This window comes from Anser anser (genome assembly GCF_964211835.1).
Source record: "Anser anser genome assembly, chromosome: 2".
Lineage (NCBI taxonomy): Eukaryota > Metazoa > Chordata > Aves > Anseriformes > Anatidae > Anser > Anser anser.
The window spans coordinates 88,669,951-89,227,736 of NC_139721.1; the positions used below are offsets into that span (position 1 = coordinate 88,669,951).

Consider the following 557,786-nt stretch of genomic DNA (forward strand, 5'->3'; position numbering starts at 1 on the left):
ACCGCTACTTCACATTAATGAAAATTATTTCAGTGACAGGAAATCCTTTTATTTTTTTGATGTCCAAGTGTAATGAGTACCAGTGACAAGCCCAAGCACCTATGTGTTAAATTTAATATGAAGGTCCCCTACATTTGGTGCTGGCAGGGGACATCTCAATGTAAAGGAAACTTTTCTGTTTTGTTTTGTGATGCTAAAGATTTCTTTTCCCTTTTAGCATTTCCTTGTTGGTTGTAAGTCTTCCATTTGATTGGCAAATGCAGCATTTGCATCTGTGTCTGGTTCTGAGCTTCCCACATCCGTTGTGTGTGGTACAATGAACCATGTACTGTCTTTGCAGAATCTTTACAGTTATGGTGTATAGGGAACCTAGCTGCTACTGGAATTAAGAAAAAAATTAAAGTAACCAAGCATTACTCATCTTTCCTCTACTAGTGGGATTAGCTTGGGGTTACCTCAGTTTGGGTCTTGAGAAAAAAAAATTGCAATGTTTTCCATTTTAATACATAACAGAAGTACAAATTGTATCATCTAACAGTACTTCCAGGTATTTCTGACACCCTGGTTAGGAGCCAGATTCTGTGATGTTACAGCCAAAATGAGTTGAAACAGACATTGGGTCTGTGTCTTTGGTGGCTGGATCTGTGAGGTAACATCATAGCTTGAACTGAGTACTGTAAAAGGAAAGCTGTGAACACTGATGCCCAGAAACTGATGTGAAGCATCCACTCCATTTATTTCAGGTTCAAAGAGGGTAGTTCCGGAGGTCTTTCTGATGGGCAAATAAAGACCAGTCCTCACAGGCCTATCACACTCATGCCCTAAGCTTCAATAAAACACCTCCCCACATACTTATGATTTTTATTTATTTATTTTTAAATCAGGAATTGATATTATTGTCTACATTTTAGTTGTAGCAGCTGGTTCTTATGGGTGAGGAAGTTTTTTCATCCCTCACCAAGCTGAATTTCCTCAAAACTGAAAAAAAATCATGCTGCAATGATGTCATGTTTATTTTAATCTTCTCTTGAACAATGCATATTAAATAGTGAATATGGTAAGATTATTGAATTTAGACTTAATTGGCAATCTGAAACCTACTTTTTTCTTTTTTTCTTGTTCTTTTTTTTACCATTCATTGTAGTGGCTTCAAGGTGTACTGTGCCAAAATGTTGGGTTCAGTCAAGTAAGGAACAGGGTATAGCTCTAAGAAAAGAGAGAGGCCTAAGGAGAAAAGTAAAATCTCAAGGTAGAACCTGTTTGAGATCCAGCCATGTTCCTATGATGAGGCAAGACTAGGAAGTTTAATCCCCAGTAACTAATTGCTATGCACAGTCCTGAAGAGATCTCTGGTGGACAGATCAGCTGAACAGATATTGCAAATATCTGGGAGAGTTTGTGGATTTTACTGAGAAGGGAAAAAAAACCTGCCATGCTGCAGAGTAGAAATGTAATGTGACCATATATTCTGAATGTGTCTTTTCTTTCTCCTGTCCTTGGTGAATGGGAAACCACAAAACTTTAACCCCGCTTTCATAGTCTTATTTCAGCTAAAAAGAGATCAACTATGCCATCTGAGCTAAGAAAGCTGTCAACAGGCTAGTAGTGCCATGCCAATATGCACAAGAAAAAACAAACAAACAAACAAGCATTAAATAGGATGTGAATTTCTCTGTGGAAAACCTCTATATTTGAATTGTTCTTTAGCCCCTTCTGCCAGAATTGGCCCCCACTGACTTTTCTGACTCCTTTCCAGAGCTGAATACTGTGCTTTACATGCCCACTCCTGCCCAGATCACATTATTGCCTTTGACCATGGGGCTCCCAATCTGATGCTCTCTCCATAGCAGAAAATACAGAGCTCAAGGCCACTGTGCAAAGCAGTCATGATTACATCTTGAATAGGAACATCCCCTTGTTTAAATGTTCAAAATATTGTATAAATATGCAAAACTGAGAAATTGCCTCTCCCTCCTCTCCCCACAGAGATCAATGCACACCAGACTGGAGAAAACACTGTTTGTTTGTTTGTTTGTTTTTTAAAAAAAAGTTCAGAATTTATGCTGAAGTTTACTTCAATGTCTTAATTATCCTGGTCTTGGAATACCAAATCCCTCCTTGGTTTGTTTATTTGACACTAACATAAATTCTCCCTGAGGATTTCTGAAATATATATATGTATAATGTGGTACATATACATACTTAAATGAAAGAGAGAAGAGACAAAATATCTGATTTAAGCTGGCCTAAAGTAAAGTCATTGTGCTACCTACAGGTTAATTTGTACAATGCCAATATATATGCATTTAATGTTTTACTATACTCCAAGACTCGGAGTCTTATCAGCTTCCTTTGTCCAGCAGCATTTGCCTTACTTTATGAGAACTACTCAAAAGCTGAAAAGAGCATCAGGGGTTAGAGAAATCTGAAATTCATCATCTACAGCTCCTCAAGTGTGAATTTAATATGAGAGTAAAGATGACAGTATTATTGCTGCCAGGGTGCATGGATCTGAAACCATTCAGCAGGGCCAGAATGAATTAGGTTTCTATCTGAAAAGGATGTCTATTGACAAAAATGCTTCAGCCCATTTCTCAAGGGAAAATCAAAACCATTCTTTTCCAGGATTCACATACAGAGCTTTGGAAAGCATTTACTTTAAAAACAAAACCAGACGTATTGCTTCCTCTCTGTGCTACACTCGTCAGCTTAATATTCTAATAGATTTAACAAGAAACACTAATAAAAACCATGGTTTAAGCTGAGAAAATGATTTATAATGAATAACTTACAAACTAGATTAATTTAGTCTCATCCCTGTTAAATAAACTAGTTTTCCATTCCCTATGGTAATGTTTCACCTTACTTTTTAAGTGGTCCCATGCTAACAATAAAAAGCTGCCTTTCAGGGTAGCTATGAGTGATCATCTCCACCAGAGTCATGATCAGGTAAAAGGTATTCATCACACTGCTTCCTTCTTCTCCATTCTCCTATCAGAGTAGTTACCTTAAAGTACTTGGGATTTTATTATCTGAACTATGGGATCAGTTATAACTCATGTGAAACTGTTTGTTTCCTGGCACGATGGTGCCATGTCTGAGGATGTGGGTAGACTGATTGCAATGACTGTGTTTCTCCCTTTGGATGAGGAAAAGTTGGAAGTAAAGCCGAGGAAGCCGCTTACACTTTGGTTTTCGCAGTAAATGATGGCAGTGTAAAGCCAAGTAGCAGAAAGAGTTACAAAGCTTAAACTAATAATATTGATTTTCATTTCTGGAACACAGAGTCCCTCTCCAAAGCATTGTTCTGAGAAAAATATTAGGCATCTACCTCTATATCTGGGCTTAGCAGAAGTGTTTGTGCTACTCATATGTTGAATTAAGCAGGGTGATATGTAGCAAATACATAGTAATGATTATGCAGTTTACTAATTTTCAGCATCACTACAGTTATTCCTGTCATCTTATGCATGCTGAAATTGCAGCAATTTAGCCTTAGTATTGTCTTTTGAGCTTTTATAAGCTACTCTTGCTTGTCTCACAGTCAGTTGGCATAGTTACATATATACATGTGCATATACTCATATGTTGTAACTACAAGTTTATGTATTTTAAAGAAAATGGATGAAAGAATAGTATAGCAAAGAAGGACCCGATGTCTTTTTGCATTTAAGGGGATACTGGAAGAATTTACGGAGCTGTAATGTGGGTCAAAAGCAACTGCAGAATTGCATATAAGCCAGGGGTCACAGTTCCAAGGACTGACATCTTTTACCTTCTTTTATCTTCTCTGAGTTAAGTTGAGGAGTACCCAGAACAGTGTACTTACTCTCGGTGTGCTCCCTCAGCAAGTTTGCAATGCCACAGAACTGGGGCAGAGGGTCACTTTACCATCCAGAGAGACCAGGACAGGCTGGAGAAATGGGGTGACAAGAACCTCATGAAGTTCCACAAGAAGTGCAGAGTCCTGCACCTGGGAAGGAACAACCCCAGGCCCCAGTACATGGTGGGGGCCACCCATTTGGAAAGTAGCTCTGGAGTAAAGGATCCGGGGGTCCTGGTGGACACCAAGCTGAACATGAGCCAGCAGTGTGCTCTTGCAGCAAAGAGGCCTAATGGTATCCCGAGCTGCATTAGGCTCAGTGCTGCCAGCAGGTGGAGAGATGTGGTCCCTGAGCACTGCTGAAGCCACACCTGGAGCGCTGGGTCCAGTTCTGGTTTCTGCCTTGCAAGAGAGATGCAGACATACTGGAAAGCGTCCAGTGAAGAGCCACTGAAATGATGAAGGGACTCATCACTCACCTCTCCCGTGAGGAAAGGCTGAGAGAGCTGGGACTGCTCAGCATGGAGAAGAGGAGGCTCACAAGGGATCTCATCAATGTCTATAAAAACTTGAAGGGAGGGTGAAAAGACAGAGCCAGGCTCTTTTCAGTGGAGCCCAGTGGCAGGACAAGACACAGTGAACACGGGCAGTTCCCTCTGAACATCCGGAACCACTTCTGTGCTGTGAGAGTGACTGAGCACTGGCAGAGGTAGCCCAGAGAGGTGGTGGAGTCTTCCACCTTGGAGATCTTCAAAAGCCGTCTGGACATGGTCCTGGGCAGCCTGCTCTAGGTGGCCCTGCTTGAACAGGGGGGTAGGACAATGGAGGACACTGACCTCCAGAGGTCCCTTCCAACATTAGCCATTCTGTAATTCTCTGAGGAACACTGTCCAGACTGACCCTGTTAGGGTGACAAGAGGGCCCCTTGGCTACCATCTCATTTCACCAGGTGAATTCTGATTGAGGACCCATAGACAGAGACAGAATGGGAGAGAGGAGGAGATCATTCTTTGCATGAATGTCTCTATGTTTGAGACACTAAATGGTGGTTCTAGGAGTGAGAATGAAAAGAGTAAGATCCTGGGAGATATCACAGCCAGCAGCTCTAAAGAGATGATAAAAAGAACTGGTAGAGTGTGCCCCAAAGGCTTATTTCTAAATTATATTCTCTTATGTGGATGGCTCACCGAAATCAGACACCTATCCAAACAGCACTATCTTGCTGCTTATATTGCCCCTACTTGAGTGATCTCTTTGGGCTCACTGCCTTTACAGTTACCATTTCTTCACTATATAGATTATTGGAGAGCAATAAAGGGAGCAGCAAGTGCCAGAGAAAGGACGAGACTCATGGGTCATGTTGTAGAAGCACTACTTGAAGGAGGAGACAGCAGCTTGTAGACCTTGAAAACACGATGAAGGAGATAAAAGATTTTCTTTAGATTAAAAAAACAGTGATGTACTGGTTGGACTGAGGATTAAAAACAAACAAACAAACAAACAAAAAGATCCAGTTCCAGGACCCCTCAAGGCAGTTGTTTTATGCTGATCCGAAACCATGTTTAACAACACCAGATTTCAAAGGGTCAGTGATATGAGGGTTTCATAAAAAAAAGGTTCTACAAACACACGAGAAGACCTGTTTCAGTGAGGTGATTAAGAAGAGTAAAACAAGAGGAGAAAAATTAAGCTTTTATATTTATCGTGATATGGAAAGAAAATTTTTTCTGCAAACTTTCACTACTTGGTACTTTATTTGCTTGGGTTAGGCTTAGATGTCTGGTAAAACATGTGACTTGTGTTTCCACAGCTATCTAGTATTGCTACAACTAGGGGGGAAGTTCCTTGGTGAAAGAATTAACAGTGCAGAATATAGATCAAGCTTACCTTAGTCATTGATGCCTGTGTAGAAAGCTGTCCCATCAGAACTGCATCTTTTATATCCAATTCTATTGATATTAGTATACCAAAGGGGAAAATGTATACTTGAATTCTGACACACCAATGTCAGTATTTAAATTAGGACGTGATCTGACATTACAACATTCTTTCAGTGTTCGTACATTTACCTTTGGTGTAATAGACAATATTGCTAGTCACAACATAAAGATTCTGCAAGATTCTTCTAATTGGTGGAACAGAAAACATGCCAGTAACAGTTTTGCAGCCCATGAATTTTGGGAGAGAGGTGAAGGGAATTGGAGAGGGCCTACAAACTGCCTTTGGCAATTTAAGATTAAATGAAGACACATGTCTTAATTCTGTATAGATTTTATCAGTTTACAGGACAGCCCAGCAGACTGCATTTTCCACATTTTCACCACTCTTACACATCTTTTTGCAATTAACACATGGTTCAAAGATTGGAATAAAAAATCATTGATATTTTACGTTTATGTCAACTGGCATTCATCCATTATTTCTCACTAAGCTATTCCATGTTGGCTGGGAACAGTATTTGACAAAAGCGGTCTTCAAAGGGTTAGTGCTGCAGGAGCTGCATGAAGTAGATTCTGCAAACTCTTACATGGGTAGCCCTGGTTTAGTCAGATGGTGATTAGCAGGGAGAGCTGATCCAAAACAATTAAAGTCATGTAATGTCTTTTTAATGATTTCAGGCTGTTAGGCTGAAATACATGGTGTTAAACTCACTGGTGTAATGCCTAAGAGCTAGGTGGCCATCCAGCAAAGCAGGATCTGCAGCATGCCAAGCAACCTTTTTACATGTATGCACGCTTGAAAAGCACTTCTACCTAAAAGAGACCCTTCTGCAAAACTGCAGCACCTGAAGGTGTGGGAATAATGAAAGCTGCAATTTCCTTAATGTCAGTCGCAATTAGACTTTCATTGTGTATGAGCTATAGAGAAATTTTATCTTCATACCAAATTTAGATTTTTTTCTAATGAGTTTAGGTTTTAACCAATTATAGCAGTGCAGGTTCTGATATTCCTATACCTGTTGAGTCGTACCTTTTTCTAACAGTATTCCCAATGAAAACATTAAAATAAAATTGAAGAGATTTATATATATGTAATATTTATTTATTTATTTATTATTAAATGAAAAAATAATTTTAAAAAATCTCAGAATATGAGCTACCCGTTGAAATAGCAGCAAAGTTTTGTTCCTCGAAAAATAAAATAAAATAAAATAAAATAAAATAAAATAAAATAAAATAATAAAATAAAATAAAATAAAATAAAATAAAATAAAATAAAATAAAATAAAATAAAATAAAATAAAATAATGCACTATTGCATGTTGTTGAGATTATAACATCATGTTTTTACAAGCAGGAAAGAATTTATGGAAGGTAAAAATCTGGTATAATGATAGTGGCTTGTTAGTACTTTACCTAAAAAACATGGCAAATATAAACAGGACAGGTCCTACATAAGCCACATATAGTCATAATTCAATGTTTATGGAAGCACACTGATTTATATCAGCCTCTGTCAGAGCATGACTGATGTGAATGGCTGCCTCACAGAGATCAGGCACAGGAGCACATCTGTGGACTCAATGCCCAAATCTCAACAGCCCAAAGTCCATTGTACAACTCTGCTGAAATTTCATCAGCCAGTTTTGTATGTGTCCTGTGACACAAATGTGCTATACTCATTTGGACCCAGACAACTCAACTAACAAAGCTAATTATCAGAAGTCAATCAGCTGTCTGATGCTGGTGTACGTTCATGGAGTTATGAGGTTCCATAGGTAGAACCTCACAGACTGCATGAGTATATGCACATCAAACATGCTGATGAAAGCTGCCTTTGAGAGGGTTTTTCAAACTCTGCTAGGGACATGATAGGACATTCACAACCATTGCTTTACCCCTTGAATGGGACTGAGAATAGACTGCTGTTCTTGGGGCTGGGGACCTGGTAGGGGCAAGTTCATCAGTCCTCATGTAAGATTCACTAGTGAAGAGAATGCCACCAAGATGGTGAAGAGATGAGGTATGTGCAGAGATGAAGTGCATGCATGCTTGGATAAACTGTGACTTTTTCCTTCTCACCTTCTTGCAGCAGAATTTAAGTAGGTATTCTGAAATAAAATGTATTGTGTTCCTATTCTCTGCTACCACCAATTTAAAAATCTTAATGTAGCACACAGAAAATTTAATTCACACTCTTAGTAACTGCAGTGATCACAGAGAGCACATTTTGAGGGCTGAAGGCAAGGTGGTGTTTCCAAAGTAGCTGGGGTGTGAATGTTGCAAACACCTTTTTTTGTGTGTGTGTGGCCATCTGTCCTCTGTACAACATCTGTAGAGTTATAAGTGTCTCCTTCCATATGGTGAAAGTTCTGGAAGTCCACAGACTAATTTGTACAACCAGAAAGTACCCATATAAATAATATTAGTCTAGGATCTGGGGGCAAGGGAAATTTGCAATGCCATATGTGTTCATTTCTATGCCAAGTACAATGATTTTAATGAATAATCCATTGCAATTGTATGTGCTTTGCCCTGGAAAATGATACTCTTGATATCTTATTCTCTCTGCTGCATTTCTGAACTTCTCAGACAGCGAGAGTACTAATCTCTACTTGAATAAAATCTCATATATTATGTTAGCCTCCCTGCTTGCTTATTCAATTACATCACAAGCTGTATAATCAGCTCTTGTAGTATTTGCTTGTATTTGCTGTTTTCCAGTATTTGCCAAAGAGGATAATGACTTTTTTTTTTTTGGGGGGGGGGGAGGGGGGACAGGATGGGATGGCAGATTTGCTATAATTGTAAGTGGAAAGCAATCACAGTTTTGTGTTCCTTGTATAATTTCTGGAAGGAAAGGAAAAAAACAAGGCAGTCAAATCAGCTGACTGCAAATAGTAATGAGTTCTGCTTTTAAAGTAACAAAATGCAACCTGTAAAACATATCAAAACTAGGAGACAAGCAAAATCAGTGGTGTGGTGCCCTTCTTATTTTCATGTAATGTTTGTTTCTCCTGATGTGGAGTGGAAACTGTGCAGTGGATAAGGTCAGTGTCTGCCCAGTGGCAGCTGGTGGAGTTGCCTCTCCTGGGGAGCTAGAGGGAATTCAAGACTCTGACCAGGCTGCACATGTAGCTGAGCAGGGGTGTGAGGTAGCAGTGAGCTGCAAAGTTCATCAGTCTCAGTAGACATTTGCAGAGAGGACTTTAGTAACAAGGCTCTCATGCTTGCATAGGCATCATCATCAAAGCAGACATCCAGAACTCTGGGACATCTGAGTGTCAGGACTCATTTAGGACCTTTGTTAGTGGGTATGAAGAATACCCCAGTCCTTCTCCATGGCAAGCATAGCTCCCATTCTTCACATTCTTATCTCATTCTTCCTTAATTCAGTGCTGTTCTCTGTTCTCCAGAAGTGCTATGTTTTCATCTCAGTAACAGTTTCTGGATAAACTACTAGGTAGAATGGCTGGAATTTTGGATTCCAAATATCTGTATAAAGAAAGAAATCAGGGTAGTTCTCATGGTAGTTCATCAGAAGACATTGTAAGATAAAAATATGTGAATCACAAATCCTGTAACTCTATTAGCTAAATCAACAAACAAACAAACAAACAAACAAAACCCTTAAAGAGCAGCTCTAATGGCCATAAAAGTTTAATTTTGAAATTTCCAGTAATTTTCTTGCATGTTTTTCTACATCCCGTGCTGATGTATGAAATGTAAATGCAAGAGACACTCAGCAGCTGTATCATCTATATTAGTGTGGCCATACTCTACAGTTTATACAGCAAAGACCCCATTCGTTTGTATAAAAATGAATTGTGAAGTCACAGGCAAAGGACTATGAGAGAACAGTTTCAATTGAACAAGAAAGGCATGTTAAATATAGGAGGGCAAATCTTTTATTCCATGAAGTTCTTATTGTAAGGCCCCTCCTGATAGCTGAGCAGATATATGCAGATATTTGGCTATTAGGCTTGACAGGGTATGCTGTAGTCTACAAGATGTTAAGTACAGCATATTCTTGAACATTGTCCCCGTCCCTGTAAACAGTTTGAAAGTATTATTGAGGTCAAAATGAGATTTGTGATTTGTTTTCCCTCAGACAAATGAAAATGTCTTCACAAAGTCTATTTTGACAGTAAGTGTAAAAGTATCTAAAGTGAAGACTGCCAAGATGGCTGAGACCACCTCTAATTCATTGGTTTGAACAATCTTCTCTCCAGCTGGCCACCTCCAGAAATTCCTCAGCTTGAAAGGATTATTTAAACAACATGCTGTTTCCTGACCTGATTTGTTTTTCCATATAGGTGCAAATACAATAAGTTCAAGTGCAATGAAATGAACTGGTACTTGAGATTAATGTCAACATCTTCATGCAAATACTCACCACTGCTGGATACTACTATTTGCTGCATATAGTATATTTAGATAGCAGTATTTAGTACTGCACATTTCTCTATGTTGCAGCTGCAGGCTGTTACCCTGCAACAGGAACCCTACTAGCTATTAGTTAAGGCAGTAATAGTAGTGATACAGCTTATAGCGAAGATCCCTTGAGAAAAAAGTGCAGTAATTAAACTCTGTCACTAGAATTTTAAATGTCCTACCATGAAGTCAGTGTATTTATGAAAATTAAATGTTTAAATAAATAAATAGATGGATAGCATGGAGAAGCACTTAGCTAAAGGAATCTCATTTTATGGATTGACTTTTCTCCTAAGTATAAAGATGATATTAAAGGAGTGTGGTAGAGAACAAAAGAAGAGCAAACTCCTATTGGAGTGACCTAGGAGAAAGCAAACCTAGTGCTTTAGGGCACAAACAGATCACCTACATGACTATCATTTGAACATACATTTTTACCCAGACAGACTTGGCCAAATATGGAAATAATCTGTGTATTCTTTCCTGGAAAGATAATTAAAGGCCACTGCCAGAGGGGGGACATGTCAGCGTTTAGACTCCTGACCCTTCCCGGCTTGTTGAAACCTACATTCCTACGAGTATTTGAAGATACCATATGCTTCTGTTTGTATACTTGCCCTGGAATTTCTTACATATTTCTATGCTTTATTTTTCATAATGTTTTTTCAGAATCTAATATCAATTTTGATTAAAAAGTCAATAATGGTGTGCGATCATAAAGGAGTGTATATACAATATTTTTCATTTGATATCAAAGTTACAGGTGAATGTATAAGTACATGGGGAGATAAGGCACATACAGACAGGAGGATCAGTTAGCTACAGTTGTAAACATAGTTTCCAGGATCTGGAGCTTAAAAGTGCTAATTAAGGTTAGCTGGTAACTTCTCACATCTGTATCAGCTACTGTAACTGTCAATTATTGCAAATTGGGTATAGATCCCAAGGTGACATTTTTATTAAAGATGTTAAAACTCATTTTCCCTGTTATTCAGGTGAACATGACCCAGCCATAAAAAGATAAAAATTATTGGGTATAACAATGTACTCTGGACTAAATCATCCATCTCACTCCACTCTCTGAAAGATTCATTGCAATATTACCGAGAGAGCTGGGAATGCTTATTACAAATAAACAAGGGCAGATCAATTTCAAAGGAGGCAGTGCTGTCAGGAGTAGCATCTATGAGAAGAAAATAGATAAAGGGATGAAATTTAAGTTACATATTCAAACATCTTTCTTCAGTTTTTAATTAAACACGCAGGCTTATCTTTCCAGTAGCAGTGTGTGTCAAGCACTTTGGCTGAAAAGAGACAGGAGGCTCTGGAACATGCAGAATATGAAAGGCTCAGAGCTGGCCATGTAAGCTTTATAAAGGTTGCCCTATTTCACCTGAGGACAGACACAGCCACCCACACATATTTAAGCATTCTAATTCAACAAGGGATGGTAATTAGTTTTAAGTATGTACACCTCAAGGATGCCTCCCTTCCTCTGAGAGTATAATGTTCTTCAGTTAAACAAATGCCACATGTCCATCCCCACTGCAAACTTGTAGTTAATGCTAAGGCATCCAGCAGACCGCTTGCTTTGTAAGTATCCCCCATCTATTACAGCAGGTATAAAAATAGACAGCAATATACGGTATAATACTTCCATACTGCCTTGTGCCTACATACGTACATAACGTAGCTAGAGCAGCGTATGGCTGCCTTTAAAACCAATGAGAAAACTACTTTCTTTCCCGGAATAGGAAAAGTTGGAAAAAGAACAGTTTTCTGGTTGATTCTGTACCTTTCTCATCGCAACATGATTTGCCACTTTCCAAACACTTAAGATGGCTCCCTGAGAACAGCTGCCCTGCAGGGTCCTTTTACCCTTGGCAGCACAGCTCTTGAAGATGCTGTGCTGCTATTTGTGGCTTCCTACCACAGCTGCACATCAAATATACAAAGAAGAAGCCAGACAGGCTTTGGCAGAAGAATTGAAATTATAATATGAGGACTGGGAGAGAAATGACTAGTTTTTTATTGTTCTGGTAAGAAATTAGTAATCAAATGTACAGAAGAAGGTAATTGCTTGCTGTTTCATTCACTTGTTCCAGAGATAAGTGCTTGTTACCAGGAGAACAAGGGTCAAGTTCACTAACAGTAGGTTTGTTATTAGCAATAGGCTTAATCTAAGAATGTTTTGAAGTTTTATCCAGGATTTGTTCATCCAGTTTAGTATTGTCCACGTATCTCTTTATCTACCATCAGCACCCCAGAACATTAAGAGACAGAGAGAAAGGGAACTCAGCCAAACAGAAGTGGGAGTGGCAATGCTTCAGTTCTCAAGGAGGCTAGAGAAATAGTTTGAGAAGCATTTAAGTGCAGTCTGACTTTGCTTCACTTCTATTTCTCTAGAGATGATTGACTTAGGGTTTAATTAGCTGCAAGCACATAGGTGTTTGATGCCATTTCAAATGTGCTTAGGCATCGTGTTGGATCTCCAGTTACTGCCCCGGAATGGTACAGGTTTCTTATAGGTCCTGTGGCCTATCTGCAAGCTGTGTCTCAGAGGAATGCAATGGTAGTTTGTGTCCAAAGCACACTGAGTCCAGATAAACACACTTAAAATTTTCACAAAAGTGTCTACCAATTGATCTGCAGCTATTCCTGTCCCAGAGTCTCCCCAAAGTCCAGTATCAGACATGTTTTATTTTTGCAGTTGTAGCAGTCAGTGAATTTTCAAACTGGTTGCAGGACTAACCTGCAGATTATCCTTTTCCTGCATCTGTGTTTCAAAAGGTTCACATATGTGCTTAACACATGCCTTTATCTCTGGAAGAGATTTTATTCTATTCCGTGTTCCTGTTCAGGCTGGACAACACACAGTTCACCAGGGAGGGACAGTTAATGAAGCGTTAGTTCTGCAGCTCTCGAACGTATTTTGTCCCATTTTTCTTTGCAGCAACCTTGCAGACTCTGAGTGTGAAGCTCTGTCTGCTAGCGAGGACACTCATCCTTAGCTTGCCTTCCTGTACTGAAAGAGACAAGTGCAGTGAAGAAGGTGGGTATCCAATGGATTGGTGCTTCACCCTCAGTGTGCTGGCAGTACATGAATGAAAGAAGTTCAATGAAAGATGACAAATCTTGCCACATGCCAGCTCTGGGTGTTACTGCTCTGTTAATACTAGTTTTAAAGTCCAAAAGCATTGCAAAGTCATCAATATTATCATGACATAATCTTTCCGCCCCATCATCGGCACAGTTTGTGAAAATATTCCTTCAAATACCACTTCTATTAAAAAGGACCCAGCAGTCCTATATACAAATCTCCTTTTCTTAATGATTTCTTCTTTACCAGGAGTTTCACAGAATGTCATAAAGGTCCACATTCGTCTGCATATCTGCAGAGTCTGTAGCAAGTACTCATGTAGCAGAAAGCAGAGGGGGATAGCTGATTTGTTGACAGTGATTTCCAAATTGAAAAATGATAACTTGCAAGTTAGATAAATGGATCTAGGCAATTATACCTCTGCACACAATCCACGTGGTCCCTCTGAGCAATGGGCTGCTGCTTCTCTGATCCAGCCCTGAGAACAACCACAATCAGGAGAGTTCTATATTAGAGGATGCACCAAAGCCTTGAAGCAGGTGAATCATTATTACATACAGTCTCTAGAGAGGAATTCTCTCTGCGTTTGTAAAATTTCCAGCTCTGCATTACCACCATCAATAGGCACCTCCATGATTCCATTTTCTCTCCTTGCCCTGTCCTACCTTTCTTGCAAAGTATCACAGTGCTATAAATAAAGAATCCTTCCTCAAAATTATCCTTTATTTCTGTGCATAAACCCCTGCTCAACACTCACTTCCAGGACTGACCACTGATGCCCATGAAATCCTACATTTCTTTTCCTACAGATTTCAGGCCACAGACTTTGATTAAAGACTTGGCAGCTTCCACCAAAAATAACCATTTCCTTTCTTTTTCCACACCAGATGATATGCCCCTGTATTACCTCACATTTTTTGCGAGTGTCTTCAGAGGAAGAAAACGAAGACAAAACAAACAAACAAAAAAAAACCACACATATTTAGCTAACATCTCATTTCAATAAGGTAGTCATCTGGCAAGACTGTGGGATCAGCAGGAGCGGAGCGTTTGCTGTTTCCCCTCTAAGAAGCATAAAAGATGTCACTTCTTCTGGTTTATGTAACTGTCTGAAACAAGATAATTTAACTGGCAAGTACAGTGGATTTTATAAGGACTAGAAGACCCTCTTCAGTGATGTAACACCTTCCTAATCTAATCCAGCACGGCCTGTGATGACTGCTGTATATTTTCACACAAATCTATCACAAGAAGCAGAATTTTGTGTCCTGATACACACAGACAATTTCATGAAATAGTCCTTTTTTATTATTTTTGAGAGGACTGGTGGGTGGCATGATAGAGAGTACAAAAGATTATTTCATAGTAAGCCACATTCAAGCTGAAACCTTGAAATTACAAATTCTGTCTCCAGTTCTTCTATCAGCTGACATTAATCTCTTGGCACCCCTAGGAGGCAAAGTTTCATATCTCTGGGAACTGGTCTCTTTTTTTCAGCAGATATGTAGCAGATAACTGATAACTTCCACAGGTCACTTTCAGTAGAGATGAGAAACTCTCAGTCCAGCAGAGGCAAACCTGGCAGTCTGCATTTTTGCCATGCAGTTTCTGAGAAAACACTTACCAGATTGGGTAATCCTGCAAGCTGCACTGATTCATCATAGCTAGGACACCTTCTGTGACTCAGACCACACAGAGAGGTTTACAACTGCTTTACATCAAGGGGAGAAGATCTGGTCGTTAGTCCAGATTACAGGGGCTTGTATTTTTACTTCCAGAATGAGTCTGAGCTCTGAGAGATAAAGCAGTCAAGAACCGCCTACGGTATGTGGAACAACCAGACCAATGCTTCCTCGGCCAGGAATGAGCATCTCAAATCTGGATGCATGCCCTTTTTCTTCCCCCACATATATAACAAAAATATTTCAGCAAAGTAAATATATAGCTGCCTCCCGTGGTTTGGATTATGAAGAATTATCTCCATGCTTACTAAGTGAGTATCTGATGTCAGTTTTGACACCATGATGTAAGTGTGGCATACTCCACCTCACCCCTCACAAAGTCGCTGTTGTGTTTCCTTCTTGCCTGCAACTACCTAGGGCAAGTTCTCTCTCCTGCCTTCTGTGAACTGAGGTGCCCACCACTTTGGGTCCCAGATCATGGTGGTGTCCCCAGAAGGAGGTTCAGTGGCAGTAGCCAAATTTCACTGCCTTACTACAAATGTTGGACAGTTTGCAGCTTTTTAAGTTACCAGACATACACTGGCAGTGTACAGAATGGACTAAAAATCAATGGGTAAGGATCTGGGGAGTTGAGGCATTATTTTTGTTGTCTCACCATTACTTTTCAAGAGTTGAGGTTGCCTGTACTACATATTATAGACATTCTGATGCTTATAGATAAGCAAATCCAAGGAAAATGCTTACACACATACACACACACACAAGTTTATTTTTCTTTTATTTGTAAACAGATTAAAAGTGATCTGTACAGCTGATACAAAAATAAATTCACTTTGGCCTCGCTTTTGTTCATATGACACGTAATGGAAAAGCTAATTGACATTCTGTCATTTCTGCTTCAATAAACTGAACTCAGTGATGCCGTCCTCTAGCATCCATGAATCTATGACAGCTGATCATTTCCAAAATAAACCAAGGATCTAATTTTATTTCTAAACAATGATTACCTCATTCTGGAAGCCATGTTAAGCCTTTTTTTCTGTCTTAACAACTGATACAACAATATTTAAAAAATAAAATAAAGATTAAAAGCAACAACAAGAACTTCCAAACAATTAAAGATCAAAAGGGAAACTGTATTTCACAGGAAACTATATTTCATGGTGGAGAAAAACTAATCATAGATGCTACCAAATGTTTTAAAAATAAATTAGTGGCTCTGAAGAAAAACAGCATGCTGGCAAATAAGGCAGGAATTCAATAAATAAAACATAGTAATTATGTATGGTATGAGACTACTCCAAGAGGAAAAGTTACATCAAAATAAAAAATTGAAACTTTGGTATCATCAGCCACGCCAGGTTCTGAAAGCACATAAAAACAATTAGGTGAGTGTCCTCAGAAGGCGGGGAGCTGTGAGTCAGGTGGGGGCCGAAGGGCAGAGGTTCAGCTCGAGAGCAGCTCCCACAGCCGAGGCTGGTCCTGCTGTGGCTCCCCCATGATGAGACCTGTGCATGCCCTCTTCTCAGCCACCAAAGGAAGGAAGGGGACAGCCCACAGCTCCCCGAGCCACAGGAGCTGGCCCTCCCACACAGGGGATGCACTCAGGGCCCCGACGCCAACGGGAAATTCCTGTGGAGTTTTGAGGAAGGAGTATGAGTAGATGCTCTGCCTGGAAGCTTTGGTATTTGGAGATCTATCCATGTGGAGCAACGCTGGGTTGGATAGGAACCTGGGTACATGTTTCCAAAAAAGCAAGAGAGCAATGTAAAAACAAAGATTTTCATGAGACAATAGATTTCTGTATACATGAGATTTTTAATTGCTTGACAGAACTGGAGAAGCTTCAACTGTGGGAAGAGCGTGTGTTCATAACAAAAATCAGTCACATTCAGCGAACAATCAAATAATACATAGTCACTAGCATTGCTATTAACCATCTGTGCAGATATTTTAGAGTTGTAAAGCGGAACATGGAAGTTTAACAGATGGGGATATTACTCAGAAGCACATTATATCTTGATTGAAACATGTAAAACATTAAACTGAAGCATTTGCTTACAGTCAAAATGCTTTATTTTTGTTACAGGTGATGTCCAACACCTGTGGAGAACTTTACTCTGAAACAGACATATACGTGCTATTTAGTAAATGGTATTGTAATGGTTCTGTATTAGTATTTAAATAGATTTAAATTCCTATCTTGTTGGTATTTTGTTTCACATCTAATATACCAGCAATTGCTCTCTTTACTCCTTTGTTAATATTTCAAAACTATATTATATTGTTTCCCTTAGAGATGCAGGAAGTAGCAAAATGGAACAAACCCATAAAAGAGCTGTTCTATTACTGTATTTACAGTACAGGCTGATGTATCAGGGAGTTTTTGAGAAAAAGGAAAAACAGGAGTTGGTTTCTAATTGTGCAGTAGCACAGTGCTTCCCATATAGTATCTTCAAGTAGTTTGTTACCTATATCCATTATTCCTGTGCAACCAAGACAGAGGAGAGACAACTTTCATTCCCTTGGGGACTGTATTTCTGCCTTTTCCATTGCCTGCTGAAAAAGCAATTCATTTCACTGTCCCCCAGTCTTATTACTTCGCTGTTATTTTTAACCATGTCATTGTTCCTTATTATTTGTGTTGCTATAACTCTTGGATGCTTCGGCCAAGATCAAGACTGTACAAATGCAGCCCGATTCTGCCAGTAAAATATTACAAGTTTTAATGGAAGAGGCGGGAACGAGAACAGAGGGCACAAGCATTATTGCTTCAGTCATGTGCGCAGAACAGGACAGCGAGAGACCAAGGGCGACACGCTGACACACAGGGATCTGGTGCCAGCGGAGGCGTTGTGCTGCCCCTACGAGAGATGTCCACCAGGCAGGGCATGCTGCAGGCTGCCAGTGGTGCCCACTTGAGGTCACTTGCTCCAGGCTGTTCAAGGAGCGCGTGGCAAAGCTGTGCTTGCACATAAATCCCGTGAGATGCAGTTCACTGTCTTAATCACAAATTAATTCTTCCTGATTTCAGCTTCTTTTCCTCCTTCTCCCAACCACCTACGCTACTTCTGTTATGAAGCTGAACACCCTTTTCTGCTTAAATTTTTCTTCTTTCTGTTTCAAGCGTTGTTTTTGGCTCTTGTCCCCATCTCTCACTCAGCAGAAGGCTGAATGTTACTTTGGTTGGAGGATGTGTTATATAATGTTCTTCACCCCTTCTGCTCTTTTGTTGGCATCTCCTCCCACCCCTGGCATGCTGAATAATGCTAATATACTCTGAAACATGGGGATCAATAGCCTCTGCAATTTTTTTTTAGCTGGTGTAACAGTAGCTGTTGAAAGGCAGGCAAACAGGTGATGTATTAAATCTCATGTTTATGAAATACCCACTCACCGTCAACTCTCCAAATTAATCACTTATATGTGAAAGAATTGTTCTTCCAATTCATATTGGATGTTTTCCCTTTTACTTTTAAGAGTCACTTTGCACACATATTTTGGGCAAGATTAAGTAGAAAAGACTGACCTTCTTAACACGGTGTATTATTCTCTATAGCCAGATCTTTCTTGCTTATTCTGACATTAAGAAGTCATTCCATTTCTGCACTGACATTTTTAACTTCTCTCTACATCCTTTTCAAAAGCTGTGTTATTTACTGAATTTGTCACAACACACAAAGGGAAAGAAAAATGGTATAAAACAACGCATATAACAAATAGCAACAGCGTGCTGTTTTTCTCTCATGCAGATGAGTAACTTTTTAGCATTCATTTCTCATTACCTTAGTTCCCCTGTCTTTTCCTCCTGCTTCTCTTTTACTGAGCACTCTGGACTCATCTGTTTGTTCTGAGATTTCCTGTTTCTTCACTGTTTGTGATTGCCCCTTCTTTCTTCAGAATTAATCGATTTGGTTAACACTGTTTCCATCGCCCTTTAGTCTCTCTGGCAACCACCTCAGGTATGACTTGGCTGTGAGAAAATCAAATGTAGAAGTTCCTAACTCCACAGCATCCGCACTTCATCAAAATGTCACTGCCGATGCGATATTTTTCTTTTACATCACCAGACCTGGACAAAGCCATGTTACTTACCTACTTAACCACCTCAGAACAAAAGCAATTTAAGGGTTGGGGTACCTTGCCCTAGCCCAAGCTAAATGGCCAGTGTTGGCTTAGCTAATACAGAGCCATCAGAACAAGCATTTTCATGAGGATAGGAACGAGTGGATGACAAGAAAAGCTATAATGATACTTGTTTTTTTCACAAAGGCAGCCTCTGAATATGCACCTTTTTTTAGAGCAAAACTGTAAACAGGTGCCTTGTTCTTTGGCATTGGTGTACCTACCACATGGCCTGTTACAGACACAGTCTGTAGGAGGACCGAGAGGGCTTTATCTGTGGCCGGCCCCAATTAGTTTGAATCTCACTCTCCTGCAACACACAACTGCATGGTCCCTACAGACTGCATTTTGTCTGAGCTGGTCTCCAGCTGGGCCAGAAGGCTGGACCAGCGGCTGGTGAATATGCAGCCTCTCCAGAAAGTCGGACCCCACACGGTCACCGAGCGAGGAGTGCCGTTTTGGCTCAGAGCACTGCTTCGGCCTCCTAATAAAACGTCCACATCAAGAAATCCGCTACTGACAAAACCCTAGGGCTGCTCAGTGCTCCCTCATCTCAGTAGTAAATATGGAGCAGCCAGTGAAGGCTGTAAGGCCCGGTGAGCTCATCACCCATGGAGTCTAAATTTGGCTATAGGAGAGCATATGGCTTCACAATTGTCTTCTGCGGGCTTTTTCTTTCCCCATGCAGACAGTTGCTGGTTTTCTTCACGAGCTGAAACGCTCACTGGTGTTAAGTTTGCTGCTGAAATTCACACACTCTTTCCTTCAGCAACCAGCCCCCCCCTCCAGCTGAAGTTGGAAGAATTTCTACCCAGTGTGGTTGTTGTTTCCCCCCCCCACCCACCTTTTTTTTTTTTGAGGAGATATTTGATCGTGATACTTTTAGCAGATTTAATTTTGGAAACGAGGTGATGTAATGAATTTGGGAAAGAATTTAAAAAAAAAAAAAAGAAAAAAAAAGCCAGCCACAGAGGATGAGGCGAACCCTGCGGACAACTGTTGAACGTTCCCGAGCTCTTCCCAGCCCAGCCTTTTGCGGCGGGAGTCCGCTAGAGCCACGGGCTCTGTCAGCGCCCCCAAAAATGTCAGCGCCCCTCAGGAGCCCCGCGGCCAGAGGCGGGCGACAAGAGGGCGACCACGGCCGACAGCTCGCCACACGGCGGCGGCGGGAAAGGGGGGGGCGAACATGAGGGGCTTGGGGGCGAGGGGGGGCCCTTGGTGCTGAGGGCGGCGGGCGGGGGCGGCGCCGCGACGGTTGCGGCGGTTGGCTCGGCCCCCCCGGCAACGGTCTTCGGGCGCTGGGGGGCGGCGGTCGGCGGCGGGACCCGCGGCGGAGCGGCGCCTCCACCCCTCCCTGCCTCCCTCCCGTCCCTCCCGCCCTGCCTCCCCGCCCCGCCGCCCTCGCACACCCGCACACCCTCACGCACCCGCACACACCCGCACAGACACACACCCGCACACGCCGGCGGCAGGGGGTCACCTTGGCGGCCGCCGGGCGCCCTCCCCGCTCTCCCTCCCCGAGACTCCTCTCGCCTCCCCGCCCCGGCATGAGCCGCGCGGCGGGGAGCGGCGCCCCCCGCCCCGCCGAGCCGCCCCGGGAGCACGGCGCCCCGCCGGAGCTGCCGCCCGCCGCCGGGGCAGGGGAGGCGAGCGGCGGTCCTCCCGCGGAGCCGGAGAGCCCCGGCCGCGGCCGCTCCCCCAGCGCCGCCGAGGGCCGGAGGGGCGGCTCGGAGAGCGGCCGCGGCTCGGCGGCGGCGGGCGACAAGCCCGAGACCCGCTCGGTGTGCAGCAGCGAGAGCGGCAGCGGCAGCCAGCCCGGCGGTGCCGGCCCCATCTGCAAGATCTGCTTCCAGGGCCCCGAGCAGGTGAGGCGGGACGCGGCGGTAGCGGGCGGGCGGCGGGTGGCGGTCAGCACCAGGGACAGGGCTCGGCGCCGCCGCGCCGCACCGCACCGCACCGCCGGCACCGGCGGGTGGTGAAGGAACATAGGGGCTACCGGGGGAAGCATTCGGCTACGTTATGTTAGGTCCTGTCAGGCAGCTGGCTGGCTGAACAACATAAAGCTCCGCTCGAGGGGGGTCACAGTTCTCTGTGACGACATCCATTTCTTTCCTAGTGATCACTGTCACTGCTGGAGAACTGCATCAGACCGCGCTCGGTACCGTTTGAGGTGCCTGAAAGGGCTGCTGCTGCTGTTGGGTGATGCGCGGTAATCTTCTGCTTTTTTTTCACATACGTACACATGCCTACGTAGAGAGTTATCTGGCTTTCTATCACTAGGAGCACTTACATGTTTTTTGAGACAGTTTAGTTTTTGAGCATTGTTATAGCCAAAAATACATGTTTACTATTTCATGGATTGAAATCGAGACCAGTTTGCAGTTACAGACCTGTAAATATTTTGGTAGTGAATATACATATGCATAAAATATTTCTTTAAAATTAATGCTTTTGTGCTGCCTTTTCAGGGTGAACTGTTAAATCCTTGCCGCTGCGATGGGTCAGTACGATACACACATCAACTTTGCCTGTTAAAATGGATAAGTGAAAGAGGGTCGTGGACCTGTGAACTCTGCTGCTACAGATACCATGTTATAGCAATTAAAATGAAGAAGCCTTGCCAGGTAATTTATTTGTTAGTTTGTTTTTAAGAATACACCTTTGCAGTAATTTTTTTAAAACACAAAATAGTACTTGCTTTTGTTTCTAGGTTTTTGGAAAATGCAAAGGAAAACCATATATACTTCACCAGTTTGCACCTGCATCCACTTGAGTTAGGTTTTAAGAGCAGTTACATACTAAAAGATGCAGTCATTTGATTCTGGTATGTTCTAGCTTTTGTCTTGCCGGAGGAATAGTCTTCAGAGGTTGCTAAACCCTGTAATTAGATAAGTCATACTGAGACATGGCAGAAAAACTTGGATCTCCCTGCTTCTCTTTCTAAACCTTAAAAATGTTTTTATAGTTCAGTAAAGACTGAGTCAAAGGTTGATTTCATTCATTCTTCAAGCACGGGGTCCACAAATATAAAAGGAGGTGACTTTTCAGTCCTGGCACAATCCAGAGTAGCAGAACAGTGTTTAATATTTGTCCACCGATGGTTGATTCAGAAGCTGAAATGTACAGTAATATTTTTCACAGCTCCCTTTTATCAGCATCACAGCCTGCAGCTGAAAGTTACAATACAATAGTGGTAGCATGTTCAGGGAGAGGGGAGGGGAAACTCAGATGAGATCTGTTAGGGAAACCTTAATACCACTTTGCATATCAGAATTCTTTAGAGACTTAAAATTCCAACTTAGAAACTGTATTTCGTACATCTGAGGAACACATTCAGTAAGATAATTGTAGCATTCTTTTGGTTTCGATTTTATGAGCTCAGAGATGATGAAACTCCTGAGGGCCAAAGCACTCGGATCATTTTTCTGCACCTGAGTTTGATAGGACATGAATAGAAAAGACATGCTTGGATGGCAACAGCAGTTGTGTGTCATGATAAGCATTCCTTGGATGTAGGGTAGCTGGAATTTGCTTACAGCTGTTCAGATTAGGTGCAAGTACTTTCAGAGCCAGTCGTGACTTCAAGTTTTTCCTTAATGAATCCACAAAGGGAATTTTTGATGAGCTCTCCTGGATGGACCTTCTATGTAGAGCCTCTATGAGTTAAAAAAGTTGTGGATTTATAAAAGCCTCCAAAAATTGAAGGTGGTAGACTCTGTTTCTACATAGACTTTATTGGGTAGTTTAGCGGCTCAGCGTGAGATTCTGTTTGATCCTTTTGGCTTTTTTTAATCTTTTAAAAGTCTGTATTTCCTGTATATCCACGACAATTATATCATTTTCCTAGCAAGGGTTATATCATTATAAACTGTTTGCAATGACGGTCTCTGAAAATCATAGTTTAACGGCAAAGGCATGGCCGTTCCCTGCAAGCCAGCAACTAGTACAATTTGAGATGCCCAAAGGTAGCCAAAATATCTATACAATATGTCAGATGTGACACAACTTAGAAGAGACTCTGGAACTGCTGCTGGAGGCCAAGTGGGATACCACAGTACATCTGAAGCATCATTAGACACCTATCTGTGGACAACAGAATCAAGCTCCAGTTTGAAGAACAACTATTCACATTCTGTGAAAAATAGAAAAAAAGGAGAAGGTTTCAGTGGGTGACAATGATGTTTGGCCAAGCTACATGTGAAGTAGATGCAAACTGAAGAACCAAAAGATAACACCATTCTCTTCATTACTTATGGCAGATTTTTTCTTTTTCTTTTTTTTCTTTTTTTTTGGTGCAGGGAGGGAAATAGATTAAGGTTTCTTCTTCAATAGCTTATAAAAATATTTGTCTTATTCTTAACTCTATTTTTTTAATAGAAATGACCTTTTTAAATTCTTGACAATATAAGATACAAAAAGATTTCATGGAGTTGCCTACTCAAATAACAAGTTATATTACATTCCTAGAATCAAATTACTGACACTCAAAAGGTTTCACATCTCTTTGGAGGGACACAGTAGTGCCTTTCTCATATTCCCACACTTAATATTCCTCTTGCAGTTAGAGAATCTAAAAGGAGCCCTCAGTATCGCAGTCATCTATGTATTTGGTTAAGGGTGATCAGTCTTAATATGTCCTCACTCCACTCCCACATTAATGACTATAGTATGGGCCATTTTTAACAGCTGCTCTTAAGTTTAAGCTTCTGGCCAGGTTCTGGATCATTTGCTTAACTACACAGAAGCCTTTTTTAAGGTAACTTTTTGAACAGGTTTTGTAAAAGGCTAAGGGTTAGACCATTTCAATATAAAGGTAGTTTACAACATCTTCATTGAAGCAGTGAATGCAGTTAAAAGTTCTGAAGCAAGCAAGACCTCCTGCATTACATTAGATAAAATACTTGGACAGGAGTTATTCATTGTCTCTGGAGCAAGTAGTCTGTTTCAGTCCATATCCTCAGAATTGTCTCTACAAGTCTTTTACAGAATAGACCTGTGTAGTCAGTGTCAAAGAGATAAAAAGGTTGCTATCTACCAAAGTAACTTTTTCCCAACTAAATCATCCATGCAGATTTACACCAGCTCCTCAAGTTTCCTTTTACCTCAGCTCTTTATGGAATGTTACAATGCTTAGGGAGTTAAGAAATAGAATTTTCTACATGTTCTTCCAGAACATTGGAATAGATCTGAGTCTTCCATTTAGCATGTAACATTTTCCATGGTTTCTGCTGCTTTATAGCAGGGAAGATAATCCCAATGGGGGCCTCTTTGGAGGCAGTACATTCAAGGAATAAAATTTACTATGGTAAGTGACTATTCCAGTGGATTTTCCAGATATTCCAGAGTCGCTTTGTACATTTCAGCAACTATTAGTTAACTCAATTTTAAGAACCCAATCCTGGAAACACATAGAATTTTAACAGACAAATAAAACTTAAAACATAAAACATAATTAAATTAACCAATGGACTAACAGCAGAAGATGAGCACACAAACAAATGGGTGACATTTGTTACGATGTTTCACAGAGAAATGCAATTCGATCCATTTTTTTCAGCATACTTCTCAGGATCGTATTGAAGAGACAGATTTACCCTTGCACTAATTCATTAATGAAAACACATATTCATGTTGCTGGACTTGCTTCTTACAGCAGAGCAGAATATGATCCGATAATAGGCAAGGTTATGTGAAAAAATAAGTTTAAAAAAAAAAAAGAGTAATTAGAGGAGATGGAACAAATATTGTTTCGGGCAGGGAATTTTGGATATTTTGTGAGACAGCTTAAAAAGAAGGGAGAAACCTTAAATGTCTGCCTTGGACATTAAACCACGTAGAATTACATTTTAGATTAACAAGCAGAAAGAAAGCACAAGCAGAAATATTGTTGGTGTTGTTTTGTTAAGTGTTATAATTTCTAAGGATTTCCTTCCTAAACGAAATATAAACAGATTGCTTTATTTTTATTGGAGCTGTATAATTATTAAGCTGTTACTAGATTAGTTCACTAGATTTGCAGTTAAACGTGAATGCATATTGCAGAATGGTAATTCCCTTGTATGATTCAGAAATAATGTTTAAAAGTGGAACAGAGTCATGCAAAGGTTGAGATAATATACATTGGTGCTAAAAACATCATTTCTATAGAACTTAGTAATTAATGCATTTAGAGAATGGGCTTTTTGTAGACCATTACTGCAGTCTGTCATAAAATACTATTATGTGAGATGTTCAATATACCCTGCATTTGTATTCATGAACACATTATGTTCTGGTACTTCTGGTGAACTGGACTCGCTGCAGAAGCGATACAGTAAATCTAATTTAATTTAAAGTTTAATTTAAAAGCTAATTGCATGGCAATCCAATATTTATTTATTTTTGAAAACAATGAACAATTATTTTAAAATGTAAAATGTATTACAGCATTTGAGACCTAAGATGAAAATGATAATGAGAAATTAAATTTTTATATATGGATAGTCTTAGATACATCATATAGAAAGCACCTGCAAGTTTTAGAAACATTGTGAACAGAAAGATCCAAACAGATATTTAAAGTTAAGATAATACTTGGGTTACAGAACAGATTCACAGGTTGGAGAACTAATAATCCATTGTGCTTGAGAAAGGCTGGAACATGAAAGAAGAGAAGAGCCTTACAAAAAGTGGTAGAAACAGGTGATTATTTTAGTTTTGGCAGGGAAGAGAGGTCTGAAACAGAGAAGATTTGTCATTCATGAACATAGGCATAGTAGTTGTACTTCTCACACTCTTTTCTTTTCCTAAGCATCTACTTTTAACCACTTACAGGGAGAAGTTACTAGACTAAGTAGACCTTTTCATTTTTTACCCTCTGAGCAGTTTCAGTGATGTGTGCTGAGTGGAAGCTGCTGATTATCGATACCATTAATACCAGATCTGAAAGTCAGATAATGGCAAACAACATATGAGTAAATGGACTGATTCTATTACAGTGATACCACAGTAGGAAGGGGTAGGGTTAGAATAAAGGTTGGGTAGGGTGAGTAGGAATAAAGAAGAATTAATGACAAAATACTGGATATAGGCCTAGGAGAAAAGCTAATCATCAAAGCAGTGAATGGCTGGTTGAACACTGAACCATGTTTGTAAGTCCAATGAACAGAAATAATACTCATCTAAGAGCTCAGAGTGGCCATCTGCATGGGATCTGAAGCCATCAGGAAGGAACATGGGAAATGATCAAAAGAGACAAGAACTGAAAATGGAAGGAGAGGTTGAAAAGGGTTAAGTGAATAGAAAATAGAAGTTTGGAATAGGGGAAGGAGGTTGATTTAGTTCTAGAGAGTCCTATGAGAGAGCTGAGAATGAAGAAGAGGGCAGATTTAGGTCAGAACTGCCAAAAAAATGCTAAATCAAATATTTGAAACCTATGATTCATCTCAGAAACTTGCATATTCCTTGTCTAAAAAGGATTTAAAAGGTTTGTGGTGCAAAAATATGCTTTCTTGCTGGTTGAAATGGCTGAATATTGAAGTGTTGATCCAGAAGGAGTAATTAATATTTGGGATTTTGCTAGAATGGTTGTAGTGCCACCAGCAAACTCCTGAGATCAGCTTTCCTGATTCTCTGTGTGTTCATGCTTTGCTAGATGGAACATTTGGTCATAGTTGGCATCTTAACTGATAGAACTCAGGACATCTGTCATTCTTGTCGGAGCACCAGCTACGGCATGCAGGGAGCTAGACAAGCCACTCTGGTGCTTACATCTGTCTATTTAAGATAGGGGATTGGCAGTAAAAAATAGATTAGGCAAAGAAGTGGTGATTATAGCATAGAGAACAATTTTGTACTAACGTGGATAGTGAATTAAGGCTTACCAAATCTAGTTCACTTAGCCAGTTCTGTTGTTATTCTGAAGTCCGCGTTATAGCAATTAAGTACCTACACAAAATAAATAAGACATTTTTTAAAAACAGAATTGCATCCAAGCTGTGGGGGTGTGTTCCCCTTCTATGTTACTCTTGTATTTTCAATAGCTTATTAAAAAAGGAATTGTTTTCTTGTTTTATTTTGTGAGATGTGTGAATTGTGCGCAGGGCGGTTTGAATGCTTGCATGGTGTGAAACAGCAGTTAACACAATGTAAACTGCAAACTGTACTTGAAAATAAAGTTCTAATTACAGGTGTCATCCTGATTTAGTGGTAATATATATATGTATGGTGTGTTAAATAGTGAGTTAACTACTTCTAGGGAAAATAGAGGATTCCTTTGATACGGCAGTTTTCACGGGGCAGGATGTCTAGCATGAGACATGGTGCTAGGTAGTTTTTTAGAGGAAGTATCTTGAATATAAGTTACGGCAATTATAAGCATAAATTACATCTTTTCAACAGATTTAATTAGAAAAGTATTTCCAAATGTTAGGGGCAGTGTGAATGGGAGTCTGCTTACCTACATATAAATAGCTACTGCCATTTTAGGTGATTAGGATAGCTAAGTAAACAATGTAAGACTTAAGGTACGGTGTGGGACGTGTGTTCAGGAATCTTTGAATAACTGTTTTTTGCCTTTTTTTTTTTTGCCTATTTGATAGAATTCCCAAATAGCTTGATATTCTAGCCTAAAACTGGTGAGATTTATTTAGCGATGAAAGTTTTCTAAGTTTTTCAAAAACAATTTTTTGTCTTTTCTCTCACGTCCCAAATCCTGATCATTTGAGTGTTTAATTCCCATCAACAGGCATTAGTGAAAAAATGTTACAACCAATTCCTGATTGATTGTTTCAGCAGGCTTTTTCTATTTCTTGATGTGGAAACCTGTTAATAAATTACAGTGTACTTCTTTTATACCTCTTGTCTGTGATACCTTAGTTCATGCTTATTTAGTGGTATAAGTAGCCTGTCCTGGGTAAAACCTGGCAAGACCTCCCCTGGGTTCTCTACAACCTTTGCTGTGTCAACTGTGAAATGCTACTGTAGTTTTTTTCCACAACAGAAATTTGCTGAAGAAAGTTGGCTTTATTGACTTTGTTTCAAAACTTCCTTAGACTGCTTCTCATTTTTGAATGTTTGTCAGTTGTGCTGAAGTCTTCAATGCTGTCACTTTTGTTTACACTTCAATGAAGCCAGTATAAAATGAGTCTTGCAGTTTTAGCCACATGCTGCTTTCCCCTTACTAGTTTTTCTTTTTTTTTTTCTTTCTATGTTTTTACATATTTTTCTGGCAGTGTCTTCCCTCCAGGGCACTATTAAACTTTGCCATTTCTGTGACAAGTGTATTCCCAGTACAAGAGTACATTGTACTGATACCCACACAAACTATATTATTGGAAGAAGGCCATATTCTGAGCTAAGGGCTCATTTTTCTGATCTTTTATGCTGAAAGTAATTTCTCAATAGTTTCAGACGGTCGTGAACCTTACCATCAAGATGGTATCACTTGCTGGCTTTGTGTGTTTGTAGCTACTCTGCTAACACTGGAAGAAGAGACTTCTAAGTACTACAAGAATATTGAAAAAAGCAAGATGATTAGAGGACTGGAGCACCTGTCGCAGGAGGACAGGCTGAGAGAACTGGGCCTGTTTAGCCTGGAAAAGAGAAGACTCAGGGGAGACCTCATTAATGTGTATAAATATCTGAGGATGGAGCCAGTCTCTTTTCAGTTGAGCCCAGCGAGAGGACGAGAGACAATGGGCACAAACTGAAGCATAGGAGGTTCTGGCTCAATATGAGCACTTCTATGAACACTTCTATGAGCACTTCTGGCACTTCTTTACTGTGAGGGTGACAGAGCATTGGCAGAGCTTGCCCAGAGAGGTTGTGGAGTCTCCTTCGCTGGAGATACTCAAAACCCACCTGGATGCCATCCTGCGCAGTGTGCTCTCGGTGATCCTGCTTGGCAGGGGGGTTGGAGTAGATGATCTTCAGAGGTCCCTTCCAACCTTGGCCATTCTGTGATTCTGTGAAGATCCATAAAATTGCCACCCAGGAAACTGTATCCTGAGAAAATGAGAGCATACTTCAGTATGCCTTCTCTTCTTTGATGCTAAGGAAACTCCCTCTGCTCACCAAGGAAGAACAGACAGGGAGAATCTGCTTCTTAATGGGACACTTTATATATCTCTAATGGCTATTATCTGAGCAGTCCGAAATTTACAGTCTACTATACCTTGTGGTTACTCTCTGTACATTGTGTTCCTCCATGGATGACAAGATTAAGCATCTCAATTTCAGGGCTGCTGTTCCATAGGAGGAAAGCAGTCTGATATATTTTGCTTGGAGGAATCAGCATAACATGGTTGCTCTCTGGCTCCTGTCAGAATAACATGAATAGAATATTGGAGTCTTACACATGCAGCCTTTTGCTGCACTTGCAACACTGTCTTCCACATAACCTCTTCTTCAGTGGCCTCAAGAATCATTGGAAGCTCCCATCATTTAACGTCACTTTCCAAAAAGGACACTTTGCCTATATTGAAATGTACAATGATGACTTAAAATCATAATTAAAATAATAATTTAAAATTATCTTAAAATTCCCATGAGATTTAATAAAGAGGGTCACTTTCTCTTCAAACAGCATTTACAGAGTATTGCGATCATCTCATTGCTTTCTGAAAGTTTGTATCAAATAGTAATTCGATTAAGTACTGTCTGCTTTTTGTCAAACTTAAGGGGAAGGTCTTCATGTCATCCACTGCTCAGTATAAGGAGAGGGACCATCAAATGCTTCTTAGGGATTTCAAATTCCTCTGCTTCAGTCTTTCTTTTCTATGGCTTGGAGTAAAAGATTTAGAAATATGTAGAATAGTTGATGATTCTCAGGGAATACATCTACTTCAGAGTTTTTACATCAATAAGATTTGATACGATTACCAGGTATTTGAATGTGTTTTAAAATTGTAGATTCCCTAGGAAGAGTTTATGGCTGTGGGGGTTTCAGAAGCTCATCTACCTACTGGGCCTTCCGTTCATACTTTTGTAGATCTTACTGATACGATTGCTGTAAACCTAGCCACAGAAATTAGGACCTACAAGATCTAAGAACTTCAGTCTTCTAGACCAGATTATTTCAGAATAGATGCAATCTGTATTTCAGTTACTTGCAGGTGTTCTGGTGTTTACTTGACACACGGGAATCTTTGTCTTCATTGCACAACTCCCATGACCTAGCTCCTCATAATAATCTCCAAGAGATTCCTCTCATCTTTTTTTTTGGGTTCAGAGGTACAAAAATCAAGTCTGTTTACTTAAAAATCACCTAGCATTTCCATGGTGCTATGTGTCTGACCTAGAATTAACATATCTGAAGTGTGAATATTGTCTTTGTCCCTGTGTCACTGTCTCCCACTTTTTCATCCTTCCCTAGCTTTGCTAATGAATTGGCCAGATTAAGTACTGAGCCGTTGTTGCCTCTTACATATGAATCCCTTGGCTATGACACTGAATTTGTCACCCCACTGTTTCTCTACTCCCCTCAGTCACTATGCTGACTACCCCTTTTCCAGGATTCTGACAGAAGTAGGGAAGATTCTTGGGACAGAAATCTCTTTCAGCAGGACTTTAACTGTCTTTTTTTCTTCTGGTAATCAAATGCCTAATTCTCTTTCGGGGAAGAGAATTTTGTAGATTTTGTTTTATGATATGAAAAGGAAAATGAGTTTAAAAAGTTAAATAACTTCCTTTACAAGCTCAAATTCATCTGGGGATTTGCATTGTTCCAAAGGGGCGATTAATTTGCATCTCTTGTATTTATTTTCATTAATCAAGAAAAACACTTTCGGAAAAAATTCTGTATGTGCTGATAGGCCATGATCCTGCTGCTTGGTCTGTCTGCAGCACTCATCATCTCTGCAGGGTGATAAGAGATCCTAAGTAGCATCTGCTTAGCTGCCTGCTGCAGAATTCTGCATCTGTACTCAGCATCTTGACTGAGAGACTGAGCTGCTTCCCTTTGTTTGGCCATGAGTAGGCATTCAAAACTGACATTCTAAAAGCTGTTCTGGTGGAAGCTGGAAGGTTTGTTTTCATAGTCACACATGGACACACAAAAAATCAATCTTTTTCTTAGTGTTAGGGCTGCACAATCATTCCTAGTCCACCTAGTGGAGAAACTAGAAGAAGGATTAATTCCTTCTTCCACTCTCTTTTCTCCCTTAAAATCCTCTGTGAGTTAAGGCTAGTATGGCAGAAATGGTCCTTTTCACTACATTGCAGAAGCTGTCTGGTGCCGGTGTCAGAATACTGGCCATTTTCCTGATTTTTTCATACAGGTTTTTGGGATATTAGGCCATAGTCAATATTCTCTACTTCAGAGTTGTTCTTATCAGAGTAGCAGTAGTTGAAAGAGACCTAAGTAGTTCTTAACTGCCTTCATGATTTAGTTGTCTGAACCTGTGAATGCCTTTTTCATTTAGGTTTTATGGTTTTCCGTGGCTATCACCCATGCCATAAAATAAATTCCACTAATGTTCCTGACCAAGGAAATGCCAGATTTCCATCTGACATGCTTTCTTCATCAGTGCTTGTAGGGATGAGTTGCTTACAAGCTTTGGATATCAAGGGTCATTTGAAGATTTTTCTTGTCTGTTTCTATACATTCCAGAGAGGTAAAACAGAGTACCATCCTATGTAGATAAATTTACCAAGTGAACAACAAGTTGTCTCAGGACTTCCTGTAGGATCATTAGGGTGTTTTTCCAAGAGCACCCTAAACTATTGTCATCAGCACTCAGATCCTATTGTTAATATTTTTAAGGAAACTGGAAACAGTGCTGACTGTGAGACAGAGCAATTTGACAGTTGCTGATGTGAAAAGAAGACTGACACCTCCGTCATATGTGATTATTGAATTTAAAGAAGGGACTACGGTCTAGAAAATATAATAATTTGAAAAATAATTTGCAGAACAGTAAGTAGTTCTTTGATTTATTTTTTTTTATGTACAGCATGTGCTTATCCTTCTTTTTTTTAGGTGCTTCTTGATTTGAGAGAAACCAAAGGTATTTTTATGTCCGTATTTGTACTGGAAGAGATGTTACATGGGCTATGTATGAGTCATATAAGCACCATTAAGCCAAGAACAATTTATAGTTTAAGGACTTCCAAGCACAACAATATGAATGGATATTACAGTTTTTGATAATATAACCACTGTTTCTTGTAGTGCTATGAATGCTGATGCATAATATAATGTCAGAAAGCTGTGTATTTTCAGTGGCTATCCCAAAATATTAGAAAAAAATTGTTTACAAATTCAAACAGCAGCATCTACTAGCTTGTAGCAATGATTATGTAGCAATATCTGCAAAAGCTTACTAAGGCAATTGATTTTTAAAATTTTGCTGTTTATTAAATTCTTATATTGAATAAGTTAAAATTTAACATATTGCTATTAATAAATGTACCAAGCATAAATTATATTAATATGTATAATCATAAATGTGTATCTTTTTATATCAAGTTTTAATTATTACACATTTTACATAATATATAAACCAAAAAGCATCATAATAAATAAGTTAATTCTTCCATTAGGCCAAATTTTCAAGCAGTATGCTGTTTACCATGTTAATTTGCACAGTCTAAATTTTGTAATTATGACTAAATTGTCTTCAAATGAAGATTTATTGCTAATGTAATTGATTATAGAATCAATCTAATTGACTTGCTAATCTAGTAGATTGCATTCTAATTGAGTTTTAGAGCAGGTTTTAACAGATTTTGTTTAAGCCAGAATCCAGGATTGTCTTCTCCATGATTACATGCTAGTTGATAATACCTTGGTATTTTTATCATCCTGCCTTTTAGCCCTCACCCAAGATACACATATCTTGCTTGGGGATTAGGCAAGACAACAACCTTACCTCTGAACTAAGTATATGTTTCTTTCATCTTGCCCTCAAAATCTGAAGTTTCCTTGTTTTATATCTCACAAGGAAGCACTTGAAAACAGGATTGTGTCTTCCCTTATGATGCATCTTCCAGATTTTCTGAGGTCACATGAAAATTCTCATCCTATTCTGTGAATTAGTTTTGGTTAGGACCAAAAGGCCCAAGGCCAATATTTGTACTTAGATGTTTTCTTGTGAGGTACCCTTCACTACTGAAACACATTGCCATATAGCAATAGGAAGAAGACTGCACAATAAAGGTACTGCAGATCCTGTGCCTAATTGATAGTAAGGAGTTGCTTTGTGCCAGAAATATTGTGAAGGGCCTGATTCTCAGCTGTGAATAATGTTTCTGTAAGATGCAAAGGAATCCAGTGACAATAGATAAGGATGATATGGATTGATATTGATATGGATTCAGTCAGATTAGCAGCAAATAGTAGAAAGTAGTCAAATGCTGTGTACTTTAAACAAAACAACTTCTTAAACATGCTTTTCCAATTGATTTCAATTGTACCTCTATGTTTTTTGGCTCCATCATCTAATCATCATTGTGTGTTCGGCCTAGATTGGAAAAATACATTAATGCATTAATATAATACTATATTATTATACTATAAGATAGACTAGAAGACGTCAAAAATGGTCAAGAGCAGATGATCCCTCTGTACACTGACAGGTGATCAGGGTGTTTTCGTGAGAGAGGCTTGTTCTGTCCCTCTGTGCTGAGCAATTTTTTACAGACGTTTGGAGTTGCGTGATATTATCCTCATGGTCAGCATATTTTTTCCTGTTAAAAGTATTCAGTAGTTTTAGCTCAACAGGTTTAGAGAGAAGGAAAATGCATCTCCAGAACCCTTTTTGATACTGTCATTTTGTGTCCAAGGAGAAATAGATTTCCAGGATTTCCAGGCTTCTGGGCACTCAGAAATCTGAGGTGCATCCAGTGGTAGGGCAGATGTTCTATTCAATCAGGTATATGCAATAAGCCAACATTTCTAGGAGCTATCAGCTTCTAAGGACTACCAGCTAAATTGCATGTATGCTGTATGGATGGACTGTACCTCCGCAGTGAAGGCTATGCTTTCATAATGTCCCAAGTAAAGTACCAGTATAGCTTTCCAAGCAGACTGAGAAATTACATGCCAAATTATCTGTATTCACGATCTGTCTGATACATAAAAAGAAAATATAATGGAAATTATGACTAGAGGCACTTTGTCTTAATAATTTATCAAAATAGGTAAGCATTAAAGGTGAACAGCAATTTTTGTGGCACCAGTTATTTTTAAAAAGGACATAAAAGTAGAAGCCTATGGCCAAAAATGGCATTTCAAATGTTTGCGTGTATGTGCCTATGCATTTTCTATCCAGGTTGGTCAATAGCTTGACAATATCTCTGCATATTAAATCACGCAGATTGTGTTCTGTGTGTACTGCAAAACACATTAGAAAAATTAATTATCTGATCATCTAGACTACTAGCAGGAACAGGCACTTTAAAAACGGTTTATTGGACCTAAATCTCTGAGTACTTTTGCTTAAGTTTTATTCATAAACAGATTGCAAATCCTGTTATGCATAATGAATGACTGTTTAAGAACTTATTCCTGTCAAAGCTATCAGATTCTAGCAGCCAGAGCAAGTAGACCAATCTATAACGACTTTTTGAAGTCTTATAATTAATACATCTTTGGGTAAACCATACTATGTTATAATAGGTCACCATCAGGATTGTTCAATGCCAGCTATTTTTAATTAATTTTATATTAAATGCACCTTCCAGACTGACTAGAAGGAATGAGAGTCTACTGTGAGCAGATTCCATAATAAAATGCGGTTGTAATCCCCAACAGTTCTTCAATTTAAGCAATTTTTTTGGATTACAGACTGAGGCAGTTGAAGCATGTGCACATTTCCTTTTGTTACCTTTGCTACTGTGATTGCAACCGTACAGCATATCTGGAAGAGATAGAGTAGATAGCTGGCAGCAATCATGTCAAACTGACACATCCACATCTAGTAGAGATTAGGAGTATCTTCAGAGTCTTAAAAAAAAATAAAATTGTCTCAGACCAGACCAGTTCCTCTAGTGTACTTCTATATTTTATTTAGCATTACACCAACATGATAAGGTTGATCATGAACAAGTGTTCACATGTATGCTACTTCTTACTACGTTTTTAAAGGAGATACATTTTTATAATGACTTTTTATTTGTTCTGGACCTAGAACCTTAGTAGTCACATTGATTTCTGGATTGATATGTATTTAAAGAAAGTGTATGTGGCCTGTTGCTTATGATGACATGCTTGAAAAACTGATCACCTAACTTGAGTCACAAATTTAAAAAGTGGTAAAGGCATACATTTGCAAAAGATGTTGTTACCCCTAAGAAACATGGGATAATCCTTATTTGTCTTCATAGAATCACAGAGTAGTTTTGATTGGAAGGGACCTTAAAGATTATCTTGTTCCAACCCCCCTGCCATAAGCATCAACACCTTCCACTAGATCAGGTTGCTCAAGGCCCCATTCAGCCTGGCCTTGAACACTTCCAGGGATGTCTTTTGTCTCATCATCTGCTGCCGGTCTTCCTGAGTTGGTACTACACCAACTCAGTAGGAGAGCTATGCTCTGTCATCTAATGTGGGGAGTGATAAGCAATTTTCATATGTTCTTTATTAAGGATGTAAGAAAACCTGTAGTTTCACTGCAGGCATTTTTCCTATAAAGTACACTAAGTGCAATTTCATTCTTAATCAGTGCTTTTAAGATCACATTGCTGTCACATGTTTTATAATAATCAATGGGCTTTAACAAGGCATCATTAAAAAAAATGTTAATATTGATTTATCACAAAGACAACAAATCTTTGAATATTGTGTCCATCTTTATGTTAGTAAGGAGCATATATAACATATACATATATATATGTAAGGAGCATATATGTATATAATGCATATAACTGTATTAACTTTATTTTTTAACAGCCTTTCAAAGCAGTATATTTCTTTCAACTTCTGGAAGTCTCTACCTCAAAAAAAAAAAAAAAAAAAAGAAATTATGCAGTAATTCTCCTTGACAGAGCACTTAGAAGAAAAGGGGAAAAAAAGGTTTAGGGGGTCAGAAACAAAACTATAGGGTGCCATTAGTGTATCAGACTTCTGAATGACTCATGAAAGGAAGAGCAATGGTAAATAAAATATTAAAAGTAAAACATAATAAAGTGTCAGTAAAAGTGAAAGTGTAGGACGTTCTAAAGGGACAAAAAAACAACGTATTAAAATCAGAAGCATGACTTCTATCTTGTTTATGAAAACACCATCGTCAAGGAAAATTTTCTTTGCTGTATATTAAGGTAAAAAAAAGTGTTCTTTTAATGGGCAAGAGGAATGGCGTGGTACATTGTAACATTACAGATATGGTGGGAAGGAGCATGAAATGGGATCCTATTTCACAGAAATGTAAAGGATTTTTTTTTAATGAATCTGTCTTTGAAAAATTATTATTGTCATTGTTCAGATACAAAATATTTAAAGTTTTATTTTTTATGTTTAAGCAAAAATTTTATCACCATATTTATTGTACTTTATAGAGGCTGACACTGAAAGGCTGTATAGATCTTTTCTGATTGGGTCAAACTTAGATAAAAGAACTCTTACTGATTACAGAATGTATAGTCAGCAAACGACAAAAATGAATTAGGAAGTTATAATTCATAATGTTGAGCAATTAAGAGTTATAAGGCAAGTTATATGAAGAAAATGAGAAATACTTTTATGGAAATAATGGATTTAAATTCTGGCATACTATTGATGACACAATTATTCAATTTGAAATGTTAAATAATTCGGACTGTTAAATTCTAAATGCAGTTTCTCAACATTAACTATCACTGATTTATTTTTACTACATTACTTTTGTGACCTCTTTATTGAAAGCAGTAATTTTAACACTAAAAGGTGACATGATTATAACAACATATAGCAGGGCATGCAGTAAGGTGAATGTAAGAAAACAAATAAAGCTTAAACGGCTTTTGGTACTATAAACAGAATCTGAGTCTTAGAAAAAGTCTTCTGTTCTTAAGTGTTTGTCAGAGTGTATATTCACACATATTAGCTAAACTTTGCATGAGAAATCGAACAGTAGAAAGCACTTTAATCACAACTTCTGTTCTTCAGTAATCTTGTCGTGAAATGCAATGCCACCAAACAATACAGTCCCATGTAATTCCTCTCATTGCCTGATGGCTAATATTGTCTATGTCTACTTAAAGACCTAAATCTTTTGTACTTATTTACATATGAATATCCTTGTAACTATAGAATACCTTCTTCACTACGTGAAAGATATGTCTGCCTCAGTCCGATCTGCTTGCTTTTTATAATTCATACCCAACTCAGGAAAAGTTAAGGGAAAAAAATGAAGGCATTTATTTCCCAAGAGACAGCCTCAGAATAAGTTTCTGAACCAAAATTGTTTGGGGGTCAGGGGGAAGGAAGTTTCAATTCTGGTAAGTTAGCCATTAGGAACACGCACAGTCTTGCCACTTGCACTAAGAAGGGACATACACACTAATCAAGGTCCCCAACTTGATCGCATGTTAGAGTGTAACACCAATCCATCCCACTGTTACGGTGTTGGATTCTTATGATAGGCTGCCTAGCGCTAGGAGACGAGTTTTTTTAGTTTTAGTTTTAGGGTTTTTTTTTTTAGTTTACTCAACTTTTTTTTAGTTTAGTTTTAGTTTTGCATAAAACTCTCTGGACTTCTTGAATACCTTGTATCTTACACACACAATCGTTCTCCTTTTACTGTGGAATCTCACCAATTAGTTTAACTTACAGATTATACTAATAAGAACAATAGGAACATAACTTTTATAAAATATATAAATACTTGGTAACTGCTGACCTTCATATTGAGGAAGGTGGAGGAATATAGTTTCTTTAGTACAGAAAAAAGGCAGCAGATACCACAAAGGACAAAGTGGCTGAGTAGTAGAAGAAAACATCCAAGTCCTTTTAGAGGTTCTTGGTATTTTTTTAAAAAAAACGTTCTTTGATTTTTAAAGGCAAAGTAGTTAGGAACTACAATCTCTGGAAGGCTTGTGCATTTTCTCAGTAACTGGGGTGGCTCACCTTCCTGGTTGGTAGCATGCTAATCTGCTGAATCTTTGGAATTACTGAATTTATAGAGGTTGAGGGATTCAGTTACTTAGATTCTTGACAGACAATTCATCTGATCAGGAGAATAGCAAAATAACTAGAATACATTATTGAGAACATGCTAGGGTCATATCTATGTCTCTTAGGACTTTTCAAGGTCAAGATTTTCTATAAATAAAAAGTTTGGGAAAATCAACAGATGCCCTACTGAGATCCTTCTGAGACCTTTTCATGGGAAAAAAAAGTGGTAGGAGTGGTTGATTCTGGTTGGGAATGGGTGACAGGAATAGAAATTGCATGCCAGACAATACCAGAATAAAGAGTGGGCTTTATATCTAGACTGCACTCTGTTACTCATCCCGAATGTTTGGACTACTTTTCCTTCTGCTATCTTTGAAAAATAATTATGAGTAACCTAAGGAAAAAAATACAAAATTCAAAATAAGATGAATTGAACTGAGCTCAGGAAGTTGCACTGTCAAAGATCTGCTATTTATTTTAGTGATAGAACTTTTTTTTTTTCAGTTTATTGTCAGCTTCTCCCATGAATTTGACAGTTTAACATTTTACATAACAGTTAATACATAAAACTAAATTTTACTTCATGTAAATATACTTCAATTTCAGGCATTCTGAGCAAATATATTATGGGTTTGTCTCAAACTAATAATGAAAAAAAGATAGAGATTCATAACCAACAGCATTTTTGACAGTTTTCTGCCAGGTTACACTATGTGGCTTTAGCTGAGAAATGAAAAATAATTTTGTTGAACATACCCCTATGAGAGCTCTATGAATTTCAGTCCTGACATTTAAGTCCCATATACAAGTAATATCTGAGTCATGAGAAGCTCACTCCATTCTATCATGCATCAGTTGTAATTGACCTTCCTTGACCTTATTTAAAAAAAAAATAAATCCTAGCAAAGGAAATGAGTATCCATAGTTGCTCTACTGTAAAAAAGATGTTATTGAATATGAATAGTCCCATTTCAACCTTTAAGTTTAATAAAATGGCTAGTATGTGTTTAATAAGTAAATTATAAATGGACAGTATTTCAAGATACATACTTCACAGATTGTTGTATGGCTATCTTTTTGTACTGTTATATTCAGAAGGCTGGAAGAAGAGAAGGTAAGCAGGACCAGATGTGCAAATTAGGCAACAGCTAAAAAAGTCGATGAGAAAAGCTGAAAGAAATGAAAGGGCAGAGGTACACATCGCTCACCCAGGCTCTTCGTAGTGGTACTTGATGGGAGAAAGAGAGCTTAAGTGGTGGGTCAGACTGGATATAAGAAAAAAGTTTTTTGACCTAAGGACAGTCAAGAAGTGGACCAGATTGCTCAGAGAAGTTCAGCTGTCTCCATACTTGGAGGTTTTTAAGCCCTGAGCAACCTGGGCTCACTGAGCATCACTGGCTGTGTGTTAAGCAGCAAGATGAACTAGAGACCTCTCACAGCCCATAGCAACTTGAATTATTCTAGCATCTTATAATCATACACTACTGGGTACCCAACTGCTGGTTAAAAAAGAAAGGTTTTATAAAATAGCAGAGAAATGAAAAATTATTACTAGATGGGAAAAGAGGTAATAAGTTAAGTAGCTCTTTCTCCACCTGCTCCCTATTGCAACCCTTGAAGTGGGCAGATATGTTCAAAATTAGGAACAAAAAATATGTCGGTCTAAAAATCCTACGCTCTAGCTCTGGAATAGTTGATGGGTTTACAGTGTGGAGTCTACCAAACTAATTCAGACAAGGAATAGGCCAAGAAAGACCATACATAAAAGGGGCAAGCTAGAATGCTTTTTTTTGTTATGCTGTATTTTGCTCTAGTGACTCCTTGTTTTAACAAAATTTCATTTCTGTTCTTATGTTGACAGAATTCAGTAAGCATACTCTTTATATTTAAATCTTTTCACATCATAAATCCGAGTCACCTCACACACAGAGGATACAGCCCTCCCGGGAAAGACAGGCATAATTAAGGTGCACTGGAAATAAATGTGCATGCTACCTAGATTCAGGGCTCTTCCTCAGACGTCACGTTGCCTACATACTAGGCTGGGGGTGTCTCTTTGTACTGTTAGCATGGGTTTTTGCTGAGAACCCCAGCTCCCTTGGTATGCCTGGAGATAGCCAGGAGCTTCTTTGATGAGCAGCAGGAAAGTGGAAAATGGCTTTAGACTTTGAGGGGAGTGGGATGGAAAGGAAAGGTACCACTTTCAACTTGTTACGCTAACATAAAACCAACTTAAGGTTGTCCTCCCAACGTTGTTTTTATCCTGTTCATTAGCTTACAAATATGAAAGACTGAGTTCAATTTCTAGGAGTATTTTTTGTTTTGTTTTGTTTCTGTGTTCAAAACAAAAATAAAACTAATAACTCTTCTGAAGTTCACAACTAGATGGTGATATTAGTGATGCTGGAGGGGATGGGGAAGCAACTATTAGTTTTACCTTAACTAAAAGTAAAATAGGTAGAAAAAAATATATAAAATGTCAGTGTCAAGAATATTAATAAAAATCTATGAAGATATGTATAAATTTAAAAATAACTTCTGATTTCAGGAAAAAAAAAGTGGCATTGAATGTACAATCAGAAAATAATAACATTTTTATCTTATACAACTTTGTTTCTCTTTTAGTGGCAAAGCATTACTATAACACTGGTTGAGAAAGTGCAGATGGTTGCTGTAATCCTAGGATCTCTGTTCTTAGTAGCAAGTGTGACTTGGCTTCTATGGTCAGCCTTCAGCCCCTATGCAGTATGGCAAAGAAAGGACATCCTTTTTCAAATCTGCTATGGAATGTATGGTTTTATGGATCTAGTGTGCATAGGTAAGCTCAAAAACTTTAAACAGCACAGACTGTGGTTTAAGACTGTGGCTATCTATTTTTCTAATTGGTCACTCTAATTGATCACTCCAGTTCTTTGCAGATTTATTCTCAGCTGGTGCCTTCGGCAAATGTTGCTTTTTACAGTGTTACAAATACTGCAAAGAGAAAAGAACCAAAGACACTTTACTCTCAGATTGATCAAAGCATCTTAGTGGTGAGAACAGCATCAGGTTCAACTACTTGAAAATACAGACAGCTAGCAAAGTTCAGAAAGCTAAACAGGTGAAAATAACAATGACATTATTAAGAGAATTAGTAAAGTTATGTGCTATCAAGTCTTCTACTGATGCAACTTTTTATTAGATTGTACCCCCATGAAGGACCGGAAAAGCCCATGAGGATGTCATCAAACTGTGTGTCCAAAATTAATCTGTATGGACTTACATAGGTTGCTGTGCTAGTAATAGAAAAGAATGAAGAAGACAGGCTTGAGTTCTATGTACGTCATAAAAACAGTTATGAAGCACATGATACTACTGACTATAATAACTTACTACACTATTAAAAAGTCTCACATCATTTAGCTTTAGCTAAAATGTTAGAAAGGAAAATACAATTTACTGGAAAGTATTTTGACCAGTTTTTAATTTTCTGATAATATACTTACCCAGAAATATTTAAATAGGAATCTTTCTAGTATTTTGTAAAACGACTTTGAACTGATTGCTGTAATAGCTACAATTAATTGCAGAGAGAGTTTAGTAGCTTGGAGTAAACACTAAACCACATTCTTAGAACTGCAGTTCCAAGTAAATGCAGAAGTAAAATGCTATATGATGCTAGCTTTTAGATTTTGGAACAATAAAGGTTGATGTTATCTGATCTCTTATATGGGAATAATGAAGGAGGGGGCTGAATTCAACTCAGTAAGGCGTGAAGAGACAGAGTGATTCCTAAAATCAAGACTTTTGCTCCAACCATAAAGCCATATAATCTTTTATTGACACCATCTCATTACTGTAAGAATATTTATTTATATTTCAGCTGGATCACCATTTCTATTTGTTTTGTAATTTTTATGAGAAGCCCACTCTGGAATATTTCCTGACACAGACTTTCTTCTGTGAACCCAGATCTTCTCAGACAGAGAAACAAAGATAACGTTGGTCTGGACAGGTGCTCAACTTTTAATTTAAACAAACAAACAAAAGACAGTTACAGGTCCTCCTGCTATGTGCTGATTCTTGAATACTGTTTTTTTCCTGCTGAGCACTTAATTTCTGAGTTTTTTGTCTTTGTTAAAAAGAAAACAAAACTCCAAGTGTAGAGAAAATGTGCTTCAGGTATTCTAAGCTTTTCATTTATATGGAATTCTGTTTTTTCACATAGATTCCAATTTTCAAAATCTACTTTGGTATGCATCAGCCAATTGGAGTAACCAGTTATTTTAAATGATTTTCACGTCTTTCAGTTCCTTTGGTTATTAAAACACCTGAATCAAATCAATCTAAAAATCAGTTGGGAATGCCTGTGGATGAGAAGAAATATTACTGAATTTATCTACAGAAGTAAACTATAGTAAGGTGTGCCTTCAGTAGATTGCTACATGAGCTAGGTGGCTGCCCTTCTAGTCAGTCAGGCTCAAGACACCTCTGGCCAGGAAGCTACTGAGCTAGCATGTACCTCGTACAGCTGCGGAGCGTCTAGCTAACGGGCACCATGCAGGAACAAAGTGGATGCATAGCTGTCTTCATCCACCAGATAAACTGACCTGCCTGTGAGGACCTAAATGCATCTTTTGCAGTCCTATCATAAAGAAATACATGCAAACTTTTACATCACTTCCACTGAAACTGACTATAAGTAAACATATTTGAACACTGGTTGTGTAATTATGAAGTTTAGTGCTGATATGACTTAACAGTTAACTATATATCTGGAAATTCAGAAAGCGGCAGTTTGGTAATTGTAAAATTCTGATAATTCAGATTCATTCAGCCTACTCAATCTGCAAATAATTTAAAGTAATCTGCATTCTGCAGGCTTGTAAAACCAAGAATTCTTGTAACTTTTGAAAATATTTATTAATATATTCAACTTTATCTTTTCATTTCATCAATAAATGACTTTAGACAGATAGTTTTAATTTAAAATCTTTGAATAAAGTTCTCTAATAGATTAATGTAATTATTATTCATGAATTATATAAAAAACACGACACTGTCAATTATGCTAATGACTTCCAAAAGGCATTAACATATGCTTTTACCATTGCACAATGCTTATGGCCAGACACAGTTCTTTCTATGTCCTCTGTTCTCATTTGTATTTAGTCATCCATGACATTCTCTCAGTTCAAGCTTAGTCTTACAAAGGACCTGCAATGAGTGGATATCTATACTCCCACTAGAATCTGTTTATTTCAATCAAAATCTGTGCATATATATGGATTTGCCTGTGCAGCACCCATTCCAAGACAAGTGAATGAGAGGTACAACCAAGATTTAGTCCGACTGCCTTCAGCTGCATCTCCTTATAGCTTTGCATTAACAATATTAATTTTTTGGTCATTTTTGAAATCTAAATAGCTCTATTTTTTGAATATATTTTGTTGTCATCATTTAAAAAGTAGTTTGCCCAAAGGTAATGACATATTCACAACCCTTTACACGATCAACTTTTTTTCTTAGCTTTTTTATTTTTCTCTGCCTCCCATTTATTCTTTTCCTCTCACCCTTTTTTAGCCTCGACCTTTTAATTAATGTTTTTCTCAGCCTTACGACCCTTTTCAGCCTTAAATCCTATTTCAGCATCCTCTTATTCTCAAAGTCCAACTTTATCAGCCCCATACACTTGATTTCTGCTTCTCAGAATCTACCTTTTTTTCAGCCTCCCACTCTGTTTCTCCCACTACTTTTCTCTTATCCTCCCACACTGCTTCAGTCTCCACTTTTTCTCACACTATGACTTTTTGCCTCCCAACGTTTTATGGCTTCCAATTATTCTCCTTTTGATCCTCCACTTTTTTTGAGTCTCCCATCCCTTTGGGTCCTCCCATCCCTTTTTGGCCTCCACTTTCTTTTTTCTTTTTCTCAGACTCCATTTTTTTGAGACTCTCAGCCAATTTCAGCCTCTACTTTTTTTTTCACCCTCTCACCTCTCTTTGGCCTCCACTTTATTTTAGCTTCTGCTTTTTTTTTTTCACTATTAACTCTTTCTCAAGATTTATGTTTTCTTAATCCTGCCTTTTTTTTTCTCTGTTTCCCCAGCCTTTTTTGGCCTCCTAACGCTTTTTGCCCCCCCACCCTTTTTCAGCCTCCCAATTCTTTCTGTCCCCTCTCCCCTTTTATGCCTCCAACCACTTTTTGACCTCCATGTTTTTTAAACCTCTGCATTTTGTCAGCCTCCCATCGTTTTTTTTTTTTTTTTTTTTTAAATCTTAACATGTTCTGGGCTTCCCACCCCCCTCCATATTCCATTTTTTTCTCAGCATCTACGTTTTTGTCAACCTCCCACTCCTTTTTGGCCTCCAACCTTTTTCAGCCTCTCACCCTTTTTCAGCCTTCACTTTTTCTCAGCTTTAGTTTTTTTGTTTGGCCTTCACTCCTGTTTTGTTCTCCTACTCCTTATTGGCCTCCCACTCCTTTTCTGCTTCCACTTTTTCTCGGACTACTTTTCTTTGGCCAATGAAACAGTCCTCTTTCAAGCCCTCTTTCAAGCCTCTTTCTCCCTGACTGCCCCAAATACCTTGCAACACGTGTGTAACTAACTCACTTAGTTGTAAATATGTACAGGCAGAAGTTCTTTGTAATTAATATATTTTTAGAGCAGGTGTTTAACGTTTTAACCAATTTATTGCTTTTTTTTTTTCTCATCTGTGGACTCTGGCATTTTTGTCCAATGGCTGAAGTTATTTCTCAAGTGTTTTTTATTCCCCAGTAAAAGTTTTTTATGCTTCTGGGAGTACCATTTCTAAAACACTGTAAGAGAAATTAGTGTGATAACTAAAACAACATAAAAACCTAATGCCACCCTGAACAAAGCTGTGCCCTTCTTATACAGACATTCAGTATGAAAAAGCTCAAGTGTTCTTGTGACTTGGGATATGAAACCCTTTGGAAAGAACAAAAGGAAGAATTTCATAGTACTTTGCAATAAAAGAACAAAAATGATGTCCCTGTAATCCTGTTGTCTGGCTCCCATCACAGTCACTACATTTTAGAAATAAATTGTGGAGGTAAAGCCTTCTTAGAGCCTTAGCACATTTTGCTAGGTCCCTCATCCCACAGACTCTGTCCCTTGTAGATGTTACTTGGACAGAACATCAGAACAGCTAACAGCGCTGAATTCTAACACTTCCTCTTAGGAACGTATAGGTCAAACAAGGTATTCTGCTGATCTGTAATTTTTTCCTCTAGGACTGTACAAATACGTCCTCTGTGCTATTGAAACCATGGTATTTGGAACAAGTTAGTATAATTCAAGGATGTATCATTTTTTTCTCTTCTACCCCATTCATTGTTGTGGAACTCTTAAGAAAAAGATTCTTTGCCAGTATCTTACACCTTCACTTTAGTGACTAACTGCACATATTCTGAGCATCAGAACTTCTCTGTAACTGGAAAATCACATCCAGCATTTAAACCTTACCCAGATTTCCTCTTGTTTATGCTCTCAGAACTTTTAGTGCAGAGTTTTTTTTGTTTTTGTTTTCCCCTGAAAGTATCTTTCAAAAGAGATAAACAAGTCCTGGCATTCTTTTGCCTCTTCGACATAAGCCTGTTTGAATATGTAGTTTTATCAGATAGGAAAGTAAGTTTTTGAAGAGACAAGTTATGAAAGCGGTTTTTTTCCACCTTCAGCATTGCCAAATCTGACAGCTTTGTTTCAATCCTTGCAATATTTGCTCCTTTGTTACTTGGCTCTTTTAGAGCATATGTGAACAACAGCTTCCATTTTAAAGGCAATTTCTCTTCTTTACCATTGTTGAGAAAAATCTGAAAATATAATTTCAGTAAATCCTGAAAAACTCAAAAACAGAAAAAAAGTTCTTAAAGAAACAGACCTGTGACTTTTCTGTCGTAATTCTGGGGCAATACTTCTTAATCTTTAAGTGTCTCAATGATCCTTCCTCAACTGCTTCCTTCTGTGTTCTGAAATACATTGTTTGGATTCCAGGGCAGAGTAGGCAGGTATCTGAAATCTTTAGATTGGGGTAAATAGGTTCTCTCAATTTTGCTTCATCACAATCTTGAGAAAGATTGGACTGAAAAATAGTATGATCTAGGGACAGGTAGGGGGAAGCTACAGTTATGCTCTTATCATTCCATAGGAAATCGATCAGGAAAAAAAAAAAAAAAGAATCTTTGTCACAGCAATAAAACCATGGCTTATTTGGTTTGCAGATTTTGTATGTGATCAAATGTCATTTAGCCTGTATCAGATGCTTCAATGACTTCTAGGCAACTTGAAAGGCTTGGAGGACTACTACATCTGAAATCACATCCTTCTGCATCTTTGTGTTTATCCATCTTTCAATGTAATGCTCTTTAAAAAGGTATTAGGCTAGGCACTGCAAATCATTGCACTTGAATCTGCAGTTTGCTCTTCATATACATTTTTTTATCACCCTTTCTGCTTGTGTCATCTTTCTTTGAATGGCTCTTTTCGTGTATCAGTTAGCCCCACTGAGAGACTCAGATGCTTAAATCACGATTTTGTTGTGTAGGAACAGGTAATATAAAATCTCTTGTGATAAAGAACTGTAGCCTGTGGCACCACAGATGATAATAAAGATTTCGCAACATATAGGAAAATTTTAGGCAGAAAACACTCTGGACAATTAATTTATAAATGTGTTTGGGTAGGCAGACTGCTCTCCTCTCAAAGCAGAGAGTCAGAGTGAGCATATGACATTGCTCAGAACCATACACATTGCCAGGCCTGCTGAGGAACAGAGGAAAAAACCAGTAAGGCTGAAGCTCCATGAATTTCCTGAGTAAATCCGTATTTAAATCACTTATGCACAAATAATGTGCATATAAATATAAAAAAAAAAGTAAAAATATATGCATACCTATGAAAAAATTAAGAATTTCATTTAAGTAAGCAAATTGCTTGCATGCTTACAGTACGTATTAGCTACACGGAAGCTCAGAAGCAGATTGGTCTATTTAGGACTCCAGATAAATTATATTTTCCTTGAAAGGACCTTCTAAAAGAATTCCTGGATCTCAACAAAAAGGGTGATTCTTGATTTTTGTCTACTGAATTTTGAAGCAAAAGAAGAATGCCCATCATCCTTGCCATGTTCATCATTGTTAATCATAACACGTAATTTCTTCTTGCTCTACTGAAGCAAGAAAGTCATTACTCTTGCAGCTGTTCAAGGTTGTTGTAACTGTTCCATGTTCCCAAATTGAAATAAGACTGTGAAAACAGTTACATTTGTTTGTACTGAATTCTAAAAAACACTGTTGAACAAATGTAAGACTATTACGGAAGGTCTGACTTAAAGATCTACTTAAATGGGTAAAAATATCAATAAATAGGATTTACTGTGAACAAGGATAACACCAGCATAAACAATCAATTTACAAATCTGCTGGTCAGGTTGATTTGTATTGGTTTACTTAAATCTAGATATATTTTTCAGTTAGGCACGCTCAGATAATTCCAGTATTGGTCATGTTGAGCTTCCATTCAAAATAATTTTATTTCCTAATTATAATGACTGGGAAGTTTGTGTAAATTTTGGATTTTGGTTAAGTATATAATGGAAGGGTTTAAAATCGCTATAAATATACAAGGACACTAAATACATGCATGCTCCCTTCCCTAATCTTAAACACATTGATATTATACTGCATATGTATAATTTATTTGAATTATGAGAGTTACAAGCAATTTAATGGATTCTGGCAGTTGCCAGATTCATTACAACATGGTATTATGAAGTTACAGCTTTATTTGTTCTCGAAATGATATGCAGTGACATTTTGTAAAAACTAATGCTTTCTTTTCTTAATTTCAGGACTTATTGTACATGAAGGTGCATCTGTTTATCGAGTGTTTAAGCGCTGGAGGGCTGTGAATCTACACTGGGATGTGTTAAATTATGATAAAGCTACAGATATAGAAGAGAGCAATCGAGGAGAATCCTCAGCAGGAAGGACATTGTGGTTACCGCTGACTGCATTTAGAAACAGAAATTTAGTTCACCCAACACAGTTAACCTCACCAAGATTTCAGTGTGGCTACGTATTGTTACATCTATTCAACCGCATGAGGCCTCAGGAAGATTCATCAGAGGATAATGGCTCTGGGGAAGTAGTGATGAGAGTGACCTCAGTGTAATGATTACACTCACTGTGCTACACAGATAAGGATAATGTGTCCTGATGTTACAGGGCTTTGGAATGTAGCTACAATGAATGGTGAAACCATTAACACTTGAAAAAAAAATACACATTTTTTAAAAAACTTAATGCTTTTTATATGATCAGCTAAATCACAAATACATTTTTTCTGAAAAAAACAACAACAAACCCTCTTGCTTTTTATATAGTCTGGTTTATTAAATCTTTTGTCACTTTGTTACCTGAGGTGTATATGATACAGTTTAGCTCTTAGGTCTTTGAATGCTGAAGAAAGTCATTTTTAAGTAAAATATATATATATATATATATTTAAATGTATTTTCTTAAATTCTGGCTTTAACGCACTATTGTTATTTTTCCCACTTTCATGAGGATTAAACTGAACAACCTCCTTTCAAAAAGGAAAAAAAATATTGACAGAAGTCAAGCATGCTTTTTTTTAAATGTCTTTGTTTTGTTTCAGTTCAGGTTGATGAAAGTAAGTAAGGGATATACTGTCCCATGCTGTTAAGTGGGAGGTCCAGCAGGTGTTCTAAAAACATTAGGGAAGATGTATACGCTTCTTTTAGCTCTCCCACAGGGATGTTGATATCAGACACGAGTGTGACACAGACACGGGAAGAGTCTTGCATTTCCTCTCAAGACTCCAAGATCTGCAGACTGCTGGAGCTGTGCCTGTGCACAGACATAAATAACACTGTCTTCCAAGCAGCGGTGCTGCATTCAGCAGCCTGTGAGCTTCCAGTAGTATTCTAATGACAGGACATTGTCCACCCATATTCTTTAAAATAAAGAGGAGATTGCAACTTTGCACTGCAACTGCTGAAATAATAAATCCTAACTGAAAATGAAGTAGAATAAATGTAGAGCCTTAATTTTGCCAGGTAACAAAAGAGGATATTAAAAATAAATCAGTATTCATTTTTATCATGATAGCTAATCAGTGCCATGGAGTTTGCTTCTGTTTCTGTCTCATGGCAGAAATTCTAATATCATTCAATCAAGTAGATATTTAAATAATTTCCAAGTGAATAATTAAGTTTACTGAAGATCAACAACCCTGGCTTGCTTGCAACAGTTTGTGGTGGGTTGATGCTGGGTGGCCACCCTCTCACTGCCCCTCTTCTGTATGATGGGGAGAAAATAAGGTGGGACATACTCGTGGGTCGAGACAGGGAGATCACTTTCCCATTACCATCACGGGAAAAACAGACTCAACTTGGGGAAAAATAATTGCTTTTATTGCCAACTAAGTAGAGTTGCAAGGTAAGAAACAAAGCTAAAAACTAAAACACCATCCACCCACCCACCTGTCCTTCCCAGCCCCAGCTGCACCCCTCCATCCTCCACTCCTCTGCCTCCTCACTCCTATGCAGGGCAGGGGGCTGGGGCCAGCACTCGCAGCCCCTCTCAGCCTCTCCCTTCCCCAGGCCGTCCCCGAGGCGAGGCGCCGCCATCTTGGCTGCTGGGCCCAGCTGTGACCTGTGGCGGGGCCGGCACGGGGCAGCACGACCATGGGCACTGCTGGGCTCCCACAGCTCATACAAAGTTAAATGTTTTTGTGTTCCAAAATATATTGTAACCAATGGGTGACTAGTTCTAGACATATCTTGTGCAGTACCTGGACTATTGTGCCTGGAAAATTCCTTTTCAGGGATCAACAGGGTGGTGCTGGAATCGGTGTCAGCCTTGCCTTTGTAAGATGCCCACATACCAAGACCAGACACAGGACGCTTCTGCAACTACACTTGAAAGGATACACTTGATAGAAAATAAACACTGGAGTGAAGAGCTCTTTGTTTATTCATAAACATTTAGCTGACGGACTCTACAGAGGGCCCAGCATTCTGCATTAGTCTCACAAGCTCAAATTTACTGAATCTACAGATGAGTTACTTCTCTTTCAACAGTTAAAGTGAAAAGAAGTATATCAGCTGTGATCAGCCAAATGGTATCTCAACAAAAGCCGTTTAATATCCTCCATGACAGATTACCAACATTCAACTGGTAATCTCATTGAGAATGAAAACTATGAGAATTCCCTTCCATAGTAGCTTTCAAAAATTTCCCAAAGGAGGAATTTGTGGAGAAACAAGAGAATCTATGACTGGGGAAGCTTGCTGTATCACCAGAAATTAATTATTCTTAATTACCACTTAAATAATGTCCTATTTCCCGGAAGGACTACAATTCTACATGACCAAGTAGAAATCAGAGTATCTCAAAAGCACTTTTAGTACAAGGCAAATAATTAATTCCTTGCTCAATATACTTAAAAGGCTGTCTCACACCTTTTAGGTACCCATGATCTGTGAGATTTAAGGCATATTTCAGCAGTCTATTTACACTATCCTAAAAACAAAAGTATATGAAAACATTTTGTTATAAAGAGATCTTTTCCATTCACATCCAAATGATTAGGGTGCTGGAGGAAAGTGACTCATGAGAAAAGATCAATAGATCTAATTTAAGAGAGGACAAGATTTCTGTGTACAAATGTTTGAAAGACTCATGTCCATAACACTTAACAGCTTCTGAGGGAAAATGATTCAACTAAGAGTAATGAAAATTAATGAGTTAGAAAAACATTTAGGGCAAATACCAGAAAAACCTTTTTAATAGCAAGATTTGTCATTATTAGTCATTTCTGTAGCACAATAATTTTGCGTAAGTCTGAGCTTACATATTTCCATATACAGAAAGTGAGATCAGGAAATGATTAAACAGCCACAGGGTTAGTATGGGCAGGACACAGTTGAAAAATAAAATAAAAAAGATCTATGCCAGGATTGTACTGCAGAATGTTTTCAGTAGTAAGTGTAGCTAGTGCAGGATACAAATATTTCTTCACTGACCCTGTATTTGGATTTGTGCAGTACCGCAGTGCTGTAATCACCTACATGCAAGATAAATGAATTCAAATCAGAACAGGTGCAGAGAGGGGGATGCAAAGGGAACAGGGACTGTATTTCACATAAGGAAATTAGAAGAGCGTGGCTTGTTTGGTTTACCAAATGTTGAGACAATGTTATTATTCTTAGTTATTACATTGCAAAATAAAATTTTAGGCAAAGAACAACACTAGGAAGCACGAGAACCCAAGGACACAAATAGATTGCAAATAAATTTAGCTGTAATTTCAAGGTAGTTTTAAAATATTCATAGAATGAATCACAGACAACAATTCAAGCTAGAAGGGCCTATGGGAGGACATCTAGCCCAACCTCCAGGGTAAGCTCTGAGGTCAGACCAGGTTGCTCTGGGGATCCTAGGGCTCTGCAGACAGCTCCCAGGCCCATCACTTCCCCTGGAGCTGTCTCTTCTGCCAGCTGAACAAGACCTCAGCCTTCCCTCACAGGGTAAGTGCTCCAGCCTTCAGACAGCTTTGGGGCCTTCTGATGAACTTGCTCCAGTTACTTTATGTCTTTCCCGTACTGGGTTGCCCAGGGCAGTGTTGGCCATCCCTACAGCCAGGGCATGCTGCTGGCTCATGCTCAGCTTGTCTGCCTTATCACAGAAATGCTCCCAGCTGGGCTGTAGCCTTTACCCTTGCAACAGAGCTTCCTAGCCAGCAGCTGCACTTGATATTTGCCCTTGATTAATTTCATGAAGTTCCTGCTGGCTCTCTGGGCAGCTGCCCTGACCTGATCGTGTGTCACAACAATCGGGAGTCATTTGCAAACCCAAGAACAGCAGTGTCTCACTTCTTGCAGGTCTCTGATGAAGAGAGGCTGTCACGTGGGACAGGGCCCAGCACAGACCCCTGATTTATTCCATTTATAATTGGCTTACAGACAGCGTAGGTCCCATTACCACCACCTTCTGGACCTGAACATCCAACCAACTTTTTTGCTATCAAATTGTCCAACAATTCAGAGCATAACGTCCTGACTGAAAGAAGATGATTGTGTTGAAAACTTTGCTGGGATTGAGCAAATTATATCCACTATTTTCCTCTTAACCACAAATGCAGACTTTCAAACACAGAAGGCAAACAGGTAGGTCAGGCATAAGAAGACTTGCTCCATAATTTCTCCAGGGGCCAAAGTGAAGAGAATCAGCTTTTAGGTTCCCGTGTTGTCCTCTGGGCTGTTGTCAAAGATGGGTGTGACATCTGCTGCTCTGTCCAGCCACCAGGGACCTCTCTGATCTCCATGAGTTCTTGCACATAATCCCTGCCTCAGTCTACAACCACTGCCAGTCATTCCTCACCTCTCTGAGCCCCTTCACTGAGCCTCAAGGCCTGTGAGACCTTGGTGGTGAAGACTGGTTCAAAGAAGGCATTACGGACCTCAGCCTTCTCTGTGTCCACTGCCACAAAGTCACCCACCCCAGTAAGCAGCGAGCTTGCATTTCCTTGTTTGGCCTTTTACTGCCCAAATAGATACTGAAGCAATTTGTCTTGCCCCTTGATGTCCCTGCCAGTTCAAGCTGAGCTTTGGGTTTCCTAACCCCATCCCTGCGTGCCCAGGCAGTATTTCTAAAGCCCTTCTTTGTAGCCTGGCCCTGCTTCCACCTCCTGTACGTGGCCATTTTTGCAGCACAGCTGCACCATGAGCTCTTGGTGTAGCCAAGCCAGGCTTTGGCTTTTGTCTGCTCGTTTCCCTGGGCATCAGGATGGAACATTCTCCCATCTGCAGGATGTGGTCCATACAGACCTGGCAGCTTCCCTCATCTCCTTTGCCCTTCAGAGCTGCTCCCATGGGATCCCAGCCGCCTGCTCCCTGGGCAAGACACAGGCTGCTCGCCTGACGCCCCATGCCTGGGCTCCGCGATTCTCCTCCCTCCCCTCAGGATCGTCACCTTCAGCATTTCACGCTCACCATGGCCAAGGCTGACACAGACCACATCTCCCCCACCCCAGCAGGGACAGCAGGTCCCTCAGTGGCCCAACCAGGCTCTGTCAAGAAGTTGCCCCTGACCCCCCCAGAAGCCTCCAGGACCACACGTGCCCGGCTGTGCTGCCCTTCCAGCAGGCGACAGAGAGGTTCACAGAGCCCAGGAGTGCCAGGCTCTGCCATCCTCCGACTTCCTCGAGGGCTTTGAAGAAGGCTTCATCTACTCTTCACCCAGACCCTGAGTTTGGTAACGCCCCCCACACACTGCCTCCCTCCCTGTCCTCCTGATGGTTTGACCGACGAGCTCTCACCAGAACCTTGTCCACACCACAGGAGAGCTCTGCACATCCCAGTTGCTCCTTCACACCAGGGGCATTCCCCCTCCTCTTTATCCCTGTCTGTGTTTTCTGACAGTGCCACAGTGAGTTACTGGAAGAGCATCCCAATAAAAACAGCAACAACAAAACATCTGATCTGTTTCAGAGGGAGTTGGATGAGTTTATGAAGGTAATTAAGATGTTATCACTTGTGGTAGCAGAAGATTGGAATTCATTCCATTCCCTTTCTATGCTCATTTCTATGTAGACCAAATGCATGTATTCCCCCTTCTGAAGAATTTCAAGTCTCATCTGAACTAAACTTTTAAGAAATTAATTAAGTTATGGAAAAATCATGTATTTAAAGGGTACTGAGAAACACTTTTTTATCCAACCACAGAACCAGATTACAGAGTTGGGTGAGGTCTTGCCTTAAGTTACAGAGAGCCCTGCCAGGACCATGCTCCAGAGTAACAACACTGGAAATAAACCTCATATACAGCATGTATTTCAGTCACTATCCCGTCTGAATATTGGAACTGCAAGTGGAAGAGAACCAAGGTGTAGTACAAACTGAAGGTTTTGCACCACCCACCTCATCGAAGTCAGTTTTCCATTTGCCTTGCAGTGGTCCCCACTGGCAGAAAAACAATGAACTACTGTCAGTGTAAGGGCAACTTTTGAGTTTCTGTTGAGACACACTAGAAACAGCAAGACTTCTGCTTGAAATGGCCCATGCATTCATATCAACTTTAAAGTGAGAAGGAATCAGATTTGGCTCACTGAAGAATAACAGTGTTTTCTGCTTAAACTAAAGGTGACTATCCAAAAAAATGTATGTGGTGGAGCACAGTCATCCAAGGCTCTCAAGAACAGGGTCATTTCCAGTCACTGCTACACATAAAAGATTTTAAAATGGTTATAGTAAATATATATATATATATATATATATAACAATCAGATTACTATTAGGGGCATATAGTTTAGTGAGTCAAATTCAGCAGATGTCCCTGGACTAGACACGTGCAAGAACACTTCTTGAACATCAGTAATAAAACCAATAAAAAGCCCATTTTTACTTTAAAAATATAGAAATGATTATATGAAATAAAGTTGTTTCATAAACAGTTTTATGACCAGAGAAAACTAATCTGATAGGAGCTGTACCAAGTAGCTCCCTGAATTCTCAGTCCTTTCCTTTAAAATTCAATTTTTTGTTAAAGCAAGTTATACAATATTTAAAGTAAACCTTTTAACATATTCCTGCCTCAAAACTGTGTACCATCAGCATTAGCCTGCTCTGGTGCAGATATCAAATGGCAGCATCTCCACCAGCACTGAGATTAAATAGGAAGCATGCTCACTGAGCTCTGGTTATACTCCAGACCCAGCCACAACTGTTTCACAGAATTTTTTTGACTCAGTTCATATGGTACCATTGAAATCAACGTGATTACTAAGCAAAATGGCATGAGCTACTGAAGAATTGCATTGCAGCTTGGACTAGACTGCAATAGCAACTTTGAGAAAAGAATATACGCAATTTGGTTGTTGACATTTTGTTAACTTTTAATTCTAGGTACTGGATAATGTTGTTATCTACAGAGAATGTTAGCTTATCACAACTCTATTCTGTAAATGGCATATCCATGGGATGATTACCAATATTGAGATCTACCTCAAAAAAATCCTGGGGCAGCACAGGACAAAACAAGCTGGTGCTACTATATGAAGGAAAGTAATCTTTTCACACACAAAAAAAAGTCAGAAAAAAAAACTCATAGAAAAGTACCCTCTAAAACCTTGACAGTTATTTTAAAGATAACTCTAAAGATTTCTACAGGAGTAAATTTGAAAAATTAGTTAGCACCTGTCAGACCTCTGACCCCAATAATTATGTTTTAACAAACATGACAATTTTCTAATGCTTGAAAAATATGAACTGTTAGGAAGTTTTCTGGAGAGAAATGAAGGTACTCTTTAAACCATTTCATCTTTTTTTGTTTGCCTTACATAAAAGAATTCATTTTCATATGCCTTGTAACAATTTCAAAATCCCTAGTGAGCTGCCATTTTTTAGAATTACCTCTCAGCTATTATCTAAGAAATAAAGCCATCTTTATGGCTGAATTACTACCTTGGAGAGAATACCAGAGAAATCTTTAAAAACTGGTAAAAACTTGTATTTCATTTTCTTAAAATCAAAGATTAGGTTTCAGATCTTTCTGCATTCAGAAATTCATCAGTTGGATACTGACTGTTCTCCTGGATTTAAGAGAGATTTATAATGTGCTGCAGAATGCAACCACAATCTGAGTTAAAGGTGATGCATGTATTAAAACTAATCACATGGCAAAAAAAAAAAAAAAAAGGAAACACTGGGAGACAGACCCCTAAGAAGCATAAATAACTTTCAAAGATCACCCACAGATAATGGAAAAAGAGCAGTCAGTAGCATAATTTTTTCCTGCTGTGGCCACTCAGCTATCCTGCAGGCATGTGGAAACCCACCATCAGCCTCCTACTTAACGTGTTCTTGCCTGACAGACTGAACATCTCCTTTTCCCTGGATCTCAACCCATACTAACTCTAGCCAAAGATGACCCCAACTTGTTTCCATTCGCTCCCTTAGCTCAGAAGACTAGCAGCTTGAAGGGCTGTCCTTTGAAGGATAAAAGACGTATCAGCTGCCTGAACACGTGTAAAAGCCTCATAAAATGACATACTCAGCGTGAAGCAGCTGACTGGAGCCAAACACAGAACCTGTTTCAACACTAGTCCAAGCAAGCTGCATTGGGTCAGGTCCACCCTGGCGAACCTGTTGGTGCTGTCTGAGCACCAGGGCTCAAAACTGGCCCTGTGCAGAGACCAGAATTGCCACTGCAGTCGCTGCCACAGAAGAGTTAAGGTGAACAGAAGGGGCTTAGACAGTGGTTTCTTGGTAGCCAGGAGAACTTCCTTCAGGTTTCAGACTCCCTTCCCGGCCCCAAAACTAACTTGATCCTACACAGGAGGCTGGAAGAGAAACAGTCAAACTGGTGAAAGCAAAAATTATGTTGAATAACATTAGTCTGTAGGTCCCATTTTCTAGGTCTTGCTACCGCTGTTTGCCAAGAAAAAATTACTTTTCCCCTCCCTTCTTTGCATCTTTTGCCTTGCCAGATTTGAAATAGGAGGAATGGAAAATGCAGCCAAAACCAGGGAATTTTGTTTTTCCAAGGGAGCATATCAAAGCTACCACACACTCTTCATCCAGGTTTTGCTGGAATTCAACATGTTGATCCGGAGCAGCCAATTCTTTAAAGAAGGGAAAACTGGATGCTGCTGTGGGAGACGAATGAGATGTGAGTGGTGTCCCCCTTCCCACGCCCCTGTAGCACGACTTTACCTAAGGCAGCACTTTCTGGTAGCCGCCTGGGAACTGACCCAGTCCTTGGGAAGCCTCAGTGGGCTCCATGGCTGGCTCTGACTCTGCTCTCCATTGCAGGCAAGGGCCTCTTGTAACTCCTCACCTGCGTGCCTGCAGCAGGTCACAGATTTTATTTTTTTTTTTTCAGTAATGCAACCAGTCAAAATGAGTAATAGCTAGAGTCCCATGTAAGAACAAAAATTCAGCACCAGCTGCGTTTCTCCTATCAGGGAGCATCCCTGAATGTAACTCTCATCTCTCTTATAAAGAAAGCAATTCAATCCAGAAGATGTCCAAACAATGTTGACAGAAGGTGTTTTGTCCACTCACATACAGCTTCCCAACCTGTGCATGCAAGTCCCTGATCACATTAGACAAAGAAATTTATCATCCAGACGCAGCCTGGCTCCATCTGGGTAGCGTTTCTTGTTAGACTCTGCTGTTCCTTGTCCCACGGAGATTCAGCTTGTATTAATGAACTTCAGAAAAGAAGCTTTTACACTTTGAAATGGAAACTTTTCTGTGCATGGGCAGATACTCGCAACACATTTCAAGCCAGCGCCTCACATTCAGTGTGCACAGGGCGGGGTGTTTGTTCCAGCAAAACACATCTGGGCTATCGTTCTCTCCAGGACATTAAGGTAATTAATCAACATTCCAGTTTGCCACTAATGACAATTTGGCATTTGCCCACAAAACAAGAATTTCCAGGAGACCTGCTCAACTTTTATCCTCACATCAAGTGTTTACCACCTTCATAGGACATTAATTTGAGGTTTACGTATTTAATAAAACACCCATTTATTCCCATGGAGAAAAGTATGCCTCATGTTGTTTGTCAATTAACTCCTCCCCCCACCCTTTTTTAAATGCAAACACAATCCCGTATTAAGTAACAACCTTTAATGACTGATCCACTATTTCCAGTCATTCATAAGGATAAGTTAGTTTTCCTGTCTTCTTCCCAAATTCTATTTTGTGTGTGTGTGACAGTTTATAATCCATCACCCAAGAAAAAAATAGAGGCACACCATGCCTTACACACATTGATGTATATTTTGCACAATAAGACAGCTTTAAACTCCATTTAGTTTCACCATTTAGGTGAAACTAGCATTCATCTTGATCTTGATCACCTTGATCTTGAGCCTTCACCTTGTTGCTGGAAGGGGGAGAGTTCAGACGGACCCTTCCCAAGAGTCAGCCAGGTTGGCTAAATGCTGCAGTTAAGGACCTGCAAGTCAGGAGCTGCCCATCCTTCCCCAAGAGGCATGGACTTTGCTCATGCCACATCAACCTCAAGAGCTGAGACACATCCTGACCTCCAAAAACCATCAGAGGCCAGCAGCTCTCCTCTCATCTGCACACAAAACTTGACAATCCATTACACAATTTAGCAGAATAGCCCTTAATTTGTTTGCCATGTCTTGTTCTGCCCTTCCCTTTCCATCAATACACCCCATCTTGCAGCATGGTGGAAAAATACAGTGGCCACAGCAGAAGGAAAAAGGAAAGCTACTTGTAACCAAATTTTCTGGAGGCTTTCTGTCTCTGTTTCTAAAGCTGTTTACTTCACTGCCCTGGGTCTTCATTACACACTGCCCTTCAGCAGCACAGCAGAGTTGCGATGGCTGGAGTGCTGCATGCTTTTACTGCCGTGGTCCGTGAACCCAAAAACTCTCCTTGAGGATGATGCTCCTTAGCAGAGGGACTGCATGTAAAGCCCAGCCCTGAGGACTTTGCTGGATCTGATCACACCATCGCCTTGCAGGAAGGGCAGGCTATGCTCTCTGGCAGTGGATGACTGCTTCACACCTCCTTTTAGTGACTCCGCCACAGGGCAACGCCCCAGACTCCTGCTGCTGCACCACCACCCGTCCCCCAGCCCAAACCTTCCTTTGCTGCCTCCATGCTCAGGCCTCCCCTCTGTTGCCAGTGCACCTCATGTCAGCTTCAGACATCTGCAGCTTCCTTGGCTGGCTCTCCACAGCAGGAGAAAAGCTTCACCTCTTGTAGCACAGCTTTCCAGAAAACACAGGCAGCACCTGCCAAATGCCCACCTGGAAACAAGTCTCCGTGCAGAAAGGGAGAGGCAGGGGACAGTGGGGGGACCTGAAGTAATCCTAGCAGATGCCACCTCAGACAAGGCTGCAGTAGACTGGGATTAGTCCCAAGAGGAAACAGGTGGCGAAACAGCTTTCATCAGCTATTCCCCTTCAACCTGCTTGCAGGGCATCACAGACACCTTCCACACACATGCATTTGTGGGTATTGGACACTGCTTGCACTTCCTATCACTTTTGGGTGGGGAAGACATCAGCCAGTGCTGAGCACAGCATGAATGGCACATTCACACTGAATGTGTCAAAATATGGGCCTGGCATCAGGTCTCAGCCACAGCTTACTGCAGGCACGGTGTCTGGGCCCAGTGCTGTCCTACTAACCCCCTGACCCGTTACATGTTTTCTCCCTCCCAGTGCCTCATCAGCATGCCAGCTTAGAGGGCTCCAAAATGCTGAAACGTGGAATTGTCAGTTACCAAACTGAGAGACCTCTGGGTACTCAGCATAGCTCTATACATATGTATATACACACTCACACATATATGTAGTGTCTTTTACCATTCACTGACTGCTTCCGCTCTTGAGTCCAGGGGAAATGTTACCCCCATGGAGAAACTCCTGGCAAGAGCAAAAGGCATTCCTGAGTGCAGGAATTGTTTCCCTTAAAAGACATCCTCCAGCTGTCTGAAATGGGAAAAATTAATATATCTTCCACTCCTCCTTTATTGAATGAAAAATGTGCAAGAAGGCAGGAACAATCCTCTTCCAGCGACCCATGGGAGGACATGAGTTCTCCCATTGTTTGAGGCTTCTTGATTACCAGGAAAAGGGCTGAAGGGGGCAGATCCTGATGAACCTAGCAGACAGCCCTGCCTGACACCCTACCTACCTACCTCTTAACCTTGGGCTCAGCTCCTCCCTACCTGCAGTGAGATTGGAGAGGTTCTCCCGAGGATCTCCATGCCACTGGCCTTACAGCACATGGGTACGCGGTGCTCCCATCCTTCTCTCTGGGCACAAAATGCAAGAAATCAATTCTCCTGGCATTTTCAATAGCTCTTACCTTAAGTGAAGGAAAGCTTCAGCAGCTTCCTCCGCCCCCAGTGGTAACGTTTGCAAGGACATACATTTTGGCACCACTGGCTGCACTCATATGTCTAAGCTGTGATGCTGTTCTACGCTGACAATGCAAATCTCGCAGAATAAGAAGAACTTTAACTGACACAGCTCAGATCAAATTAAGTGTTACTGAGGTAAAATAGATTTAAAAAAATAATAATAAAATTCTTCCTAGGCAGCCATTGGAGGTGTGGAGAGGAGAAATGGGAGCAGTGCGTGAGGAGCCCACCTGTGCAGGAGGTGGCTTGAAGAAGGTGGGCCCAAGTGGTGGTGGTAGGCAGTGGGTGCTCCATGGCACAGAGGATGGTAAAAAACCCGGCCTGAGACCTGGGGAAATGTCCTTCCTGACCTTAAAGGGGTGACAGGGCTTTACACTGTGCATGAGAGCAGAAATGGCCACTGGGTCTCCTGAGGGTGGCCTGGGCGTAAGGAGAATCAGGAGAACTGTGGGCTCAAACCAAATATCTCCTGACCATTCATTCAGCCTTGGCGTACAAAGCAGCTATCACTTTAACAGGGTCTATTTGTTTACACCATAATTAATGATCTTTCTTTGGGGGGGGCACTGGCTATGATCTGAGGTTGCAATTTTGATTCTGAGAACTAACTTTGATTTTCTACCTGCATACATTGCACTTTATACATCATGTTATTTTTTACAACTGTTTCTTTTTCTTTTTCTAGTGTATTGTCCTTACATTTCTCCTCCTCTTATTTCTCCACTACCGCCCACAAGCAACTTCCTAACAACCAGCTTTCCCCTTTCCTTCCCTCAGCCTAGTTTAACCCTTCTGTTACTCAGATTCATCCCAGACATGGTGGCTGCCAGCCCTGGCCTACAGGCGCTGCTCTACCCAACATATCTGAGACAGCAGATTTTAGTATGGCAGCTTACAGCCCCTGAGTACTCTCCTACAGCCATTTACCTTCCCCTCCTCACCCACCCTGGATGGCAGGGAGCTGCCTGGACCATGTCCACCTGCTGCAGTGTCAGGGTTTGTAGGAAAATGTCAGGTCTTAAGACTAACTCTTGAGCCTCATCTGTGGTGAAGGTAACCTGATTTGTGCATAATGAGCTTTGAGAGAGTCTGCTGATTATCTCAGGTACCTAAATACTGCCCTGTTAGGTAGTTAAGTCCTTCATATCATTTTAATACCAGTCTAAAACATTTCTGTACAGCCACCATGCAAGGGATGTGAGTCACTTCGGTCTTTGCCAGGGAGGTCCCACTGCTGTTGAACATGCTGAGAGTTGCACAGATCTCATCACACATAACAAACAACACAGCAAAGCATACACGTAATTCCCACCACAAACTGCAGGTTGCTGTTCCTCTCTCTCCCTCCCATATTGGGCTGGCTGCAGTAAATACTCTCAAAGTCTCTCTGCCAGATTGAGCACGACAGGAAACACAGTGAAGGAAGAGGCACCCAGCAGGTCCATCATTAGTGCACTCCTCCATGCCACAGGAGGCTGGGATTCAATTCTTTCTTAAACTGACAAGGTCTTGAACATGCTGCAAAGCTTTCCCTTTTGCTCTGGAGGTCGTGAGGCCATAAAGAGGATGTGTGCAAATAGTGCAGCTACCAGTATTCAGCCACAAAAAACAAGTCTATGTGTGTCATGAAAAAGCTTTGTAACAACTTGTTAATTGCAAAATAATTGTTTTAAAGATTTTTCAATTCATTGCTACCTTCACACTGTATAAAACTCTTGCTTGTCTCTTTCCAAGTATATCAGAAAGGAAATGAAGCTTTGCTAAGCATTCCACTATAAAAGATTTTTCCACGGCAAACAAATGCAAACTACCAAATCACACCCCCTTTATAAACCAGAAATTAATTTTGAGGTGAGGTTTTCAGAGAAGAATCAGGTTACAAACCTGATTTGCTGTCTGGCCCTAGCTCTCCAACCTGTAGTACACATTAAAACACAGTTACCTGTAAAACACAGCTTTTTTCATATCAATGGGACATCCATTTCTTTTGAGTAGGATATAAGGCAGCCCACATGAGGAAGCTTCCAGACTTCAAAGATTCTCAGTCCTTTATAGTTGCATTTTGTATTTCTGTATTGACTTCCCCCTCTCCTTTCTTATTTTCTTTGTTTCCTCTTCTTATATGATAAAATAAATCCTTTGGAAGGCAGGGCGATTCATCTTCTAGACTAGTTATAATTCAATTTTTGTCTTCTGATGGTTTCTTTACCTACAATTTATTTGAAACTGAGGAACGTGTGCTAACCACATGGTGAATAATATTTCCTACATATCTTTCTAGATAAGAACATTACCCAGCGGAGCCACATTATTGATTCTGGGTATTTATAGAAATTGTTATAAAGATTCCCAGATGTCAACACCACAGAGCTGGAAACCACTTCTAAAAGCAGCGCCTGAGTGAAAAATACATTGACAGTAGATGGTTTAAAATAGACATTTGGAATGATCAGCACACCCAGTTTTAGAAGATGTATTTTTTGGTGAAGTGAAATACTAATATTTAAGTGTACTATAGAGCATCTTCTTGATTACTTCACTACATACAAAGAATTGGACAGTTTTAGAGATGGCATCCCCATTTCCACTTAGAACTATTGTCTTCAAAATTGGCAAATGTAGTTTTCATCATGGTCCATAATACAGCTTACCCAACACCTTCAGGATATGATGCAAGAAAGCATGTGAAATTTCTTAAGCCTGTAGTGTACATGATCTTACCTTCTAGCCATGCAAAAATCCCCCTTGATTACATGAGGGACCAACAGGAGCTAGCTTCTTGGTTATCCTCACCTTAACTCAGAAACTTCCACCACTTTAAATTTGAATCAGCTGAAAGAAAGCAGAAATTTATTGAGGGGAAGGGGGATTTTTATCAGTGCCAGCCTTTCCTTGGAAAAATACAAGGATGCCTTTTCTGGTTTTCATTCGTTTTGGTTGCAATTTATTTCAGATATACTTTTCATTCATATTCAAAGATTATTTGATGCCCATCACCTGATGACTCTTTAAAGTATATATAGTTCCATTCTTAAGTTTCCAGTAAGGTTTGTAATTTAATATTTACAAACTAACAACAAAACAAGTATGCCAAGTGTGTGAATCATTAACTAGTTGAAGAAATCACAAATAAAGCCCAAAGTCTCTTCAGTTCTGCTGGTAAGTGGCCAAGGCAGTGCAGGGAAAACAAAGCTATTGATGGAAAGAGACACTGGCAAACAGGAACAGAGGCTTTCATCCCCTAGCTTGGCTGATGACTTTTCACTCACTTTGCTTCTCTATGCCTGAATCCCCCTCACTCTTTATGTACTTTGATTAAATTTTAGATTCTTAGACTTTTCTTATTTGAAAATACAGCTTCCTTACTGTGCATATATAGCATATCACAAGGGGCCTCTGCTCTCCGGTAGGGCTTTTTAAAGCCTACCTGAATCTAACAATGTAATTTAGCAGCATCCGCACTCCAAAGTCCTGGGATAGTATTGCACTTTTACTAAACAGGGATCTAGTATTTGATGCGTGCTTGAATTCAATTAATTCAATAAGCAAATTTATGAAGATAGAGTGTAGCAAAACATAAGCAGATCCAGCAGAACAGACTGGCTGCAGGAAGGTTACAGAAACACACTGGTGTGCAGAAATGCTGTTTCTGCTGCACAGATTCAAACATGATTGTTGTGATCAAGGGGGAAATTTACAGCATGTGTGCCTCTCAAAGCTGGCAGGCAGACGGACACCCCGCTGTCAGTGTGGCCCCAGCACTCAGAAGAGCTCGGCCATGGAAGAGAGCAGGGGTTCAGACCAACTGCTCTCCCACGTGTTTCAGAAATGGAGGCAGAGAAATGCACAGCCATATGTGCCAGGTGTCTGAGCTAACAGGATGGCTTGGCAATGGGGTTTTGGCTAGAATCTCAAGCTTCTAGACTGCTAGTCAACCCAAGACCTTATATTCAAACCTAAAACTGCCTAAGATTAAGTTATTCCCCTGTTATATATACAGTAACTGTAGCTGTATACAAAGTCTTAAAAAGAAAATATGAAGCCAGTGGTTGTGATTTTGAAGCCAGCTTTGGTAAGGTAAATTTTATATATATATGTCTATAAGTATAGGCATTTTTATAGAGCCTTCTTTTATAAATCAAAATAAGTATTTCTGAAAAACAGTCATCCAGATTTTACACAGAAATTTAAGAGCCTGTAGCATTTTAGCTTTTGCTAGCCTGGGCCTCTGTGCTTACAAGAAGCATCTTACAAACCGAGCTGTCAGTTGCTCTTTGGGATTTTTGTTTTTTCCTTTTGTCCTGTTCAACTTGAATTCTCAAGTGGTTTCCCAATGACAAAACTGTTTTACTTAGCCAAAGTGGAGGACAGCCAAAATATCCAGATAAAGAGATTTTCAGATGAGCTAGGGGAAATTCATTATGCTGAAGGTACGTCATTATTTTCAGTAGCATTTGGTAATGTGGAACAGGCAGTAGGTGATTATTAATCATAGAAACATTAGCACTTTGGCTCCTCTCTGCAACCTTTCATCCTCTTGTAGAAGCTTCCTCTGCAAAACTAAAGTGTGTGATGCTGCTCAGGAACACAAAAGCAAGCAGTAACACTATTTTAACCCACAGCACTGAGTACTACAACCCACAGAGTAGAAGTGTGCTATGATCAAGTATTTTTCTGCTTGCATAAAAGAGAGACCATTCTCACTTACTGATATATAAAATAAAAACAAATACTTTGGGGAGGGATTATAGACACACTGGAGGAAGGGATGTGCCAATGGATTACTTGCACAAGGTCTGCACCCATGTGAGTGGAAATCAGAGCTTTGATACAAATACTTCTACCTGTTTTAGCAGCTTTATGGCACAGTATTTGCAATGAGTTAAAAGATACACTGTGAGAACAATAACTTTCTTTCCTGCAGGGTTATATGAAATGTAACCTTGGTCTCATCTGCTAGACAGATAAATAAACCTTGATGATATCTGGAAAATGGAATAACCTTTTTTTTTTTTTTGTGAGCAGTCACTTTTGTTCTCTTCTGGAGTTCAGAAGTCCACAGATTAATGCCAGTGAACTGCATGCTGTTATTTAAAGGAGAAGTTAGAGCAGAAGAGAGAAATATTGCATAGGAGATACTACTTCCCCCCCTCCCCCAACCCCCCCCGAGCTTTTATGAAATCACAGGATATTTAAATGGAAGGTTTATTTGAAGAGGACTAATACAGTAATTCAGCCATGGATACCCGAGCTTAGAGCCACTCTCTGCTTCTGAACATGACGAAAAGGAGACAAAATCATTTTACTCCAAATTTCTCTGTGTCACCAGTTAACGGTGGACTGCTGTTTTCAGAGGAAGCTAAAGGATTAAAACAAACGAACCTAGAAGATCATAATGGTGGCACAAGTGAAAAAGGAAAATGACTTTTGGTGATGATAAGCAGGGCACAGTTGTAGCTTATTTAACCTGGAAAATGCTCCTTTCTGTTGTCCCTGGTAAAAACCATGTCAACCAGCTCCAATTGTCAGAGAGAGCATCAGTTGTCCCTGTTGCAATGAGCTCAGCAGGTCTTAGCAACTTCTGTAAAAGTCCATCCTTCTGTATGCCAGCCACTTTGGGACAGTAAAATACTTGTGCTACATCAAACATACGGTATTTTTTAGGCTATTTCAACCTACTTACATTAATTATCTAGAAGTTGAAATTATTAGACCAAAACCATAAATGTTTCTCTGTCATGGAAGGTCTGTTCTTTCATAGGCAGTGCTCAGAGCTGCCCCTGCATAGCTTGAGTTTCAGTAGAAGAGAGAAACTAGCACACAGCAAGAGACAACAGTGTCAGAGGCCTAGATGTGTTGCTGCCTTCCTCCCTTTCCCCCAGAGGTCGGCTGCTTTAAATTGACATTTGCGGACTATGTAACATAAATATGAGCCTCACTACAGATAATAGGGGAATGGGTAAGCTCCCACAAAGGAACTCCCTTTGCTGACATTACTTCCAAGCCAAAGTTCAGTCTTTGCAGTCCACCAGCAAATCAGGTTACTTGATGATCTTGGAGTTTTCATGAGATCTGGACTGGGATCCCACTGTATATGCACAAATTTGTTTATCCCTGATACCTGAATAAAATCTAACCTCAGTGAACCACAATAACCCCTGCATTCCTGAACCGTTTTGTCTGAAAAGAAGAACTAGATCACTACCGGCAAGGAGAACAATCCTAGGAACAGCAAAATGAAGCAGCACCAGAAGAGCTGGTTCATAAAGTAAACTAAAGCATGTGTGTGCTGGGCTGCTGCTTGATAAAGGGGCTGAAACTGAATGGCTGGGATTTAGACTCTCACATCACAGCAGGATTATCTCAGTTGAGACAGAGAGTTTGTTCTCCCCCACCAAAAAATAAAGGAGGAAGAAAGTTTTGGTCCTTTTCAGATGTCACATCCGGATGACAGGTTTGTCTGTGCTCTCCACATGAAGAACGGAGCGATGAGTACTGATGCAAACACCTCCAAGGAACCAGCTGCCCGCTCCCTCTCCCCACACCCTGCAGCGCATCAATAGCCACGTGCAAAGCGATATCCAATTTTTTTGATAAGTGTTTTCTCCTCTAGAGCCAGATGTAATTGAATATTGGGCGCATAAGCAGTTCCACTACCTAAATTGCCTATAATTTCTTCTTAAAAAAGAACATCCCTTCGATTCCACTGTTGTGCGGTGCCCTTTTCAAGTTAGGTTAATTAAAGCAGTGCCATTAGCTGCACAGGAAGGCATTTTCAGTATAAGCAGGGCAGGGAGATCTGGGCCTTACACCTTCCTGGGATGATCGGGTAGAAAGGTGAGGCAGAGGTGAAAAAAAAATAAATAAACAAATGCTGCCCATCACAAGGCAGTTAACGCTCCTCTGCTGTGATTGAACTTAGCTTGACAGCCAGCCAGCCTAATGGTAATGCTCATCACGATAAAAGCAGGGCAATTAATCAGACCACTGCAAGGACGAAAAGTTAACAGTGCTGCAAGCAAGCAAAGGAAACCTTCCTGTATTACAATACATGGTTTTCTTCCCTAGGGAACTTTTGTGATACCTATTATGGAAATGTTTACTTCGGGAACACTGCAGGGGAAACGGTGCAGTGACTGCTGCTCACAGCAATAGCATGGATGTTTCACAACATAAGCAAACAGTTATCTATACAGAGGAACAGCAGTTACAGTCTTTCCTACCTCTTGTGAGTCTTAGCATAACCTACAACAGAGGAATATACTGTGTAATTCATGAACTGACATATTACATCAAAGAAAAAATTTTCCTTATTAAAAGGCAGGAGGAATTGGATGTGGCTAATGATTAGGAGACACCTTTTGGTCAGCTGTAGTAATCCCCAGAGTTAAAAGGATTGGTGTTAAGGCACAAAAGCTGGCACACTCAGAGAAATACCTGGCTAGGAACAAATCATGTGCTGAGACCTTTGGTGCACGCCTGGAGGCATGCATGACTCAGCTCCTCTGCAGATCGCTGGTGTTCTGCTCCACAGCTGACAAAGCGCTGGCAGCATCACCAGGCTGGAGAGAGAGCACCCACGAAGAAGAAGAGCAGCACAGCTCCCAGCAAGGGGACAGGGGAGGGGAGCAAGCTGGTGATTTCACAGCTGATTTGGCATCTGCCTAGTGGCTGATCCTTCTCAGATGGCACAGCCCTGGGTAAGAGAGGGTGTGTTTTGAAAATTGAGCACCCTGCATGTATTCAATCAATCATGCTAGCTCTGTTTGGTTTTGTTTGTTTGTTTTTGTTTTGTTTTGCCTGTGGCTACAAGGATATTTCCTTCCTTGTTAGTTTATTTTTTTTTCTTCTGCAGAAAACATACACAGCCCCAGACAGAGCAAGTTTACAGTGGTGGTCGTGTTTCATCCAGAGCCACTGGGCCTTGTGTTCATGCTAAGCAATTCACCAAGCTGTGGGAGGATTCTCATGTGATGAGATGACTGTTACAGATACATAGCCTCCAAGGCCCAAAGGAATTATTTTCACAAGCCTCATGGATATCCCGCAAAGCCCAGACTGCAAAATGCAGTTCCATGTGTGGGGACCTTGAATAAAACCTCCTCTTTTATTAACATGTAACTGAGCTTGGACCTTGCAAAGAACAGCAAAAAATGCCATTAGGCCCATCCAGCATGGTAGGACACAGGAAACTTCACTAGCTGATGACAGAAATAACAGACAACATCTATGGAGAGGAGGTCTCTGTCACAGAAATAAATCACCATCATTTTCACAAGGGCAGAGCAGACCCCAGCTGTCAGTGAGCCACATTTTTCCCTTGCTAAACCAAGACACTGCATCTAGCCCTACCTAAATTCAGAAGACAACAGCTCACAGACAAATTACATTAGGTAATAAATAACGATAATAAAAAATGAATAAGTAACTGTCTGCCTGATTATCATGAGGAAGAGCTGTGACAAATCACTCATCCTGCTAGGTGTTTCCAGGAGCATCACCACTCAGCCCCTCTCCAGGACTGTCGAGGAATGCCAGCTGCTGCCGCAGCCTGATGGCTTTGAACAGGCTTAGGCAAGGGGCACGAGCAAGAGCCGTGTTCCTCCTGACAGGTACAACACCGGATGCTAAAAAATAAAGAGAAGGAATCCAGGTGGAGTTGGAGAAGCACACGCGTGCACACACACACACACACGACCACGTACAGGAGCGTTCCCAGTTTGCATGAAATGCTCGGGTGGCCCTTACTGGTTTTGGTTCCAGGCAACCCCTAAAACTGCAGTAACACAACACAAGAGAAAACAAGACCCTACCCGTCAGTACCCCCACTCAGCAGCACATGGCTTTCTTTGCTCGGAACTAGCAGAGGGATTCACGCGGCCCATTTTCTGTGTGGGTTTACCAGGCACCGCATGTCAGCCACACAGCAATTCGCAAGAAACCTGGAGAAGGAGAAACCCTGGAGGCTTTTTTCCCTCTTCGTACCAAGCCGTGGCATTGCCTCGGGAAGGACTTCAGTCCTTTTCCCTTAGGCGGAGCTCTTGCCCAGCGCAGCAGCCGCGCAGCCCCAGAGGAGGCTTGCTGGACGGCTCCAGCAGCCAAGGCAGAGCCAGGCTTCAGCTGTTCCTGCTGTCGGTCTTATCAGATTGTGATTTTTCACTCCGGGAGATTTATATTAAATGAGCTGGTTTTATTAGCAAATTCCAGGAGAAGCCAGGATAGTTGGAAAGTGCAGACTGAGCCCGACAGCTCGCTGCTGACCTGGTAGGGGATCAGGATCACAGTGGGAGTTGAAAAGATATTAAATGTATGTAAGTAGAGTTGTCAAGTAACCATGGGTTTTGCCAGGAAAGGATTATGGTCTACAGGAACCTGTAAAACCTTACAGAGTTTTGATCCAATTTCCTAGCGTTGCTTCTGACTATCGGGACGATTAGCCACTGACCTTTCTGTAAGACTCATTTATACATCTTCAAATACTTGCAAAGGTGAGTTATGCCTTATAGGTTGCCATCTACACAAGAGGAATGGAGAGTGGTAAAGCTATGTCTCCTGGAAAGAGCCAACGCAAATCTGCAAATGCCATTTTCCCGTAAAGCACTGTAGGTTTCAAATTTTGTTTTATCCTGAACTAGGAGAAAACAATTTTAAAAGTGTTCACAGAGTGCAACCATACATCCAAATGAATCACGCTAAAACCAGTGAAATGATACATGTTGATGAACTCCAAATGTTTTATTTGGAAGTTTCTATCATCCCATTGAGTTGTTTTTAAGTGTTTTTGTTCAAACAGTGAACTGAAGCATTTTTGGAAGGAGGTGGGGCAGGTTGGGAGGAAGGGAATGTAACACAGGTTGTATCCAACCCAAGATTTAAGAAGGCCAATATTAAAAACAGTTCTAAAATTGTTTTGAAAATACTTTGGTTCTGTGTCAGTGCAATTGATCTCATTTCACAATTCATGGAGATTTAAATAGTTCCATCTAAAAAAAAAAATAGTTTTTTTTTTCAAGAATACAACCAGCAATAGTTTTGATCCCAAAGCACCACATTTCTTGGCTTCCAGTGTAGCAGAGAACTAGATTATAATAACAAGACAGATGTTATCAATAATAGTAGGCCAAGAAATAACTACATGCCTCAGTATGACAGAGTCCTCTGTATTTTGAATCCAGTCAAGCTATAAGGAAATACAACAGCATTCCAGGAAAATCAAGCATTGTGACACTAACTGAGGTTGCTACTTGGATAACTGATGAAGATAAATGCACATACCGAATATTCTGCTTTCACACTGGGTGAGCAATGAAGCATGAGTCCCCACAGCCTTAAGACTTTATACAATACAACAAAAATATTCAGTTATTCATGATATAGAACCAGCAACTTTTCATCGATTGGAAGTGAACCTACCTCATCTTGAGTTACCTGTACCAGGGTGTATCTGACAAAAACAGCATGCTCCTTTTCTTTGGGAAATGAAGAATTGAAATGAATTGCTGCATGTCAACAAATCTTCAGCAGAGGAAAGGTTGTTCAGACTGCAAGGACCAGCCCAAGAACCACTGTTTCCAGACACCTGAAGAAGTCTCCTTTGCTCTCATAAAAGCTGTTTTCATCTCAGCAAGATGCAGGTAGCAGAAGCCCGCAGACCAGCTTTGTGAGATGAAAGAAAACACAAACAGCAGAATCTAATTTTTCAGAATTGTCACAAACACTTAGGAGCTATGCAACCAGAATACTTATTATATGTGTTATACATACTATTTTGCATTTGTGCAAGTTGGTATCTTAAACATAAGGTATCTTGTAATGGATGACACGATTTTTCCTAATGATTTAAATTGCCCAGTGTGAGAATGGACTGTTACAGGAGCCACAGCTTTTAATCTAACACTGCTGTGACAATACGTGGCTTCATTTAGGGTAATTTCTACTAAAGTGAAATAGAAATTTGATCTTCTTATTCATTAGGAAGGTTTAATCTTATTTAAAAAGGCTGGAGAAGGAGAGAAGGGAAATTTTCTCTGCATAATAAATGCATTAACACCTCCTTCTAACAAAATAAAACCAGATAATCCTCCTGTATGTTATGAGGATACAAAAGGCATCCCTACCTTTTTCTTTTTTTTCCCTTTCCCTTTCCCTTTCCCTTTCCCTTTCCCTTTCCCTTTCCCTTTCCCTTTCCCTTTCCCTTTCCCTTTCCCTTTCCCTTTCCCTTTCCCTTTAATAAGTGTCATTGCTTAGCAACTATAACTGATACTGCTTTTAATGTATCACAAGCACCACAATTCAGCACAAACATTTATCATTTTCACATGAATCATTTACCTTGGGTAATGATCCAGGATGACTGCTTTGCAGGAAAACATGCTCAAAACAGAAGTGAATTAATTTCATGCTGTCATCAGCCACCAGTTTTTTCCATGCAATACAGCCTTTGCTTGTGAAGAATCTATTGACTGTTTAGCTACTGAAAATAATACCATTTAGTGGGTAGTTTTCAGCATTTAATAGTCTGAAATCATGGAAAGCAAGGCTGTTGATCCTCTTTTATGCATGCAGTTAATGCTTTATGGTAACATTTTCCCAGCTTGGCCTGCTGAGGGAAAAAATAAAGAACATCAAAGATTTCTGAGAGACCTTCAGAGCATCTGCTTGGTGGAATGAAAGTATGATGATTTTAAATAAAAAATAAGCATGTAGGATGTGAAAGCCACCGCAGAAGCAGGAAAGGAAAAATGAGGGGGAAAGAAAAAAAAAAAAAAAAAAAGGAAAAATAGCTAGGGAACAAATAAACAGAACAAAGTGACTGTTTAATAGCGGATTATTTAGTGCTGAAAAACAGGCAGCAGTGCACGTTGCTATTACCTTGCAGAACGTCCTGCAGACAAAGCAACCTGGGCAACTCTTGTGACACCCAAAGCACCCCGGTGTGCTGCAACCAGGCTTTCTGCAGCAGCAGGCAGCGGAGGCCCTTCAGCACCAGAGCCTGTGCTGCTGATCCCTGCCTCACAAACTCGGCTTCAGGTCTTCATCCCTCCTGTCCTCTGCTCACCGCTCACACCCGTGATGTGCAGAGAGATGAGAGGAAGAAGGGGACGCGGAGCCCTCCCGGTGCTGGCCCCGTGGAAGTCCCCAGCTCCCCACCCTGAATTAGGACTGCTCTCGCACAAGGCTCTGGGGCTCAAGCCCTGCAGCTCTTGCTTCTCGTCAGCCCCAGCTCAACACCCCATCCCTCGCACCACCCTCAGCAAGGCACACCAAGATAGAAAGTATCTCCTGTGCAGGGCTGCAGAGGAGCCTGAGCCTAACCGCAAGGTGCAACCAGCTCTGCATCCCCTCTGGGACTCAACGTGAGACGCTGTTTCTTCAGCAGCTAAATGACAGAACCTAAAACAGAGCAGAGCTGTATCCTTGCAGCTATTTTAGGTGTTAGGATATCCTCAGCGATTCCTAGACTATGACTCAACATCCCCTCCCCTTCAGCTGGGGATGGAGCCAGTGCTATGGTTTCAGATGACTTCTTCACTCAAATCCCAGAGAGGGGCCTACAGACCTCCAGCAGGAGCTAAGATGTCTGACTTTTTTTTTTCTTTAAAACATCAGAAACATTTTGGTTTTGAAAAGGAAGCCTGAACTGTCCTTCCTCTAAGAGTAAATATTTGCATAAAAATTGTTGCAGCCGGCTTTCCAAAATGACCAAACACTCATATGGTAGTCATTTCTATACTTGCCTGCATAGCCAGTCATTTGTGGCTTTTCTGCGTGCGTGTTTGTGGCCCAGTGAGAAGCCTGCCTGACATAACCCACAAAGATCTTCCCTGTAACTTTCGGAAGCATATTTGTCGAGATAAGGACAGCTCAAGCCATTGAGTTGAGGCACCTGCCTGGGCTCCCTCTGCCAAAGCAAAAGGGCACGAATCTTCCTCAGGGTCTGCCTCAGCCCTGCCAGTCTTCGCGGATGTCTTGGACAACCTACTGCATCTGTAATGGCAATGAATACCCCTGTTTTGACAGATAAATTGAACCCTTGGTCTAATGCTTTTCCTGAAATGCCAGCTCTGGTAGAGAATAAATACAGGCCTACAGATGTGCTAGGAGTCCAAAAATGTGTAGATTCCTTCAGAGTGACAGATCTCCCTGCAGACTGCTGCTCCACACTGCTGTGAGCTCCTGCAATATGAGCCTATGTTTATATTAAGCTGTAAGGGCATTGCAGGAAGAACACCTTATAATAAAAAAATAAAAATAAATAGAAAAGAAGGACAGGCCGAGAATACATAGCACAGAGTTCTTATTGATGAGCCTGGAGAAGACACAGGGTATATTTAAGCATCAGCACTGCTGCTTATACATTTTATCTGTACACTGTGCATTACAGGGCAAATTGTATTTAAGTATTGCAGGGCTGTAAGCACTTCTGTGGAGAACATTAAGTGAAGTACAGGAGCATTTCAAATAGTGTCGCAGTACCCTAAGATCGGCACAGTAATTATGTATGCACTTTTTTTCCTTGCTCTCATCTTAAAGTATGGGTGATCTCAGCCATCCTCAGAGCAAGGACTTGACCCCACTGTATTATTATATTATTGTCCATCCTCCTCCTTTGCTTTCAAGTATTGCCAATGCTTTGTGCCCTACAGAACAGCACCCTGAACAAATGAGTGTGTATTTTGGCCTCAGAACAGAATGATAAAAAAAAGACATGATTTCCCTATCTTCTTAGATATATTTTAACTTAGGTCAATAATGGTCTTTCCTTTCCTATTTTTTCTCCAGATTTCCTAAAAACAGTATTAAAGAAAGAGTTAAGTTCTCCAACACTCCAGTCTTGGTCCAGTCTTTCATTTAAGTGACAGCATTTGGGGGCATTTGTCTGAAAACCTTGGTGTACTTTGACATCCAGCCGTGAAGAGAATGGACTCATTTTTTCCAATCTTGGCAAGAAAAGCACTCTTAAATCAAAACAACTTAGTCATATTATGAAAGCTGAGACCCTTGTGAGTTTATATTCCTTGCTGTGTTTGGGTATTTGTGTGGGCCCAGGGCCAGTAGTAGACAAAAAGGTTTTAAGAAGCAGAGGAGTAACCTTACATTGCTGATTTGGACAGCATCTCCGCCTCCTTCAGGCAAGTTTGGGAATCATATAGCCATGAACTGCCACTTGGTGCTTGCAGTTTGTACCAAATTTGTGTTCACTGGCCATGTCCTGGCTTCCAGGCATCTAACTGGGATTAGGTTTTGTTGTTAAGCACCAGAGCCAATTGTTTAATACTGCTAAATACCTGATGGAGCAGTTAAGTGCCTTATTTGGCCTCTTATGTCTGAAATTAGCAGAGCAACTGAGTGCCACTTTTAAAAATTGATACAGGAAAGCTGAGATGCTTAAACTTCTTTGGCTGAGCAGAGGCTGCAGGCAAATTCTGGTGTCAATTACAAAGATACAGCACAGCCATCTTAAAGAAATCAAGCACTGCAAGGGGTCCCAAGTTCTCCCTGTAGGTGACAGGAGTAAGCGAGACCTGAAAAAGCAGTGTGTCTTTGTGACCAGCTTCCCCAGTCTCATTCCCAACTTGTGCGAGTCCAACAGAGTACAAAATGCTTCAGCCGGTCTCTCTTCTGGGCCGGTGTGAGCAGGGACATATTTGCCAGCTCACACCAGATTTGCCACAAGAGATACCTTTGTTGGAGAAGGGGGAAGGCAAAGTCTAGGACTTATTTTTAATGGCTTTGTTGACTTACTCACACGGGCCCTTAAGCTATGGAGAAGGGTTATGTCTCCATTACATTTGTCTTGAGCTTGGAAACAGGTAGTCTTTCACTATATCAGGTTCCTTGATAAATAGCTGGGGGCTATGAAACTGAAAACTAAAATGCATCACTGATATTTTAGTGCATTATCACAGCTCTGCATCTGAAAAGGTAGCAGGGCTCCTCCATAAAGCTGTAGGTGTTGTCATGGCATATGCACTGGAAATCATTACAACACTGGCTGGGACACAGAACAGATAGGCAATTTCTTTCACATTCATATTTGTCAGATCACCTCTTCTGCTTGTAATTTTCTTGCCCTTTGTCTGTCCTGTCTCTTTTAGCTATGATTTGACATGAATTTTCTGTAACTACATGTTTACAGAGTGTATTTCCATTGGCTTTAAAGACAGACCTTAGCTTGAAAGTACCCCCTGTCCCTGGCTCCATTTTGGGAACCTTGCAGATGACCACCAATTCTGCAAATGCCATTGAAAGAGCAGATCTCCTCATGCTGGAGCCCCCATTAGAGACAATCCAGAAGCCCAACTCAGCTTCCTCTTTATTCAGGGGCTATTAGAGAAGAGATATAAAGAACATAACATGCACAGGGGAAAACCATACAGAAACATTAAGCCAGCAATGTAATGACTTAGGACACAAAGTACCGGCATCCTTTTTGATCCAAATACAGAGATACTTTTGTTGTGGTCCTGCAGCATTAGGGCTGAAATACGCAGCGTACCCAAGCCCTAGGAAAATTTCAAGTGCATGTTTCCATGAAAGTCAGTAGAGGAGGATGTTAGCTCTTGGAAAAGAGGGTGCCAAAAATATTTAATTTGAAGGACCTTGAGCAACTCTGACTAACAGCACGGCAACCAAGAAATAAGTGTGTTCTGCATCAAGGATAGACTGAGACAATACCAAAATATGAAAACAGATGCTGACAAAAGGTCCATGTAGCTGAATGGTCTGTCTGACAGTAGCCAAAAAAACAGATGCCTGGAGCGAAGTGTAAGAATAGAGCAAGCATATTTTCCCAGAATAGTCTGCCAGCCTCCAACACTTTGTGCCGCAGGCATTTCCTGAGCCAGAGGTTGTCTGTTTTATTTAATAGCTGCACATAGACTTCTCCTCCATGAATTTGTCCAATCTTTTCTTGAACTGATGTGAACATTAAGCATCCACAATATCCTATGGCAAGAGTCCAAGGCCTTAATAAATGGCAGGCAATAAACTACTTTAATTTGCTTTGAATACACAACCTGCTGGCTTCCTGTGATGCGCCCTAGAAGTCATGGCAAACATTCAGTCCCCTTCATCCCTTAAGCTGTCCGTGATTCAGTGACCTTTGTCATATCTGTCATATCCTCCTCCAGTTATCTGTTCTCCAGACTGAGGCGTCCCAGCCCACACTGCGATGCTACATGCAGAAGCCATCCTCGAACCTTTTCCAGCTCTGGTGCATCCCCCTCACAGACGGGACACAGCGCACCTGAGATGAGGCCGAGCCACGCAGAGGGACATAGCGATACCCTGCTTTGTTGTCTGTTCTTTCTGAACAAATCCTCATATTTCACCTGTTTTTTTGACTGCTGCTGAGCATTGTGTGAATGTTTTCTGTCAGCACCTCAAGACCTTAATCCTGCCACAATTGTCCAACACAAAGCAAGTGGTCTGTTTTCTCTTTGCAGTGTGGCACCTTCCTTTCACACTGTGTTTAATCTGCCATTTTATCATTCGGTCACTCACTTCTGTTTTGCACTGCTGATGCTTATCTCTACTACGACTGTTGTCAAAAAGCTGCATCTCCTCACTAATCAGTCCCTTTTCCAGCATATTTCTGAATATGTTGGAAGGCTGGTGACCTCTCTCCACTGTGATAACTTATCAGTTATGCCCAACTTCTCTTTGTTTGTTTTAACCTTTTGTCTAAGTATCTGTCCATGAAAGGGCTTTCCCTCTTATCCCAGGTTCCCTAGAGACTTTGCTGAGTCACCTCATTAAAAGTCTTCTTGAAAATCCAAGGAGGCTGATTCAGGTGCCTCCTGTCATGGCCCAAGGGCACCGCCAGCCCCTCCTGTCCCTGCCCAGGCCCAGGCCCCACAGCAGCCCCAGGGCCGCCAGCCCCTGCCCCACTGAGGCCGCAGCAGGGCCTGGCTCCAGCTCCCCACAGCCCTGCCCTGCCCGGCCATGGCCCCTGCCCAGCTGGGCCCACCCGCGGGCCCACAGCCGGGCCTGGCCTCGGCGCAGCCCCAGCAAGGCACCAGGGCTGTCCTGGTGCCCCGGTGCCCTGCTCCTGGTGGGCCCTGCCTGGCTTACCCAGGGAGCTGCCAGACTTCACAGTGCCCTGCCAGGTCACCCCCATATATTTGTTGACTCATTGTGAGGATTTCTTGCAGGAAAGTTCTTTTTATTCTTCCCTATTGTCGCATTTACCCATGTGCCCTCTATATATAATCTTTATGATAGCTTTTAATTTACCCTTCAGATTCACTGCAGCACAGTTGAGTCATAAGGGAGTAAATATTTTTTAAGTACAAGATCACACATTCACACATTACCATTGGCAGCACAGCTTTCAGCCCTGAATTCCTTTACTCTCTTTATTGGGAGTTTTGATGCAATTTCCCCCTGCTTTTTCTTACTATTATTATTATTTTTTATTATTATTATTATTTTTTTTTAGCAGTGGAAGGGGAGGCCAGATAATCCTACTCTCCAATTTAACCTGCCAGAGGTTTATGAACTCTGCAGGCTGCAAAGCCTTCTCATTCCTTCATGAATTTGCCTTACAAAAAGAAAACCAATGTTCAGAAATCAGACACCATTCTGATTTAAAGATTAGCCAGCCTCATAATGTTTTTGAATGAGTTTTACATACAGACTGTAAATAGCAAGCAACTCTAATAGGAAAAGAACAAAACAAAACAAAACAGAAAACAAAACCACCCCATCTTGTGCATTACAAAGAAAAGAGAATTTAAACTGTATGCAATTTTTATACAAGGGAGTCATGCTGCTGTTAGGGCAGATGAGATTTGCTTGAATTTATAGCTGCATAATATTCATGTTTCTGATGATTTAGCTAAAACCATTAGAACCAAGTACTAGTCCTGGTATTAGTGCGGATGCAGCAAGTCAAAGGAAGATGCATTTGTCCTGAAGGTAGACGTGGAACGGGCATGTGAATGGGGAGAGTGTAAAGCTTTCAGTCACAAAAGGTCACTGCACCTTGAACTTGTACTGTGCACCATGCTCCTTGGATGGTACCCCTGAAAATTTGCAGGACTGCAGGCTAGGCAAGGAGATGTTGACAAGAAAACAACCTTTTGACAACCAGAAGATAGAATGTGCTAGAACTCAGTAAAACACAGGTAAAGGGCTCATTTACTTCATGCCCAGAAAACTTCCATACAGTCTACACAGCCTTGGCTATTCCTACATATAAAAGTGCATGTGAGGTACATGAGAAACAGCATCACTGTCCTGGCTGGCATAAGAAATGTACATGTAGTTTCATTGTAAGAGCCTGCTACCTCTTGCTGAAACCTAGGTCACTGTGGACTTCGCTCAAATAACTAAGATGCTAATTCTTAGCATCTTGGTGGCACCAAGATGCCACCACACATTGAAGTTGAGGCTGCTGCTGCTGCTGCAGCAGGGAGACTTTCTGTCAGTTTTGGTAGCTCCAGTACAAGCCGTCTCAAGCTCAGGTTATCACAACATGGTTGTCTCTGCCTTGCCGCAGCTCCCTTCGCTGCTTCTGAGCTGTCTCTGCACAGCATAAACTGGAGAAAATCAGACCCATACAGGTGGTGCTGCAAAATGAGCATTTTTCAGAGGAACCCGTCACCTTTTCTTCCTCTCTCTCCTTGCCTTAAGACAGAGCTGATAGGCCCAGCAGCCAGGACCCCTCACCCAGCCACACCACACAAAGCAGACTTACCACTCATTTGCAACTCCAATATCCAACAAATGGCATTTAAGTGGCCCCATCTGTCAGACACCTGACAAGCACCTGAGGCCCAGCATGGACCAGGGCAGGAGGGCCAGAGTTTCCCTCACCATCGGACCCAGCTCCACTGGGAAGGACTGCATTCCTTCTCCCTTCTTGTTGATGAGATGCCAGCAGTGGTCTCCTTGCTTTAGGACTCCAGGTCCCTCTGCACATATAACAATGCAAATGCCTTGATGTCATGGTGGAAAGCACATTCTATTGCAATGTCCTCTCCATGTTTTCATTGCATCCCAGGCAGTTTCAGGCAGCTGCATTGCCAGGACACTCCTCGCTGTCCTGACAGATGAAGTACCTCTCCACTGCTTCCCTTCCACAGCTGCACAGCTCTCCTGCTAATGTCATACTCCAAATCATGAACTTTCTCTTCCTTCTGGGCTCTGGGAAATGCAGCAGGTCACACCACAGTGGCACTGCTCCTCTGCTGCCAGTGTGAAAAAGGGAGGTTACAGCGGCATGTGTATTTCAAGGAAAAGAAAATGGAGAGGCGGCCACACTTCAGAGGGAATGCTGGTGAGGCTTCAGGTTGAAGCAGTGAGAGAAGCTCTCAGCATGAGTGGGGAGGGGGCAGCAGCTGAGATACATCCTGGCCTGAACCTGCTGAGAGCCCTGCCATGGGCCCCCCCAGTGTCAGCTCGTGAGGGGGAAGGAGCAGGATCGGAGCTGGGTGGGTGGGGATTTAAACGCAAAACACAAAAGCTTGCCTGTCACTTGGGAGGACAGATATGGAGAAAGAAAGTTTGGATCATTCCTCTGCTTTGGCAGCACAGAAATACAACACCAGAGAGAGCAAAAGCCCTGCCAGCCCTGCAACAGCAGTGTCACTGAGCGATGACATGCAATTTTATAAAAACTCACCAGGAGCTCAATCTTATACTGGAATCAGTGAGAGCTGTTTTGGCTCATCATAGACATGCACCTGATTTTCTACTATGCTACTTTGACAAAGGATTTTAATTATTTGAATATGCAGACCCACCTCTCTGCCCCCACCTGATTCATCCTGTAGTTTTATATCATGATAAGAACAAACATTGGCAAGCATCATATTTACTGACATTCATGCATGTACTTTCTGACTCCACCGGGAAATGCGAACAAGATTTGGCCACTGAATGGTCATGGACTTTCAGTCGATCACCTCAGTCCATCACCTGGACTGCCTGCCAAGCAAATGGTCTTACTCATCTTGTTAGCACTGATCCATTCACCACTTGTATTATCCATGTCTACAGAGGTAGAATATCTCTGACTCTTGCAGGAGCTTGGATTAGTCTCTAAGGCCAGAAGAGAAAAGGAAACAACATGAAGAAAAGGTCATAACTCTGCTTCTTCACCAGAGGTAGTGTTCAAGTTAGAGTTTATGCCTATAATTTATCTCCAGTAAAACAGAAGAAGCTTCACTCAATCAAAGAATGAATCACTATAATGTACTCACACTGCTGTGGTTGGGCATTTCCAGGGCCCCAGCAGTCAGTTGCACAGGACATCTGAGCTCTGCTGTTAAATGTAGCATATATATTGCGTTAGGCAATTCTGTTTAAATGCTGAAATGCAGCTAGCCACTCTGCAGACTCGTGAGCTATACAGTATGATTCCCACTTCCCACAGCTGAGGATTTCTTCCTCTTCGTGCAGTGAACACACAGCCTGTCCTGCTCCCACACATCTCCCCCCTTGCCCATCCTGCCCTCCTGATTGCTCCTCACACTCAGCACAGGGACAAGCACTGGGCATGCCAGGTGGTGAGTGGAGACCAGCAGTTCCTTACCCATGGGACTTACTGGCAGATCCTGCCTCCTGCCACCAGCCTGGTCAGTCTCCGATGCCCCCACAAGCACAGGTGAAAAATGATCACCTCCCTGTCCCCATAATAGCTGTTGGTGAAGCATTTCCCAGTTATAAACACAGGAAAACGGAGTTCTCTATGAACTTGCCATTTCAGAAGCTGCAGAAGAATACGAAAATAACACCTACTTTTTTTTTTTTTTTTTTTTTCAGGAGAATCTTACTATTTCATAGCAATTGCACTGCTTTTACTCAGTGAAATAACCCATTCTAATCTTCTGCCATACTGAAGATTTCAGTAACACTGTTCTGGATGAAGCCATGGATTCCAGAGTAGGACTGGGGTGTTCAAAAACATGACAGCTTACTGCACATGCTGAAAAAAAATCCATTCATGTAAAAATTTGCCTTTTTAGCGAAGTCCATCAAGAATTGCCTTCCTGATGCTCATGCCCTTTTTCTCCTTTAGCGCAACTCTGAATTTAAAACAGCGTTATTCATGCCTTCATCCTAATGCACGAGCATGATGGCATTCTGTGGGTATGTGTACTTCTGATAAGCAACTTCAAAAGAAATTGAGAGGTATCAGGCTATGACTTTAACACAAGGAGAAAACAAGCAAAAGGAACTCCCCCCACCCATCAGGCTGGGCTCTCCACCTGTTTAATTTCCAAAGTGCAAGGAAGGCTTAGGATAAGAAATATTTTTCCTGCCTTGGCAGGGGTGAGCTTGTATGTTTCTCTAGAGCCTTTCAGCAGCGCAGGCCCTCTGGGACTCCACCTTCATCGCATGTCTCTACAGACAGAGCAGAGGATACAAATGGGCAGCTCAACTCGGTGTTGGGCTGTAGGGACACACAGCCAGCAGCAGGAAATAAAACCAGTTAAGGATGGACATTTCAGGTTACTAATCTGCAAGCAAGAGTACATCACTTCCGAAAGCCTCATCGTAATTCAAGACCAGAAAAAAGCTGTTTTCCTCAAAGTATTTTCAAAGCATATATTATGATCAGAAAAACAGAAAAAAAAATGGGTGTAAAATAAATACAAATTGTGATTAAAATATAAAAATATTTTATCAGCTATTTTATCAGCCTGATAAAGGCTTAGGATATATCTTTCATATGAGACAAGTGATAAAAATGTGAAAACACTCAGTAAAGAAAAAAAAAAGCTTATAAACCATAAGTTATCTATTATTCATTGTAGCTAGAAAATCGAGCCTTCTAAAAATCAGATATATCTATCTGCTGAGGCAATTATATAACTGAAGTATATTCAAGATATAATGGAAACTTCTCAAGAATGGCCATTTACTTGATTTTTAAAAAATATTTTAGGAACCATCAAAAATGGATAATGCAACATTAAACTGTTAAAAATGTTCATTCCTTTTGGCATAAATCCCTCTTTCCTTCTCTCTCATCTTTTGAGATGACTTTTTCCATCTTTACCATTCATGTGAGCTTGAGCCTACAGCATGTAATGTTTCTTTAAAAAAACAAAGGAAAACTAATCCATTCTAAACCAAAGAACACAGTATCATTAGTCCTAGAAACAAGGGTTAAGGTTTCTGTTCTGCATTAAAAGTATCAGGGATATTTATACAAGCTGTTTTTTTTTTTCTTTTTGATTTTCCTTTCTTTTTTCTTTTTGATTTTCCTTTCTTTTTTTCTTTTCCTTTTTTCTTTTTTTAGAACAAGGTCCCTCCTTCTGGTCTCTCTCGTTCTCTCTCTGGTGTCTGCTTAGTAACTTTTATATTTATAATGGCTTAATTTGATATATCTATGGCCAACTGGATCGTTGCACTCATAATATTTTTTTTAACTTGTATTATCAGAGCCTACTTGGAAAAGATTTCCATTAACTAGTGTAAATCTAATACGCGCCTCCATGATCATCCAGAGGACAAGGGAAGAAATGATCTGATATTTCTGTCCAGTTCTTACAGAAAACAAAAATAGAGGAAAAAACCTGCTCTGAAGCATACAGCTATACAGCAGGGGTGCATGAAAATAAACATCCCTCAATGGTTTTATGGAGAAAATTGATTTAATCTGTTTAATAGTACGCAGCGATGCAGTTCAGATAAATGTATTTTGGTAAGCTAAATTTGAATTCTGATGTCTACTGCCTGGCAGTAACTTGAACCGATTATTATTATGCCCTTTAACAGTCATCAAAAGGACAGGAATTTGACTCCACACTGACGCCTGCACCTTGGCAAAGCAGAACAGCTGGTGTTGCTGAAATACAACGCAAAAGGAAGCATTGAAGTTAAAAATCTGCCTTGCCGTGTTATTCTCAGTGGAAGACCTTGCACAAAGGTATAAAGGCAGCAACAAGACACTGGGATTCACAATGTTGCAGAACCCAAAATGCATTTGCAAAGGCAGAAGTTCTGCCTATAAAGTTTTTCTGGCTTCATAAAATATTAAGAAAGGGTAGATACTGGATGCATTAAATCCAAAATTACTATTTAGTTTTTGAAAGACTGTTTCAAATTTGAGACATACCAACAGAAAGAGTTTGCCAGCCCTTCTCTGAGCCTTCCCTGGAGAGAGTGTAGTGTATTTACATAATGTTCAGGCAATTTTCTTCATGTTTCTGCTCCTGCCCCGAACTTCATTCTTCGGTGCTTGACTCACATTTTCTCTGGCCCAAATCTCTCTGTCCAACAAGTCATACAAACCCAGATCTCTTAACCCAGCTACATTTTCTTTACTGAAAATCATTCAATCTCTTTTCATCTCAGTCCCAGTCCGCTGCCTAGGAAATTTCCTTCATCCCTCTTCTTGCTCCAGTTCTCCAAACCTCATTTTTCAACCCTGCCCTGACTTTCCAGGCAGCTTCCATATAATTCAGGTTGTTTCCTCCTTCACACTGCCAGAGTGATAAACGCCTCCTAGCTTTGCCAAAGCTCAGCCTCGCCAGACTACAATCTCGGAAAGATCTAACCATGCCCCTCTCCTGATTATGGAGTTGGATATATTTGAAGACATGCAATGTAGCTAAATTTGGGTGAATTTTAATGGGGAGATTAGTAAGACACGTCCTTGTCCCAGAGCTGACCTCCTGGCAAGGCTCACACTTTCACTCCGAAGGCCGTCGAGGAGATGGAGAGCAATGAACCGTTTCCAATGGAAAGGTCACCAAGAGTTTAACATGAGCAAAATGACATTTCCTCCTAGCTTTATTTACAGAACCAGATGAACCATTTCAACTAACATTTTCAAAGCCCAGCATGGGAAGTTTCAGCCTGAACAGCTAAACTGATAAAACTACAAAAACCTAAAGGCAGGTTACTTTTCTGGGGAAGGCTGGGGAAGAGAAACTTGCTACCATAGGATTTTTCCCCTTCTAACTAACACTGGTAGTGATGGGGCAGCCAGCCTGCAGTCCAAATGGTCACTATATTTCTTTTTAATGAGACTTTGGACCTGCTTCAAGCCTAGTACTAAAATTATTTTTTTACTAGCTTTTTAGTTTTCCAGTTCAAAGGCTACAAGTTTTCAGAAACCACTACTGAAAGGTTGCAGCCTGGACCAAGGTTTTGAATCCAAGACAACCAACAGAAGCTGTTTCAGATTTTGTAGAAAGCCAAACATGAGTTGAGCATAATTCAAAAAGACAAAAGTGTTGCACTTCAGATCAATCTCAATCCATTACCACAGCGAAAACATAGTTCCACTTTTATGAAAACCAAGGGAATGAGAAGAATAAATGTCTAGATACATAGCTCTGGCTGTAATCACAGTGTATGGTGGTTCTGATATGCCTTTTCTAAGAGACCTCTTTCTACATGACACAAGTTATTCCAGAGTCATACACAACATGCCAGCCTGACTGATGTGATTCATAGTTGCTTGCTTTGATGAGATCACTACATGCGATGGCAGAGCAGAAGAAGCCTCAGTGCCTGAGCCTGAATTTTATGGTTCAAGAATCAACGTTTTTGCTTAGGAAATTTAGTCTTTGCCAACCCCAAACTGGAACGAAAACACATCACTCACGTGTTGCAACCTTTCCAGCAAACTCAGCTCCACGTGCATTATTTCAGTTTCTTTTCTGTTCGTGTCATTTTGCAAGCAGACATTGAAAAAGTTTAAAAGTCAAAACAAGGAAGCCATATCATTAAGTTAAATTCAAATTTTCTTGAAATAAGTAGCAGTCTCAGAGTAGCTAATCAGACTATGTAAGACTATATACTTAGAAATGTCTGGCTTAAAAAAAACAACCTTTATTCATTCTCCACTAGTGCCCCCCCCAGAGTGGGTTTTTTAGAACATTCACAGGAAACATTGCACTAAGTGCTCTACCCTTGCAGTCATTCCATTTTAATTTTCACATCAAGTATGTTAACTTGCTTTTAAAACAGTGCAGAGGTCCTCCTGAACTTTTTATATGTGTGCTTTTTATATGCTGTTTTTTCTTTTACTTACACTTCCAGTTACTGATTATGTTTCAGGGTCAAGAAGAATCACATGAGGAAAATCAAATTTTAAAGAGACAGATAGGCAAGGTCATAATCTATAAAAGTTCTTTTTTTTTTTTTTTTTAAATAGTCATCCACTTACTTGATGTGATGATGCGCTCGTTCACCTGCCTGGTTTCAATAAAACAAAGTTTTACAAGTAGTTAATCTTTTCATTTTCACAAGAAGTTAATCAAACAGTGCAAATGACGATGCATGCTCATCAGTTACCAATATATTGCTTTATTTCTTGGTAGCAAATTAAGGCTTTATAGTGAGATTTGTACAGTACAGGCCAATTTAAACATTAGAAACCTTTAAAACCATGTAGCACTATTCACTCAATTTAGCTTAGCCAGAAAAGTAGCTTTTTTTTTCAATTATTATTAAAAAGTTAAATGTTACTAATGAGGCCATATATTTCATGAGTGCAAATGGCTCAGAATCCCACCATCCTCAGGAATGGGCTTAACATTACAATTTTTGGGGCCATTTTCAGATAAAGGATAAACAGAGTATAGCTGGCTCGGATAAATATACTGTAATACTTGCTGGAGAAGAATCTCTAATTTTAAAAATACAGAAAGGAAAACTAAAGTGATGTTAACTGCTCAAAGGATGATATCACCCCTTACTAGCCACTGGCGAGTAATAGTAGCAATGACAAATTCATTTTCCTTGGCCCTCCTTGCTTTAGGACAACCTTATTTATAATTCAGAGGTGATGACATCCCATAAGTTAAGAAACTCAAAACTGGAGGAACATAGATACATTACAGGACTCTTTGCACAAGAAGGACAAGTTCCCTCTGCAGGGACATGTCCAAAGCACTGCTTTTTTGTAATCTGAGAGAGCATTGCTACAAGTATTTCCTCAGCAATTATGTATTTTTCGCGAGCATATGGATTTTCACTTCATATCAATGATTTTATTAGTGTTGTCTGGAGATGATGGAACTACTGCTTATGAAAACCAGACACGGTGCTTCCCTTCTTATGTTCTCTACCAAGACATTTATAGCGTTTGAGCTGAACATATGAATTCACCTGTCAGTCACGCACAGGGGGCCTGCCTGAAAATATCATCACCCCTAACATGTCTGGCTTTCAGATCTGAGCATTACATGTGAAAATGGAGAAAAACGGCTGCCAGAAAATTCTGAAGAAAGTAACCATGAAATGACCGCATGCTCTGGGGAAGGAAGCAGCAGATGGGGGAAGCGCCCAGCCACGCGTGCTCTTGCATGAGCAAGAGCAACCATGAGAGTACAATGTGCTTCCAGTGTCACAGGGCAAAGCTGGCACCCGGATGCCTAGTTGAACAGCAGCCATTTCTCCAGCTTATGGGAAAACGCACAGACAAGGGTTCACAAAATCTAAATCTATGATATGAATAACTTTCTAAGCCCCTCTCTCCCCCAGGGTGTTATCTAACGTCAGGCTAATGCCTTTGAAGTCTCGAGATCAGCTGTCTATCTGTTAAACTGGAAGGCCACAGAAAAGGGTCAGGTTTCCACGTGTACTAAGGCACGTATTGAACACACCTCAATGCACGTGCCTGGTTTGCTCAGGGAACGTCAGCTGCAGTGGTGCCGTGGCTGCTGAAGAGGTACCACGAAGGAATGAAGGCAGACTTTCTGGTGGCAGCAGGACAGTGCAGCGACTGGGACTGCCTTGTGCAAAGCTCTCCACAGCACCTCAAGGTCCCTGGTGCACTACAGTGTTAGCTCAGCCTGCTGCAGAATTACAGTGGCCTCTCAGGTGGATTTGCTGGCTTTTCCCTTTGCCAGGCCATCAATCTCTCTATTTTCCTTCATTAAGGTGAAAAAGTCACTGCTTATCAGACCCTGGAGCCCCTGTCTGCTACCAGAGGGTGGTACTACACATGCCAGAGAGGCAGATCTAGAGTTGAAGGCAAGTAGTGATGATGCACGAGTGACCTGGAAGTGAGCTTCCCAGGAGAAACCATGCCTGGGCACAATCTCCAGGTTCACTCCGCAGAGTGCTTGGCAGTGACCAGCAGGTCTTATTCTGCCTCTGTGAAGTGTATTTAAGAACATCACCCGGTATTTCCTGAAGGATTACAATGATTGGCTACCAAGGAGAAACTACTTGGAGATAAGGGGATGCTTTATCAGCCATGTTGGAAGAAGTTGGGGAACACAGACACATATTGCATAGTCAGCCTCAAGAGCACAGCTGGAATTCAGATGTCTTTGACACAGCTTGGTAGCCTTTCCAAAGGAGGATTACGTGCTATTTCCTTTGGAGGTAGCTACTTTAGCCTGGGACAAGATCGCGGCTGTTACAGAAATGGCACCCCAACAGGGATGCTGAGCACTCACTGCTTTTGCATTAAGGCAGCCTCTCGACGGAGACCCACCGCACCTTAAAAAGTGATCATACAAAAAGCAAACAAAATAGTCCTCTAGAAACGCCCCCCACCAACAACATACAAGAAAAGCTGACTCCCGTGAGCTATAGAAAAAACAGCATTACTGAATAAAGGAGCATGTGTTTATACATCAGTGTTTTTAATACTGCATTGCAACAACGGGTGTGTGGTATCCTTTCAGAAGAAGGCAGGGTTGGTGTGCTCTATAATACAGCGCTTGCAATGTCGTTTTACAAATCGCAGAGCATCCACAGAAACATCGCAGTCCTGCACATTCAACATCTGCAGGTCAAAACAGTTGGCGGCTACAATCTGCAGGCCTTGCCCAGTGATGCTCTCACATGACTTCAGGCTCAGGCGCTTCAGGTTGAAGCAGTTGAGGGCTAGAAACTCCAGGCCGGTATCTGAGACCAGAGGGCACTTGCCAATATCTAGCGATTTGAGTTTTGTGCAATTTTTGGCGAGGTACTCCACACCGTGGTCCGTGATGCCCTCGCAGCCCCGCGCGTTGAGGTAGCGCAGCTTGCTGCAGTATTTGGCTATGTAACGGATGCCCACGTCGGTGATCCGGCCGCAGTGAGCGATGCTAAGGTATCGCAGGCGTGACTCCAGCTTGGCAATCTCCCGCATGCCGAAGTCACTGACGAAGCGGCAGTCGCTCACGCTCAGTTCCTTAATGGACGTGCAGTAAATCATCAGGTAGCGGAGACCCTCGTCGGTGATGCGGACACAGCGGCGCAGGTACAGGTGGGTCAGCTGAGTGCAGTGCGCGGCGATGGTGTGCAGGCCTTCGTCCTCCAGGACAAAGCAGTCTGTCATGTCCAAGTAGCGGATGGAGATCTGCTTCCCGTGCAAGGGAGACAGCTTGATGGAGGCTTCGCGAGTCAAACTGATGCATGTTACCTTGGAGCAGCCTAAGTGGAAAAACACAGTCAATTTAAGCAAGCAGTGAAAACGGCTCAGACAGCAAGACCAGAAAGGTGGCCATGACATTATGTGCTGAAGATAGCTTCACATTGCAAGAGCAGATACGTCCTGACTGACTAGTCTGGGTTTGCTGTGATGTGAACCAGGGGAAATAATAAACTCCATCGGAGTGAGTTTGCTTGGGGATTTTGAGCACCAGCAAAGCCACAGACCAATTTCATGCACATCCCAAATATAAAATAATGGCCCTAGGTTTACCTAGGGACACTCTATGGTCTATTACTGCAATAGAAACTTGGTGACAATTTGAGAAAACGGTATTACGTGACAACCATGCAGCTTTTTGATCCGAGGCAGTCTCATTGCTGACTGGCTGAGTTTGTAAACCAACATCAGAGGCTCTTTCACCATCAAACCCCATTATAAAAGAGAAGGAAAACCCCACCCACTCCAAAAAGCATTTGGGGAGCAGATGTGAATCCAGCCCCAAGCCTGCAATGTGGGAATGATGCAAAACCATGGCAAGACGATGTGTTTGCAGAAGGGTGGAGATTTGGGTAACCTAAGGAGAATGGGGAGAATCAGCAGGAGCCTACAGACTTGTAAGGGCATGGGAGGACAAGGACAGACACAGAAGAGGACTATTTCAAGTGAGAAAGTCTGGCCATGAATGGCTGTAACTAGACTAGAGGAGAAACACCAGACCTTGCAAGGAAAGAGAAAAAGCTAGATTAAAGGGAAAACCACAGTCACAGACTTCCTCCATTTTTGATCTCCACTCTGTGCATGGTGGTGAATGAAAGCTTTTTTGGCAAGTGCTGTTTCTGCTCCATTGCAAACTGTAGTCTCAGGGCTCCTGAAGGGAAATTCTTATCTGTGTCCGGTTCGGCTGGGTACATTGCATTAGCATGGCTAGAAACAGCTGCGAGGATGAAGGAGGGAAGGTTGACCTCCTAGTGATCAAGGCCCAACGGTTTCAGCCATAAATGTCTACCCAGGCAAATTCTGCAGCTTACACCTAAGGAGGTGCCCTCAGGTCGGCACAGAAGGAACTTTTCCATATTGCTAAAACACTGGCCCCGACAGCAATGAACCGAGCCATGAAAAGCCAGGAAGGTTAGGATGACAACCTTAGACCTCCATGGATCATAAATGCGGCACAAATCCTGTAGTCTGGAAAAAGAGAGCATGCCAATCTTTGTATAAAGTCCACCTCAAAAACTTGGATGACCCAAACCCATACCACTTGATACAACAGGCTCTTATTCAGAGGCTTACTGGAATGTTTGAATATGCTTCAGAAAAAAAGAAAAAGGAAAAAGGAAAATCCTTCAGATAATCCAGAAGGCCCACACAAATGCCCTAAGAAGCATGAGATATGGACAGTTTACAACCTACGATTAGATTTCTACATTCACTACTTGAGTTTGCAGCTGGAGTTTTAATTTAGACTTCAAATTTATTTGAACAGATGTAAGTTTACCTTAGGCCACACAAAATGAAACTGGCAAATTGTCCAGAGGTCATGCAGAAGCTCTGGGACCTTGAGGCAAAGCACTTTGTTCATAGAACGTCTTCTTGAAACTGAATGCAGCTAATTCCTCTCCAGACTGGGTTGTAGATCCATCTATGCTATGGTGCAATTTTTGGAAATATGTTTGCCTTCAAATAAATACTATATACACTCTCAAAAATACAAAGTGTTTTTACTAAAGGGAAGCAGTACAATTCAGTGTTAATGGTTTAAAATTTCACCCCTAATACGCTCTTTGGAGTAGGTGATGCAAAATGCACAACCCGAGTCCCCATCCTTGTGTTGGGTTTTCACAGAAAAAACTGGCACCTAGGCATAAATCTGTTGGATCTGATATAGCTGTCGCTATTGTGCTAGCACAGGGAGGTTGTTGGACTAAGGAATCAGTCCGGATATTTCACACACTGACCAGAATTCAGTTTTACAATGTGGTTAAGTGAGAATGAAGGGTTGATGAGGCAGAGGAGAACGTTCTGCCTGCTGTGGATCCAAGAAAGGGGAGCAGTGTAATGACGACAATTAAAAAGTGAATAGGTCAGAAGTCTCTTAGCAGGGTTGGAGTCACTGCACAGAAGAGTGTGATCACTGTTTTGACAAGCTCAGCATTGTCTTGTCTAGTTACTTTGGCCACAATGTAAAATATTTCAGGAGAAGGGTATTCAAAACGGTTCCACCAGAAAAAGAGTCCATGTCGATATACAACTGGCTGATTTTTAGCCAAAATGACAGGTTTCTGGGTCTGTACCAATTTTTCTGTCCTAAATAATAAAAAATGTAAAAACAAAGCTCTTGTAGCAGGATTTTCCATAAAGGAAGTATAACTGATTTTTAAATGGGAGATGAAACTTCCAAACAGATTAAAAAATTGTTGGCAGGCTTGTTAGATAATAACTTGCAGTCAAGCTCAACCAGCTTCTAGAGATATCTCCAACTTGCCCACAAAGTGGATGCTGAGAGTGACAGAACTTGCATCGTGGAGAGCTCTGAAAATTAATACGAACGTCTGGTTCTGACATTAAAGATTTTGGTACGTTATTGCTGCCAAGTAACCATCCAAGGAGGAGAGGGATTCAACTAGATGTACAAATGTGAACTGGGTTTTAACCAACTAGCTGCAAGGACGACGTTATACCCCAGCACAAGTACCTAATTTTTCTTGCTCAGTGTGAAACCATATCATCAAACCACCTCAGTGCTGAGATTTACTTCAACGTTAAGATGAAAGCCTAGTCCTAATTACTCCCTGGACTTGATTACAGAAGCAATCTTTTCACATGTGATCTCATTTTAGCCTCAAATTTATGCAAGGTCCTAGAGTGCAACCCCATTTCAAACAAGTCCAGGGAGAATCTGTCTGTACAGCAGTCAAAATTGCTGTTTGAAACCTTGTTGGAATTCTTTTCATAAGACACTCAGGTATGAAAACAAGTGTTGTTTTTCTTTCTTTTTCAAGTGTTTTTTTTTTCCTTTTTTTTTTTTCCTTTTTTTTTTCCCTCCCCGGTCTCTTTTCTGGCCTTCCCTGTCCTACCTTCTATTTAACACTCAGTACCCAAGGGGCAGTAGAAGAGCAGCGCTGGCACAGTCTAAGGCAGGGCCCAGCAAGGAGGGTAAGTGCTTTCAGCAATTGCCTTCACACCACAGAGCGGACTGGTGAAATCTGGGGCCCTGACCTTTGAAGACGACGACTTACAACCACAGATGCATGGATTGCTTTTCCCAATTTGTTTGTAAGCTCAGGGATCACCTCTTTGAGAAAATGGAGAGAAGAGAAAGAATGAGAGCAAGCAAATTCACTTTATAGGAAACATCCCCAGAGATGGACAAGGTGAGGCTTTAAGAAGCACTTTAAATCTGCCCAACAGCATCACTATATGCTCAGGCAAGGCTTTCTCTTGCTTTGGTCCTTGATGTTCACTAAACCAATTACACTTTTTTTTCTTCCTCAAATCTGTTTCCCCTCTTCACAGAATATCTTTTGGACCTAGCTTTTCCAGGTGCTGTAAGATGCCTTTTCCCTGTCAATTCTGCAATTTGTTATTGAGCAGAGGTGCCTTTTTGGTGAGACTCCAAGAGGAGTTCCTCACTAAAGATCAATGCGCTGACAGAGGGGGTGTTCTGCCCTTCCAGCAAGGAAGAAAAAAATGGGGCATAATTGAAAGGATTAAACTAGTTCCTGTGGATAACACAGATTTTTTTTTTAAATGGAGAGGTCGGCATTATACACAGAGCAGTCTCCATAGGAGCCAAATCTTGTGAAGGTAATGCAATCATTGGCACACGTACTATGAAGACAGATCAGACTCACCCTTCATCTGAGTACACTGCTGTGGTGTATTCACCACTGTGGGCTTTGCTACAACTGAGGTCACTCCTAACCCTATCAGATAGTGTTCAGTTTGATTAGTAGGGTTCATTTCCCCTCTCTCTGCCACCAAGTACAGCATTGTGTGTGAAGCACACGAAGAATAAATTTACTCTTGGATCATCACTACATATCCTGACAAAGTGCACAACAACCCTTAAAAATTTCAACCCCCTGCCATAGGCAGGGACACCTCCCACCAGAACAGGTTGCCCAAAGCCCCATCCAGCCTGGCCTTGAACACTTCCAGTGATGGGATATCCATAGTTTCCCTGGACAACATGTTCCAGAAGAAGTAAAAAAAAATCTTTATATATTTTATTTCAGCCAGACAGAAGGAGTGGAAAATGGAATCCTGCTTCCAAAACATTCTCAAAAATTACCCGCACCCTGAACGAAAAATGCAGGCTCAAAACAAGACCCCAGAGATTCACTCTCCTCAATTCACATGCAGGCACATGCTGCAAAAGCTGTGTCTGACCCCAAGCACCCTGACGTCTGAGACTGTTCAAAACCAGGATTTCTCTCCCATTTGTTCCAAAAAGGAAAGAGCTTGTTCAAGAAAAATGTGAGATTAGAATTACTTTCCTGTCCCACTCTGAGACAAAATTTGAGGAAGACAGGTATTTTACACCACCCCCATCTTCCCACACTTTGGGCCAAACCTACTATCCCTTAGGGACAGTCACCATCTTCGAGGTCTGAAAGTAACAGGCTTGGGGGAACCACACAGACAAACCTCCAAACAGAGCATATTTTGAGACTTGGTCTCATACTTTCTTTTCCCCTGTTTTTGCAAAAATAACCTTGCATATCTTTCAGTAGAAGCTGTGGACCTAAACAGTCTCAGCCACTCCCATGGAAAGGCTTTGAGTCCACTCTGTGTCAGCTAACAGACTGGTCTGCTGAAGCAGTTCACCCTCAGCTCTGCAATTCTGTTTCCTGCATCTCCAGGCCCAGAATATTTTGAGCTAGTCAACTCTCCATACCACCCTAGAAGATGAAAGTAAGAAAAGCATAAATGTGCACAGGATACAGCCAGCCTTCCAAGTGATATGTAGCTCCAGGTCCAAATCATAGAGGCATTTACTCCTGATATTGGACACACTTCAACCTGAATATGTTGTAGCAACCCGCAGCTGACGTCTGTATGTACTGACAATAAGTAATTCAAATGCAAGGTCACTGTGAATAGATTCCCTGGGACAGAATTCCTAATCACCTGTCAACTGCGGATGGCAGTCACAAAAAAGTGAGTAATTCTGATTTGATGCTGTTTGTTTTATTGCTATCCATGACGTTCTGCCATCCTAGGAAACACTAGATGAAAGAGTTGGACAAATCAGTTAATAAAAAAGAAAGAAATAAAGAAGAAAAAAAACCAACAACCCATAAGTAAATCAGTGTGCACCAGCTGGGCAGTCTTGGAAAAACCAGCTTATCTGGGCACAAATGACTCAACAGCATTGCTTCCTATCCCTGCTTTGCCCTGCTTTGTTGTGTAGCCATCAATACCTCTGCAATGGCAAATCTGGTCTAGCTGATTATGATAAACAGACTATTATTAGACTGATAACAAGGTGATATCACAAAATAAGTATTGAACATTAAATTTACTCTGGTGCTCGGCTTGGGTGCATCCTTTAAATTAAATACCTGTGTATTCACAGAGAGGAAAATGCATGTGGCTGACCTTGGGAAAACAAAACAAAACAAAACAAACAAACAAAAAAAAAAAAAACAAACAAAAAAAACATCTTCTATCCACAGACACATCTGGTAAAAATTGTCTAACACATTTCAGCTGATCTAAACAGCTGCAGTGATATATTGAAACTGTGGTGAAAGAACAAGGAGAAAGTCACTAAGCAAGTGTATACACTATAAAAAAAAAGTCACAGCTAGCTACATCTGGTTAAAATAGGAATGGAAGCAAGAGGACCCTGAAGTTTAGCTAGGGATGACATTTGATATTTTTACCTAGACAAAAGCCTAGGACTGATTCTGAGCTCCTGCTCAAGTCACTCACAAGATTACAGATATACACATCATATATATAGATGATATACATATGTAGAGATGATATCGTCTACATACAAATTATATATATATATATATACAAAAGATTTTAAAACTTTCGCTCTTGCTCCAATAGCTAGCCTTTACCATGCCACATACTACAGACTGCAACATGGACCCCTGTAAGGCTGCTTTATGCAAACACCTATAAGGAGTACTCCTGCTGTTTGAAGGGATCCTCTCTGTCAGCTGGTCTCCATGAGTCCGCTCAACTGGTGCTGCTGGCATCTGGGGCATGGGGACTGACACGGTGCCTGGCACACCAGCACGGTGGTAGGAGATGAGCACTCCTACCTTGAAAAAGAGTGCAGAAAGGGAAAGAGTGCAGTGTCAGGGAGCAAGGGTTTGACTAGCAGGAGGCGTTTTGATGTCTGTGTTTAAATATTTCCTGTTACCTGACACATCCAGGTGTTCCAGGTTCGGACACAGTGACACAACATCGAAGACCGCCTCATTGGAGATGTTGTAACAGCCGGACACCTCCAGCCTCCTCAGTTCTGGGCAGCACTGGGCAATGGTGTAGAGTCCTCTGTCTGTGAGCCGCCTGCAGCCACTAACAATTACCGTCTCCAACATGAGACATACGTTGGGTGTATCCTGACAAAGCCTCCGGGTCAGCACTTTAAGAGCCCTGTCTACGTTGATCGTCTCGCCGGTCAAGCGTATAGTCCTCCAGAGTCGTGGGTCCCAGGCGAGATTATACCAGCGGCGGCACACGCGGGCACAGCGGCACAGCTGGTTGGTGGGCAGGAAGGAGAAGATCTGGATCATGGAGTGATCGGGCAGTCGGTCTATGTTGGCCTGTTCCTTCTGGTGCTTGGACGCCAGCCGGATGAGGGGATGAGTGAGGCGGGTGGGAGGCGGCGAGTGGACCATGGCAACAGTCTCCCCAGTGACTGAGGATGATGAAGTAGATGAGCCTCGGCCATTCTGGAAACCCTGGGTATTCGGTGGAAATATCAATGCTGGACTGGGCGTGCTGAGCGTCCGCATGCTCAGGTCGGAGTCTGGAAGACAAAACGCAGGGATCAGTAAGCGGCCGGTGGCTGCAGGGCCTATCCCGCTAGCCTGTCTGCTCATGGAGTGAGATGGGCTGTGGGGTTTTGGCAGGGGGGTGAAGCAGTCATTTTCAGCAGGTAGAGTGGGAACACACGCTCCCAGAGCTATCTCCGAGCACGCTCTGAAAACACCATCCCATCCACCCTGGTGCTGCCACACAGCAGTGACAAGCTGCGCTAGCAAAGGGCAGGCTATGGGTCTGAGCCCTGCAGTGAAGAGGAGACGGCAGCACAACACCAGGGATTTTACATCTTTACACCCTCAACTAAACAACACAGGAAACGAGGACAGTTGAATCAGAGGCTTGTTCGGTGGGGAGTATAACCCCCACCTCAGCATATAACCTCAGCAGCACCTGGGAGCTGCTCAGGGAAGAACACCACGGTCCTTTGCCTCTCCGCTCTTCCAGGCATTCAGCGAGAAGCCAGAGAAAAGGGCAGAAGGCAAATGCTGCTTTGCTCAGCACACCTGGGCAGATGGGAAAAACACAACCCCCTGCACGCATCCTCATTGTGTCGTTACAGAAGTTAATTTCTCCTGCACGCAAACGGGGACTCAGCAGTTCAACTGAGAGACAGCCTGGCAACTGGCTCTTGAGGGGTTTGGCTGTGCTGCTTCTTGCACGGGCACAAAGGCCCAATGGGATAAAGGAACTCCAGTCGGATTTTAAAAAGCAAGCCCAGAAAAGTAAGTGGCAAGGAAACAGCACGCCTGGAAGTTTGTTACAGAGCCTCTGTGCAATATTTACACCATCTTTTTCCTAGTGCTACTGCCAGGTTGAAAGCCGTCAATCCAAAAAACACACAAAACTATTTGCTATTTCTTTACCATCTTGCAGGCACAAAAACGAAGGGCATCTGCTGCTAAGAAAGCTTGCCTTTGATGAAAGTTTATTTCAACAGTTTTTCCTTTCTGCTGACATCGCTGCCTAAGAGTCATTTCCACTCCTGCTCCCAGCTCTTCAGCTATGCAGTGCGACAGCAAGTCACAGACCAGAGAGAACTAGGAGGCATTTCTGACTGTCAAACAAGTGCCATGGGTGATACGTTTAGAGACCCTAGGACATTTCAGCAGTATGTTACACAAAATGCAACCACCGTGTGAAAGATGGATGTTGGCACAGTTCGCTCATTCCCTCTCTGACCTCTCCATACCAATCTCGACAGAAAAGCTTTATGAAGAAAATCACTGTCCAGATGAACACAGGGACCAAAATGCAGCACCCAGCAGAATAACAAGTACCAGATATGGAGTAAGAACAGAGGTTTCACAGCATCAATATTTCCTCCATGCAGCAAATTTTGCTATCACTTCAGTGTTCAGACATTTCAGGGAAGCATGCAAAGCCATCTCCTTCAGTAACACCAGCTCTACAGCTTTGTAACTGTGGCTGTACAGAAATGGGCTAAGCAGGGTGCACCCAGAAATGCACTCAACACACCTACACAAATCTGGGTTTAGGCAGAGTTTTCAAATAAACTAATTTTTAGATGAACTGTATCAACGTTTTACACATGAATTTTCCCATTTGGCTTTTACTTAGTCCAGCACAGGCATGGTCTCACCTCACTTAGCTGCAACAGCAGCAAACAAAGGGTTGCATTTTCACAGTGGGTCTGCAAGGGAGAGATGCACAACTCCTTAGGTGGAGAAACCAAGCGCAAAGTCCATCAGTTTGCCCAAGACCACCTAGTTCAGGTGAAGACAGATCAAAATCATCATCTCACTCTGTGAAGAAAAAACCCATACTACATAGCTCCTTCCCTCTTCCTTTTCTGTATCTTGTTTCACTTAGACAGCAACTCAGTATTTCAGCTAGTGACAGGAAAAAACATTTTTTCTTCAAGGCTTTTGAGTCTATTCTGTGGCTGTGTGGATCTAACCCAGGGATTTGTAAATTTTTGAGTGAGAACCATATCTTAACACAGAGTGGGTTTTGCAGACACTCTGCTCCCCTTTGAGACCTCCTAATACCCCCCCTGGCAGCTACAGCAAATAATTGCACGGAGGAGTGTTATTTGGAGAGCGCCTAGTGTACTTTGGTATTTTAAAAATGAGATTTACAGCTGTAGAGGAAAAAAAAAACACACCAGCAGCAGCCAGGCTCCTGCAAACAAGTACTGACTCCGCAGACCACTTAGGCAACAGTCCCCTAGATTAATTCTTGCAAGGCCTTACCATATGTTTGACCTCCCTCACATCACCACCAATGACAATGCCTGAAGTTAAACATGTGCATAAGATGTGGCAGATCTGGAGCCTTTACTTTTTGTTCTTTTCTTCAGATTTTAAGAGAAAGAGGCTTCTAATATAAAAGATCATGCTTTTTTTTTTCAAGTGCTGGATGTACTTCCTACTGCTACATAAATTTGGTATTGTGAATTCCTCCCCTTTCCTTTTACTTTTTCATTTGCTTTGGGGTTTATTTTATTGTTGTTTTGTTGTTGTTATTGTTGTTTTTTTTTCTTAAAGCAGTATAAAAAGGAGAAACAAACCAATAAAAATAAAACCCGCATGAGAAACACTTGTTTCTACACAGCAAAATAGATAGATAAAAAATCAAAATCAAAAAGTTTCATTTTTTAATGTTTGCTATAAACAATTTCTACTACTGTGAGAATGTGATTACCTCCTGTAAGACAGTCTCCCAGCACAATTTGAAAACATACATTTTTAGTCTGTGACTGTTGAAAACACCAAAAGATCTCTACAGGGTTACATTCTTCCCTATGCTTATACTTAAGTATAAAAAAGCTTTTAATGCTCCATGATGCTCCCCCCTGTGATCAAAGCATCAAGCTAATACGGCTAATCTCCATTCCTTTTGGATCAAAAATGGCATTCCTTCCTCACTCCTTTGCTAACCGTGCATAATCAATACCTTAGACATTCTGGATGCATAATATATTACTAAAATGTGGTTTTTAACTTAGATCTAGAGCTAAAAAAATGTGACCTTCTGTTTTATGGTAACACTCCGTGCTTGCTTCATGCTCTCCTAATTCTCTCATTAGTATAGCTGTTCCAGATGTGCATCCTGTATTTCCTTTACCTCTAACCCAGAAGGTGCTCCACATGAAATTTGCTCCCCCCACCTTCAGGACATGGACTTCCAAAGGGATACACACACGTGTATGCACGCACCCTCTCCCCCCCCACACTTTTTCTTTTTTTCCCCCTGAAATAGCATTGTCATTATGTTTAAACAAGAGAGGTGAGGGAGCATTAGCGGTCTGCTGAGTCTGTAACGCAGTATGCTCCTAGGCGGGAATTTTGCCAGTAGCTTAGCTGAACTCCTTACAGAGGTATTCCCACTTACTGCTCATCGTACACCCCTGAGGGGAAAAGAAAAAATAGCAGGTGAGTTCAGGAGGTTTTTGCCAGAAAAACTTGGAAAGTTTTTTGCTAGCATTGAAAACTTCAGCAAAACACTTGGTCTATTGTACATTTTCCAGGCTTTTCAAGTATTGTTGGGAGGGACTTCCTGCATATCCGAGCTTCTAAGACTTTTATTCAAATTTTGTTCTTCACCATTTGCTGAGTGCCAGCTAACAGACGGAGCCGGGCCTAGACAGGGCAACCCACTGACCGCATGCCATCAATAAACACCATCCTGCAACTGCAAACGAAGTTACTGATTGCAGTTCTCAGTACAATCGTTCCAGACACATACTGTATACAAGCACATCTTTTCCTGAAAACAGCAACTGTTTAAAAGCCCAAAATTCAGCTTTACATTTTCGTGATCTTCAAAAGTAAAAAAAAAATGTACAGAGCAGTCCTGTGCTTCCCTCCCTACAACCTCTTCTACCCCTCTTCCTCTCTGATTACCAATGCATTTCTGCAAGATGCTTTTTATTACGGCTTTGTTCAGGCTCTGAAAACTGTTTGTTGATGTAAGAGAAAATTTCTTAACAATCTTTAAAGAAATCTCAAAAGATGCATGCCAAAAACAGAACTATAAAAGCTGACACAGAGGGAGAAAATGCACTGGAGGGAGTTTTCTTATTCCATTAGGAATCTGGTTTATTTCAAAGTTGGTTTTTTTTTAGTTCTTTTTTTTTTCTTTTTTTTTTTTTTTTTCCAGTTTGGTTTCCCAATGAGTACGTACGTCTGGGGAAAAGGAGCCTTACCTATATACCACTCGAACCAAGACTAGGTCTTTGTGCATTCTGGCCTTGACAGCAATACACAGTCTCTGATTCCAGAACCAGAGAAAGAAAACAATGTCATGCTTTTGTTAGACCAGCAATGGACACAAACACAGGACACCTGATGTCTGGATCCCAACATGGACTTTTTGAGATTGAACCACTGCCCGTGTTTAAAGTGTGACTCCGTGTAACCACAACTTTCACTAGGGAGCTGTGTGCACCTGTTGTAAAGTGAGTTCTATACCGAGCTCCTCAGACTTACAAAATTAAAATGAAACTTTCAATAAGTATCAACAAAACTTCAAGTCCTTGTCTGACAACTGAAATGCATCCTTCATGTTGATCTGCTGTCACTGCTGAGATTTTTAGCAACACAAAGGAGAGAGTTAAGCCAAAATATGTTTAGGCTCTGAAGAGTCAGTATAGCTGAGAAAACGTAAAAGAAATTGGCATTTTTATCACAACATTAGATGCAAAATAATGTGTGCAAAAAAAAATTTAAGCATAGTACAGACACACCACATACTCTCTTCACCAATAAAAATGGTGCATAAATATTAGCTATTTTACTAAATGCAATGTTGGTACAGACTTCACGTTTTTACTATGGTACCATCACCCTTGCCCATGCCAAAAGTACTTGTTTTACTGAGTGTGTGGAGAGTGGGAGCCTATAGCGGCTGTCAAAGCTGTAGGAACGGGGACATAAGCGACCTGCAGCAGGAACACTATGAGCTGGTTCAACAGGAGACTCCTGAATGTGACAAGACTGATGCCAAACACGGCTGTGTGCGCTTCGAGGAAGAAATCAAAGCATGCAGCTAACACAGCAGGATGCAACAGGGGCGTTTGTGCTCCAGGGCCCTGGGCACGGGGAAGTCCCAGAAAAACAGGAACCTGCAAAAGAGCGTCTTCCACATCCGAAAAGTCCTCACACGTTTCTCTCAGGCTGAGGTACCACCACCGACCTTGCACCCTCCCAGCACCAGAGGCCAGGAGGGCCCGTGATAGCGCCTGTGATAGCGAAGAGGCAGCTGGGACAAAACTCACTGCATGACCTCGCACGAGGCTGCAGAAGTCAAGCCCGCTAGCAAGGGTTGCTCAGCAGAGATACCGACATGATTTTGCAACTTTTTATGACTGAGAATGTACAGAGCGAGAAGCAGGGCTGGATTAGCTCTCCTGAGGTCTCTCTCCAAGAACACTTAAACCGTCTCTGATGTGTATGTCTGCCCTGTTCTTAATTTCCAGGGAAAGCTATAACTCAACTCATTGAGGTGCCTGTTCCAGTGTTGTCACCTTATCGAGTTTCTAAGTTTTTCCTATTACCCAACTCATGCAAGAAGCTGTTTCTTCCCTTCTCCTAGTGCTTGTGAACAAGGAGAGATCTCCACTCGTTCAGCAAGGATTTCTGTCAGGTACTTGCTCAGACTTCAGTTCTTTCCTCCCAGTCACATCACCAACATTGGCAGTGTCTCCTTGTTTCTCCTTTAGACTTTTCCAACCTGTGTGTACATCTCCTAAAGCCCAGTGCTCCAAACTGACCACAGCACTCCAAGTCAACCCCAGCAGTGGCTACGGCAGAGTCCTTCCCTCCTGTATTTCATGGAAATCACATCGTCAACCTTCCAGATTTTAACAGTCTCAGAAGGATGATGCATTCAGTTTGTGATTCAATGCATCGCCCAGATTCCCACATGTCATACAGCTGCCTGGCCAGTTATTTTCTTCTATATACTCTATTCTTCTTCCTCACACCTGTCTCTTTTGAGAGTGGTACTTTTTCTCTCCCCTTAATCTTTAATATTTTCAAGAGCATTTTAAGCCCAGAGCAACCTTCTCAAATTGTGCTCATTTTCAGTTTTCCAAATATATCACATGTTTAGTGTCATAAATTTTAACCCATTCCTCCAGTTTTGTGTGTCAATTTAATTCAAACAGACGGCTTCTGGAGAGGGATGGAAAACCGAGTAAATTATTAAAGAAAACTGTAAGGTATGGCAGGGCAGGTCCCTACAGGGCTCTCTTTGAAACACCATCACAGTCGACAAATATGCAGTGGTAACTATGCAATATGCAATTCCCCTTTGGTGGCCATGTTATGATGATTTCACTTAGTCGGCATTGTTTCCTGGCTCGTTTCCAGCACAGACATGCAAAAGTCTAAATAACCCTGAGATGGGTTATATCTCCCGTTTCCCTCTCATCAGACTATTTATCCTTACTAACACAGAAAATCAGCCTGAAAATGTAAGTAAGATGAAGGGAACAAAAAAACTTCAGCAAAGTTGAAAACTTATTTCTTATCCTGTGAGAACTTGGAGGTCACGCAACTCTCTTTTTGAGAGCAAAGACCTGTGACAAAGCTCGATTTTTCAGTGTAAAAACAAGCAGCATCTGAACTCATGAAGTAATTGCATCCACATGCTCCTGGAAGGAATGGTTCCATGGAACTTAAAATAACCCTTTACAGTTTTTAAAAACCTCCCACAGAATGTAGTAAGAATTTGTACCTATTGTGCAAGACTAAAGACAGTGTTACAAGGCCACGTGGAAGAGGGATACGTTAACTTAGATGTGAAACCACCTCGTAGTAGTTTCTGTGTGACATTTTACACCTTGGATTATACTAGTGTAACTTCCCGTCGATGTTGAGCTCCAGTTTTCTTTAGTCCATAAACTCCTCTAAATACCTTTAGAGACCTGATCTTGCATTCCTGGCATATTCACACTAGATACTTAAAGTCAAACAGCACTGCAAGTGAAATAATCGTTATGGTTTTATTAAGCAAATAATTCTTCCTTACAATGTATTTGTCGAAAGCCGGAACTAATTTGCCACCTATTGATTTTGTCCCTTGCCACTTGGCAACAATTAAATTTATCCCTATGGTTTTGAACAGAGCCAAAAAATATGAAGATTGAGAGAAAAAAAAAAGGAAAAAGTAATCTTTCATCATATTAATTTTCATTGTATTAATTCATCATTTTAATTTCTGAAGTCAGAGCATCTTAATTTTGCCTTTGGTACCACCAGTGATACTAGCACATCAGTTCTGAGAAAAGGGTTTGTCAGTGTGTCATTTCTGGGAAATAACATAGTGATAGATGGGATGGTGTGTTTTTTCCACGGTCAGTAAATATCTAACCCCAAAATGAATTCCATACACGCTTAAGAACAAGCTCTTCTTAAACGCCTTAAGATCAGATACTTTCCTGACTCCTTGCTGTATGCCAGGGAACTCCACCATCAGAGTCAGTCTGTATCTACATCAGTGACGAGTGCAGCCCAAGAAGAGGAGATTTACAGAGCAAAACGGTTACTGCTGAGAACCTGACAGCCACGGGCCTAAGAAGTGGATGTTAGTTTTCAGACATCTAATTTCATCCCCAAACCTGACTGCTCAGTAGGTGTTGTCTCTGGTACTTCGGGTGTTCTGCAGAGCATATTTTTTGCCTTAGTTTCACCTGAAAGTAACTGTGGTCATACACCTGTGGTGGTAACTAAAGATGGTAAGCAAGGACTAAGAGGAGAGTTGTTTCAAAATTGAGTGTCTGACCTACAAAATGCAGATGAGACCACTGGCCAGCAAAGAAGTACCCACCATCCATCTCCTCCCAACCCAGAGTTACCACTTCCCAGCGTAACCCACACCACTTGGAGGAGACACATCCTGTTCCCTGCTAGGTTCTCAGTACTGGATTATCAATGGACTGGACATGTTGTGTTTCATCGTTCCCCATTTTCAAGATTACCACATCAACAGGGATCCAATTCTTTGCTGTTAAATGCATTGCTTTAAAATATGCAAAATACAACTGTGGTTAAAACGGAAATAGGCATTTACAAAATCCCAGGCTATAAAGGTTTAGGATAAAATTAGGCAGCAAAAAGATGGCAAGTTTGCTTAACTTCAGTCATACTGAAAAGCCTACCATCCTCTCTCTCTCCACCTGACAAGTTGTTAGGCAGGCATATTTAACCTACAACTCACAGAATCACAGAATCACAGAATCACAGAATCATCTAGGTTGGAAGAGACCTCCAAGATCACCTAGTCCAACCTCTGACCTAACACTAACAAGTCCCCCACTAAACCATATCACTAAGCTCTACATCCAAATGTCTTATAAAGACCTCCAGGCCTGGTGAATACAAAATACCTTTGCAAATCAACCAGAGAACACCCTGGTTCAGTGAAACTGGTTTACAACTATGTTCTGTCTTTCCTTTGAGTTAGTCTGAGATGTTTGAACAACTGCAAGGTCAAGATTTTGTAAGGTAAAACATTTATCTGCCTGCCTGACCAAGCAACATTTACACTTCTGTGTTCCACTTCTTTATGTATTGATCTTAGCTTTTCATTTCAAACCTGCTTTACATGAATATAGATGAGTGCACATTATTCAACACTGGCTCTCAAGCTACAAAGATGTGGCCAGAACCAATCACTTGGAGTGACACTGAGCCGGGGCAAACAGATCCTACTCTGCCTTTGAACGATATGCTGACATTAAGTTCCTGTTGATACAAACAGACCTTTGCAATTTACATGGAAAACTTGAACAAATGCCTCGTGACTCCCAACTTCAAAATGCAGAAATCCAGTCAGCTGTTCCAGTCAGTTGTAGCTGTTCTAATACTTCACTTCTTAAAAATGGGAACATTTAGAATTACGGATTTATCAGTTACCATTATTACAGAGCAACTTCAAGCCAAGTTGCTGTACATAAGTTTATAGGAGAGAAAGATTTTCAAAAAACTTCAAGTTGCTCACACGGATTAAAACCAAGTAGACCTGCAGAACCTGAAATTCAGTTCTGTAAGATGTGCATTGCTGTAAGTGGAAAATAATATACAAACCAGAGGAATGCTTTCCTTGGGGAACAGCTGACAATAGAAAGATATCCTCACTTTGTTGACAAATCAAGATGACTTGTGTCCATAGTTGGTAACCAAATCTACAGCAGACAAATAATTCTCCAAGAATGACTGTTTCCAGCATAACCACCAAAAGTTAATTCTTTGTGGAACAGAACATTGCTTGTCATAATCAAATACTTGCATTTTAAAAATGCATGACTCTCAGAAATGATGGACTAAAACTAATAGGGGGTCCATGATTTGACCTCCAAAGCTGCAGAAGTACATGATAAACAATAGGATAAACACAAGATGGAACAGTAGCAATATATTTATAACCACAAATTTGTGCTCCTCTCTTAACATTCAACTTTCAACGCTAAAGATTCATTAAATCAATGTAATTTATAATAGTCCAACTATCCTCCCTAAAATAAATTCAGGCTTTGTAAACATAGGCTTAACTGATAATCTGTGAAGAGACAACCCTCCAAATTATGGGACAGAATTGTACACAGCACGAGAAGAGGTCTCTAGATTTAAAGGGGAAAGAGAGAGAGAGAGAGAGAGGAAAAGCAAAGCAAATCCCAACTTGGCTTGGTTCAGCTCAGCTCCCACTGGATTCTCATGTGAGGCACCTACAAAGCACCCAGCCTGTGTCCCAGATGAGGATTCATATGCTAAAGCAGATGAAGCCTCAACCCTCCAGTGCAGTGCAATGAACAGGGACACCTCTCTTCCACTCCACCTCCACATGCCTCTCCCAGCTGGGTTATAGCTAAGGGAGTAATAAAACAAGAATGAAAAATGCTGCTGATGGAAAAGAGAGCACAGCCCTCTCCTGTAAAAACTGCTGGATTAGTTGCTGGATATGTTGTTGCTCGCTCCAAGGTGACCTTATTCAGGTGAAGTCTTTTGAATCTTATAGGAGAATTACACTGAGGTGGTGAGCATTTTCCAGGCTTTTAGGAATCAGAAGTAGCATTTACTCTCAGGACAATGCTTTTGCAAGCTCAAATGGGTGCCACTGAGAGCCCAGCCTAGGTCTCCTGTATGGCCGTGGATTGCAAAAAATCAGCTGAGTTGTGCAGAGTGTAACTGAAGGCTGACCTGAAACACCTGCTCCTGATCAGCTCAGATCTGTTTATACTTCAGTTTCCAAAGTTTATTTTCTTTCCTAGAAACGAGATTCCTCCAAAAACACCTGCTAGCATCCTGGCAAGCATTCTCCCATTTTGCGGGCAAATACCTAATTTCTAGGGCCGCATCCCTCTCCCTTTTGACATGTGGCCAAACTGAGAAAGCAAAGCTGGTCTCCAGGGCTTTTCGGGGGAATGGTAGAAAGCTCCACTTAATCCAGTTTTATGTTTCTTACAAATTCACAATGCTACCCCTATGCTTTCGGACAAAGGAATAAATTCAGCAAAGAGCTGGCCAAAGCCAGTTCCCCAAAGCATCAGCTCTGGGACCTTAGTAACAAAAATGCTCTGGATGGGAGGAAAGAAAAGAAATGTAGGTCTCTAAAGCAGAAACCCAGGATACCAGCACTAACTTATCCAACACCTCTCCGCCAAAGACATAGAAACTTAGGATTTTTTATAAAAGACATTTCACATCATAAAAGTACTAAAACGATAGTCAGCAGTCCCCTCTTCTGTTGCATACACATGCGATATTCATACAGTGATGCACTGAGCATGCACATAATGCTTATTCAGAACCACAGGGATTAACATTTTGTTTATGGGAAATTCGGGAGTTAAGCTGGGAAAGAGACACGGCCACTGGCAGCTTTCTCCTACTAGAAAATGTAGCTGGCTGCAGCCCAAGTGCGCTAAGTTGCGTGGATTCCTGACCACCAGTGCGATGCAGTCCCAGACTATGTCAAAACAGATGGTACTTACAACTGCGAGAGCAGTGCATTAGCCATCCCCTAAACCCAGCCCTGCTGTCTGAGTTCCCACTTGCTGTGTCTGTGACTTGTGATGTATAAATTGTAGATTGCTATTTATATGCACTAGCATATGGTACTCTGACATTTGAGGAGTATCAGATGTACGTACATGTAAATAAATCTAGAATTCTGCACTCTGTATTTATGGCAACTTCAATAACTTCCCAGTCTACTAGAAGCCATAATAAATAGTTGCCTCATTTTGCATAAAATATTAACTGACTGCAATTATTCCTTTTCAATTTAATTTCAATTTACTGAAATGAGACAAACAAAACTGTTCACTGATTGTTTTTATGTTGTTTTGACATCATTAAATCAAAATCAATATGGGGAAAACCCCCTGATGTTTACATCTGCACAATCACTGAAACAGTTATTATTCAAAGCAAGAACTCTAGAAAAAAAAGCATTATTTAAATCCTTCAGCCTCTATTTTTCATATTAACCTAACTGTATCAACCACCATTGCTGACTTCTGGCTTTATATGCAATTCCACATTTATCATCAGATTTAATATGACCAGTTTATAGAGACATCTTAGATATCTACTTTCTTTTACAAAGCCCACAGAAAAGAACCATGCTGAGGAACCTCATCAACTTGTAATACATACTTGAAGGGAGGGTGCAAAGGGGACAGAGGCAGGCTCTGTTCATTGGTGCCCAGTGCCAGGACAAGAGGCAGTGGGCACAAACTGGAACCCAGGAGGTTCGCTCTGAACACCAGGAAGCACTTCTGTGCTGTGCGGGTGATGGAGCACTGGCACAGGTTGCCCAGAAAGGTTGTGAAGCCTCCATCCTTGGAACTCTTTGAAAGTCATCTAGACAAGGTCCTGGGCAAGCAGCTTCACGTGGCCCAGCCTGAGCAGGGGGCTTGGATCAGTTAACCTCCAGAGGTCCCTTCCAACCTCAGCCATTCGGGGATTCTGTGAAATAACTTTAATACGCCTTCTACAAAGAGCAAATGAAGCGAAGTTCCACTTTCAAGCAGGCACTGTATGAACTTTTGCACTGTGATTCCGGTCTTATTCAAATCTGATCTCCCCATCATGGGAGTCTTGCAGAGTTTGGGTTTTCCATTACAGTAACTCTCAAGCTCCAAATTTAACTGGTGCCTAATTTTCCTGTTCAAAAATACCTTTTGTTACTGAGAAAATAAATGATCGCTTTCATCGGTATATGCTATAGCTCAAGCAGGCACGTATTGTCAGCTGATAACACAGCCATTAGTGAGAACTAGCTAAAGGGTACTTGTTCTGCCGTATTTTCCTCCAAACTAGAGAATTCCCTAGAGCTCAATCGTGGATCTTGATACCTGTAGAAAGTATGGGTTTCTTTTTGTGAAAATGCACTGAAAAACTAGTCTACCTCAAAACTTCCAGTAGAAGCCCCACATCTGACAAAAAATATCAGGTTGACTTGAACATAAGGTAAGTTGACCTATAGGTAAAAAATCCTCTCTGTTAAAAAACAAAGAAACAGACAAACTCAACATTACATAGACATTGTCTCCCATAACTTCCTTATCAAAACACTGTTGAAGCACAGACTAGAAGTGAGCAGTAAAGAAGGACTGAAAACCGCCTGAATTGCTGGGTTCAAAGGGGTTCTCATTGTCATCAATGAGACAAAGTCCAGCCGGAGGCCAGTCACTACTGGTACACTGGGGCCAATACCATATAACCTCTTCATTAATGACTTGGATAATGGGACAGAGCACACCCTCAGCAAGTTTGTAATGACACAAAGCTGAGAGCAGTGGCTGATACACCTGATAGGTGTGCTGCCATCCAGATGGACCTCGACGGGCTGAGAAATGGGCTGACATGACAAGAACTGCATGAAGTTCAACAAAGCAACACGAAAAGTCCTGCACCTAGGGAGGAATAACCCCATGTACCAGCACTGCCTGGGGGCTGACGGGCTGGAAAGCAGCTTGATAGAAAAGGATTTGGGGGTTGTGGTGGAAACCAAGTTGAACATGAGCCAGCAATGTGCTCTTGCAGGAGAGAAGACTAAAAGCTTCCTGGGCTGCATTAGAGGGGTGTCGCCAGCAGGTGGAGAGGTGATCCTGGCCCTCTGCTCAGCACTGGTGAGGCCACACAAGATGTACTGGACCCAGGTCTGGTCTCCCCAGTACAAGAGAGACATGGAGCTACTTATGAGAGTCCAGCGAAGGGTCAAAAAGATAATTAAAGGACTTGAGCATCTGAGACTTTTAGCTTGGAGAAGAGAAGGCTCAGGGGCATTTCATCACTGTGTATAAATACCTGAAGGGAGGGTGTAAAGAGGATGGAGCCAGACTCTTCTTGGTGATACCCACTGACTGGACAAGAGATAGGGGACATAGAAATACAATAAATTCCCATTTAAAGGAAGATTTTTTAAATTATTATTATTATATTTTTTTAATGGCAAGAGTGGTCAAGCACTGCATCAGAGTGCCCAGAGAGGCATGGAGTCTCCATCTTTGGAGACAGATACTCAAAATCTGACTAGAGAGTGTCCTGGGCAACGTGCTCTATATTTGACCATGCTTTGAGCAGGGGGTTAGACTCCAGAGGTCCCCTCCAACCTCAACTAGTCTGAGACTGCCAATTCAATTGAACTCATGCAGCCTCTTCTCTTTGAGACCTCACACAGAGGAACAAAATATATCTCATTAAAGCAAATCCAAACCTTATGAAAATATAACAATAAATGTGTTAATTCATAAACATTGCATGAAGAGGTTAGGTAATCTTGACCTGTGCAGCTGAAGATTGAAAAGGACATGCTAATACATACCATTATATACAATGTATTCAGATAAGAGACAGAGGTGATGGAAAGGTTATTGTACTTCAGATGGCATGTAAAAAGGAGCAGTAGCAAAGTTTGAGACTAAGAGAAAACACTATAGTTGAGAGCTAAAAATTATCATAAAACACACAGTTAGGTTAGGGTATAGGCTGCCTGGAATAGCATTTGGGATTGACGTCTTGAGCTTCCCAGGAAACAGTACGATTAAGAAGACAAAAGAAGAACTCATCAACTCATCTATGAAGAAAATTCTGCTTTAAGTTACTGTTTTGACAAGGTGACCCAAGAACCTTCCCACCCTTTACCATCTTTAAGCCCTGATTTTTCAGTCATCCTTGCCTTTCTAAAACAAATTAGTAAAACTCCACTGAAACAATTTAGTGCATGCTGGCAAGGTGCATAAAAAATAAGGCAAAATAACAGACCATAATCAATGTTTATTTTCAGAAATGAACCTCTGCTACTCTTCCATCAGGTCAGTACAGGGATGCACAACTTTTTCAAGGTCACTTCAGCAAATACTTTACAGATTTTGCACTTATGATTCATTCTATACTGATCAATCTCCATTTTAAAAGAGGATGAAGTTCACTGCAATGTACATGATCCACAGAAACCCATTAAGCCCTGCTTATGTGGCTTACGTGACTGCTGAACTTCAGTGAAAGTTCCTCAAGAACTTTTTTTCCTATAATATGATGAATACACCGAAGATAACTTATAACTTTAGTTTGAAAGACAGCATTTACTGGCATCAGTTCTGGGACTCCTGAGTAGCACATATCATTGTTAATCTTCCTCCTCAGTGCAGAAAAAGTACTATATTCTCCATCTCCATTGCTTTGTGGTAAAGGTAGAGCTGAGGCTAAAGAATTCTTGGTTGGATGGATTATTTTAAGCTTGCGGACAAGGACTACTTACATTGCTAAATTTGCACTGAAGTCCCAGGAAATTCTAAGAGAGGCTCCCTTCAGTTCAAACAGTACTCTTCCTGTGAGAGAGACTTCAGAAGTCATGCTGATTGACACGAACCACAGGTGAAAGTTGCGCTCTGTTCAGCTGCACAGAGAGCAAAACAGTGCCCTACTGACACAGCACTATTACATTTAAGCAGTAAAGTCATGACAGGGTTGTATTTACAGGATGTGTGATGTAAATGAAGGTGTATGTGATGAGCCTCAGGTTCTATGTAAGGCATTTGATACTGTGCTACAGTTGCACTAGGTACTGAAGTTTCAGGACAACTATAGTAATTCCTTCTCAGTTGCAAAAGACTTCAAGAAAAAGACTTGCACAACGAAGAAATCATATAAAAATGTATTTCTAGCATTTTTTCAGTATAATTTGGAAACATGGAGCACAGCCAACAAAGAGAGATCAGTCAGGCACATTTTAAAACTTCTAATGAGGAGGTTGAAAGAGTTTATAATAGGAAATGTTTTAGGGACCCACAGTGACTTCACATTTTCCAGCTCACTGGATTTACAAGCAAAGAGGCTGATACTGCAGTATCTGGATGCTGAGTACTTGCTAAGATGTGCAGAGTCCCCTGCACTACCAGAGACTACCATAAGGTTACAGCAGTCAGCATTTCAGAGGATCACAACTCCCCCACCCACACTAACTCTGAAGCACTCCCGCCTTGGTTCACTCTCTCTGTTCTATTTGTGGCGGAGAGTCTTTTCCTGCTAACATCAGTAATTGCCTGGAAAGTATTCCCCTCATTTCATTATGCTGAGCTACACTCCGCTAATGCTGTATTCGTGACTATTTATAGCGTGCCCCATGTATAGTAACATGTCACTGTGAAAGTGTCAGTATGAGAAACACCGATTTAAGAAACGAGATTGCTAACACTGGTCCACTAAGCTACTATGATGCAGATGAAAAGTTACAGTGATTACCTACTTGTTCCTTCATTTTAATTCCATTTACAGAAAGTGTGAGCCATAGACAATGCAGTGATAATACTGGTATTACACACAGTTCAGGAAAATACTTGTGTAGCCCTGAGGGTGATTCAAGAACTACTACAAAATTGTAGTCTTTCACTATTTAGTCTTATCTAGTTTGGAAGAAAGCACAATCTGTTGCCATCTCCTCGTTACTCTCTAGTTTGTGGGTATGGATGTCTGCACCAGAAGCCATCTCTCTTGTTCACTTTGGCTTCACTGTTTTGACACTCGACATTGAAGGAGATGGCGGTGGCAGGGGCGCTACTCCTTCTGAAGGAGGACGTTTTCACTGACAGGAGTGCTGATGGCAGCTTGTGTCTGACAGAGGTCTCTGCAGCACAGAATTCCTTCCATCTGAATTTTGTGCTCTTTTGAGCAATCTCAGGAGTTGAACTCTCCCCAGAAGCATCTCAGTACCACATGAAATGGGCCTTCTGTTCACTACCTGCTGAAATCAGATGACTGTACCTCAACGTGGAGTCGGAAAACAAGCTATCAATGGTCACAGAACTTCTCTGCACATAGGTTTTGTAGTATTTGAATTCTGCCAGCACAATGTCAGGTTGTGGTTTAACTGCATAAACCCATAGCATGAAAGTAGTTCATACCTCACAGAAGGGTGCCTGCCGCAGGGCCCACACCAGCAGCAAGCAAGGCCAATGGTCAGACAGCCTGTTCAGCTCACTGGGAGCTTTCCCTGTATCGAACAAAACCCCATCTCAACCATCCTGCCTTTTCAAGGAAAACACCTCATGAGGCTTTAATTTTATTGAAATGAGGTGACAAATGCATGTTTCTGAAGTGATATTTGACTCACAAGGCGTTTACAGTGAATGGCCTCCATTGATTTAGAAACCTCTATTTCATAAACACTGAAGGAGAGAAGCCTACGTTCCCAAGTGATCTGCTGCATTATAAAATAGCCAGAAGCCATTTGAAAACCACACAATGAGAAAAGGCACCAGAGAGGTGCACAGTGCCCCTGCTCTGAGGGCTGATTATTGGGCATGGACCTGAGCTTTTCCTTCCTCTGAAACAAAGGTGTGATGCCTGCCTTGGGACTGAGCCCTGGTCCCAGCACACCCCGGCCAGTCGGTCGTTTCTCTTCATTACTCTTTGTATCTACAGCACTCACTGGTGGCGTGATGGAGCCTTCTGTACCGAGTATGACAAGCTTCGTGCACGTGCAGCAGTATTTGGGGAACAACTGAGGCAGAGTAAGTTATTTTAGCTGACACTAGTGGTGCTGATCCCTGATGCAGAGTTCACTGACTGCTGATTAACTTCATGTCTTTACTCAGTTCATGTATTTTAAGCTGAAATTAGGATGAAAGCAGTTTATTAATGCAAGCTCCGCAGTGGCTGCACAGTCCAGCTCTCCAGCAGGGAGTCACAACCTTGGTATAATCTAACTATCTCTCCAGACATCTATGTATATTATTTCCATATAAAGCTATATTTGGCTGTATTTATAGGCAGATCACTACGATTACAGATGGCCAGTAATAAAACAGCAGTTCTGAATTTTCTTACTAAGTATAGAAAGTACTGGAAGCCACAGAGGTGCTATGACTGAATGAAAAGCTTACCTTTCATTTATAGAAGTGTGCACCAGGGGAAACTTAATATTATATAACTACTATGACTAGAAAACCAAATTAAAGACAATTAGATATATTGAAATATCTTGCGAGGGAGAGGTAGGTGTCAAAATCCTTATGAGGATATTCCAATCTCTCAATTTCAACAGAATGATTTTGCGCTATTAGCTTTATCTCTTCTCTTTTTTTTTTTTTTTTGGTCTCAAAATACTTATGATCAAGAATTGGCATGCTACAATAGAAAAGTTTCTTTGTAGAATTATAAAAGAAAATGAACCAGAGGTACACTGGAAATGACGATTTGAAGCTTTAGGTTTAATTTAGCTTATTATGGTAAAATGAATCAAAAATTAATTAGATAAGCCACAGAATATTTTTCTGACAAGAATTTGATAGATCTTTACAACAAGGGGCACTTACATAGGTTTCATCTATGTAAAATGAAAAGGAGACACTTTTCCACAGCACTGCCCAAAGAACAGATATTCCCTGTAAAACTTTTAGGAGACTCCAAGTACAGAAATATTGTAACTGTAAATTTACACCACGAACAGAACAGCTTCCAGGGTGTGTCCAGCGCAGCTCCTTCCAACTCAGCCAGGCAACTAACCATGCCACCATCTTTTCCAGGTTCCTACCCATGTTTTAACTGAATTCTCCCATATTAATCTCCCCTTTCATCAGAGCAGCACAAGTAAAGGGCCAAGAAACTAAAAATGATCTCAGGTAGCATCTGGTCCTCACCTGAGCTCCAGTGCCACCAGCAGGGGATACACAAATGCAGGACCAGAACTTCCCATCACAGGAAATACAGAACCAGGGACGGCTGCAGACAGCTTAGCTACTGTTGTGGAAGACATGCTGCAGAAATGGGACACGTTCCCAAATTATGGAAAGCATAGTGGTTTCTGAGGATAACACACAATGAGCTGGCTTCATTATGAGGGTATAAAAGTGCTGCCATTTCACTCATTTCCCTTTTGTAATCCCTCTCTGTCCGAACTCACAACTCCACTGCACAATACAATGTCAAAAATGTCTTACAGATAATGACGAGTGGAGCCAGAGGACTAAGCCAGACGTTTATTCTTATGTTTTATCCAGTGCAAAATGGATTAGGAAATTCAGTTTATTCTTAGTTGTATATTTTAAAGTAAGCTGCTGTAACTATTACACTAACCTACAAGGAATTCAGATGCTGTTGGCTGTCTCGGCAACCTTGATGTAAATTTATATTCTGCTTCTTTCAAAAGGCTGTATCCAAAAAAACACTGCATCGACATTCCTCATATATGTTGCAAAGACTTACCCCAGCACGTGCTTTGACATTCAGGCATAATTTTATGATTCAGGGTGGTTGAGAACTTAGGTAAGAGACCTGATGCTTCTGCATCTGACAGATTCAGCACTTGAAGAAAGTAAGTTGCTTGTCTTCCTTTGACAGCTGACCAGGACACCTTCACAGCTTGGCTTCATGCTCCCCGCTAACGCACTCACATCAGCATTCTCCAACTGCAGCAGCCAGCCAGGGCTGAGGGTCTCCCAAAGCACCCAGCAGGGCTGAGTGGCCTCTTCTGCAGCTGGCACTTACGTGCTCCTTGTAATGTGGGAGGAACAATGTAGCCCCAGTGCACTTTGAGAAATCTAAGCTCTCGAAGCCAGCTGATGGGCACCTAAATGGTATCAATCATCTCCAAGTCCTCCACAGTATGTATTGCCTCATGCATTCCCCACCACAGCTTTGGCAGCTTACTTCAATCACATCGAATTAGTGAAACCAATAGTCACTTGGTAGCCTGAGGAGCAGCCCTCAGATGGGAAGCACAGGCTGGGCTCAAAAGAGATCTGTTTCCTTGCAATTGTGCATTCTGGTGCCATGGTGCCAAGGCAAGTGAGGCTCACAGAGCTGAAGAAAGATTTTTTCTCACCAGAGTGCCATAGGTATGACTACATGGGTCCCACCAACCTGACTGTGTCAGCTGTCTCCTGAAAGAAAGGTAGAACATGACATATTGGAAACCACAGTTAACGCATTTAACACTTGTGCTCAGCCTGCTATGCTTCTTTCTCTGGGCATCTCTATGCATCTATTCTTAGCATTTAGCTGCTACTGCTGAGATGCAATCTGTTGTTTCCCAACACCAGCAGTAAAACCAGTGCAGCTGGAGCTGGGCATAACTTGCCTACCATCAGGAGCAGTAGTTGCAGCAGCTAAAATCTGAATATACAGATATAAAGTGCTTTAGTTTGAAGGAAAAAAGCAGATTGCAGATGCTTGGGAAAGAAGCTGATGCATAATACAGCACCAACTTCTCAAAAGCATAACGTTAGAGATGCTAACACACTTAAAATACAGCCCTCTGGACACACCATAGTACATGTAAAACTATGCAGCTTGCAAGCAACTCAGAAAAACCCGGGAACCCTAAGGCTCATTATTTGATGTACGGGAGATTTTCAGCTCCAGCTCTGTTCACCTGCATGGCCGAATACATCCAAGATTAGACGTGATATGAAGATCCTGCTAGTAATTCAATACTCATGAACAGTCTTCCTCTTGTACAGACTTTGTTAACACTCACTCATGACCTGTTTCAAAACCTTATCAAGAAAGACTAAATGCCATTTTTAAAAGATGAGAAATCAAAACAGGCAAACTGACCTAAACCACGGAGTTATCTAGTGTCAGGGGCCTGTGGTGAGAAGGCCAACTCACAGCTTTTACTACTGGTTTCCACCATCTGGCCAAACATGACACATTTAAGTTTTTTATATATTGTACTATAAACACATACTAAATTTAACTTTTGTATATGAGCCTTACACCTGCAAAATCCAAAGCACGGAGCTGCGCGTAGTAACAGAGATTTACCATCCGCGGGAGGGTTTGTCTGTGCCTCTGCCTCCTCTCTCAGCACCACCACCCATTACCATGGCTTTCTGCAGAGCATCTCCCAGAGCTTGCTGCTTCGTGCTGCTATAAACACACACGGCAAAGCGCTGCTAGCAAGTAAACTTGGCGGAGGCTCGCCAAACACACAACTTAACAATCAAGGGCCTTGTTGAGTTGGGGCTTTTATTGAACACAACCATGGCCCTTGTCTCCCCTCTCTGTTTATAAGGCTTACCAAGTATATAAACTATTGCTCTTAAATTATGAGGACCCACATTTATGAGAGCAATTATCCAATGTTTGTTTAGAAAGGCTATTTGTCTGTCTCCTGTATTGTAAATGCCTCCCTGCCTCCTTTGCCCAAAGGGAAGCAAAATGTTTGGATTTTTATTTGAGGGTGGGCTCCATCTGAAGTTCCCTTAATGAGAGGAAATCTCAGCCATAACCATGGGATGGGGAAGGAGCAGAGGGGAGAGATAAAGCCCTGTTCCAGCTCAAATGAAAGCTGGGCAAGGGAGTTGTTTGGAGGAACAGATAAAGGTTTTGCTTTTATACCTCTATAAAGTTCATTATAAAGTTGGGCCGGTTTTGTTTAAAAAATTCATTCTGCAAATCAATGAAGAAGTACCTTGCTGTCCCTGTGCACTAGGGCAGGACGAGGACTGAATGTTTGCCTGGTCCTTCTACTGTGTGCGCAGATGAGATGAAGAGTGAAAATTCACTGCTGGGGGATTAAAAAGAGCATGCTATCCCTAGAGGGTGTGTGAAACTAACTTCCAAAAGAATAAAATATATCTTTGTAACACTGCTCTCTACTCAGAATTAATACTGCCAACATAAAACACATTTGAGGTCTGCAAGTAGTGCACTTGGCTGACTGACTATGCTTCCCAGTGAGTTGTCAAGTACCTAGCGTAGATGGATTTTCTTTAACAGGTTCAGAAGGATGATCCTACATATCCGCTGTGTTGTTCCTATAATTCCAAGGAGCCTTTAGACCTGAACAGCCCTGTGGCCTGCAGCCAACCCTGAGGAATGCTGCTCTTCCTTCCTCTCCAGAGCTTGCATCACACACCCTCTGCTACACAAGGCAACACCCAAACCGAGCCTTTGAAACCGTCTCTGTAAAGAAAAGGCAAGCTTAGCTGCCTGTCCAACAGCAGCAGCAGCAGGAAAGGTGTCCTGAGCAATGGGACCCCGCTTCCTCAGCCGCACACCTTGCAGCCAGCAATGACTAAAGCTGTGCTTTAATGAGATGCTCTGGGAAGTGGAAACCTTCCACTGTATTTTTAAGTGTGAAACTCAGCAGAGGTCGTTCTAACAGAGGAAGATGGGGCAGATCTAGAGGAGCTGAGCTGTCATCATCTTGGAAAAAAAGAGTTGTTTTCACACGTGCACTGTAGAACCGCATCAGCAGAGGGGAGCATGGGGCTGGGGGTGCAAGGAAAGGCGGTCGGTGCACAGAGCCACTGCACATCCACCAGCCACTGGAGCACAGAAAAAATCTTACAGGAAAGCTGCAGTTGTTCTGATCAACAAAGCCTGATGAGAAGATAGCTCGGAAGTGAAATATATTCATACCTATTTATATTTATGTATATCAATACATACTATTGCTGCATTGATGTGTTATATATACGTATTTATTATACGGGGACTCTTAATTAAATGACAAGGAAAACTCATGCCTTTAACTACAGCTCAGTGCTGGTTTTGTTTTCCACATGGCAGTTGCCCATTGCCTAGGAGACTCTTATTCCCTGAAATTCAGTGTTTTAAAGCAGAGAGAGGAAAACACCAGTTGCTTGCAGACTGCAAGTACATTTTGTCCTTTGTAAGCCAAAAGTTAGTGACGTTCTTTAATTCAGTTTGCACATCCAAATACAAGATGATAAGCAGAGATCTTGTAATGGGACTTTATGATACCCTTGTCAAAGCATAATAAACAAGCTTATCTTCTATGACACAGGATAACTTACATTCTCACAAGACACCTCTGAAATAAAGTCCAAGTTATCCTTTTTAAAGAACCTGTTTTCCAAGGCTAAATGATTGCAGTCATTTTTCAGTAGAAATATGAAATATTAATCCTGAAAAGCATAAAGATGAGATCATGCAAGAACTAAATGCCATTCTACTTTCCAGAAGCGGTCTTTTTACTCCACTAGTCCTCAATTTAAGATATTTTTTTTTTTTAAACATCAACAACTGTTTTTATGGAGCAACTTTACGCCATGTCCTAAACATGAATTTTATAGAAAGCTTTTGCTGTAAGAGTTGTCTGGCTTGATTAATAGTCATCTTGAACAGGAAATACTTGCATAATGTGAATACATCTTGGACACAGATCTGGCTCACAGTAGGTCTTTTGTGCTGCAGAGGCTAACCTGGAACCGTTCCCACTGATACTGCTTTAAACAATCCTGCTGGACTGCGAAGTGCAGGAGACCAGCATCCCCTTCTGCAGATTTTAAGCTATCCAGCTTCAGAGGGGGCTTTATACAAGTTCCACCTACCACGGACAAAGAAGAGAAACAGCCCTGTTACTGAGCTGTACGAAGTGGTCTTTCAGCCAGAGCTCTGGACACAGAGGGGGAAAATACAGAAAATGTAGGGTTACTTGCAATCTGGCAAACAAAACCTCTGCAGCTAGCAGCCTCAACAAGAAAAAGTATTAAAAAGACAAAGAAGGATCTGGTGGATATAGCCCACTTGAATGTCCAGATGTTCAGTCTTCCTGAAAAGGTCCTGAAAGAAACTGAGCAGCCACAAGGAGAATTAGGAAGATCTCTGAGACAGAGTTTTTATTTATGAGGACAAGAAACAGAGTAGGACTTGCCATTAAAGGAAGGATCCAGACTGTTCAATATGCTCATAAGTAATCTAGAAAATGTATTTAATGGGAAAATAATGAAAATGATGGTTGATACTAAGCTATTCAAGGAGATAAAGGTAAGCGCTTAGCCTAAGAGACTGCAGAAAAATCTTAATCATACTCTGTTACTAGACATTACATTGACAAGCAATTTAATGTAGATACAAACAAAATTCAGTTCGAATAAACTTACAAGCATGCACACAGAAATATACAATTTTCCATATAGAGTGACACAGCTTGAGCTGACAATTGCTGCTCAGGAAAATGATCTTGGCATTACTATATACAGCTACATACTGCAGTTCCAAGCAAATGCTCTCTCAAACAAACAAAAAAGCAAACCCAAAATGCTAGCAAAGGAATAAAAAAGCAGGAAAAGAAAAATCAATGTTCAGAGTGACAGTACAAGTCAGTACCATGTGCAGTTCTTGTCCTTTCCCCTCACAACAATTTAGTATAAGCTGAAATGGTCCAGAGAAGCACACTGAGGACAATCAAAGGCAAGGAACAGCTTCTGCATGTGAAAGAATTAAACATTCTTCAGTCGGATAAAGAGACAATTGACAAAGAATATGCTGAAGCGCTGTACAGTCACAAGCAGCACTGAAGAGCTGTACAGTGTTTATTCTCTTGCACTAGAGAACAGAGGAATCACATCAAACTAACCATCGACAGGCTCAGAACAGACAGCAGCGAGATGAGACTTCACACAAGCTGTAGTTGGATGATGGCAGCATTTGCAGAACAAGACCCATCACCTGTCCTCCTATCCTATTCATAACGCTTGTACTTCTTGCTCAGCTCCGTCACTGTTTTACATCTCGCTCCTTCCCCTCCCACATGGTTTTTAAATCATGCAAGAATGCCATATAAGCACTTCCAATAAATGCATGGCTGAAAACACATTATACTGCAAAGTGTAAAGATTTGTTCCCTCTTCTATAGATTACTGCAAGCATGATTAAAACTGATGAGTGCTCTCAAGCCCTAAGGCTGACCAGAAGGGGCAATTAAATGTCTCTTCTCACCAGAAAAACTGGTGAGGGCCATAAGTCAAGTAAGTAAGCTGTGAACCAGGTCAAGGAAAGGTTAAGCTGTAAACAGGCAATACGGCATTTAGAACTAAAAAAATTAATGTGTGGTCAATAGCTTAAGCTGGTAAATATTAGGCTTCCTAATAAACGTCTGAAGGTAACAGAAGAAAGCACAGCAGGAGATGGGCATTTTCTGACAGCAGCCCAAAGGGAAGGCAGAGCGAGGTAGCACAGAAGCTAGTGATGTGACTCAGAAGAATGGCACGTATAGACAAGAGGCAGGGACACCTTTGGCTTGCTAGCACCAGTGTGTTAAGGCCTTCCTGAAGATGAGAGAAGTGGGAGAATAATTCTTAGACCAATCCTTCAGCTCTTCAAAGAAGTTCTTCAAAGCTGATGGAGCTTTCTGGTTAAAGTTTTTAAGTTTCAGCCAAAGACCACCTGTAAAAATCACACAGGAGAGTTGTGATTCATTCCTGACCACCTGCAGTGCTGTACCAGAACTCTGGTGGAAACAATAGAAATTCTATGTCCTCAAGGCCCTGCAAGAAAAAAAAAAAACATCCAGAAAATGGTTGGTTTGACACTGTTTTTATTACAATCCAGTCAAAGAGGAAAGGAGAATATTTTCCCAGCTATCCAAATCTCAAAATGAGTAAACAGAACTGTAGTAAGTATGTGCCAAGAAAGGACAATACTGATTGTTTAATACTAAAGACAATATTAAATGTTTAAATACTAATGTGATCTGAAAGTTATTGCTTATGAATTTCAAAGAAAAAAACAAAACACAATGCACAAGAAACATAGCTCATTTCTGCAGGGCACGAGAGGCAAAAGAAACTGAGGAACAAGCTTACACAAGAAGCTCACATTTAGAAGCCCCAGCCTGGGAAAACCTGATATGGAAAAAGCAATTCATTTCCAGGGAATGAAGCAGCAAAAGCTGCTGTTGTCACCTGAGGAAAGGAAGAGGGCACTGGTTTGGGAAGGAAGAGTGACCTAGTGAAGTCCTTGCATCTGCTCCGGGACTGCAGACAGAGTTATCTGGCAGCCTAAGCCACACTTGTGCCATTTCTGCACAGGACATTTACAGAGTAAGTGTGCAGTGACATTTGCACAGAATATATTTCATCCCCTTTGATGATCCTCTATCTCCCCACCCAGGCACACACACGTGCTCCTGCGGTGATCAGAGATGCCGCCAGGACTCCGGACGGGCTCCCAGGGAACAAGGTGCCTTGCAGTTAGCTGTACTGCACACACAAATACTGCCCGGCCAAAGCACCAGTAATCTTCCTTCGGTGTGCTCATGTTACGGTGCCCTCTCAGTCCCGTGCAGTTACACCGAGCAGCCCTAAGCAGTGCCAGGTGCAGCAGAAAGCAGCTTTTGCTGTCCCACAGCTGCAAACGCTGCTCTCGCGTGGAGCTGGACCACTGCTGAGCAGTGTAAGCAGCTGAGGGTGAGCCGAGGGCGCAGGGAGCGCACGCCTGTCAAGGGTTTTAATGCCAGGAAGGGAGAAGTCAGTTTTACGCGAAGCTGATTCAGTGAATTGTTCACGCTGACCTTCAAGACTGCCCTAATTTTACCAGTGCAGAAAGGTCACTTGTGCAATTATGTGCAACTATCAAAAACATTATTTTAACAGGAGTGCTGAGAACGTAGCAGCTTTGTAATTGATAAAACAAGGAAACTCCACCAAGGTGTTTTCAAAGGGTTTGGTTAGAGGAAGAAGGTTAGAAGGAAGAGAGCAACTTAATGAAAAAGTAGCAAAACAAAAAGCATAATGCACAGAGTTCACTGGAGTTCAGTTTCCATATTTTAAGACATTTTTTTCAATGCCATTACTGTTTCTGAAACGATCTGCTGTATGCAAGGAACAACAAAGAGTCCCATAAATAAATTAGCTTAGAACCAGGTTTCCTCTAGGAAGGAAGAGGTATCATCTAACAACTTTATTATAGTTGGGCTTTGTTGTTGTTGTTGTTGCTTAAGTACACTGAACACCTGTAGGGAACAGATACATAAGGAATCATAGTTGGCTTTTACACTGGCTGCAACAAAACACTAATAACGGACTTTAAACCAGGGCTCCAAGAGCCTGTACACCAGAATCAACCACATGTACAACCTTCCTGTGCACGGTGTATGGGCGGGTTTAGCACCAGAGCTCATAAGGGTTGCATCTCATGAGAGTGAGGCTACCTGATCTTCCGACCCAAAACATTCTACGATTCAGTGATACCACAGAGAACTGCACAGGTTTACCTGACATTACTTAGTTACAGAGAAAAAAGAAAAAAAAGGAAAAAAAAAAAAAGATTGATACAGGTAAGTTTGCACTCACCTCTAAGTCATCGCTTGCTTTGAGTCTCATCCCTGCAATGGCTATCTTTATTCTGCATGGTTATTTAAAAATAGTAAACTATTTAGTATGTGTAGCTCACTCCGCTTCATTTGATTATCTTCATCTTCTGAGCTTTATGCTGCGTCTGTTACTTCTTTCTGAAAGACTGCTGTTGCACTGTTTAGTGTCCACCTGATCATCGAGTGTAAACATTTATGCAAGAGACTAACTCTACTGGTGTGCTTACCAGCAAAACCCTGCTCAGCCCTACCTTTTGATTTCCATCCCCTCCTCTACCTGAGCAGTATGCATTTTGAAAGATCTTACCTTAAGAAGATTTTGCACATTGCCCTAATCTTTTGCAGTGTTTTCTACTATATTTCTTATTTTTCTATTAACTGTAGGACCCTTGCTTCAGAACTTGGATAAATACATGCTTATCATAGCTTTTATTTCCCTACTACCTATGGTAATAGGGCACAGCACCGCCTAATCTCTTCAATTATGGATACAAACCATAATAACAACTACTTCAGCAAGCATCAGTCACTCAGAACAAAGGATAAAAAGCCATGCATGTGTTACCTACTGCTCCGTGCTCCCTGAAGCCCCCTAACCCTTTTGCTGTTGCCCTTTACTCAGCTGACTGCTACCCGAAAAAGCAGCCCCATCTCACCCAGAGACTCCGTCATTTCACCTGAGCCGCAGGGAGCTCACTGAGCTTCTCTCAGACTCTCCTCCAGTAGTTTCTCCCAGCTCAGGCAAAACCCTTTCCTCTTTTTTAACATTTATACATTTTCTTTCTTCTCTGACCCCAGGTCTGAAGAGAGTAAGTGATTCACAGCTGGAGGGAAACATGTTCCTGCTCACCTTCGAAACCTCCCAGATACAGAGCATGAAAGCAGATCTGTATCACTGTCTTATATTCCCAGTTCTTTACGCTAACAGGCTTTTTATAGCCTCCATCACCTTTGCACAGTCAGGAAGGAAACAGTACCAAACTGATCAGAGAAACAAAAATGCTAAAGAAAAAAACAGACACTTGCCAGCTTGTGGTAAAACACTGTTAACACTTCTACAAACCATGTTAATTGAGCCAAATTATGAGCCAATTATGAAAAAAAAAGTGTCTCGTCCTGTCCTCCCTCCCTCTCCCCCTAACACACCCTCACGCTGGAAAACCTTTTCCTTGTCAGAAACAAAGAGAAGGAAAACAAAAGCAAAAAGTGTGTGGCGTAAAACACTGGATTCAAAGTCAAACAGCTGCATCAGACTGAAACATTTGTGCATGCAAAACCAGGTTTGACTCTCCTATGTGCCTCTTTGCAGGAAGAGGTGGTATTAAACAGAACATTGTTTTTTAAATGTCTTTCAAGAGACATACTTAAAATTTTAGTTTTTACCATCAAAAGGTTTACTTTGGCTACTGAAGAAGTTAAGCATTCATTGCATGCAAGCCTCTACTAGGTAGCTGGATGGGAAGCACATTGCAATGTCAAATAAAGTGCACCTGATCCTGCATGTAGGACAAGAAAGATGTTTCATTGACCCAGTCATGTTATATTAAAACCTGCAAATATAAAAGAATCAGGAGTTTAAGGCTGAGGAGAGCAAAGAATTAAAAACAGATTTTTTTTGCGTTTTGTCTTAAATACAAAAACCAGGGACTTGAAAGGAGGTTACAAATTTACAAACAGCTCGGAATTTAGACTTTGTGTTGGTTGACCTGATTTGTTTCCAAAGAATTCAGACTCAATCTTTATGCGATAGGCTAGAATTACTTAGAAATATTTAATTTTATTATTATTATTATATTTGCACAAGACCCACTCACTGCTAATGTAAAACATTATTTAATCTGGAACTCAATATTTATACTTACAACTTCTTCCAAAATTACTCAAGTTTACGTTCACATCGCATAGCATTCTGAAGCACTGCTTGTACTAAAGAGTGGCAAAACTATTCCATTTTCACTCTGATTTGATGTGACTATAAAGTTTTCCTGAACGTAGGCCTTCACTCCAATACAGAAACTTTTGATCTTCATAAAAATGTAATGATGAAAGGAAAGGACCTGAACATATAATGGTCTTAACCTAGCCAGACCAGTATTTAAATTTTAATGTATTTTACTTTAACAACATGTAAGTGACTCTAGGGAAAGCAACGTTAATAAACATGATCACATAAAGTTTATAGTGAAAATTCAATTTTCCTTTAATAGCGTCTGTCAAACAGTAAACTTTATTATAAGACCAATAATTCTTAATCAGATTCTACCACCAAAATCAGGTGTTTCATTTGCAATTTTTAATCAGTTTGTCCAATTGCCTCTTGGAATATTTCATGCCCCGAATAAGATAAAAAATGTCAGTGAAAGCATCAGATTCTGATGGAAACTGGAACAACGCCTTCACTCTTCTCTGTCCAGGAAAATTTTTCTTGACCAAGAAAAGCATTCCTCTTTGCTTACTCTAAGATTCCATATCTGAGAAGCAAAGATGCTAACATAAGAGGTAAAAGACTAGAATTTGTCCAGAAAGCCATTCTGAAATTTGGGTTAATAGCAATTTCAGATTCACACTACTCTGAGATGAGAATTTGGCCCGTATTCTATCAAATGACAGTGAGAAAATAATTGTGATAGAAGTTGATTGTAGCTCTCACGTTTGCTTGTTCTGTTTAAGTCTCAATAACGCCCTACACTGTATTCCTCTGCACTATCCTCCTCTGCACTTACTCCTCATCTTTCCATTTGAAGTTTCCAGAAATGCTCCAGGGCATTTTCACTCTGCCCTCATCACAGCATTTGCAGCACACAAATGTGCACAGCCTGGATTTTCCCATAAGTCTACTTCATGTTTTAAGACACTATTGTCCTTTACATGCAAACCTATAATTTGCCAGACACTAATTTCTTTCTCAAGCCATAATGTCTTTAGCATATTTAAAGGCAACTCCACAAACTTTATATGCTAGGTTTGCGCATCGTTAACTTTTTCAGGGATGCTATTTACATCTCTTTCCCAAGAACACATGGAAGAGCTCTTGCCTATTTGGAAATTCTGCATGGAGCCAAGCTTTCCATATTTAATGCAAGCACTCAGAGTTTTGGGAGTCACCAGTTCTAAATGTTCTGTTCAAGATACTACGCCCAGACTTGCCATAAACAGTTGCTTGAGTTTCTGCAATGTGGCATAGGAAAGAGAATTAGGATGCCAGCATAATCTGCTCTACCATTGTCACATTTCAACCATACCATGGGAAAAAAAAAAAATCTGCTTGACTTTCAACTGCAAGTAGCTGAAGTGTCTCAAGAAAAACAGTAGTCTGTGATCCACATGTGCAATTTGAAGTCAACGCTGCTGTAAAAACAGAAAAAAAACCCTGTCCCTGCTAAGTCGATGCTGAACATAAGCACCATATATACAGCTTAGGAACAAGATACTTGGATTTTGCATGCTTAAGATTTTTCCAAGACACAGAAATACCTGACAGGAAATAAAAGCTGTCTTACACAAAGTAAGTCTTCACAGTCCTATAGACTGTCAGGAAATCATGAAGTACATGAAGCTTCCCAGAAATATAACTTTGTTATGACTGAATCTTACACTTTTGTCTGACCACCGCTTCTGATAACGTTGAAAAACAATGGTACAGACTGACTTTGATATAGTTACACCCAAGAACCTGCCATAAAATTACTTATGCTATGGAAATGAAAAGACGTGGTGGCTATAAAATGTGTACATTTTTGTAATGTCATAAAAATATCCTTTTATGTACATTTCAGCCAGTTATAGCAACTATTTAATTTTTTAATGACTTGTAATATATATCGTACCGCTAAAGGTAGGAAAGAATGCAAATCGATTGCATCCTCCTCCTCTACATGCTACTGTAGTTGTAAAAGACAAACCTTGCATATGCAGTACTATATGGATGGGCCCATCTCTGAAATATAGTACATCACCCACAGGCACAAACCAACCCTTCCATGCACTCTGGAAAGAAAAACATGACCAGTTCTTGAGAAATTCCTCCGATCCATTACCTGAGATTCTGGACAACAGGGATGTCCATTTTCGATGCTCACTCCTCTTCCAATAATTTAACAGGATCACATTCTCTTAAAATAATTCAGACCTGAGAAACTATGTGCCAAGGTGAAGGAACTGCAATGGCATTACTTGGGCATGCATGTAGACAAAAATGCCCCCCAAAGTCAGAAGCATTAAGGAGCAAAGCAATTATTCTTACAGAACACAGCTCTGCAGAATTTAACAGAAACTCTGAGGAACAGATTATTTCACAAGGTAAAATGTGCGTTTCTCACTGCTTGCAGAACACTTTTAAAGTTCACAGACCAAAACAGCTGCCCTTGATTAACAGCTTGTTTCTGCTCTTCTGGAGACTGCAGACCTGTCACACCAACAGAGGACGGAGTTACAAGATACAATTTTTTCGATGCCAAGCCAGAGGCGGGGGTTTCCACCCTGTCAAGTGGGTTGATGTGACTCCAAGTGGAGCCACGTCGCTCACTAGACTGCCGAAATGCTCGAGCTGTAAGAGCATCTCATTGTGGTGTCACAGCACTGCACGACTCTCACAGTTGAGTCCCTCCTCTCAGAAGTTTGGCTCTAGCTCACGTTTCAGGAAGGCAGCACCGCAGTCTCTTCTCTCTCATGCCAGAAGAAATGGATAAATGAACCCCTGGTGGGATGTGCTGTGCTGCAGCCTGGTGGGATGTGCTGTGCTGCAGCCAAAACGAGGACAGTTTTAAGAGGCCAAGAGCAGCCCTCAGAAGTGTGGAGAGGTGTCATGCTCCCCACCACCTCACACGCTGTGGAGTTTTCTGGTAGGGGCCACAAGCTAACCCAAAGTTTGCTATAGAGAGACATGGTAAGTAATTTTTTGCTTGTCATGAACTTGGACAAAGCATGACAGCCACTGCACCTTCAACACCAGTGAGGCATGTTGAAATCGGGATATACGCAGCAAGAAAGAAAACAGATACAAGACCAGACGCACAAATCAACTAAAAAGACCTGTGGCCAGTTAGCTTCATGACAGTGAAAGTGCAACGTGAAGGTACTTACGGAGGTCTGGCAAAGGATTTCCAGTGCTTAACCTTTGCTTTCAAAAACAGAATATCCAGACATTGGAAAAGAGATGAAGGTATAGGTTCTGCACCACTCGCAGCCTCTGCAGACTTGTAAGATGTATGAAATAATACACTTTTGTTCCCAAACAAATGTCTTTTAAATGAATAGTATGGAACCACTGCAAACTCTCCATGGGGAGAAATGTTTTATGTACTCACTGCTCTTGCCATACAACTACCCCAGACACTATACTTGATGCTCACAGATGAATTCAACTGTTTAGTGAGTTTAGATGAGTGTTAGAAGCAATTGTTTCTGCTGCCTTTATTTTTCAATCTTTATAAACTTTTCTTCCTACACACCTCCTTGCTATTTTATTACAAAACATGCTCCCATTGTGAATTTGACTGCAAAGAAAATGATATTGTTTACAACAGGATTAATTCAAATTATTTTAACAATTTATAAATTGTGTTTCTCAAAACACAGTATACAAAATCCCAATTGCCTCAGTAGGATTAAAAGAGAACATGGAAAACGTGCACAAAAAACTTAAGTACGATATGCTTAAATCCAATCTTATTTAGTAAGCGCATGTTCCACACAGCTGGATGAGTTCCAGAACGAAGCTTCACACTACTTCCAAATAATCTTTACTGCCCTATAAATGGGTCCATTGTATGAACTTTTTGGATTGGACACATAAGCAGATAACACAGACGCATTCATTTAATACTGTAACTAAAACCAGGCATATATTCAGTACAAAACTTGTCCCAAGGTCAAGAATTGCCCAAATGCTTTGGCCAAACTAATGAGAAAATAAGGCAATGAGAGTCCTGAGAAACTAGATCTGAAGGCTCCCAGTCCCCTTCCCAAGGCACAGGACATATCAAACTACACCCCTGAGGGAGGCCTTCCTCAGTTCACTTTTATCCTGCTACTGACTGGGCATCTCACCAGCTTTTTTTAGAGATGCTACAGAATAAAGCAGTTGCCCTTTCCGCCTGATGCTGTGAAGAGGGCTCCGTTGCATCCATTCTCCTAGGAAAATTTCTCTTGGTCAATGCAACCGAATGGCATGGCGAAATACCTGAAGTGTATTTCTCTACAGTAGGGCTGCAACAACAAGAAATGCTCAAGTAGTTGTCAATACTTTTCCTGTGGAATGTCAGGGTGCAGCCACTTGTGCAGCCTTGCACAGAGGCCACACGACCCTCACACCCCTGAGTTCTGCTCCTGGTGTATTTTGCATTCATGCTGCTGCAGGTGCTGGCTGAAACGGCAGTCATCTGCTGGACAGGCAGAAGCTACCATAGCTGGGGGCTCCTCAGCCAGCTTGATGAAGCCCCTCCGTAACTAAACTACAGAGAACTGAACAGAATACAGGAGAAAACTTAGTTTTTGCAGTAAGTTAATACAGTTTAATGCTATAATTTATAATATAATAATTTTATCTATAGCACAGAGGTGGGATTGATAGATTTGTTTTTCAACCCCACTGTGCAATACTGTTGTATCAGTCGAGTTAGTTCACGAGGCATCCATTTATGTCTTCATAAAATGAAGACTTAACGAACATGGAGAGCTGGAAGACTGTTCGCAAGACTAAAGTTTGGAGCTCAACTTACAAAAAAAGTGCAACGCAGGGACAAGGTTCTGGTCTTATTCACACGAACGTAACATGAGAGAATGAGGACAGAGTCTAAACATTTTGCTTGTATCTCTCCATGCCAAAGCACAGGTACGGTCCCTGCACGGCCGCTGGACAAGTCAAAGGAAGTGATGGCAGACAAGAACCGGACTCCACATTTCACCCCTGAGTGGCAAAGTGGCGATGTGCAGCCAGCTCACCTCAGCTAAGTAGAACTGCAACCACAACCCATACTGGCCTCAAAGAAAAGTTTCCCCAGAAACCTTCCCCCATCTCTAATTACACTTTTAAGCAAGCCTGCAACTAGCTAAATTCGTACAATATCAGAAATGTATTAATGCTTTAAGTTATATAAGCCAAAAGGAACTAAACCATGCTTGGTCTAACACATTTTTCCAACACATTTCCACAATCGTGGTGGTAAATCCCCCTTGCAACACAATCAGCAACACAACGGGAGCCAAGGCTTGTGCATCCCAATAAGCAATACGTGTCATCTGGTGGACGAAACACTCTCAGGGAAGCTCTGTGGGTAGGAAACAGCTGCCAGTAGATGCCTGAGTGAATTCATGGTCGATAAAGGGCAGAAATATCCAGTTACCAGAGAGAAAAAACATACACACACGTTCACTCGGTCTGGATGCTTTAAAGAAATGTGTAAAATCCCTTCAGAAGAGAATCTGGAAATTAAAATTCATATAGGTTCTACTGGATTCCAAAACATAAAATAAACAAAATTACGGACTCAACAGGAATATTGGTTTTAGGGTATTTACAAGTCCCTCTCTCCTCCCGGCTAGCCTCTCCACTATCCAGAGGCCAGGTAAGTTTCGGGTCATGCCATTTTCCATACGAGCACACCGTCTGTCCACCTGGCCTCCTGCTCTACGCTCACTGATCGCTGCTGTGTCAGGTGGTTGGACCAAGAAGCCCAGCTACACTCCGAACACTTGTTAAACTGTTAACGAGCTGTGAAGACGGCTGCAGCTATTTTGGATCCACAGAAGGGCTTGTGCATCCAAAAGCTTATCTTCCCTCCACCCATTATATTATATTATTTGGGCCAAAAAATAAATTACCTCTCCTCACAAATCCCGCCTGTGAAACTTGAAGCACACTGCCCACTGCAAAGCGGGGTGCCTGCCAAAGCTGCATCAGGAAGACGCAGCTCAGTGCTGCCCTTCAAGCCAAAAGCATCCTCACCTTTATCTGCTAACAGTCACCTTTAGTTGTTTTCCGTCCCTAAGTCAAAGTACTTCATGCTGCTGGGCAGGCCCTCCTCACCGCCATGTGATTTACTTAAGTAATACTAATGATTCATCCTGGACAAGGTCTTTAAGGAATGTGGGCAATTTTCTGTGCTTGTATCTACACTAGAAACTTCTCTCTTGTTTGTATTTCCTTTCACAGCCCCCCGACTGTTTATTAAGGCATCAAATATCAGTGATGTCCTCCAGACTGGTAATGCTCTTGGCTAACCACACTGATCAGACCAAGGCCAAAGTGTGACTGAATTGTCAAATAAGTCTGCGGTAAGAAAGATATTAAACCCCTCAGGGAGAGGCACTTTATCCCAAATATGCAATAAATAAATATATGTATACATTTAATACACTATGGGATTGCTTGGTTTCATTTAACCTCTTAAAAAACAATGGTTTAAAAAACAGTGGTTTACGGAAAAAGAAAAAAAAAGATTCTTCCAATTCTTTATCCCTCATTCATCTATTTTCTTGTTCTATTGTGCTCCAAGTGTTTGCTTCACTTGTTAGCAATTAAACTCAGGATTTCCACATTTCTAGATGTTAAGCCTATGCAGTGAGGTAAGATCCATATATGTCAGAAGACAGTGGCTTGTACTGTGACAGCAGGAGAGGCGGTTCCTACATAGCAAAGCTAATATAACCCACTTTGGAGGTGCTGCAGGTCCTTCTGGACCCAAGTGAGATATTGTCAAGGCGCTGCCCTTGACCCGGTTCAGGCACCTCTGCGCTGCACTGCCAGGTTTACCTTTGTTCTGAAGTCCCTGCGGTACAGAATCAAGTGAGTGTTGAGACACTGTCTATGCCAGGTGATCAAAATCAACAAGATTTTAAAAAGGCATAGGAGAAATCAAGTGTTGCCCGAAGAAGTCCAGTTGGGAAATGGAAACATCATACATATCAGCATACACTCTGACATGCAGGATGAGATGCAATCAGGTTCTGTTTGTCTATTTAACTCTCTACATCCCATCTCCCCACCTCCCAAATCCACAGAGAGTCTCCACAACTCATCCTAGAGCTTGCCTTGTCAGCACAGGAAAAATACCAATTTTAACTCTGGAAGTTCCTAGTCCCTTTCATCAGCCTAGGTGGCAGCTGTTATAAGCTGTCCTCATCAGGAGTCAAACTACACTGCCTTTCATGTATCCTAACACCCTTCTTGTGATGTCCACGGAAAACAACCCTGTAAGGGTGCACTGCAGATAGCCCTTTTAACACAGACAAGGAAAGCATCTGTTAGAGATTCCAGTTCAGGGTTCCTCTGTTCAGCCAGAAGGCAATTGCAAAGGTACTAGATTTTTATTCCCCAGTTCCGTGGAAAAAGTACATAATCCAATATTACCATCTTCCATGACTAACCACAGCAGAGTTGTGGTTTGGTGTGCGGATAAGGAAATGCCAAGCAGGAAGATGATACTGCCCCTACTTGGCAGTACGGCAACCTCTGCTAGCATATCACGCTGTTCTGTTGTCCACAACACAAATAATATGGAAAAACTGGAGAGAGATCAAAAAGAGCCACAAGAATGACTAAAACATTTTTCATCAGACCAGGAAATTTAAGCAGCTCAAGATATTTATCTTACAAAAAAGGTTCAGGGTTGCTGTTTCTAAATGCTACTAGGAAAAAACAGATCTGATAGAGGCCTGCTCAGCTTTGGATATAAAGCGTATGATCAGGTATAACATCTGGAAACTGCAGTAGACATTGTTATTAGAAATACAGTGTTGTGGTTTTTTTTGTTTGTTTTTAATTTTTATTTTAAAGATCAAGTCCAATGAAACTCTGGAACAACTTATCAAATGTTGAGATTGATTTCCTCCAACAACTTTTTAACTGATATGTAGGGTTCTAAAAAACATCTACACACATATATGGAAGAAAATGCACTCATGACAGTCCCTTCTGGTGAAATAAATGGCTTCACAGAAGCTTGAAAGATATTTTGCAACATCTTTAAAGAGATTATTATTCTTTTGGAATTACCACTGGTTAGGTCTGGAAATAATTACTGTTATGCAGAAATTTGGTTTCAACTTTTAAAGAAAAATTATTCTGCCACCATCTTTGCAACCACTTAAGCAATATCCCTGAGTAAGTACAAAGAATGAAAGAGGAATGCTGGAGAGAAGGAAAGAAACCAACCAACCAACCAAAAAAACAATATATGATCATTTACCTGCCTAACGCAAGAGCTAGCACACAAGGAGATCTCTATCTCCCATAGAATTTAATCACTTCACTTCCTAAATGTTCCAAAAAAATGAAAGAGCACCATTTAATTCTCATAATTCATATTACAGTCCAGTAGTATCTGGACCCCTTGGTTCCAGGAGCCCAAACCTCCCCTGCACAGGCGCTTGGATGCCAGAGTGCGTTTTCTCATCAGCTCTTGCCAAGTGCTGCCTTCCCCGCTGCGGTCACCAAGCTGCAGCTCTGGAGTATCTGGAGAGCTTTGCCTGCTGCTTATGTACCGTGTGCTCGCCCAGTGCCATCCAAAACCACCATCTGGAGACTAACCCGCAGAAAAGGAATCTGCTTTTCTGCTTTGATCTCCTCCTTCAACCAAGCCGCCGGCCGGTGACGAGCCCGTGCACAGACTTCCCAGCCCTCCTCCTCCAAGGTGCGAGATGCCGTGACATGTGTGCGGCACATGAGCCACCTCGCCCTGGCCTCCAGCGGGGAGGGCAGCCTCGCTGCCCCTAGAAAGCATGCCTCGGGGCCAGCGGCTCCGAAAATCGGCCAGCTCCAAGCTCCTGTGCAGTGGAGAGGAGATGGTGACTGCTTTGCTCTGCCACGCAGAGGTGCTCGGGGTGGCCCCGAGGCCTGACGCCTGATGGAAGTAGCCACTTTCGTAGCCCTTTCCAACCGGGGGAGCCTCTTTGCTCCAGCACGTGGAAGGACGCCGGTGCTCGGTGAGGTCTGTCTGTGCTTGAAGCTATCCGTGGCTATGCGGGCCTTGAGAAGACTCCACTGGAGTCACACGAAGCCAGGATGAGCCCTGCAAGGTCCATTCCCCGCCAGCACAGCGCCAAGCGGGAGAGGTCTGGACAGGCCGGAGAGGCTGAGAGCGCTGCTGGCTTACAGCTTCATTTGCTTTAGGAATCCAGAGGGGAAAAGCAGACCCATTTATGAAGGCATGAACCATCTGCATGTGGAAATTACTTCACCGATTCAGAATCCGATGGACAGTTTGAAGAATACAAACTTTAAAAAAAAAAAAAAAAAAAAGGCCATGATATAATCTGGCAACTTGCTGCTCAGGAAAGAGCTGGGGGAAACATATCCCTGCTGATTATATGTGTAATAGCTCCAAAAGCTGTGTTCTGTATCAAAGAAAGCTGTACAGCACAACCCTGTCTGCAAAAGGGAGAGCAATTCTTTAACAACTGTCCACCTTAAAATGATGTAAGACTTCTACAAGTGAGTGAGAGAAAAGAAAAAACAATACAGCCTAATTTGTGAAATTAAGACATAAGCATTGCAGTAATATATATTAAAAAAACATGCTGTTAAAACCTACACTATTCCTTTACCACAGCACTTGTATGTACCAAAGCGTGAGACAGTATGTGATACTGTTGAGCCATGTGAGAAAAAAAACATTGTGCCATGAAAACCAAAATTAGGGAAAAACACAATGGATGTTTCCCTACTATTGCCCAACAGACTGCTACATTAAGCACTTACTGACATAAGAAAATTATTAACCAAGGTCAAAGGCTTCAAGATTTACTTTGATGGTTTTAATCACTGTGAGCAAAAAGCCAGAAACATTCATTCTAATCCCAGTTCTGACAAAGCCCACTTTGTAATACTAGACAAGCCATTTAACTGCCTAGCCAAGCTACACTATCAAAAGCCTGGGTGACGAGTCAGAAGTTACAAATGGAATACATGCATATTTAGATTTTCCTTAGGAGCCAGGCATAAGCACCTGTCCTTGGAATATATAATGGTGCTAATTATTTAATCATGGTGACTTTTAAAATACTAAACTCCATGTACCTGAAATATTTGCGGTAAAACAAAGGCAACGTTTTAAGAATTCAGACTTCAGCTTTGTCCCATGTTTGAACAAAATGTAAGCCTATTCTCTAAGGAAAGGCACCTGAAGAGGTTTTTTCAGAGGCTTTTGATTATTTTTTTTTTCTTCTGATTTTGACAATGTATTAGAGCACAGGTCAACAAAAAACATGGAGACTTTTCAACACAAACTTTTCTGTGGGAGGCAAATATGGCTCAACATGCATTTTCTAGTGTTGTGGGATGTGTATTCTCTTTCGCTTCCCAAACTGAACTGCGAGGTCGGGGAGCACCAGCACCTCCTTCTACACCTCAGTTTCAAAAGGAACACCATCACCCAACAGCAAATGGGAGGATCGCTATGAGCAGTGCTTCAGAGGAACGTGTGGTTTGCTTCCTGCCAGGATCAGGAGGCCTCCTGGCTCATCCAGCTCAGCAGCAGTAAGTATTACTGCTCATCTCAGTGAGCCTAGTCACACTTCCACTGCATGCCTGTGCATTATCACAAGCTGAAATGTGTCTGACTGCACAGGTTCTAGAGGTTAAACAACTGGTTCTCTTGCAAATGAATGCACATCCAAAATCCTTTAAAATCATTAAGCAGTTGTCTCCTAAAGTCCCTAGAGGATCAAGAGTTTCCGAAATCAGACAATTGGCGGACCTGCGGTTCTGCTCTAAGCGGATGCTGGCCAGCTGGAATGAGATGGAAGAATTTCAGCTGGATCCCTAACTCGGCTGACAGGGAGGCAAAACCTGAAGCAGTAAAGAAACTGAGGTGATGTTCTTTCTTTCCTTGGTGCTACTACTACATTGAGGGGAAAAAATAAAAAATAAAAACTGATGAAAAGCTTCTACTGCATTTGGGTGCCCTGCCGCCTAACCCATGCAGATTTTGCATGGGTTATACATTATATCCATGCATGCGAGAGGAGTACATATCTGCCCTAAACCTTCCTCTTCTCTGTAGCTCCCACCACCTTTGGATTTGTTTCAGGAGACCAGGCATTTCAAACAAGTTTAGGAACTGTGAGCAGCAGTCACTGACTGGCCCCAATGCAGGAGTCTGCATGGAGTTCTTCAGCAAGCAGGCTGATGGAACGAAACACAGGAACTGCAGGGGATGGACTCCAGATTTAAAATAAATAAAGGGCGGCCCTCAGAAAGATCAGTATGTCTGTAGGTCACTAAATCTTAGACCACTGAGGATAAAGGTCTCCATGTTTTAGATTCATTATTTTCACGATCAAGCCTGCAATTAACCTGTGGTAATTGCAATAACTCCAGTTAATATTCTATTAAATATTTCACATATTTTGTATTTTAAACAAGTTCCGAAAACAGCAGGGGAAAAAAATCCCAACAACTGTTCTTTTCATATTTATCAACGACAAATTAACTGGCATACAGAAAAAAGTTAAAAGCCCTGTAGCAACTAATGCAACTTTTCATTTAACTCTCTTTAAGCATACAAGTTCTTCAGTCATGAGGACAACTGTTTCTAAAACCAGATGAGCAAAGTGGTTTTAATCCTTCGTTTTAAGAACAAAGACAGTGTAATCTACTCATTAAATATTTGATGATCTAGTTTAGTCACATGTGAAAAAAGTGTCTTGGAACAGACTGAGGAACATGTGCTAGCAAGAGCAAAGATTCCCATCTTGCTGTAATAGAAGAAAACCCATGCCAGGCCACTAAGAGGCACTTGCAAAAATTGAGCCTTTAACAACAGAGATCAGATGGCTGAATATCCTAAAGTACAGGATCTACATTAGCAACAAAACTATTTGTGATAACTTGCTAGAGAGGGGAAACAAACAAACAAACACAAGGCAGAGACATCCTAAGTACACAGTAATCCCAGAGACCTTTCCCTTTGATTTAGCATTCACTGAAGTGAATGGAAATGGGGGGATGGGATGGGGAATATAAAACAAGGAAAGCTAATATACAGAGCCGTTGTGTCTACAGACTCTATTCTGTAACACTGCAAATGGTAATATTTGTGTAGGTTTTTTGTGTTTTTTGTTTGTTTTTGTGTTTTATTTATTTATTTATTTATTTTAAAGAAGCAAGCAACAAAACTAAGAAAGCAAATACTGGCCACTGAACAATAGCTGAAGGTGCTGTTTCATTAGAAAAATCTGACGGAGATCTTCTAACTGCTGACCGTGCAACTATACATTCTGTTGCAATTGCAGCCTCATCAGCTGTGTAATTCTGGAAATGAAAGCTTTGGGGATGTACTAAGAACACCATGAGAAATGTAAGCAGCAACCTAATCTAACACAGATCCACATGGAAAATGTGAAAACACTGAAATGCAGAAATATTCAGATGACAAAGCAGGGGGAAGGCCGATTTGCTTGCAGAGAGCCAGCATTGCCCAGAACACTCCCCAGAAGACTGCTGCCCTGCACTGAAACCTGCCTGAACTCAAATGACCGCCCGTACCCAAAATACAGTGTTAGCACTTAATTACAATCTTCTACTATATTCTGTCTACGTCCATGCCCCCTGCAAGTTAAACGCTTGCAGGACAACCAGGGAAAACGTTCGGGAAAGTTTTACATGCAGAAAAGTCACCCGCTGCCTCCGAGAGGCACTGAAAGCTGCGCAGAGAAACTCCCCAGCACCAGACCCAACAAATGCTCGAGTTCCCTCATTCACTCCCAGGTCAGACACAAGAGGGAGCCAACAGTATTGGATCGGCAACACACCCCGCCCCGACAAAGGCGTGCAGTGAGCAGCAGGGTTCAACCAAAGCACGTCCTCAAGCTCCCGCTGAGATTTTCTGATATGATTTTTACGAAAATTAGGATCGCTAACCGAAGGGAAGGCTGCATGTGCTCGGCTGGGTACGGCTGATTATATGCCAATCCCAATTAGATGTAAATGGCCTTATTAAAATCATTTTAATCCTCACTATGCAAAATTGAATCCTGCAGGTAGCTGCTTTAAATTTGAATTAGTTTTCAAGCAGAGCAGATATAGTACATTCTTCCCTTTATAATTTGTCTACAGAATTTGATTTTTGTTCCACCCATTCTTACAACTATACATGAGCTCCTAGAGGCACAGCTCACAAATCAATCACTGCCTCAGTGACTTTTCATTTCTTACACTTTGCCTTTCTAATACTGCCACGTCCCATTCCCCTCCCTTCTGTATTTATAGGAAAGGTAAAAACACCATTGTCATTATGTAAAATACCTATATTCATGTGATAAAACAGCCTTCCCAGGTTGTCTTACAATCACACCTCATTTTTACTTTCTACATTTTCTATCCAGATGTTTATTTTAACCTAGGCGTCTACAAACCACTGCTACTGGAAGAAGCACCGAAGACGAGTTTGCTTCAAACGTACCAAAGGAAACAAGCAAACAAGAAGAAACAAACATCCCCCTCACACATACAATACCAACCAACCAAAAAAAATCTGTTATGAGTTTCTGCTGGCTGAGTCAACAGAGCAATTTTAGCACTAATATCAGACAGCACCCAAAGGAATTCTGTATGTAATTGGCACTTTGAATCGCCTACTAGTCTGGTAATTTATGATACAAGATTATGGTTTTATGTCCAGATCCCAATGAAAGACTGCTTTCATAATCATGATTTTTGGTGTTGTGAAACTTCTAAGTTCTCCTTGATACTCAGTACAGCTACAATAGAAGCTATTAAAAAGCAAAGATTTATCAGTTGTTACTAAGAAGTTGCCATAAAGTATTTTCTCTGTATGGAAGGCTCCTGCAACACAGCCCACAACATGTCCTCAACAACAGTGAAGAGAAGGGTTTGGTTCCCACACAGATGCCTCCACTGCACATAGAAATCCTACGACACCATATTCAAGCAGGAGAGGACCAAAGAGGTATGGAGCAAGATGTGGGCAGCACCCTTTCCACCTGGGCCTTCCACTCTTAAGCCTGTCTTAGCTTTGAGTAAGCTTTGAGTTGGCTGTCAGCACTGAAGGAGCCCTTTATCACCAGAGTATAGTCTTTCTAGGAACTTATTTACCTACTCATTAATGCATTCCTAACACTTGCAGATGAAGACTACAAGAAACACTACCAAATCTCATGTTTTCTGACATCAAATGTTCCACTAGGTCAGCTAGGAACAGGCCTCTTCCCCAGAGGGGGAGCGTATGTATTGAGCACATTCTCTCTCTCAGACCTCTCCGTCAGGATACATGAAAACACTGTGCTGGAGACAGAAAATAGTCCTCATGTGCCTATCTAGCACATTTTTCTTGTACCATCAGAGTCATGGCTCCAGGAAGAGTTCCCCTCCCAGGTCCTGTGACACTGGAGGACACATACCGTGACAGACCACGGTGTTAGCGGGAGAGTCGACTCACCCTCCTCTCCTGGAAAATCTGCCCTTAGTTCTCTAATCTGTTTGCCATGGGCTCTGAAATAATGCCCCAGAAGGCCAAATAAAGACTATAACTACAGATTTCTTTTGTGCCACATCCAAGATTAGTGATTAGCAGCGCCCTCTCCTCCATGGATCTGGTGCAAGACACCAGAACCTGAGTCACCTCGGACAAGGGGTTGGACCACGCAAGTGAAGTGTAGGAAGCAGGCCACACTCATTTTAGCTATATTACTCACTTGGATCTTAATTCAACTTTGAATTTTTGCCTGGCTAAAAAGCTGAAGCCACGTAAAACCATCAAGTTTTACATGTTTCCATCCACAAAGAATAAACTGACCTAGATTCTCTCATTCTTAGATTCCCTCACAGTTCTGGCCAGATTTTCAGAGGCTTGCTAACCTTGGCTGAGTTAACGGTTTATAATGAAACACTAAAAACCAAGTATGTTTGAGCTGGTTTGGATTTTATTATGAATGTTTTGGATGGCTGTAATATTAGAGTCAATTCAGACATTCTGGGTACTTTTCATCCAAAAAAATTGCTGCTTGGAAAAAAAATCCCATGTTTACAATAAATTACAATCAATCATTATTTTGGGCCTGATTCTCCACTGCTCTATTCCAGCACAGCATCTGGTTTCAGATTAGGCTCCTGCAGTTGCAGTGAATGTACCTTGTTTTTATATCCTCTTACTCACTACAATAACAAAAATAAAACATTCATGGAAAAAATTACTTGCAACTTCAAAAGTATAAGGTGGCAGACATAAGGGTGATGAATACAGAAATAAAATGCTGTGAGAAAATTCGGGCAGAAAAAATAATGATGGCAATTCAAAATATATAAGTAGTAGACAAAAAAAGTGTCTACAGTTAAAAGGACAGTATCTTCAAGCTCATTAGAAGACTTAGCACCTTGAGACACCTACAAAGACACCCCATTAAGGTAAGCTTCAAGGAAATGGCTTCTGATTTCAGTAAGAGCTTCATCCTCAAAAAAATTAACTCAAGACATACCTTAATTGCCAATGTACAGCTCTGAAAGAAGTTGAAAGAATGTTGTCTGAGGTACTGGTATTGCAAAGAAGGATTTTTAACATGCTGTTAAAGCAGACAGGGCCCAGCTCAGAGGGCTCAGGCTAAACTAGACATGGCATATGAAGGAACATAAAAGTTATCATGAATGCGCCATGCTACAAGCTAAATAATGAAATGAGAGATTTTCAACACCTGAAGATCTCCCATTCTTTAATTCATAGGCTGTGAAGTTCTGTTGGTGTGTAGTGTAGACCAATTTTTCCCCTTCTCTCAGAATGGTAATTTCAAGCAAAGACACAGTAGGACATAGAAGAAAAAAGAGGTGAATGATGCTGATACCATACCCTAACTTTGGAGACATCAGGCCATGCATATGCTACCTTCACGGACTTTTAGCACTTACTTTAGTTGTTCTTTCTAAAGCAAAATTCTTTCTCCTAAAACAAACAGATCAAACCAAACCAAAAACACTCTTCCACGCTCAACTCCTCAAAAATAAGTCGCAAAAAAGAGAAGAGTTTCATAGCAGGAACAAAATATTCTGTAGTATGCCAACACTGTGCTTACCTTAACAATAGACAGCAGAGATGCCTGTTTTCATTTACAAACGAGGACAGAGTAATTCTTAGTTAATTTTGTCTGCACTTTATTGAAATAGTTATGAAAGGAAGAAGAAAAAGCATGCTTCAAACTTTGCCAATATCTAAACAAAACAAACAGCAGCAGGGTTTTGTTTTCACTTAAGTTTCATTATACTTCATATATAGGGAATTAGTGCAACTTAAAACTGTTTTGTATTTAAACCCATGTGTACAACAAGAGTCGCCAACACGCTTATTTGGGAGTGGAAAAGTCTTACTCTTGCCATTATTTCCTAGCATAATGTGTTTTCATATGTTCTGGGAATCTTCTTCGTAAAATACAAGTAGACCTTAACAAATTAGCAGACATGAACCAAAAGCCCAGTCAAGAAATCTGAACTTTGTGGAGTTTGCAATTGTTTTTACAATTTTATGGCTGATTTTCTTCTTCTACGATAACTGAACTTGGGTAACAGTGGCAAGAGAACGCCAGTCACACAACATTGTCTGGAACAGAGCAAGCAAAAAACAACCTTGGCAGGGCTTTTGCAACATTCTGAAAACCAAACAGCCAGCCAGGAGCAAGCTACATTTTCCCTAAGTCAGTAGAGGTTAGTCAACTGAAAGCTCTTTCTCTTCCTTGATGCTGCTCATGCAGTTTAGCAGCTGAGTCATGTTCTCTTGATTTGTGTTATGGCCCACTGCAGGCCACTGATGTATACAACTTAAATATTTAATCTTGCTGACAGTCATTAAGATCAGCAAAATGCACCAGTTGTAGGTATCTCAGATGAAAACAACTCTCAGCCAAAATGCAACTCATGAGTTGGATAACGTACCTGTGAAGGCTTGGAAGTTACCTGGAAAACATTACATGCTGGGAGACAGATTAACCTTGCAAATGTTAGTTTCTAAATGGGAATTCAAGATATCCAGTCATATATGGGTGATGGGCACTTCAAATAAGCAAGCTTGGAAAGAATTAACTTTAAAGAATTAACTAAATTAATTAATTAGCTAACTATTCGACTAATTAATCATTGATTAATTATAATTATATCATAATATATACTAATATATTAATATATTAATAATATATGCACCATATTATATAATTATAATTATCTAATTAATTAGTAGTTACTAATTAATTAGTTAATATTAACTAGTAGTTACTAATTAATTAGTTAATATTAACTAATTAACTACTTAATTAATTAACTTTAAAGAATTAACTAAAGCTAATTAACTAAAGCTAATGCACACACATTAAACTTCAGACAATTCATTAGACAAATGCATGTTCAAACAGTACATTTTGCTTCTTTGTTACCCGCTTGAGTGGCATACTCATTCTTCTTACATCATACAGAGGAAGATGCTATGAATAAGGTAAATGAAAGGGCAATTAGGTTTCCAATTAGTAGAGGGAGTGTTATGGTTTAACCCGGCTGGCAGCTAAACACCACACAGCCATTCGCTCACCCTCCCCCCTCCCTCTCTGGGATGGGGGACAGAAACGGGAAAGTGAAGCCGGTGAGTTGAGATAAAGACAGTTTATTAAAACAGGAATATAATAATATAAGGAATATAAGGAATATAATAATAACAATAATAATAATAATAGTGATAATGATAATAGTATTAACAATAATAATGTGTAAGAAAACAAGTGATGCACAATGCAATTGCTCACCACCCACTGACCGATGCCCAGCCTATTCCCGAGCAGCCGCCCCCCACCCCGGCCAGCCACCCCTATATATTGTTTAGCATGACGCCAGATGGTATGGAATACCCCTTTGGCCAGTTTGGGTCAGGTGTCCTGGGTCTGTCCCCTCCCAGCTCCTGCTGCACCCCCAGCCTGCTCGCTGGCAGGACAGAGCGAGAAGCCGAAAAGTCCTTGGCCTGGTGTAAACACTGCTCTGCAACAATTAAAACACCAGCATGTTATCAGTGCTCTTCTCATCCTAATCCAAAACATAGCACCCTACCAGCTACTATGAGGGAAAATTAACTCTGTCCTAACTGGAACCAGGACAGGGAGCAACAGGATTTTCACTCTTACTGAAGTGGAAAAGACAAGAGCTCTCCTGAGCCAGCTTCTCTGTTGTGTGTGTTAGTGCTTACTCAAGAACTTTGAAGAAGGAATCCATCAAGAATCCCCTATAAAGCAACCATGACTTCATGTAATCTGACTTAACAAGGAATCAGAGGACAGTTTACAACAGTTTCCAAATGGAAATTGCTCCGTGGTATTTCTGCCACCAGTTCACTGCTGAGTCATCCAACAAATATTAGGTCTCTATTACCACATTTTTGTGCCAATTTCTCAAGCAAGCAAAATATTGCTCAAGCTTCCTCCACATTCTGACCATCTTTCTACCAGCAATTGGTCAGTATACAGTGTAGCCAACAGATATGATATACAACTTGTGACACAAGTCATCACAACTTTTCTAATGGTCATAGGAACCATATGGTTCCTAATGGTCATAGGAACAAGAGCCTATAGGCTAAAGACAAATGGCTCCATGTTTCATCAGCACTCTTATAGCACCTGCTTCCCATCTCATTGATTAGCTTTAAAAATAGCAACAACAGCAATCTCAGAAGTACCTTACGAAGGCAGAGTGGCCATGAAATTTTCACTGCACATGCTTCAAAATGATGCCTCCCTTCCCCACCTGTAAGCTAAATGAAAAATCTTAGAAGCATAACTTAGAAAGTAACCACATTTTCCCCTGCAACTTGCATGGTGGGAACTCCGAAGAGTTTGGAAGGAGTGATAACAAAAGTGGTCTTCCAGCTGGGAAGTAACAGGTATGTTGCAAAGTGGATGGATATCAAACATAAATGATGCAGAGTGTTAAGACAGGAGAATTGACCAAAGAAATGAATTAAAGATTGCCAGAACTTTCACAGGCTTTTCAGAGATGGGAATAAATTGAGAGGATGAAGAAAAAAGATTAAAATGAGAAAAGGTCTTATAAGACTATTGGAAGCACAATACAGTTGAAAAATATCGCTTAGATCCCTAGCATTTAACATAAAAGATTCAAAACAAGAACAAAATCATCACTTTGAAGATACTAAGAAACCCTTAACAGAAAGGAATCTCCAACTGACAAAAAATGCAGGTGATGCTCTGAGATGACAACACGCACTATTACAGTCCATAAACATTTAGGAAAAGCTATTTGGTCTCATTTGTCCCAGTTCATTTAATATCTAAACACAGAAGCTCATCTTCTCAATTTAAGACTAATGAAGAAAGAATTTATTCAGCCTAGTAGGTCAAACATAAACATGTTTATAATTAAACTATTTCCAAAACATTAAAAATAACCCTACCCACGCAGATGTTCACAGTCATCCTCCTTGTCTGAAAGAGTCAGTCCAGACCTGACTCAAAGTTACTTGCTTTGAGTTTTGTTCCTATCCAACGCAATTACCGTATAACTGAGTATATGCAATCAATTTACTGGGCAGATTTAAAAATACTGAGTGGTCTCACTGTGACTGAAGAAGAAGTTGATAATTTTATATTGCTCAGAGAGCCTTAGATAGCAAGAATCTCCTTCCTGGGAACTGATTAATGAGTCTGTTATTAATACTGTTTCCAGCCATACTCCTGCTTTCCCTTTACCATTAGATCCTTCTGTACAATTCTAGAGTTTTACCAAGGGTTGGGCAAAGTATGTACGAAAATTCTGGAATAAATCTAAAAAACCTACCACCTCCACCAACAATAATAACAAAACAACAAAACCACCACCACTCAAAACAAACAAGCAAGAACAAAAGAAAATAACACAAAAGAAAAAAAAAAAAGCCCCACAAACAAACCAACCCAAACACAAGCAAAAAACCCAACCCCAAACCTAACCAAATACTTATTCTTTAGAATTTTATACATAGCATTTTTAAAAACAAATTTTGAAAAATCCCTAGTGACTGTAATGAATACTGAATCAAAATCAAATGGCATAAACTTTCAGCGACACTTTTTCAAAACTACAGAATGAAGCACAACTAGTGCAAAATAGTTAACAGCTGTGATAGGTATTCACAAGAAAAGGTAAGGACCTGAACTGTAGCAAAGATGAGCTAGTTTTGGATGAAATTTTACCCAGAACCCTTTTCTCTGGATCTTCTCCTAGTTTTGTAGAACCTGACATACTAGTTCTTGGGCCATACTATTGCTACCAGAGATTCAAAGCCTGAAAATTTCATTGAACAGCACAAGCAATAATCCCTACTGAGAAATAATGAATGATAGCAGTTCTTTCCTCAAGTCTCTGTACACTCCGTGCATTTCTGGATAAGGCCTTCTAACTGCCTGTTATTAATAAAATGGTATCACCTCACATTACAGTAAGTTTACTGGCTTCAGCATACTTAGCTACAGGAATGCAAGCTATATGCAAATAGCCTAATTACTCTCCTCTATCTGTTAAATCTAACCTGAAAAAGGTATTTTATTTTTCCATTTAATTTACTTCAGCGTTTTTGGAGGACTTCTATTTCTAACCAGCATGTACATTAAAGCTATCCTCTCATAATGCAAATACAAGAGTGTAATAGCTCTTTTTCAGTCAAGTTTAGCATTACCATTAGCAGTAGTGCTTCTTCATGTAAACTGTGAATTTCAAATTAATTTAAGAGTCACAGTAAGAAATGCATTATCAGGTCAGCTTCAAAAAGCTTCCAGGGACCATCTAGGCCATCATCTGAATATGCAGAATCTACTTGAATAACGTGACAATATCAGGAGATGTTATATGGCTGCTATTTTTAAGAAAATGCCACTGAACATGCGTTTTGCTGCGTTTCACAATACTTCTGTGGTAACCAGTACCACACAAGTACTGGGAATAGCAATGGAAAATTGGGCAGTAGGGCATAACCTCTGCTTCTGAGGAAACACAGAATTGCCAAGCACCTGTCAGGCAGCGTGACAGCACAAACTGAGGTTAATCCACCTTAATCACAAAGTAGTCATAGAAACCTATGGTCTCTTTCATACTACAAAATGTATTTCAAATGTTTAAGTTTTTCTTAAGTTTTTCTTTATGAGCCGCTTTGCAACATCTATGTTGATAAGCCCTCCACTCACTACTGTTTTGCTGTCATTCAAATTAAACAACAGCGGCCTTCCAATTTCTGAGCTTAGCTTCTGGGACAAAAGCATTCATTAGTATGGTAACTGCCATTAAATCAGGGTCTTAGTTCTTTTTGTACATTGGATATTCATATTCCCTGAAGCAAAAGTGAATTCTAAAGGAATCAGAACTACATCTGAATTAAAGCTAATGAATTACTATCCCACATGATAAATTCAGATGCCTTTAAGTGGAGGCAATTCAGTGGGTATTTCATCAACCCCACAGCTGATAAAGTGGAGTACATAGGTCAGGATCCTACCTATCCAAATCCATGACTGAGGCTTGCCCCTTCCCCACAAGCAGGATGTTGCACACACACAACTTCTCACAATACCGAAAAGTCCTACCCCTCCTCAGTTTCATTTGCTGCTATCACTGCTTGGGAAACACCTATTTGATGGAAAGTATGAGAAGTTCTTGCTGAGAAGAAACTCAATTAACAATGCCTAAGTTTTTAATCTTCATGAAAACTGACAGACCATGCCTGCAGGGGGTGACAAGAGTTTATGAATTATCTGCTAAGAAATTAAAGCCTTTCCGTTTAAGCATTAAATTAAATTTTCTAATCCAGCCCTTCATACGCTTACCCTGCTTGTGAACTTCTCAATGGGATGAAAAGTTATTAATGTTGATTATTACCTGTAATAGACGAAATTTCTATAGAAATAGATTTCTACAACAGGCAAACAGCTTAACTTTGAGAACCTGTCCTATTAGCAAACGCTGCTTCCAGCAGCAAAGAAATACTTCAGAGGGCTGTGTCTCCAGCAGTGGGAGCAAACAAAAGGTATTTTTGTCTTTGTGGTTCACTGGGCCATGAAACAGCAAAAAGAACTGCAAGGAAGACAGCATCCCCTGGGGAATCCCAGTCACCTCTGAGCAGTCAGTGACCTTACCTTTTCTTAAATCCCTGCTTACCAGGTTGGTCAGGAGAAGAGACAAGTGTAGTCTCAGCTTTTAGCTATTCTGTATAGCCAAGAGAGAACTCCAAGGGATCTTTTTCAGCCATGCAGACAAAAACCTGTAACTCCCTTAGAAGGGAAAAGGGAGCGAGAAAGGTAAGCTCCTGAACAGTGTTAAGTTGTGAACACTGACCTGACTCTCCAACGGACTGGAAGAAAAAAACGAAACAAACCACCACTCACTTTTTTTGCTTCTTTCCCCACGACATGTGCTTGGCACTTCATATAGACGAGTCCTGTTTTTCAGCAGGAGCCCCTGGGCAATGCCATTGCTGATGGAGTCACAGAACAACACCGTATGTTAAAAACACACTCTACATGTTATAGCTGTCACTGCAGTTCTGAGCAGCTGATAATGGCATGACAAATAGAGAGCACAGGAACGGATCAGGTAGTTGTGGTAAAATAGTGAAGCTGTTTACATAACACCAAGGCAAAAGCATTAGGCAGGTTGATTGTGAAGCCTGTACATGGCCTCCTCCAAACCTGCTTTTTTTCTTCCTGCTGTCATTAGCTTCAACTAACACTTAATCAACAGTGCTTACAGCTCATTTATAGTGAGACAGTTCACAGATATGGAAAGGGTTTTCAGTATTGTAAGCAAACCCATTTCCTCCTCCAAGTCATTTAATTGCTTTATGAAAAGAGCATGTTGGCCACAAGCTGGTAGAACCTCTCTGTTCAGCATGCCTTAATTTTTACATCCACTATAGAAATTGGGGAAAAAAGGTTACATATTTAGTACAGCAAAACATCTCTACTTCCAAATTCAGCAACAGAGCACAGCCTCAAAGGAGATGAAACAGCTGGATTTAGAGCATATCTCCAAATGAGACAATATCAGCCTTTCACTTAGAGATAGCAGGATACATCAAAAATCAAGTTACAATTATAGTTCTTTACAGAGTCTTAAAGGACCTACAAGAGAAATTTTACCAAAGTGAAAATCACTTGGAAAAACATATTTTCCTATTCTTTTTTTTTTTTTCTTTAGATGCTAGAACTGGCCGGACAACCTTTTCCCCTTAGCAAGCTATTTAGGCAACTGAATATTGATCTACTTAACACTAGGATAAAGACATGTCTCTTCAAAGATGTTTTCCTGAAGACTGGGATTTGCCTTACTCAAAGAGAGGTCAGATTTGGGTGCACATGCCCCATGTCTCAGACAAATACCCTTAGTAATTGAGCTCCTGGCTACTTCAAAATCAGACAGTACCTCCACTTCTGCAGACACACACATTCCTATTAAAAAGTTTTGATTCCAACAAGTCAGCATTTTCCAAAGAAAAAAAATTCTCTCCTCAGAAACATTCTCATTGTCAATTGGCAGAATAGTGCCTTTGACATCCATCTTTGAAAATATTAGGCAACTTAAGTGCTTTGTACTCCCTTATTAAATTTCAAATGATTAACGGGAATGGAAAAAGGAGAGCTCAGTCCAGCAATGCAGACACTCTCTTAGAATAAAGATGTTTCGGTTTACCTATGGCCATGCCTTTGTGCTAACCTTTAGGATCAAGCACTGTAACTCTGCATCTAAATCTTGTATTTGGTAAGCTCATCCAGAAGGCAAGAGGCATTTCGGTGCAAACCATATGCTCTCTTCCCTCTCCAGTTCCACAGTGTATCACTGACAAGTCCTAGTGAATTTTGAAAGCACGAGCAATTAAACATATACAGTGTGCATGTAGGTAGTGTTTATTTTAAACATACATACATGTATACACAGTTTAAAAAAATCCCTAGAAAAACAGGAACAGGGGAACATGGATTCTAGCAGTATGAAACTGGATTACACAGATGCCTTTGAATTCATTAGCTCTGTCAATCTCTGCCACCACAGACAGAAGAGGGCAATGGGAACACTATTTACAAGCAGCTTAACTCACTGCCTGCTATAAACAGATCTGTGTCAATCACCTGACTCCTCTGTCAATCAGTATGTTCATGGAAGCTTTCTTACTCAGAGCTTAAGAAAAAAAGAAAACAAAAATTAAAAACAAACAAAAACCAAAACCCTACATCTTTGTAACTCTGCAGGAAGACCTGGGCCAAGCTTAAACACAGCCCAAACTTCCCAGAGACCTTAAGTTTTGAGCACATTGGAGAACTCATTTAGGAGCAGATGTATTATGCACTTTGTGAAGTTTGAGAGAAGGCTGAGAACTCCCCACAAATTTTGCCACCAATGCTCAAAACTCACCTTATCACTCCCACTCACGTAACACTACATAAAGTCCATATTCTTCACCACAAACCCATTTTATTTCTCCATTTACTTCCATCCTACCTGCTAGAAGCTGCCACTTAAAATATATTGATAAACTCATTTACTGAGTTTAAGCAGTGCTAAGTTGATAAACTCAACAACGTAAACTCAGTAAACAATGTACATTTAGCTAACATGATTTAGCAAGCTCTATGTACAGCTGGGAAAGAGATACAACCATATTTCCACTCTCACAGAAAAAATACAGGATCTGACCTTTGTGGCCTTAACTTCTATGATCTGCAAGATCTAACTACCACACTTTTATAACAAGTTATGCTAAGAACATATCTTGCTGCTACTCAATCAACAGAAGAGCCTTTTTCCTTCCTCCCTCCCATAACAGACTTCTGATTAGAGAACAATTAATCCATCTCCCACTTTGCTTAAAACTTGCATTTAACATGCTATAGTTACATGAAAACTGTTAACTAACTTAATAAACACACCAACATTTCCTGCCCTCGTTGACTAGGATCCCTAATGCCTCCTGCAAGCAAGTAACACCTGCTGTAACTTGCCATGACTTCAATACCAATTCACAGCAACAAGCACCTCACAAGCTTGGACCTTTCAAAGAGCTCAACAAGTCTGCAGATATAATGGAGTTAGTGAGGAATGCTGTTTCCATGGAGCAAAGAAAGATATTCCTCAGCTGAAAACTGCTCAGAGCTGTTAATTACAGTTTTTTCCCTTCTAAGGGTTATCTTGCATCTACTTCTCTTCATGCACACAATGGGGTAAGTAGCTGCAGTGGCCATGAATGCCAAGGAGGACAGGGTGCATCCTAGACCCATGAGAGGTGGGCAGAAGACTCTATGAGGCTTTAGGAATGGAAAGGGCACATCCAGCAGCAGTGAAAGAGTACACACAGCTTTTCTACATAAGAGTACACACTGGTGCAAATTATAGTCCCATAAATACACTTTACTGTTATCTAAGATCAAATAGTCATGAAAAAAGTGGATGATTAAACCACGTGCATTTTCCAAAGTGATTCCATCTCAGGGAATGCAGCAGTGTAACAGAATACCATGCCCACAAAATAATCAGATGTGGTGAGCTAGTGGTCAGGGGTTTTTTGTTTGGTTGGTTTGGTTTTTGAGAAAAGAATGACAGAAGAAGCAAAATAGAAGTGGGATCCTGCGACAGACTTTGGGGAAGATTAGAGGGAAAGGACAATAGTCTAGGGAGAACAGAAGGACCATTTTGTCTGATGCTTTGCCAAGCCTGCATTAAATAACAAAACAGTAAGTCCTAAATGAATTTGTTAAAATGGCAACAAGTCCGTCCTGATCTGATGAAAGATAAGGCTACGTGAAGCACCGCTACTCTGTTTGAACACCAGTTTCTGCTACCTGAGCTAAAACCACAAAGCCTGGCTGCTGGAAGCCTGCTCGGTCAAGATCTGCCTCTCTACCACCAGCTACCCCACAGCAGCCTGGAAGCGCTGGGAGTTCAGCCCAGCGATTTTCAATTCTTTTTGGAGGACCACTGCTTTCTAAAGCCACAAATGATTATCTGCAGCAGTTTCAGTCTGCAAACCAAAAATGACCAGCTGGCTAGAGAAATCAAGCTACACCTTACTAATTTGAAGATGACATTTTTCAGGAGAGCTCTTAATGCCTTCTGATCCCACTCAAACACAGCAATCAAATAGAAAAAACTCCTTCACTGAAAGTCTCCTCTGCCCTCTAAGCTATCCCCAGCCATACCCACCTCCTGAGTCAGGTATTTACGTGGCACCTCTTCTCAGTGCAATAGGTAAACACACACGCTGTGCCCCCAGAGAATTTCTCCTGTTTAAGCCAAGATGCGATGAAGCGAGATGGGGATGACTAACTGGGAACACTGCATTGGAGCTATATGGTTAAGGGATGGTGTAAAGTGCTTCGATAAATAGACACATGAGGTGGCCAACTGATATCTAGTAAGATGCTACTTTACACAACACACTGCGAGACACTAGATTCAAAAGATGACTGTCAACTTGAGAACAGCACCTAGGGAAGGATTTCTACATGCAACTGCTTCCCGTGATCTTCAGCGTATGATTATTGACAATGAGACTGTTTTTTTCCCTTCCTATAGTACACACTTCTGATTATGTTTGCCTTCTCTCCTAAACCAGAATTTTCCATGGAAAAAGTCATGAAAAAAGAATCCTGCAACCAGAAAGTGTTACATGCTCAAAGCAGCACCTCCCTCCTCTCCTATGAGCATCATAGCACAGCTTGTACTTATCTCCATCACCAGCGTACACATGCAGCTCAAATCAAGGCTGCGAGGAACTTGGCAGCATTTGTCTTCGCAGGCTTGCCACTCCCAGGATTTTCTTGCGTTCTGACCACAATTACAACACAGAAGCAGAAGCCAGAAATACCTAGTTTTGTTTGACTCGAGTCACAACGATGTGAAAAAACACAAATTTGTACAGATAAGGTGGAAACTGAACTAGCCACTTAATTTCTCAGAGCTTGACTGAAGTACAGATCCCATAAAAACAGTTTGGAGAAACTGGGATTTTCTTTTCCTTGGACAAACTTCAGGTTAGGACTGGAGACCACACTGATGTTTGTACTCAGTTCCTGATACACAGTTCCTTTCAAGTACAAGGAGAGACAAAAACACCTACTACTACTGCATTTAAGTAAGTTTACCAGAATTGGGGTCTTTGCCCGTTATAGCCTATGAAATAAAACTATAAAATATACAACAGGATTTTATTTTCTACCATCTAAGGAAGATAATTATAGAATTTCAGTTTTAACACTTTCAAAGTTCCACTGCTGTTTGCGTGACCTTCAAGACTCCAGCTACCTTAGAAATGCAAAAAGAAAAAAAAGTGAAATTGCGGTCAGCATTTTACAGAACTGCTGCTATCACAGGTCACTAATGGCTCTTAAAAACCTTCCAAAAGAGCAGAGATGCTGGGAAAACACATAAAAAAAAAAAAAAAAAAAAAAAAACTGGCCCCAAAATAAAAACAACAACACTTGATTAAGACTAAAACAATGCAGCAGTTTCAATGTCTGTTATTTGCACACAAAAGTCCAGGGAATTATAAACTGAGCTAGGAAGAGAATATGACAGGACAAGAAGAGGCATAAACCCAACAGCTCCTACCCTAAACTGTCCATATATAAAAAGAGGGAAAGTGCTTTAAGGCAGAAGTGTGTTTGTGAATTTTGGCTACAACTGTTGCTGCAGCACACAGACAGTTGGGGATCTGCCATCACAAATAAAACTCACAGTTTGCCAACAGCATACCAAACATTAGTGGTCTCTAACATAACTACAGGTTTTGCTCACGATAGTGCTGCCAAATGACAGCAGGGTTTTTGTTTGACTGCTTGCTTCACTTTTTCACTGTGAAACAACTGTTTGTCTAGCAATTTGAAACTATCCATCAATAAACATGTTTTGTTACATGCATACATACAGTGAAGCCACGAGGTTTTTCAGTCATTAGTGTTCACCTCCAGAGCCTTTAATCACACAACTGTTTATTAAAACACTTACTGCATGAACAGTAGAAAGAAAATGCTGCTTTCTCACAATAGAGACTAATCAACCCAAAACTGGAGAAGATTTCCACGGCAATACTCAAAGTATACAGCAGCTCTTCAAGTTTGTTGGCTTCCTTTGATTGTCATTTTACAAGCAATAAACTCTTAGTTTAAGCATGGTCTTTTTGTTTCAGTGTGGTCAACCCGTACAGGATTGGTTACAAACTCTTAAAGGTAAAAATGGTTGGGAATTCCTGTTGGTGTAAGAAGAACAAAATAGCACCCTGTTCTGGCCCAGGACTAGATCAAAGTTAAAGTGAAAGCACAAGAACTTCTCCAGTAAAACACACAGAGCAAGAAGTAAGGTGCCTTCTTAAGTCAGCTAAACCATGTTGAATTCCCACTGGAATAAGAGCATGTTATGGACAAAGTGTCTTTTTGTGGCAGCAGCATCAGTCACAAATCCTAAGCAGTCTCCTGGTAAATGCTATCAAAGGAAACTAAAGGCCAGCTCAGCACTACTGCTGGCAAGGTTCATTAGTCCACACACACAAAAAAAAAAAAAAAAAAAAAGAATTATGCAACCAGAAATATTAATGTCTTGCCTTTGTCAGTCTAACAGAGTAGAAAATTCCTGCATCTGTCTTCTCCTCCTCCAAGTGAAGCCACATCCCACAGTCTGGAGGTGACCCCTAGAAGCTGTCATGCCACAAATGACACCTCTCCACTACTCAAGCCTGTCATAGGGCCCCTCTGAAACAGACTGGGGGGAAGAAGGAGAGTGTAAGTCTGACAGCAAATGAAAAAATAGGGTCCAGCCACTCTTTTCAGAACTTTGCTGACCCATCAAAAGTTATATATGACATTTGAGGTATTTTATTGTATCATTACTTTTCAGGAGTGGATTTTCCTAGAAGTGGCTCCATACCTTAGTATACTTCAGCAGAACATGTCTCCCAGAAAGGTCTATTATGTACTACTTGTTATACCTCAGCAGGTCCCTAAGTATTTTCTTACTGAGGTATGCTGCTCCTACCAAGTGTCTGAAGCCTCCTCAGTCAGACAGGAGAGCATACACACAAGGAAGGTCTGGTTGCTCCTCGCACTAGGATTTAAAAATTCTAAAAAATCTAAGCCTGAAAAAATAATAATAATAATAATAATAAGTTTCCAGTGCTACACTAGTCATAACATCAGCTCACAGTCAGAAATCTATCCTACCTGACTTTGCAGTTGTATCATGGAGTACATTCTCTAGGCATCGGTAAAAGACAGTGAAATGAAAATGCAAACTGGTGAAGCCATTTCCAGAACAAACTCTTCATAGCTCTCTCCCGCTTGCAGCTAAGCCAACCTTCTATCTAGAGGAAAGACCTTTGTGATTTTTTCCTGCTTTATTATTAAGCTGGAAACAATAGCCTTTTTGTTCTACAGCAAGAATACAGGAGCCGAAGCCCAGCGCACAATTGTGTGATCATCGCGCAGCCCCGTGTCCCAACCTTTCTGAAACCCTGCAGGCACAAAGCTAACCAGCTGACTAGTGAGAAGATAAAGGAGGGTCCAAGGGAAACAATGAACAAAATTGTCACTTTGAACAATGCAGAAGGCCACTTCAGTATTCCCACAACCTCTTGCCAATTTTTCTTTCCTTGTGTGATTTCCTCCATCAAACAACAGCTGTCAGTTTTGACTGCTTAAATGATTAATTATTCTTACTGCAAATATTCTTAGGAGAAATGAGAACACTGACCTAAAGCCAGAATGTTTGACACTTTTATTTTTAATATTTATCCTCACTTTATGTGGCTGAATATGAAGGAGGCTGAGACACGGAGCAGTTTACTCCCCAGGTTGCAAAACGCAGCCCCTGCCCTGCTTGGCACCTCCGAAGTAGGTTCAGCTTACAATGGCCAGTGTCCAGGTCACCTAGTCACTGCAAAGGATACCCACATAACAAAATTACTTCACAAGCCAAGGCAGAAGTATCATTCCAGAGACAGAGAGACTTTTCTAGAAGTGTTTCTGGCTGGTTAGGATCTAATTAGAGCCTGCTGGGCGTGCAGCAGCAGTCACTGTGCAGATTTTCAGCTGGTTGACGGCTGTGTCTGCTCTCCGCAGCACTCCAGGGACTGATGGGGCATCAAAGGCTTTCAGTTAGCTGCTTCACACAGCCGTGCTGCCAGATATCACAATAATAGGCTGTGCCTGAATCGTGTGTTTTCAGTAGGTCTGAGCCTCTCAAACAGCTATGATTTTTTTTTGTTTGTTCATAAGAGCAAATTGTCCTATCTTGGAGAAAGAAAAAAAATCTATCAAGGGAGAACTAGATTGCCTCTGCCTCAGAGAACTTTTCAATTCTGCAACTATGGTACAACTAATAGACCAAATGTAGTGGCAGACCTGCAAAGTGCTTCTGGAAGTCCTTCATATCCACTTTGTAAAAGTAAAGCACACACAGAGCTTAGTGGTGAAGTTATGCACAATTAGAACCTTTTGCTGAAAAACGCATCTGCTACTTCTAGGTGAAGAGATGCTCCTTTCAGGCATATCTGTTTTGCACATGGTGGCCAGTCAGTTTAAGCACATTATGTTCAGCAAAGCCACACAGATTACATAGCCAGCAACAACCCCAAATACCCTATGAAAACAGTATCACAGAATGACTGGGGTTGGAAGGACCCCTGGAGATCATCTAATCCAACCTCCCTGCTCAAGCAGGGTCCCCTAGAGCACATTGTCCAGGATTGTGTCCAGGTGGCTTTTGACTATCTCCAGGGAAGGAGACTCCACGAACTCTGTGCAACTCCTTCCAGTGCTCAGCCACCCTCACAGTCAAGAAACTTTTCCTCATGTTCAGGCAGAGCTTCCTGTGCTGTAGTTTGTGCCCATTGCTTCTTGTCCTATCGCTGGGCACCAATGAGAAGAGTCTGGCCTCATCCTCTAGACAACCTCCCTTCAGAAACTTACAGACATGGCTCAGATCAGATCAGATCCTCCTGAGCCTCCTCCTCAAGGCAGAACAGGCACAGCCCCCTCAGTCTTTCCTCATCTGACAGACGTCCTTAACCGTTTGAGCAGCCCTTTGCTGGACTCACTCCAGGAGCTCTGTGCCTCTCTTGTACCGGGGGTCCCAGCACTGGACCCAGTACTCCAGGTGAGACCTCACCAGTGCTGGGCAGAGGGGCAGGATCACCTCCCTCCACCTGCTGGCAGCACTCTTCCTAAAGCAGCCAGGATACCCTTGGCCTTCTTGGCCATGAGGACACAGTGCTGGCTCATGGTTAACCTGCTGTCCACCAGGACAACAGGACCCCCCATTCCTTCTCTGCAGAGCTGCACTCCAGCAGGTCAGCCCCCAGCTCATACTGGTGCATGCAGCTATTCCTCCCCAGGTGCAGGACCCTGCACTTGCCTCTGTTGAATTACAAGAGGTTCTCCTCTGCCCATTTCTCCAGCCTGTCAAGACTCACACTGCTGTAACTTGACAGCTCAGGTGCTTGTGATCCACGTTAGTCTCTTATTCATGTGCTGGAGAGGAGAAAACTCATCCTAAATTCACAGAATCACGGAATCATAGAATATTCCGAGTTGGAAGGGGCCCACACAGATCACTGAGTCTAACTCCTGGCTCCACACAGGACCACCCAAAAATCAGACCATGTGTCTGAGAGCGTAGCCCAAACACTTCTTGAACTCCAGCAGGCCCAGTGCCACGACCACTGCCCTGGGGAGCCCGTCCCAATGCCTGACCACCCCCTTGGTAAAGAAGCTTTTCCTAACACCCAGCCTGAAAGTCAGTACAGTTCTATAATAGATATCATTCAATCTCAGACTGATTATTTTTCTTTGAAGTCCATGCTTCAGTCACTGTCTCAAAAAAAAAAAAAAAAAAGGAAAAAAAAAGGAACAAAAATTAGAAAGGAACTAGTTTTTTCTTCACATCTGACTTCTTTCCATTGTCCAATGTAGTACTCCTGCTATACAAGAGCCTTGTGGAACATTTACCTCTTGTATTGTTGATGTTCAGCTACTAAATAATATCTCATTTAAAATGCACTACTGATCTGGTGGTACACAAACCACATAACAGTAGCATGCAAGCATCTTTTAAGCAGCACTAAAGCATCCCTGTTCTTAAGGCAAAAAATCTCCTTCCAGGGACTGAGGTAAAGATAAACACCCTGTATTTGGGAGAAGCCCCTCCACTTGCTTCACACTGTGAGTACATGATAAATGTTCTGCGATTCATTTACTTGACTAAAAATATACTTGACTTGCATAGGAAAACCAAAGTGAAATAACAGAATATAAACTTGATAAAGAAAAATATTTCATGTAACATATTTCATTTTTTAACATAATACTATATACAACAATGTATTTTAATGTTAAAATAATAGATACTATAATTTTATATCAACATGATAATTATGGAAATTGCAAAATGCTTTTGATTTCAAACGTAACATCCATTTATTTTCTAAGCAACACACATTTAAGGAATTAACAGCATTACATTAGACATTACCTACCACACCTTAGACATCAGGATGCATGTGAAGAAACAAAAGAGCGCGTGTTAAAACTACATGCAAAATGGTCAGTCCAGAAAGAATTTCAGGTGACTAGTGTCCAAAAATGACACAACTCTTAAAAATCGTGTAAAGTCACATTACAGTAAAATTATTACTTTAAAATTATTTTATAAATTTATTTATAAATTTATTTATAAAGGCAGGAAGTTGCAGGAGTCACTACAAGGAAATCTGCAACCAAATGGCAGGATCTTTGGAGAGGCCATGCTACAGTAAGAAAACTATATGTAATGGAGGTTTAACTGTGGATATTTTTGTTTCCCCTCCTCACCTTCACCATCTGAAATAAAAACCATTTGGGGAAACACCCTACCACTTATCTTACACAACACCTTCCACAACAGGGCTCCCAGTATGTTTGCTGCTTTCAGGTCCTGTGAAAGTTAAGTGCTGCAGTAAGAAACAGATGAAAGAAAGCATTTCCTCAGACAGCTGAAAGCTAACTTGGCAAAATGGTTACTTATTCCTTACGCAGCGTTCCCTCTAATGACACAGGGCAGAATTTATGAACATGAGGAACAGTTATAGGGATCTCACTGGAAAATGAACTCAAAACACTGGAACATCCTCTTTCTCAAATAATATTAGAGTACCTTTTCCTTAGAGTGATGACTTTTGTAATACAGTCCTTGGCAAGAAAAGTAACTGGAGAGCAAATAGCGTTTTTTATAAGTACTTGATGCAGTAAGATGTCCTAAGAAACATCTGCACAGCTTCCCCTATCAGCCCACTCTGAAAGAATTAATATTGCAATTAAACTTTACACAGACTAATGTTATGAAGTTCAGTTATAGTTATGCACACCTGAATGCTATATGCAAAATAAAAGCAATTCTCAAACTCAAAGAACACAACTGGATGCCTGCTGGTTCTCAGCCTCTCAACTATTTGTTGTCATGAAACTCGTAACAGTCACTGAATGAAAGGCTTTTCATTATAAGATCATCCTATTTGAAGTCTAGAGTGCAAAAAATATGCTGGAAACACTCCCTCTAGTTTAATTTTAAATGACTCCAGTATTTATGTTTCTACATTTTACATAAGCAATAGTTTTAGCAATAGGCTCCAGGACTCAGCAGCTGTCTTTTGCCCTCAGGTAACATTTTCTTGGTACTGTTTTCCATGGGCATCATCTCACTCTAGTACTGTTCGTATCACTCATGCATTAGTGGCCCTGCTAAGTCTTTGCTTACTGTGACAGAACATCATGCCAAATTTTGTCTAATTTGATCAGGTAATCATTACCTCCATAAAGCATGGCAAACGGCAGCATTGTGAAGACAGAGCACAAGGAATGGATTGCAAGGACAGAAGCTACAGATAGGAAAAAAAAAAAAAAAAACACGTATCTGCCAGCTGGTGCATTTTTCCCATTTACACTGAGAAGGCAGAGAACTGATTATTTTGGGGTAAAGTCCTAATGACACTGGCACAAGGAAATCTACTGAGAAATAAGAATGCTGGTTATAACAACCTATATATCACAACAGCTGAAGGTGAGAGGATGACTTCATTGCCTAAGAAAAATAAGCTCATTGTCATTTACTCCTTGGCAGTGAAACTAGAGCTAGCAGTACCTTGCTTGCATGGACACTGGTGACAGTCAGGGAAGTTTAATAAAGACACTTTTTCCTCACTCATTCACTCTCTACTAAATTTTAACCCTTCTATAAAAGCGTAGCCTGATCCTCACCATCACAACTATCTATACAGATGGGCACAGGCTACTGGAAATGGCTGCAGGACAGCTACGGCACCAAGGCATGATGCATCACTGGAAGCTCTGCAGCTGAAGTGTTCAAAAGGGAAACAGGGAACAAAATAAAAGAACTCAGTACATATGTCAGGAAGGCATGGCAAAACAGCCCAAAGTTAAGCAAAGTTTTTATGCTGCTCTTCTAGAGATGTAAGCGACAGGAAGAAGCAGCAGGTCACACAAATCAAATGCTGAGCCTAAGGATGCCAGTTTGCAGCCCTTCACTACAGAGCTGTCGGGCACTTATTTTAAGTTAATATTTTAGCAAAGTCCGAAGGCACTATGTAATTGTATAAGACGACAATGGAAGCCACAGTCTTTGTACAAAGATTAAGTCAGTTTAACTGCTGCTTGCTACAGAAGAAAATTGAATTCCTAGAAGTTTGATGACTTCCTAAATCCTACCGTACAGTCAAATGTCAACCACTTAAGAAAGCTGGATTGGCTTCCTGATTTCACTGTAACTTCATGTTTCATGCTCATGTGCATGGATGACAAAAAGTTTTACTAAAAAACAAGAGTTGAATGGTAAGGAAGAAGACAGATGAAACAACTGGAGTATGTTAAATGTGATCTTTCACTTTGGGATCATCTTCTTCCCATCTGACTACCGCTGGGTTACAAACAGTAGTCATTTTATTAGGTTACACTGCTAGATATGTGCTGCAAAGTATTTGTAGTATTTGCGATATTAGCTTGTGCTGATACCAGAGGATACACAGTCATCCTCAAAATAGCGTAAAGTAATTCTGACAATTCATGACATATATTTAATTGTACTATCAGATTGCAAGGGGTTTCTCCCAGGCTCATCAGCCTGAGATTTAGTGGTCTGACTGTTCTGCACTGGATCCCTCAGCACACCAGCTGTAGCACTTACCACTGCAGCCTAATAGACAAAGCAATAGGAGAAAGTTGGCAGGCAAAAGCAAGAATGTGATTTTATGGGCTAGCATATACCCACAAAACCAGTGGTGGAACACAAGCCCAATCAATATAGGACCGTGGGGACCCCTGTTTATGTAACGTGAAGCCAGAACACATTAAACTCTCAAGTTCTTTCCAGTGTTAGAGGTTTGCAGCATGCGTTGTACAGACCTTGGAACGATAGCTGATTTACTTTGCCAGCAAAAACATTACAGATGGAACTGTCAAGTCTTCTTGTTTAGTGGCGCCTGCTTTTCTAACACGTGACTCTTTTAAATAACAACCGTCACTCATCGAACAAGCCCAATGTCTTTTCCAGCACCTGCAAAAAATGCTTTGAGGACAAAGAAAGGACTTCAAAAACTGACAATCTACAAACTTCCCTTCAAAAAGCTATTCTAGACTGTTTTAAACTTCATGCTTTTCACTAGTATGTGTCTGGTTTTATTGCTGGTGTATAGGACTGTATCTGCAATTACTTAGCACACATTTCGCTATTTCTTTGTTTTTCCACAGTAAGCAAATAATGGGCGCGTGCTAGATGATGTGATCATTCTAGAGATAAGTCAGGTATGTATATGGTGCAAAAATGGCTACAACGAGCTCAAGTCTCCTGTCCTAGAAATCCTGTCCATAATTTATTTACTCATACAACTCAAGAGTCAGAGAAGGCTTAAGGGTGTTCTCAGTCCTGTCAATGGGAGTAGAGGAAAACCATCACAAACAGTATTTGAAAGCCTGCCTTGGAAGCAGGACATAATGAAATTTCACTGGGATCAAATCCTAAAACCAGATGCTGAAAATGAGTTCAAAGTTGGAACTCGGAGTCTGACTCCTGCTGCTTTCCTCACTTGTCCTTAGTGCTACACGTCGTGCTACACCTAACCTGGGACTTCACTGTGAACTGAAGACTAAAAAATCATTAGTATAAGTTATAAAGCAGTCTTTTTGTTTAAATATATTACTAAAAATTTACCTATTTTATAACAAAAGAACACTTATTTCATAACACACACACACACACACACAAAGAATGCTTCAGCCATACAAGCAGAGAAAGAGTTAATGAGTAAAACACTATAAAGTTTTTTTGGGGCTTCCCAAAATCGTGTGGGAAGTTTGCAAAAAATCACTGCTACCAAATAAAATCATCTAACAATTAATTTTAGAGTATAAACCTTCCATTATGAAAACAGCAGCAACAAATGCTGTTAAAAAAACCCAACCCCCCCCCCCCCCCCCCCCCCAAAAAAAAACCACCAGCAACAAAAAAACAACACCAGTAGAGCTGTAATTAATCAGAATACCAGGAAAGAAAAAAGCAAACTTGGAAGACTGACATCGGCAAAACCCTTACTGATAAAAAGGAAGAAGCAGGCAGTTTGTACTATATGGCTTAAGCAGTACATATGCGAAGACTTAAAGATCTACATGTGGAAAAATGTGTACGTGGTATGAAAAATACACATGACACAAACAGAACAGTAGCATTTATAGAAAGGCCTATTCATAACAGGTACTTTGCTTTTTTATGATTTAATTGGTTGTTTCTTGTGTCAGACTTGTGTTTTTGCAAGTTGTTTCTTGTAGTTCAACCAGCTAAAATTTCACACTTCCACCACAGGTGCAGCATCAAGACCTGAAATTACTTTTTTCTTGTAAATTTAATTTACAAGTACTTAAAGAGTACCACAAAAAAGTTGAGTACAAGCAAATTCCTTTAAAAAAGCTTTTCTAATGCTAAATCACACTGATTGTCCATGCTAAATGTACGGATATTAACAAAAAAAAAAAAAGTCTTTGTTAAAGATGAAGTTATTTTGCTCAGGCTGGTAGGACTTCAGTCTCTCTCTGTCCAGCCTGAACTTTGATGCATTAGGAAAATGCATCTTTTGCCAAAACTACATTTGGTATTAGCAGTAATTCTTGGTGGAAACAGCTGAAACAAACTTTATACCATCAACTTCCCTCCAACAAGGTAGCATTTAGCAAAGCTCACCTAAAATGTAATCAACAAATAGAGCTTTAATACATATATTCTAACTCTGGCAGTGAAAGAGAACTGCAGCAACATATCTCTGTAATAGAGATAACCATTTAATAGGAAGCAACTGTTGACAGTGGTCCATTAGATGCTTACATCTAATTAACTACACACACTAGTCAACACTTCACTCAAGTGCTCAATATTAATCAGAGCTGCTGGCTAATAAGAGGCCTATACGCATGCACATCCACACATATAAACATGTGGTGCTAAACATGATACTGTCAGTCTCCTTTAAGAGAAGATTTTAAGTTTGTCAATTCATTCCATGTTTCTTGCAGATGTTTTTAAATGAGGGGTTTTTTTTTGCTGTTTCTTTTTTTTTTTTTTTAGGGGGCTTTGGGTTTGTTTCTTAGGGAGTGGTTGTTTGCTTATGATTTTTTTAGACTGTTCAGTCTACCAAAATAATGTTGAGAAACTCTGTTCTGTGGAAAATCTGTTTGAAGACCTAAACAGAAAAAAAAAAGACCCATCTTCATCTTTTCTACAGCAAAAAGGCAGTAACACCTTAATCACAAACTGCCTATTCAACCCAAATGAAGATCAGAGACAGCAAAACAAAGTACTTCCTTTCTTGTAATCCTACACTGAGGAAGCTCAGAGATCATTCTTGCTTCCCATGAGACTAAATTTAACATGTACTTCATTGGCAGAAGGTAGTCACAGGAGTTTACTGTAAGATTTCCATTTTAATTAACTGAATCTCAAATGTTAAGCTATACTCCTTTTACTTTGTGTAATGAAAGTGGCTGGGAAGTTTCAGCAATCCACAAAGCATTTCTTGAAGGTCCAAGACACTGCAGCTTTATCAGTTATGATGGATCTGTCGGATCTAAAATATTAATGAACACAGCAGCCTGACAGAGTGGCCAAACGAGCAATAGTACACCTAAGGCAGCAGTGAGGCAGTTGCTCTGCCCAGAGCTTCCTGAGTATGCCTCAGGATGCTATGGAAAAGGGCTGTTCTTGGGCAACCTAGCGTCCATTTTGCTATAAGGAAATAAACACAGAACAAAGTCACTTTTCCACTGAGAATTCTGCATTCTTCTCCCCACTCTATCTTATGCCAGGAACCACCCTTATTCTCCACCAGCTGAGCAAAACAAATTACACATAAATTATATTTAACATGTGCTAAGTCAACAACAGTGTTGAGAGCCATAAAACGACTTCCTCCATCTCTCCCCAAGGCCTTTCTCCCTCACGAGCCTCAGAACTCCCTGAGCAGCGAGAGAGAATTTTTAAAAAGTTTTAAAGGTTTTGAAAACATTGCCCAAGTCATCTCATTCTTGTGAAGGCTTAGCTGTAGGAAGGGAGGAGCATCCAAGAAGACTCAGCTTGGTTCAGACACTCCAACATACAGGTCGCAAAGCTCTCTCCTCTGTGCATCTAAGGGGGCTGCCATCAATCAGCCACCAACCTGCACGCTTCAGGCGCTGCACCTCTGTCACTGAGCAGGCACCTGGACAACACAGGGCTAAGCAAATCACACCCTTCCAACCCAACCATACAATGCTTCATTAAAGGTAGACAATGAACCTTGTGACATCAGTCAGTAGCACTGACTCTGGCTGTTTGGACGAGGATCCTCACATCAGCTACTCCCAACTCCGCTTCCACAGGAACAATGACGTATCGCTGTGCCAACTTTTGACAATAAAGCTGTACACAGCTTCTCAGAAGCAGAAGGAAAGCCACTAGACCACACTGGTCTCAGCTGAGCAAAGGGCAGCACTTGTAGATGAAATGGGAATATGCCTGAAGCAGCCTGCTGTGGCCTACAGAAGAAGCTGGAAGAGTGTCTCTGCTCAAGAGGCCTAGAGCGTCCATCGTGATTATCTTGCTGAGGGTCTGAGCAGGAATCAACCACAAATACTAGCTGGCATCTGCAACTTCCTTCCCCAAAGGAGGCCAAATTTCTAACACATTCCTGTGCCAAAGCAACCTCTGAAAAAAGTGGGGTTTTGAGAAGGGGCTTTAGAGTTTGGGTTGGTTTTTTTTGTTGTTTGTTTTGGTAGCTTTGAGTTTCAGAAGGCAGAACTACCGTCAGGAAGTAAAGCAAGGAGTCTTCTAGATAGTCTAGATGTTCCTTCAGTAAAGAAAGTACTCAAAGAGTGCCATCACTCTGAGGAAGCACGGGAATGGTGTATGTGAGATATGATCACAGTGAGGTTGAGATCTCTGCGTGTATGAGCAGAGTCTAACATCCCACGATAGATTTAAATTTTCATAGCCTTACGATGTGAAAGGCAGGAACAATGTTGCACATCTGAACAGAGAAATGAGCCTTGTGGTAGGGTAAGTTTTTTAATACACAAACATTAGATTTCATGCCTACAGGAAAAATACACCTAATACTCTATCTCTGCTTCATTTCCATTCTCCTTTTCTAGTAAAATTCAATTCTTGACTGCCTCTGGCTAGCTGAAAGAAGACAGGCAGATCACCAAACTGTTCAACTACCAAAACCAGACTCAGTGGAACACATGATTTTTATTTTTTCCCTTTATAAATGGTTTGAGATGCATAAGATCACAGGTACCTAAGCTACCCTGTTCTGTGTCAAAGCAAGGACAGAAAAACATCCTTTCCAACTTGTGTACATATATGATGTGTTGGCTAAAGGAAGATGCCTCAATTCTTCTCCCCTCCCCTTTTGGTCTCAATGCCTTGGCCACTGCCTGATAAAAAACATATGAAAGCAGCAATGCAACAACAAAAAATTCTCACATTCCAAGCATTAGCATCACATATGCTGAGCACCAGACTCAATTATACTTTTAAAATGCATTACAGATGTAGCTCAAACCAAATGGGTGCAAGATGTACAGTGAGATATGAATGTACAGACGAGTGTTAGCTGGCAATAGGCAAGCAATGTTGCTTACATGTTGCCAACCCAAATCTTCTCCCTTTTTCCTTCTCCCTCCTCCTTCCTCTTTAGGAGTTTTGGCAGCTGTGTCTCAATCTCTTCAAATTACTCTAATTGGATGTTTCTATGGAAACAGACTAGGAGACACAGTACCTCTCAATTAAAGAGCTATAAAAACAAGAGGTGCACCATGAGAAAACAACAACAACAAACTTCTTACCAACAATGAGAAATTGTACAGCCTTTAACAGTTTAATGGCACAGGGCAAACCAGGACCATACTGGTGCTGCCAAGTTACCGTGTAACCAGCTGGGATTCTGCAAGGATCACTTTTGACAGCAGCAGAGCTTTTGTGCTGTTTTCTTCATGAAATCTCTGCAGGCCCCAAGTACCTAAACTGGTGGCCTGATATTACTCCCTGTCAGATCACGTTCTCGGTAATACTGGATATGATCCTCTTGTGATTCCTCTGCAACCATTTACTTTGACAGCCAGTGCATTCAGCATCATCTCAAAGCGGAGGTTTCTTGCATGGTATAGCAAAGTGTTTGCAAACTGTCAAGAAGGCTTACTACATCCAACCCCTAATTATCTAAGGCACCTACGTGCAGTCAGTGGGAGTTGCATTACAGAAGATGAGCACAAGACTGCAGTCTCATGGCTTTGTAGGTGGCAGGTCTTTCCTGACTGCAGCAGTAGCACAGCCCCTCTTGTTCCTAACACCCACACAGCAGAGAGCTGGCTGTCCACGCTCCGATGATGGCTGTGAGAAGCTGCAGCATGTTGCTGAAAACACACCAGGTGCCAATAGCCCAACAAGGGAGTGCCAGATGGGATCCAAAACAGGTGTGCTTCAGCAGCAGGATTTCCATCACTTCAGATCCTGTGCCTATTGTGAAACGATTGAGATGCACTGTCTGCTAGTGAAGGAATGTCACAGCTGCCACAGCTGCAAAGCAAGTGAATTCACAACTTCATTAAATTACAGCATTCCATAACCACAGAGCCCATAGCAGGAAGGGACCAGATGAGGAAAAATAAACAAATAAATAAATCAGTTCAGAAGAATAGTACAAAATTAAGAATGAAGAGGGAGGTAGGGAAGAAGACTAATGCTTCATTACTGAAGAAGTCTATTTTTCTGAATTTTTTAGCAGGAGGCTAGGAGCATTCAAGAGCTTTGCCAACCAAACTTACTGTAAGACTGGAACCGTAATAGCAACACCAGGCCTTCAGCACTTTCCAGCCCTGGTCACAAAACATGGTAATGACACCTCATTTTATTTATTTATTTGAAAATGATTCTTCAAACATTCCTCTCTGCTTCTAGAAGATATTGAGGACAATGACACTTCGTGAAAATTTCTCCCAACCCCCCAAATGTGATACATGCCTTTAACAACTTTAACATCTGTGTTTACTAACTCCACCCCCTCTCCAATTGTTGACCAAAATGTGTCAAAAAAGAAGTCCTGCTAAAAATCCAAGGAATTTCTGCCTTTAAACAGTGGCAGCAGCTGCTGCTGAGTTCTGCTCTCAGCTATGTTGAAGCAATTGAATGCTGCAACTTCACCAAAGTAACAAAGTCGAATACATCACTATTTTTTCAGGGTAAATAAAGAAGAACTGCACTTATATTACATGCAAGATTGTAATTTATGGTAAAATAAATAATCCCTACACCATAGCTTTTTAAAAAGGAACATATTAATTTCCAGCAATCAACAAGATAAAGGCAGAATTTATTAAACAACCTTTGACATGAACAAGCAGTACTTAGGACAAGTCAGGGATTTTTAATCTTGAAATATAAATCTGAAATCCACTGGAAGTTTTAAGCTATTCTAGCATCAAGGAGTGAAACAATGAAGTATTTTTGTTCGAGTTTGTTGTGTTGGCTTTTGGTTGAAAATCTTACTAGAAAGCTACACTGAAGACTGTTGTACTTACCAATGTAGTGACTTTTAAACAATATAGTAGTTTCCTAATCTGATTTTGCTGCTGCCAGACTCTAGGAGCTCAAATTGAGGTCCAAGGCAGACAACAATAGGTCATGAAGGAAATAAAACATTAAATAAAGTGTCCAGCTGCCAAGTGTTGCCTTGACATCAAGAATTTGTTCTTCACCCTCATCCTACCCCACCTTTTCCAAATAATTCTCTTGAACAGGACAGTGTAATTTCACACGATTAGTTGATATACCACCCCAAAACTACCATACTGTTGGGACAAGCTTTCTTCTGAACTATACCAGATCGCTGCCCTCTTCCATCCTCCCCCCAGAAATTTCTCTACTATATTCAGAAATATAGTGACACAGGTATTTGGTTAATTCTTCTGTCATCCTACTTAGATGATCACAAGCTTGTCTCCCAGAAGCATCAGTTTCTCCTGTCTTCCTAAGAAATGTAAAAGATGGTAACAATTGCCCTGCCAGCACAAAGGATGTTCACATCAGGGAAAGGATGCACCAGATTTCAAAACAGAACAGACTTTCAAAATTAGGAAAAGCTTCTTTTATTCATCAAGCAAATGCATTATGTATGACAAGAATTCATCTTTTCTTACAGTGCTACAAAGAGTCCATATTTTCATCAGTTTCTTGATTAGTCATCTGAATTTCCCCAGTGTACTGGGAACTCAAGTCCTTAACATCTGGAGTTCTTGTCTTTATACTGTACTGCAAGCTGTCTGTTAAGACAAAGGCTGAAAACAAAACCCCAAATAAGACAGCTAATGATTCATTTTTAAAAACCCATTGTAATATTCCTTTAGTCAGAGAATATTCTCACGCCATGCTCAGGAAAATCAGTAGCAAAAAAGTACATCTCAAGGACAAGTTCCCCAGTTCGCACTACCGGGAGTAAAACCACCTGGTATTTCAATAGAATTGAGAAAAAATATCCATTTCCTTTAAGTGGACAGATATTAAAAATGCATGATATTTGCAGAAAAGTTGACAGCTTCCTTACTTGAAATTAACAGCCTATAAGCTTGCCTTTGAACAAAGCAACATAATTTCATGAAGCCTTGTGCAGCTTCACACAGATGAGAGAAGTAGTAGGAACTTGTACTGCTGAGCGCGCGCACACAAATTGAAGAGTTACAGGGCCCTCACGCAGGCAGTAAGCCAGTTGTACCTAGATACAACCTGAGCCAGGCTACTGATTTACTACAAAGTCAGCTGGGTTCACTGTCTAGAAAAGTGAGCGTTTGCATGCACATCCCAGACAATTCCAGCTATTTCCGATGTAGAAAACAGTTCCCATATAACACAACTCCCACTTACACACAAGTAATTCTTGCTGCCACTGTGCTGGACAGCTGTGGTATGTCATTGCCATTTTCCATCTCAACCCTAGACAGAAAGCAGTAGTAATTTTGCTGCACACACTGCTACAATTATTTTAAAAAGGAGAGAAAAGGAAATTACCTACTTAAAAAATTAACGCTGCATATTACTCAGCAGTGCACTGAAGCAAGGGAGAGGAAATTGAAGAATCATGTTCTTTCCAACAACAACGCAATACATTGCTTCTCGTAACATCTCAGTCCTCTCTGCATGCACCTTCTGCTGTACCTGCCCAAAACACTGAGCAAAAGGGGACAGCTTCCAGTTACAGCACTTTGAAGGATATGTGTAACTGCGTACAAACCAATACTGTTTCCCTGCTTTCACGATCAGCAGTTGTGCACTTTACATTGTCTTGTGACATCTCTGCTCATCTGCCAGCTTCTTCTGAAAAATGTGTGGGGAGCAAGCCATGGAAAGGGGAAAATTCAGTTTTGGTATGAGCCAAAAATAAGCAGCTTTTTGGATGATGCTAGCTCTCAAATTGGACTTGAGACTAGCTGGTACATCTTTGCAAAGTTCCCATAAAAACCATTAATTCTGGTCTATTATTTATTATTACATGTTTAATATTATTTAATATACATTTAATATTAAACTACTTGCAACAGGTAAATGAGATGCTTTTAGCAAATATTAGCAAATAAATCAATACATGCAGAATCAAAACACTAAAGACCAGTTTAATGGAGGTTGTTTCCGACCCATCAGGCCTAACAAATTATGGGTACTGCTTTTAAACTGCCATAAAGTTTGACACACCTTTCCTTTCTAGAGCGCTCAAAGTCATTTGCTTCCAACTCTAATGCACTGAGCTGTATTCAATTTTTACAACAGAACTACCAAGTCTACTGCAAGTGTTACCTATTACATTTGTTTCTAAAATGTATCACTGACACTTTCTGCCCATTTCAAGCCCTATACAATTGTCATTCAAAGCAGTGACGTTATCTAGCTTTATAGAAGTCTGACAAAAATTTGGACGACAAAAATATTCAGCCTTCCTAAAATTAAAAATAAAATACAACTACCGCCGAGGCAATGCACATGAAGACAACTGAGTGTTGTGTATTACCAATTTTAGTTTTTATTCAGATACCTACCATCGCATGTCTCTTACACTAACTGATGTACTTATTCAGCCATCTAAACTTTAAGTAAGCTAATTCTATCATATGAAACTGTGGTTGAGGTGGTGTGAAAAAAAATCTTGCTTTGATTATCCTATTGGCTTATATGCCCTGGAAGTACTTGGGCATATCAAACCAAACTCAGCAAAGCTTGCCCAGAACCACTTTTTGGTGTGAGCACAGGCACATCCTTGTTCAGATCTGATATTAGCTTGCTTTTAAAATATATATATCTCCAGAGACAGCACACCATAGCCTTAAATAGGCCACCAATGGTCACTAAATTGATCTAGTTTACTTCAAGTTGCAACAGAATTGCCTAGGTTTCACTAGGGTTGTTACAGGAGCATTGCTCAAATGGGCAGAGTTGGCACTGAGGTTTAAGCCTGGGTAGGGCTAAACCAGCAGCATCTCCAGACTGAATGCTGTGAGAATTGGCATTTTTGTGCAAATCCAAGTATTAAGCTTGAAGATAGTATAAGGAATTCATGGAGATGGGCAGAGGGATTTTCTGTTACAGAACTTAACATAGAACAAGCGTAGCTTACTCACTTAAGTGCATTTTAAAATCATGCATTACTTTTTGTGCACAACACTGCCATCTCAGTCCTCTAAGCAACTCTGAATAACTTGGCTTGGTATCTTTTGCAAAAAGTTATTGTTGGACATTTAGAAGGACTGTGTGTACACGTGTGTTGTTTCCAAGGGAAGGAAAAATGGCTGGGCAGGGTGGGAAAGAACAGTTTCCTTCATTTCCCCAGAAGGCAGCAAAGAGCGAGGAACACCCTCAGGCACACGGTGCCCTATCATACGCTGCCTAAGCAATTTCATACTTGCTTAGAAAGTTAGAAGGAAACGTCACAATTCATCTGATGGAACAGCAAACATAAACCAGCACCTGCCACAGCTTAAGTGATTCCTCTAAGCCCTGGATGGACAGGAAATGGCTTTTGTTCACTCCTTATAAACACTTATTGCTGCGATGTCACTAAAAATGCGATAATATTTTGGCAACCAGCTGGCTCTGACTGATGGTGTAATGCAGTTTAGTCATTCAATTTATATTCATCTTATGCTTCATCGGTACTTACATGGAGCATATCAATTCCTCAGCTTAAGCCAGTTAAATAATTTAAGATTAAAACTCTCAAGGGTCAATACTGAGGTCAGTACTGTTTAACATCTTCACTAAGGACTTGCATGATGGGACTGAATGCACTTTCAACAAATCTGTGGTCAGGACAGGGCAGTCAGCACACTGGGGGTTGGGCTGGTATTCAGAAGGATCTTGACAGGCTGGAAAAAAAAAAAGGCCAACACAAATCCCATCAACTTCAGGGGCAAACAGCAGGTCCTGCACCAGGGGTATCACCCGTGGCCAGGGCCACAGCTGTGCAGAAGAGGACCTGGGCAGCCCCATGCACAACCAGTTCAACACCAGTCAGAGGTGCACCCTTGCAGCAAAAGCGGTTGCCCATGGACACTGGAGCTGGCACAGGAAAAACACTCCTCCCCTATGGCCAGCTCTCACCAGAGCCCACCAGGAGGACTGGGCCCACTTGGGGGCAAGGAGGACATGACCAAGCTGCAATGAAAAGCCAGGAGGACCTTCAGGTGAGGAGGCAGATGGAGCACAGGGCCCATAAGGGCAGACTGACACAGGTGGCTTGGGCCTCTCTGAATGAGGAAGGCCAAGGGAACAGCATCCCACTCCCTTCAGCTATCCCCAGGGAGACTCAAGAAGAGATGCAGACAGACTATCTTCAAAGGTGCGTAGTGACTGGATGAGATGCAAAGGGTATGAGTAGCAACAACAACATTTCAAATAGGCAAGGAATTATGCTTTTTCCCCGCCACCTTGAGGGTGGTCAGATACTGGACTAGGCATGAAATCTTCATCTTTGAGGCAAGCTGATGTAGTTGAACCTGATTTGTGCAGGAAGTAGCACTGCATGATCTGCAGACTTCATTTCAACATAAGTTACTACTTGATTTTTGGTAAAATGGTACCTTTTATCAAAACAACAACAAAATAAGACCGATACATTTTTCCTTTTTTTTTTTTTTCCCCTCCCCGATAAAGCAATCATACAACTGCTGTCTTTAGAACTTTGAGCAACCTGGTCCTCCAAAACCTCTCTTGTCCTTGGCTTTCATTTCAGAGGACACTAGGAGAGTAGCATGTACAATAAGAGTAGCCTTTATAGAATGGATAAAACCAGACAGGTACAAATCCATAACAGTATACCAGAAAATCACCAAGTACATTTTAAAATTAGAAGCACGTAGCTAATTTTCTCATAGAAATAATTTGTGAAGAAATGCAAGCAAGGGTTACCACTTGGACATCTGAAGTATCCATTAGAAGTAAGGCGTCTGAATACTCCTTCTAATAGTCAACAGATACACACAGAAAAAAAGAAAAGATATTTCTTTCTAAGGAAAGTAGTATTATTTAGCCATGCGTTCAGATCACAGGATGGTTGAGTTTGGAGGGGATCTCTGGAGATCATCTAGTCCAAGTCCTTGCTCAAAACAGGGCCAAACAGAGCAGTCTAATGTGTTTTCTGATATTCTAACAAAAATACACCTTTAAAAGGATTAGCCTAATTGTTTTGGTAGTACATTAATTATGCTTAAGGGTTACAGTGGTAAAGTTGTAAACTTAACATCATATTATCCAAGATTATGACATCACATTATCCAAGATTATTATGCAAGACAAGGATGTGACCCGTGACAGCCAGCATGGCTTTACCAAGGATAAATCATGCCTGACCAATCTGGTGACTTTCTGTGATGGAGTGACTGCGTCAGTTGAGACAAAGGAAAACCGACCAATGTCATCTACCTGGACCTTTGACAGTCCCACGTGACATTCTGGTCTCCAAATTGGAGAGATATGGATTTGATGGGTGGACCATTCAGAGGGTAAGGAATTGGCTTGAAGGTCATACCCAGAGAGTGGTGGTCAATGGATCTATGTCCAAGTGGAGGACGGTGATGTGTGGTATACCTCAGGGGACCAGTACTGTTTAATATCTTCATCAGTGACACAGACAGTGGGATCAAGTGCACCCTCAGCAAGTTTGCAGATGACACCAAGCTGAGCGGTGCAATTGATAAAACAGAGGAAAGAGATGCCATCCAAAGGGACCTGGACAGGCTGGAGAAGTGGGCCCATGTGAACCTAATGAGGTTCAACAAGTCTAAATGCAGGGTGCTGCAACTGGGCTGGGAAAAACCCGGACATGAGTACAGACTGGGAGAACAACTCAGTGAGAGCAGCCCTGCAGAGAAGGACTTGGGGGTTCTGATGAATGAAAAGCTTAACATGAGCCAGCAGTGTGTGCTTGCAGCCCAGAAGGCCAACTGCATCCTGGGCTGCATCACCAGAGGAGTGGCCAGCAGGTATGGGGAGGTGATTGTCCCCCTCTACTCTGCCCTGGTGAGGCCCCCCTTAGAGTACTGTGTCCAAGTCTGGAGCCCCCAGCACAAGAAGGATGTGGAGCTGTTAGAGCAGGCCTAGAGGAGGGCCACAAAGATGATCAAGAGGCAGGAGCACCTCACCTACAAAGATAGGATGGGAGAGCTGGGGCTATTCAGCCTACAGAAGAGAAGGCTCCAGGGTGACCTCATTGCAGCCTTTCAGTACTTAAAGAGGTTTTATAAAAAGGATGGAGAAGGACTCTTTACTCAGGTAGATAATGATAGGACAAGGGGAAATGGTTTTAAATTAAGAGGGGAAATTTAGATTCCAGGTTAGAAGAAAATTTTTCATTCAGAGGGTGGTGAGGCACTGGAACAGGTTGCCCAGAGAGGTTGTGGATGCCCCATCCCTGGAGGCATACAAGACCAGGTTAGATGAAGCCCTGAGCAACATGATCTAGTGCGTGGCATCCCTGCCTATGGCGGGGGGGTTGGAACTACATGATCCTTGAGGTCCCTTCCAACCCAAGCCATTCTATGATTCTATGATCCAACAAAACTAACAGGAAAAAGCATTCTCAGGTTGGCAGGTAAAGAAATGAAAAGGAAGGCCTTTTGAGATGAACTCTAATGGAAGTTAAATGCTGCTCTTTATTTTCCATTAGAGGCAAAAGACATAGACGAATCCATAGTTAAAAGCTGCAATAACATTTCACTCATGATACACATCATACTGTCTGTCACAAGTTTCTCGAGATGCTTGAAAAGGGTGAGACTGGTCTTAAACTCCAGCACTGAAGACTCCCAGCTTGTAGTTGGGAATGCAAATAATCCAGAATGAGCTTCACAACTCCAGCTAGTCATAATTTTTCTGATCAATTCAGTATTATTGGAAGTGAGTATTTGTTGAATATGTTGTTTGAAATAGCTGTTGTCACATTTATGTCTAGCATATGGAAGGACTACTGAAAATCCCAGTGAATCTGCACTGGCTCCCAAAACTCTCTGGCCATAGGGGTTCCTCTGAAGGTCATGTTCCATCCACACTAGAGCCAACAAGCTCCTAGAGCCACCCAAGGAAAAGTGACATGTCATAAACTGACCTGGAAGGAAAGCACTCAGTTTGAAGAGTAGCAAACAATGACATATTAAGAACTACATAAAGACAGCTAATAGAGTAGGAGGAGGGCTGGCTCAGCATTCCAAGTGCTTGAACTCAAGAAGTTATCCCACATGAGAAGTGTTCTGGAGGGAAGGAAGTCTGTAAGAAGGGACCACTGATTTCCTTGAAAAGTGACCAGGTACCTTAGAATACAATGGGGTGCTGTTAGAGAATATGAAAACACCAAAGGAAGTACTGATGACAGGTCAAGAAGCAAAGGGATAAGCAGAAACTGCCAAAAGTCAATTTAGTTAGACCTTGATTAAAAAGATTAAAACATCTAGTAAAATGTTCAACTATATATATATATATATATTAAAAAAACAAACAAACACCTCCCCCCCACAGAAAAGGTAAGGGATGCTATCCAGAAAGAACTACAGATGAAAATCATTGAGGAGCAGCCCAAAAACTAAGATACAACAGCAAGAGAAGAACTGTTTTTACGAAAGGGTATTGCTTAAGAACAAATGGACATTTTGGCCCTCAACAATTTTAGGCTTTGAATGAAAGAAATATTCTGGATCCTTAGAGAAATAAAGCTTTGAAATAATTTCCCACAGAAATGGAGGGGAGGAGAAGTAGTTTCAAGAAGGACTCAACAAGTTAATGAAAGGGATTGCATAAAGCAGACCAGTTGGCCCAAGTGTCCCAAGCCATCCCTTTGAATTCTTTGTTCTCCTCCGGAAAAAGCCAGTAAAACCCTTGCTCACCTTTACTACAATAGTCAGTACAACGTTAACACAATGAAGTGATTAGCAAACCTTTTTTAGCTGCATAAGTGTTATTTCTTCACTATGTGCAGAAAAAAAAATCAATCTAAAGAAGAAAGAACCAAGTATCACTGCTAAAGTGCAAAAGCTTTGAGGAATTATTCTGCATAACCTTTTCCCCTCCACATATAGTTAATACATTATCTCCAGAAAATGGGTCTGTAGAGAAGCCAATCAACAATCAAAAGGTTGCTAAAATCCCAGGTCACTCTGCAAGTAAAGAGACACTAAAAAGTATTTTTTCCATCCCTAACAACATTGGTCCCAATTCTGAGATATGCTCGGGGCAGTTTGTTAACATGTGCAACTGCTAACTCAGTTATACAGAAAAATGTTTGGAAAACCTTCAGGGGAAGCACTTTGGTGAGATGTAGTTCTCTTGAAATGAGTGTCTTTTGGAATAATGGTTAGCCATTTGCCCAATTTTAGGAAGAAGGCAGCAGAATGGCAGAAGACTTTCAGAGGTAAATATTTTTTCATTGTGAAATGAATACTTTCTTTTGTATCAGGTATTAGCAAAAGCAGTGTTAAAAGTCAAAATAGAAAAAGTTTAAATTGACAGGAATCAATTCAAAATTCTGATAATCAACTGAAAGAGTATTCCTTTTTGGAGTAGTTCTATAATGTGAACTATCTTTACAACAAATTTTGATCCCGATCTTGCTCTAGCAACTCTATTCCCTTACTGTATAAAAACACCACATTTTCTAAACCTGTACTCTCTCTCATCCTGATGACAAAAGACAAAAGTTTGCTTTTATAAAAGTTGACTAGATATATTAGAAAGAGATTAGAAACTGAACACAGAAGAGCTCTCCCCTCAAAATAAAGAAACTTGACTCTCTCAAGTCAATTAAATACAGACTTAAATTGCTCAGCTGAATGCAGAACTTAGAAAAAAAGCAGAAGTGGAGCAAGCCTTTGGGAAAGTACTGTTGCAGCAAAATGCTACAGGCACATGCAATCGCAATGCAAGCTTGGGGCAGGAAGAGTTGGGTCTCTAGATTTACAGCATGCTTGCAGAGGACTTCTTTTTAGCTGCTGGAGTGTCAAGTGAAAAACGGAACAACGTAACTTAAGCCTCCATAAATTAAATACTATTCTAAACTGCAGCGAAGTTGTTCACTGCTACCAGTTTAATAGTCCCTGCTTGGTTTCATCTTCAGCTTTCTGTGGCTTACATTCCTTGCCTGGATACGTCAGTCTGTATAAACCACAGCAGAAATTGTTAAAACTGTGGTGTCTAGGCAGCTGCGCATACCCAGCCAAGAGCAATCAAAAGCATATATATAAATACAGATACGAGGAAGAGAACACTATATATACGTTTAAAAAAACAACAACAGACTCAGCACAGCCCATAGAGGAGTCAGATTAAGTCAGTCACTCATCTCTGCTGGAAACATCAAGTACCATTTCAGGGCACACGAGCACTATAGTGAAAACTGGCCTAGGCCCTGGGGATCCCAGAGCGCAGAAGGGCGAAGGCAGGAGGGCTGGCGGGGCGCTAGGGGCATCGGCTTTGCTGGAGAGCCGCGTGTGGAGGCCTGCTGGGCCGCAGCCGAGTGGGGACAATACAGCTGATACACTCAGCTGGGGACAGGGGGTTACAGGGAGCTGAAATCTGTCATTTCCAGGAGCTTGTGCTGCATTTAAAACACAAGGGTGCCAATGGAAGAGCCCCTTTTCCTGCTGCTGGAACAAAGCCACGAGGGAACATAGAGGGAGCTTGGCAGGATCAGTGTCGAGCCTGAAGGCCTGCACAGAAAAACAGCAGCCCCCGCGCAAGCAAGCAGACAGCAGGAAGGGTGAACAAAGCTGGGGATGCCAAGCACTAAGTAACAGCACTGGAGTGACTGCTGGGGAAATTCTTGATGCCTCCTCAAAGGCAGCAGGAACATCTCTGCCAGATATTTAGCACCTACTTGGCAGTTAGGAAACCATCGGCCAATTCAGTAGTTGTTTTGAAAGCTGATCACAAGACTATTTCTTGCACCCCACAAAGCATCTTTAACGTGACACTGCTGAATGCTTCAGTCAGCCCGGGGTCTGGTACCAGGGTGATGCTTTGTGTCAAAACAATTTGCCCGTTTAATATTCAGTCCTACAGTGTTGTTAATCTGTATTAGCACCATCAGGCAGGAAAATGCACAGAGTTTTCAGCTTTGTCAATGAGAGTCTTTACATGGCAAAGCCCTTGGTATGAGAAACTGCAGCAGAATAATCATCCTGCAAGTAACTAACTTCCTGAGCTGAGCCTATCCAACTCCCACTCACATCACCTCTTCCATCGCAGAAGTGGGACCAATTTCAGAGTTAACACGGGTCCCTCTGGAACCCCTGTCTGGGCACAAGTAATATAGGAGCACAGCTTTACCAAGGGTAAATCATGTCTAACTCACCTGACTGCCATCAGTGACTGAACAACTGCATTTGTAAACAATGGGAGAAAACAGATGACATCTACCTTGGCTTCATTGAGCCTTTCCATGCTATCCCCTTTTATAGGGAAACACCACTACAGAGTTATTGCTGCACCCAAACACAAGACGGATCTGCCAGCAGAGACCTACAATAGCTATGTGTACACACAATTTTCCCAGCATGAACAACTCATATTCAACCCAATGAAAGAAATATCACCCAAATTTTACAGAAGGGTCTATGACTAAGAAGCTCAAGAGTGCCTCATAGCATAAAATCATTCATACTATTGCCCAATACTAAAATTGTTACAAATATTTTGTACAAAAAGAATGAAACATCCGTGGTAGAACAAAAAAGAGGTCTGAGGCCTGTCCCATTCGACTAGATTCCAACCTCTGTGCAGCATTACAGCCAGCTCTATCCAAAGGGTATCAGCAGAAATATCAGAAATATTTCTATCAGCAGAAATATTAAGAGATCTCTCTACAATTTGCTTTCATCAATGACAAGGTCAAGGCCTGGCACGCACCTCACCCATGCACTGGACTTTACTCAGTACTTCTTCATTCTGCCAACTACTGAATGTTGAGGTCTCAGTCCCTCAAGATGCTCTCTATAGCAAACTTCATACCACAAGTATTACAACATCTATTAACCAAAGATACCTACAGCACATATAAGTACCAAGTCTACACTGAAAGCTACCTACAAGCACATAAAAAGTCAGCCAAACTAGTCTGGAAGAGACTAAAACAGACTGAAGGCATTTATTTCTAGGTATCATCCTACTGTACTACTATATGCTTCTTTGATTCTTATGACATATACAATAACAAACCTTTACGATAGCATTTGTTGATATATTATGCTATTCTAAAGCAGAAAATAAGTGTGAAAAATTTTACTCTCACAGTGAAAGCGTTGCCTTTGGGGACAGAAAGTTTTATTTTTACTGGATGTAGAGGGAGGGAAGAAGATCCAGATCAAAGACTTTCAAATGATTCCTAAACCCACAGATTTTTCACCTCCATCATGTGGAATCTTTGACCAACCACTACAGTTTGGAAGCTATCTAAATAATTACTCACTTTTGGAATACTCCAGCTGTCCCTGATCTCCTAGAAAGATGTCTCAACAAATTAAAATGCTTTAGCATGAGTCTGATATCTCCAGCCAGAAAAACCTCTCATTAGTAAGTCAGTTTTATTGCAAGTCTTGAGGTATTGCTAATATAAATGCATTTTGTCCCCTGGGTATCAGTGTGTCTCAGATTTTGGGAAGGTTTCTACTTACCATACTGGACAATACAAATTCATAGAAATTCAAATAGCTAGCACTGCTCCAACACAACAGTTAGCACATACCCACTGGCAGTTCATAGAACCCCAAAATTATTTTTAGAAAACTGGACTCTGAAAGCCAGTTTCCAGATATTACTTCTGGAATAGGACCAGAATTGCACTTTTAAGTGCAGGTAAGAATAGCAAAAACTTTTTTTTTTTTTTTTGCCACTACTGCATTCAAGCTTAATACTGTAAAGCTGCACTTCTGAAATAACATTTAGCTCTTCTGAAAGGTGACAAGGTGCCTTTATTTCAGAGCTGCTTACTCTTCACATAAAAACACTCTAAAAGCATTACTTCCATCACATGGGAGGGATAGGGAAGCTTTCAATCATTTGCAGATTCAAGTTACTGCATATACTTAAACACCTGATTTATGGGTACAGGCACTATTTGCCTCTGCACATTATGGTAGGAGGACTTCACATTTTATTTTTTGTGGCTCCAATTTTGCTTCAACAAGTCAGTTGTGGGTGGAAGTAACCAAATAGCATATAAGATGCCAAGTAGAGGCCTCTGCAAACTTGGCCCACAGTGTACATACTTGTTACAGTCTTCGGTTTGCTGTTCTCATTTTAATCCCCTGTGCTTCTAGCATCTGCAAATTGTTTAGCAAATTTAAATCCTTCATTTATCTACTTACAACCCAGCCTACTTTCCTATAATATTTTATCATCAGATTTGTGGAGCTGTTATCTTTCCACTTGGATGTTAAATGAAGTTGGATAGTGAATGATGCTAATTTTCAAACAATTGCCACCAGGAAGTTGCAGGTATCAGCAAGAGCACACTCCTCATTTGAAATATTGCTGCCATAAGAGAAAGGGCAGTATGAAACACTAGCAGCATGTTTGAAAGGGCCTTAAATACAGCTCCATTGTATCTCTAACCATTTTATTTTACTATTTTATCCCGTCAAATTACTTCCTCATGATGCGTAAATATGAACTGCTAGGGAGATGTTAACTACCCTACAGATTAAAGATTTCTTAAATTTATCTTTTTTCCCCTCCCCAAACACAAAACAGGGGAAAAGATGTGCTTATCTTGTTACGTTTGTGACCAAATTTTGTACGACACAAAAATAAATGCTGGAATGATATCTTATACGCATATGATCATTTGGCCTATACTTCCATGTAATATCACTGTAAGGAATTATTGCCTTTTTATTTTTTTTTTAAGATGTATTAATGTTTTTCCCTTGTAGAAGGGAACAAAGAATAACATGATACAATTACAGCAGAGACGGTGGCATTTTTCTGGAAAATATGATGCAGAACTGTTCTTAGAAAACCCCACACAAACCCTGAATAAAGAAGAGTAAAGCTTAGAAGCAGCTCCCCATTACACCTACAAAAAAAAAATACAAAAGGTGTGGCATACAGCAAAGCAAAATAAAAAAAAATAAAAAAATCTTTCCCTCACTTCAGATGGCAATGAGTTGCACATTTCCAGACAGCTGTTCTGCTTCAAACAAACAGGCTAAGTCTGCCCCTGCATATGAATGACTTTCTATTAACATGTTTTCAGCTAGATAGGGGTAATCTGCCACTAGGCACCTATATCTGGATATTCTAATGAACCAGGATTACACCCCCATTACTCAAACAAAAATATCTGTCAGGAAACAAATTTGTACTGTAAGTAAGAAATGCTATGGGTAGTTTTATTGCCATGGCATAGCATCGTTCCTCAAGAGTCCTGTCTTGCACCGAAAGATTCTCTTGCCTTGCAGATCTGATTTCCAGTTCCTAGATGGATTGCAAAAATGAGTCCCATGGAGTTCTGGGTAATTCACTTGGCTCTCACTGCTCTTCCAGCCCTTCCAAGACCACAACTGTTCCAAGGCAAGCACAGAAACCCAAGCATACTTGCCATTTGATGTACTATGTAAGCAAATAACATGTCTCTCTTCTGGAAAGAGATGCGAGTCTGACAACTACATAGGGAAGGTTGGCCTTGCTTCATGCTGCTTAATTTATTTCAGACCTGAACAGCTAAATGACTTAATTGGTCTCAGCAGCTGACCGCTATGATTTGATGATCACATATGGCCACATATTGAGGGAAAAAGAAGGCTCAAGTTAGCAGTTCAGCCAGAGCTTTTAAATGCACAACAGGTGAGAATACAAAAATCATCTGGTTACCCAAAACAGTCAGCTGCAGACACAGAAAAACAGGACAGCTGCTTCCAGTTGGTAGTGTTGACTGCTAGAAAACTAATTTTCCTCACAGACTTATACATTTGTAATAGATATCCCCAGTAAGATGACTAGAAAGGTACATAAGGATTTTAATTCCCTTAAAAAAAATCCATAGTAACTCAGAATATCTGTAACTGATATTCATTTAAAAAAACAAACAAACAGGAAAAAAAACACACACAAACAGGGAGTCCCCAATCAAATTTTTTCACCTGCAAGATTTGAATGAAAAAACAATAATTACATTTAATGTATAGCATCATACATGGACACTTGCATAGCACAGAAGATGCTGGTTGACACAGATGCCAGCTGAATACTGCCACAAGACAAGAAACTTGGAAATGCGGACATAAATCTGCACTTTAAGACTTGAAATCTGCAATTGTTTTGGGTGGCAAAGCACTACTCTCTTCTTTCCATAAAAGCGCGTGCTACAAGTCAGAAAAAAAACTGTTCATATGACAAAAGGAACAGTAGCTGACTAGTGGGAGAATTAGAGAGTTGCAGTGTGCATAACCGATGTCTGAGAAGGAGAAAGCATTGTGGATATAAAAAACAAACAGCTGCAAAGTTACTTTTTTTCTTTTTTTTAAAGATTTGCCAGAAGCAACTTTCCAATATTGAATTACACTTTTTTTTTTTGTTCTAAAAGAGTGAAAGGAAACACAGAACAAGAAAAAGACTTGAGAAGATTCACCAATGGGGTTTAAAACAACACATAACAGCAGAGTGAAGAAATAGCTTAAATATGGTAACATGCTGGAGAGAATTTTTCTTAACCATGAAGTATAATTTGACATGACTATTATTTCTGGCAATAGGCATCCATAAATAGCATCATCAAGAGCGTGCTATTGTGCCAGAAAAAGTCATTGCCAATTAAACAAATTCAGTCTCCCCTTCTTCCCCCTTTTGCTTACTATATTCAACAGCTCTGCAACACAAAATACACAGCTGAATTTTAGCTAGTAGCAACATACTTAGAGCAAGCCTTCCTGAAGCATGGGTTGAGTAAAAACCCAGAGGTTCATCAGGGATAAAACTGATCTTCCATGCCACTTGGGTGAGAAACACAGACACTTGCAATTTACTTTTATTTCATCCACCCTGTCCCACAGCTCCACATCCCATCTCGTACAGCAACATTAGTACAGACCTTGAGAAGATTTCATTGGAACTGTGCTGCCATAAAAGAGCAGAATTTACCAGCCACAGAAGTTGACCCCTGACCTGAACCAGATTTAAAATTGCATGCACTAGTACAGAACCAGATAACCTCGCACAGCGATCTGAGTCCTGTCTTGGTTAGCAGTTATGAACTCACTGAAGTGCCATGGGGGTTAAAAAAAAAAAAAAAAAAAAAAAAAAAAGAAGTGGAAATCATCATTCCTTCCAGTTTCCCTTCCGTGTTTCTAGGCTGGTCTGCCTAGTGGTACCAGATAGAGTTAGCATTTAATGGGTTAAAAGTCAGAGAAAAGTTTTTCTAGGATAAAGAAAAATGTGTGCACTGGGGGTTGGAATGAACAATATTTCTGTACTGGAGAACAATAGTCGCTTTTTGTTTTTTTAAACACCGAGTTAACTCCATACAGGAGCAGCACATTTAGGTGAGGATTTTTGAAGCAATCTAAGGTCATTAAATAATCAGGTGAATTATTATCATCAAGACTTTGTAAACAGACTAAGTGCAAGCTTAACGCTTGTAAAGATGTTTTTATAACAGTTAACTAACACGGGCAAAAAATTTTAAGCGATGCTCAGAGTTTACAAACATATGTAAGGGACTTAACTTTTGGCATAGATGAATGAATCGAGTACTTTGAAATGTAATGTCAAGGCTAATGGATGCCGAATCTAAACGCATTCAAATGGAAATGTACTAACACTGTAAGAGTCCATTTACTTCTTGCTTCTTTTACCAGGGTAAAGAAAGGGCCTGGGCTTTGGTTTTCATTCAGTTGCACTTCTTGCTGAATAGCCTGAGTAGGCAATACTGCAGAGTAACATTTCAATGTAAGGAAACCATTGATCATACAAATATTTGTTAGGTCATAAAAATGCGATTATACTGCAACAAGCCTGTTCTAAATCAATGCTCAGTGCTGGATTTTAATACTGTGTGTGCGGCAAACATATTCACTGAGAATTACGATCTACTTTGTTTATGCCCATTTTGAATGCTTTTCTCAGATGATTTATAGTTTTATTTTTTCTTTCAAGGCTCAGTTCCTAGAATTCTTAAACGGTTCCATCTCAACCACTTCCAGATTGTTCATTAGCTGTTCCATCAATTTTGTGATCTTATGGTGCCCCTTCAGCATTCCTGTCACTGTCTCTTTTTCAAACGAGAAGTGAGTTTTGACCAGTAAGTAACTCACCCCAAAGCTGAGGTTTAGATTATCTGCGTAAGGTAACATCCCAGTGTGCATGCTGCCACCAAACGGGTATTTCTTTCACAGTATCCTCCCCGGGGCCACTTTTGGACTTGTTTGGAGATTCCAGACTTCAGTCACGTTTAGCCCACAAGCATCCCATCTCCGTCAAATCCCACGTCTATTGAACCATGTCAGAAATGTAGTCTCCCTTCATATTCCCTCCTGACTTATGCAAAATATCCCTGCCTTCAGGCAGCCTTGCCAAATCTACTCCTCCTCAAGTTGGGAAGAACTTGGAAACAAATCTCTCTCTCACCCTGTGAGGGACTGATTTAGAATAGCCCACTCATGTCCAAATCAACACTGAAAAAACACCTCTTCTTTCCAATACAGCGGCAAGGCTTTTATAGAAGGCACTTGAGAAGCCCAAGTATCACCAAGCCTGTGCGAGGCCAGTCTCCACAAACCAGGAAGGCTGCTTTCAGTAATAATTCTCTGTAAACACAAGCAGAAACATTACCGCCTTCCCAAGAACACCAAAAGGGGATTGCATAGTACTGCTCTGTGTTCCCTGGCTATAACAATGGGCTAGTCACGAAGAGGATCGATTAAATGCTCAAATGTACATCACGAGCTCTACAGGGAGACTATGAAAAAAGCCTGCTAGAATTAGAAGACTTTTTTCCTCAACACTTTAATACTGTTTCCTATAGATAGTTATTCAGAAATACATCCAGAATATCTAACTTCTAATTTAAATTCAGGTCTATATTTAGAGCGGGTCACTACATTTTGTTTGTTGAGAACAGGCTGCAGTTGCAACAGTTGCTTTTAAATTAACTTTTAAAAACTGCTAACGTTTTTATTAGCTGCTTTTTATTACTTATAAAGTTCAATTATACATAGCTTAAGAGATCATTAAAATGCACATTATTAATGAGTACAATTCAGGCTTGCACATATGCTGTATCACTTGAAGGTGTGATAACTTGTTTCGAGGAAGCATTATAAAAATCCACTGATCCACCAATATTCCAAAAGGATCCTTCTTGAATTTTACATAATTGGCATGACCATACAATGTAGAGTAATGCCTGGAAATACAAATGCAAAAAAAAGTAGATTAGTGCTATTTAAGCAATCCTAGATAAGTAGAAAGCTACTTTGTTAACATCATATTCACTTTGTTTGACTGTCTGAATCCCTCTGGATTTTTATTTTTTTTAAAAGCAAGTTGTGTGGATAGCCTTTAGATGGAGCAGCTTTTCCTCCTCACATTATCTATCGCTCATCCGGTGATTCACAGTTAAGTGCTGTGCTGAATTGCTGTATTACACTTTTTTTCCCCCCATTTTTCCAAAATGAAACATATTGTAGATTCTTTTAGGTATCAGATGCCTCCAGGAGACCAATAAACCACCATTTCAATGGGAAATTCCTGGATTAACAAAGTTATGCACATGGAATACTCCTCTTGTGATCACATGTTGACTGTAATGCCTCTGAGAATGTTATATTTCATTGTTAAATAAATCACTGCTCATTACCGAGACACGTCATTCACCTTCACGAGAAAAAAAAAAGTCATGCACTAGAAAGAATAAATCTCTTTAATAAGTCTGCCTAACGGTACTTTTCCTCAGCACTACTTTGTTTATTACTCATGATTCCCATATAATATTTATCTCGTACAGTAGCCAATGTTTAGGTACACCTTAATTCCTGCAGAGTGAGTGCCATCACTCAAGGGGTGAACTCTGCTCTCACATCAAAGCAATGCTTTTTGGAAGCCCAGAGTTAAACTGATATAGTTTGAACAAAACAGAACCAAATAACTTCATATACTGGTGATCAGCCAATAGTCTGCCCACTGTGCTACTGGAAAAAAAGTTATCTGCCAGCTTTTGAGCAGGTAGGCACTCTCAACCTGAAGAACCAAGACTCTTGAAGCTAGAGGATTACATTTAGATGGCTTTCACTAATGTACATTTTCTCAGGCATATTATAAAGGGCCAGAGAGCATCATGCTGCTGGTGCACATTTTGTAACCTAGGTCTCCACATTAACACAAAAAGGTTTGGTTTGGTTTTGTTAGAATCAACACTGACTGTACCCACTCAGTTTGCCGGCATGTTTCAGTCCAAGTAGGGCTGAACCCTACATAGCAGGACTCCATAGGCTTAGTGTCTTCTGTAAAACACTGAACATCTTTTGCAAGTTGTAGGTGTGAAACTAGAGCCCCGTCAGGAGTTCACAACTCCTCATGATCTCAGAAAAACAAAAGCGACAGCCACTAACTTCTCTTCATATTTCCACAACAGCTAACTCTGCCAAAATAACCTCAATCATTTCAGAACACTTCCCATTTCTGAACCTCCACATTTACAGAGAAGGATAACTTAAGATACTGCATTGAGGGACCTCCTCCCAAGCCCATGGACCGACATCTTGAACACTTCCACCACCACCACCAAGAACAAGACTTGTGTCACACCAGTAGCTGGAATGCAGACAAGCAATGTTTTTGACATTACAATGTCATGTTCAGCTGAGGACTTGTTTAAAGAGAATATTGCATTTAAATTATTTTAATCTTCATCCAAAATAAGAATTTAGCTTATTAGCATACAAAATTTTCAATTATTTCTTCTGCTTTGAAAAGCTGCAAGATTCCTTTCTCATCAAGCTAATACTGCACCAGTGTCCGCTGTCATATTCAGAAAAATCAACCCCACTATGCTATGGTTAAGAGAATTATGTTGGTGATAATAATCCAAACTTAAAAGTTGCCGTTGTACTTTTAGAAAACAAATAATGCTTGCTTAGCACCATACTTAAAGGATAAAAATAGGTTCCAAACCAAGCAACACTGCATCAAACATTTCCTGTACAATATTTTATCCATTAATATGTGTTTATTTAAAGCAAAACATTTTTCTAGTTGCAAAACTAAGCCATGACTTTAAAAGCCATAGGTAAAGCCCTGAGTTTGAGCTGGGAGTCTTCAGAGGCTTGTTTTGAAACCTGTCATGCAGATGGGTGCTCAAGACTAAAAGTTGCCATATAGACATTTTTGCAAAGTTGTTCTGTATCACTGGAAGTCTTTGTTTTTCACCCTACACTCACTGAACATAACAGTCAATTTGATGCATATGAGCACTCCATTACACTCTGTCACTTCAGCAGTTTCAAGTTAACCGTGCTGCTTTCCAGTGGTTCAAGCACTAGAGCCATTGTTAGCTGTCAACTGCAATTACCACTTCGATCTGCACCCAAATAATGACACATTTTTACTCCAATATTTCAAAGGTCCCTCAAAGCAAGGCTCCACCATGAAAAGCATCCTCAATTCATATGTGCAATGTCAATTAGGATGTCCACTACTGAATAAATGAGATTTTTCAAAGAATAAAATATTTCCTCAAAACTTAGACTCCAAGTTGAACTAAAACCCCTGAGTTGAACTAAAACCCCAGAGACAAACTACAGGTTTTAGTTTGTAATGCACCACAAGAATGTCTCATCCTTTTCATTAGGAATATTATCTGAAAAGAGATTTCAGAGAGAGCTAATGGCTTCCAGAACACAAAGCACTTGACTCCAAGAACCTACTGTTCTGTCAAATCTCTTGGTCTCCTCTAGGAAAGACGTAAGAGCAGAATAGCTTATTGTTCCATGTCAGAGCTGCTCAAAACTTTACATTTTCCTGGCATGCACGTTTCCTCTTTCCTTAATAACACCCATGGATCTGAATCTAATCTCAATGGGAAACACAACTGAAGCTGACAATGTAACAGCTTAATTATTGCTGCCTGCTTACCTTCCAAAACAAACTAATCCAAAAGAAATCAGAGGAAAACTGAAAGCAACTGATTGTGTCTCATGAGCCAAAGCATAGAAAACAGCGGAATAATGCAAATAGGATAATGACTGAAGGATATTTTCGTAGTAATATTAATTGGTATAAATTTTGTTCTGGTAAAGCTGTAGCAACCATGGATGTTATCATTCACCCTTTTAAACTGATGGTGTAAACAGACACTTCGTTCCTAGGCAATGTCAGTAGGTTAATTAATAGCTGCTACTGCTTTACTGCAAGTCTTCAAGCACAGCAGAACACAACAACAGCAGCAGTATCTCAAGTTTACTTTCCTTCCATCCTGAGAGAGAAACCATTTTCAATCACTGCGCCTGCTGAGGCTGAAGCCAAGACAAAGGCAAGCATGCTTCTTTTGGGCTGGGTGCTTCGGGGGGAGCAGCCACTGGCAGCTTTTGGCCAGCACAAGTCTGGGCTAAATTTGAGCTGCTGTTTTAAAGAAATAATTAATACAAACAACAACAAAAAAGCCATAGTTTTTACCATTTCTTCAATTCAGTTATACAAGGAATGTAAGCCCCGAAATTGAAAACTGGACTCCTTATACTTTAACGTGCAAGACTGCACTGAGCATGTCTTTTTCCCCTCTCCTTCCAGCATGTGGAAGGCATTACCTACAGTAACATTTTTTGAAGTGCTGCTGTTTACAGAACCATTCTCATATAACATTTTATTCGAGTTTCTAAAAAGAGAAACCACGCTGAGAATTCTTCATTCTGTTATCACACGCACAGGTTTAAGGTTTTCAAACAGTCAGCTCAGAAAACTAAGCCTGCCTGAACATCAAATTGCATTCAGATTTTATTGTACATCACCTCCAGGAAAGGCCATGTAAGCTAATGTTGTGCTCCAAAGCAGTACTTCTGCAACCCCACTGAAAGCAGCACTCATTGGCTAAATGCTAGTAAATAGGTTTCCACCAGAAATTGCTCCTTTGACTAGTACAATAAAAAATGGGTAGCACATGCCAGACTAAAGCACCTTGCATGCAGTACTTTCACTAAGCCATACTTTGGCATGAGACTTAAGTTATCTTTGGAAAGTGAATGATGGTCTTCCTTTAAGCAAAGCTGCTACTGCCACCACCCAGGAACTGGCAGACAGCCTAATGGCACGTGTTTTGGTTCAAAACAGCCCCCGCACCAACACATGTCCATCCTTGCTGCCTGACACAACATCAAAACCACCCTAACACTGGACCTTCTCGCTAGCAGCTGGTCCTCCCAGATAGGACGGGGGATCAGAGAATCATTTAGGCTGGAAAAGAACTTAAGATCAACAAGTCCAACCATTACCTAACACTACCAAGACCACCATTCAACCATGTCCCTCAGTGCCACGTCCACATGTCTCAAACACCTCCAGGGATGGCGACTACACCACTTCCCCAGGCAGCCTGTTCCAACGCCTCACCACCTTTCCCAAGAAGAAACTCTCCCCAATATCCAATCTAAACCTCCCCTGGCACAACTTGAGGACATTTCCTCGTGTCCTATCAGTTGTCACCTGAGAAAACCTACCGGCACCCTCCTCGCTGCAGCCTCCTTTCAGATAGATGTAGAGAACGATGAGGTCTCCCCTCAGCCTCCTCTTCTCCAGACTAAGGTCCACATGACGGAGGACCAGCAGGTAACGCTGCTGCTCAGAGCAGCACGCCCGCAGAGATCTCAGGCTGAATTTGACCCATTCCTGGGGGTGAGGGGGAAGCTGAAGAAACCACACAAATGGTACTCTGACCTTTGCTCTTAAAAACAGAAGAAGAAAAAAACATACAAAGGCCTGAAATACTCCCTGGGTGGCACATGTGGCCTCTCATGTAGCCTCTTTACACAAAGGTTTGTTTTTCTCCTTTGATAACACTCGAATGGTCAGAGAGCAGCATTGCCAGCAAGAACCTTTATTGTCCAACTACCCCGTACTGCATGCTTGCTGAAGACTCCAACTCAGACTGCCAAGTCTCGCTATGTTGAGACAAAGTTCTACAAAATATTTGACTATACTTGGAGAAAATCCTAAAGACCAGTTGTTCTTGCCACAGAGAGAAGGTACCATGAATTAAAACCGAATAGCAGTGTTTTAAAACATCCCATCTTACAATAGAGTGGTGGTTCCCACTCGAACACAGCAAATATTACAAAGCACTCTGCAGCTAGCCAGCACTGAGATAATTATTGCTGCTAGATTATGTCAGTGCAACCAATAAATAATTTTATTTGAGGCTTCTGTTTACATACAGCCCCTAAGGTATTTTCCTTGTGTATAGGTTGCATTAAAAGGGCTTCAGCACAGCTTCAGCATTAACATTATGAGCTCCATTTTCAAACAGGGCTTCTCTGACCTGATCTAATGAAATAATTCATCCACAGATGCAGGCAATATTTATGGAATCCCTGTGTGATCTTAAAACAAGAGTCATTTTCCTTCCATGTTTGCAAAACAGTACTGATATTTATTTTAAAGACTCAAATGCATCCTCCCTCCCTCTTCTTTTCCTCTGCAAGAAGAAACCTATTATTTTCACAGCTGAAAGCAATAATTTCTAAATGGGAAAACATTAACAAATTAGAAACTTCTGATTATCACCAAGGCTCTCAACTGTTATTTTGTTTGTCTTTTTGTTTGTTTGTTTGTTTTTTGGTGGTGGTGGTGCTTGTTGGTGTTCTCCTCCCCGTTCTTGCCAACAACCATCTATAAAGAGGGCAATGTGTATGTAAGAAGACACATTTACAGGGAAGCAGCTCTTCAAAGCATTTATGCTTTTTCCAAAAGCACCACTAATACAGTTCACATTTGGCACTGCAGTTGTGCTCTGCTTATCTTAGGATAGGAAAAGCACTTCACTCCCAGCACTTGGGGTAGGAGCATGAACAATCTTTCAAAATCTTACCTATTGAGTAGTAGCAATTTTCAGACTGTTTTTTAATAATTGTCACAAATCAGAGGCTAGTTTCTGCATGAACCATCATCTTTGCCCTAAATGTTCTTAAAGGCTGAATTCTGCGATGTGAAAAGAGTAGTTCTGGTTTTATACAGACTCTCCTCCACTGCTGGTCCAAAAGCTACCACCAAGCAGCAATCATACCAAGATTACCTAAAACAAGCCAAATCTTTGTTCACAAGTCCTGTGACCACACAGATGTAAATGTACTGAACCCCATTCAGTTTGAAAGGATTCCAGCACTAGCCTAATACTGAAATTCCTGAATAACATGGACAACGTGTACTGACAGAAAGGCTCAAAGGATGGAAGCCTGTTTGGTTGGGCACAGATGATCATAAAACACAGATCAGTTAATATTAACGGAAAAGCAGAGTACATGCAGCTCTCCTGGAAACTGTCAGGAGATTACATTAAACAGAACTCTCTCCTCTGTCCTCGGCATTTCACCACAACACAGAGACTACTTTTATAACTGTTGGTGGGACTTAAATTTGATTTTCTTAAATTGATTGAACTGAATGACAGCAAACTGAATTCCGGTAACAGCCTACATAACCAAAAAGTGCTCCTTTTCAACTAGATGTCAGCAAAGAACACAATCCCATCTTCACAAAAGGTTTTTAGACTTCCACATACAGCCAGATAGAAAAACAGTATGGATATGGCTGTTACTCCTTCCTTTCTAGGAGTAACCGAAGGAAAAAGAATTAAATGGTTCCCTCATCAGAAATCATCATAGCAAGCTGGTGGACTGAGTCCTTGTGGTTAAGTCCTATAGATAAGAATTTACTTGTAAGTACCAGAATTGACAATGACTTAGAAATATCCAGCGACAGAAAATGGAGTTGATTAGTTTTCCTTTCAGCTCAATTTTATAGGCAAAACTACCATCAATAAATCATGCCCGGCAAAGTCTTCTACTGTTTCATCCCCTTCTCCTGATCGCTACACAATGGTTACTGAACAAGAATATATGTTATCTCAGGTTAACAGTAAGAAAAGTAATGTCTCTAAACTAATAACGACAGTACACTCTTTATCAGGTTATATCAGATTTTTTTCCCTACAGGATTTCAGGCTAAAATAGAAAGCACATCCTTCATGAAGGAAGCTGTAAGAAGAGCATCATGTGTAACCAGAGCTGACCAAGAACTCAAGAGTTACTATTCCCAAGAAAACTGCATTTTTACACTTGGCTTTACCCAAAATAATTATTCAAAGAATTAAGTTTTATAAAGTAGATTCTTTGGACACCAACACACACTTCTTCACTGAGCTGTACTGTCTGTTTCTAGAGTCCTTATCCAGCCACGACACTAGCTGCAATCTGTAACTCACACACCTATTTTAAATCCACAGCAGACCACAGTCTACATAATGGGACACTTCCAGCACAGATCACCAGATAGAACAAAAGTACAGAACATTGAACTGTAACTCATTGACTGTTAATAATCAAAATTCTTAGTTCAAATTATGGGTAAGCCTAGTTTGGGCTGTGTTTTTGGAAACTGCTCTACAGATACAATATAAACAGTGAACAACTTGATGGCAGGAGCCGCTCTGTAAGTGTGATAAAGACAGGCTTCTCTAGTACACAAGTGTATTTTCCAGTGGTATAACTGAAACACTTCAGATTTGGTTGAAGTTACTTCACAGTCAAATAATTTTGTCTTCTTGAAACATCAAACAAGATGTTTCCATGGTCATTTTGCAACTATGCCGTTGACATACTTTTCAAAAGTTCTACCTGCTAAGGCATGTCCCTCCATTCAGAAATGCCACAAGCACCAAAGAAAAACATCCTCTGCATAGGTTACAGAGAAGGGTTCTTGAAGTACCGATTAGGAAACAGGTATTTAAATGCATGCAGTCCCTAGTACAAGTATAGCTCTTTTGGTATTAAACAGTGTGCACTGTATATACTGGTATAAGCTACATACTAAAGTTCATCCTTTCCAGTCTGCTTGCTGCTCACCTGGGATCGTTCCTCGTTGAAACGTGAGAAGTTTTTCTTTTCTCCAGGCTAAAACCATCTTTGAATAAAACCTGCATCTAAATATAGCTGCCACGCTGCTCTAGCTGGGAGTTCATCCACCAAGGAGCTGCTGTCGTGGAAGCCTCAAGCTCCTCATCCTGGACTGATGCTACATAGCGCACAGGAATGCAGATGCATGTTCTGTGAGAACGATCAATTTTGCGTGCAAACCAAACGGGGGCTTGGATGTATTCTACAACTGGAAATTTCTAACTGTGGCCTTAATTCTTCATGGCAGGTATCAAGCAGCGCCTCAAAACTTTTGGTAGTGAGTTAGTTACAAGGAACAATATTCACTGAAATTGCTCCAGAAGCATCTTCTGTTTCTACAACCACCAGGCTTAAGATTCCACCTATCAAATACATAATCCCTCTGCTGCTATTACGCGCAGGAGACCCTCATAATTTCAACATGAAAAAAATAAACTAGTTCAGAGGGTGACTCAAATGTTTGAAAGATCACAAATAAAATGTAGGCGGTTTTGAGGTTTGGATCCTTAAGCCTGTCTTCCACCTATCTATTCATAAATACATTTTAATCTTCTGAAGGACTTAATACTAGTAAAACCCATTTGTCTATCAGGAAATTTAGAAAGACTTAAGTGGAGACAGTAGTGCTTCTTTCAAAGAATGAATTCCAGCCCCTATCTTTTTAAAATAAAACACTAATACTCCCTCTGCTTTCTTGGCCTTTGGTGTATTCCCAATATTGATTACGGTTAACCTGGGTTACTCATGAGGCCATTAATGAGATTCATGGATTCAGTCTACAAACAAAATGGCTTTTCAAAAGCCTAACCACAATCACTTCCTTTTACATTCTTAATTAAGAAAAGCCTGATGACCTTCCATTCTAGAAGCATACCCATCTCAAAATCATACCTTTAACAAGTGGTCCCCAAGAGAGGGTACATACTCACAACTGGATGTCAACTCATTCCACAGCTGGCACAAAGATGCATCACTGTGGGAGGCAGAACAGCTACAGACATTGAACTTGCTACTGTGGCTATGACAGTGGTGCGAGTTCACGTGGAAGATGCTTAACTAACATGGAAATTAAGAGAATGAACCAAAAATTAAATTATGCTATAGAACCTGGTAAGAAAACATTGTTTTCCCTGAGATACCACATACAATCCCACAAAACTGCCACCTGCAAAAGAAAACAGTGATGGTGAGGTAACACTACGTTTGTCCTTTCATTGCGACATTGTCGCTACCTAGTTTCACAAATTCCTGTACAAAGGAAGCAATGTTGAAGAAAGAGAGGCGAAGAACAAAAACACCATAGGAAAAAGACTCCCTCTGCTCAAGCACCAGCAGTAACTAAGTTTTGACTTTAAAAGTTAAAAATAAATAAATAAATAAAATATTTGTCCTTGAATGTTAGATCACAGTTAACTGTTTAAATGTCTGTTAAAGAAGGGTTGTACTTTTTGGGAGGGGGGAATAGAGGAGAAAAATACTTAAGAGGATTAAGCCCCCTCAACATTGTAAATTTTCACAAAACCTCACAGCAAAGGATAATGAGAACCAGCAGAAAGTTGTAGATTGGGGAAAAAAAGGGGGGGGGGGTAGGTATGCACAGGAAATTGAATTAATTTCTATGGGTATAAAATGGAATGCAGACAAGAATAAATAAAGTTTGGAGTTTTAAGGATCCAGAAGGACACAACCAAGTACTGTAAGCACCTGAGATTTAAGGGAGAGAAAAATACAGGCAAAGACATGAAGACAGAGAAAAGAATGTTACATTTTTCTTCTCTGAGCCAAGCCTAAATACCTGAAAGCAAGGGTGTGATTGCCATAGAGGACATTTGGTGGTGATGTGAATGAAAAGGGGAAGGAAATCCAACATGTGGAACCACTCAGTAGTTTTTACGCAGTAACAGTCTTCCCCACCCTAAGTACTCTACCCAGGGCCTAGTGGAATTAATTCCAACGTATTTACAAGCAGGTTACTAGCCAGAGGATGCATCCCAACTGAGTTAGGATAAAAGCTGGACTTGGGGAGAATTTCATTCAAGCCTCCTCCACTCTGTACTGTAACAAATTCTCCATAGGGCTTTGGAGCTCAGCAGAAGCATCTCCATCCTCTTTGGCTTCATACTGCAGAGTCCTGAAGATGATCATCACTCCTTTGCTTTCCCTGCATACTAAACAGCACAGCAGGTTTGCCAGTGGGCATCTAGCCATATGTTTTGTGGCACCACTACAGTGGTGCACTTCTACACACATCAGCAAAGAAACATCTTCAAGTAGAGAGGAATGCTGATGGACTATAATCTACCCTATGACATAAGCATGAAATGGTATGCTCCGACAGGACAGCTGATCCTCATATTATCAACCAGATTTCATTAAGCCTGCAACAGCAATTCCGTACTTTACAGTGAGCCAAGAGCCCTGTGCCTGCAAATAAGGTGCTATGAGTGCCTTTACCACTTCCTCATAAACCCGTGCAGGAAAGTAAAGATCATACTCTAAAGAAGTGCAAGTTCCTTAGCTCTAAGTGAGGCACTGACTGCTACTTACCAATGGGACTCTCTCAGACTGGAAAATGTGTAAGGGGTCCAATTCTTAAAGAAAAAAAAAAAAGACCCCCCCCCCCCCAAATCCATCCTCACTTTCTTCAGATCCTGATGGCATCAAAAAATGAATATCCATGCCCTTATCGCGTTTGAGGAATCTATATAACATATTAAGCATGTGTGGTGAAAATTCTACTTTTCATTCTGCCTTTAAATGAGGAAGTGCCTTGAAAAGAATAGTCATTGTCCCTGTTGCACAAAGTGACTCCTTGCTATCTTGTAGGTGTGATTTATGCAACCATGAATGTGATCATCTGTGTTCTTGTTCTGGTCTCTCATTTCCCAGTTGCAGTGTGTAAACCTTTCCCCCAAAGTTAAAAAGCACATCTACTTACTTTTATGTTTCTTATAGACAAGACATGAAAAACTGCTAAGAAATTCAAAGCCTGACACCTGTACTTCAGATTTATTATTGCTCTGAGTCTGCTTTGTTCGTTTCAGTCTCCAGGACTGACTGAGAAACATGCAGTTGTACTATATTCTGTGGTATTCGTGGTGTAAGGTCTAAAGATGACTTACCTGTGTAGAGTAGAAAGATTTTGCGTCTTCTCAGTTGTACCTTTGCCTATTTAAATAAATGGTTTTTTTTCCTGGTCTTCACTTACATGAAATGGAAATGCAGTCGTCAACATCAGGGCTGAATCTTGCACTGTGAACAATTAGTTGAGATTGTAAGCCATGCCAGCTCAACGCTAGAGCAGAAATTTCCATAAATGTATGCTTCAATCTCAATCCTACTCAAGAAAGAAGTGATATTGCAATAATAATTACCTGATCAACTCTAAGATGGATGCTGATGTGCAGAAAAGGAGGTTATATTCTGATTAGATGACTGTTTTCTTATCAAGTATAAAGCATGACTTATTTTATTCACTGGTGTTAGTGATAAACTGAGCTTCTCTTATGCTTTGCACCTTTGTGTTTTGACGAATGCTTTGGGGCTGCTCTTTCAGTTGTACATTGATGTCTAAAATATAATGTCATGGCTAAACCATGTAGATGTGAGTCTCAGTACACAGAATTGCTGGTTGACAGTTTAGGATTATTCTGCTGCTGTAATAGTTTAAGTAACATTGAATTCCCCTTAGACTATGCTCATTAGTGAGACAAAAAGAAATTAAGTAGATGTTCTTTGCATAGATAAAAATACATTTGTCGTAGCAGTCCCGCTTAGAATTTAATTCATGATGCCGTTTCACTGATGTAAGCACTGATCCTTTTATTTTTATGCTTCTGTTAAGTAACCTGCTACACAGTGGTATAAAATAATTTAAGGGACAAAACCAGTATTTGTAAGCTTTCCTTATGAACACTCAAATTTAACAGTTTTAACTAGAAAGTGGAAAATACTGTAGCTGCACCAATACAACACAGCACATATATTCTATGTTAGGGTTTAATCATGTGCTTGTTTTTTTCCATGAATTTGCCTCGTTTATTTATCATCCACCTATTTAGCACTATGGATTGAGTTTCTGTTCAAAACACGATTTGTTGCACTTTAAAGAAGTATGCTAAAATACAACATTTTGAAAGTGATACCACATGCTTAAAGTGTAATATAGATTCCTGAAGTGCATTAAGGGCATGGATAGTTCTAATTCATCACTTCTCATTTTTCTTGGGGGTTAAATTAAAACCTCTCAAGCTAAAAAGGGAAGAGAGCTTCCCTTGCTCCCTTCTTATCTGACAAAGAAAGGACTCCTCAGTTGACTGGCGGCTAGCAAATGTGACGCCCATCTACAAGAAGGGCTGGAGAGTAGACCTGGGGAACCATAGGCCTGTTAGTTTGACCTCAGTGCCAGGGAAGCTCATGGAGCAGATTATCTTGAGGGTCATCACGCGGCACTTGCAGGGCAAGCAGGCGATGAGGCCCAGTCAGCATGGGTTTATGAAAGGCAGGTCCTGCTTGACGAAACTGATCTTCTTCTATGACAAAGTGACACGCTTAGTGGATGAGGGAAAGGCTGTGGTGTGGTCTGCCTTGACTTCAGTAAGGCTTTTGACACCATTTCCCACAGCATTCTCCTCAAGAAACTGGCTGCTCATAGCTTGGACTGGCGTATGCTTTTTTGGTTTAAAAACTGGCTGGGTAGCTGGGCCCAAAGAGTCGTGGTAAATGGAGTCAAATCCAGCTGGAGGCCGGTCACTAGTGGTGTCCCCCAGGGCTCAGTGCTGGGGCCGGTCCTCTTTAATATCTTTATTGATGATCTGGATGAGGGGATCGAGTGCACCCTCAGTAAGTTTGCAGATGACACCAAGCTAAGTGCGTGTGTCGATCTGCTCGAGGGCAGGAAGGCTCTGCAGGAGGATCTGGATAGGCGGGACCGATGGGCTGAGGCCAGCTGTATGAAGTTCAACAAGGCCAAGTGCCGGGTCCTGCACTTGTTAGTGTTAGGTCAGAGGTTGGACTACGTGATCTTGGACATCTCTTCCAACCTAGATGATTCTGTGATTTTGTGATCAGTGGAACCTTTAACAGTTGTAACATCTTATTTGAAAAGAAACAAACCCACTGAGAGAAGCAGGACTTTATTCATCGCTGTCGTAACACCTGACCAGGGATGTGTTGCCCCAATTTCATCCTTTTTTTGCCCCCCCCCCCCCGCCCCCCCGTTGCTTGTGTTAACGATCAAGTAGAAAACAGATGCTGCTGTGCCTTACACACACATGCACGCACAAACATATCTGACTTAGCCTATACATAGATTGTTTTAAGTTATAATAAGTGGATGCACTCTCACCTAAGATTTACAATTAGAAGGTCCCATACAGAGTACAGAGCATACACTGAGATTTCAGTTAACATACAGCAATAATACATTCCAAAAAATGCTGACAGGATGAATCCCTCAGCAAATACAGCCATGGGATCTTGGATCTACTTGCCTTCAATTTTGGATGCACTGATGCAGGTTAGTGTGTTTGTCGTTGTTTTATTTACTTATTCATTTATTTCCAAGATCACCTTTCTCGATGGATAACTAGTTGATCATTTGGAAGAGACAATCATTCACCTCAGCCACCAATAAGTTAAGACTTCAAACTTACGTACCCAAATTTTTAACCTCTTCCTGCTTCTAAACTACCAAGAAACATCACTGACCTTGACGTTTGAACTGATGAAATACTTTCCTCCTTTGTGGGCAAATACACTTCATTCAATCATACCAGTTTTCCTGGCTAAAAAACAAATTTATTCAGAGCCTATCAAAAGGGCTTTTTCATATTTAAGAAATAATTACTTAACAAGTAGTTATGCATCTTTGGGCTTTTTTTTTTTTTTAAGCTTCAATATTTAGAGTTTACATATCACGCAGAGAGAACCTAAACTTAGTTTTTTGAAAAAAAAATATTTCAAATTGAACACTACAACCCTGATGTAGGCATACCCAGAGAGCCACAGACTTGCTACAATACAACAATTTTGTAGTGTATCATGGTACTAATGATTTAAACATACCTGTATTGGGAATAAAAATACATTTTTATTTTCTTTTAAGAAATTTTAGCAATTATTTTTCCCAAAGAGGTTGTACATCATAATGTACATCATTGTACATTACAATACTACAGAAAAATCAAGACTTCGCCAATATAGGGATCTCAATCTTTTCAGTTAGGTAACATTATTACTTAGTGATTTGAAAAAGTGTTGCTTAGTGACCTTACAGTGAAAACACCCTGAAAAGGAAGTTTTAAACATTCAGGTTCTCTACATTTACTTGCGCATGGTATGAAACTTTTTTTCTCCAATAGAGTAAATACTTCTACCACTGTGCAGAGTTTGAATACTCTGAAATGACGAGTTTAGTATTGAAATACTGGCAGAACCATACCCACAGTTGCACAAACTATGTGTTAAAATGTAAAATATTAGTGTGTTTATTAGCTTTCAGCTATACACTTAAAAGGATATTGCGATTTTGAATTTACACATGGCATATTAAAGCCCACAGTGCAGCTGTGTAATTTTGACACCTCTGAGCACAGAAAGCAAAACTTCAAACTTTATTTTAATTTCTTACCAGGATACAATGAACAATGGTCTTCAGACAATCCATACAAACACCCAAGATAAAAAAAAAAAAAAAAAAAACTTTTTTTGATGTTTTTCATAGCAAAGAAAGCTTTCATTTGATTTAAAAATGGTATCTTAAGAAACCCAGAAGTTTATAGGCACACATGCATTCTATTACATTGGTGTCTCCCCATCTTTGAATTGATTCCTAGTTTAATATAAAGTAATGGCATTAATAATTTAACTCTGCTTCTTGCATGTTCTCAGGTATGTGTTTAGTCTTAAACCGACTGCTTCTGAATTATGTGAAACAGCAGCAATGTTATGGAGATGCAAAGAAAACGAATGATGAACGAGGATTAACTTGGTTTAAGAGTGATAGATGATCTCAGCATTTGTTTAAAGTTGTGCAGTGGTACATAACTGCAATCCCCTTCTCCTGTTTTTAAGTGAGAGCAGCGAGTCCTTTAAAGGAAACATTTGGCCTCAGCTTTTAACAAGGACAGCTAACTCTTCTCAATCAACTTGATACTTCACTTTTCAGCTAAATATGAATTCCCATTTCCCCTCTTCCCTTTTCTCCAGTGAAGTCCCCACGAGGAAGCACAATGGGCATCCAAAGATGTTGCCCCTCCCCCCCCCTCCCCCAAAACATCAGGCACATTTGGAGATAACAGAAGGCTCATGAGCAAATGACTTCAGAAAAAATATGCATTGAGCCTCCTTCACTCCAGGACTGGAGAACAGCAAACTGGGGAGGGGATTTTGCTGTCTACAGCTGTGAAGTTTCAGTGGTCAATTGACCACATGAACTTCAAGCCGTCAAATTTACCTTCTTGAACAAACCTGTAATATACAGGTAGGGAGAGTCCGTACAGGTTATAAAACAATATGACAGAACACCGGCATTAAGGGAAAGCATCTCACACCTACTTTTATGTCCTTACGCAGCTTACTGTAAAGCCTAGCTCCTGGGAGACAATTACCTGAAGAAATAATTACAAGGATAAATGGTGCTTAATTTTAAAGAACTCACGATGAATGGGCAAGGAACCACATTTAACATGTTCAGGTAATAAATCAAAAATAATCCACATTCTCTCTTTGGAAAACATGAAGTTTTCTAACTAGCCTGTGTTCCCAGAACTCTAAAAGCAGGCATCCGCAATCAGAGTGAAACAGCACTGTTGCCGATGCTTAAATTCTCTTGTTAAATCTCTCCCATTTTATAGCTAATCACATTTTTATAGCAGGCATGAAGCACTCTACAAGGCCCTCGCTGAGCTGTTCCTGTAAATCAAAACCTTATTCCATCGTTCTGCTCGCTGGCAGCGGAGCAAGGTTACTTTTACCATTTATGGTTGTAAAACCCATCCAGCTTTTCCTCCCTCCAGTTGCTGCCTTTTTTCTGCTATTCTCTCCTTCCCCGTCTCGCTCCAAGAAAGATATTCCAAGCTCAGCTAAACAACTTTAGAACTCATCTTTAAGCTTCTTCTTGTCTTCCAGTACACTTACAACCTCGTGAAAACATCTAACAAGATGACAAGTGAAATATTAATACAGTATCAGGAGCCTCCTTTCCCAGCTTAAGTCGCATGAAACAAACCAAAGCCACACAAGAACAGCAGCAACTCAAAAGCTCTTTATGCTGAGGTATCACTACATGCCCCCTACATATACCGGCTCATAAAATAAGCCCCAGATCGGACTGGAGGTGCTCAGAACCATAGTTTAGCAAAAGATACAAACACTCAGTCCAATGTACGAGTGAAAATAAAGAAGCAACACAGTTAAATCTTGCTGTCAGACCACCTCGAAGCAGCCGCCACACTCTGGAATAAAGCAAGCTTAAAAACAAGGGAAAAAATCCCACCTTTAAATATACTGTGCATGCACAATCCTGGAGTACCAGGTATTAAACTGAAACAGCCTCTTCTCTATTTACTATGACCACAGACCGAAACACCAGATTTGGTTTTTGCCAGATCTGGTTCTGCTCTTCCCCTCTCCTGCTCATAGCCAGAACATCCTGCCACAGAATCAGAAGACTGAAAGGGCTGTCTCTGCCCTTCCCCAAGCCTGAGCGGGGCACTTGTCAACACCACTACATAAGAAGCTTCCACTTCACACAGAAGTACAATGATGTAGGTTGGAAACTCCTGAATTCCCAGCTAGAAAGGACTCTAGCCCCCAGTGTGTATGTGAGCAGTCTGTGCACGCACACCATGACAGGGATGTTACTACAGGAGGACGCATGGCCGGTTACAAAAGCAGAGCAACCCTTGCTGTTTAGCACTAGAGCACTTGAATTCATTGATTTTTCCACCTGACTTGAAAGCTGCACCACCTCACAGAGATAGGGGTAGGTTATATAGACTGAATCTGATTTCAATCTGATTTGACCATAAGGAACAGTCTTTTTCCTCCAAAACAGCACTTCACACATTACAGCCTGTTGTTTAAATTGTGTTGTTCGAAAGAAAGTTACGCATATCTCATTCCCGTTCCTATTTTCATCTCAGCATGGGATGTGCTGAATCTCTGAGATACCAGCACTGAAAAGTTACTGACCTTCAAGTTTACCACTTCCTGAACCTTACAGGTGAAATGAGCAAGCTAGAGAGATTGTAATGTACACATGTACAGAAAAGGGCTTTCCAAGGAGACTGTTCTCACATTAACTGGATGGCTCAAGACAGCAAGCTGGTTTATGAACCCCCACTGCTCTAAATCTGCCTGCCTCAGCAAAAATCTGCAAGCAATCAGCAGAACTGATGCAACTACCTGCTTATCAAGTGGGTTCATTTTTTCTGACTTCTGGAAGCATGCCCTAAATAATGTTGCTCATTGAGATGTTTGATTTTGTGTGTAATTTATTGTACATATTCTATGCAGATGCAAGAATAACTACGTGTTGTTACCATTTTCCACCTGGAAAAGCACAGTGACTGTACTGATTAATGGTTCCATGAAGATTACATCATTCCTGACTTTGCCCCTTATAGTTAAATATATTTTCTGAATAATGGAACAGTGCTTGATCAAAGGAAATCAATTTGCAAGGTCATAACTTCTTGATGTATACAGACCACCAACATGTGGTGCTCAAAATGTCTTTGCATCCTTAACTCTTAGGGGCAGGATGAGGGAGCTGAAGTGTCTCGAATAAGAACTGGATGCCTGGCACTCGGGGAATGGAGACATACAATGAGCAAAAGGCATCCACACAACACCCTCCTCTGTCTGCAGAAGCCACTACTCAACTCCCTGGGCCCAGAAGACAAGGTACCATGGAGAAAACTTCCTTTAACCCAGAGATGGAGTCCCAGGAGAAGAGCTGCAAAGAATGTAGACTTTACAGATATTTCCATGCTTGCATTTTCTCTTTGATATAATAATTTCTCTTCTCACATAATTTACATGACTACTGAAGACGACTAATGCAAACACAACCACCTCCTCTGGTTGTGGTCCTCACAGCTGCTAGCTTTACCTTCCTGCCAGGCAGAGAGGGTATGAGAACGTTCACTAATGTAGAAAAAACTTCAGAAATAAGGTTGCCTACAAAAGCTGCACTTTCTGGTAAGAAACTTCATGACAGCAGTCCTCTCTCATGCTTAACCTAATTAGCTACAGATGAATGCCCTTGAGAACTCATCAACAAAATGGAGAGAAGGAACTCGCTGTAACGTTCCAGCTCCACACCCCTCCTGTCCCAATGGCAAACCAAATCAAACAGGGTTGTTTGTTTGGTAAGAGATCAGGTTACAATCTCACAGTGAGATGAATGAATACCTGAAGTTACCCTGTTAAGTCAATGGAGTTACCCTGGATTTGCACATAAGTGCAAGTGAAAAAGATTTGACTCATTATATCCCAAACTGCTTTAAAATGTGGCTGACATCACAATGTAGCACGGTAGCTGAAAGTTTTAAAGAAAACTCTACTTCGATGTGCTTGAGCAAAAAGTGCAGAAGGTTAGATGCAAATCTTACCATCAACGTAGCAAGGGTCAACATTAATATTTTCTTCTCTTATGTAATGAATTGTCAGACCTTAGCTACACTGCTGTCCCATTATCTCCTGGGAGGAAGGATAAATTGGCTAATAAAGTTCTTTCCAAAAAAGCCTTCAAAAGTAGAAACATCTGCTATGTTCATTAGTCACCACTTGGCCCCAATTCAGCAGCAAGGCAAACTACAAACTCATTCCCTTCTGTTACCCAAAGAGGTCACAGTAAACGGGATCCTAGGTTTATTGGAATGAGAGCTGACTAGAAGGAAGACGGCTGTGAAGCTTACAGACACACTTTGCTTCCAGTTTGGGCACAACAGCGTAAGAATGCATTCGCACATGCTAGCACCTAATGGTCAATCAGGAACTCATATGATTTATGGCAGACAGAGAGGTTCAGTCACCCCCAAAAAATCTTTAGATATAGCATTTAACAAACACAGAATATAAGTGTACGTTAAGAGCTGGTTCAAAATCTAAGCCTGTAACACTGAAAACTGGGAAAAGTTGCAGAAATCAGGCAACATGAATCAGTCTGAAGCAAAGCTGGGAGTTGAATTCAGATGCCAGAAGCTTAGGTTTAACTCCGCTATTCACTTTAGACAGCTGAAGAGTGCTGCCATAACACCAGCCTCACAAATTGTATGTTTCCCATTTTCTGGGTGCCCAATACACAGTCTGATTTCCAGACATGATGCTAAACTTTGGCCAGTGGATCTGTGCTTCAAACAATGTGGTTTTCTTTGAAAAAGCAAGCCCAGCATGTCTGGACACGAGCACACAAAGCTCTCTTGATACAATGGAAAGAAAGGTAAATACTACCCCATCCAAAATATGCCGGGAGGACTACACATGAAGTACTGGTAACACAGTTAGAATGACTGAAAAAAAAAAGAGAAAAAAAAAAAGAAAAAAAAGGAAAAAAAAACCACAACCAGCAGCTTCTTGATTGCCCATTGGTCTTAATACCAACCAAGACAGAAAAGCTCTGAAATATAGATTGTTAGAATATATAAATATGACAAGAGTAAGTTGAAGTTTTACAGAATTTGCTAATTTTTGACTGCTTGAGTTCAAAGCCATGACTGTCATTTGAACTTGTGGCATATAAATTCTAAATTTATTTTTAAAAAGGACTAACATAAAAGTTTAAGTTGCAGTCTTGCATTAAAATTTGCTTGTTTCAACAAGTGTTGACCACCTTCTGATCCACTACACAAACCTTTGCTATTCAAGGAAGCAGAGGTTCAAAAAGAGCAGTCATCACATACCACGGTGGAGGGCAGCAAACTGGAATGAGAGCTGGCCAGTGTTTTCTATAGCCATTTACAAACACGAGACACTAAGAAACCCCACCATATAATTTGGAGGTTTTTTACCCTGTTGCACTCTTCCTGACCAGGCAAGAAATCTTACTATTTAACCTTTTGTTCTCATTTTTCTTCCCCTTTCAAATAACTGTTCAGCCTCCTTTTCAGAGATGGCCGTAAAACACACACTTCCTAACACACTGAATCTTCTATGGTTTATAACTCAGCACAACTTGGATCAGGCACCCCAAGGATACATGCTTCTGACAAACACTACTCTTAATTCCAAACCAGGGACTCCACGTCCACACCTAGAAAAATAAACAACTTCCAGTTAAAGTTTTATAAAATTATAAAATATTCTTCCCACTTAACCTTGTCAGAAATAGTTAATCTGTTGCAATAAAAAAGGCTAAAAAAAAAGATAGATAAAAATCAACAATACATACCGCAATCACACACTGTCACTTGTACATAGCACCATTATGAACACGTATACATGTTATGTCTGAGCTGTAGAAGGTAGTGGGAGAGAGATTCTACATCTGGCCAATACTCTAAGCCTACAGTCTTATCAGTTCACTAAGAAACCTGAGATGTTTTGAAAAAAGCTACTACAAAATAGTAATAATTGTCAAAACACAAACCAAAAACAAACAAGAACAGTTACTGAAGACAAGAGGCAACCTACTGTTGTCCCTTCCTAAACCAGCTATCCTCTATCAACTAATTAACATCCTAGGGCTTAAGGAAAAGCTTTGATCTATTAGAGAAAGAAATGACATTTGATGTCTAGAATTTAGAAATAAGTTTTAAGTCAGCTAAACTTTACAGTGAGGTCAACGCCCCAAATCATACCCTAAAATAGGGCATGGATGTCAGAACCTACAAGCTTTGACAAAACAACCATGGAGATTTTATTATATTTTATTAGGATAACACCCGACCTTTGTATCTATAGAAAATAGTGAACCCTATTATCTACGCATATTTACTCTCACAAAATAATATATTAATTTACCGTGCATCAAACTTTCAATGAATCAACACATTTTCATACATGTCACTCCTTCTCATGAAGAACAGAATATCTATGTTCTGTCTATTGTGTTTTTAGGAAGAGAGGCCAAATCATTTTTCCATTTGCCCTTCTGCTAGATTTTACTATTGTTTTAATGCCTATGAAGTTGAGCCAACAGCAGAACAGGTAGATAAAAGATACCAAAAGCTTCCTGGAGTCCCTTTACAATACATCTCAGCCACCTCAAAACTACCTTGGAAGTTACATTGTCAGTGATGCTTTCCAGTCCATGAGGCAACTCAAATCTAAAATTCTGTAGTAAAGCTGGAAGGATGTCATCTTCTACATAGCCCAAAAGAACCACAGTATGAGTAATCACAGTTTACAAATTAAGAGTGTAATGTTCAATTTACAGGTTACAATTAGCACTACCATAAGGAAAATGTTCATTTGTGAAAAAGCCTGAAAGGACAGCAGATAAGAGGTGGAGGTGCAAAGGTCTTCAGTAGTCCCTTTTCATCATCAGCTACTTCACAGCAGTATTTGCTATGAAAGCTTAAGTCCCACAGATATCTAGGCCAATCTTTCCTTCACATCTCCAGCAGACACACCAGAACCTGCCACAACCTAGTCCAACACATACAGGAAAGTTTGATCTAGTATTACATCTAATTTTTTCCTTTCAGATCTAATTATCTTATCCATAGCAAGCATGAATATATCTTAATCCTTTCTCCTTTGCAATAACCATTTCTGTACTTAAACACACCCTTGTTTCCTCTTCTTTTGCAACTTATCATAGACTAAATAAATACCGGTCTTTCAATTATCGCAATTTTTTGGGGCTTCTGTTCATTCTTGTTATTTTCCCTTAAATTTACTTTAATCATTACAATTCTAATGAAATATGCTCATAAATCCTCAAATCAACCACCAAGATGCTTCTTAAAAGCAAACACGCCCCTTAAAATGCAAAGTACTCAGATTTAGTCGTAAGAGAAGGTTGTATATTTTATCTTAGCACTTTGCAAGCTGAAGGAAGGCATTTGAAATGCCAGTGTGAAAGAGTGTCATTTACATTTGCTTTCCTTAAAACCCTGTAGTGCTTGTTGCCACCTAAGTTGCAGTTTTTACTTTAAATACAGGCAAGCTTCTAAGGTGTCAAAGTGTATAGCTGTGTCTAGCTCTGTCCCTTCTTTCTTAACAAGATGACTGAAATCCCACCTATGTGCTGCAGGACATGGAATTCATTCATTACAAAGGTACTTGCCTCTTGTGACACCCGATGGACCACATATATCTGAGAACGGAAATACCTCTAAAAAGCCCCATGGTGTTAGAAAGTGCAACACTGGACAAACTAAGCTATTCCACTCAAGTTTGTTTTGGCAGATTTTCAATCCTCTAGTCTATCCCTGCCTTGTTTTCACACACAAGACTTGGAACAACTCCATTTATCAAGTCTACCTAGATGGAGAATTAAGTTGGCCTCTAAAATGAAACAGGGAGGAAAAGAGAAAAAAGTAATGCAATTCAATACTGTTGACAATTTTCTCACTATGGTTCTATGTATGCAGTACAAAAGTGGAAGGTGGACATGAAAAAAAATTTGAAATCTGAAGACTCAAAAGACTACTTTTCAAGTCATGCCACGTGACATAGGACAATGTTGGCTAGGTATGACCTTTTTCCACAAAAATAGGTTTTCATAACACACAAATAATGCCTCTGAATTGTTTTCTGCTACGGACATAAAAGGAAAATATGCTCATCTTCCACAGTTCAAGGGTTTTACTACAACTGCCTAAAATAGATATTTGCTAGAAGTTCATATAGGACTGAAGAGTTTCCAATCACGTACACATTTTATGTATATCTATAATATAGAGATAGATATATGAATTCTAAATTATTTATATCATATAATGTCAAAAAAAATAAGCTTCCATTTATTCTCAGACATTTCAGTAAATCAAAATCAAGTTGTCACAAATAAAGATTTTAATCATGACCAACTGGCTTTGATTTAAATTAATTAAATACTTATGAAAAGTAAGCTACCTAAAGATACACTTTTTTACTGTGGCCTGAATTTGACTCCTACAAACCAGTCTACTTTGGTAGACATTCATACTGACAAAATGAGAAGCACAAGAATACAGAAAAAAATGAGGCAGCGTTGCACGCTCACAGGCATGACATTTTTCTTCTTAAAAATTCTCTAGTGATCTTGTCTCGTAATAATGTTGCTGATTAGTTTACAGACCTTTAAAGAAGCAGTTATTCTTACGCTCACACAGTTCCTAAAACAACTTTGCCAAACCTATTGAGCATGTTTAAGTACTGCTCCAGGACACACTACATCCTTGCTAGCGTATTTTCTCCTCTGTGACACAGCTAAATTATCAAGGAGACCACATGCTCAAAGTCATCCTTGTGCTCCAAACTTTTGCTGAATATTACAGTTTAAGTTGGAGCCTTAAATTTGTGTCAGAGCCTTTGAGTGTCAAAACAAGGTATCCTTAATACATGTTTACTCCGATTAGAAATAAGTTTATTACATATAGGACAAAACAGACTATAATTAGATAAGTCATTAACATTATAGATTAACATCAACATTTAAAGAAATTTACAAAACAAACAAAAACCAACAAGCAAAAAAAAATCTGCTGCTATGGCAGATAACTGTCCTGCTACTTTCCCAGACCACAAATGGACTGAAATGATAAATGATGACTTCAAGGGATGGGTTTTAAGATATGCAAGTTACCTGATTTTAACCAAAGTAACTCCATTTTCAGCAGGGATCTCATTGCATCAGAACTTTCTCCCTGATTTGGAAATGACAGGGCTTCAGGACTTTTGAGTAGCAAGGATGTCAAAAAAAAAAAAAAAAAAAAAAAAGCTGACCTATTGTCAGCACACTTAAATTCACAATTGGACTCTGTACTCCATGGAAAAACGTTGAGGTCTGCAGATCAACAAGTTGACATTCACAGTACATTACTTCAACTCTGTTAACTGTTTTGGCAAGCAGTGATTCCTTGTACAGTCATCAAGAAATATGGGCAATAATTCTTACATTCTTCCTTCTAGGTCTACACAAGATGCTTAATTAATAGTGTCTGAGTTGCACTAGTAACCTAAATTGAAATATGAAGTAGGAAAGCCATGGAAAATTGTTTGTCCATCAGTAGGAGTTAATCACACAGGTCTTGCACAAAGATAAAGCTTACAAAAGATGGGGCAATTTGCAGAAGGACAACGGACTGGTAACTCCCCACCACAACAGATCTTCGGGAAAAGCTTAACTACTCCTCTGCAAGCCTCATCTCAAGAAACAAGGAATAAGCAGCAAAGTCTCAGTAATGTAATATTGCAAGACTGCGCTTTCCTCTGTATTAGCAGAATAAACAAGGAACATTCACAACTCCTGAACTCATTTACTTCAGGTCTGTTCATTTTCAAAGTGTTTCCCACAGAACAACTGAGATCAAGATACTCGGTTACAGCTTTGCTTCTCAAATCAATTTAACCAGACATTTAAATGACCCAAGACAACAGTTTAACCACTTCTAATAATTTAATGAACTTCGGAGCAGGCTGCAGGTAAATCATGACAATCACTGAGGATGTTTACAATCCTGAAGCCCTACAAATCTTTTAGATAAAAAATTGAGCAAGGTTTTCACGCCTTCCTTGTATGACATTTTGTGGAAGAATAGTTACAGTTGTCTCTTCAGCAAAGAAGCCCATCTTTCTGCTTTTTGAAATAGATTAAAAAGCCATTACATTTTGACAGCTATTATGTTTTTTTTTGTTTTGTTTTTTTGAAATGCATATGTATGGAATGTCAATTAGTTTCAGGTGAGATTATCAAAAATTCAAAGCCTGTAACTCCAGAAAAACTAGATAAGCATTTATCTTCTGGATGAAGTAGCATTCAAGTCTACTTTGCAATTGCACAAAATTCTGTCATGCAATTCCATTTAGTTTTTGTCTCCTTCAGGCAGCCACTTCTCACTCCTTTCTCCTATGTTTTCCACATACCAATAGGCTAAGTACAACCTATGAGTGTTTCAAGAAAAGCCATGGGCCACTACTCCATGCCTCTGTCCCTCATGCCAGCTGAGGGACAAAAGTCCAGCTGGCCTCAAAGTCTTCAAGAGACACTGAATCCTCCTGCTGGCCAGCCCAAACCCAGCATTAAGAAGGAAAGTGGCTGTACAACAGAACTAGTCACTGTCCCTAAACCAGCCCTCTCAAACAAGAACAGCAAGAAGTAGGTCTCCAATCTTACTGCGGTATCATGTCCAGAAGTGAAACCTCCAGAGCTTTGCTCAGTCTCAGCTAAGATGCTTTGACTACATGAACACATTGCTCTGAGGACTCCTGAGAAAATGGTGACTCATTTGTCTTTAATCCTGTAATTGAATACAAACTGCCAAAAATGCCCCATGGTTCTACAGTTAACTAAGCTTTTGCGAAGTCATTTGTCTAGCTATCATTAAAAGAAAAACCTTAAGGTCTTCATGCTCAGCAATTCCAGCACAGAGAACCAACGCAATAGAAAGGGGCTGTGCATACCAGTGGCTTCTGACACACACACAACCAATGGTCCCTCTCACCCTCAACTTGTAAACCTCAGTGCAACCATACTTTATACATCCTTGGAGAGGATTAATTTAATTTTGATTTCCTCTCTGTGTTTGCTTTGGAGGTTTGCAGCTTGAGTAATATATATATATGACTAAAATTTGGCAGCAAGCATGTAATATGATGTATATCATTTCAGCCTGGCCAGCATATTCAGGAAAACAACAAGCTGGCAGGGAGCAGAGCCTCATCCCACATTCAAAAAGTGAAAGACTGATGCAGGAATAAGGAATGGCAAGACACTTTCAGGAGCTAAACTTAAGAGGGATGGGGTCCAATATTGTCCATGTGGCTAAGAAAATACAGCGCCCAGCAAAACAAGTTTGGAGCATGAAACAGAGAAAGAGGAGGAAGGCATACAGGTCTATAAACCTGCAGTCTTTCCATCATCCAATGGAGTTGTTAGTTTGGTTACTAGTGTTGTCCAAAGCTTTCCAGAATGATGGTAGAACTAGGGCCATGAAAAGAGGTATTGTGACCACCCAAAAGCAGACAGAAATAAAAGGATTTTGCTGGGCTGACTTGTATATTTGAGCACCATGCTAGATTAAAGAACATATAAACCATTTTCTTCAATGAGAGAAATAGGAATTAAACTATGAACCGTGCTGTTTCCAATGTAAACTTCTGTGAAACACGATAAGTTTCAGTCTCAACTTTTACTCCATCAGTTTCTTTATGAAGAAGCTATAGCATGTGTAATACTGAACCAGTAATGCTCTATGCACAACAGAAAGTAGCTTCTATTGTATTCCAAGCACACAACAGGACTTTCTTTTTTACTCAAGCACGTCATTTTTCATAGCTGAAATGTGTTTGCTGAACTAATTCAAATACTCAGGATGTGGTTCTTGGCAAATACTGTCATAACCTTGGCATTTAAAACACTTGGTAGAGTGAGAATGTTTCCCAACGTCTATAATAGACCGTCTTTAAGGACAGGCAAGCTTCTGACACTAAGTGCAGTGGTACATACCTACAGCTGTAAGCTCCAACCAATGCATAAAGAAAGCAATTACAGCTGAGGACAAAACAATCCTGACACAGACAGACCTTGCTCCAAGGATAGCACAGTGCATGAGGATTCTTCAGTGAGTATAAACTCAAAATTATTCATCACCACAAGCTATCATTGTGTCAATAAGCTACTAGTCTTCTAGCATTTCCAGATTTCTACTCACCTAGAATAGATAAGGTTCCTTTTATTAGACCACTGATATTAGTTTCATATAATGGTTGTAGGTTGGAAGGGCCCTTTGGAGGTCATCTGGTCCAACCCACCTGCTCAGTCAGGGCCACCTAGAGCAGGTTGTCCAGGACGATGTCCAGGCAGCTTTTGAAAATCTCCATGGAGGAGGATGCCACAACCTCTCTGGACAGCCTGTGCCACTGCTTGGTCACCCTCCCAGTCTTTGTGGTCTTCAGACGGCACCTCCCATGTTCCAGCGTGTGCCCATTGCCTCTTTTCTGGCACTGGGCACCACTGAGAAGAGCCTGGCTCTGTCCTCTTTCCACCCTCCCTTCAGCGATTTATGGACGCTGATGAGATCCCTCCTGAGCCTCCTCTTCTCCAGCCTGAACTGTCCAAGCTCTCAGCTTTTCCTCACAGGAGGTGCTCTAGCCACTTACTCATCTTTATGGCCCTTTGCTGGACTCCTTCCAGTACATCTTTGTCTCTCTCATACTGTGGGGCCCAGAACTAGACACAGTACTCCAGGTGTAGCCTTATCAGTGCTGAGTAGAGGGGAAGGATCACCTCTCTTGGTCTGCTGGTGATACTTTGCCTAAGGCAGTCAGGAATACCATTAGCTTTCTTAGCAGCAAGGGCACACTGCTGACTCACGTTCAACTTGGTGTCCACCAGGACCCTCAGGTCCTCTTCTCCAGAGCTGCTTTTTCCAGCTGGGTGGGCACTGGCATGTAGTGCCTGGAGCTGTTCTTCCAGGACTCCACATTTCTCTTTGTTGAACTTCAGGAAATTCTCGTCAGCCCACCCCTCCACCCTGATGAGGTCCCTCTGGATGGCTGCAAGGCCCTCTGGTGAGTCAGCTGCTCCCCCAGGTTTTGTGTTGTCCACACATTTACTGAGGTGTACTCTACCCGCATCATCCAGATCATTAATGAAGATGAAGATGCTAAACAGGACTGGACCCAGTATTGACCACTGGGGTACTCCACTCGTTACTGGCCTCCAACTAGACTTTATCGAGATATGTTGTTGCTTCCACCAGAAACTTTCTATAAAAGGGACACCAGGGTAGAATACAATGGCCTTAATCTGCCTTAATGTCTTCCTTAGCAGTTTGTTACTCCTACATACGAAATCTGAAACTACATCTACCCTTCCGTACTATACAGCACAGAAGCTTTGTTTTTAGCTTATAGCTTGCTACCTTTTCTGTTATCTTCTGGCACCACTGTTTCATTTTCCCAGTCTGAACCCCATGCCTTTAGATCGAGTAGTCCCTTCTCTCCACAAAATAAAATTCAGTTTGGTACTTCTAATATGGTACCAAACTAACTAGGGGCAGAAATGGCAAAAACAAAACCAAAAAAAAATCGTAGTCCATTCAGACTCATTAGTCACAAGCTCAATACTAAAGCTAAGTATGACCATTCAATTCAAGATCAAAAGTTAGACATGAAAGGAGTTATCAGACTCAAAAAAAAAAAAAAGTAACAAATTAGTATGTAAGTTTCTTACACAGTATTTTATGCAGACCCAATATAAAAAATGTAATCTTCAAACACCAAGAATCAGACTACGTATTTCATTGCCTATATATAACTCCCTCTCCCTCCCCCCCCCACCTTAAACCTTTTTCACAGAGTCCTTCATTACCTTTGTTTTGGTTGAAATACCTGTATGTGAAGACTACCATAGTATGGTTATTTAAGACCAGATGATTTACAAGATGGTGTGACAGAGTTAACAAGCAGCTGGTTTTCCCTGGCCTTGTTCCGTTAGCCTACAATTCTTTCCTTGAGGAAAATCAAAAAATGCTGATTTTTCTACTATTTCCAGATGTTAAACGGGAATGCCTTTGACCAGGATACCTGAAGCTCCAAAAGCTTCAGCTAATCCGCACATCTGCATTAAGATGAATCATCCTAAACGCATCTGACTGCGTGAGCAAAGGCATCATGGTACACTTTCAGAGTGCTGCATAGGATGCCCAGGCAAATCTGGGGGTGCTCTTCATTTGGATGAAGTCACCACAGACATGATGTACCAAAGAGGAAGCCACTAAAACAACAAAACAGTCCACAGGCCAAGGATTTCTGAGCCTGGTAGAAGATTTAATCCTGAGCTAAGCAAAGTTGTTCACAGAACAGAAGGGTGTCCACAACACCAAGTCAGAATTGAAACAGCAATTACTGTCCAAGGAGAAACAAATTATCTCAGTTGATATCTAAGACACACTAATCATTAAAACATGCTCAGAATCAGAATAGAATTACTGTTTTATTTTCAAGAAGCAATGGATGCAAAGTCTTTTAAACTGTCTAATGAGCAAACACATACCACAGAATGGTTTGGGTTGGAGGGGACCCCTAGGGATGACCTGATTCCAACCCCCCCACCATAGGCAGGAACACCTCCCACCAGACCAGGTTGCTCAAAGCATCCACAGCTGCTCTGAGCAACCCATTCCACTGCCTCACCACCCTGAGTAAAGAATTTCTTCATAATATCTTATCTAAATCTCCCCTCTTTTAGTTTAAAGCCATTCCCCCTTGTTCTATCAATGCACTCCCTGACAAAGAGTCCCTCCCCAGCTTTCCTGTAGGCTCCCTTTAGGTATTGGAAGGCTGCTATAAGGTCTCCCCGCAGCTTTCTCTTCTCCAGGCTGAACAACCCCAACTCCCTCAGCTTGACCTCATTGCAGTCTACAGCTTCTTCAACAAGTGGGAGCAGAGGGGCAGGCGTCAATCTGTTCTCTTTAGTGACCAGTGATAGGACCTGAGGGAATGGTGTCAAGCTGTGACAGGGGAGGTTCAGGCTGGATATCAGGAAGAGGTTCTTCACTGAGAGGGTGGTCATGCACTGGAACGGGCTCCCCAGGGACATAGTCACAGCACCAAGCCTGTCGGAGTTTAAGAAGGGTTGGGACTGTGCTCTTAGTCATGTGGTCTGAATTTTTGGGTAGACCTGCGTGGTGCCAGGAATTGGACTCGATCGTTGTGGGTCCCTTCCAACTTGGGATATTCTATGATTATCTTCATAGGAGAGGTTCTTCAGCACCTTTATCATCCTCATGGCCCTCCTCTGGACTCATTCTAATACATCCATGTCCTTGTGCTGAGGGCCCCAGAGCTGAGTGCAGGGCTCCAGGTGGGGTCTCACAAGAGCAGAGCAGAGGGCAGAATCATTTCTCTTGTTCTGCTGGCCACACTTCTTTGATACAGCCCAGGAGATAGTTGGCTTTCTGGGCTGCAAGTGCACATTTCTGGCTCATGTTGAGCTTCTCACCCATCACATACTGCACACTGCTGCAATACAGCATGTAGAGGTGAGGACTGTCCAAGTGTTTTCAGCTGAGCATCCTCCCATACCAAGCTTTCTGAACATTCCAAAACACTCACAGATGGGAAGAACTGAAGCTCATCCAGATCTTGAATTTAGTTTAACACAAGATAATGAACATGAACTTTAATAAACAAAACCATACACGAAAAGCACCTAAAATAGACACATTTTTTCTTGCTATAGAAAAATCCATCAGCACCCAAATGGAAATTGGTATCACTGACAGCAATCCTTTTCAAACCAAAGGTGACCTTGGTCCTGAGGCTAAAAGAAGCTGAGAAACAGGCCTTATATTTGTAGTGATGTTCCAGCTCTTTTATTTCTGTAGAATTAGTAATAAAACATTACACAAAGCCTCTAGGGATATTATTTTTATACATCCTTTTAACAAAGGAGTAACTTTTTGACCAGTCCATTAACAACTTCATAAAAGGATGGGTGTGCTTTTCATCCATGAGACCCCTATCCTTGTGCAAATGAGTTCTTACAAGGAAGGCTCAAGCAGTCAAATAGTTCTGTTTTTATGGAAACTTACCGATGGAACGTATCCATGAGATTACACAACACCCTTCTTAAACATTGACTGAACTCTTTCAAAATACTGAAGAATCATGGCCTCTATTAGGACTTGAAATTAGTAACTTAGACACTTACTCTTGAATTTGTTGAGATGAAAATCAATTCAATCCAGAATGATAAGCAATATTGAGACAGATATGTAAACTATTTTTTAGAGCCACAATCTCAGGGTAAAAATCAGGAAGTTCCACATGGTTTATAACTTATATTTTGGATTCACAAAGACTATCTGGTTACTGAAGCAACATGATACCCCAGTTTTTCCAGGAGTCACTAAATGCCAGAGGTTCACCAGGATTACATGTGTTGTTAACTAAACCATCCACTACAAAATGCTTGTTTCTCTGACCTAAATTGGCTAAGCATTCAGACAAGGAGACGCAATTTCTACAAATGGGCCTGAAGGAAACAATTTATCCTTTCAGCAATATCAGCCTGCTTAGTTTATAAGCATAATACATCATATTGTGCAATAGACAGTAGGATACAAATGTTTGGTTATTCATACTTTTAACCACTTTTTTTTTTAAATAACTTCACAGCTAATATATTCTGCTTTTCAGTTTCTTCCACCTAACTAGCTTTACTGCTTGCAGTTCCCTGCTATGTTCCCTTTCCCCCTCAACCCTAATCAGACCAATATTTTAAGCTACTGTTTCGTTATTGTTCTTTCCTAAATAGCATAGTATATAACACACGTGAATAGGGTTGCTCTAATTTAGAGCTCATAAATATTAAAGGGTAAGAGTTCACAGCATATTGTCCTTCTCTGCTCATCTTATTTTGAGGAAAATATTTCTGGCTTAGACAGGAATAAATAAGGAGTTGCTCTAGAATTATTTTTTCCGATTTCAATGAAACTAGCAGGTGCAGAACTGAAGCAGCATAGAGCCACATAGAATTCTGAATTGAAGCATGCAGAAAGAGTAGCAGAGTTACAAGAATAATCTGGGCACTAATTTATCAGCAAATTTGAGAGGACATCCCTGTGCTTCTCATTTGCCACGTGTCCAAATCAGACCTAAAATAACTGATAACATAAATCAAGACATGAGGTTAAGTGTCATGAGTTCTGAGTTGGTTTGTTTGGTTTTGAGTTCACACATCGTTTCGAAATAGCAGACAAACACTGGGCATCTGTAGGTAACCATGATAAATACTTTATTAGCTTCTCACAGCAGAATTGCATGATGTTTACTTTTGCAGCCTCCTAGTCTCCTCCTTAGGAATAATATTCTTCCAAAGTCTGGTATCACCACAGTAACACAGGAAGATTAGTTAAAATGTCAGGTTTTGAGTGTTTCAAGTCTCCCTCCCCCCAAAAAAACACACATGCACATTCTTTAAAAAAAAGTGTACAAAATTAGTAAATCAGTATATGAAAGCATTAACACATCAGGCTGAAAGAAGGACCAATTATCCCTTGTTCCAAATAGCCATTAAATGTGATTGGTAGAGCCTGAACTCAGCAACTGAATGGCAGTGCTGTTACTTTGATTCAGATACAATTTCATCAGGGATGACATATTCCTAACACAGCCCAGCAAAATATTTAGATTTCATGGAATGCTATGGGAATCTGTCTTCCTCGATTAGATGCTGATAGAAATGATCTTTATTAAATATTGAAGGACACCAGTGTATTTATCACCCATCCAATGCCACATCAGCAAAAACAAATGTTCCTCTAAAGATTTTTTTTCCCCCCAACATAGATTAGTCAAGTAGTCTGACAAAGCAACAGCACCAATCAACACCTACTGACACCAGTTCTTTTATGAGAAGCTGTTAAATCAGATTCAGTGTAGTGAATTTCGGTTAGATCCAGAATAATCTCCTGTTAAAACCAGATACATCGTCTCCTTCATCAGTCAGATTCACATGCTTAATATTGCAAAAGCCTTCCAAACACAAATGTGAGGCAGGACTAAACATGCAGTACAACTGTATCTGAGACACAAGGGCATAAAAAAAGCACTGTGAAAGTTGACTCTACTAAAACAGCAAAGAGAAGGCCCATTCACAGTTAAAATCAGATTGGACTGTAATTTTGGCTGAGATTACAATGACTAAAGTCTTGTTTAATAGCAAAAGGGTCAGCAGCAGAGAACACGGTCATTTCAGAAAGCAGAGTTCAAGCTAATGGTTTATCTCAGACCACAGTAAAGAAGGACCATGTAACCATCAGTCTCCCGAACTACAGCCAACTGATTACAGTCCAATTATGCTTTTAACGTTTAGATCACATTTGTCCCTGGCCCGAGGAAAAAAGAAAAAAAAAAAACCACACACCACACACCCACAAACGTACTGCTGAAAGAGTCCTTCCCTGTGCCAAGTAAACAATTACTCTGCACAGTGCAGAGCTTCTGAAGGTTCAGGTGCCACACAAAGTTTTGATTGCTCAAGTTGGATCTAAAAACCTAAACTGTCAAGGCTTACAAATGTTTATCTTTCCAGTTACGGGAAATAATTATATATATAGGCTATAAATAACTATTCACATGTCTGCATGAACACAAATATCTTCAGATTAAGCACATCACAGCGAGGAAGAAGAATCTGAAAAGACTTCCCACAAAATACCCGATAGTACTGGAACATCTCAAACTTTTATATACAATATGAAAACTGATTTCAAATTAGGGAAAAACAAAAAAGGTATAGGTTAAATTAGGCACCGGTAAAAACTGAAATTTCACTATCATGACTCTGGTGATAATTTACAGCGGAGATTTATGATTTATCCAAGTCATCACAAGCAGCATGACAGGTTACAGTCATCCAATAAAGCCATCAAGCTTCTTCCTAATCATGCATTCACATCTGTAAGGCAGCCTAAACACATCAAGGTACGCTTGACTTTGCTGAAGGGTAGTTCAAAACTAGCTTCTCTAAATAGATTACCAGATCTTACAGAGGAGCATTTGCAAGTATCTCTAAAGAAATCTTTCCTGTCTTCTGGCAAGGCCTCATGTACTGACTAGATGCTGGAGTAGACGAGCAGAAATCTCCCAGCTCAGCATAGTTATCAGCTGCCACAGGTACTCGTTTTGCTGTATCAGAAAAAAAATATTTTATTTAAATCATTAAAATGGCAATTATACTTTGATCTTTAAGGGGTACAAACTCCCAATCCATCATCACAGTTAAATACAAAACCAAGTCTTAAATATGAGAGAAATACCAAGATGGGCAATTGCTGACCATGCAACAGGCATACCACTACAACAACACAGAAGTTAAATGTTGAACTGCGGCTGATTAAGGCTTGAGGAATATGTAAACTGCTAATCACCAGATTATAGTCATGCTCATAACTTCTGCTTATACCTAATCTGCTGTAATTGCCTAAAGCTATAATGATCCACCAGTCAGAATTAACAAGAACATGAAAATTACCATTATCCGTTCTTGAACTGCCATTTTCATCAGCCAATCTCAGAACATACTTCAAGGGAAATGTGAAGAAAGCAGCAGAAACAAGGTGATGCCAAACCAATAATGTGAGAAAGCCACTATGGTACAACACAGCAACAGGAGAAGAACAGAATGAGTCAGCAACTCTATGCAGGTATTTCTCTAGTTTTATCAAATTTATTTTAATATAAATTATACAGCCATTTGATAAGCTGACAAAAAGATAAGATACAGGAAAATGGAGGCAGGATATTTTATGTAATAAATTTAAGCTACAGTTTGGCATCTTAACAGAGATTGTGAAGTTAAAGGCAAAAATGTGCTGTTCCAATTTTATTTCATTCTTTTGGTCAAGTTCTAGAATTAATCTGGAGCAACTTGCTAGTATCAGTTCGTAAATTTTGGAAAACTGATAGCCCCAATATATTTAAGTACACATTATTAGGTTATATATATACACTCTACAAACAGTTCAGAGACAGTCTAGCATTTAAGAAAGATAGTTTATTAGACTAGCAAATGTCAAAGAATCATCAGATACTTCAAGATGACTTCACTTCTCAGAGAAGGAAACTACTTAAAATGGCCAGCATACGCAGTAACAGACAAAGAACAGTTTAGGGTCAAAAACTCCCCATGACAGCAGTATACAAGTAGGTTGGTACAGAATTTTACAGAAAGAATTACATTTGGGATCTTGGATTCCTTAAAATCAGATTTACAGGTAATTGAGTAGATTGTAATCACTCCTACCAAGCATCATTCCTTACTTTGGAAAAGCTAATGCCAGGTTTTTAAATTGGGGTCATTTCTCTCTGACTATACTGTAAGTGCATTTGCTCTGGTAGGTCTCACATTTCAGGCAGCAGATCAAGTAAGACTGCAGTTTTATGTACCTTTCCAATTTGTTCCTAGTATTGTTTGGGCAAGTTTTAAACATTTGGCTATAGCATTTCAGTACAAATTAGCCAGAATAACGTAAGGTTTCAATTTACAGCTTTAACCTTGCCAACGCCCCAACCACTTCTGCCTCGTATTTGAACTCTGATTTAAATGCCGATTGCTACGGTATTGTTATAATTAGCAGAACAGCTTTGCAGGAACACTGCCTGTTAGATAGCAAAAGTACAACAAGATGTGGTTAAACATGAAAAATAAGGGCTAAGAACAAGCCTCTATACTGCTTTGTACCTCTACATGCTGCTTGAGGTGATTATATTTGCATATGCATTCAGATATGTTGGTTAAAGGAATTTAAATAGAGAGCTCTGTTTATTCTGCCAAAGTGTTTATAGTTTTGGATTTATTAACTGTCACGCCTCCCACCCCCCTCTTATTACTCCCCAGTTTTTTTGGCTTCGAATGATTCTGTTTTGGCACATTCAGTAATGCAACATTTCACTTTTCTAGAAAACTCCACAGTTAGAAAAGTAACACAAAACCCTGGGAAGCTTACCTGGTCTCCAGTTTCATTACCAACTCAAAACAGCCACAGTTCACTCAAAGCCAACTGAATCTCAGCCCAGTTCCGAGCAAGCAGGGGCAAATTCAGGAATTTGTATCAAATTCAGACATGGTTTGTTGCTCAGAAACTCTGCTTAGACAGTACTTCAACAGGAGAACCAAGAGCATGAACTCCCAGTCAAAGACGCTGCAAAGACACGAGGACAGAAAGAAACAGGGAGAGAACTGCCATCAAAAGAACTAGGAATTACGCATATGCTTACATGCATCCAGTAAGAATATAGATAGGTTCCCAGTTCTGATACTACATTAGTAAGCTTCTAACGTTAAAGAGAAGATGAAAGGAAAAATATTAAAGAACCAAAGTGGGAAAAGATTTCTTAACAGGTATTAGACATGGAAATGGATCTAAAGAGCAATTCCTGCCAAAAAGACAATCAAGAAAAACTGGGTGAAAAACAGCACCTCTTTTAAACAACAATCTTTTGTCACAACATATAATTATTTCAACATCCAAAGAGGATACATGAGCCATTCAAATTCTTCAGTGTATTGAACATAGCTACCTATCTTACCACATGAACACAGAGGAGTTGTCTATTCATAAACTGATTCTCTGGGATTTTATCTCCCTTTGAAATAACATCAGTATCATACTTACTTGAATTTTCAAGCTCAGATGCCTCTCCATCAGGAAGTCACTTAAAATATCAAAAGGATTCAATATCAAAAGAACTTGGTTCCACCTTTCCATTTTTTTCATAGTGTCCATCACTGTGTAAAACAAAGATCCCCTTAAACTCACTGAATAAGTTAAGAGTTATTTGGAGATCTAAAGACACAAAGTCTTTTGAAAGAATGTGATTATGAAGCCAAGAGAAATTAACAGCATGACATCCTCCCTGAAAAGATCCTGTAACATATACTTTGTCTAACTTTCTTCCCTCACTGGTAAAATGACATGAAAGGCATGGCATGTAACCCAAATGAAACTTTCTGCGTTCAAGAAATGTTACTTATATATTCTCACATAGAGCAGTGACAAAGGTTTTCTGATCCAGAAGTCAAATTTGTCTCGGCAAGGAGATTCCATAAAATTATCTTGGAAAAGAAAGATACCACTAATTTTCTACACTTCTGAGTATGAAAGCCAGGGACAAAAATGTCTACCATTCATGTCTACCATTCTTAGATAAAATAAGTGAGGGTATGAAACTACTGCTTTGAAAGTTTTCACACATTGATAAAGCTCAGGCTGTCTTTCCACAGTTCATAAAAATTATTTGAAAACTAATTGCTTGTTCCACTATTTTCTGCAGTTCTCCAAAATAATATTTTAGGTGTCAAAGTAGGAATGGTATGACTGAACATTCTCTATTCCTACTTTCCTCAACTAGGTATTAATCACACATTAATTCACTTGCAGTTCATAGAATAAATTTTCTTTTTTGTTTGCTATTATTACATGAATATAGGCTCATTTCTCTTGGAAAAGCTTATCCAACTGTGCTTTTTTCTTGTTAAACTGAATATAAATCCAGTTTCAGCTACTTAAGTAGCTGATATTTCTATAATTAGAAGGAAACTTGAATGAATACCTGTAATTCTATATTCAGAATAGAAGTTTCACTGAGAACTCTGAAATTCAGAAAATTTGCAACTAGCTAGAACTCTCTGCACTATTTTTTATTTTTAATTATTTTTGAAGGACTTCAGCAATTACAGACACAGCAGAATGAAAACCACTGCTAAGAGAAGGGTACTTCCTCATTCACAGCCATCATTTCCTCTGGAACTGACTGTATATGCCAAGGGGAAGAAGACAAAGGAGAAATTTAATAGCATAGATGGACTTGCTAACACACCAGCCGCTTAAGTTTCAGTATCAGGAACCCACAAGAGGAGGACGCTGAGGGACACAGCAACATAACCTGATTGACTTCATCTATGTCATCCCAAGCAGGGTGTTCAGTAACACTCTTACATGAGTAACTAAGGCATTAAATATTTGCAAAATGCTACATTTTCCCCATTGCTGACTCCCTAGCGTGATTTAATGAAGGGAATGATTCCTAATGCATGCAGTTATTCCAGTCATGCCATTGAGCCTGCTTCTCAAATAAAACAGAAAGGAGGGTACAACTATCAGAACTGTGGCAGCGCATTTTCATAGCAAATGAGGATCTAACCTTTGGAAGAAATACCTCTTTTGCTGAGATGCATACAAAACAGGCACCGCCAAAACAAATGTATTTGGTCTCCACACTAAATATACATATCAGTGCTAATGCAGAAAAAGCTGTAGTCTCTTACTTTGCCTGTTTTCCAAATTAAGTCATTTGCAAGCACGTTTAAGGTACACGAAAATCATTTGATAAAGACAGACTCTGGAGTTCTCAGGGTACCGCAGAATGGAAAAAAAGTTAAATAAATTTTCAAAGTCCCTAAAAGTCAGCATCAATAAAAGCAGATATAAATTTAATTTCTGCAGAATACAGCATCTGACTTTACTGTATTTCCACAAAATTCTAAACAACAATTAACAGACTATATTCAGAGGTATTTCAGCACTTAGCCCTTCTGCTAAAACAGTGTTTTGTTTCAGGCCTAACCCTCCAATTTGATTTTACAGAAACTAACAAGTAAATTATAACTCATCCATGGAGCTCACACAGGAGCTCTCAATTTAAAAACAGCCTCTGGATTACCATTTAAAAGCCATCTAGACAGGAAGTGCAAATAGTATCGATTTTTTTTTTTTTTTTTATCTGAAAAACAGTCAAGTTAATATGCAGCATCCATCCTGGACGTAACATTCCACACTCTGCAAGTAAGTGTTAGAAGAAAGCTCCCTGACCAAGGTAAACCAATACAAAAACATTCAGTCTAATCTTCTAAATCAAGCTTTAAACAATAATATTCCAGCTGAGACTGTGTCTAGCAAATTGCATTTAAATGGCCCACAAAAATCCATTTAGTCTTTCACTTGCCAGAACAGCAACGGGGGGTAGCAAAAACTCATGTGTTCTCAAGTTTCTAACTGTAATTGATTGATGGGGTAAAGAATTGCAGACAATGTCTGAAACTGGAAAAGTAGTAAAATGTAGTGTATATTCAAAGCTAAAGAAAATTGCATCCTCAGAAGAGGAGAAAGGGCAGAAGCATCAGCATACATGCACATCCAGAGTCTACTATGCTTTCTTCCAAGCCAAGCTGTAGCCAAACTTCCCCTATAGCATATTCAGTTACTTACAGAGAGACCAGACATCTGCTTTTTGCCTCCCAACCTCCACTGAAATACAGAAAGTAAAAGCCACAATGAGAGCAACTTAGCTGCAGACTGAACGCCAGCACAGCCTCATCACTGCATCCTTCTCACGTGCATCACTGGCATCTCAAGTTTGGATTTAGGAAGTTGAGTGGTCTGCCAGCTACTGTCCACATTCATCCAGGTAACAGAAATAGAGTACTTGTTGCCATCTCCGATGCATCGCTGAGCAAAACTGGTTTGGCTAATAGTGCTGGTAAGTACTGGCAGCTCTTCACTGGTAGAGCCTGTGCAGCTCACCCAGACACAGTTGATAGCATGACATGCATCTTGCCTCTGTGAAGCATAAGATCACCCCCCCACAACTATACAGATGTTCTCAATCTACAGGGTGAAGGAGGACACTGTATTCTGGCCATAACTGCATCTATCATTCCCATCAAAAGACTTAAGTGCTGTCACTTCAACAGCACACATAGGACTGGAACACCACATAAGCCATTTTAAGCCACCAGTTAGTCATTTCTTGAACTCATCCTGCATGGAAACATCACAGCACTGAAAATTCACAAACAGAATGGATACAGCAGACAAGAGTAAAAGTGTAGTTCGTCTGATTGCTCAGACAGCAAGATAACACCTGCTAGGAACCAGATAGTTCCTGAGGTGTTTTGCTCTTTCAAGGAAGAACCCTGCCTTTTTGCATTCCTTGGGAATCTATATGTGCCTGAGAAGTATTTTACATGACTGCTTCTCTAATGTTGAGTGCCACAGACCTGATGCAGATCAGCCTCACAGACTTCCTTCCTAGTTGTTTCAAGGCTTTTCATTGATTCAACTTCAACAAGTGTTGTGTCAACCGTCTTAAGGAAACAGAAAAGAAGACATGCTGTGCAGAACTGAAAAGAATTAGGTCTGTTTGCAAAGCTCGAAAGGAGGAGACAAAGGCCTTCAGCCTTGCACACAAATTCTGTGCTCTCCACAGAGCTGGGCACCCAGGAATTCAGCTGCCACTAGAAATTGAAGGGTTGCAAGGAAGCTGTCTGCAACTTGTTAAGAGTATTTCATGCACCAGTGACGGTGAAGAAAAGTTCACCATTCAGAGTCCTTCCTACTCTAGACCTAGGACACACACATCTCACCACATAGGCATGAATCAATCGTTAGACGGCATACAGCACTATGAATTCACACTACAGAGTTAAAGCAAGGGGCAGAATTAGAGTTTTTTGTCCCTGCAATAAACCTGCATGAACTTCAGTATCATGTTGAAGAGCAAGATGTGCATATCAGTCTCTGGGGCAGGCAGGTACTACTGTATCATGACAAGCAAGTACTAGAGCATGGAGCACTATAAAGCTAAATTTAACTAATGGTTATAAAAAGTTATGTAAACACCCCAATGAAAAGACATAACTGCTACTGCTTGTACAGTGTCTAACACAATCCAGCTCCTGTTCTGAGCTGGTCCCTAGACACTGCTCCGTAACTGAATTGTATGAAAGCATTCAGTCCTGTAAGCTCAGAACTCTACTCATCTTGCAGAAGTTATGAGTCTCTCTTTTCACTTGAATCCTCCTACAGGGTAAGTCTACTGCACATGGGGAAAAGATGCAGCATTAGTTAAAAACAACAACAAAACAAACAAAAATCCACAGACGCACTGGTTGATAAGCATGCCTTTCAGTAACAGCACTGGTTTATACAAACCCTGTTACCCCCACACTTCCACTTTTCTGTGAAGGCAAGTGAGAGCAGAGCTCTCACACTCCCTGATTAAGTCATTTCAACTATCTGACAGGTTAAACAGCAATCCACACTAAGGCAACTTATATTAAACTGATACACATTAACTACTCAGCAGAAAATCTTGGTAGCATAGCAGTAGTAGCACAGGCAATGGACTACCACTGCTGCTATCAAAATAAACGTCATATGATGACCCTCCTATTTACACCCTTCTAGGGCACAGAAGAATTAGGCTCATATCTGAAATTGCCTCCAAGCATGAAAACACCCAACCTTCACTGCTCTGAACTCTTTTTGAATTTGCATGAGAACGCAGAACACATCTTTACTACAGCATCTGCTGGCCTGCATTTAAATTTAAGCCTCCTTCACTAATGAATTAATCAGCTGCAAACCAGCGGTAAGAATTTCACAGCAAACATTGGTATTCACTGACTCTACAATGGGCTAGATAAAGAACATAAATCTCAGAGATTAATAAAAGATTATTTTGCATTATCCAATTTGAAAATATGGGGGAAAAGCACGTTTTACTGATTGAAGTAAAACAGAAATTTAAAGCAATTGTTAAGGACTGACATCAAAGTTTCCACTAGTGCTTTACGATTATTTTTTTTTTCTGGCTGTCATACAGAAAAGCTAAAATGCTTTTATATATTTCCTGCATTTACTTGGCATCTTGGCAATTCACCTCCTTCATGTACCTCAAAACTTGTGGATCTAAGGCTTAGAGAAACATGAACTCTACTATTCAACTCATCTTTATTAACCATATTCATTTATTGCTAAATTTATTGTTCAGACTGAAAAGCAGAGATTCTAGAACTGAATCTCTCATGATTCACAGGTGTCAGATCTTCCTTCTTTATATGGGATTGTGCATGCCTAACAATAAATTCTTCTGATTTACACAGTCGTTTATTACATACACAAACTGCTTTTACTGTACAGGTTCTATAGTCAGAGCCAAACTTGCCAAACTAGAACTATTCAAAGCCTAAGGTTTTCTCTAACCATAAGAAATAAAGCCAGACTGAGAGCAATCAGAGTTTGTAACTTAATTTGTAATTGCAGAACTGTAAGAAATCGGAATTAATATTTGATAATTACCAAGTACAACTGATATATTATGACTGTGTTGAGTAGAAATGGTAGTTATGGTGTGTAAATGCATCATTTACCAAAAAAAAAAAACCACCACCCTTCAGCTTACATCATTGAACTACATATAGATTTACTGGTTTCCTCTCAGCCTTCGAAGACACTCTTGTAAAAACTAGAGCCAATATGCTTCCATGTAACAGAGCACACCTACTCATATGTAATAAGGCAGAAGAAAAAGGATCAGCATTTCTCTTTTCATAGTCAGTTAGTGCAGCGTTACATTAATACTGACCCATAAAACATCTCCTTCCCCTATGCATTAAAAATCTAAAACCAGGTAATCGCATACTCTAGTAACTGCAGATGAGATGCATCAATCTAATTAAATCCTTGTCAGCTCTTCATGTCTGTAATTACACTTCTGAAAACTCAGTACAAACAACTTGCATTTTCATGATGTTCATCGTATGAAAGTACAAGGCTGAGTTTTAACCTAGAACACATGCCAAAAAAGCCTTCTATCAAGTATGCTTTTCAGAAATAAATTCAAAATCAGATCACATCAAATCTTAAGAGTAAAAGCCTTTGCTGAAAATGTAACATGAAACATTAGTCAAAACCCTCTACACTTCTGTTCTGCAGAAGTATCTTAAATCCTTTCTCACAAGCTTAAACCAGGAAAAACAGCAGGTAGGAGCAGAAACAAACCTTCTTCATTTCTAGTATGCTGATAGCACTATACACAGAAAGAACAAGGAGGAGGGATTCCTTTTCTGAAAATAGCCAGGATTATGCTGGGGGGCCCGACCTGGATAACGAGTACCAGATGCCTACCTTCACTGGTAGCTGCATTCTTCTGGGCTTTGGTGGGCGTGTGATCTGTACTTGAACTCACGTCGGATGAGATGCTTGAGCTGCCTTTGCCTGCAAAGGAAGAAAGGGGTGGAGAAGTTGAGAGGGAGGAAGAACAAGCATGAGTATCAACAGTGAAGAAGACAGACCTTCCATATCAGAACCTGGAACAGTTCCAGGAAGCTTTAAAATAAGTTTAAAGCAGCTGATGTTCATTTTGTACATGAGGGTGGAAACTAACTGCACTGCAACTTATAGCACGTGCATCTTTATCTGTACTAAGGCTGCAGACAGCCTCCTGGGTTAGAGGGGCTCATTACGTATTTGTAAAGCTTTGTTTTAAGTGAAAAGTTTCTCATTAAGAGAATTTTCATAACCAGTTTTCTCATTCAAATACTTCTAAAATAGATCAGGAGAAACAGACACTGACCCTCACCAGCACTAATGATGAAATTCAGGATGCATTAATGGAGTTTTCATCATGTCGGCACATAAAACAGAAATCTATTCAAGTCATTTGCTCATGTGAAAATGAAAGCAAGGCATTTGTGGTGAATGGAATCAAATCTGGTTGGAGGCTGGTCACTAGTGGTGTCCCCCAGGGCTCGGTACTGGGGCCGGTCCTCTTTAATATCTTTATCGATGATCTGGATGAGGGCGTCCAGTGCACCCTCAGTAAGTTTGCAGATGACACCAAGCTAAGTGCGTGTGTCGATCTGCTCGAGGGCAGGAAGGCTCTGCAGGAGGATCTGGATAGGCTGGAGCGATGGGCTGAGGTCAACTGTATGAAGTTCAACAAGGCCAAGTGCCGGGTCCTGCACCTGGGCTGCAACAACCCCAAGCAGAGCTACAGGCTGGGAGATGAGTGGCTGGAAAGCTGCCTGGCAGAGAAGGACCTGGGAGTATTGGTTGATAGTCAGCTGAATATGAGCCAGCAGTGTGCCCAGGTGGCCAAGAAGGCCAACAGCATCCTGGCCTGTATAAGAAACAGTGTGGCCAGTAGGACGAGGGAAGTGATTGTCCCCCTGTACTTGGCTCTGGTGAGGCCGCACCTTGAGTACTGTGTTCAGTTTTGGGCCCCTCGCTACAGGAAGGACATGGACGTGCTCGAGCGAGTCCAGAGAAGGGCAACGAAGCTGGTGAGGGGTCTGGAGAACAAGTCTTACGAGGAGCGGCTGAGGGAGCTGGGCTTGTTCAGCCTGGAGAAGAGGAGGCTCAGGGGCGACCTCATCGCTCTCTACAGTTACCTTAAAGGAGGCTGTAGAGAGGTGGGGGTTGGTCTGTTCTCCCACGTGCCTGGTGACAGGACGAGGGGGAATGGGCGAAAGTTGCGACAGGGGAGTTTTAGGTTGGATGTTAGGAAGTACTTCTTTACCGAAAGGGTTATTAAGCATTGGAACGGGCTGCCCATGGAGGTGGTGGAGTCACCATCCCTGGAGGTCTTTAAAAGACGTTTAGATGTAGAGCTTAGCGATATGGTTTAGTGGAGTACTTAGTGTTAGGTCGGAGGTTGGACTCGATGATCTTGAGGTCTCTTCCAACCTAGAAATCTGTGATACTGTGATACTGTAACTGCTGTTTCCTCCTACATCACATTCACTGCTTGAAATAATAAATCATTTTGAAACCAACACTTTTATGGTTGCTATTCTTCACCTCCACTTTTATGCCCCTCTTAACTGGAAATCAGAACAATGGAAGTGTCTTTTCTTATTTTCTTTTCTAAGATTTTTTGCTGCATTTTCTACATCAGGTTCCCCAATCCTCTGTGTAAGGTATCAGACCAAGTAGAAATTAACAACAGAAAAAATACCAAAAAAAAAATCTTAGGTGCTTCAAAAGAACAGAGGGAGCTAAAACAAAGTTGTCTTTTTGTTTACCTCTGAAGATCAAAGAATGATTTGTTCCCCTTTCCCTTCACTCACACTACTCGATGTCAGTAACTACTAGCAGGGATACATACACTCTGCTACCACAGCGGGAACCAGAGCAACCACTCCGAGCATTATATGAAATAAATCTAGAGAGAGGCAAGGTAATGAATGCTGTTACATTTTCAGATGTTACCTATCCCCACACACACTGCATCGGTGAAACCTTTAAGAGCTATGTTAGTTTTTGAACCAAAATTACACTGTAGGCAGAAAGCTAGCTGACACCACGTTTTTGTCACTTGAGTGAACCTATAATCACAGGAATGTTAGCAAGAGATTTTCTGATCTGTTATTTCAATCAAGCATTCCTTGGGGTTCTGGGTTATAGTATGCCTGGTTTTCATAACATTTAGATGTAAGGAGGAGGTCTGCTTTTTAAAGGTGCCACAACAGAACAAGGATTTAAGTTTTAATGGGAAACGACTGGAGAATGTGCAAACGTAGGTTGCTTCACAACCAAGGTACTGCCACTTAATCTGTCAGCCAACCCTAGAGAATCATTCTCCACATAAAGTTGCTTAAGTTAACATGCTTAGATTTGAGAGATGATTATAGAGTGAAAGGATATTAAAAAGGCCAGAAGGAAGTGAAAAAAAAGAAAGAATGGCTAAAGCTAGTAGTTGGGTGGGGTGAAGAGAAAAAAAGTGCACATTCAGTGATTCACTAACTCCTTTTTACATTCCTTTAAGAAGTTAAGCAAACCCAAGAAGTAGTGCCTCTAGAATATCATTCAATTGCTTGCAAGCTGTGGCACGAGTTGGAGTAATGCACTGTGGTCTTCTTTCTAGAAATGACTGCCTCAAAATAGCTCTCCAGCTAAAGGCAACCAGGGTTGTGGTAGTAGAAAAGCAAATGAGAAAACAGAAGAATAACTGTAAAATGCTAAGTCCCAGGAAAAGGCCAGAGAAGTTGGAACACCTGCAGTAGCCAATAAGCAAATAATTATGGCATATGTATTTAGATGGTTTTGCTGCTACCAGAAACTGCTCATTTGCCAAACATTAGAGCTGCAAAAGCAGGAAAACTTCCAAGGAGTATCAGCTGCTCTCCTTACAGAAAGGAAAGAACAAAGAAATCAACTCAAAACATGATTTCCTCAAGGCAAATGAAGAGGACTTCCTCTAAAGGGAGAAAAAAAATCTTCTGGGGGGAAAAGGAAGTCAGTGGTACCAAACAACAGCATAGCTGCTAGCTGGGCAGGTGTAGCATGGGTTATTTTCACAAAGTCATTGTTTCCTGCAGCTACATATCTCCCCCACTAACATCAGTAATATTTACATTTAGACTGCATTCAAGTAAGCCTCCAAGAGCACACCAAAAATGTTTTACCCACTGTAGGGTGCGGATCACCAGTACATCCCGTAGCAACAGATTTATAAGAGCACACTTCTGTAGTAACTGTGAAATACCAAGATATATGTCAAGGCAATTACCATTTCAGTCTACTTGAATATTAAAATATTTCAACTCCTTGTGAGAAGTTAAAACTGGAAATTAAGAAGAACAATCTATTCTTGTTACTGCTTGCACTGTATACAAGTCCTTCCTGCAACTATACTTTTAATATTTTGTGATAGTTCTAGAGTCTTCCCTTACTACACACAAACCCCAAACAAGCCTTTTCCCTGTCTACACTGAAACACTCCATTTGGGTAGGCGGGGGAAGCAGGAGATGTTTTCTAGTAAATTTTCAACAAATGTTTTAAATAGATTAGCAGGCCCTATTCTTGTACAGCAAAACAAAGCTGTTCACTTCTAATAGCCTAGATTTAGCTGCTGAAGCCTCGCGTACACATGCAAGAGCTAACATGACAGCGTATAAGCATTCAACAAATGAGTTTGATGGTTGGAAAAAAATGCATACTCAGCAAGCTCACAAATGCCACAAAATAAGCAGTTGTGGTTCACACACCAAGATGTCACTGCCATTCAAGGGACCTTAACAGGCTGAGAAAGATGCTGGCAAGAGCCTCAGGAAGTTAATTCAACAAAAGGACATGCCAAGTACTGCATCTGGGCAGGAACAACCCCATGCACCACAACATGTTGAGAAAGAACCTAGACAGAAAGAGATCTGGGGGGCCAGGAGGACACCAGGCTGAACACAAGCCAACAATGTGGCCGTGTGGCAAAGGGGAATTCAGAAAGCACCTGACTCCATGGAGAAGCCTTTTGCTATGCAGTATCTGATGCCTGAATACTCCTGTCAGGAAGTGCGCTGCAAGGCAAAAAGGAAAGAGGCAAATTATGATTCAGCATACGGGACTGGTGCTGCCAGGCATTCAGCAGGTGGTGTGATTCCCAGGTCCCACACACCCAGCCAAGCTCATCTGAGGCAGGGTTCTTCTGCAGCACTTCTCAGGGCACGATCTGCCAACTGCACCGTGTGAATTTTAAGACTGCTCCTTTCCCCAGTGCCACAGGAAAACCTGACACGTCACGTACCACTGATCAGTTCATCTCTTCAAATCAAAAACTGCCCTGAGAAAGTCTGAGCAAGCAAATACAACCCGACAGGGGTTCTAATACGGTGACAACTAGTAGGACCAAACAGGGAGCAATATAGCCAAGATTACAGAAATAAAGACTATTTGATTCTTTGCTTTCTTTATGCGACTCTTCATAAGATAATGGCCTGCAAGATGTTTCCCTAGCATGACTTGAGATTGTCTGAAGTTTCCTTTATGCATTCCACTGTTTTTGATTTCAAAGCCAGAATCACAACCCAAAAGAAAGCACATTCCACTATGGTAGGAGGTAGGTAGGGTGGAAGAAAGCCATTTCCATACAATATAACATAATGCACAGCAGGAGCAAAGGTAGCATGGACTTCACCACACCTAGAAGGAATCATACAGCTACACAGTTGCAATTCAAATCATGTCTGACCTGCTTCTGAAGAATCAAGAGTTTGTTTTTTTTTTCCATCTACTAGTTTCCAAAGCCTTACAATAGTCGTAAGAACAGCACTCCAGCCATATAACCTAGTATCCTATTTCCTACACATTTTATTTTGATCCCACTGGAAGGAAAATTAAAACAAGGCAAGCACGTCACAGACGCTTCCCCTGAACACTGCCACCAGCACTTTGTCACCAATGTTTTTTTTCAGTCATAGATGATCTTTGTGCTTAATAGCCCTATAACCCTACTAAATCTACCTGGTCTCTTTTTGAATCATGATATTAAAATAATGTGTTCCAGTTTCTTTTTTATCACAGGTGGCTATATCAACTAGAACATTAGTTTATTTTTATAAAGTGTTTACATCTTCTGTTTCACTAGAGCAAATTTCTTATTAATCAAAATAATGCTACAGATTATCCAATGAAATATTACTAGAAGATTATGCACAGAATTGGTTGGTCTTATTCCGTATTTCAGTATTACTGCAAAATAAAAAAAGTTTTTTTTCCCCCAGCTGCTTGCATAACTATTTTTTTTCAAGAGCACACTGACTGGGGCAGTATTTCTCCAAACACCTCAGTCCTTCAGGCCAAAGACTTGCAGGATGTAAGACTCACACGCACAAGGCATCTTAGCCAAATGGAAGCATTTAATAAATATTGGAAAGGAAAAAACCACGAACTCGTGAAAAGCAAACTTCATATTCTGCCAGTCATGCTCATTGCTGAAAAGTGTTGAGGCCATCACAAGTCTGTCAGGACAGAAGCAATGCAATTTAAACCCATCCAGGGAAGTACAGTCTGTAACTGTCCAAGACTGAGAGAAACACTTTTTTTTTCCCCTAAGGCATATATGCAAAGCCTGTCCTAATATGGACAATGTTTCTGACTGCATTGTTGTAACCTTTGCTTTTTTTTTTTTATTTTATTTATTTTGCTCACTGTTACTGAACATATTGATAGCATAAATAGAGGCTGAGTGAATTATGTGATGCAAGTCATAAGATACATGAAAATCATTGACCTATATGATAGAAAAAGGAGTGTCCTGGCAGTAAATCCCTTTCATTCTTCTTTAGAATAGATTTACCACGGTGGGGTTTTTTTTTGCAGCACAGCTAGCTGCTCTTGGATTCCTGATGCACGTTTCTATCTCTTCAGGGTTTCTTTGTTGGTTTTGTGCTGTATCTTACATGACTTTCTAACACCATGCAAACAGGCTGTCTTCTTAGAAGCTACCCTGGGAAGACAACAGCAACATTGACCTTGACAAGAAGTCTTAATCCAACGACACATCTGCCTTCACCTGATAGTGAAAGAGTTAGCTCTGGACTTAAATGGAAAGTAGAGCCAAATCCATAATTAGTCAAGTTGACATGAAACAAAATGCTAAAACAAAAAATATCAAAAAAAAAATGAGCAAAAAGTAGCAAAGTCTAAAATAATAACAGCCATTAACTTTTTGAATTTCCAAAAAGCACTGTATTGCAATGACTTTGATGTGAAAAGCCTGAAAAGTTTACTTGAGAAGTCATCAATTCTTGATGAATGATATTATTCAAATTCAACTCTACAAGGAAATGCGTATGTATATGGCTTTTCTACCATATGGTCATTACTTTCTCTTTTACATCTCCAGACAAAACTTTTTTATCAAACATATGTTAACTACATCAAGAAGAGATCCAAGTAAGAAAAAAAAAAAAGACAAAAAACACACACCAAACCTCAAACCATCAGAAACCATGAGAGGAGAAAAAATCTTTCCCATCACCTATTTCCACAAAACACATTATCCTGATCCAAGTCTCCAAAACTTCAAATGCACACTTTACAACCCGCACACCCACAGATGGCAAATTCCTGGTATGTTTTTAAGTATCCCAATGGAAAATCAAGAACCTATTACAATACTTAGACTTTGAGGATATATGGCATCCTTTAAAGATGCAACACCTCAATTAATTTATTCAAAGTAAATGCAGAGTTGGACTACACGCTTCAGACAATCATTCTGCTTAGACTTTGCATTTCATCAGTGGAAATTATAAACCATAAAACTGGCTGGTTTCCATTCTTAACTTTTAATCACCAAGCAGACTACCACCAGTCTAACGTTGAGGTTAGCCATCCACAAGCATTGTCATTCACTGAAATGCTTTCAGGATGGGTTAAATGTTATTTTACAAATCCATCCAGAATCTTAGAAGCAAGTGATTTTTTGAATCAAAACATGTGCCAGCAGGACACATGCACAGGTTACAAATTTCGTTCCAGGCAACATTTGTCAGGATGTGATAAAACAAACAGTAATCTGAACAAACTCCAATCCTCAAGAAAGGATATATACCAAATGTTTCACAGGATACACTGTGACAACTGAAGGTTTTGCAGATATTTGGTAGCACTGGCACTTCAGGACACTATTTCTTTCTTAAAATTTTCATAAGTACCATCCCTGTGCACTTTTTTTTTTTTTAAACACACACACACACACACACATTTTCTTTCAAAACTCCAGCTACCAGGACTGATTAATTTGGCTGTCAAAATTGGCATAACTTGGCTATGAAATAATATACAGAGTTTAACATTTCCAAAATACCGCAGAACTAAATTCCACCTTAAGCCGTGTAGGCCAATTTGGGCCTTGCTGTTGTTGCTTGTCCAGTCCCTGTCTTCCTGGCCATTTTAAGTGCCACAGTATGTTACAAAATCCCACCCAAATGCATTCAGAACATAACTGCATTTACTACAAACGAATACAAAACTCACTCCAAGTGAAAAGGCAAATAATACACTGAAAAGCAAGTAACAGAGGCCAAAAAAAGAAAGTGCTTAGAGTTCAGAGAATTCACACACCCAGCTGGCAAGACAAGAGTCAACTGGTTACTTGCTGCTCAGCCAACGGAGAAAAGAAACAGTGATTAATTTAATTGCCATAACTGAGGCAGCTATATGAAAGCAGAGATGGTCTTGTCAGAGAAGTCACACAGTTGAAGTATCTAATAATCTGTTCGATGTTTCTTTTCAGTGGAGGAGTGTGTTCCTTTAGCTTAAGGCATAGAAGTACTTCTACCAAATTCAAACTATTTAGCAGCTGAAGATATCCACATATCAAAATCTCTTGTATGGCCTCTGTCACCTTACTCATTTTTAGTACCCTCAAAGAATTCACCCCAGGTGCAGGTGGGACAGCGTACTGGGGGTGCAGCCAGGGCTGCCCCATGCCGACCCCACTGCAGGTCACAGCTGGGCCCAGCAGCCAAGATGGCGGCGCCTCACCTCAGGGACAACCTGGGGAAGGGAAGGCACAATGCTGCCAGGCAGCTGGGGGAAAATGTGTTGGTTTTATTTCATCGAATGACTGAAGTTGGAAGGAATTCCTGGAGGTCACCTGGTCCAAGCCCTCTTATCAAGCAGGGCCCCCTAGAACAGGTTGCCCAGGACCATAGCCAGATGACTTTTGAAGATCTCCATGGAGGAGGACTCCACGACCTCTCTGGGCAGCCTGTGCCACTGCTTGGTCACCCTCACAGTACAGAAGTGCTTTCTGGTGTTCAGACAGCAACTCCCATGTTCCAGCATGTGCCCACTGCCTCTTGTCCTGGAACTGGGCACTGCTGAGAAGAGCCTGGCTCTGTCCTATTTCCACCTTCCCTGCAGGGATTTATACACACTGATGAGATTCACTCCCCACCCCACACCCTGAGCCTCCTCTTCTCCAGGCTGAACAGTCCCAGCTCTCAGCCTCTCCTCACAGCAGAGATGCTCCAGGCCCTTCATTATTTCATGGCCCTTCACTGGACTGCCCCCAGTCTGTCCATGTCTCTTTGTACTGGGGGGCCCAGCACTGGACCCAGTACTCCAAGTGTGGCCTCACCAGTGCTGGGCAGAGGGGCAGGATCACCTCCCTCCACCTGCTGGCACCACTTGGCCTAATGCAGCCAGGATAACTCCGGTCCCCTTTGCCACACAGGCATGTTGCTGGCTTGTGTCCAGCCTGCTGTCCTCCTGGACCCCCAGGTCTCTTTCTGTCAATACACTTCCCAGCTACCCAGTCCCCATCATACATTAGGGGGATTTGTCTGTGTTTCTCACTATCCAATTCTATTTTAACTGACAATACATCAGTCTTCCCTAGGTCAAGTCTGTTTTGCCCATGATAGTGATTTTTTCTTCCAGTCTATCTCCACCCATGAGTTTTTTCATCCTATATTCTCCCCCTGTCCTGTTGACTAGGGGGAGTGAAAGAGGAGCTGGGTGGGCATCTGGCAGCTGAACAAGGTCAAAAAAAAAAACAGAATTAAACAACTGTTTCAGATGAGAAATTACATGTAGCCAACAGAGCACGCACTTGAGAACCAGAAAGCACAACATTTCTATCACTGCACTGTTTTTTCACATCAGAAGACATGAAAAAACTGTTTTTCAAATTCAACAGACTTGTATTAACAGAAATCAAAAAAGCAGTATCCTCTGCTCACGATTCCTATTGTTCACCTCCATGCACTTTGCAAGCTTTCCTTAAACAACCTCTTATACAACCAGTCTTCGGTTCACTCTTGTGAACAGCATCTGCTGGCAGTACTTTGTTCACTTGGCCAAATACCCTTCTGGAGTTTCTTGATATCAAGATATCCTGACAGAGACAACAGGATAATGGGTGCACAGTACTTATAAACTGTAAATTGCTCCTTACAGCAAGCCCAACAATCAGTAGTTAGTGGTTCTCCAACACAAATCAGATTCTTAAAAGAGCATTAAAAATTATACAAGAATAGGACAATACTTACAACCAATTGAGAATAGCTAACTCTTGAGATACAGCTTTTTACTACTGCCTTTTTTAACCAATGTTACAACAAGATTCAACAAACCACTTGCAAGGTGAAGTTGTAATAACAAGGGCAACAACGATTGGTTTAACTCTAATGTAAATAGAACTGCGGAAGTTCTGCAGCCAGAAAGGCAATGATTTATCCACTATACTGTAAAATGCTTTGAAAACTTTCATAAAAACAGATGCGTTGGACTGAATTTTTCAGAAGTGTTTAGCAGTGATGCCTATTGCCAGGAAGGCAAACCTGTTCAGAAAGGCTGGATTAAAGATGTAAAGCATAAGTAGGATTCCTGGTTTAGAGACAGTTAACTAGCTCTAGGAGATTCTACTTGCTGTGCCTTGATGGAAACCTACTTGGACTGTAGTTTTAAATTCCTTAATGCACATCTTACTGCCAAGTTACTTACTATGATTTCAGAATGGCTAGAGTCTTTATTTAATGAAGTCTTCAAGCAGACTCATGTAATCTAATCTAAAGGGGCAGGGCACTCAATTTAGTTTTCTTAAATAACCTGTCTCACTCCCGTACCTTTGCTTCTCTAATGTAATTAATGATACTGAACCCCTTTCCTAGAGAATTTCAATGCTTACTGGGGGACTTCTTAACTAAAACCTGTTAAATGGGACAGTATACTAAAATCACTGTGATTTCTGAAGATAGCATGTACTATACTTATGAAAGTATTTCACCATACAGAGGGATGACTAGCACATACCACCTCTGAGTTTATACGTAAGTAATAATGTATAAAACTTACAGAATAGTTTGGTTAGAAGAGACCTTCAAAGATAATCTAGTCCAACTGTTTGACCTCTATAGGGCTAACCAAACGTTAAAGCACGTTACTGATAGCACTGTCCAGATGCTCCTTGAACACTGACAGGCATCAGGTATCAGCCACCTTTATAGGAAGCCTGTTCCAGTGTTTGATGACCCTCACGGTAAAGACATTTTCCAGATATAATGAAAAGCCAGAAAAAAACTGCTGTCACACAGCATCTGGGAGAGCAAGGAGTGACCACCAGCCCTGCAGCCACCAAGGTCAGTGCAGAAGGAGGGGGAGAGGTGCTCCAGGCATGCAGCAGCAGTTCCCCTGCAGCCTGTGGAGAGGCCCCTGGTGGAGCAGGCTGTCCCCCTGCAGCCCATGGGTCCCACATGGAGCAGATCTCCACGCTGCAGCACATGGAGGAGCCCCCGGTGGAGCAGGTGGATGTGGCCTGGAGGAGGCTGCGGCCCATGGAGAGCCCCCGCAGGAGCAGGCCCCGGGCCGGAGCTGCAGCCCGTGGAGAGGAGCCCATGCAGGAGCAGGGGGTCTGGGGGGAGCTGCTGCCTGTGAGGGACCCGTGCTGGAGCAGTTTGCTACTGATGGATGGACCCCATGGTACGGAGCCATGTGGGAGCAGTTCTTGAAGAGCTGCTGCCTGTGGGCAGCCCCCCCAGGATCAGTTCGGGAAGGACGGCATCCCGTGGGAGGGACCCCACGGGGAGCAGGGGCAGAGAGTGACCGTGAGGCAGAGACGAAGCGTTAGGGACTGACCACAGCCCCCCATTCCCTGTTCCTCTGCACTGCTCGGGGGGAGGACATAGAAGAAGGTGGACGGGGGGAAGGTGGATTTTTTTCTTTGCTTTTAGTTTCTCACAGCTCTAGTCTGATAGTGATAGGTAATAAATTACATTAATCTCCCTATGCTGAGCCTGTTTTGCCTGTGACAATAACTGTTGAGTGAACAGTTGAGTGAACTCCCTGTCCTTATCTCAACCCTTGAGTGCTTTTCATCATATCTTCTCCCCCCCTTTTACTTTGAGGAGGGGGAGTGAGAGAGTGGTTGTGGTGAAGTTCAGCTGCCCAGCTGGGTAAAACCACCACAACACCAAAGATTTTGAACTCAAGTTATCCACGATCACTGTGGCCAAGACACCCAGCATCACCTTTCCCACAAAAACTTCCCTTTTCTCAAACAACAGGTCCAGGAGGGCTACTTTCCTGGTTGGATCACTTGGCACTTGTGATAGGAAGTTATCTTCAACGTGCTTTAGGAATTTCCCAGCCTTGTCATGGCAGTATGATATTCCCAGTTTATGTCTGGGAAGCTGAAGTCTCCCATAAGGATGAGGGCAACCACTCACAAGAATTCCCCCAGTTGCCCATAGAATAGCTCATCTGTGCCATCATCCGAAATGAGTGTTCAACAGTACATACCCAAGACAACATTTGCTTTGCTATCCATCCCCTTAATCCCCACCCAGAGGCTCTCTGTCACAACATCCCCAATGGTAAGTCTAATCAGTCTAATACCCCCAGTACAGTCTAATCTCTCCCCTACATACAGCACAACGCCTCCACCTCACCTGCCCTGCCTGTCCCTCCTGAACAGCTGACCACCCTCCATCCCAGCACTCCAGCTGTGGGACTCACCCTACCAAGTCTCACTAATACCAATGATTTCACAGATCTGGGAAAGGACCAAAGCTTCCAGTTCATCCCATTTGTTCCTCAGACTGCATGTACTGGTATACAAGCATTTCAGACGTGCTCCTGAACCTGCAGTGCTCCCTGGAGCAGCACAGATGCTCCCATCAGCCTTGTCACCCTCAGACAGTGCTGCACCATCCCTTGTCATAACCTTGGTGTTCCTAATGGTACCCTCCCACCCCCCCCCGACCGATCCTAGTTTAAAGCCCTCTCCATCGGTCTTGCCAGGTTATGGGCCAAGAAACATTTCCCCCATTGAGACAGGTGGGTCCCATCAGGCCCCAGCAGACCTCTCATCTCAAAGACTCTTCCATGATTTTAAAACCCCAAGTTCTGATGGAGAAGTCAATCTCGGAGCCAGTCACTGATGACCTGGACTTAACCATTTTTCTATCTCTCCCCATTACTGGGAGGATTGAGAAAAACACTACCTGTGCTCCTGAATCCTCTAGCTGTCTTCCCAGGGCCCTGAAATCTCATTTAATAGACTTCAGGCTTCCTGTAGTTACACCGTTGATACACACTTGAAAGAGAAGGAATGGGCAGTAGTGCAAAGGCTGTATTGTGCTCAAAAGCTTGCTGGTTACACCCCTGATCTGAGCCCCAGGGGGACAGCAAACTTCTCTGTGAGGAGGGTCTGGCCTGCAGGTGGGAGCCTCCCTTCACTTGAGGAGGGAGCCACCTCTGTCTGCAACCCACTGCCATTTCTTCATGGCACTGCGCTTGATGCCGCACTTGCTTCAAGGCCTTGGTTGATCTGACCTTGGAGGGCAAACTTGCATGGATGCCTCTTCTTCCCTCTTTTCACATCCCTTGTCTGCCACACCCAGAGCCTTGTACCCACCCATCCAGCAGTGGAAGCTGAGCGGGCAGACAGGGGCTCCTCTTTTGGCTCTGTGCAGTAACTTGCTTCCCCTCCTCGGTGTCCCTCAAGTTGCTGCCTTTATCCCGGTGCAGATCAAATGCCAGGCCTGCCTCAGCAGTGGCAGCACCAGGTTAGCTGCCCGTACTCTAGAAGCCAGTCCTGCTCTGTAGCCTTCTACTCCACCATAGAAATGGGGAAATAAAACTTTGTCCTTCTAAGAAAACTCAGTGATTTGTAGGAAGCTCTTTCATGTATTCGATGTTGGTCTTCTTAGTACAATTTGTCTTCCAATCACCAAAATATTTTGAGGGATATTTACTCATGATACATTGTTCTAAAGTTTACTTAAAAATACTTCCTTAGTACACATCTCCCAAGCACCACCTAACCTTAACTTTATTCTTAATCCAACTAACAGGCCAAATTAGCTATTAAACCAACACAATGAATTTAATCAACATGATTGAGTCTTAAACATCATTTCACTTCATTGCCAAGATCTCCACTGATTTTGTTTGTTGCCTTCCCACCCCCAATTTTCAACAGAATTCTGGTCTTTTGTATTCAGAAAAGGCAAGATCTGTTTAGTTCAATGCCAAGCATAAATCAGCAGACTTCATTTGTACATTACCGTAAGAAACATGCCAGTGATTGGAGGTAATCTGAGAGGATGAGCTCCAAAGATTCTTAGTGGCTGCAGAACCTACTGCTGCACTAGAATGCATCAGGCATTTGGTACAGGTTTGAGTTTCATTTGGTAGTAACATACTGTTATGAAGTCTAAAACTGAAAACACTAAATATATGGTTGTCTTCCACAATAATACTATTAACATTTAAAATCTGTATTTAGATTTTCCACAAACAACTAGTCCCAGCATTTGAAAACAAGAGGTAATATTAAACTTTTAAGGATCTTTACACTCATTTCACTTAAAGCACAATCGTTTCACTCAGCTTTGGTGAGGCTGCACCTCGAGTACTGTGTTCAGCTTGCAATATGTTCATCTGAAATCTAGCAAAGTTTGGATACCATACTGAAAATGTTCACACAGAAGCTTTTGCTAAAGGTGTTTTGCTTTCCTGGTCCAACATTAAAATGGCAAAATGAGGTACAGCATAAATTGCAGATCTGAAAAATACATATATATTTTCCTCTATCTTAGCCCTAAACTTGATCAGTAAGCTAATTAGATTCTTCCTATAACTTCATGACTACTAAATCAGATACACTGGGAGCACAAGGAACCCACAGTTAGAGGTAGCTGCTGTGGTGGTACTGTCAGAGAGGCTCTTCTGGCGTAGTACATAATAACACCAAACAACCAACTGGAAATTTGGGAGCCATTGTAATGTTGACAGCTGGTTAAGTCAGGGTAAAAACAGACAAGTGAAATACCTTTCACCAAGACAGCACAGAAAAATTATTCTGGCATCAATGTACATGGTGAAAAGCAGTGCAAAAAGCTTTCACATCACAGTACAATGTGAAAGCCCCAAACTTTTTTTTTTTTAAATACAGTAAAGAAGAACAAAGGAATCTGACAGCTGAGGAGAAACAGACAAGGATCACTTTACTCCTTTAGATAAGCATAGTCACTTCCAGCTTTTCTTCACTGATGGACATAGGGAGGGGAAGTGAGGGAAAGGGAAGTAGCTGACTAAGTAGTAGAACGTAAGTAGAGTAGTAGAATGCAAGTAGAGGGAGATCTTAAAAATTATGGGATTTTGAAAACTAAGTAAGAGTTTTGTGAAAAAGGTACAGTGATACAAAGTGGTATCTTAAAGGCAATTAAAAGGAGGTGATTAACACACTTGATAATATAGAAAAAAATAAGAGATTTCTCAAGTCTATCAAAGTTAAAAGCCACGTTTAGGTTCAGAAAGCAACTCATCAGCATAACTGAATTAAAAACAGTAAGAGTATGAGAGACAATGCTTCCAATGGCAAAATGAATCATGAATCAAACTTCAAAGCTTCACACTATACATATGACTATCAACTTTGAATTTTCAGAATGCAGAGAAAGAGGAAAAAGAAACCTAAAGAAGCTCTAACTCTGCCGTAACCACAGAACGTCTGGCAAAGTTAGCAAACAAAACTTAAAAAATCTTTTAAAAAGAACAGGCCTGCATATTTTATTTTTACACTCATTTTCAACTATTAAAGTATTCAGCATCAGTTTAAAGTCTATCAAATATGGTTTGCAAGCTGCCAGCAATGTGAAACTGCATCATAACAGATTATTTTATTACAATAGAAGTAATTACATTATTCCTGTTGAAAACTTTAGTTTCAATTGCATAACCATCATCTTTTGGTCTTAACTCTGTACAGAGCCTGCATGCAACACAGCTACATAATTTGCTGCTGTGGTCACTGCCTGAATACTAGGACTGACTTGGGAATAGATGCTTATCCAAAACAAAACAGAGGCTCATCTATCCCCATAATATGAACAGGACAGTAATTCTCCATTGAAATTACACAGCTTCCAGGGCTAATTCAGCATTTTTGTTTCCTCTGAAGTATTATCAATTTTTCAGCTGTTTTCCATATAAACCTTCCTTTCAGAGAACACAGTATGGCAAGGAAACTCTTACAAGAGTTAACCGCAAACGTATCAGTCGCAATACATTAGAACTTCCTCATCTATTTTAAGCACAGTTTACTCCAAGGTATCCCAACAGTCTAGCAACAAAAAGACAAAGGACAGTTTTTAGCCTGCCCTACTACCTTCACCAGGGCACAGTTATTTATAACCCACATGGACATTCAACATGGGAAGGACACATTAAGACAAAATGAAGGTAGCTAGCATCTAGCCTGTTGATTAATCAGTAATTCAGTTTTGTTCATTGTTAATTTTTCCATTCTTACTAGGTAGCAGTATATGTGCTACTGACATAAAGATTGTTTGGTTATAGCCTGAGGATAAGAAAATCCCTTCTGAAATATATCCATGAAGCTCAGACTGAGCTAAGTAATTCTGTAAGAATTTCAGAATGGCACTCCTTTCAGAAGTGTTTAGCTAGCATCTCCATGAAAAGACATTCTTCACTCCTTTCTTTCTGGCAGTATGGACAAGAAATAATTCTGTCCTTAGGAATAAAGAAAGCAAGCTTTAAAAAAAATCATATTCCTTCAGCAGTATTCAGTATTAGCACCTCATTAGAAAGAAAAAAAAATGAAACTAGTGTAACTTCTGTAGCAGAAGTTGAATGAACAGAAACAACTGGACAGCCACTTAGAGCCACAGCCAAGATAAGCAGCTGAAAGAAGGCTAAGGACAGCAACTACTTAACCTTGGTTTAGTGCAGCCAGAGCAGCTCACACTGTTCTACTTTAACCAGCCTAGATTTCTTATGTTTAAGGCAAAACCAAAAAAAGACGATGAGAAGTAGATTGAGTCTGTGAAGTCACATGGAAGCCAAAGACTTTGGCCAAATTTATATACAGCAGGTATGCTGGTGACTATTACACAGGTCAGTACAGTCTCCATCTCAGATGTTCCTGACTGGATGGTTTCAGGAACCAAAAAGCATACCAGGACAAAGTCACTCCCCTCCCGGCCCTGAGGGCACTGTTTGCCCGCCCCAGGGCCTCCCTTTTCCCACCTGCCCAGGCCCCCGCACCAGGCCCTGCCCCAGCAAGGCCACAACAAGGCCGTGCTACAGCCCCCACAGCCCTGCCCTGCCCCACACCGATTCCTACAATATTCATTTAACTTCTGCCAAGTTACTTCTCTGACCCACCTCATCTGTACAGAAGGGGGGGCCGCCATTTGACACCAGATCTTCACATCGTCTCACAATGGCATGTGCGCACCCTGAAATGTTCAGTGTAACCTCAGTGAATCATCTCTGTTTCTTGATCCTATTTTGACATGTTTTAATCAAGCAGCACTGGTAAGAAATGAACAAAAGCCACACCAAAGATAAATATCAAAAGTATTCTCTACAGTGACCCAACAGACAGAAAAAAAAACATGAAGCTTTATAATAACAGAAAATTGTTGAGCAGCGCATAGATGGCATATAAAGTGGTGCAACTGCCTATGGCAACATAACAGCAACAAGTACAGAGGAAACAGTTCATTATCTCGACAAAATGCTATGAAAACAAAAACAAAAAATCAAAAGGTCTCATAGCATGGCAACGAAACTAAAAATCGAAACAGGACTGTTAACTGGTCTGAAGCTAATGGAAAGCACAGACCAGGCTCTGTAGCCTATAGGCTAAGGTCCAAGCACGCTATCTGCAAGCTCCTTCTGATTCTTTCCTTACAAAATCTGCCACTCAGTTATTCAGTGTGGTGGTTTTCACATCATCCTGAAACCGACTATGCTCGCTAAGTAGCACAATGAAGGGAGATGGCCCAGTTGGCTCTATTTAAGGGTTAGCACCTTGTTCCTTGTGACTTTGAAAGACATGACCTGATGAAACAAATGAAATGAAGCAGAGTCCACAACAGCTTTTATGGCAGACCTGTTAGGCCAGAGTATCCAAGTATGAGTACTTTCATAATTGAATAAAATACAACTCATCTTCCTCCAGTTCTTTCAGTCTCTCTGGTTAGCTTAATTCTGCTGAAAGCAGTCATCCACGGTAAATCATTTCTGTGAGAAGTACTCCACTCCTCGACTGCAATCTTACTGACAAATGTTCTCAAAGCAACCTTCAAGTGCAAAATAGAAGCGCTGGACAATTTAGCCATTCAGGATTTATTCTGCTTCTTCCTGACTTTGCTCCAACTTGTCTGATGATTTCTAGCAACAAAGTTCACTAACATAATTTCTAATTTTAAGTTTTTGGTGGGAGACAGAGCAAGTCAGGACTTTTGCATGCAAAAGCAGAGCACAGAGCAGTAAAGTTATGTCCTGGGAATTAACTACAGTTACACATTTCCTCCCTGTCCCTCCTTTTTGAAAAAACCTTGTCTAGTGCCATTTGGCACCTTATATACCTAAGCACTTCCTTAATTAGTGAGCATCTACTCTTGCAGTTGTAGGTAATAGCAAGAAGCATTTAATTTCCAGGGAAGCATAGAGTTTACACGAGCCAAAGGGAAACACCTGCATCTCTCGGACTTCGTATGCCCATGCCTGCGCATCAGATCAAAACATAGCTGATGTCAAAGAGACACAGGTGCAGGAAGCTTGCTCCAGTGTTCATTTCCACAATATCCTTTTAAAAGAACAGCTTATCCTTTGCTAACTACACTTAAGAGAGCTGCTAACTGCTCTTATGATTTTTTTCTAACATGTTTTAACTAAATGCCACTATAAAATTGCAGTTTGAGAAATGCTGCATACTATGCCAAGAACCTGACTTACTCCTCATAAAGTTTAGTCTTCAAAACCCACCTGTACTGTGACAATAAGGAGCCATACATCTTGTCCAACTTAATTAGAAGTTTTGCTGATTCACCTGGTTCTCCACCATGTTATTCAACGCTACATTTGGAGAAAAATCTAAGAGCTACTCCACCAATCTAACAGAGAAAGGAAGGGCCTTCGGGAAGTTTTAAGATACTCCTCGACCAGTTGACTGGTATGTAAGACAAAACATAATTGAACTGAAATGCAAAAGCGATCCCATGTATCATGGAGTAATTGCCAATGGGATATGCATTAATACCGAAACACAAGCACACATTTACTAAAGCTGACTTCTACAAAACTCTAAAAGATACTGAAGCTATTGTGAAGCAGCAAATTCTCACTTAAACATTATCTAAATATTTCCTGAAGTAGTGCCTTCATTAAAGAAAGTCTGAAGATAATGTTTTTCTAAACTTTCCAAAACTTTTTAAGTACTAGCCCTACAGCTGCAGGAAGACCACCACAGCCCTACACCAGACTGGGACAATCAAGCCCACTAACTCTGTCCAGGCAGCACACTGAGTACCCTGACCAAGTCCTGGTGCAGCAGCAGTCCACGTTTGATTACCATGTCTTCAGCTATTATCTCGCCTGTGCTGATGGTAAGCAGTGCTTGCAACACAAACGGAACAGATCACATCTTGCACAGTAAGTGCCTCAATGAAAAAAAATAAATAAATTTTAAAATCCTCTACATTAGTTCAAGCCAACTTCAGTGGCATTAAAAAAAAATTTTTTTTGAACCTATAACTGCATGTTCATCTTAAATACGCTACCAGAGGACCTGAGAGAAAGCAAGAACACTTAAAACAATCATCACAGCTGTTTTACCACTGTCTATCATAGCCTTTGTCAAAGAGAGCAAGCTTTATTATATGTTACTTGCTTGAAACATATGCACTGACTGTAGGGGAAGGAAGAAGTAGCAAAGAACACAAGAAAAACTTATCCTATGCCTATTGTCAGAAAACAAGTACAAATACATGTAAAATGTGGGGTAGTAGAGATGAGATCGTATAAGCAATGTTTTCTAAAAAAATATGCTTTCAACAATGTGGAACAGATGTTTGTACTAATGGAATGATCATACTGTACCTCTGAAATAAATGAAAATCTACCAAGGGAAGTTGCTGTAGGAAAATAACTGAAAATAATTATGCTTTTAGACTGCAAAAACACCACTGTTCCTTTTCTAGAAAGATTCCCTCTGCAACCATTTTACTAGACATAGCACATAATAGATAAGGATATCACATCCAATAATTCATAGATAACTCCAAGAATAAATGCTATTTGATCCATGCTGACCTGAAAACTCAGTGAGGGACTTTATTTCTGCATATAAACGCGCACATGCAGATGCATGCAATCAAAGAGAAATGTAATAGCATTTCCATTTTTAAAACTCTTCAAAAACCAAAGTCTTACAATGCAACAACTGCACCAGTATTACTTCTCTGAAATTCATGCTTTGTATTTCCAATGTCACTGAACATCTCACAGCAAACTATCTCAATGGTTGCTTCTTAAGATCTGGCAGTAACTTCTTTTGTAAAGCATCACATTTTCAGTTAGAAAGAGTAATTTGAGCCACAATACTAATATCCAGCTTCAGAAAGCGTTACCATAAAATCAGAAACTGTAGAGACAGGCATCTATTAATGGTGCAAACATCTTTGGTAAGTCAGTTCATTCACAAATGACCGCATACATTCAGAATCTAATAACTGCAACATTTAAAAATGTACACTACTACTGAAGATCCTTTGCCAAAATACCTCTGGCACATAAAGGAAGGGATGTATATTGCACATGCGTCCACCAGACTGGGTCAGACAGAAAGGTCAAGCCGTCTCACAGTTCTGGCTGACAATGCCAGACAGCAGACGCCCTTTTGGCACAGTTATCGTGTTTGACCATGAAGAAAAGCACACTTCTCCCAGAAAGGACTACCATCACACCTTTGCCATTTTTCTTACCTGAAAGCCAAATAACAACTCTTAATATCTGGTTTTAAATGAATGGTTTTGAGGAATTCATTATGCAAAACTTGATCTGTCACCATGGTGACCTTTCTCTATGCAAAACATGCAGAGGGAGAAAGAGGGATAAGCCTCAGCCTAAGCATTCGTGCACCCCCCTCCGCTGGTTTACAGCGGTGCTGAATAACCTTCCTTACCCATTTTGGCAGTCTCCATTTCCAAAATAAGTATTCTTGTTTCACACCACCAATATGAACTTAAGGTAAGAACTAACACTGCATGCACTATTCACATTAAAAATAAACACAATAGAAATTATCCCCAGACACAGTGCCCAAAGGAGAGGTACCACTATTTGATTTAGACTCATTCAGTTTACTATAACATGCCAAACAAACATCTTTCTCCACAGTCTTCAAGTCCACCTACTCCCCAGTGACATTCCCAGGCCACAGTCACTCTCTCACGATGCCCTTCAAGCCCATGAAATCTCTTCAAAGCTACCTCCCCCTTCAAGTCTCTCAGCTGAAATCCTTGACTTAAACAGTCTGCCAGTAGACAAGCAAATGTCTACCAAGCCATGTAGTACTAAATACTATTTGTTTCCTTAAATCTGTCTTTCTATAGCCATCTTTCACACTCACAGCAACAAGATCTGGAGGAGTGGAATTTTATTCTTTCCTTGCAGTCTAGCAGCAGGAACAACCAACCCAAGCAATGTTTCAATTCTGGAAGAGACCATAAAAAGCTTTTTCTCCTCTTTGCTGGTAAGGGCAAACAGTTAATCTTCTAATTCTTTACTGAAAAGAACAGCAGAGAATTAAAACCTCTCTGCAAGTTGATCAAGTACCCACCACAGTGGGTAAAACAAACAGCCAAGTGATATGTAACAGGATCCCTGCAGAGGAATGTAGGGTCATGATAAATGTTATCTTCCACAATGATTTATTCCTTCAAAAACAGCTGTAAAATCAAGGGATGAAGTAGGTGGTCATGTCACTCTCTTCATCTAACAACTCTGCACTGATATAGCGCACTGAACTCGGCTGGCTTTTGTGGCAGCGTTGTAAAAATATGCAGAAGTATCTGTAACTGACAGACAACTGAGCTGCGTGCTTGCAAATAGCTACTTACTGCTTCTCCTGCACAGGCAGAAGGAAGAGACTCAGCTCACTGAAAGCTTTTCAGTTCTGCGGAAGAGCTCATTTGCTCCCCCCATCTGTTCATCCCTTTCCAGTCTCCATCTGAAAAGAAGAATATCCTCTGGAAAACAGGATCCCCAGGACGCATCAGGTTTCTAATCAACGCTGACTGCCTGGTCAGAGTTTGCCTGTGGAGAATGTTTCAGTTACATCACGCTGGAATTTGGCAATAGTCCTGATGTTTAATTAAGCAGTTGTTTTTTGAAGCAAAGCCCACAGTAGGGCAGACCAAGAGATGCAGAGGCCTAATCACACGCCTCTTAACAGCTCTGTCGCTGCGGCACAGTACAGGCTTTGTGAACAGCCCTGCTCTACCAGGCATGTAACTTTTCAGATAACTGGGTGCCTAAATCAGGCTATAGGGGGTTATCTATAGCCAGGAGTATCACAGACACTCACATTTTCAAAGACCAGTGAAAACTGTATTGAATCTGATTTCTGGCAAGTGTGATCTGTACAGCCAGCACTGGGAGAGGTGGTCTACATCCTTCCAGATTTCCTTCTCATAGGAGAAAAGGTCCATAGAGTAGCCATGCCACTGCATTTTCCTACATACAAACTTAAGACCCAACAGGAAGACAATGAAATAGCAAGCACGATGGTTAGGATTTTCTAGGCATTTTTATTCAAAAAATTACTTTCTCCCCAGATTATACAGAAAGGTCAGCACCATGATAATGGTTTAAAGACCTCTTGCTTTAACTTAGCATCCCTGCTTCTGTTGCCCAAAGGTAAAATTTTAAACTTCTTTTTCACAATCGGGTATTATGACTTCTAGTTTCAACCTGCTTTTCCATGACTGATTTTCATCCCCCTGAATTTTCAGAGGGGAACCACGGATTACTTCACAGCAGCACACACAGAATAAGCATACCCACTCTCAGCTTTGTTCTACCTCTGGTAAACAAGGGCCATTTCTCGTTTCACAGTCCCAAACACACTACAGTTTTAAAGGAAGTCTACATGGAAGGTGGAGTTGCCACTTTCTCCAAGCAATGTAATAGCACTTTGTGGCAGTTGTTCTGGTTTATATTAAACTGCCATTTGAGCTCTCCAAATAGGATCTTTTAGAGAGCCTCTAGTATTATTTTATCAAAAATACTTCCCTGATACACAGTAGTTTTTTCCTTGCCTCCAGCTATACCATGCTGACAATCCATGGTCAGTTTACACTCAAGCAACACACTCTGGATCCCTCTCAGCTGCCTCCAATCAATGAGCTGCCCAGTAAAAGCTTTATTGGGTTGGTCTCCATGCATCACTCAGCATTTTGCAGCACTGAATTCATGTCATTTCTACTTTCCTACTCCACAGTGCAGTGTTACTGTAGTACTGTATAGTCCTTTTGCAGTAGGAACATTGTACCATTGTTATTCATAAATTGCTAGAACTCGTTATTTCACAGTCAATAATGAAAATCTTAGTCAAGATAGGTCTCTGAGGAAACATCATTAGTAATGTCTCCATTGTGGAAACTCGCTCTTGAAAAGAACTTATTATACTCTTCACATCATCCAAGTTTTTGTTCACTCAAAGATGAGTCTCATTTCAATGCCTTTTTCTTCCCCCAACAGGAAGCTGTACCAGCGGATTTAATTAAATCTACATTGGTAAGTCTAATGCAGTGGATACAATCAATTGTCTTATTTTTCAACACGAAAAAAAACCACCTATGCCAAGATGACGTCTCTTGTCTGAGTTTACATTTAACTCCTGTGCTTGATCCTCTTGCTTTCAAAAAATAAAAAGCATCGAACTGGAAGGCATGTGAATCAGTTACTTCCCATCAGCACTTAATTTCTCCCAACCACTCAGGTCGCTACCATTGTGCCAGTACCCTTGCAGGTTGAGGAGCCAACGCCACTATAAAGCTCTGCACAATGAAGATACCCTTGGGCCTCTACAAAAGGATTACCACCCTAGTCAGGAAGATGATTCTGAAAGAGGGCTGAAGGGTTACACAGATAAAGAAATAAAAATTTACGCTTAGTTCAAGTCCTTGAAAGGCCTGCAATGGGCAAGACCTCCAAAGGCAGGACTCACTACTTGAGAAGATTCAGACTGTTAGGGCAGCAGCACTTGCATACTCAGAGGCCAATGCCACTTCCCAGGAACCAGGTTTGCAAGGGCTACTGGTGAGAGAGGAGGAACAGACTAGGCAGCAAAAAGCTGCAGAGACCCCGCAGGTTCTGGCTAGCACAAAAAATATGCTTCTTTGGAAGACATGCTCCTTTTTTGAAGCAGATATTAAACATGGTGTGGTGGTATCACCTAGCTGGGAAGCTGAACTCCACCACAACCACTATCTCACTCCTCCTCCCCAAAGGAGGGAGGGGAGAAAATATGAAGAAAAGTACTTTAGGGTTAAAACAAGGACAGAGAATTCACTCAGCAGTTGTTGTCACAGGTAAAACAGGCTCAACATAGGGAGATTAATTCAATTTACTGCCTATCACTAGCAGGCTAGCACAGTGAAAAAATAAAAGCAAACTAAAAACACCTTGCCCACCCATCCACCCTCTTCTATGCCCTCCCCGAAAGCCGTGCAGGGGAACAGGGAATTGGGGCTGCAGTCAGTCTACAGCACTTTGTCTCCACCACTCCTTCACAGTCACTCTCTGCTCCTGCTCCACATGGGGTCCCTCCCACGGGATGCCGTCCTTCCCGAACTGAGGCTGCAGGGGCTGCCCACAGGCAGCAGCTCTTCAAGAACTGCTCCCACATGGCTCCGTACCATGGGGTCCATCCCCCAGGAGCAAACTGCTCCAGCACGGGTCCCCCACGGGTGGCAGCTCCCCCACAGGCCCCCTGCTCCTGCGTGGGCTCCTCTCCACGGGCTGCAGCTCCGGCCTGGGGCCTGCTCCTGCGGGGGCTCTCCATGGGCCGCAGCCTCCTCCAGGCCACATCCACCTGCTCCACCAGGGGCTCCTCCACGGGCTGCAGCGTGGAGATCTGCATCTGACTCATGGTGCTGATTTACAGCCAAACCCCACAGAAGTGAACTTGAACCTCTTAGATACTTAATTCCATATCTAACAATTGCATGATTCCATGAGCTCCCACAATACTCATTAAGAGCTCTAACACCTACAGCTACAATAGCTGAAATGCTATGGAAGTCAAGCTACTTTCGTAAAACACAAACCATTTTTTCAAGAACGTCTAATCTGGGTACAAACACTGCAGTGTTCCGTACACATTGAAAGGTCTATAGGTTTGCCTATGAGAACTCTTTTAAGCAGTTTCCAGACAAAGTACTTTACAGGGAAGATGTGAAGTTGCACCGACTTTAAAAGCACTTTTCATGTTCAAATGGAAGTTTATAGGAATCAGGGACCTTTCAGAAGTTTTTCCACTGTATACAATAACTGCAGTATGGTACTGTAAATTGTTCTGATGCCAAAGTTGAATCTATATAGGACACAGTAGCAAACACTAAATTTCAAATTTAATCCCATACGACATATCAGATTTTAGTTTCCTATATGCATTTTCTTTTTTACTCTGAAGCAACAGACATTTACAAAAAAGGGAGGCTAAAATTCGCCACAAAAATCCACCTACGTATAGGCTGTCAAGATTCATTTATTTTTAACATAAAGAGATTATATGCTCATTTTTCAAGTCAAAATTTCATTAAAGGAAAGCAATTTTTAACCTGACCTTTCTAACCCATAACCGGGCTACCATATGCCTATTATTCTAAGTACTATCACAAACACATAATCTGTATATCCTTTGGGAGCTCTGCAACACCAGTTGCATTAAGAGCTACCATAGGACACTCATGTAGAAGTGAAAACTGTTGTAATGAATACTAGAAGTTTCCTGGAAGTATTTTGACTGCCTCACAGACATGCTTCAGAAAAATGTACTACTAGGCTAGAGCTTCATCTTGTATGTAAATGCTTGGGTCCTGTGTGGTTACCTATATCACCTCCTGATGTTCAGGCAAAACCATATTAAAGAAGAGAGACAGCCATAATTACTAGCCAACAACTTATTTTCAGGACTTAATATAGACTTGCTGCTAGTTCAAACAGCAGAGGCATTAAAACAGCCTAGACATGCTGCTTTAACTTCTGGGTCCTGCGCCTGCTGCAGATCCCTTGAAGATCTGGAAGAAAATATGAACAGAAACAGAAAACTCATGACAATAGCAAGCCTTAGCTCACGGACCCTATAACAGAAGGCATAACTAAGCAGAAAACAAAAGATGGATTTTATATTTTGCTTTTATTTCCAGAGTTACAGGATCAACATTATACCTAAAATTCAACACATGTAGGTTCAAAAGATTTCTCAGGATTAAGTTTCCTCTCTGCTTATGCTGCTCCGAAACACATTTCCCTGAAGTGTTTTCCCCAGCCTGTATTGTCTATTACAGTCATTTGCTAATCTGACGTGGGGAGGGCCAGGGCATGCAGAATAGTTGGAATTCCTAGGCACCAGCTACTCTCTTCAATCCAGAGTATTAACACAGACTGCCCTGAGTGGAGGCAGAGCCATGTTGACATGCCTGCAGGTATCTGACATCCAACTACCAGAAGCTGTTCCTGACAGGTGACACAAAACATGGACAAATGGACCAGTAACAAGAGTACTCCTTGGAGAAGAGCAGCAGATGCTAGGAGTGTTCAGCTCTTTGTAAAGTACCTAAAATATTTAGAGTACTTGGCACTCTTCTTTTAAGATCACAGTCCAGGAGACAGTAACAGACCCTAATGGGTCTAACAAGAAACATGACCTACAGAAAAAGTTCAACCATTACCGCCACATTTATTGAGATATGGAGCATCCTACCTTGTGAGGGGAAAGCACCTCTCAAAACCCCTTTTTAGTCCCGTATTGCAGGAAGCACTCGCTATACAGAAACTAGTATTGAGGAAAAGAAAGCCTAAGCAGGATTAGATAATTACGAACAGAGGCACATGCAAGTTATGCAGCTTTGAATCAGAGCTGTTGTCAAGCTACAAAGCCCACTTTTTGCAGGATTCAGCCAATAACCACATATAGTAAATGTGTCCATTTGCCTGTCTTCTGTCCTTACCAAGGAGAAAACATAAACCCAGCAATCCTAATCCTCTTAAACCTTTGAAATGGTTTCAAGTCCATAAAGGATTTCTGCACAAGTTATTTGAAATTCACAGGCTTGATCAACCATAGAGACCTTAGCTGAAGTAATGATGTCCATTAGCAACATTTCTTCCCATACTAAGCTTCTATACGGACAAGGGATCTCAGTTTAAACAGCTGTACCAGCAATATAAGGACTCTCCAAGGGTACCTCACCAGATCTCAAGAAACCTTTACACACTATATTCAGAAATGTCCTTTTCCCAGTATAAGCCAAACTTAAACTATGAGGACTTGCAGTTGTGCCTTGCTGACTCAGTCACGTGGCAGATTCTCTCACTAATGTTTTAAAGGCTGTCTTGCTTTTTCCAAGCAGAGCAGAGACTTTCAGGAGAACAAAGCACACCTTCTGCATGCACCTAGAAGCTACACTTGCAGTCACTTTCAGTGAAAGTCATCCCAGTTGGACCCAACAAGTCCAAGCCATGGTTTGGAGATACAGCAGTCCCATGTGATACAAGCAAAGTATTTGAGGAAAAAAGCTATTTTAGAGTAAGATGAACTCAAGCAACGATATGCTTCAAAGCTTTTATTGTAAAAATGTTTTCTAAAACCCATCCCTTATTGAGAGCTATTGAAAACAGATGAACAATAAAAATGCTTATGCAGGAAAAATAAAAAGCTTGGAAAAAGGCAGCTTTATTTCTTATAGTCCATAAATCCCATAGTTAGGGATGTACTATACACGTGATAAAATTGGATTTCCAGAACCCTAGAAGGGTCCTTCATAGTTCAACACAAATTCATGGAGCTTCAATTAATTTTCTTATCCTGAAAGGAATAGTATAGACAACTAGGTTAACATTGTCACACAACAAGGCTGCACTTTTAGAGTAGAGCTAGAAAAGCAGCATTACACAGCAAGGAAAAACAGACTCTCCCTCTCTAATGAAGTTTTTCCTATTGCTGCTGGTGCTGTGGGGCTCAACCACAAGGTGTCAGAAACAAACATTTTTAATAACTGTAGGAGATGCATGATCTCAATGTGCAGGATTTAAATACAAAATATGACTGAAGCTTTTCACATACCTAACTACTTTAGCTTCAGTCATAAAAATAAGGACCAATTAAGAACAAGCAAAAAAAGCACGCCTGTATGTATCTCAAATTCCTGCTTCAGATACCAGTCATACTTCTAACAAGTATTCTAGCTTAGATTCTGATGTGCATTGTATTCTCAGGCTCTGTGAGAAGGTACTTCCAGAAGTGTCTTTGCAGAGAGCAATCTCACCCATACTGCCCTTTTTTTTTTTCCTTCAAATTCTTACCACTGCCACCGGTAACAACTGCAGTAAGACTTCAATTTAAATCACTAGTCAATGGACACACACAGTTTCTATGCAAACCCTGAGCTCTCCGCCTTGAGATGTGAATACCACCTGCATAATCAATACACGTTTCTTGGGATAATAGCAAAAAAAATAAAAATAGTAGTAAACTCCAAAAAAGAAACAAAGCAGCACAACACACTGAGTCCCTCCCTGATGGAAACTGACAGAACAGCACCACTCTGAAGGACTAATACTCAAAAGCCCACATATTGCAGAAGAACACAAGTAGTCCCTGCAGCAGCAGCAGCACGCTTTCACAGGTCAAGTACATGTTTTGGGTTAGCAGAAAGCATGCTAATGAATCCCAAGGAACCAACCACCATTTGAGGTTAGTGTCAACCAAAAATAGAGGCATTCAAATCTAAATAGCATTTACACACCACACATGTGCAAACAACACTGAGATAAAAGTGGTACTTCACTACAAATGAGGCATAAAGTACTTTGTAACAATTTATTTTATTGTCATTAAACATTCAGAGAAGCAGCAACTCCTAATCTGTTTACTATGGCCAAATGCCCAGATTTAAATTTTTAAATTTTTTGCATGCTTCTGTTTAACCTAAAGACTGAACAGTTTCAGCTGCAAGAAAACAGAAGTCAGAAAATATGAATGACTTCGCCTTGAGGCAAGGGAACTTAGCAAACCTGGCAGGTCATTTATCTTTACAGAAAAGTAGCTGAAATTTTGCCTAGACTGGAGATTCCCAATTAGTTGAGACAATATAGGATCATCCAGTATTCTACATCAATTTCCTCACATTCAGACAGCATACCAGTCCCGACCATCTTCTATGATCATCTTCAACCCTTAATCATGAGAGGAAATCAAGATCATTTACTCTACTAAGTGAAAGTGGAAGAAAATCCTGCCTGCAGACTTGCCTGTAGATCTGGTACTTACTTGAGAACTCACCTGCAGAGTTGGGAGATTTTGGAGGAGAGAATGGGAGGTTTCTTCCTTTTCTACTTGATAATCTGGCTCTGAACTTCAGGCTTCATTTTCCCCCTCTGGTTTTCTGGAGTAGAGGAGCCCTGACCTAGTTGTGTCACTAAATTTACGAGCAACGTGCAACAGAGACCCAATGGGCAGCAAGGCTCAGTTCTGTCACTCTGAAATTTTCCTTTGGTTCAGAGGAGTTTGCTGGCTGCTCTCTCTTATTTCCTTGTGCCTCCCACAGACAATAAACAGAAATACTCCAGACATTACTTTTTGTCTGGAACCCAAGAAGCATTTTCAAGCCACCACCAGTACTTGCAGCGCCCACTTCTACACCTCTCCTCAAACAATGTAGCAGAAAATAAATCCTTACATTCCTCTGAAGAGAAAACTAGGCCATTAAGCAAGGGGAGAACAGCATCTTGACCACTTTGCAACTTACTCAGAGCAGTCAGAAAGTATAACCATGGGGTATTACTTCCGAATGTTAAAACATTAACGGTGTATTTCAGACTGCAGAACAGAAAAACACTACCTGAGCTGCAGAGTCAAGCTTTCAGCTGCAAACAGACAATTTGAGAGCCAGGTCTTGAAAGAGCAATATCAGATTTGACCCAAGAACACAAACTCAAATTCCTTTGAGAACTTCTGCATGGATTCTTTACCTGTTGTTTGGTGTTTTTTTTTTTTTTCCAGCATCATTCAAACATTCAAAGCCCTACCTGGAAAAGTGACAACATCTTTCTTACCTCATCTTAACTGCAGAGCTTTAGCACTTCACATATCAAGGTAGCACAGGAAGTAATATATATATATATATATACACACACACACACACATATATATAAAAGCAAAACAAGAAGCTTTTTGAAAGCTTTTGTCACTTATCTAAATGGTATTCTCTACCCATACAATGTTATCAAAGCATAAAACCATTATACTTCAGAATAAATCTTCATGTAAGTGGCGAAGTAACTAAAAGACATAAGATAAGAAAAGTTCATTTACCTCTCACAACTGATATGATCTGTTCAGATGAGAGAAATTAAATTGATGAAACTCTTTCCAACTTAGATAAAAACACTTCAGGACTGTCTGATGTGCCAGATCCTTGAGGTCTCTTGGACTACAACCAAACAGGAAAGATAATACTAAGCTACTCTAACTCGTTCCACATACTGGGAAAAGAAAGATGAAAGTCAGTTCTTCAGACGACAAAGGAGAACTACAAATTTGTTTAAGCTTACAAAAGCTATGATTGTACAGCTCCACATTGTAGGAGTTACTCTGCCACTGCTCAGATGCAGCATCCCTGTCTCCATCATTGCAAAATACCCCACCAAAAAGTCCCAGGGGAATACTCAGCTTACTACATCTGGTGTCTCATCCCATCTCTATCACAAGAGCGGCAAACAAGGAACACATTACATCAGTGAAATATTTTTAACCTGCAACTTTCCGAAGAGGATAGGCCTATATAGAAAGACTACAGCTCTCATGGTTTGCTGGGTCGATTAAATCCACTGCATTAACATATCTTAGTGCAAAACAATTAGTGTTAGCATTGTTTGTATGCATTGGAATGGAAGTCACATTCTGCTTTTAATGAAGATATTCTTAAAGCTTTTAATGTGTTTTTTTTTTTCCACCCTGCTTTGGTGCACGGTGAAATCAACTTGTTTAAAAACCAAGAAACACTGGTGAAGAGACAAACACCCCTATATGAAGCCCATCAGAGTCGAAGAAAAATGCATCCGTTGGAAAGCACAGATTTTGCCATGCTTTCTCTGTTACTCGATCTCACATAAGAAAAGTCAGAGGGCATATCTTTTCCTTTCCTCCTCTGCTGAATACCAAATACATTATGGTAAACTGTTTATGAGAAATGCAATTAGTTGGCTTCTGGTCTGCTGGCAACTAGAATTATCAGGACTCAGCTGATGCATTTCAGAAGACAGCCAGAATTTAATGACTTTCCTGTGTAACTGATGTGGGATAGACAGCCTCAAGGAAAGTACTGAGTCTGGTTTCCAGCCTCCTCAACACATTTCGTTCTTCTATCACTTGTGCTGAGTCTCTCCCCCCACATACCCATAATGTACAACTCAGTATGTTTGAGTGTCCCTATCAAGATATTATTTTATTTAAAAAAATTTAAAAAAACAGTTCTATTACTCAAATTAAGTATTTCAAATACAAGCCATCCATTTCATATTGCAAAAGTCAAAGCTGATCACAGAACACTGAAAATCATATTATCAGCCTTAACTCCTCAAAGCCAAAGCATTGAATATTCTTACTGGAATGTCTATGGCTTCAAATTTTGTAAGTTACATTAATTTAGCAGGTATGCTAAGAAGAACTAGGGGCTTGAAGAAAGTTGTGAATGCAATTTCTTATAAATACTATACTACTAAACTAAAAGAACAGAACATCAACAACACAGTATGTTGTCAATGCACAACATCATTATACACATTGACATTTTAGAACTTCAAATTTTAAGGTTAGTTTCCTAAAGAGTTTTTTTTGCTCGGGTATCTCTATTCTCTGTCACACAGCTTTGCAGAAGTCCAAAGTGTATTACCCACATTACTCCCAGTATCATTAAGATAGGACTTTAGCTGTCTGGCAGGTAAACTTTAAACCTAAATTCAAGAATTAGCATGTTATGGTACTTCAATTTCTACTTTTATTTTTTGAATCTTTTCATAGCTCCATCTTGAAGGTTGAATCAGAAGAAAAAGTTAAACCCTTTTTTTTTTTTAAAAAAGTATTCATCTGAAAAAAGCAGTCTCTCGTTTGAGACACAATAGGTTCAGCCATACCAAGAGATAAGGTCCCATTCTTCAAACTGAAGCAAATTCTGCTTCAGAATTGCTGTGGTAAAGAACATTTGATGTCATTTGCTAATCCTCCAACATTTTCTATCATCCAGGCATACACATAGTTAAAGATAGGAACATCATGGTTCACTTGATAATTCACTTGTGAAACAGACTGACCTCCTATCTGTAAGACACTCATTCAAGCAGTATTTCTGTTAATTTATCTTCATCAGGAATCTAGCAGGGACATCCCTTGCATAGTCCAGAAAAAAAATTCTTAACCTTCGACACATACATACCCTTTCTGTTGCAACCACACCTCTGTGCTTTTAGCTGCAAGATTCACAAGACTCTGAAATCTGTACTTAAGATTATATTGAACTTTTTCTTGAAAGTTCCTTTTGTCAAGTCTACAGAAAAAAAGCTTTACAAAAAAATCCTCAGATTGGACCAGTGTATATTATTACAACACAATAAATGATGGGGAAGAGTGATCTTTATCTTCATATGAACTTAGAGTACCTACCATTTGTAAAGTGGGGGACAGGAGGTGGAACAGTTCTGTTAGCCTTAGTTCTGACATCCAGCTGTTGTCAGCAAAACGCCAGTCCCCAGTTCTCCTACAACCCTACTTGATTTAAGGTATCAACCGCCTTTATTGGCAACATGCATCCAAATTGATGAGGACTGTAAATACCTAAGAGCTCATCTTGCTTTTAACCAAAAAGTTTTTTTCATTAGACACTACAGAAACCCAAACAGATCAAATCCCAACCGGGCGAAGTATAGCGCCTGCAAAAACAATTAAGATGAAACTATGCATATTTTTTGCTTCTGTAGAAAAGTAAAGCTCAAGAGAGATGAAAAGGAATTGCGGAGGGCTCCAGGAGCAGTTTGAAAGTGTTGAATGCAAAGGTGTGACAGAGCATCATTGCATACTATGTTACAGTTTCTGGAGAGTACACTAAAACAAAGCAGATTAGAAATCAATAACTATGAGAATTCTTTGAACTTGCCTTTGAGCTCTCACATCGATCATCCTGTACCTCTAACACTGCTACACATTACAAACACAGAGACCGAAAGCAGATTTGTCAGGTGTGACTGAAAAAAATACAACACAGCACAATTGCTCAAATTTGGTCGTGCTGCCTACAAGTTAAGGATGTGTGTCAAAGACTGAGAAGCTCCAAGGATACCACCCTTGCCCTCACCCTGCCCTTCCTTACCTGGCCACATAAGACAGGCTTCCTGACCAGCCACCTAGGACTACAGGGCTAGATTATTTCTTATCAATGAGTGAGCTTGGTCTCTCCTATTTGTTACAGAGATTTTTGTGCTAGACTGTTGTTGTCATTTCTGGAGAACACTACCCACTGAAATACTTTAGCATGGAAAATAAAGGACTATACCCATCATGTCCAAAATGGTTGCTTCTGAGAATGAGCCAGCAGCCACTGGAGAGTCTCTCAAGTCTAAGAACCACCACTTCCAGACCTTGGTAAATATGGGATTTGTTTAACTATCAAAAGAGATGCTTAGAAGAATGAGTTCTACTGCTCATATGGGGATTTTGTCCACACTCCACTTGCTACCCACAAGCCAGCATTTACAGGGTTAAAACAAGAATGTGTAAGGATTCTTCTCCTCTTCAAGTGCACAGTTAAAAACCCAGTCTTGGCTCCAAAATACCTCCTAAATTTTCAGAATCCTTCACAATTTGTCTTACATTTCCTCCCACAGTTACTCAAAACCATGGATGGCTATCCTTAAAAACAAGCCAATTAATTGTATGGCTCAGCTCACAGAAAGACCAGCCTCTGCGTCCTACCTACCACATTCCTTTCAGCCAAGTGCTGATACCTGAATTAGGAAGAAAATCGACAAAAACATGGATAGGATTAAAAGGAGTGCTTAAAAGGGACAAACACACAAACCACATAGCCACTAACTGCCAGCACTCCCGCTTGAAAGGCTCCTGTGTCTGACCAGGCTTGTTCTGGTTTAGACGCTAATCCTATGGAAGCTGAACTTCACTTTCTAGCAATGCTGCTGCTCATGTAGGGACTTAATTAAGAAACCCTACACTTCAGTGAAGGACGTGGTGGTTGGCGGGGGGAAGCAGGAGGTCTTATCCACAGAAAGGCATGAATTTTTTAATAGCAAATGAGGCCTGGCAAATGAAAGCAGGAAACCCAGAAAGGAGAAAGTCTGTGGCACTCACTTTTGCCCACCTTCTGCTGCCAACATTGCTTCCTGTGCTCAATGCCGGTAAGCAATAGGGTGGTTTCACTCCACCTTGCTTGCTGGCCCACAGCTAGCGAAACACGTTCGGTTTTAAGGTGCTGGGCAGTCATCCCACCTCAGCTGCTGGAGACAGAAATACAGCTCAGCATTCTGTGGACTTCCGTGGTGAGAAGTAAATGACATCACTGCCAAAGCACTAAATTAAAACACAATACCTAAATCAACAAATTCGTAGACAACCAAGCAGAAACTAACCCTTCCGCTAACTCCCAGTTCCTGTCTTACTTCTCGATAAGCTGTAAGCCCATTCACAGTTGGGTACTTTCTCAGATGTGAGAAAAACCCTTGCATGCAGCCACTCGGAACCAGAGTCAAAGCTGGAAAGATCAGTAATTGTTTGAGGGAGAGGAAGTTTCACATTCACCTTTGTTCCAGCAGTTCCTGGCAAGAGAAGAAAAATACCCACAACAAGCATTCATGTTTCCCCATAAATACAACCAAATAGCGCAACAAGGAGTACACCCACAGATGAATAAATAGCAATAATTTCCCAAGAGAGATGAAGACATAAGCAAAATACTCTGCCCCTGCCTACGGAGTGCCAATGAAAAGTTCACATCAGACTACGCTGTATACTCTATACACATACTAATGTAAAGAAAATCTGTTCTGAAAGAATTTAAGGGTGACATTTTTCATGTCTGAACCTTAAGTCAGGCACTGGGTATAGTTCTGATTCCAACGACCTTCATAGACTTGATTATGGCATAGGACATCCAGCCTAGGACATCCAGCCTTCCATCTCACTGCAAAGTTACCTCCCACAAATAACAAATGTTCAAGGAATTGATAATACCAAGTGGTGAATTAAACCTAAAGGTAACTTTTTGGTACTAAAATCAAAATGTAAATTCCATTGCCAAGTAGTATAATGTACCAATACCCAAAACATGTTATTTTGTGTTGTGCACAACTTCAAGTTTAAATGGAAAAATGCTCAACTGAAAAGGATCTTCTAGGACTTTATAGTGCTAAATTAACTGCATCCTCTTGTAATAACTCCTGTTTGCTCATCTGGTCTTAGCAGAAAACTGAAGACAAATATTTCATAATTTTAATTATGGAAAATATGCTGCTTATTCTAAATTTGAAAGTTAAACCTGTTTAAGTTATGGTGACATATGTAGGTGTGTTTTTTTTTTTAATCCAACTCTAGAATATGTAGAGAGAAGCAAATCTTAACTCCAGCAGACTTTCTGTCCAGTGTTTCTAGCAGGAATCAATGAAGTCATGGCTACGAAGAACTTGAGAACTGCAGAAATTATTTCCTACCATGACTAATGCAGAAGTAACTTCTTCATTAAAGCAATGATCTCCACTTTCTAGAACAGTAAAACACATGAACCTGGGCTAGTTATTACTTCTAAGACAGGCAACACTTAGAAGCAGCTTTTCCTGAAGGCCATTCATACTGCCAGAAACAACAACAAAAACAGAGCCAGATTCTACCACCACAAATCTTAAGAGAAGCTTTCTACTTTGCCTGTTCTCTGCACAGAGAAAACAAAGTCGGTCTGAAGTGCAAGTTCCTTTTAACAGTGAAAAGGATGGCTTTCTTTTTACCTTAATAATGTAAAAATAAATTACAGCTGAAAACCTCCATACTGGCTGCAGACACAAGTTTACAGAGCAATTTTAGAGATAATCAGCTACTTTGAGTCAGCCTTAGCACTTGCCAGGACTTGCTATAGTTGAATGCTCTTTCTGAAAGCCTGGCAGCACCTTTTGTAAACGTAAGCAGCCAGTACAAGTAGAGGAGGATGGAGTGGGGGAACATTTAAACAACCTGAACAGACACAAATCCATGAGACCTGACCAGATGCACCTCTCAGCCCTGATCAAACTGGCTAATGCTGTGGCAAAGCCACTCTTAATTATCTCAGAAAGGTTGTCACAAGTGGGAAAGGTTCCTGAGGACTGGGCGTAAGCAAAAGGCAGCCCTATCTTCAACAAGGCAAAGGAGAACAATCTGGGGGACCACAGGCTGTCTAGCCTCACCTTAGTCCTAGGAAAGTGACAGAGCTTTCTGGAACTGTTTCCAAAGATATTAAAGTCAAGAAGGTGATCAGAAGTCATGAGCATGTATTTACAAGACCATGCCTGACCAAGCTGATGGACTTTCACAGTGAAATAACTGACTCCATAGACAAGAGGAGTACAGCGGAAGTATTTTCCCCTGACTTCAATAAGATTCGCCAACTGGTTTCCCCAACATCTTCATAGATAAACTGGTCAAGTATAGACTGCCTAAACGGACAGTGTGACAGACTGAAAAATGACTGATGTTGCCAAGCTCAAACTGTTGGGAGGAGCAGCATGAAGTACACCTGGAGCCTAGTCACCAGTGGTGATCTGGATGATGGGACAGAAGGCACCCTCAGAAAGTTTGCAATGATACTAAACCAGGAGGTGCAATCGATACACCAAAGGGTTGCTGCCATTCAGATAGACCTCAACAGGATGAAAAATGGGCCAAACAGAGCCTAAAAGTTAGTTCAACAAAAGGAAATGCGGAGTCCTGCATCCTGGGAGGTATAATCAGCTGGAAAGTGGCTTGGCAGAGAAGGATCTGGTAGACACCAAGTTGAACATAAGTCAGCAATGTGTCCTCATGGCAAAAATGCCAACAGTACCCCAGAGTGCACTAGGAAGAGCGTTGCCAGCAGGTGGAGGGAGGTGATCCTTCCCCTCTGCTCAGCACTGCTGAGGCCACACCTGGAGTGCTGGGTTCAGTGCTGGGCACCCCAGTACAGGAGACACAAGAAACTCCTCGAGTGAGTCCAGCAAGGAGCCACAGACAAAGTGAAGGATTTGGAGCATCTGACAAGGAAGGAGGATCTGAGACATGGGACAGTTTAGCCTGGAGAAGAGAAGGTAGGTCTTGTCAGGTAGTGGTCTTGTCAATGTGTAAAAATAGATGGGAGGGGGAGATGGTGGAATAAAGACGACTGAACTGGATTCTTCTCAGGTGATAGCCAGCGAACAGACAAGACGAATGGGCACAAACTGAAATACAAGCATTTCCATTTAAACATAAGAAAACATCCCGCCCTCCTCCCATCCCACCCCCCTTCCCAGTCAGAGTGACCGAGCACTGGCACAAGCTGCCCAGGGACGCTGTAATGTCTCCACCTCTCCAACTTCGGATATGCTCAATATCTGCCTGGACGTGGTCCTGGGCAGCCCACTCTAACTGACGCTGCTTTGAGCAGGAGGTTGGATCAGACATCTCCAGAGATGTCATTTCCAATCTGAGAGTCCGTACACTTCAGGCTTTAAAGTGTACATCAAGATATGGCCAGGAGTTGATTGGAAAATGTCTTAATGTAATTTTACTGCCTGTACTGATCCCCGCTGGCACTCTAACGATCCAGAGCAAGAAAACAATTCCTCAGCAAGAGGCTCTGCAGCAGGAGCACCTATGTACTCAAACCCCGCTAAAAAACAGATGAGGGCCCTCAAGCTTGTTGGCTACAAAAGAGCACAATCAAACATGAACTCAAGAAGGAAGGTCAACTACTAGATCTTCTTGACATACAAGAGCATATTGTTAGTTTCAACTTAATGCTAGCACTGCTAACTGGAATCAAGATCTCTCTGCTCTGAGGCTTTTATTTATACCTCCTTTAGTAAATCCTGAGGTTCCAAAAATTCTAAAAGCATGAGTCGTAGTAGTATAATATCAACAATTTTCACCACATATTTCAGCAATAGCTTATTGTTTCCATCATCTTAGTCTAAGAAAAAAAAAAAGTTATGTTGATGCCACAAGCAATTTCCTTATAAACTGTCAGAGAAAAGGCAAATGGAAAATAGAGAGCAGAAATATGTTTTTACTAGGTACTACAGAAATGATCATCTATTCAGTACTTCTGTTGGCGACCAGCTGTTGTCTTTAGCCTTGCACTCCAGCAGTGAGTTAGATCAAGTACTACCATCATTGCACAGTGAGAAAGCAGTGACATATTTCATGATAAGCGCTCGTGAGCACTTTAAGTAACCCTTAAATGCATGCACTTTCTGTTCATCAACTCTCACAATAGCTTTACAGCCTCACAAGGATAGGATTTAACTGAAATACTAGTTCAAGTAACTCTTTACACAATTTAAGAACAAAACTCTTAAGCCCCTCCATCCCATCCAGTCACACACAGAGTATGCAATCTGGTAACAAACATGAGAGCCTTAAACAGACAGTCTGCTTCAGAGTACAGGCAGCCACACAAGCCATGGAAGTGTGAGCTTCCCATACAGACTACACGTGTAAGTAAGACTACACGTGTAACGTGACAACTAGACCTGATCCAAGGTCTTCTTTCACCGCCATACATGACTGTTTGACTCTTCATTGAAAGGGGTTCTTCTTAGTTAGTTATCAGTGATGCTATACCAACTTTTTCAGCTTTTCCTGACATTTTTTGTTTCTTAAAACAAGACACCTGAGCTCATGACTGCCCCTTTCATAGTCTATCACCTCCAAATTTCATTAACGTGCTTGGAGGAACAAAGAAGTAAATTGAGGAAGAAAAGTTTTAGAATACATTCACTGGAGAAGATTACTAGATCTCCGACCTCCAAGTTAGCATGCTGTTTCAGAAAACTTCCATATAGTACTCCTTCAGCTAGTGTACACATTTGTACACAAATCCCTGAGAAAGAAAAGCATCATGTGATTTAAGATGTTGATATGACAAATTTATGCATTGTAGACAGGAATTTCCTGATTCAGAACACAAGCATGAACGAGAGCTTCCTGTTTCTCTCTTTACTCCAAGAAGGTTCTTTGGAAGGATTTACTGCCACAGCATGCCACTAAGCAGCACTGAGCTCCAGGTTAAGTACTACGCTAACATGAACACTACTGGAACAAGGATATGATGGCAACATAAGTCTAACCACATGACTCCTGGGCTCAAGAGAGTCACTACCTCAACCCTTTCTGAAGGCAAGTTGCTATAACCATTACATTTTTTCTACACATCAGTTCTCAGAACAGATGTGTTAGAGCAAGCTCATAGCACTGAGCAAAGATCCTCTAAGATCAGTGCAACAACTGATATTCCTCTGATTAAAAGGAGGAGAGAAAATATCTGGGGTTGCATTTTCAGCCAGCAGTCCAGCTGAGCACAGGAAGGAAAAATTTCCAATGCCATGCTGACCCCTGCAATTTTATCCAGTTCACACACAGACCCGTGTGTTAAACATCAATTTGCATGGACATACAGTCTTAGAATAGATTTCAACTTGGTGGCTTAGGGGAAATGCACATGGAAAAATAACCAGCAAGTTTTTCTCCCCATTGTTTAAGGCAGAAATCAAAAAACTATGTAGGATGACGAGACCTATTCCACTAAGAAATGACTGTTGTTGAGCTTGGCTACTGGTACCAAGCTGAGGCTTTCCATACCCAGTCAAACACAACTAACTCAAGTCTTCCTTTAGTGCATTACTTGAAACTGCACACATTCCAAGCTCTCCTACAATTCAGCCTATGTAGCAGAGCCACAACAGCAGCACTTCTTCACACCTCCTTATAGAAGATACTTGAGAGCATTTCTCCAATCAGCAAAGCCAGGTTTTGCTTGCTTCTGCTTTAGAGTTTCTTGAAAGTAAAACCCATCCTTTGGTCAATACATAGACTTTGCTAACTTCTTCAGAAGAATGGCCATGGTCTCTGCTAAATTCTCCTTCGTATGAGCAGACATCTACAAACACCACAATGGCAAGCATATAAGGGCTGCAGTCTAGGATAACGGGAACTTCTTTAGAGATCTACAGCATGTAACTTCAAGATCACAGCACCTCCTCCATGCTTCAGCTCCTCCAAGGAGATCTTGTAAAATTAGCCTTAACGTGCTATCTTTGCTGAAAGACACACAGGTAGACTTGTAACTGAAGTGCAGGACATATTCAGACAGAACTAAAAACTTTTCCCCGAGGTTACCTACAACAATACTACCAGCACTCACCCTAAATAGCACATCTATCCAGTCACACTTTGAACAACTGTATTCCTAGAAAGTGTTGCACATTTCATTTTCGTATGAAGGAGAAGCAGATTCTACTGAAAACCCACCACCCCCTTTTAAAGCTCTGAAGGGTTTTTAGTCCTTAAGGTTGCCCTACTGCAACAAAGCACATCCTGTATTAAAGTACCAGCATAGCTTGCTACAAAACAAAGAGCAGAAATAAACCACTTGTTCATTTCAGCCTTCAAGTGTGACCTCCTGCTTTCTGCCAATCACTTCCCTAACACAAACAAGACCCACAAAGAACCAAACCAACTCCTAGTTAGGAATTGTTAGCAGAAGCAAGGAATCCACAAGTAGCTGAAGTACTGAAAATGCCAAAAACCTAAGTTCTCTGAGGAGATTTTTTGAGTAGAAACTTAAGACTTAAAAGCACATAGCCAATTCTGAATGTATGTCAATGTTTTTCCACAAGTAATATGACAGCATCAGCTTCAGCTTGGATTTATGAAGTGCAGTCTGGCAGAAGGACAAGCTTGCAAAGACTACAAAAGAGGTACCAAAGCACCCTCCTTTCCCTCCTCACCTGTGGGGAGAGGGTAAAAAAAGGACTAGGACGTGCAAATCCTGGGCTCCTGCTACCTTTGTGGATCAGCTCCAAAGTTTGTTCAAGCCTTCCACTGGCACCCAAACAATATTTTTTATTTTTGCAAACATACAAAAAAGAAATAGCATCCAGTTACTTTTGCACTGGGCTGAAACAACCATCCTAGAGTACAGTTGGCTATCTTTTATTTGTTATTTTTAACAGATATAAGACCCAGCCTTCCTCCTAGAAGGATTTTAAGAAATGAGCAACAGTTTATGAAATAACACACATAAACCGCTGTTACTTTCTAGAAAGCTACAGGTTAACATTAGCAACTTTAAAGCCTGGATCCACCACAAATATTTTATCTTTTGTGCATGCATGTATAAACATACATGCACACGCAGAATTCCAGTTTAAGAAAATACTGCATTACAAGAAACTGGAAGTAGGGCAGCAGCTCAGTTAACTGCAGCAGGCACTCCACCACCATGGGATCCAGAGAAGAAGCAGTAATGTGAGCACACAGCCTACAGCAGATTTTCTTTTTGGAGACAAACTGAGTAAACACAAACACAATCCTTTTGCATCACTCACTTGAAAGTTGCACAAAAATCATATCATAAGCAGCTTTCACAAAGGTTACTTTAGGTTGGCAGCAGTTGGCCACTGGCAAAGCAGAAGTTCTGGAAATTCACTATTTAAAAAAAAAAAAAAATCAGTGCTGCTTGCAGGAATGACATTTTGAATTTGGCTATCTTTCCTGTCAAAATCTTGCTGTTAAGAGACAAAACTCTTCACTCCCTGAATCCCAGAAGAGCAAAACAGCCACAGGTAAAACGCGAGAACCAGCCCTGACCGAGCACAGTAAGACAAGCAAGCACAACACAAGAAGCGCCACTGAGCGGCACCGTAATATTTACAGCAGTCCTACAGAGGGTGTTAGGGTTCAACGGCAGTAATCAGACACTGGGGAGGTGTAAGAGATAGGAGAAGCCAAGCCGGGACAAAAACACTTATCTAAGAACAGCAAGATCAGCATCTCAACAGATCTCCTGAGAACGGATCGAACAGCAAGCAGGACAGCGCTAAGAGCTATGTGCTAGACTTCACATCAGATGTTTGTGTGTAACTGCAACTCAGACATCGAAACAAAGCAGGAATAAATTGCACAGCCTAGGAACCACTTAGCACCTAACTTGATAAGGCTCTTCACTTCAGCCTATGAAGTTCATGGGGTGGAAAAAAAATAAATACCAGGCTCAAAAACTGCCCTGGTTGCTGAATACGCAGTGCACATACAAGACACCTCAGAGGGGAGGTCACAATTTCATAGTTAATTAATTCAGTACAAATGGATTTACTGTCTTTTCCATTCCCTTACTCTCATTAAAATATCCCGTGATGCTCTTCAGGTTCTAACAACCAACATAAGCCATCAATAAAATCTGATGAACTATTACGAATTCACTCTTTCAATAAAATATCCTACCCATCACTAACAGAGCTTCTCTAGTACAAACCCACCATGTTATACTGCTGTTCAGACCTGACGTGCATTGCTTGTCAGGTTAATTGCAAACACTTCATGAGGAAACAAATCCTAACAGACCTATAGGTCCTGAATAATAGGATTTGGGGAGTAAAAGATTTCTATGTGCAACATCTCAAGTGTCAGAACCCTCACCAGCCCCGAATTGACAGAAATCTGGTTTGTAATCAAATGGCAGCGTTCACAAGGAGATAGCGTCCAACAGCAGCTTCAACAAAGAGGACACAGACATGAAATACGAGGACTGTGCAGCAGATTTTAACCATTCTCCTCCTCCTGAAGGGAAGGATTTAAGAGAGCAACCCACTCTAAAGCAAACACAGACTGACCTGACAGCGCTGACCACAGCGCTACAGGCTGGGAAGCAATGCAATTCCTAGAAAGCTCCAGCTGCCACAGGGCAGCTCACATGGCATCAACAGTGAAAGCCAACCTCACAAAGCACACTGCCCATGTTTTGGGGCACCTACATCCTGTGACAGAGCCAGGCTTCTGCACTGGCACTTCACGTCTCCAGGACGCTTGGATGCAGGTGGGAATTCACCCTCCAGGCAGCTTGAGAACAGAGAATGCCCCCCCAAAAAAGCTTGGAGAAGGAACATTTCCAAAAGCAGAACTGGGTTAAAGTTACTCCCAAAGAATTCCCAGTTAAGTCTTCCCAAATTATTTCTTTCTTCTTGGATATGAGCATGTAACCAGTTTGTCAGCAAGGCTTTTGACTGAGAATGGACATCAATCTCCTTGCCTACACTGCCATTTCTTCTCTTTCTCCCCTTGCCACCCTATGCTCTTCACAGCACCAGCCTTCCTTCTTGCATCAAGTCTTCCACAACACATTTCGGCAGGTCAACCAGACCTGCTGCAGGCTGTCAACAGCCCTCTCTAGACCAGCCCCTGGAAGGAGAAGGGGCAGGAGGTGGCCAACTGCAGCCACAACTGACCAACTGCAGCAGTCTGGAAGGCTGACTCATTAGTAAGACATCCCTATACACGGTCTGAACACTGTTACTGACCGCATGTTGTAACACCACTTAACTGCATTAAATTTGGCTGGTCCCAAAGTCTCACAGTCTAATGAAGAAGTCATTTGGGAAGAGGACAAGCACTGAAAAGTTATCATTATTCTGCAAGTCTGACATTCCACCCATACACCACAGCTTCCTTTGGACGTAAGGGCACACAGAGCCTGCTCTTCTGGCTCATCTCAGAAACCCAACCACCTCACAAAACAGAAACCTGCAGTTTTTAATTCCTCCCCCACCACTTTTTGGGTGCAAAAACGTCTCAGGTTGTAAGGTCAGTGCTTGGTGCCCTTTTCCCAAAGAAAGCAGGTCGATTTCAGCCACTCCCCACTCAGCACTGGGCCCTGCAGCCAGGCTCTGGTCCAGACCCCTGCCGAGCACACGTAAAGCTATTTACGTGCACAGAACAGTTACAGAAAGTGAGCAGCATGGTACAGACAGCAGCTGCCTAGGTGTCTAATCGATTCGGCAGCAGTTAAAGGGTAGTGCAATTCAACCTCCTCATCTGTGGCAACGAATCATGTCTTATTTATTCAGCTGCGACTCTCCTCGCAAATATATTTTAAACAGAAATCATTGAATATAAAAACCGGATTTCGACAGCTTCTACAACAACAGGCTGCTCCTTCCACTATCAGATGTAAGCTTGGCAGATCTCCGCTTACTTCAAAAATCAGGTGGAGAATTACACCAGTGACAGAAAGGTGAAGGATTTATTCCTAGGGCAAGAAAGCAAAGGACAACAAGCACTCTCACGAAGGTGCAAGCCATGCTCAACTGCAAATGTTCCATGCTCAAATGGATTTCTTGCTCCAGTAACCTGTTGGCTTCAGTCACACCACTGAAGCCTGACTGCTGGACACATTCACAAGGAGTGGCTTTAAGCATTAACACTTCAGCCAGGATCTACAGCACACTACGATAAGCCTAAACTCTCAAGCTCTGTATTTTTCTAGGGAAACAAGCTCACATAAGCCATCTCCCTTAAGGAAACGTTTGAAAAGACCAAGTGATGACCAGCAAAATAAAATCTATTTAATAATTTACTCTAAAAGCCAGGTAAATTCCTGTAGACAAGATTTGGTATTCTACAATTCGTTTTTTTCCCTTTGAAAATAAGAGTTGTGTTCATACCCCACTTGCAGTTCATGAATTTTCAGAGAAGCGATCCTACTGACCTTCAAGATGGGCTGTGATCCAGTTTTCTCCTGCCTCAGAATTAAATTTGTAGAAAACAGATATACTTATCAGACATGCCAGGAACTATTTACTCAGACTCTGACGACAAATTATTTTAGACTATTCAAACATCCAGCTCTCTTGTCTACTTAGCATGCCAATTTGTAGGTTCTAATAACATTCTATTCAATAAAGCCTTGGACGAGCAAAAAAAAAAATGAAATAAAAGGAAATATAGTGTAGCTTATGTGATTAGTCACAAACACTTTGGATACCCGCCTGAGATTTTACATGTATACAACGTGTATGTGATTCTGAAAAACTGTCTAGTTCTGATAAGCATAGCAAAATGTAGTAATCCATGCAAAATATAATTTCCTATTAATAAATGTTATCTAGTGCTTTCTTGTGTGGGAGTTATCCCTGCCACAATGCATCTCCTCATCTTCAATTTTAGAAGGAATTTGAGCAGACGGATTCCCGATTTTCCACATTCTTACAAGTGGGAAGACTAGAAGATAACATCCATTTAAAAAATAACTTTCAGTTGTCCTCTTAAAATCTCAGTTCAGGTATCAGCAAGGAGTAAGCAAGATGACAGCATTTAGCTTTAGCTAAGCAAAGGTACCTTATTCCATCCCTGGTTTCAGTCCCTAAAACAGCACACTGCAATACATTAGTCTACAAAGCAGACAGCTGAAAGTAACATACTTAACTACAAGTGCCACTTTATCAACTTAAACACAGATATTCAGGTTGCCTTTAGGGCACAGAAGAACAGGATGTAAGGACAGTGCTACCCTTCCACTGAGGATCGCAATCACATCCTGTTAAAAGCAATTTTTATGGCAATTGGGTAGTTCAGTTGCTAAAGGTACCAAAAGCCCCAGCTAGGAATACAGAGTACCTTATTAAAAAAAAAAGCTTCCTTTTATCAGATTTAGATTTGCTCTCCTCCCCATCACCCCGAAAGATAGCAGTGATCAAGAGTAAGAAAGCGGTGATCAAGAGCGTCTGTAAGTTTCACTGTGATTGATGCTGCACAGAAGCTGATGGATGGAACAAGAGACCTGAATTGAAAAACCAAAGTATGGGCCACAGTTTTGTTTGTGGTGGTTTGTGGGTTTTGTGTGTTTTTTTTGTTTGTTTGTTTGTTTTCAGTTGGTTGGTTTTAAACCAATATACTGCCTTCTATTTTTCAACTCAGGTAATGGTCTGTGCTGCATAAACAACTTTGTCACATGTGCCAGGAGCTGCCTGCCTTCCCAGGAGCTGACCTCCACTCCACTCTGAATGGAGGGAAGAGGTGAATTATTTAAGAACATCCCAGTCGCACCGATCTGCCTCCTCCCTGCAGTTACTACTAGGCTCTCTGAGAACATTAAAGCTCTCTTCCACTTCACTCAGGGCTGCAGAAGATAACCCTAACCCATCACTTCAATCCGCAATATTTTGAAGCAAGCATTCCTATGGATCCACGAGAAAGCTCAGGGACACAGCCGTGCCTTCCTGTCATCGTGCCAAAACCCCTCAGCAATGACTTCTGCACAGAACCAAGAACTGCAAGACACTGACTCAACTCCAGGGACAACCTAGGATTTCCCCTTTCAGGAGGAGTCCAAAGAGGCTTTGATCGCAGCTTCCAGGCTGACCCCATTTACACAGAGGTTATTCTCACGACGGCATCAAGTGAGCCAAACCCTGCAACAAGGAGAATGTCTTGAGCTTGAAGCTCCTGAATCCTTCAGCTCTTCCGAAAGCAGAGCTCATTTGGCACCAAATGAAAGGAACCGCAGAATCTGTTGGAGAAGCGGTGGTTTTCCTTTCCTTTTCCACAACCTCCCCGCATACTTTGGATGTGAGAGAGGTGTATTCTTTGGCAGTTGCCTTCCGGACCCCCGGAGAATCCAGCAGGTCGCAGGGCCGCCTCCCTCACTCCACCCTCACAAAAAGGGGGGACATGTGGTGACCCCACACAACGGTAGGAGCACAGCAAGGGCAGGACAGGCAGTGGCCCCGAGCACGGCGCGGGCAGGACGCGTGCCCCACACGGTCCCATGGATGCTGTCGGGTGAGGCGTGCAAACGACGGCTGGGGGCTGAAGGAAGCTTTGGGCGCGGGGGACAGAGGAGGCACCCCCCGTGCTCGCTGTGGGTCTGCCGCCTTCGCTGGCCCCTTTTTCTCCGCCATCGGCCGAGACCCATCCCCCTGCAACTCCAGCCAGACCGAGGGGCTCCCTCCCCCCGGCAGGATGGGTTAGGCCCCGCGTACCGAGCACCAAACCCGGCGGAATCGCGGGAGGACCAGGCTCGGCTAGCAGCTGGAGCGCATTAACTCCCCCTCCCCTGCCGCCCGGGGCTCCTTTTCCCCTTTTCTCTCCCCTCTGCTCAGACAGGAAGCAGCCACACAGCAGCCCAGCGCTCCGCGGGCGGGTCGCAAGCCCTCACAAAAGGCGGCTTTTCGGCAACAAACACCCCCCCGACACCCTCCCCCCGCGCCCCCCAGCCCCCTCCCCGCGGCTCACCCTCGCTGCCGTACTGCTTGCCGTTGCTGGCGCCCATCCCGCCGGCTTCATGCCCGCCGCCACCCCCGCCGCCGCCGGCCCTGCTGCCGCCGCTGCCCGCCGCGCACCATGGCCACCGCGGGCAAGGGCAGGGGCGCGGCGCCGCCCGGCGCCCCCCAGCTCCCGGCCGGCTCCAGTTGTAATCCACGGGGCCCCGCCGCCGTGCGCGGGGGCTCCTCCGGCCTCGCTCGGCTCCGCTCCTCCTCCTCTTCCTCCGCCTCGCAGCCCGGCTGCCTCCCCCGGGAAGCCGCCGCCAGCCACTTGTTGCTGCCGGGGAGGGACGGAGGGAGGACGGGCAGTGCCGCCGACGACTTTTGTTAGCGGCAGGCGCCTCCTCCCGGCGCCCAGCGCCGCCGGGACGGAGGGAGGAGGGAAGGAGGAGGGAAGGAAGCGAGGCCCGGCCCCGGCCGGGAAAGACGCGGAGACTGGGCTGGGGGGAGGCTGGGCCTCCGAGTCAGCGCCCTCAGCGCTGCCCCGCTGGGCCCCGGGCGCTCCCGCCCGGTCCCCTCCCGCTGGTAGTGCACCTTCAAACTCGTTAATTACCAAATGGAAACTCCTCTTCAGCTCTCTTCGCGCTCCCGTGCTCTTTTGCCCCAAGGGACAGGCTGTTGGGGGGCCCCAGCTGCCGCTACCAACTGCACCTAACGGAGCATGGCCCGTCATAAAGGGTGCTCAGCACCACTAGTGACACCACAAGGGAGCCCACGTAGCAGTCACACACGGGAGACAGAAGAGCGAGAGGAGCCCACAGCCCCAGGAGAGGGACGCCTGTAACCTGTGCAGCCTGGGGAGCAGCATGCCCCCAGCCTTATATATGAAAGAGCCCATCTTCCTAAATGCCACAGAATCATTTAGGTTGGAAAAGACCTCTAAGATCATCTGGTCCAACCATTAACCTAGCACTGCCTAGGCTACCACTAAACCACGTCCCTAAGCAACACATCTAAACATCTTTTGAATACTTCCAGGGATGGTGACTCCACCACTTCCCTGGGCAGCCTGTTCCAGTGTCCCGCAATCCTTTCAGCGAAGAAATGTTTCCTAATATCCAACCGAAACCTCCCCTGGCACAACCTGAGGCCATTTCCTTTTGTCCTATCGCTTGTTGCTTGGGAGCGGAGACTGACCCCCACCCCAATATGGCCTCCTTTGAGGTTGTAGAGAGCAAAAAGGTCTCCTCTCAACCTCTTTTTCACTGGGCTAAACAACCCCAGCTCCTTCAGCCACTCCTCATAAGACTTCTTCTCTAGACCCTTCACCAGTTTGTTGCTCTTCTTCGGATACACTGTAGGACCTCCATGTCCTTCTTGTAGCGAGGGGCCCAAAAATATATCCCGACACACACTAGACAATAGAAAATATATAAATAATTTTGAGCAAATACTCTTTGTCAGCATTTGCAAATGGAATATGAAACTGCACCTAAACCATAAACACTGACAGCACTACGAATAAAGTTTCTAAAACCTGAAGTTTTGTGGGTATTTAACTTGAAAATAAACATATATATAATATATGCATTTTCAATAAGAGGTGAGCTAATTACCTGAAGCTGAAATGAGTGCTGTTAGCACTAATGACCAAGAAGTCATCAGGCAACTTTAATTATACTCTAATTCCATAAAATATAGGTCATTAAGGCTTCTCCTTGCAAAGAAGTTTTGGTCCTGATTCAAGATGCCTACACACACCCCTCAGTTCTCACAAATCAGTGAATGACTAGGAAAATCATACCTTCTGGGGCCAGACTCATTAGATTACCATCTGAGCTTCCTTTGAAAGACAATGTGAATTCCTAAAAATATAGTTTTCTTGACTCAAAGGTTAATTTCTAACCACTAATATTAAACCAGCTTTGTCCTGTGCCAAGGCAGGCAGGCTTTGACACAAGTGTCTGCTTTGAACGTGCATTTTGAGCGTTACCTGTTGAGGCCATAGGGAAGAAGCAACCTGCCTTCAGATCTGTAAAACAGTAAAAGGTAACAGTGCACGGTTAACGTTTGCTCTACATACAGGCCCACAGCCTGCCAGCAAAGTATTCCTCCTCCTGCAGTATGGCTTGTAGGGTTCGAAAAAGCCCTCCCGAACACTTGCTAAAAACTCACCCAAGCAGAGTTAAAGAAAAAAAGCTTTCTGCAGGGCAGCAGCCTACCTCCAAGTCAGCAATGGGCAGCTGCTGCTGCCATGCCTGCCGTGTCGTCCTCTCCCAAGCAGGCACGGCTGGGCAATGCTAGTCCCCAGCTGTGCTGAAACCAGCATGTGTCCCAGCTCCATGTGCAGCCCAGCTGTGCTTAATCTTATCCTGAAATGCAGTGGCGGGAGTAGCCACTGCAAACTGCTCCCTAGGCAACCTCTCATCTCCTCACATCCCGTCATGTGCTGTGCATCCTGTGGTAGTCAACCACCTGAAAGCTTTCCTGCGGGGTTCATAGGGCCAGGAAGGCAAACAGTCCTTCTTCTGACTCCCAGAAAGTTGTACACTGGTTGCAGCAGCCTTTCTTGTATATGAGAGAAATTTCTTAGATTGATAGGGTGCATAAACTTACATAGGCCCAAGTTCATAGCTATACTTAAATATTTGTTATGCTATTCAGAAAGAACAGAGCTGCTGTGCGGAGAAACACAACTTTTTCCCTCCAAACTCAAAATACGATGCAACATAGTTGAAATGAATCCCTTTGTCAAGAAGTATTTTAAAGAACAGCATGGAATGATGCTTTGTGAGACATGTTCAACCGTCAAGGGAGACCTGTAAAGAATAAAGACATTAGACAAACAAATTACCACTCCATCAAGTTTATGGCACAAAGCCCAGGAATATTCTGACATGACCAGAACTAAAAGGAAAGAAGAAGAAAAAAAAAAAAAAAAAAAGAGAGAGAGAGAGAGAGAAAGGAAAGGACATTTTGGTTTAGGAGATCTTGGTTTAGGAGCAGCTTTCAGATAAAGGACTGAATATTTCTGCTGTACATCCCATTACGCTATTTTCAGAGGAGAATGAAATGAAGGGCATGTGGAGAAGCAGTAAAGTACAGAACTTCTTTTGGTACAAAGACATAAAACTCTCAGCAGAAACGTGTTTGTCACAGATGATACTACTGAAAATGGGTAACCCTTTTGTGCTAGGCATTTAGGACAGTCAATCTTAGAGCTTCATAAGACCAAAAGCTCCCAGAGAAGTTGAGAAATGCTAGTTCAAAGAGGACCTACACGTCTTAGCTAGGGCTGAGTCATCTTACAGCCATCCAGTATTTACCAAACACTTGGTTCATTGTGGGATACACTGTGGGAGCCTGGGAGGCCTATTATCCAGAGGCATATGGTTTGGGGCTCAGGGCCATTATGGTGCCTGTGGATGAGACCTAAGAAGATATTTTTTTAACAGTTTCAGAGGTGTTTCACCCCTTCTTGACAAAGTTACAGAGTAGCCTTTTTCTTGTGTGGTTGGGTTTTTTTTTTGTTTGTTTGTTTGTTTTTTAATCCTTGTCTTCCAGTTGGTCAATACCTTGTTTGTGAAGAGCTTACTTATTTGGCTCAAACTACAAATACAGTATATCTGTACATAAATACAGCAGACTGGTGGGAGTCTCTGGGCTGTGACTGAGCTCATCTCCCTGAGCCACATGGTATAATTCCTTTGCAAAACTCTTTATAATGACCCTTTAAGATACCCTAGCCTTCAAAATGGTACAAAAGATCTGAAAGCACATCAGTTCTGCTACATTTTCAACAATCAAAAGGAGAGGAAGTACTTTCCGTAAGGACAAGAACAACTTTGTGGTTTGTTGTCTCTTAATATAAGCAGTATGTACCCTGTACCCACCAAAAAGGGGAGGAGATGGAGTACTATCAACAGCTATTCTTACAAGAGTGGGAAAGATTTATCATTATATGAGATGTGTCTTCCTATAGTGCCATTTTCCTTCTTTATGGGGAGACATTAATGCCTTTTTCTTAGACTTATATCCCATCCCAATGCAAGGAATCTAAAAATTAATAGGGCTGAGAAAGAACAAGAAAGCTATGGGCCAAAATGTTTCTATTTGAATGTGTTGCTACAATCCTTCCTGGGAGTGTTTGCATTACATCTCTATTCATTATGGGCCTCCCTCTGTGGTGCATTACACGTCTCATGATCGACCATGTTTCTATTCCATGAATAAAACCACAGTGATTTTGGAAGAAGTAGCCAAAGAAAGGGTTCTGAATAAAGGAAAAATAAATAAATTTGAAAGCAACTGAACTATTTCCATAAGGCATCATCACAGCAATTCCAAGATTAAATGTTTTGGCTCTGGAATTTTTGCCACAGTTGTGGTGTGTTTTTTTTTTCTTCTCCTTCAGTTTTAGCCTAAGTTTTCCTTTTTGAATCCCACCCCTCTCCCCCCAGAAGAAAGAAGGAAAGAAGGAAGGAAGGAAGGAAGGGAGGGAGGGAGGGAGGAGGGAAGGAAGGAAGGAAGGAAGGAAGGAAGAAAGGTAGGAAGGAAGGGAGGGAGGGAGGAAAGGATAAAAAAAGAAAAACTTCCATCTACTTCCAACTAGCTTTATGTTGAACTTCAGTTGAAAAGGCATTTGTATCCCAGGACTTCAAATTTCAGCAACAAAACTAAGACTAGTTTTCTCTAAGACTAGCTTCCTATTTGTGTAGGAAGCTTTGATTTTTCACACTTGAGACATTTTAAGCATTTGTTTTCACACTTTGTATTTAAATAAAATGATGAAAAAAATAGTATTTTTTTAAAGACAGCAGAAGCCAAGTAGTATTTTTCTAATTAATTCTACTTTTACATCAGCGTGTTCATATGGCTGCATATATTTTGTGAACACTCCATGATAATATCTGTGTTGACTGCTTTTGGGCACTCTAAAGTGAAAAATAATCCAAAAGAAATTTGACTAACAAGTTACTGGCAACTTAAAGCAATTATCAAAAGCATATTGTTTTATTGACTACAAAATGATCCATGAATATTACCTACCTCCTGAAGGAAAGAAATGTCTAGCTTATCTTCATCGTTACACATAAAAGTTAAGGCCCCATTGCCATATGACCTGAGATTGTGCGTCATTTTATTTGTCAGTAGCCTTACTACAGAGCTGAGTGGACATGAGAGCTACATGGCTAAGAAGCTGCAGGTTCTAAGGATAGCTGGGTTGTATTTTAAGAGGCAGGACTTTTAGTGGAGTCTGCTCTGCTGGCTTATAACTCTCACAGTGTATCCTCACAGGAGGTCAGGCTACTCCAGCCACACAAGGGCTCTGCTCCCACAGTGACTTCAATAGGTTTCATTAAAATGCATTAAATCAAGGTGGTGCTCCAGTTCTAGGACACTTTGGACTTGAGCGAGTTTGTCGTATGATTGGCGCTGATGGAATCACAGAACAGACAAAGTACAGGCAGTTCTACCAAGTAATGATCCAGTTTTATTTGAAGCTCCTTTCAGATGTTCAACTAATTTAACTCTTAAAAAGTTTTCAACCCAGCTGAGATTTTAAGATATTTTTGCTGATTTTTCATTTTTACAGGAGGAAATCCCGACTTGGACCTGATTTTTCCCTTCTTCCAACAACAAAAGCAATAAGTAAACCTCAGACTGTGCTGAAACATGTTTTACATTACATGTAAAATCTGTTGAAAAGAATAGCGAGCTTGCAAAGTCAAGCTCTTAAGTCTGAAGTGTTAGAAAACACAAGAATGAAGACTGTGTGCAACTCCAGAACCACCATCCTGAATTCCCCTGCCTTGTCCGCAGTACACAGTACACCTTCCACAACAAACAAGGCTGCGGCCCAGAGCCAACACTGCAAAACCACTTCATTTCCCAGAAGCAGTTTGTGATTATGTAAATTATGGCATTATAATGCATAAGCACAATGGAGACATAGTAGGGCTGTACAGGCAAAATTAATCCTGGCATTTCATAGCTTATGTCTGACCTTGCAATTTTAATGTAGGTTTTTTTTGTTTGGTTTGAAACACAGGGTTGGCTGGTGCAAGCTCCAAGAAATTAGCAAAGAATGAACTCGTGGAGATACATTGCCTCATCTCATTGACATCTATAGCAATCATTTGCAGGGCTGGAAACCTACGCTCTGCAGAGCAGACTGCTGTTAGTTGGACTAAGAGAAGAAGTGATGGCAACAGAAGATTTTCCGAGTGCCATGGCTATGTCTACACCATCCTCGTTGGGAACCCTGCTGCAGCACACTGTCCAGCTGTTGTGGCCAGGTTTCCTCTCTGCAAAAACAGGGCAGGGTGAGGTAGGTTTGTGCCTGAGCTGACAATCATGCTGTGGACGCTCCCTGAAGAGGGACTTGAACAGACTGAAAGAAAACCCCTATCTAGAAGCAGCCTACGGGAATCAACGGTGGGGAGAGTGAAAGCATAATTTTAGAGATCTGTGCCTTCTCCAAAGAAGCAGCAGGTACTGCTGGAACATGGGTGCTGGACAAAAGATGCAGCATTAGAGCCTACTTTTTCTGACTACCTCTATAAGCACAGTTCCTTCTGCTTTGACCTTGGTCCAGCTCTGGTACAAACAGTGTCATGGTCACATAGGCTGGTGCCTCATTTCACAGGTTGTTCTTCACAATTGGATAGCTGTTGTCTCAGCCTCTCGGGCCCTGTTTTCCCAAGACACTTCACCCAACAGAACTCCCTGCTGGTCTTCCCTTCTGCTTCCTACCTGTACTGTCTTCCCTCCCAAGGTGGTAGCCAGTAACCTCTTGGATTTCCACAGGATTTTTCTCCTCAGCACCAGTCTCCACTAACTTCTCTATGTATTCAGGCTTTATCAGTGTGCCCTGAAGCAATTGTTTTCTTCTCATGGCCTCTCTCCTCTACCACCACCAGTTCTATTCTTCTGCCTCAGACTGATGTTAATGCAAAACATCCTAACAAAATTCACAGGCAGTGGCTCTTGAATAGTTTAGCCCCGATGGGCTCCCTCCCAATTCCTCTTCCTTTCATAAAGAGAGGCAGCACAATTTAGCAACACAAAGAAGAGTTTCACCAAGTTTCTTTCAGAAAGTTTTATTCTATTTCGGAGCTTTCTGAACTATTGCACCTGAATTGTCCAGACTGCAGCCAAAATGCCTCATTTTCCCTCAGCAGTGTCTCTCCCTGCACACAGCCTAGACTTCATTAAAAAATAAATAAATAAATAAATAAATAAAAACCTCTCTGATGCCCTTAGATCTCTGCACAGGCCTGGCAGATATCTTGACCAGTTGCTGGTCGCCCAGTCACAGGTGAAGCTGAGCTGGGTTTCCTCTGTCAAGGCAGCCTGCACCCACTGAAAGCAAGCTAGGCACCTTCTCACAGAGGTAAAGCCGACAAATTGCATCTCTGGTGGCAGTAACACCACTGCCTCTCTGTCACCACATCCTGCATTCTTTTAAACAAAACCCATAACTTCATTTGTTATCAACAGTATGATGCTGTTAGAAAAATGAAGAAGCATTAACAAGAAGCTCTTTCAGTACCCTAACCTGGACTACTGTGCTACAACGCAGCAAAAGTGTGTGTCTACACAACCATCAGCATGTAGCTTTTGAAACAAGGCTAAGGCACGAATGCCAGAGGATGCTGAGGACGCTGACGGCAGCTGTCCCAGTGCAATGGGACAAAGAGCATGTCTGCTTCCCCTTGCACAACAGGACAGTCTTGTTTGTGTGCTCTGCTAGGAGGCTTTTCAAGTAATAGCGGAGCACGTTTTCTCTGCCTGTGGCAAATGTTCCAGCAGAGCGGCTCTAGCACGCAGAGCATCTAGGTTCAGCAGAAAGGCCCCCTGCCTCCTCCAGTGCTCATCCCCCAGCAAACAGCCTGCCTTGTCCCATGTGTCCATGACTAATTTGGAAATTTACCATAAGGACAGTGTCCACATGTAAAGCCAGCACAATTAGCATGAAGTTGATATTTCCAGACATTTTATGAGCCATCATCTAGCAGGCTAATTTCTGGCTTAATTAAAATCAGCCAATTGCTTCTGGGAAATAAAGTGTCATTGCTTCATTTCTATCATTCAGATCTATTATTCTAAATATTTTTGCTCATACATATTAAATCACTTGCACATGTCCTTCACAGTTAAGAAAACTATTACAAGGATCTTATCATGAAGTGAGCCAACAGCTGAAGTATTGCTATTTCAATTTTATTTTCATTGATACTTCTGCTTTGTGAGACTCTGCCCTTCAGAGCACAACGTGCCTCTCACTGACTGCCTCAGGAGCAGTCTGCCTGTTTCACTGCCACAAAACCAGGCTGAAAGAAACACCTGATGACAGTGCAAAGAGTGTGACAGACAATGGTAGGTCCTTTCTTCAGGGTCTGATGGAATGAAGTGAAGAGCAGGCCTTCATCTCAACTGGCAGATTACAGGAGTTGGGATCAAGTACCTAACTCGTCCCTTTCCCACAGGCAGATCAAATAGATCAAGCAGACAGCAGTAGCAATCAGTACAGGAGTCTCTGACATAAAACTGTAGATCCTTCATTGAACTGTTGTCTGTCACTTAGGCGCTGAATATTTTCTCTTTAGGTATTTTCTTCCACCCAACTGTCTTCTCTTTGTATGTCAAAATCTGGCATTATACCTCTTAAAGGAATATCAAAATTAATAGCATAAACTTCAGCAGTCCATTTTCAAAGCTGACACATTTCATCTGCTGGTCACATACTAAAAACCGCCGCAAATTGTTTAGAAGCCTTTAGCAGATTTCTTCTGGTAGATTTCACTCTGTAAGTACCGGATTTTCAACATCCCAAATTGTGTCCCCTCCTGTCTGAGAAGTCACTGCTCTGTTGCCAGCAGGGCTTAAAATCTGAGCACTACTCCTCAGCCACGTCTGGTCAAGGTGCCAGGTATTCGCTTAAACCACCAATAAGTGTAGGTTTGTCTTAGCACACCGAAAGGACAGGCACCTGGTCAAAGCCCCCTTCTGCTTCACCCCAGCTTCAGGGGCGAGGGATGGACATGGCAAATACATGCTGGGCAGTGGGATGTTAAACTACCACAGCCCTTTGCTGGGGAAACATGAGCCAGAACCTTATCCTAAGGCAGCTTCTAAGGCAGGAGGAACAGTGAACTTCAACTTTCTCCCTCAGGTCACAATACTGCAAGATACTTAAGATACACATCACAAGAACTAGTCCAAAAACACAAGCTTATGATGCCTTTAAAGTAGATATTCTCTGCAGAAGTGGTGGACCGTCAAGGCATTAGCAGCTAAGGTCTACTCCAACAGGGAGCACTTGAGCCATCCGTCAGCCAAGGCTCAGAGGAATTCCAGACCCTGACAACGTTGCCAGCACTACCTGTTGCTCCACAAAGCCACAAGAAGCTGCTACAAGGTCTGTTGCAGAGCTACACATCCTGTAGCACATTGGGAAGCACATCCTTATGGAGGTTGTGGATTTTCCTTATATCCCTTCCAGTCTCAAACTGTGTAAACAAAGGTTTGGGGATGCCTACAAAAAAGCCACTCTTACTACCCTGTTTGCTAGCCATGTTCATGAACAGCTGAACCATGACCCATGGAGCCATAACCCATGGTGTTTTCGTGGGTCTTAATGGTCTTAACACCCAGACTAAGCACAATAGGTTAATGTAGTCATTATTATAACTCCTTGATTTTGTAACCTGCTAATTTTAGAATTTATCAGATGGTGCACTTGGCTGCAGTCACCAGCAGATTTTCTATGGAGGACAGACAAATCAATAGTTCTTTAAAGTCATTTTTTTCTAGTATCACCACTAAAAGAGAAGAAGCTTGGATGTCCCAGTCTTAGAAAAATTATTTTATATGACCAGCCTTAAACCCCATCCCATATGAAATGAGATACACAGTTTATGTACTCCATTTATGAGGTAACGGGATGCTCAGAGCTGATAACAATCCATATACTGCCTCTCTAAAGGACTCAAAAACCCACTTCAGAGCCAACATACTTTACAGTTGGTGACACTATTCACCAGTGGAGAGGTCACTCCAGACTCTTCTGGACAGGAGGGTGATCAGCAAGGACACGGTTTATACAGCTGTTTGCAAGAATAGCTTAGTGGGTTCAAGTTCCTGCCTAGTAAACAGGAGAAGTCAAGTTCAAGTCCCAGATGCACCTTTCAGCCAGGCTTTAGCCTCAGTACATCACAGTCACAGAATACTTATGTTTTCACAGCAAGGGAGACAATTACGTTCAGGGAAGCATGCTACCAGGGTGATGGAGCTCATCTGAGATTCTCCTCGATTTGGGCAACTGGACTGCATAGTTCGTGGCAGTAGGGAAAATGTGTTCACACTCATCCCCAAGTAAGAAAATAAACCAAATAATCCACTGTATGACAGTTTGACAGATCTAAGTGGTGCTTTTTTTTTTAACTTATCTGAACTAAAATGTTGACAGATGTATATGTTACCAACTGCTTGTCCCAGCTGCTTACCATAGCTATATTCATATCCTCAATGTCACTGTTGAACAGGATCATATGCCCATTCCATGAGGTATTTCAGCTTAAAATCAGCAAAGGGAGCTTAAAAGCCCACAAAAGTACCCTAAGGTCAACCCAGGCTTTGCCTGAGGCCAACTACAGAGCACCCACACAAGCCCTTCCTTGCCTGGAGCTGCTCATGCAGTTTTCTAGCACAGCTCAAAACACTGGAGATCAAAGCAATTCAATCATGCCCACTCTTCCCCATACTGGAAATCCAATTTAGAAAAGGAAAATCTCTCCTAAAGTTTCCAGTTGCTCTTGCACCCATGCTTATCTAGCCGTAGTGAGAGGAAAGGTGATTACTGGAGCCCTCTAAGAGCTTGAGTTGAGAAGTCATGCTGTGTGACACAGGAGAAAGTTGAGGGAAAGGTAGTCTCCTGTTCTCTTGTTTACATGGCACGCTTTTCCTCTTCTTCCTGTATGACAGTTTTTCCAGCCAGGGTCTTCTTGCAGTAAAAGCTCCAAGAAGCACCAGCTATATCTGTTTATACCCCAGGTGGATCAGTGGTTGACAATATATTCATGCCACATTTTTCTTCCTGTCCTATGGTTTCTGTTCAAAATTGCCAGCAGTTTTCAACACAAAGACAGCCCTATGTCTGTACTCAAGTCATTTTCTGTATGGTATACATTTCATTTAGGACAGCGATTTTTCAATGTTTCTTTGTATAGATCACCTTTTAATGAGGGTTGACCATCATGTCTTACTCCATTGCAGCAACTCAAGCAACAGCTTAATCAAAGGTAAACAGCTCACACTGGTAACTTACCCCACCTGACTCCCTCCATCCCTCAACAACCCCAGCCTGTCCTCCCGTGCCCACAGGTTGCCATTATTCTTCAGTAACAGGGAGCTGCAAGATGTATTAGCTACAATCTTCTTTTTGCTTAGATACTTTCCCTCTTACTATGATAAAATCTGGTAGCAGACACATATTGTATGTGGCACAAGCCTTGACACTAGCCCACGGCCTCGCCTGCATCTTTGAAGGTCTCAGCAGTCTGTGCAATTCCCCCAGTGATGGCTTCGCACCTCAGTATTTGCCCAGCAGGGCACATCTGGGCTGATGGCCAAAATTAACTTGGTAGGGCAAGCCTGTAGCACACACTGGCCTTACTTGAATGCCAGTGAAGGTACTGGATTCTCAAACACCACAATTTTTAAGACTTTTTTTTTTTCCTCTGAATGTTTGCTGCCACCAGCAAGGCTTAACAGTATCCAAAGTTGCATTTTCTAAAATGGAGGCTTCTGTGACTGTCATCTTTTAAATGCCCCTTTCACTGATAGAGATCAAGTTAAAGGCTGAGGAACTGAAGACATTTCTAAATCCATTTCTTGGCATTTATGAACTCTGGTGGCTGGGCTCAGAATGGTTCATTGTAACGAATAAATTAATGAATAATTCAGAACCACTCGTGGAAGTCTTGCTCGGCAGTTTTCCTTCTCATCTCATGTAGCAAGCAGTGAAGACAGCTACAGCGGCTGGCTTTATCAGGACATTAAAGCTTCTACAAGGGTTTAAAAGATAAGAATAGCACCACGTGCAATCTCAAGTAGAAGTTACAAGGTACATGGGGATATCAAGCCAATGTTCTCATGAAAGCATTCGTTTAGTGAGCTTAATGAGGGCAATTTGTCAACAATTTCACACACCATTTGGCCAGAATTCTCCAATCCAGAATTTCACTGCGCCCTCCTCCCCGCCCCCCCCGAATAAATTGCATGTTGTGTACATTTTTGCCTGTCATTAATCATCTTTTCAGCACTGCAAGTTCAATGCTGCTTTCCCAGTAGGGGACCAAGGGAGCAACCTAGCCAAAAGAGGGAAAAGTCATGGGAAAAGAAGAATATAAACGTTCACTTTGACAACAACACAAAAAGATGAGCAAAACCCCCAAGCCCTAGTAGGACCATCTCCTTCTGCCCACAGTAACTGCTTCCAACAGCAGTTTCTGGAGCTCCACTTCTCCTTGAGTCAAGAATAAAAATACAGCATCCAAATGAGGCTTCTTTCAGCTAAAAATAAAATCAACTCATGGAATTATTACATTTTTATTTTTCAACTAGGTACAATTCAAAGATGATTCTTTAAAAAAAGGGGGGGGGAAGGTATTTATTGAAACTGTATCTGCAAAAGACTTGACAATAAATAACTAACTTAAGAAGCCATTACTGTTGATTGTCAGCATTTTTCTGCTAACCAAGATGCCTGAGGGAAAAGCAGATGGAAAGTAATTAATAAGACCAAGAGTGAGGTTTGCTGGATGTAACTGATACTGTTGGTAAATCTGGGACTCATAAATGATTCTCCTCAATGAAGGGAGACAGATGTTTCTGCTATTTTAGTGAGGAACTAGGAGAGAGCAAGTAAAAATAAAATAAAATAAAATAAAATAAAATAAAATAAAATAAAATAAAATAAAATAAAATAAACAATGAGCCCATAAATAAGCAATGCAACAGATATCGCACACTTCCTTCTTTTCTCTGACACTCCTCATAAGTTTGAAGAATTTAAGAAGCGGAGAAAGCAGATTCTCTGGAATAACTTATTAAAATAATTCAATATGGCAACAATTCAAACTTGCTGCATCTTACGTGGACTTGTCCGGTAGGAACATGAGCAAAAGAAAGCATTAAGTTTGCTTCTGAATATCTTCACTTTTAAGGCAGTGTCAGATGAATTGCCATTTGTGCAGTACCTTGCATCTTATGCTTAAAAACAAAAAGGGAAATAGGTGGAGCTGTGCATCTACCCTCAGTACGGGATCCCTCCCTGTTGCATTTAGGGACCGGCATTTAGGAAGGCTGGGAGAAGGATGTAGGGGACAGGGGGAGCAGTACCAAGCGTGTCTGAAGGCATGACTCACACTGCAAACCATTTCCACCGAGACAAAGCACGTCTGTCATCTGCACGGGCAGCCCTTCCAGCCCAGCGGTTGCTTTTGGAGGTGCAACAAATCAGGATTTTAGCCATTCGGCTTTAGGCAGTTATCAACAAGTAGGTTAAACAAAATGTGGTTTTGTTTACATGCATAAGAATAGCTGTACATGTATGGCAGATTAACACATACTCTTTTTAGAATTTTTACATATCAGTTTAAAGGAGTGTGTGTGCCTCTGAACACATAACAACTTAAAGAAATACTTTTAAAAATTCCCCAAATACATGTTACTGCACCTGAAGGAATCAAGATGTTTCATCTCAGCTCCTGTAACCCTCCAGGCTCCTGAGAGGTTTTGTCTACAGAGAAAAAGCATAAATTCATAATGAAAGTAATGAAAGTTCAAGGATATTTTTAAAATAATAAAAATTAAAAATCAAGAGATCAACCTTCTAACCATTCTAATATACATAATTTTTTCTTTCTCGACAACTGTTTCTTGGAAACCTATAAACAGCTGACAATGATTAGCAAAAAAAAAAAAAAAAAAAAGAGCCTAAGAGCCTGCCTCTCCCAAACCCAGGTACAAATCTGTTCAGATCAATCAAATAAGAACCTCTTTTCTGGCTGCAGCAGTACGTGGTGAGCTACCACCACCACTCTCAAATTCAATAAAGTAATTGCTTAGAAGCTCCAGATGTGAGCTTTGAAAATGCACCTCTGGCCATAGTTTACAGTGTAGTCAGAGTCAGAAAGGTATTGCAAAAATTACATGAAGAAGGTGTAGTATTGCCAGCCACAGAAAATTCAGTTTGTTCAGTTAACAAGGTGAAAGGCTTTTTCCTTTTCTTTCACTCCCATAGTACAAAATTCAGCATGGCTAAATGGCTGCAGGGTGCATTTCTGAGTCAACATGTACCAGGGGGAAGAAAGACCAACTTCACATTTTGATGGATGAAGTCAGCCTGTCACCATCTAAGGGCTCCCTGGAAATTACTGGAAGCCTTGGGCTGTACTCACCTTTTATCAGCAGAAACCTCCGTGTGCTTAAATCCTTCTGCAAGGAGGACCTGGGAGAGCCACAGGAAGCCTCAGTGGTTGCTCCACCAGCAGCCTCTCCTGCCACAGAGATGGGAGTGCACCAGGAGCCAGCAGAAAGTCTACAAGCATGTGCAAATTAAGGGGCAGAGGGAAAACTGCACCCCTGGTCCATGCGTCCAAGCTATTATTTTGATGTGATCAAGGTGCAGGAACCAAAACTTTCTAGAAGGAAAATCAGAAAGGCAGGCTTGGGGGTCCCTCTCATGAAAAATCTCACTACACCTCTTGCACATTTTGTGGAAATTGCTGCGCCAGGAGATTGTGGAGATACACAGCGTCATTGGATTCAGAAAGGATCACACAAATTTGTGATGGTAGGTCCATAAACAGAAAGAAAACTGGATGAACATACCCTTTAACATCTCGAATGCAACAGGGGTGGGTCGGGGGCAATGCAAGGGGAATGAACCAGAGGACGTGACTAAGTTTGCACAGTCTCACTACATAGCAGCTACAGTCATTTGTGCTGCTGAAGAGAAAGTGCACTGGATGAGACGGCCCACTGGTCTGATTTTGTAGAGCATTTAGAGTATTTATGTCCTCCTACTCAGGCAGTTAAAATCTGTCCTGCTTGCAACGGCACCACCAGGAATCTACATGACATTTTGCAGACACACCTCAAAACTATTGAAGTGTGCCATCACAGTTTCTGTACTGAACAGAGCAGGGTTAACACTGATATATTATGGGCAGCCCCACAGTTATTTCATTATTTCAGAAGCCTGAAGAAAAACAGCATCATAGTTTTGTGCCCTTTTATCCATACTCCTGTCTGCAAAGATGGTGGTATCAGGCACCAGTCTCCTGCTTAAATCTAGTGTCTCAGCCCTGTCCACCCCCACAGTGCTGTTCCCTAATGCATGCTTGTGACAAACTTGGAAAAACATCTGACCTTCGAGTCCTCTATCCACTTCCCTACTGCCTGCCAACAAATTCTGGCTAGCACTTAAAGAAGATATCTCACCACTGACCTGGCACCCTGAGTTATCAGCCTACAGTGAGGCCCCTGCAGTTTAGTAAAGCAGTGCTCTCCAAATACCCCAGGGCTCCTAACCCTGCCCGCTTGCACCCCGTGTTTATCAGAGTGGTACAACTCAGCTTTATTATTGCATCCTTGTAAATTTGAAGTACGTGTGCTCTTTTGCCTTGAAAAATAAAAGCACAAGTCTGAATTGAAACAGTTAGAAAAGCACAAGGGACTAATAAATATTCAGACTTGCATGTCAAGAGCTCTCTGTAAGTGCTTCATTATTTCAGATAGGTTGGTGGAGGCAAAGTGACTGACCTCACAAGCTGTCTCAAGACTGTCATGTCCTGAAAAGCTACACCTACACCTAGAGACACATTTCTTCTTATTAGGATTGTCTGTCTCTGCTCCAAGCCTTTCTGGAGGTGTTGCTAAAAATTTGTGATTGTGTATCTTTAGATAAGAAACATATAAAATTCTTCTAAAATTTAGAATGTTGTATAAAAACAACATTGCCCAGTTAACAAATTACAGCAGGACTAGGTGCTTAAATAGATACCACAGTTTTTAGGCCATCCCATTGCATTATAGAATCACAGAATCTTCTAGGTTGGAAAAGACCTTTAAGATCATCAAGTCCAACCATCAACCTGACCTACTATGTGGAATACACCTTAATATTTCACTGCAAGTTTTTTGGGGAAAAAAAAAAAAAAAGGACAACCCAACAAACTTTCTATATTCTTCAGATACAGGAAAGGATGAACTTAGATCGTCTCCTGACAGAAATCTCAAGGCTGTTAACAGTCTCAGAAGATCACCTAAGAAAGGCAGGGAATACGTAGACTGTTCCTGACCCATGGTTATTTAGTTCAGCTGCAAGGACTTCAGGTGATGAAATCCGCTTACCCAGTATGTCCATATGCTTGTCATGAGAAAATTTTTTCCTGAAGCTTCCTTGCTGCACCTCGCCATATTTTGCTCTACCTGCTGCGGACATGAAGTGGTCACGTATGCGAGCTCAGTTATCGTACCTCCTTCTCAGCCTTCCCACCTTTGAGATGAAAAACCCCACTTCATTCAGCCCTTCCTTGTGAGAAACGTCAGGATCCCTCATCATCCTCACGAGTGGTCTTGGATTTTCCCTCCTTAGTCCATAAGCGTCTCAAAGAGCAGCACACAGCACTGGGTGCAGCACCCGAGTGAAAACCTTGCCGCAGCAGGACCCTCCTGCATAGCACGGGCGGGTGCCTCACACATGGGCAGCGTTCCCATTTGTCCCCCAGTATGTGGGATTTGCCTCTTGGGCTGCAGCCTGATGCTGCTGATCTCCGTATAGCTTTTAACCTGCCTAATAGGCTCTGCTACGGGGACAGGCAGATGCATTCCCTTGCCTGTTGAAATTGCTGCAGCCTTGGTGGAAGTGATAAATCGGCTGCTGTAGATTTATAGCCAGTTAGCAGATGACTCAAAATTGCATGCAGTTCGCCTTTATGTTTTCTTTACTTTATCAACAGACTGAAACTTTACAGAGTTTGCAAATGCCACGAACATTTCTTTCCTTCTCACACTTACGCAGGTCAGAGGATGGGGATACGTTCTACAGGACAATGCACACCCTGCATGCCCTCATGTCCAAAAACACAAATTTGTCTGTCCTCAGGAGTATAGTCCTCATGCATAACTACCTCTTATTCGGAAATAGTCAGCAGACTTTGACTGATTTCATGAAGTGTTTAGCTACTTAAGACTAAATTGTGATCCCAGTTGTGTAAGCAAATCGTCCAGCTTAAACAAGAGGCAGTAAGGATACTTGAGAGTGTTGTGGAAAGAGAAGATGGCCGACCTCACACTAAGGGACTGCAGATCGGTACACATCAAACCAAAATTCCGAAACCCTGCAATTAACACAGCAATGGCACTGTGACAGCAAAGTTCCTAGGAAACTACTGATGATTGTTTGGAAAACAGGAAAAATCGTGGAACAAGTGGTTTTAAGAAGCTCAGAAATCATTCTCAGAGTCAAAAACTACAAGAGAAGGAAAGATGGAAAGAAAATACATAAAAGAATCTGGAAAAGGAAAGTGATATGATAAACACGAGGTCTCTTTTTAAAATTATTCTTTGAATGAGATTATATTTCTCATAATACAGAAGCAGAAAAATCTGATCTGTTCACAGTATTCTACAGTATTTGAAAACAGGAAAAAGACAATATAAAAGTAATCTTCAGCTGACAGAGAAAAGCTGCCACAATATCAAAATACAAAATAGCTACTTCAAAGTTACTGTGGTTGTTCATTGCCAATTTTAAAGTTACAGTAGAAAAGGATTCTTACATATTTTTAGATTAAATTTTTCCACTATAGTAAATCTGTAAAAAGAGTGAGATATTAATAGGATTCCTTATATGTAAAAACTTTAATACATTAATAGTTAGAGGGCGTTTTTTCTCCAAGTACATAAACCAGATACTTGCTTAGAGTCAGTTTTAAGATGTAAAAATCCTTCAGAGGCTCAATTCTACCTGCTTCTAATTTAATTTCATATTCCTGAATATTACAGTCAAACCCACAAGCTATAAAATGCAACTCTGAAAAGCCAAACACAACTAGCATTTACTCTCATCAAAGCCAGTGGCACATTCAGTGGCCTCCCTTAGCCCAAAACCCCTTGGGGGGGGGAGGGGGGGTGGCCGGTGGGTGAGCACAGCCTAACCCCTCCTGGCCCTGCAGGAGAAGCTGTGGGTTGCTCGAGACATGGTCCTCATGTCACTGCAATCCCAGTGACCCGCTCTGCAAAAAGGTAAACCATCCACCCAGCTGGGCCGGCGAAGAGCAGAACAGCACCAGAGCTCAGCTGAAAGCAGCCCTGTTAACCACCAGCGCCTCTAAGCAAAGCCTGCAGGGAGCCCCTGGTGCCTGGAAGGAAGCAGGCGAGAGGGTGGAAAAATGAGAGGAGTAGCAGCAGCAGGGTCAGCACTGTGGGGCAGACCCATGGGCCCTCAGTGCAGCACAGAAAGCAGACCCTGGTGAGAGTGGGTCACAGCAGCTCAGCAAACCTGAGTACAAACAGGTGTGTGCCACACGGCTGCAGGGCTGGGAACAGGCAGACAGCAAAAGGAACCGGGTCTTGGGGAGGAGGCGCAATTCCCCAGTATTGCAGGACGAACAGCCAGCTTATTTTATGTCACAAATTTCCCCCTGCAGTGATGTCCTTATGAATTATTTTAGTTCTAGCTCCTGGTTCTCCATTTTCAGCCTTCTCTTACTGTGCAGTTTTTTAGATGAGTAAATGGTGGAGCCTGTACAAACAGAAGAGAAGGAAAAAAGCAGAACCGAGGATGCACTGGTGACTAACCAGGTGAGCAGTGCATGTTTGTTTTCTTTTTTTTTTTTTAATAAACTTGTTAAAAATACATATCCCCCAAATACTCACACCAATATAAATGATTTACAGAATGCCTATAACTACTGGACCAAGAGCTCACAGAAATAAATAGTCATTACCAAAAAATGCTGCAGTGATTATTATTCTTACATCAGGGACGGAAGACATTCGTTCTTTCTCGCAAGAAAATTTGTTCTTAATGCCTTTTTTCTTTCCCTGAGGAAGCTGCTTTGCTGGAGATGTTGAATTTTTACCTTGACTGAAAATTACCCAGAGCATTGCTTCTCTTAAGAGGTTAAGATTTAAACCACTCTGGACAACAGGCCTCAGGGAAGGCTGTGCTGGCCCTCAGCATCCAGTTCAACACACAGAGCTTTAACGATGAAAGGCACATTTAATGGACAAAGTCAAGCTGTGTGAGTAAGGGTTCTCTAGGTGTTAGGTGAAGAGAATCTCAGAGTAGAACTATTGCAGCCAAATTTTATTGTTCATCCATCTTGTTGCTACAGAATTAAATGCAACCACATCTATCATCAGAAACCTTTTCCTCTATTAAAAACTATACATCAGACATTGATTGATGGGGCTATACTGACTCAGTGATGGAAGTGTCAGCAATATGTCTCAGAAAGGGAGCCAAAAGCATGAGGAATAGTTCAACTTATGGGGTGCTGCTGCTAGAAATCTAAGAATTTATGTAAATCAACCCCAGACTTCACTGTGCAGGGAGAGAGGAGAACTTGAACATCGCCATGCAAAACGATGTGGTCCTACCACATACTCGAGCTTGTTCAGTTTACTGTAATACCCAATCTGCCAATATTAATTTCTTAATGAAAAACTTACATGTGGGAAACTACATCGCCATCAAAGTGACAAAACCCACATCCTGCTTAAATTTCATTCCCTTGAATGACATTTCCATGGAAAATCACTGGAAAGAGAACCAGAACTACAACAGAAGCAGACAAGGAAAAAGCGCTGTTTGTTAAAACTGAAAGCATGTCTTTCTTCAAAGAAGCCAGACCAACATTTTCACTAGGATCTACTCACTAAAAACAAAACAAACAAACAAAAAAACACTAAAACCAAACAACAACAAAACAAGAATCACTAAGGTTTTCTGCTGAAAATAGAAACAATGTTTCTATTGAATACTTCTGATAAAGAAACAGGTCTTTCTGTAGTAGGAGAGAAACAGTTAAATTCTGAATATCCTAAATACTCCCACCTTTCCCTGCAGCTGAAGCTGTCTGCACATAATTTGAGAAAGTTGAATTAAAGGAAAAGAAGACTGTATACATAACACATTAAACTATGAGTATGAAAAGAATGTATGTGAAAATCCTGCATATTTTTTGTTTGCCTTTAATTAGAGATGGATTCCTGATCTTGATTATCCTAAGCAGAAAATCAAGACCAGTCCCTGAAACCAAACAGTCTTCCCTTTGTGGGCCTCCTCTTGATTTATGTAGGGCTTTAAACAACACACACACACACACAAAAAAAAAAAACAAAACAGAGCTGGGGTTACTGTTTTTTCACATTAGTTACTTTTTAGAAGATGCAGATGGGCCTGTGTTTTAGGATATTTATTTCTCGTTATGCCTTACAGTGCAAGAAAACAGAGAGCTGGGAAGAAGCACTACTGAAAATAATATGCTTTCAAAACCATATTTTGCTAATAATTTTAATTCTCTTTTGAGCAGTGGTCCACCCAATTCAAGATGTCCCTCACAGCAACCCCTCTTGTTGGTTTGGATACTGCTGTGCCACTTTTAAGCAAATCAAAAATCCCCATTGCAGCATATTTTGTGATAAATTGCCTTGGCTCATTCAAAACTGAAAAAAAAAACCACCCTGAAAATAACCCCCTGATACCTTGCTTGGATTGTTTGACTTCAGTGTGGCTTCAGTCATTTTGCAACAGTATTTGAGGCAATGAAATGTTGGGAGAAGCCACGTTTTCAGCTCTGGCACACACTAAATGAAAAGACAAAGCCAAACTTCTGAAAGAGGTTGCCTGTGTGGCCTATAGATGGCAGAGGGAGGGTCACGAAGAAGGTTAAAAGAAAAAGAGAAGAGTACAATGCTAGGAATAAATGTCATTAACAGGGTGAATTATATCACACACTTTAGTTGCATGTTCTCTTCTTACCTGCATGGGGAAATATTTGAGACCCAGAGCTCCCCCATGAAATCTTGAAGAATTTAGAGTCCACCTTCTGCTCTGTGGTTACACAGAGGAGTAATACAGGGAGGCTGAAGGTGCCTCCATTCCTATCACCCTCATAAGTTAAGCAGCCCATTCTCCTTGCCCTTAGGAGGAGCAAGAGACTGGCTGATCTCTGAGGAGCTGCAGTGCAGAGAGAGGATGTCATCCAGACCCTGGGAGGGAATACTGCAGAGAACACCTTGAACCAAGGGCAGAGGGAATGATGTGTGGCTGATGCAGAAAACTCACCTGCTTCAGTGCAGAGCAGCAACTACATTGCCATCAGGGATGCAATGACCCAGCGAGCTGCTACACTAGATGTATGTGGTATATTACAAAAGACATTACACAAAATATCCACTTCTCAGTTGTTTTCCAAAATGAGAGAAAATAGCAGGTCAGTATAATGTGAAATGCTGAGACCCTGGTCAAATTCTCGTTAACTGGAGAGAGAAAAATAGAAAACCTGTTTTGCATTTATGCTTTCTTCTACAGCCATAGACTAACACATCACTTTGTGGCACTGACGATTTCTGAAGTTATCATGAGATCAGCCATTATATCTCATCTTTGTTTTACAACTTTTTCATCTGTTTCACATTTTTCGGCTCTTTTACACGGTGCTTTTAACAGAAATCTGACCACCATAACTATAGCATTCAGACCATGCAACTGGCTCGGAGGATATTTACGTCTCATCAGTGAGAACATATGAGGAACACAAGTCTTAGCAGACTGATAAAATCTTTGTCATGGCAGATTTCACTTTGCACAGCAAGAGCATGTCCACAGACATGCAGTATGAGAGGTCTGCACCCGCTGCCAGCAGAGCAGAGCATGCAACGTGCCTTGGCTTGGCTGGCCCCAGGTCCCATGCCTGCCTTCAGAGGAGCCAGTGCCTCCCGTACGGGTTCTTCTGGAGCTCCCGACACTCCACTGCAGTTACCACAGTCCTATAAGTTTTGTGAAGTCGCTCCTTTAGTTCCATTTCAAGGACCTGCAGTGGTGGATTACTTAGCCGGTAAGGGAACTCAACCAAATCATTCTGCATTCGGGTAACCTTTCAGCAACATTTTTACTGCTTTAATTTGAAATTTACTTGCAGTTCCAATTGCTTTTATAAAAACTGTATTTTCTGTAGATCTTTAACACTGAAGCACCAGATTCTCCTTAAATTACCTTTAATGAGGTAACTAGTATCATTAATCACATGTGGCTTATTCAATAACCTTCTATAGGCAAAGAGCTGAATGCTTACACTCTGTCCTATTCTGACGTGCATGCTACACAGTCACTTTACAATATAGCTGTGTGAAATATTTTGTATATTATTATCATTTGTGCATGGGTCCTCAGGGATGTAAGAACAGTGTTTTACATAATAATTGATGAAAAGAAAGGGACAAGTTTTATTTGGAAAGTGGTATTGGGCAGGGGGGAAATAACAAAAGTGCATTGGAAAAGGAAAGGCACCAGCCATCGTAATCTTCTTCCAAAGAAAAGTTACTATAATCATTATGCAATTTAAATGTAGAAGCTGTACTCTAGGGCTGACTCCTCTCATGGGCCTGCAAATGCACACCACATAGCAGAAGGCACAGGAGAACAAAGAGTCACTGCAGAGCTGCATCACAACTTGTATCACAGGCCCAAAGGAAACTATATCATCTCAGTAAAATATATCTGATTCTTCTAACTGTACTGCATGTGTTTCTCTTCCATGAAAAACAAAAAAGTCTCTAAGAAATGTCAGTGCCATAGATCAGTATTATGGCAAATTTTAAATTACCAAGTAGTATTCTTCACTCTTGAAGTACTGCTGAGCTGAATGGTCTCAAAACAAAAATTATCCTCTTTGAGTGATTCCTGTAATGCACATTTCTGTTTATCTGCTTTTGAATTCACATTTAAATGAACTGCTTCCACTGTGCTATAACCAAATACCTGAAAAGGCTAGGCCCTCTAAAAATTGTGCAGTCTTCATTTTTAGGCACATAATGCTATTCAATATTCTGTATTCCCTTACCCAACATTAAACTCCCACACTCATTTCACTACTAACACTCTCTACAGTAAAATAACCACATGCAATACTACTGACATAGTAAAGCAAACGATCTCAAGAGCCAAGATACAGCTTTGTCCTTTGATGCACACGGGAGCTGGACAGAAAGATGCCCCTGAGGAAAGGAATGACGGGGACAGAACAGATCTATACCAAACTCAAAACAGGTCCAAGCTGTTCAACCTCACTTCCCCATCACCCAGCACAGGCAGAATTTGTTAAAAAGTTCAGGTTAAATGATGTGTAACTGGGGATCAGTTTACATAAAAGATTTCAGTTCATTCAAAACTGCACAAACAAGCAAAGACATTGGTCGCATTTGTTTTGTCTGTCAGCAGTCCGAGGGGGGATTTATTGAGAATATATGACTACGTTTGTTATTATTAACAGTAATCTCTGGGAGCAGATCTTTTTGCCCTAAGTTATCTGACTTCCATGGAGCTAGTGCATATTCATAATAGGATCCTATTTTGCTTCCAGCACCTCAAATCTTTCAAAGAGTACTGGTGGTGGGAAAGGCAGGTTGTTAGGTTTATGTCCTGGAACCAGCACGTTTGCTTCCAGCACAGGTTCATGCTTCCATAGGATAGCCCAGAATCCTGGACTACCCCCAAACCTTTACATTACAGCAAGAGGCACAAAAGGTGAAATCCAAAACAATGTAAATGCCACAGAATTGACCATTACAGTCTTTAATTTGTGGGTGCCTCACTTCCAGGGAGGGATACGAAATCTAACTCAGAAGTTAGGGCTCTTTTTACATCACGCTTCAAGAGTTACAGATCTGACAAAGGAATCCAAACTAGTCAGCCTCTAAATCAGAAGCTGCTTAAAATCAGACATTGAGTTGAGGTCACTTAAAACTACCTGATAAAAGGTGGTGAAAAGTACATGAAAACACTCAGGGAGAGGGGAGCAGGAGGAGGAGGTCAAATTGGCTGCTCTCTACTGATCGGATGGCTTGATATTAGAAGGGACAGCTGCCTCTGCTTGAGAACCAGACTGCAGGTCTCTCCTGAAGGAAATGCCTAAGCAGGAGCAGGACAGCAGAGAAGGCACACTAGGAAAGATACTAAGTGGTTCCAGGAGCAGGAAATCAAACACACGACTCCACTCACCCACGCGAATGTCCATCTTGTTCACAGGCAGTCTTGCCTACCTCTTGCATGGCAGCTGAGATTATTTTGTGTTCTTTGTGGCAGACGTGACCAAAGATGCCACTCTGCAGCACACCTGACTGCTAAAGCAATTGGCAGAATACTTGGGAAATGCAGGTGTCAAACCCCCTTGGGCCAAGAAAAGAGTTGGATCTGAGTTTTCTAAGAGTCACTTCTCAAGAGTAGAAATGCTGTAGTCATTATCTTGCTCCCCTTTCCTGCTCAGTAAGGAGAGAACAACAACCAATGTTGAATTTGTAGACTCTTACAAGGTAGGTCTGCCCTAAGAACATCTGTAAAGTTAAGTTTCTTCTGGGAGGCAGGCAAAGAAGGTATTATTTCTTGCCCTATACCCTAACATGGAAGTTGGCCTGACACTTAGACCTGTACAGACTGAGATGCTTACAGTCAGTGCCAAAACTGAAACGGAGGTGAAATACAGCACTTAAGCATAGAAGTTAGGGAGAGGCTGAGTTGGACTTCTGTGGATTGATTACTATTTTCGATCTTGTGTAGGGACAGATATTACTGAGAAGGAATAATACTGTAGAAAATTTTAACCTAAGCTATACCTATAAAAGCAATTGGAACATCAGACTAGAAAATTACAAAAAGTCTACATAATTCATTGGGAACATAATGCAAATTGAGTAACTGCTTGAGATGACTCCCAATCATCCCACCAAAGAAAACAGCTTACCTCAAATCCTAAAGAGATTTCCAAATGCATTTAAAGTTTCTTTAAGCGAGGGAAAAATCTTTTTATTTCATATTGTTCAGCAGTTATTTACAATTAAGCAACTGAATGTATGTAAAATAAGCTAGTTGATAATTACCAAAAAAGACCAATGAGCACTTCTGTGAAGGTATTCCAGCTATAAGAAAAACAACGTTAGATATTTATGCAATGATAAATATATAAGTAACTCTAGATATTTTAACAGTCTACAAAAGGAGCCAATCTAGCAGAACTGGAGAGAGAAAATAAAGGTCAGGAACCTGACTCAGGCAAACACTGATGACCTGCTGGCAATATATAGAACATGCTGTTTTAATGAATTCCACTGTTGGAACAAAAACTTGGTACAACCAAACAACCATGTTTGTTTAGCACCATTGTGAGCTTTTTCATAATCTATTTAATGGTGCAAGAGAGAAAGAGGTCAAAGCATACTGTGTACAGAAATGTCATTTTAATTGGACAAATCCATTTAAAGAATTTTTGCCTGATTAATCTAGTCTTGACTGTGTGAAGGCATTACCTAAGTTTATTTTCTATGGGTTTCTTTACATTTTGATTGGCCTTAGAACTCAGTCTTCTGCAGGATAAATTTTTAAATATGCTGTCATAGCTTCCCTTGCAAAAAAATCCTTAAACCTCAGGATACCTTTTTAAGAGCCCACGAGCAATGAAAGAATTATGCAGATAGCACATCAGTGTTTGAAAACTGACAGTGTCTCATGCCTGAGGCTGAGGACATACCATAAACCTATCTCAGCGATACTCAGCAATTACTGTCTATTGGGTCATGCAGATCTAAATTTGTGATGTACACAATGGGTAGAGCATGTCTCATGGTGCAATAATAAAACCCAGACACACAAGGCATCTGGTATGCTTATGTTCAGTGGCATAATTAGCGAAGATTTCCCACTGTTGCTACCACTATTAGAATTTAAACATGAAAACCATGGAAACAGCTCCACGCTTACAGTCATGACTAAACTACTCAGACTGCAGAGCCAAAGACATAAATGAACTGGAATTGTCATACTGATTGGTAGTAAAACAGCCAGAATAAACTTGATGGATAAAGAAAGCTGTATTCTGCCAGTTGCATGGCTGACATATTTCATGCATATTCGTATTTCATGACTGAAAAATTTTAAAACACTGATGTGTCAGGTGAAAAGTGATGTACATGGGCTGATTTCTTAATCACTTTGTGATATCATGAATGTATTTCCAAAATAGGATATCTCTCATCTTCAATGTTCAAAGCAGTCAAATGAAGTTAAGGCTATGATGTTCATAATCACACAATGATTTTGGATAGCCTCAAATGTTCACTTTATTAAATAAAGACCCTGTTTCAGGCATCCTCAGTTCTTGAAATATAGATGCAGCCATAATGATCTGCAGGTGTTAAGGCTTGTTTTCATAAGAAGTACATTACAAGGCAATTGTGGTTCATTCAGCAATTAGCGATTAGTCTTTGGTAAGAGAGAAATCTAAAACAGCATGACACAGGTGATACGTATTCCACAAAGTACCAGAGTAGCTCAGTGGTCTAGAAAGTATCACGAACTTTTGCTTTGCTTCCTATGCTAATCGTTATTAACTACTGATGGTATAGGGTCAATTAGTCTAGGGAAATTGGTAGAAGCAATTACAGCGCTAATTTGCTGGAAATAATGAGTAATAAACCTGCAACAATAGCATTGGCACACGTGGACAGCTGTCAGCAGAAATTCAAGGTAGCAAGTGTACCCGCTGGTTGGCATAGGGTAGGGCTGGCTTTATGACCCTGCACCCAGAAACCTTGGATGGCTTCCCTGCTTCAGAGTTTTGTCACCTCCTACACTTTCCAGTCATCTTATTTCCTATTAGCATAACATGTGCAGCCTGCCACTGTTGTTCAGCTGCTTCTTAAATGGTTATCTTATGCTATTTATTAAAGTATCTCATGCTAGTGAAAAGTTCAGGCCTATTAAGAGGCAAGAAGTGATAGGTCTGTACAGTCACGTGGGAGCTTTGATCTTGGGTGCTGAACAAGGGCCAAGCTAGATGAAAGAGGTAAATAAGGAGTGCAAAAAGAAGGCAGGAAGGCAGACAAAGTAATTGGGAGGGAAGAAAAATTAGGAACTGGATGAGAAAGCAGGGAAGAAAGATGACTAGAAGAGCTTATTTTGCAACTCCCTGAGGAGGGAAGAACAGAAGGAGGAGCCAATCTCTTCTCCCTGGTCACTGACGACAGGATGGGAACAGCACAGAGATGCACCAGGGTCAGGTCAGGCTGGACATGAGGAAAATGTCTTTACCATGACGGTGGTCAAACACAGGAACAGTCTCCCTAGCGAGGTGGTTGATGCTCTGTTCCTGTCAGTGTTCAAGAGGCATTTGGACAATGCCCTTAGTAACGTGCTTTAACTTTTGGTCAGCCCCGAAGAGGTCAGGCAGTTGGGCTAGATGACCCTTGTGGGTCCCTTGCAACTGAACTATTCTGTTCTGGTCCAGCCTCTTCTATTCGATACTATTCTATTCATCACGAAAGCTGAAGATTTCAGTGAGCAAGAGGAGATGCTCCCTCCGCTGCAGCCGGTTACACTTAGCAAGTTGGAAGCATAAACAATTACTGCCAACATGCCATGCTCCGTGATGCTCCTTGTGTGCAAGAAAACAACTGGATGAACACGCTAAGGGAAAGCAAGATGAGAAAGAAGGCTAATGGGCAGGCAACTCCAGTGCCTGTGGTCAAGAGGAGGACCAGCAGGCTAGTGTCCCAAAGGACTTGCTGCCAGCTACACAGGCAGGAGAGAACTGGGATCCACTGGGGCAATCTAGTTTCTCTGGAGCAACCTTTCCCTTAGGACAGACAGCAGAGATGCCTGTTAATAGAAAGGCAAATCCCATGGCAAAGCACAAATATCAAGATAATTATTGCACTTTTTAGACTGTGAATTAACACAAGTAAGTTAACAAAAGGCTGGTTTTTAAATAGGGAAGAGAATAAATATATTTTTCTACCCTTTTATAACTGTGAGGACAACCAGAAAATGCTTCCAAAATTGATACCATACGTGCAGATTAAAAACAGGCTGCAAGCCAAATCCTCCTCTTCGGTTTCACTGGCGGAGCCCAGCAGACTGCCACAGAGCTACACTCGAGCAGCAGGGGAAAGAATTTGACCCTTTGACTGCTTCATCAAAAGCAGCTAACTTCCCACTGTACTTGGCGGCCTCAATATTAAAAGTTACAAATGGCTTTGTGCTCAAAGCTGTACTGTTTTTCTGCTAGGGTATTTAGGTGCTGATGCCCTCCTGCCCTGCTCTCTCCGAAAACAGATTCTCTTTCCCTGCAGAAGCATAACTGGCATCTTTGCTGTCTACTGTAGACATATTAGATTGTCGTTAATAAAGGAAGGTTTCTCCACCTTGTCAGTATGGCATATAGCACAGCTATGTAAAAGGTGGGAAAACCAAGAACAGTAGGATAATTTACATCTTTTGTAATTACGTCTTTGATATCTTCCTTTCCCCTCATCCACTGATCATTTTCCTAACACAGAAAATCCATCAAAATAACAGACAAATTTTCAGTGGGCCTATCATTTAACTTATTCATTATTCCAAATGGTCCAATTTCATACCTGTGTACTTTAGTTCAACACTTGCTATCGGCCATTTTCAAAATCAGGCTATTCAAATGCTAGGTTTTATCTCCTGATCACAACTGGTTAAGATTTATTTTTAAGTAACGGAGGCTATATATTGTATATATAAATGAGAATGTAAATTCACAAAAGAAGAATATACAGTACTTTGTGGTAAAGCTAAACCTTGAAATGCAAACCTTAAATTAGCGATGCTTATTTACACCAAGAAATTCTGGAAACTCTCTGTCTCAGTAAGGACCAAAGACTGGGTAATCTTACTCAGATGATAGATAAAAAAGTATTCCAAGTGAAAAAAATAAACAAGTACAGCATGAAAATAGCCCCTCCCCCTTTTTTTTTCTACCAGAAACAGTATACACTGCACTGACACCTTACAAACACTAAACTTGCTAAAGCCAAGCAATTAAAACTTTTGCTTTTGCTTATAAAGAAAGGATGTTGAGTCTTCAGATGTAACCTCAATTTGTCCCTTGATGCAATAGGTGCTTGATACAGACTGAGTTAAGGATATCTGCCCAAGCATCTTAGAACAATTCAGGAATGCCACCTACCCAGACCTTACGCAGGCTGATCCTGAATTCAGTTTTCAGGTGACAAAATCAAGAAAATGGGAGAGAGAGGAAGTGCCTTGGCACTCCATTTTGTAACCTTACGTCCCTGCTGCAGCAGATGAAATTATCTTCAGTTCCTTTTGCTTCTGCCACCTTCTTTCCAGTCTCCATCTCTCCTCCCAGCAGCACTCGAGGCAGAGCTGTCTGGATGCTCACTAGGAGCGCAGCAAAAGGTTGAAAAAGAAGTGCAGAACAACTCTAGCTTCCACTGACAGCAAGCAAACTATTCTCTCCAAGGCTCAAACCTGGTACAGGCCTTTCCAGAGATGGCAGATGCCACCTAAGGAAAAAAACAAACAAACAAAAAAACCCCACATGATTTTAATGTATTATGATGTTTTTTCTCCATAACTTCTATTCTTAGCTACGATTAAAGTGTTTTGGCCATTTGTGAAACAGCGCAGCGCAGAGAACATATCAATTTTCCCTTCCTTTCCCGTCCCTTCCCTCCCCTCCCCTTATAACTAGACATAACATCTCTAAGATGAAATTCAAGCAAACACCAATGTCTGTAATGACTGACCTGCTTAATATAGTGCAGAGGATACTGATAAAAGAAAGTAATTAAAAAATTTTGGAATGCTGATACTTATAACGTTGAAGGAAATAGTATGCATGAGGCATCTTAAGCAGCCCAGCATGACTATGGCACTGCAGCTCAGGAGCATCTCCACACAGGGATCTGTTCCCCCACAGTACCAGGGCCCTCCTCTCACATGGGAGGCCATTACAAGACGACACAAGCCATCTCCAGACGGTTTCTGTAGGAGACAAGGTAATACAGTCTCATTAGAGCTTAATGTAACCAAAAGAGTTTTATGAATTTAGGTTTTTAATGTCTTTCCAAAATGAGAATGATTAGGTTATTATAAAACGTGACCTGTAAGGAAAGATCAAAGGCATGAGGCTGTTTAGATGGAAGAATGAGAGACATGACCACCTTCAAGATGTAAGGGATAAATTTGACTAAGACAGGCAGCATATTTTACATATGCTTACATATAATTAAAATACATAGAAGAGAGTGAAACAGCAAGGAGGTGGCTTGTCCAAAGCAGCTCAGCAAAGCCAAGAACAACATTCAAGACTTGCCATGATCAGTCCAGAGCTCCAGCCTGTAGCCATTATTTCTTCTACACTCTTTAAGTGTCAGATGCTTTCTGAATGGAAGATAGTTAATGACTGTCATTGTATACACAGAGCAAAGTTTCTCCTGTGGAAGTCTTACCTGAGACTGATTTATCTTTACAGTTATCACTTGTTTTCTTTTCAGCTATCCTCCTTCTAATTTAAATTACATGCATCCAATTATATATACTTCCCAATAAAACAGAAGTACAGAAAGCTGCCAGAAAGCATACTTATGAAAGGAGAGGTAGGCAAGGGATAAATAGGACAATATAGCAATCAAGTTGCTGTAATCTGGTGACAATCACCCTTCCCTTCCATATTTCTTTTCCTAGGTCAATGTGAACACTTTTTGTAAATCACAGTGGCGTATCTACTGCAAGTGGTAGTTCTCTCAACATATTTTTTCTATCAGGCCTAGGTTGCAAGCATTGCAGTTTGAAACTACAAAATAAGTTTATGGGATTCATCACAATATCAGTGGCTGCTCAGCATTTTTAAAGGAAGCTCTCTGTAGCCTGGAGGAAGAAAGTCTGCACCTTGGTTACAAATTTGTACCTGAAAGTTTGAGGCTGGGCAGTGAGGCTGCCTGCAAGCCTGTTCAGTTTGCTACTGGCTTGGAATTTGCCACAGCTTAATCGAACTGCAATAACAATAAGTTTGAAGAGACATCTCAAATCCTAGAGCCATGGGATGACAGATGCCCTGTCAAAGCATAATCCTGTTCTCAGGCACATCACAGATACAGCACTTCATATCTTCTCTCACTTCTACAGGAGTGCTCACTGCACTATTTTGGCCCTTTGAACAGTTCAGCCAGGAGAGTGATAGGATGAGCAAAGCACTGCTATTCAGCTACATCTGGCTTCTACAATGGGTAGTGATTTCTTAAATGAAATCAGCATGCTGAGGATGTGCCAGCTGGACACAGTAAAACAGGGATAGCATTCCATTAAGCGAAGAAAGAATAAAGAAGATAGATGTTCAATGAAGTACATTTGGCCCTTTGTTTGAAAACCCAAGTATGAAAGTAACTGTTTACAGGAACATCTCAGAAGGAGAATCTCTGAAGACCTGAAAGTCAAAATTTTCTAGTTACCTATGCAGCCAAATACCAACCTCAACATGTGGCAGATAGTTTGATAGTAAATAATGCATTCTAAATTAAGTTGGCTATCCAGTGAGCAAGTTCCGTTTACTTAGGTGTCAAACAACACCATATCCAAGGGAATTCGGATGCTCAACCATTTTGAGGGTATACTCAAGAAAGGAGAACTGTGCTATAAACTAGGCAGAACTTACCGTTATCCATTTTTTCCTTCTAGAAACCAAACTCTTACATGCTATATGAAGCAAAAAACTCTGATTTACAAACAGTGTTATTCAGAATATCATTTCTTCAAGCGAAGCCTCGTTAGGCACTATGTGCAATAGACCGAAATGTAAATCATAGCAGTAAGTCATGGATCATCATAACCACAGTTTCCGTTGGCTTGCTGGAACCTTTCTTGGACTGCACATGATTAGTGTAAGTTAATAATATATGCAGTCACTTCTTAGTATATGCAAACACCACTGTAGAGTGTACATACTTTAACAGATGGAACTGCCAATAAGCAGTGTTTTTTTTTGTGGTTTTTTTTTTTTTGGTAGAAAATAACCTCCTCTTTGGGACCAGGAACAGTATGTAAGTGAAAATCATCATTTTATGTCTTAAAGTTTTGCACCTGTCTCTGACAAGAACTATATTCCCTTGCTCTGTACTGAGAAATATTACCAGTTTGACATTTGACGTCCTTGGTAACACTAGAAGCTTAAGCAAACATACGCAATTATAGGGAAAGGTTAGATTTAGATTTGTCTCTGGGCTTGTACATAGCTGTATTCTTTATTTTTTGTAATGCTTCCTGGTGTTCACAAAATAGGGAAGCCATCCTTAATCCCATAGAAAGATTTTTGTCGAATAGCTAGAATTCTCAAATGCTGGGCACTGGCGTGAGAGATAACCCCTCATGTAGGATGCTTCCAGGATTAAACTCTTACAGGTGTGAGAGACCACTTCAGGTACAGACACTTTAAAAAAGGGATCCTTAAGGTCAAACCTAGTAATCAGAGAAGACTTGCATACAGCAGCAGGTGACTGTGAGATATGCATGAAACTCAGGGGAAGCGGGAAAACAAAAGTGGATCACAGAAGAATATTTGAGAGTTTTCTCAAAGATATTGCACCCTCTGGCAAATCTAACAGACATCTGATCACAGCATGTGCACAAAACACCACATCCTATTTAGATTGTTACTGTGTTACAGGTATAACAAAAGAACAAATAGAAAGAACAGACCAGAACAATTTGCATTATTTTCTCCTAAAAAATCACATACCAGACAATGTAAATATCTCAAAGTTTGAGTTCTGTAGAAACAAAACAAAACTTTTCCCCTGCCCCACAACTTTACATTTAGTTGCTTTCCAAAAATCCTGATATAAACACTTTTTTATGCAAGCAAGCAACAAGCCAAACAAACACTGGAAGAGTTTTGAACCATGACAGGGTACTGATGTCAGCCAGAAAACAGAGTTCATCATGAATTAATAAAAAAGGGGGGAGGAGTTACTGTCAGTAGGTTTTAATCATCTGCAATGAAATAATGGAATGAAAAAAAAAAAAAGGGCAAGAGAATAGCAACTCTAGACTTTTTCATTTGATACTGCTAGTAATGTAGACATACTGGTGTACTCTACAGGCCTGATATTCAGTAAGCTTTAGTATCCAAAACTCAAATGTACCAGGCATTCTTTGGTTAACTTAGCACTTGTAAAATCAGGGTGTTTCTCGCCTTTCACTTTCCAAACACGCTGCCCTCCTAAAACATCCTAAAAAATGAATAGCTGAGATTGACATATCCCATGGTCTAGCTCATATATACACTTCTGTTTTGTGGAAGCCTCTGCTGAGTGATAGAAAGTTAAATTTGGGTCCAGGTTAAATTTAATAAATCTTACTGTTAATTTCAAATTTAACACTACAACTTTCCAGGAAAAAAATATAGTTTTATCTGCAATAGCGGTTCCCAATTAAAATAGCCTCTCTTGCCTGAATGCCAGCATTAGAGATGAGAGACCAAACTAATATGCTTTGCTTGGCTGGTTATCTAACTCTTTCCACTGGCACTTCCTCAAATGACAGCAGTGGAGGAAGGCAGAGGCAGCAACAATATTCTGGGGTTTGCTATCAAGATGGGAGAGAGAAGAAAACAGCGAACAGTGCTACAGGAAGGGTTGGATATGGCTGGGAATTGCTGGTGTGTAACTGGTTCTGATTGAAACATTTCATAAGCATTCTTAACAAATATTTTGCAATTTCCTCAAGTATGCCCCTCTCCGCCCACACACACACACCTCTCTCATTATGGACTTAACATGCACTGCAAGCTTCCCCCTTTCACCAGTGCAGCGAGAGAGTTTTGACACGTGAATTCTTGGACACTACTGCAAATTTACATGTGTGTGTGTCCCTCTTGCCAGAATGCAACCAACAGCAATGAGGATGAGGCTTACTTTCAAAGGAGATTTTTAAAGAACACTGGCTTGACCTTCCACTGGGGAAGGGGGGAAATGCCTGAACAGTTTACTTTTTTTTCTGTTGATGATGAACTGCTAAAGCCAAAGGGTTGCCATCTGCTTCTGTCAGTAGCCTTTTGTCACCATCGACGACTGTTGATTCTGGGCAAGTAGCAAGGTCCACTGTCACCTCAGTAGCCATGATATTTTCCTGAAGCTGGTCCCACTATCTGCCATAAACTTTTCCTCCCTCTGCCGGTCATGCATCAATGCACCCCTCTTTCTAACAATGGTGATAGCTTCCATGCTTCTCTGCATGGAGGCTTGTTTTTTCAGCTCTTTAAAAAGTGCAGATAACATGGAGAGCTAAACACAGCCTGTCAGGAATCTCCCTAAAGGTGATTCTTCACCAGCTGCTTTCGTTTCTCTGCTCCCAGGAAACTCGTATGAATTTTTTTCTCTGCCAGAGCTTGCTGAGCACTTAAAAAAAAAATCTCATGTCCCTTTCTTTTCTCTTTCCACTTCAACCTTTGCAACTCAACACTGGAAGCAACTCCAACATGCCAGGGGATGTGCTCACCTCAGGCACAGACAGGGCTATCTGGCCTGGAGCGCTGCATACTGCTACAGCTTTTCCCTGCTCCCTTCTGAACAGAAACTCCTCTCAAGCATAACAAGGCATGCAGACCCAATATATTTTAGGCTTGCCCATTGGTCCCACTTGTGTTCCCCTCACTGCCTGGAATGGAGACAGAATACTTCTTTTTTCAGGTTTCTCTGCCCTCTGGTATTTGGGCAAAGTAGGGAAGTGCAATGCAAGGGGTTAATTTTCAGTTTAGTCCTCAGCCAACAAGCTTTTACATATATAAAATAAAACTTGAAGGTTTACCCAGTCAGAATAAGCTGACGTAAATGACATCTTCTGCAGCAACTCAGGTGGTCTTCTACAGTCCTTAAGGTGCCTAAGGAGAGAGAGCATATAACTGCAAGCTCTTTCTTCCTGGGTAAGTTTATGGAAAATAAGAATACTTTCTACACCTCCACATCTTCTGAGGTTGTCAACCAGAAGAGTTGTTTTCTTCTCACGATGCCTATCCACAAAATCCTAGAGGTTATGCTTTATAGAATTATTGCTGAAGATAGCACCTAATTATTTTTTCTAGCTTTTTCTTTTTACCACATAGGAGAGTCATGCTTTCTGTCCACAGACAGCAATCTGAAACTTCTTAAGTGTATCTATGAGTTGAAGTCAATTGCCTTACTAAGCTGTACCTCACCTTAAGCCAACCTGCAGAGGGAATCAACAGGTCCATGTTACAGAAACATTCAGAAATCAAGCATATTTCTGCTCCCCTGACATCTTCTGCAGTGCTTCATTCAAAAACTTTCAATACTACTGGAAGGATAGTGTTAGGAGAAGCTATTCCTAGCTTGGTAATTGTATATACCAAAATAATTCTCTGCTACCATCGCTTGTATTTCCCTACATCACATTCGTCCCCTAAAAAAAGATTTCAGATCCTGCCTAATTTCTGAGAAGGTATTATTTAACCTCTCCCTGTAGCTAGAAACTGCTGCCTTGAAACCAAGGTTAAAGACCTGGCACAAGTATCATATATTGTCAGATAAGTAAACTGAATCAGTCAACTCAGAAAAACCATACAGTTTATGGCATGTCTAATTCACTACAGTATTTGAATCCAAACAAGAAACCAGAATCCAGATCACTCACAAGCTGTGAATGAGAAAAAACATTTAGAGGTTGATACATATCTGGATTATTTCTTCCAGGTCTGATTAAAGAAATGTAAAACAAACCAAGTCTGCTTTTGGGTCCAGCTGACACCCAAGTGAAGATGTTGGCAGTAGGGCCTGTCATGAGATCCTGGTAACCCCAGTTCCAACTCCCAGTGCTCCCCTGGCTAGTTTTCTGGGACTCATTTTGTTTCTAAAAAAGTTATCTTGTTCTTGCATCTAAACTCCAAGTTTAAAGGCCAGTGTGATTCCTCCCCGCAAGCCTTTTCTAGGACTGGAAGGAGAGGAGTGGAAGCAATGAGCTACCACAACTGTGCCTACGTAAGAGATTAATGTGGTCACAATCTGAACCCCACAGAAATAGGACAGGTAAGCGCTGCTGGCTGCCTCAGCCTCTCAGGAGCCAGAGGAAGGAAGATGAGGGCAGCTCTGAGGAGGAAGGCTCCAATGCCTCTAGAGCCCTAGAAGTGTGAGGCAAGCAGGAAGGGGGACAGAAGGGGCTTGGGAATGGTATCTGCTTGCTCAGCATACGGCAGCAGCAGCAGAGGCTATGCGGCTGACTCCTCTTCCCCTGTGCCACTGCAAAATAAAATTACTGTTTGCTTCCTCTTCTGCCTGACTGATTTATACACACGTAACTTTAGAGCTGTCAGACTCCATTGCAAATAATGACATCCTGACAGATGAGAAGGTCTCCCCATGTCCCTTTCTGAGAGTGCAGCTGCCAGTCACTGCAGCTCCAAACCTCTCAGCCGCCTCATTAGTAATACTGGAGGTGCTACCAAAATCTTAGGCAATATGTTTTGGATAAATTTCAATCATCTCTGCTGCTGACTCAGTGCTTATTTCTCCACTTCAACCATGTTCCCTCACCCACCTGCTTCTACACCCACAGCCCTGACATATGGCCTGAATTATACCTTCACTTCAATGCAGGATTTAAATCATCTCCCTGCCCAGCAGCCTGTCATGGATCAGCCACCAAAATAGATCACCTGCTGGGGTCTAAGGAGATCACACCTGAGAACGCCAGGCTATGCCATAGGGATAGCATGGCCAGGCAGACTCAACAGCTGCCTCCCTGTGGTAAGCACAGAAGAAACATCAGAAGTTAAATGACTTTATCCACTGCCCCAACAGATTCAACTTGCTCAAGAGAGAAACCTAGCTTTGTAACCCCCACCTCCCCTGTTTTTTTTTTTTTTTTTTTCAAGTCAAAAAACTCCTCTCTTTGGCTGCCAAAAGTCAGTAATAGCCAGGCTGCTCCTTTTAGAAATGGATAGCACAGCAGACCTGCTTTGAAAAATGAACAAGACAAAAAGGGAGTGTCCTGATGTGAACATGTATTTAGTTTTGTAAGCATCAGTGATTTTTGAAAGTACTGTATGAATATATGTCTCAGTTTTTTAAAATAGATGATTCCCTCACCTCTTGGGTACACTTGTTCCTTTTCTTCTCTTCTCCCTCCTTTTACTCATCTCTTCTCTGGGAAAGAGACAGAAAGGAGCAGTTGCACGGTACCAAACTGTTAATTTCAGTTAAATGGTTTGGAATTAAAGTTAAAATACTTCAATGCTGCTGCTTTCCTCACACGAGAATTCCTTAGGCTTTTAAATAACCACACATGCTTAAATCCTGATAGGTAAGTCAAAAGCACAGTCGTGAAACAGGTCTAGTTGCTGGTTCCAGTCCTCAGTGATCACAGGGGACATTCATGAGAGCACTGACCTTCACCATCTTCTCACCACAGCCATCAGAGCAGCAACAGTGCAACACATGCTGAACATAACTGCCCAATAAATGCAACATCCTAAGGAAATGTTTCATAGGTTAATCAATTGATTCAGCTGAAATTCATAAGGTATTCCAGCCTTGTTTTTTCCTTACGTAGAAAACAAGAACTGTCATAGGATGTTTGGGGCTCCTGCCTCAGAAAAAGTGCCACTAGGCCTGGTTAGAAGACAAAAGCATCCTGTGGGAAGTACCAGAGAAGGGCTCAGACCACCACTGCTGATATCGCAAACAATATATTTGACAGTAGTAACCTAATCTTTCCTATAGTGCAACTGTCAGCTCCTAATGGCAGCATAATCTCTTGTAGGTTCCTCCTGATTGTCTCTTTGAGGTCACAACCCCCAGGCAGAGTAACTGCTGTGGGTGAGATTGCCTGCATCTGGCATTTGATGGGGTTGGTCCCTAATAGAGTGCACCAGCACGGGACATACCAGTGTCTGTCAAAAAGCCCAGGACTCTGCAGAAATACCCTAGCATTCCAGAGATGTAAATGGAGGAAGAAGTCCATGCTACACTTGGTGAACAGAAATGAAAATGAACCTGAGAGATTTCATCTGTCCTTATCATTTCCTGTGTCTGTGGTTGAGGGGGACAATCACAAGTATAGGTATGAGCTAGAATGGCATGCACGGACCCAAAGAGCAAAGCATCCCTCTAGAAAGCCACTGTTGGGCACAGGGAATCATTGCTTATAGATGGAAGAGTGGCTCCTTGTCTGAGGTGATCAGTTTTAGATATTTGACAGATGCATAGTCTTACTGAAAACAACCTATTAATCAGAAAAAATGAGCATTGCCAGCTTTGCCAATGGCTCCAAGTATCTGCAAACTTGGTTTGCCTGCAAACCATGCTTTATGTCACTGGGCTTCCTATAAGACTTGTGGATGTAACACAGCCCAGAGTCTACTGTGAGGCTTTGAGACTTGCTATACACAGACTCAGATTTGATCATCTATTTATAGATTCTGCAATGTTTGTGGCTAGTCTCATTTCAGCAGCCACTTAGTTGAACATGTTTTATAGAGCTTAGAGGCTGGAATTCAGGCTCCTAAGACCACTTTTGAGAAGACTGGAATGGTCTTGTGCATGTACAGATAATGAGATGGCAGTTCATGAAAGTGAATTAAGTACTATGTAAACAGCTGATTGTTTGGACTCCTTTTCAAGAGCCTGTCCCTCATCATCAACAATATTCAAATCAAGTCAAAGCACTTAAAATGCTCTTGCATTTCTCTCAGACTAAACTGCAGTCACTGCTCTACCGGGAATGAAGCTAAACATTAAACAAGTTAATCTTCATCATAACAGGTTGTAAAGCAGTTTTTCTGCATAAAAATGTAAGCTACTTAAGAAATAAAGTGTTCAGGTTAATACCATGATTGTATGCCCATATACTTCTCCTGCCACAATCTCTAAATTTGTTTGTGGTTTTATAGGAATAAATGATATGCTAGATATGCAATAAGAGCAAAACATCATCTCATGTCATCACTTTTCCACTGCAAATTCTTATTTATCACAACAGGAAATTCTGCTTACATTTTGAGGTTACCAACAAGGTCCAAGGTTTTCAGTGAAGTCTTCTCTGTGAAACACAGCCACCTCCTTTGGCCTTTAAAAAAAAAAAAAATAAGAAATTGATTACATTTACTAGCGCATAGCAAAAAGAGGATTTCATGGCAGGGGGTGGCAGCCAGGAAGATGTGATATAAAATTAACGATTTTATTCTCTTGACAGGTAAACCAAGTATATATGACAGCCTGGCTCAGCTAGGCTTTATCCACTCCCCAGGATGGAAAGCCTGTGTCCAGGAGGGTTTCAACAAAATGGATGCTTTTGTCTCTGAGCCTGAGATCTGTCAACCTGTCTCTCCCCCCATCCTGCACTGAGTCTCCACAGCAACTCGACTTCTTTTGCTTCAGAGATTGCCTACAAAAACAAGGCCTGAAGATTGTACTGCCATCTGGGAGCATGTTGTGGGGCAGCAGTCTGCTACTTTAATTACATCGATTTGTTTAAAAAAGATGATGCTATGCATTAAACAGACTAAATCCCTTCAGTTTATCCATCGCGTAGGCTACTTACATGATTAAGACTGGCCCAGACCTGGGCTGTAAGTTAATGCTGCCCTAATTTACCAGTGTCTTAGGGCTGCCTTGCCTCCCACTATCCTGAAAGTGCCTATATTTTTTACTGTCCTCAGTCTCTCACAGTATAGCTCCCAACTGTAAATAGGCTGTAAGAGCCCAGCTGGCTCAGCAGAATTGGGATCCAGGAATTGCTATCTACTGTGCAAAAGCCAAAAATAGCTTTGGGGAACATAACAGAAGTGACCAGAACAAATCTCGGGCTATACCACTAGTTGTTGCACTATTGAAACCCCAAGATCCAAGGGAGGAAATACTTCCATGAGAAGCTAATAAAACCAAATAAAATCTCATGTTTACACATACACATGCTTTCAGGCCTTTTCTTCAGGTCTGAAGAAAATCTGCTGTTCTGACTCCTACGTGTCAGGTACTGAGGTGACTGTGGAATGATCCAGTCTAGCACAATGCTCTTTTCATGCATTTACTAACAGAACCCTTCTGTGCAATTTCCTTTTTCATTTAACCTGTTCTAGAGTTGTCAGATAGACTGAGGAGAAGTGCAATGTACAATAAGGCACAGTCATATCCTTGTACAGGTAATTAAAGGTCATAAACACTAATTATTCAGTAGACAATTTAAAGTTTTATTTCCTGACTCAGTAGTACAGTTGATTTATCCTGCACATAGTCCGTTTCATCCTTGACTGCACAACCTGCTCCACAGCTTTTTTTCTTTTGTACAGGCTTTACAGCTACATAAAACTTCGACAAATCATTTCTGCCCATTCTTAATTGAACAAAACTTCTCTAAGACTGTCTGTAATCACCCCAGAGGCAGAACCTTTGCTGTGAGGGCATTATTTGCATTGCATCCTAGAAAGTAGTTTAAGACACAACAGCACCATCTACTGAGACTGACTTTTGTAAATCCTAGTACATCTTTCAAAGTATGTTGATACATTTGGCTGGTATAAGCACTGTGTTATTCTGGAATATTAGTGACAATGTGCTGAGTAGGAAAAGGAAAAAATATTTCATCTTGTCATGAAAACTGTTAAAGTTTACCTATAATTGTTGCTTTTCTCGAGGTTAAGGAAGAAGTGCTCCCATCTCAGTGCTCAAGGTTAAGAACAAAAAATCATTTATGCATCCAATAAATGAAATACATTGTGGGTCAGCTGATTAAAGTGTATCAGTGCATACATATGCCAAAGAAAAAGGGGGAAATCAATGTAGTTGCTCCATCCTAGTAATATAAAGCTATCTGCTACTAAGATGTACAAATATTTAAGCAAGTTTTCAATGCAAGTAAATAATTAAGAAACTACTTCCCTTTTTTTTTTTTTTTTTTTTTTTTTCTGGGAAGGAGGTAGTTTGCATCAGCTTCTTTGTAGACTAGATTCTGAGAACTACTGATCAGATGGCATTGAGTCCTGGATGCTGGATTAGCTTAGTATTTCAAAACATTTTTGATTGCCCTTTCATGACTTACAATTCAATCTCGCTTCTTCCTGTTTCATATAGTCAGCCACAACTGTCGCAAGATGATCTTTCAGTATTCTTTTTTTTAATCTCATATATATTATTCCTAGGCACTCAGCTTAATATGTCTTGACACTGTCTTTGAGTCAGTGCCTAAAAATGCACACTCTGCCTGGCTAGCTGCCTGGATGATTTGCTTAAATCTGCCTATAAGAAAGACTGAAGACACTGAGATTCTGTCTCACTTAAACAAATAAATACAGTCTGCTTTGTAGAAAGTAGATACTGTGTGTTTCTGCTTTCTCTATTTGATCCTGTTTAATATGATCTGGAGACTGATGAAAGAAAAAAAAAGTCCTAGAAAATGTTTTGAAAGAGATGAATCTATAGTCATGTCTATGACAGATTCTACAGAACTTCACCGGCCCTCCTCACAGCTTTTCTGTGGCTTGATGCACCTTAGGCTAATGTAAAAGACAAGCAAGGAATACTGATATATTGTGCCCAAGAAAGATATTCTCTTTAATCAAAAGTCTGACAACACATAGGCAAAAAGGAACCCTGGGCAAAGAATATAATTCCATCTCCTTTTGCTTTCCATGTGTATTGTTTGCATTTGCCTGGACCTTGGGTACTGTCAGCTGCCAATCTGGATCTGCATTTCAACATTCAATCTCACCTCACGATCTCACTTTTCTGCATCCTACCTAGTTTCTTTTTAAGCTTTTGGATCTGGATTTTAAAGATTGGTCCATGTGAATTATGTGACACTTAAGTTATAGCTAAAATGGCACTGTAAAATCTCTGTAGTTTCAACACAGAGCATTTTAACCACATACGGTCGCGATGGCATGATTAGCAAATGTTACAGGATTTATATAGCAATTGCATGCAAATTATACAAGGAGACTATTCAAATTTGACTTCACCGCACTAAGACAAGGGTAACTGCCAAGCGCAGCCCCTGGGCAGTGAGCAAGGACAGAGGCTGGTGCCCACCTGGCTGGGAGCAGCTCTGCAGGAAGGGAGCTGAGGGCCTTGGCAGACATGAGCTCAGCATGGGCCAGCGGTGTGCACCAGCTGCAGGGACAGCAGCAGTGCCCTGGGCTGTACTCACAGGGTCATGGCCAGGACATCAAGGGCAGGAGTTATTCCCCTCTGCTCAGCAATTGTAAGATTTCATCTAGAAAGCTGTTTCTGATTTTGGGCCCGTGGATGCACATCAATAATCTGCAGAGAGTTCAGTGGCTGGGGGCTATAGTGAGGGCTGAGGAACCAGAATTTTTCAGCCTGGAAAAAAGAAGGTGTTGAAGAGATCTAGCAGCAGTTTTCCAATACCTATGAGGAGGACATTGAGAAGACAGTCATGCTTCACTGTCGTGCAGTGGGAGGATAAGAGGCAATGGACATTAAAACCTTTAACAAGAAAACTTTAAATTGTATGTGACAACAATGAAGGAGCGGAACAGGTTGCCCACAGAGGTTCTGAAGCCACCAACAATAGCTTACTTTTCCTGAATGTACCTTCCCTCATCACTTAACACAAATACTCCAAAGACTTAAGCATTAGTGCGTCTTCACTCTTCATCCTTATTGTACAGTAGCACTGAAACCTTTTAGCTATCCATATGTTCACCTGAGATAATGTCTCAAGTCTGATGAAGATATCAAGTTTAAGCTACAACAATCTGATCACAGAAGTAAAAAAAACCAAAAAAACTTCATGTTTCATTTAACACTGTAACTCACACACTGACAGATAGAAACATCTAAACCACAAACATTTTACACACAGGGAATTTTCCTGCAAGTTTCCTTGGTGGCATAGATTAAAATATTATGAAAGACTTTTATTACTAAGATAAAGGTTTGGGTTTACAATATGAATAACCTCTTAAACACTGTATTGTCATCAATCTGAATTGAAAGCATTACAGTTAGCAGATATTTGTGAAAAAGCTCCATAGCCTGAGGTGTAGTGGAGAGAAATAGTATGTTATCAGGCATCCAAATGGATCAAGTTTGACTGTCTGTGAGACCCCCATCCAGCTGCTCTCACTCCCCTTCCTCAGCACGACGGGGGGAGAAAATAAAGTGGAAAAGCCCATGGGTCGGGACAGAGACAAGGAGATCTCTGAACAATTACCTTCATGGGCAAAACAGACTCAACTCAGTACCAAAACCCCGCCACATAAACCCAACACACAGGTCAATGCCATTCATTAAATGCGAGGCAAAAATTCACACAGAGCTGGGGACCAACTGCTACGGTCTGTGCAAGTTTAAACCGAACATGGCACAATGGATGGCTGAGCATTCATTTCAAAAAAAACAACACAGGAAGGAACGGAGCAGAATCAGAGCAGATCTCAATGATTAAGTTGGTCTAACATCTGATTGTCATCATCAGCCTGAAGCAATGGATTTGGTCATAAGGACAGTGAGGGCTCTTCTGCTTGCCTCTAGAAGCACCTCTCAACGGGGTTCTGAGCAGTGGTACAAAAAAGAAAGAAAAAAAAAAGAAAAGAAAAGAAAACATGAGATTCATTTGTATTATCCCAAATCTACATGCTTGGGCTTACCTCATACAGGAAACCAGAGAAGTTAAAATTTTCCTGTTGAAAACAAAGCTCCTCAACAGGTTGTTTTTTTTATTGCTGACAATCAGAGGAAATTAGAGTAACACTCCCCTTTCTACCCAGCTACTGTCACCCCGCCCCCCCAACTTACGCATAATTCTGTTTGTGATATTTTTGTGCAAGTATCACTGTTCATGCTGTTACCTTAAAAAGCCAGTCTGCCAAATATTCTCTCCATTCCATGCATTAACATTTTCACTATGGAATTTAAAACTTCAGCTCAGCCCATGATCTCATAAATCCTGTGCTGGAAAGGACTGGGAACGAGAGCATTAGAAAAGCTCGAAATGTGAAAATGTGAAAGAAATGTTCAACAGGGAGGCTAAGGTGAACACAGTGAGGTTTCTGTCATAACCCACACCTTCAAATAATCCTGTGTGAAAACTGGGGTTAGAGACCATGTTGTATTATTACTTTTCTATACAGGAAATGGGAATCATCCTAATCCTCAAATGCCTAGGAGAAATAATTAATCCATATTCTGTTAAGTCTTCACACAAATAAAGACATTTTGTCCTTCACATGAATTGTCAGAACAACCAGTGAAGACAGAAGTCCACATATTAAATGGAGAAGTAATTCCTTAAGCTTTTAATTGTCCATCCTCAAGAGAAAAAGACGCTTAATGGTGCCTCTTGGAAGTTTTCGTTTTTCTTAACCAAAAGATGCAAAACTTAAGCTCAATTTGTACCCTTTGGCTTGTGCTCAGAGACGGTAGTACTCTTGGAGTACTTCCACATAAATACATCTTATACATGCAAGCTAAGTTAGTTTGCCCACCTTACCCAAAAATCAGCCCTGGCATATGTCCTAACCAGAATTGCATTTCTTCCTCCCATTAGCTTGTTTCTGATCAGTCTCTCTTCGCAGTGATCACTGAATCAGCTCATGGGAGCAGGGAACATCTTGTCCTCCACTTGTGCCAAGCCTAATGCAACAGCTCATCACCCATGACATGGGCTCTCAAGCACTGCAGCAACATTAATCCAAACAAGTAGGCATAGTAGACTTGTGTGCGTTATGAATAATGGAATGTGTTCCTTGGCAATAAAAGCTGTGCCAGATAACCATCAGGCCATGTATGTATATAATTATGTGCATACAACTGGGTCCAAGTTGAATAGCTGCTTTAAAAATATCCTTCAAGGCCACATTTTTGAAGTTCTTCAGTTTCACATAAGCTAGGGCATGTAAGAAAGAATAATCTTATATGTACAACCATTTTGCTCCTTGCAGCATCTTGTCTGCATTGTTGGTTCATTAAAAACACAAAGACAAACATTGGGAAGGTGAACATGAATGCTGTATGCATGCATGAGTTTAAGGACCTTTAAAAGTTTGGCTCACACATTACTAACATCAAAAATTTTGAGAAATCACGTCATGTATGGTGGTTAATGTTAAGGTATGTTTTCCATTCCTGAAGGATCCTGCCAAATGTAAGGGAAGGGAGAAGTGGGTGGGGGGTGAGGGGGAAGATATAAAGTACTCATTGTTGCTGCTAAATTTCCTTCTTGGGTTCTTTCATTTTCTAATTTACAAAGAGCATTGTTTTACTTCAAAAAGAATTATACAATAGTGAAGAGAACTCGGACCCTAAATTCAAGGAGTGAATTTTATCCAAAATTTGTACATATGGACAGTTCCTATAACTTCAGTGTAACTTATTACAGGTTTAAACTGAGACATAAGACTTGTCGTTAATTCAGATCTGTGTGTACATAACTCTCTTTGAAGTTTGGTTTTTTTTTTATCACTTCTGCAAAGAAGTTGTCTTACTCAGTCAAACATTCTGGAAGGGAGGTGCCAGCGTTACCAAGAAATTTATTATTATTATTATTATTTCTTTTCCTTCTCCTTCCTTCCTTTGTGCTTGGCATCCTGCACAGGAAAAGCGGGGGAAGAAAAAAGTAAAAGGAACAGTATCTTTGTGGTGGGTGAGCAATGGAAATAATGGAAAGAACAACAGAAAGAAGTAGTCTGGTCTGAGAACAGGATTTTTTTCTGCTTTTTTTGGTTACGTTAATAAAAAAAGAAACATGCCTTTATTTTTTGTAAAAAGGATGAGAAAATTTATTTTATATATGTGAGGCTCGTAGTCAGGAGCTGAAAGGAAACTGGAAGTTCTGGAGTTAGGGCTATGGAGAAGGAAAATACATGAATATGAACAATGGGACCAAAACAAATTAGCAGGAAGGAGACAAGAAGGTGGAAGGCATGGGCAAGAGCATCAATTCTATAATGAGTGAAAGAAAGAGCAAAACAAGAAGTTCAATCTTCCTGATACAAAGGATTCAGCAGGGCCACAAAGTCAGGTTATATAGTTATCAAATATCATCAGAACAGCAGGATCAGTGCTCTTACCCCACAACACTGGGAGCGAGGCATGTATGAATAAAAAGCAAATTGCTTATACATGTAGGTCACTAGGTATCACAAGATTAAGAGAAAATATTGGAAAGACATTGCCTTATTTGCAACCATACACTATTACATTTGAAAAAACATAACTGTCAGCAAACATTAGTGACAATGGGACAATCATAAAATTGCAGCTATCATGAAATCAACACCACAAAACAGAAGATGAGGAAGAAAAAAATCTACAAGGAGATTTCCTAGGGGAAAATATAGAATACATCCTTAACTAGGAGAAAAAAAAAATTACAATAACATCTTGTTTCATTGTTTTAGACTTTCACTATGCAACACATTTACCCTTAGTGTATCCAGATACCAATATTGTCTGCCTGTAGCATCTGGCAAGTAGAGGACTGCAAAGCTTCCTAGCCTTAAACAACAAACAATGCAGGACGTACATTTTAGCTCACAAGTGGGATGTAAATTTTCTCAGACTTCCAGTCAGGGGCATGCATGCATGTGGAGTGCTCTCAGTCTCTACCATGAAATTATACCTGGCTATTAAGTTGTGTGATATTTCACAAATAAAAATACCAGCCCTGTGCCAAGGGTTTCACATGTCCACTTCATCTCCTTTACACATTTTTTTATTCAATACAGCATTCTACAGAGACTTATATTTGTGAAACTAAGCATTTTTTTCTATCAGCTGTACATCTAAGGTCATTAATTCAGTATCAATGGGGCACAGGTGCTAGTTACTGAAGTACATAATATAAACTAGAAGTCCAATGATCACTTGATCACTAGAACCCCAACAATCTGAAGAAAAAGCCACATGGTACTCCTTATGCTATATGCAAATATGCCAAATCAGAATAAGATACTACAAACTTACAAATACACACACAAAAAAACCAAACATGTTTGAAAGTTCACAAAAAGTTCACAACTTAAATAATGGAAATGCAGCCCAGAAATGGGCAATTTTCCACACAGAACTTTAGTAGTAATCACCTATATCTTCCTTCCTAAACCTCCAATAGTTAAAGGTGGCACCAGATTGCCATAGATATAGCACATTTTAAAAATAAACTCATGTTTATGTTTCTTTTCCCCTTGGAGAACACAATTTATATTGATGATTTTTTTCACAATAGCATCTGCTATAGAGTTGGCCCAAAATATTTTCTAAAATTAACACTGTTATTCCCCAAAATATTTGAAGTATTTCTATGTTTATTAGGCTTCTTCCAGGTATTGTTCAACAGTTATGAAGGACTGGATTAAATTGTTTAGATATTCCAAGTAAAGAAAAACAAAATAGCATTTGAGTTAACCCACTTTGCCAAAAACATATCCAAGGCTCAAAATTAGCATTTATGTTCTGTTTGTAAACAGAAAGCCATTTATCCTCCATAGGTTACCTGTTACCATTGTCTTCAACTTCTGGTTTATTTCCCAGAAGAGGCAAAAAAAACAAAAATGATAGCATGATATAAATGTAAATATCCAATTATTTAAAAAGCCTGGGAGAGAAAGTGGTGTTAGCCTGATCAGTTATTACACACCATAAGAATCACTGAAGTTGGTACCTCTGCATTCCTGAATAGCAATGCAGGTCACAGAGAAAGATGGGGGATTACTCTTCATAGCTACTCAAGTAGCACAGCTTATTCAAAAGCCTACATAATTACTCGCTATTTTGGCCAAATATTTAGCTTTCTAGACAGGATATCCACTGAAGAGAGAAAGTAAGGATCTGTGGGGTTCACGTCTAAGGAAAACTCAGGCCTTATACAGATCTGAAAAAACATGAGTCATTAAATGATATTCTAAAAAATGCAGAGAGCAAATTCTAATGGGGAGTAGAAATCATTGATTAAAGTTTTCCAAAAGAGACCACTAACTTACCGGGCATATAGAGTTCTTCCGCTTCACATTGTGTACGAGCAGCTTAAAAGAATGCTTTTGTCTGGAGAAATTTAACAGGGAAAAAAAAAGTTCATAAATACAACTTGATGAAATACCAAAGCATATTACATTATTGCATTATTAAGCAAATTATTGCATTGTTATTATTATTGTTGTTATTGTTATTATTATTATTATTATTATTGCATTGTTAAGCAAACTAGTACAGAATACATTTTTTTCCCTGCTATCCATCATTCCACAAAAATACTATTGCTTTTTTAATTCCACAAAAATACTATTACTATTACTTTCTAGTTGAAAACACAGGGTACAAAGATGCCTCCCCTTGCTGTCCCTGAGGTGAGGCGCCGCCATCTTGGCTGCTGGGCCCTGCTGGGCCCTGTGGTGGAGCTGGCACAGGGCAGCCCTGGCATCACCACCCAACAGCTGGCTGCAAGCCCAGTGCATTTGCTCATAATGGTGTCATTCTTTTTGAGCAGCTTTAGTGCCTGTGAAGGTGTACAGGATTTGTGAGGTCACACAGTGACAAAGCCCTCCTGGCTGAGCTCATGGAGGGGGGCAGAGGGAGTGCAGGGAAAGGCAATACAGCAGGGAAGATGACTGCACCGTCACCTCTGCCCCAGCAGCTGCGAGGGCAGCAGCTGGCAGTCGGCTGCTGTGAAGTGATGAAGGGCACCTGAGAGCTTCTCTAGAGGAGATGACAGCTTTTTTTTTCTTGGTAGGGGAGAGGGATTTGCAGGTTAAAAGAGCACAGCTGGGGTACTGATGATGAGATCGCTTCTGCTGCAGCTTCCTGATATTTTATGGGCAACAGGTTGGAAAACAGCTTTGCAAAAAAGGACCTGTGGGTCAAGGAGGACAGCAGGCTGGACACAAGCCAGCAACATGCCTGTGTGGCAAAGGGGGCCAGAGGTATCCTGGCTACATTAGGCAAAGGGTGCCAGCAGGTGGAGGGAGGTGATCCTGCCCCTCTGCCCAGTGCTGGTGGGGCCACACCTGGAGTGCTGTGTCCAGTGCTGGGCCCCCCAGTACAAAGAGACATGGACAGACTGGGGGCAGTCCAGTGAAGGGCCATGAAATGATGAAGGGCCTGGAGCATCTCTGCTGTGAGGAAAGGCTGAGAGCTGGGACTGTTCAGCCTGGAGAAGAGGAGGCTCAGGGGGTTCTCATCAATGTGTATAAGCACGTGAAGAGGTGTGGGGGAGTATGGATGACAGAGCCAAATTCTTCTTATTGCCTCTTAGCAATGGGCACACATTGAAAAACAGGAAATTCTGTTTAAATATAATAAAATATATATATATATCCGTGGTCTAACTCTGGAACAGACTACCTGGAGAGGTTGTGGAGTCTCTGTCCTTGGAGATCTTCAAAACACAGCTAGACATGGTCCTGAGTGACCCTGTTGGTGCTGCTCTGAGCAGGGGGGTTGGATTAGTTGATCTCACTGGTCCCTCCCAACCTCAACTGTTCCATGATACTGGTTTTGTTTAAGATTAGTACTCCCTCCCTTTAGCTGGTGTAACTCGATGACTATTGTTAAAATTTGCAATAAAATTGTGTAACAAGGCAAAACATATCTTCTGAATTTGAATTGAAATGCTAAACTGGAAGCTTTGTTTTTATCAGCTGAGTGCCAATCTTGCAGTGCCTTAAATCTAAGAGTTATATGCTTAATCTTGACATCTGCATATATACAGATGTCCTTCTTCTCTGAACAATAGCCTAGGACACATTGGACAGTAGGGAGAACTGAAGGTGGGGAAGGAGAAAGGAGAGTAAAAGGGTATTATGAGAAAAGACTGGTTTTAAATGACCAAATATCCAGATATTTACTAAAAAATAATATATTAACCTTGCAAAGTTATTTATGCATACAAGTCAAATGTAATTAAATAACAAATGCCTCAATTGAAAAACCAAGCAACAGAAAAGATTATTATATTTGTCTTTTAGAGGTAACATTAATTTAACTTGACTCCCAGGTTCAAAACACACCATCACTTTGGGTTGGTAGCTCATATTTCACTGACAGATGTTCCCCAGAAGGATACCAGTAGAGGTTTAAACTTCTCAGTACAATTTTAAAAGATGTCAAAAGCTTGGCGTCAGCAGTACAGCCCACATTCAGCATGTAGGATAATCTGGATAAGGCAATCCTTTTCCACTCCTTGTCTTCAGAGCTATTGCTCTGACCACCTTTGTCTCATTAGCTTGTCTTTTTCCTTTCTCTGAGTTATCTTGTAGAATTATTTGTACAAGCAAACATTCTATATGTGAAGCAATTCACCTGTCAGAAGAAGGAAAAAATAAGCATGATCTAGAAATCTAATATCTTAAGTTTTGATTTAGTTTTAAAATATATATTTGGTCAGTATAGATGCTCCAAGTTATTCAGAAATTGAGATTTTCATTTATTGACGCTGCTAAGCGCAGGAATTAGGTAAGTCATGATCATACCACACAGACAATCATTTAACATATTTTATAATTGCAGCAGCCACAGTCAATCCATGTGGACAGGAATTACGCAGGGAGATGGAAACTGCTCAGTACCCCTGTTTTCTCAGAGCTCTTGTCTACAATCACCACCACACCAGAAAGCTCACTCTCCAAGCAAAGAGCAGAGAGTGCAGACCTCAAATCAGGCCAGCACCTGGGGATGCACAGGAGGAGTGGACTGTCTCTGAGGATGTCTGTCCACCTGCCCTGGCTTTGATTCCCTCCTTTCTGTTACTTGTCTCCAGCTTGCCAGGAGCACCAGAGAGCTCAATCCAAGGCCAAGAAGGCAGAAAAGAGATAAGGGAGTGAACAGCAGCTCCCAAGGTGCTTTAACTTTCTGTATGCAGTTTAACCTTCACCTTAAGACCTGAACATTTCTGAGAATGGTCTCAGGAATTTATCTAAACTGATTTTGAATTCAAGTAGGATGAACAGAAATGGTTAAATAGTTTTAGAGAGAAATAGCCTCTTAGGATCTCCATTTTGACAGTCTAAATTACAGCAGATTATGCATAAACTTGGAAAGCTTCAAAGATAAGGCACCAAGTTTTTCACATTGAACAGCACTGTATGATTTTTAAATGTGAAACAAAATCCCTTTCACTGGGGCAAACATCAGAAAATAATAACTTCTAAAAAGACACAGAAAAAGGAAATCTGAATGTTAGCTTTCCCTGAGTCCAAAATTCAACAGTGAATGAGACTGGGGAGCACTGTGTCCTTTTTGGGCCTAAGGGATCTCTTAATAGTCACTGCTGACGAAAAGCCTCTCTGCATCTATGCACTCATTTCTCCCTTAACTTTCAGCCTACACTTTTGGGTTACTGTCCTAAACATTTCATATTGTAACTTCATAGATTTATATATTCTACCACATCAAAGCCTCTGTCAGTCTGAGAAAATATTTGTGTCCAAATGTGAGCACACATGCCGCTGGAAAACAGATCTAAAAAGTGGTTTTGGCCCATTTACTTTTAAAATGTTGATTTAGAAAAGTAGCTATACCATTGATGTAATCATGAGAATTGCATATAATTTTAAAATAGACATCACCTGGAAAAATGACTTACAGATTACAGGACAATGGTGAAAATATCTGATGCTGTATGAAGACAACGGACTATATTTACAGTAATGGCAATGCAAGAAAGAATCACAGCAAATTATTTCTCCTTTCATAGATAATATAATAATGAAGCTGAATTTAATTTACAGACTGACAAGTTTTAACCTTTATGAGATGCTGTTATTTCCACTTATAAATTAAATTAAAAGTTAAGATTGAAAGGAAATGTCATTTTTAAACTAAAATGCAAAAGGCAAGTCATTCCCATACCTCAGTGGTAAGATGCAAGATGAATTTCCTAGATGATAGAATAGAATTTATAAAGCAAAATAAATTATGCTTTGTTGATATGACTAAGTGTGCTTGAGTTTTACAAATTAATTAACTAAGGTAAGTGATGAACATGAATCTCACTGATGGAGTGAGTTACCTAAGGAGTTTTTTCTCCTCAAACACTGGCAGTGCAAATTCATCTCAGGATTAGAGGACCATTTCTGGTTCCTTCCGTACTTCATAACTGCATCCCCAAAGATGGAGTTTGTTTTCCAAAAACTGGAATATTGAAAAAAAAAAAAAGTATGTGCTTAAATTAATTTTGTGAGTTTACTTATGCTCAAAAAAGTTTGAACGTGTGCAATAAAGCTTCTTAATGAAGAAGTACCCTTTAGGGCAGTCCTTATATACTATAATTTTGTTCCGTATCCAATTCCCAGAGATTTTGGAGACTGGAGGGAAAAGGTAAAAGGCTACATTGCAGTCAGAGATAAAGCATTTCCCAAGAATATGGTTATTCACAAGGAAAATTCCTTGTTCTTGACAAGCTGTTCATTTATATTGCAGTAACACTGAACAGCTTCTGAGAATAAATCCCTTTCCTAAATAATGTCAAGAGACCCACTGTCATCTAAACTAGAAATTTCCTGGGCTGAATGCAAAGCTGGAGACCACTGGCAGGACCAACATCAGAGTGGAACATAAAAGATTAAGAGGCTGAAGTAATCACAAGTGGTGAGATTAAACAAAGGCCTTTGAAGAAAGAAAGAGACAATTTGGAAAGATACTTGAAGAGGAGAATACTGAGAATAGTGAAAGTTTTGAAGTGCAGTCCCTCCTCCTTTACCTGGATGCCATGCGCATAAAGCAGCAGACACAGAGGGCATACACCGCCAATTTACAGCAATATAGATGTTGCATGGGACATAGTGAGGAAATATTTCAGAAGTGGAAGACCTTTCCTAAAATACATTCAAATTTTTCAAGTGATCAGAAGTGAAATTAGAATTCTTTTCCAGTCTGATAGGACTCAACAGCTTGCTCAGAAAATATATTCAGCAGCAGAAGTAACTGGAAAGGTTGTGAAAGACTTGCAGGAGATGGCACTGAATTTCTAGTGTGAGGCATGGGCTTTAGGTAGTAAGCAGCCACCTGCTGATGCAGGTTGATGAGTCGCAGGATGCCAGCAGGTGTGTGAAGAAACAGATTTGAACTGATCCAGGATGTATGAGGCTGCACTTGCAGAACAGGGAAGACGTTGGTGTAACATCGTAGTATCAGATACAAGAATAAGTGAGGACAGGATGAAATCTTGCTCTCTCTTACATGAGATCTCATGGTCTGTGATACCCAAGCAAACTAGGATGGGAACTCCTGGGCGTAAATCAAGAATCTGTAGTTATCTTTGGGAATAAAAGTAGCAGCTACTCAATAGTGTGAAATGCTCCTTTCTTTCGTATAGTATGAAAGCCCCTCCTCTCTATTGCGATTATTAGCAAATAAAGCAAAGACTTGGCATAAATACAAGCTATCTTTTCCTCAGGTTCTCCTTTAAAGGCAGTGTCTAAATATCGACCTTTTATATTAAAAATGTAGCAATAACACAGCATACAACAGGATATCAGTACTAGCTTGTTGCAGTAGTTTTATCGAATATGGTTTGTGGCTTCTGTTAAACCCAAATGCTTACACTAAACATGCTCAAAGAATCCAGAGGAAGGAAACAAAGGCATGTATCAGCCTTTTCAGCCTTTCTACTGTATTACCATACATGTCTTGCACTGACTGTTTAAATTATCCCACATTAAATATTCTGGTCATACAATTCAATTAGCAAGTCACAACTAAAGATAGCTATCTACTTCATAACAATTTAAATATTTAAAACAGCCAACCCCCATGCATATAAACATCAAAAGCTATGTAAATATCTGGGAAATATAAAGCATGTGAAAAGTTGCAGACAAAGCAATAGGCTCATTTTTCAAAGCCAAGAAACTCTCAAGTATCTCCAAGCTCTAACCCAAAGTATCTTGGAGACTGTTCTCATAATTCCACCCATCCCTCCCCCAGAACAGCAGGGAAGAAATGACATCATTGATTTTGCTTTCTGAAGAGTCCCATAAGCAGCTAAAAAATTACACAGTAGTTTTACTTAACTATTGATAAATCCACAACAACAGAACAACAGAATAGTCCCAAACACTTTTCCAAGCAGATTTTTCTTGCTTCTGGGCTCATTTAAAAAGGATTGTACCTAGTACAATGGGAAGACAAAATTGAGCTAATGTAAGAGCCCATACAGCAAGTTTTCATTTATCAGTATGAAGGCATGAGAGGAAATGGACATTTAACACTAATACCAAATAATAAGGCTGTTACATAAAATTCAGTAAGCTCGGCAGGGAGCTTTTCATGTCTGACTCTTTCAAACCACTAATTAGCAGAACTGTACAGAATGTGCATGCCCCCTACATTCTTCCTTTTATTGTAGAGAAGTAGCAGAGTTGATTTCTGTTTTAATATACTGAGATCAGCATCATTTAGGACAAGTACCAAAATCCCATTTGTTGACAACCTTCTGAGCCCTTGTGCTGGTTTTTGTGCTAGTCTGATGTTTGTGGGGAACTGTAGAATGCAGAATAAAGAGAATTGGTATCTCCTTGCCAGGAGTGGCAGAATTGGTATCACCTTGCCAGTATTTGAGTCCCTCTGAGTAATTCACCCCTTTTTATGGATTCTTGGACACTCAAGTAGCAAATGTGTATTTAAATCCCTTTCCACGAGGCAGCTGATCCAGAGATGAGCAGCCTGGGACACAGCTGAAATCAGTGAGCTGAGCCAGGAACCAGCAGCTGCCTTTTCATGCAGCAGTATTAGGGCAATGTTGTACTTTTTATAGCTGTGTCATGAAATGCAAGATGCCATTCAATAGTACTGCGTAAATGTAATAAGATCCCATCTAGGATATGTTAAGCTTTTGCTTCCACAGTAGTTACTGCTGAAATGCTGCTAATCCCTCCATAAACATCTGCACCTTGACAAGCTCTTCAGAGGTGACCATCAACTTCCTCTTGGCTTCAGCCAAGCTGATAAATCTGTCCGACTACCAGGTTTACTGCTTCTCAGAACAGCACAAATGGACACCAGGAAAAAAATATTTCTCTTTATTTTTAAATGTGAAAGTTCAGTCATCATATGGCATCAAAACAGAAAGAATACAGTAAAATATTTTGCTGTTTCACTCTCTCCAAATAACAGCAACTGAATTTTATATGTGCTTTCACTAGGGTGCGGTGTCTTCACATCCAGCAGTTTCCTTCCATGTATAAAAATGTGTTGTTACTGTGGGAAAACTGAAAGAAGAGAATTTAGAAACCAATAGTACTAAACATTTGATTCCTTGGAAGCTCTTGAATTTATTTAGAACTATCTTCTCTTTCCCAAATTTTCATTATAAAAGTATGAAGATCTACAATTCAAGAAATTATTTTTTTATTTTGATAACACCTTTTCAGTTGAGTTTATCAGCCAAAAGTGACTATCTTGGCCTATCAGAATGCTGCAAATGCTGCTCTAGAAAGCAAATGCTAAGCAGCAAAGATAGGTAATGAAAGAGGGTCTGTGTTCAAAAAAGGCAAAAAGCAAACATACGTTAAACAACACAAGTTGGAGGGTATCTTCGCTAAAGAAACGTGCACTAGGTTCTTAACCCTTCCCTGCTGGTTCAGAAACATGACCTTTCCTCCACCCCTTAAGGTACTGTGGGACACAAAGCCTACACTGACTTTGCATTTTGCTAAATCAAGAAGTGTTACAAAGAATTAACATTTGATCTAGATATAGTAGGTTTAATTCAAGTATAACTGATCTCATGAAAAAAAAAAATCAACCAAAGCATGAAACCTGTGCCACTGAAGTCAAGCATATACTACGTCCTCTGCCCATGGATAAGTTTTTGTTCTTTAGCGCATGTAACATTCAATCTAGTATTTCACTTTTTTTTTTTTTTTTTTTACATCAAATTACCTATTCAGCTACTGGTCTGCAAGAGTAGTCAAGACACACAGTAACCTCCTACTCAAAGCCTTTCTCAATCTGCCCTTTTTCATTTAGACACCAACAACATTCCCAGAAGTCACCAAGCGATATTCATCTTTCATCACACTTTTAAAAGTTTGTAGGAAGTTTTGGAAGAGATCTGCCAAAGCATATTAAAACTACAACATTTCCCTCAAAAGCCCAAACTGAATAAGAGGAAGCTAGGCATTAACAACCTACTGAACTTTAAACTCTTAGCATATAATTTTTTCCTGGTCTCTTAGATTCAAAAAATCAGAATCAAAAGATGAGGATGGGATTTGGATGCAACTGTACATCTGTAATGCAGACTCGCACCTGTGATGCACGGTTTTATAACCTGACCTGATCTTTGGTGAACTTTCAGTGCAGTGAAGATGTACTGACCCCCTGAGCCAAAGATTATTCCTCTGCAGAATTTCACGACAGAGTTATAGCACAGCATGGGAACCTCAGATCCCATGAGATGAAAATGGAAGGAAAACAGGTTCCTGCTAGCTAAGAAATAGAGAGAGGCCAATTCCAGTCAGCTACTGTGGAGAACAAAACATCTATTTTGTGATAACAGGATGCATAGTTACGTAGTTACAACTTATTAGCTGCCAGGGATCTAGAACAAAGAGACATTAGTGGAAGAAGAGGAAAAGTAGAAAATAGCATAGATGAGGAGCATCCTAACAAACAGCAGGGAGATAAAGAGATATCAGTCTAATAGGAGGGAAAAAAAAAAAAGGCATAATATCATAGACATTGCAATGAGGGCACTGGCCTCCACTGATGACACCGGAGATCAAACGCTAGCTGTGTTCAAAGACCTGATCTGACCTGCTGAAAAGAAGTTCTAAGTATGTTTTTTGAGGGAGCATTCAGTGAAGCTAAGATTTATGTTTGTTTGTTTGTTAAATAATTATTTATTTATTTTTATGTCTCTACCTTTTGTACCTAGTTTTGAAAAAAATATTTTTATGCTGAGCACATCCTACTGGAAGGTATCAGTGCCCACAGGAAAACAGTTGCCTTTTCCAAGCTCTGTCAATCAGCTAGCAAACGCAGCATTCAGTATTCACTCGGTGCCAACATATCAAATAAAAGTCCTCTTCAATGACTATTTGAGTTTAAGCTGATTGTCACTGTGTAAACTAAGAGTCTACACACTCCCAGTAACCAAGTCCATGCGGCTCTTGCCAGAAGCTTGGAGATATGTTTCCCCAAATCTCCCTTTTCCAGCCAACACCAGCAAGTACCAACAAGCATTAACCTAATGTAAAATTTCCTTTTCTTCTCACCCAGATAACTGGCACCATTCTGTTACACTCAAAATACCCCACATTTCACACTGACCCGTAGCATTTGTCTCCTGAGGTATCTGCTCTTGATGGCAGCTCTTGATCTGCTCTTGAGTTTTGGAGACTCCGTAGACTGGTACCTTTAAAGATAAATCCAATTAATAGCAAGAGCTCTACCTAAAACTGAATTCAGGAACCAGGAAATTCCAACAAAAACTTTCATCAGAGGGGGGCTGCAGAACAGACTAAGGTAGTATTCATTTTGTTTATGTTGATAGTGGTGGCATTAGACAAGCTATTTTCGCTATCTCTTTACAAAAAAAAAAAAAAAAAGCACTGGCTGTTCAAACAATAAACCAGGAAACAAAATTAGTATACTCTCATTTTATCATATGAAGAAGCATTTCAACATTTTGAAGAATCCTCACCTTGAGGACATTTCCCTAAGCCTCAGAGTTGTCAGTTTTTCCACTACAGCAAAGGCTGACAGAGTGAAACATACTTCTCCCTGTCCTAGAATTAGACCTCCAATGTTATGTTCCATGCTTTATCATGACTCTTGGGTTTTCTGTTCTTAATACTGATTTTCAAGTCTGTAAAAATAAATAAATAAAAATAAATAAATAAAGGTTTTCTATAGTTAGCATGCATACTTTGGTAGGTAGGTAGGTAGATGAGAAAATCAGTATAATAAAGCTTTTATCAGTCCTGCTCCAGCTGTGTCTGATGTTACCTTATTACTGAACTGTGGAATATTGGGAAATGTTACAAGATACCCCAAAACACCGAGAAAATAAATATTCATTAAAAGAACATGCATTATTGCATCTAAGATAACAACATTTTATGGTTCCTTTGACTTGCTAAAAATAATCACCCCCAAAAGATCAAAGCAACATTAATCAATGTTTACCAGTTTAACCCAGAACTGCAAGATAAAGATAAAATTTCTAGGTGAGTTGTTAGCAGTGCAAATCAAAGTATTTCTTAATCTAAAAAAGTTTCTCTCTCAAAAATTGAAAAGACTCAGGTGTTCCCAAACCAAACCTACCAATTCGTGAACTTTATGTTCCAGCCACAAAAGAAAAACAAAGATCAGTAGTACATAAACCAGACTAACAGAAGCTTGCTTCCAGCACAAACATTGTCAAAACTCCAGTTCTAAAATCAAACACATTCTTGGTTAATGTTATCAGCTTGGTTATTACACTAAAATTAATTTTCACAAAGGAAAAGAACTGTTAAATTTAGGCTTCAAATAAATCTTGAGCAGCAGAGAAATTCCAGGAATAGCAGCTCAGATCTCTTATACCCAAAGCAGAACCCTGCTTATAATAAAGATTGCTACTAAATGTTAATGATCAGCATGCATGCATGGCAATGTAAAGCAATGGGAGTATTTTGAACAATGCCTGTCTACCGAGGGCACAAGAGTGCATTATAATTAATGGAGCAGTCATTTTGCCATCATTAGAAACATCTGTACTAGAATCATTTGGCAATTGATTGAAATTCAGACCCTAGCAGCAATTATTCCAGTTGTGTGGTGTTGGATTTTTTTTTGCAAGAAATTAAACTTGCAGTTGAATCTTGTTCCAAGTTTAACACAGCTAGTAATTTCAGACACAAATTTATACAGCATTAACATATTTTTCTTTTTTTTTTTTATTTTTTAAATTCCTCTTTCTGGTTTGAATTTTCCACTTTGATACAATACATGACTTCATTTCTGCAATATACATATGTATGCACATATCTAAAAAATAATAATTTGGCAGTATGGATGCAAAATTGATCTTAATTTGCTTTTTCTTACAACTCCCTACATATATATGTATGTATACATGATACTGTATTGCCTTGTGCTGCATTACACCCACTGACTTTTTCTACAGGATGCTTACCAGATCACTACAGGTACGCAGTATTCTTTTCCAAAGCAGTTTTTCAACTTTTTGCCTTTTCCTTTCTGTTCAATGCACTGCCCTAGACTGTATTTACTGCATGGTATGATTTTATTTTTTAACCCAATACCGAATAAATTCTATGATACTATGACTAGAACAAAAGTTCATGAAAATTAGTTTGCTTTCATACCCCAATGCAGACCTACTTCCACCTTCCAAAGGAGAAGACAAGATACAACCATAACAACATTGTAAGCACCAGTTAACGCACTGCTCAAATTCTTAGTGTATTTCATACAGTGTAATAATTCAAAATCAAGTGAACTATGTTGTGGACATATGAACAGCATCATGTAAGTTTTACAAGTACTTGTTCTTGATTCAGTTGCAATTTTATTAAGATTTTAAAGGGCTTAAACCCTAACCAATTTCGGATTTTTTTCCCTCCCTAGATGAGCAGCAGGGTATGTAATATGAAGGTTACTTCCTATTAAACATCAAGTCATTTCTTCAAAGCACAAGGCTGCTAGACTATAAAAAGGAAGAAGATATCATTCTCTTTGTTCTTTGACATTGTTTAGTCTTTGTCAAAGAAGTTTTAGCCCTTTCCCCACCCCACGTACATCCACTTGGGACAGATATCCAAAGCAGAAAATTTCAGTTCAAACTGTTAAAGCCTAGCAAAAGATTACAGAAGGCTGAGTGCAAAATTTTACAATAGGAAATCCTGGGCATTATGTATTGTGTTATCACTTGTACTAATAGTGTGTCCAAACATTAGCTTTCAAATATCCCAAGTAACACATGTAAATAATTTAACAAGCTTGCCAGTGAATTACAGGTCTTTTTCATGGGTTTGGATGAAGAGAGCACACAGCTGCCAGGGGGCTGGAAAGTGACCTGAAAGCAGCAGTTTGCTGGCAAATTGTTTCAGCGAGCCCTGATGAGATCCAGTTTTGGGGATGTGGCAGGGATTCTCACCGTCTTCATCTTAGGCCATTTGAATCCCACACCATTGCCCTTTTTAAATTATCACAAGTTTGTGGCATCTTTGTCATTGCCATATAACAATATTTGTTCAAATGAATTCTGTAACTATAAACTGTAAATATGCCTGCATATGAAAGAACCTGAAAATTTTGCCCATACAGATGGGGATGAAACATATACACATGAAACAGAAAGCTACATAATTTGAACCACATTTTAGCTGTTAAGCACTGTTTTACCAAGATATTCTTTGTTCTGTGCGCGCATGTGTGCGTACATGTATATAAAACAAAACAGACTTCAGTCCAGATCCTGCAGCTGACCTCCCCAAATGTGTATATGAATGTGTGGGTGGGCATGCAGAGCAGGAGGAAATTTCACAGGGAATAATATAAGGACCAATTCCAGGGTTAGATACAATTTATAATTACTGTGCATGCTACCTGGTGTTTATCTGTTGCCAAAGGCTGGTGCTGCATATCTACATGAAAGAAAGCAAGTTTAAATGTTTTATAGAAGCAGTAAATTAATGGTTACTAAAATTATTTTTATGAGATGGACATAAAATAGCAGGTGCTTTCCAGTCAAAAAAAAAAAAAAAAATAAAACAAAATAAAATAAAACAAACAAAATAAAATAAATAAAATAAAATAAATATTGCCCATGTTTAGTAAGTTTCCAGCTGAGTAAGATCTGCATTAGCTTGTCATGGCATGACTGGGGACATACACAGAAGATCTCCTAGAAGGATAATGCATCTTTCTGTGATAGAGAAAAACACATTTTCTGGACGTGAGGGTAGGCATGCATTAGTAAAGTGTGCCAATATTATCAGGTCTAAGATATAAAATAGAAAAGGCAAGGGACTTAGCATTAGCTATGCTGCGTATCATCATGCCTCTGAAGCAATTAAATCCCAGAGCAGAAAAACAGTCATGCGTTACATGCCTTGGAAAGAAATGTGCAGTAAACAGCACATGGAAGGGAAGTCAGGGGATTGCCCAGTCTGCTTTACTTTTTTAATGGGATGTTTTACATGCAAAATCTCTGGTAAGCTCGAGTCATATGTTCACATATGACATGTATGTTCTTGCACACAAATTCCTTTCTGTGCCTAAGATCTGCAGCAACAGGTTAACTCCCTCCCTCCCTCGGAATATAGCCCCAAAAGCAGCCACCTATTACCAAAAAAAACAAAACACCACGGGGCACAGGATGCCACCAAGAGATAAAATCAGAGAATCATTTAGGTTGGAAAAGACCCATAAGATCATCAAGTCCAACCACCAACCTAACACCAACCAAGTCTACCACTATATCATGACCCTAAGCACCACATCCACACATCCCCTAAATACCTCCAGGGATGCCAACTCCACCACTTCCCTGGCAGCCCGTTCCAATGCCTCACTACCCTTTCCATGGAGAAATTATTCCTGACATCTAAACCTCCCCAGCACAAATTGAGGACATTTTCTCCTGTCCTGTCCCTGAAGGACTTGAGCTCAGTTCGCTCAAGAGGGGTAGATTCAACACGTGTGTTCGCAAAAAGTAAGCTCAGAGCACCAAGCCACAGATAAAGCTTCACGTATCCTCTGGCCACTGTGCCACTACACATTAGAAAACACAAGAGATTTTCTCCCACATGGCGGGACGGGGGCTAAGAGTGTTGCATGGACAGAAATGTCACCAATGGGCAGCGTGAAGCCCTCTAACATCCCAGTCCTGGCTGTGTCGGGTCGTAGGCACCTTCACCTGCTGGCACGCTTTAACAACGTATCACCAAACTTCAAAAAAGGGTTAATAATACACCCTGTCAGCAGCCATTAAATCAAAACTGGGGCCTTGCTCACACCAGTAACCCATGTTGCTCCTCAGTAACTGCCAAGCAGGTGGCTTCTTGCAGTGTGTCACACGTGTACCTAATGCAGAAGGGTGAAATTGCTGACCTGAATCATTCACAATGGCTCAAGCTGAGGTTTTGGTTTTTTTTTGGTAGAGTTGGGGATGTAAGCGCACGTGAAACGAAGACCATATGCTTAAGCTAAAAAATCCCTTCCATTCTGTATTTTACAATCAGGTTGTATTTTACAGCCTTATTTAGATTTATGAATTGTCAATTCTATATTTATAACCATCATAAAAACTGAGCAGCTTATTGTTTTTGTAAACCTAATCTCAAATCTAAGCCAAGAAAAATAAAACTAAAAGCGGAACATTGTTCTTACACTGACAGAACAGATAGAAAAATAAAATGTCTAAAATGAAATTGGCCTTCCTGATCAAGGGAAAGTAGTGTCATGCAAAGAGAAAACATGGTTCCTAGTCAAGTTTGCCACCTGACCTCCTCTGAAGGCTTCCTAACCCTCAGGGTAGCCTGCTGTAAGGATACTAACCATCACACACAAGTAATTATCCTGACCTCCTTCCCTCTGTGTCTTTATGCGAAAAATAATTTATCACTAGAAGCTATGACAAATTCAAGAACTCACACCCTTGGAAAACTGTTCTGTGGTTAAGCTGGGATGCTTGGGAAAAGGGAAAGTGGATACTCCTCATAATGCAAGTGCTAGACTGAACAGGAGACGTGGCTGAAAGATAACAAATCACTCCGTACATGTATAGGCTACTTAGTACAGCACATACTTCATATTGGTTCAAGACAAAAAAAAAAAAGAAAATTCTCTTCCTTTTCCACTAGTTTATAAAATGAGGCCATCTTAATGAACATTTTGTATATTTACAGTAACAAAAGCTACACCAACCATCTTTTCTAGTATTCAAAAGGTTCAAAAATGGAGTGTTGAGGGTATGTCAGTCCTGCAAAATCTCCCATCATGGGACCCTGTGATGCTGGAAGCTGCATTAATAGCTTCTTCCATAGACAGTAAAGTTACCACACGAAAGCCTACTCAAAATCCTTTGAAAGTCATGAGAAAACCCAGCAGAGAAATCTGGTACGGATAGCAATTATTTACGACAGCTTAGCAGTAGAAAGGTTCCCTGAAAAAGCAGCACAACAGTTTTCTCAGTAAAGCACAGCTACCAAAACAGAACACACACTGCAAACTGTAACTACAATGTTAAATCTCTGAATTTTAGGGAAGGAGTTAAGGAACTTTTCCGAAACCCTGAAATTCAAAACTTATTTTGAAAGGTTTCCAAGTACTCTTTCTGCTTAGGCTCTCTCTCTCCACTAAAATCATACGTCATATATTCTAAACTCTGCTCCTGCAAGGCAATGATGTTGCTGCATGCTAGTGGCGTGGGAAGAAGGTAGGCACATCTTTGTCATTCTGCTTTTCCCATGAGAGGTGGGGCTCGCTTACCTCTCTTATGGTCACACCACTTCCTAGATGCCAGAGCTAAAAAAAATAAACTGGACTCATTTTCTGCCAGTATCCAGAAGGCTGATGATAGGGAGAACTGCTGGGAGATAGGGACTGTTAAAACCAGGAGAGGCTGGAATTCAAAACAGAAAGTAAATGTTCGAGCGGGGCACGGAGCTGAGTGAAAAGAAAGTGCTTGGAGAAGAAAAAGAGAGAGGAAGAAAAACAATCAAACAGAAGTACAGGCAGAGAATGGAAGAGCAAGGAAGAAAAGAAAATACTGGAATATGTGAACTACTGGTGACCATTTCAGCGGGGGAGTGCAGCAACTGTCAACCCTGTCTTTTCAAATTCAGATGCTGCTTACAGGTTCTCCTCTGTACATGAGCTGAAGGACAGGAAAATGCAAAGAAGGTTGCAGTGTACGTGGCACTTAAAAAAATAAAAAATAAATAAAAAAAAAAGAACAAAACTAACCAAAGCTGGAAGTGCAGGTCATCAGTCTAGACCTTTCCAAGAGTCAGAAGTCATTCAAGTTTTTGGTTTAAAACTGTACTAGTTTTCTTACAGCAACAGAGAAGCATTTACAACATGAAGTAACGGCAGAGGCCTCATAACTGCACTATCCAGACAACTCACCAGGATGTTTCCATCTCCCACTACAGTTCATGTCAGAGCCCTGCAATATCTCCAGCTGCAGACCGTAATAGTGATGGATGAGTTATGCTGCTGATAGAGAAAATCAGAGCGCACAGCTTGCCTTACTTCATCATTCCTCAGATATTTAACATAGCTTTCCCCTCCTTCCCCTTACAATACACAGAAAGGCAGATGGCTACATTTTTCCATGCTTTGATGGCAGAAAAGAATTGTCAGCTGTTTGCCTTTATTTAATAGTTGTTTCAAAAGCTCTTCAGCAAAGAAAGAAAGAAAGACAAAAACACAGAAAAAAGACTCCCCCAAAAGCAAACCACTGCAATATTTCCAAGCCAGAAGGCACAATGTGATTAGGCCGCTTAAAGAAGGGAATGGATTTTAACTTTTACCAATGGATCCTTTGACATGGGAAGCTAGGTCATTCTTTCAGTAATGAGGTGACTATTTACAATGTTTACGTATGAAAGCTTGGACACTAACCTCTCAGCACCAGGAGGTTTTCTTGTGTTTTTGCTATGAAAGAAAGATCACTCTGTTGCTTCTCTTGGCATTACTTAAATGTGGTTTTGGGATGAGGAATGCAAAATGGACTTTTTTTTTTTTTAAATCAGAAACATACTGCAGTAACTGCATTACTATTTGTCATTTTTAAGCAGTCTACTTATTGACAAAGCAGTCGTCCTTCAGTTGCCCATCTGCCTTAGAGCTCAGTGAAGCTCAGATGTGAAAGTTGTCCCGTATTCCAGAAAGCTATACGCAGCAGGAGCGGAAACACCAGAGTAACATCGCTAGTAAGAAAAGTCCCCAGTGGATTAAGACCTATTCTTTCCCTTAAAGGATGAATGCACATATAAATCCCAGTGTTTCCATAAACCATTTATAGTTTTATAACGACAGAGCAAACATGGGCCAATTGCAGAGATTTTATTGTGTTTGCCTTCTGCAGAAATGTGAAATCTCAATCATTCTTCTTTTACAAGAGCTTTTGCAACATGCACATGTGCCTTGCTGAATTAGCATTGTTACTGTCTGGAAAACATATGCAATTAAATTGATATAGGAAAGTAAAAAGACAGCCCATTGTCTGTTGTTTCTAAAAAACACTCGTGCTCCTTAGAAATAGCAGCCAATGCATGCAGAATAAGTAAAGAGCAGCACAGGTTTGCACTGAACTTTCTGCCTTCCAAGGAAGAAATGCTGGGGGGCTGTAAAGGCTTAGACCATTGTAACTTCCTGCTTTAAGGTTAACCATCTCTTCGAAGCAATGTGGAAATGCATCGGGTTGTTTTATTTAACTTTTGGTACAGCTTTTAAACTCCAAGAATAAATGAACCAATGAGACAAAACTGAAACAAGTGTTCAGGTAGTCAGATGAAGTAGCCAACTAGACTTTCCTCCCAGCTCCCTTTGTAATTAATGAAGCAACAACCTAGCCATGACACCTTTAGATAACATAAACCAACATTCATGGCTCCAATAAAGTCAGAGCTACACCAATGTATTCCAGTGACAACTGGCTTAGGAGGACAAAATCAGTTACTCATCAGTTGAGTAAGTCTTCACACTAATTGCTTACAGTTATTTACTTATTGCATCTTTTCCAGAATTATAGCTCATAGAAAACACGTTCCCTAGCAAGGACCAAATAAACAAAAGAAACATTCACATTTGCTGCGATTTTACTATCATTTTACCAACAAAATTAAGATGTTAGAATGGACACTGCATCTGAATGGAATCTGAACAGCTTAACTAGGCACACTAAATAGATGAAGGAAAAATTTATTAGACTTAAACCATTAAAGAAATAAGATGCATAAGGAAAGCATCCTTCCCCAAGGTTTTGCACACACACCAATTTCCTTACCTCTAGTGTTTCCAGTGAAAAAGTAGAGATCTAAACTGGAACGGCCATCTTCCACTAAGGCCTCTCAGGAAGATGGACTTCAGGATTACATCAGGTTTTGATAACTCACATTTTGTGACACATTTTGATAATAAGATTATTTAGCAGTTTCAGGAATAGAACACAAACATCTCTGCCATGACTAGCATGTTTTGGGGGACTAATGCAAGAATTGTAAGTTAACTATATGTCATCATTCCTATGGTAGTGGTTTCTATGGTCTATCATTAGAAACATGATGTATAAAGGGCAGCAAATATGTATTCAAAGGAGCAAAGCCAAGCTATTTCTTTATCCCTAAGCACAAGTCTATATCCAAAGCATCTTGGCCCCGCACAAAGACTGTGCTTTTTATATAACTTTTCACGACAAGTTCCCAAAGGAAATGAAACCCTGAAGGAGAGTTCTCTAAAGGTGAATTTTAGGACAAGAGTGCACACACACACACACACACAAAAAAGTCTCAGCATTGACTTAAAGACTAAGGTCAATTTATTCTTGCAAGAAACTGGATAGCTAGCTATAAGATGTGCACTTGAGTTCATGCTCAGAATCCCAGAACCCACCAAGATGTCCATGCACGCTGAAACAAATGCAGCTGCAGCAGTCACTTGTGACTGCTCACCAAGAGATTCATGTTTGTAACATTATCAAATTTAGAACATGGAGTTGAAAAATGAGTCTGCTCCTATTCAAGATTTAATTTCATACTAAAATAAGAAGATTCCTCTACAAAGAAACATCTATCATTGAGTAATACCTCATTGTGTCTAATTTTAGTTTGTGAGTTTTATTAGGATCATATTGAAAGATTAACAGTTCAAAGTTCAGATCACCAGATTTGACATGAAGAGGGTAAATCATCCTTCACCCATATCATCTCTTTCTGCAAGTTTAATTGTATGTTTAAAATTCCTCAATCTCTGTATCTTCAGTAGATATCTAAACAGAACAACAAAATGCTGAGGCTAAAAAGTCGAGAAAAGAAGAATCCAGTTCTATCTTGACAAACGTTTTGTCTTTTTTGTAATAGGACTGTTATCACAGTACACCTCCTGCCATTTACTACTCTGAAGCAATCAGCAAGTTATGGACCGAAACAGTCCTTCTGAGGATTTATGGAGGAGTGTTGTCCATTCAGTAAAAACACTTAAGTTCTCTACTATATCTTTAAAAGATTCGCATTATCTGGGAATTAGCCAGAAGACAGTGTATCAGGATACCCATTCACCTGTTTTCTATTATACAGCCCACTTAATTTTCTTAAGTTAAAAGAACAAAATATGTAGAAATTAAATGTATACAAAGCTTAGGCTTTCCAATGAAATGCAATCCCAGTTAGCTGTGATTTCTGAAAGGGACAGTGCACTAAGCAGAAATTTGAGTAACTCTTCCTTCTTACTAAAGGAAAAACAAGGATTTCAGCTGACTGCAGTGAAAATCTGAGCTAACTGACATGAAGCCTTTTTTGTTTTACAGCACAAGTGAAACAAAACCTAGACCGTCTGTGCTAGGAAAGGAACAACAGGTTTGAAAGCTGTACTCACTGAGTTTTTAATTACTACAGATGGCCAATAAAACAATAGTTATATACAGTTGTTCTACAGAAACATGGAAAAGGGAAATTTAATAAAAAATCTGTTTCCTTTTTCATAATATTTTCTTTGCTTCACTAGATGCCACTGAATGACCTTCTCTGAGCATATGCAACATATATTTCTAGCAATATTAAAGCCAGAATTTGGGTCATTTTCACACGTTGCCAGTCATCATACAAATCATACTGGGCTCTTTGCTATGCCGATATTTTGCTTCCCCACCCACCCTCCCCTTTTTGTTTTGTACATCACCTCTTCCATCTCACTCACTGCAGCTTTCATCACATCTTTTCTGCTCTTAGCACCTGGCCCAGCACCCTGCAACTGCAGGCATGGGGAGCCCAGCCCCCAACAGGTCCCGCGGAGTCCCCTCAGGAGCTGCAAGGAGAGGAAAGAGAGTAGCATTTTGTTTTCATCATCTCCTCAGTGGGGTAGATGCTGCTGGCCCAGCTCTCCTTATCCTTTTTCACTGGGGCAAATCCAGTACCAAGTCCATATATTTCTTTAGGCCAAACACCAAGATCAGGAGATTGCCAGACCTTCCTGGCCAATCACACTTTTTCCCCATTTCCTGCTACTGGCCACTGCTGAAACTTTTATCAATAGGAGAACGCTGGACATGGCCATTGTGTATCACTCCTGTAGCAGCCTGGCTGCCTTTGATATGGGCGCAGTGCTGGGACATCTACCGATGCAGAACTGGAAGCTGCTGTGAGAAGGATCTTCCCACTTGCACTCCATTGTGTGCCAAAAAAGTAAAAAGAGAACTTGAAACTGCCTTATTCTTAGAGAAGGCAATAGTTTGGCTCATAGATATAACAGCTATTTATAACAATTAAAAAAAAAATAAAACGAATCATGAAAATGTTACTGTGATATATTAGGGCTGCGTTTTTAAGCCAAGCATCAATTTACAAAACTGATACTGTATTTCAGCCTCATCATTGAATATAATAGTAACTATTTATCTTACTATAATTAAAAGTAATGTCAAAGAGTGCTAAAAATGTATTTTTTTTCCCACTTTCTCTCCCCAAGAAAGTCTTTTATGTCTGCCAGTGTATCACAGCATGCTGAAGATAGGAAGCATCTCCCATTCAGCCACTTTCCCCTCTGTAAGCAAGGGTACTACACAGCCCGCTGGCAACCCTCTCATCCTCACCTTCTTACTATCTACCAGAGCAAACAGCTGACTTTACAGCAGTCTCATACTGTGACCAACCATCCCACAGAAGAAAAAAAAGAAAAGAAAAAAAAACCACCCACCTCTTTGTCTCACTTCTCCACAGGGCTTGAAGAAAGCATCTCCCTTCTTGCCTCCAAAAAATCAGAGGCATCAAGAGAAATAGCACACATTTCTAAACTAGCTCTCATCCTAGTCCTCCCATTCCTCTGCAGAGTGGCTGATTTTCTCCCTTCACTCTAAGCTATGAAAACGAGAGCCCTGCCCCAAACCAAATATGTCCTGTCCCTCTTTTTCATATGGAGGAGTCCATCTCATCAGGCAGCTGTGGACAACAGCTGTTCAAGTGCTACGAATCTGGTTCCCAGCTGTGCCACGCGTGTACATGTATTTCCCACTAACAGACCTTCATCCTCACCTTCCAGGACCTGAGGAGGCCGCTGGTGCTGTTTGTATGCATGCAAAGTGTGCCTGGCTGCGCTGATCGGTGTGGCCAGCCACACGCACGTGTGGGTATGTGCTGCCGTGTCTGTGTGCCCCTATTGGCAATATTGGCTCCTGGTCGGACATGGGGGCATGGAGCTGCAGCAGCCTCATCTCCGTCAAGCTGCCAGATTCAGGCTCCCTCTAACAGACCCCTCGTTTGCTTTTTCTGAAGGTGCCAGAAGTCTTTTTCAGGTTACTTCCTTTTGGGAATTTGTATATGACTAACAGCCACAGTGCCAATGACTCCTCGTGATGGGTTTCACAACAGGTTGTGAACAGGCTGACACTCTCCTGGGACAGCCCTGGGAGGGTCTGGGACAGAGCGCCCCTTCCTCTGCGTCCTTATTTTGGGTTCCCTCCTCAGGACTTGTGCAGGTGGGCTTTTTAATCACAAAACCTAGCAACTTTGAATTCCAGTCCTTGGAGGTGGTAGACAAAACGTCTTCATCTCTTTCAAAGTGTGGCAGAACTTCTCAATCTATCTGCTGCTCAGGGGGTTATATATGGAAGTCTTTGCACCTCGAGTTTCAAAAGAATAAATCTGACCCTTTATTATCCCAGTAAAATTTTCAGCATTTGTTTTGCTACCGTCTGGGTTTTGACTGATGCCAGAACAGTCTATAGCTAACGTGCATGTGGCTCAGCAATGCTGAAGAATCCTGATGCTGAACAGCAATGTCTGCACAGAGCCTCAGGCCTCTGGAGAAATGCTTTCAAAGAAAAAAAGTGAGATACATGGTCCAGCAGAGCTTTGGGGAGACTCCTTTAGTTACTGAAAGCTAGCTGTTGGGTCCTGAGGCATATTTGAAGGGTTTCTGCTTTTGAGGAGTTTTAGCAGAGATGGCTGGATTAGCTCTTGATTGCTCCTTCAGAAAAGTTTTTTCTTCTTCTCTTGCCAGACAAGAAGAGATTTATTTGAACAAAAAATGTTTGAAAGAGAAAGAGTACACCAAGAACTAAAATACTGTATTTTGTTCAGTCATATTTCTTTGTTGGTTAGTTCTGTCTACATCTAAAATGACAGTAAGAAAAAATTAAACAAGAATGTGTGTATTCCCCAGTGTATTCTGTGCACTTCATAGGTTTTAGGTACTCTGCTTGCTAAGGCATTTCTAAAAATAAAGTAAAATAAAGTAAAAATCACATACAGCAAGGAAAAACTTTTAAAAACTCATTTTGAAAGAAAACTGGTAAAAAATGACACAGATCTTGGACATAAGCATTGGCCAGAATGATCTCTTTGGTTCCTAAACTACATGAATTTGGGACAAGATCAGTTCTAAGTGGCTACAGAAAATCATTATATCAGGGATATTGCAACCACAACAACAGAAAAAATAGGCTGGTATTTCTTCAGGGCTTTCACCTCTTCTCCCTCTTAGGATTTCTTCTGCACAAGCTCCAGGAGGGTCAGAGCATCCGCAAATCCACAGAGCCCTTTTTCCTGTGTTCATCTTGAGCTTTTCCCTGGACTGCACAGATCCATCTTTCTCCCTCCTTTTTCCTATACATTTAAATCCTTACCCTCACTGTTGGTTTTCCTGCAAAACACAAAAACTTGCCTAGTGACTTTGCTTTGCTCTTTGGATCCTTCTTGAGACACAAACTGAAGGTTACACAAAATGCTCCAGTGGCTGTTTCTCAACCAGAAGTGAGGCATCTCATGAGGTGGTGCAAACCACTCCCTTGATGTTGGCTGGTGTGCTGCTAAGGCTGCCAGCACCACATGTGGGAAGTGGGAAGTGACTGTCCAGCTCTGCTCTGCACTGGTGCGGCCTCACCTCAAGCACTGTGTGCAGTTTTAAGCACCACAGTATAAAAAGGACATAAAACTATTTGAGAGTGTCCAAAGGAGGGTTACAAAGATGGTGAAGGATCTAGATGGAAAGATGTCTGAGGAGCAGCTGAGGTCCCTTGGTGTGCGCAGCCCAGAGCAGAGCAGGCTGAGGGGAGGCCTCATGGCGGCCTGCAGCTCCCTCACGAGGGGAGCGGAGGGGCAGGTGCTGAGCTCTGCTCTCTGGGGACAGTGACAGGACCCGAGGGAACGGCATGGAGCTGAGTCAGGGGAGGGTCAGGCTAGGTATTAGGAAAAGGTTCTGCATCAAGAGGGTGGTTGGGCACTGGGACACGTTCCCCAGGGATGAAGTCATGGCTCTGAGCCTGACGGTGTTCAAGAAGCAATTGGGCAACACATTTGTTTTGATTTTTGGGTGGTCTTGCATGAAGCCAGGAGTTGGACTTGATGATCCTTTTGAGTCCCTTCCAACTTGGGATATCCTATGAACTTCAGGTGTGACACAGCTAGAGCTCCATGGAGTTCAGGTGAGCAAAAGTTCTAGAGCCTCAGCTTAAAAGCAGCTGCCCAAAAACACAGAGGAATAAGCCCTTGCTGAGTCCTCCCTACAGTGCTGTCTGGCAGCACTCTCACTAAAATCACTGGAGAGAAAGGAAACTGCTTTCAGCCACACCATCTCTCAGCTGGCCCTGGACCTTATCAGCCATACCTCCTCCTTGTAATGAGCACGACACAGTCAGACTAATAGGAACAGGATTCAGAGTACCTGGCAAACGAACAGGACGCGAGTTTTGGTCACCAAGTATGAGCCATACAGTTAGTTCAACCTCCGAATCCCTGCCAGCATTCTGTGGTCTGAAATACATTAATCTTAATTAATGTTAGGCTAGTGCCTTTTTTTTTTTTTTTAAATAACCCTTCCTCTAAAACAGAACAAATGGACCCTGCTGTTAAACAACCTCTCAAGTCCCCTGAACAGAAGGATCTTACAAAAACCTCTTTTGCTCATTTCTCCAAATCAGTTAATAAAACTTTGAAATGATTGACCTCTCCGATAGCCGTAACTCAGCTACTTCCTGGCTAACGTTATTTCTAAGGAATACTTAAAGGGAAAAGCTGTTACTTTTTCTAGGAACAAAGAAAAACAATGGCAAGGCTAAAGGTGAATAATGAAGTCACCATCGTTTCCATTTCATCCATTGATTACTTGCCCAGAGGCCGCTTCGCTGAGAAGTAATGATTTTTCATGCTAGCTCCAGCACATGAGATGGCATGTTGGACTGACATGAAACAGAGAAAGCATACCTCCCTACTCAAGTGTTTCAATATGGCAGTTAGGTTTGCCAAATCCAGTGTCTCTTTGTTAAATGAATGTACAGCCTGAGGTGAACAGTGGTGTGCTCCTTTATGTGTTCTTTACTGTAATCTTTGTGGCAATAGTGACAAAGTTGATGACTGTCATTTTTTTTTAAACATTCACAAGCACAAGGCATCTCAAAAAAAAAAAAAAAGATGCTAACCCTCATTTTGGACTATGATAACCATTTGAAGTATCTCCTTGACAAATACCTTGACACGATTAACCAGTAAATAAACCCACTGTGTCTTCCTGTATGAACTTCTAGACACAAAGACAGAAGCCACTGTTTTCAAATTCCTAAGTCCTATAAATCCTGGAATTCTGCCCATGTACACAGGATGCTTTAAATCGCCACAGATTTGTGCGGCCAGTGCCAGGATTTTAAGTCCTGAGTTAGCAAAGAGTATTCCCTTCTGCAAGCTACCCCAATGTAGCAAAGACAAGCAGCAGAACAGATTAAAGACAGTTTGAAAGAGGCCAACCACAAAGATGATGTTATTTTCATTACAAAATATGGTGCTATGGCTGAGACTGAAATCTAATGTACATTAATACGAGTCAAATATAAATCAACAACCTCTCTGTGGACAGTTCCTCAAGAAAGTAATATGAAGTGTATGTTTCATCTAGCACTTTACCTACCCTTTATCCTGGTTTAGAAAACAAGTGAGAAAATGCTTCTGATATTGGAGCAGTCATTGCAATATTAGTCACAAAAATAAGTTTCCCCCTACCAGTTTTTGCAGAGCAATACTGGCATCCAGTGGCCAACTATGTAAATCCTTAGTGGCTATACTCTGCAGAGAAGGCTTGTCTTTATGTGACAAGAAAAGATGGATCTACAATGTTAAACCAATTACAGTAGAACCATTTAGTTTCTCATAACTACCCATTGACTCCATTCTTCAGCTATCAAAGCTGTTTATCAACAAGCTTTAAGAAAATCATTAAACTGAGCCACATGTTTTGTGCGTGTTGTGCACTGACAAGAAGAAAAAATTCAGTCTTTTAAACACCAAGGGGGCTAGTTTGTGCCTTTGTACTTTTGTTTTTACTCCTTCACCTTTATCACTCCATGCAACACTGAGGCTTTCAACAATTACAATTACATATCCAATGCTCCTCCCCCCCAAGCTGAAATAATAATAAGATGTGTCCAAACAGTGTTGTATTTATGTGTGGTACCTATATCGCCTCAATTTTCATTAACAATCGTGAGACTGTGAAAGAAGCAACAGATTGTTCTAGTTGCGTGATTAAAGTATTCAAAAAATTACAAACCACAAGTTTTCTAAGCTCCATCTGTTTCCTGAAGGAACAAAGTGGAAACAGAAGTTCAATGGCCAGACGTGCCATGTCAACTTTCCTTTGTAAGCTGCCAGCTGAAGCTGGTGATCTACAAACCAAGCTGAGTGCCTACAGGCTTAGCGGCTCAATAACAGCACCATATGTGAGAAACTACCCATCTCCAAAGGCAGCTCATAACTAATTTCAGTAGTAGAAGCAACACAACTGATTTCAGTAGCTGAAGTCCCACTAGACCTGAGGTGGCTCTCTTAGGTGAGAACTTCAGCTTCCCTCCAGAACTGACCCACCATGGGAGAAAGAAGGAGAACACCACAAGGATAATCCAAGCAGAGTCAGGCCTTATCTGAAGCTGATGGGCCAGATGGCCCAGCCCCTAGAAGAACAGGCAAGTGATTTTATCCCATCCCAGAGCTCTGGGAGCACTCATCAAATTGAGTGTAGTTCTACACTGGTACTGACACCAGCCTTCTAGCTAGCACTGCATTCGAACTGTGAGACAACCCACCATCCCAGGCCTGAGGAGCCATCACCTGCTGCTTGTTCTGCAGAATTCAGAACGAATACAGCCAAGCCTGCCAGCTCTGCACACACCTTTGTACTGGGTGCCACAGCACCTGTGTTACCTCTGGCTCTTACCTTACTGGAAGAATTTTTGCACCACATGACCTTCAGCAACCAAGAGTCAATTAAAATAAAAATAGCTTGACCATAAGGTATATGAAAGTGGTACCAAATCAAGAAAACATAGATGGAGGAACAGTTATGGGGCTGTATTGGGAGTCAAACGCTGGGAAGAATCCTTGCCAAGCTCTGGGCTGGGGCAAGCCCAGTGAACACAAACTTTTGGTTTTAATTCAGATGGCAGGAATTCCCACTGAACCTAGGGGTGGCAAGACACGTCTCCATCACAGGGAGGGCTGCTGCCCTTGGCAGATCCCACCTGTCAGCTCTCCACAACACAGTGCAGCAGCTTTTGAAACAAAAGCTTACAGAAGCTGAACAAAAAAGTAAATATACATTTTTTTCTGTTATCTAACACTTACAGAATTTCAGTTCCATACTTCTCCTCCACGCCCTAACAAACTTTAAAGAGAGACACACAACAAAAAAAAAGAAGTTTCAAAATATACTAAGGAAAGATTTGTTACACGAAGGCTTTTTTTTTTTTTTCCCCTCACATGCAATTGCATATAGAGCACAGGGCATTTAAAGATTTATCTACTTCTCTGACCCAGAAACCAGAGTTAATGCAGTTAAATATAGAATAGAATTACACATAGAGAAGGACAAAAAGACTGGTGACAGAAGAACTAGGTATTCCTGGTGAATTCAGTAATGACTCTCTCCAATTAAATTCCATGCTGGGTTTTCAGAGCCTCCTTAAGGTCCAATTTATTTGATGATACCAATCCAAGTCAACAGTTCTCTCTGAGTCACGCCATCTCAAACATGAGTCAGGGAGCTCAGACGTCAAGGCTGAGCAGCTTCTTAAAGAGCACACCATGTTTATGTTGCAAGAGCAAAAGAACTCAGTAAGTATAGTATTTCTGATCTATCTAAAAGGAAATCAAAATAAAATAAACGGCAATACCTTAAACATTAGTTGCACTCATGGAAGCAACAGGTCCATGGAAAGCAAATAAAAACATTAGAAATCTACACTATACTTAATAGTTAGACAAATGGCTTCTGACTATTAGAATCCTATGCCACCTCCTCATATCTTGGGGTGAGTACTTAACATAGTTCAATTTGTTACTCCTGTTGAATCCCTGACCCACAACCACTGCTGCTAATTAAGCCAAGGAAATACAACACCAGAAGAATAATAAACAGAAGCAGATGATCATATGCATTGCTGTTACCTGTATGAAAGAGGAACAGAAGCATAGACTCAGGGAGATTTTCAACTGACAAGTACCATGCCAGATCATACCACAAACATGCAGCCAGGTGGCTCCATTCAAGATGAGTACATCTGTGTTTTTTCCCTAGACTTGGAGAGTATGAGCACATCATTGCCCACTTAATGCTTCCAGAGAGCCTTCCCTGCGTGTACTTTGGTAGTAGTTTTTTCTGCTCAAAGCTTTGCTTCCCTGTAAATTCTACTTCTGGTGCAGAGCCACGAGATCCCATGCTGCAATTTGATATGTACCTTGGCTAAGTTACCTTATTATTTGTCAATGAACCATGCACAGCTCCTGCTGGCCTGAGTTTACAAGCAGACTGACCTCACATTTTCAACTCATTTATAACGTCATGGTATGTTGATTCAGTCTGCTCCATGACACACACTTTATTCAGAGAAGTTAGAAAGCAAAGAGTTGGACTGGATCACTTGATGCAGAGCAGGGCAGAATTATTACCCGCATTTACACATTCAGGAATTGGTTTATTTCTATGTGCTTTTTTTCTTTTATTAAAAAAAAAAAAAAAAGAACATTTTAGGATTATCAGTAAAGTACCTATAAGCTTGTCATTCCTCTTAAATCAAGGCATCTTCATGACATAGTTGTAAGCATGACAAATACCAACAGAACGATCAGCTAGTGGTTGTTCAGCCATTTCTTTTCCAAGGAAGGACTTCAGCAAGATGCAGTGACATAGCCTACAATAACAAGTTGCGTATGTTCTTCCTTGAAGAGTTGATTCCCCTACATTTTTTTGCTATCTCTGAGAAGCAAATCTGTCTGGAAGCCTTCCCAATTCTCAGGCTTGAGCGTACACATGAGATGACAGCCTCTATAAAAGTCGGAGTAACATGCAATGAGCCATCAACAACAACATGAACAATTGTTCATAGAAGACTACGACCTCTCCCTAGCATGCTTCAAGCATCGTTTCCAAAATAACAGCCTTAAGAATTCAACAGCTACAAAGTTTAAGTCTCTTTGACCCTGTTCTGGATCCAAAGGCAGAAATAAATACAACAAATACCTGCTACTGTTTTTTTATGGAATATTAAGTTGCATCAGACACCCTTCTACACCAAACCAAGCTAAGCCAGTGACCCTCCAGCACTTTGGGACTGTGATGCTCCTACCAAAATCGAAGATCTCCATACATACTCTTTGTCCATACAGGACAGTGAGCAACATTTCCTCAATGCACATTCTTCAGAAAACACAGAGAACATCCCAGCTTTGAGACTCTAGCCATATCACTGCTGTCAGTCTCTTATGGCTCATGCATAGTTGGCGGTTTTTGTTCAGCATGGAGTGTATTTAAAATCATTTCTCCAATGAATTACCTGATTTGCCCTCCTATTTCAGCACTAATACAGGACAACCCACACTAGTAGGTATAGAGAATCACCATGAATACGTTGTCTCTGTTAATTTGTTCTCTAATCCCCATTCTTACGGGGAAAGGTGGGGAGGGGGTGGGGGGAGAGGTGTTTATATCGTTCAAAAAGATTGACAGGGCCTAAAACCTTAACTTTAGTATGATGTTTTGCATGTCAAGTGTTCTGCTATGAATTCCAAAATTTATTTCTTACATGAATATGGGTGTGTAAAACAGAAACTATTCTTACCTGCTAACTTGTCATTACCATGAGAGATTGGGTTGAATGTTAATGCTGAGACAAAAGTTTGGTCAGTGTATGGTTAACGATCTCTAGAAAGGGGAAGGGAAAAAGAAAACCTGAAATAATCACTTACAGCAGTAGTCTATAGGGTATTTTGTCATCAGCAGCTAAATGTTCTATTAAAGCTAGTGTTCTGATTCAGAGGCAAGGATAACTCTTTCTGATGTTGAAACTGTAATACCATTTCCTTACAAGTATTTACATTAATGTCCTTGGTATAACCTTCAAGACAAAGTCCATATGACCTCCACAGCTTGTCTGTCCAATTGACCCACACATACAATGCAGCAGAAAATGGATTTAACCAGATGCTAAAAAGGAAAGTTGCATTATCCTGACAGCCATTACAGGGTAAGGTAAAGCTAGGGTTGTTTGGTAAACTCAATGATTGTTTCAGAAAAGAAAAAATTAGAAAGAAAATGAATCATTGTGTTTGATAAACTCAATGATCATTTCAGAAAAGAAAAAAATTAGAAAAAGAATCACTTTGTTTGAGCTTGGGAATTAGTCTACCGGGCTTTATACAGATTGAGAAAATAACCTGTTCTTTAAAAAAAAAAAAAAAAGATAATTTTGGTAATTCTCGGTAAATGATCAGAAGTGCTGAAGTACTTCAAGATGGTTGCTTCTTCTGATCTTCATCATAGCTGCTGCCATGGTGCCTCTTTTCCTTATGCAAAAAGCCTAGTTCTATATTTACAGAAGAGTGACTTTTCCTATTGCTGCAAACAAGAGTCTTGCAGTAATAACTACAGCCTAATCATTGTTTAATATTGCTTAAGCTAATTTGCATAGATGTAATTTTTTCATAAATTAAGCATTTGATTCAGCTCAGTGTTTATTGGTATGTGGAAAACATTTACAGCTTAATTCTATTGCTACTACTTATTTTGCAAACGTGTTATGGACATTGCAAAAAAAAATGTATCCTTTATTAGGCAGTCTAATTAATTTTTTCATACGTAGACCTAAAAACTTTATTTTAAACACTTGGTCTCCAGGTTTTTGAAATGCTCAAGGAAATATTCAAGTGAGAAGTATAGCCCCAAAACCAAAACACTTTATGTCATGCAAATCCTGCCCTATAATTCAGAAGAAGAAAAAAAAAAAAGGAAGGGGGAAAGAAGGAAGGGGGGAAAGAAGGAAGGGGGTGATGTGTAATTACTTTTGTCTGGGTAATTTTAATACACTAAAAAATATACACATCTAATTCTATCACACGAGTTGAGAAGGTCTCCCAGAAGAAACAGACACATAACCACCACTCCCAGCTTCACCTGACACATCGCTAACAGCACACTCACCACACAGGGGAACACAAACTAATTCATCTGCTTTGTATTTGGCAACTGCATAGGACCAAAATATCTTGCAAGTGCTTGATGAGATATTTAAATATTCTGTGCAACTACCAAGCTGCTTAAAAACAAACCAAAACCAAAAAACTCATCAGCATGCAATATTTTTTTTGTCTGTTTACAGGTCTACGTACATACAAAGCGTTTGCAACTACTGTTGATGCCAGAGTCACACTTTTCAGCTTTAATATTTTCATCCAGAAAGCCCTTCAGAGTTCTCCTTTTCTTCTCCTGCTAGACATCTCTTTTTTATAGAAGTGGCAATCCAGTGATAGCTTTGCCATCTGTTGCTGTCTTTCAGTACTATAATTCTGGCTAAAGTTGATGTAAATTTGTGCTGATGGGGAATATCCTGAAACTTAAATTGGTGCAATCATACTTCACAGTGACTCTGTTAAGACTAAGAGATGAATGTAAAGGAATCTTATCCCAACACTGGCCTTTCTTGTCCCAGGTCTTTGCAGAAAAAGTCAACTAAAACAACTATGCTTTGTACTTACCACAGAAGTATGTATTTCAGTAGGATGCATGAGATCCAAATTAACCAAGCAGAATAAGGGAAGGAGATAGGAAACAAAAACATCAACAAACCAACCATCAGGAATATAACTCAGTATGTTACAGTATCTTGTGAGTATCCATCAAGATGCCAAGCAGAAGAAAAATACAGTTTGGATTTCTCTGAGTCCCCATGATTCCTTCCCTTTGTGGATTTCTGTATGGCCAGGTTCGCCACCTTCAACAAGAAACAGGCTGTTTCTGCAAGCCATTTATCAAGAACTCATGCATCCAGTTAGGATGAACTGATACTGATGCTCTCTCTACTCATTCCCCCATTTCAGGCTTCATCTTCGTACTTTCATAGTTAAAGGGATTGTCAGAGGGAATGGAAGAAGTTTCCATTCCCTAAAATATAGAGAAAATGAGGAGAAAAATATTTTCCTGGCATCTCAAACCTGCAGTGACAGTTGAGGATCTCTCAAATGGCCATTATGAATTAGGGGTTTTCATTTACCAGCTATATCAGCATAGACTTGTCACAAGCATAGTAGATAAAAATATACTTAAAGAATAAAAAAATTGAGAAATGAAGTTAAATATAAATCTTTCCATTCCACCTGGATAACTGTCCACGTATATTATTCCCTCTTTCTTTCTACTCCTAGAGTTGCACTTTACCACAGAAGTCATTGCTTATACAGCAACTTTTAAATAAGATAGTTTAAACTTCCACTTCATACAATGGCTGGTATCTTCAAGGCTTATTTCTTCCAGTCGCTGATTATATTTAGCCTCATGTTTTCCTTTAATAAATATTTTTCAATAGTCATTAACAGCCCATCTTGCAACAGTTCCATCTTGCAGAATGAAGCCGTTTGTTCAACTGTTTATGATAAAATCAAATGTCAACAAGTACTTTAAAAAATAAAAATACCAGGGACTAAATAAGCTTTCCTTAAAAAAAGTAGAATGCACAGTTTCCCCCCTCACTTGCCACAATAGTCTTAAAGAAAATTCACAGGACAACAAACAGTAGACAGCTTTTTAATTAGTTTCACATATTACCATCTATTGCTCTATGCAAGAACATTATCCAATACTCACAATAAAAATAAAGATATTAAAAATAAAGATATGCAACAAATATACAGCTTTCTATGGCTCCCTCCCCCGCCTCTCAGCAAAAGATAAAATACAAAACAAACCACACAGAGCTGCATTAGGTTGGTTTTTTTGTTCAGCATCCGTGCTCCAGTCACATTGGATGGTTCAGTGATACAGCTGTTAAAACTCCGGGAATAATTTAATCAGTTCTATGCTGAAATGTCAAACTTCTTTAACAGAGAAGAGAGAAGAAGTGCAAAGATGAAAGCAAATGTTCCTGTGTTGGCCTTCACCTTCTTCCCTTTCTTCGGTGTGCTCTATTCTAACAGATGGATGGGCTTAAGCAAGTACAGTAAGTATGCTCTCCAGATGTTGTAAGGAGCAATTTTGATTTCTTGTGTTCTTCCAAAAGACATAAATTAACATATGAATTTTATGCAAGTCAGCTGATGCAACATGACTTCATTCCTCAAAGCTCTGTACTGTTAGACCAAACAATTTCTCTTATTTGTACCACCACAAAACAGTGAGCAAACTGCTACCAAAACAGCCTTAACTTTTAGCTGCTGAGAAGTCAGAACTGCAAGTAAAGCCATCTTGCTCTTCATATGTTTTCCAAAATGACACATCAAAAAAAAAAATAAAATACTGTGAGCAACTTTCCTATTTCAAAAATTCACCTTGCAAAATAATAGCTAAAACTTAAAAACAAGCATGAAATAGATAGCAACTTCAAACCACAATCTTAAGTGTTTATTTAAGGTCTACCACTTATGTGATAACCAACTTTGTGAGATCCTTCTGCCCTTTCTTATCTTCAGTAAAGATTTTATGCAGTAGCCATATATACTAGCCCTATACAAAGTCACAAACGTCTATTATCGACAGTGACTTCTGACAGGAAGCTTTGACAATGGATAGGATGCTCCTGCCCTGCTCTTGCTGTGTTTCTCGTGGACTTTCCCCCCATAGTCCTGCCAATGATGTGGCTGCAGCAGTTTTGATCGCGGTAAGGAATGAACCATGTGCCACGCACTGTTACTCATGCATCAACATTTGACTGATTTTTTTGGTTAAAAAAAAAAATCAATCATTTTGCTCTATTGCTTAATATTTAGGCATCCAGATACTTCTGTACTCATGCTAACTTTTTCAGTTACATTCACCACAACTGTAACACCTGTACAGCAGAATTCACAATAATGGGAATGTAATTGTGCTTGGGAGTCTCAGTTTGTACCTTGGATCAAGCTAGTTCTGCCAGAACAGAACACGTAGTTGTGTACATCTGCCCTGGTATCATAAAGAGCTAGATAAAGAATGTAAGAGCTGATTTTTTACTGACAGTACCTGTCACCAACATGAAAGATGGTGCTTTCTTGAAGGCATTACTTGTGTATTTTCCTCTGTAGGGTTCCAGCTTCCTGCTATGTTTATTCATTTTTCTTTTTAACAAATACATAGTTCTATATCACTTGATCATATTCCATGTGAAAAAAAATGATTCTCAAAGGTTTTGTCTACGATGTCGTGTGTTCAGAAAATAGATTTTTCAGGTAGACCTTCCTATTCTCCTATTTTCAAACTTTGATTCCTTGTGTATATATACACATTATGATGTAGCCCTCATTATATGATGTGACATTCCAACCAGACCTCCTCATGAGACAAATCAGGACTTTATAAAGAGTTTCACAATGTTTCATTTGTTCCATCTTCACAGACATTAGAAGTTGCATAGCAGAAAAGGCAAGACACTGCAGAAAAACAGGGTGGTCTTGCATTTTTAAGTAGTGCCAAGAGATAAAGATGACTTATTTTAGCACTACATCTGTACAAGCAGGCAAAGAATGGACACAGATAACCAATGTTTAAAGAAGCATATGCCACTCAAGTTAGACAACAGCCTAACTTCATCTATTGAGCCTTTCAATAGTAATTGTTAGCTTGCCACTTCTGAATTTACAGATTAATATCCTAATAGTTAACCCGGTAGCCCAAGTCAAATTATAAAATCCACTGTAGGTGTTTACTAACCGAGTCACAGTAACTTCAGAACTGCAGATGCTTCCCGTTATTGGTGGCAAAGGCCCATTGCTATCAACTAATATTCAAAGACCTGAAAAGCCTTGGCACCTCAACTTCTGTCCCAGGCTCTGGGAACACTGGTCCAGGTTCAGAATGCTTTACCTGTTGTAGTCCTGTGTCTGTTGCAGTGGGTTGTTAATCCTAGCTCAATTATCCCCCCAAGTGATCAGTGCCAGCCTGCAAAACTACAAGCTTCCTTTCATGGTTCTTAAGTGGATGCAGGTGTTCAGAAGCTGTTCCTGATGTGAATGCTGTCCTCTGCCTAGCCTGGAAGAACTGCTTCAGGGCAGAGAAATGCTTGGTTTTTCATGAATAGCTAGCACTGGACTTGGGTGGACTTAAAAGACCAAGAGAACAGTCATGCCCTAGTATCCTCTTCAAGATGTGCAACTCTATTTGCCTCTATTCATCAGGCAAATATTTCAATCCAGCTTAAAACAAGTTACAGAAGTTCAACAAGCACCTCAGGAATGAGAGGTGGCAAACCACTCTGTTTTGAAGGCAAGACATTATGCAGGAAAAAAATCCTTCCTCACTTCATGAGGTTTCAGTTTTTATTTATCCAGCGTGCTTTCCAGAGTGTTCAGTTCTAAATAACAATTTATCATGGCTTTCAAATTAGAAGAGAATTGGTAAAATAACATTTAAAATATATATATTACCCATAACTCCTTGAAAATGAAGTCTTTCAGCAACAGGCACACCCAGGTGAAATCAAGTCATGAACAAGCTCCTTAAAGAAACCTTAACTTCCTATTATCTACTTTATCCCAGAAACATGTAAACTTGGATTATTCAAAAGCAATGACAATTCTGGGTTTAAGAACGTTTAACTGTCACATTTAATTTGCTGCAAACGGGGTACCAAATTGAGGAAGAGGAGCAGTTTTACATGGAAAGCTTAGTGGAACAACAGGGCCACAACTTTAGATCTGCCTACAGCATCCGAAGTTGTCAAATTAGGAGTAAGTTATGGTGAAAAAGCTTTACTATGCTTTAAAAAAATAATCCTAAATAATCCTAAAATAAAAAATAATTACCCAAAGAATTCTGACAACACAGATTTGGGTTGATGTTAAAAATGTACAGCATGGTTTCAAGAACATACAGTCCCCAGCAGATAGTACAAAGGTTGATGCCCAAAGGTACCCGGAGGTCAGAGTTTCTCTCAGGAACCCGCTGCAGCACAGCTAGGGAACACATCTCCAGCTGCAGGGCAGTGCTGTGGCCTTCACTCTCCTATATTACTTGTGAAAGACATCAGGGATCAAAAGAGCTTGTCACCAGCTCTAGGTGAAATAGTTCTGAATCAGCATAAGCAGCTTTCAGGTTTTTGCAAGTATCACTAGTAGGACAAGAGCCCGAGCACAAGAAAGTGAATTACACAGTATGCTTGAGAATAGCATCTATTTCACAGCAAGCACTTACAAAAGAGTCCTAGAGAACACTTTTTTTTTTTTTTTAATTTCCAGTTTTCATTTCAAACAAAGGTTTCCCCAAAAGGCTTTTTGATTACTTAAGTAAACACAATACTTGCACCATTTTAAACCTACCCATAAAGAAACAATACAGATGAGGAATACAGACATTTTCACAAGAGACTGTACTGTAGCAAACAATGTCTGTAGCTGTTACTTGCAGTTCAGCTATGTTAACCAGCTGTCAGATGACACGTTCATCCTTCTGGTACAACTGGTGAGTGTGAAGCAGTTGCTTGCATCAGGACTTCTCAGAGCAGCTCACCAAAAAGAAAAACCCCATAAATATTGTACCAGCTTACTTAAACTGCTCATGTTACCCAAGCTGTGCAGTTGAAGAACATGCAAACCAAAACAAATGGCTGGACTTGAACAAGCTGCTTCCTCTACCAAGGGTCAATATAACTACAGCTGGCTGCTTCCCTACGTATCGCAATTCAACCCTAACTGGGGGACCTCAGCAAGAAAAGAAGGCTAAGATCATTAGCCCATGGGCAAGGGCAGGTTCACTCTCGACTTGCTGAGGAAATTGCCAGCATTGCACAAAAAGAAGAGCAGCTCAAAGCCTTGTCTATAGCTGTCCACAAGTCGCATCACTTCTAGCAAACCACATTTTGCTCTGTCTTTCACATTATTCCAGCAAAACAGGAACTAAATATCCAATACCCATACTACTGAGCTGAACAGCTTTCAATATGCCACTAAAATGCACAGCAGCAAAAGAAATCAGACTGCTTGCTTTTGGAGAGGAGTGCCACCAGCTCCCACAAGAGAATTTTAATTACACCTCTTTGGAGTATGGTTTCCTTTTAAGAACATAATAATGTTTTGCATAAAAGTAAATATCACATTACAAGTCCAGCTATGTAAAGCAAACCCAGTCATATAAATTATGAAGCACCAAAGCACTGTTTCCCTTTAAATAAATGACCTCAACTTGTGACTGGGACTGTAATTAATTTTTTCTCTTCCAACAGTTTGAAAAATGTGCCCAGTGCTGGGCTCCCTCTGTGTAGCCTCAAACACAATCAGTGGAATTCTTGCTTTAATTAAAGTCTTTCCTAAGCCCTTCATTTTTTTTATTAGTATTTACCACACCCTGCCAGCTACTTGACTGTTGTGAAAACCCATTTTACATAGACTGGCAGGGTCTCCCCTCTTTCAGACCAGCAGAATAGATTGCAGATGCATGCTTTTCAGAACTCACAAGAAGATCTCATACCCAAGAAGGGGAAAAAGAAAAAAAAGCTTTCCAACATAAGACTTGCAATTTTTTCCATATGCCGGCTTCAGAAATCAGCTCGCAAATAGTTCAGCAGACTCAGTAGGGGCACATTCTTGGTCCAGGAAAGCTTAGGTATGAGCTCCGCCAGCTCGGTGCTCCTGCATGCTGCCACATTTACACAGCGCTACCTCCACCCATATGTTGTGCCACCTCAGAGAGAGCATGTACTCAAAGCACCAAAGCCAAGCTATATTTCAGGAGCTTTTGTTTGCTTGTTTGTTTTTAGGCAATAGCTGCAACTTGCAGAGCTGCAGAGGCAGCTGCTGGACACATAGTGACTAATTGAGCATGCTGTCATCAATGCAGCTCAGAGCTGCATTACTCAGAACAACCCTAACAACTACTTAATAGGCAAGGTCGCATCTTTTCACAGGGTGATAAAGTAAATAATATCCTTTCATTCTACGTTATGTTTTGGTAGCCTGATCTGAGTTCATCCTGCTCAAGGCAGGAGGTTGGAGCCAGTGATCTCCAGAGGTCCTTTTCAAAGAAAATAATCCTGCACTTCTATGTGTGAGAGAGAATCCAAATCTATAATTTTAGATATTTTTAATCTAGTTACTTCCACTAGAGTTTATTAGATAGTTCCAGCAATACTGAGTTCAGCATGGACTACATCAGCTCATGTTGGATGACAATACAACAATGAATGGGAGCAAAGAAATCCCACTGTCTGCTTATGAAATCTAGCAAGTATTTGTAGAGAGCAAATAGATTATATTTCTATTTAAATACAGTCAGTGTTTAATTTTCCAGTTTTAGTTTTCACAGCATAGCACATCCCATCAGTTCTTCCACACAAAACATGGAGAGGAATTTCTCTACACAGAATATTCTGGTTGGCAACTGTCCAGCCTGCAGAGTTGCACGGTCCTGCTGGATGCGCGTTTGTTGGTAAACCACTGAACTGGGAAAGAATTACAGCAAGAAGCTGCGGGAACAGAGAAAGCTTATTGTTCCAACGGGTTTTCAGTGTTTTACAATGCAAGTTAATATTTGCCCTCTCACTACTACTTCTTTTATCCAAAAAGGGGAAGGCAAAAAAAAAAAAAAGTTTAAGATTTTTCTTAGTGATTATTTGATCAAAGTAAAGTTCTAGTAAAGAAAAGCTGTCGAGAGGTCAAAGTCCTGCTTTTTATTAAACCAACTATGATGCAGAGGATACGTAGTTTCCTGTTCATTGGTTCCTGACAGACTACAGAAAGTTCTGTTCTACTACTCAGCAGCCCTGAAGCATCTTCCATAGCTCATAGGCTAAGAAATGCTTCATGAAAGCCTTGCCCAGGGAAGCTGCCCTCCTGGACATTTCTATCAGCAGCGGCTCCTCCTAGGGCTGTTCAAGACCTCTAGAGGCAGGATCCACTAGAGGATAATGGAGATATCCCTGCTTTTAATTATTCTACCTCAATTTCTTCTGTGGTTTTGTTTTTAAGCCTAACATAACTTTAGGTGGTAACCCACTTCCTTCTGTCCTCCCACCACTTACACACGTTGTAGCACAAAGGCAACTCCATTCACTCATTCAACTCATTCATAAAGTCATGTTGACTTTAATTCCTATTTTAACAAAGTATTATTGAAGATAGTAAAAAACCTGCTGGCTCAGGTATAAAGATATGACGTCAACCATAGCATGGAGAGACTTTGGTCCCTCCATCCCACCCGTCTTCAAATTGCTACTAATGGAAGCCTAGGTGGGATGCGCAAGCATGAAGAAAACATGGCTGAAGTTGTGAGCAACCAATATCATCAAGCCTTATAAATCATAATATCTAAGATCAGTAATCTTTTCCATATTATGGCCTTGAAGGTGGCCAACAGCTCTACAGATCATTTTTTACGTGCTCAAAACAGGTGTAATTACTTGTTGCTGGAACGGTTACAGCAGGATGGGTGGGCTGCTTGGTATTGCAAGTCAGCAAATTGTGACTTTTTATTATTAATTCAAGCCTCATTTGGTTGCTAAATGAGAGACAACCTTTTCTCCACTCCTCCAATTCAGCTTCAAGACTGTGACAAGTATAAGGCATTGACCCTCAGGCTCTCTTGCCAAGCACTAGATGTAGTAAAAGTTACTTCTGAGCTTCAAATAAGATGCAAGCATTTCTCCTGAAAGCAGAAGTTACATTTAGAGCATCTAATAAACTCTGCTTCAGGCTGTTTATTTCTCTGAAGACTTTTCCTCTTCAAATACAAAGTTTACAGAAATAGCTAGGATGACAGCTCTAAGACCCATTAAATATAGCAAAGTTTCTAAAAATGGGAAATGACACCCTCCTCAGAGCTGGAAGTGTGGTAGAATGAAAAGACAGACCAAAAAAGAAAGACCAAAGAAAGGCCAAAGCGAAGTGAGAACTCTGAATCACATAAGCCTGTAGAACAGAAGAATCTGAAATGCTGACATATTATAAAGGAGCATAATAAATACAAAATGCATATGAGGAACATTTAGATAGGATAAAAATAGCATATTACCAGGTGGACAAAGGAACACATGAGGGAGGAAAATTGTATTTAAAAAGAAGACAAAGCTGAATTTCAGAGACGTTTAGGCACTGCCTGTTGGGACACCTCAAGCACTCACAGAATGCTGCACTATCACCAGAACATGTAGATATCTCTCCTTGAATTATTACAGTTATGAAAAACTGGAGAGCATATAGGAATGACTATACTGGAGGAGACATAACAAATTACAGATAGGTCTTTTAACTCCAAGGTTTCCATTTTAAGTTTCACTCAGCTCAGTCACTAAGCACAAATCTTTACAACAGACAAAGATAATAGCCTCGACCCATTCCTTAGATTTGTCTCTACCCAAGACACTTATTATGGCATTAATCTCACTCAGACGTGCTCATTAATCAGATGCCCTAGGTAAACAGCATCTGATCAGATACAGTGTTTGAACCACCCACACTGAGCCTTGCACAGGAGACTCAGTCACAAAAAATGATATAAGCAGAACAAAAGCTCGATGAGAAGCAAAGAGCTGAACAAGATATTAAAGTCCTGTCACACCAATATCCAGCTTATGTTATTGTAGCAAAATTACAACAAAGGCAAAGCAGGGAAAAAAGATTAAGCATTTCTACATGCTAGAAAAACACTTGTCCGTCATCACATTTAGCAGAAGCAAGTTCATCAGCCTATTTCAGTTATCAAGTATATATATATAAAAAACAGACTGTGTGGTCTAATTCCACAAATACAGAATGCAAAAATCCCTCTTTAGGAGACTGGACCTTTTTGCTTGGCAAGAAAAATTACCTCTTCCCAAAAGGCACTGTGCTAGAACTGTGCTTCCCAAGCTACCTCTACAGTCAGAAATCAGATCACATATTTTAAAAACAAATATATACTTGAATAATTAAAAAGTATCATATCACCATGGAAGACCTTTTACCAGTCTTTAAGGGATGAAATTATTAGGGCAATTAATTACATGGTGCTCCTGAGAGCAAAGGGATAAGACCTCAATCTGCTAACCCATATATTTACTGTGTAGAGTCATTCTTGAGCAGCCTAACACACCCTTCTGCAATACAACTCTGTGGTCAAAGTTATTTTAGAACAATTAATTGCCTGATACTTGAAATGGTTCTTTAACATTAATAAGAATCTTAGCTCCTTTGAAGAGTTTGTCTCAAAAATATTTTCTCAAGAGCAAATTAACTCTTTAACATCCTTTTTAATTTTTTTTTTAAAGGAGGGCTTGTTCCTTGGACAGCAACAGTCTTTAATAATTGGCAGAAAAAAAAAAATGTTAACAAGGTTCAGAGGTATGCATCTGCAGAATAAAACAAACTAAGAATTGTGGCCAGGAACCCTTGGCAACAAAACTGCTGAGACTATTAATTATAACTTTTGTTTTCATTGGCAGAAGCTACTAAAAAGTTAAAATATATGGTGCACTTTGATATCAGGGGGAGCACAGGGAATGATGCCAACTTCAACTCAGTCCAGTCTAAAATTATGTTTCAGAAGAAAGAAAAGCACTTACCCACAGATAATGCAGGGACTGCATTTAGTTTAAGATTGATCATTGAAAAATTCACTAGTATTACAAATTTAGCTATCCAAATTTGAAGGTTAATATTGGTTTCCATCACTTCTCCCTTCAAGTTCTAATATTTTTCAGGTTTAAACCACTTCTAGATTTTCAGCCAAAAGTATCAAAACCCAGTGGTTTCAAGATGACTGCTTCTACTTTTTAAATGCATACTTTGAGAAATAGGGAGACTAGAGAAGACAATTATTGTCAGTTGTACATAATAAATAATTCCCCCCCTCCCCTCATAAAACATCTCAACCATTCCCACCCTTCCTTATCATGACAGGGATGTCTATTGGAACAGAAAGGCTGAAAACACAATCTTTGGTAATGCACGTGACACTACCCATACATACCTACAGCTACCTTCTGCAGGAAGTGCTTGTATGCAGTATTATACAAACTGGATACTGGATAAATGCCAGTAAAACTAAGACGAGGTGTGTGTGAGTTGGAAGAGTGGGAGGGAAGTGGAAAAGAAGGTGAGATCTCAAATGGAGACAAAGAAACCATCCCGTAAGCTGTGAGAACCCACTGCTAACTCCTCACAGGTGGTTTCTTCCAGAGACAGTTTCTTTTAAATCATTGGCATCATTAGAGCATTTCTTTCACCATCCAAGTTCCTTTTAGACCATTTTTTACCAGGAACCTCATTAGAGAGGTCTTTGAAAAACATGATATCCTGACCCCAGCCCCTAAGACTGGAGTCTTTTTCCTCATCAAAAATATGACAAGGAAGCATGGGTTTCTGTAATTTGCCCCAGTCATGTTTGAAGCCAATGAACACAGAATCTATGTTATAGAAAAGAGCACACCTTTCCAATTTTACTTTTGGAATGTCAAATGTCACTTCAAAATTCAACCAGTATCATAAATTTTGGAAGCAGCAGGCCAATTTTCTCCATCAGCACTGAGCTTAGGAGCCATGAGCAATATTAACAGAATCAGAAGCAGAACCGAAGCTGATGTACTGAGCAGACACTTTTCTTGAGACACTAGTGTTCAGACATTAAGGGCAGAAAGGGCTGGCCCAATAAACTAAGTATGGGACATAAGACTTACTCTAAAAAACTAGAAAACCCCCCTCTCTCAGACAGGCATCTGCTCGTGAATGGACAAGTCTGTCAGTACTGAAGCCACCACAATCCCTTCACAACCTTTTCCAGTGGTTAATTTTTTCTACTATTTAATAAAGCCTTTTCAGTCTGCAGCAGTATGGCTTCAGTTTCCAGTTGCTGCATCCTACAATACCTTTTTATACTATGAAACACAACTTATCAAATACTAGTTAAAAAGTAAATATCTCATGGACATGAATGTCACCCTTACCTTATTTTGGGAAACTGAAGCTCCTCAGAACTTGGGCTGAATCGCAGTATCTGTTTCAACTGACTCTGCAGCACAGCAGGACACAGCATCCCACCAGGCATTGCACAAGAGCCAGCCACAACATCAGGCAGCCTCCTGCTCTCCATTCCCTTCTTAAACATTCAAGGGCTTTATCAGATACTCAGCATTCACCAGCTGATAATTATCAGGATCTGATTCATCTGCACTTTATTCTCCCTGACACAGAAAATTAATAAAGACCAGTTTTCTTAACATAGAAAGTGACTGTTCCCTACCCCTCCATGAAGGGCTGGCAGTGACTGCAATTGCTGCACTGTAGACATTCTGTGCTAGGAGGTATATGACCATCAGGAACTATAGTAGAAAAAGAAAAATCCATAACCTCAATGCTGTCACAGGTCAGAAAACCAACCATTTGTTGCAGTTACGCCAAGGCGAGTCAGAAGTAAACTTCTAAGCTGATTTAAGCACAGCTTATCTTCTGACATTTAATTCCTCTAGGAGAAAGGAAATATTACACCAAACTAAGAAATAAGAAAAGTTTGCTACTTTAAAATGAATACATTTTATCAATTTATCCTTTATATTCTTGCCAATCTTTTTTCCATTGACTTCTTTTAACTCCCATTACATACGACTGTTCAAGCAAGCTTTCCCCCTGCAAGGTCATTGTCAGCTGCTTCACTCCTTTAAACCCAAGCTGGCTACAGGCTTGTAATTACCTGGGGTGTTGTATTTAGGAAGATTCAGAAGGTTGAAAGGCTATCTTCCAAATCCAGGAGTTTTATATGAAAATGTTTATGGTGCGGCTGAGCCAGCTTGGATGAGGGAAGTTTCCAGTCTGCTGGAGTGGGGTGACAGGGAGAAGGGAAGCAGAAGGTGAGAATTCACCAAAGGGGCCTGCACTGTAGCTAGAGTACGGGAGTAGACAAACCACATCTGAGAGACAGAAAGGCACTTCCATGGACCTGGAGAGGATTATGTGAAGCTTGCTGTAGCCCAGAAGGCCACAGCATTTTTGTCCCCAAAGCAACAAACAGATGCCTAAGCAAGGAGTCATGCTCACAACAGTGTCTCATTACACTACGGTATTTTTTAAAACAACAACGAAAAAGACATTAGGGCAAAATACTCCATTTCCAGCTTGGACCAGCAAACTGTCTGCGCCAGCTGACTAAGTGTGTTACTCTTTCCATTTTGAGAAAAAAAAAATGGGAATTTTCCAGTTAGCACAGAATATCCCTCTGTTCTCCCCTTCCCAAATACAAAATCAAAAGTTGCAGTTGAGTGCTTCTGCTGTATTAACTATCCTACAGGTTTTACCGTTGTGGTTTCTTCCCTTGAGATCAGAGTATTGATTTCACACAGAGCAGATAACTGTGCACTTCTATGCTTGCTTTCTTTCGCTTTTCTACAATTTCTGACTTTTAGGAGGTACCGGATTCCCTTTGCTACAACATACTTCCCTTAACTTTTAGGCAAGCAAAATTCTTTGTTCCATCAGATACTTGGTGAGAATCTCTGCATAGCGCCCATTATCCCTCTTTCTCCTATTTCTGCAAAGTCGCTCACACTGCCCTGGAGAAAGTGTAGCTGAAAAGCAATAAAGCAGCAGGCTCTCTCTACAAGTGGCATCACTCAAACCTGACTGCAAACAACTTTTACCCTAACAACTGCTATCGTAACAGCTTTTCTCCTTTTATTTCCAAGGAGGAATTGGAAAGACCAGAGAAGAGCGAGAAGGAACAAGAGAATTGGGTTAGTCCAACTTCTGCAAACCAAGTGTACTTTGTTTCCTATATACACCACACTTTCATCCCAAGATTCAATAGTAACACACTCCTTGACAAGAAGATTGCCATACTTAGTTCTACACATGACATAGTCAGAATGCCTAAGAGTGAGCATACAAAAACTACACTTCCTAATATACTATCTAGTAAAAATAAATAAATAAATAAAATGAAAATCCTATACCTTCTACAGAGATACACCAGTGAATACTCTAGGAAGGTGAAAGAAAAACTACAAATACACTTGGCCTTCATTTCAGCTTACACCTTCTCCTCTGGTCTGGTGGCTGAAACTGGTACTTTGGAGTGTGCCATATTGGCAGCACACTAAGAGAAGAGACAAAACTACCTAAAGCCAGTCTGAAATCAGGAGAGAAAAAAACGCTGCTTCTTCTCAATCTGATAATTAAGTGAATGAGCACATTAAGGATTTATTTTTATTGCCAGCAGCAAAGTGAAACAAAGACAAACCACACATTTCACAGTCTCCATCTATGTCATACTGGTTACTCATTTCTTTACTAGAAAGGTAACTGAGCAACCAACCAAGGTACTTGCATCATGATAACAGCATGCCATAGACCTAAGAAAGGACATCAGAAACGGAAACTGTTCTGATGAGGTGGATATGTGAAACCGGAGTCATTAATCAGCTACACTGCAGGCTACTTGAAAACAACCAAGATGCATGCATGCAGACAAGAGAAAAAGCCTATAAACATTTCTTTTGCTTTCTACCTACATGTAACTCAGTGGAAAAAGTTCTTTTGAAGCACATTAGCATCATCAGACCTAAAAATTGTCCTGCCTTATCAAAATAAAAGAGCAGAGCAGGACAATCCTTTCCCTCAACCAGCTAGCCATGCTGTGTGCCTGATGTACCTCAGGACACGCTCAGGGCTGTGACAGTAAGCACCTGCTAGTCACTGCAAGACATCCACCATCCTCTTCTCTAAGAGTTGTGTTCTGGGTAGGAATACTGCATTTATGTTGCAAAGACAGACACACATTCAGAAGTCCTCCCTATCCTTTTAACACATGTAAAACAAAATGGTTCCTTAATAGTTTAGTCCTCACTCTACTGTCATGGGCATTCTTCATGTAGGACCTTCTAATGCCAGTAGCTACTAGTGTATCAGCATGCATGTTGTTCATAACACTTTGAACAACCTGGTATAAGCCAGCTATTCCTTAAAAGAGAAAATAAGTTGAGTTAATTACAAAGTGTTCATCCATTTGAGCAAGAATATACTACGCTTGTAGTAAGAGTTGAAAATGCACTTGCCTAAGGCAATCTTTCACACATTTTTGTTCTGACTTCAAATTTTGACACTGGAGTTTTAAAGAGAGACCCTGACAAAGAAACCATGCAGCAAAACTGGCCTAAACGGGGATTTATGTGGTGATGAGACCACACTTGCTGGGTTTTCTAGAGTATTTGACAATAATTCTCCTCCCCCTCTGGGTTTGGCACTCATGGGGTCCCTGTGGTGGGTCCAAAGAAATGGTCTCACACTGAGACCTCTAGTAGTTTACAATGAAAAAACGTCTTCAGCCTGGAGATTGTCCAAAGATAACTGCATAGCCAGTAATATTTTATTTCCTTTATGCGCTCTTGGAACTTCTGCATTAGACTTTGGCAAGGTGACATCACACTTAATTTTGCAACATGCAGTCAAAAACTGCACTATTAAAAAAAATTATGAACAGTTTACAGGTTATGACTATTGTGCCCTGTAGTCATCAAAATTCTTAGAAGTTTCACCCCAGAACTGAGAGCCAAGCCAGATAACCATACAAATGCTTAGACTGGGGAAAGAAGAAAGGGATGTTTAATTCAAAACTGCAGTCCAGTCACATTGGTGAAATATGTACTGAACTGGGTGAATAAAGTGGTTTGGTTTTTCATTTATTGGGCACATGCTTCATATTATGCTATTAGAAGGTACAATATTATTTCTGCAGAAAGGATACCAAGTGAACCTAAGCTCAGCATGGTACTGCCTGACACCATGTACTTGATAGTAACATCAAAATCAGTAACAAGATTTCTACTTATTTAAAATTTAATTGATCTAATAAGAGATGTGAGCCTAACACATGCCTGTCTTTGCCAAGAAGGAAGTCATCTCCATTAGCTTTTCCCTTTAATACAAGGCTGACAGCTAAAATAAGCGTCTGTCTCACTAAGAACAGAAATAACACTGCCATCTTGTGGTAGCCTGTAGACACTATAAAATTTGGCAGCTCTGCCACTTCAAACGTAGTATTTCAGTGATAATAACAATAAAAAAAAAACGGGGACAGCAATTTTATTTCAGGAAAACACTGATGCAGACGTCAGTAGATATGCGTTAGGTATTACTGGATATCAGAAATCTCAGTTTTACTGAACACAGTGGAAGATACTTGAAAGGCATCTTAATTCTGCTTTCATGAGGTTTGCCTCTCTCTAGTTACCCCAGACGAAAAATGAGGAAAGCCATTAAACCTGACTCCACCTTAAACGTTGCTGTTATCCACTTGAGTTTTTGCTTATTATCTAAGCCTGTGTCCTGAAAAGCAGCAGCTTGAATTTCCTGTTTCATCCTGGGACAATATTTGCACGCACTGGCCACCCTTCTCAGAGGGAAAGCTTCAGTAGACATAATTCCCCAATCTGTAGGACAAAAATAAATCAGCTTCCTCACCACCCCCAGGAAAAATCTGTTGGTCTTATGATATTATCATAGTTACAAAGATAGAAAATTAAACTGTTTGGATTCCTAAGCTGCTCAATATCTGAGTAAGCAGGTTTCTTAGTCTACCTCTAAACTAGCATCATGAAAACAGACTGAAAGATAACAATCATATTACAGCATTATCAACTATTCTGACATTCAGCAACACATATGCTTGCAATTACAATCACACATACAAAAACAACTATGCATATTCATTACCAATATTTATGTCCTCTAAAATAAAAGGTAAACTTCAGTTGTGATAATAATAGAAGTTATATAAATATGTAATATATAATGTAAATTACAGAGTTGCCAAGTATGTGTACAATCAATGGTGAAGACTTGTTTATAGCTCACTTAAAGTTCTGCTTAAGACAAATTACGGATGGCAGTCATATGGCAACAATTTTGGTTTTCAAATTTTAAGTCACTTTATCATTACTCTAAGGAAACAGTTTTCTTTTTTACAATGCTATTACCTCTTCGCTGTAGAGTATTAACATGTCAGCATTATTTCTTAGTAGTCTTTTCTCACATCTTTTGTGAAAGAACTTTCTAACAGTATACTTGGAATCACATTTGTGCCTCTTAAGAATTAAAAAAGACAAAAGGAGTTTGGTTTTTTAAATCAGGTATAAGTCTTGCCTAAACATACTTAACCATTTGCTGTTATTAGTTGTTTTGTTTTTCTTCCCCAGAATAATGTATTCAAGTGCTTTGTTTTTCCTACCTATAGTAGTAAGCTGAGGTCCTTTAAAAGCAAGTGAGATTGAAGTAAAACTAAATAGTAGGTCCAATTTCTACAACAAACCTCAGCTTTGAGACAGACATGAAAACTACATCTTGACCTAATAAGGCATTCTCATTCCAGCTGTCAGAGATTTGAGCAAGTGTTAAGTAAACTGAAATATATATTTACTAGTTACCAGATCTTTTCTTTACATTTTTACCTTTTGATTTAATGTCTGCACCTGCTAGAGACATTTGTTACCATATTTCAGAAAGGAAGGTATAGCATAAACTACAAAACATTCTGCAAATATCCCCTTTGCTTGGAAATTTCCTCTATTTTCCAGAAAGGGAGCGGGGAAAAAAAATAAAGTGAAGCAGGATAGCTGTTTGGCACTACGACCCCTATTCACTAGGAGCCAGGTGTACTTTACCAACACCAACTCACTAAGCAGATTCACCTACACTAACTCTGTAGGAATAAAGATAGGAAGCAACTGAAAGACTTCTGATCCCATTTCGACTCCTGCATTGCCTTGACAAGAGGATTCTGCTGGGCTTTTTCCCTCTCTGCTTCACAACAAGATAACCAAGGAAGCATGGAACCAGAAAGTCTTCATTTTAGATAGCTAGCAAGAGGTGTTGCTTTCCATAGTCTCTCACTCCAAATCCTACAGCTGGATTCTCCTCACATCACAGACAGGAAAAGAGCAACAGGAGTATGATGTAGATGGAAAGCAAAACAGAATTAAGAATCTGAATGTGGCACCTGAGATGCATCAGGTTCTGTGTTTTCATATGCAACTATGTTAGTGCTTTGGTCTAAGAATCTATTTCTTACTCCCATTATTACATTTAGCACTTAGAACATCTAGTTACTAGCCAAAGACAGAAACCTGTCTGGATTTTGTTCTGGAGGGCCAGTATCCAACATGAGTCAGATAAACCTCTGAGTCTCTTTTTTCACAGAGGATCCATGTTAATAATTCTAGTTTGAACATCCCCAAACTGCCACATCATCTTTCATATCAGAAACTGATACTTACATGTAATTTTGTGTTGTTTTGTTTTTTTAATTCAGCATCCACTTGTTTGATGAGTCAAATCAACTTACCACCATGGTCCTGTATTACAGAATGATAAAACCATTCAGGTGGGAAAGGACCTCAAGAGGTCTCTAATAAAGCCTCCTATTCAAAAGAGGGTCAAGATACGAAGCCAGGCCAGGTTGCTCAGGCCTTCATCCAGCTGGCTCTTGGAAACTTTCAAGTGTGATTCCAACACCTGTCTGGGCAACCCATTCTACAGCTCAGCTGTCCTCAGGGTGAAATTTTGTTTTGTTACATTCAGCTGGAGCTTCTCCAGCTGAAGAACATTGTCCCTTATTCTTCTGCCACACATTCCAGTAAAGAGCTTAGCTCTATCTTCTCAATAACCACATTGTAGGAAATGGAAGCCTACTACTGTCACCCTCCAAAGCTGTCTTCTCCAAGCTGAATGATTCCTGTTCCCAGGATTCTGAGACAGTCAGGTTTGCCAAAATAATTTACCCTTAATAAAACAAAGACAAGTGTTCTCAGTCATCATTTTGTGCTTCAGTGAAAAGAAACGGCTTCCAAGAGGATGTGTTCCATGGTTTTCCCAGGGACTGAAGTGAGACTGACTGGCATGTAGTTCCTGGGATCGTCCTTTCCTTTTCTGAAGACTGGAGAAACAGAAGTCTTGCACACATCATTAAGGGCATCTCCTGATCTCCACAAGCTTCTAAAGATAATGGAAGCGGTCTTGCAGCGACACCAAACAGCTCTCAGACCTCTTGGATCCAGTTTTGCAGAAAAGGATCTGGTGGTCCTAATGGACAACATGAGCCAATGTGCCCTTGCAGCAAAGGCCAACAGCATCCTAGACTGCGTTAGGAGGAGAGTTGCCAGCAGGGAAGCAGTTGCAAGGGATGTCATAGAATCATTAAGTTTGGCAAAGACCTTCAAGATCATCTGGTCCAACCATCCCCCTACCGCCAATATCACCCACTAAACCATGTCACTAAGCACCACGTCGAACCTTTCCTTGAACACCCCCAAGGACAGTGATGCCGCCAGCTCCCTGGGCAACCCATTCCAATGCCTAACCACTCTGAGAAAATTTTTTTCCTAATTTCCACCCTAAACCTCCCCTGGAGCAACTTGAGGCCATTCCCTCTAGTCCTATCACTAGTTATCTGCAAGAAGAGGCTGACACCCAGCTCCCCACAACTTCCTTTCAGGTAGCTGTAAAGAGCAGTAAGGTCTCCCCCAAGCCTCCTCTTCTCCAGACTGAACAACCCCAGTTCCTTCAGCTGCTCCTCATAGGACTTGTGCTCCAGGCCCTTCACCAGCCTCATAGCCCTTCTCTGGACATGCTCCAGGGCCTCAATGTCCTTCTTGTAGTGAGGGGCCCAAAGCTGAACACAGTACTCGAGGTGCGGACTCACCAGAGCAGAGTACAGGGGGACGATCACCTCCCTATTCCTGCTGGAGATAATCCTTCTCCTCTGCTCAGCACTGGTGAGGCCACATGTGGAGCACTGTGTCCAGTTCTGGGCTCCCCTGTACAAAAGAAACCTGGACATAGAGGAGGAACTCAAGTAAAGACCAAAGATGGTTAAGGGACGGTAGCATTTCTCCTATGAGGAAAGACAGAGAGATGGGATTCAGGCTGGTGAAGAGACTCAGGTTACTTCATTATTGTTTGTAAATATCTGAAGGGTGTAAAGACAACTAAGCCAGGCTCTTTTCAGTGTTGCCCAGTGAGAGGACAATAGGCACTTAAACTGAAACACAGGAGGTTCTGTCTGAACAGCGGGAAACACTTCTTTACTGTGAGGGTGACTAAGCATTGGCACAGGTTTCCCAGAGAGGCTGGGGAGTCTCCCTCCTCATAGATCTTCAAAAGCCACCTGGACATGGTCTTGGACAACCTGCACTAGGCGGCCCTGCTTGACCAGAGGGGTTGGACCAGATGGCCTCCAGAGGTCTCTTCCAACCTCAGTCATTCTGTGACCCCATCAGGTCCCTTAGACTAAGATTTCTCAAGAGAACCCTTTGTCAACCCTCTTCCCCTACTGATAGTACCTCTCTACCTTGAATGTCACCTCTAGGCAAAAAGGTTCAGGAGACCTAACTGATAAATACTGAAACAAAGAAAATACTTGTTTCTTTCTAACATACTCACTAGGAAGAGATGCCATACATCTCAATGAGAATCTTGGAGTATACAAGAAAGAAATTTTATACTCTCTGGAGATGCTACTTTTGCCAGTGGCATCACAGTATATGCACCCACATACCTCCATCACCAATGCATCTATAACTCTTGCTCCACAACTTCAAAGATAAATCCTTCTTTATAAGCAAAGTTTCTTTATAACAATGGATGAGATCATGATTTCTCTGTGCATCAGAGTACCTCTTGGTCCTGAAAGAAAGGAGGAAACTATCTTCCTCACAACACAAAAACCAACACAGAAAACTTAAAATATATACCAATACAATTTGAGTTTATGACCTCATCTATACCGTACTGAAACACAAATGGATGTTTCAACTCCATATCCTGACCAAAGCTGTAGGCCTGATTCCACTTTGTGTTTCAGAACCGGCAAATGGTGTCAGGAGCAGCATTAAGGTCATAAAAAACAAAAACAAACAAAAAAAACACACATTACTGCTTTGGAAGCTAGGTCAGGTAACCAGATATATCTTCTCCAAAGATGAGTCACCAATTTAAAAATATGTAATACTAATAAAGGTTAAACAATTTTGCTGGATGACTGCTGGGTTAAAATCAATCTGACTTCAATCATTTTATCAGCATAAGAACCAATTGTCCATACTCAGTATCACGCTAATGAAAGAAACAGCCTGCATGTGTAGATAATAAATGTAGTCCCCCCCAAAAAAACTAAAAAAGTATATATATAATTCAGAATCTTTTCTCAAAATGATAGATATTCAGATTTTTTTTTGTTGTTCCTATAAGGCCATCTATATCTGGTTTAAAATGTTCTAGATTGACTTTAAGAACTTCATCAGCAAACCAGCTGCTTTGCCAAGATGATGGCCTGTACACACAGATTTAGAGTTTTAAATCCCACCATTTGCCCACAAAAGAGGTTCCTTCCCTATTCTGTCCACCCCTGTAGCATCTGCTAATACTTAACATAGTATTTAATTTCACTTCTAGTCTCAAAAATAGCAGAGCCAATATTTCTATGTTTAAGACACAAATCAAGAAAACATTCAACATTAACTTTCCATTTAGTTGAGGGACCCACCCACAATCCCCTCACAAAATCTCAGTAATTACTCTTGATAGGTAGAATTTTGAATGCTCAAGTGGAATCAGGATAGTTTGCACTTGATAATGTACCAGTGGAGTAAAGACTCCTGTAGTACGCCTGCTTCCAAGAAACCAGCTTTCAAATCTGTATGCCAAGCCAATAGTGGAGAAATAAATTGAGTAGATGATGTGAATACTAACTTAATTGCTAAGAGGTCCCAGAGATGTAAGCAACTTACAGAGGATAATTCATTCTGAACAGCACCATAAGATGTGGAAGGTTGTTTCTACCAGATATTACAGTTTATGCCCTAAAAAAAAAAAAAAATTAAATTTGAAGGGCTAAAAAAATAAAATCAAACAACCATGTATGCTGCTGAGGCAAAAAGCAGTGATATAATTATGGACAGCAACAGGGAATTGTAAACATTTCTCTGAAGTTCTCAGTCATTGCCAAGCCACACTGCTACAGCCCTAGCTTCCTTTCAGGAATATGATCATCCCTGGAAGTGGTAATAAAAGTTGTACTCTTTATAACTCAAATTGCTCTCTTCTATTCGGTATCTAATTTCAAAACCAGACATCTTCTCCTATACCTATAGGAACTGTAAGTTCTCCTCCAAACCACATCTCCAACAAGAAGAGAGTTGAGCCAAATACTTCTGTCTAGAACCATAGAAATTCCCTTAATTTAATTAAATTCCACCTCAGGAGATTCCAGTAGGATGTCTAGACAACCATCAGCAATTTAACTAAACAGCTTTCTCATAATTACATTAGGAAAGTGCGTGGCTTTCTGAGATGTCTTAATTAAGTGTTAAAAGAGCTTTAAAATAAACTTTCCTAAAGGAAATATTTGGCATGGTTTGGTTTCAACTACTGACCTGGTTGTACATTTTGTCATTTTGCCACAAGTACCACAACAAAATGCACAGCTCCCCATGCTATCTGCATTCAGTTTCTACATGCAGATTTTTGTCTAGATTTTTTTATATATAAGGCACTGTTCCTTTAAAAAAAAAAGTAAGAAACAAGATGTTAAGGGGAAAAAAAAAAGTAGCTGTGATTCATGAGTACATTGAACACTCCAGAGAAGATGCAAGTGCAAGTACTAAGAAGAATGTTTTGTTAGAATTACTTTCTTCCCTCCTTCAACATACAAAGCTTTTGGAATACGTAATAAGGTTGGTCTGGGAATAAAGTTTTCTCAACTTTTTTCCACAAATGGATTTGACTTAAAAATAAGTTTTTCAGCCAATTTCTCAGTCCTTTCTAAAGCTTTCCTTTATTGAAGATATTTTTGTAGCAGGGGTGCAATAAATTGTTTTCAGCAACTAAAACCCAGAGTGCTTTCCAATTAAATAAAAAATAAAAGTACCATAAAAAATAAACAAACAAAAAAAAGCACCACAAACAGACACTCCAGTTGCCAATAACAAAGGAGAGGAGAGAAACCATCCTATGGCCTAAGTTCTTGGTTCTTTTATGGAAGTGCCCGTGCAAGTTAGAAAGGTCTCTTTTCATCTTCATCATAAAACCTCTTCTATAATCAAGCTGCCATGGATAGTACACAGATAAAGAATTTGCTTTCACATATAAAGTGCACGCAACATGCATACACAGAAAGTAAATAGGTCATGTTTAAGGTATTTGATTTCCTGCCTCATTCCCCATAGAGTAGGAGGCTAGACTAGATGAGCTCCTAATGTCCTTTCCACATCGAATTATCCTAACATAGCAATGTATTAGCAGTGTACTGACACAGGACATTTATCCTCATACAATAATGCTGTAAGTACCTCTCAGATCTAGGACATCTTAGATTCTTCTGAAAGACCCGGCTGTTGTGCTAAGCTCACACTTCTTCCAGCCACAATACTGCTATGGAAAAGTAGTTTCCTGTTCTAGGCATAAAAGGATCTTTTATGTTCTCTGGCCTGAACAACACACCATACATATTCCACAACAGCAGACAACTGCAATAGATCCATGGAGTTCCTTTCCTCGCTACATTTGGGCTGTATTAAACACAGCACAGCCAGCTGGTCTAAAGAAGTGATTCTCCTGCTGTATTTAGCATTGGTGCAGCCTCACCTTGAACGAAGCATGCAATTCTGGGCTCCACAATATAAAAAGGGTGTTAAGGTCCTTGAAAGCATCCAGAGGAGGGAAAAAAAAGAGTTCATAAAAGGGCTGGAAGGCATGTCCTGTGAGGAGAGGCTGAGGACACTTGGGTTGTCCAGTCTGGAGAAGAGGAGGCTGAGAGATGATCCCACGGCTCTCTGCAACTCCCTGAAGAGGGGAAGCACAGAGAGAGGTGCTGGTCTCTGCCCATGGTCACTGATGGCAGGATGGGTAGGATCAGCACAAAGCTGCGCGAGGGAAGGGTCAGGCTGGAGTTGAGGAAAATGTCTTTACTATAAGGGTGGTCAAACACTGGAATATATGCTTCCTGGTGAGGTGGTTGATGCCCCATGCCATCCAGCGTTAAAGAGGCATTTGGACAATGCCCTCAATAACGTGTTTTAACTTTTGGTCAGCCCTGAAGACGTCAGGCAGTTGGGCTAGATGATCTTTGAGGGTCCCTTCCAACTGAACTACTCTATTCCACAGGCATAAAAGAGAAGACATCTAAAATAATAATACTCAGAAAGCCTTTTATGTAACATAGGTATATAGCTTTTCTGCTAAGATTTACCTTCCCCATCAGACAGAACTTACAACCTTGAACTGGTTGACCGACTGAACATTACCTGCAATTTGGGCTTCCTTACAGGTGGTTTGGCTAAAAAACAACTGTGCAATACTTATATATTGCTAGCCAATGCAAAAACAACTGTCCTTAATATCCAGTAGTTATAAAGCTGAAATCACTGGCTTATGGCAGCGTATAAGAGCAAAAGTGGAATGGAGAAGAGTAGTTGAGTGGGTACAGAGCATGCTAAAATAGAATAGAAATTTATTCCTGCATTTGGCATGTAGAAGGTTGCCATCTCTAGAATCACTCCTGCTGCAGGTAAACTCTGAACTGGTAATTGTGTGCATTTATACAAATATCTCTAAATCCCCACGGAAACAGCTGAACTCAAGGACTCTATTGTAGCCTGCACAGTGCACCAATATCCAGTTGGTAATACCAGAAAACCATTTGCATTACCCAGAGGATGATCTATGCAATAGCTAGCAGCTTGTCTGTTAATCATCCTCCCATTGTTTTTTAGGTTCACTGCACTCCAGGCCCACAAATGTTGCCATATTCTCCCCAGCAAGTTTTTTCTTCGACTTCTTTCCTGCTGGATGCATAGGCAGATTTTGGCACTCTGAAGTGGTATTTTTTTGCAGTAAGTCAAGCGTCCAAGCATAAAGTACTAACATGTACCTGAAAAGCAAGTTTCTGCTGAATAACCCTAGTTATTCAGTGCTGGAGGCAGTGCTGCAGGTCTGGGGCTGCTGGAGGTGCCTGGAGCCTCTTGCTGAGGAGGAAGCCATGGGAGATCACCTTCCAGCCCATAGGAGATGTGCGGTCATTGAGGAGCTGCTCCACCAAGCAAAGGAGCTGCAGGAGGAGGTCAGCAGACTGCACAGCATCAGAGATGATGAGAAATTAACCGGATCTTCTCCAAGATTGCAGCTCCAAATGTCCAAACAAACAACTTTCTTGAGGAAGGGTCAAGCAGAGCCTGTGCCTGCCAGGGTGGGAAGCAGACACTCCCAGGATGGTAAAGGGTGGAAGTTAGTTTGTGACTTCTGGCACCGTGAGGAATGTTTCTGCTGCACCTCAAGATCTGCAAGAACCAGTGTCCTCATAGCCAACAAGGGACTGAGGTTTCTGTTCAAGAAAGCAGCCAAGCCAGCTAAACCTGTGCAATGCAGGAGCACCAGAAGAAAGCTGCAAGTGGGCTGCATTATCCTGGCTACATTAGGACAAGTGTTGCCGATGGGTTTGGGAGACAGGTCCTTCCCCTCTGCTCAGCACTGGTTAAAGGTTATTTCTAGAGTGCTGAAGTCTGGGCTCCCCCCTTCAAGAAACATGGATATATTGGAATAAGCCTGATAAAGGGTGACATGGTTGATTAAGGGACTGGAGCATCTGACACATGAAGAGAAGATGAAAGAACTGGGACTTTTTAGCATGGAGAAGAGAAGGCACTTATAGCAACTTTGGTTTTTAAAATATTTTCACGCTGTCAAGGCAGATGAAATAAGGCTGAGTATAGTAAGAATTAAAGTAATACCTACAAGCCTTCTCCAAGAACCATTCTTTTCATTAAACAGCTGACAAGTACAACTGGGCTTCAGACCTGTATCCCCTTTTTGCACAATACTCCCTACACTATAAATTTTTTTTTCCTCAAGAGTTTTCTTCCTCAATAGTTTTGTATTTGCATACATCTTAATGCCAGAGGCATTTTTTTTTATTCCAAAATATCCCAAAGATAACTGTATTCTTCATGCATGAAAGTTCCCAGGCAAAAAATACCTTTCAATACTGCAAAAATAAATATTTATGAATATATGGAAAGAGTTTTCATCACCTCTTTAATTTCTGAAATTTACAGGGAATATCAGTGTCCAATATTCATTAGTTTATCTTATAAAATCGAAGGCCATCAATTCAGTTGCAATTAGCTTTTTAACTTTACCTCCCTAAGACTAACCTTTCAGATCGCAAACTAGCTGCAATCAACTTAACGAATCAGCCACAGGAACAGCTAGCACACTTCTTTTCCAAACATCTGCTTTGAGCCTGGCAGATGAAACATCTACACATATGGAAAATTTCAGACATAGGGTTACCTTGTAGGCCAAGATCATGAACTTTTGTCCTTTGTTTCAGAGAAATAAATTACTGTATGATTCTACTTGCCGCATCCTGGCAAACCTTAGACAAGAGAGATTTCTAAGCAGTATACTTCATAGTCTCATTGTTTCCAGTTTTAATAGACTATGCATGTTAATAATCACAGCAAAAAATACTAACTAATCACTCCTATCACCTATTCCAGTGTTATTACCACTTAATCAGACAACAGAATTTTACTGTCAGCAGTTTATCTAATGTTACAGGCTTTGTTGTTTTTTGTTTTGTTTTAAGTATAACCTGCAGTGTTCACAAGGTTTCTAAAGCTTTGGCTGTCTCTAGAAGGGTTTTCCTTTTGATCTTTTTACCTTTGTTGAAAATAAAAATCTTTTACCTCCTCAACACCATACCAAAACAGCAAGTATAGTTAACTTATCCTGTCACACAATCTGCATACACAAGAGGTTGCAGAAAGGACCAAAGATATACCAATCCCTTTGCAGCTTTCATTAGGAGCACACACACACTAGGTATGTGCATCTTGTGTAACCAGCGACTGCAAGCTTCAGTGTTGTTTTTTTTGCCTAGCCATCTGTTTCCACATTCATCATAAAAATCAGCAGTTTCAGTTCAGCTCTGTGATGCCAAGAGCCAAGTCGAGCATTGCTCAGTGTCACAGAAGATGCTTCGCTGTTGCAAATTGCCCATTGCATCCATCTCTGCAACGCAACTACCAACACTGCCAGTGGTTTAAACCCTGCCACTGCCATCACTTTTAAAGATCACGATTCATATCTTGCTTCAGACTCTTTCCAACCTACCTTTGGATCTTCACTGTGAACCAATGCTTTACATCATGAACCAGAGTTCTGAAATAAATACAGGAGGAGACATCAGCAGCTGGCTGCTCTCTCAAACCAGCCAGATTTCCCAGCACCACTGGCACATGTTGCCAAACTTGCATTAATGATGTTTCTATTTTATTATTATTATTAATAACCTTTGTAATAGTTTCTCCCACGAGCCAGGATGAGCGCAGAGTTCTGTTAGTGCATCAGCTGTTCCCTTGCTGGAATACTACTTTACGCAACATCATCTTGCAACATTTAAGCTCTTTTTATAGGGCTGGGAGAACATGAGATTCTTAAAAAAAAAAAACAAAAAAAAAAAAACCACACCAAACACTAGCACAGAAATGATAGCCTGGCTGGCTAGTCAACTCTGCCCAGGTTTTCCTCACCCAGCACCACCAGCTGCAGCATTACTTTCCGTTAGCAATGATCGGAAGAGGCAGCTCCCCTTCCAAACACAACTGTAATTCGGCACAGCTTAAATGGTTCTCAAGTAAACCACAGAAAATGGCTCCAAAAGTCATCTCCCTCTTCTTCTGAGGTGCTGAGGAAAGGCTTCTTGACTGCATGGGTCAGCTCTGCTCAGCAGAACTCCTCTGGGGCTACTGTAACCATCTGAGGATATCACCAACTCTCAGGGCTTCCAGCCCTCAGAAACCCATGGGAATTAGGAGCTAACACCACATCAAGTCAAAAAGCTCTACCAACAAATGTCTTCAGAGGATGGTCCTGAAACTCTTGATGTTCCTATAAGGTAAAACTAGATGTGATACTGTCCCATGATAACGCTGGATTTATGATTTATCCCCTTCTTAAGGAAACCCTATTATAATGTGGCCAATATATGAGGAAAAAATAGAAATGTTTTTTCTTTAGTTTTTCCCATTGAAAACCTGTGGTTTTTTTTTCTTTAGGTTTTCCCATGGAAATCAGTTTCACCCTCCCTCCTGCCAAAATAGTCCAAATTTCCCATGTAAAGAGGGACTGGAGGCAATCGACTTTCCCAGAGTCGCTCCTGCAGTTTCTGTACTTGAGACAACACGTGCAGTCATTAGCTCATGAAGCATATACAGTTCACACCGGATGGTCCCACTCAGCGCTTGCTGTAATCAGCAAGCAACGTGCTCTCTCACGTAGCAGAGAGGTTCCCTCTGCCTTCTCAAAACATCTCAGACATGGTTAAAGTTATTGACAGTTTATTTCTTTGTGGAAAGAAAGGCAGGGCAAGGAGCTTATTTAGCATGTCAAGACATCTTCATTTGGGGAGAATATTACCAATAACATTGTTATTTCTGCATTCAGTTATTTCTTTAAATTTGTCTCCAGAAAAGCTGGAGCGCTGTACAAAAGCCCCAGTCCAAAAGTTGACTAATTAGCCCCTAAAAAGAAAAAATGAATCCTTACATTAAAAAGACCCTCTGTAAAGTGACCCACTGGACACATCCTTGTCTCAAAAACTGAGTGAAGAGTTTCTCCCTTGCTCTCAGGAGGTTCCTACATTGACTCATTCACTGAGGAGCCAAGAGGCAGAACTCAGCCGCCAGTGCTAAACTGTTGCAGGAAACACTGAATATGAGGAATGCAGACAGCAGTTTTATTAACATTCAGGTGACACCTAGTATGCGAAATTAAACCTCCACACTTCTGCAACAGGTTATATTCCAAGTAATAACCTACAGCATGGCTCTTCCTGAATTCATAACCTGATGAAAACAGGACTTGTTCTGGTGAAGTATGTGCTCACGTGAGCGATGGTCCTAGCAGGTCTCATTCGTGTCACTTCGGCCTCGGTTCAATAACTGCTCCAGCCGAACTGTGTGCACAACAGCCCAGCCTTCCCTCTTCATAGCGTAAGATGCCCAGCTCCATAAATCAGGCAAGGTAATGAGCACACCCGCTCAGCTCTTTCACTGCATTACTTGCCCTCTGTCAGCCTCTGTATAAGAAAGCAACTCAGCCATATGCCAGGAGCTAGACCTTAGGTACTTCAGTGCTTTCAAGAAGGGCAGGTGCTCATAATTCTTACTATCAAAATAGTGGCAAATTTTCACAAGAAACATCAGATAGAAGGGAAGGGAATTATCACCATGCTCCTTAGAAAGCTCAAGCCGCTAGTGCTGTAATAAGCATCTATACCTGACTGTCTTTTCTCATATTTTCATCTGAAAAACCTATAGCCACCTCCTGTGGTCTCTCTTGTTATCGTTACACTAACTGTAATATCATAGCCATAAACTTAAAAGCAGTCAGCCGCATGACATCAGCACAGCTGTGCAGCTAGTCTAATTGCTCAGGGTGATGTCATTCGTCAGTTCACAACCTGTCCTACTGGACACCATTTTCCCCTATAAGGTAACTCAGCCAGTACTGAATTTATATCCAGACTATAATGTGTTCCAGAGAAACCATAAAATTATTCCGCTTAAACCATGCTTCAGGCTGTTGCAGTAAAGACTGGAAAAGAAATAGGTCTTTTTAGCTTACTCACATTGGTAATAGCACTTATTTGTGAGAACAAGAATCTTGATGAGAGCCAGGCATTTCTCCTCCTATACACAGGAACACTATACTGTGTTTACTTCCTACCTGTAGCTCCTCTGCCCAGTGCTTGCTTTGTTCCTGCTCCCTCTCAAATGCTTTCACACAGCTCCCATTTACTTTCACAGCTGTCTGTTGAGAGCGCTCACACTTTTGTATGAACACTGCTTATACTTGTGGTGGCTCAGTACTCAGTGTACCTGCTGGGGTGCATTTCTGAAAAAAAAAAAAAAAAAAGTCAGATTTTTGTATCTGTAGAGAAGAAAAGGGTTATGACTTTATATAGGAAGAAGAGTATAGATATCATGTCTTGGAGAACTGATTTATTTGGCACCACCTATCATTTATTCAAAAAACTTCAAGTTTTCAGTTCAGTTTATACTGAGCCTGGCATTAGAAGTATTACTATCTAAAATTAAAGCCTCATTGTTTCAACACAATGCATTGCTGAACAACAACAGTACTACACTAAGTAGCGTCACAATTACTGACTCACTGTCACTAAATAAGCTCTGTAGGTTTCAGAAGTGGCTCCTGTGCAACTACATGAAAAGTTACATAAGAAACTAAGGTAAATCAATATGGCACGATGATCTTGTCATTTCTATGTTTAAACCAACAGCCTTTTTGGTGTATCTTCAGACACTACACCATTGCAGAACAAAATGCAAAGAGAAGATTCAGATGGCTAAGTTTCTATTTAAAAAACACAAAGCATTTTTAGTTTTAGAAATTCTACAGTTCTTCTCAAATTGTTCTCCCAACCATTTCTGAAATAAGTCTCTAACAACAATGAAAGTCAAAATTTTTTTTTTAAAAAAAAAGCTTAGTTTTTAGAGCTTGTATCTAGACAGACTTTTTCTGTAAAAGATGTTCCAACAATTACTCTTGGATGTTAACACAAGAATGCCTGAATATAAACTGTTACAGTTCATCAACGCTATCTTCCCACCCAAGCAAAGCTTTTTCTATATGCACTTAGGGAGCAGACTGAATGGACAGCTATAGCTTCTCAGTGAATTGGCAGGTAGCCAGTATGTCTCCAACAAGTCTAAAATAACATTTCAAACATCTGTTAGAAAAGATACTGCCTTTGAGAAAAGTAAAAATAATTCAAATTCAGTCCATGCAAGATTTCATAGCTATACCTACATGGTTGATTTCCCCTCTATGCATCATTTTGTTTAGTCAATGTGCCAGGCCCAAAACTACAATGCCACCTGAAAGGTGAATGGCAGCACACACTTAGTAGTCGCTTGTATGATCGCGTTCTTTGTGAGAAAATGAACTGCTTTGAAAATAGCCCTTCCTACCCCCAAAAAGGCATCTTGATCTATAGGCAGTAGTCAGACCATTTTTATTAACATTAAACACTCACCAGATTCCATACACACACAAAGTTTACAATTCTTAACTCTTGCAATGGTGTGAGCTACCTTTTACATTTGACTATACGCCAAGAGAACTTTGACACCCATACCTGTCTTCAACAAAGATGATTTCAGAAGAGTTGGGACTAGAACTGAACTACATGTCATATTTGGACAACTATAAATAGTCTCTTAATGTTTGCCCATGAATAGTCATTATCAATGAAAGCCCTACTGGACTATGATGAAGCAGTCACTGCAAGGATGCATCGCACAGACCGAGTATTCAGTATTTTTGTTAGTCAAAAGTCTACTTACATTTTCCTGGCCAGAAGTTTTCTGGTGTACTTTAAAAAGCTTTTTCTTAGTTTACTCACTAACTCTACAGATGGCAGGGCATGACCAAAAAAATAAAACAAAATCAGACCTTGGAAAAAGCCATGGTTGGTTTTCACTTTTAGCGTTTCTTCACCTAAAAAACAATACCCCAGTAGGGTCTAAGTAGAAGGTAAACTCTTTTTTCCCTCCTTTATTTGATGTATTAGCTGATGCCCTAATTACTCTCAGGATAGCATATAAAAGGTTTGTTAAAATACACTGTAATTTTAAGACAGAAAAGCTAGTCTGACTTGAATCTTCAGCTGCAAATGAAATGCAACATTTCATTTAATGTAATTGCATACAAAAGACTGCTAATGGTACTAGATTAGGTATGAACATACATTTCTAAGGAATCATGTAGGAAGTACTTATCTTTTGTTTATGCAGAACAACAGACCATCTGTGACAAAAATAAATAAATAAATAAATCTACAGCTCTGGAACAATGAGATTTTCCAAGATGAGCTAAATCCTTAGCAGAAAAGTTAAAATAAGAATAATTTGAAGTTAAAATTTGAAGTTAAAAAGAGCATTGAAATTAATGTGACATATATATAAAATATAATATAAATAATAATATATAAATAATAATATATATAATATATATATTATATATATAATATATATAAGATATTCTTCTTTTGCAGATTGCTGCCTAAGGAATAACTGGAGGCATGTGTGTCATTGCTTCAATTCCCTACTTGTTTATCACCTGTGTTCAACACTGTCCTTTCACTGTTGTAGGAGGATCAGATGGGAGTGTAACCAGTGTTCAGATAAGTAGACAGCTAACAATTATCTTTCAGAATTAATATTTTGGCAATACTGCAATTTGTAAACACACACCTGTGCCATTTAGAGACTTTTGGTCCTATTCTTTGGGTTTCCTTTTATTCTCTGAATTATTCACACCAAAATAGTATCACAGTATCACAGATTTCTAGGTTGGAAGAGACCTCAAGATCATCGAGTCCAACCTCCGACCTAACACGAAGTACTCCACTAAACCATATCGCTAAGCTCTACATCTAAACGTCTTTTAAAGACCTCCAGGGATGGTGACTCCACCACCTCCCTGGGCAGCCCGTTCCAATGCTTAATAACCCTTTCTGTAAAGAAGTACTTCCTAACATCCAACCTAAAACTCCCCTGTCGCAACTTTCGCCCATTCCCCCTCGTCCTGTCACCAGGCACGTAGGAGAACAGACCAACCCCCACCTCTTTACAGCCTCCTTTAAGGTAACTGTGGAGAGCGATAAGGTCGCCCCTGAGCCTCTTCTCCAGGCTGAACAAGCCCAGCTCCCTCAGCCGCTCCTCGTAAGACTTGTTCTCCAGACCCCTCACCAGCTTGGTCGCCCTTCTCTGGACTCTCTCGAGCACCTCCATGTCCTTCTTGTAGCGAGGGGCCCAAAAATGAACACAGTACTCGAGGTGCGGCCTTGCCAGAGCCGAGTACAGGGGCACAATCACTTCCCTAGACCTGCTGGCCACACTGCTTCTTATACAGGCCAGGATGCTGTTGGCCTTCTTGGCCACCTGGGCACACTGCTGGCTCATATTCAGCCGACTATCAACCAATACTCCCAGGTCCTTCTCTGCCAGGCAGCTTTCCTGCCACTCATCTCCCAGCCTGTAGCTCTGCTTGGGGTTGTTGTGCCCCAGGTGCAGGACCCGGCACTTGGCCTTGTTGAACTTCATACAGTTGACCTCAGCCCATCGCTCCAGCCTATCCAGATCCTCCTGCAGAGCCTTCCTGCCCTCGAGCAGATCGACGCACGCACTTAGCTTGGTGTCATCTGCAAACTTACTGAGGGTGCACTGGACGCCCTCATCCAGATCATCGATAAAGATATTAAAGAGGACCGGCCCCAGTACCGAGCCCTGGGGGACACCACTAGTGACCGGCCTCCAACCAGATTTGACTCCATTCACCACAACTCTCTGGGCCCGGCTATCCAGCCAGTTTCTAACCCAGCGAAGCGTACGCCAGTCCAAGCCCCGAGCAGCCAGTTTCTTGAGGAGAATGTTGTGGGGAACGGTGTCAAAAGCCTTACTGAGGTCAAGGTAAACCACATCCACAGCCTTCCCCTCATCCACCAAGCGCGTCACTTGGTCATAGAAGCTATGTTGCTTCGTCAAAGAAGAGATGTTTAAAATAATAAAGAGTGTTTGAGCTGTTAGTAAGGCCATCTCTAGCAACAGATTTGATTAGTCGTGAACCTTTAAGCCAACAGCTCCAGAATACTTTACAAGGTTTCCCTAACCCTTGTGATGGAAGAGTAAGCATAATTGCTTACCAATACATTATTCTGTGTTAATTTTTTTTTTTCCTTCTCTAACTCTGAAGCTTCCCTTAAGAGAGGGGGACTCTACACACTGGCTACAATGGCCTCTCTTATTTGAATGCTTTTCATCATAAGACACGTTCGGGTACTGAAGGAAGCGCTCCACATTTACTTATGATTGTGTTAGAACCATTAATTTCTATAAACCAAATACATGAATCACTATAAAAAGTCACATAAGCACTGCAAACACTACTAACCTTACTGTGAAGTAGAATGGTTCACATCTTCTTTCATATGATTATGTTTAAAAAAAAAAAAAGGCAACTTTAAAGAAAAAAAGATTTACTGGCCCAGCACTACTTCAAGTAAATGGTGAAACTGTCACAAGAGAAATGTTTCTTCCTGAAATCTAGAAAGCTTTATAATTACAGCTATCACTAACTATGCAAATAAGCCAGTGCTATGAAGCCTCATTTTTCAATTATGTGCTTTCTATGTACTGTAACACAGAACAGGTATAGATTCCCTGGTCATACTAAAGTGACAAAATAGTTTGAGATACCTGTATCAGGGTGTTATGCTATTGACAAGCCTTCTCACTGGCAAACAGCACCAAGATATTTCTGCAATGATCATGTGATCATGATGCATGTTCAAGACAGAGCCAATACAGTGGCACACTCCTGCACCACCGAGTTCACTACAAGCTGGGACCTCTTGCACGCCCTCAAGCTTCTGCTTCCTGCAATGATGTCTGTAGGCATTTATGGGTTTGGTTCAGGGATTCATTCTCCAGTACTGAAATCAGGGATATTGACAGATATATAACACATTATAGGATTATCAAGATTTTCCTTGATCTACAAGCATCATATTGGTCTTGTGCCTCCACCCACAAAGAAAATAGATTCATTAGAAGTGAAAGCTTTAGCTCTCGATGTTTTACAAGTTATCTGTTTTGAGCACATGCTGAGCATTAATCTGCTGTAGTCAGTGAGTAACTGAAGCCACTTTGGGGACTATTTTGCAATTAAGGCTGTGGTGTATACACCTCTCTGAAGGGGGCAATCGTTTCTTTGAAGAGGTTTACTCATGAAAATACATTCAAAATAAAGAATAATCCTATGTTTCTGCTACCAGGATCTTCCTCAACCTTTATCCAAATCTTTCTATATTAGAAGTTTGATTGTCTGCTACAGTGGGGAATGAATCTGGTGGCTTTAGCCTACACGCAGCGTTGGACAGAGACACAGTTCAGTTATTCATCTGATCCATAAATTATTGAAAGAGCTAAAAAGTAAAGGTCTTCCAATGTAGCATGAAGTGTTCAGGAGGGAATATCTGTTACGTTTAAGGAAAGGTCCATTTTAGCTTCTAAATCTGAAGTTCTGCTTGCATCGGGATCTGCAAGTCTGTCCCCTCTAATTTCCAGTTTACCAAGAGGGCTATATGCACATTGCTCTGAAATTATAAACTAAGTCCAGATCTGACATAATCCAGCCTTGCACCCTGAACTCCAGATCTGTTAGCACATAAGAGCCCTGCACCACCATTTCAGGTCTGTTATGGGCTGTGTAAAACCAAACTTACAAGCTATAGCAGCACTGATAAAGATCCTCTGAGCAGTCAGAGAATAACCTTAATGGTCAGGAAAGACAGCCCAGCCCCACACTTACCATTCTGTCCACTGTTTCTACAAGGTCACTGTATACCAGCTAAAAAATCTGCTCAGCTGTCTGAGACCTGTGCTCCCCTCAAGAACTACTGCTGAGTGTCCTTGAGGTCACCACTAAGCACCACTGCTAAGAGCACTGCTGCTTCCTCACCAGCAGCCACTGAAACAGCAGCAGCCCAGGGGCTGTCTAGACTGACTGTCACAGATTCCCATCACCTCTCTTTGATGAGCACATTTGCTCTAAGGCACAAGACCCTTTGTCATCCTGCAGTCTTGGAAGGCAGTTTAACATCCACTTAGAGAAATCAGAAGTCTAGTTTTAAACCCCATGAATAGGAACTAGCCCACAGGTAGGACTCAGCGCTACAGCTTAATACAGACCCCTCCCTCCCTGCCACCTCCCCAACAGAAAGAGCAGCTTGGGAGGACAAAATCTATCAATATCATAACTCAAAAGCAGATGAGAGAAGGGACATGAGAGTGAGTAATTTTGCTTTCTTTTTCTAGGTGAAGTTTGATCAGAGCCTAACAGGTATCTGAATTTGATGTGCTTGTTGGCTTTGAAAGCTCCAGCTTGTGTTAAACTGTCACTTTGGACACCTGTTAATGATCCTTCCCCATCGCCCTCAGTTACAAGAGGAAAAAAAGTAGTCTTCTGATTAGTGTACACAATTCAATCTGCATCCAGGTAACAGAGCATTTAGGGTTGAAATACCTATCAGCAAATAAATACAGCTTGGTCAGCAACACACACCACAGGTGCCCTCGTAACTATCCTAGCTACCATTGGATAAGTGGGGTGAAGAAAACACAGGACACAGACCTTCTTGTCTGAATGAGACATTGTGCAAGTACAGCACATCACCCTAAATGGCAATTCATTTCAAAAGAAATTATTACATATATAAATACTACAGTGATTTTCTGAGATTATGAGCATGATTTCTTAATGGAGTGCTTGACTATGAGTGGAAAAAGCACACCTGATACACACTTCAATAAGATTTCTGCTAATACCCTAAAAAACTTCACACATTTTCAATTCTTGGCTGTGAGCTGGGCCAAGTCTCAACATCCACTGCAATAACTCTTCTGATTTCTCTGCATACAGGAAATTTTAGTATTTTGGCCTGTAAGAAGTTACAAAAACATTTACTCGCTATGTCCTTCTACTTCCCAAGCAAAATGCAGATGAAATCACTCAGCTTCATGCTGAGGAGCTTTGGTTCGAGCATCTTGAACTGAGCCTGTCCTGCAGAATGAAAAGGTTCGTAACACCCCCAGCTTTCCAGTCACAGGAAAAGTTTCAGTCAGTTGGGAGGTCAAAATGGCTGCCTGCCTCACCTTGGCTTCCGTGCCACCTGGAAGCCAAATTAAATCAGGCATATATTCAGCAAACTTTCCCACGTGCTTTTGGTATGCATTTCTGTACATGCTCGGCTGTTAGAAGAATCACAGAATATCCCGAGTTGGAAGGGATCCACAAGGATCATCGAGTCCAACTCCTAAGAACTGTGTGTAGGAGCTTGCAGTCACCTGTACAGAACTGCAGGCATGGACCCCAAATTTACAAAAACCCGTTAAAGCATTCGTGCAGTTTCTGACACCAAGCACAGCACAATTTGTCTTTATCCTCGGTTCCCGGCTACACAATCGCACCCGGGATGTGCATGAAGAAGAACGGAGCGAACACGTCCCCTTCGCAGCCCCTGAGGCCCTGCTGCAGCCCCGTCAGCGCCGCTCCGCAGCCGCAGGAGGAGGTGCGCAGGGGGGAACGCTAGAGGGCAACAGATGCCCTTTCACGGTCTAAGGGAGCCTGAGATGTAATGCTCAACCGATTTTCACTCCTGTCCAGCAATAATCCCACAAGGAAAAAGTGGGAGAGTCTTCTACTTATACGTGAACATACTGTTTTCCCCTAAAGGTGGAAAAAAGAGGCTGCTTAAGCCTGTCACTCAGTTTGCATATGAAATTAGATGAAGAAATATAATTAGACAAGTTACATGCAAGCCTTCCCTCTTACTGTTTAGCAGATTTGTGCCAGGTTAATAAGGGGAATAGTTTTGCTACTTGAAATTTTTCATACAAGTTGGAAGGGATAAATCCCATTCTGCTTGACTCCTTGACAATATAAGTTTGACAGGGTCATGCTTCAGACCATTTAGGATTCATATTTTTAGGCATCATTAAGACTTGCATAGACTACAAACGATAGCGAACGATAGGTAAGGATGAAGGAAGAAAGTTTGGTTTTGGTAGATACTGCAGTTTATGAAGTGGTCTCAAGCAGATTACTAAATGACATTTGACTTCAGAAAAATTTATTCATGAACTCTGCAAAAGTAATTCTGAAATACAAATTGCAAAGACCTGTTTTCATAAACCAGAAAATACAGCAAGCAAAGGGGGCAGATGGAGAAAAACCATCACCTTAAACTATCTTGTGGTGCCCATCTTGTATCTTCCACCTTCTAATCCAGAACACCCCTGCCTCAATCAAAGCCCAGAGAGACTTGCATTCAATACGAATCAGAGCTACATAACTGAAGTAGGCTGTTTTATATAGGTTCCATTACTTTTCTGGTGAAGCAGGATGCTACAGGAGAAGGGCAATTAAAAGCCTGCCAGTCAAAGCAATTCAGTTCTGTGACACAAACAAACCCTCTTCTTCTGCTACTGGAGTTCCTGGTTAAATATGGCTGAGAAACAAGGCATGCTTTTCAAAGCCAATTGCTAACTGAATACACCAGATTTTCTCAAGTGCTTGGTGTTGCTGGGGTTGGAGTCATTAAAAAGCTGAATGCCCACAACTGTGATGAGAGATGACAGCTCATTTTTTAAACATGAATATTTATAGCACTCCATGTGTGCTTCAATAAATAAATAAATAAATAAATCAGGTCCTATTTGGGATGAATTTTTCCCACCAGAAAAAAATTAAGTTTTAAGCACATTTTGCCTATCTTCTTGGCCTCAATTCCCAACTCCATTTTCCCACTCAACTAACTTAGAAGTGCTACAAAAAGCAGCTATTTAAGAAACATGCAACAATCTGTTAACCCTCTCAAAAGCCACAGAGATTAATTCAGTTTAGGCTCTTCTGTGAAGATGTGTCATTTCAATAATATTCAAAATATTAGTGACTGTTCACTTAATGAACATTTCCCAGTGAAAGGGCTAAGGCAAGCAACCCAGGGTTGAGGAACCACACTGTGATCTTATCAGCAAAGACTGCACATGATAATGAGCAAGATTTTAAATTTGGTTTGTCTCACCTCACAGATTCATTAAGGACTTTTAAAGGAATATTTTTGCAATGTGTTTGCTACTAAAGGTTATAGGAACAGATGAGGATGTTAGTATTTCCAACAGTGTGCTCTTTGACGCAGCCAGACTTGATACCAGCCCAGAAAAACACTCAGAAGAGAAGTTAAAATCCTGCATTTTGGTGTCATGCGCAACAACAGTCTTATTCATGCTTGGAGTCAGTCACTACAGAGAGCAGGCTGTTGTCAGCAGTGTGCAAGGGCAGCACATGAGCTCTGGCATATGGACAGGCTTGGTCCTCATGCAGGTCTCCTGTTTTTGCAGATCAGCCCAGGTTGTGGTGCTTTCTATCTCTTGTGTACAGTCCATGGTGTTACTTAAAAAAGAGATAATGCAATTAAAACAGTCAGATGTCTGCCCTTCCTGCCTCTTCTCAACCCCTGGTGTTTTGTTTGTTTGCAATTCCTTTGTTTGTCCTCCTCCTCTGAGGCAGGCTTGAGACAGAGGGTCTTTTTGTAGTTCCATTTTCTTCCTCTCTCCCATCATACTTGTGAATCTTGAATACATAGGTTACTCTTAATTAACTTAACGAGGCAGAAGCCTCATAACAGAAGCAAAGAAAATATAGTTTCTCATGCAAAGCCATTGTTTTCCTGACCCAATAGGCCAGGTTTCTACACGTTCCACATACAGTCTTAGGTTTTGTGATAAAGCTCATGTGTGCACACAGAGGAGCACAGCCAGCAACAGCAGGGGAGCCCAAATAATCCCTGCCCCAGCTACTCCCAGGCACATTGCAGGAGACCACGTCCCGTTAAAGGCCCGCCTGCACAAACCCAGAGGAGCTCAGAAAGACAACAGCAGGTGGGAACCCAAATCAGGGACTCAAGAGGAAAGGAAACCCTGTTCCAACAAGACCACAGCAGGATCTGGCTGTGGAGGGACCAGGGGAGTCCCAGTCAGCTGCTGGCAAGGCCACAGTCTCTGGGGGTTGGTTGGGGTACCTCCTTGTGTGCCCATAGTCTTGGCAAGACTATGGGGCTTGGCTACTGGGAGGATCCACATTGTGCATATTGTGTGCATCTACAATTGTAATTAGCAACTAGCCATCGAGTTTACTTCCAAAACTTTGTTCTCAAGTGCAAAGTGGTGAAAATAAGTACAGCCCTACATTTTGTTGCAGAGGAGAGGAAGAAACAGAAATAAGGCTATTCCTAAATGTAATTATAATTAGTAGTACTTACAGTAGTTAGTAATAATTATTAGTGATAACTAGTAGCAATAAATACTCATTAATAGATATTAATTACATGTGTTTGATATAACCTATAATTAATATATTAATAATATATAATTACTGGTATGTATATGTGTACCTATCTGTATTTATAAATATGTATAATTATATATTATTATTGTCTCACACCAAGACCTTCATCTTGATCAGCCAGAGAGAACAGGATGAGGCCACTGGTGTCATCTGTGTCCCTGCCTGTGTAAATCTGTGCGGCCATTCAGGTATGTATGTGTTCTATACACAGTGTGTGCGTGCACGCACACATGCCCACTGGGAATGCACGCTCAGCTTCTCTGCTGGCTGGGGCCCAGGGCAGGGAGCTGCAGCAGCCTCCCGGTTGGGTTACTGGATACAGCCTCCCCAACATACAAGATATATCTGGAATTTGTAATGTTTACAGATTGGATGCTTACAGAAACACCTAGAATACAACTAGTCATGATGACCTCTGAGAAGTGCTTCTCCTCCTGAAGTCACTGACTGCTAGATAATCCTAGCCTCTTCAATGGGCTCTGCTAGACTAGCCCCTCTTCCTTGTACCAGTGCCCAGTGTAGCTCACGTGTTCCATGAGGGTTGCTGGAAGGCTACAGAAGTTACTGGCATCTGTTAAAAAAAATTCTTTGATATCTGAAACTTTTGACATTTTTGGAAGAACTGAATCTTGGGCAAACCAGCCAGCTAAGGTAAGTTATTAGAAAAGCATGTGCACACTTCCCAGAGAGCCTGGATGGCCACTACCAACACAGTAATCATGAAGGTTGACCAAAGATGTTGACTGTAGTTTCAGCCAAGTGACCAACTACTCCTTGCTTAACCAACAGCAGTTTCTGCCACTTATGGATGCACTGTGCCCATGGTTACCAGAAGAGGTTAAGATTCTGTTAAGGACTATATTTCTTCCTCTGCCCTTTCCAAAAGTATGAAGACAGCCCTCAAAACCGTTTGAACAAAAGCAGAACAAAGTCTCATTAAGTTTTCAAACAAGGTTTTACACACTCATTTACATTCATTCATTTTTCTTCAACATCAGAGCAGAAAATAATTCCAACCCGCATGCCAGGAAACTATAAAACTCAGTTCCTTACCAATAATCACAGAAGTATACAATAACAACAGCAGCAGCAGCAGCTATCCTAAGTATAGAGGTGAATTCTGATTGAGAACTTCAGTATTTAAGAGAGGGAAGAAAATATTCCCTGATGAAATATTCTTACTTCCTAGGTAGCACACAGTGATCATGACAAGTACCAAATGTCACGAGCAAGATTTTAGGAAAGGAATAAAATTGAGTCTGAGATTCCCATGATTTTGAAGAAATTAAACAACAGCAGCTCTGCTTATGCTTTGCTATTGCCACCTCTTCCCCAAGTGGCACAGCACTTGCCAAGTCAGAAATTACCATACTTGTATCAAGGCTCCAACAAATTAAAATACTTAAAATACAGCTTCTCAAAATCCAACAGTAAAATTAAGATTTCTGTTTGTTGTTTTTTTTTTTTTAAAAAAAAACAACTTTTCTACACAAGATGATGTAGTGAGAATGTACACATTATATCCACCTAATGGGTGCCATTTAATGATAATATTCATAATGCTCAAGAAATTTTGAACACAGATTGCCAAGATAAACTCTGCCCTTACAAGCTACAAACAGTAGACAGTCATTAAACCTCACCAGTTGCCTTTTCTGGTAATAAATATTTATTCTTCTGGCTTCTTCACCCACTGGACAGATGTCCCCCTATCTTTCATCAGGAGCAAGAAACAGGAATTCAGGTGCAGAGTTTCAGCAACTATTTCAAGGTTTTGAGAAGGGCAATAGAATGGAAAATTCTGTTATGGGGAAAAAAGAAATCACCTTTAAACAGGAAAGAGAAAGTGGTAAGTTGTTTTTGTTGCAAAAAGATCTGGTTCCAATGCAGACACTGCCAACAACAGCTAGGGCTAGATTTCCTAGATACGGTTCCAAGTCTCAGAAAAGGATGCTTGTGAAACTGTCCCAACCCGACTGATTCTTCAGAGCTGCAGGAAAACAGTTTCAAGTGGATGGGCTTGGTCTGTGTGTTTTACATGTTAAAAAGCTGAATTCCCCTCTTCCCAGGAGTAGGGGAAAGCAATTGCAAGTCTAAGTTGTCAGGATGAAATGCTATACAGGATGACAATCTAAATCTGTAGGAAGCCTCCAGCCTGAGTGTAAACAGTTTGCTTACTTGAAGGAATACATACCTCTTTAAAGGAATTTAAAAGACTAAAGCCATTATATAGACCTGTCTGAGAAAGTCATATGGCAAGGCAAGGTTTTGACATGAAGGAAAAGAGAAAAAGCAGAAGACTGGTGTACCATGGAAGACACCAATCAGCAGAATCTCAGGGCAAGACAGCCAAGGGGGAGGGAGGAAAAACAGTGAGAAAAAAATCTCATTCATCTGATGAAATGTCATCTCTTGGCTCTGATTCAAGCTTCTCAGAACTGAGCTCGCATAGACAAGTGACAGGCTTCTCTCCTCAGACTGCTGTCTCACAGCACCAGCATTATCCAGAATAAAAGCTATTAGGACAGTAGTAAGGAGCTGAACTTGCTAAAGAACGCACACCTTCAATGCACAAAAAGAAAAGTTACACACCTACCCCTCAAAACATTTATACATGCATATATATAAATATACACTAACATATTCAAGTCATATATATCCAATATACACACACAAACGTACCCCTGGAACTACAAGCAGATTCACAATTACTGTTTTGTTATTTTCATGTGTTACAGCGAATTTAAGAAGGTGGCAGGCAAAGAAGTGGGTTCACCTTAAAATGGAGATTGCCTCAGAAGTACTCAATTTAAGGCTGAGGACTTGCAAAAAAGACCACCAATACTCAGTCTAGAGTACTGACAGCAAAGTTCTGAGCAATTGGAAGATCAGGCTTTAGCTACTGGGTATAAGGCAGGATAAGATAGGGCAAACATTGCAAGAAGCACCACACATGACTGAAGAGCTGCATTTTCCAGAAGGCACAGGATCTATTCTTCTCAAAATCCACAAAACCTAATGGAGGGAAATTTAGATCTCCCACAAATTTGAACAAGCAGATCGTAAAGGAGTTTAAGTTGTCGCAGCAAGTAGTTCAACTACAGGTGTGCCTAGAAGAGGATGCATTGCCCAAGATGCATCCCTTAGGTTTCATTCCCAGAATGACTGCTTCAGTGAGAGGCTGCCTGCTTCACCGTCTTACCTCCTCTCTCTCTCAGCTGAATAGCTGAATTACCAGCCAGATCATTTTCGAGCCCAGAAGGATCAATCTCCTACAAGTTCAAATGCAGCACATCACCACAAAGCAACACGGCCACACCTGCATGGGTTCATTTGAGCACCAAGCAGTTGATGTAGTCTGATTATTTTAGGTAGTTTTTCTTCCCCACTTCATGATCCATCACAAGGCATATCAGTGTGCTTCAGCAAGACTGGAGACAATGACACAGGCAGCTTTTGGCTAAATGAGAAATCAATTCATGCTGATAGGATGACTTTAAGGCAACCAGATCGGTTGAATTAAACCACTGGGCTGCTACCAAAGTAAGGACACTTTCACAGAAGTAGAAGAAAAAAGAAGTGTGAAGAGGAGCCAAGAAGGACTAGCAGATGCTTCACGCAGTCCTCTTCCTCCAGTTTTGACAGGTGCTAAGAGGTATAGGGTACCTTGGCAGGAAGCACAGGCTGCCTGTGCTTCTCTGGAGAAGGATCCTTGTTCTGGTTGACTGAAGGGGCACAGCAGAAAACTGAACGCACCCTAGAATAACAGTGGAAAAACTGAGGCAGTCCTGGGGCACAGTAACTTCTTGCATCCTTCTTGAACAGCTTAAAGTTTCTTCCCCCAAAGCCCCACAACAACCTCTTGCAGCCTATTGCCTCCTATGGAAATAAAACATTTATTTGTAAGACTGGAGTTTTTCCCAGTGTGTGTTTAATTCTCAAGGAGCAGGGCCCTAGAGAGGGATGTTGAGTTGAACAGAGACCCAACCCACAGCCAAAGTCCTCTATGTCAAATCTAGCAAGCATGTAGCAGGGGACAGGAGACATACCTGCACTAGCAACAATTACATTATTTGTACACCATCCTAGTACTCTACACCAGATGTTAAAGGATGTCTATCATATATATATATATATAATTTATTTATTTTTAAGAAACAAACTATTGGCCTGCCAAAGCCTCTCCAGAAGTTGGGAAGCCTCCTCCAGAAAATCAATGAATTCAAAACTCCACTAGAGAACATATATGTTCTCTAGTTTTTCAAAGATTTCACAGCCCTCAGAGGAGAATCAGAAAGTTAGCTTATAGTTTCATTGTGTTATTTCCATAACTGTGAAATATGTTTGTGTTCTAGAGTAAAAATGCTCAGACTTTAGCTTCAGATACGGAAGACAATGCATGCCCAGGTGGCCCAATAAGTTCCAGGTAGCACATCCTAATTCAACTCTGCAATAAAAAGCAAGAGAAGGTGAACACATTTAGTTGTAGCTGCACTTCTGACAATAACAACCCTTCATTAGGGCTCAAAGATACTGACTCCTAACACAATTTCAAAGCTGGGCAGAGAGAGAAATAAGATGCTAACTTCAACCTTCCTTACTTTCCAAGCAAAAAAAATACACAATAAGCAACAACAACAACAAAATGTTATTCCAGTGAATAGCCGTACCTTCCATTTTCACAGCAGAAAAGTTTTAGCTTACTTTTCAGATATTTCAAAACACATAATACAAACTGCAAACAGTGTGGTACTTATTCTGAAATTTTAAAATATAAAATGGTGGTTATGACAGCAAAACCTTTCACCACTAACTCTATCATTCATTATGTGCAGTTACCACAATGGTAATTGCAGGGAGTTGTTTTTTAGGACTAGCAAGCAAGCATATTTATTGGCATATCAGAAATAGCGTATTTTTCATAGTTATAACTAGAAGGTCTCCAAATGGAAGATGAGCATCATCAGGTGGGAGGCTAGGAATACAGAATAGAAACATGAGAGCCAGCATTAAATTTATTCTTTTTGTTAACTATCAGTACAAACTGTTTACAAGAAAACCTCATCGTCCGTCTATGTCTGTCCTCACTGTCACTGAATGTTGACCTGTATGTGTCCTCTGTCTCCCTCCATTTTCAGCTTTATTTCAAGCTATCTAATGGCAGTACCAACAAGAAAAATATAGCAGTAGGGGTATTTTTCCACAAGAAGAACACAGTACCAAGAACATACTGGTAGTTATAATGGAGTATAACTGCTGACAGCCACGCCGTGCTTGGACCTGAGGACAACAAGCCCCCCCAGAGACAACAACATATTCATGCTCAATTGAAGCTAGTATACCTCAAAACACATTTAACATCACAATTATTATCAAGATTTACTAGACAGACATAAAACTGAGTCTGAATTTCTGAGTCACCATAGTGACTTACACCATAGTGTAAGTTCTTCCAGTGCACTAGGTTCAAAACAGTCTGAAAATGATGATGCCTTCAGTGCATGTATCTCCCTTATGGCAGACAAACCGTACATTTGCTCCCACACATGTATACAGACAGGAAACTAAATATGCAATTACCCAATTTGCAAGTGTGACACATGTGCACACATCTGAGGACACACCCTATCAAGCTCCATCCTGTATTTCCCCAACTTTAATTCAGTTTCTTTCCTCCCACAGACACCCATACTGCTTGCCAAATAAAATTCTGGAAAAAAACAAGAAATGACTAGTATTGGTCACACTGGTTGTTTGTGAAGCAAAACATTTTTACTTAGTGCTTTATGTATGTTCATTAAAAACAAAAAAGATAGCAACAGGAAGAACAAAGCAAAAGCCAACCTTTTTTTTTTTTCTGGAAGTCTGTTACTCAGAAGGAAAAATTGGGAAACTATATTTAAGAATAGGAAAAACAAATCCATGGAAGTAGCCCATTCAACAATATTTTACTATTACTGCTTATTTTAGGCTATGCCAGTACTGCTGGAAAGTAAAAAACAGAGATGACTACATTGTTTCCTAAGTCATATTGGTGATAAACAATTAAAAAAAAAAAAAAGGACAAAAGTTACACAAATACTTTGGTGCTACAGGCTGTTTCTTTGCTTGCTGTAGTACTCCGGACTTTTGCTGAGCCATGCACTGTGTGCATAAAGAGTCAGTGAATTAAAACAGAGACAAAAATTAGGATAAAAGCATCCTTTTGCACATGCATACTTTGTGCAATCTCATGTACGAAAGCACTCATGATTTTGAGGAGGGAAGGTGAAGAATGAGGGAATCTTCTCTTGATTATCTTCCAATATTCACAGAAATACTGAAAAGGGACGGGAGCTATCTACAGGGTAAAATTAGACTAATATTAAGTACTCGACCACCCTATCAGATGTTTTAGCTTTAAGCTACTCTAATGAGCGAGCAACGGTAACTGGGAGGAAAAAAGGCATTAGACACAGAGATTAATATAGCTGCTGAAATAACATCAATTTGAAACAAGTGATTTTCAACAAATTTGTAAAGGGCTAGAGCCCAAGTGCAAAGGATTAAAAGAAGGGAAAAAAGGCAAACACCAGTTAAGTTTCATAGGAGGATTAATACAACACACAAAACCAACACCAGCAACAATAACGTACACACACAATGAGAATTTAAGCTTTTTTCTCCAAACAGTGGCCATTACAAAGAGTAACTATATATCTTCCCATTGCCACGGCTAATCTGAAGAGCTCAGTCTTCCATGAGACACTCGTGGGTAGCCATCCTCTCCAAAAGCAGGAACGAGACCAAGCCATGAATGCCCCAAACCAAGGTTACACAAGCCTAGCTGCAGTTTACAGTCCCACCTTCCTGGGACTATTACCTACAGGCCAGGACTAAATTACAGGATTAGCTGCTGAGGTGCCCAGATGTTACAAAATCTGTACCTCAGTGACGTTCACGTCCTGCTTCAAATAAGAGTAAACAAGAGACGAAGCCATGTGGGAGAGGGTGAGCCACTGCGGGATGGGTTCCTGCCTCTCCCCAGGGCACCATGCTGTGGCCCTGCTCCACTCCCCACCAGCAGGCCACAGGCGCCTTCAGCAAGTAGACAGGCCCTGGTCGTTTCCTTACTGGAAACGCAGTAGGGCTAAGCTGCTTTACTTTGTTTTCTTGCTTGGAAAGAGCATGCTAGGCCACTACAGCTGAACAAGAAAACTAAAATATTTAAGTTAGGGTTATTATCTCTTACTGTACACTTCACCCACAGTGGATGCATAGCAAGACAAAACACTACTCAGAGAAAAATGCGTTAGAAAGACAAAGCCCTAAGCTGCAAACCAGCACAGACAAAAAATTCTGCCACCAAGAATTCCCGGTGCAAGAGGCATACATTTACATACGTAGAGATGGGCACCACAGACTTGTGAAAACAGAGCTATTGCCTCAGGGTACCAGCTCAGGGCTTAAAGTTACCTGGCTAACATCCAACTCCAGATTCCTGAAGTGACATGTGCTCTAATAGGAATAACCACCTCCTTCTGTTCCCCCCCAACTCCCTGATCTAGGCTTGCTCAGCCAAACTCCTATGAATTTCTCAACCACATTGCTTCTATTACACTACTGCTCCCTCAACTCAAACCCCTTGGCTTATGGACATAGTTCTCTAAGAGGGGACTCCTTCCCTCTGAAGAAGCTATAACATCATCTGCACTCTCATTTCAGTAATTTACTGACTCAGCTAATCAAACCCCACCTGCTGAGTATCATCACACAAACAGCAAGAGGGGGGTTGGAAAAAGTCCCCTTCTTTTCACCCGGAAGTCCTAGCTCCAGGTCTTTAAAGGAATGATAGCCTTAAATATTCCCTCTTCAGTTCAAGACACTGCCTGTTTTCAAGTATTAGCTTCCTGAAAATATATGGAACAGGCTTTTCCCCTGGATTTAAGCTGTCACACTGTATATCTAATATCCTAACATCTTCCAGACTGCAGCTGAAACTTTAACACATTAAGTTGAAGAAATTATTCTTCAGCTTGAACCCTTGACCCACGTATCATATTTGACTGAGATGAATTATAGACTGCTGAAGGAGGGATTTGGTCAACATCCAGAAAAACACCTTAACTGCCTGAAGTACATCTTCAATGGAATTTAGGCACATAAATTCACAAAGCAATCCAACAAATACCTCCATTCTCCAAACTGAGGAGACGCCTGAAACCACTCAAGCCTATAGATTAATCTGTGAAGTCCTCCAAGCACCCAAATGTCAGTTTGTATGTGACCGTAAGTACTCAAGCCTGCAGAGCTAGGCACTTACCAAAAGCTCAGCTGCTATCTACATACACAGTGCAGTTGTGTTTCACCCCCAGGAAGATCCTAGTCCAGCAAGCTGTAGTCATGCTTTACACAGAAAAAGACATTACTGAATCCACTATAAAGCATGGCAGCCAGTCACTTTTATTCAAAAACAAGAGGGAAAGGATTGCTCTATAATGGTCTAGCAATTGCAGCCACTGCCCACGACTATAGGCACTCATTCACTGCCTCCCAGGAGGCTGCTGAGATCAGCAAGGCCCCCTAGAGAGGTGCCCTCTCTGGCCAGGTGACAATACAAGCAGCATTCATGAGAGCAGAGCAATCCTGATCCTCGGTTCCAGTGTTGAGGACAGCCAGCAGACGGGAAAACCTGGATTCCTGGCCCTATCAGATTATTTTATTCAGTTTATGAGAAAGTCTTAGGAGCAGAGACTAAACTTGAAAACTGCCTTTCAGATGGAGACTAAACTAGAGCGCAATAGTAGGCTTTCCTTGGAGCTGGTATACCTTTAGCAACTCACAGCAATGCAACACTAGATTCTGGTTTGCAGGGACTATTCGTGGAATATGAGAAAAATAAACCTCAGACTTCATAAATCCCTAACTTCCAAGGTGTCTTCCTTCTGAAGAGGACTCCAGAAACCAGGACCAGTGAGGGTAGAGGTGCTTCAACTCAGACAGACCTCCCACGCTGAAGCTTCAGGGAAAGGCAGGCATAACTCTCAGTTAGTGTTTCCTGCCAACCAAATCTGGTATCTTATGTGGTCTTTACAGACCAACTGTCCAACAGCTCTCACTGATAGCCCAAAGGAGCCTGGAGCCCCAAATAGCTATGGTCACCTGTTGGAGCTTGGTAGCCTTCTCTAGATTTTGCTTCTACAAGCATTTTTATCTTTGTATATATATAAATAAGCAAACAGTGAACCTAAACTGTTAACTTGCATTCTGCACATCAACTTTTTTTTTTTCTTTTTAAATCTTACTGCTCATTATTCACCACATACACCTGAAATGAACAAAGCAATAACTTCACCTGTACAGGAGGAAGTGGGTTTCAACTCACTACCAGCAACCACCGTTGCCATTGGAGTGCTAGAAGGTTCAAACAAACATTTCTGTTGCTCACCCATGAAGTAGGATTTTGGGGCATCACAAGGACTGGCTACTGCCTCAGGGCCAGGACACTGGAGGCTCCCCAGGGCCATCCCTATCCCCAGCCAGGGGCAGGCTGGGGGGCAGCCCCATCTCCGGGCATCAGGCACCTGCCCGGGGACAGGACAAAGCTAGGCAAAGACAATCAGTCTGCAGGTCAAGATCATGGTATCTGGAGCAGGCACAGGCACAACAGACTGGTGTTGCTGTAGAGTGGCTCAGACAGGGACTGAGGGCCCTGGGCTGAGCTGAAATGGGGCTCCTGGGGAATCGGCAGGAGGTAGTCCCTGGGGCAGCTGGTCAAGGCTATTAGAGCCTTCAGGGCTCCAATAAGAACTATTTGTATGAAATAAAACAATACTTACAGATAAGGGAACCATAATGCTGCAGCCTGGGGCCTCTTTCAGAGGTCAAAGGCATTTAAAAACACCTGACATAAATGCCATTTTCAAAGCACCTTTTGAGCTTCTGGTAAAGATAGCAAGAGCCTTTTCTTCTCCCACTTCATGCATTTTTATTTCCAGGAAAAGAATAAGCAAATAATGCTAAGCTTATATGGCAATTTGTATAGAAGGATACATTTTTAATTAGATGTGACCCTAGTTGGATACATTTCTAACACCTAGGTTTTCAATAGATGGTATAAAGACAGTATAAATATCTACTCTTCTTGCAGTGCTCACTAGCAACCTGTCCCTTATGCCAAGTTTCAGGGCTTTACCAAGGAGGTCACGGAAGCCTCACCCCAATTTCAACAGATTAAGTCTACTTAGTAGTTCCCTTTCATCAAGGTACGAGACCAAATTACTGCTTTTCCTTTTTGTCTATCAAATATATATTTAGCACTAGGTTTTTTCAGCTATAATGAGTTGACTGGCCTATACTTATCTTTGCAAAGAAAAGCCTCTTTCAAACAGCTCAAAATCTGGAAGTTTAGGATATGCCAAAGGAAGGCAGAAATCATAGCTTCTAAGTATTATGCCACATGAGCACTAAAGAAAGGAGAATCATTACAGATTTTTCATGCAGACCAGCTGGAAAGGCAGCAGCCACAGCACTTGCTGCCACATGGCTATTTCAGGACTGCAGATGCTTGACTTTACCAACCTCAAGAGCTAGTTGCAGAAAGGACCCCCTAGGAAAGCATTTTTTTTTCTCCCACTGAGCAACCCTGTAACACAAAGATTTAGGAGCAAAGTCATCTGTGATGTCCTGCACAAAGATAATGTTGTCCCCAAACTTCAAAGGATTCTGGATTTATGATAATACTAAAAATTGGATAGTACTAATTTTATAGAATTTGGCATTAAAAAAAGTGTCAGACCAGATTTCCTGAAGGAAAAGGTTAAAGAGCACCAACCCAGCCTAAAGACAGTGCACTGAAAGGCCCAGGGTGACGTGATGGCTGGAGCTATAAAAAGCTGCAGTCAAGTGGCAGGAGGGTAAAGGAAGAGTGTTTTAAAACTTAATTTTTCCTTTCCTGACTGCTGGGGAGGATGGAAAGGGAAGTAAAGAAGTCTCCTCTAGGTTAAAGAAGATTACTACATTACTTTGGTATGCAGAAAACAACAGTAAGGAGATGACTGAGAGAGAATTGAAAACCAACTATTTCATTAAAAATGAGATGTTTAGTGGGTTGTGGAGGTATTTCCAATGCTTTGTGTGGAGTGGGACAATGAAGGTAGAAGTAAGGTTGCAATGACTGTGTACTTCAAGTGTCTAGAAAGTGGGGAGGAGAGGAGGGGAGAGAAGCCTCTGTCAGCTTGACTAGAGGAGAATTCCCACCATATATCTCTCTCCTTGAAGGACAATGCCACCACCACCCTACTGGGGTTGGCGACCTTTTACTGAGAGCAATGGAAAAACTTGCCCTTCAAAGATTCAGCACTGTTTTTGACAGTTTATCACCCCAAAAGTACAACCTGTACACTGATTATTTCATACACCACTGAAACTTGATCATGGGACAGCATGACAGCACTCCTTCCTGTGTTTGAAAATGACAATTCAGCAAGCAATCTAAACTTAAAGAGAAGTGAGTTTTACTTTTGTTTTACATGTGCTGGAATGTATTTTTGCATAGTACCACAAAAATGTTTTTTGTTAATTATAAAAACCGTTTCAATACTCAAGAACTGTTGAAAAATAACACTTTCTATGACACAAGATTTTTTCCACTTGCTTCAAATTGCAATGAAAATAAGTTAACTGTTTTTAAAGGGAAAAATAATTTAAAAAAATGACTTGAAAGTTATTGTACTTATCTGGGAGACCCAAATCTATTCCAACAGCAATTTATTAAGTATTTGAACATACATTTCTCACTGTCTTCCTTCTGTGAAGGGCCTGGAATGTCTAACATCTCATCCTCTACTGAGACCATGAAAAACTTGAGTGTTTCTGAAATATCTGCTTTATAGAAATGTTATATTTTTTCCCCCACCCAGAGAAACCTGTTAAATTCTTTAGCCACCTGATGAATTCTGAGGCATGTTTTATGTGCACTGTTTCTATCTAATGCCAAGTTATAAAGATTAGTTTTTCTCTGTGTTGCTGAGCCAGTGAGCTGCAGACTACTTCTGTTGCTGCAGCCTTTGAGGAAGATTGCTACAGCAATGCGCTGAGCTTTGAAGCTAAAAACCTATTCTTCAGGCAGTGGGCAGTCTGACATTTAAATTCACAGTTGCTACTGAATATACCTAAATTGCTGGGTAAAGGACTGATGTTCACATACATTGTCCCTATACAGCAAATTGCATACTTTTAGCTTACAACCTCACAGAATGTTTTTATTTCTTGCTGAGTCTGGCTATGCCTATAAAGACAAAATGGTTGCAAACACCTGAAGGTATTTCTTTGGCACATTTGAAACGTGAAATTTTGGAAAGGCTTCTTAATTGACACTGATTAGTTCCACTGGGTTGTGGTAAAGAAGATATAGATATATATCTTCATATACATACATATTTATATACACGTATATACACACACACGGGGGGGGGGGTAGACAGAAAAAGCAGAAACAGACTATGTAATTGAAGGTAATCCTTGGTCACACCTGCATGCCTTGCATACCAAAAAGAAGCAGGTATTACTGAAAGAAAAAAATAGTGATCTGTATCACAAATACAGGCAGTGCAGGAATGGGTTGAGCACATCTCTGAGGAGAAAGATCTGGGGACATTGGTTGATAAGAAGCTCAAGACAAGCCAGCAATGTGCACCTGCAGCCCAGAAAGCTAACCACATCCTGTGCTGTGTTAAAAACAGTGTGGCCAGCAGTTCAAGGAAGGTGATTTTCCCCCTCTGCTCTGCTCTCATGAGAACCTGGAGCCCTGTGTTTAGCTCTGGGGCTCCCAGCACAAGAGGGACATGGAGATATTAGAGTGAGTCCAGAGGAGGGCCACAAAGATGATCAAGAATATGGAGCACCTCTCCTATGAAGAGAGGCTGAGGGAGTTGGGGTTGTTCAGCCTGGAGAAGAGAAGGCTCTGTGGAGACCTTACAGCGGCCTTCGAGTACCTAAAGGGGGCCCACAGGAAAACTGGGGAGGGACTCTTTGTCAGGGAGCACAGTGATAGGACAAGAGGTAATGGCTTTAAATTAAAAGAGGGTAGATTTAGATTAAATATAAAGAAGAAATTCTGTACTCAGAGGGTGGTGAGGCACTGGCACAGGCTGCCCAGAGCAGCTGTGGATGCCCCATCCCTGGAGGTGTTCAAGGCCAGGCTGGATGGGGCTTTGGGCAACCTGGTCTGGTGGGAGGTGTCCCTGCCCATGGCAGGGGTTGGAACTGGATGGGCTTTAAGATCCCTTCCAACCCAAACCATTCTATATTTGCTGTAATGATTTGCTTTGAAGGCTGCATTTTAAATACAAAACTGGAGGTGGGGGCAGTGGTTGAGAACAGCAGATCATATTACTTCTTACTTCTCCAGCCAGAAGCCAACTCAGTATACCTTGTACATCTAGAGATACAGGTGTACCATGGATTTATTCAGTGGCACAATACTGCCTGTTCTGGTCTCAGACCACTATTGTGAATTGAGCTGACAATAATAAAGCTGACTAACTACTTCTGAATGCTATCCCTCAGAAGTATGGGAAGGCCCACAGCACGGGGGACAAGATAGGAATTGTTCCCTCCACCTGTCCCTTGAGCATCACATCATACCTGCATACAAAGAATTTCATCAGTTATTCAGTACCACAAGGGTCTTCTGCAACTCCTCAGAGTCCGCTTCATTGTTATACCCTGAGTGCCATGGTACAAGCAGCAAAACAATTTAAAAAGGGAACTTCTCTCTAGTGCTGGTACTGGTCAATAGACTGGGAGGCAAACTACTTACTGTCAAGTATGCTCAAGCCTAGACATATACACGAAGCTTAATTAAACAGCTCTGGTCTACTGACCACTTCTGAATTCTTAAGCATACTGAAGAGTAAGAAATTCTGTGCCCACTTCCATTCACGACAGAAGTTGAGTGTTTCTACACAAATAAAGCAAGCAGCTTTAACACAAGGGTTTATAAAACTCACCTTTCTTTCAATCTAAAAAATGTGGGGAAACAGCATTCCATACGCTATTTTTTTTTTTTTTAAATCAAAACACCCCCTTCTATATATCACAGGGATAAATAGAACCATGCAAAGAGTAATTGTTAATACACTTTTCCAAGATAAGTTTTGTTAAGATTGCTGGTGTATTGTTATCAAATCACTGCACAGTTGGTGTTTGTCCTGTCTTAGAAAGCCATTGAGCCAAGAAAACTGGATTCTTAAATATGTTCAACAAGTAAAAATAGATTAATAGTTTAAGATCATAATGAATGTATGTGCCCCCTACAAATGCAAAGCTAACATCAGACAAGGTGGAGTCCTGTGGGGATGGAACCAGCCCTGAAGAGCACTTGAAGCAGGTGCTGTGAGAACTTAATTTTGTCTTTCCATCACAGGAGGAGTGATAGATGGTAGATATTCACTGTGAGTTAATGAACTGATTTAAGCTATCTAATCCTCACAGAGGAAACAGTTCTTGTATCTCGGTCTGATATGGTTAGCCTTCACTGTTATGGCATAAGTCCTACATCAGCTGGCAGCTTTTTGACCACAAAGTCGTGCTAAACCACTGATGGAAGTTTTAATCTGCACACACACAGATTATTTTGAAAATGATTTATTACGCAACATGAAGGCAACAGTCTCACGGACACTTCTTCAGATGTAAGATAGATGTATATTAAAATCTCTAGATATACAGAAGTAAATGATCTCTCCTTTATGTAATCAGTTGCAGATAAATAATGAATGTTACAATAATGATGCTGGCTTTCAACGTATTTTCTGAGAAGCACAGTATAATATAGTATCAAAGGCACCTTCATGCATGCTCTCACCTAGTATCAGCAATGGTGTAGTTGAAGTTGAGCATAATTATTAGCATTCTAGCACGATCCAGAATAGTGTATGTAAAACGCAATGTCAGTTGGTGAAGTCAGCATTGACATTGCATCACAGATTAGCCAGTGTGCTGCATTTTTTACTCCCTTTTTTTTTTCCCCAGTCTGTTGGGTTTGATTTTATTTCTCTGCACTGTTGCAGAAACAATGGTCCAGCAGTTTCATGCAGAAGATATTGTTACTTGTATGCAGTAAGTGGGAGAAAATGGTGCCACCTACTTGAATTGAGAAATCTGTTGCCATAAGTGATTTTATTGCCATGCAATACACACTTGAGAAAGCCACAGAAATGACTGTTACATAGATAAACATTGAGGGTTCAAACAAAGCAAAATGCTGTCTTAATGCATGGGGATGCTACTGGGAAGCACCAATGGGGTAGAGAAAAAATTCAGCTCTTCTCCATGAGGTCAGGCTTAAGGGAGTCAGAGTAACTCCCCTTGTTAAACATAAGGGAGTAACCCATAATCACGATTGAAGGCAATAGCTTTTGACAGTCTAGCTGCATGATTTAAGTGGCAGCATGTAAACCCTTGTTTCTTGGATCCTAGCTACACTGCCAGTCTCAGATATACTGAAGAGGATCAATTTCTCAGCATTGCTATTTTGGCCTACCAAGGGAAGAGATCCTGCAGTAGAAATACTGACTGTAGTAACTGCTGTCTTGTATGGACCGCTGACCTCACAAGAGATAACAGCTCTGCCTTCCCAAGCATAAAGTGTTGTCTCCACCACTCTGGATTTGATTCCCCAGTACACTTTACTTCTAATGGGCAGGTCAAAGATCACCTTGCCTAAAGAAATATGGTGAAAACATGCACTCTCCTCTCTACAGCAGAACTAACACACATTACTTGTCCTCCAAATCAAGAGACAGATAAGCCAAGCACTGCTTTCCTCATAGCAGTTGCCTTCAGAGATTTCTTTGTGTATGTCATAGTTACACAGGCAGCTGCCTAAAGGATAAGTTACTGTAGTCCATATGAGGGGATAAGAAAAGCACTGCTCCCTTCTCTCCCTCAGTCCCAGCAACAAGGGGACTGCTGTTGAGAATTTATCAATTATTTATGCAGCTGCCATTTCTTCTCCCCTCGTTATTCCCCAGATTCAAACATCTCTCTCCATGGACCAAACTCTATCTTCAATTATTCATTGAATTGGGCAGATTTTTATTTTTTAGCTTAGGAGTTTAGGAAGTTAGCCAAGAGCTATAGGTTGGCCTGCAAGATAAATCATCCAGCCTCAGTAAGGAGGATGAAGCAAAGAATATTGCAATGACTGTCATAGGCTTTGAATCGCATCATAATGACACTAGCCTGATCCATAAGAATAGCAGCACTGACAACAACTGGACAAGTAGCACAGCCAAAGTACCTGTTCAGTCTGTAGATTCATAACTTACACTGATCTCTGTGGATCTGTTACAGCATATAAATCCCAGATAACTACACAATCAAGTAAAATATGCAGATAAACAAGCCAGTCAGCTCCCTGCGCTGAGACTCCAGGCAACACATTTTACATGAGTTCACTTTGTCTTCAGAAGACAACTTATTTTGTTAACAACTACAATTAAAACAAAAACAACTTGTTGAAAGCCAGCTCTACAAGCACATTCCCTTTTCCAAACATTTTTACATATCCAGGTTACTCTAAATTACCACAGAAGCTAATGAAAAGGATGGAGAAGGATTTTAGGTTCCTTTTCAGCCCACAGAAACTCCACATTATCTCTGGAAGTCTCTTGAGTCACTAAATTTTATACTGAACCTACCAAACTTAAGGAATTAAGGACTTGGAAAAAATTGTCCCTATTTTTAGAGGTGCATGATGTTTTTAATTTTGTATTTTCATTATATTAAAAAGTGCTCGGAAAATAACTTACTCTTCTTTCTCATTCTTCATGGCTTGCAAAAATATCATCATTCATATAGAAACTTTTTTCTCCTATTGCCATTAAGTAACAAATTAAGACAATTAAACCTGAAGGAATATAACCTGCAAGTTCTGAAATGGGAAGAAAAAGCACCAAGAAGGCTAATCACTGTCACTGCACAGACAGTACTGTGCAATGATTAGTTATGGAGATAAGAGTTGTGGCACCAGGCCTAAGACTGAATCAAGTATTTAGTTTCAAATATGTAGATTCTACACACAATTTTCTGAGTACCTTAGTGCTTATTTAATGTGCAGTTAATCCCTGCTTACATTTAAAACAAAATTGAATGTGTGTGAAGTCTTGTTGTCATCTTTCTTGGTATTTTTTAAATGGTAACTTCTCTCCATGTTTGATAGAGAACAAAAGACATATTTCTATCTTCTGGCCCACTCTGTATCATCTTACCCAACTAAGCAGAAATTGTTTTCCCATTAGACAGGCAACAGAGTCTTATAGTAATGTACTGGAAGGGCTTCAACTCTTCCTTATGATCATGAACTGTATCTCTACCTTTGAGACTCACTGCACCCTGCAAACACGTTTTCCAGTGCTAACCACTTTGATGCTGTTATCTGACTAATTCATCTATAATACTCAGATGAGACACAGCTCTTTGTTGACAGAGCATTACTACTACACCCAATGATTCATTGTTTGGAGAAGACTAAAAGACAAAGGAAGGCTGGTTGAAACCAAATTTAAGGTAGGTAAAATTGTAGTCAAACTACAGCTCAGCAGCCTGATTTTAAAAGGCCATCTGCAACTTCAGGCTGAAAGTTTGAGTAGATCACTCTTCCCTTCTGACTCTGTGGGTATCTCCTGTGGAGGAGGAGGTGGTCAGGGAGGAAGAATTGCTGGCTGTGTAGAAGAAACTCTCAAATTCAACCCATTAAAAAAAAAAAAATCTGACAAGCCTCATGCCCACTTCTTTGCTTTGTCTCTTCCAGAAATCTGCATGTGCTAATTAAAAAACACTCACAGAGCAATCCACTGCATTTCTGTCCCCACAAGGTGGAAGGAAAAATCCATGACAGCTATTAGGCAGCCTCATTGAAGCTGATGAACATAATGTTGAAACATAAGCAGATCTGCAATTGCACAGAAGACAGGAGAATGAAATACCAATTCTAATGCTCACTAAGTTGTCCAGACTCAACTCTATTTCAATCATTAACTCTACAACAAACATAAGCCATAAATTAAGTGCAGATGGACTTTTAGGTCAGTATCAATCTGTTGCAGAGAATGAGTAAAGTCAAAACAGACATGTTTTAAATTCTCTTTTGTTAAATTGCTTCTACTTCACATAGATCCAGATCAGTTATGTCTTTAGCTCATATCCCAGAGATGATGATTTTAAATTTCAAGGTATAATGAATATTACTACTATTTTAAAGTTACATTCATCATTAATTTTCCACGTAACTAAAACTAGAATTCCAATGCTTCTATAAAAGATTCAATTGGTGCATCAGTACACATCAAATGTCACAGGCTAAGTATACAACTATTAGCCCTCAAGCCCACGTAGTTTACAGAAGTATTAAAAACATTCCAAGGGGAAGCAGACATGCTTCATCCACCAAAGCACGGCAAGCCTCTGCACATCTTGACAGGACTGATGTGTCTTGTGCTACTCTGAGTATCACTTGGAAACTAGATTAGTCACTACAACTTGGAAATTTTCACTAATGGGCTTTAAAATCCTTGCTCACATAGCTAGTATCTTCCACCACCACGCACTTTACCCAGCTGCATACATAAGCCTTAAGTAAAATACAATCAAACCTTATTTAATTATAGAAGCTCTCATCTGTCAAAAATTAGGAAAGGGAAAAGACAGTAGTAATTTACTTTAAATACTCTGTAAAATAGTGGTTACTCCTGAAAATACCAGTGAAGGTAAAGGGCTGTCACTACAGTGCATCTGTTTGGCTTCACTTCATTTGTGATTCTGCCTCTTCTGCTTGCACAGCAGAAGCAGGAGCTCATGGACTAGCATCTTGGAGTTGCTGATGCCAAGGTAGTCACAGGTAACAGCTCAGGCTACTCAGTGTCTTGAGGAAGCCATCCATTTAATTTTGGAGACTTCCTCCATAGACAGCCTCAAAGCATGTTGTACAGATTTGTACACCACTCCCCACCTTCTGCCCATGCCCAGACCCCTTTCTCCCACCTTCCCCCCCACCAAAAAAAAAAAAATCCACCCCATGAGTGAAATCTGTTCTACCAGACCTCAAGAATGACTAGTTATTTCAAGCCTGCTACTTATGACAACTTCACAACACCATTACAACGTTAATTAGGAAGATTCTTCCTCTTTTCCATTTTCCCTCTTCCAAATATTCCTTCCTACTAGAGAGTTGTGTTGCATGGCGCTAGCATGCCTGTGAGATCTTATTGCAGGCAATATTAACTCCTGCATGCTCCAGAGGTTACCAACATGCATTTGGCATTCCACATTGAAGAGAAAGCACTTTGTATTAATTACATTGCCATCAATGAACCATTGCTATGACTCCAGTGGATTTACGCTCAGAACCTATCTGTCTGTGAGGCCTTTCAGCGCCACAGCTTCAGCTGCCCATTAGAACTGCAGTCCTTTGGGAAACCCTCATAAGATAGTCTCTTCTTCCCCTTTTTATTTCATTCCATAAATTTAACTCCCATTAATATGTGCATTAACAGCAGCCTTTCTATGTCTTCTGTTCATAGCAAGTGATATCATTCCCTTTGAAAGAAAAAAAACAGGAGGAGGAATCCATGGAACTAAATGCATCGTGGCAGCACTTAGAGCAGGGCTCGTTCACACAGGGTGAACAGCTGTACAGAGAACTTGCTGAGGGACTGAGTCCTTCACAATTGCAAACCACCAGCAGGAAGCAGCCTCTGTGTAAGGAAGTGATTAGATATTTATATCCTTCATTGTGGCCAGTAAACAGAATTAGTGTGACTTGGACCAAGTTTTAATCATACAGGAGCTTAATGATCTAAGCTATTGTGGGAGGAGAGTGTGGGGGAAGAGAATGAAGGGTCAACAAAGTGCATCTGTCTGTTTTCGCTCCTTTTCTCTTCAGAAACGGGATTCACAGAGCTGTTTTTACTGGATTTTTCAAGATGCTTCCCCCCCCAAGTCAAAGGAATATCTGATTCATAACTGACTAGTGCAGACATTAAAAGTAAGAAAACGATGAGTAGCATCTATGTACAACTCCTAAGCAGCTCCTAAGGCAGTAACTTTAAAACACCAGTAACCTCATTTCTCAGCATGCATACTCAAACCTACTAGGCACATGAGAAAATCCTCTCTGAACAGCACTGCCCACTGACAGAGTTGCTGACAAAGATGCTCTACTATCTTGACCAACAGACCAACATGAGAGCCATAGTGAAGAACCAGCACTGACCCAAAAATGTCTGCTCTAATTAAAAATCTCAGTGAAAGTGGGCCAGTTCCTACCTATCTGAAAGAAAACTAGCCTCCTGCACACATAACTAAAGGAACTGTAATTGGATTTTCACTTACCTCCTTATTTCTCCTACATCCATCATTAGAAAACTGCATTGAATATTACAGTTTCATCAGCTATCAAAATGAACTCTGGAAAACATGCAGGTTCAGACCATTGATTTGAATATTTTGATCCTCTCCCATTTTCTTTTGCATAGATTGAGTGCTCCTTGAAAGTGTCCTGTACTTAGCTTAACTGGTGATTCTCCTCAGCTGACAAACCCATACTTGCTGAACACAGCTGTTGAAGGTATTAATGACAGGTATTATGACAGGGAAAAAAAAATACAGGCCACAACATTAGTGTTTCACATCTTAAAATCATATAGCCAAGGCCTTGACTGGTGTTAAAAGGCAAATGGAACCCCCATTTCAGGTTCAGACCTTATCAAAGACTACTTATAGGGATTTCATTAGCCCCTGCCATTCATTTTTAGGCTAAATACAGCTGTAGAGAAGTGACATGCATACTAAAATAAGTGAACTCAGAGTTACATTTTTGCCAGAAATAAGAGCGTTATTTCCCTTTTTTCAGTCTTTCAAATGTTTTTCAAATGTTAATTGTTACGCCTGTCTCCTAACATCACTCCAAATTCACAGCATATATATCACTATGAAAACCAAAAGTAGGGCCACCAAATGTAGTCCTTCAATATTTCCATAACCTTCTTATGAAAATATTTTTTTTTCTCCTTCAATATTTCCATAACCTTCTTATGAAAATATTTTTTTTTCAAGTCTGAAAATAAAAATTAAATCCAAAGAAAATAAGCCAAAATAGTTATATGAGGCCTTCAGAAAGAAAGAACTAAAGATACATATATATATATAAAACAAGCTTCTCAGTAAATTGTCTCAAACCAACCACATTCTCAGCTGGTGCCTTGAAGAAAGCAAGTTCATAATCAGCGTCATCAAGCACATAACATTTAACTTATATCTCAAACAAGATTCTAGTACATTCATACTATCAGAGTCCTGAGGGCACTACCAGAGCTCACTAGCCCTACCTAGCTTTCCCTAGGGCAAGAGAAACACAACCACTATGGACTGAGCTTAAAGGAAGCCCAGGGGTAGGGGGTGTGGTGGAGGCCTCAGGTGAGGCTGGTCAGGGCCATTAATTCCTGTTTGTGCCCTCAGGGGCCTGACACACAATACTTACAATTACTACAAAGATAGAAATGTTCTTATGCAAGTAGTTTCAGTCCTTTGGAAAATAGGGAAATGTTCATCATTACCGTTATCTCTTTAGTGATGCTGAAAAGCACCCTAACTCTAAAGTAATTTCAGATGTGACCTACAAGCAAACAGAGAGTCTACTTTCTTTTTACCCAGGAGGTCAGTGTTCAGAAGGCTTCTAGACAGAAAAGTATGGTACAAGAAATCGTGATTCACTGCCATCCTCTTCCTTCAGTGGAGTTCACTATGATTTTGACTAACAAGTCTCCCTATCAGCAGAGCTGAACCACTGCTTTACTAGTTCAATTGCCACTCACCTAACCAGAGCACAGTCGTGCAATCAGTCAGCTCTGCCAGCAGAGGCACCAAATTAACGGATGGAGGGGGATTTGGGTCGCATCACATTACCCCATGAACAGTGAATGACAGGCTCCTGCAAGGTCACCTGTGCTTGTGCTGAGCAGACACACTTAAGTGCTTGCAAGCAAATGCAGAGCACAGGTAGGCAGAAGAGGCATTGAAGCATAGCTCAGGTAAAGGCGCCATGGATTTGAACAGCTGCAGATTACAAAGCAGCTATTCAGATAATTAAGTGTTCTTCACTCTGTGCTGAGACTGCAGAATAGACCTTCAAGATTCCTAAATTGCTATTTAAATCAATGCATCCAAGATTTGCTTTACTTTTCAAAAGGGCTGCAGCTGTTTTTCAGCTTAACCAATGGTGTCAGCCTATGTGCCTAAAGCAACTTCAAAACTAAAAAGTCACCTTTTTTAGAGTAGAGGTTGATAAGCGGGAAGGAAAATAAACCATTGACAGTATCAAGTAGACAGTGATAAGGATAATTCTGTGCTCTTATTTGATTATCAACTGTATTTAAGTGCCAAGTGAAGAAAAAAAACCAACAGGTTACTACACATGAAATCCCAGTCCAATACATCATCATCTGTGAGTCAGCTACAATAGAACCCCAATGTGATAAAGTTTGTCTCAATGAAAACCTGTTTCTCTTTGCCCAAAGATAAAAATATGAAATATCTAAAATGAATCAGAGAGGCTTATTCTACAAGAAGCTATTTATCATACTGAGCTAAACTTCTGCAGTTTGTCACTCTGAACCAGAAATATAGTGCAATTAAATTGACTTTCCTTTAGGCTGTAGTGCTGATAAATGTAGTTTGTGAATACGCTAAGTATTGTTTCTGCAGATTCAAATGTCTTCCCAAACAGGAACAGGAATTGAAAGAATACTCACATATTCACCCAGAATAAATGGTACACCAACAAGGAAGTCATTCGTTAGTTTTCCAAGGAAAAGAAAGATGGAAAACCAAAGGCCATTTGAAGTGAGCATCGGTGCTATTTCCCACTCCAATTAGACTGTTTGCAATGACATGAAAAACTCTGCAGTACTTAATAAAATATGAGACTTAGGAATGCAACCGTACCTTCAGAATCACAATAAAAATGATCTTAGATGGCATTTTTAGAACAAGAAATAGATGCTCAAAGTAGCTCAATGTAAAGATCACCAGTTTTGTTTGGTTTTACTTCACATATTTTTCATTCATCTTTTCGCATTTTTTCAGAATTAAATAATTTCTCTAGTTTCAAGGTCTTTATCTCGACACGTCAAACAACTCTATCATTGCTTTCCAGCAGAACAGACCTGAGAACATTGGGTATTTGACTTCTCTCCATTCCAGAAACTATTGACCAATCTGAAACCTCATTCTCTTAACTGGTTTGCTTCCAACAACAAAGAAGTTACTTTTTCTCTTTGCTAAGCCCACCTGGGTGCAGGGCCACACCACCAGAGACAGAAACAAAGGAACGTGGCACAGGTTAGAACACAAAACAGAGAAAGAGGGTAGCATGAGGAGCAGGACATTACTGGGAGCAGGGCTTGGGTCTGGAGAAGGAGCTAACAGTCAGATCATCCCCAAATGATAGACAGCAAGATACAAGCTACCATTAAACTATGCACTGACAATGGAAGTGCACAGCATTGCATGGCATTCACAGGATCAGGAAAGTGGCCCTGCACACGAAGCGCTTTACACGGCAAGCTTTTCCATTGAGTTGAGGGAGTTCTGGAGTCAAGTCAGGAGGACAGAAATCACCATGAGTACTATCCTTCTAGTGCTGGTCTTCTGATGTTAATTGAACAGTATTTTCCAGGGAAGGAGTTTCAGACAGTTACTCATGAGTGATGGTGCAGGATAATAGGTTAATTACAACACTATTTCTGGACAGCAACCTTCCAGCTCCTCATAGGACACTAATGAGACAGTTGGCATCATTTTTAAGGTAACCAAGGTGACAGAAGCTAACTGGGATGTGATGTCCCCACAAACGCAGCTAGATGATATCACAAGAGCCTTGGAAACCCCAATTAAGAAGAGAACAAAATTTCTTTTCTGAGGGTAAGGGGAAATCTTATAACATTTTAAAGAGTTTGATGATTGGCAATCTGTGTTCTCAGCATGTATCCCTGCTTTTAAAATTTCACAGTATAGTGGAGAAAAAAGTTAGAGGTTGGAAGAACACAATATGCCTTGCAATTCATTGCCAAGTCAGATATTAATCCAACTGTACAGTCAACTCACCATAAGTAATAAACCAGCAAAACTTTGCAGATAAAAAGATGTATTGTTGTATTTTTATGTTTATCAGCATAGAAACAGAGACCATTTTGAGGTTCCATTAAAAAATGCAGGCATTTGTGTAGGTTCTTAGTTAACCTCCAGCATGGAAATTATCACAACAGATATGCACAAAAGCACCTAACTGAATCAGAAACCTAACCCCAACAAATTGCTAAGGTATGGTTCTCTTCCCAAGGAGCTGCTCAGCATTTCATGGAACCCCCTTTTTCCAACTCTGCACCGTGTTTTTATCTTCGTTTTCCATCCAGCATTTGTTCACAGGTTTCTATCAGGTTCACTGTCTCTTTATCAAAAACTCTTCATGACTGTACAGCATCCTGAAGGTAGGGTTTAAAATGGAGTATGTGTGTATCAGTCAAACACTAATGTAATGTTAAACCCATTGTGTGGCTATTAAGACACAAGGATAAGCAGGCCAGCAAACAAAAGATAAGAAAATGCCACATGGGGTTTCACATAAAGCTCCAAGTTCAAGCACAGAAAAAAATCTACAGAAGTACTTGGCCCATGTCTATAGAAACGAGATTCTGTTTACGAAAGGTTTTGACCTTACTCGTGGCAAGCATTTCTGTACCGTAAGCCTGGATTTTTCCATTTCAGCTGCTCATAGCTCAACCTGAAGCTTCTTATCACGAGAAACAGGAGTTTCTCCCATTTCCTCTGTGAGGCATTTCATCAGCAGCTCAAGGCCGCATTTAATGTCTTAGCTTAACAGAACAGAAAAGTTTCCTGCTCAGTCTTCCCTCAGATATAGGAGTCAAGACTCTTCCTCTTCTTCCTTCCACCAGCTCACTGTAAGATGACAGCCAATCTACTTTTATCCCTCCACACACACCTCCCTCATGAATTTTAAGAGGTTCTTCGGAAAAAAGAAGCATCCAAACTAAATAAAAAGTTTAGTCTTTGCTCTGCTGATCCTCTACAGACTGTAGAATTTGGCTTTTATAAGCCATTTTCAACTCATAACAAAGCACCTTATCTATATCTGTTTATTTTCTGCCTGCTATGTTTAAGGAATAAGTTAGCAGTATGGCAAAAGGAAGCTCGAACGAAAACACATCAGAAAGATCTCTATTAAAAATTCAGCATACTAAAACAAGAAAAATGTCTTATCTGCACTATTTTAATACAGCAGTGGCTCCAAGGGCACCCAGGAAAACAAAGGAATAATGCAAAGCCTGCATCTTTCCTGCATGCCAAAAATTACCTTTAAATATTCTGGAACACATTACAGAATAGTGCCAGTCTGTCAGGGCCCTGAGTGCACTAATGTGCCTTACTGGCTGTGAGCAGCCTCACTTGAGGATGCTCCCACACCCTTGCGCTCTGGAGTTCCCTTCAAGCTCAGTCCTGGGCCTTCACTAGGTTAAAGGGCCTGGGCTATGTTAGAGGAGTGCTAGTCTCTGTGGCCATATCCAGCCATAGCATTAAGGCCACATGTAGCCATAGAGCCCCTCAATCCAGGCCCTGGGCCAGAGACTGATGTCCTGGCTTGATCTCAGCCTAGCCTGATTGCACTGGGCAATCTCTGGACCTGATCCTAACCCTGACCTATCAACTGACTCCTGGCTTGACCTTCACCCTGCCTCATGGCCGTGATATTGCCTTATGATCTGAACTCTTGGTAGGACCTGGCCATCATCTCCAGATCTATTCTGCTTGGCTGATGTGGGTACCAGAGGATGGGCCCTGTCTGGTGTGGCTCCTGTCCTGCTTGTCCTGGGACACCCTTTGGATTCCAGCTCCCCTTCCCTTAGAGTGCAGCACTTATCTTGCTCCTCTCTGACACAGTCTGTGTGCACGACACAGGCATGATCAGTAGGTATAATGCCTATTTTTGGAAAGGCAGTCAAAAGATGATGTTCTGCCAGAATACTTTCTACTGAGAAGAGCAAAACACAGGGACCGAGAAGTCTTTGTCTGCACATTTCCATTGATCATTTCTCCTGTCTCCTTTCTATACCCATGGAGAGCACAGTATAGATTTGCATTTCCCTAATGCATCATATGTCTTTATACATATTAGACTTTTTTGGTTTAATTTTTTGAAGGCGGCAAACATTTGAAAAAATGAGTAAAATGAACTTTAGAAACTCATGACACCAAAAGTCACGCTTCTTCATGTTGGGTTCAATGCCCAAACATTGTTTTGGTGAAAGACCGTTTCCTAAAGTGTAATGTAGGTAATTTGCCATAGATGGCCTAACAGATTCTTGGCTGACCCAGACGTGGAACTAAGTCTTTCTGCCCTGCATAGGGATTAAAACAAATTATTTTACTAATCATTCCACTGGTCAATGAAGAGTCAATGGAAGTCAGTGGATGAGAATTACCCAGAATTTAACTTAAAACAATCTGGAGTAGCTGAAGAAAAAATAATAGGTATATAGCTGTTAAGTTTTTAGTTGAAGCTATGGTTGAAGTTGCTTTGTAGTTCTGATGTTGGAAAAGTGCACACAATTTAGGGACAGACATCTCCTTCACAAGCAAAGCAGCTAGCAACATGAGCACAGAAATGAATAGAACTCACACGTAAATAATAGTTTTCTCAATCAAAAGCAGATTTAGTGAACTGTTTCTTCTAAAGATCAAAAATTACTGATGGAAGAGTTACTTCTACACAACCAAAATAAGATTTTCATAAAATGGCAGGCCATCAGCCACTATCTTACGAGTATAACTGTCAAAAAGACCTTGACTCATAAAAAATGTTATTTTTTTATGGGAACTTTATGTAAGGGACATAAATCTGAAAACTATTTTAATCCCAAAATGAAGAAAAAGTACTTGTAAATTTAGAGCCATATGAATTCCTAAAAAAAAGAACAGATATCATTTTGTCAGTACATTTCAGGTTGTATTCATGAAGCTGACTGACTTGCTGTGCAATCACATGAAAGCAACTCAAAGTTTTTGAATTGGTTTACCCTTTCCTAAGACAAATTGTAATGTCTACCTGTTGAGGTATTTTATAGTGGCCCTGTTAGAAAACTTACAAAAGTGCTTCCCAACCCTTGTATGAGATTTTGTCAAATGCAACTTTAAAATAAAGGCCACCTTTTCTGAAAAAATAAACTTATTCTCAGATGAAATACGTGAACATAGATCTATTCGCAACACACTTTGAACTACTCTGCAAGATACTGAACATTAATTTGCCATAAAAATGCTATATGCAACTAATCTACCTACTGAACTGTTGATGTTAAGATAAAGTTACTTCAGTATTTAAAGCAGTTACATAGATTGTTTAACAAATAGCCTGTTTTTTATATCAACAACCTCTTATTTTACACTCAGGTTATGAAGTTAATTACAGAAATAAAAAATGTTATTTTGTACAATCTTTTCATGCACTAATTTAAACTTTTATTACACAATATGATGAAGTCACAGGCCTATTTTCCGAAAGGAGGACAGGATGACTGGCTTATGCAATGGCACTGACCACAGTAGAAAGAATCTTGGGATGTAGGGGGGACAAGGGCAACATAACTACCAATTACGTAAATACTGCATGAAAAACAGGGGTAGTGAAGAGCATGCTGAGTGAAAGAAACAAGGCTTCTGTTTACCAATGAAGGAGAGAGTCATCTTCTATTTATTGTGTAATCTGTCAAGTACGATATGTTTGATTTGGGCAAGAACCAGCAGCAGAATCAAAAATAACACCACTGATCGGTGTCAAATCATCTTTCAGACCTACAGTAAACTTTGAATGAGACTTCTTGCATAAAAATATATGAAAACAAAGGAGCGTATGTCTCTTTAACATCAAAACACTGGCATTTTGTTCATCATAGTGCAAAAGAAACTTAAAGTAAGTCAACTGCAAGAGGCACATCTATAGGGCACACTTTTTGATTCAATTTATCCCTACTACATAAATGGAGCTCTTATTCACACTATATTTTGATCTTTGTAAGTTTTCTTCCTCCTTCTGTTCTCCTATCAATTGATTCGTGGTTTTTTTCATACTTCTGTTGGAGCAGCATGAGAAATATCCTTTGACGTTTTGGGCTTGACTACACCATTTTCTAGATCTTAAATAGAGACAAATTTTGTCTGGTACTGTAAGGCAACTGGCAGTGATATACAGCTAGAAAGCTAGCCAACATCTCCCATTTATCACTCTTTCCTTGGCTAAAAAAAAAAAAAAAAAAAAAAAGCTGTATCTTTCATATTGGGTTCTTCCTGCAGGCATTAGCACATTGGATTGAATTAGAAACAATTCTATGATTCCTAAAAAGCAGGAAGCCTTCCTGATTTAACAAGAAAACTATTCCTTTTTGAAAATTCTACTTGGTATTCTTGAGCACGACTTGCAGTCTGCTGGAATGGGACTACAGTCACAGGGGTAAAAGGAATGCACCTTTTACAATCTCTGTGAAATTTAGCCAAAATACAAGCCTATGTACTAGTCACAATCTATGCATTCAGAGCAGACTGCTTAACTGTAAAACTCCTATCTTCCCAAAGATTTTATCTGTGCTATGTACAATGAACCTTTCAGAGACGTATCTAGTGATTCTACTTGTTTCCTGGAAATATGTATGATGAGCAGTCAGAAGATGCAGTTGCAGGGAAAATCATGCTGAGACTGAGTGGTTTTGCTTCAGGCAACTGAATACTGTGCTGGAAAATAAATGATGTGCCCGTCTCTGACACAATCCCCACGGGATGAAGGACATTCATTCAAGGTAAAAATTTCAAAAGTGTAAATTCCACGCACTCACAGGAGACCCATTAGTCTGGCTTAAAAATGTTCAGAGCACACATAGCTACAAATGAAGTTGTAGAGAGGGAGCCATGCTTTTAACATATCGTATAGTATATAAGAGCTCTTTAACATTCAGCTAGTAGGCATCTCAAACAAAGTACTCAAACTTACAAAACGTCTTTGACTTCAATTTCTCTGCTTCGATTATCACCTTTGAAATTAGGGCAGTACCATTTGCACACCTCATACAGGTGTCTATGAGAATTAATGTTTGTGGAGCAAACACTATTTAAAGTGCACAGCAGAAATGCTCATAAAGATCCTGCCAGCAGGTGCAGTACAGCACTGTAATTGAGGTCTAGCATTATAAAGGAAACAGGAATAAGAGAACCTCAGACAGTTATGCAACAGCTTCCTGCAAGCCCTGAATTGCCGATAGGCATCTCAAAATCTTGCTGTTTGCTCTCCTAATATCTGCTAGTGGCCACTGGGAGATAGAGCTGTTTCCCCTCACACCATTGTGCCAGCTCCTCATTCAGGCCTCACAGAAGGATGAGGACAGGTGATTGCAAACTCTGTCACTACACCGAGATACCATTTAGGATGATCTCCCATAATTTGTCTGCCTATTAAAGAACTTCTTGCCTCAATGAGAGGTGTTTTTTTAAATGTGTTTATTTATTTCAGTGACTTGCTGGCAATTTTCTGCTTGCAAAGTGTTTTACTATGGACATTATCAATATCTGAACAAAGTATGTGATTCAGCAATAATATAGATAAATACATCATACAGTTTTCATCACTGGCTCAGACGCAATGATATGTAGTCATTTTGGTATCTTAGCAGTCTTGGAAGTTTGATCCTCAATCTCGCCTCGGAATGAAAAATAGGATGTGGTGATCTAATTAAAGACTGTGTCAATGCACACAATCAAGGAACCAAATTAGAACTGCAGACAGGAATGGAAAAAGACTGTCTGAACAGTCCCCACACCTCTGTTCCTATCCCACTGACTTCATTTACTGTAACATTTCAAACAGTTTAACTGCCATGTTCTCTCACACAAAAAGTCACAGGGGTCAGAGGAATCAAAGGTTACAAATAACAAATTATACTGGATGTTTTCACTTTATCACCACATAGGCTCAAGACTATGAGACTTCTCTCACTGATAAATTCCTCCTTTAATCGATGAGGTTCAATTTGATTAAAGATGAATTTTCAGACAGTTTTAAACACATCTTAGGCTATCTTAAATTTCCCTGTCTGTGATTGCCCCAAGTAGAGACTCTCAAAGGTGCAGGACCCTGCCACTTCTTTTCAGAACTGGCTTGTCACAAGGTTAACCACAGAGCCAATCCTCAGTATCACACAGGGAGCTCAATCCCTGCAAACACGCAGTGTATATCTTCCAAAGGGATGAAAGTCTGTGCCAGAAAAGGTAACAGGTGGGAACTTTATTTAATGAAGCGCCAGACTCAATAATCTTAGTCTCCCCTTCACGTAAGGAAACAGTTTTCTTCTGTCAGGTGTCTCCAGCTTTGAGGATCCTCAGGTTGCTGATAAACCTGGTTAAAAGCCAAACACTCACCCCATCCATGTGGAATTGCAAGAAAAAACTTTTCTCAGACAGTGAACAACTTTCACAGCCTATGTTTTGGTGCACATAGTTTAGATAGAGTTAATATAAATTCTTTCACATAGTTATAAATGCAACACAACAAAATTCTCAAAGGAAAAAAAAAGTTACATGTTTCTAAAGCACAAAGAGCCCAGTGTATTACATTTCCACAGACTTGATGAGTATTAGTCTTAAAATTTTCCCTTCATACAGGAGATTCCAGTCCCACAGTTTTACCACTGCTGTTTGAACGGAAGCCCCAGTCTTACTCAGCATGAGTTGTTAGGTTGTGTTCAGAGGAATAAATCTAAGAGGATAACATGCCCCCTTGTAGACTCTACTAAGACTACCGTAGATAAACATCTGGGCTTACTTTACATTTCCAATACAATGACATGTTTTCTTCCTGCTTCATTAGACAGTAAAATAAAATTTTAAAAAAGCTCCAGAAGTAAGTAGTTTTCTCTGTATTTATTTTTATTATTATTCTAATATGAGATATACTTCACCTCTCTACCTTTTCTACCAGCTGCTTTGTTGTAGAAGTCATTTCTACAATGAACATAAGCAAAACCAAGGAACTTCATTTTTTCTTATTATAAATGAATATCAGTCTGACAAGTTTTAACCCCTAAGTCTTCTATTTATAAGCCATAGAAATGGTTTTGTTCCTCAAGGTATATTAGTCGTGTGCCTCAGTCGTAATATCTCCTCTTCCTGCCCTGTAAGCAAATGCAGTTTCACTGCAGGATGATGTAAAGAAGAGAAAACAAACCATTAAGGGCTGTTGAGGACTTAAGTTGCATTATACCATAGAACGCAAGTTCTGTGGTATATGGGCTAATCAAACACCAATATGAAAGAAGGAAACTACAGAACTACATAACTAGTTGTGGACCACTTTTGAGAGTAAACCATAAATGGTGGCACAGTCCACTCTTTCTGGTATGCCAGGTGAAATGTTGGGTTTATACTTATCTATCCATTTGCAGAGAAACCAAAAACAGCAGTTCATCTGAGATTATTAATGAAACAGCCTAGTAACAACCCTACTCCTGAATCACTTGTGAAGACAGCTGTTTTGTGAAATTCTGTACACAGAAGTACTCTGCTGTCCAGAAACCTCCAAAGGGCCTACAAGCAGCATTTCTGGACAACATCTGCAGGGCAATCAAGCACGTTATTGGCTATGTCTGGTATAACAGGAGCCTTTCAATTTGATCAAGTTAGATTTCTTGCAGATGGAGACATTTATAATTTGTTATTGTTACTGTTAAAACAACTGAGGTTTTGAAGGCAGGAAAAGCCCTTATGGAACAAGGTTTCTGAAACACAACCAAACCAAAGCCACCAAAAATAAGTCTAGCCTGTTTGCAAAACAAAAATCTTGATCTGTCTCAGTCCATTCCCTGTGTTGCAGCTCTGCTTCTGGCAGTACAAACTCATCTTGGCTGTTCATCACAAGAGGAAAAAAACTAGCCAACCCCAGGTCAGCATTTGAATGCCCAGTCTTAATATCATTCACACAGTAAACTAGAAAACATTCAAATATTAAGGCTTTCATCCCATTGTACTCCTCTTGAAAGTAAACCGACACGGAAGACAGCATTTAGAAATAGAATCTGAACTGAACAAACTGACTGCACAAACATGCACTGACTTCAGTGATTGTACTTCAGATTTATGTCAGCATAAATGCAGGAAATCGTGTTCAGCTGACACTCCCCAGATGTCCTCAGGGAATCAGAATACAAGTGAAATTACTGAGCTGGCAGTTCAAAATCTAGTGAATTCAGACTGTTAGATTTCTTCAAACATCTAACAAGATTTTCTTGGAAAATTCCTCTTTCCTCAGTAAGCAATGCTTAGAATCTCATCAACAAACTAAACAAACTGCGTAACAGAAAGACAATTATGTTAGGGAATCTCAGAGTGGCACCTCAAGAAACACTGAACACAAACCACTGTCCCTTTTTCCTCTTATATCACAAAGCAACAATTATAGGGAAACCATGATAAAAGGAAAATGAAGAGATCCTGAGCTTTTCTGTGAAGGATCCCACACAGGATATTTACTCGGTCAGCTGATGACTATGGAGAGAGAACTCCAGACGTGGGTCTTAACTAAGAAAGCCTTTCCCTGCCCTATGCACCCACACACATCCACTTTGTGCGACTTTTAGACAAACTTCAGGATAAAAAATAAGAATTATGGGTGAAATATTTGACATGAACATACACTCCTTGGCCTACGCAGGCCTCTTGATGGATTGTCTTCAGAGTAAATGTGTACCATACAATTTTCCTTGAATAGAAGGAAATGCCAGACATTTACACAGCAATCAAGTTACCACTGAATTTTCCTGCTTCTACTAAATGGAGCTGTATACTTGGTCCTCTTAGGAAAGGTTTACTTGTAAAAAGGTTACAGTCTTTGAGATGAAGTAGATGATGGTACAATAGTAACCATTAAGAACTCAACATTTATCTACCAGATCTTATCAGATATACTGCCCTTATTTCTTACTCCAGACATCGGGAACTACTGAAGTACTGCCATATACAAAATCTTTTATTTGTGTTTCCTACTGGTATACCATTGTTGACTATGACAATCACGTACTCTATGCAGATACAAAGTATTCATATTAGGCTTTCTCCATTGTCTTCAAGATAGATAGCCACTTTGTTTGAACCGAAAAAAAAAAATAGCTAGAACATAATTAAAAGCACTAAATGCTAATGACTATAATAATAAGAGAAAAAAAAAGAAGTATCTCCATGTTACTCACAGCTAATAAAATGTTTGTGTTTAAAGTATTACGAGAAGTTGTGAGGCATACAGTTGTGCAAAGAGACCCGAGCGTAGTATTTGTTGCTCCATTCTGAGCTTAAGTGTCTTGTGAATCTAGAGGCCTTTCATTTGAAAATCCTATTCTTTTTGGTGCAAGATATCAACATTCATAGCAAATTTTCAAGTCATATGACCTTCAGGAGAATAAAGAGCTGATATTTGCACTTCATCATAAGTCAGGAAGGATGACTCCACTTCCTGCTTGCTAAATTTACTGTAAATCAGCAAAACTGACTTTGAAAAAAAAAAAAGAAGTTCTGTGAGCCCAGGTCTTCCCGAAAATTTATCACAACGGAAAAACAAAGTTTACTCTTCTTCCACGCCTACACCCCAAAGGAAAATAATATTCTACCTACTGATCACAGGGCTCTACCAACTTCTCCAGCCACTCTATTGTTCTGGCCTGGATTGTTTTCCTTGCTGTTGTTGGTTTTTGGTCTTGGAGAAAATTCATCACTGAAAAGAACACAAAACAACTCTTCCACATATTTTCAGAAAACATATATGCTTAGATCAGTAGTAAGTTTAGACTCATGATTACATTTCAAAAAGGGGGAAGAAAATATCCTGAGATGCCAAGCTCAGGAAAGGCTATTCTGTCCCACCTGGTCCCCTGGTGATATACCTTATATGATTATCATTTCATTACTATTGCAAGTTATGGAGCTGTTAGGTATGAAGCATGCATCTACTGGAACCAAGCAGATGTTAATCTCACAGACTTGCTAGGATGGATAGTATTCCTATTTTTAATTTTTAAAAAATTGTTAAATGCAGCAAAAATAAAAAAAATCACCACCTCTATTAGAAAATAACCAAATTAAGATACATGCTTTGCTTTTTCAGCTTAAATAACCGAAAATACTGAAAGATCAGTGTCTTTGGGAACTGCTGTTTCTGGCCACTGTGGGGCAGAAAGTAAAGCACCATGTTCACAAATTTAATCTGTCATAAGATTTCTGCAATTATATGCATCTTGTAATAGACGTATTAATGCAGATTCTGTCTCCAATTACAAGGCTGAAGTTAGTGAAACCCACCCATCAATTCTGACTAAATAAACAGCTAATTGTAGGCATATGTTCGTGACTGACAGATCTGCAAAGGAAGATTTTTGTTAAAAAATAGTGGAGAAATAAACACTCCACTGAGAAAGCATTAATTTTAAATGCAAGACATTGACTCAGTATTTCAGTGCTGAATATTAAAGACACATGTAGAGAGCAATCATGACAAAAGAAATTGACCTTCTAGGAACTATAAATGGATTTTTTAATACTGAAACTAGAGAACAAAATTTACAGCTTATTTTGGAAGAGCTCAGTCATGTATTACTGAACATTGACCATCATGATGGTTACCTTACTGTCCATGGAGAGGCAGGAGGATGCGGTTGTATTGCATTTTTAAAGCTACCAGTACAGAAACTACCCTTGTCAAGATAGTAGCATCAGTCACCTACATTTTAACCCCTGTCTGTCTGTTTTCTTCCCAAATAATGTAGTTAGGCAACAACATAAGGACACATTCCTGTGTTTTAAAATAAGTATTTGCACAGTGTGATGGAAATGTAATGATGGGTCTTTGCTTTCTGGTAATTGTGGGTTACGCTGTCACAGCAGTTTTGCAAGGGAGGAAGGCGGTGGGGGGTAAATGGGGAGGATGTGGCTACCCCATTAAATAAGAAAGTGGTGGGCAGTTGTCAGCTTGACTGAGACTGCTTCCCAGAAGCAGTGACAAACTACTGCGATGCACCATGGAACCCAATTTATTTTCCTGAAGGAATTGGCAGGTATGCCATAACTTTCCCTCCCCCCAGCCAATTTTACCCCCATGGCAACTTGCTGTCTAAAAACAGAAATAAAAAGAAACTCTAGATTTTGCTTGTACGTGTAATGCCCCACTACAAACTGAAAGGTATGACTACATCCTTAATGATTAGCATGGCTAGACTCCCCAGATAATCATCAGAATGAAGCATGAACCTCAAAAAGATGATTAAGCCCTTCTCAGACATATCTTGGAATCACCTATCTACTTCTGCTGTCTATGGAGGAGGGTAGAACAACTTCCATCTGAAGACAGGCCTCCCAGGTGGAAGGAAGCTGACATACCATATTGACACAACAGCCAGGCACTGTCTGGATTCTCCTCCCAATTGCTTTTATATGTTAGTGCCAGCGATACATGAGATATTTTGGTACAGATGTCTCCTGGAAAAGTACCGTTTCAAAAACCACCTCAATAATGCTGAAGTTTTCTGACCAGACTATCACGAGGATCATAAGAGAGCTAAGGGCTCAACTTTCAATGAATCCTCCTATTATGTTTGCAAGGCATTTAGTTGCCTAGGTGTTTCCTGCCACTGAAAGAAATGGAATGAAGTTAGATCATACAAGACTTCCTACAATCTATTATCATTTGACATTATCTGCATCAATGTGTTGTTGTTTTGTCAAGGAATAACCTCTTGGGCTTGCAATATCACAGAGCCTTTGTTGGCAGAATACATAATATCCAGATTTCACAACTGTAAAATGGCACACCCGATTTTAGCTGTAGATAAAATACAACACAATTCTTTGACAATTCAGCTGGTGATGATTATCAGTATAAGATACTTCTCAGACTTGTAAAAGAAACGAACCAATTATCCTGTCCAAGTACTACATCCTGCATAAAAAAATATGGCATTTCTACTTTTTTTTTTTTTGATTTTGCTGAGAGATAAATAGCATCCAGTATAATCCTTCTAGTGCTACAATTGTTTTTGCAATTACTGCCATGCATTTGCTGTCTTTGCAGTGCTGTTGACTGTTTCGCTGAATCCTGTCTTTAGTCAGTGTTCTGGGGTAGAAAGGGAAAGAACATTCTATTTCATTTGTGAGAGTTTTCCTACACACATTATTTATCTCCTTATGCTGACAGTGTCTCTGTCTCTAGGAAGATGGCCAAAAGTGTTGTGAACATGCAGGTATTTGTCTTGAACCCCTTGTCAAGCAGTTTGGCAGTTATGAAATAAGTGGTCAGCATATTGTTGTTGTTAGAAATGGTATCTGGCAGATAGATGAACCCCTTAACTTAATTCACCGACATTGTTTCAGCCCAAATTTTATACATAATTTCACAGAATGCGAGATAAGCACTCTGGCATGCTTCACTGATTGTTTGGAAGAACAGTTTTTCTCCACACCATCACAAATGGTACATGGCAGCAATGGTCAATCTTGTGATGACTGCAGTTCAATCACAGTTCATAGGTTTCTATGCATTCATGACTTCATTACAAGGGTGGGAGACATCTTCAAATGAAGACAGATGACAGGCTCCTGAAACATGCCAGCATGGTCAAAATCTCCAAAAGCTTTTAAGTATCATTTATATTGATATATTTTTGTCAGCAACAACCAACAAAGCAAAATTCAACAAAAAGCCTTCATGTTCCTTTTCCAAAAGTCCGTTTTCATGTGTTCTTGAAATCTTCTAGCTAAAGCACAAGCGACCTTTTATTGAGCACTTTTCACTATTGACAGGTGGTTATCAATGAGGTGAATTTTAAAATAAAATGGATCTAATTAACTTTGACAGCACAATTATTTGATAAAGTATCATCTTGCAAAGCACAGAGTCAGTTACAGACACCTGCTGCCAGAAAAGAAATCATCATCAATCTGCTTAACCACAAGGCTCGTCTAGCTTCCAGATGCCTTCCAACACAGGCTCACAGGATTCCAGTGGCGTTATCCCTGTGAATAAAGCAGGCAGGCAGCAAATCCCTGCTTCCTTCTTAGATAAAACCGAAAAACAGTGTATTGATTAGTAAGAACTGTTTCTGCTAAGAGTGTTGAAGCGTAAACAGAATGGATTCGTAGAGATCTGTAACAGATTAAAAATGAGCAACACATTTAAATCTCTATTCAAAAAATTAATGTGCACAACACATGTACAGTAACTACCAAATCTCAAATATATTTAATTCTGATAAATTGGTGCCAAGGAAGAGGTCCTGTGTCAGGGCTCCTCCCAAAAGATTGGCTCAGGGCCAGCGCAGCCATGGGGTGCCCTTCCTTCCTTCAGTGACTGGGGACAGTGGCAGAGCCACAGCAGGGCCAACCCCTGACAATCGGAGCTGCTTTTAAACTAGGCCTCTGCCCTTTGGCCCCCATCTGAACTACAGCTTCCACCATGTTGTAGGCCATGGCCCTGCCCAGCCGGGCCCACCAGCAGGCCAACAGCCCAGCCCAGCCTCGGCCTGGCCCCAGGGAGGTGCCCATTGCCCAGGGCTGAGGTTGACCTGATGCCCCTGGTGCCCTGCTCATGGGGGGCTGCTGGGATGGGCCCTGCCTGACCCATCCCAGGAGCCCCTATGGTGCCCTGATACCCTGTGGAAAAAAAAATCAACATTCCTAATTTTCTATTGCTACAACAAAAGAACACCGCTAATGAGAGCATTACCTTTTACAATGCAACTGCTCATTAATATTTTCACTTATTATGAGGTGTGAAGCAAATAAATGACTCTCTACATAACCTACGTTGCAGCAATTTATTTGCAGAGTAGGAACATGCACTGGCATACAAGGACAGAGAAGGGGCAGGGAGCACTCACCTGCCTGTGCCCCAGCAATGGCCCCAGCGAAAATGAGCACAGGCAGCGTAATTCTCTGCTCTGGAGGCATGCGCAACTTGCCTGCAGAAATGGTAGGTAACTGAGCCAACCCTCCTATCTCCAGAGCAAGGAAAGAAGCGGCATATGCTATACTGGTGGCCCTGGCAGCAGCAACATCCGCCAAACGCTATTCCCCATCAGGTGTTTATCTGACACCATTACTACAAAGAGATCTTTGCTATCAGTTTAGCACAAAGCCAAATGGCTCAGCTGCCCAGGCAGAGGCAGCACGTTCGGGTGCTGCAGCCACTGCCATCAGCTGTTTTCAGCAGCAATGCAGGCACCATTTATCAATATGTGCTTAAGGAGTGACAGTCTCTAAATTATCATAACGTGTAACACTGCAGTTTTCATTCAGAAGCCCGAATGGCTGCCCTCAATTAAACAAGCTAAGCTTATCTCTTTTTTTTCCCCTAAGTGTGTTTTCCTATCTGGGAAACCACCTAGAGATGCCTTAGAAATCAACAGCACAAAATGGTTGCAAACCTCAGTTAGACGAAATTTCTACTAATCTAGCAGTTCTGGGGGCAATTTTTGTGACTGTGAAGAAGGACCTCAACTTTCAGAAACTGGAGAGGACACCCCTTAAGGGAGAGCATCTCCATGTCCTATCCACTGGACACCTCTGCCTTTAAACAAATGGTATTGCCTGCTTTACTACAAAAATGGCCCCAAAATGCAATGCTTTCTTGTGTTTTGCCAGCAACACCTAAATCGAAGAAAAAAATTGGAATAGGTCCAGGACTTGAAGGACAACTCCAGGTTAAATGTTCTCGTGGCAGTTCTAACAGCCCATGGTATCTCTTGGATAAAGGAATAATTTCAGGGTCTAGAAGGACCACACCTCTTATGTTCACCCATATCCTGGGAAGATTACCATCTTTAGTCCAAAAAGCCACAAGAGTTTTAGCCTCCACCCATAGCCAGGGCTGCAACCGAAACTGGAAGGTTGCTACCAGGTCAAGTGGGAGACCAGCTAATACAGAACTTCCCAGATGCTACATTAATAAACTGAATTAGAAAGGTATTTATAGTTCAAGAAAATAATTTTGTTCTAGATGTGAGGCTAATCTAATAGTGAAAAGAGAAGTTCATTTTAAAATACTTTCTATCTGGTTGTGCTGCAAAAACACTGATAAAATCAACATAACTGCTGGTCACAGCAGAATCAAACCTTACATTAATGCTAATATAAGCAAAAGCATCCCTCAGGTGAAAACACCTATACATCTTCATCTATATTTTGTCATTTAACAATTGAACAGAAACCACAGTTAACCTGTGCTATTGCTGAAATACAAGAGGTACCAGAAGGAATTCAATTCAATATGCAAGTCATAATAAAAATCAAATATTCAGGGTTTTGGTTTTTTCACTCCTGGCCTCCAGAGATGTCTAAATGTCCATGAGGGATAATGAAACATTAGGAAGAACTATCAAGATTTCAATAATTGTGATAGGATTAGAACTGTCAGACCTATGGAAAAAATATATAAAAATCACAGAATCACAGAACCACAGAACCATCTAGGTTGGAAGAAACCTCCAAGATCACCTAGTCCAACCTCTGACCTAACACTAACAAGTCCTCCACTAAGCCATATCACTAAGCTCAACATCTAAACGTCTTTTAAATACTTCCAGGGATGGTGACTCAACCACTTCCCTGGGCAGCCCATTCCAATGCCTAACAACCCTTTTGGTAAAGTTTTTCCTACTATCCAACCTAAACCTCCCCTGGCACAACTTTAGCCCATTCCCCTTCGTCCTATCACTGGGCACGTGGGAGAACAGACCAATCCCCACCTCTCTACAGCCTCCTTTAAGGTAACTGTAGAGAGCGATAAGGTCGCCCCTGAGCCTCCTCTTCTCCAGGCTAAACAACCCCAGCTCCCTCAGCCGCTCCTCATAAGGCCTTTTCTCCAGACCCCTCACCAGCTTCGCTGCCCTTCTCTGGACATGCTCAAGCACCTCCATGCCCTTCTTGTAGCGAGGGGCCCAAAACTGAACACAGTACTCGAGGTGCGGCCTCACCAGAGCCAAGTACAGGGGGACAATCACTTCCCTCGTCCTACTGGCCACACTGTTTCTTATACAGGCCAGGATGCTGTTGGCCTTCTTGGCCACCTGAGCACAATTCTGGCTCATATTCAGCCGACTATCAACCAATACTCCCAGGTCCTTCTCGGCCAGGCAGCTTTCCAACCACTCATCTCCCAGCCTGTAGCTCTGCTTGGGGTTGTTGTGCCCCAGGTGCAGGACCCGGCACTTGGCCTTGTTGAACTTCATACAGTTGGCCTCAGCCCATCGCTCCAGCCTATCCAGGTCCTCCTGCAGAGCCTTCCTTCCCTCGAGCAGATCAACACATGCACCTAACTTGGTGTCATCTGCAAACTTACTGAGGGTGCACTCGATCCCCTCATCCAGGTCATCGATAAAGATATTAAAGAGAACTGGCCCTAATACTGAGCCTTGGGGGACTCCCACTAGTGATCGGCCTCCAGCTGGATTTGGCTCCATTCACCGTGACTCTTTGGGCTCAGCTACCCAGCCAGTTTCTAACCCAGCGAAGTGTATGCCAGTCCACGCCATGAGCAGCCAGTTTCTTGAGGAGAATGCTGTGGGAAATGGCGTCAAAAGCCTTACTGAAGTCAAGGTAGATCATATCCACAGCTTTTCCCTCATCCACTAAGCGCATCACTTTGTCATAGAAGGAGATCAGGTTCGTCAAGCAGGACCTGCCTTTCATAAACCCATGCTGACTGGGCCTGATCGCCTGGTTGCCCTGCAAGTGCCGCATGATGACACTCAAGATAATCTGCTCCATGAGCTTCCCTGGCACAGAGGTCAAACTGACAGGCCTATAGTTTCCTGGGTCTACCTTCTGGCCCTTCTTGTAGATGGGCGTCATGTTTGCTAGCCGACAGTTGACTGGGACCTCCCCCGATAGCCAGGACTGCTAATAAATGATGGAAAGCGGTGTGATTAGCTCTTCTGCCAGTTTTCTCAGTACCCTCGGGTGGATCCCATCCAGCCCCATCGACTTGCGTACATCTAAGTGCTGTAGCAGCTCGCCAACCATTTCCTCGTGGATTGTGAGGCCACAATCTGCTCCCCATCCCCTTCCACCAGCTCAGGGTACTAGGTATCTAGAGAACAACTGGTCTTGCCAGTAAAGACTGAGGCAAAGAAGGCATTAAGCACCTCACCCTTTTCCTCATCTCTTGTCACTAAGTTTCCCCCCGCATCCAGTAAAGGATGAAGATTCTCCTTAGTCCTCTTTTTTTTTTTTGTTTATGTATTTATAAAAACATTTTTTGTTATCTTTAACAGCAGTAGCCAAATTGAGCACCAGATGAGCTTTGGCCTTTCTAATTTTGTCCCTGCACAGCCTTACAACATCCTTATAGTCCTCCTGAGTGGCCTGCCCTCTATTCCAAAGGTCATAAACCCTCTTTTTTTTTCTTTTTCTTTTTTTTTCTTTTTTTTTTTTTTCCTAAGCTCTAGCCACAGCTCTCTGTTCAGCCAGGCCGGTCTTCTTCCACGCCAGCTTGTCTTTGGGCATGTGGGGACAGACCACTCCTGAGCCTTTAAGTTTTCCTTCTTGAAGAGTGCCCAGCCTTGCTGGACTCCTCTGCCCTTCAGAAGTGCCTCCCAAGGGACTCTGCCAACCAGTGTCCTCAACAGCTCAAAGTCTGCCCTCTGGAAGTCCAAGACAGCAGTTTTACTGATCCCCCTCCTGACTTTGCCAAGAACAGAGAACTACCATTTCATGGTCACTCTGCCCAAGATAGCTCCCGACCACCCCATCTCCCACCAGTCCTTCTCTGTTTGTGAACAGAAGATTTAGCGGGGCACCTCCCCTGGTAGGCTCGCTAACCAGCTGCATCAGGAAGCTATCTTCCATGCTCTCCAGAAACCTCCTAGACTGCTTCCCCCGGCTCACCTCTAACGAGCCTTATTCCATCCCCATCCCTCTTCTTACCTAGTTCAAAGCCCTCTCAATGAGCCCTGCCAGCTCCTGGGCTAGGATCCATTTTCCCCTTAGAGATAGGTGGGACCCGTCTGCAGCTATAAGGCTGGGTGCCGAGTAAAGCACCCTGTGGTCAAAAAAACCCAAATTTTTGTTGAGTGGCTGCAAAATGGCAGCGACGCCTGATTTGTATACCAATAACTCCAGTAAACTCAGTGATAATGTGTTGTGAACATAAGGAGTTCTGGATCAATCATTTAAAAAATTAAATATATGATCTGTCCTCGGAAGGCAATTTCTGTAATCAAGTAGCAAGTCTGTCTGAGAATTACCTAAATACACAGAAATACCAAAGCTACATAATTACGGATTTTCCTCACAATAGCCAAACTAGTCTGCACTGAATCACATCTCAACAGCCAGACTCCTAAGATAGATTCTGCACATCTGACCACTATGAGCAAGTGATCAGTCCCAAATTTAACGTTGCAAATAACTGCCTCTCACCAACCTAGAAGTTCAGCACAAAGCTACTGGAGGGACTTTTCTGTCACATTAGAGTTATCAAACACAATAAGGAACTGCTGTTTCATAGAGCAGATATGCCCTTGCCCAGTTTAGTTCTTATTTTTATGCCCAGGAGAAATACTGAAAGACGAGAAAATCTTTGCAAAACTGCAACAGAAGAAACACTCACTCTGCTCATCCTTACCCCTACTGGTGCCACAGAACTGATCAGCAGCAGGACTTTAACACAGAAAGCAGCCACACAGAGCTGTGTTTCTTTCATCCACTCATCTTAATTAACAAACAAAGAGAAATGATTGTAGCATGGTAACTATTAAGGGAGCAATTAAAATGTCGCATGCAGATAAAATGAGTGATTTTTCTATGCTAAAATACATAAGGTCAGTACAGAAACTAAGATACCCCCCAGTGGAAATGAGCAGCAATTGCTAGCTTATCGGTGACTGGTCCTAATTTGTCATAGAGGCTTACAAACAGCACAACGATGTAATCACTCTCACGCTACAAAAGCAATTATTTTTGCAAAAATAAATAAATTTACATTCTGAAGCTACATAATTAAGATTCAACTAAATTTGTCAAAATACATAAACACAGTACTCTAAAACATTAAAGACTGTGCTTTATTCACATGGTTTCAGTTCAGTGCATGTAACACAACCTTATGATTTTGCCCAAGGGGTATGTGAACCCCCAGAGCTCAAAGATCACATGGCAGGAACCTGGGGCTGGCAAGTTATTTCACTGCATTTGTAATGTCTTCCACTACCAAAGCCCTAAGTTAAATGCAATTGCTTAGGCAGTGGGCATGCTGTGAATCAAACAATGCTTAAACTTAACAGGGAGATTAATCTTTAGACAAATGGCATTGATTCTAACACTGTATTCCCAGTGATTCATGTAAGCCAATCAATGATCATGGTTTCTTTTCCTATATGCCTTTTATCTGCAATATCAGGCCTTAGGGGTATGCTTTTTATCTACATCAGTAGGTCTTAGGGATCCATTCTACCTTTATAAAAACCTAACTTAAATTTTCCAATGGCTTGCGCATAAGTTAATAAGTAGATATAAGATATCTGAAAAAATGGCAAAATACTTTACCTTTTTTATTTTCTTTTCTATTTTATAGGCCAATAAAAGTTGAAGGCAAAAGGCACAGTTGTTACAGGCCACATTCAGCACAAAGATGTGTTTCCTAAACACATTAGGCAGTCTGCCTCTCTGCCAGTCCATCCATTTTTCCTTGCCTGACACTCTTCAAGCCATCTGACCATCTTCAACAAATTTTTGACAGAGGAGTAAAAATCTCAAAAAAAAAAATAAAATCAAGTTTTCCAAGGACCAGCAGCTAGTCTTTTGGGGATCATAAGAGCATCTGATAAAACAAATTTTATTTTCTAGTTATTCAAGAATGACAAATAGCTTTCTCCTTGCAAGAAAACCAGACTTTACTGGAAAAACACTAAGTTGGAAACAAAATGAAAAAATGGCAGCAGGCAAGACTGCTTCAACTGCTAGGCTTTGCTCCCTCCAAAGGCTTTGCTTTGACTCCCTCCTTGCTCTGCACAACCGTTTCAACCAGATCCCGGTTCCTGTGTACCCACAGCAGCGTGGCTGCTCTCTGTGCAGCTCTATGGTGTTGCAGGGTGGGATGCAGCTGGCCAGCTTGATCTGGTGAGGATCCGTACCTGGCCTGGAGTGCCTGGCTCCTCTCCATGACATCGATTCCCAAACACAAGCTCACCCCGACACACATGGTTTCTTTATTACCTCCTTTTGGCCCTCGTTTTCTACAAATCCATAGCATGGCTGCTGGGTGGAGGGTGGAGTAAATTCCTCCTCACTCACACATGCAGGACTAGGGCAATTTCTCCTATCCAAAAGTGCTCCCAACAGAAGCCTCCGGGTAGTCCTGAACTCCCTTTAGGAGCCTTTACTGAACCCCCCACGTAACAGGACTCTACGCTTTCTCTCTTTCCAAAAAAACCCTAACCCTAACCCTTACCCTAAACCTAATTATGACCCTAGGGCTAGGGTTAGGGTCATTAGGGTTAGGGTCATTAGGGTTAGGGTTGGTTAGGTTAGGTTAGGGTTGGGGTTAGGATTAGAGTTAGGGTTTAAGGTTGGAAGAACCCCCCTCTTCCAGACCAGGCCCCAGCAGCTCAGACTTGTGAATTCTGCTTGTGGAGCTTTGAATCACATGGTTTATCCCATACTGTGACATTTTAAGCAGAGATTATGATGTAGTTTGGATGTGAGAGAGATTGATTATCACTATGGAATTTCATTAATAAAATCAATCTTTGTTCAAGACCACCCCAGACCTAATGCAGTTCTTCTCAAAATATTTATTTACAGCTAGAAGGTTCTTTTCTAGAAAGGAAAGGAAGATTTAGTGATCAGCTGTTGCATATACTGATGGGTATGGAGTTTCTCTTGGGGCTTATGCCAAATTCTTCGTGTTTTATTATGAGTAGGGACAATATTCTTGTTAGATAGTTTTAGAAAGGAAAACATTCAGCTTACAATTTTTACTTTCCTAACAGGAGTAGTAATTGAGTAGATTAATTCTGTTTTATTCCATTGTATATGGCAAATGTTTCCTGCCACACAAACACATTTTAAGAGAATAGCATGTTAATCTGAATTCCCATAGGCAGAAATGACTATGCCATAGTGCTCTTTTTTTAAGTTAATCACAGAACCATGTAGTTCAGCTAACAGAGTCTCATTTCACCTGCATGTGGGAAATGTGTCTTTGGCTGTATCCAAATACAAGGACACCTAGTCTACACAATAAATATACATCATGAGTCTGAGGGGATTGGCAGTTTGATTGCATTGTGCCTGAAAAATAAGCAAACAATTGAAAAGTTTGATAACCAAACTCGAAATGTTTAGTTTTCCATGTCCTAGAAAAAATGTGAATCCTGTTAATGAAATCTCCAGAAGGAAAAGCTGGGGAATTTTGAGAGAATCTCAGGAGAACCTGAGATGCTTCATATCTGCATCCAAATGAGAGCCAGTACTGGGCCTAGTCTCTTTTGTCTTTATTAATACTCTTTTGAAACTGGAGAAAAAAATGACAGTGAAAATGATAAGTGAAGGAAAAATGACAATTTTTATGTTATTCAACATAGTTCTATCAGCATAAAATAAGATTTCTGCATGTTTTTAACAGGTTCACTGGCCCTCTCATACTGGATTTGAAGGAAAGTGCAAGAAAGTAGAGGAATTTTTTTAAATCTTAAACTCATTTTTATTTGTTGGAAGGCATTTGATCAAAATAACAGAATTTATCACTGAGAGATCTTCCGCTGAAATTTGTCAGCTACTAGACAATTCCAGTAATGAAGGGTCAGGTAAACTGAATTCTCTTTCATCTTTCCATCACTGCTTCCTTTTTTAACAGGACCTGACCATCCTGACTCTTTTGGGTGCTATAAATAGCTTGATAATGATGAATTTTTGTATTAGCTGAAGTTGAATTGCTTTTAGATTTTCACTATTTATTTATTCACCATTATCTACCAACTTCCTTTGTTTGGATAGGCCAATATTGACTTTGTCTGTCTAACCAGAGACTAAAAATTGAACAGGCAACCTTCAATTACCTTGTATCTATCCTTCCATTATTAGAAGATGTGGTGAACAGCTCAAAAGGACAAAAGAGAGATGATAAAGAGTCAATCCATTTTTCAATGGTAAGCATTTTGAAAAGTCATACAAGATGCTAACTAGACCGTGAGAGCAGCTTGCATTGTTTTGCTAATTACACAGGCTTCTGTTTTTTTTTTTTGTTTGTTTTTGTTTTTTTTTTGTTTTGTTTTGTTTTTTAAGAATCCCAAATATCCAGGCCTTGGAGGAAATATTTTCAGCTTTCACATGAAGCTGCTTCTCTGTTTTTTCTTTTAGTTCTTTGTAGTAGAAGACAATGATACAACTTTATCTAGAAAAGAACAAATGTCTGAGACCTTGGATAAGAACATTATCCACACACAAATAACTGACTATACTTGTTTTTTAAGTTCTGCTTGTTCTCTAAATACTAATAAACTAACTGGACAGCGTGGACTCCCTTTTCGTGAGCAAACTTTTTTTTTCCTTAAGTACATCAGAAAAATTTGAATAAATCAAATGATGCAAAAGGGTTGATTACAGATCTGGGATAAGTCCTCTTACCAAATCTGCACAAGTCATTCATATCTCTGTATCTTGCTTATCTACACAAGAGGGATGTTTTTTGTCCCGGTACTTCTGGTATTACAACATATATCACATAAGGACAACCTCAAATATGTGGAGCACTTTGGGCCTGGCAGGCAGACAAAGCTCTGAAAAGTGTTTTGTATAGTTTCATAAATTGGCTACCTTGGCGTCTTAACACTTCCTTATATCCTGTTTAATAACATCCATATCATAAAAGTTCAGAATGTTCATTCCAAAAAGGAAAAGCAAATATTTATTAAAAACTCCCAGAGGGTAAAAGGAAATTAGCAACAAAATCACATTTACCTAACATATGCAAATCTTATCAAATATTATAGTCAAATGGCCAGACAGTAGCAGTGTCTAAGATGTCAAAGAGCAGTACTGTACATTTTAAAGGTAAAACTTAAATATATTAGTAAGTCCTAGAGTACTCTGGGAATACTGTCTTTAAGCATGCATATACTATAGTATTTTAAGTCATACAAACACTAATAAATAATGCTTATGCATTTACAGTTTACTCTCTATCCACAAATATGTTAAATTACTCATTACTATACATACTATACAAAGGCTATTTTAATGATTGCTTCAATAACAGAGAAGTTGTACTTGGCAAGACGTGTATTTAGGACAGACTCAGTCCCTGCTAAAGAGAACTGGGGAGCATGCAGTATCAAAAGCTTATAAATGCATATATCTGAAACATTTAAACGTATTCTCAGTCGATCTAATTGCTGAGCTCAATAGCATAAAAAGAGGTAGAATTTGAAAGTTTGGAACACAAATTCAACACCCTCTCAAACATGTGTTAGCTAAAGTTGTTCAACCCATAACCTCCATAGACAGCTAGGATTTAATATTGATTAATGTTTTAAAGATACATAAAGCCGTAAAAATTGACCTTTGTAATTTTTACAATGTTTGTAAGGCTGTGTACTCATTATATTTGATATATAGCACAGCAAGTGATATTACATATAGATGTTTCAGAGACAAGCAAACAGGCTGAAAAAGTCCTGATGCTTGGATCACAGATGCTAAACATATATAAAAATAGATTCTGAATTCCAGGTAAATCAAAGTTTGTTAAGCGTATAAGTACATTGCAATTTATTAACTAGAAATAAGTTTGGGGAAATATTTTTAAATGATTATTCACATTTCTTTCAAGATATTATGATGCACAGATAATAATAATTAAAAAACCTGTATGATGTATAATCTAAGTGATTTTAACCATTAAAAATAATACTCTAATCCCACAATTTCATCTAAGCGTAAAACCCCATTCACCTACCTGTAACCCATCCACACTCCCCAGTAACTATAAATTACAGGAGTGAAACCCTGTACACAACACCCCAAAAAAACAAAACAAAACAAAACCTCTTTTGAAAGGTTTAACGTGGTCAGAAAAAGCAACATTTGTATATGTTTGCTTTGATTATGAAAAAGCTAAAGAGATCTCTCTCCTCCTTCTCTCACTCTGATCATGAAACAACGCCAGAGCCTCAGGCATGATGTAAGGACAATGCAGTCCCCTTTGTAGTGCACAAGGTTCATAAGCACTGAAGTCCCTGAGGAATGCAGATGCCACACTACACACATTTGAAAGAGAGAAATCTTTAATTCAGGCAGAGCCTGGTCCAGATAGCTTCCTGCAATGCTGTATTTATGCAACTCCAACACTGAGAACAGAGCCATTGGGATTAATCTTCTAAGACATGGCACAGTGTCGCCATAGTGGAGCCGCAGCTGGGCACCACTGAGTATCTCCGCTGACAGCCCACAGCTCAAAACCAGCTGCTCCCACCAGTTCCCTCATTTTGGAGCTGCTGCAGAGTCACGTGCCTGATGTTGTCTCAAAAGAAGATACAGTTTTGGACTCAGAAGACAAGCCCAAAAGACAAATAAGGCTTTTAAGTCCAGGACCACAAATCATACACACAGCTGGGATCACCCTAGGCATCGGGCTTGAGTGAGCAGCAGAGGAAACACCATTGTGAAGACAAGGGGTACAGAGCAAACATTCCTGCATGCCCTGTGGTTGAGGCATGTTCTGTGCTGGTCCCCTGCTGCAGATGACATAGGACAGCATTTTGACTCTTACCTGAAAAACGAGCCAGGTGCTTCTGACTGACCCACGTCTCCTTGCGCCACTGAAAACTGCCATTCTTTTTTCTTGGTCTATTAAGTATTAATGGGAAGCTTCTCCTGCTTCATGAGTTGGGAAATAGCTTTGCCTGAAGCTCCCAATGCACTTGTGTCAGACAAAAAAGAAAGACACGGGTCTCCTGCAGGGCCCCCATCTTTATCATCTAACTTGACAAGCCAGCTGAGGCCAGTGCAGACTGGCCTTAGGGAGGGGACATAGGACAATTGGAAAGATCATTTTTATTCTTCACACAGAGCTTGTAGTTAAATTTGAATTGGATTATTTGGGCACTTGTCTGACTGGCAACCCTAATTCCTGTTTTCTGATCTTTCATTTCAGTTCTATCCCTTCATGGAATAAAATGTTATTTAAATATATAGCCTTTTCCTGAAGCATTTCTGTATTCTTTCTAGTTATGAACTTCAGTAGCCCAGAAGTCACAGCCAGACACAAAGCCCAAGAACACAGTGCCCTCAGTAATTGCAGTGACATAGGCCTAGTTTACAATTAAGACGAGAAGGTGTTGTGTATATGACTCTCCTTTGCCTTTCAAGAAAAAAGACAAACTTCTTTCCTAGGCCCGTGAAAAAGGCTTTCTGCAGAACTGGAGTCCTGGGGGAAGAAGGGCTGCATCATTCTCCAGCTGGGCCATGAAAATTCCTTAAAACCGACCTTTTGGTCTGGCCAGTCCCCAAACAAAGTTAGTGGGCAGATGATTTTTACTTTTTATTCCTCAATATTAAATATGAATTTTTTTCCACTAAGTATAAATGCATATTCTGAGCATTCCTGCAGTAACGTTCAGTCATAGTTTGACAACATTTTAAAATGACAAACTTTATGTTTTAATTATTGTTGTATAAAGAGCTGGGAATAGGCATCAGACTCAATTTCAACTTAAAAGATATGTCTGCAAGAAGCAACTGTAGCAAGAATAACTGAGGATAGAAGCAGAACATGACTGTAGAGATGTCCTTCCGCTTTCTCAGACAGTAGAAGACAGTTGCCACCTGCTCTCTTCCAGCCCAAGCCATTCAGAGACCAGAATCATCGGCCGTTCTGTAGGCCGGGAAACCCAATTTGTCTGTCCTCCACGGAATAATTGGCTCACAAATTTTGTTATCCACTAGTTTGAATTTCTTTACTTTGAATGTTTCTCAATTGGTAGACTGTAAGGGGAAAAAAAAATAATACCCTAGGTAGAAGATAAGGTTTGGAAGAGAGCCAGCAACTCCACAAAGCAGGGTTGACAGCTCAATAGCCAGCTGGGGATGGAAAGACCAAGCACAGTGATTAAAAAACACAAGACTCGTTTTCTTTGGTAGCTAATTAGCAGTAGTCTCAACAACGAAATAGAGGCATCTTTCTGAAGCAAGGCAATACCATAGCAGGGGCCTCTCAAGATACCCATCTGGTAGCTCCGGTGAGGGGCCTGCTGTAAGTTCAGGAAAGGACCGTGAATCTTTAACACGTGAACTTCAGTAGCCCAGTAGCTCATGTGCTGACCTGCATTTTAGGTTTCTGACAGCATGAGTAAAGCTAAAGTGTACTGCCTCATACAATCTGCTAGGGGGACATCTTCAGACTTCAACCCTGTTGCTTAAGCAGAAATTACAGGCACCTTTCACTACCAGGCACAAAGGAGCTTTCCGCTGCTATGCCTCATCGTTTATACTATAATCCACTGCAGAGAATTATAGTATGTAATATATATTACAAAACTGTACATGGTCCATATGGACTTCCATCTCCAGTAACTGCCCTGTTTCAAGATATTCCTGGGCTAGATCTTTTCTATCTAAAGCAGAGAGATTATGTCTAATTATTTCCCGCTGTTCTCTCTGTGTCTTTATTATTCCATTAAACAAACAGACAGTGTTTGGCATATGAGTAAGAATGTAGTGTAACAGAAAATATGCTAGAAAGGAAATGATTACTAATCACTGCTTTTTGCCCAAGACAGCTAAAATGACCTATTTCCTCAGCTCATCAGCTGAGCAAACTACTGACTTCAAGATGTAAGAAGCCATCCTTGTTCTTTGGTTCCAAACACAATTTTGTTTCTTTAACAAATTTGAGGGACTAAGTTCTATAACAGTAAATATGACCTGGACTGGAAAAGAAGCACACAAGAACTACATTCATCCCATAAACAGAAGACATGAATGAGAAGACAGACAAACCTAAAAAATAGTCCAACAGTTTATTAAATAGGTTTAATAATTTTAATATCTGGTACTTGGAGAGCATCAGTTATGTTAACATTTTCGCAGTACATTCCTGTACAGGTTATGAAGTAAATGTAAACTACTCTTAAAACTATTCTATTGCTTTAAGCAGTGGGAAGATAAAAAGTTAATCAGAACTCTCATGTGACCTAATTGGATGGTAATTAATTACAGATGTAAGAAGCCTGATCCACTATCCACTGATCAACTACCTTACAAATACATAATAAATCCCCAAATGGATATGCTTCTGTTACACTCCATTAAACTACTCAGGTGTCTTAGTATTTCCAGGTCTGAACATAATTTTGTGACAAAGTAATTGATCACTGTGTATGCTTTATAATTATTACTGTAAGCCATGTTCTCAGTTTTTAAATGTTTTGATTTGGGAAACTTTAATTTTGTGGTGGCTTGTTTTTGCCAGGAATGAGAGGAGGTAGTCCTCAAACATCAGCTCACCTGAAAATTTCAAATGGCAAGTTAAAATCGTATATTTACAAATGGTTTGGGGGCTTCCCTTTCAATTTTCTCTGCTGAAGAACAGCACTAAATGTTTCTTTCCCCTAAAAAAAATTCCTCTCTAAGCTGAAACAAAATAGCAAAACTTAACTAAGAAATATGGAAAAATATGGAGCTGTGAACAATGTTCTTCCACAATTTCAGCTCCAAGTTCTTCTCAGACCCATGCCAATGAGGAATGACCTCACTCACAATAAAATCCTGTCCTATCACAAAGAAATTAGTTACTGACAATAGAGTTATCTAAAACCAAATACAATCTCAGGAGAATTAATGCTTTGGAATATATCCAGTTTTGTCTTCAAAAGCTATTACCTTTGTCCAAAGAAAGGGCCCATCTACATGGATCTTCTGCAGCTTTGCAATAAGCATACACACAGGCTGTGTCTAAACTGACAGGTAGGTAATCCAGCTCAGTGCAAACGAACAAGTGAAACAAAGGAGCTGGCACTAAGGCCCTTATCTCTACACTGGAGTTTCTACTCCAGTCTAACAGAAGCCTGGTTGCTTGGACTCAGGGCTCCCCATCACAGCCACAATCTGAAGCTGTCCTATGGACCAGCCACTGGTTCAAAACCTCATGATCCCCAGCAAGGTCTAGAGGTGATTAGATACCTACCTAGAACGGAGCTTACAGTTTACTTTCTTTGGAAAACAAACTAGTTTGCACTTTACAACACCACCCTGAAGAATAATCACACAACGTTCACATGGATGCAACCACAGGCTGTGCTGGGGCACTGAGCTCTGGATTAACTCTCTTGCTGATGCTTCAGGGGCATACTGTTTGCCGAAGGATGACGAGGGGGATCTTCCTCTGGAAGATGAAGATAATCATGCTGTTAATTCAAAGACACACACAATTACAAACAACTCTTGCTCTACTCTTTTCAGTTTGTTGTCCTCTGCTTTACACTGCTCCACTGCCTCATCCCCATGACACCATGCCTGTGGCATGTTAATTGATCTACAAGACAAAGTAAGGTTTGCATTCTCACAGGGCTCATAAACATTTTGAGTTTGATCTTGTGTGTCCACAAGGAAGGCTGTGCCACATGCCTGCATATGGGCTACTACTAGGTGTGCCAAACTCCAGCTGTAGGAGGGATAAAACCTCCAGCAACAGCTGAGGCTGGCTTTGCCCCAACCCCACCCCACAGCCACGCATCTGCCTGTTAAGGATCTTCAGAGCTCGCCTCCTGTTGACTCTCAGAAATATGTGGAATGGCTCTCGGTCATGTGAACATTTTAGCACAAGTCTTACGGTCAGGAAGGCTCCGCACCACTCCCCCACTGGCCACCGCTTTCCTGAGGAACAGGGACATTTTAGACTGCACGTGACTTTGACCTTCCTGAGATACTTGCCAACCCTCCTTTTTAAGCTTTGTCTTCTTGAGATGTGAAAGGTGTTATCATCAAGCTAAATGCTACAGAGGAACTCAATTACAAGGAAACCCCCAAATCCCCCTGCTAGATTTAAAATGCTGAAAAACTTCCGCAAAGTGTTCAGAAGGGCTTTGTTTTCCTCCTCCCACACCTTGAACTGAAAGGACCTCTCAGTTTCCCAAGGCTGTGGCTCAGAAAGCCATACCAACACCCAGCCAGCAAGGACCCTCGTGCACGCAGGGTTGGGCCACAAATGTTTTCCCCTTGCCCAGATATTAGGCAGAGACTTTGGAAAACAAACAGATCACGTTGGCAAACGTTCTCCATTTATTTATTTCGGGTGTTTTATCAGACAAAAGCCACTAGTCAGACATCTTGGTGGATGGCTGGCTACAGACCCCCAGCTTTCCTGTAGCTCTCCAAGTGCCCCTGCACGAGGCCTGAAGGACCTGGAGGAGCCCCCTCTGCCCCCAGCTCTGTTTCTACCCGGGTCGGGGTCAGACACACAGCACGAATGCCTGGCTGTGCCCCCCCGCCTCAAAATGGCACCGGGCCGGCGTAGGGCGGGCGCAGGCCCGCGGGGAAGACGACGGTTTTATGGGGGGGAACCCCCTCCGTGCCCCACCGGCTGACAGGTACTGGTGCCGGGCCGGGCCGGGGCAGCCAGCCGGGCTCTCCGGCGTCAGGAGGAGCCGCTCGGTGCCGCTCTTTCCCCCGCGAGCCTCCGGCAGGCAGCAGCCCCTGTCTCACAGCCACGTGCTTCGGGACAGCGGCGCCGCCACCACCGCCCCGGACGGGGCCCCCCGGCCCCGCACCGCGGCTCCCCGGGGCGGCGGGGAGGAGGAGGAGGAGGAGGAAGAGGAGGGCGGCGTTTCCCTGCGCGACGCTGCGGCCGTCGCCCTGCCGCCGGCGAGCGTCAGGCGGAGGGGGGGGGGCCCGCTCCGCGCCCTTCCCCTTGCCCCCTCGCCCCGAGGATGGCAGCGCTGCCCGCAGGAGCGGCCGGCGGTGTCCCTCCTCTTTTTTTTTCCGGCGGCGGCGGCTCGCTGTCGTGTGGGAGGAGGGCAGCGGGGATGGACTTGATCTCCCGGGCGTGCTGCTGAGGCGGCAGCACAGCGCGCCCGCTGCACAGACAGCACCCGGCAGGGCCGCGCCGGGCAGGGAGGGACCGTGCCGGGGAGCTCGGCGTTTCTCTCCCCCCTCGCCCACCCGCACCGACACGCGGCCACCCTCCTCCTCCTCCTCCTCTTTCGTCCTTTCATCCTTCTTCGCCGCTGTCCCCCCCTCGCCCGTCTCCCGCCGCGGCAGATGCGCTTAGGGCCCCCGCGCAGCTGGGACTATGGTGAAATTTCCAGCGCTCACTAACTACTGGCCCCTCATCCGCTTCCTGGTCCCGCTGGGCATCACCAACATCGCCATCGACTTCGGGGAGCAGGTAAGGCAGCCGAGCCGAGCCGGGCCGGGCCGGGCCGGGCCCGGCCCCGCCGCCCTCCTCCGGCTCCCCCCTGCGTTCAGCCCGGGGGCTGAAGCTGGCTACAGGGAGGGGGACTTTTATCTATATGTATATATAATACATATTTTTTTCTCCCCAAGATTATATAATAAATTACATAATGTGTTCGGCCGGGTCTTGCTTTATTTATTTATTCTTTATCTTTTAATTTTTTTCCCCTCTCCTTTCCCACCGCAGCCCCAGGGCGGCGATCCCGCCCGGCGGTGCCGCAGCGGCGGGGTCCCCCCCTCCCGAAAAGCAGGAGACGGGGGGAGATGGCAGCCGGGGGGGCAGCTCCGCATCCCCCCGGTACCGCAGGTGAAGCCTCTCCCCTCCGCCCCCCTGGCGCATAGGGGCCCCGCCGTGAGGGAGAGCGGCGTACCGGGGGGGAAGCACGAATTATGTTTGGGATTGACGTGCCCTTGCCCCCTTTGCTCGAGGTTTTCCTTAAGGATGCTTGCTTGTCGTAGCACCGCGATGCAGAGAGCTCGTTGGTCGCTCCCTTGGGTGTTTATGACAGGTAAGGCCCCGGTCCTCTGGTCTGGCTGGAATATAGGGGCTTCCTTTATAATAGGACACAATGCACTGACGCTTCTTCACAAGCGTTAAGATGGGCAGCCACAGTAAGTATTGCATCTCGTACAGCTTTTTGCCTTGTCCTAAATCACTCAGTTTTGCTTAGAAGCTCTTTCTTTCTATCCAGAATAGGCATATGCTCCCATGCTTTGTAAGCAAAGATACCAGAAAATGAGTGTACTTTCACCAATTTGTAAAGAGGAAAATTGAAGGACAGATATTGCAGTAGGAAAAGCAGTAAACATCAATCATGTGTTTATCATGGCTGTCCTAATATCATTTTGCTCCCTTTAAATTTAAGTAAGCCATGATATTAAAAAAAATGAAATTCCATGCTTGTCTAACAACTATGTACTTTCCTATTAAGCCAATCTTCTATAAATCACAGCTGGGGGAAAACAAGGGAAACAAAAGGTAGAAACAACAAGGAAAATGGGGCTTAAATGCTGGTAACTATGTCATATCAATAAAATAAGTTAAATTGAAAGCAGTTTATTCAGCAAATGTGGTATGACAGGTGCATGTATACAGTTTACTTCATACAAGGTCAGCTTGGTTCAAAATCCATGTCAAGCTCTTAAAAACGTCCCATCAACTTCAGAATGCTCAGGACTAGAATTTGAAAAATTAGCAAGTAAGAGATTGCAATTTTATAAATGAGGGCCCTTCTGTCTGACCTGGAACGAGTTACATGGCAGGGATGTTAACATGTGGATGTTACTTACCTATCTTATCTAACTTTTACAGCATTGTGGAGAAAATGCCTCAGAAAATAGTTTTTGTTTGATAGGCATGTAATAGGTTGGGATTGGCCCCTCCAGGAGAGTTGGGGTGTCTGCTGTCCCAGATGGCTAGGTGGGTAGGTGCTTAATTAGAAAGGGAAAAAAGCAGTGAGCAGGGAGACTCCTTCAGGAAACCTTTAGTCGGGAATGGAAACTGGAAAGATGATTTTCATACCAGCCTGGTGGGAGACTTACCTCCAAGGAAATCTGGAAACTGAGGCAGGGACAAGTTACTCCACATCTGAAGAGATCCCCTTACAGACAACAAGCACAGTAATTTTATTTTCCTGTATGTAATACAGGGAGTTATTTTTTATACCTGTAGGACATTACTATTAGACTTGCATCGCTGAAAATATATTGACTTAGTGAGCCAGTCACATTTCTGCTCTCCAAAACTGTAATAATTTTAATAACAGGCCTGAATGGAAGCAACATAAAAGAATGCGTGTGCCAACAGATAGCTCTGAAAAGGCTACAGTACATCCTTCTGTGAATGTATGCTTCAGATAAAAAAGATTTCTAGGAATGATAATGGCAGCCAAATTAACATGAAGTGAAGTTACCCCGTCTGGACAATACTGTGAAAGAGACGGGAACTGTAGGTCAGAAGTACGAGGTAACTGTAGAAAACTGGGCAGAGAACACGCCTTACTTGAAAAGGGAGAAAGAGGTGTTTAAAAATACCCCAAGTCATAAACTCTTTTAATAAGTTGTATTCATACATTGCTCTCTCAAGGGGGAAGAGTATTTGGAAGCAGTGTTCAAAGCAGAGCCTTCTTAACAAAACCTACTAATACTAGCCTGGGATTGAAAAGTGAGAAACAGAGAATCTCAGTTTTTTTACCTGGGAGACTTTTCTAGGTGTTGAACAGTTTTGTTCAACAGCCAGCATCAGTAGGAAGCTGCCAGATCCTTGGTATGCTGCTGTCTCTAGATTTCTTGCTACTCTGAGGGAAATTTACAGTAAGGATATAGAATATTTGCAGAACATAGTTTGTGATTGTCATCCTTGCCCTATAGGATACGTCTCCCATGACAATTTTGTTTTGTTTGTGGAAAGTCAAAAATGCTGGAGCAGTGCTCATGAAAACCGATAAGCTCATCTCTTGCAGTCTGTTCCAGCACCACTATAGCCAGTGAAACATCTCCTGGTGACCCTCGGACCCTAATCCAATAACGCTTTAGGCCAAGGCTGTATGACAGAGTTTTTCCAGTCTAGTCATCTAACCTCATCTGTTCACCTCGTAAAACCTTCTTGGACAAATACCTGTTTGTTTTTTTTTCCTACCAGAAAAAGTACTCCTGATGTATGACCAGGTAAATCGCTAAAAGACTAGTGAAGTAAACCATTTCTAATCCATTTCCATGATTTCCTTCTGCAACCCCTTTCCCTTACAATTTATGTACAGTACAACAAAGCTTTTCGGAAGTTTTCTGTTGAGAGTAAGGCCTTCAGGAAAATTATCCCAAATATTTTGGTTCAGTTTTCCTTTTCTGCACAAATGTGTGCATGTATGCATGCACATGCAGATACATATTTCTTTATCTCCATGTATACACACACACAGATAAATACACACAACAGAGTTTTTCATCCAAAGAGCTTAACACCACCAGAAGAGAGATTTTCCCCTTCATTCTGCTAGTGAGAGCATTCAGCTCTCAACATCTTATTCCCAGATTCACTATAATTGGTTGCTGTAGATCAGAGTTTTCATTAAAAATCCTGACTCCCATGGAAAATTTTGTTAGATGTACTTGCTTGGAAGTAAATAGATTAACTGCTCCCATGCGGTGGAGCGGAGTACAACCTCGAACAACTTACCCAGCAAATAACACTGCTCTTACCCTATGAACTCAAAAATTTGTTATCACTTCCATTGATTTTCTTTTTAAAACAGTTTCAAAGCTGCTCAGGTAGATTATGATGGCCTAATTTGTAATTTATGTATACATTTGCATTAGTGTTATTATAAAGGGGAGAAAACAAGGTGCAAATCAGTTGAAGAACTTTCTCACAAGTGCACAGTCAGCCTTAAGCAGGATGAAATGCAATTTGCAAGTGTGGCTGATAACTGCTGCTCACAGAATGGCAAAGGACAGACAAATAGCAATATTTTGAAAATAGTCTGAACCCTCAGTGCAGGCCTATCTGCAGTTGTTCCTTAGTTATCCACTGAAACAGAACATTTCTTCCTTTCTAGCTACAATCACAGAGTAATATAGCCAGACCCTGAATCATTAATTTCAGCCGATGTCACTAGTAGTTGTTTGGGCAATTTTATTTACAAACAAAACTCTTAGGTATGCAGACATAATGTTCAGTGGCATGCAGCTGCTTGGAAACTAAACCTAACCAAGCAGAGTCTGACTGCTGCTTTCTGCTGAGATGACAGCGTGTTCTTGTCCTGCAGAGAAGCTGCTGTATGTTACCCACAGTTCAGTAGCTGGGTTCAAACAGCCAAGCCATAAAGGAGGTGCTAAACATTTTAGATTTTTTTTTTTTGCAGTAAGTGCTTGAAAAACAAACCTTTTTATTGTATTTGAATGGATTTCTTTTTTTGCTTGTTTGTTTTCCTTAAGAAAAAAAAAAAAATGTTGCCAGAAACGCAAAACAAGTCATGAATAATGTATCAAAAAGAATTACTGAGCTTATCTTCTGTCCATGCCATTTCCAAATCTGGTAGGGGGTTAAACGTTTTGATTAATGCTTTATGAAGCTCATTTTTGGGGTAAGTGTTACTGTCTGGACATTCAGAACAAGCAACTGGAGAGCTCGTATTCCCAGCTGTTCCCTGGGGATTTGGGCCAAGTTACGTAACCTCGTGGAGCTGCACACAGTTCACCTGGCTTTGAAGTGTGCACGAACACCTGCCTACCTGCGTGTCACGGGGACATAATGAGAATTCGTGTTTCAGAAGTGCTCCGAGATGAAAGGAGCCGTGCAAGTGCAAAGTATGCCTGTTACTGCTGCTGTAAGAGGTCAGTGACTCATTTAAATCGTGTAGGACTTTAGTACCATATAAACAAGGAACCCAACAAGGTCTTAATAATTGACGTGGACAGTGACTGTATGTTATTACCACAACCACGGTGTTAGTATGGTACACTGATGGAAATGCCTGATTTGTTATAAATGAATGTGAACTAGATGATACTTAATCTTCTTAAGAATTAATTTAGATCAAATTGTGTTGAAGAAGCACACATCTCCAGACTATACCATCAACAGATGTTTGTTTTTTGTGTGTTTTTTTTTAATTTTAAGTTTCAGTGATAATACTTTGAAGGAATTCATTTCTCCTACAGAATTCACAAGTCAAATAGTCAGGGAAGCTCCTAAGAATGATTAATGAGATACATCCATCTTTTCTGTTCAAAGTGAGAAAATGCAAGTAAGGCCTTATCTGAAGGTACCATATAGAATCAAAACCTGAACTACACATGCACAAAGTAGTAATTTTCAGTATTTCAACCTCAGCTGACTCCGGATTCTTTCTCTTTCTAAACAAAGCACCTTTAGTTCACTGTACATGCCAGACTGAGCCCTATAGCCCTAGCTCCTTAACAGTCGTCTGCTGAACGCTGGGGGGGGGGGCTTCAAGCCAGTGCTAAGTGGTCTGCAGAACACATGGACAATTCTTGAGTAATTAATTATGCTTTATGTCTACGTGAGTTGTGATGGGTGTTAGATACCAGACATACTGGTCATACAGAGTACTTGCTGGAGTTTCACAGCAAGCAGTGCACGGTGAGATCTGGGAAGAAGTCAAAGATCTAATAAACCATTAGCAGATAAAAGCCCAATCTCAGCAATGCGTTAATGTGCTTAAAGGTAACAAGGGCACATACTCCCAGCAGCTAAACCAATGCATACTTGCATTTTGTAGCACATAAGATACAAATAAACACGTAGTGAAGAGCAGTGGGGCTGTTGAAGGTTTTGGACAGTACTAGAAATTGTGAGAATGAACCTCAGAATGAGGAACCAGTCCCATGCAGTGCTCCACACTACTGTATTGCAGAATATATAACCCAGAGCAAAGATCTGTGATACACCTCATTTGTCAGTAACTTTTTTTTTTTTTAATCCTACCCTCTTATTCCTTCACAAAATCCATCAGTTCCCTGCTTCCAACCCCTGTTGCTTTCCACATGGCTGTGTAAGCACGGTTATAATGGTTTCTGTGGGCTTTCTTAACACTTCACTGTTAAGAACTGGCAGGTTTTGTTCTTGGTGATGCCTGAGCATGTTTGAAGTAGTTGGCTAGCTGCGTAGCTGGAGAGCTAACCTATTTCCAGGAAGGAATTGAAGGAGGGAGGGAGAAACAATCTCACTCAGCACCTGCCAGGCAGTTATGTTTCTGTGGAAGTTTAGTGCATCTCAGAAGTATGAATGCAGATGGCATTTGCCCAGTAGGTTGTTTTGAAATAAAACTTTTAGTCTGTGGGCTGAAAACAACCCTCCCTACCAGAAAATCAGCTGATGTGGTGGGAGACCAGGGGTATTTACCACTTTGCGTAGTGGTCCCGAGTCCCAGTCCCTAGGGCAGAGGGCTCTCTCTGGAGACGTTCTGGTCCCTCACTGGAAAGGGGTCACGTTGTGGCCAAGCACTTCAGCTGCTTGTTTGGGAGATAGGGCACAGCATCAATAAGGAAAGATGAAAATGCCCTGAGCCTAATTTTGAAACATAAGTTACAAAACTGAAATGTTGAAAGGGGTTTGAGCCACTGTATTCTGCATCATAGAAAGAAATCCCAAAAGTAAAACTTCTGTGTCTGAGTTAAACTGACCGTTTGATTTGTTTGGGGATTTTTGTTCATTAATTTTGGTTGCATTTTTACAAAAACAAGAAAGCCGATTTCTGATTGCATTTTGTTTGTCCTGAACTGATTTCTTTTTCATCTTTGCTCTTTTTGTTGCTGCATGGATAAGTTGGTGCTATATAAAAGCTTGTATGACACAACCAATCTTATGACTGAAGATAAGTGGTTGTTTTTATATGCAAAGAAGGCACAGATGCAAGGCTTCAGCTCTAAAACTATAAATGCCTGCTATTAATTGACTTGCTATCTGGATCCTAGACAAGGCATTTATCCCTTTCTTTGTGTCAGTTTTGTCACTTCTAAAATTGTGATGTGTTTCACAAGGCAGTTACAAAGTTTATTCCTTCATGTTTATAAAACATGGATGTAAGCTGCTGTATAAATAGAAAATGTAAATATAACTGCCAACTCATGCAGAAACCTTGGTGCACAAAACTGAGCAATTCCAAACAGATTTTGCTTTGTAGCTACTTTCAGAAATCTGTGATGTTCTTAAATAACATGTATTACTGCAAAGCTCAATTCCAGTTTAAATGGCATGTCAGAACATGTGTTTGTGAAAAAAAAATACAGCAAATTTGTAATGACCTCAGATTTTAATGAGCTCATTTAAGTAGGTATTGGTATCTCATCCTTTCTGTACTTGGAAATCTGTGGATTCTGGGGAGGGGGAAGCAGGGGTGTTAGTATGCAGCTAGAACATCAGATTACGCTTCCTTCTGCTTGCTTGATTTTCACCAATATGATGTTCCTGTAGCTATGGTTTTAGACTCTGCTACTGCCTTTTCAGATAAGCTTTAGCCTGAGAATTAAAAAAAGAATGGCCATAAGAACAGGAGACCTGAATGACCCATGAACTTCAGTGTCTGAAACAGCAAAGCTCTGCAGTTCTCCATCTTCTCTCTGCTCTACGGTATCACTCCTGTGGAAGGTTTTCCACAGAATTTTGTTACCGTACTTTAAAGTTTGTCTGCATATGCAGTTTTTATTGACTAGTTCTTTTCTGATATACTACTAAATAGAAACACCTGCATGAAATGTTAACTAAGAATATTCAAGTTCCAAAGTATGGTGAAGCACAGCATTGCTATTTGTGAATGCTATTGATTTCTGTACCCATTTCAAGAACATGCTAGGAAAGGACAAAAGAGAAGTATTGGAGAGTAAACAGCAGTTAGCTAAAAATAAAGTGTAGTGTTACAATGGTATGAAACCATAGTTAATTATTTTCCCCAAGATGATGCAAATAATTCACTGTTTCGTATTTGGCAGGAGTGTTACTGCTGGAGAAAGAGTGATCACTGTTACCACTGTTGAACACTTCGAGGGATGGGGCATCCACAGTTTCTCTGGACAACCTGTTCCAGTGCCTCACCACCCTCTGAGTAAAGAATTTCCTCCTGACATCTAATCTAAATCTCCCTTCTCTTAGTTTAAAACTATTCCCCCTTCTCCTATCACTACCTGCTTGTGTAAAAAGTTACTCTACATCTTTTTTTATAAGCCCCCCTTAAGTACTGAAAGGCCACAATGAGGTCTCCCCAGAGCCTTCTCTACTCCAGGCTGAACAACCCTAACTCCCTCAGCCTGTCTTCAGAGAAGTGGTGCTCCAGCCCTCTGTTGATCTTTGTGGCCCTCCTCTGGACTCACTCCAACAGGTCCATGTCCTTCTTGTGCCAGGGGCCCCAGACCTGGTTGCAGCACTCCAAGTGGGGCCTCATGAGAGCAGAGCAGAGGGGGACACTCGCCTCCCTTGACCCGCTGGCCTTACCACTGTTGATGCAGTCCAGGTTACTGTTGGCTATCTATTGAAAGCTCACTACGCCAGAGCAGGTTTGTATGTTTGCTGACAGATACATTTGAAAGGCTTTTGGCAGGGAAGTGGTCTGTCTTCTCATCTGTGTTTTGTACTTAAATCAGTGAATAAAGTGAGATGCAGATAATGTTTGAACTTTCTTGTGCTGGCCTTAAGTTTGTATAGCTGCACTGCTTTGACCTGCATAGGCCTAGGGAGGAGTTGATGTATCTCAACTGGGACTGAGTTTTTCCTGAATAGGTTCAGATGGGTAGCATGTGTAGGTACCAGGGGCAGGACCTCGCTGCATCCACTGTTCTTGTCCTGCATTCTTTTATTTTTGTTGTGGTTTTTTTTTGTTTGCTTGTTTTTAGTGGCAGTATTTGACATTTACTTCCCTGAAAATATAGGATTTATGTTTATATTTTATTAGGCTCTTTTTCCCTGTTTGCTTCCTACCCAGACCGTGTTTGCTCCTCTTTCATTCTGCCGTGGATCAGTGACCAGTGTCTTATTTTTATAACCTCTCTGTCAGTGAGCAGCAGCTGCTGTTTCTGTAGCCATGGCCAAGTAAGGTGAGGTGAGTTGAGTAGGCCTCAGGCAGCTCCCTGCTTGTTATGAAGATTTTCATTGGTGTGGCATACCAGTGTGCACTAAGAAGTTGGGATCCTTTGATCTGGAACCTGTAGCTCTACAGATGAAAGACAGACTGTTGCACAAGTCCCTTGTTACCATTCCCGCTGTCACCAATAAAAAAGTGTTTAGCACATTTGAAGAGAAAATGAATAGTTAGCAACATTACAGGGCAGGAAGACACTTCACATTTTCAGTTCTGCAAACCTGGAATAAAATGTCAGTTACATAAGAGGAAATATTATAGATACGAAGCATGTGTAGCTTGGACAAAAAAAGAAGTTTGATAGCTGTCTGCAGTTAACATGAACTGCAGTGTGATTGTGGAGGAGAGGAAACAGCATTAGCTAGGTCAGTGTTGTGGAGAAGAATGTGGCCTGGAGCAATGAGAGGGATTGAGGCAATTAAACACAATTTGGACTGAAAAGACTTTGAGATAATTTTTCCAAGTAAAAAGCAGGAGACATTCCATCTCATACATCACTTAGTTCAAAAATATGTTGGCATGAAGAGTCCTGGGCTTTAGATGGTGGTGACATTTTACATAGTTCCAAATTCACTGAATCACTGAAAGCAAAGAGTATTATGATCAAAGTAACATACTGCATGTGATAGGTCAAGCCTAAAGACCACATCTTCTGGTGAGGGAGACAGGCAACTTGGCAACTGTGTACTCCTCAAAGACACTCAGTACAATCTAGAAGGGCAGTGCAGTTATGGACTGCTAACATGGCCTCTTCCTAGTATCTTACACGTACCAAAGTAGAGTACGGAAAAGCTGCAACTCAGAGGTTCAGAATTTCTGGTATTAATTTCAGCCACTTTGGATTTTGTGATTATAATACAGTTTTCTTATGTGATAACGTTTTGTTTTTCATACAACTCCAAGTTCAATGTACAGAGATGCCTTGCTAGGGAGAGAAATCAGAGTTACGTACTTAATTAAAATATTTACTGTGAGATCCCTGTCATGTTCATTTTAGAAGCATGTAATGGGAACAGCATGTCCTTTGCTACCTGGGTAAGCAATATGCAACTCTGGGGTCTTGCTGACAGAACTGGGGAGAAAAAATGCAAACTCTTTGAGCTTAGCAAAATCCAAGAAGCTCTCCAGTGCAAAAGATGCGGAGTGTTGGAATTCCCTCAGTGTGGAAGTAAGAGAGATCTTACCTCTCCTTTTGCAGTGGAGGCTTGCTGAGTGTTTCAAAGACCTTAAAGGCATAGCTGCCATGAGAAGATGCTCAGCAAACACAAAGCAATTTTCAGATCCTGTGATGACATAAAACACATGCATTGCTTTCCAGCCTCGCGCCCTGAAAGACAATAATCTTTCAGTTCAGTCCTGTGGGTCATTTGCCTTGCCTGGTTGTCTCTTAAATATTGAAGCAGTTTAGTTACATGGGTGTCAGCATGGCTTTGTGGCCAGATTGAAACCTGCAGTACAGGTCTTTACAGGTAGCTATAAACCTCTGTGTGACTCGGGCAGGCAGGGGCATCATAAAGAAGCCCTGTGCCTGTAGATTTCCCAGTTAATTTGCTGGTAATAGAAGAATGGCAAGGCTCAGAGCCCTGATTCCAGTCTCAACCTCTGGAAAGGATGTGTGGGCAAGCACTTCTCTCCTGGTTTTCCTCCCCTTCAAACTCTTGGCTCCCCTGAGGGCTCACAGCACAATTGCCTCAGTCAGTCAGCACGTTTGGCCCTCGCCTTGTTATTAGCTTTTGTAGCTTACTCCATCAATCCGGCCCACTTCCTCACCCACTCTGTCATTTTGAAAGTGGCTTAGAACACTAGGATTATTTGCAATCCACTGACCATAGCCCAAGAGACTCCTTAAGGAGGGGAGTTAAAACCTGCTACCAATGATAGCTGGCGGAGCCAAACATGCCGTGAGATGTGCTTGAGAGGATAGTTGGTTTTCCCCATTTACTAGCACTAGGGCACAGTCTGTGGGCTGCCTCACAGGTGGTGGGGAATAAATCTTCCGATCTGAGTGTTTGGATCATCCTCCCCATCAAATTTTAATTTTTGCCACCTCTTGCTTATACTTTTTTGAAGTCCATTAAGATAACCCCAGTCCTGTAACAGTCACAGAGACATCTCTGGCCATTTTTCTCTGCACTTCAGTAGCAGAAGACAACTGGTAACACCGCGCCCCAAATTCAATAAGACAGCACTATCAATTTCCCCTGTGTTTATGTTGAGTCATGACAATTTCACAGTCTTAAGCATTTGCTTTAGATGAGAAAGGAAGTCCAAGCCACAAAACATTTTTCAGATCCTTAAGACAGTGAAGATAGTCATACACAGCAAGCTTTCTGTTTGCCACAGGATAATAAATTTCTCAATTGCTTCTCTAACACAAAAGATACATACATATATAAATGTATATAGTGTCTTATTTGTAAGCATGAAAACGCATTTATAGAAAAATTACTCACTAAGTAGTGCTAAGTACTGTCCTGATTACTTACTGGCTTATATGCAAGGCAAGGTGGTTACAGAAAGGGCGAGAGCTGTGCATGGAGCTATTTAGGTAATTTCACGTGTGCGTGGCACGCCCCTTACAGTTTGAGACACCTCTGGTTACATTGCTATTGTGGTGGTTGCATGTGCAAATGCAGCTTTATTTTTGAATAAATGGTTTTCTACATGGATCTCACCTTTTCAAAATGTGACCTTGAGAGCACTCCTGATCACTGCACCAGTGTTCTTTATATACTTGTGAGCAGTCATTTTGCTTCAGAGCTTTTTATTTCAAAGCATGAAAGCATGACGACCTTTCAGCATTCACCGTCTTGTTCTTATATGAGCTTTCTGAGATGCAGTCAACGGTCTACTGGTTAGGACATGCTCCAGCTTTGTAATCATCTTTGGAGGAGCTTTCTTCAGCAATGCCTTCTGGATTTGGTATAAGTAATGTTTTTTTTGTTTTGTTTTGTTTTGTTTTCTGCTGATACCGTGCAGAGGCCAATGTTTCTGTCCTTAATAAATTTATGAGAAAACACTGCAGGTAGCCTGCTTGACACTTTCTTATTTTAGGGTTGACCTATTGGTGAGCTTTGAATCACTGTTCGGAAAAGGCCTGTAGAGTTGTGGGCTAGCTTTTCCAGATCATGGCTTGCCTTTTTTGTCACCTGCAAGATCCTACCACATTGTGGGCAGTTGTTTCACTAAAGAGAAAATAGCTAGCAAAGGCACAATCATTGCCTGAGGACTTAGTCAGGAAACCTCATGTTAAGCTGCATATTTGTGACTTGAGCTCCGAGGATTCAGTCAGGCTTGCAGTAGCGTGCAGATGTAGAGCCTGTTGTATTTGGTGTATACCCACTGATTTAAAAGGGGAAACAGGATGAGGGAGTGGTAAGAAAGAACAGTTTAGATTAAGGGGGAAGCTGCAGGAAAGGAAAAAGCCTGGCAACTTTTGGTTCAGAGGTATCACAGCATCCCAGAAGTCCCAGTGTCCAGCAAATACCTGTCTTAAGTTGAGAAAGCTTTTCACCCCCCCAAAAAAACACTGAGATGCTTACATACCAAGTGGCTGCAGGGCCATACTTTCATAGCTTGTATCTTGCTAAATAACAAACTAGACATTTTTTCCTCCCTCATCCTGCTAGAAGTTAAAAGTAGACAAAGGAGTCTTGCCAGTATAAATTTAGCTTAACAAGAAGGCCATCAGGTTCTCTATGACCAGTACCAAGAAGAATGTTAAGCAATACAAGTCCAACTGGCGATAAAGGATAATCTGCACTGAACTGTAGAAATACATGGAGGAAAAATCATGACGCACTAATATCCTTGACCTTTTTTCAAGTGCTGATATTAATAGTAGCTGCACCTCAAAAGAAACCAATACACATGAATACGGTGATATCGAGAAGAGTTTGCCTTATCTCTTGAGAACTCTGGGTATGGAGCACTGAGGCAAGAAATAAGCAAATTGCCCATGTATTTCTACAGCCAGAAGAATAAAGGGTGTGACTTTTTTTAACTCTTAACAGGCTTATAGTATTGCGGACCCTAAACACTGTTTCACTTTGCTGTTGACACAGCATAGGGGGGAGTGATGCCTAAATAGCTTGGAATGATTACAAACAAAGGATTAGTAGCCATGTTGCAAGAGGTTATTATTGCAACTTGTGGGAGTTGGTTTCAAAGTCAGCTCCTAGCCTGAGCATCTCTCATTTGCTCTTCATGAGGAGTAGTGCCTCTGTTTCATGACATACAGCATCAAATACCTCTGCACTTCTTGCTGTTTTGACTAGACAAGATTCTATAATGCCTAAGTCTTCTGTGTCTGTCCCTTTGTTTTGCAATTCCTTTGTGAAAGAAAGCAAGCATCCCACTGAGAAAGAGAAATAGAATATAAAAACAGGGAGCCCTGCACATTGTTCAGTCCTTTTTTCCCTTCTACTGAATCCTTGCATGGTAGGGCACAGATGTAGCACTAACAGTCTGGCATCTGCAGCCTGCCAAGTTGAACCCAAAAGGATCAAGCATCCTCAGTCTCATCCTTTACCGCCCATTTTTGGCTTTTTATTTGCTTATAGATGTTTATTTAAAAGTGGTGGTTTGTGTTGCATAGCTTGGCTTCGGCTGCAGGCTGAGCACGCCGGCGCGGGGCCGGGCGGTGACGGCACTGGACAGCTCCTGAGAACTTCAGCGCAGCCGCTGCTCTGCCGCCGCGCCTCCCCTGTAGCATCACCAACTCGCTGCCCTGTTCTGCAGGGCAGTCTGTAATTGTCAGGTATCTGCTGACCTGCTCTCCTCTCCTAAATGTAATTTTCCTTTTCTCTGCCTTTTCCAGGGGTTTCCTGCAGAGTCTGTGCTTGCAGGCACACTGTCCACCGTGGTGACAACAGCAAGGTTCCCATTGCTCACCCCCTTGTAAATGAGAGGCCCAGCTCTGCAAGAGAAATGCTTAGCTTGCCATCTTTTTTATGTTTGCGTGCTTTGATTTTAGGGCTAAGCTAAGCTATGCCCTGGTATTTATCTCATACGAGACAGCCAGGCTTCAAGTTAGGAATGTGTGCTTTGCAAAGCTACAAGACTTTATCTAGCAAATGATCCATGCTTGCCTCTTCTTGTTCCCCAAAACATGCAGTTGCAGTACCAGGAAACTTGCTGTCCAGCTACCTTTATTCCTCTTTCCACATCACACCGTGCCAGAGCCAGCTCTGGGTCAGTCTGGTTCAGATAGGTTTCCTCTCTCCTAGTCGGCATGTTGCAGTGCTGGCAAGATGTGGTATGACTGCTCTGCCACTGCCAGTGACCTGTGGCTCCCTCTTGGTCTCTCTTGGTTGCTTGGTTTGAATCCCTGCTCAGCACAATGCTGTGTAGGGGAAGCAGTGAAATTTTTCTCCTTGCATGCTGGTGTCTGATGGCACGTGGTAAATGCCTACTATCCTGACTGTTTTTTTAAGATGTTGCAAACGAAGGTCAGGGTGATTATTCTCTCGCTAAGTCTTAAAGCCAATTTCTGGATCACAGACGAGAATAACATTGCGTGCATTCCTCACATGCCAGCTCATCCTGCCATATAGGTCTCATTGCTGAAGCTGACCACTGATGTTTTCTTACCTGCAAGGTCAGAGATAAAGATGTTGAAGTACTGAAGGAATCTAATCTCACCAAAGCCTCTTCTGGATCACAGAGTAGTTCTGCTCTTTGGCGTATTCTTTTAGAAGCAATCCTTTCTGAAAACCTGGGAGAAGCATGTCAAAGTCAATCATTTGTACATGTGTATGAAAGCACTGTGTGCAGCACTGTAGATGTCATGAAGTAGGTGGTCAGTACAGGTTTCAGGCAGAAATGTATCATTGTGAATGTGTGCATCACAATTTCATCTTGAGGGACTTTGGAGATGTTTATAACCACTCTTAACACTATAAATATTTTTAAAATGCTATATATAATTTGGCTTCAGACATTTTCAGGTCATAAGTAAACGAGTAAGCTTGTTCCAAATGAGGGATGAATTACATGAATAGCATGGTGTGAGTCAGACCCATTACCTGTTCTAAATTAAACCTCTTCTGACAACAGGTTTAATCCTGACATTGATCTTAAGACTCTGTGAAAATCTCCCCACCTTACAGAAACTGATGATAGCCTTTCTACAGAGGCTTACAATGAAGAAAAAGTAAAGCAGAAGAGGGGAGGAGAGTAACGAAGCACCAGGCTGACAAGTGTACTGGCAACAATCAGAACATTCAACTAGGACAATGTACTCCAAATAAAAAAGATGGTGAAATAACAGCTTCAGAAGCAGATAGATTTTGGCTTGCGTAGGGCTCTCAAGAGTTCAGATTGCAGATTTCTGTGTTTACCAAAGCAGGTTCATCTCCTCATGAATACGAATAGGTGTTTACCTAGGCACTGCAAGCTGCTTGAAATATTAACACAAAGGGCTACTGTTCTCTGGGGAAAAAAAGAGAAGAATATGAAATACATGAGGATGACATAAAGGAGAGAAAATTGGAGGTCTTGGAGGATTTATCTGATGGCCTGCCTCCCAGTAGAGATAAGAAAATATTAATACATGCCTCAACTGAGATTTCACCTGTGATACTTTGCACGGTTCTGGCTAGGCATACTTAAGGCAGGTCAATTCAAGCTTGTGCAAAACACTAGGCAAAAAAAACCCTCCAACTATTGGTTTCTCTGTTTCTTATTATCTGGGAAGGAGAAACTGGAAGAGCTTGATTTCTGTATCCTAGCAAAGAAGAACAGAGCATGAATAAGGTTGCTCTCTGTAAGTAGGTAAGGTAAGGTGTTTGCCCACCCACAAACAAGAGCAAACTGGGTAGTGACATTTGGGTGTAAACAGTGAATACTTTTAAGCTGGAAATGAAGAAGGCTCCAGGTTACCAGAAGAATGAGGATCTGGAAAGATCAGGGACAGGCAAACTGAACTGCATGGTTCAGCTGAACTACTGAGTTCATGAAAGCCATTCTGCTGCATGCATGCCTGGAGCACAGCAGAGAACTGAAGCCTATGCTCTTGTAAGTTGCATGATAGCAAGAGAGAAAGCAGAACCTGGCACAGACAACTATTATTTTTTATATATAATAAATATATACAATATGTAATCCATGTGTATATAGGTATAAAGGAATGGGAGTCCATGGGTGGAGCTTCAAGAAAGCAGATGCTCTGGCTTGAGCTTATGCTATACCAGTGATTATGTAAGAGAACGTGCCAGTGCAGTTTAAGCCCTAATTTGAACACTTTTCTTTTCTCATAGCACATCTTTTAAATCTCTCTGAATATGCAGCAGTTCTAAAATACTGTTTTCAGTGCCTCTTCCTTTTTTAAAAAAAAAAATCCCTGCTTACTTGAGACCTCCACAAAACCACGAGCTGTTCTCTTGGAGGAGCAGCAGTTAATTAGGATGCATGATTCCCGGAAATGCAAGATGTCCCCTCACCCAGAGCTGTGGAGGCAGGGCTGCTGCTTCAGCTGTGCTGACATTACTGCTGGTGCCGGCGCGGGTGAACAAATGAAGCTCTGTTCATTTTATGCTCCAGCAGAATGAGCGTGGGGGTGGGGGGTGACAGAAGAGGGATGAGCTCGAGGATGGAGGCTGCTCAGTCAAATGAGGAAAAATATAATGAGAGAAGACAATGTAGATTCAAGTTCATAACGAACTATTTTCAAAGGTAACACGTTAAACAAAATTTACAAGGGTTTAGCAATGCCCTTTTATCACTGCTCACAGGGTAGCTTATCTGTTCATTTCTTCTGTTTTGCATGCTAATGATAAACCAAAGCCAAGCTTCAGTGTTTGCTTTGTCATTGCCATCGAGCCTGATTTAGGACAATCTCAAAACATGAAATACTTTCCTATTTTCTCTTTGCTTATGTGTTCCCCCAGCATTCCAAATTGCAGGCTAGCTTTCTGATTTGAAAATCCTTTTAAACATCACTGCTATAGCATATTCTTAGTAAAGTACAGAAGTGCCAAAAGAACATTGGAGGGGAAAGCATCCAGGCTATATGGAGAGACAAATGCTTAAATCCCTTAGGCCACTTTGAAAATCACAGTCTGTGTATTTCTATCCATTTGAATTATGCTGCTTTGGTCCTTCTGAAAGCAAAGCAACCACTATCACAGTAATAATATATTAAAAGAAAATCTATCTATTACAAGTTCCGTAACATGCAGTACTTTCAGAAACGTAGTATTTTAGAAGCAAAAGCATTAAATATGTTGGCTTCTGCATAAATGCAGTGACCAAGAAGTCGTATTTGTGCTGCTCCAGTTAATTAAAAACGTGATTTTAAAATTTTATGATGTGAATAGGACAATGCATCCTGTAAGAAGAGCAAATGATGAAGCATTAGAGGCTTACTTCTGTGTCTCAGAGATTTAGCATTCTCATCTGGCTAAATCATGGTTGAGGGAAAGGGAATTGTATTGTGCTAGGGCATTTCTGTATTCTTTTTAGTTACATCATGTATGTGCGAGTGTCAGAGTGCTGACTGAGCACAGTCTAATTACTCTGCTTACCTCAGATGGAAGCAAACAGCCAGAGCATCAGGTGCATGGTGCCTGCTTCGACCTGCTGGGTGCTCTGCCCCTGCTCCTTGTTCAACACTGCCAAGGAGAAGTGGGCAGGGAGAGGGCAAGGCAATAGCTTTGTCTGGGTCTGCCTGCTGCCATACGAGTACAGAGGTGAATCCTCCTGCCACTCTTATTCTCAAGGACTGTTTTGCAATCCCATGCTTTTATGATTGTGAAGGGACATTTGTATTGCAGGACTGGCTGTAGGCCCTGGCCTGTGTGCAAGGGGACTGGATGTGTACAACGAAGAGAGGAGTCCTGTCCCCAGAATACATTGGGATTAATTAGCATTGGCACTTCAGAGGTTTTTGCAAAGTAGTAGCCTTTGTCTCCAGCCATCCCCAGCTGTGGATGCCTCAGAAGAAAGTAGGAATCCCCACAGTGCACTCTGTTGGGCAGATTCTCTCCCACGGGGGAAATACCTGGATCCAGCTGCATTCAGCTTGTGTCCTCCCTCACGAGACATGAAGACTTTTGGCTTTTATATTTTTGTTCATCAGAGCAGAGTTTATTCTTCCACAAATAAAGTGCCAAATCTGTTTACTGTATGCTTACATTCTAGACTCAGGAAGGTTGAAATCTTTCTGAAGTGTAGCTGTGCGCCCTTTTCCTCTCTAATGATCACTCTTCAGTGCTAGACTGCATGCATGGGAAAATGGGTGCAGTTTTGGCATTTCCCTGAATACGTCCCCTCCTTGAAGAGTCACTATGCTCCTGAAAGCCATAGGTAGATAGCAAAGTACTTAGGATGTGAAAAAAATATTTTTTCAAGTCTAAAAAGACTGTGATCTTTTTCATTCACTGTTGGTAGTGAATTAGAAATTTTCTGTATCATTGTTAACTAGGCAGAGCAAAGACTGTCTACAAATAGAAATTGCTGCAGCCTGTGCAAAGAGATTTCAGTCATTGCTCAAAGTCATTATTGAAACTATGAAATCATCAGAAATAATTCTCACTAGAAACATGAATGTCATGCAAATGGGCTTCCAAACTGTAAACAGAGAAGCAGAAGTCTGGGAAAAAGGAAGAAGGGGAGTATCACATGACACAAAAGCGTCTTGAGTTCTTTTAGGCTCACTGGAAATTTTTGACTGTCTGTAATGTCTGATACCCATAGAAAAAATACCTGAATATCTGTGACAAATAAATGCAATCCTAATCCAAAACAGCCTGTAGAGTTTCCATACGCTCGGTGGGAACTTTCTGCACGTTAGTACTGAAGCCATGCAAAAACATGACCTTGAAAGTGAACAGGAGGAGGAGATTTTAGAAGGGATAACTTATCTTGTTAATGACGCTGAAGAATAAGACACTCAGGAGAAACCCAATAGCATCAGTGTAAAGGTCCCATTACCACTGTCAAGGATGAAAAGGAAGACCTTTAAGAAAAAGAGGCAATAAATTTGCTTTCCAACTCCTTTATCACCCATTACATAGAAAGCCTGAGGGAATGAGATCTTACAATTGGAAAGACTCTTAATGGCCCAAAACTCAGCCCAGATCTTGGAACAAAAGCTATAGTCATCACATTTCTTTGCTTTCAGGACAAAGAACTTATTCTGTAAAAAGCAAAATAAAACTCAAGAGTCTGGGATATGCCAATAAGCAAATCTCTCTTTACTCAGACAAAAAAAAAAAAAAGAAGAAAAAAAAGAAAAAAAAAAAAAAAGAAGAAAAGATCAGGCGAGAGGAGCAAATGTAAGGCTTCAAACAGCAGTCTGTTAACCAGTCAGAAGAATGTGGATTTAGGATGAAGGTCCACCATTTTTCACCTGCAGAGAGTAACACCATCTGTTCCCTTACATTTTCTCTCGTACAATCAAAGCCACTGGCTCTAACAGTTCTGCACTGTCTTTCAGGAGCTTGTGCTGTAGTGAGGGGGTTGTATTTCTTCATATAATATGGTTCAGCTTCATTTACTTCCAGTTGTGTAGAGCTGAAATCACTACCAAGTATTTACTGCATATTAATGGTGTTTCAGAAGAGAAGGAGAGGAAAGAATAAAGAAGATGGTAGTTGAAATGCTGCCTTGAAAATACCTCTGTCTTGTACTAACTCTGTCACCAGGATTTTTTTGCCATAGACCAAGAACTCGGTAATGAAAAGGAAGGTAGCCAGCACTCACCACTGGCAGAAAAAGAGACAGCAGCAATGTGTGAAAAGGCATTTTTACTAATGAACTGTCAGCAGATCATCCTAAAGAGGTTGCAGGATGTCAATTATAGAAAACAGTTGCAAAATCTCACAGATTTTAATGAAAGTGACAAATAAGGCAAAGGATGTTCTTTGTTTTTACTGGTCTAATAGCCTGGTCTTTCTTTGTAACTGAAATTTACTTCTGGGGAGAAATCATTGTTATAGTAAGATTCAGAGCTCTCAGAAAACGATGGCTCTGCCGTCATTGGGTCTCCATGGCATGTTGTCTGCAGTGCCTCCTTCAGAAGAAGTTATTTTTGCCCACTGGTGGAGCTGGGTGGAGGCAGCTGGGAAGAACAGGCTCAGACCTGCTGAACAAAAAAAAGGCTACTTTTCAGTATGCCGAAGTGTGAGATGCTGGCTAGGAATGAAGCTCAGATAAAGCCAATCCTTTGTAATGCTAGTTTCAGGAAAATAAAACTTAAGCCAGTGAGTCAGGTGAGTTTCTATTTGAAATTCTATTTTGAGAACAAGTCTACATGAGTAGTTCTCCTTTCCACAATTTTCTGTACAAACAAATGTTACAAATAAAAATTATTTACAGAAGAGCAAGAAAATATACTACAGACTATACCCATTCTTAACAATGTTAAACAAAAGAGGACAAATGAGGGCCATGAGATAGGCTGCACTGAAACTATAGAAAGCATTTTGCTCCTCCTCTTTCTTGAGGATGAGTAAAGAAACTCAGTTTCAGTATTTTATTGCCGCAGTTATATTTATAAAACTAATCACAGGAACAGAAAACAGGATTAGTCCAGCCAAATTTACTAACAAGTCATGAACAAACCTCAGACAGCTCAAAAGTCAGAAAGGCTATATGAGAGCTGTAGAGAGCAAACAGGATCAGCTGCAGTACTATGTTTCAGAAAAAAAGATTAAAGAAAAAGTTGCTGCTGATGAGAAGATATAACCCTGAACAAACACAGTCCTACTAAAAAAAAAAAATTCAATAACTCCACTCTACAATTCTAGTGATCTTCTTGATTCATCCACATCTAGGGAGTGTGTATTTCAGCTTCTTCTTTTACTATAGAATTACAGTATCTGTTAAGTAGTGAACATGCAGATTTATAGATACTAAAGGAAAGCTTAACATAAAAACTATTAAGTGCTCTTGTGCAGAGGAAAGGATTATTTCATTATGATATCTTGGCCAGCTCACTGTGTCTGTATGCAGAGAATTTAGACTTTGAAGACAGTGCAGTTTCTGTGTTTAAATAAGTGTTGCTGCAGTTCAGTGACAGTACTCTGGATGTTAATGCCATGTTTCATTCTAGGTCATATAGACTGTAGTATCTTAGTATCTGAGAACCTGGCATCTTCTGATTAAAAAGAACTGTAAAATGTACAAGTTGTTTTCTTCTTTTATTTTTTCTTTCTTTTTTTTTTTCTTCTTTATATTGTTTGACATTGGAACTATAATCACTTATTTACGGTTACAGCCATAGTCAGAAAGATAAAACGATTGTTTCCTACATTAATCTGAAGAGGCACCTTCTCAACTGAGTTCATTGCTTCTACAGCTTGTGCTGTGCCTTCTGGCAAACATCAGTCTCCAATTCCTGTGCAGATGCTCTTGATCACATGTATCTGAGTCATGCTTCTTCTGGAAACATGTAATGAATTCTCTAAGTATCAGGCTGACCTGATATTCCACTGAACTGCCACCTATTCACTGCTTCCCATAGTTGGGTAGCACTGATCGCTACAAGGTGGAGTGCTGCTGCAGTCTCAGGGTAGGTGTCAGTACTCCAGTAATTTTTAGCCCTGTGGTCAGTGTCGTTTAAGATGAAATGTGAATAGAATGCATGTCTCAGAGAACCTCACAGTCCTAAGGAAATTCCGTCTTTTCCACAAGAAGCACCTCCTCCCTGCCAATTCTGAGGACTTCTTATTCAAACCGTTTTCTCTCCTTTCCTTCCTCAGCTGGGGACCACTGGGGGATGTTCACTTTGCTGACACTCTTGCTCTCACCTAGGGCCCAAACCTGTTTTTGGCAACTTGACCGTAAGTGTGCTGCAAACCAAGTCAAAACATAGCACATCTGTGAACTGGGGTGCAAGGACAAACGGAGGAGGACTTGGTGACAGCACAGTCCCCTCCAGGTACTTCCTGTTAGAATAAGCTCGTTAGTGTTAACACTAATTCTTGCTTAATGAGTTGAGTTGGCTGAGGACTTAAAAGTCAGAAACAGGAGTACTTTCAGCAGATAGAATGATAATTATAATTTGTTTCTGAAAGCTTGCAATGATTAAGAACTCAGTTTTCAGGTTTCTCTTCCTTGTTAGTAATTTACTGTCACCGCTTCATCTGCTCTGTCTAGTACCTGAAACTGTACTGTGTGATGCAAGTGCTTTGCCACTCTGCTCAATTTCTTCCTCCCCATTCCAAAAGTATTTGAAAATAAATGACACTTATGATGTAAATAGTGCACTTGAGCTGCAGGCTGTTACACAGAAGCAAATTTAGCCTATCATTGTATACGTGAAATAAAATGATATCTGTGTATTGATTTTTCCTGCTTTGAACTCTGGGCCATTTTGTGTGTCTGGCTGCTGCTAGCAGAATGAGGTTGTATCTGAAAACAGAAGTGATCTTTAAAAGGCAGAATATAAATAAGATATTGTAAACATGCACTGGGAGATAAGAGCATCATTTCTTTTTTTTTCTCTCATAAGTTTCTCTTCATGATTTTTCACAGCCAGTTTCCTGCTTTTCACTGACATAGTGAGAACTGCCCTTTGCCAAAATTCAAGTCAAGCCTTTAAACCAGAGTGAATTAAGAAAATGTGCCACCTTGAAAGCAGATACCCTTCTGTGGCTACTATGGTCAAAGAACAGGCACTTTGTCCTGGTCGACCTGTAGTGGGCAGAGGCAGGGGTGTACTGCCTCTGCACCCCAGATCTGTGGGCCTGATGGTGCTCCGGTGATCCTCAGAAGATGCATTTGTGTTGCTGTTGAGGGGCTCATCCAGGCTAAAGAGAAAGCTTACCAAGTAATATGTGAGGTAAAATGCCTCCCTTCACCCTTCACTCACCACGCCAAAAAGAAAGGCTGGTGTTCACATTGCATCTGACTGTGGCAGACAAATGTGGTTTAGCACCATTGCTGTTTCTGTTCTTTCCCCATTATGAACATGGGTACTGACTGCTGTGGACTGGAGAAGGAACTTCTCACTTGTGGCTGTGTGGGGCAAATGCAATGTGTGAGCTCTGTTTTGGAGGTTATGAACTCCATGTAAACACCGTTATTATACAGTAAGCTCCATTTTGTTTGCAAGCCTCGTCCCTCCTTCTGCTATCTTAACTCCACCCACAGTCCAGATTTGGATGGAGTTCCAAGCAGTGATGTCGCAAGGGTGCCTGTGGAAGGTCACTAAACCTCAGTGACCCTTGGTTATCAGAGAGAGCTTATCTTGCCAGCCATTTAAAAAAAGAGATTCAGGAGGCAAAGCTTTATCAGTGAAGGTCCCTGAATACTCCAAAAGCCCCAAATTCCCTAGCAAACAATGATCAAAAGGAAAGTTTCCAGAGCTGGAAAATGCAAACGGCAATTTTTATTTTGTCTAATTCTATTTATTTCTTGTGCAACTGTAAAAGAAACTTTTGCAAAATCTCTGTGCTATATCACAAGCATTATCTGCTCCTGCACTTTCAAACCACCAACTAGCAAATGCAAAGAAAATGGAAAGTCAAGTGCTTAAACAAATGTGAATGGTTGTGCACATGTGCATCTGTAAAGGCAAGCATGCAGGGTTGGACGGGGCGAGGAGTAGCTCCAACTGTACGGGGCGAGGAATAGCTCCAACTGTACACTTGGACCAAGAAGTTCTACTTTGTTATATGCGAACAGAGTGAATTTGCGTGAGAGAAGCGTGTCTTGAGGTTACCAGAACAGTGAGAAAGGTTCAGCTGTGGAGGTACCCTAGGCCAAGGGAAAATAAGAATATACAGGTCCCTATCCAAACAGTTTTCTGTGAAGCATAAGACTCTGGAAATGCTCTCTATCATCATCTAGAAAAAAAAAAAAAAAAAACATTAAAGTTGACTGGGCACTCAGGAGCTGTGGGGTGACAAGTAGATCCAAATGTGATAGCCTGTTTTTTCATTTGTTTTTTCTTCTGCATGCTGTTATCAGTGATTGCTGATACTTCAGATTTTAGCTTAGTATTTGTTAATGTGTAAACCTACATGTTCAAATAACAAACCATCCTCAACATTTAACAAACCAGTGATTAGCATAGCATGACATATATGGTGTTAACATCACTTAAAGATGATCTCCTCTCCTCCCTCTTGTGAAATTTGGTTTTAGGAGACAGAGATGTTATCCGCACTATTTCTTCCAGCTCACCTTACCTTAATTCCCATTCCATTGTCTTTGACTCTTTGGACAAGCTACAACAGAATTAGAGTCTGCCAGGCAAGGTTCTGCAATTTCCCTTTTTATCTTAGGGCTCTGAAAACTCAGTCATTCAGTATAAACTTAAAAGTTTCAGCTCCAAGAATATGGAAGCATTCTTTTTCATGAAACACTTTAATTCCTGCCTCAAAGCAACCAGTAGATTTGATACCTTTGATCATCTCCATACAAATGAGGAAAACCACTTGCAATAGCAGAAGTATAGCAGTATTCAGATAGAACCTCCTAATATTGCCCACCAAGTCTAACCTGATAAATGATATGTCATTTCTCCCCTTAACTTGCAGATACCAAGTCCATCCTTTCCCATGTCTCTTTCTGGAGTGATTTTTCCTGCCCTTCTCTTGGACAGTTTCCTGTGGCCTCACCTATTTCTTGACCCAGTCCTTCCCTTCAGAAGCACTCCTGTAAAAGCAGGAGAGAGCTCTCTCTTACATGCTACCACTTTATTTTCTATTTCATAGCAGCTAAATTTGTAGACCTTGCCGTCATGCTACATCCCCATATAAAGCTCTGAGGCTTCTCGGACTGGAAAAGTGATAAAGAAAAATACAATCCTTGCCTCTCTTCAGTTCTGCAATGAGCCAGACAGTATTATTCTTTCTAGAGGACACCGAATTCTCACTATTGGTATTTTAGGAGAAGTATGTGTAGAAATGGTTAAGTGACTGCTGCACTTAGAAGTGTGCACTGGAATAAAAGTGGCTTCCTAGTCTTACCAATTATGTTGTACTTCTACACTGATTTGAATGGTGGATTAGGTAAAAATGATAAGTTGCATTACAGAGCAAGGAAAAGGCAAAGATCTTTTGCTTGTATGATTGCCAAACTGATTCTGCGTGACAGCAAAGTGACATAGACATACAGACTTCATTATGTCTAAGCATGGATATTTTGAAGCTAACTTTTTCACTTCCATAGCAGTTAAGAAGGGTGTGTGAATTGCTTCACTCTTGCTCCAATAGTATTAACATTTTTTTGTGTGGAGGAAAATAGGAAAACAAGATTAATAATTTCACAATAAGAATGAGCATTCTATGCATATGTGGTCCTGCACATTTTGATGCATATGAGCAGATGCCTCTAGTGCTCCACTGACTTCAAAGCAGCTTTGTGCATGCCTCAAGAGATTATTTCATGGTCAGGCATGAAGACACTCAGTGCCAATCAAATGTGGTTGAATGTGTCTCAGAGGTAAATAGAAAAAGTCACTAAGCGTGGTTTATGGATTCAGTCTCAAGTGTAAGTCTTCTTGTGTCACAGCGTGGGATGCCAAAATGCATGTTTTGTCCGACATGCTCTGTAGTGAGTTTTACTAAAGTGATCTTTTGTTTTTCTATTAAGCCTATCCCAAATACTTCCTACTCCTGTGTGCTGCCATTCACCTTCCTTCAGCACCTTCAGCTACATCTCTCCGATTTCCCTGTGTAAAACATTGTTTTCCAGCTCCTGGCCTGACAGTGCTCCGACCTGCTCATCTGCAAGAGCTGACCTATCTAATGTCTTTAGCTCATGAATCACCTCTTGAATTCACTACAGACATTCATTTCATTTCAGTGAAATTAATTTCATCATCTACAGTGACTGCTCCCTGGCAAAGACTTAGGGCCTTTGCTTTCCTCTTACCTTTTTGCTTTCCTCTTACCTTTTATCTTTCCTTTAGTCTGTGTTACAGTTCATCACTCTTTATTACATACATTTTCCTTTGTTAGGTGTCTTCCCCGGTTTTGTTTATTCATCTTCTGTTTTAACCATCTGTTATCTTGGCCTCTTCTTTTTATGTTTTCCTGTGTAATTGTACCTCTTTTCACAGGCTTTTTATTGGTACTGTTTGATGATTGCATCTGACCTCTCAGCCTGCTATGCAAGAAACCCAGCATCTGCTCATTCAAAGCTACATTGATTCTGTATTTATTACCTCCTGCAAATCACAAATTCTTTACTTGAAACAATTCTTATTGAAGGAGAAAAGACAGGGTGGGACAATCTGTAGGAAAATCACATCCAAATTAACATATTATTACGCAGCATGTCCCATATGACATTCAAATCTTTTTTAGTATATACAAAAACTGCCCAGGATATATCACTCTGCTACCTTGCCTTCTTTCCAACTTACTTCCCGTGTAACCCTGCTTGCTTTTCTCCTTTCCCTAGCTACGGTATTTGTGTTGACATTGTAATGTAAGTGCCTGGTAACAGAATACCTTATTTACATGTACAGCAGTACATTGCTCTTGCCCTTGCACTGCTTTGGAAGTAAGGTCTCTTGCTCCATATGCTGAACCTCTGCAATTATTTATACAATTGCTAAAGAGATTCAGAAACCTCTTGGAAAGTTCAGTCCACTGTTCATTCGAATTTCATTAAGTTAATATTAGTCCCAAATTTCTTTTATTCAGTGAATGCCATTCACCTAACTAGTCAGGGCAAAACTCATTGGGATAATCAGCAATTACAAGCCGATCACAATTACTAATTCACTGAAACATTCCTGGAACATTCAGTTTCCATTCCTGGATTGTTACATTGGCATTTAAATTATTAAAGCTGCATAATAACAAGTCATAAATTCCCTCTGGAGGACATGAAACATTCTTGCATGTCTGTTAATGAAAATACTTCAAAAAGATAAAGTAAACATCTTAATGCAATATTGTGGGAGTATGCAACCATGTTAATAGGTTAACTGCTTGTCCACTCAATTTAGAAAAAGATAAGTAGATTTAGAGAAAAGGGTGCTTGCTAGGATGCCTTTCAGAGTATTTGTCACTTCTTCATTCAGAAACATAAGTATTTTCATAAGTATCTTAAGCCAAATGCAGTCCTCTTGGAGTTACTATTTTTAAGGAGTGCATTAGGATTGATTTAGTGCAAATTCTTCATAGCATAATTCTGCAATGTGTTTTTCTAGTCTTGCTCTTTTACCTCCGTACACATGGCTTAGTTTGGACCAAAACTGATTACGCCGTACACATGGAGATGTTTCTCTCAGACCACTTCCTTCCCTCCTCCGCATACACTGGGTTTGTTGTACTTGGCCTTCTCTTGCACTGGCCCGAGAGGTACTAAGGGCTTGCGTCCCTCAGCCATTTCACGCTGGTGTTGCCAGCAGCAGCAGCTTGCTGTGGACTGTTCCCTGACAGAACGGAAAAGCCATGCGTGCCTTTATTTTTCCACCTCAACCTAGGCTTACTGTGATCACTTTTTCAGGTGTAAGCAACTGCAGAAGCTGCTGCAGAAGAAAACAAACAATTTCTCTTAGAGGTATAGAACCTGGTCTAGTACCAGTTTACGGCAAATAAATGTTTCCGTTGATTAAATGGAGTTTGGGTTGTCAGAGGAGGAGTGCCAGCAGGAACAACATGGCTGAGGCCCTGTGAGCCAGCTGCCTGCCGCTCCGTGATGCAGCCAGTGAGACCACTGTGTTGGTGGGCGCCTTCCAGCATCTTCTCAGTGACCATTGGTGTTCTTAATCTGCGTTTTAAAGAGAAAAGCAATGGTTGTTCATACACTGTATTGCAATTTGCCAAAAAAAGTGTTCAACAAGACATGCAACGATTATTTCACTGTGAAATTTCTCAGTTTAACTGAGGGGTGATAATGCAGGGCTTGGGAAGGTAATCAATACCCAGCCCAGCATCAGCTGAGGGATTTAGGCTGCCTGAGGCTGCTGAGAATCAGTAGCAGCTGGGTGCCTAATTGTCTGGAGAGGTTTTAGAAAGAAAAAAAAAAAACACTCCTAATTGCACGAGGAAAAACCACCAACTGGAATGTCAGCTCGAGTGTATATTAAAAAAGGAGATCAAATAGTGTGATTTGTTTGATGTCAGTTGTTAATTCCTATATGCATATCGTAGAAATTATTTGGTTGGTCATCTCAGAAGTGGGTCTTAGAAACCAGCTGAAGGTTTACAGATGTAAGAGCATGACGATGTTGTTTTTACAAAAAAATTTAACCCTGCAAATGCTGAATGCAACTTTTTGTTGCTGTTTTTAAGCAAAGTTGTCTTTTAAATACCTAAACTGCATAGAAGACAGATTACTTCCCATAAACTTAGGTGTGTACTTTGTGCATATGACTCTTCTCTAAACACACACAAAATCATTATATTTGTGTAAGAGGTCTGGCTTTAATGATACTGGTAAGTATCAGTTTCCTTTTATTCTGTTAAAAAAAAAAGATTTTTAGGATTCAGATCTAAATCTGATGAACTTCAGTTTCATTAAGCTTGTATTTTGCAGTGGTTTGCACAACCTTTTTAGTTTTGTAAATTACACTCTGAAAATCACAATTTTTTGTGTATAAAAATGGGGTATCCTAATCCACACAGTGAAGGTCAGCATAGGGTGTTCTTTATTTCTGTAGTATTTTATTCTTTATTCCTTAAGATCTCCATGTCCTGTTTCTCTCTGTTAAACACCTCATCCTTTGGCACGATGCTGTCACTTGCTGACCTTCCTTTTTAACACAGTCTTTGCTTCATCCCACTGCTGACTGAGTATATGTGTTCCTACAAACAGGCACGTCTCTGTGTGCTGCACCTGTATTAACTGTGGGCCTGTATTTGGGGCTTTGTTTCTCCCAGCAGTGAAAGAACTACAGAGTCCTTTACCTTTTAAAATATTATTTAAGTTAAATTCAAGAGCATCAGGTGTCACTTTCTGATGGAGAACAGTCCTTAGATGCAGAGCTCTTCTTTTCACTTGGTGCCTGGTTCGGTTTATATGAATATGCCATTGTCATACACGGTGTTTAGATCAGGAACCCAGGGGCACATCGCATTAGCTTGTGTCAGCCACAGATGGGGTCTCACTCCATGCCTTTCTTACAACATTATGCTTAAAGCTGTTGCGATGTGTGCAGGTGGGATCTAAGAAACTTGGCTGAGAGGTACCGACCATAAGCACGGTGACCTGACGAGATGTTCTCCATAACAAGCTTGGCGGAGGCTGTGAGGGCCGGCGCCGTGGAGGTGAGGAGGGAGAGGCAGTGGCAGTGGCGGCAGGCCACAGGCCTGCATCCTACCCCAGGGGACACGGGCGGTCAGACGGTCACTGACAGCCACCTCACTGACAGCCACTGGTGCTCGTGTGTCATGGGCACAGGTTTCTGCCCACAGCAGCACCAGGGTGGCTGCTGCTGCAACAGCTCTTCCTCTAGGACAGCTGGTATCATGGCTGTCGTCATTTATTGCCTCTCCTTTGTCATATCCCCAGTGAAAAAATGATTCTTATCTCCGCTATTGTCAGAGGATGTTCCTGTTAAGCTAGGTATAATGTAATAAATTCCAGCAGTAGCTATTCCTAGACTGAGCAACCTTTATGTATAAACTCTACAGTTCGAGCAGCTTGGCTTGCATTGAAGGTGCTGTTGTTTTTTTCCATTGTAATTTGTATTTCAGCAGCTGATGCAGGCAAATCAATTTTTTCTTCTGATTTTCTCTTCTCTTCTCTTCTCTTCTCTTCTCTTCTCTTCTCTTCTCTTCTCTTCTCTTCTCTCCTCTTTTCGCTGTGTCACTGCACTGCTCTCTGTTTTTCAGACATTGTGCCAAACTCATAATTAATCTGGTGTCAGAGGAGAGCAGTAAGAATTACCAACTAGGGGGAAAAATGCAAGGTGCTCTTTCTCAATACTAGCAGCAAAGGAAGGAAGATCTCTTTTTCTCCCACTTCAGTCTTTCAGGTCTCCGAGTCAATTTATTTGTGCAGTTTTCCCCCCATCTACATTAGAAAAGGTGTAGCAACAACACAGCCTTACCTGAGAGCTGCCTTCTTCCTACAGCCTTTCACACACACTTCAAGGAATGACTTCTGAGGGACGACCCCTCTTTAATGTTATGGCCTTCTTTGATGCAACTCAGTCCCTGTGATGACAACACAAATACAACAGAATAGCCACCATAATAAATGTAGCTCCATCTCTATTGTTAGTGTTGTGTACATCAATTTTTGGTCCTCAGAAGGAAAGCAAAGGATGGAAGACAATCTGGGAAGACTCTCATCAGTTCATGCCGTTTTCTGTCTAGCCCTTAGGATTCTTTGAAGTGTCTCCATCCATGGGGCTGGCCCTAGCCAAAGGCTAAATATGATGTAGGGAAGTACTGCATTCATTCAGAAAGCATACTTTCCTCCTTACTCTGCTGGTAACTCCCTTCTATGTTCTCCTAAGTATTACTATTTTTTTTTCTTTTAACCTCTCTCCTTTCCTGGGTTGCTACTACCAAGCAACAAAAGGAAATGGAAGTCAGAAGCACAGTTTCTTCAGAAATTTCAATACCAAGAGGAAACACTAAGAAGAATATGACTTGAAAAAATAAAGAACAGCCTGTAGCCCAAGGATGAAACATCTACTTTTTCAGCTTCAGAAGCAAACTCTAAAATGACAAACCAACTCATCAACAGTTTTCATACATTTAGATTCAAGTTGTATCTTTTGAAGCCTATCTGTTCCTATCATGTAATGCTGAGGTCATTTTGTATGGCTTTAATTAGCTAGTTAACAGTCAGTCACTGGTAGGAAACAGCAATAAAGGGAGAAAAATCTCTTACTTTGAATAAAATACAGTAATGTTAGGGCTCAGGAATGACCCATGGAATTAAAGACAAGAACACTGTATGAACTTCAGTAGTAATAATATTAACTTCATAGATACTTCTATGTAATAAGCCAGTCCTGGTCGTCATAGTGAAAATCTCTTAATGGTAGTCTGCACAGATGAGCTTACAGAACAGGCAGGAAGGAGGCGGGCACTGTGAATTGCTTCTCAAGAAGTCATTTATATGGATAAGTTCATGAATGTACTTCTGAGCCCACTACTGTAACTTAGTCAGACTTTTTAGTTGTGATACAAAGAAGACTTACCGGCAACTTAAAAAAAATATTTAAGAAAAAAAATATTACAATGGAGCTCTGCCCTACAAAAACAGGTCTGGTGGTATCTCATCAATCTTGGTCATTTCTCTGGAGGCACTAAAAGTGAAATGTGACATGGCTGTCAGTCAAAAAAGTGCAACCTATTAAAAGCACACTATTTAACTAAATTTGAGTTCAAGCAAGAAGCAACTTGTTTTTTTGAAGAATCACACAAAGGTGGCTCTCATGCCAGATCAGTCACCAGTTCAGAAAGGAATCTGTCCTTTCTTTAAAACTAAACTAAAAACTTCAGCTCTTCTAACTAAAAAAAATAAAATAAATAAATAAAACTAAGACTAACTAAAAATTACTTCAATTCCTTTCAGTAGCAGAATCTGGGTATCCATCCCCCTGTTATCTAAAATATTCTCTGTAAGCAATTTTCCTACTCTGTTTTTTCCATCCTACTTTCTTTATTTGCACTTTGTGACTTGGCAGGAGAAAAAGACATTTTAGTAGCAGTCCCCTCTGACTTCCCATTTTCATAGCATTATCTGTCTTCTGGATTTAAAAGGACTAATGAGAACTTCAAAAGAAAGAAGGCAGCATGTGCAACAGCTCTTTGTAGAAAATCAAGTTGGCTTTGCAACACAGGAGACGTGTATACTTCAGTAGTCTTTATCTAGTGACTGTTAACTTCTTATCATCAGTGATCCTTGTGAAATGATTCTCTGGCATTACTTATTTGTTAAATTAATTTTGTTATTTCACTTTCTCTGAAAGTCTGAAATCTGTGAGAAGGATGTGACATTAGTTGTTCCTCTTCTTAGGACAGTCACAGAATCTTTTAGAATAGAAGCCAAATTTCTTTCAGCAACAATAGTAATTAAGTTCAGAATTTTCCCCACAGTTCAGTGTGTCACAAATTTGTATGCTGGTAGTTAATTTCTTTCTTCCTCACTCCCATCTCTGCTATCAATTTTTGTTACTTAGCAAGGTGCTCCAATTTTTATTTAGGGCCAGCCCTATTAAGGTGACAGCGTGTGCAAGATGCAGTTTTTATGCTGCTCAAAGACAGGTTTTACTACAGTTACAGTTTTAAAGGTGAGAATTCCCAAAAGAAATTCCAACTTTATTCTCATACAGCTTTGCTGTGCTTTTTCACAAAGAATATACACCGTATGCCCTCATTCTTTTTCTGGATAAACATGAATCGGCAAAGCCACATATTCTTCCAATGCAATGGAAAGTTGTTGACAATATTTTTCTTTTTTATCAAAAAAAGGCCCAAACCCAAGTTTTGGCAGGCACAGTGAGAGAGTTTTTTCAATTACTGTTTTGGGGCATCCTGCCATCTTTCTCAGCATACGCTGCCTTCCTGTTTATAACCTTTAGTCCTCCAGAGTCCCCTCCAGAGGAAAACAAGGCTATAACTAATTTCAAGCCAGCTGATGGAGAAAGGTGGGAGATGAAAAGTAGTTTCATGGTAAATGCACACGTCCTGTTTAAAAAATAAAGAAATAATGCCCCTCAGCAGTGCCTTTTCAGCTTGTTGAGCTTCCAGAAAGCGTTGGGGACTATTGCGAGTTGGCATTGCTACTGAGGTATCATAGCAACTCCAGCAAATCACAGCGGAGCCCTCCAACAATGAATCATTCATTTAGAAACCATATCTCCTCTTTCCTTTATTTGTGGAAGATTTATTCCTTTCAGGAGGAAAATTTATATCCACCAGGCAGACATCTGATACACAATACCTAATAGAGTGCACACAATGGCTTTGAAGGGATTGCTCGGGGCATTGCCTTTTACCAAGGCAGTAGTTTTAAAGAAATCTGGAAATTACAGCAGTGGTAGCCACTTGGATGGCTGCCACTTCCCAAATCTGCATCCCTTCAACCTCTGTATTTTGCCTGTTTCACTGAAGGGAATTAATGTCAAGTAATTATATCCTTTGGTTTGTCTTCTTGTGGTAAGGTAAATCACCTAGTGAACCAGTGGCAGAAAGTAATGATATTACTGAGTTCTTTATTAGTGAGCTGACTCTAACATGCACCTAAGCTATAACCAGGAAAAAAAAAAAAAAAGAGAAATCCCAGCTGAGCACATTGCTCATCACAAGCAATGTGATGCACATTGCACATCATGTGATGCACATTGATGTGAAAGTACATCAAAAGAGTCAGCTTAAAACACCCTTAGTTAGATTTCCTAAGGACTGCTAGATACCTTTGAAACCAATTAAGTGGCTGGAACCAAGATAAGAAGGCATCTGAAGCAGAAGGAAAGTGCCTTTCCAGACCTGATGTCCAGGTGATGTAATAGCATCAGAGTACACAATTTCTTTTTCATTTGATGTGCAGATGGAAAGAGAGGTCTTGGCTTAGGACAAATAAGCCAATTTACTTAAATACAAATACAGAAGTCATAGGTCTTTGCACAGTAGGGTGGTATAAAGTTATTCTAGCAGTAGAGTTTAGCCTTTCAGGGAAGGAATACAGTGAAGTAATTTGATTAAAAATACAGGGATATGTCATACATGTGCTTTGTTGACAAAAAAATCAACAATGTAAAAATTGTTTGGGCATTCACAGAAATCAAATTTAGTTATATTTGGTAGTTCCTAAAATGCTAATTCTTGACTTTCTGATTTTACCAACAACTCAGTTTTGCAAAGTTGACAGCACTCCAGTTTCAAAGAATGAAAAAACTCACTTCAGAGGGTTAAAAAGCCTTTAATTTTTTAAGTTAATTGACAGATACTTTTATATGAGATGTAGATCTTTTTTCTTAGTGCTTCAGTGCTTATAGAGCGTTCGGCCTGTTTTTGTTTTTTTTTTTCTTTACCTCAGGTATGGCTTGTTTTAAGATAATGCTGCTAGAAAAATGTTACTAGATTAGAAAGAGAAAGTGAAAGAAAACTTGGCAAAACCATTTCCTCCATGCATGGCTGAGCTTATCAATAAAAAAAGAAACTCATTTCCCCTTTCTCTGTCTCCAGCTTTGCTCTTACCAGAGCTGCACAGTAGAACAATGTTGAGTAAATTATAATGGTAGTTTCATTGGCAAGTACCTTGTCTTTTTCACTGGGCACAGAATGCCCTGTAATTCAATTATGGGTCAAGAGCTCTTTGCATGGAAGGACTTCGTATTTGCTTCATCGCAGTGTGTTGCTTTTCAAACATAGGAACTATTTGTGCCTTATTTTAACCGTGCAGTACTGGAGAATTAAAATGAACTCAATTGTTCATTGTTGTCTTAAGAAACTGCCAGGTTATCTGTTACAATTCACTGTAGAATAGGATCGTAGATAAGTGACAGATAAGCGTTTTTGAAAAAAGCGGGTGGAATTACCTTTGAAAGCTATGGTGTCCCAGTTTTTGGTTTTGTTTTTGTTTTTATCTAGGCACTTTTCATTCCTATTTCAAGGTGGGTGAAATAATAAATGCTGAAAAAGTCATGATAGGTGTTGAACCTACAAACACCTTAAAACAGTTGAAAAGGACTTACTATGCAGGTAAAACTATTGACATACATCTCTGGTTATAGTATCACCAGCTTCACAAATCCAAGTTTCAGTCAGTGCAAGTCATCCTATAGTTTATTTTCTACCTTTTCCATCATCAGAACAGTATATTCTGTTATCCTGATGTCTTTATTAAATATAATTATGTGTTGTGGTGCTAAGCAGTATTTGGAACACACTGTTAAATGTAGAGGAGGCATTCCCTATCCTTACAGGTATCGTCCCGGAGGAACAAGTAGGTTAGAAGACACTGCAGTATTTAAAAAAAAGGCTGTGGTCTGGCCTCCAGTTCCTTAGAGTTAAATGGTGTGTGTGCATTATTTTCTTTTTATCATCCTTAAAAGTCTTACTGGCTTTCTAGAGAATTGCTCATATCCTTACCAGTCTTTGACAAATAATGGAGAGAGGATTGAGAGGTTAACCTCTAACAGAAAGGTCTGTAAAGGTATGAGTGTTTACCAGGGAGCAAGGCAAACCATCCCGTTTTCAATTTCAGATCTATTTGAAGTTTAGCAGTGGCTCAGATTGTTCAGTTTTGGCCTTAGTTAAACAGAACTTTGGAGCAGTGGTTTAAGCCCCACTCTTTGGTTTGACTCCCAAATAAATACTTTGAAACTTTTGTTGTTGTTGTTGTTGAATCCATAACGTAATTATTTGTGACTTTTTACTTACATATGGATTTTTTAAAATTAATGTCATACTTTTGTCTCTTTCACACTTGGCTATTAGTATGTTACAATGACAGAATAGATGAAATGTAATACTGAACTTCTCTAACCAAAGGCAGAAGCAATTTCTTTTTGTAGAACCCATGTGACTACGCAGATCTGTATATCGTCTTTCCTTAGAAGTGAATACTCTCTTCTCTGTGTCAGATACCTTTTAAAGCTATTTAGGCTTTACTTCTCTGGGGAATAGAATAGTAAATTTTCATTCATCCTTCGCCAAATTTGCTCTATCAAAGTTTCATGTCTGGCATTTGAAGTCATGCCTGTCCTCGTGCCCATGAAAAACTGAAGACACTTTCACAGGCTAAATGAAATCGTAGTCTCAATGACCTTTTCCTTGTTACAGGAGATTGTTTTTTTGGACTATGGCCTCTGGCGTTCAAGTGAAGTATCAGATTTTTCCACTCGTGTGCTGTGAATACTTAGTCATCAGGAAGTACACTGCCAGACAAATCATAGTTCTGCCTTTCCTGTTGTCACTTTTTGGTATGATTCTTTGAACTATTCATGTACCGATGAGTTTTTCAGCAATGCATGAAGTGAAATAAAGTTCATGATTCCCCAGTGAGCTACTCACCAATCATATTTCTTGAAAGGATTGACACCAGAAGATGATAACACTTGGTCTTTATTTACATCCAAAAGATGTCCAAGATTGCTCTTCCTTCATCCACTCATTTTCAGGATTTTTATCCTCATTTTAGTGGTCATTCACTCTTTTAGACATAAGAATACCACTCACTAAAGGACAAAGTGATTAAATTTAGGTTCAATGACTAGCCTGTGGTAGGAAGCAGTGAAAACTGTAAGAGACCTTTCTATGTAGGTCTATTTGGCAAAAAAAAAAAAAAAAAGGAGAAAGGAAAAAACACAGGAGTTGCTATCTTCAGGAATTTAATCCTTCTGTCCGGGAGTATATTAAATTTAGAAAACATATTAACGTACCGCAAAACCCACAGGACAGATTTCAATTGACTCCACCTAGATTTTGGTGGCAAAACATCCTGGCCACATAAACCAGTGGAGCATTTTGTGTGGAAAGGTTGGCTTCAGCAGTTATTACTCACAAGTCAAAACAGAGTGATTTATTTCATTTTCCATTTCAGTTCTCCTCCATCTTATAACCGCATGAGGAAACCTTCCTTCTTTTCAGTTTATCCAGATGAAAATACCTATAGAAAGTAGAAAGCAGTGAAGAATTGTCCTTGAAATTTCATAATACTGTATTCTTCATGCAGAACTTTATTCAAAGGGATTTCTGGAGTCTCAGAGGACACTTGGGATTCACCTCTGAAGCCTGTGCAGCTGGTCCAGAAAACAAACACAGCCACTCTTAAAATCAGTCCTTTCGCTAAGTTTGTCCCAGCATATACGTTTTCTTAAAGTAATACTTTAGAGTAGCTAGAAATACTGGGGAGGACCGTGCGTTCAGGTGGTCAGGCTCCGTAGCCCTCAAAGATCAAAAAGTATAATGTAAACAAAAGAAAGCCAAGCAAAACCAAATCATGAAAAACAGAAAAAGGAGGGAAGGTTTTAGGAAAAATATTTATTTCCAGTGGACAGAGGTACCAAACTAACCAGGGCCTTTTTAGTTCCTTGCCTAGGACCATAACACAGTGCATTTCACAAGAGACCGCAGCCCAGTGGTACTTGCCTGATTTCCACCTGCATGCTTTCTGATCCGACCCCAAGCCTTTGTAAGGAAAACACACTGACAAGGAAGACTATAAATTACAATATGCTGTCTCAAGCTTTTCTCACTCACCTCTCTGTACTTGTGCTCTGTTTTCTTTTTGATGTCTGTCATTTGTATCTAAACCTCTTGATGATGGCCCTTCCACAATGGATGCCAGACAGCTTGCTGGCCATTATGTCTAAAGAAAGGTAGGCATGCCACAAATTGGAAAAGATTTAGGCTTCCTAGTTTTATAAATTATTTCCCCTTCTGCAGATTTAGATAAAAGGCACGGAGTAACAGCAGGTGTCTCATGCCTTACCCTGTTTTGTATGCACTTAAAGTCTTTCTAAGATTTAAATGGGTAGGACACAAATCCTTTTTGACATAGAAGACTCTTTTCTATGGAAATATGCTTCAGAGCCTGCACCCTTCCAAGCCTGAGCACCATATTGAATGCAGAACCTTCATATGATATTTCACTTCTAAAAAATACCACATAAACTCCTTAATCAGATTCCTCATTGTCTTGGCTTGCAGTGCACATACAGTTATCTCCATTATATCATTTAATATATATTCATCTGTTCTGTTTGTACATGCACTCAAGTAAAAACTGCGACGCTGATAAAATATTGGCTTTACTGATGCTAAAGGAGATAGCTTGGGGCAAAGCTAATAAGAACTGAAGCCAGCAGGATTAAAGAAAGAAAGCGATACCTGTAAGTACACAGTAGTGAATGCTGCTGGCAGGCTGGTGCAACATGAGTGCAATGTACAGAGAAAGGAGAGCCAGACACAGTGGTAGGTGAGGGCACAGGAAAGAGGGGTGATGTGGCCTTCACCATCCCTCTCGCACAAGCTTCTTTCAAAAGACTATCAATTTGCCCTGTTGCTTGAAAAAGAGAAAGAAGAAACAGGAAGGCAAAGAAAGAGGAAGCTGTAGCTGTACTGTGGTGTAGCGGGCAGAAAAAAAGCAGGGTTTTCAAAAAAAAAAACAACACAACCACGAACAACCTCCCCACGTAACATACATGACTCTCAGCAGCACCGAAACATGCTGCCTGAGAGGCTCGCCTTGTTTTTTTTGTGTTAGAAAACAGCTGGAGAAAGAGGGGAAAACATGTCTGGTATAGGAACTGGATCACCTGAACTGGGGCCTGCTGCTGAAGTTGTCCCTGAAGCCATCCTCTGCAAATGGAGGACGGTCCCCTCGGTTGAAAGCTGACTTTTGTGGGTGCTTTTTTTTGGTCCTCATTTTATGTGTTACGTGGGGATAAGTTGTGAAAGGGGTGAGAGTTCCACGGGACATTCGTACCAGTGGAAATAAGTCACAAATAAGATGGAGGCACCCTGCTGGTCTTTCATCATGGTTCCCTACCTTCAGGTGCACAAATTATGTATTGCTGAGAGGGATTGTGCCACATACCATTTTGCCTTTAGTACCTGTGGAGGAAAAGCAGTTTTCTGTTTCATTGGTAAGAGAGCCTTCTTCTAAACTACAGCCAAAATGTATCCATGTCCTGTTTATACCCATTTGTTCTAATGCCAGCACCATCTTCTAAATGAAATGGCTCTTCTTCCCTGTTTTTTCCATCGTGGTTATGTTGAAACAGAGCAGCCTCTCAGCCTTCACTTTGCTGTGGAAAACAAGCTCTTCTGGTTTCCTCTCACTTGATCAGGTTTCTCTGTACCCCTGGATCAGCTCAGTAACCTTCCACTGCACTGGGGATGCTCGGAAAGTGTCCTTGATCTGGTGCAGTTATTCCTGCTGTGAAGCCTTGCAATGGCAACAATATTTCTCAGTTTCTACCAGAAATGCCTCACCAGACCCATCCTCCAATTGCATTTGCCATTTTCCATGCCTGCATCACATTGCCAGTCAGTCATTTGGCAACACATACACCCAGTCTGACGAGCTTCTGGCTTGTGGCAGAAATTTTTGTTATTAGTCCCCAGTATTTGGTTTGGCAGTTCATACTTTGTTTTCATCCCATTTTTATTACACAAGTTTCAAAGTCATCTGTACTGATGGTGCTTAATAGATTTGCATCCTTAACATATGTAAATGCATATTCATACTCTTTGTGATGTGGTGAATGAAAATTAATGAAAATACTAAAGCTTATCAGCTTGGTCTTAAGGAGTCCCATAAGTAAATTCCTTTGAGCCCGGTACATCCCCATTTGACATTGCTGATTGCATTTCTCTTTGAGCTAGCCCCATAAGCATTTCAGAGGTCTGCTTCTGATCCATGTAATTATTCAGTTTGATAAATCCTCTGCTATGTGATACCATATCAGATGCTGTTACCTAATCAGATTGTACAAACAACAGTGTGACAAATTAATTAACCCCCCTGCAATTTCATGCACTGGTTCTTTCAAAGGTTTGAAATGTAGACTGTGTAGCTGTTGTTGTCCGGACCCTGCATTAAGCTTACAGTGTATAGCTTATGTCCTCAGCTTTTCCCGTGTTCAACATGGCTGTATTTGCCAAAAAATATAGTGGTGAAGGATTCTTTTCATTTTGGAATTATGTTATCATTTGAAACATTTCAAGTAATAAAGGAGGAGTATATTCTGCTTAGGTGGCCATCTTCTGAAGTGTTCATCATGACTTTTTTCTCCCATGCAGTCACCACTTGAAGATTTTCTCCCTTTTTTTTTTGTTTTCACTGTTCTAATAGGCAAGCTTGGTTGTTTACTTCATGTGGGCAAAGTATGTAACATGGCCGGAGTGCCAGGGAGTAACAGTTCCAGGAATACTCCCACAGAGACGTCCAAAGGCATCTACAGTAGACTGGGGGGCTTTATGAGCTGAAACCCGCTGTCCTTCTTCCCACTGACTTGGTGGCATTCCACTGCAAGATCCACAGCAAGATCCAGAAAATAAAATGCACGTGCACAACCAAGTAGGCTTGTCCAAAGGATGCTTGCAATATGCATGCAGTTCTGTTTCCCCAATTGTCTTTATGGTCACTGCTGTCATTGCTGCTGCCGGCAGAGATACAGAGCTATCGCTGCTGCAGCGGAAAGGGGGAGATGATGACTCTCTGCCAAAGCCATGCCTTGCAAACAAATTTTGCTTTGAAGTCTTGAAGCCTCTTCCTATGTAAGCCCAATGATCCTTTTCTCACAGCATCTTCCACAGCTGTACTATCCCTCTGTGCCACATCTACCTCCCCAGGTACAACCTTACGTATGTTTCTATATGTTTTGCTGCCTTCCAGTTAGCAACAAACTGTGACCTACTGCCTTGCTGGTGAGCCAGTGAGCTCCTGATGAGCCGGTGAGCTCAGTAAGCATGCTGAATTCATATATCCAGGTAGTCTGAAGAGCTGACTGACTTGCTACCAAATCAAAAAATGCTCAGGCCAAAATATACTTTTAATGGCATGAAGCACTGAGACTTAGACTCTGCATACAGATTCAAAATGGAACAAGTGTTCTTGCAGTAACTGGATTCCTCTTTCCTCCTTGAAAATCTGTTTATTTCAAACTACCTTGTCCTGAAGGGAAATTATAATCTTCTGGGATGTAACATAATGCTGTCAAAGAAATAAATAGCAAAGATGTAATATTGTTAATATCAGATTCTCTAGGAGCAGGAAAAAAGAATACTTCTGGTTAAAGACAAATTATTGAAATGCCCTCTTTGACTGATAGAATATTTTGTGCAGTTCCACAGTATGCTTGTTTTGTAATTTATTCACTTGCTCTGGGCAAACAACGGGCAGGGAGAGCTCCTAGTTTGGAATCAGAAAGTTCAAAAGCTGCTTGGCAAGGGCTTGGCAAAGGCTTTCTGAATCAAAGCTCCTGCACGTCCACCCAGAACAGCTGTGGCACCTTGGCTTGCTTTACACGGCATACAGTAATGCAGTACAAAGCCTGCTAAGTTCATGCATGCTTTAAGCCACTTTAGTTCTTCAAATCTCCGGAGCAGAACTGTAATCCTAATCTGAACCAGTATTTCAGATGAAATAAATAAATAAATACCACTTACACAACTCTTTCATCATAGAACTACCTCAACTGATATGCTCCAAATAGATAAACATTGCTTTGAAATGTAAACTTGCCTGGAAGATTACGGCACCCTTACGAACAGCTTTCAGATATCTAACATGAGAATTTAGGACGGAAAACAAAGACTGATATTTAACTGAAACTTCAGGAACGTTTAGCTAGACAGCCATAAGACAAACATGTTCTTAATACAATGATATTCAACAAAGCCAAGCTTAGCAGTACCACTTTATGTAGAACTGTGCCATTTCCTGCTTTCCGTTCCTGATATCATTTCATCTGCTTGAGTTTGTGAGGCTGGACAAGATCAGAGGGGGAGGTATCAAAACTTGATGCAGCCTTCCATGTCTTCTGGTAGGATACCTGGGGAAACAAAAGGACTCAAGAAAAGTTCTTCTGCAAAGAAAAGGTACTTTTTGATTTGCACTGAGTTCAGGGGCTACAAGATGAGGTCCTACCACATGCATAAAATAGTGTTTTGTATACATTTACTTTCCATTCATGAAATGTGACCTTGGAAAAGAAGCTTACATTTCCAATTATTACCATTTTGATACCAGTTTGAGCCCTGCCTCAGAAAGTCTAGGGAGACCTTATTGCAGCCTTTCAATACCTAAAAGGGGGCTTATGAGAAAGATGGAGAGTGACTTTTTACTAGGGCCTGCAGTGACAGGACAAGGGGTAAAGGTTTTAAACTAAAATAAGGTAGATTTAGATTAGAGGTTAGGAGGAAATTCTTCATTCAGAGGGTGGTGAGGCACTGGCACAGGTTGCCCAGAGAAGCTGTGGATGTCCCATCCCTGGAAGTGTTCAAGGCCAGGCTGGATGGGGCTTTGGGCAACCTGGTCTAGTGGGGGGTGCCCTTGCCCATGGCAGGGGGTTGGAAGTGGGTGATCCTTAAGTGTCCCTCCCAGCCCAAACCATTCTGTGATTCTATGATTCTGTGAGTCCTTGTGGCTATTATAAAGTTTTAAAAAAAAATATAATGGCTTTTTCAAAAGGCCTTTAATATTTTCTTTCTTCACTTTCCTTATAGCATTTCTTTCTTTCCCAGAGATGCTTCTGACAACATGGCTTGATATTTAATGTTGCTTCATTAACTCCACTGGGACACTTTCTGTCCATCAGTTAGCACCTGCCCTTAGGATCACTGCAAGGGCAAGTGCTTTCCCACCGCAGGCAGCAAGGATGGTCCTTGCCAGGGTTGGGACGCAGTCTAGACTGAATGTGTGCATTGCGAGTCTTGTTACAAAAGCATGAAGCCTGAAGACAGTGCCAGTTCGTCCCGCCACAGCCATCTGGGGTTTAGCAGAAAACGTTATGCTTTATACATCATTGACAGTAGTTTCATTAGCACTGTGGATCTTTCTCCAAAGGTGTAAGAGCAGACAGGGAACACAGTCATGCTAGCCCAAACCGGCACTCAGAATTTGATCCCCAAATAAATGCCACGACTGAAAAAGGTTAGAACTATTCCTCTTTGTCCTGTACTGCTTGGGTTACAAGATAAGCATACAACAGAGCTTCAGAGTGAAATTGCCTTTTAATTTTACAATGCCTATAATTCAAGGCTTTTCAGTTACAAAGCCCCCAACTTTCAGGGAGAAAAGGCTTAATCCACTAGATACCACTGTGACAAGCATCTGCTTCCTCAAAGGCATCTTTATTAAAACGAGTCAAGATAGCCTCCTGAGGGAGAGACATCATGAAAGATCTGTAATAAAAAAGAAATGCCTTATTTTCCTTAAAGCCATTTGATGAACATCAGCAGATTTGTTGCTGTCTGCAATGAAGAATTTGTAATAGCTGAATATGTGTTTGAGTGGCCCTGTCTTTTGTGTGAAGTAAGCCATGTAAGAAAAAAAATTCTTCACCCAGATTTTGAATGTATTTGTTTAACTGAGAATACAATTGAGTTGTTAATTGAGTCACAGAATTACTGCAGCTCAGTTCCTATTATAGAATGAGATTTTGGCACTGTAGTGTGGTGTTGACAAGTAAGTGACACTGGCAGCATGAATTTGAAGTGATGGCAGTTCTCCTCCACTTTAACATCACCGAAGATTTTCCCCCAATATTGTGCACTAAAATTAGATTGAAACATAAAGTCTCTTCCAAGCATAAAGTCTCTTCCAAAAAGAGAACACAAGGGGTAAGGGAGTTGCCTTATAGATAAGGAAGTTTATATGAGTTGGTAAAAGCACAAAGGAGAAGTTCCACTGAAATGATTTCTTCTGCTTCTGCGTTTACAAAAATACCGTCCTTTTGTTAAGTTTGAAGCACTTTGGTCTTACCTAACGGCAAGGCAGGAGGTAATTTGCAGTGCTTTTAAAGCTAATTCAGCTGAGGTGAGGTCCAAGACTCACGGGTGGCTGGAAGCTGCAAAGGGCAGGCTGGGTATGCCAGCAGGGCAACGTGTAAGCAGCTGCTCCGTTCCTGAGCAAGCGCTGCAGGGGAAAGCAGTGGAGGAGGGAAAGGGTAAGGGGAGGGAAGCATGAAGAAGGTCCAAAGCATCTGAGAGTGGGAAGCACTGAGTAGCTATTTTCTGTGACACAATTTACTGCCCTTTGGTAGAGTGCATGGTGACCTAAAGAAAGCTGAATCAGTTAGGTCAACCCACAAGAGAGAAACCCATTGGGATTTGTATGCTACCCACTAGCAGCAGTTTTAGAGAGATGTTTTCCTGGGGATTGGACTCCGGTGCTCAGTGAGGGCTAAGATCTCCACTGTACACTGTCAAGGCAGACTAACCAATTTCAGGAAATTCACTGTTTACAGTAAATGTAGGATGATCTGAGGGAAAAGGCTCTTTTTGGATCATTTAACCTGAAAGAAAAAGAGATTATTTCAGATTCAGAGCCCCATCAAAAGAGCTGTCTTTCCTCTAAATTACAAGAGGAGCAGGTAAGCTTTGTCAAAATGGTTTCAAATTAACCTCTCTCTTGCTGAAGAACACATTATTTTCCCTTTGCTCTCTCTGGGAACCTTTCTCCCTGTTTCAAAAGCCACTAATGAATGGTTTCACAGTGCAGACCTCCCTGTCATTGCACACAGGGTTACAGGAGAGCCAGGACCGCTCCTAGGCACTGGTGACTTTCAGTCGCACTAAGAGAATTCAGGAGTCCTCCTTTGCTATTTAATTCAGTGCTAGTAGCAGCATTTGCCTGCTTTTACAGGGTCTGTGAGAATTGGTACTGGAGACTGTGAAGACTGTAAAAAGGTTTTGGAAATAGGAGATCTAAGAGGAGGTAAGTTGCTTGGTGCACCAACCTCATAAATGTGCCGTTTCTTCATATGCAGCTGCTTTGCTGTCTCAAGCCTAATTAACCTAAATTTTATGGGAGTAGCAGGAACCCTAATCTAGGTTCAGGCAATTGTTAAGAACAAATTTGTCCAAGATTCACTGTTGAGGTGTCATGACACCTGCTTTCACTTTGCACTTACCACAGCCATGTTTTTGACTCTTTGGGGCAAAGAGGTTCAAACAGAGAGATTAGAAATTATATGTGCTGTCCAACATCACTGAAGTTTCTAAACACCTGGAGCAGAGAACTATGCTTTTACACTTCTAGTAAGCTGGTTTTGAAAATCTCTCTTTAGGATCACCACTTCAAAATGACAGTGCTTTGGAGGACCATCCCACAATACTCCTACAGCTCTTAGACTGTAGCTCCTAGGCTAGAGCGCTTCTTGCATTCCAGCAGAATATAAGCAAGTTTTAGCTCCGGTTAAAAATTGTCCTTTGAGACCTGCGACTAGTGCGAACAAGTCTCTTGTTCTCGCTTGCTCAAAACAAATAGATTAACAGCAGGAACATGATCAGAGGGAGTAGTGATTAAAACCAACAAGTGGCATTATCTTAAATTTTCTTTGCAAACATACCTTCCAGCTTTTTCTTCAAGACATAAACCAGCACTGGCTATTTCAGAATATTTCAGATGTTTGCTCGCACTACCAGCTTACAAGGTCTGTTCATTTTCCTAAAGACCAAAAGAATTTATTTGTCAAAACCAGCCAGACTAATTTGTTCCTGACCTCCACCTTGAGACTCAACACCCTTTGTGCCTCTCTGGCACTTTCTTCCCAGAAGTGTTCCACGGTCACAGTGGTTATCCTCATTTCCACATAAGTCAAAAAGAGAGTACTGCCAGGATCGCTGTGTACTGTTGGCTTCACGCTTGCTTCTGCAGTGTTTTATTTTAATATTACACCTCACCCCTACAAGACTTTTATTGTATTTACCCCCAGTTGGTATGCCCACTGTAGTCCAAGATGGTTCTCTTAGTGTTATGACACCTGGGAAGCTGTTTTGGGAGCATTCATGCTTTTGCCCAACTGCCCTGCAAGGCTGGACAAAGAAAGCCCAGCGGCCTAGCAAAACAGGCTAGGATTTCACCAGCAGAGAAGCTGGAGTCAGTGGAAACATGGTGATGAGCAGAGCATCTACTACTTTTTATCAGTCTTTCTCATCATGCTTTAAAAAGGATGTATCCCCTGTGGGTATTGTTCTAGGTAGACAAACAGTGCTTCTAAATAAACAGATGAATGAGGATAGAATATGTGTGCAAGTTATGCAGACAGAAGGGTAATAAAACTGTTTTTAAACCCCAAGGTTTAACCCCAATGGGTTTAACCCCAATGAAGTCATTAAGGTTTCTTCTGCTACACTTTTCTGAAGACCTGCGCACACAATGTAAGCTGTTTACGTGCACAGTTTCAGAAACCAAAGCTGAAACGAAAGCCACTGTTTGTTTTCTGCTTTATTGCTCTGTCAGAGTTGTCAGTAGAGCCAGACAGAATGCAGGCAATTAAGGTACATTATCATAGAAATACGCCACTTTGGGGTTTGTGGACACCGCAGTTTTCAAGTTTTGGTAAGGCAAAATACACCTAGTTACAGAGACTGACAACTTGTCCATAGTAACATCAGCCCCCTTATTATCCATGCATCCAGGGCTTTGCAAATGAGATTCTTTTTTCTTTCAGCCTTGTACCTTATGTTGTACTTTATCCTCTAGCTTTGAAGATTTCAGCAAAGGATAAGTTTTAATCCATTGTTCTTGCAGGCAGAGCAGTGTCTTGAAGAATCCACTGATTAAAACTAGCTAATAGGCTATACTACACTATCAAAGCAAGCCAGCTCAATTTTCCAATCCCTGCAACTGCAATAGTGTCACACTCAACTCTTTTCCCCTCGGTAAGAATCTTGGCAGGATGCCCACCCAAAGCCAATTTTGCATTTCATATTAAAGCAGCTCAGAGATAAATTTTAGCTGTGCTAAATTAATGCTTTACATCCTGTGCACTTACTTCCCTGCACATCAGCGAGAGGACAAGATAGAAAAGAGATTGTGTTGCCTCTGATTTTGTGGAAACGGTGTTAAATGACTCAGAAAGCAGAACACATATGGTCTGGGAGTGGGGGGACTGTGGCAGGAGACTGCTCTCCAGGTCAGGCCTCTGCACAATGTAGAGTACTCGTGTGAAAGAACGGTAGGTAGTCTGACTTCATTGCATTTGTTACCACTTCTGAAATCCAGGAGGAAATGCATGATTTAAAATCAGCCACACAGAGAACTTGCTAGGCAAAATTATCTGCTGTCCTTCAGTGTTTCAGTGTTACCTTTACTTAAGCTTCTGGAAATCTGTCAGTGTTTTTACTGAACTTAGCAAGTCAAGGTCTTGTGCTTGTGTAAGATAAATGAAAATGAGCTAAAAGGTTAACTGTCCAGTTCAAGTAGAGAAGTGTGAGGGAGAGGGTTAGTAGGAAAATTTTATTATTACTGTTGAAATGGTGACTTTTATTAATAAGGGATGATAGCACGAGGTCAAAATGAATGTGAGAAAGGGGGTCAGTAAAGATAGATAGTTTTATACTTTGAGCTAAATTTGATGTAGGCACAGGGCTGGAGGATCATTCAGCTTATGCATAAAATGTCTCCTGACAGGTGGTGCTCCACTGCTGAAGGTATCTGTAGAGATGCTGTTAGACAACAGAACCTGTTTAAGAATTACTACAGCAACGTTGTCAGTTCTTCAGTTAGTGGAGGAACCCACCCACTATGTGTCTGATCACCACTTGAGCTGGAATGGATTTAAAGATACGTGTATTTTTAAATTTGCATTTTCTGAACCCATGGGTAGACACCTCTGAAATTAGATATCAAATTATATCACATACTTGGCATAATCAGCAATACTCACAAAGTCACTTGTGATTGCACTTGCTAAAATCCATCCCTGCTAGACACAGAGAAATAAAAGTTACAAGCCTTGCTACAACTCCCAGGGTGTTTTTAAGTCTCATCTTCCCTGAGAATAAGACTGCCTGGGTACCACAGAAGGAATTCTTCATAGAAGCATTAGCCAGGGCTTTGCTGAAGATGCAAGAGGATTTTGCCAGGTATTTAGATGTTACATCAGAAAACTCCTGGCTCTAGAATTTGTCTGTCCAAGTATATTCAGAAAGAAAGCTTTTTTGTGTCTCTCTGTAACATATGTGCTCCCAAGAGGTACAGAGGAAAAGATTGAAATATTGATGTATTTTCCATTTCTCCCCTCTACTATTGAATACAGTAAGGACCGAGCATATCTAGCCTGATTGCATTTCAGTTTAATTGGTATTTTACCTCTGCTTCCATTATCATGGAAGGTCATTTATTATAACAGCAGCAATTGGGCTCCCAGCTGCCATGAGATCACATAAGGAACAGTAGTCACGTTCTCCCATGGTCTCCTGCTCTCCTTTGTCAGAGAGGGTATTTTCAGCCTTGCTCACATGGAAATACTCCTGTGCTTCCTCTTGTGAAAGATAGGGGTTTTGAAAAAGGATGCCTGATTTCAAGAGAAGCTTTTTAGTTATTTGTGCCCCGCACGCACTGTCTGGAAAAAAACGTGCAATAATTTCATTGAGTTAACTTGTTGACTTCATGTCATTGGATACTGGGAGAAATAGTCAAGCTATTTTTAAAAGGAAATGTTAGCCAATCCTGTAAACACCACCTGCAAGAACCGGCAGAGAAGTTCAAGGTCCTCAAAACTTAGGCTGGGGGTGTGGAAGACTGGATTTTCTAAAATAAAAAATTTACTTTGCGGAAACCCTTCCAGTTTACCTTTCTGCCTTTCTCCACTCTCACATCTTTTCCACCCACTTCCCATTTATTTTAAACAGGTACATTAGGTCAAAGTCTGGAGGCAGAGTTACTGGTGTAGTGAGACCATTGCTTTCTACAGGTATTGGAGTATCGGAAAGTGCTGTAATAACTGGAAGTGCTTCAAAGCATGTTTTGTAATAAATTCACCAGTCCTAGAGAAACGAAATCACTGTCACTATCCAGAGCTTGTTTCTAATTCAACTGGATAACTTTAATTTCATCCGAGTAAATAACTAGTACGAAGAATAAGAATGGAAAGGAAAGAAAAACAGATACAAATGAAAGGTTTTCTTACTGATGTTATGGACTTAGTTTACGACAGATGTTTCCAACAGCGGAAACACTAAGTTTGTATTTAGGCTGGTCATCTGGGTGCCCTCTATTTCTCTCTTCTAAGCAATTAAGACATGAGCTAATCTGGCAGCTCTCCACAGCTCCACACTCACACCTAACAAACTGCGCTTTGTGCAGCCGGCAGCGTGCTGGAGGGAACATCTGCTTCATGACGGACCTTAACCAGCCCTGCTCCCTGCTCCTGACACAGCAGCTGATGAAAATTGCAGACCTCAGGTAGGTTCTGCTCAGCTGAAGTTGGGCAGAGCCTTGGCACATAAGTAACCACTTCATGCTGGGCCACATGGGGAGATAAATGCGTTAAGAGTCAGTTAAAAGAGAGCCGATAATTGCATAGCGCACTGAGTACACCTAAAGGTACTGCTGTACTGTGTGCTCAGGGACAGCTAGACAAGCTCCCACCTATTGAGTCAGAGATGGAAGCCTTATTTGATGGTTATATGCATTTTTTGGTAATCATAGTAGCTTTGACATGTACTTTATAGATTATTGTTTTTTTTTTTTCTTTATTTTTCTTTCTGACATAATGCAGTACTGAGGACAATGAAAGACCTGCAGTTATTTGCCTTTCTTTGAAAGTCTACCCATATGACAAGCCAAGAATGTTGTGCACTTGCTCAGCAGGCTCCTTACCTTTTCTGTCTCCAGTGGGAGAGAGAGAGTACATTTACCAAAGCTGAATGAACAAAGAACAAAGTCTGCAGACACTTGCTTCAGTTTGCTTTAGCCTTTCAGCATGTACAAGTAATGTTCATTAAATTGCAGAGGCTCAATCACTTCATGTATTTTGACTAGCACACGTGTGATGAAGCTTACAGGGAGCTCTGAATGACTAGGGAAACTCCACTGACAATGGAAGGATTGGAGTTTGTTTACTCTAGGCTGCTGCTAGCTCTTAATGAATTTGAACTACTTTGTGGGAGGAAGAGAGGGGCAGACAACTAAAGGTGGGCATCTCACAGTTCTGATATTATCAACCTCTGACTAACTGTCTTTCACTTCAGTACATCCAAAAGTGGTTTAAGGCAAAAATCTATTTCTGAACAGTGAGTTTCCACCCTTACAGATCAATAATCCTAAACCATTTTGGTCCCATCCTGCACGTTATCACAGGGGCTGAACTTCACCATCTTCTGCAGTCTAAGCATCCTGGGCATCTACCACTTAAACTAAGTGTCTCAAAGGTTTATTTCTGAAAGAGATTGGCTGTTGGTTTAACAGAAGGTTCCCCTAGCATGAGATCCATTTAAGGAGGCTTCCACTTACGAGTTGCACCAAATACCAAAGCATCTGTTTGCATGGCCATTGTCCAGCTAAGTTACTCACCCCTCTGAATTGATTGCCAGTTCTGGCAGTGGCAAAACTAGTAAATCTAAACAAAAGTAGCAGTAGGTTAACCTCTACAGTAGCCATGAAGTGATAGGGTAGTACTTGTGATGATACTGTAATATCTTGCTTCTGTATTGACAGCCCAGAATTCAATTGTTGGCTGTCACAATTTGCTGTATATAATTATTTCATCCCTTAATTTCATGTGAAAAGGGAATTGAGAGGAAATGCCAATTATTTGTCTTCCAAGTAGGAGGATGTGGGATCTTAATCACCAACAAAGAATGGGGAGTGTACAGAACTAAGAGAGCTAAAGCAGTAAATTTTATGGATCTGGCCTCCCGTATACTTTCCACAGGAGCTGAGATAGGAGAATAAATCACCTCATTGTTCCATACAGAAAGAAATCTCATAGGGTACTGCTTCGTCAACCCGTGGAAAGAGAAATACTTTCTTTTTTGCTTTGAGCTAATGATAGAGGTAGTGTTTCCTTATTCTCCTTGAGGACATGAACCTACCCAGTCTCTGCTATGTGCTGCTTGACCTTAAGTGCTCCAAGCTTAATACCCAGGAGCACACTCAATACAGCTGGAATATAGGCAAGATTTGTGTGGAGTTGAAGAAGTCTAACAGGTTCTGCTGAACCAGTGCAACTGGTAGGTGGCAGATAGTTGGCCAAACTTTGGTCTGTTTTAAAGGCACTTTTGATGGATAGATAGACTCTGCCAAATTTCCGAAGCTTTCACCAAATTCCACATATATTAAGATTTTTTGGCATGAGAAGTTCAAGGAAAATGGTTTAAAAATCAACAAACCTCATTAATTTTCCTTATTCTTGCAATTGGCAAAATTATTTTTGCAGATACATTAAAATATTTGATTGGATTTTTTTTTTTTTCAATTTGGGTCTTTGCCTAGACTGATTTTTTAAGGGAAAAAAGTGGATTTAGATGAAATACAGGATTTTGTAATTGGGAATGTGAGGTAGCATTATGTGGAAAAAATACCTCTTAATAAATGAAAAAATGAGAGAGGAGTAGCCCAGCTTTTCATATGCAATGTATGAACTTGGAATGGAAACACAAATGAAACAAATAACTGAAAAATACTATTCCACTGTATGGTGAATTATAGCTGTGCTAAAGCTAATAACAGCAGAAAAGGAAGGGTGAAAATTGAAAGGCAAGCAGAGCTAAATAATTTCTTGCAGTGAGGTGAAAATATAGATGAATTATTGACAAGATCTTCAGGGAAAGACAGCAGCAAGGAGAGGTAGTACAAAGCGATGATACAAAAGAGCCTGTTGAAAGGGGAAATCTGGGATAATTGAAATTTTGACTGAAGCTGGGAGTGTGGGCCCTAATGCGCAGGAGAGATGGCTGTGGATCTTCTGATTGAATTCCTGTTGCATGCTAAGATTCAGGTGAGTGTGGCTTCACGACCACTGGAACGGGATGTCCAGAGAAGCTGTGGAGTCTCCTCCACAACATCTCCTCCGAAATGCTCAGTATTTGCCCCGTTGCAGTGCTGGGCAGCCTGCTTTATGCCGGCCCCCAAAAGTCCCTTCCTGACTGAGGCTGACTGTACGCTTTGTAGCCTAGTGAGAAGATGTGATCAGGGAAAAAGTGTCAATATCCATTTCAGGAGAGATCTGTGAGGAATGTTTCAGCAGAGATGGAGAGAATGCTAATAAAAAGGCAATATGACAGAACTGCCAGACTGACAGGCATGGGACCTGTATAGATTAAATTTGCTGTGTGCATACAAACAAGTGTTATAACAGCCTTTGCAGAGATTTAATTTATAAACATGAGAAAATGTAATTTTTTGAAATATGTAGCTGATAGTAAATCAGCTTGCTTTTTACTTTGGGGATATAATGCAGGAAAAGAAGCAGTAGCCACAGCTGTTTCTGTGAGAAATGAAAAACAAAAGGAGGAGCAGTGCTGCAGATACTGTGTCACTTGTGATTAAGGCAAATGTTCTTTGTGTGCATATACATGTGATATTAGTTTGTACCTCCTCTGTGCTTTCTTCCACTCAAAAGTAATCAAAATAGAATTTGGTAAAAAAATTATAGCTGTCCCACAGGGCATTTTGAAGAGAGAGGGAGGTGACCTTCTCCCAGTTTTATGTTTCAGTTTAAGTATCCAGTTTGTCTATATTTATAGGTTTAGAAACAGAAATAGCTTTTGAGAAAAAATGAGTCCCTGACCTCCATATGAAGAAGATCCGAAGACAAATAAACTCAACTGGAGCTAGCTATACTTCTGTGGTAATCACAAATGCTGCTTACCTTTATGGATGAGCTCTTAGGCAAACCTGAATGAAAAACTCGCATACTGTTTTGAGAGCAAAGGATTCCTTTTGCAAGTTTTACTTTAATTATATTTTGGCTAATTGATTAGCATTAGCCAGGGAAGTCATAATTCAGGGGAGTAGTTCGACATGTTGATTTGACATGTTGATGTGCCCCTACAAGCACTGCTTATCTAAAGAGGCCAGGAAAGGTAATGGCTGTGGTCCCACCTTAGGGAATGTCTTCCTCCTCAGCAGTCATGGAAACAGCAGTAGTTTAGATCTCCTTCATACAGGTGTGAGTGACACTCATTCAATGGACACTTGCTGGGGAATGCATTCTGAAGGGCTTCCCACTGTCATGCTCCATAGCTCTCATGGCTTCAGGATCCATGTTCTCCACCTCCCTGGGATAGTGCCCATCTGCAGCAGCCGTTTCACCCCTCCAAGGTTGCTCCCTGTTGTCAATATTCTGGCACTTTGTCGTATGTTTTAAGTGAGGTGCATTTTGGCTTCACTTAGTCTGGTTTCTTTCCCGTGGTCCTGCAGTCCCCTATTGGCTTTGTTTGTTTGTTGCTTTTGTATTATTCTCTGCCTTATTATGCTGGTTGTTGTTCACGAATATCAGTATGAATACAGGCACTAAGTGCTCAAGGGTAGTGTGCCATAGCTAGTCTCCCAGCTCCCCAGCACGTCCTGCTCTGCATTAGTTCTTGAAATGGGAAGGATTTCCCTTTTTCACTGATCACTGTTGCCACTGCTGCCCTAATTATTCATATGCCTCCTGACTGCCTGTTAAAAGTACTGTTCCCTGATGTGTCTCGGGTCAAGTGAAAGCTGTGAGTGCTCTGAAATTATGTGATTTTGGATTTAGAGTCTTCATTTAAGCTTCTCCCAGGACACACTTTCATACAGCTTTGACATTGGGAAGCGAGTGAATAATGTCAACAAGTAAAACTGAGAGCCTTGTGACGGTCACAGAGTAGCGGGCATTTAAGATTAGAGTAGGAGTCTTGCAAAAATGCTTGTTCTTGCTTTTCATTTCTAGGCCATGTTCTCCTTACTTAAGTAGGCAGAGTAAATTTGGTAGAAATTTTAGTACGCTAACGTCTTTTTTAAGATAAAGCCCTGATACGTGCCCTGCATTTCCAGTTTCTTTTGAAGTAGGAAGTGGCAAGAGGCAGAAAAACTTTAGCTCTCCTTTTCAGGACAGCCCTGATACTCATCCAGAGACAGACCACATGCCTCTCAGGTGTTGAAATGTCCCTGTCCCTGAGCGGGTGTCTCTTCTTCCTTCAGCCTGGGGGCCAGGGCTGCAGCCTCCGATTTCAGCACTGCCGGCGGTGTGGACAGAGCAGGGCCTAGCAGTGGTGTGGACAGGGCAAGGCCGAGCGGGTGACGCGCCTGCTGCCTGGGGACCGGCGGTGGCTGTATGAGAGGAGGGAGGAAGTGTTTGGGCAGAGGGCTAATAGGAGCTGACCTCAGGTGGCCTTTCGGTCACCTGAGGCATGATCAACAACAGGTGCCAGCTCAAAATTAGAGAGGCTGAACTAGGATAAAAGCATTGCAAAAGAAGAACAACAGTAACGAAACAGCACATAACAATGAACACTCATCAGTCGTCATTTTCTAACTACATGGTCAGACTCCTTCTACCCCCTCAGGGCTTCTCTTCATACACAATGCTTGCACAACCTTCTTGAGACAGAAAAAATGTCTGAGAGCCATTTCACCCCAGTTTCTCCCACTTCTATGTATGTGGAAGTCTTAACCACAGGGCACTAGATATTTCCCTCTAATTACCATTGACTCCTGCCTTTATAAGACACAGAGCTACAGATAGGACAGTGCTCAGCACTGATACGGTAGTATGGTCATTTCATGCTGATACGTATTGGGTCTGTCACATGCCATTCTGGCAGCATAGTTCATGCAGGTGTGACAGGGCAAAGCCGAACAGCCAGAGCCAACTGGTAAACTTGATACTGAAAACTTCAGTGTGACAGGATTTACTAAATGAAAATTCAGCCAACAATTATCAAAAGTGGGATTACTGGACACCAGAGAAGGACTGTTCCCTATGTCAGCATGGTCTTTGAATACTTTGGCTCTCTTCCTCTTTCTTAGGAGAGGAGAGGTTGGAAGAAAGACAAGGGGAGGGGAAACATCCTACAAATGTTTGTTGAGCTATTTCATAGGAGGATCATGTGAGAAGTAATCAAACACTTTAGAACCCAGCCTAAGGCACAACTTCAAATTTTTGGCAACAGAGATGTGGAGCTGTTGATAGGAACCAAACTTTTTCTGCCAATATTAGTGAATAATGCTGAAAGCCCATGCAAAATAGGACAAGCTAGACCTTTGACATTTTTCTCACAGTTGTTTTTTTAAATCACTGCCTTTCCATGCAAAAGATTGTTGGATTCATCCTTTATTCATTTCCTAGAAATTTAATAAAGGTCACATATGTTCCTCGTAAGAAGATAAAGCCAGCAGCAGTACCCAATTTTGAAGATGTGGTTACTGGCTTGAAATGTCATTAAGCATATTACTTAGTATTTTTCTGACTTGAATCTTTCAGATGGAAATTTTAAAATGCTAGCCCTCTCTGATTTTAGCAAACATCAGGGGCAGCGCACATTTTTTCATTAAAAAGGGCTCAAGGAGTTGTTTCCATGTCCTCTAGCAAAGATCTCATCTTTCTAGTAATAACATAATGTGTTATACAAGACATTGCATAAAACTAACTGTAAATCTGGGTGCCTGCTTTTTTTGAGAAGTGTTTTAGGAATATGACTTATTTTGACTGGCTGGTTCACGTTCTTACTAGATAGTGATCAGCCTGGAAATATTCTATGCTTTTTTTGGTATTTATAAAAGAAGAGTGAGCAATGTCAGTGGGTGGTTTTGTTTTAATCATTTGATGAAAAGCAATTTATTGTGCTGTTTTCATGAACTGACATATTAGGTTAGCTGTTCATTAAAATTCAGGATGATGTTCCATCCCCAATAGTCTTTCTTCTAGCATGTGGATTTCATAATTCTCCCTTCAAGTTAGGTGTGGTAAGCCAGTTGAAAGTAGAATGACATCTGCAATATGTATGATCAAGCTAACTTCTTGTATAAGCACTGTCATTATTATTACTACCTAGTTCTGTGTGATTTTGTTGACAAGCCACAGAAAGCTTTACAGAGATAGGCTCTGTTCTATGTGAAACAAATGGGACACATGCTACTGATCAATTTTTATTACTAATTTTTTTGCACACAGGAAGTATATAAAATGGAATCAGATAAAAAGATGGAGACCTTGCCCTGGTTTATATTTTTCTTCCTTTGTGAAAGATTTAATTGAAAATCTAACAGGAAATTAGAGTGGAAGATTACCAACTGCTTGTATTTTTCATATAGCACCCCAAACTGGCTTTTCCAAATATCTGGGATTTCTTGTGGATTTAAGGATATCAAATATGTCATTACAGTTTCAGTGGCACAAATAGGTTTGTTCTTGTAGAGTGTTTGGAAGCTGAGGATGAAGAACTTTTTGCACTGTCATCTTAAAGTAGAAATGGAAAAAGAAAGTTACTGAAGCTAAACCAACTGTATACTGCTCCATTGACTGTTCATTTCTTCAGGATCTTTCCAAAGAAACATTTAGAAGCATTGCTTTTTCAGGGGTGGCCTCTAGAGTATTTCATCACGTCAGCCAACTGTTCCACAGGAGTATAAACCAATGGCAACAAACCTCTTACAAAGTCCCTTTTGGATTTTGCCAGCTGAGATTACCTGGTACACAGTGTCTGTCTGGGGAAAATTACTCAGAAGTATCTACTTGCCTGTCATTTGTTGGTACAAAAGAGATCAGAGTTCAGCCGGTAAAACCAGAGGGGAAGAGAAATTGGAGCATTCAAGTCTTTCTGTCCGTCCTACTTGGGTGGAAAACTTAGGTACCCAGGGGCCACAGTCACACAGAGCTAGTGTCACTGGCTTGAGCACTGTGCTCTGCAGAGGTTTGTGTCTCTAGGGAGGGATCATAATGCTGTGCCACTTGACAGTGTGATTTCTTAAAGCCATACTTATCCCAGGGACCTTGTCAGGTTGTCTGCCTCCACAGACTCTGATATTCCATAGTTGTCCAAACTAGGAAGGAAGCACTTGTGCTTTTGAAGCTGTGCTGAAAAGATACTGAGCTGTTTGCAAGTGACAGGAAGCTTTTAAATCAGATCACCTGAAATTGGTTAATGGTTTCTCTTTAAATTGAAGCTGCTAGGAATATTTCAGTGTGGACAAAAGAAAAGAGAGGAAAAAGCTGTAACGAAGGAAGCCTTTGCATGGCGTAATCTAAGGTTATTTCCCTATTACTGGCAACAGCAACAGGGAGGTATAGCATCTTAAGGAAGTTTAAATGAACAGTTTGTAACTCTATACACCTTGATATGAAAAGCAACATCATTACTACCATCATCATAAAAGGCAGCTAAACTTAACTATTTATTTCGCAGGCCACAGTCTTTTCCACAGATTGTCCGAGTACAGTTTTATGCACCCACTACTGTATTTGACATCTGCAGATTTAATAATTGGTCACTGGAACATGCTCCCCAGGACAGCACCAAGCCCACCAGAGTTCAAGAAGCATTTAGACAATGCTCTCAGACGTATGGCCTGATTTTTGGGTGGTCCTGTGTGGACCCAGGAGCTGGACTCAGTGATCCTTGTGGGTCCCTTCCAACTCAGGATATTTTATGATTCTGTGATTTTAATATAATTTGAACTCTTATCAGTGCAACAGATGGAAGTATCTGTACTGCAAAAAAGGTTTTATAGAGCATCTGCGGATATTCAGTACCTATCACAGGTTATTTTCAGGAGGGGATAAAATGGAGCAAGACAAATGAAAACATTGGAACTGTAAGTGTTCAGGGCAGAGCACATTGCAAGAGAGATTTGGCAGATATGAGGGACTGAGAAGTTGGCATTTTCTACAGCTTTTTACTATGCTGATGGTGCAGCTCTATCTTCAAAAATTAAGCACATCTTACAGAAAGAGTGGTAAGAATGGTAGGTAAAATGCTAATTTCTGCTATGTGGATGTGGGATTTTTGAAGTCAATGGAAATTGCTTGCTTATAGGGTCTGAAAAAAAAAAAAGGAAAAAATAAAATAGCAAAAGACTGCAACAGAAAGTCCATGCTTACATTTGAAATGGAACTTCGAATTATGGACTTCACCACAGTTACCTGATGATACGCTGTGTTTTTTTCAAAAAAAAAAACAAAAAAACTCCAGTATTAGAAATATTGTGGAAGTGGATAGATTGAGATTTGCAGCATGGTTTGGAGAGATGTTCCTGGTTGGCCAAAGTGCCGCAGCCCTGTCAGCACACACCAACTGTAACCCATAGGAACTAAATACTTGTGAAAACAAGTCATATTTCATCCTTCATGCTTTTTGAATCTAATCCTGTTTTAAGTTTTCTGAATATATTAGATGATTGATGTTGTCACACTGCAAATAAATCTTATCATACTGTCATTTGTATTCGAAATTTTAGAAGCATTTTGTTACAAGCTGGAATCTGAAGCAATGTTACACATTTTTGCTGTGGTTTACCGTAGCTATAAAAATAATCCACTTAATTCTCAGCAATTCATTGGCAAACATTTCCTAAATACAGACCTAGAATGACTTGTGAGAGTATTTGAACCTGAATATGCCTTGAAATACATGTGCTGCATTTCTTTTTAAATATGTTACAAAGAGTCATAAATAAATATAGGATCAGAACCTTGTGGAATCATAGAATTGTAGAATCATCTAGGTTGGAAAAAACCTTCAGGATCATCAAGTCCAACCATTAACCTCACCTACAAAGTCTGATGACTAAACCATGCCTCTTAATGTAACGTCCACATTTCTCTTAAATACCTCCAGGGATGGGGGCTCCACTGCTGCCCTGAGCAGCCCATTCCAATGCTTGACCACCCTCTCTGTGAAGAAATTCTTCCTAATAACCAATCTAAACCTAAATTCAAAATACATGAAAGCAGAACAGATATGTTTAGTCACGTGCATATTTGCCCTAGGTTTATAATAATAAACATCATGGCACAGTACCAGTTATTCAAAACCAATCCATAGGATATAGTGCAAATCTCATTACACAGAAAAAAAAAACCACATTTGAGCTCCTGAAATTTCAGCATGTAATGATGTTAGAGGTTTTTTTTACCTGTGCAGATGCCTACAAGGACTGTGCATTGTTTAATTCAGACCTAAGGCCTCGAAGTGGCATTTAAATAGTCTTGTATCATCCATGAATATTAGCAGGTCATACAATTACTCTAAAAAGCAGAAAAACTGACTTCTGGTATAGCAGGAATTCCATGATATACTTTAGAAGTAGATATCTACCTTAATTCCTAAAACACAGTTTATCTTCAAATCTATGTAACTTAAACTTACAGTCTGTATGAAATTATGAAGTTGCTTATGACACATCACTTATTGCTGCTGAACCCAGAGAAACAAAAGTCAACTCAGGGTGTAAACAGTGAGAGCTGAACTTGTTCTTTCAGACACTGGCTGAAGAAGATTGTTTTGCTATGCTTTCACATTTGCTGCAGTATTTTCTCTGTCTTTTTATGTTTCAACAGGCCTTGAATAGAGGCATTGCTGCAGTTAAGGAAGATGCTGTGGAAATGCTGGCCAGCTATGGGCTGGCGTACTCCCTGATGAAGTTCTTCACAGGTCCAATGAGTGACTTCAAAAACGTAGGTCTGGTGTTTGTGAACAGCAAGAGAGACAGGACCAAAGCAGTTTTGTGCATGGTTGTGGCTGGTGCTGTAGCTGCTGTATTTCATACCTTAATAGGTAAGGTTACTTCACATCTAATTAACACATCTTTTATTTTGCTTCCCTCAGCTAGTCTTCAAACATACTAATTTGTAGGTTTAATATTTCATTTGTTAGTACAAGGGGAAATGTAGAAGGGATGAACTTTCTTGTGTTGGTAGCATGCCCAAGTCATGCAATTTTTAATACTGTTAAAACAGGTTGTTAGGTGGTATATTCCACCTCCAGGGCTCACCTGCCTGGCTGCTCAACATGCTGCTAATCATTTTTAGTCAGGTGTGTGAGCAAAACTCTGGTAAGGTTGACAGGTTGCATGAAGCAGATAGCTCAGTGTTACTGTTAGGTAGCAACTAGCAATATCTGCCCAAATGGTTTTGGCACATCCCTTTGTAGCCAGCCTTCAAGATGTTGAAGGCAGAGCTCTTTGCCAGATCTTGGTGGTGTTGTTAGTTACTCCCTCTGTACCAGTTCCTTTGCTACTTATCATGTAGTACAAGTCTCTAAGTCAGTAGGTCAGCAACATCATTGAAATATCAGGTATTACTCTACTAGTGCTAGTCATGGTTCACTTCTGTTGAGTAATTAATTTGTGAAAGAAGAAGCAGTTCCAAAGAGCACTTTATGTCAAACTGAGGTCAGCTCTCTCAGTGTACTCTGAAACAAGGAAAATACACAAGCAGTTCTGAACTGAACATAAGAAGTAAGGCAACCACAGGATTTGCCAGTTCCTGATAGCTTGGAGAAATGTCTTATCAACCCAAGCATCGACCAGGACCACAGCAACAAAAAGCCACATGACCTGGAAGGCTTAAACTTCATCCTCTCCAAGAACTGCACTACATTATCTGCATGTTGTGGCTCATTCCACGGAGCTGAAACCTCTGTAGCTTGGCAATGAGGATTAAAGGACGCTGGAGGAAGAAGCAGAGAGTGCATTTCATTCAACAGGTACAATCCTAATAGCTGGGACTTCTGAGAAGGGGGTGGAGGGAGGTAACACAACAGCCTGTGGAGGCACGTGTTGGTTGATGGGCAGTAGGACTGAGCTGGTTGACCAGCAGTAGGGGGTCATTCTGTCACAGCTGGATGGGAAAAGCGAGTGTGATGGCAATTTCCGGAATTGCTGTGAAGTTATGGAGTGGCCTGGAAGTGGGGCACCATTCATTATCAGACACTAACGTGTCTGAAGAACAGCACATGCTCAGCATACGGTTACTGCCTGGGTAGAGCAGGCAAATATGAAGCCCACTGCTCTTATCCTTTAACAGGATGCCAGCTGTATTTAATGGCCCTATGTGCCTCCCAAGCACTCCAGTTTGTTTCACCACTGTGTCTCTTATTCCACCACTGATACAGCAGCCCCATACTGTTTACTTTTACTCTATGTTACAGTCATAATAAATGCTTGCAGTAATGGCTCACTAGCCATGGCAAGTCTGTGGCAGTTTTAAGCAGTTGCTAATTTTGTAAGCTGAATCCATGATAAAAATTCGTGCTGAAGTTAATTTATTTTACCACCACTATCAACTGGTCACTTCCTCAATGTGTTTACAGTTGAGGCTGTTTCACTGCACTGGTGTTATAAACTGTGGGCCATTTGTAACTTTGGCTTTCCAGTTTCTTTGCTTGGAATGTTTCTTCAGCCCCCAGAGCTGCTATTCTAGTTGCGCACTTGTTTTCCCACCAGTCCTGGTCAAAGTTTTTGACTTAGCCAACTGGATAAAAGAAATATTTTCTAGTCATTCAAAATTTCATTTTAAGCTATTATAGATTTTGAGAACATTTAAAGTATAACTATCAAATTTCCAGGTGAAAGGCAGCTGAATTTTCCATGTGGGACTTTTTATTGAGGAGAGTTGTTTGGGCAGCCATTTGAAAACATGCCAGATAAGTCTTTTGGTTTTGCCTGGAAATAGAGCCCTGCTGAGTTCAGAACTTCTGAAATGCCCTCTCTGCAGATATTAAAAAATGAAATACGAAGGCTGTACTTTCCATGCCTTAAAGCCCTTGGTTAAAGGGCTTTGCACAATCTTTCAGCTGCTTATGGTGGCAGACTGCAAAATATTTTTTAGTATTTTAACTTGTCTATGCCTGAAAATATGCAAAGGCCACAGCAGAGACTGGCAGAGTGCCCGAGAGAATGGAGTTAGTCAGATTCTAGCACCAATTGCCTGGGTGATGTTGCCAAGTTTTGTGTTTCAAATTTCCTTTGAACATGTTTCAAATCCTGATTATTCTTTTCTGACCCACAGATGCGCAGTCTTCCTAGCAGAAGGAGGAGAAGGAGTCCAGTGGCAGACAGGCAACTTCCAAGGATCTGCAGCTACTCCCCAACAGCCACAAGCCTGTTACAGACTATCTACAGGAGAGAGAAATTCAGGTTACTGATACTTGACGGATGAAAAACTGAAACAAACACCACTCAAGGGACTGAATTTCTTTTGCATGCCTTATGTATGGGGCTAAGGAAGATGGCATGACTGCTTGCTGTAGTTGTCGAAGCCCAGAGGAAGGAACAAAGAAGAAAAAAGCCAATGAAATAAGGAGTACAGAAGGTCAGAAGGAAGAAAACAAGTGGTGGTAGAAGCACAGTGACCACAATGAATCACCAAATTTCCAACTGTGATAGAGACTGTTTGCAGTCTGTACACACAGCTCCTCACAAACAGCAGCCTCTACTTGTTTGAAATATCAAAACAGACGGTTTCACTCAACTGACTTCATTTCTTCAGCATCAGCTCCCCACTACTGCTCCGCCATAGGGGCTAACACTGTCCTCTGTGGGAGTGACTGGCTGAGCCAAACCACTCAAACTCACAGCTTGTGGTCCTTAAGTCATCACTGTACCACATTGCCATGAACGTCCACAATATCTTCACCAATAGTTCCTGTCATTCTCCTGTGCAGGTAGCAGTAAGAACCAAGAAACAACTTGATGAAAGGCAACTGAAACTTTATTCTTGTCTCGCTTTAAGTGCTGCTGTAAGCCTTGGTCAGTATGTTATTCCTGCTTTTGCTGTCTCAGTTGTGATCTGGAAATAGAAGATAGTAGGCTGCCTTCCTTCTCTTGTGCTATTTTGGGAGCAGCTACTGCCACTAGTTAGAGTTTCCTTGTAGGAAGGAGTCTAAAGCATCTAGTTATTTCAGAGATTGGCTTTTGAGTGGGAATATTGGGCTGTAAGAGAAGGAATTCAAGATGATAAACCTGTCTGTGCATACTATTGAAATCTGAATAAACTACCAGCTTGACAGAGGAGAGAATAGAGCATTACTTTAGAGAACAGTATGCTAACATAATGCATTAATAGATGTTGCTGCTAAGTCCTCCATACTATGCGAGTCCTTTTAACACTGGTGTCATGAAGAACATGCACACCTTCTTCGGCAAGAAAACAGCATTGTTCAGCCTTTCACTACTTTGCTGAGAAATACTATACTGCAAAAGTTTATTTCCAAAGAGGAAACAGCCTCTTTGCTTAAGTAGACACCTTTCAATGGTGCCTCCTGCACCTGACCAAAATTCCATGGTGGATCATTTGGCATCACCAGGAAAAAAAGGTTGCAACTTTAGTAGTAAGGCAAACACAGCAGACTGGATGGCCAATAAGTATGAGTGACCCTGTTGTTTTGTGCCAGTTTATTACTGATCTCCTACTGGGCAAGGGCCCCTCCCTGCACAGATTGCACAGGTGAAAACGTCAGCAGTTGCTAGTAATTTTTTTGAACCTGCATGCGTGATCACTGCATATACATTAAAGACCTGCAGAAGAAGTGAGGTATAAGTGTGATCCAACTGCTCCCAGTGTAACACTACTGGAATTTTTCCATGACTAGGAATCATAGGAGAGCTTATGCCAAACCGAGCTATTTTTTCCAGTCAGTCTTGTTCTGACATGGCCACTGTACTGGTTTGTACTAAACTTTTTGCCCTGGAAAAAGATGAAAGCACAGGAACACAAATCAGAATATAATCCAAGCTTACTTTTTTATTTTTGTCTACTAAGAGGTGAGGTTATTTATTAAAAACATGTCCTGCCTCAGCATCTTCAAGTGGCCATTGTTAAAGCAGTAACTTGCTTCCCCAGCTGCTCCAGCCCTTCTTCCACAACAAGGGCAGTTTCTTGTCAGCAATTTGTTCAGGACAAAGGAAGAATGAAGAAAGCCTACGTCCACAGCATTTGTTGATTTTAGGATAATATTTTTTTTAATTAAAACAGGCAAATTTTGAGACTTACGAGATGTTGGCTTACCCGAAGAGACCATTGGACATTGGTAGATTTGGAAAAATTAACTAATTCAATTTTGCAACTACAGTTGATCACAGAAGATGACAACTGCAATTATCAGTCTTCACTGAGATGTTCATAAGCTGGTTTTGTTATTCATTCATTGCTGTGAGAAAAAAAGAAATGCAAAACCCAAGACACCCTGATCATCTGAATTTTTGCATGGGGGACCCAGGCTTTTGTTTCTGTTTTATGTCAGGCTAATCAAAGACATCACAAAATCTATATAACCTGTGCCATCTCCAAATGCAGACTTGCCATTATAATTTTGTATTTTTAGCAAATTGGCCTTTTCTTATCTGCCTAAATCACTTAGCTGGTTTTGGCCCTGTGAGGCATCTTTCTGACTTAGCAGCGGGATAGATGTTTACTTCTCAGGTGTCCAAGTTAATTTTTAAAACTGGCACCAAGAATGAATATGGAATGCTTATTAAAAATATTAAAAAACAAAAAACAACACATACTTTTAACACAGAAACATTCTTGGTGTGTTTTTTTGTTGTTGTTGTTATCGATTTTTTACTCCGGTAAAGTGAATATTGACATATGCAGCTCTGTGCCTAGAAGTAAGTGGTATCACTTCCTGGGAGAGTTTCTTTTTGTTTTCTTTACGACGTATGTATAACATACTGGATAGTAGATAGCCCCAAAATGACTACGGTGTGGCTATTTCTTTGAGACTGCTGGCATCATTAAAAGTGTGTTCAGTAGTTTCAAGGATGTCTGAAATTTATGTGGTAGTAATCGGCTCATTAGAGAAATCAGTGTAGAGGAGAGGAGATCCAGTTAGGTGCACAGTATTTATTTCATTGTCATTTCATAAGCATCCAGGTCTTACAACTCAACTAGAAAAGACAAAAGCAAGAATTCCTGCTTAAATGTTGTTATATCAGAAGCAAAACTGATCCATAGATATCAAAATAAGTGAGTTATTCCAGGAGAGCAAACAGGCAGCTTGTCTTGGAGTTGGACTTCGCTGTTTTGGTTGAAATGATGCAAGGAATGGGAAGAGCCATCTGCTTTAGATTCATGTAATACTCCTCAGCTCTGTTGTCTGTTATTAATTTTGTTCTGTGCTTCATAATAAGTATGTAAGGTTGGCCAAGGTTAAGTTCTAATTGCATCAGCAATTGCTTTATTCACAGCTCAGAGACACATGCTTGTATAATTGTCAGTAAATCTCAGCTTGCTGAGTCCTTCTTTCTGAGGACGGAAACATTCATTGACATCAGCAACAGTGATTGTGTGCTTTCACTGACATGTCGAAGAAAATAGTTGAGTATTTTAAAACTAGTTTTTAAACTTAGCCACTATTATTTTAAAATTAAAGCCACATTAAAAAGTGCAGTTAGACTTCTTGTGGATGGGGGAGAGGAAAACAAATCTTAAAGCTTACTGAAGCGCAATGCTGATATCCCTAGAATTCTTAAATTCTGGTGCTGCGGGCTGTGGTAGTGTAAGTCCCTTGAGAGTGCCCTACCATTAAACTGCAATTGTGGTGAAGTGGCTGTTCCTAGAAGTGAGAGTAATTCAGTCTCTGACCTCTCTAATTCTGTGAATTTTTCTGTTTATTTAAACTTAAAAAAAAAAAAAAGTTAAACATAACAATGGCTTTTAGAGACAAAAAAAAAAAGTTTTTCATTACTTATTATTTTCTAAGCACTTTAAAAAACTCCTTTAAAGCAGGAGAAGACCAGAGGGTGAAGTGCACAGAGAGCACAGATGAATTCTGCAGCATGGTGTCTTGCCCCTGTTTCACTGCTGATGGAGACCGCTCCCCAAGAGGACATTCCTCAGCACGTAGACTTGGATTCTGTTACTCCCCATGTGGGGAACAAGACCGATGTGTTTCCTGCAACAGTTTTTAAGCTTTTACGTAGAAGAAGTTTAAAGCAACTTCTGTGGGATCTAAGAGAGAACTCAATGAATCTGACCCTCAGAGGCAACTTGCCTCACATGCCTTCCAAACTTGTTCTTGTTTATTCAAATCAGTAAATTCAGATAAATCAGCATACTGGCCTGCCACAAAAGCAGCTTTTTACAAGGAGTAACCACGCAAAAATCCATATGCAACAGACTGGTTTCAAAATAATGAGTGAAAATTGGTGTATGAATATTCATACAAAAATAAGAAGAGGCTGTAGTTGATGTGTGACTGAACTTAGCAGCGAAGAAATGAGTACTTAAGGAGCTAAGCTGGCCTCCCTGAACTTAGAAAAGGCGAGAGTCCAGTTTTAAAGTTCTCTCCCAATACCCTTTGGAAGGGTAACTGAAAATATCTGGGAGTGGCTGAGAAGAATAGCTACCCAACTTAGGGATCACTGGGTGAAGTGAGAGACTGTGAGCCTAACAATAGTAGATAGGGACCAGCACAGGGAAATGGGGAGTTTTTACCATTTTAACATATTTGGGGCAGTCCTGGCTGTCTGGATTGAGGCTCACACTTGTTCCCAGTGCTGTCAGGATACTTTTTTTTTTTTTTTGCTCCCTTGTATACACTACTGTTCTTACTTTAGAAAGTCTTTTCAGCCCTGTAGACCATTTAACTGCTGTATCCTTAAGCCATAACAAAACAATAATGACTTAAACTCTTCTTTTGTTGCTTCCAAACATTGCTTATGAGTTATGAGAGTAAGTTATAGGCTAAACAACTAGTGCTAGCCATTTGTGGATCCGATGACGTGAACCGCTTGCATGCAAAGGATCACTTTCCTGAAATATTCCATATAAAGGCCTGTCCAGTGACAGTGGAATTGTTACAAACAGAAAAACAGGGAAGTGTCCACATTTGAAATCTTTACCTTAGAAGAGACACAAACAGAAGAGAACTGAGACTACCTGGGCACAGGTGATTCTGCCATTACTTGTGTTGGGAGTTTGACTTACAACCCAGTCATTCTTTTAACAACCATTACAAGGGTGTAGAGGAAGCTATGTAATAATATGCAGGTGTAGAACATGATTTATAAAAAGTTGAAAGCTAGTTGAATCACTTAACTGCACATGTTATGTAAGTTCCCAAGTTCAGAGACACCAGTCGTACCTAGTTCTTCATTATTCCAAGTCATGGGGAGGCCTCTGGGGTTACTAAAACAGCTGGGTAACGTGGGTACCAACAAGCATAATACAAAGAGATGTAAGCAGTTCTGTAGGTAGCTTTGTGGGGAGTCTGTGCATCTGTGCCATCTTCAACCCAACACCTTGGGAACCGAGACCTGACGAAAGGTGTTCTGCCCAACACCAAAAACTCTTCTCATCTGAGGTTGAAACTGGACAGCAAATACACTGGTGACTGGAAGTGGCAACCCCTTGATTTCTGTCAGTGCAAAGCACCCTTTTCTGACTTGTGGCTCCTGAGATGCCAGCTGTAAATGAGGAAGGAGAGTAAGAGCTGTTAGAGGCTGCCCAGCGAATGCACAGTGAGCTGTGCTGTGCCCTGACAGGTCCCAGCAGAGGTGGTCATTAGGCAGAGCAAGGGAGAGGCGCTCACAGGAGCATAATGAGTGTGATTTATTGCATGTCTTCGCAAATCCTAGTGCTCCTTTTACAACTCTGGGCAGGTTTACAGGTAATGTCATGAGAATGCAGTGGCAATAGGTGGTTTCAGAATTTATAAGGCACTATATCCCATGAAATACACAGTGTCTGGTGAAAACAGCTTTTCTAACAAAGAGCCCTGAGTTAATGAAAGAGCAGTAGATTTTCTGGAGTACCAGTGTGTTCATTTAGGAAACAGATGTGGCACTTACTATACCCATTTCCCAACCCAGCCATTTGTTATCACTCCTCTGCCAAAGGTTACTTGAAAAAGGACTGCGAGAGCACTCCTTAGTAATAAACAGCAGCTGGTGAGGCTGTGACATCCCGCAGCCCCTGCAGCTGTTTGCTGAGTGGGTGCATCTCACAGCTCTTTGGCATCCTACTCTTTCGGGTACTTCTGAGCATCTTATGCAGAATCCATAATGTAACCTTCATTATTCATTCCTATTCTTGTATCTCTACAGCATATAGCGATTTGGGGTATTACATTATTAATAAGCTACACCATGTGGATGAATCAGTGGGAAGTAAAACTCGGAGGGCCTTCCTTTATCTTGCTGCCTTCCCTTTTATGGATGCCATGGTGAGTGCATGATTCAGAACTGAATTTTAATATCAATGTTATTTTTTTCTTTGGTGACCTTAGTTTGCAAAGTCTGTTACCTGATGGGAAGCTGAAGGTCTGCAGAAGGAAGGCATGTCCTTTGCAAGCAATAACTCTGGATATACATGAACACATCATCTTCTGCTACCTGGAAAAAGCATCTGGGTGGAGTTGAACATCCAGAGATCATGACAAATGTAAAAATCCTCAGCTGCCTTGTCAGAGTTACTGTATATGCATGCTAGAAAGCACCGGTCATCTTGTGATGGGCTGCACAGATTGTCTGTATGTGTCCTCTCAATACAGTTTGTATTGGAAGATTTCAATTGGCTGCACATTCCCAAGTCACTTGCAGAGCTCATCGATCAATACTTTCTCAAAGCAAATTTATGGAAAAGATATTTGTTACCATTATTTTTTGCAAGCGCAGCTTAGTCCAGTATATCTCAAATGCATGGGGAAGAGAGCCACACGTGTGGGTGGGCTGCTGCTCTCCAGATCACCAGGCTGACTGCATGTGGCCTGCACAACGTAAACAAATACATGGCAGCTCTCTTTAATTCCTGTACTTCTATATAAAAGTCAGAAAGGATAACCTTCTCATGGCATGCCTCCACTGCTTTCTCCACTTAACACAGTAGCTGACAGTAAAAAGAAGTAGGATCGTTCAAGTTTTCTTTTTCAGACAGGACTCAGTATAGCTTATGAATACACTTCTGAGGTGCATTCAACTGGTGAATGACAGGAAACATTTTTCCCTTAGAATATTTCGTATAACCTGTGCAGTGTCTGTTTTGAAGGAACACTTTCTTATTGGCTATCCTGCTCAGAAATTTCAATGCAATCTGTAAAATTATTCCCATTCTTCCTGCCAGCCCTGGCAAAGAGGAACTAAATGCAGTAGTGCTTTCTCTGCCCTACTTGCTTAACATTTGCCCAGGTTCACACCAGGTGCTGCTGGTGGAAAAAAAGCTTTTTAAGTTTTTTGTATAAAAAACATCATTCTGGGACCTGAAATCCTTACCAAATACCATAATCACTTCTCACGTTCTGTTCTGCCTTTTTTTTTTTTCAGGCATGGACCCATGCAGGGATTCTGCTGAAACACAAGTACAGTTTCCTGGTGGGATGTGCCTCCATCTCAGATGTCATAGCTCAGGTAATGCCTCCACTTGGCAGTCACTCTTTCAGTTGTGTTAGGGACTAGATGCTTTCCTAAACAGTAATGCTTTTGCACAGAGACTGCCTTCTCTCTCTGCCATGGACAACACACCAGAGAAAATAATCTTGTGTGCTGTTCTCTGGTAGTTTCCCCACTCTTTGCTGACATTTGTGATTTAGGCTGGTCTCACTTGACTGGATCAAGTCAGTCTTGAAGCAATGTCAGGAGAAGGAGCCAGGACTGTTTGGATTAGGGCCTTATCTTCTGGCACCTCCAGACACTGTGCTACAATGGCTGAGAATCAAGCTATATGTACGCATGCACCCCTGGGGGAAAGAAAAGTCATCCAGGAGTACTGATGACTGCTACCAATTGAGGCACTACTTTGACAGAGACCTTTCTCCCCTGTGTACATTCTCCCCAACACTTCACACAGTTGCAATGAAATCCTGAGTGGGGAGTGTAGGCAGGGAAGCTAAGGCTTGATTCTTCAGCCCACTTGTCAGTTCTGCACATGAGGTCTAATCTGCTGAAATGCAGGGGTGTAAGCCATCTTCTGAGTGCCGGTATAGCACTGTTCCTGTTACTGGACCAGAAGCTGAAGGCTTGGATTTGAAGCAGAAGCTATCTGGGGTGATACCCCTGGGAGACAGAGGGAAGACCCAATGTTGAATTTCCATCTGTCAGAGAGGTGTTAAATGTCCTGTTGCTTTGCACAAGACATGCTTGTAAAACAATATTCATATGCATTGTTGTACCATTTAAGAACCAACACAGAGCCCTCTTTTTTAAGTATTTATGACCATATTATGAATGGAAGATCCCAGAGCCTGCAGAGCAGTTACAGTACTGCCCCATTACCAGCTGAGGTAATGACTGGGTAAGAAAGACTATAATAATAGGACAACATGAAAGGAAATAAGAAGTCAACACCACTTAGTTCAATTTTCCATAACATTCCCCTCACACAAAATAGGAGCAAACTATAAACCGGATTAAACCATTCAGTCAGCTGCTATTCTATGTTTGGCATGTCTGCCCCTTTACAATACTGCATTAAATCCCTGAAGATAATACCAATTACTTTAAATGACCTTAACACCCAGGCTCTGCTCTTGTTCTGACGTGACCTACAAAGTTTGTTGACCTTAGATGCATGTCAGGTCATTTACACCTAAATACAGAAGCTGGAATTCCTATTTTGGCCATGGTACGCATGCCCTTTTCATGGTGGCTGGTGAGTGGGGTGCCAGGCTTGTGAAGAATAAGACACCTGTCATCTTGTCTCCAGTCTGTAACAAAATATTGAACAGAGGAAGCATAAAACCAGAAAACAAAAAGTTCTGGTTCTCCATAGCCCAGAGCTGCCTACACCTACATCTACTCCCTACACAGGCAATAGGTGCACAGGCAGTAGATAATTCTCCTTGGATAGCTTCATGTACACATTTTGTGACTGACTTTACTTCTGTTTACTGAAGAAGAATTCTTTTGTGGAGTTCAAATGAGCTGTTTTGCAAATCCTTTCAAACAGTGCGGCCTCCCTAATAAACATTTTCACAGTGTGCTTTAAGTATTTCTTGAACTCTAGCAATGAAAGAGAGAACCTGCCCCTGAACAATGTATTTCTTGGAACTCACTTGAATGCCAGCTTGTCCTGGCAGGATTGTTCCTGATGCTGCTGTTCACAAAACCATACACAGTTAGTTTGCCAGTTGTGCCCATCATCCAGAGACACTTGGAATTTAACAGGCATACTGTCAGCTCTTTAGTTAATGAAAGAGAATTATATTGTATTAATCAATTACCTTCATTTTCTGGATTGAGTATTTAATTTAAATGTTTGAATTATGAGCTGTTCATGAGACAAAAAGTTTCCTTTTTGGTTACATCAATATGGCACTTAGCTCAAGAAAGAACGAAGAAATACTGAAATTGCACTCAAAAAAGTATAAAATTGGGATAAATTAAGACTGCTTCTAAATGCTGAAGTGAATACTTTAAGACATCTGGCTTTTTAATTCCTCCTCCGCCCCCAAAAAAGAAAGCAGGGCTTAGAAGCTGAACCTAGAAGGACGTCTCCAGCCTCAGTCTGTATCAGCATACCACATTCTCCTGGGAAGGGTGACACTCAACCATGTGCTTGCTGCCAGACTTTGCCAGGCTTGCATGCCAGCCTCCTATTTATGGCCCCTAGTCTGACACCTGCCCATACCTTCAAGTACTTTTTATATAGCTTCTGTATAATATTAACTCTTGTTCTTCTCATTTGTATGACTGAATGCAGGGGGGAACTGAAGTTTCTAAATGCTCCAAGTCGTATACTGTAGTCACGCGTGGTTGTTGGCTCAAATGCACTAGCGTGGAGTCAGCCAGGAGACACGTTGGCCCTGAAGAAACAAACAGACAAACTACTAATCTTTTATTTGTTTGCTTTGCAGGTTGTTTTTGTAGCCATTTTGCTTCACAGTCACTTGGAGTGCAGGGAGCCTCTCTTGATCCCAATCTTGTCACTATACATGGGAGCACTTGTCCGATGTACCACACTATGCCTGGGATACTACAGGAACATACATGATGTCATTCCTGACAGAAGTGGGCCTGAAATGGGGGTATGGCTTAATATTTGCTGATTTTTTTGATTAAATAACTTTAAACTTGCTTTTTGTGTTACAAGACTCTATTAAACCACTGTGAATGAAGGGCCAGCTCTCTCCATCCTGCAAGGAAAAAACATCTTTGTTTAAACAGGCATGATGGAAACCATTACAGCTACAGAGCATATGAGGCAGTGCTTTAGGTGCTATTGATGTGCTGTCTACTTAGCATCTCAGTGCTGAGCTCTCTCCTTTCGGTGCTGTGAGACAACACAGAATGAACTAAGTGGACACTTTATTTCACAGGGAAGAATGTCTCAAAACTCTTTGTTTTCTTTGAATGTTACACTGGCTTTCACATTCCTTTGTCTAGTAGCCAGAACAAGTTATTCAGATACCTTATGCATTATTTATTGAGATCCATGATACAGTTTCTTTTGAATCAGTCTTACTGTAGATGAAATATACTTTTCAAAATGTATTTTGAATCAATATTTCTATAGGTGAAAAGGAGGAAATATTTTAGCCTTCTGCTATTGAAGCATATTGAAATGAATGTACCAAAATGACGGTGGGTGAGAAAAGCAGAAATGTTTTCTCTGTGCTTTTGATTCAGTTCAACTTATTTCTTTCTGAAGCCATTTATTTTTTGTTTGTTTTTTTTGTTTGTTTGTTTCCTCCTGTTACAGGGAGAGGCTACAATAAGGAAGATGCTGAGCTTCTGGTGGCCTTTGGCATTAATTTTGGCAACTCAGCGAATAAGTAGGCCCATTGTCAACCTTTTTGTCTCCCGGGATTTAGGTGGCAGTTCTTCGGCCACAGAGGTGAGAAAGTCAGTGCTCCCCATTACTGCAAACGATCATTTCCATGGAGTTGCCTCTGTGTTTCTCTTCTCAGCCATACTGACAAGAAAAAAAATGTCTTAAATACATTTCTCTTTAGTGATTTCTTTATCCTTAAAAGAAGATTGTTCAGGGTCTTAACATGGGCATTTCTACCAGGCATCTCATCCTTAACAAGACCGGTAGAGTTTTTTCACCAAACAGTTCTGGCATCCCAGGATTTCAAGCTCTACATATCGGTATGTGCTGGAGCGTTCAAATCCCAGGGATTTTAGGACAGTCATCAGTAGTCCCATGTGCTGCTGTTCTGTGTCATATATATTTATGGCTATGCAAATAGATGTGAAACAATACTGCTCTTAGAATCCAGTGCATTACACAGAATAGGGCAGAAAACATGAAGAAGCACATAAAAAACATCTGTCTCTTGGCTGGGATATGCAATGCACCTTGTTTCTCTGGAGGATATTCAGCTGTAGCATGTGGTCTCCTACAGCTGATGGTAGCAGGACTTCTGTTTGCAATGCAAAGCCTTCGCCAAATGCTCATTAGGAGCTGACCTATTCTCTTAAGAAGTCTGAGGGACCCTTGCTGCCAGTTTTAGTGGGATGAGGTCTAGATCCACATAGTCATTAGCAAATCTCTCACCTTTTTTCTCTGAAAAACAAAGCCAGAAGATACTAAATGAAAAGGAAAATTGAAATTGCTGATGTCTAACAAATATTTTCTCAGCAATGCTAATAATTTGTTATATATGATACCACATATTTCACTCACTCAAAAGTTACCAGTGACTGCAGCAACTGTGGAGAGAAAATTCAGGAAACCTAACACTTTCACATGTGTAAATCAGGGATTAGTCTACGTGTTAAGTAGCAGTCTCAGTACAAGGGGAGGCAGAACAGGTTAGCAGAGATCAATTGTGCATTTCTTGTTGATTTCTGACTTTCGATGCATCATGCTTCATGACTAGCCTGTTGCATTTTGTTGCTATTAGGCTGTCTCCAGATACATGTCATAGTTGGTGGTTTGCTGGCCTTTATACACTCACATTAATTGTCACATTTCAACTTTCCCTGAATTATGAACTAATTGCCTCTGAAAAAGGAGGTGCTGGCAACACGGATAACATCAGTGTCTGGAACATCACTATAGACAGGAGTTTTATAGTTCTCCTGTTCAATGCTGTAAGCAAATTTCAGTGTGTCCAGGATGTCCCTTTGAAGAGCTGGGGTGTAGCATCTTCATGAGGACAGCAAGTCCTCTTGCATTGACCAACTCCCACAGCTCCTGTTCAGACTGCCAGCACAGTTATGGTGATTTTTTTTGGTGTTGATTTTCATGGGGAGTTTTTTTCCCCATGTCAAATACTTCTGTTCTAGACATTTAGAAAAGCTTTTGTGGTTGTATTTTGGGATCCCATCAATCAGGTGAAAATTACAAGAAGAATGATCAGTGTTAAAAACTCAGTAATTTAATCCAAGTGGAATTTAGCATACCAAATTAGGTAGTGAATTATTGTTTTCTTTAATGGTTACTGCATCTACACAGTCTTACTGGACTTCACCATGTAAATAAATGAAACTTCAATATGTTTCATATTCTTCTTTTATTTATTCCTCATTTTAATCTCATTAGCTTTCATATAGGTAGAAATTCTGCTGAAAATAGAGCAATAAGGAGGGAAAATTGCATTTAAAAAGGGTACAGTTTTAAAATTCCAATTTGTTTTCTTTGAACCAATTACTTTTTCAAGTTTCATTAAACATCATTTACAGTAGAAGATTAGGAGAGAATATCTTTCTTTCCCCCTCTATTCCAGTTCACTCTGTAGATTTGACTGTTTTTTCCCATGCTGTTTTTTTAAACAGCACAGGGTGCAAATGAACTTGTTGCATGAATATATGGACTTTTTAATGTCTTTGATGTACCTCTTGTCTGTACTTGTGAAAGTGCAAAAGGGACCTAGTGCAGATAGTGAGTTGTTTCTCATGATCAAAATGGTCATCTGGAATTGATTTTGTCTGTTTTTTGTTCTTAGTTGATTAGCACCAAAGTTGGGAGAGTGTTTTTATTTGTCTTATAAGTGCCTCCGACCCCACAGCAGTCAGTTTGAAACCCATCATCAGTCAGCCACTGAGACCTGCTGCTTTGGAATCAGTCTTACTTAAAAGGCGTTTTACATAAAAATAACCAAGTCAAATGTATCTAAATTAAGATTATGAAATATGATGAAGGGCTCTTAGAATATGAGCCATAATGCATTCTGCTGCTCAGGTGTCTCTAGATAAAATAACCTGGGAGAAATGTGGGAGGGATATTTCAGTATGTTCAATTCAGCTGAACGAGGGGCACACACCAACTCAAGGTAGCTATCATCCCAGAGTATCAGCATGACAGTGAAATGGCAAAGCTGAGTAATGTAGCTCTATTGCATGATATATTTCCTAAGCTTCAAATGCCTAGCAGAATGATGGCTGCTCTGACAGTGGTCCCAAAGCAAAGAGCTTCCAGTTTCCTGCATGTTTCTCATTGCATCAAGGTCAATGTGGCAGTATTCATGGAAAATGGCATACCGCGTTAGTTTAACTGTTCTGTTCAAAGATTTGAAGTTTGCGTTTCCTTGTCATTTTTCATAGGCAGTGGCAATTCTGACGGCTACCTATCCTGTGGGACACATGCCGTACGGCTGGCTGACAGAAATTAGAGCAGTATACCCAGCTTTTGACAAGGTGAGTGCCCATGTTAGGAGTGTAGTAAATACCACTAGTGTGGTTTCACATCCATGATCCTCCTCTTTCTCTCTGTTACAACATTTTAATTTGAGGGAAGCTTCAGTGATACCAGAGGAATTTCTGCCAAACAAATATGAAGAAAGATAGTTCACGTCTCTGTAAACATGTGTAATAGATTCTTTAAAAAAATAGAACAACCAAAGATTAAATAGAGCTGTATTAATGGTCATCTGTGGTTTTGGTTCTCTCTATTTTTGCCTTTGATACCTATCGTTCCTTGTCCCATTGATAAGGTTTTCTTAAAATCCTGGTTTAAATGAATTATTTTTCAGTGGCTTCAAGCTGTTGTCTAATTTATGATTTTAACCTTAACGCTGTGTTGTAAGGTATTAAGCTACCTTTTGAATAGACAGATGGTATTGTTTTAAGGATTTAAAAAAAATCCTCACTTACTGTGACATAGCTGCATAGCTAATGAAATGAGGTCTCACAAAGTATACAAAGTGAAAGAGCTTATGTCTTTGCTCCAGAGTCAGCCTGTTCTTTAGATTCTGCATTACTTCTGACACGGGTTTGGGTTCTTTTGCTTATATTAATATTTAACAAAAGGTTGTTTCTTATACTAACAGTAAACACAGATAACCTCTTATTTTAGAAGTATTGACTTAGCTGACCAAGTCTATGAAGATTTTTGTTGCCAAATCATGTAATTACATAAGAATGCAAGGACTGCTTCTTGAACTGTGTGCAGAGTAAAAATATGACCAAAGTTAATTTTGTTTAGACTCTGTTTTGCTCTGTTTTGGAATTGGTACTCGCTAGCCCGTATGTTGCATGAAGAACAGTGGTGTCCTGTGATAGTCTAGTTCAAATGTCAAATGCAATCTCCCCTCCTTCTCTTTATTTACCAATTAGTTATATCAACTGAACTTTCTGGTTCCAAATATTAATGAAAAAATAATGCTTGCTTGCTCAGGAATATACTTAGCTGAAGCAAGACCGTTTTGATTTAATCCACAGTACTTCCAAGGAAAATATAAAAAAAAAAAAAAAGTCGTATCAGTCATAACTTCCTAACTTGCCTGTATACAGCTAAATTGACATGTCAGATAAAAGACAACACAGAGACCTTCTCAGAGGTCATGCTGCTGAAAAGAAACTGCAGAATGCTGAATCTATAGACTGCAAGGTAAAAATGGGTTGGAACAGGAAACACAGCTGCTAACCACATGTGTTAAGAGCTACAATCAAATGCACATCTCTTTCAAACTACTGCCTTGCGAAATTAACAGTAATTAATAGACTTAAATCCAGGTCTCACTTACCTGGTAGAAAATGCACTACTGACTTAGATGGTGGCAGGATGAGACCGTTATTTGTCTGCTCTTGAGGAATAAATGTGAGGAAGAAAAGGCTAGGATAAGGCATAGATAGGTGCCAATGATCTAATTGCCAAAAATGTATGGAATAGTGATTTTAGTTGCATGTTTTAAGAAGAATTTGGCATAAAATGTGGTAACTGCAGTAGCAACTGTATAAAGGGTATCTCTTTCTGGCAGTCATGTATGCCTTTCAGACAGTAAATACCAGACCAGAAACAGTGCTTTTTCTAGATTACTGTGAGAAATGTTTTACGCCTGGTCACACATCATTCATGTGTCACTAGGTCTTTCACAAGCTTTGTTTCCTTAAGCTAAGCCTTGCTCAGAGATAGAACCTCCTTTTATTTCCAGACTTCATAAAACCTCAGTTCTGATTCTCAGATGTTGAAACAATTTGCATGCATGTGAACTCCGTTTTCTTTTGTCAGTCACTTAGAAAGCTGGTAATGCTGATGGCCATCAGAGGCACACTGAATTGCCTTAACATACTGATGGGATTTGGGATTCAGAAAGTATGCCCCTCTTCAGTGCCTACACTGGACAAGTCAGATTCTTGTCTTCAAAGGGAAATTCACATTTATATTCACATTTGTAAGAGATCACATTTGTACGAGAGATCCCGAGTCATGCTTCAGTGTTTTATGCAACTCTGTGTCCAGAGCAACCTCATGGCCTGGTAGTTGCCCTCAGTTTAAGGGTACTACTGATTTGCTAAAATGAAACAGGAATGCTCTAGTTCTGCACTCTGTTTGCTGTTTTATGTAGTGATAATGCCATTATTCTTAAAGGACTGTGCTACTTGTTTCAGAGTGAACAGTTGACTGACTATGAGAGGACTTGTGAATGCTATTCAGCTGATGAATAGATGGGAATGGATACTTCTTTACTCTATAATCTGCATGGTGTTTTGTTTCAAGAACTAAGCAGTATGCAAGAGATGGGAATAAAGCGTATGTGGTCAAGAGTTAGGGCGAAGGGCAGAGCTGAACAAGGACAGCATTAGAAGCAGCGAGATAGAAACAAATGAGAGCTCTCCTTCATCACAGCCTTTTTACATGTTTGGATTGAGATGTGCCTTTTTTCCTGTCATTTTAGCCTTATGAGAAAGTTGAGCCATGCAGCAGTTTAAACCTTGATGAGTGAAGTAAGCAAGGCCCATCCTCATTTACATAAAAGCTAACAGTAAGAAAGTATTTCTTCAGAAACACAAGAAATAATGATATAGTAATAAAAAATGTTTACAGAAAGTTTTCATAACTTGTTCCCAAAAAGGGCAGACTTGGAAGTAGCTTCCTACTAGGTCGGCTTGCCTCTATGCAAAGGTCAAGGATTTTCATGCACCGAAGCTTCCAAGCAGGTTTTTAGTTGAGACAGTAAGGCTGTCAATGTGCCATCACTGCACTGATCACCACAATAGCTTTACATTTCAAAGTTCCATCAACTACTCAAATGTGTATGAAATAGTGTACCATTCACAGAGCTTAGGTTCATTTTGTCCATTCCCAAGATGTGTTTGTGCAAGTTCCTATTTCTCTTACAAGTAACTTCAGTAAGGTAAGATGACCATGTGTCAGGTACTGCTGTTCTACTTGAGCTACATTAAGGGTGAATAAATGTGGTACTACATCTCATAGTACCGTTCTTACCAGTTTGGTCACGGCCAAGTGTGTCTCAAACATCCCTGGGGTAAATGCGGGTACATGACCCAACACCCTATTGCTATAGGGTTCCTAATGGTGCCCTGCTTTTGATATCCTTTCCTCTCCTTTCATAGACCATCTGATTTGTGTTAATGTGTTCCCTGAGGGTAATTTTAAATCATCAGCTTCATTTGGTACATTAGACATTTGGAGAAGGGTTTTTGTTGTTTTAAGTAAAACTTTGCTGCCACGTGTACATGAGTACAGGGCCCATGTTCAAGGTGAAACATCTAATAGTCCTAATTATGTTCTGTTCATTAAACTACATTAACAGAGCCAGCTGTTTCAGGAGCTTTGTTTATATTACCTGCTTGGCTAATTGGATCAGTAAGGGTGTTTACATGTGCATATGGATTTGGTACCACTCTGTGGTAAAAGGGAGTGGAATCCTATTTTTCCTGTGAAAACATGGTACGAACTTTAAGGTTAAAAAAATCACATGGAGTTTCCTTAGAAAGAGTTACGATTCTTTTTCAAAGCTGAATTTGTTAAATATGACTTACTCCTTAGAAAACTAGGGAGATGACTCAGCCATCAGTGACCATAGGAGGAGTTACCATCAGTTTAAGCAGAAAATATTTACTCAGAAAGCTCTAGGTTAACAAGCAAACAAGCAAAGAAAGACATGTATACACACAGACAGTCAGATACAACAGAATGACCCTGGTGCTGTCATCTTCCCAGTAGTCTGGAGCCACACTAATGCTTGTTATCTCTTTCTCTCACCTTAGAATAACCCCAGCAATAAACTGGTGAACACCAACAGCACCGTCACAGCAACACATATAAAGAAGTTCACTTTTGTTTGCATGGCTTTGTCCTTAACGGTAAGAAACCTTTGTTCCAACTGTCTGTCTTTCATATAAACCAGGAAATTATCTCCTATATCTAATGATAAAAGTGCTAGCAGTTCAAGAAAGGTGAGTTTTCTTTTCTGATGAAGTCTGTTGCTTTTATCTGGGGGAGGGTATGTGATCATAGTACTCAAGTACTAAGAAAATCAGCTGTCATTAACTCAGAGTAGGTATCTTATGTGCTAGAGTTATTTTGTTTAATTCCTCTCACTACTTTTCATTTCAAGTCAGCCTCCACGTGCAAGGCATAGAGATCTGCTTTTCTTTTTCCTTTTCTCTGTTGAACAAAACTTCTGATAAATGGCTCATCAGGAAAATGAAAAAAATGCTTTTGTCTCTTGAGGAATGGGATGAAAGCCTGTCCCCTGGCATACGTAATTGGCTGTGAATAATGGGAAGGGCAGCATATGTTGAAACTACTGTAGCCATTCTCTGCTGTCTCACAGGGCACTAGTCTTCCATGCTAGGGCTGCTTTCGTGCAAGCTGGTTTTGTTTATTCTCAAAATGAGCTAACAAGGGCAATCTCAGAGACAGTGCTTACTCTGACAAAAGTATCTAAAGTCATATCGAAGCTGGAAAGAATTGCAAGAACTGATGTCTGAATTCTGTAGTCTGCTGGGTTTGCGTGGGTGATTATACTCCATCCAGATAGATCAATTCTGATATTTCAGTTAGAAGTACCTACTCTAACATTAAAAAAAGTGTAAAAGTAAATTGATTCTATAGCCATAACTCAAGGCCTGTATACTATGGGGAATATTTATCATCCTTTTCATTTTAGTCCTCCTTTAAACCTTCCATTCCATTTTCATTGCTTTATAACAAGCAGGTTGAAAATAACCAAACATTTTAAAGTTACGATAGTATCATAGTTTTGTTTTTTTTTTAATCTATCCAATTTGGGTCATATAGATTAAACTATGGTATCCTATGAATAGAGTCTGTCAGGTGCTATGTACCCGTGTATGTGCAGAATTAGAGGTAGGAAATCAGAGGCTTGGTTTTTTGTGTTGTGTTTTTTTTTTTTAATTCATCTATGAAGTCTGTAGTTGGGCACAGGTACAGCAGAATGCTGAATTACTGCATATGCTGTGAGAGTGCCAGCTGAAATCAGCGCCTGCTGCCAGTTTGTTGGAGATTGCTGTGGAATTTGAGAGGAAGGAAAATCACATGAGACAACTATTGAGTGTTGCTCTGAAGGAGGATTGGAGGGATGTTTTTTCATGTTAAACGAGAAGTAATACAGATACAATTACGTGCGGGTCACAAGCCTGGGTTGCGTTTAGGCCTAAGGATGACATTTTGCTGAATCTGCAGCATTTCCAAATGATCAGCTTGTGCACATTCACATAGTACATCTTCTTTAAGAAAACGTTTTCTGCACAAGTCTAGCAACAAACAGGTAGTTGTGGAAGAAAAACCACACAGGGTGCATGAGTGAGTATAACAGTAAATAATGGAGTAGATGATAACCATGGTAATGCAACTTCTTTCTACTTAGGATAGATTTACATTAGTACTGGGATCTAGTCAAGCCATCACGTTCCCTCTTTGCTTGGACTTGTGGACCTCTGTCCATGACAGTCTATAGCAGATTTCAGATCTGTGCATGGTGTCCTAGGAAGTACTGAACTGTTTCCTGTCAGGGCACCATGGGGGCTAGGATGTCAGGGACATCAGGGTCTCCCTGGGTAGCCCAGTGCTACACCAGGACTAGGGCACTGGGGGCACTGGGACAGCTGCAGCCTTGGGCATGGGGCACCTCCCTGGGGCTGGGACTAGGCTGAGGCCAGGCTGTGAGCTCATAGGCCCGCGAGTGGGCCCAGCTGGGCTGGGGTCATAGCCAGGCAGGGCAGGGCTGTGGAGAGTTGCATCCCGACCCTGCTGCAGCCTCGCCAGAGCAGGGGCTGGTGGCCCTGGGGCTGCTGTGGGAGCCTGGGCCTGGGCAGGTTCAGATGGGACTGGCAGGCAGTGCCCTCGGTGCCCTGTCTTATTTCATAGTTGAAATGAGGCAACTCAATCCATCAGTAGCTGAGTTAGGAGATTTCTTCTGTCCTTTACTTTCGATATTTTTCCCCAACCAGCTACAGCTGGCCACCATCAAACACAGGATTGCATGAGCCAATGTGGCAGCTCTTCTGTCTATTTCCTAGAGTTAAGTTTGACTCTTTTTTACCTAGCTTAGAAAGCAATAGCTCTGGCTCTAACTTGCATTTCCTACAGCATGTAATGGACACAGGCATATGTCTCCACTGAACTGGCCATTGTCTGGAGATTTCCTGGAGCTATTGTGTCATCTCCCATCACACACCTTGAGGTTTTCTCTTGTTGGTGGACCAGGCCAAGGTTATGTTCTCTATAGCTGGAGCCTTGCTTGAAGTCTGTTAGTGTTCCAGAGATCACAAAGGGGAAAGCTTTCCTCTTTATATTTTTTTTTCTGAGAATACTACTTCAATCTTAAAACCTTGTCTGAACTGATTGTTTTTTTAGCCCTTATGGGCGCTTAACATACGTGAGTTCTGGTAGATCATGAGCTTCTCACATTACCAGCACCACTCTGTGCAGAATAATTTTTAATCACAACTTTTAGGCTTTTGTATAACTTTACAGGATATTTTTTTCAAAAGCTCTCCATATTACTCTCAAGGGTGGTTCTTTCATAAGCTTATCCTGAAAGATTCATCTGCACTGAAATTCCAGAAGTGCTGTTGAGGTCCCTAGCCTTTTCTGTCCTGTCTCTATTTTTGCACACTAGTGACAGATTCTTAGGATTGCTTGTCAGTGGACAGAGGGGAAAAGTAGACACAGGAGCTCTAAAGACTCTGGCTCAAGGGCCGGGAGTTGCATCATAGAATCATAGAAACGCTTCATCACACAAGCTCTGTGGAAGTTGGTATGAAGTATGTATGAAGTTGGTTATGTGCCATAGGTTGTAAGGAACTGGACTTCAAATTTCTTTCTGTTACAGCTAGATCAGATGACCACTGTAGCTGAGCTCTCATGACCATCAGTGATTACTGTGTTTTCCTGGAGAGGCTCTATTGCAATGGACAGCAGTCAGACTAGTGGCATCACTGTTAGTAACATCCTGTTCTTCAGGATGAGAGGGAAAGTGGGAAACAGGCGTCCAGGCTGGCCAAGAGATGAAAACAAGACTGATACTTAGACTTGTCATATGAATCCTTTCTTCAGTGGATGGTCTATGGAAGGATTCCAGAAGATGAATAGATAAAAGGATAGTAATCAAACTTTTAATATGAGCAGCAGTCATGCAGTGTAAAAAACCTTGGGAAACCTCCCAGTCATTGAAGACCTGCTATTTTGTAGACTTGGAAGAAAGATGTCCTATCTTTTTCCAAAGATCAGTCATGCTTACACAAGACGTACTCCAAACTTACTACAGCAGATGCATTATATGACCCTTGATGGTGACAATATTTGTCTAGAAAGAAAAAAAAAAAACAAAACGCATAGTTCTGTTAAGAAACAGAACTTTGTTGTTGTTTTATTAAATCTTCATAGGATATGAAAGGCTGCACTAGAGCCTTCCCAAGCTGGCTGGGCAGTGTGCAAATGTGTTCTGCTGAGTGTGATCATATGTACTGCCTTGTGATTTCAAAGCGTCAGTCTGGTATTAAAAGTGCTTTTTCAAAAAAATGGAAAATAGCTGTATTGCTTAGTGAAAAAAGTCTAGATAAGCCGTTTTATTTAAAGGCTGGAAATAGAAGTAATTAGACTTCCAATATGTAAGAAAGCTGATACGATTAGTCATATTGATGTGGTTTTGGTTGTAAGCAAGCAGTGACTCCTTCCAACAGTCACATTTTGTGCAGCTATGTAATCGAATGTAAAATTTATATAGCAGAGGGGAGGGACTCAGCTGAAGAATTTTGCTCATACAGTTAACTGGCTGGTTCTTATTTTAGAAGATAAGATATGCTTCATAATTTACTCACCACTTGCCATTATTTATTATTTCATTGTCATAAGACACTTCAGGCAAAAATACCTCTTTCTATATATGAGCTATTGCTCCAAACACCAGTTTTATTGCCATTGCTAGATAAGACTGTTGAAGAGCTGAACATTTTGATTCAGTGATTGACCTATTTAGATGACCCTAGACATCAGCTCTGAGGTCACTGTAGAATTGTAAACTAAGTGAAGACACGGACCCCTGAGAATGGACACTGGTGCATTTGTACCACACATCCTTCAGTTGTGGGATGTGTCAGCCTCAGTACAGTGCAGAAATCCCCAGATATTTTTTCCAAGTGGTAAATTACTGCACTTCTCCATTGCAGTAAAGCTTTGCTCTGTCGGAGAGAGCATTCCCTTGTGAGATGTGTGTAGAGGGGGCAGGCTGTGTGACAAGTGAGCTATTTAAAGCAACCCTGACTTACACAGCGATAGTAACAGCAAATGGACTAGTCTTCAGCAAGGGTTTTTCTCAGAATAGCAGCAGTATAGTTCCTGTATGGCAGCTGCATGGTTCCTATTAACTAAGGTGTAAGCAAGACATATTGCCAGTTTTATCTTTACATTCTTGAGCACTTTATGTTTTTTTACCACAGTGTTTTCCTTACCAATATTACAGGCTTAAGGTGCCAAGGGTGGCATGCTGTGCACACCATGCCATGTTCATCTGTCTGTCACCAAGTTAATGCACAGCAGGAGAGCTGAGCAGTATTCCTGTTTTAACATTTATTAGAAACAGCTCAAAGCTCTTTACAGCTTTAAGTATAATAGCACCAGTGCTATTGTAAAAATTATGTCAGTGCTGCTTTGAATTTTTTTATATGGACGCAGACAGGGACAAACAGGGAAAGCAGTAGTTTTCATGAATAACCAGGCTGAGTAAGGGGAGAAGCTAATTGCATAAAAACTCTGTAGTATGGTTAATTAGAAGGCACCACTTAAGAAACACAATTCAGATGTTTAAGCTTGACCTTTGGTTCTTCATTCCATTCTGTTCTAGGAGGCTAAAAGATAGAGGAGGGAGAAAGTTTTCAAATTTACACTCATATATGTATTGTGTTTTATGCAAAGCTTACACGCTTCAGATTTACTTGTTAAAAATCACAAACTAGTAAAACTATTAAATCCATTTTTTATTTTGGAAAAAATTGCCGTGAAGTTTCAACTAACATGAAGGCTCAGACACTTAAGCTGTACAAATTGATATGCAGCAGTTGAGTCATGACAACCAAATTCAGATGATAGGTAACTTGCGTTAGATTTAAATTGTTGTGGAAGTTTAAATTTAGTATACTTAGGACCAAACGGCTGGTCAGTTCACTGGCTCATATGCTTGGGCCTGAGAGCTGAAGATGTGTGTATCAACATATGTCAAGATGTCACCTTTTGTTTGAACAGCCAGGTTTGTTCGTACTTGAGGAGTCTAATAATAGCTTTAAAATGTAATACTTTCAATATTACATTCTACATCATATACTAGGCCACCTTTTTTGTATTCTAGAATAAAATATTTCATTATTTCTGTAAAAAGAATGTAATATTTAGATTCATATCTGAGATTAGTCTTTTAACAGGGGAAAAATGCTTACTGATTTCTAAGGGCTCTTGCTGATCAACATCTATAATTTAAGGAGTTACTATTGGCAACTGTCTATTTCTTTCATTTGCTGGAAGTTAGGAGCCCCTTAGGAAGAGCAGCAAGCAGGCATTGTGTCAGCTCTCTAGTGCTCACAACTGGTAGCATAGCAGCATAAACTGCCACCAGCTGGTACTTCTCTTTATTTTATATATAATGTAACATATAGTGCATATAATTATAAATACGTATTTCGCGTATATAATTACATGTAGAATGTAGTTATATACAATTATACAATATAATTATATGTAGAATTGTAGTTATATACAATTATAAGTATAAATATTATGACATTATGACATAGGTATCAGAGGTTTTAAAATGCAACATTTAACATGTTTGCCTGTGCATCTCTTATTTCCACCCTGCCCATGAACAGAAAAATGGGACAGATCTCTGGGGACCGCAGGGTCTTTAACTGATATTGCAAGATCCAATAGAGAGACCCCTTAAAACAGCAGAAAGGGCTCCACAGGATTTCTTTTGCTGGGTCCCTATGATGGGATAATGCAGTTTCAGCTCTGAAGAGGGGAGAAAGAAATTCTCTGTGCCATTTGATGACAGTTTATTGTGGACTGTCCCATCATTTGACTAATCTCCAGTCATCATCTGCTTGGTTATCATAATTAAGCAATAAGCACCTAGGAGACAAGAAGAAAACCCTAATCAAGAATAAGGAAGTCAGTGTAACAAAAAAAATAAATTCCTACATAAAAGAATTAAAGTATAGAATACAGGACTCAGTAGTTGCTGCTTTCTGCTTCTCTCTTAATTCTGAAAGATTTGGAACCAATTGCTGTGGAAGAGAAGCAGCCATGTTTCATTCAGGCTGAGAAGCCTTGTCTTGTCTAAAAGGAAACTCCATATGCCCAACTTTTTGTCCTCTTCTTTGGATATGGTTTTGCTGATCTAGGAACTGTGGAGTGCCAAGTGGATGCCATCTGCTGACTCCACTGTCCTTGATCAGCAAGACTTCACCAGCCACTAAAACGTAGGCACTGACAGATAAAATTGGAGCCCATGTGGGTGAACTCAGTGGGCTCATACCAACTCAGTATATCACTGCAGTAGTATTGCCTTATTGACAAGTTCCCACTCTGATGCTTTGCATATACCAGATTTTTTTTATTAATAGATGTTTAATTTCCAGTTGAATTCCCAGGCCTCAGTCCTCCAGCTGATCTTTTCCTGTGAGGTGCACCAAGAATTACCTGATTCTCAGTTTTCTCAAATTTTCAGTCTGTAGTTTAATAAATATTTCATATCACTTTCTGCTTTTACCTTTTATTTTTCACATTATGAATTATACAGAGTAGGGTTCTTGTATATGTAAGAAACAGGTGTATTTGACATTTCCAGCTACGTTTTCCTGCTAAACTGTGAAGCATAAAGCAATTGTTGGTAAAGGACAGGAATTAAAGCTGTTTGTGTCTCTGCAGCGAGACTGACTGATGTCTTACTAGGCATCCTTAGCTTGTGTTACTGGTAACGTGATTTATCAATGCAAGATTTATCTTGCATATCAAGAAACACCAAGGAACATGTAAAAGTTTTACTCATGAAACCTTGTGGAGGCAGAAGAGGAGTGTCCATAGTTGGAGAACTGCTGTGTGCAGTTCTGGGCACCACAGTACAAAAAGGACATAAAACTGTTGGAGAGTGTCCAGGGAAGGGCTACAAAGATGGTGACGGGCCTGGAAGGGAAGACGTACAAGGAGCGGCTGAGGTCACTTGGCCTGTTCAGCCTGGAAGAGAGGAGGCTGAGGGGAGACCTCATCGCGGCCTACAGCTTCCTCACGAGGGGGAGTGGAGGGGCAGGCGCTGATCTATTCTCCTTAATCACCAGTGATAGGACCCGCGGGAATGGTGTCAAGCTGAGGCAGGGGAGGTTCAGGCTGGATATCAGGAAAAGGTTCTTCACTGAGAGGGTGGTCGCGCACTGGAACAGGCTCCCCAGGGAAGCAGTCACTGCACCAAGCCTGTTGGAGTTTAAGAAGCGTTTGAACTGTGCACTTAGTCACATGGTCTGAATTTTTGGGTAGACCTGTGTGGTGCCAGGAGTAGGACTCTATGATCCTTATGGGTCCCTTCCAACTCAGGATATTCTACGATTCTATGACTCTGTAGTTCAATACAACTGCACTGCAGTTCCCTGCAGTATGCATCTCTTGGGGCTTGATGTCTGGAATCCCGCACAGACTGACATTTAGCCATTGTGAATGCATTTAATGAGTCACGATACCCACAAAAGCATTACGAACTTTGCTTTCTTTCAGCTTTGAAGACCAAACACCTGAAAGGTCTTATTTCAAGGCTGAAAGACAGTAAATTGCATTCAGGACCTCTCAGGAGATTAGCTTTAATTTTTAGCTGCCTCAGGCATCATCACTGTAGCCAGAGAGTGTGCAAAGAAGTATTTTAAAATAGTATTTTCTACAAGCAGTGTATGTGGAACGTACTTTCAAAAAAAAAAAGTGTTTTTTTCCCTTTCCTAAAGAAAATAAATTCAGTTACCACTCTTTTTGTGAAATCTGTATTAGACTGTCAGATACCAAGAAGAAACAGAAATGCTGGAATTTATGCCCTCATCTTCATGCATTTTTGCAGAGTGAGGAAGTTTCCATGTACATAATTGATTAGGTTTGGTAAAGATCAACCCAGAGTAGAGCAAAGTGATTTGCAAATTCTGACCAATGCAAAAGACTGTCAGGCTCCTACTCCATTCCTTCATCCTTCTCACACAAAAGTCCTTCAGCCAAGTATCTGATGCCTCATCCCTGTGGTTTCAAGTGAATCAGGTGCTGTGAAAGGGGTGCAGGGGCTACTGTTTCTATTTCCTTGAGGCTTACGCCACAGTTTTCCTCTGTGTTTGGCAGAGGGTTACTACCAGAGAAAATTGCCCAGTTATTGCAACTTCCATCATTTTAATAGTTAGATATATTCCAGGCTCCTAATGCTGTTTTTTCAGTTCACAACCTGAAGAAAGCATTTTCAGAACAAAGCCATGGTTGCTGAGGTCCTTATTTTAGGCATTCTTCCTTTTTAGTGCTTTACTCCTAACCTGTATGCAGTGTTGAAACCTTCCCACTTGCCCATCTCCACTCTTGTGTAGATAACTGATGTTAGACATTCAGAAGATAGCCCACTAGGGCCAAATGAGGAATTGGGAAAGGTGGAGGGAAGGAAGATATGAAGATATTTAATGCTAAAGAGAGAGCCAAAGATGTAGTCTTTGTGCAGTGAAGGTGCAAGAGAGCCCAGCAGCTGAACAAGTACTTCCAAGTTGACTGAAGTTAACAAAGCCTCATTTTTTCATGAATTTATGAGTCATGATTGAGGGAGTAGCACCAGATCTGAAAAGAAAATGCAGTAGTTAAACTTGCTTGGCCTTTCAGATACTCTACATCCTTCCTGCAAAAATGGAATGGAATGAGACACCCAGTTACAAACCTTATTAATTTCTTCTATCATTAGGGGTTGACTACTGTGTAGTTTCTGTCTTACTAGAAGAAACAGGTTAGCCGTACCATGGAAGACAGGAGTCACTGTGTTGATTTCTTTCATTCAGGCAGTAAAATCTGAGAGATTATCAGTGTCTGCTATGCTTGACCCAAATTATAACATTGCACGGCACAAATTACTCTGTAGAAGCTGACTGTAGATAGTTTGAAGAATTGACTTTTTTCAATGCATCATACTATCAAATCATAGTTTCGTATTTCTTATCCTCATTCATCTTGCACGAAATTCATAGTAATTGTACTTCGTAGTACATTGTCCAGTTTGTCCAGATCAAAGCAGTAGTTCATCCTCCGCTGTCCAAGGTCATGCTTATAACTGTCCTTAACAGATTTTCCCCAAATATCTTCTTGTCTGCTTGGGAGAATAATTAATTGCCACTATTACAGTGCTAAATAGCCACTGCAGTGTTATTCTCCATTCTGGATAGTTGTTCCCGTTTTATTGCTTGCTTTCAGGAGTGCCTTCTTGTAACAAACCAGGGCTTAGTCATGGTTAGTGATTGGCTTGAAGAAATATTACATTTTCTGTAGAATCAAAGTACTCTACAGTATTATTAAAATTTCCACTTAGTTATTGCTCCCAAGCTTAAAGATGAATGAAGGGAAATGTACATCAGAATCATGTTTTGCTGCCACCTGCAACTTCCAGTGTGATAAAAAGCAGCCAAAAGTTTAAGCCATTGCAGAGGCCACTTTGTTCAAAGTTCATCAAAGTTCATTCATTTTTTCCTATCTTCTATTGGTTGTCTTCATCTTACGTCTCTGCATTGCTTTTTTATCAAAGGTTGCAACTGGGCTTTACTACAAGTCATGGCATAATAGAACTGAGGCAGTAAAATCCGCAGGAAGAAATGTCACAGTAAGAACCAGGTCCCTCCCAGAGGACATAACCCCAGCTGCTGACAGTGCCAGTATCTGAAATTCGCTGGGTGACTGGGTTCATTGTCATTATCTCTGATGAGTATACAAAGAAAGGCAATAAAAAACGGGAACAGATTTCCCCCACACTCCCCTGCCTTATTTCATCAATGGCTTAATTACAGCCTCATTATATTGAGGAGATATCACACATCCTATCTAGGATCTTTACACTAAAAAACAAAACAACAAAAAAAACCTTAAATTTTAAGACAAAATCCACATTCTTTTTACTTTACTCTCAACCATTATATGCATGCCAAGGACAGCTTTCAGAATAATGCCATCCATCCAGTGAATTAGTTTGTTTTCACTACTTTTAATTTTGATCTTTGAACTCCCAGATGTTTTTTTTTATCTTCAGGCTGCTGACACAAATATAACAATTTGGAAATGACATATTGGCTGACAATCACTTAAGGTTTTTACCTTTTCAGTGAGGTTTAGTTCCTGCTTCAGTAAAGATCATTTCAGACATGAACAGAAGCATTCCTGCCTGTTCAGGAAGACGTTGGACCACCAGAAGCTGACTTTATAAAATCCTCACGAGCAAGCCAAGGGCCTTGTCCCATCCGTGGTACCGCAGAGAGCTTTTGTTCTGCAACAAAGGATTTCTGTTTGGTTCAGTGAAGTGGAGACTGATGTCTTCTTCATGATTGTTCAGGTTTCACACAAAGAGTCTATTCTGCATGAATGGCTGGAGCAAGCAGAAAAGGAAGGGTCAAAAATTGTTTCTGCAGCATGTTTCTGCTCAAGCATTGTAATCATGATAGGAAGCAGCAAGTGCTGCAGAAAATTTAGGACAGAAGAAAATGGCTAAGTTGTGTCAAAAAATATTCAGAGAGCCTAGGAATCTGCCAGCTTTGGTTTGTTCAAGCTTTCTTAAAGCATTGCTATGCCTGGTAAATTATTCTGTATTCTGTAAAAACTACATTAGGATTCAACAAGCCAATACAACGACTATCTTAAAGTCTGTAGTGACCCAACGCTGCATGAAAAATACCACCCAAGCATTTTCAGCAGCAGTTGGTGGGGAAGTACAGGTGTCATCATCTTAATGCTGTCAGAGGACTGGTGGATTTTGCAGCTGCTGGACCTAGCTTTATTTCTGAAGAATGATGTGCTTCGTCACTCTGAATTATAAAAACAGTTGGGGAAGGCAGGGGTAGACTTAAATCTGTAGAAAACTTTTATTTCCAGGGGTCGATGTGAAGTTACAGTTTTCCTGCAGACAGGCTCTGGTTTCTTTTGCTCCCCCTGCTGCTTGGCAAATTTTATGACAGCTGATTTCTGCTTTACAACACCCTTCACAGAAAACAAAGTTCACAGAAAACTATGCTGACCTGTGTGTACCTGAGGGGTAATTGCTATAAGAGAATGTCTTTGTGATTCAAGTCATTACCATTCTGATAAACAGCTTTCAAATATGTCTGCGGTGTGACATTTCTACTGCGCGCAGATCTGAGGTTTTTTGATTCATAGGATCACAGGATTAGTCATGTTGGAAAGCCCTCAGGCGTTCATCCAGCCCAGCCTCTGGCTCAAAGCGGGGCAGCTGTGAGGTCAGGGCAGGTCTTCCTTCGAGCTGTACCCAGTCAGGTCTTGAAAACTTTACTGAAGAAAAGGACCGACCCCTCCAGTCCACTTCAGAATTAAAAGACACGTGAACATATCACCGTGCTATATCCCAACAGCTTGTTTTACAAGGAGAAGCTTAATCACCTCCCTCTGGATTGATCAAACTTTCTTTTTCCTAAAAAAAAAAATCAAAAAAATCCTCAAAACTGTAGGGGCTGGGTGAAATCTGCTTTCTAACATGATGTACAGCCCATATAGGATAGGATTCTGCAGGTCTGTTCTGTTACTAGCCCAGGTTTGGTATGCAACAAGCTTCCGTAGCAAGCCAGCGACGTTGGCGTCTGCTTTTGTACCATACACAGAAATTCCTGCACAATTTCCAAAGAATTTGATGGTGGCTTATAGCTATGTGCTTGAAAAACAAGTCTCTTAAAGCAGGAGGCTTTACCCACTTGATTATTTTCATCTTAAACTCACTCGTGATTTCCTGTCAACAGGGAATAATGTCTTTATGATGAAATATTTTTTTTTGACCACAGTAAAACATGAAAACCTTTATAAACCTTTATTTGTAAATTGATAAGTGGATGGGTTTCGTTTTTCTTTGTAAGAATCTCGTTGAACATTTTTCATGTTGTTCAACTACCTGAGAGACTGCCTAGTGGAATGAGTGCTTCAGGAGGTATTACGAAATTGTATTCTGTTGCATAGCTATATTCAACATGAAAACACATTCCAACTTTCCAACATTCCAAGTTTGAAAGTGGGTGTGACTATAATTAACAGTAACTATTGCCATTGCTTCAATACTAGTAGTTAGTTTTTTTTTTAATTGTCCATGATAAATATACAGAAGAAGAGTACTATTTTCTGTAATATTAAGATGCTAGAGTGATACGGCCTCTGTAAGGAGATACAATTATAGAAGTTCTGTTTGTGTGAGAAAGGCAGAGGCCATGGAGATAATTTAGTAGTTCAGGAGATCAGACTATGTAAGACTCTGGGTACCTTTTAGATCTGTTTATTGCACACTTCAAAAGTCAAAACACATGTGGCATTCTTCCATATTAATATAGTTGATAAATTTAACTAATATTGTTCCAAAAAAATCTAAGGTGCAATTCAAAACTGAAATGCATAATAAGGTGTGAAGTATATTTATTCTGCCCTCACTGGGTGTCTCATACCATAAAGGGGCATGAGAGGTCATGAGCAAGGTTTGGGTTAAATTCCTTAAGATGCAATCTTCAAAATATATGTAGAACAATATTTGGACAGTTAAACACCTTCCTCTGACAGCCACACTTCTGCAAACATCTGAAGTTCAAGAAGTGATAGGGATAACAGATTTAACCGGGGATGGAACAGTTAACCTGCAAAACATACTTCTGTGATGAAACACAATTCATTTTTCTACTTCAAAACAACGCTCAGCACATGTTTCCTTTCTCATTCTAGGCTGGTGTATATATAATCCATTTTTAAAAAAAATACCCATTTTAGGTTTCATAGCCTCTTTCTCAGAAACAGTCTTATCAAGTATTTGTCATCAAGCATTGTTTTTTCTAACTAAAGGTTGCACTGAAGCCTACCAGTACTATACTGTTATTCATAGCTCACTGGAATACTCTTATCCTTGTATTCATCAGCGAATGTCCCAAAAGACACACAGCTCTCCACAAGTGCCTAAAAACAAATTAATCTAGCACCCTGCAGATTACTACACACATGGCAATCGCCTGTATTAACATAACGTATTATCACGCATTATGCAGTGGGTCTCTGAGGTTTAGTAGTCCCTGTAAGCAACCAGAATGAACGGAAATAGCTTCCAGGAGATGTAGGACCTCTGAAAAGGCCAAACGCTGGTAGCTCTTGAAAACCAGAGAACTTGTACATACAGCATCTGACAGAGTCTCATAAACAGTCTTCTGTCAGTCATTTATGCAAGTCAAATACATGTAGCATGCTTAAGAAGAGGTTAAAGATAAGTTTGGGCACTAGCAGCATTGTACTTTCCCTGCTGCAATAAGGATTCTGTGCATTCCGTCAGGCTTGTTGACAGCAGAAGTTTTGATGTGTCATCTTTCAGTATGCCTGGACCATGATTTTGCTAGCTGAGAAGAGCAAGGTTCCACATGGGAGTAAGCAGAGGTACCTAATGAGATTGTCCAAGGCATTAGCGACAAGAGTTTCATTTTTCGTTTGCTTGTCTTTTTAAATGCACAATTAGATTGCAAAAAAAAATAATCACCAATATTAGATATTCTGTATATACAACATAACGCTGCATGGGATAAAGGTACATCACTGCTGTCAAATGTACTTCTGGAAATACCTTGCCTAAGTAAGGAATGTCTAAAGCTGTAGCTGCCAGCAGCTCAGACCATACTCTGAAGGAAGGAAATCTCCTATTCTGATCTTTCCCCACTCTTTGTGCCCTTTCCTTAGGCATCCCCCAGCAACATTTAGCCATGAGGACAGTACTAATCTAGATGGAGCTTTGATCTCATCTAGAACAGCTGTACTGACTCTCATGCAGCTCTAAGCTGACATATTTAATCAAGTCTTTCAAATTTCGCTGCCCTAGATCAGTTAAAGACACATTACCCAATAGCACAACCCTTCAGATTGGTTCAAATGATTAAAACCTTTCCAGAAATACTTAGACTAATGTTCATATAGAGATAATGCTATAATAAATACTGCCATGTGTACTCAGAGCTGCATATTCTCTATAGTGTTCTACACTCCTGCATGTATCTTTTTCCTATACTTTTGAAGTGCTTGTCACTTTTTAGTTGAAGGCCTGTTTAAATGATAAAAGGCTTTAATATCATCCTTTACTCATACCAGAAGAGAAAAAAAAAATGAAGTCAGTTCCATTGCAACAATTCCACAAGAAAAATCCTTACTCCCAAAGAATTAAAGTGTTCAGCTGCAAAGTTCCTAAGTACAACATTCATTACTGTACATAGGCATTGTAGTCAACTGCAATCACAACCTGAAGCTGCAGGGTGTAAATATGCATGTTGCTAGTCTGTGCCAAAGCTCTTACTGTTTTATTTTCACCTCTTGATTAGATTAAATGAAGCTATAGATGTAACCTTACCCAAGCCTATTTATTCTATTTTTAACTTTGCAGACATACACAGAGAGACATAAGGGGGGTGGGGGTGGGGAGAAGGAGGTAACCAGAATGTTTACCTAGAAGAAAGATGGAAGAAATACAGGGTGTAAATCTGTTCCCTAAAGTCTTTCCTGATCTGAGCCTCAAGGAGTTATAACTGCTTCCTCCAGTAGATCCCATCCCCAATTGGATGGGCCACACTGTTTCACTGACTGCTTGCATCGTTTATTATATTGCTATCTTCTCCACTTCCCTTTCTGAGAACTGTTTACTCTTTACCAAGATAATCACAACACCCAGTATCACAAAAAGCTATGACCCCATCCTACTTTAGTATATCTTGTCTGTAGACAAATCAGTAGCCAAAATACCTTGCCTACTCTGTATGTTTAGTTTTACTGTTTACCTGAAGTAGGGGTTAGTTTTTGGCACTACATTTTGAATGTCTTTGATATGATACAGAAACTTCCCAGACTGCAAGCATTCTAGAAAAAAATTGCAGGTTTTCCATAATACACAGCATTAATTTATTTTCTTGAAGCTTTGTTGTCTGCTGGTAATGAGGAAATCATGTGCTCTTAAGATGACATAGAGAAATCTCTTAGCAAAATGAAATTAGCCATCAACATTAAAACCAAAAGATGGAAGCATGCTGAGATATAAGTAGAATGTCCTCCTGCTACCTTAGCTCACCTCCTGAAACTGCTTGTTCTTGAGGCTAGCAATCACCATGGTCTTTACCCACCAGCTGCTGTGTTAGAAGTGCTCTTTGAAGCCATTTATCAGCAGTGACTCTGCTGACTGGGGGTGGGACTGTATTTTGCAACAGCTGAGGAGGGATGCCTGCATACCAGCTGGGTGTAAGTCATTACCCCTGATTGGCAAATTGGCGTTCCTTCTGTCTCAGTTGGCTGCAGATTGAATCTGTTCCTGTAAAGGCCAGAAACAAGCTTTAACTTCAAAGAAAACAGGATGGAGAGTAATGCTTTTGGTCACTTGTTTTCTGGTCTAACCATGCATACTGTTTCACATAGCTGTTTGAAGAAGGAAAGACTGCTGTATTTGCCATTTGCTAGCAGTGGACAAACTTAGCTGTTAGCATAAATGTATGGATTCTTGCAGTGGTAGTAACCACACTGCTTGGTAGGTTGCTAATGGCATAGGGTAGTACAAGCAGCATAAAGGTCTTCGTTTTCATGAAAACAGCAAATTACAGTTGAAGAGTGGACATACTTATATCTTTTTTTTTTTTATTGGACTTTGTAAATAGATTTGACAAAATATTCCCTGTATGATAGCTTGTGTAAATGACTGCAATCTGCCTTATGATGTCTATGGCAGTGAAAGAATTTGCTCTGCCCTATACAGTTACTTTTTAATAATTGGATCCTCAACCATACAACCTTCTCTGCTCTGGAGTATTCCCTGTGCTTCAGTTGTGTTCTCTACCAGTAGTTTGGCAGGGGGAGAGAAATGCTGACTGAAGAAAAAAAAAAAATTTGCTCAGCTCATTTGCCTTCTACTCTTACTTCTTCCACATACTGTTTGCTGGGTAGGTGAGGGAAGTACTCTGCAATATGGCTTCAATCAAGTAAAATGAAAATAAGAATTGTTTCCTATCCTAAGAAATAGGGAAGAAAGCTAAATACTGTTTTGGCAGGAAGATGAAGTGTTTTGTTCACTGCATAGGCTGGCAGAATGGGAGACCTCCCACAGGTCGCTCCGTGACAGACCTTGAGAAACTTCTGTGGCCTGGATACTTGTAGGCTAGAGAGAACAATCTCTGGCATACAACCAAAGAACAGGAGTGAAATACCAGCTGTCGTGGAGGTGGTAGGATTTCAAAGACCAGCTTTAAAAGCCATCTGAAAATGTATGGTTGTGACACCTGGACAGTGAGAAAAGAGCTGGATAGTATGATGTATTTTTGATTGATCTGAGATAATAATCTGTTTTCCACTCTTTATTGAGAACAATAAAGTTAGTTGGTTGTAAGTTTTGTAAGGTTCAGCACCCTCAATTTCTTAATTTTATTCTTCTGGCTCTCCTTCCTAGCTCTGTTTTGTGATGTTTTGGACACCAAACGTGTCAGAGAAGATTTTAGTTGACATAATTGGAGTAGACTTCGCTTTTGCAGAGCTGTGTGTTGTCCCTTTGCGCATCTTCTCCTTCTTTCCAGTTCCAGGTAAGAACAAGAAAACAAAAACTCTTTAACCTAAGAGCTAATCCAACTTTGAGGTGTGGTCATAGGATCTGCCTTGGCTGTAAATGTAAGAGTGGCTAAGTGCATACCCAGCATACATAATAAGAACCATTTTCATCAAAGTCGGTGTAGGCCAAGACTATTTCCATCAGTAGTCATGGTACAAAGGTTGCAGTAAGAGCAGTCTGTTGTTAGGCAGACTTCTGACTGTCCAAAATAAAACCTGAATTCTGTGTATTGTAGTTGACCAAGAACACACACATCAACAGCATTGTGCTATAGCACGTATGAGCACCTATGGTTCTGCTACCAAGGCTGTGATTAACTTCAGTACTGCACAGTAACATCGCCTCCAGCAGTCTCCCCTTCAGCTGCCAGTCTGAGTGACACTTCCAGATATCATCACAGCATAAACAGAATAAAAGTAAATGCCCCTATTCAGGAGAGAGACAAGCTTGGCAGCAGTGTTCAAAATGTATCCCCTCAAAAAATTTCTAACTGCTGTAAACAAATGCTACTTGATGTAGTGTAGCATAGATCAAAATGGACTGCCTAATAAATTGTTTCTAAGGGAATGGCTCCAATGAAATGTTGCTGTCTATAACTGGCTTTTTTCAAAAATCAGTAAGTTTAAGCAATTTGGACATGAAATCTACTTCGTTTCTAGTAGGGTTTCCCAGTGTGCAGAGTTACAGAAACAAGTTTCACCATGTGTATTTCTGAACAGTACTCTCTGTATGAAAAAACTTTCACATGAGATGACTGACGATTGCTATGCTTGTGTCCCTTTTTCCCCTTCCCCTCCCCTTCCTCTGTTTATGAACAGTGACGGTCAGAGCACACTTGACTGGTTGGCTGATGACTCTAAAGAAGACATTTGTGCTGGCACCCAGCTCAGTGCTGCGGATTATTGTCCTCATCACTAGTCTCATTGTTCTGCCTTACTTGGGGTAAATCTCTCTCCTCTCCATAGAGATGATGGAATTGCTCTTCTCCCTGTTTCCTATCACTTCGTAGCTGAATTTGTCCAACTCAGAACATTTCCCCAAATACTAAGCATAATATAAAGGCTAAACAGTGGCAGTATCTGGAAAAGAAACATCTACAAATTTACAAGTGTTACTTTGCTCTAGGCAGTCAAGATATTGATGTCCCTTTTGAAAAAATGCACAAATGCCAGCGAGGCAAAAATGTGTTCTACGAGAATTTATTTCCATTCTATTAAATGCACTATTAAGAAATCTAATGAAAGAATATCTTGTTTATAAGGTTAAAGAATCCATTCTGTAGCATTCTGTACACTCTGTACACAGACTTCAAATTCTGCGTTCAGCTTTTCTTAGTCCAAAATTTGATTCAGGATATGTTTCTTTTACTAAATAGTGAAGCACATTAAGAAATAAAAAAAGTCCTTTAAAATACTAGTTACTCTCTTTACCAGTGCATTATGTCTTTGAAGGAAATACTTCTAACAACAGCTTAATTCTATACACCAATGGAAATACAATTTTGAATCAGGTGTTGTCACACAATCATGACTAATTTTTTTATTATTTTTTTTGTGCTACCCCAGAGTTCATGGAGCCACTCTTGGAGTAGGATCCCTTCTAGCAGGTTTTGTGGGAGAATCCACCATGGTTGCAATAGCAGCCTGTTACGTCTATCGGAAACAGGTAAGAAGTAGGCTCTGCAGCATCTGGTGAAAGCAGTTGATGGTGGACTTTAGTTCACACTAAAAGTACATTTTTGAAGTGTAACTCCCCAGCATCCGCACTTTCTTTACTGACCACCCTGCACAAGGTGCATAAGAAAACAGAAGACCTTGATCTCTGTCATGATTAGTCTGTTACATTTTTCTTGAGCACCAAAGAGCCTGTACGCTTTGAAAAAGCTATTCTTGGCCTGTGGTTTCACACCATGTATTTGTTTAGACTGACCTTCTGATTGTTTGTTACAGCGGTAGCTCAAAGAGTGTTTCTGGCAAGGGACATTGTGCTTAATTTTTTGCAGGCAGTACTTGTAATTGCTGTGCCAACCTAATTTATTTCCTTACTGGAATTAGTATGTTACTGACACCATCATCTCAACAGCCAATGTGACAGTGGCAAAGCCAATTAGTAGCTGTACGGCTCAACTTGTTTTCACCTAAAGTGGCAATAAGTGGGCAGCATTTGAGAGCTGCAAACCAGGTGTTGTGTAGACACCTCTGAAACTTTGAAATTCTGATATGCCCAACTCTGCTGAATCAGTAATACCTGTGGAGTTTATTTTGTCAGTTTTACAAGTGTTTTCTGTAAGACTAGTCAGCCTGCTGAAGAATGTATAATAAGGAACAGATGCTTCAATTTTTTTGTAGCGGGACTAAATACCTCGTAGCTTTACTAATCCAGGACATCCTGGATGAATCATAGGACTCTTGAATGCCCTCCCATTCCTGCTATCCAAAAATATTCTAATATTATTAGGCTTTGGTGGGGTGGGGACTCGCAGCGGATCCAGCAATACCAAGAAGAGCCAGAATGCTCACATCTTGAAAAATTCCTGAAGTTTGACATTTTAAAAATTAAGATGCCACCTCTCTCTTTCCTGCTAAAGCAACTTATCTTCTCTGATATTTTGTTTGCTTTTCTTTTTTTGTAATAAAAAGTCTGTGATGTAAAAGATTCCAGATGCTTTCTTCCCTCCAGTCACACTGAAGCCTGTCTTGGATGTCACTTAGCGTAAGAAGTGCCTCCTTTATTGCATTACTGTTAGAAAGGAGAAAGCTGAGCCCCAGAAAGGTTATGGAAACCTAAGTTAAGACAACTTGTTAGTGACAAACCGGGAATATGACACAAGTGTTCTAGCTGTTCATAGTATACTCTAAAAAATACATTATTCCTACATTGCTTCTCCTGGTGCCCAAAGTTTGTAAGACTGTGTTCACAAACAACGTATTTGTATGTTTATGCATGGTTGTTTCAATCTAGAAAAAGAAGCGGAATGAGAATGAAACAGCTGCAGAAGGCGAAGACTCTGCTATGACCGACATGCCTCACACGGAGGAAATGACAGACATCGTAGAAATGAGAGAAGAGAATGAATAATAAAGGGGATGCAATTGTTCTCTACAGGGACGATTGGAGTGATACTTCAGCATCTTGTCGTCTCTCATACTTTTTTGTTTGTTTGTTTTTATTTTTGTAATAAAGAGGCCTTGATTTAAAAGGTTTCAGATAAATTCTCTAGCATACTGAGTATGCTCACACTGATGAGGGACCTAAAAAGAGGTCTTTGCTTTTTCTTTTTCAATTGAATTTGTTTTTTCACTCCATGCAGACATAAAAGGTATAATTGCATCGCTGTAGAGTCTTCCTTACTTATGCATCCACCTTCTCTGGACAATCTGCATTTGTCAACCAAAGCCCTGCTGTGTGTGTATGCGTGCGCATGTGTGCACGCACGTGAGTGCCACTGGCTCAGTGCTACTGCCATAATCCTACTCCCTCCCCTTTCTTTTTCCTTCCTTTTCTTCATGAGAAATGTTAAGGAAAAGAAGTTTGGAATACAGAGCTTTATTTTACTTGCTTGAAAATGACTTTGCTACATAAACTAATATACTATGGTGAACTATATCTTTTGTTTGGCCTCGTCACTAGAGCTTATACTGCACAGGGTACAACACAGGGAGGAACGTGTAAGTCTCCACATGGAAAGCGGAGAAAAACAAGTTCCTCTCTCCTGTTAAGAGTGTGTGGTTGTGTATATACACACACAGATACATAAACAGAGACATACATATATATATTTATATATATATGCATACAATAAATAAAATACACACAGGACAAGAACTCTATTTAGCTTTCATTCCATCTGAAAGATAGGAATCTGTTGAAAAATGTAAACTATAATTCAGAATCTTCTTGAATAGTTAAGCACCATGTTATATAGGTTTCTTTAGGGAAAAAAAAACAAACACAACATGCACTTTCCTCTTGTGAAGAGGGTAATAGCAAATTATAGAATTTGACTGTATTTGAATAAAAAAAATAAAAATTGACAAGCTTTACCAAAGTTCTTGTCCACTGATTTAACTTTAATTTTTAAAGGATGATTTACTCTAGACTTATTTCTGGTGCCTATATATTAACAAAACAAACTAACTAACTAAAAAAAAACAGATAACTTATGCAGGATACCATGGTATATTGCATTACTACACATAGTTCCATGAAGTTCTTTATTTGGTGATGTACACATGCTCACACATACATGTATATATATAAATATATATATACACACATATGTATGTTTTGCTATGATGTATTTACCTATGCAGTAGATCAAAATCAGTATGGTGAAGCTCAAGTACTGATGATCCTCCAAGTCCTTAATTAGGGACCATGATCACTTGTTAGCTCTCAATACAGCAGTGTCATTGAAGTGAAAGCTGCTCAAACCAGCAAGTGCTGCACTTTGCAAACAAGGCAGGCACTGTGCGGTATAATTGGGCCTTAAATAAGAGAGCGTGAGGTTGGATGGTCAGTCTGTGTCAGGTGGAAGTGAAGCCTATGTAAGAGGTTACTGAACTAGAGATGGTTTGGGTGCCACCAATGATGGCTGCAGGAGCAGTTTGTATTCCTCTGCTGGTTTGTGTTTGGCTGCGGGGCAGCATTCCTGCTACCAGTTTGTAGTAGCTTGGGTTCTTTCAGCTGTAACCATGCCTGAGTTTGGATACCGTTATCCTACATACTATATCTGCAAATCAGTTAATTTAAACTTTATTAAGTAAAAGTATATTTTTCTAAGTTGTGGGAATGATTATTTAATTGTGGACAACTTCAGTTTCTGGATTATTTGCCAGGTACTCCCAGCACTCAGAGAACTGATCAGAACTAGACATTACTTTCAATGTTGTATCAATATATGTGTATATATACATACACATGTGTATAAATATATATATTGTATATTATGTACATTTATTTTAAGCTAGAATACATTTCCTATTTTTCCAAGTTCAGCTAAAAATGTCTCTAAAACACTACAGAGTTGGATAGTAACCAGGTATGGCTATAATGAAAGGCATTGTATCAATGAGCTTTATTTTAAACATTTCTACTGATTTTTTACATGCACAAATGTGGTGAGAAAAGACTTAGAAGTGATGACATTGAATGGCAGACTTTAAAAATCAGTTTGTGGTTAATTAGCAGTAGCACTAAGAGGCAAGACTAAACCTAGTAGCCTCACATTTTCTGTGCCGCCACAAGGTTGTTCTCATTGTTTCTTAAAGTTGATTAAACAAACCAACCAAAAAAAAAAAAAAGACAAAAAACCCTCAGACAAATGAACTTTTGCAGTAAGCAGACTGTACACATAAGCATTCATGAATACAGACTCTCAAATGGTCATGTGTATATAACATGTATGTAGACTGTTACAGATCACAATGGCCATTTAATGTCTTCTCTATTTACATAGTTTTGATTCCTCCAGCACATTTGTATCGAAATCCACAACACACAGATTTTCAGGAAGTATCGAGATAAAGCAAGAAATTATTTTTGTGTAATATTTCTTTTGGTACATTACTGAAATTTAAACAGCAGTATTTTTGAAGAGTTCTGAGCATTATAGATGTAGGTTTCAAGGTAATTATTGTACCCAAAAGTAAGAATTTGAGAACAAGTAAGGTGAAACACTGAAACTTGTTTTAGATAGAAAACTGAACAAATATGAAAAAGTAAATTTTTGGTCGTAGAGTACTGAACTAACGGTATTGTAAAAGTCAACTTTTCAATTTTATTTTTTATTTTTTTTATTTTTCAATTAATATTTAATATTCCTGTACTTTGCAAAATAACAAGTGAGTACAGGAGTGGTAGGATTTGGGCAAGGATTCAGGCAGCTACATGAGGATACATGTGTAACATTTACTTCTGTTTCCTGTGTGTTGTGTATTTCTTTACATTGCTCTGTTGGGTTAACCAAATAGGCTGATGTTTCAGCAGCGAGCAGCTCCAAATGGGAACACCATGTCTGAGCAATGCCCACTCTGCGCTGCAGGTGCACGGAGCGCCATGCACCCCAGCAGCAGCTGGCGCTCCCTGTGGGTAACATCTTGAAGGGCTTCGGTGATCTCTCCAGTGGTGGGTTCAGCTGGCTGGCAGGTTGGGAGCTCTGGGGGGGGGGCCGACGCAGGGCACGTGCCGACTTGCCCAGCTCAGCCAAACCCACCACCGAATGTGCCGGAGCTTTGCCTGTGCGAGCGATGCTGCTAGGCAGGTCCCTGTGAACGTGCTGTCCTCTTTCTGCCCAAAGGGACTGTCCTGAATTATGGTAAAATGGCTTAGCTGGCTCCTTTGGGTACTGCTCCTGGAATTGTTATCTGAGTGATACATTCTGAAATTATAGACACCTGCTAAATTCCTGCTTTGGAGAGCCAGAGCTTGGTCATCTCAGTGAGTTCATCTGGCAGCTTAGCCTATCCAGACTTTCTTGGGAATTTCTGAACTATATAAAAAAAGTGATGATAAAAAGAGGAACAAAGTTGATCTGCATCCCACAGCTTAAATTTTAGACCATGGGAGAACATGCCACACAGCAGGAAGTAAAAGGGACACTGATAAGTTGTGGGTTAATGTTCCTAGGCTCTTAATGCAGACCTAAAATTGTGTTAACTTGTCCGAGTTTTCCTTTTGCAGACCTAGCCGTTGAGAAAACTATTTTCTTTTAACCTCCCCTCTCACACTTACCAAGCGATGGACTTGATGAAACAGCCTCTGCATGTCCTGGCCAGTGCTTGAGGCCACGCGGGTGCATCAGCTGGCTCCCAGGCATCCCCGTCCCTCTTGCACGGCCGCCCGGGGAGAGAGCGCTAAGTTGCCTGCTCCTTAGTTAGAGCTACACTGGGTGAGAAGATTGGGTGAGTAACAGAGAAGTCTTTTGTTTCCTACTCATTTTTGCTGCTAAATATTTCCTTTGACTGGGAGAGATTTATACCTGGCGCTTGCCTGGTTTTTGCCGAATCGCAGCAGACAGACAGACAGCAGCTGGAGACAGAGGGTGAGCTGTTGAATGCAGCGCATTCAGGACAGGCCATGGCGCACGGACAGGAGTCTTTTGATGGGGAGAGCTCCTTTTTTTGTGGGCTGGCGCCTCATGCTTAAAAAGAAGGGTGAAAGGATGCTTTCAGGCCAGGGCGCTCAGAGCAGGCACAGCCATGCACTGGGCTGCGAGGCGCGATGCTGTGGGGACCGGGGCATTGAGGGGCATCCTGCACCCCATGCTGCCTGCAGACGGGTCCTCGGCAAAATGCTGGACAGGGTGGGGACTGGAAAGGCAGCAGCATTGACTCCGTCTCCCACTGGGGTTGTGTGGACCTGGTGCAATTGGCAGGGATTTGAGTGCAGCTGGGTGTTACCTGAGCATAGTTTCAGTAGCCATTAGTGTCTTAGAAAGCCATGCATATATATATGTATATATATATATTATATATATAAGCGTATGTATATGTGTGTATGAGAGTTTTATGCACATATTTTTATTACTGGCTGTATATAGTTTGTTGGAACAAAGATTCAAGCATAAACATCTTAATGAAGGACTAACACTAGGCTGTGTGAAAAACTGCAGTTTCAAGCTACATGAAAGAGTAAACTAAACAACCTTTCAGTAGGCACAATACCAGTAAGATAAAGCAGGATTTCAGTCAGTAAGCTGAAATTGGAAAGAAGGGGGAAACATGGAAAAGCTTATGGATATGGTATATCCAGCCTAAAGACAACAGCATGGTGTGGAACACAATCAGAGAGCAGAAAATAGCAGAGCAGTGACTACTGCCATTTAACTGCACTAGAGAGGAACCGAAGGGTGAGAAGTAATGTGTAAATAAGACACAGCTTTTAAGTATTTTGGTTTCTGAGAGTGGAGGAGTCCTCAGTGGAGTATGAAAACATCTTAGAAGATTATTCAAGCAGAAATAAACCAATATGCAGATTTTATGACATGCAAAGAGGAGGCTTTACACTGCTTACTGGATCTGAGTAACTGGCAGTAAGTGGGCAACTGGGCAGATGTCACACAAACATTGGTTAAACAAAGAGAAAATCATCACAGTTTTGGTGTTTGGTAGTTCCCAAATACCAGCCTAACTATACGTATGTGCAGAATACCGTATTTGCAAGCCACAGTAAGGTCCCTCAAGCAGTGCCAGGGCAGGCAGGCACTTTTTGGCCTCCTGCTGGGTGCTCGCAGGAGGGTGGCCTCCGTGCTTGCTCTGCAAATGTGCAGCAGCACACTTTATGGGACTGCCTGCTGGTGCAGCCTCATGATACAAGGCACGTACGTTAGTTAGCTCAGCAACAAGCTCAGGCCAAGCGTGGGCTTGACCTACAAGAGTGTGGCAGAGCAGAGGGAGGATGCAGGCTGCCTAGGGAGCTGGGGCTTGGGTAATTTGGGGGCAGCTTGTGTGGGTTTACATCAGAGATGCAAGTTCACGTTTCACTGCACAGATCCACTCGTCAGCAAAACCATTGCCAGACTTCTCAATAATTTGCACATTCTGAACAAAAAGGCCAAAGACAAAATACAGGGGCAGAGAGCTGAGCTTTAACCTCAGCTTGGATCACGTACGCAAGCAGACAGGCACTTTTTCTGCTGCTTGTGCAAGTTACTTGTATGGTTAAAGAGGGATCTTGCATCTCAACATGTCATAACCAAGGTATTTGCGCTCAGTCAGTAGAACAAAAAGACTGTGGTGTATTTTTAGGTGCTTTTTTGTCTTTGCAACCTTGAGGGGAAAATTTTCCTTGGCATTACCAAACATTGTCACCGCTCATATCAAATTGTTAGTTTTACCACATCATTTTTTTCTCTCATTCCCAGTTCAGCATCTTCAGACTTTTCCTTATTTCTTTCTGAAGGCTCCTGCTAGGTTTATTTTGCCTATTGGTGTTTTGAGAAGAAATATGTAATCTTCATGCTGAATGTCAAGTAATGCAGTGATTAAAAAGTAGCTTAAAACAAAACTTTGTTGATGAACTGTTTTTTCATTTGCTAAGCTGAAAAGGAGAGTCAAGAAACAGAAGGAATTGGGGGTGGTCTTTATTTAAAATCAAGAATTAACAGAATTAATTCAAGTTCACTACTTAACTTAGGCCACTTTTTGTCCTCCTAATGATTTCATAGCACCAGGATCCCAACTCTTACAGCTAAGCTAGCACTGCAGCCTGCAATAGTTTGAAGCAATGGCAAGTGTAAGACTTAATGTATTTCAAACCTAAAAATATAGCCTGATGAGTTGGAGAGACCAATTAACAGAGACACTCTATTAAGTTTAAAATTCAGCTGGACTTGAGCAACCTGATCCAGTGTCTAAAATGACCCTGCCTTGGGGTTAGATAGAGGACTACCTGCCATTGCCTTCTGATCTAATTTGTTCCCCTGGTTCAGTTAGGAACCTAGGAATGTCCCTTCATCTTAAGGGACTTGAGACTCCTTTTTTTTTTTATTAGGGTTTCAGTTCAGGGCTGAGAAATTGTGCCCACTAGAGCTCTACAATGCAGATACATAAGCCAAAATCTGAGCTTCACAGATTCTTTTGCAGATGACAAAACTTTCATATTGTAGAGCCAGCTTTAAAGTACCCTCCTACCCTGTGGGAGCCCACAGTGAGGGCAGAGCAAAAATAAGCTATTGTATATGCAGACAAAATATTTGAGTACTGCACTGCACTTTTAACTCTCTAAGTACAAAAGCCTGAAACCAGCAAGCAGCTGCATATATCATGTTTCCTGCTATCCCTCTTTTCATGTGCATCATTCAGCGCAACAGAAAAAGCTATCCCTTCTGGTAACTCCCCTTTGTAATCAAGGTAATGCAGAGTAAATACTTAAATACTACAAATGAGAGCATATAAATCCCTTCTTAAGAAAGGATGTATTTTAAAATTGAAGCAACAGCTTTATCCATAATTCAGCAAAAACACAAGAGAGAAACAAAAACAAAACAAAAATTGAAAAAAAAAATGCATTCCCTTTTAATGAATATACTGCCTGGGTGGAAAGCAGTATGTGTACACACACAGAAAACAGCAGAGCGTGATCTTTTTAGTTTGCTCTCCAAGACGGCACTAATGTAACTCTGTAATGTAACTTTTGTGCCCTATTACAATAAATGAAAAGTTCTTCCTAAATTGTAATGAAACAATTAGTATGCTAGAGGCAGTAAGGTTGCTAATTACTTAGATTAGCTGATTTTATCCACAGATCTTGCAAATGCCTCAAAATTGCAAAAGCTCCTAAAAGCTGAAGGTGCATATGCATTTTTGTAGGTGACGTGAACAAGCTTTTCTAAATAAACCTGATCACTATTAAAATAACACAGTTTGAAGTGCGCTTCACCTACTTTAGGTTTAATAAAAATCTACATGCAAAACTCTGTATACTATTACAAAGCAAATGCACAAGGGGGGGACTCAGCCTGTGCTTTTAAACTGAACAGTATCTCCCACCGCCACCATAAAGGCAGTCAAGCTTAGATCGTGTCAAGTTTTGATCATTCAGAACATAGGCCTCACTGTTCTGATATTTTAGATCAGCTTTTGGTGTTGCTGCCTCCACCTTTTTTCTTGAAGCCAAGAGCCTACAGCGGGTTTTTGGTAGGAGACACAGGCATGGCTGGAGGACCTCAGAGCTTGCCTGACAAGTGGGAGGGTGACCTAAGGCAGGAGGCACAAAGCTCCTTTAGAAAGATGCTCTTGGATGGGTTGTCGTTCCACCATTACGACTGAGCTGGCAGCAGCGATCCTCCTTAGAGCTGGCTCTTCCAAGGGGGAAAAAATGGACCTTGCCTGTTGTTGATGGACGTGGAGCTGGGACTGAAGCCAGTGTAAGATCCCCCAGTGCTGCTTTTGTTATTTGTGCTGTGATGCTGGCAGAGCATCTTAATGCCATGAGCGGCAGAAATCCACACTGGAGACCAGGGGCTCTATTCGGCTTGGTGGGACAGATGAAATGCGTTTTAACAGTGCTTGGGCAGCACAGCCTAGCAGCCTTCCTAAGCTTTGAGAAACTCTTGTTTCGGGATCTATATTGGACAGGAAGTTTCTGGAAGTGCCCGAGGAGGAGCATAAGTGAGTGAGTGAGTATGGAGGAATGAATGACAGAGCCCATGTAAGTGGAGAGAGATGGCTGCTAACGAATGACTGAGATGTCTTTTTGAAGCACCACACACTTGGCATTATCCTGCAAGGACCATACTAGTGGGCAGCCAGAACTGTGACTCCTTCATTTGTCATCTTCACTGAAAAGTTCACTCACCTTTAAAGTTTCCCAGGCAGCATTGCTGGTGCTAGATAGAACTGAACTTCATAGTGCTAGGAACACAAAAGACTTTGTCACACCTTTTGCAGTGAAGAAAGAAGAAAGCTTCATGCATCCTACTCTTCATCGTCACGTATTTGAGCAGGGCAAGCCACAAGGTCACTCCAGAAAGAAACTCTAAAGCTGAGCAAAACCAAAAGGGCAGAGCAGAAGATGAGAATTATTTTGTCTTCACAGCAGGGAATCATCTTGGAGGAGAGCCAAATTGAATAGAAGCACCCACTAGAAAGTATCTCAGAGGAGGTGCAGTTTCAGAACAGAGGCTCAAGATGGCTTTGACCACATCGTGTGAGGTTGAAGACTGCATCAGTTGTAAAGTAATAATAACAAGGATAACAGGTTCTCCCGTCTCCAAGACATGCTCTAAGGATAGGATTTATTAATGCTTGTGAAAAATGCTTGGATACTGCAGGGAACAGAGCCACATAAATGCCTATTAAACTGATACTTGCATGTTCTAATTGTGCCTTTGGGTTCTCTAAAATTGACTTGTTTTTGGTTTCACGGAAATACTTCAAAAATTGGGAGTAGGGAGCAGTGTCTTGAAGCAGCATCCTAAAAAAGGGCAGCACAACATCTGAAGACCTTTGCTGAGGCAAGAAGGGGAGAATGTCTGGGGGCCTCGTGCTTTTCCCCACCAGACCCTAGACGCCCTGGCCTGCAGTATTCTGTAGGACAAAGTTTTGTTCTGTTCTCAGCAGGTTTGCAACTTAGAAAGAGGCAAGAGTACTAGCTGGCCATCTTTTAGGGAATGCTGTATTTGCACTGGGATTAAGGCTGACTTTCCATAAAGAAAAAGCTTTTCCTTTTCCTTTTCCTTTTTTTTTTTTTTTGTTTTCTTTTTTCTTTTTTTCTTTTCTTTTTTCTTTTTTTCTTTTTTTCTTTTTCTTTTTCTTTGTCTTTTTCTTTTCCTTTTTCTTTTTCTTTGTCTTTTTCTTTTTCTTCTTTTCCTTTTTTTTTTCTTTTTCAGTTTGTTTTTATAATTTGAAGGTAAACCTGAGAACTAGGCAGATGGATGTTCCACCTTAGAGGTATCGCGTGCTTTTCATTTCTTTCCAAATATCTTTCACTATCAGATTCAGATTCTTTCAGTGTCTTTCAGGATAAAGCAGTCTTTATACAAAACAGCGTTCCTAACAGCAATCCTTGACTATTTAAACAAGTCAATTTTCCAAGGACTGTATGTGTCAAATCAGAGCACTATTTGGAACTATAGTACAGGGATCCTAGATTTTAAAAGAAATGTTACCTCATGCATCATTTTCTGTCATACTTATAGAATTCCAACTGATTTCTTTCAAAATAAGCATTGTTTTCTGTAAGTTGTACACCTGCTAAAGCTACCAGTTTGTTTTTTAATGAACATTTACTTTGCTTTAAACATGTGGGTTTTCTGTAAACTCTAAAGAAACCAATGAAGGCAAAAGCTTTGTACATTTTTAAATGACTGCTATGGTCAATGGTATAAAAGTACGTGTTGCATTAAAATTGAGTGCTGTTTATGTATTTAACAGAGATGTATGTTTTTGCATTGTTAAAAAGAATGTCCTATGCTTTCTTTTGGAGGGGGGGAGAGAGATCTGTGCTCCAATACTGTCCAATAGCTTTCATATTCTAATTACTTTAAGTAAAGTTCTAACAGTTTGCATATGAGTCTGATTGCTTCTGTTATTAATTCTTGCAATCTAACATGGTCTAAAATACTCTTCCCGTGTGGAACAAGCAAAATATACCTCCTGGTGAGAAATTAATTCAACACGCAAGATGTTTTTGAATCACAAGTGTGATGCTGCCAACTGTAAGGTTTTAACTTGAAGTTAATGAAATCCAAGGGTATCCATAAAACAATGCAGGACAAGCTCTTTATTTCTACAAAGCCTCCATGAGTTGCTAATATGGAATTTCACGGTCAGAGAACTTCTTCCACACCAAACCTAAAACTTTTATTATTCCTGTTAAATAGACGCTTAGTACTTAAAGGAGAGCATTCTTCTGATCTGGTCAGGGCAAACTCGGAAGTCATGAGAAGATCCTTCATCCACCCATCTGGCAAGCCCCCAAAGGTGTTCTCACAAAGCTGTGAAAACATTCCTTGACCAAAAATGTTTAGTGTTTGATTTTGAACAACATTTCTGTCCCTTGGGCACTCCAAAGTGACCGAATCTGCACCACCCAGTGCAGCGAGAAGGCCGAGGATGGGATCTCAGCCTGTAATTGCTCTCCTGATGTGACACTCAAGCAGCTGCTGTTTTTAAGAAGGCCTTAGAAAGGCATGATGGTGGACCTTTGCTCACACCTGTGGCTGAGCACCAAGGACTCTGCTGCCTCAGTTGTCCTCATGCTGGGCCACAAAACGGCCAACTTTTTTTTTTATTTTCAACTTTAGGGTGGGCTGGGCAGCAGCTCTCTGTGGGGTGTGCGCTGTCTCATCCATGGTGCGGTTGGGAGCAGCAGCTGTGTTTCACCTGGTCTTCAGTGTGGGGTGGCCCAGAGAGCCCTCAGAGGCCCCTGCACTGGCTGAGGACAACATGGCTGCCCCCTCCTGCTCTCCTACCGCTGACTGTTGTCACCGTGGCTGAAGGAAGGATCTGCTCATATCTGTTCACATTCCTGCCCAAGGCCAAGAACGCTAAGCGGGGCCAAGAATATAATTAGGGCATCTAAATCAACAAAAGATAACTCCTTGAGGCACTCATTAGCTGCTGGCACCCACCACTGCCTTCCCATGGCCACTTGCAGAGGGCACGGCCTAACCTTGCCCAGCTCTCCCTGCAGAGAGGGCTGGCCTGGCAGGAGGCCATGCTAGAAAATAAATAAATTAATTAATTAAGGAGGGGAAGAAAACATTAAAATTAAGGAGAGGAGGAGAAAGAAGGTGGAGGACCCTCAGGCAGGGCCACAGCGCCTCCAGGCCCCAGCACACCACCAGCACCATCCTGCCCTCCTGGTCAGGGCAGCGGTAGGTGGGCAGCACCCCACGGCTTGCAGGGCCAGGGCCTAGCTGCAAAACAGGTACAGGGTTGCTGCTGCCCTGCTAGCTCTGGAGATTCAGATTTCAGCAAAAAGTGAAGCAACAGGCAGTCACATGCAGCGAGTCTGACTTTTTCCAACTAAGCTTTCTAGTTTTGAGACAATTAGGCTTTATTTCTCGCTCCCTAAGTAAGAAAGGGTCAGGCTGTAAGCATGTGAAAAGTAAAAAGTACAGTATGGTGTCAAATAGCATAACTAAGTCACCTTCATTGCTTGCAGTCTTGGAAGTCTCCTCTCCTATCAGCAGATTGTCCTCTCTGCCTTCGGAGAGCTGGTGTCTGCCCTCACTGCTCCCTGACTACCTGCACTGGTAATGAGGACAATTTGCTGTTCCCTCAGTGTAGTAATTGCATCCAGGTTTAACCCAGGTTATTTCCCCAAAGGGCACAAATAGACCTCAGACAAGGGTCCTCAACCACGGGCAGGTGCAATACGAACCCAGAACGTTTTCCGCCTTCTTGCTGCATCCCTTTAGCTTCCTCACACCTTGCTGCACCCCCCTGCAACACCGCCAACCCCCTGGTAGTGCAGTGGTAGCATGCTGAGGGCTGACGAGGCACCCTTCTCATGAAACCCTTCCATGTCACAGACCGTACCACACAGCATTTGCTTCTGTGTCTCATACTCAATAATAAAAGGAGGGCAGACAGGTCAGGAGAAGGCTTCTCTGTGGAAGGTCTGTAACGTAAGTGATGCTGAAAGAGGATCTGCTGTGCACTGAGGAATGGGAAAGGGATCATTATCACAAACAGACAAAAAAGTCCCAGAAATGAACAGAGGTTTGACACAAAGAGAACAACTGCAGTCATCTTTTGGCTGGGTTTGTGTGAAACAGAACCACTGAGTGATGTACTAGACAGCCAGGGCAAACACTCTCCTGGTCCCTGTGACATGGCAGAGGTACCAGCAGGGAGGGAATGCAAAGCCTAGAAATGGCTACAGAAGAAGGTAGTACCCAGGAGAAAGTCAGGCAGTCATTAACTCTCCAAATAGGCTGTACTGTAGCTGTGAAAAAGTGAACCTTCCTCCTCTGTCACTTAAAAGAGGTGACATCTTCCCATATCTTGTCACAGAGGAACATTTTCCCAGCAGCTGGAACCAGTGATCACAAGCCTACAACCAAAACAGATGGCTCTGTGCCAAGCCCACCTACCACCGTTATTCACACATCAACCACTGTAGCATTTGTTTGGAGAACCATGAATTTCAGTGCCAAGCTCCACCAATAACAATGCAGTCCCTTCCATACAAGAAAATTGCCTTCACAGCAGCAGCTCTTAATGCCTTTTATCCTGGCTCCTCACAGAAAATTTCCCTTTTAACGTCCCATGAACATAGACCTCTGTTGCCATTTTCCATCTTCCCCTTGCAAAGGCAGATGCACTGGACTAAAGCATGTATGGGATGGTGAGATATAGCAACACCTGGACCTTTCATTTGGGTGTCTTATCATCAGATGATTTCAGAAGCCATCACAGTTTTGCTTAAAACAGCCTTAAGCAATGCTCCAACTTAACTGGCCCTTCCTTTGCAAAATTAGGTTTCCAGCTACTTAGTACCTTTAAAAAAGCACTCAGTCATTTTGGTTAATTAAAAGAGGATTTTTGATTTCAGCATGATTTGATGAAACAAAACTCAGCATGCCTGACTGAGGGAGTAAATCAAGCAAACACCATGGAAACACTCGACAGTTTAAAAGTAATGAGCCAGCTACTAAAAGCAAATATGCAAGCACCATGTGCCAGCGTCCTGTGGCAATACCTTGGGATATGCAGGAGGCCAAGTGATGTTCCACCTGGGTGTTTTCTGGGCTGGATGGAAAATGTGAATCTGAGACACACAGCAAGAGACAGTATGAGTACAGCCTGCCACTGTGCAAGTGTTATTCAATGCAAGGGAAATTAACTGTTAAATCCCCCAGATATATTTTTCCTTGTTGTTTTAGTTATTGCTTTTCCACTTTCTTTCCAATCCTGTTAGTTAAGCAGGTCAGCAATGGCTTCAGATGAGCAATGTTTTCATTGAGTCTTCTGCTCCCCTTTACCCTCAGCAATTTAAATTCAAAAGACATGCTCAGGTGGCAGAGCAGAAATTGCTGTTAACTCC

The 557,786-nt window shown here is 40.8% G+C and overlaps 4 protein-coding genes and 3 long non-coding RNA genes across 11 annotated transcripts; 3 read left to right on the plus strand and 4 right to left on the minus strand.

Moving 5' to 3' along the window:
• Positions 1–20,562: 20,562 nt before the first annotated feature.
• Positions 20,563–49,222, plus strand: MARCHF11 (membrane associated ring-CH-type finger 11). Its single transcript, XM_083825729.1, has 4 exons — positions 20,563–20,969; positions 21,573–21,728; positions 40,802–40,994; positions 48,028–49,222. The coding sequence occupies exons 1-4, from the start codon at positions 20,652–20,654 to the stop codon at positions 48,348–48,350; spliced, it is 990 nt and encodes a 329-aa protein (XP_083681855.1). The 5' UTR covers positions 20,563–20,651; the 3' UTR covers positions 48,351–49,222.
• A 36,151-nt stretch (positions 49,223–85,373) lies between these two features.
• Positions 85,374–273,179, minus strand: FBXL7 (F-box and leucine rich repeat protein 7). Of its 2 annotated transcripts, XM_083827192.1 has the most exons (4): positions 272,767–273,164; positions 225,782–225,871; positions 94,843–95,454; positions 85,374–88,459 (listed from the first exon to the last, which is right to left on the minus strand). In XM_083827192.1, exons 1-4 carry the CDS (start codon positions 272,801–272,803, stop codon positions 87,723–87,725), a joined length of 1,476 nt encoding a protein of 491 aa, XP_083683318.1. In that variant the 5' UTR covers positions 272,804–273,164; the 3' UTR covers positions 85,374–87,722. The 2 variants fall into 2 exon arrangements, with proteins under 2 accessions (XP_083683318.1, XP_083683317.1); XM_083827191.1 differs by lacking the exon at positions 225,782–225,871 and having other exon boundaries at positions 272,767–273,179.
• Positions 273,180–297,061: 23,882 nt separating this feature from the next.
• Positions 297,062–412,075, minus strand: LOC310893737 (uncharacterized protein). 3 transcript variants are annotated; one of them, XM_083823098.1, is made up of 10 exons: positions 341,697–342,064; positions 340,683–340,808; positions 330,472–330,636; positions 330,099–330,183; positions 322,835–323,126; positions 320,813–320,873; positions 311,865–311,937; positions 309,960–310,016; positions 307,666–307,738; positions 297,062–302,366 (listed from the first exon to the last, which is right to left on the minus strand). In XM_083823098.1, the coding sequence occupies exons 6-10, from the start codon at positions 320,817–320,819 to the stop codon at positions 302,310–302,312; spliced, it is 267 nt and encodes an 88-aa protein (XP_083679224.1). In that variant the 5' UTR covers positions 320,820–320,873; positions 322,835–323,126; positions 330,099–330,183; positions 330,472–330,636; positions 340,683–340,808; positions 341,697–342,064; the 3' UTR covers positions 297,062–302,309. The 3 variants fall into 3 exon arrangements, 2 of the variants coding, with proteins under 2 accessions (XP_083679224.1, XP_083679225.1); XR_014579255.1 differs by lacking the exons at positions 297,062–302,366; positions 307,666–307,738; positions 309,960–310,016; ... (1 more) ...; positions 320,813–320,873; positions 322,835–323,126 and adding an exon at positions 326,951–328,033; XM_083823099.1 differs by lacking the exons at positions 297,062–302,366; positions 307,666–307,738; positions 309,960–310,016; ... (3 more) ...; positions 330,472–330,636; positions 341,697–342,064 and adding exons at positions 326,951–328,033; positions 411,812–412,075.
• A 32,667-nt stretch (positions 412,076–444,742) lies between these two features.
• ANKH (ANKH inorganic pyrophosphate transport regulator) lies at positions 444,743–554,298 on the plus strand. Its single transcript, XM_083826134.1, has 12 exons — positions 444,743–445,949; positions 504,413–504,629; positions 512,902–513,020; positions 514,117–514,200; positions 516,645–516,815; positions 517,490–517,624; positions 520,282–520,374; positions 524,191–524,286; positions 541,134–541,263; positions 542,108–542,231; positions 542,855–542,954; positions 544,251–554,298. Exons 1-12 carry the CDS (start codon positions 445,854–445,856, stop codon positions 544,365–544,367), a joined length of 1,482 nt encoding a protein of 493 aa, XP_083682260.1. The 5' UTR covers positions 444,743–445,853; the 3' UTR covers positions 544,368–554,298.
• LOC310895198 lies at positions 445,488–504,404 on the minus strand. Its single transcript, XR_014580530.1, has 2 exons — positions 482,685–504,404; positions 445,488–482,091 (listed from the first exon to the last, which is right to left on the minus strand). It is a non-coding gene; the product is annotated as an uncharacterized lncRNA (long non-coding RNA).
• LOC310895197 lies at positions 504,636–510,556 on the plus strand. The gene is made up of 2 exons (XR_014580529.1): positions 504,636–505,559; positions 506,864–510,556. It is a non-coding gene; the product is annotated as an uncharacterized lncRNA (long non-coding RNA).
• LOC310895196 lies at positions 525,187–541,127 on the minus strand. 2 transcript variants are annotated; one of them, XR_014580527.1, is made up of 2 exons: positions 534,800–541,127; positions 525,187–530,572 (listed from the first exon to the last, which is right to left on the minus strand). It is a non-coding gene; the product is annotated as an uncharacterized lncRNA (long non-coding RNA). The 2 variants fall into 2 exon arrangements; XR_014580528.1 differs by having other exon boundaries at positions 525,187–534,406.
• Positions 554,299–557,786: the final 3,488 nt, after the last annotated feature.

Coding starts and splice junctions, on each gene's coding strand:
- LOC310893737 (XM_083823098.1), bottom strand. Junction 310,017..311,864: donor CTTGTTGGTAACCTCAAAAT/GTAAGCAGAATT, acceptor TCTCTTTCCCAG/AGAAGAGATGAGTAAAAGGA. Junction 307,739..309,959: donor GGAACAAGTGTACCCAAGAG/GTGAGGGAATCA, acceptor CTCTCTCCTTAG/GCACCTTAAGGACTGTAGAA.
- ANKH (XM_083826134.1), top strand. CDS start 445,854: ATGGTGAAATTTCCAGCGCTCACTAACTACTGGCCCCTCATCCGCTTC. Junction 504,630..512,901: donor TGTATTTCATACCTTAATAG/GTAAGGTTACTT, acceptor GTATCTCTACAG/CATATAGCGATTTGGGGTAT. Junction 514,201..516,644: donor TCTCAGATGTCATAGCTCAG/GTAATGCCTCCA, acceptor TTTGCTTTGCAG/GTTGTTTTTGTAGCCATTTT.
- FBXL7 (XM_083827192.1), bottom strand. CDS start 272,803: ATGGGCGCCAGCAACGGCAAGCAGTACGGCAGCGAGG. Junction 95,455..225,781: donor GAATGCAGCTACCAGTGAAG/GTAGGCATCTGG, acceptor TTTGTCTTCCAG/ACTCCGACCTGAGCATGCGG. Junction 88,460..94,842: donor GGAACACCTGGATGTGTCAG/GTAACAGGAAAT, acceptor TTTTCCACTTAG/GCTGCTCCAAGGTAACATGC.
- MARCHF11 (XM_083825729.1), top strand. CDS start 20,652: ATGAGCCGCGCGGCGGGGAGCGGCGCCCCCCGCCCCGCCGAGCCGCCC. Junction 20,970..21,572: donor GCTTCCAGGGCCCCGAGCAG/GTGAGGCGGGAC, acceptor CTGCCTTTTCAG/GGTGAACTGTTAAATCCTTG. Junction 21,729..40,801: donor AAATGAAGAAGCCTTGCCAG/GTAATTTATTTG, acceptor TTTCTCTTTTAG/TGGCAAAGCATTACTATAAC.